Here is a 551,910-nt window from a genome sequence, read left to right as displayed (position 1 = left end):
TGAAAAACGTCGTACGATACGCGTGCAAAAAGGAAATTCGTAACTCGTGTCGATTTAAAACACTCCCTTCGGTCGTGTTTTAATTTATCGGCACTCGTTACGAACTTCCTTTTTTACGCACTTGTATCGTAATGTACTATTTCAGTACAGATTGTGTTTTTTTACGCACTAGTGCGAGAAGTGGCCATTATATGCCAGGTCGAAACTTCGGAGGGTCATCTGTACTGAAAAACGTCGTACGATACGCGTGCAAAAAGGAAATTCGTAACTCGTGTCGATTTAAAACACTCCCTTCGGTCGTGTTTTAATTTATCGGCACTCGTTACGAACTTCCTTTTTTACGCACTTGTATCGTAATGTACTATTTCAGTACAGATGGTGTTTTTTTACGCACTAGTGCGAGAAGTGGTTCATTATATGCCAGGTCGAAACTTCGGAGGGTCATCTGTACTGAAAAACGTCGTACGATACGCGTGCAAAAAGGAAATTCGTAACTTGTGTCGATTTAAAACACTCCCTTCGGTCGTGTTTTAATTTATCGCCACTCGTTTCGAACTTCCTTTTTTACGCACTTGTATCGTAATGTACTATTATACCATGCACGAAATAAAGCATCAGATAATTGTAAGAAAAACATGGACAGAAGTTATTTTTAAATGCAATTTCTATTTTAATAAGTCAGGAAGAAATATTAAAGTAACTGAGTTGACCGTGACGTCAGCGTCACTCAATTCATTTTCATATAAATTCCATATTAGCAAGTCGTTCAAATTCGTTTTGACAGTTCTTTAAAAGAAGCTGATTTGACTAGGAGACAAGTAGCCTATTGTTAATTATAGCATATTCATATTTATTTATTGCATCCATGGTATTTTAAGATGTTACAAAAATAGGTATACGTGCTCATGGACCCTATTAGAGCGTGGCAACATATTTATATACTATACTACATATAGATTAAACACTAACACTACACACATTTTACTAGGTCACATATAGTAGAAAATATTGTAGGTATATGATACAAGAACAAAACTTAAGTATTAATGTTTCATATAAAAGAGAGAGAGTTTCATAGAGATAATAAGGTAACATCTGAACGTTTATGTATGTATGTATGTATGTAAACACTTTATTGTTAAGATAGGACATAGAAATACAGTATAGTTATGGTGTACAAAGGCGAACTTATCCCTATAAGGGATCTCTTCCAGTCAACCTTTAGTTTATATATCTATGGTTGGGGGAAAATTTTCGCAAGTCCATCTAATGAATGAAAAAACATGTTATTTATTGGTTAGTCAACAGTTAAAATAATTCGTCATTAATTCGTCAATTATAAGTTTTTTAAATTATTTCAAAATTTATATTTGTAAAATAATGTGACATATAGTCACATAAATATTTTTTTACATTTCCATGTACAATAATACAATTGTACATTCGTCGAAGGTATCCCAAACGTATTCACCAAAACAGTCATATATACTCGTATCTCATAATACCTTCACCTTATGTGAGTGTGTTCAGTAAAACGTCGCACTTTGTCGGTTTCAATTAAGACGAGATTGAATAAACTGACAAAGCGGCTTTATAGCAATCAACAAAGTGTCGAGTGATGTTTTCCCGTGCACACTCACTTATTACTATAAAAAATACAATTATTTTTTATAGTATTGAGTCTGCAGACGCTGGCTCTACTTATTACCTACCCCTACCGGTACATTCCGCCCTATTACCATTATTCCTATAACTTGCAGTACCCTAAGTAAAAGGCAAAAATGATGACAAATAAACAAAAGTAAATAAATAAAATAAAATAAATAAATATTGGGGGACACCTTACACAGATCAACTTAGCCCCAAACTAAGCAAAGCTTGTACAATGGGTGCTAAGCGACGATATGCATACTTAAATAGATAAATACATACTTATATACATAGAAAACATCCATGACTCAGGAACAAATATCTGTGCTCATCACACAAATAAATGCCCTTACCGGGATTCGAACCTGGGACCGCGGCTCAGCAGGCAGGGTCACTACCGACTGAGCCGGACCCGTCGTCATAAATGTATATTTGCTGTATACGTAGAGTACAGTATTATCGCTAGTTGTCGCTAACCCAGTTACGGTTAGACTGAACAAGGAGTGTTTCATCGAACGCTGCGCGCGAGTCGACTCCTCTTGCTACTCGATTTTAACTAACAATTGAATTTTCACTTTATCTATGTAACTTTTTTTATACTACGTCGGTGTCAAACAAGCATAACGGTCCGACCTAATGGAAAGAGGCTATACCGTCACCTACACCTATGAACGCCTCAAGGAGAGTCACGTGCGCGTTGCCAAACCTATTAGAAACTGGTACACTCCTTTTTGCTGTGTTAAGTACACAGCATAAAGGAGTGTACAAGTTCTAAGAAGGGGTTTTGGGTTGCCGAAGGCTCAAAGGACAATAGACGGAACAAATTCCGTAGGACCTTCCGTCACCAGCACACCGCACCTTCGTTGTGCTCTGAACCTCCCCCTCGTTGAACTTGTTTGACTGTTTTGTGAATATATGTGAACTTGCACGGGAAAACGTCCCACTTTGTCGATTGCTATTAAGCCGCTTTGTCAGTTTATTCATATAAAGATACAAATAAATCTCGCCTTAATGGTAACCGACAAAGTGGGACGTTTTACTAAACACACTCACATATAATTATGTTTTTTACATCAATGAATGTTTTCTTTCATAATCCACGGTGCAATGTGTAGGTATAACCTACCATACAAAGTTTTCCTATTTTTAATATGAAACAAAAGAAATGCCACTTTTTGAGATTTGCAGATTGCAACAAATATGTACTGAAATTCAGTAAATAATAGAGCCTGAATAACAAAAAGAAGTAACCGATTGAAGAACAAACCGACCCATTGGCCTATGTAACAAGAAGCCGAAGATGTCAAGTCACATTTTTTGTCTAAGTACAGCATCAAAAGTAGTGGGCCAAATAACGCTTCAGAAGAGACTACCATTTTGTAACCATTAAGCTAAAAAAAATCCACAAAAAATGTCTTGAAATTTCAAACCGTGAAATATACAGACGTATATTTGGAAAAGTTATTCAGGATGTCAGGAACTTTTGGTGCATTGTTTCATCCGCTACAATTGTTGCCGACAGTACTATCAAAAACAAGTTTATTGTCGAATATAAATTTTTTAACCCCCGACGCAAAAACGAAGGGGTGTTTGTTATAAGTTTGACGTGTCTGTCTGTCTGTCTGTTTGTCTGTCTGTCTGTCTGTGTGTGTGTCTGTCGCGGTATGGATTTTGTATTTGACGGTATTATTGGTGAACAAGTTTATTGTCGTGGCATCGTAGTATCCCGAACGGATGAACCGATTAGATTTAGATTTTTTTTGTCTGAAAGCTGAGTTAGTTGTTTGAAGTCTGTCCGTCTGTCTGTTTGTCTGTGTCTTCCTTAGCCATGTTTCATGAAAAATCGAGTGTTCTTAGCCATGTTTCATGAAAATCGGTCTACTATGTCGCAGTCGGGGGTTTTATCAAAATTATAAAAAAATTTGAAAAAACCCCCGACCGCGACCTTGTGGCAAACATGGCTAAGAACACTCCCGACTAACACAGCTTTCAAATAAAAAAAACTAAATCGAAATCGCTTCATCCATTCAGGAGCTACGATGCCACAGACAGACACACACACAGACAGACAAACAGACAGACAGACAGACAGACAGACAGACAGACAGACAGACACGTCAAACTTATAACTCCGCGTCGTTTTTTGTCGGGGGTTAATAAACAAATTGAAAGGTGTCGCGGGTCTCAAGTGGAGTGTACCGCAGGAAGCGGCAGGAGCAGGATACCGCCGGGAACTGTACCAACTTCGCTGGAACTGCCCGTTGTTGCCAGTACATTCCTACATTACATTGTATTCCGTGTTAATACACTCTTTATATGTGAGCGTGCACGGGAAAACGTCCCACTCTGTTGATTGCTATAAAGCTGCTTTGTCAGTTTATTCCTAGAAAGATACAAGTAAATCTCGCCTTAATGGTAACCGACAAAAATGGGACGTTTTACTAAACACATATTATAGTTAATAAAATGTTTTCTCCTCTACCCAGGCTATGAGATTATGATCTCAGCCAGTTTGCTATGGTGCACAAATGTATCATGCAGACTCTTTGGACTCTTAGAATTTGATACAGTAATAACTTACATAATTACTCCATCAAATTAAAAATAACTAATTAATTGGAAATAGTTATGTTTTTAATCTATTCTGCTACCAGATGTACAATTGTACAGTCACCGGCATAAAGAAGTGATGATTTCTGTACCTTGTCGCTTTTAATCGTTTGACAATTTCGTATGACATTTCAAACTACACGTTAATTTGACAAGGTACAGAAATCATCACTTATTTATGACGGTGACTATACTTGTAGTAAGTAATGGCCACTAGTTGTATAAACAGTATGTTATCGCGATCCGCGGACATCTTACTTCGCTGCCGCTGTATACAACAACACACTGTACACAGTGCTACAGTAGGCTGGTGTGGCGTGTAAATGTGTGCCTTAAACGGCCTAGAAAATTCTAGTCTGGCAACACCACCCCCGACACGCTCTTCTTCTTGTCTCGCACTGCAACGAGCGCACACGCCGCTCCTATTTTTTAATTAAATAATTGAGTTAAACCTTTGTTGTAACCTGAAAACCGAATTATAGGTACATCTCAAGAAACATCCGCTGTATCATTGATGAAGACATCACCCTTCGCCCCCTATCCGGAAACTATCTTGGACTAAACATTTTACCGTCATAAAAACAGCCGCGATTAATGACTAGTACTAAGTAATCTTGAATAATATAACATTGCTTAAAAGTGCGCGCAGTGGTACACAAGTTACACAACCAATCACCGTAACATAACAATTTTTTGTGCTATCATTTATTTATGCCTGACTTTAGGACCCTTGCATATGAAATGCATATGTGTCTAAATGTATGAATTGTATTAAAATATCATTTTAAAAGTTATGTTAATTTTCTGGGCAATCTTACAAAGATGTAATAAATGTTATGAAGAAATTAATCCAAAAGTACCTGACAACAATTATACAACAACATTTAATACCCAGGGTTGGGTTCGGTTCGAACCAGCTGGGTAAATCCACGTAAAAGTAACGTGAGTCACGACTTCATGGATTGTTTTTTGAACTACAGCTGCAAATAAAAGAATCTATGCATATATCAGGAAAGTAACACTTATTTAGAGATAGATTAAATGGAAAATGCCATAAACTCGTGACTCTTGTTACTCTTGCCGCGGGTTGACCTTCTTGTGCGCCTATTGTAACTCTGTCTCCACTACACACGTCAGTTGCAATAAACTGAAATCCGATGCGGCTGCCATTTAGCCACGAGATCGCAGATAAGCGACGATCGCCTTATCATTTACAACTTGCGCTTGACTCCCAATCGGCTACCTTGTAAGCTGACATATTCAGATTTTAGAAATATGACATCGATGCGATATCAGTCTAAGTTTATTTACTTTCTCAGCTACCGATGGAGCCATGAAGTGCTTAAAACCTCAGCGAATTCAGCGGCGTCTACTGGGCCTGTAGCCAAGAATACAATTTTTCGACGCTCCTTAGAAAAACGTAGTTATCTCTCTCTATCGCTCTTCTGTATTGATGCGAGGGGGCCATTTGCGTATCGTTCACCACGGAGCGGCAACGAGTGTACAGGGTCAGGACAGTGTGCGTAGCCGAATGCACAAACGCTCACGATCTCTGTCATAGCTATCTATCTCTATCGCTCTTGCGTATTGGCGCGACAGAGCCAGACTACCTTTCTGCGACGTTTCGATTTTGTTTCGCGTCGCAGAAATGCCATTCGGCTATGGGGCCAGGACAGAAACGGCTACAGACTGGGAAGTATGGCGGTTGGAACTGTTGAAGCCAAGTTCTTCTGTGGGTCATCGCGCCACAGCAGTAAGTACATTTCAATTGCATTTAAATGGTAATAATACGAGTATTGAGATTATACCAAATTAATATCTTGTTTTTAAAATCCGAATGCGCGTCCTGGCAAGTATGGATCGATGTTATGTTCCTTTAAATGATTTAAGTAGCCGTTCTTTTAACGATTATTTTATTTAAGATTTTAAGGTCAATGCCAATTTCAGGCTGTAAATAAACTGAAAATAGCTGTAAGATGTTTTTTTTTTATGAAATAGGAGGCAAATGAGCAGACAGGTCGCATGATGGAAAGCGATCACTGCCGCTCATGGACACCCAAAACACCACAGGTGTTGGAGGCGCGTTGCTTGCCTTTAAGATGGGTAAACGCTCTTTTCTTGAAGGTTTGAAGGTCGTATCGGCCCGGAAATACCGCAGGCGATAATTCATTCCACAGTTTAGCTGATTTCTATTATACCGAAAAAATACAATTTTACTAAAGATAGGTACCTAGTCAAATCTAATAGGCAATTGGTATGGATCAAATACACAAAAGTATAAGTTGTAAATGTAATAAATTATAATCAAATGTTTGTTTATCAGACCCTTAGCATAACTTGCCTTGTCGCGCGCGAGTCCATACTTGAAGTCGCGCTTGATGGACTCGCACGCGACAAGGCAAGTTGTGCTAAAGGGGCTGGTATCTAATTCCACTTGCCACTTGGGGCATCTGGTTACTTTTGACGAGTTTCGAAAACTAGGTAATATTTAGGTAGGTGTATGTCTGTACCATGGTTAATCATAGAACATTCTGCAGCTCAATCTCGTTATAGAGAACACTGCAAATATAGTGTTTACATGTTTCTTTATATTTCAATTAAATAACTGCTAGCGAAAAATTCGTCATCAGGATCATGATGTACCTAAATAATATTTACATCGGCAACTTTGTTCACCTTATTAGGAATACAAGAATGCGACTATTTCTGCGCCATTATATCATCTTGTGGTCAGAGCAAACTTCTAAAATTAAACTACTGATGGCCTACTGTTTGCTAATACCGTAACAGTACCTAAGTCACAGACCACCTTAATTACTAGACGGAGCATTCAATCGAACCCAAAGTCACCACTCATGTGTTATCATTAGTCATTTAGAACGCAACCGCTTGATCCAGTTAGTTGTTCCAACGTTTACAACCAGCACTCATGTAGATAATTTTGAATATTAAATAAAAAAAATAGAACTAAGTTGTTGTTACGTAATGATGTAAGAAAGGTACTAATACGTAATGATGTCCAAGTCTTATCTTACTCTTTTTGTATCATTTTTGGATATTATATCCTTATACCTAAACTTCATTAGTTTTACTTGCACCTTAAACGCCTGCTCAAATCGTAGTATTTTACCAGTAAAATTGTACATACCTACGTCTCAGCAGGCGTTATTTCCTTTGCAAGTTTCATAATACGGTGTCTGTGTAGTATAATCTGTGCAGTAAGTGTACAGTTGATTCATCCACTGAAATTAGCGTGCCACCGCATTTAATATCGTATCATAGAAGTTAATTAGTCTGTACTTTAGAATATGTGTCACTGTTTAGCTAAATCCAGGAATAATGGATTAATTTACATGAATCGCTCTAATAATTAAAATGAGTCACGCAGCTTCCTTCATACAGTAACATCTTTATTAAACAAATTTGGTTTTCCTAGTGACAATTTTGATAAAGCAATTGTAGTAGTATGAGCAAATATTGGCAAATTTATTATGCAAATAAGTAAGTATCTACCAATAGAATAAGGTATCAGTCTCTGTCTAACCCACAGGTAAGAGTGAGAAGAAAAAAAATCATCAGACACCGTCGCAAGCGCACCGGCAGCTGCGCGAACGACTGTACGACACTGTTCAAAACAAGAACGGCGTATGTAACATATTTTTAAACTGTCATTAATCCTTTTTTTAAACGTACCCTTTAATATATTCATGCACCCTTCACGCCCTAAATCCAGTGATAATGGGGACCCGTGCTACATCCATCATCCGCCAATGCAAAACAAATCGATTTCTAAGCGCGCCTGATTATTGTGCGGAATTTTGAATAAAGGATTGGAGAGAATATAGCGTTTTTTGGGGTGGGTGTAAATTATTGTATTTTAATAGAACTATACACTTTAATATTTATATATTTAGTTATTTTTTTATAGATTTGATGACTTTGATTAATTATAGGAAGTATAAATAATAGGCAGCAAAATAAAATTTGATTGATAAAATATAACGCAAACTCTTAATGTGAACTATCGAGTTTCAATAGTTGTGCACTTTAAATTTTCTCAGTGCATTGCATTTTGGTTGAGTTTCCAACACATATTTTTAGCGAAGACACTATTTTTTATGATAATACATTAAATTCGTACAAAAGCAAAAATAGTGTAAGCAAAACGCATCTACTCAGATTCCTAACCTTTACTAATCCTCTAGCAAATTGCCGACGCTCTTTTGACGCTAGCCCCCGCGAAACGTCAGCAAAACCACCCTACAAATGTCTAAAAAGCCGCGGTCGGAGGGTGCAGGAAGCGATACTGGTTTTATTTCCTCCCCGTAACCTTCAAACAAAAACGTCACATAAATGTACAGAAACAATAGTCAGATACGTCGTTATTCTTCTGAGCAGTCGTATCATAGTGTATCGATTCGCCATTGTCACCACATACGATCCCCTTTCAAACATATTTTGATTGATGTCTCACCGTTGTGTGCTTTTGAAGTTATCAATTTGTATGAAAACAGTTTTATTGGTAGCGTTTATTTTTCGGTTGGGATGGTGTTTGATGCTATTATTGGTGAGATGACGCTTTATTATTATTGATTATTTACTATCAGCTATAAGAAAAATTAATTTGACATTTGCTTGTTTTTCTAAGTTTTATGAAAACATTTGAAATCCCCCGCCGCGTCTGTCCATATGTCTGTAGTTTTGTCCGCAATATACTCAAAAACTACGGACCTGCATTGCATGTCGTGCTATCAACAGAGCGATTCTTGGCGAAGGTTTTAAAAGTGTACGTATAATTTGGTAAGGTTTTGAGTAACCTGTGCGAAGCCGGGGAGGGTAGGTCATTAGGTTATTGAAATACAGAAACTCACCCTGAAATATTAAGATCATTAAGAGGTGAGCATATTCTGTACTGATTCCATATTAACGCACGGTACAGAGCCATCACAGATCCGGAAGACGCTATAGCTATAGATAGATATAGACAGATACGCTATAGATAGATAGACGCTAGAGCCACTGAACCTAACGTCCGGTTTCCGGGTCGTTATCACGTTTCCAGTGTGCCGCGGCTGATTTCAGAAGTTGAGTTTCAGAACTTAACACGTTCGTGGATATTAGACGTCCATAGACGTCGTTTGGCGTCTGTGAACGGCTAAAAGTTAAACATGTATCGTAAAATCTCTCTATCAACTAAGCTATATATCATAAAACTTCAATGCCTATTATGCACCACATTATTTTACAAGTAGGTACGAAGGACACCCATGAATTTAAAAGACCTGACGAAACCTATCAACTACCTGCTTACGGAAAATAAATGCTGATGAACCTTCTGTACCTCTGAAACTGTATCTAAAGGAAAGTTTTCATACAAGTACCTATTTATTAGTTTTACATAGACATGTAAGAAGCGCTGGTGGCCTAGCGGTAAGAGCGTGCGACTTTCGATCCGGAGGTCGCGGGTTCGAATCCCGGCTCGTACCAATGAGTTTTCGGAACTTATGTGCGAAATGTCATTTGATATTTGCCAGTCGCTTTTCGCCTAGTTACGCCGTGTCTTGCGTGGGCGACGGTCGCGCGACCGTCGCCGTCGCGTCTCATACTTCCATATCGATAAGGTTTGATTTCGTATGCGTCGCATCGCCGTCGCGCGACCATCGCGCGACCGTCGCCCACGCAAGCCACGTTAACCCTTCGGATTGAGAGGTCAGATGGCAGTCGCTTTCGTAAAGCTAGTGCCTACGCCAATTCTTGGGATTAGTTGTCAAAGCGAACCCCAGGCTCCCATGAGCCGTGGCAAATGCCGGGATAATGCAAGGAAGTTGATGATGACATAGACATGTACAATTATTTTCGCAGCTTACATATCATTCAAATTATTATTCAAAAATAAAAATAAATAAGCAAATCACAGGAGCATACATGCTTCATCATGATTGCAATCTGTAATCAAGCAAAAAGCGCTGCCAATTCTTTTGCATGACATACTGACTAAATTATTCAAATTAGATTTATTTGTTATTCAATTTTGTCACCTAATAATGCCTTGGCATATAATCAAATGGCAGTTCTTCATTCTTACACAGGGTTCCGTTAAGCATCAGGATTGAATAAAATAATCACGACAAGTTTTTGATATGTTTACCTGCGAATGATTATTCACTACACTATTAGGGTCTCCCCAAATCTATCGACAACCAAAAACCGCTCGTCAGTACGAAATATAAGCATTAAATATGCGTACGGCTGTGATCAGCGACGATGACACATAAGCATCTTCATATTTACGAGCGATTTTAATTTTGGATGGCCAGAGCCGATTCTGCCTCAATAAGTTTGGCGAAAACTTTTAGTCACTTGTATACACAGACTCATATGGGTTAGCGGACGTCTTCACCTATTAAAAATTGATTTAGAGCGATAGTGTCTGAAAAACGAGACCTATTTATCTCTGAAATGTACCACGTAAGTTAGGCCGTGAGATTAACTGATCACTAGAATTTTTCGAGAAAGTTTCAATTCAATGCAAGTTATTTTTCACCCTTTTTATGTCCCTTTTTGGAATACAGGCGTGAGTTTGTATGTAAGCGTATTTTATTAATTATTAAATGTCACGCGAATCAATTCTAAATACAGACCCCTAAAAATAAGTTCCTACCATGCATTGTGCAAATAATCGGGTAGTATCCTAGGATTTAATAGAGTAGTCAAACCAAGCACATGTGCCACCGAACCGGTTCAGTTTGTATAGTGGGTTCTCTAGCTTTTGTTAATATTTAATTAGCATGTAGAGATTAACTCGCGGAAGGGTAAGGGCCAGTGAATAAAGTTGCATCCTGGCGTTGGATGTCACGGAGACTATGCTATGGATTAAAAAAAAACATGCACCTCTTAGGTTTAGCACAAAAATAGATTTAAATACATTGAATTAAGGTCAATGTGCCTGATTCCGTCATATGGGATTATTCTGTCTACGATCATTTATTTGAACTACTTAGAAGTAAGTACACATTTTATAAGTTCTTCAATTACTTGATCAGCGATATTTTAGTTTCAGCAATCAAAAGCACTCGTTATTTTTTACCTAGGGTTCAATTGAAAAATATTCGCTCATGGATGAAATATTTAGTACCTATGAATGACGGAACTAGCCATGCCGGAATGATTACGTGATAAGAATGGGACATACGGCCACAAAAAATGGTTCTTCTGCGTATCACTCTTGACATGACTGGTCGTTGTCATCGTGCTGTGTCCTGACCTGAGAGACACGTTTTACAATTTTCCGCCATTATTCTCTGACAGCTGCCCTACGAGTGCCCACATGTACAGCGCCATCTATCGCTGCCTTCACCTGACCCTTTAGCACAACTTTCCTTATCGCACGCGAGTCCATACATCAAGCCACAGTATAAGGAATATTCAGTAGTTAATCTCCGGCAGGTAGATGCGGGCGGTCTCTACTGCGCAAGGTCACGCAGGGTTGAACAAAATTACTATAAAGTTAATCAATCAACTTCGTAAAAAGTAAGTTGTTGGTATCTAATAGGTACTATTAGGTAACTGTAAGTATTAGTATAACAATACCACACCAGTCAATATTGAATACACAAAAAAATATTATTCATATATTAGTCTCATAAGCTCAATACTAGATTGTGTAACGATCCCGAGCAAAATGAGATATTCACGGGGACGGCTTTTCACATCACGTATGTGGTAATTTATAATTATGTTATACTTAGATATTATTTAAAACAAAAACGCACTTTCTACTGACGAAATAGTATTTACATTAAATGTCTGAATAGATGGTTCCACAATATTTAAGTAGGTACCAAACTTTCGAGATAAGATAGATCGCATCATCTACCTAAATAAAAAACAAGTATTTGGTTGCAAAGTAATTAATGTCGTTACAGGTAAATCCTTATTGATTTTAATGCATCACTATATCTCACTTTTACCTAACGCTGAAAAAATATAAGTATAAAAACCACTTACTTTTCTGGAAGTCTAGGAATTGTGAAGAATGTTATATCCGGATTTTAGAACTGTTCTCCATACATCCATAAACACTACAGTAACGAAATGACCTCGGCACTGACGTCATTTTCACACACACATCAAAACAGCGCGCAAACGCGGCCCCGACTGTCCAGCCCAATAATTACCAGTTTCGCATGTTTTCGCTGCATGCGAGGGGAGGGAGGGGGACACACCGCGCGGCGTGAAGTTTGTAAGAAGAGTTATTACTGGTTTATACTGTGATCAAGCGATTCAAGCGTGACTTCAAGCACAGTATAAGGAATATTCTTCAAGTATGGCCTCGCGCGCGACAAGGCAAGTTGTGGTAGAGGGGCTGGTATGTCTAATTGTCCATCTCATAGGGGATCTACCACGAGCTCGAGTCCCCGCAACTTTTCCCCGAAATACAAGTCGCTCAATAAAGAGTGCCAGTGCTAGCACAGCAGTATCGGTAACACCGCTTAGTTTCTATTTACCCGCTTAGGCTTAGGCGTTAGGTTCTACCGGTAAGAGCATTTATTTGTGTGATGAGCACAGATATTTGTTCCTGAGACATGGATGTCTTCTATGTATATACGTAGGTATGTATTTATCTATTTAAGTATGTATATCGTCGCTTAGCACCCATAGTACAAGCTTTGCTTAGTTTGGGGCTAAGTCGATCTGTGTAAGGTGTCCCCAATACCTATTTATTTATTTATTTATTGCCTTATAAAAGTTTACATCCTGTAGTTACCTATATGTAACTCATACTGTGCCATACTCGGAGCATAACGTTTTAAATGGAGACGAAATCGCGTTAGCATAACAAGGTAAAAGCCGTCCTGTAATAACTAGTTTCTCATCCTAGACTGAGACGTCGACCATTATGCGCACACTTTACGGCCCATCATTGGGTACTAGGCACCAGAAATAGACATAACGGTGGATTTCGATATTTAGTATTGATAAGATTCATTTGAACAATGTTTTATTTTTTAAATTAAAAATGTGACAGACCATTCAGGTCATAAAAGACCACCACCGCCCGCCACTTACAGTCAACAGGCTGTTCACATCCTGGTAGATGTTTCTTTTTATGACAATTTTAGAAAAAAAGAGTTTCAGTAGGTACCTGCTAATGTATTATTCAAATATTTTATTTTGTCTTTAACTTTACTTCACCTTCCCTCTGCGAAGTAATATGTCTTCATTTGTAGATAGAAGTAAAAGCATTTGGTTAATGTAATATATAAAACAAAAGTAGGTACCGTGGATATATATTTTATATCCACGGTACCTACATAAAACAAAAAGCATAAGTCTGTTTTGTATACAACGTAAAAACCCGTTGTAAGTAAGAACGCTTTTTCATCATCACATCCGTCATTGCGATGGTTGTTGGCTGGTCGACTTTGCAATAGATCGACTAATAAACACGCGTCTTCAGGTTGTCTAACCATTCTTATTAAAAACTTGCAAATCATGCAATGTCTCACTGCTGGACGACAGCCTCTCTCCGTTTTTTCCATTCCTCCCGGTTTTGATCTGGTCATTCAGGTCATTCTTCGGTCAATAAGGAGACTAGCTCGTTTTGGCATCTCATACGTAGTCTGCTGCGTCCCCGTTTTGGCCTGAGCTGCCACTCTGTCGCAATGTTGAGATGTACATAAATAGTCTTAATGACAATTTAAGTATTTTAAATTCCATGTCTCATTATCGCACTGTTAATCTGCAGATACCATCTTTAGATCGCTACAGATATGGGGGAGTTACCAATATTTATCTACTTTACGTACTTAAATCTTGAAAAGATAACAATCTACTAATCTACTTGGTCCAGCAGGATATAGACTCAATAGTTAAATGGTCACACGATAATGGCATTATTTTAAATTCAGATAAAACCAAGCTTCTCATTATTCAATCCCCCTACATACGCACCATAGAAGACCCATTACCTATGTATACCCACAGTTTTACTTGTTACCATAATAAATTAAAAGATTGTCAGTGCAAACCAATACAAAAAGCTAATTGTGTGACATATCTAGGAGTCAAAATAGACACCGCATTTTCTTGGCAATGTCATATAGATCATATTTGTAGCAAATTAAGAATACTTTTGGGTAAATTTTATCATTTAAGTTATAAAGTGCCAATTACTATATTGAAATGTTTGTACTTTGCAATAGTTGACTCCGTATTGGGCTATGCACTTGATTGCTATGGTCTTACTTTCAAAACATACATAGACAAATTAGAAGCACTGCAAATTAGATTCCTAAAATTACTCGTTAATAAGAAAACTAGAAACAGTTGTAAAAACAATTAAGTATTATAAATTATTCAAAATTTGCAAAATACTACCCGTTAGCTTAAAGCATAAATTCCTTCTAGCAGTTAACAACCATGGCAATGTAGAGCATAACTCAATACTGATAGAACATAAGCATGGAACAAGGGCAGTAACAGCGCGAAAATTTGATGTTCCCCGTGTTAGTAATTATTTTGGAGATAGAACTCTAAGGAAAAGAATTCCGTATTTAATGAATAGTCTACCCGAGACCATTCGACAAGAAAAAATAAAAATAAATTTAAAAGCGCCTTGAAACTGTACTTGTTGCAAACACTTGAGTGACAACTGCATACATGCAAGTGCCACTTAAGTGAACAGTTAGATTAAGTAAAATAAAATATAAGTATAAACATGAGATACAAAGAGACTCATACCTGCAGTCAAACTGTATATACAGTTTTGCAGGAACTTGCTTAGATTTAAGACCTGTACTGTGCATTAATAATAAATAATAAATAAAAAAAAAAAAATAATAAGTCTATACTTAACAAGAAATTTATATGTGATATTCAAAGCAATTGAATATGGCTTCAAATTACAGTTATCAGTTATCACACACCTCGATACAAAGAGTTCATAAAGAAAGAGCCCTTTTTTTCTGGACGGACTGGACTTCTTATTCGCCTTTATTGGCTTTATTGTAAATCAAATGGCTTTTGAACTAGAGTACTTACCTACTTCGTTGATGATTTGTATGAAGAGAAAAAAAGGACATGATTTCATTCATACTAAACTATATTTCGCAATGTTAAATTAATATATAATTATATCTTAGTTGTTTCTATCTATCTATCTATATCAGCCTTTAAAGTACCCGTCTTCGGACATAGGCCTCCTCTCCATTCTTCCACGCTTGTCGATCCATTGCCATCCGCATCCAGTTATCGCCAGCTAGTTGGCAAATGTCATCTCTCCATCTAAGAGGCGGCTTGCCACGACCGCGGGTGTTAGCGGGCTTCCACTCCATAGTTCGTCTCGCCCAGCGACTATGGTCCATCCTGGCAATGTGTCCAGCCCATCTCCACTCTCTGTGTTCAATTTTCTCCACCACGTCTTTAAGTTTTGTGACCTGCCTGATCCACTCGTTCTTTTTTCGGTGCATGAGCGTGATTCCAAGCATTGATCACTCCACAGCTCTTTGTGCAACACGCAGTTTCTCAGCCGATTTATTTGTCAATGTGGTGGTTTCTATTCCATAATGAAAGATGGGCAGGACACTCTGGTATCCATATAAAATCACCCAACATCTAAAAACCAACGTCTTCAGACTTTGGTTTTTAGATGTTGAGTGATTTTCTTCGACTGGAGAATTGCTTTGTTCGCTCCGAAGACTCGTTGTTTATTCTTCTATAACTATTCCTTAGCCTTTCAGAAAATAACAAACTGTCAATGTTCGTTTCATGTGATTTGCAATTACCCAAATGCAAAACATCTTTTTTATTTAGATGTTGACTTACTGACCTAACTACTCCTGACCTGTGCGAACAAAATGACACACATGAAATTTTTGTTGTTCCTAATTTTAATATGAAATTTATATCACTGACGTAGCTCGTAGGTAGAAGGCACCGTATTCATACAGCACTAATTTGAATTACTATCAGACGGATTTATGGATATATTTGTGACAAAAGCTATAAAGTCAATGAAATGGCGTATTAGTGAGTGTGTAATAAATTTAACATTTATAGCGATATTAAAGATCAGTAAAAACTCAATAAAGTTTAAGAGTATTGGGATACATATTGGTATAATATAAAATTTGTATATTGTATGTTTTAGAATATACATACTATGTAGGTACTACTGTATTACAATTTTAAGATAACTGTTCGGGTTGTTAGGGTTCATTTTGGAGTGAAGGTGTTAGAAGAAATTAAAACAGGTCCATACGCTTATGACTATTTATTGCAACTAAAAATGCAGCGGCGGGTCGGCTCATCATCGGTACATACATCGATACAGGTATGTATAGGTGCGTATAGATAATTAAATTTTAACTAAACAATAACTGTGAGTACCAACTATTGATAACATACATACATATTTACATGCATTTATAATCACGCCTGGATTTCATAAAGGGGTAGGCAGAGCACATGAACTGCAAAGTTTCAGTGCCACTCTTGGCAAAAAGGGGTTGAAAAAAATCCAAATTGTGACATTGCAGTGACAGGTTGCCAGCCTCTCGCCTACGCCACAATTTAACCCATATCCCACAGTCGACTTCTACGACACCCACGGGAAGAAAGGGGGTGGTGAAACTGACACAATACATTAAAAATAGTATTTTTTAAGCAAACTGAATACAAATATCATCAAGCGCCTTTACAAGTACTTAATTGTAAAAAAATATTACAATTATCAATAACACTATTTCATTTTCTGTTACAAAACTTTTAAGTGCAGGCATGGTTTAATTCAAACAATTAACAGAAATCCAAAAATCGGTTACTTAGGTACAGTCACCGGCATAAATAAGTGATGATTCTGTACCTTGTCACATTAACATCTTGTTTGAAATGTCATAATGTCATAACCCGAGGTCAACCCACCATTTTATATGGAGTTTGACAGTTGACAGCCCACTAACCTTGAGTTAAGCGGGTGGTACAAGTGGCCCTTAGAATTCCATTAACCACTTTTCAGGCACAGTACCTTTAGCGCACCAATTGAATTTCAACGTTATTGCTCCGATTTATGATTGCACTTGGAATAAGTTTGGAATTTTTTAAACCTTGAAGTCCGAACTGGAAAAGAGTTAAATTAACGGTTTATAATAAGACCAAATAGATCACCTTAAAAAGTACAATGATATCAATAACATGAAATATTACAAGCAATAATTCATAGCAATGACTTACTTTATAAGATTATTTACCAAATGTTACACCATGTTTCCATTGTTTTATTCATCGGTTCCCGATAATTCGTTAACGCATAACTCTCTTTATCGTCCGGTTGTAAGATCTATCAAGCAACATTAAGCCAAGGATACACTAGGGCCGTGGTAGGAAAACTGGCTCGCGAACACCGAAAGGCTTTTTGGAAGTGCATCTCTTCATGTGTCCAAAAATATATTAGAATATCGCAAAAAATAAAGTGTGAGATATCTAAACGATTTGAGATTTGAAACAGCACACTGCGGTTGAATTTTTTCTACACGTCCCAAATGTTCACGAAAAGTCAAGCAATGTCGAGCGATTTCGCTTAATATCCGACATAGGTAGCAAAACATATGACACACACTATATAAGTATACATATCGTATCGCGCACTGATGCGACTGATGCCAGACAAGTCAAGCGAAGTCTGTTAGAGATTGCTCAAATTTGACGACCGGTCTGGCTCAGTCGGTAGTGACCCTGCCTGCTAAGCCGCGGTCCTGGGTTCGAATCCCGGTAAGGTCATTTATTTGTGTGATGATGAAATATTTGTTCCTGAGTCATGGATGTCTTCTATGTATGTATTTATCTATTTAAGTATGTATGTCGTCGCTTAGCACCCACAGTACAAGCTTTGCTTACTTTGTGGCTAATTTGATCTGTGTAAGCCTGTAAGGTGTCCCCAATATTTATTTATTTATTTATTAACGCTCGTCACTTCACCTGTCAAATTATACCTAAACCCCACATACCTATTTGTCCCCTAGTGTATACCTAACTTACAGTTTCATCATGCACCGAACGCCTTTATTGTGATAATACCGAAACTTACTAACTTTCATACCCATAAAACAATATAAACTCGTATGGACAGCAATTTATTCACTTTAAAGCTGCGTGAGACATGAATCTAAGATAATAAATTTTACGAAGACCGGAGGGTCTAGAGGAGTCTACTGTTTTGAAATACATTAAGAAATACTAGTTTTAGTAAAGAAAGGTATTATTGAAATTGAATTCGATTGGTATTATTTTTATATATCAAATGTTACCTCTGTCTCTCAATTTAACAAAGCATCTCGACTGAAGTTCCTGATTTTTGACTGTCAAAATTTTACAAAAATCACATATGTACTTAAAATTTTCGCTACTCTCCCGACTAATACCCGATGCCTAGCTAATTTTATGTCAAAAATGCCAAGAAATAATTTACATGTTAGTTAAAGTCCTTAAAAATCATGCATACTTTTTATAATTATATTACTGTAGCCTCGAAGCTTTCATACGTTGCACCGTTAGAGCAATTTAAAAAATAAACAATAATTTACTTTATTCGCAAGAAATCTAGTTCAACCTTTTTTATCGGTACATGGGCGTCTAGCCAAGAGACCAATCTATGGCGAACGACACTCAACGGGCTCTGTCACACCAGTACGATAACCACAAAATTAAAATTTTGAAAAACCCCCGACCGCGACATAGTGGATCGATTTTCATGAAACATGGCTAAGAACATTCCCGACTAACTCAACTTTCAAACAAAAAGAAAAACAAATCTTAATCGGTTCATCCGTTCGGGAGCTACAATGCCACAGACAGACACACACAGAGACAGACAAACAGACAGACACGTCAAAGTTATAACACCCCGTCGTTTTTGCGTCGGGGGTTAAAAAATCCACGGAACGTCAACGATTATATTCTTGGTTAAGGCCCATCAAACAAAATTATCATATCCGAAAACCATAACTCCTCCGTAAATACGTAATTTGCTTCAAGCTATTCATATATTTGTTTATACAATGTTTATAGCGTGAAATAGACGCGCCGCAGTATGCGAGGAATGTATATGATGTTTATCTATTAAGTGTAATTAGATGTAGATTTTATGATTATTAAATTTAATCGTCCGCTTGTATGAGGAAAATTGTGTAAAAACCAAGTGAAATCAACTACCGATAGGTACGATAATTATAGTTATAATTCAGAGTGTCAATTTATTTATCTTCTAAGATAAACAAGCAATTTTAATAGGGCATACAATAGACATACGTATAAATATTGTATGAAGTCAATGTATTGTAAAGAACTTAAGAAATAATTAATTATTGGTAGTTTTATAATTTTAAAATTTATTCTAATAACAATGACATCGTACAAAGTGGGGGATAAGAACCCTCCTCCATCCCTCCTATATTTTGTTCCTATATTGCACGCTTTTTTTTCTCATCTATATAACCTCGATATTTTTTGACACATTTGTTTTGAAGTATGTTGCGATGTGGCTAAGACGTATCGTTTGCCAAATCTAACGATTAATTTCGAATTGGTTGAATCGATTAGGCCCTATGTACAAGGAGGCGCTTAAACAAATATACGATTTCTATCAACTTACTGAGATGTCATTTGAATCGAAATGACAGACTGCCACAGCACTAGTTTAAAAATAAAAATGAATGATAAATGTCATAATAAGTAAATCCTGCGTGATAAATTAAATTAGTAAAATACTCATTAACGAAGATCCGCAAAAATGTAACATGTGCTAGATTATGTTTAAAGTAAGCGAAATATTGTTTTTAAGTACTTGATTTTTTTAAATATTATTACAGGATTTTATTTAAAATTTCATTAGGTTGCGCGAGTTTACGTATTGTGGACGCTGTCATGTGTCAAAAAGAGGTTCTTACAAATCTGGGACAATAATTAATTTTTACTTAACCTAATGCGAGGGTCATCAAGTTTCAATTTCAGCTTTGAACTTATAAAGGCAACTTACATTTTTACATGCGTTTCCCTCGCGTATGAGATATGATTGAAACAGGCTCCGCGAAGTACGCCGGAATGCCGGCGCTTGCGCACCGCGAGTCATCGCTCCGTGGAGTGTTGACTCTCGATTGTTTGACTACGACAGTCACATCATAGTTGCAGAGGTATACAAGTAATATATCGTAGGACTGGTTTTTAGGGTAGCGTATGACTTGATTCGGTATCCATAAACACAGGTTTTAAATTGACATCGAATCATTGAATCGAAGTAATGTAAGGAGGAAGGTAAGGATTGGGACGAGGACTTTACCAAAATGGGATTCACTCACTCAAAAAACTGGACCATTCCTAACTAGGTCGGAAAATTTTCAGATGAATCATGCTTAATAGTTATGAGCCTATGCTCATACATTGGTGACACGATTGTCACCAAACAACACTATTATCAATTTATCATTTATTTTCAGTTTTTTAACCAAGCCCCATTTTTGCACTTTTAATTTGAAACTTTCTTTTGTGTCTATTAATTAGGACCCATAACATAATAAATTGACTGTGACCAAACCGCAGCTCTTATGGGAAGCACACCGACGTTGCAGTTGGCATGCAAAAAAAGTCTAAACCGGCGTATTATACTTTTTTTTTTTTACTTCGTCGATGGCAAACAAGGATACGGTCCGCCTGATGGAAAGCGGTCACCGTAACCTATGGACGCCTGTAACTCGAGAAGTGACACATGCGCGTTGCTAACCCATAAGAAACTTGTACACTCCGTTTTGCTGTGTTAAGTACACAGCAAAAAGGAGTGTACAAATTCCAAGGAGGGTTCAGGTCGTCTACGACTCAAAGGACAATAGACGGAACAAATTAGTTCCGTAGGTCCTTCCGTTACCAGCTCACCGCACCCTCGTTGAGCTCTGGCAGCCTTACTCACCGGCAGGAACCACAACACTATGAGTAGGGTCTAGTGCCACTTGGCTGCGGCCTTCTGTAAGTTCAGAGCCCAACTTCCCCAGTTGGGCTCTGCTCTACATTCAAGCGAGATGATATCCGCTGTGCTATGCCCTACCACACAAAGCGGAATATCATTCGCTATGCCCTACCTCCTACTAACTTAGCAAAATAAGCTTTAACGTCCCACTGCAATATCCCCCTTTCAGTTAATGCAATAACACTACCTACACGTATGTTTTCGTGATTCACCAAGAAAATTGTACAAGTACTTAGGCTTGTGCCGTTTCGTTCGTTGATCGGAGCGCTCCGATGTCGTTCAATCGCTCCCACGAACTAGTTCACTCTTTTAGGTCTTTTGCTCATTTAGTTCAGCCAGACCAGCGACCACTGCGGTCGGAAAGATCAGAACGAATGGGACCGAATAGTGTCAAAATGATACGAATAGTCCACAGATAGTAACATTCCGGGCCCAAAGGTTGTAAGTAACCGAAGTTTAATATGAAAACTTGACGTTTTTTTGTTGCTCTGCTAATTAGCTCTCGCTCTCGGTCGGCGCAGTCACACACTCGTTCTCGATCCAAACCGCTCGCGCTCACCGATCCTATACTGAACTAAATGAGCAACGACCGATTCTCAGAGCACGGAAAGATTCAGTTCATTTCGGTCATTGATGGGATTTTATTCCTAACCGTTCATAGTTCGTGAACGACACAAGCCTACAAGTACTTAAATTGAAAAACCTAAGTACCATGTACGGAACCATCTACGATCCCAAGTTTACGACAGCTAAATTCAACTTATTCACGTAATGCACCTTGGCACAGCGTAATGTTATGCTATAAAATAATACAATGTGGTATAAGGAACATTTTCGGTCAAAAGATTTTCCCTGACGCCGTTCGGCCGTCATTGTAAACTATAATAGAACGAAAGAAAATTACTCTTTTGTGTAAAATGTAAGGATAGCTACTAATGAACAAATGAAAATATACTACATTCTTCGGGAAGCGAACGGAGTGGCGTAAGTGCATTGGAGATGGTCGCAAGTTCGTCGATGAGATCTGACCTGACCCTTTAGCACAACTTGCCTTGTCGCGCGCGAGTCCATATATCAAGCGCGACTCAAGTATGGACTCGCGCGCGACAAGGCAAGTTCTGTTGTGCTAGAGGGCCTGGTTTGCGGCACTTGCAGACAAAAAGGAAAGAAGGCACAGTAGTGTCACAATCGATCTCAAAAGCTTTCCTTGTCACCTGCAAAGTTCTCGCATAGATCTGGTTAGCCACCAAAAGCGATTCTTGTATATTGCACCATAAATCGAAGCGATGGCCGTTGGGGCGGAAAGGTTCTCGAGTGGCGACCGCGTACCGGAAGGCGAAGCGTGGGTAGGCCCCAACAAGGTGGACTGATGACCTGGTGAAGGTCGCAGGAGTCCGCTGGATGCGGGTGGCGCAGGACAGGTCATTGTGGCAATCTTTGGGGGAGGCCTATGTCCAGCAGTGGACGTCTTTCGGCTGATATGATGATGATGATGATGATGATGATGATGATGATGAGACGCTAAGATCAGTACTATAAGGTACATCACTTAAAGCTATCGTTCTACACATGTGAAAGATATTATATATCATACTATATCTGAAGTTCATGTAGGTACATTAGGTACAAGTACAAGGTCATTTTAATCCAAGCAAATACGAAGGACATCAAAATATACGACCTCGAAAGGATCGGTCGCTTAAAAACTTCCTTTACAGCTAGATTTATATTGAAAGTTCCACTTTGTAAGACGCTTCTGAAGGTTAGATGCGATTTATGTGTAATATGTATGAGTATTCTCAAAACTTTCATTGGTTAAGTAACTGTTTCTATACGATTTTACATGGTGGTTTTAATTTTTCACCCCAGTGAAAATAACTCCATACTAATATTATAAATGGGAAAGTGTGTGTGTCTGTTTGTTTGTCCGTCTTTCACGACAAAACGGAGCGACAAATTGACGTGATATTTTAAGTGTAGATATTGGAAGTGATGGAGAGTGACATAGGCTACTTTTTGTCTCTTTCTAACGCGAGCGAAGCCGCGGGCAAGAGCTAGTATAACATAAACAGGTAACACACACAGCTTCACATGTTGCGATCGCTGTCAGATTACTGATTTTTGTAGTGATCACTGATGATGATGATATTACGGGAAGAAATACATATATTATTTACATAATATCTATTATATTCGCGATTAGTGGTAGGTAATACTATTCGTTTACTTCAGTTTAGTTAAACATGTGATAACTCTAATTTTCCTTATATATTAGTGTTCAAACACGAGACACAGTACTACTTGATTTACCACTCACTGAAAAAAGGAAGTACTTATTCCATATCACTTTGATAATAACCTGATAAATAATTAACACAGAAAATAATCTTAGTGAGTCTCAAGCATTTCCGATTACGACATGCGGCACGGGTAAAGTGATAGGAATCAACGCATTTTTGTGTCCGCCGATACCTTATCTGTGATTGAACTTCCTTATTTTGCAACGAATTATGATATTAATAGGTAGCAAAGTACCTACTCCTTCATTCTAGATAATAAGATAATGTGTAGGTAGGCAGTATAGATACAAAGATAGACCAAAGTAAGAAATATAAGCATCTAAAACTTTTCTAACAAGCAGAAACGTTTGTAAGCGATAATATAGTTATTTGTTATACAAGGGGGCAAAGTTGTATTTTAACGCCGAGTGTGGAATTGAAAAACGAGCAAGTGAAAGGATTCTATAGTTGAACCACGAGCGAAGCGAGTGGTTCGAGAATAGAATCCTGAACTTGCGAGTTTTTTAACACACGAGAAGTAAAATACATTTGCACCCGAGTGTAACACAAAACTTTTCCCCTCACTATAGCGAGGAAACTATACAACGCAAAAAATGCGCTTATCACTGCTTCCAGTAGTTCCACAGGTGGTAAATCATTTTTATTACTAGATTCACCTACTTTTATTAATTTTAAAGCAGTTAATTTGACTTTATTCAAGGTCTAATTACTTTACCCACTAGTGGATAAAATGCGTTTTTACCCGCTGGTATTAAAGGACAAAACACGTGTTTCCGAGCTAGTGAGGGGAAAAAAATATTGCAGAGTCGCGGGTACTAGCGGAGAGTGTGATTTTTTATTTTTTGCTTTACTGTTATCTATTTTTTTTATAAATTGGTAATTGGTGTAAAAAAATCTAAAGATAGCGATACGATACCTTACAAAAAGTATCCATACTTTATAGCAGCAACAACATAAATTTGTTTGGATTGCAATAACAAAGTTACTTAGTGCACAATTTTCCTGTCTGATTTAACATTGGCGTCGGTAAATCGTGTTTACCAAGTCCTTACATTTCCTTACAAATTGTTATCGGAAATGAGCATCCCAGTGAAGTTGTTTCAGTAGGTACTCTTATCTGGAAGAATGTCGAGTCGTCCGTGTTATGTGAAAGCTGCGAAGTGTATCGACTTCTCTGATTTTATTGACCTATATGTATTAACTTTTGTAAGGTAATGACACAGTTAATGTTAAACCATTAGACCAAAAATATTTCGAGATTTTCGTGCAATGTCTGTAAGTTAACGGTTTCATCTCATTGACCTAATATCAATTAAGCTCTTTAGATTTAAAGAAAGACGCCTTCGCTAGGTAAACTATTTAGTTTAATTTCAAATGATTACAATTTAAGCATCTATCTTATACAACTGAAAAATATTGTTGACTTATATTCTAATATCACATTAAGCTCTGTTTAGTTGTTTCTTTCTCAATAAAATAAAATAAAATAAAAAAATAAAAAAATAGTGATCAGACCTTTTGAGCTCCAGAAGGTCGAGAAAATATTAAAACAATTGCTCCGTAGTGACCGACACTGAAAATATGTCTCTACCACTTTTCCATATTAGTGCAACGAGAAACTTTTAGTTAGCTAATGTGCAATCGATTGGCGCTTAGCTAGGCATTCTTGTTAAAAACCAGAGTGGCCCGATTTTGAACAGATCGCATTGTTATTCTTTGAATGAATTGTCTTTTATTGGTTCTCTGTCCTTTCTAAATAACTTTAATCACAGTTTTATGATTTTCAAAATATTATTTTTGTGAAAGTCCACAGTTTTCGCAAACCAGCGTAGTAATTGTATTTAGAAACAAATTGCGCGCATGCACTTACGATGCGATGCGCCAGTCACGATGTCGAGGACGAGAGTCAAGTGGCCAGCGAGCTACCGCCAACACGCCAGGGCGCGTAGACAAGTTACCAAACTATAAATAAAAATTAAAACTATTTAAGTGCATATTAACAAAGTAAGAATACCCATAGATCGCAAAACGGAAAAAAAGAAAAACATAACAGAATACAATGATCGTCATAAACAAAACACAACAAACCATCAAACAATCTAAACTTCATATCGTATTATTTCAATTAATTATAGATAAGTTCTAGGAATTGCCTGAACACTTGACATTCCTTTATGGAATTAAGCGCAGTATTTTACTATTTACAAGTGTTTATACTCAACTGACCTAAATATGAGGTAATCCCCCTTTATTATTATACTGCTGATTATAATACATAACGAGATTAATAAACAATTGAGATTATATCTGATTTTACTACGCAAATTATTGATCACGAATTAAATAGGTACATATTTATCGGTGTATTTTCCTTGTAATGTGGGAGACACATTCAAGCTAGAATTATTTACTAATTTTTTCGTCACTAAAACCTATAAATAAAATAGAATTTAGACAAAAAATATCAAGGTAATAGAAGTATTTTATTGCTAAGCCTGTGCCTTTATCTAAATAAGAGGATTTAAAATAAAACCTCCTTCAGGTAGGCTTTATTTTTGGAGTCAACAATCACTCTGTTCATTATGTAAACCATAGGTATGTATTAATATACCCATTTTATTGGCGAGTTCTTATACATATTCATTTCTTGCTATATTTCATAGATAAATATGTATACTAACAGACATCTAAAGTAAGAACCGTGCTCATAAGTTAATAGATATTGCCCATAACCATTTAATATTATGTAAACGAGTTTGCATTACACAATATATACTTAAGATAAAAGTCATGAAAATATATTTATTTACATCATATTGTCTTGTATAAATCAATAATACTACGTAGTACGATAACTCAAATACAATGAATGAGATCATAGTGTGGTAATTTTACACAATACACGTGGATATGGCCGCTATAAACCTCTAATACAATTAATAACAATTTAAACCTCATTGCCAAATCGATTTACCTCCCCGGTGGTCCGTATCTATCACTCCCTTCTGCCAAAATGACCATCCATTACTCCCTAAATAAATAGGAAACGAATAAATTTCTAAGCAAATTGCTCCATTTCCGTCCATAATCGACAACTCAATTCGTCGCGGATGGACAATTGTGCCCGAATTATATAAATCAATTCCGACATCCCCAAGCGATATAGCACTTTCAATCAAGACAGTAAGAATGAAACTTGGTTAGTCGCAGTGCAGTTAAGGGTGTGAATAGATCATCGGAATAATCTGACAGTTGTTAACCATTATAGCCGAACTAAATACCAAAATAAAGGGCATTTTTTCTTAACGCGACAGCTCTATAATACAATTTAAGATCATAATAGCAAATAATTCGGTTATCGCCATCTGCCGGCCCTTAATGGCGGCGACCGACGGCCACGAGCCACAATGGCTGCACCGTATTAGTCTCGAATATGCACAATGCGTGTCAGAATGACAATAAATCCGCGGTTGCGGTCAAGCGGCGACGGAAAACGAGCAAATTTTACAATTCGTTGGACTTTTGGACATTTTATTAGTTTCGATTTGTGGTCCGATAATTCCTAGATTAAGTTGTTACTTTACAATGATTAACTATGTTGTATATACCTAGGTATATTTAATAATAATAATAATAATTTACAACTTTCTGAGACGATGTCGTTCAGATCTATCTCTGAATCAGAAACCTATAAGTACCTTGGTATGTCACAGTCGTTGGGTATTGAGGATGTTGGCATTAGACGGTCGGTGAAGGAGCGCTTTTTCAGTCGGCTGACAAAAGTCCTTAACAGTCTTTTGTCAGGAGGCAACAAAGTGCGCGCCTTTAACGCCTGGGTAATGCCTCTACTCATATACTCCTTTGGCATACTACGGTGGACCCAGACTGAGCTGGACGCCCTGGATCGGAGGGTCCGCTCACTGCTTACCACACACCGTATGTTACACCCGCGCTCGTCTGTTATGAGATTGTACATCCCACGGAAGTGCGGAGGTCGAGGCTTCCTAAACGCCAAAGATCTCCACAACCGTGAGGTGTACAATCTCAGGAATTACTTCCTTAACAACGAGTGCGGGATGCATCGTGATGTGGTGGCAGTGGACGGAAACCTCACGCCGCTCTCCTTGGCGAAACAGAACTGGCGCAAACCTGTGGTACTAAGTACTGCGGACCGCAAGGCGGTATGGGAGAGCAAGCAGCTACACGGGCGGTTCTACAAGGCCCTCACGGGACCCGATGTAGATCTGCTCGCATCGGTGAACTGGTTACGATTCGGGGACCTCTTCGGAGAAACCGAAGGTTTTGCCTGTGCAATTGCGGACGAAGTTATGATGACGAACAACTACCGGAAATATATCCTGAAGGACGGTACGGTCGACATTTGTCGGGCATGCCGCCGTCCCGGAGAGTCACTCAGGCATATTATTTCCGGTTGTTCTCATCTTGCTAACGGCGAGTACTTGCACAGACATAATCTCGTAGCCAGGATTATTCACCAGCAACTTGCTCTTCAATACGGCCTTGTGGACCGCGAAGTACCGTACTACAAGTACTTACCTGCGCCAGTTCTCGAAAATGGTCGTGCCACGCTCTATTGGGATCGATCTATTATCACTGACAGGACTATTGTAGCCAATAAACCTGACATTGTGATAATAGATCGACTGCAACGCCGGGCAGTGCTCGTTGACATCACCATCCCCCATGATGAGAATCTCGTGAAAGCCGAGAAGGACAAGTCCAGTAAGTACCTAGACTTGGCTCACGAGATAACCGCTATGTGGGATGTTGAATCAACGATCATTGTTCCGATAGTCGTTTCAGCGAACGGTCTCATAGCGAAGAGTCTCGACCAACATCTTAAGAGACTCTCGCTAGGTGGCTGGATCAAGGGCCAGATGCAGAAGGCGGTGATCTTGGACACAGCACGGATAGTTCGACGGTTCCTCTCTCTGCAGCCCTAACCACCGGCAGCTTGGGCCCTGCCCCGCTGCTGGCGGCACCCTAGGTTAGGTTTTTTATAATGTGTTTATATGTGTTTTATATTGTTTTGTATGTGTTTTTGTATTTTACTTTTATATTCATATTATAAACAGCCTAGCCTAAGAAAGAAAATGAATAAAGAGTATAATAATAATAATAAATCATTTTATTGATCAAAAGGTACATGGTACATGGTACAATGGCGCCCTGGAGACTGCGTTAGTTTACACTGTGTTGCAGTCCCAGTGGATGCCCGAATTACATGCTCGATTAGATAGGTATTGAAAAGAACAATTAGACTTCATTTGTAACACAGAAACGGAAATTAACATATATTACTAGGTTGGTACAACAGCATGCATAATTGTGTGAGTGTGTGTGTGTGTGTGTGTGTGTGTGTGTGTGTGTGTGTGTGTGTGTGTGTGTGTGTGTGTGTGTGTGTGTGTGTGTGTGTGTGTGTGTGTGTGTGTGTGTGTGTGTGTGTGTGTGTGTGTGTGTTTGTGTGTGTATGTATGTATGTGTGTTGTGAGTACGTTTTTGCTTAATATCTAGTAGTTGTGTGCCTATAATCGTACTAATCCTAACACCCGAATAAACCTTCACTCAATAGTTTTTCAGTCTCATCGTAGTTCATACTACATATCCATGTCCAGATCGTCTTTTTAAAATCGTAGCCAGTTAATGTTTTTATACTCTTGTGTTTTAATTTTAGTTTATTATAAATTAACGGTGCGTTATAATTAATGTTCCGTCTTGCAAATTTAGTTTTGCATTTCGGCATGGGAACGCGTTCAATGCGCTTGTTTGATGTTGGTAACAACGGGACTATTTTATGGTGGTATCTTTTTAGGCATTGCATGATATATAATTTACGGACGGAGGGAACCATAGCTATGTTATATAATTCAGTAGTGGGATATCGAAAGGGTAGGTATAGCATGACTTTTAAAAGTGCACGCTGCGCTCTTTCTACCTCTATCATGTGGGTCTTAGCAGCACCACCCCAAGAACAAATACAGTAATTCACAATGCATTGAACTAGTGCTTTGTATGTATTGATCAGCATTTCCTTACTTGCCACAGTTCGTAGATTTCTAAAAGCGTATATGAGTTTCCGAACCCTGGATGCGACAACATGTATGTGATTATTCCATTTTAGGTGTTCATCGATCTGTACACCTAAATATTTAAGATGATCTGTACGTTTTAGAAGTGTACATGTACAATCCGTGACGTTATTCCTATTACATGGGAAGGTGTGTATTCTAAGATCAAGATCTATTCCCGGTTTGGAGGCTCCTGTCTTGCTAAAGCAAATGTAATTCGTTTTGGAGATATTGAGTGAGAGCAAGGAATCTTCCAGCCAGGAAGTGACAAGTCTAAGGCCATTTTCTGCAAGCGCACGTACTCTGTCCCAACTCTTATCATGGAATAGCAGCACAGTGTCGTCTGCAAACATGAGTGTTTCGCAGCCTACTATATTATTTTTGCATAGTCCGTTTACATATATAAGAAAAAGAGTAGGAGCCAAGGTACTGCCCTGTGGGACACCATATTCAATAGGAATCCATTCACTAGAGACCCCATTGATGCATGTACATTGCATTCTCCCTGTCAGATAGTCTCTGAAGAATTCAAGTGCAAGACCCCTTATACCAACATTCTCCAATCGGGCTAGCAGAATTGGGACTGAAACGGTATCAAAGGCCTTCTGTAAGTCGAGAAAGACCCCCAGGCATTTCTTGCCGTTATCTAAATGTTCCATGATAGTGGTTGTAAGATGAAGTACAGCATCTTCAGTAGAGGTTTTTGCTCTAAATCCATACTGGTTGCTGCCTAGAAGGGAATTTCTCTCCAGAAAGCTCTTGAGGCGCTTATTCACCAGTTTCTCAATTATTTTAGAAATTGTTGATATCAACGCAATGGGCCTATAGTTATTGGGAAGGTTTTTGTCCCCATTTTTAAATACTGGTGTAACCTTGGCTAGCTTAAATAAATCTGGGAACACGCCTGTAGAAAAGCAGAGGTTACATAGATAGGTTAGTGGCTCTAGTATAGACAGTCTACATAGTTTCAGGGTTTCGGAGGTAATGCCGTCCTCGCCTGGAGCACTACCAGACTTAAGTGATAATATAGTTGCAGAAATTTCTTGACAATCTGTGGGACAGAGGAAGAAGGAACAAGAATTTGTGGAGCTCGAGTCAGAACTTTTAGATGCCAGTTGCGTGTCGGTAGCGTTGAGATTATTTAGCGTGGCGTCAGCGAGTGTTTTACCGATTGAGGTGAAGTATCTATTAACAATATTTAAAGATTCCGTTTCATTTCGTTCAATTCCTAATAATTGTTCGGCGTGGTTTTTATTAGTGTTTAAATTACATATATCTTTGATGACTTTCCATGTATTTTTTATATCTCCATCATATTTTATTAGTTGTGACTCGTAGTATTCTTTTTTTAATGATTTTATTAATTTGTTACATATATTTCTGTACTTGTAATATTCGGTTCTTAACGAACCATCGTCAGGTGCTCGAGTAGACTTACGTTGCAATTTATTTCTTTTACGTATAGACCTAACAACACTTTCAGTAATCCACGGTTTCAATGGTTTCCTTCTTTTTGGTGTCATTTGTGTAGTAGAGTTTCCGTCTACAGCTGTTTTTATTTTATTTACTAGCAATTCAGCGGCAAGGTTAGCATTAGACATATTGTAGTACTGTGTCCAGTCTTCAAGAGAAAGTGATTCACTAATGGCTTTATAATTATATTTAATTTTGCGGTATGAATTCGAAGCATTCGTAGATGCTCCTTCAGAAATAGTTAGCAAAACAGGGCAGTGATCGGTTAGATGATCAAATATGTGTGTAGACCATGTTTTATTGCACTTCACCATGAAATGGTCAATACAAGAATTAGGACCTGCTGTTGGCCTATCAACCCCCTGTAAGAGACCGTAAAATTTAACGTTTTGAACTCAATACATGCAAAATATATACAGTTATTGTTTAGGAAAAATAACATACGGATTCAGACTTTTACGGTTTTACGAGTAATACATAATTATTATTATTTACAGTTTACCGAAATATATGTAAATAAGTCCAAACCTATAAGTTTCATATAATATGTCACCGAGGCAAATATGTTTTCATATGTATATACGTTGTGCTCTATGTGCAATTGTGCATAAAAGCTATTTGTTTAAAACACAACTTCTCCACAAATAATACAATCACAACCAACCGCAATACCTACGGGCCGATTTTTAACTCTCACGTCTCACGCGTTCGAATTCAGAAAATTGTCACTGAAAATAATAAGCAAGTCACCGTTTTCAATCGGTATTTTAGTGACAAAATCCCGTATGCGAGATTCAAAAATCGCCCCCACTAAGCAATTCAAAAACCAAATGATGTACACCAATAGTATAATTCTTTCGTTATTGATTCAAGCAATTGACGGTGCCCACGCTAAACAATTACTGATTGCTTAATTAGCAACCACAGGTCGTTGATATTTTTTGACCTTCATATTGAGATAATTTTTGTACTAACTTTGGTCATTACTTCATTGATTTGGTCATAGCTTCATGTTTTTTAACTCTGTCAATTGTGTTTCAATCATATACTACTTTTCAGTATGACATACTAGAGAAACTTTCAAAGCAATAATTAATGTGTAGAGTAGAGGTTACATTAATTTAGATATGTCAGGTACATGAGTCTTATGTCTCTTGTATACTGAGTCCGTGTATGGCAAAGGAAAAGATTGGTGCAGTAGTATCTACGTAGGTAACATACGTATTAACCTCCTATGTCAAAACTATGAACTTTATTTATCATTTGGCTTTAAAAGAGTATTGTAGGCGTAATCTTCCTTGAATTCTCTCAGAATTGTACAAAGACCGTCAGACTGTATTATCGTAACAGGTTACAACAAAAAATGATAATAACATAGACGAACTAATCACTACGCCAACCTTGACAAACGTGACAGCATTTTAACACCTGTCTGCATTATAATTACTCAAATTATCAAACAATGTGAAATAAAAAGTGTCACGTGTAAATAAATTAGCGTAATTATGGCAATGATAAGTTTCAGTGACTAAGAGGAACGATTTAGATCGCTTTGTTGCGTTGCAAAGATGGCGTTACGTGGCGGTAAAAAACTGATCTGCAGACAGCGTGCCGCGCGGTATTAGCAGAACTTACTAGGAGCTACGAAGCAACTCACGGAGATATTAATGTTTTTTTCCAAAGTTAGGGAACATTAAAAAAAGTTTATGACGAATGAAAATAATGACTACGATATTTCGGGTCTCATTGAACTTTTGATGTGACTTAGATAATTTTATAATAATTATGTCCTTTGTAATATTTGTGATGACAAAATGTTACGTTGGGGAACAAAGGGGAAATGTTCTCTCTTGTTACTTAATTGAAACGATTAAATAGTACGGCAAGCTTTAGTCAAAGTACAAATTTTCCACACGACAAACAACTCACATAAATCTGAAAATCAATAAACAATTCCTGACATTTTTACAAGCATATTCAAGTGAATTCCACAGAGATAAACACGGCTTAGGCTTAATACCTTCACAAACGTGTCTTCCGAATGATAAAGTCAGACGACGTATTGTTTTCTACACGAAAGTGGTAACAAATATTTATGGCATTTGTACTACCCCTTGTCTTTAGTAACTTATTGACCAAACACGTTCGGCTTAGCACATATAATCACATAGAACAATAATGTAATTCAATTTTCAAAGCCTAAGTAATCCGTCACGATTAGAATCCTTGAATCATAAATGTTAAAAAAAAACCTCGCTCAGACACATTTCCTCGCTGATTTAAATTTAAAATTATTCCATTCCAATTAAGAGTAACTTCATGTCACCATAGCACATCTGGGCAACCAAGGTCTGGGAATTGAGGAAATCAAAGCTCAGACACACAAAAAAACTAATAAACGATTAGTTTCAATATAATTAAAGATCGTCGTGAAATACAAACAAATGTAAAGTTTGTTGATATCGCAAAAACTGCTCGCAAAAACTAATGAGCGAACTAAACTAGATCTGCGGCCTCGTAGTAGGTAAGTACAGTTATGTATCGATGAGCTTTGAACAGAACGGATAATTATATGGTCAGGGTCCTGAACGTTTTTTTTTTGTTGGTGAATTAAGTGATTTATAAAACGAACAGATTAAACTAATCTAGATATAAAATATTCGAGATGCATTAAATTCCTCCTAAAACGGTATAAGTCAAATACTTGTATTTTGGAAACACGCATACCTATTCTGTCTGGTTATTCTGTTTTAGAAAAAAAACGTTAATACATCTTCTTTGATACATTCGTTTCTGCTTTTTTTTAAATTAAATATTGATTGGAGACTGGGTCTCTTCATTCGATTCGATTTAAACAAATGTGCAGAAGTTTAAACTTATACGGTATATCATACGGTAGTGAGGAAACGAGTATTACTGCTATTAGTTTAGCTGTGTTAGTAATATTTATATTTTAACTTGATGTAAAAAAATAAAAAATAAAGTGCTCATGAAAAATATTGAAAATCTAAAAACGTGCGCAATCTCGCCAGAAAAGCAATTGCCGTTTGGTAAATATTATAACTACTTACATATATATTTAGCACAAATGTTATGTACCTGCTTATGATGACTGAAAAAAAGCTTGCAAAAATTATAATTTTGTACAAACCCCCGACGGTAGTGATCCGATGTCCATCAAACATGGCTAAGAACACTCCTGACTAATTCAATTTTCAAACAAAAAAAACTAAATATAAATCGATTCACCCGTTGGGGAGCTACGATGCCAGAGATAGACACACACACAGACGGAAAGACAGACAGACACGTCAAACTTTTACACTCCGTCGTTTTTGCTTTGGGGGTTTAAAAGAAACAGCAAAAAGGTTACGGAACCTTAAAGTTGTATTGAATCACGATACTCGACCGTAATTAGGCGCAATCGGAACAAGGTCGCGGAATGATTTGATTGGAGTTGTAAATGCGAACTCGCCATTTCCGATAACACATTATTCGCAACACGGTACACTACGGTTATTCGGATTATTTGACCGGGTGAAAACACGTATGTACGTGGTTTAGAATTTTAGATTTATTAATTGAATTTATTTATTTATTATTAATTAACAGATACGGACAACATCAACACACCCCCCTACCTGCCTTTTTGGGTCATTATTTCAAGGGGTTCTAAAAATGTTCAAAAACAAAAATGTTCTTTTTGATTAGTTTTTTGTTTATTATAGATGTAGTCAAATATACAAATCAAAGTTTTAATGGTGTTAGAGATCAAAAATAGTTATTTATGTAAAAAAAACTCTACTATTTTTAGATCGGTATGGTATTACACTTTCATATCACACATCCAGACTTTCATAGATGATATTTGAATAAGGTTTTTCCGAGTAAACGTTTTCCTGTGATCGCGTTGTTCCAGAACTTGACGGTGTCGTTAAGTAATCGCATTTGTTTAATAAGATTATTTTTTGCTATCGTCTCTTTTTTACCAGTAGATATCTGCTCGATGTCTTCTAAATAAAACTTAACTATGTCTGTTCTAATCTAAGTCTAATAATCGACTTCTTTTTTTCTTGGGAATCTTGTTTTGATCTTCATATTTCCTTTTTCAAGCTTTTCTTTGCTCTTTTAAATTGTTTTTTGCGTTTTTTTCTCTTATCTGTCATTTAAATTTGCTAATCTACCTAGTGTCTAAAATTCACCTTTCTTCTTAAATAATCGACATAATCGTGTTTTAATTTTCTGTGATTTCTGAGAATAGCTTTTTTACCCGCAGACGCGCGCGAAGGGGACGGGTTATGTTCTGATATTTCACTTGAAGGTGGCGTTTCTTCTCTAGCAATTCTTTTAGTATATTTTGCTTGGTTTGTTTTATTCTATCCCTGTATCGTTTAGCTCGATCCTTCCAGTTTTTTCGCGTAGCTTTTGTTCACGAGAAGTTAAGTCGGTATATTTTTTAGAAATAATAATCCTTTTTCTTTTCTTATTTAATATCTTTCTCTAGCTTACTACCTTATTCCTGCTATGAATGACATTGGCATCCGTTTAAATTTTTTCAGACATTTTATAATGCGTTTTTGGCATAATTGAACTGTAAAATTTATTTTTTAAATTAAATCACCAAAATACTAATATTTACCACTTCGTACTATTTCTACATATAGGTGTAACACATGTCAAAGTATTATAAGCATAGATCTTACAAAGAACTTTAATTTAATACTTAAATTTAACAATTTCTTTTCCCGATGCATCATTTTCGTGGTCAAAAGTCACTTTCGTGGTCGGACCACGTAAGTGATGTATGACCACGAAAGTGACGGATCACAAAAGTGACGACCACGAAAGTGACGATAGTCTGCTTTAACGGATTTATACGGAATAGTTTTTAAGTTATAACGGAATTACATGGTTGACGTGTAAATTAACCCCAGAAAACATGAATTAAGCATATTAATATAATTTAATAATTAAACACTTGCCTAAACTGAAGTCTACAAAAGTGACGCACGATCTTTGACACAGACTTGTCAAGGTACAATATTATTTTATTACTCTTAAATTATGTCCGTCATCGGTGTCCAATTTTATACCAAACTTTTGACGCAGAGTATCGGTGTTGCTAATATTAAAACAACGTACAAATACTTCAATGTGACTAGTTTTTTGCCAAAAATATTACTAAATATGAGTGACCACGAAAGTGATGATGGTTTTTGGAACAAATTAAATCATGTGAATATTGATATTCATCATTGCTGTATTTTTTGTGCTTTTGTTTTATATATAGCCAACATACTTACACATAAGTACATACAGTTAACATTGCGTTTTTGCTAAATATGTATTTTTAACAGTAGTGAGCAGTAGACCATGTCTCATTCGAACTGACCACGTAGCGTGATGTTTATTACGGAAATCGGAAATTTCAGAAAAATATCTTACAATATTCTAAAAAACATTATTGGACGATAATAATACTAACAAAATAAACACGTAAAGTTAATAAAATATCATTTACTACTTATAATTTTCTGTACATAAAGTCTGAACACAATTTCATGCATTGAAATAATGACCCTTTTATTATAACTCCTAGCCACAATTTTACATTATTTTATTAGGTCATACTCATACTCATAACAGCAGAAAAGTTGTGCTATTGCATTTTACCGAGAATGAGTTTGAATTAGGTACCTAAGTAATTGTATTTTCAAAATACTGGCTATGACTTAAGTTTAAATGTTATATTAACTCTTGATAATACTCTTGGTTGTATGTAATGTGTCCTAAAAGTACCATTGTCGTTGTTATTTTTGCACCGCCCACAACTTTTCTGCTTTGCCTAATGGTTGACTGGTAGAGAATGCCTTATGGCATTAAGTTCGCCTATTGTACGTTATATTTCTTTGTGCAATAAAAATTGAATAAAATAAATAAATAAATACACAGTGCCTGCTGCCTGCAATCCGAGATCATTGCAAGAAATTTAACGCTATAAATATTTCTAATTCTAATTTAAATTTAAATTGTAAATGTATGAAACATAGTTCTACTTTTATATGTGTAGCGTTACATATAGTAATAAATTTAGAGGCGGTAAGTCATATAAATGTATTTTGAATAACAATATTCAACATATATTAATCTTAATAAGTACACTTTTGCAACAACATAGCAACATCCTCCTAGACAACATATTAAGAGAGAGTTGTCATTAAACAAATAGACCTAGCCGCCCAGTCTATACGCACAGACAGCACGGCACCAGCAATAAACACACCTTCCAACAGTCCTTTCTAAACGTTATGTTCTGTTACTTTCATTGTTATGCTCTTTGTTTACTTTAACTATCTGCGCTGCCACAGATCTCACACTCGGTACTAATCAAAAGTGACAGGCAATAAGCTACCAATAATATTATCTACTGGCTGATTCGAATATACGCTAACATGAGGATTATATTTGAATCAACAGCATATATCACGAGTTTTTTTTCTTTTAAAATACATTATATACGTAAGTACACCAAAAATAACATTCATTGTATGGACAATGTGACCCTCTTTCATAAGTTTATAACGTTTTAGAATATGTTAGTACTCGTAAAGCCCAGTATTTATGGTAAACATTTGTGCAGTTGAACCAGTTGATCAATTTTGTTGATGATCAACTAGCACAAAATTACTGGAAACTTTGTTTACGGTATTTCAACACGTCAGACCACGTGAAAATGTTGCCTGAAGAAATCTTACTGTTGTGCTCTCTTGTAAGTATATCTATCGTATAACCTAAAGCCCCAAAAAACAAAAACAAATTGGAAAAAGGACACTAAAAAGTTGAATAAAGAAAGTAAACAGATCCCCTAAAAATAAATATGACTTACTAGATCAAAAAACTACCTACATTTTCCATTGCCATTACACTATCTGGTAACGTATTCTACTTAAAATGTCAAAATGTCAGTTCATGAATGGTACAAGCAAAGTTATTAGTGCATTGCATTTGCTCACACTTGTCCGCATGCGGCCGAGACGTAAGATAATTAAATAATATGATTGCAATATCAATCTGATATCAGTATATTCTCGAATTAGCCTGCAAACGCTTTCATAAAAATGACACGTTTCAGTAGCATACTATTACTCTATTGTTTACAAAAACAATTTGATGTTAACAAGGTAGCAAGAACATATTTGACTTAAATACACTACACATAAATTAAAGCACGTAAAATCCCTGAATAAACATCTGTGTCAACTATTGTTTTTTATGTATACTTGTATAGTGTAATCAATTGCTTTGTTTAGGGGCAGAAGGATTTTAAAACCAGTAGTCAATAAGTTCTGAATTATTGCCCATAATATTACTGATTATGTTATACTATAGTTCAGTCGCCATCATATATTAGTACATTTCGATACAAGTGCGAAAAAGAGGAAGTTCGAAACGAGTGGCGATAGATTAAAACACGACCGAAGAGAGTGTTTTAAATCGACACGAGTTACGAATTTCCTTTTCGCACGTGTATCGAACGACGTTTTTCAGTACAGATGAGCCTCCGAAGTTTCGACCTGGCATATAATGAACCACTTCTCGAACTAGTGCGTAAAAAAACGACCATCTGTACTGAAAAATATATATCGAAGCAGCCCGGGATCTCACAAATATCCGAACATGCCATTGTCAATACGTTATAAAACATGTTCCGATATTTTTGAACATCTTGGCAGTTATATTGATACCTGGCGACTGTACACATAAGTCACATAATACGGTCATTTAACTTTAATTGAAAGCAATTAGGTATCATAATTAGATTGCTTTCAATAAAAACTAAATTCATCATCTCATCAAATACGTCTCTTTATTGACTATGAAATAAATCATTGGCAACTTTCTTGGTCGGCGTTTAAACACTGTTAATTAGTACGCGTACATACAATGTTATAAAGGAAAATAATATCAAAAAAATTCAATTGCCATTGTATAAAATAATTAAAGGATTTAAGAAACTTCTTTCGAAATTTATTTGATGTGTCAAAAGAACCCAAAATATTATTATGAAGCACAAATATCACTTTTTAAAACTGTCAAATCCATATTATACTGCCAATTTTTAATCACCTAAAAAGCAACTTCAAGGAAATTAACGTATAATCATATATTGATAAATTAAATAGGTACAAATATTAGGACGATTATATAAGTTACCTATAATACCTATACGACTAAATAAGTTTTGTATAAAATAATAGTATTTTATACAATCGTGATATAATACAAAGTTTTTCAGTCGAGTACCATGTTTAGGCCACGAAGCTTGCTGAGTGGCCTAATAGTACGGTACGAGAGTAAAAAGCTTAATTATATCACTATTGTATACAATACTTTTTCTACGAGTCATCATCTTCGTCATCAATGGACGGAAATATCATCATTCATGCAAGTTAAAATTAATGTTAATAGAGTCGTTCATTAAAAAAAAATGTGTTTCAGATGCAGGAAAATTTGCCAGGTATCGCAAATTAGTATAGAAATTGTATGAAGTTCTATTTTTGAAATTATTACAGTTAACTAAAGTCAACTATAATGAGCTTATTATAATTGAGTCGGAACTGCCATAGAGTATCCAACACTGAAATGTTAGCACTTATAGTTTAGTCTGCGGTGTCCTAATTGACAGATTACAGTCGACAAGTAGAAAAAATGACTAAGAAGGCGGTAACCGTTTACCGTACTATGAACTATCACCAATCAAACATTTGACCGCTTCCAAATTCTGAATTAAACTGATTGATTCGTAACATAAAAATTAAAACGCAGGGTTGTGTCAATAAATAAATCAAAGGTAATAAAATACTCCATTTTGCGTTTAAAAACGTAGACTCTGCTAGAAGACAACGTTATGTCCTAGTGTTAAGAGTTAATTTCGTCACAAACTTTTTAAGGACGGTAAAAATACTGTTAGGTTATTTGTTATATCTGGTTTAACTAGTATTTGGAACTGAATAATTAAGATGATGAGTAACCGACGGTTTCTTTAAACAATTTAAAAGTTTTACTCAGATCAAGAAGCCGTGGTTTCAACCCTCATGCGAGACAGTATTTATTACCACTTTTAGATTTATTTTCTAGTCAAAGCTTAATTTTTCTAAGCTCAGCATTTATTTGTACCCACTATGCTTAAAATAAAACGAATCTTAAAAATAAAATAAAACGAATCTTAAAAATAAAATAAAACGAATCTTAAAAATAAAATAAAACGAATATGAAACAACCAATTTTATATGAAACATGTCGCCGTGGAAAACTGTGTTTTTTTTTCAAAATTTTAAATATATCTCACGAACACACACACGAACATGTGTCTACAACTTTAATTTTGTCGCAAATTTTAATATTTTCATACCTAATATATTAGTATTTATAATACAGTTAGGTATACCCATAAATCACGTATCAAACCTAACGGTGACAAATCACGAACATCGATTTCGTAGACACAATAGCGATAACGAAAATAAATATTTGAATAATAAATAAATAATTATCCGGAACATACCGATTATGGTCATACTATCTAAATTCCCGTCATAAATTTCTTATACTGCGTATTAGAAACATCGATATACACGATTTTACTTTCATAATAAAATAATCATTAATCTAATAATAATATGGAGATAATGATTCAAATAACAATGAATACTTAATAAGCTTCGATAAAATGTAGAATCGATAAATTGTTAATCCGTTAACCATATTCGGCTGCATCTTATCTTAGAATCGATGTTGTGCTTGGGATGTTTTCAGTTCTCATTTCTCACTGTTTATCTATAAAAAAAGTATTGAAAGTAATTCGAAACAAAGTTCGCTTCTAGGGAGGTTTACTTTCTATTTAAAAAGTACCTACCAAGTTACATGTCCCAAAAGAAATCAATCTGTGAGTTTGTGTTGCTGTAATGAAAACTTGTAAGAGAAATTTAGTAGTAGTAGTAGTAGTAATCACTTTATTGTGTACAACAGTTTATATAGGATGTTGGCTGGGGTGCCGACGTTTACTCCGACTGCAGGGCTTTTTCGTGAATTAAAAATTTTGACGGTACCATGTCTATACATATTTGAAGTGGCAAAATATATGTATCGACACAAGAATGAATATGTCCTACGTCGACCTGACTAGAGAAAGACTGATCGTGATATTAAATCTGTATTAGTCAGGCTCGCGAAATCATCAAACTCATTGGAAGTGGTGGGTATCAAAATATATAATAGTTTGAGCCGTGACATTAAAGAAGCGGCTTCTTATGAGTTGTTTGTTAAAAAGCTGAAGGACTTCTTAATTTTGTCTTCGGTTCTTAATTGACAAGGCATTTTTTACGGTCCGTGAATTCTATTCTATGGTAAGTTTAATTTAAAATGATGAATGTGTGTTTTTTCCTTTGACATTTTGTTTTAATATCTTGTGTTTTTTTTATATATATAATTATGGTTAGTATTTGAATTTATCATTATTTTTTGACTAAGTTGTTTAAGATTATTTTAATGCCTTATTTATTGTATTACCTATTATTTTTGTATTTTTGACATGTGTTGTTTATGACATTAAAGTTTTTGAATTGAATTGTATTGAATACAATTTGTAGGAATAGAGATACAAAGGCGAGCTTATCCCTATAAAGGATTTCTTCCGGCTAACCTTGGAGTAGATGAGAGGATCGTTCCAGTAGGTAAGATAGACAAACTTACAGGAGTACAATAAAGGTCAAAAGTAATCCAAAAAAATGCTAACAATTAACTAAACTACATACATACAAAATGACACTATAAAATAAATTACATACTAGAGTACATAAATAAAATACAAAATATGTACCTAACCAATATATAAATATATCAATACATAGTACATACATAATATACATATATAAATATCGCAAGAAGTATATTATATATAAAATTCCCAACCATTATCATACTTGTTCAGAAAGCCAAAGTTTCTTCAGATTCACCTTGAGTGATGTCACAGACTGAGATCGTTAAAATTTAACACAATTGTACCTATAGTGTGTAGTGTTCAGAGGAAATATAAAAAATAATGACTACTGACATATTTAGTATATCTTATCGTACATCAGGAACGTCTGTATGCAATAACGTATTATAGATCTCACTTCATTAAATAATTACTTATATTAAACGTATCTAGTCAAGTGAAGAAGCTGAAGTCATATTATGTAAGTTCATTAGTATTTATGGTTCCATAGTAACCGTTGCAAATAACACTATTTTCAATTGTCGTTCATTCCAAAATACCTTACGGATAGTCAGCTCTTTAGTCCGTTTTCACATTATCCGATCCAATATCAGATGTCGGAAGGATTTCAATGCAAAAAATCGAAGATGGCGCCTGTAATGTATGGAATATCGGTCCGACATCCGATATCGGATTGGATAATGTGAAAACGCACATAATCAACGGATCTCTGTTGACTCGTGGAAGTCGCGGAGCGGAAAATGGGTTTCAGGCGATTTATAGCACAACTTGCGTTCTGCGCGCGAGTCCATCCATAGATATGCGAGTACGCGACTTCAAGTATGGACTCGCGAGCGAGAGCGCAAGTTGTGCTAAACCGTCTGGTTTGACGATATGCCTAGGAATTTCACGATCTGCCGCCGTTTCGCCCCAACTAGCAAGTGCCCTTATTAGACAACCTATTTTTTCATGGCCCCAATAATAATAATTCACAAGCAATCTTTCCATGCGCCACGCGCCATGGCGCAGTTGTGTAATTCATTTAAGCAAATGAAGTCCGCTGATAAATGAAATATGGCATTGTTGCTGTTTCGGCATTGTTCGCGGTGACGTTGCTTTTCCAGCTCGTTCATTACTGCTGCTCTATTTTTAGAGCTGACATTTTCTTTTGCTAATGATGCTGGTTTATTGAGTAAGATGTCGAACAAATAAGAGAGAAAGATGGTTTTTGATAGATACCTACATCATGTAATTCGAACTGTTTAAATTGAAAATTCCTTTTATTTCTACATATCGTAATACTACTTTTAAAAAAACCTGTATCTTCGTCTGTCAATGAAAAGAAAATTGTAGTAAGTATGTATGGAATACATATAGACACTGCGTTTTAACTTTGAGGAGCAGCGTGAGATACGAGATTTTTCAAAGTAGTGACGATATAATTCACCGATAGAAAAGTACGTCATGATAAAAATATAAATATCCTATGTGAGCCTTAGTTTAAAGGCGATGGCTGAAACGTTCAGGCAGCTACGTAGTAGGGGGAAATTAGCTAAAATTACGGCATAATTAATGGAAGGTTTTTTTAATTGAAATATGTACCTTATACACCGAGGTTATTTTTCATCAACCGTCCCCACTCCTCCCCCCTCTGCGTCACCCCTCTACCCTCCCTTAAAGTGCCGAAAATGCGTTTTTCTCAATTTCTGTCAAAAATGTTGAAGATACAGAAAAAACGCGTAGGAACAAAGTAATCCTTAATAAATTTACTACAAATCATTCATTAACACTTTGGTTCTAGCACTTATAGTTTTCGCGTGATCCGTCCCGAAAGTTGGTCCTTTGCTGCAATTTTCTTTAATGAATGTTAAGTTTTCGCCCATAATGCTTACGAAATCGTCGAAATTTTTTTGATATGACTAAAATATTGTAACTCATGACTAAAATAAAATTAAGGGGGAAAAATCACTACCATGGGTGGAATTTCTAATATGTCTTGGAATTCCAGTAACTATTTAAGACGTAATATTTTCACGGTAGTAGTCGCTAGGAGTACCATTGATCCATATAGTATATCGATGACTGGGGATGAGCTTTTGGTAGCTGTTGGTAGAGCCCTGGAGTATCAATCCAGAAACCGTGAGTTCAAGTTCCATCCATGGTAGTGATTTTTCCCCCTGAAATTCATTTTCAGTTTATAATATTTTAGTAATATCAAACAGATTTCGTAAGCAATTTGGGAGAAAACTTAACATTCACTAAAGAAAATTGCAGCAAAGTACCAATTTTCGTGATGGATCACGCAAAAACTATAAGTGCTAGAACCAAAGTGTCAATGAATGATTTGTAGTAAATTTATTAAGGATTACTTTATTCATACACGCTTTTTCTGTATCTTCAACGGTTTTGTCAGAAATCGCGAAAAACCGCATTTTCGGCTATTTAAGGGGGGGAAGAGGGGTGACGCAGAGGGGGGAGGGATGGGGAGGGTTGATGAAAAATAACTTCGGCCTATAATGTACATATCCCAATCAAAAAAAATTTTCCATTAATTATGCCAAAATTTTCATACATAACTTTCCAGAAGCAACGTACTAACGGGTCTTAATAAGTTTCTGATGTGGCTACATTCTGAAACACACATTTTCATAGTTTTAAAACATTATCAATATCAAACCGCGACACTTAGTCCCCACATTTACCGTAGAAATATAATAATTATGTCAATTATTGACACCGGTTTTCATTCCCTACGTAGTAAATCGTAAGAATGAATAGAGATGTCATAGATCCTGTCGCGTAAGATGCGGTAAAAAAATTAAATAATTGTACAAATTCAGCATTTTAGGTGTTAGTGCAAATTTGTAATAACACAATAGTAAATTTAGTTAATAAACATGTTTACTTAGTTAACTGCTTGACACGAAACTTAATTATGAAAGGCCGGCGCCGTGCCAAGTCTACGGGCGTGGGCGAAAAAATCATTTCCCTCCAAAATGGTAAAGGTCAGACCGATATTAAATCTTTGAATGCTTGCCATGAGAGAATGTTGCATTTTCTGCTCTATTTATTTAGTGCCAATCGTAAAATACTGTGAAGTATTTTCATTCTACGCGAAAATAACATAGTTGCAAGAATTATATAAATATTAGACTATATTTTTGATTATTCATATGGGAGATAATTTGACCTAAGCAACTGCGACCGGGGTGGCCGAGAGACTTACAGGCATCTGCCGCGATTGCAGAGTACGCTGGATCAATTCCAGCCTAAGGCACTGGGAGCCTTGATCACTTTTTCTTTCATATGTGTAATTTATTTCAGTTTCAATATTTTCACTACCGTACACCCCTACACTGCATTTTTTAGCTACTCTCACAAAATAACTACAAACGGCCAGAACACAAAATTAAAACAAATGTTTCTTATTAATATGGTTTCTAAAAAACCGGCCAAGAGCGTGTCGGGCCACGCTCAGTGTAGGGTTCCGTAGTTTTCCGTATTTTTCTCCAAAACTACTGAACCTATCAAGTTCAAATTAATTTTCCTAGAAAGTCTTTATAAAGTTCTACTTCTATGATTTTTTTCATATTTTTTAAACATATGGTTCAAAAGTTAGAGGGGGGGGACGCACTTTTTTTTCCTTTAGGAGCGATTATTTCCGAAAATATTAATATTATCAAAAAACGATCTTAGTAATCCCTTATTCATTTTTAAATACCTATACAACAATATATCACACGTTGGGGTTGGAATGAAAAAAAATATCAGCCCCCACTTTACATGTAGGGGGGGTACCCTAATAAAACATTTTTTTCCATTTTTTATTTTTGCACTTTGTTGGCGTGATTGATATACATATTGGTACCAAATTTCAGCTTTCTAGTGCTAACGGTTACTGAGATTATCCGCGGACGGACGGACGGACGGACGGACAGACAGACATGGCGAAACTATAAGGGTTCCTAGTTGACTACGGAACCCTAAAAATGTTTACATTCACATCCGCTAGAATAAAATCGCATTTTTATGTATTCAGATAAAGAGACCAAACAAACTAACGGGCTAGTGACTGATTTCGGTGTAATTTTTTAAACATGACAGTACTCATACAAATTAATAAATCAGGGACACAGTGGCACAAATATAGTATGTTTTAGATATGTTTTAACCATTTAGTGTAGAGGAGATGAAGTACCGTTTTATAAAGGGGACTTTTTAAAGGTTTCTCAGTCGTTCGCTGGGTTTGGTCCCATGTTTTTTAAGATTCGGTGGTTCAATTTACTCCCACAGTTTTAGGGCATTTGTCGTTATGTAAGGTACTAATAAATCCTTGAAAGAATGTTATTTCGTCATTATGACATCTCCTCTCTATCATGCATGCTATTGGAGTTATCTCCAAAAAAGTGATAAAATTTGATATCAGTGGTGTTGATTTCCGTGGCTTCGGTGGATTTTTTGACCACCGATATCAAAAAAAGTGACCACCGACTTCTATTGCCACGTTGTAAAGTGGTTTATTGTGAATTTTTGTCTAACATTTGATACTTAAATAGTAGGATATACTTTGTAAAAACATAAAACTATATTTGTAAGCAAACTAATCCATACTATGGGTACAAAATTCACTACTCGATAATGACTAGTATATTAACATGTTAAATTTAGTCAAATTGCGCGATTATGAGCCTTTTTACATGACCTGTCATCGAATTAAAATTAAAAACATCAATATATTAATTATTAAGTTATATATAAAGTTGAAATATGGAATAATGTGTAAAAAAATGATTTCGGTGGGGACAATTGATTACAGTGCCCATACATAATTTCGGTGATTTTAAAATTTCAAATTTCATACAAACTATAAGGTTCTAATGGAGGCCTCCACCACCAATATTTTTTATATTTAGGCTAGATTTTAGTAAATAGACTGACGTATCACAAAAGTAGTAAATAAAAATCACCACCGAAATCAGGCACCGAACGTCATCTCTGAGAATCGCCCAGATATGTACTTCCCCAGGTATCTTATGGAGAGTTCCTGTAGGAAAATTGGATCCTGAAGACGTATACGTTTTCCCAGGCTTATCAGTTACGTAAGCAACTCCCTTACTACCCACGGCTCCATGTATCACCTTGACGAAGGACATACTATAAGTATGTTTGACTTTTACGCTTACGCGTAAACAAATTGACGGAGGAACCCAATAAACTTACTACAGCAAAAACCATGAATGAAGATGCTGGCGGTCCGCCAACGCGTGGGCTTGTCTGGGAGCTAAGGTTAAGGGTGAGCGGTGACGTCAGGACATGCCGGGACAAGGTGCCAACAAACATGTACTGGAAGCTTTTCTAGACATTTATTTCTACTCGCGATCCTAGGTTCGAATCCCGGTAAGGGCATTTACGATACTTTTGTGACGAACACAGATATTTGTTGCTGAGTCATGGATGTTTTCTGGCCACATACTAGCCAAAGGCAAAGACGTGGCCTACGATGGAGTGAGCTCGCCCAAAAGACAGGCATGTTCACTCTTGATTTGAAGGTATATAAAGTATTTTCCCCTCACTAGCTCGGAAACAAGTGTTTTGTCCTTTAATACTAGCGCGTAAAAACGCATTTTATCCACTAGTGGGTAAAGTAATTTGACCTTGAATTAAGTCAAATTAACTGCTTTAAAATTGATAAAAGTAGGTGAATCTAGAAATATAGATGATTTACCACCTGTGGAACTACTGGAAGCAGTGATAAACGCATTTTTTGCGTTGTAGTTTCCTCGCTGTAGTTGGGGGGAAAAGTTTTGTGTTACACTCGGTATTTTACTGCACAAATGTATTTTACTTCTCGTGTGTTAAAAAACTCGCAAGTTCAGGATTCAATTCTCGAACCACTCGCTTCCCTCGTGGTTCAACTATAGAATCCTTTCATTTGCTCGTTTTTCAATTCCACACTCGGCGTTAAAATACAACTTTGCCCCCTTGTATAACAAATAACTATTATATCGTCGCCTAGTACAAGCTTGGCTTATTTTGGGGATAGGTTGATCTGTGTACTTAACTTATTTACTACTCCTCCAATATTTATTTATTTCCTTTATTTATCTCTTTTCTTATTATTATTATTCTCTTTATTTATCTTTCTTCTTAAGTTAGGCTACTTATAATATGATTATAAAAGTAAAATACAAAACCACATACAAAACAATACAAAATATATAAACACATTATAAAAAACCTAACCTAGGGTGCCGCCAGCAGCGGGGCAGGGCCCAAGCTGCCGGTGGTTAGGGCTGCAGAGAGAGGAACCGTCGGACTATCCGCGCTGTGTCCAAGATCACTGCCTTCTGCATCTGGCCCTTGATCCATCCACCTAGCGAGAGTCTCTCGAGATGTTGGTCGAGACTCTTCGCTATGAGACCGTTCGCTGAAACGACTATCGGGACAATGATCGTCGAATACTGGTACTATTTATGGTCAACGCAAAATATATCTCCACATTTCACCCCCTTGTTACAATCGATTGAAGTTCAAAGGCGACGACATGTCTTTGGGGTCAATTGTACCTACAGTTTTAATGAATACGTGGAAATCCTGTGGGCGAATTGTGGGTCAGGGTGCAGGAAGACATCGAATTTAAGAAAGTTTAGGAAATGAGTTGCTACGAATTTATTAGAAATGGTTTCCTAAGTGTATAACTCCAAACGGTATTGCTTGTGTGACCTTTTAGTTGGATTCTTTACGTATGCGTTTTATTTTCACCTGGCAAGAAATAATACTATTTTACTAAGATTTCGTAATAACGCCGATTTCTAGTAAAGACAATTTTATCTTAGGATCTCGTTACGTTAGGTACTAAGTACCTAATTACTACTAGAATAAATATAATATAAATATGGTAAAGAGTTTATGCGCCTTTCTGACCGAAAAAGTAAATATTTATAGACATAATAATATTAATAGTGTAATCAATATGCGTTCTCGTAAAATCCACTAATCCGCACTGAATAATTCACAACACTAAAACGTTTATTGTACTATAAAATATCAATGAGAAGAAATCTGTTCAAAAGCACGGCTGCCGACAGTCTTGGCGCCGTTCGTGCAGCTATTTCACACATGTTAATTTTGTGGTCATTTTATTGATAAGTGTGTTTTCCTTGAAAATTAAATTAATGCGCAGACAAAATAGGGCGACAAAAAAGTTAGGAAATTCTACAAAACTAATCATTTCTTTAAGAATACCGACAAGCCACGCTCACGTTTATACTAGTTTCGATAATCTTAAGCAAATCAAACGCAAGGATCACTATCTATTGTCCTCATCAACATAACTCGGTAAGAATTCCGTAAAACATGACATCAGAAATATCTATAATTTTATGGAAAATAGCTCACCCTGTCCGAATTCTGCTCATGAAGGTTTTATTTTAGGTACTTACATACCACATAGCTACTACGGCTTCCTATCTTAACGCATGTGTATACCAGCCTTTACACTGGACATCCCCAAGTTTTCCGATTGGTCAATGGCTGAAAAGCTGCCCAAGGCCACCGTCCACGCGCTGAACGACTGAACAACACTCGTACCAACATAATCATTCACACAACATATATCTTATCCCGCGGGTAAAAAAGGTTACATTAGAAAGATTCGCTACACGCATAATTTGGCGGATTTAATGTTATGAATGTGGGAATAATAGGGACGCCCACGCCGCGTAGGAGTACGCATTATGGTTTTTCTTTACAGGCTGTCTTAAATATCTCCTTACAAAGGTTTAGTTACTAAACATCGGTCTTCACAAACTCAATAGTTCCTTACACAAGCAACGTTACATAACAACATACGTATTGTATGAGGTAAGTTCGAATTTCAAATACCACGAACAAAAACTTAATAATTTTAAAAGTTGTAACTTACAAGGGAATCATAAGTAACATTATTTTTTTAGCAGCATCGTTGATTATTGAGAAAAAGAGTTCTGGTCTTTAGTAAGTGCGTTATGCTGATCAATGAGGATTTACTTGTAGCGGAAGTATTAACACTTGTATATGAGTATGATTAAATGATTATACTTACTACTATAATTTATCTAAATATGTAGGTATAACGAAGCTGTTGCTTTGGATGACACCTATAGCATATACATAAGACTTTTCCTAATACATGTAAGGTACTAACTGTACACACATGCATTAGGTCAAACATTTATGTTTGCAGTTTCAACTGGATAAGAAAAGTATATAAGGAAGAAAATAAACTAGTTCCAACGAATTAAACGGTGACATTCAGACATTTATCTTCCGTTGTTTTGCCCACGCACAGCGAAACTTACACAACTGCACCCGATTTGCCCACTTGCTGAAAATAAATGTTACGTAAGCGTCCTGGAGCTACTATAAGTTTTTCATACTTTACTTGATAAGAAAAACGGAAAGTACTCTAGCGCATAAAACGTAGGTACTCCTACGCGGCGTAGGCGTCCCTATTACCTATTCCCACATTCATAACATTAAATATGCCAAATTATGGATGTTGTGAACCAGTCTAGTACTACAGTTCTTCTTCTTCCTCGTTCCCTCAATGCTGAGGATCGCGACCACAAGTAGCGTGTCTCCATTGAACGCGGTCATAAGCCATGTGGACTGCACGGTATAGGCTGCCGCCAGTCGACTTCTTCACACAGTCAGACCATCTCTTACGAGCCCCACCCCAAGCGCGTTTACCATTCATTCGCCCCAAGATGATACACTTCTCCATATTATGCATTGGTGATCTCATGATGTGACCGAAAAATCTAAGGGTTCGCTCCTGGCATATTTTGGAGAGGCGTGTGGTGATATTAAGTTCTTCCAAAACAGAGATGTTAGTTCTTCTAGCTGTCCAAGGTATACGTAGCAGTCTTCGCCAGCACCACATCTCAAAAGCGTCAATCTTAGCCACGTCACAGCTTTTTAGGGTCCAAGTCTCGGCACCATACATAAATATCGAGAAGACAAGTGCTCGAACCAATCGCACTTTAGTTTGACGTCGGATTCCTCTGCTCTTCCAAATTTTATCGAGGTTAGCCATAGCACTCTTCGCCATACCGGCTCTACGGCGTATTTCGTCAGTGCTGCCACCGTTGCAGGTTATCAACGACCCAAGATACATAAACTCGCTAACTTTTTCGTACTGGCGAAGTGCGTCGGTAACTGGAAGTATATTTGCCCTGTCAACTACCATTATTTTAGTTTTGGAATGGTTTATCTTAAGTCCGAGCTTAGCGCTTTCATCTTCAATTCTGTTCAGAAGATCCGCCATCTCTACTTCACTCGACGCAACTACTGTCGTATCGTCTGCGTACCTCAGGTTACTGATCAATCGACCTCCAACTGAAACACCTCCTTCCCAGCCGTCAAGTGCCTTCCTCATGATCTGTTCGCCGTACAGGTTAAAAAGCTTGGGTGACAGAATGCAGCCTTGACGGACGCCCCGTTCTGTATGGAAATCATTTGATTTCTGATTCTCCAGCTTCACGAAGCATGAACCCTCAAGGTACAGATTCTGTATTAGGTAAGCAAGGTGTTCAGGTACACCCATCTCCACCAGCACATCAAACATGACCTTCCACTGAACACAGTCAAACGCTTTAGCGTAGTCAATGAAGCATAGGACCATCGGCTTCTTGTACTCACGACACTTTTCGATAAGAATACGGACGTTCAGAATTTGTTCGCGAGTACCCTTACCAGCCACAAAGCCCGCCTGTTCACTCGGTATCTGGCGATCCACGTAGGACGAGAGTCTAACGTTTATAATGCGTAGGAGAACTTTGCTAGCATGCGACATTAGTGACAATGTTCGGTAGTTTTCGCATTTCCTTGTGGATCCCTTTTTGTGCAGTGGTACTATTGCTGACTGTGTCCAGTCCTTTGGCCATTGACCACTTCTCCATATCTTGTTGCAGATTTGATACATGATCTTTGTACCTTCGCTGCCCATATGCTGTAACATAGCCGCTGACACGCCATCAGGACCCACAGCCTTATGCTTTAATCGTTTTATGGCATCTTGCACTTCTGAAAGCAGAAGGTCTGGTTCCCTTATGTGGTAATCCCATCTTCTTTCATAGCTAAGTCCCTCTTCATCCCTATAGAGTTCATAACAGTAGGTTCTCCATCTCTCCAGAACCTTATCTAGCTCTGTTAATGTGTTACCTCTACTGTCATCGATTGTCCAACTCTTTGGTTTGAAGGTACCAGTAAGTGTTTTTACCTTTAGAAAGAGATCCCTGGTCTGCGACCTGTCAGCATGTTTCTCAATGTCACCACATATGTTGTTGATGTGCCTGTCTTTGTCTCTACGAGTGGATTTTTGAATTTCAGCATGTAGTTGGTTGTAGCGGTTCATTCTACTCTCAGAGTCAATACCTTCACTTTTCAGCATCTTCCTTTCCTTAATCAGTTCCCATGATTCTTCGCTAATCCACTCTTCCTTCCTTTTCACGGCTTTGAAACGCTCCTGACTCTCCTTTGCGGTATCCAAAATGACCTTTTTGAGGCCATTCCACTCGGCGTCACTGGAGTCAAATGGGTCCCAGTCTAGGGATTTGATCTTTATATCCAGCGCCTCGTGAAAGTGGTCTAGAGCCGGTTTAGTAAGACAAATGTTTTTCTGGGGTTTCTGTCGAGTACTTTTTAATCGAAGTCTGAAATCAGCCACAACAAGTTGGTGGTCACTTCCACAATCTGCACCTGGGAGAGTTTTAGCGTTAGTCACCGATGATCGCCACCTAGACTTAATCGCTATGAAATCGATCTGATTTCTATAGCCTGCTGGAGAAGTCCAAGTGTATAATCTCCTTGGATGGTTCTTGAACCAGGTATTCATAACAGCCAGCTGATTTTCTACGCAAAAATTAAGAAATTTTTCGCCTCTATTGTTCCGTTTGCCCAAGCCAAAACCGCCAATAACTGTACCAATCAATGGATCTCCCACCGTGCAACCAACTTTCGCGTTCCAGTCACCCTGTACAATAGCAATTTCTCTAGATGGTATCGTGCGCAACAGGGAATCAAGTTCGGCATAAAATTGGTCCGAGAGTACTTCATCTGCCTGAGAGGTGGGTGCATATACCTGTATAATATGGATTGGTACTGGGCTGGCATCGAGTTTTACTGCAATTATTCTGTCACTTTGGGTCACATATCCTTTTATACATCCCTGTAGTTTCCTCGAGATGATGAAGCCTACTCCATTATTACTATGATCTTCAGCTCCGATATAATACATGGTGTTCCCGTTACTAGTAGTAAAATGACCTCTACCGCGTTTATGCACCTCACTCAGCCCTAAGATGTCGATGTTACACCTTTCCATTTCTTTCTCGATAACTTCCAGCTTTCCTGGTTTCAAGAGGCCTCTGACATTCCAGGTCCCAATGCGAAGATGTTTACGTAATTGGGCCTTTTTTCTTCCTGTACCATTACCAGTAGCATAATTTCCACTTCCCGTCTGGTGGTCCGCAGTGAAGTGGCCGGTAGCAGACTTCCCACCATGCGACCCGGAATCACAATGGCGCCGAGGGTCAGTCGGATCACATGACATCGCACATCTATTATGGGAACTTTGCATTGTGGTTTTCATGGGAGGAATAGTGCAGTAGTTTCCCCTTGCTTTCTGCACCAGGTATTTTGAGGGCTACTTAAGTCCTCAGGCCGCTGAAGCCCCTTCCAACTGGTTGCCCAGCCAGGTGTATGGTTATACCGCCATTTGCTCGGTCGCCAGAGCCTCGTTAGTTATCTAGCAGGGGGCACCACGATGGTTGATGAACCATCGCCGTTGGCTATTCGTACGAACCACCAACGCGAGCAGGAGAGGTTGACAATTGGGTTCGGTCGAGATGTTGATACCGTTCACCCCTTACCCCCCAACACTAGTACTACAGTACTACGGTATCATCGTAGCTAGCTCTATAAGTCTTCCGCATTGGTGTGAAGGAGAGTATACGATTGTCCCTTTGACTAGGTCCACTGTACTCCCCAGAAGCCAGAGAGCACATGAAACTTGCTTAAATTTTAGTACCATTCTTAGCATTATGTTAATATACCTCAGTCGACTTCTACGACACCAACGGAAGGAAAGGTGGTGAAGTCATGGGTAACGGAAAATTATAAGCAATGTTAGTATGGAGAAAGAGAAGAGAAAGACAGCAGCAACCCCATTTACCTGTTACTTAATAGAACTAACATTTTTCCGTGGTGTTCTCGCAATCGAGTAACGTATAAACAACCATAGTAGCCACACTAGTATTTCTAGATCAACCTGTGCAGCCGTCGCGCCGACGCCGCGACGCCGGCACACTTTCCATTGACGGGACGGTCCCATCCCACGGGCGCCACCCGACCACCCTAGCTTATTTTTGGAACTGAGCTATGTTAATCACGGGAGATATTCGGATACTTGCGATATAAGAATAAATCGGGAAATTAAGCCAGTCAGCAGTGTTTCCACAGTATCTACCAGATATATCGAAGTCGCTGACGTCCTGAAAATATCTAATATCTTATACTATTCTGACTATCTAACGTCTTAACGCCGCAAATTGGCGTTAATTGTCCACCCCATAATGTGCCATTGAACAAAAAGCATTTACTCAAACCCATTCATTCTTTCCCGTGACTTCGGGAATGGTCCCTTCGTAAAAGTTGCTAAGTATGACGGGTTTGAGTAAATGCATTTCGATCAGTAATAGCCCATACAACCATTTCAGTCGCAAAATCTTCAAATCAGTAACTAACTGTCAAATGTGACATAACGCGTGGTAACGTCGTGCAAACAATGCGACCGTATTGTTACAATAACAAAGTGTAGTCGTCGTGTGCACTCGTTACGGTAACAAAATGTGTACGAATTTGTGGCTGTCAATGTCACTGTCAGAATGACTTTTAACGACACTTTATTAGTCGACGTATGAATACAAGAATCCATCTTGAAAATCTTATAAATATTCACTGCTTTCGGTCACGCGTGTACGCTGCGACCATTTTGCGACCGTTTTGGTGACCGTTTGGCGACTGTTTTTTACATAGAATATTACCCAGTCTTAATCCATATTTTAACAACTTTGTTGGTTTTCTAGGCATTATTTTTATTATTTCAGTATAGTATATACACCACAGCACTAAAACTTCACCAATCAAATAGTTATAAACACAAACACCGAGTAGTCAATAATATTATTGCTGGTTAAACTGAGGTAAATTGATGGCGCGTTGATAAATTTAGACTTATTTTATGAAATAACTCGAGCAATTTAATTGGCCATGGTAATTAGCCCACATTATACATAATACAAATGCAAACAATATTTACCTTTAACAAATTCTTACGCCATTACATTTTAATGTCAAATGATTTTATTTCTTTTTCACTTTGACGTCTCTGACAGTCGCCATTTAAAAAGAATGAAATGAACGAATGATTTCGGGAAAATGGTCGCCAAACGGTAACAATGTGTGCACGCGTAGTGCACACTTTCTGTCACTTCTGTGACCATTTGTGCCTGTTACCAATCGTCCCCATTTGGGTCGCCGCGACTAAACGTCGACCGTACTGCGACTAAACATTGAGACCCGAAGACCTGTGTGTACACAAAATAGGAGGATTTGCGTAGGAACGGCGACCGATTATGGTTATATGGGAGGTAAGTACTTACATCTGATCTGATGGCGTCTGTAGGTACACTTGTTTTAGCTGAACGCTGCTGCAGATTAATATTTAATCATTTATGTTCAATTGGTATTTTATTTTCCTTTTCTGAATAGCTCCTTATGTAAATCGGCTGTATCCAGATTATATGATGATGTTGGTTGAAGAAGGTTATGAAACTTTGTTGCGTTCGTCAATAAAAGGATATACTTCTCAAAGTTGCATCGTATAAACTAGTAGTTTTTAGTATACACAAATACAAAGCAAATGAAGTAATTTTATTATACCGAATGAAGACTGAATATTACCGAGCATTTTTACAATGTCACATTTTAAAATAACTATTAAATAATTATTGATGTTGGGTTTAAGACCGCCAAGCTGAAATGGGACTGGGCAGACCATGTCCGCCGTATGCATCCACAGAGGTGGGCTAAAGCTAAAGTAGCCACAGTATGGATGCCGCAAGACGGGCGAGGATCTGACAGGCCCAGGCGGAGATGGCGGGATGACCTGGACGTATATCTCAACAACTGGCCGGAGATCGCCCAGAACCGGGACGAGTGGAAATCAAAGGGGAGGCCTTTGCCCAGCAGTGGGACACAATGTAGGCTTGTAATAATAATAATATTAAATAATAACCCCAAATCCCACAGATGATACGCTTGGTAGATCTACATCAGCTTCAAGTCGATAATTAGCAGGAAAAGACAGGATCGGGAGAAGTGGCATTCTCTTATTTAGGATGCCAAAATCCTCTGTGGTTCGCGATGTCATATTAGTTAGCGACGTCAAACGTAGCGAACGATTATTTTCCATATTAGTGCGACAATTAGCGACTTTCGCTATGGGGATCATATTTATCATCATCAAATTTTTCATTCATCCGTTTATTATAAAAATAATTTAGTCGTCAATTGTATGAATTCATTTTATAGCTAATTCGAATTAGGTTCTAAATACTAAGCCCCGCTATCGCGTGTGGTCCTCAATTTGCCGAGGGTGGTATCAAACGGACCGCTTATTCAAATCGCGACTAAACGATAAAGTGGCTCATTAGTCACGCACGGACTGAGCTGATATCACAATTTGGATTTAGCACTGAACACAAGTGTTACCTCTAAATAGCTGTCTCTCAACCCTACTTCATGTAATGTATTCATCAAAACTTAACGATTTTACGTAAGCAGCAGGGATAGCACATACGATTACGTCGTCTTGACATAGACTACCCATCCTTATGTCATTAATACATTAGAAAAAGACGTGTAGATCTATGTCGCGGCGAGATGCCCATTACGTGCCAGCCCTGCAGAAAGGGACAAACTTACACAGGCTCCATAGCCGAATGGCATTTCTGCGACGCGAAACGAAATTGAAACGCCGCAGAAAGGTAGTCTGACTGTCGCGCCAATGCGCAAGAGCGATAGAGATAGATAGAGCTACGAAAGAGATATTATTGTGAGCGTTTCGTGAGCGTTTGTGCATTCGGCTACGCACACATGTGTTTTAATAAGTATTACTTACTGAAGTAAAATGGGAGTATGGGAGCAAATTACTTTTTATTGGTTTTAAATAGATGATGTGAATGTACAGAAGTAGGTACTTACTTACATAATATTTTTTTTTTTTTTTTAATTTATTGCTAAGTAAAAACAAAACACTTAAATCTTACAATAATTTCGCCAAACTGCGGAACAGTTTGTTGGCGAATGAAAAAACACCCGAACTTATATGTACTTACTACTAGCTTATCTAACTTAATTGCTATACACAGGCACCATGATAACGGGTCACCTTGCACGAATATTCCTTACAATGTGACCCATCAACACTGCCCCCGAGTGCATACGAAGTAGGTATATAACTAATGATATGCTTTCAACATTTGATTTTTAATTTTTTTCTTCTTAAGTATATGTTTTCACAACAAGCTTTATTTTATTTAAAAATATTTTAAGCGGGTTACTCACGTATTAAGTCGATATAGCGTTCGACATGCTACTCTTGAGAAATGTTCTCGAAATTGAACCGAAACATGTCGAACGCTATATCGACTTAATACGTGAGTAACCCGCTTAAAATATTTTTAAATATGTATGAGTCTCACGGGAGTTTTATAGTTAAGCTTTATTTTGCCTCTCTTGTAACATTGCACTATGTTAAAACTATACTACACAGAATATTGTCTTCGGTTACCGCGATAGTTACTCATGAAACGCTGTTCGAAACGTCGGGATGAATTGTAAATTCATTATACGCGATTTAATCCGTTTCCATAGTTTTATTACACTACACAGATTAAAATTTAATACGCATTTTTAAAGCAATTCTCCATTCATTTCTTTACCGTTACGAAACCAATTCACACATCAGAAATCCCTTTGCTCCTTTAGCGCTTTTCATTGTAACAAATCCATAGCCTGCCAAATAAACATGAGTAGAAAACATACGCCACTTTATTTCCATAAGGGCCATAATCAAATGAAGTCACAAGTGAAATACATATTATTTCGGATACTTTAACAAACAGGTCCTCTTTTGCGGGATTAGTGACGTCACTGAGCCCAATGAATAGAACCGGAAGGCGAAAAAACATACAATTGGTCGGTCGCGAATTTCAAAGGTCACTTGCAACGGCATTTTGACTTTTGAATGATTTCCTTTATGTGTAATAAAAGAAAGATGGTTGTGACTCAATTTAGTTGTGTTCCTCTTTGCTACGAAATAATGTGATAACTTTTTAACTGCACCGATATTTTTTTTCATGGCTTTTACTCCTCGCTAATTTAAGCAAGGTGAATACTGCCAATGTCGAGGTGAAGACTTGTGACTTCTTTTTTTTTATGCGAGAGTGTTCGGTGATATTTTGATATAATTTTTGGAAGGATAGGTTGGGAACCTAAAACGAAAAAAAAAACAATGTTATGGACGACACAGACAAAAACAAAACATATGTACCGATAATTAATGGACAACCTTTTAACCACTAAGAGGCACAGACCAACCCCTAAGAGGGCACCTTATACTGGTCCAGAAAATCGACATTAAGGTTTAGTAAAAGTCGCCCGGTTTTCGAGATTTTCACACTTTTTTAAATTTTAGGTATTAAAATGGGCACCCTGTAGAAAAGGAAAAAGAAAAGTGTGAGTGTGTTGTACCTTAGGTAGGTATCATCAAGTTCGAGTCCAACGAATAAAATTGCAAACGCGAGCAGCGAGCGCGAAATCTTTTCCATTATTATAACACAATCTAAAGACATATACATAATACGTATCATAGAGTTTTCTATTCCAACTTTTCCTTCTGGGAGGGGTTAAACCCCCTGAACTCCCCCTTATAGTCCCTGACCATCCTCAATGCCAATAATTAAAATCGATATACTCAAAAAGAACATAAGCCTTGATATAAATTTAATGACGATTAAAAATACCAAAGCCACTAAAGTAATGCCTTATGCCTTCAAGTTTCAAGTAGCCGAGCAAAAACAAACGGCGCTTGTTTGATCTAACAATTCCTCGTTCTGAGAAGGCGCAGCACACAGGTGCAGGTAGAGCTTTTTTACCTCGTTTTGGAACCCATTAGCATTTTCATTCAATACTGACTTTAAAATCTGAGTTTAACGCGAAAATCCTATATTAGCGACCTATAACTACGTAATTTTTTTATAGTTTTAATTTTTGTTACATCCAGTATACATACGGCAACGAAATAAAATCTGTGCCAGGGCTAGGTCGATGAAAATGCAATTTAATTAAAAACTTTCGCGTTTTCAACACTTAGATTTTCTAAGCTCTTATAATCCGCTTTTAACAAATAAAATTTTATACTTATCACAACAAGTTTTTTTTTACACAAATTACAAAAACAAAAGAATACCTTCGCGGCGATACAGCTAAAGAAATGTTTAACTAAAGTTTCATTTCCGGGTTAAAACAATCCAATAAGTTTTGACCAATAGGATGACTTGTTCCAGTTAGGCCCACTTGCACCAACCACTTAACTCAGGCTTAGTGGGCTGTCATCTGTCAAATTCAATATAAAATGGTGGGTTAACCCTCCATTTTCGTTGGTGCAGGTGGCCCTTAGAAAATTTTCGTAGGCCCGATCTAGAGATAGGATTTTTAACAAATTTTGTTATTGAATGTAACCTATCCCTCTGAAATGAGTGCGTTTCGATTCGCAGCGTTACGTCACTCGTTGCTCAATGAAGATCTCGGTTAGAAACTACATATCAAATAACATCACCGCAGAAAGTGAAAACGCATAAAACCTACGTTTTACGATGATATCACATGACGTAAATAAAGTTTTGCTATCAGAATAAATTCAATATTTGTATTATTTTTTAAATGATCAGTTTAAATTCATAACAAATATGTAAATTATTATAACAAGTTTATGAATTTCATCTAAATCCACTTGCGAGTGTGTAATTTTACAGCATCTAAGTCTTAATAAACTATATCAACCAAGTCAATTAAGTCTCTCCTTTCGTAAGTATATAATTTTGTTGGAATTTGTGCAATATACTTTAAATAAATGGCGCCATGACCAAATCAAATGTGACGTTTGAACCATTTACTGACTACGCAATTGCAAGTATTTAAGATATTACTGCCCCTCTAGCACAACTTACTTTATCGCGCGTAAGTCCATACTTGAAGTCGCGCTTAATTTATGGACTCGCGTGCTGATGTGCAGACGGAAAGTTTCCAAAATTCTGAAATTTTTACATAGGAAAACTTCGGAAACTTTCCATACTTTGTATGGACAATTGTATGGATGGAAACTTTCTATTTCATAAATTTAAATTCCCTTTGTTTTTCGTGAAGGTTCCGTGAAATTTTCAAGAAGATTTTTTTGGAAAGTTTCCGCAACTTGCACATGACTAAACTCGCGCGCGACAAGGCAAGTTATGCTAAAGGGTCTGGTTGATTATTTAAAAAAAATCCCAATAATATTATTATTTATTTCGAATTTGTTCAAAATTTACGATATCTCTAAAAGGCGAAAATAATTTATTTGACCCTGTGCTTTGTGACCCTTCAAAGGTCACTCAAGAGTATCTAAGCCATCACAATTGAAACAAACAGTCATATATAAATAGAAATAGACTTAGTTTTAGCTTTATTTTTGCATGCCGATGGTGTTGGCGAGATATGCTGTACCTTTTTATGTAATGACTGCAACATCTGATTGTAACCATGTCTCTAGCGAAATAAAAATATTTCATTTCATATGTGTTCATAAAAATAAATGCCCATATCCTTCCATACGAAAAATACCAGCCAATTCAAACGTACAACTGATATTATTAACGATATCTTAATGATTTAATTTAGTTATTGTGTATCTCGTTCGTGCCAATACAGCTGCGGACAAGCACGAGTGAAATGCACGATATTTGAATGATATTTTTCACATGTCATTATGTATGTCTGTTTGGGTTTGAAATGGCCTGCCAGACAAACGTTCCCTGTTTCAACGTTATTTAGGATAAGCACGCATTTCCATCACCGTTGAATTGCCATACAAGTACGTTTGATACGCAAACAGAATTATACTTACCGACTAATGGACGAGGTTTTATTTAGTTTACTAAATTATTTACATACCTTATATTGGTGGTGTAGATTACGATACCATACTTCCACTTAAGACGCAACAGGAGCGAAAATGCTAAAATGGAAAGCCCCTTTCAATTTGGGAATTTTAGTTAAATATACTAGTCTTATTAACTAGATTTATCGAAAAAAAATTGTCCATTACGGACCACTCAGTTAGAAGATATTACGAAAAAATCTTTAAAATTGAGGTTCCGCTCTCGACTATTTCCTCCTTCAAAACTTAATCAATCGTACAAGGGAGAAAAAGGCGAGTGCAGAATTGACCCCTCCTGTTGCGTCTTAAATAACACTAGCGAGTTGCGACCCGCCCCGGCTTCGCACGGTTATCAAACATAATTATTGTATATGTATATACCTTTCCCTTGAACCACTATGCAAAAAAAAGTATCAAAATTCGTTGTGTAATTTTATAGATATCATTGGCCTCTCTTCTAGTACCCCTCGATAGTTATATTAAAACCCTAAATATACCCAGAAACGAAGTGTCACTCGTATAATTTCGTATAATTCGTATAACCCGCCATTCGTATAATTTTATGGTGAGCTGCAAACATGGTAGAAATCATTTTGTTCTTCCCCGCGCTAGTCTAGCGGCACTTTTCCACTTGCGCATACATTCAAATTCTTCATTACCGATTCTTTTCTAGGACAGTTTCAACAGTTTCAGTCGGCGACGTTTAAATTGTTGAAATATCGGAAACAATGTGAGTTTTGCTTGCGTTCCGTGGAGTAAAACATCGAGGGACATTGCTAATCGTATGCCGTATGCACGCTCACGCTGTGAGCGGTAAAATGCCGCATATTACAGAATAGTCGATAAATTAGTAAGTACATATACTACGGGGTCTTACCTTGCTACAGATGCAAATTCTTCTCAGTAAACAAAAAGACCATCAATATTCTCGGGACAGTTTGGTAGGTAACTAGGTAATCATTTTCAGAGCTATCCTAATGGAGGAATTACAACATGAATAGCAAACACAGCCTAGCGGTATTTACTTATGATTTAAACCTCCGACGCAAAAAGAAGTAAGTATCCAAAAAAGCTTGACGTCAATATCCGTCTATACCTAGGTATGTCCGTGAAAAAGAGTTTCTTGGGGGTGGTTATTAGCAATGTTTGATAAAAAAAGATTCAAGAGTTGAAGAGTATCTGCTCCTCTCCAAAATGATGTACCTAATGTAGGTACTTAATGCATTTTTGGCATAAATGCTGTTGATTGAAAACTTTTTTACAAGTACCTGTTTGACAAAAATTGTAACGATTGCGGTAAATAATACAGAATGTTAAACTACCAAGCTTTTTCATGCATAAAGCGTCATTTTAATCAGTAATGACCATTTAGCCATAACCTACAAGTTCCCGGAAGGCCACACACCGACCAAAGAATCCGTAAGGAGTCCCAGTCATTTACATACATACCTCAGTACCTACCATTTCATTTATACCCCACTTCGGTAATACCCTGTAATAACACTTTACCTACTACAGAATACATGTTAGGTATCTCAGATATATGTACCTATAACATTAGTTTAACTTTAGTTAGTGAAAGCAACGTCACTCGCACGCGGTCGCGCGTTAAGTACCTACCCGCTAGCAGTTGCCTCGAGGTAACAAGTGGCCGAGAGGCGCCACGCGCCCGCCTGTGTAGTCGCGTGGCACGTACCTACTATTCTTCTGAGTTTTACGTAGTAACTTATTAGTATAAGTTAAATAAAGCGTAGGTATTTGTTGTTTTGCGGACAAGTGAAGGATATATCTGTTACGTTAGTAACTTATTAATAAAATCTGTGATGACGGGTTAATCAAACATTGCTGATTTTAAAATTTCTCGTGGTTCACTTTTCAAATGAAGTGGAACAAAAGTACTAGGGCACTGACAGTGACAATCCGTTTGCCAGTAACGGCCGGTCAAAACAAAATATCGACAGCGCGGAATAACTTACCTCAGGCCGTTACCGTCCGGTGAACTGCTTACCCTTTTACAGTCTGAAACGAGCGAATGACAGAATGAACAGCGAGGAATTAGAATTATTTGTCGTCTGACATATCGGCAAAAACTATATCGGACGTTAGGGCTAGAGGACGCCCGTATGAAAAGTAAATATTTCTCTTACGGATTTTGCAGATGAAACGCACTCACGCAATCCATTTTGATGTTTACACAAATGTTTCAAAATGAACAAATCGAAAAGGTAGACTTCGTTGCATGCAACTGGTATGAGGCATGATGGTCTAGCGGTATGATTCTCGCTTTGGGTGTGAGAGGTCCCGGGTTCAAATCCCGGTCGTGCCCATTTTTTGCATAGGTAGTCCTAAGTCTATCCTTCTTCTTCCTCTTTTTCAGGCTACGTTTATAACAGTCACCGTTTATGATCTGTTATGGTCACCACCTACCATTAAAGGTCTATACCTGCAGCTTTGTAGGTGGACTATCTTTCTCCGCTTACCTAAGACAGTACCCTATAGAAACCCACATCGAACTTGATCTATTGAAGTGGCTTTACAACTATGACATCCTTCTTATCAAGAAAAATTTGAACTTCTCTCATTATGTTACATAATGTTCACCGCGGGCCTATCTAAGCTTGCCTAGGCCATTATACGTTTGTTGCATGTTTTTGCAATTGTATGATTTACCTTGAAACGGAAAGATTTGTTTAGGATAGGATAATTTTGATTCTCAATTTAAATGGATTCACAATTGGAATTTCTGGTTATGCTGTTCTTATTCCGTCAGAAGTGTTAGTTGTGTCCGCAAAATATTGAATCTTCTTGTTTAAACAGGTGGATCGCCTGCAATTTAACTTTTATTATTATGGGTTTTTATTTTGAAGTCTTCTTGCAGGAGGCATGATGGTCTAGCGGTATGATTCTCGCTTTGGGTGTGAGAGGTCCCGGGTTCAAATCCCGGTCGTGCCCATTTTTTGCATATTCCTAGTCCATCCTCTTTTAGACTTCTCATCAGGCATCTAAGCATCTGAATAACTGTCACTGTTTATGATTAATTCATGATCACCACTATACCTGCAGCCTTGTAGGTAAATCCCATCCACTTCTTGATCTTAAAAACAGGCTTACAGCTACAGGATCGTTTTTAAATATGTATGCTATTTAAACTTCTAACGGATGTAATAAATGAGGCAATAAGTACCTACACAGGTACACAGTGTCCTCCGCAAGCTTATTAATCGAGAAACAGTAAGATATGTTTGAGTTAGTAATTCATAATTTTGATTTTTAATTCGAATTTTTGGTGCCGCTGTTCCAATCCCATAATTATGTAGTACAAATTAAATACAAGTACGGTGAAGAACTAAAGGCGAGCTTATCCCTTACCTACATACCTACCAGCAGCGGTTGGTCCATACAAGCCGATTCCCACCGGCTTGCCTAAAATTGATTACTAGTAAAGTACCTAATGTTAACCCCTCGCATGCTTAGACACGGATCCGTGCGTGGGAATTTTAATCTATTGCTTTAAATGTCAAGGTCACTATTTCAATGACCAAAATTGACAGGCCGCATACGAGGGGTTAAGCTAGGTTTCTTTTTTCTGAGTGTTGCCTAGCAAAAATTTTCACCAGCCGCCACTGATACCTACATACCTAAGTAGGACTTGTGTCCGCAAAATATTGAATCTTCTTGTTTAAACAGGTGAATCGCCTGAAATCCAATTCTAATTTTGGATTTTTCTTTGAAGTCTTCTTGCATGCGGCATGATGGTCTAGCGGTATGATTCTCGCTTTGGGTGTGAGAGGTCCCGGGTTCAAATCCCGGTCGTGCCCTATTTTGACTCCGTAATTTACGTAATTAGCAATTTGGGGGCAATTCACATCAATTAAGATAAGAAAGGCGGGCACTAAAATTTGAGATGCCTTTTAAATAGGATTTATTTCTGTACTAATAGAGACGTACGATTAGGTATATAAATCTACTTGTATCAAAGTTGTATAATTTTTCTGACGCTAAAAACACGAATTTAAAAACTAGATTTTCTAGGCAAGTACTTAGGTATAGTTAGGTGTGCGTAGGTATATTTATCTGACCTTTAGGAGAGCTATTATCTATAATATTTTTGAGCTAATTTATCTCATGTTATAAGTGCTTTCATCTTTTAATTTTTGTTGTTAATAATGAGTCATGGCAGCCAACCGCATTATCAGACAAAATGGCATCCACGACTTGATATGGGCAATAAAACCCGCGAATGTAGACGACGACAATTACACGGAAGCACAAAGGAAATAAATACATTGTCGCGGTAATTTGGAAATATCGTTCTTTTTTCAAATGTCCAGAAACTGTTAAGCATGACCGTTTGTCTTTGTCCCACTAGTAGGTACGCGACTTGTGATTCTTCTGAATATCCTTAATCACATTCTCTAGGTAATAGGTACGTCGAGTTAATGATGTAAGATACAGCGGGGCAAATCTCTACCGGGGGGTAATTGTAACTAATCTATTTTTTCCATTATTACACTATGATGTTGAGATCTACATGTATCCACTGAACACGCCTAGCATATACATATAACCGGCGTACACTCTATTAATGCAACCATTGTAAAACATGGCAAAAATAGACCAGTTATATTTACCCCCCAGTCGAGATTTGCCCCGCTGTACCTTATCTATACAATTGCTTTATTTACCCTATATCATTTCAGATTTAAAAAAATACACGATCAAGCCTCATTGCCTCTTTACGGTAGGTAGGTACTAAATATGTATGTATGTATGTATGTAAACACTTTATTGTACATAAGACAAGTTAGGACATAGAAATACAGTATAGTTATGGTGTACAAAGGCGAACTTATCCCTATAAGGGATCTCTTCCAGTATCCATAGTAGGCTAAAACAGCATGTTTATTTCTGAAATTTCATATTTAAGAGAGCCCTGAAAAGTACCATTATAGGTAATTATAAATGTTGTACATGTCAATCAAGACATTTAATTTCGAAAAATCAATTATTACCTATTTGGGTGTGACAGGTTTTTGATAGTTTTGTTGGGCATTTTCCGCAAGTCGACAACTATTGTGCCTATTTTGCGTGAATTTGACGAGGTAGCACTACTCTAGCCACCCCAGCTCCTCTACAAATCCTAGCAGTGTTTTCAGGTTGCTAAATACCTCTTTTAGTGTGTTCGGCGTACCTAGGTACTTGTTCCTATATACTTCTACCTGTTTACACTCTAGAAGAAAGTGTTTGGTGGTTTCTTCTGCTTCCATGCACGCTCTGCACATGGGGCTATCGGTTATACCTATGTTATTGAGGTGTTTGTTCAGTGTGTTGTGTCCTGTCATTAATCCTACTATTTTGCGCAGTTGGTGTCTGGGTGTTCTGAGTAGGATTTTTGTGAGCTTCGTATTAGGTACAGCAAGAATTTCTTTGGTTTGTCTACATGTGTCTAATTCAACCCAGTATTTGTTGTGTTATTCTATGTGGTGTTGCATAAGTTGGTTTTTCCTATATGATACTGGTAGGGGTATGATGGGTTCAGGTCCATATGCCGGTGTGTCTGATCCTTCTCGGGCCAGTTCATCCGCTGCATCATTCCCTCTTGATCCACTGTGCCCCTTTATCCATTGTATTGTTACTTTGTTGTCTTCTTCGCACACGTCAGTGAGGCTTTGATGACATTCTAGTATTAGTTTCGAGGTAAGTTTTTCGCTGTCTAGTGCCTGAAGCACTGATTTGCTGTCTGATAATATTAGTATGTTTTCATGTTTTACCTGTCGTCTTTTTATGGCATTGCAAGCTTCTATTATACCCACACATTCAGCTTGGAATACCGTGCTGTGTTCACCTAGGGGTTTGGATATGTGTATGTTTAAGTCTTCTGAGAAGACTCCACACCCTGTTCCCTCTTTTGTTTTTGATCCGTCTGTGAATATTCTTAGGTTTGTTTGGTGCAGTCCTTCTTTTGGATCTTCTGTTAGCGATATCGTATAATTTTTGCAGAAGACCGTGGTTTTAGGTAGTTTGTCCACTGGCGCTTCTAGCATCGGCAGTTTTGAGATCATGTCTCCATAGATTTTTTTGTGTGATGAGTTTAGTTTTGTCCATAAGGTTAGATCTTTCAGTCGGAGGGCTGTGGCTGCCGCTTCCTTTTGTATATATATGTGTAGTGGTAGGAGTCCTAGCATTATTTCTAACGCTGCGGTTGGAGTAGTCCTCATACAACCCGTCGTTGCTACACATGCTAGTCTTTGTGTTTTGTTCAGCTTATCTATTGCTGTAGTCAGCTGGGTGCGGGGCCACCATACAATAGCTCCATAGCTGATCATTGGCATTATTACCATTTTGTATAGCCACAGTATGATGTGGGGGGCAAGGCCCCATTTCTTGCCCACCATCCTTCGGCATTGCCAGAAAGCCACTGTTGCTTTGTTCAGTTTTTGTTCTAGGTGTTTGCTCCAGTTGAGTTTGTCGTCGAGGATTATGCCTAGATATTTCACCTCTTTTGAAAGTGTCAGTCGTGTGCCAAATAGTGTCGGCATTTCGTATATACCCAATTTCCGTTTATATGTGAAGAGAATTGTGTCGGTCTTTTTAGGGTTTACCGATAGGTCATTCTCCGTGCACCATTTCTCTACTATTTTCAGTGCTGTCTGTGTGAGATTGCACAGTGTACTGATTACCAGGCCGCTGATTAGTATGACTAAGTCATCTGCATATCCTATGGTTATAAAGTGCTTTTCGTTCAGTTTTGTTATCAAGTCATTTACCACCAAGTTCCAGAGTAGTGGCGACAGTACCCCTCCTTGGGGGCATCCCCTCATGACTAGTGCCTGGTGGTCCTGACTTTCAGATAGTTTTATTCTTCTCTGTCTTAACATATTCATTATCCATTCAATCATGAGTGGATTTGTTCCATGCCTTTGTAGTGCTTGTTTAATGCTGCTGAAATTGGTCTTATCAAAGGCTCCCTCTATGTCAATGAAGGTTCCCAGACATGAGTTTTTCATAGCTAGCGCATTTTCTATGTTACTCACTACAGCATGTAGCGCTGAGTCTGTTGATTTACCTTGACTGTAGGCATGTTGGTTTGGGTGGATTTGTATTTTCTTTAGTGCTGTTTCTTTGAGCTCTTTGTCACATAGTCTTTCCAGTGTTTTTAGCATGAAAGATGTAAGGCTGATTGGTCTGAATGACTTAGGGTCTGTATAGTCCGTTTTGCCTGGTTTGGGTAGAAAAATTACTTTTACTTCCCTCCATTTCTGCGGTATGTATCTGAATGCTATGCAACTACATAGTAAGTTTGATAGGTGTTTTATTAATTTGTGTCCTCCCCATTTTAGTAGGGCTGGGTATATTCCATCTGTTCCTGGTGATTTGAAGTTTTCGAAGCTGTTTACCGCCCAGTGAGTTCTTTTTGGTTCTGTAATTTGTTCAGCTGTTTTCCATTCACTTTCCGTTGGATTGTAATTGCTTGTTTGTTCTGAGTCTAGTTCATTGACTACTTTGCATCCTGGGAAGTGTGTCTCCACCAGCAGCCTTTCTGTTTCGGCTGGGCTACCGGTGTTGGTGTTGTCCTGTCTCCTCAGGGTGCCCAGTAGTTGTCTAGGTTGGTCTGCGAGTATTTTTCTCGTTCTGTTTGCATTACTTACGTTAGCTATATTGTCACAAAAATTTCGCCATGAGGCTGCTTTTTTGTATCTTAGTCTCTTCTTATAGTTTGATTTAGCTGTTTGGTATCTGTCCCAGTCCTCTTCAGTTTTTGTGTTCATTGCTCTATTGAAAAGTCTTCTCATTTTTGTTCTCATTTGTTCCAACTCCGGTCCCCACCAGCTGTTGGCGTTTTTGCTTTTCCCCGCCGCTGATGGTGTCGATAGTGGACATGTGTTTTCGTAGGTGTCAGTTATGTGTTTTGTTAGTAGGTTTACCTGGTCTTCCAGTTCCTTTGTGTTGTTTGGTTTTTCTATTAGTGTACTTTCATCTAATTTACCTTCTAGGAGTTTCTTGTACGCCGTTATGTCCGTGCGCCTCGGGTTTCTTTTGGGTGTGATTGTGTGTTTGTCGGCTGTCAGGTCATACCGAATCCATCTGTGATCGGAGCAGGATGCCTCGTCCGACACGTGCCAGTTGGATACATGTTGAGCAGCCAGACCTGTGCCTAGAGTAATGTCAATTATAGTATTACATCTACGAGTGACAAAGGTTGGTTTGGAGCCTATGTTTAATATGTCTAGGTTAGTTGACATAAGGTATTCAACAAGATCGTTACCTCTTTTGTTGTTAGTTTCCATTCCCCATAGGTTGTGATGGCCGTTGCAGTCTGCAGAAATGACTAGCTCCAGCCCTTCATGTTCGCAGTAGCGTATGAGGTTGTTCATCTCCACAGGAGGTGGTTCGTCCTCCGCCGCCATGTAGGTGGACGCCAGGACTATCTCTGGTAGGGTTGAGTTTTGTGTTCTGAGGAGTTTTATGGCGCACACGTCTCTGGAACAGAATTGAGTTAGTGGTTGTGCCATTATGTTTCGAGATATGTATATGCAAGTTCTTGGTTTATAATATGTATTGTATATTAATTTACCTCCGGCGTTGCCAAGGCCGTTTATTCGTGTGTTTCTGATCCACGGCTCTTGGATCAGTGCTATTGATGTAGGGTTAACCTCCAGCCATCTTCGAAGTTGAGCCGTTGCAGATTCGCTGTGCTGGAGGTTAACCTGGAGGACCTTACATGGGGAAGGCAGCACTTGAGGATGACTCTTCCGCTGCCCTTCCTTTTAGGTCCAGGAGACTGATCCCCTTCGGTAGGCCGTCTTCGTCTTCCGATTCCAGCAGGACGCTTTCCTCGATGTCGACGGTTTGGTGTTCCGCACTGTCGGTCTCCATGGCAGAGGGGGTGTTGGCTGTTGCTGTACTGTCCAGTTGGTTGTCCTCCCCTCTGGCCTTTTCCTCCTCGTGTGCGGTGGTTTTCTCCGGTGGAGAATCTCTGAAACGTCCTCCGCTGTGCTGGAAACGGATGTAGACTGTCCCACACAGGTAGTTCAGTCTCCTTCCCTTTTCCAGCACCACTGGAACCACGTCTTCAGGTATTCCCACCAGGAGCAGTGTGCAGGCCCTCTTCTTTAGTGGGATCGCCTGATGGAGAGTCCACTTCCTCACAAGCGCCCATGGGTTCTGGAAGTTCAGGACTCTGCCGATCTTCGTGAGGTTCTCCTCCAGTGCCGGGATCAGGATGCCGCACCTTGTGTTTCTGACCATCTCGTCCTCCCTCTTTCCAACGAGACGGTCTCCGTTTTGGAGGGTAGCCGACTCCAGCCACTTCGTCAGCCACGCCTTGGTGTTTGCGTCTTGGCACCACAGCTTCAGGTACCCATCCACAAAACTTGGTTTACCTGAGAACGCTGGGGCCTCCGCTACGGTATCCAGATCGGTCTCGATGGCAGCCTGGAAGATTGCATCTCCGATCTTCTTCTCCACCTCTACTGCGTCTTGCTGCGACAGTCTGCCCGTGCGATCGTTTGTGATCGCCACCGTCAGGTCCGCCGCTGCTGCCGCTGCATAGGAGGAGGGTTGGTTAGCTGTTCCCGAAGAGGCATCCATGCGCTGTTTTTTGTGGTCGCCTCTGGGAGATATGGTTTCATCCAGGCGTGCCCTCTTGGCTTTCCCCTCTGGTTTCTTCGCCTGGGTTTGTTTAGCAACAGTCGAGTCTTCATCCTGCTGCTTGGTTTCAGAGGTGCGGCTGGCTGCTTCTCTTCGCTTTCGGAGCCGCTGCCTCTGCCTCTGCGAAAGTTTATTTCGCGGTGGTTCATGTTCGGTCTGGGCAGGCTTCCCTCTTGGTTTGCACCTGATCTCCCAGCCGGGATCTATGACCTGCTTCGAGGGTTCAGCGAGTGTCCCGCTCTCCGCCGTCGGTGGTTTGCTAGAAGAGGGTCCAGCTTTCGGAGGTTCCTTCGTCTCCGGGTCAGCCACCTGGGCCGGGATTCCCGAAGGTACCCCAGCTTTCAGTGGCCGCTCCGGCTTCGATGGCTCCTCTTTGGCCGTTCCGCTCTTAATTGGTTTCGCCCTCCTTAGTGCTTCAGCTTGTGCCGTCTCATCTAAGGAGGTCGTTGTGTTTTTGTTTGTTTTTATTAAATTATTTTTTGAAGTTTTATCCATTTTTGTTCCCACGAGTAGCTGAGGAAGTAAAAGGTCCATTCTACGCAGAGCCCCGCATGCGCAGACAAGGCTATATACAATGGGTTTCGCCCGGTTCCCAAGGGTATCGTTCGCGACTGAGCTCCCTCTCAGCCATGCATCCATCGGCACGATGTAGACCTTGGATTAGGTTTGGGGGGGCAAGTTGCAATGATGGGGTTACCCCCAAGACGACAACCCGACCAGGTGCACTCCTCTTTTATCCGGGCTTGTGACCGGCTCCTTTTTGGACCACGGATGATCCGCAAGGGAGGCAGAGGTTTTTGATAAGGCATTGTCCTAATTATCAAACATCGAAGTACACTTTACCCAGCCATTTCCCAAATTCCCTATTCCCCACTTACCAGCGACACATATGACATTTCCTCGCAATGTGCAAACATCGTATGAGTTATTATAAAGCGTCTCGGTGAGCAATTTGGGGTTCGGTGCAATAAGGAACCCTGCCAACATCGCTCGCTGACGAACGGCCGGTGGCGCGGGTTAATCTCGGTTTAAGCTGGAGATTGGGTGGTGGTGAAAGGGTTAAGTATGTTATAATAGTTCAGGTCGTTCACTGGTGGTAATACAGGTTTTAAGGATCATGTGCGCGTTGAAAAAGCGTTTGTAGGTGAGAATATTTAGATTAGAGATCGCCTGATTAATAAGAGATTTATTAGAGTACCTAGATAAAAAATATCATTAATATCATTATCCTTTACAAATTAAAAAAAACAGTGAAAATAAAAATAAAAGTATGTGTTTCTATATAACATAGTTAACACACTTGTAAGAATGTTCTCCTTTTATTTACGTTTATAAAATATTATCTTAGTGATAGTGTTCCGTGCTTAGAAGTTCATTATAATTAGTGGTTTATGTAGTTAGCTAACTGCTTTTGCTAACTGTAAGTGCGTTTTCATACTATCCGATCCAATATCGGATGTAGGACAGACATCCTATACATTAAGGGCGCCATCTTTGATATCCGATCGGATAATATGAAAACGCTATAATTATTTATAAGAACTATATATGTAGTGATTTATTGCTGTATAACATCTACTGCGGAATGGACTATGTATCAGGATAACTACTTAGTATTGGTTTCATGATTGTAATTTTGTTTTAATTATCTAAATAAAAAATATAAAATTTAATTATCTTTTGTGCAACCAGCCCTATATAAATAGACTTCGACAAAGTTCACAGACCGCATAGGGTCAATGGAAAACATTTGAAAAACGCTTCACACACAATACAACTTCAACATAAAAACCTATCTTTTAACATCGCTATAGAGCTTATTTTAGTTTGAAGGAGGAGTAGGTGCAATTTGGCATAAGCAAGTACCGTGTCAGTAACAGTATGGCTTACATCCAAACAGACTGTAGTCTTCAAAACCTCCTTTTTTGACATCTCTTGAATTCCAAAATCGACCGTATACCCTTGGAATTCAATTCAATTTAAAATCTTACAGATTAGGCCCATACGTATAAAGGATACACCAACTATATGACGTAACATGAGAGGGTAATTTGGCAACTTGTTTAATGTGTTAAACAATACAAATGGTCAATTTGAAACAAACTGCGTGCGATATTCTATTCCATATTGAAAGCCTCCAATGTTTCAGCTGAAACGATATGGCATCAACCCAACCCTATAAGTTTTTCGAAATAACTTGCACAGTGTTTAATGAAAGCTGTTCCCAATCGAATACAATATTGTTTATGGTTGGTCCTAGAAAAAAAAATATAAGTATGATTTTCGATGGCACGAAGAACGTGCGTGCGCGAGAAGGACATCTTCTACAATAAACAGTGCTAAGAAATATAAATTTTGTCTGAATAATGATGTTGTCTCTTACGAGTCTATGTTTGGACCACGTAAAGTCAACCAATTTTATTGGAACCGTAGCCCTAGCCCTAGGCACTCTAAAACCATGTCAAAATGACAAGCAGTAAGAGATTTCTTACAATGTGATTTATGACGTCACTAAGCCATAGTTCTACAGTGGCCTAGGGTCCCAATTGGTTGACTGTACTTACAACGTGCTACTAAACTATATCACTACTTAATACTAATAAAATTACTACAAGTACATACATATCATATTTTATCGACTAGTTAAGCAAAATACACTTTAAAAAATGGGCACGACCGGGATTTGAACCCGGGACCTCTCACACCCAAAGCGAGAATCATACCGCTAGACCATCATGCCTCTTGACAACCCATCGAAAGATAGCCTTTAAAATTGTATGCAGTTATAATCACCTGTTTACATAAAACCTCGAAGTTTATTTTACTTCACTAATAAATATATGTTACATAACCGGCATTGCTAATATTTAACGGCCTTTGTTACCATTCTGTCATAAAAGGACTGTTCTGGTTGTTGGTCATTGAAATCTATAACTAACTTAAGTAATAATAATTATTTATACTAAATGATCGGTCCCAAACACGTGTACCTGGAACCCCAAGGGTATATCTATAACAGTCAGGTATTTCATGGAATAACCTAACCACAAAATTGAAATTTTGAAAAACCCCCGATCGCGACATAGTGGACCGATTTTCATGGAAATGGCTAAGAACACTCCCGAGTAATTCAGCTTTCAAACAAAAAAACTATCTAAATCGGTTCATCCGTTCGGGAGCTACGAGCCACAGATAGACACACACACAGACAGACAGATAGACACGTCAAACTTATAACACCTCGTCGTTTTTGCGTCGAGGGTTAAAAAAATGTGGCGATCTTCTCCATATTGACATTATACAAGGTGCTCGCGAGGAACCCATATAACTTTAACGGCATATTCTTGGTCACATTTTAAGACTAAAATGTCATATAAACTTTTCTAGATTTCGTCTAGTTTCAGAGTTATTGCCAATTAAAAAAAAAACATTTCCGTATTGTTACTCAGTAGAAAAGGTTTCTTAACGGCGCTGATGCGCAATTGTGGAGCATAGTCTCACAGTAGTCATTGATAGATGTCAAAATGTGACAAGAAAAACTTCAAAATAATTTGGTTTTTAGAAAAATAAATGAAGGAACTCATTTTAATTGTTAACTTTATGGATAAAAAAAATTTTTATATGAAAATACGTCCAAAAAACTAAAAAAAAAAACTAAAAAATTTTTTTTTTGGCGAAAAATTTTAAAGTTCATATAACATTTTTTCTTTCGTTTTGCCTCAGAAACGCGTGGTTCAAGTTATGCGGGTTCCTCGCGAGCACCTTGTATAAGCTTGATTGTATTATTCGTTTGATTCAACCATTTTCAACTGAACAATAACAAACTAAGTGAAGCAACAACGTACCGATACAGCGACACAGCGTCTTACCTTTATCATTCCGTACTAAACTCGCATCAAAAAGCCAGCGCAATTGCAAACCTTTTACATTTCGGGTGATCTATTTGTGTCGTTCCGCCATCCAATTCGCACAGGCCATAAACCTGTGGTGGGCATGTAACCGATCAACTTTGATTTGAAAACACCGCAACTCGTTATACACACCACCACTTTACCACCACGGTAACTGAACAAGCGAACAAACAGTTTCAAACCTTAGTCACTTTAAATAGGGGATGTGGTTGTGGAAAACTGTAGCTGGTAAACGGTACGTTTGAGAAATGTATCGTGGGAGTTCGATCTACGATGGGATTTCTATCGTATTGTCATTTCACGAGCTGTGACTTAATTAGGTGGCAAATGTCGAGTGTGTGCGTAATTTCTGAAGGTAAATTAGACTTGTGTTAGAGATAAGTGCCATTCATGGCATTTCCATTCATATTCATATTCATTTATTTCGTAAATGCACAGATACATTACACGTCAACAGTTACAGTTCATATATTAAAATTTAGAATAATAATTAAACTTTAAATTTTTGAATTAAATTAAGAGATCATACATAATACAATATTAAAAATAATTAGAATATTAATAGCCAGGATTATTCACCAGCAACTTGCTCTTCAATACGGCCTTGTGGACCGCGAAGTACCGTACTACAAGTACTTACCTGCGCCAGTTCTTGAAAATGGTCGTGCCACGCTCTATTGGGATCGATCTATTATCACTGACAGGACTATTGTAGCCGCCTGACATTGTGATAATAGATCGACTGCAACGCCGGGCAGTGCTCGTTGACATCACCATCCCCCATGATGAGAATCTCGTGAAAGCCGAGAAGGACAAGTCCAGTAAGTACCTAGACTTGGCTCACGAGATAACCGCCATGTGGGATGTTGATTCAACGATCATTGTTCCGATAGTCGTTTCAGCGAACGGTCTCATAGCGAAGAGTCTCGACCAACATCTTAAGAGACTCTCGCTAGGTGGCTGGATCAAGGGCCAATTAGAATAATAATTGAATACATTACATAAATGTTTAAATGTTATAAAATTCTTTTACATTTTAGAATGCATTTTGATTAAACATTTCTAGAAAATTCTGGGAATTAGAATAAAAACAATTATCATTTTCTAAATTTTGAATGTCATTTGGAATGCAATTATAAATTTTTGGACCTATTACATAAGTAGTTTTGGTAGACTTGGTGAGTCTGCATTTGGTCGTGGCCGTGGCTAGTTTTCCTCTTTGTCTGTCCCTCAACAATACCTACCTGTATAAATAATTGGCGCATCATCATCAAATCATTGGCTATTGGTTGGCTTTCTTCCCGTGGGTGTCGTAGAAGTCGACTGTGGGACTTGTGGCGTAGGCGACAGGCTGGCAACCTGTCACTGCAATGTCACAATTTCGTTTTCTTTCAACCCCTTTTGCCAAGAGTGGCACTGAAACATGAGTAGTTCATGTGCTCTGCCTATCCCTTTATGGGATACAGGCGTGATTGTATGTATGTATGTATAACCAACCGGGATTTGAACCCGGACCTCTCACACCCAAAGCGAGAATCATACCGCTACACCATCATGCCGCTTGTAAGCATTACTGAAATATACTCTTCAGAACTGATGCTTACCTAAAGAACATCTGTTCACTATTTTAAGTATAAAATAAAAGTTAAGATATAGTGTGCCTTGCTGTAAATGATCTACAAGCCACTGAGGTAATATTTATTAATTTATTCGTATGGCTATTATATGAGTCGTTACAGTTACTTAAGTACTACTTTTATTCCGGACCACCCTGTGTATTTGAGGATAGACCGTACGCTAATTTCCAGCTCACTCGTCCAAATGAAGTGCCGCCCTAAAAAGCCCATCAGCCCAACAAAAGGTCATAACAAGCAACAATCTGTTAATTGTCTGAACACTTACGCACGTATTAAGAGGCTCTCCATCAGCTTCACGTCTGCGAACATTGGCGGTTGCGCAATGCCCGCTTTACGCGACCACCGGCGCCGATACACAGATTACATAACAGATACGTCACTACACTCATATTGATCGAGATATAGCCTAGTAAGGCCCATCATAGTTAGTTTTCCCATTTTCAATTTGAACCTTGTTCTATAAGTAAATTTGTACGAATTCCGTTTGTTTCAAAAACAATGTATTAATGGATATTCAACTTTATTTCGTTCGTGAAAGATTCAAATTAGATTGGAAGAACTATGTACAATTGTACATTGGGCCTTACGAGGATAGACATGATTACCTTATTTTGGGCTCGATATCTGTCTACTGAATCTAACAGTGAATTTACCCAGATACAAGTACCTACGTCACTTCCATACACCGGATGGACGGGGGCATTATAAACTTTAAAATGGCGCAAACGCAAATGAGAAGCATGTATGTATGTAAATATTATTTATTTCATTTGCAAAGGCAAGGCTAATATTTCAGTACAGTCAAACTCTAAATTGCCCCCGTCTACCCGGTGTATGGCTCACTTCAAGTAAATGGGTGTGGTAAATTATAGTCAGTGCGGAAAGAAAAAAGTTGTAAAATAAGGGCTGGCTATCTTTTCAAATTATGTATCATGCAATAGAATTATAAGTAAAACTTTACGAATACATAATGATCATCATAGTCGAATAAATATTATAAAACAGACTCGGCCACCCAAATCAGAATAAGGCGCAGGGGGACAAAAAATTAGACAGTGACATATCTGAAATTAGTTTTATCTGAGACCACTACTCCCTTAGAGCCCACAGGGCTACGTTAGGTGTTATAGAAACTTCTAGTAACACAAAATTTAATTTTTGACATAATAATGACGCATTTATCAGTATTTATAATATGAATGTGCACAGGCATGGACAATTTGACACTTTGGACAGTTGGACACCGTCGCCACATTCCAATTACTTTTTTTCTAATTTTGTGATACCTCAGTCAAAATTGACTACATGTGCCGTAGCCGAATGGCATTTCTGCGACGCGAATATAGAATCTACGATACGATCTACGAGCGTTTTCGTGAGCGTTTGTGTAATTCAGCTACGCGGCCAGGTTTCGTCAAACGTTTCTACCTCTCGTTATGTCAGAATGTAATTATGGAACTACATATTTGGATTAAAACCGCACTTATTCCTTGGCCTTATTTAATCAGATGTTCATTACGTAGGTATTTGGTTCATGTAGTTTTCTTCTATTCCTTGATTTTCAGCACATGTTCAAATGGCATGATGGTCTAGCGGTATGATTCTCGCTTTGGGTGTGAGAGGTCCCGGGTTCAAATCCCGGTCGTGCCCTGTTTTAACACAGTAGTTTATGTAATTAGCTAGAATAATCAATAACAGATTTAAATATGCGCAATATTAGCTTATGCATAGTAATTAGTCTTAAAAATATCATACATTAAGTCGGTACCATAAAAATACGCTGTCGTATTTCCACTGAATACTTAAATTTCAACTAAAGAAGTGAAGATTGCATTTCAGGAAAATTATAAGAGGCATGATGGTCTAGCGGTATGATTCTCGCTTTGGGTGTGAGAGGTCCCGGGTTCAAATCCCGGTCCTGCCCTATTTTACGTTCCATTAAAAACACAGAAAGTCAGTTTATAAATAATAAATTAATTATAGATAGATAGATAGATAGATAGAATACTCTTTATTGGCACACCTCAGCAAGAGATACAGAAAAAAGATACAGCGGAGACAAAACAAATGATTATAAATAGAGGCAGACAACAGGCGGTCTTATCGCTAAAGAGCGAGCTCTACCAGACAACCAGATGTGAATTATTTTGACAAACGAAAACGAACTATTTAAAATGAAATATTCCAACATATGGCGTGTCTTTTTTAAATGACTTACTTTGTTTGGCTTTCATGGAGAAATCAATCCTTTTGATTTAGATGAATTAATTAATCAAGATGGAACTCTCTCTTCAAGCTTTAAGCTATGCTAGATAAGATTATGCAGAAATTCGTACATACTTAATATAATTATACATTTTCATTGCATAAAATAACATCAATGATAAACAGTAGAATATCAAGTAATTTTGTTTGAAATGTGTACAGTCAACCAATTGGAACCCTAGGCCACTGTACACCGTGTTTTTTTTGTTTTCCGTTAAATTCGACACGTCGTTAGGTTCATTGTCAGGAACCACCCTGTATATCACTTATAGTTAAATTCGCAAAAATTTTTTTTTAATATTTTCATACATAATAACTGAATTTATTAGTGGGAGAGACCCTTAAGAATAACATTCAAGTTAGTGTCAAGTGATTGACGGCAAATGTCAAAACAAATAACATTAGGAATTGGTAAAGGCTGTGACACACGTGTTCATCAATTATCTTTATTTTTTTAATAACTCGATAACGGCAAGAGTTAAGACGCTAGTTTCTTAGAGACATTAATTGTATTTGATGTAATGAATCTTCCCTTAAAGTTAACGAAATTGAAAAAAATTTAAATTTTGAAAAAACCCCCGACCGCGACATAGTGGACCGATTTTCGTGAAACATGGCTAAGAACACTCCCGACTAACTCAGCTTTCAGACAAAAAAAACTAAATCAAAATCGGTTCATCCGTTCGGGAGCTACGATGCCACAGACAGACACACACAGAGACAGACAAACAGACAGACAGACAGACAGACAGACAGACAGACACGTCAAACTTATAACACCCCTTCGTTTTTGCGTCGGGGGTTAAAAAACAGGGTGTAGAACTACTATGTCATAGTGACGATATAAATCGGATTGTAAGAAATCTCTTACTGCTTAAGAGTTTTTTCACGGTTATTTTCATTAAAATGATATTGACCGGGATATGCATCATGATCACGGAAAACTCTTTCTCTTTTCCGTGATCATGATGCATGCAACTGCGTCGAAATATCCGGGAGCTCGACAAAAATCAGAAAGGTAATCACGGTCTATATCCCGGTCAATATAACTCTTACTGCTTGTCATTTTGACGAGGTTGTAGAGTTGCCTAGGGTTCTAATTGGTTAACTGTACCTACGACCCTTCCTCAACCTATTATTTCGATACTTCCATTTCAGTCTTAACTCTACTGAATAAAAAATGAGCTAATTAATAGCGAATCGAATATTAAAACAGGGCACGACCGGGATTTGAACCCGGGACCTCTCACACCCAAAGCGAGAATCATACCGCTAGACCATCATGCCGCTTGATCGAGTGCTGAATATCAAGGAATTGAAGTAACCCACAGAAAATAAATACTTACGTAAAATATTCGTTACACAAAAACACCTGTGTTACTAAAAGATATAGAAATTAGAAATAGTGTAAACAATCTTTGGTGTTACAGTTTCAAGTGGATAAGTTAAATTGTAACAATTATTTTCTCAGGTACAAGTTAGCTACCTGCTATAAAGATACGCAAATATCTGTGTCGCACATCTAAATCTCCTAGTTCAAGAGTTTCCTGAATATGTTGTGAAACCAAACATCAGATGCTGAGATAATTTTCTAAAGGGAAATTATCTACTTAGTGCATTGACAGACCCAGACCATTTAGTCAGCCTATCATAAGATGTCCCATCAATTACGTACCAACTCACGAGCTGATTGTACGACTGTACCTACAAGTATACATGTACAAAGAGAGGCAATAGCGAAGATTTTGAAGCGTGTAATGTTAAAACTCGTCGGTCAGACCTAAACACATAATCCCTTTACTTGTTTACAGTAGACATGTAAATATAATCTCTTTAATCTCATTAAATAGACTTGTAAATCGTATACATTTCGACAAGGCAAATAAACCATTTTCTGTCCGCCTGCCGCCTGTGGCTGTGATAAGTAAAATGTATAGGTAATTAGGTAGTAATATATCGAGCTTGGATGTTTCTCCCTCATTAATGCCTCATTATTCTTACTTTGTTCGGATTGTCGTTTTATTTATCCCATATTTATTACAACCGTGTAATGTTGTGAGATATTAAAGCCGATTAATGAATTTCTATTTTTGTTAAGGCTCGAAAATTGATGTTTTTACTTAAGACTTTTGTAAGGACTTTAAGTGTGATTTACACATTTTATATAACCGGATCGGGTTCTTAGAGAGCTTTTCGGTTATATTGATCTTCAATTAGAGTAGAAAAATAAGCTGAGATGAGATGACGTTACTTAATCTAGACCATGATATCGTGGCGAATGTGCCGAAGTGCCGATACGCAAAAACGAATGACATATGTATATAATTATTCATTCATGTTTGAGTATCGGCACATTCGCCAGGTATAATACAATATAATAATGCTTTTCTCTGAACATGCAAGGAAGTTCATCAAATAATCGTCAAAACCATTTTCCTGAATAGGTAAAAAATATTATCAATTTAGTATCCGCTAAATCAGTAGGTAAATACAGTATTGAATTCAAAATAAATATTAAAATTTAAGTTTGACTATAATGAAGATTTCTTTATTAATTTAGAAAATCCATGAAAAATAACACTGAAATTGTTTCTGACTAAAAAGTAGACAATACAGCGAACATTATTGAGAGATATTGGAGAAAACATATGCTTTATACGCAAATAACGCAATTCACAATCTTACACGTGTACGGGTAAATTTAATAATGTGCCATGAGGCATGATGGTCTAGCGGTATGATTCTCGCTTTGGGTGTGAGAGGTCCCGGGTTCAAATCCCGGTCGTGCCCTGTTTTTGTAGAAATGGAAAACTTGATTTTCACCACACCAGCTCGTAATGTTGTTTTTTATTTCTCTGTATTCACAGGCATGGTAATGTATGCATGGCATGTTAGCCGATAAAACCTCTAAACGTTAGTGTTTAATAACAAATAATAAAGTTATGTAATGTTTGAAAATTTGTATTTTTCTATTCCCCTCGCAACTTTCAAGATTTTTGAAACGATATCACACTTACTCGGGTATCAATATGACTTTAGCCCCTTGTAAAACAAATATTCCTTGGTTTGTAATAATGCATTTTGATATATGGGTATTTCTTACGCTATACCCAGTATTATACAATAAGAAACATAATAATGGTAGGTAATAGAAAAGCCAGAAGCATTCAATAACGCCACCTGAACACCGCGAGACAGCAATGTTCGTGTCACCTGCCATAACTTACACTCTCACTACATTCCAAAAAGTTTCGTAAAAAGTAAAATTCAAATATACTCATACATAGAAAACGCAGTGGAACAGTATGATAATGGAGATGGTTTCCATCGAATATGTTAATTTTATCTTAAGAGTAAACAACGCGTGGGCTATCGAAGATGAGGAACTGGGATGACTAACATGTTCATGTCATGTACATTCATAAATTTTACTTATTTTTGGAAAGAACCGCAATAGGCCTACTTGTTATTATTTAAAACATTGTTTCCGAAACTAATACCTAATGTTGGTCAATGATTTTATAAAATTTGTTACTTTTTTTCTTAGGTTTTATTTTTATTTTAGTAGAGTTTTATTCGGAAAATGTAATTGAGTCTATCTCCACCCGTTCTTCATAGACGCCACCACCAAATTTTAGGTATATACAGTGTGTTACCAAGAAGTGGGCTTTTTTTAAGGGAACGTAATCTTACATAGTTATTTGACATAACCATGCCCTTAATTTAATTAATAATTAAACATTCTGACTTCATAAACTACCAATGTACAGCACACACACTTGTCAAGTGAGGGCAATGAAATGACAGCTCATAAGTATGAGCGATGTGAGTAATGACATCGCTCATCGTTCGTCTGTGTCTGTCAAAAAATTGTCATAAAACAATTAACTTTCATATATTATTTTAAAGTCCAACGCCTTATGTTAGGATCCTTATCAAACACAGACGAAGGGTTAAGAAGTGCAGGCATTACATTGAATGTTGGGATTTCGGAAAATTAATTTTTCAGTCATTTAAATGCCTATGATTTGATGATATGCGCAAACGATTGCTAATTGACTGTATTATTATTGGTTTTATTTAATAAATGCCCGGGTGGTGGTAACACAATGTATAACGCACAATTTGTGCTGCCTACATAAATACTAAGTTATCTAGAACATACATTATTAGATACAGAGATTCTAGGAAAAAGGAATGATCTATGAGCTCTATAAAGACTTCCTTACTGTCCCCCACTGGCTACTGCGACATGCACCATACCGCGGCACACGCTAACAAAGCCTTTTTTATCCCGTCCGTATGATGAAGCGATCAAATTTTAATAAATCGCTTCCTGCCCCACTGGCCACTATCGATTCCTGATAACGCCCTTGGGAATATGTAACAATCGGATGACCATCGACGATATCGATGAAAATGAAATTGATAGTTTGATATCATAGTGTTAGTAAGTTGTTGAAGTTGGCTGAACTTCTTGGTAAGGTGCATTGGGGTAATTTCGAATCACAGAAATGCTCGGCTAATTTCGAAAGGGCTTGATATTATAGAAATAATGGTGACTTTTATGTGTTTTTCGAAATTGCCCCAATGCGGGTGCATAGTTGAATTTAGCTGCTCGGTCACTAGCACTACAAGGGGTTACTAACCTACCGTGCAGGCGTACAGGTATGTACTTTAATTCGTAGCTACATACATAATTATTGTATTGGATAAATGACGATGCAGCATGTGTTTTACAGAACACGCTATTATTTGCGCAATTAAAATACAAATTGTAAATGAAATATAACAGGAAACCGTTTTGCACAATGAAAAGTAGTTTGCACCATGAAAATAGAAAATAAAAGTAACATGTCAAAAAGACGAAGGACAAAACGCTTTGCTGCTTTACTCAAAACTAAGCAAAGCAGTAAAAAAAACTTTATAGAGTATGAAGAATTTAAAAAGTACCTACATTAAGCCCTGTATCTGAGCCTACAATTACGATTAATATATCAATTCTTGTTTAATAATCGATTGAATCGAGCCAGTAATTAACTGGTGACCCAGTGCCTCAAATTGGGGGCTTTGTCCTATATCCGGAGGCAGAACTATATCTATGAACATGTATTATTTATGCCGCGACGCCACATCCCATTCTATTTATTCCTTTTCATGAAGTTACTTGATTATTAGGTACTTAAATACCGTACCGGTACCGATTTCCGAATTTTGGGTAGGTACTTGTATACAGAAATAATAGGCTTTAAAATCTTCTGATGGAAAATTTAAACGACATTTTCTGGAAAAGCTAAGCCTATGATAGAGAACTACAGTCTGGCAAAAATAAAGAAGAAATTAAAAAGTGGCAACATGTGTTTGACCCTTTCAATTCAATGCCTATCTATGTGCAATAAAACGGGACGACACGTATTTTAGTACCTAACGTACTTTTTCATTTCTACTCTTTTTTTACCAGGCTAAAGCCTATCTTGCGTAGGAACATCATTCAGAAATCAAAACAAATTATCTGTTACACAAAAACACTCAGCAACTCAATTTTCAAAATAACAATAGCACCATTGTCGCATAAATAACTGAGATGGCTTACCGTGCTAGCGTCACCCGCGGGCGTATCGGCACGATTGAATTATAGATCAGATAATAGGATCCAGAGTATCTAATCATCCCGTACATTGTTCTTGTCTACCTTTATTAACAGGAAATTAGAAGAGCAATATATGTAAATTAAATATGGTTTAATGGAAATTAGAAGCAGTTGCGTATGTCAAATAAAATAAATTGACACTAAGTGTTTTCTCCAACTGTTTTTAAGCGGTAATTTTTAATATTAGATACTGACGCCCCGTGGGCATTTGTTTTACGAGCAGATAAGTAAATAAGCCTTAACGGAAAGTATAAGTGCCTATCACGGGGTACCAACATCGTCAAAGTATGATTACCAATCCCAAAACAGTCAAAAACATTGTTGCTTTCTGGATAAAGTAGGTAGGAACGTATATACCTCGTCGTAAATATCGTACATTTAGGAATTTTAATATCTAAGCAATAAAAATACGTTTAATGAGTGAAATCTTCCTTGAGATAACACAATCGTACTCTTCGATTTCTACTTAAGCGCGTCATAAAAAGCGAAGCAACCTACCGATTTCTTTGAACGCGTCGATGCGCTGATAATAATCAAGATGGCGCCCGAATGTCACCAAGCTGTCACCTAGTTAAACGAGCACATTAAAACGAAACGCCTCGGGTAATGGACATAAATTAAATAGTCGTCCACGTCATTCAAGTCGCAGGACCTCAAGAAATACGTCCTGACGGAAGCCAGGTAGTTAAGATTCCGAACAAAAATATGAGATAACACCAGTTAAGATGTTAAGTTTTATTAGAAGCTGACAAAGTGCAGCTAATTTACGCCCTTTCTGGGTCGTGAGATAACGCGCCGGTATTTGCTTTAACAAATCGACTGGGAAAACTCGGACAGCTAACAATAAAGGCGCATTAATTTTGATAAAATACTGGATCCAATGATATGTCCGAGATCCGAGACGTTTGCTGCCCATTTCTCAGTCTGAATTGAGTCGCACAAAACTTATTAAACGTTGTACAAATATTACCAATTTTATGTCTTACAATTTTAAAGCTGAAAGTTCCAGTAGATACAAATAAATTAACTTAGGTACTAAAAGCATATTGCGTTTATCATTTAGTACAGTCAGATAATCAACACCAACAGCATTAACATACTATCGAAGACCTTTATTTTGTTCAAGTTGAATGTGCTTGTATATTTCCGATAATGTTTTCGTTTCAACTGTAATGCTCCTGACTATACAGCTAGAAGGCAAACAATAGAGCAATAATACAAACTACTTGAGAAAGTTGCCACGTATCGACAGCTAATAAATCAGGGACAACCTCGAGCGATATGGTGCTGCGGTGCACCTGACTACCACGAGTCGCTGCAGAACACAGTTATCTAGTAGTTTGAGGATTGGTAAACAGTACAAACACACATACCTACCTACATAAGTATATTCATTTCAACATACCTACTTTTATTAAAGAAATCGCGAAACCCAGACCCGGAGAGGAAAATAAGGTTTGTATGATAAGTAAACACTTACCCTTACATTCATTTCACTGACTGCGAAGGTGACGGGCTAGTATTTTACTGGGTCTGGGACCCATCTGCTTGATTTTCTTACCACTAAGTCCCAGTTAGTACTGTACTCGCACTGTAGTTAATTGGTAGGAATGATATAACTAACGTTTATGTGGTTTTAATCCATAAATAAATTAATCGTTGACACTGATATTTTCATTAACACGACACTATGGAGATTAGAAATTAGTCTCCCTGCACGACACACTGCTATGACAGTTATGTTTCTTTTATGTCAACAGACAGCGCTTACCCCGCGCTTCAAAAAGGTTTAGTATGCCTTTCAAGAAGATTTAACGTTTAAAAATAAATTCAAGATCCAGTTTTTACGTGATGAAAGTACCAACACGCAGATTTTCAATCGTGAAACAGTTATCTTATTTTCTCAAAACGAAACAAAGAGCACAGTTGTATTTATGTCACCTGCCCGTCGCACAAAACTGTACCAAGTAGCCGGATGCTTGCACGAGATGTTTCGAAAACGCAATCAGGAGGGCATCTCCGCAGGTGGAGGGCAACCTTTATTGCACAGCACATTATTAAAGAGCGCTTTTATCATACGCACTGCATCATTAAATGTTTATAACATTGTTACAAAAATATGACTCAGGAATAAACAATGACTCATAGATTATCGGGAACATGATAATCTTACCTACCTACAACTTCGAAGAAACCGCCGAATTATAATAATGCACTTTACCTTAGAATTGAGAATTCTTAAAAGCTCTGAATCATCGTTCGAGTATCAATAACGTTGCCTAATGCAACAGCGAGTTTCACCTGTTCTCTTCATTCGTGCAACCAAACACCTGTTTACTTAGGTATGCCGGCGCGGCAGATCGTAAAATTTCTATGTTTTGACGGTAGTCCCTTACCAAGAGGTAGAATACCTAGGTTTGTTAGGTTGCTTTAGATACCTACCCAAAGGCAAATTGCCCAGAAATATCGACTCATCAAACGAGAAAATCATTTTCACGTTTCACGACATGCTCAGGAATTTCACTATCTAAAGGTATACGGTATACTTTTAGTGCGTTTTCACATTATCCGATCCGATATCGGATGTATGACCGATATCCCATACATTCAAGCCGCCATCTTTGATTTTTGCCTTTGAAATCCTTCCGACATCCGATATCGGATCGGATAATATGAAAACACACTTACGGTCGGCCGCCGCGCCGACGACAGGTATACAAGAAGAACTACCCTTTGGTAGAGCAAAAATTACAGGATTTGTCTCCAAACTTTGAAAACGACCGCGAAAGGCAGGCAGTTTGAAATTCTTCTTCTTCTTCTTCCTCCTACCCTTATCCCACGTTATGTGGGGTCGGTACAACACGTCTTCCTCTTCCATTCTCCTCTATCTTTCGTCATCTCAACACTCACATCTTTCTTCCTCATATCCTCTTTCACACAATCCATCCAGCGTTGTTTGGGTTTACCCCTCCCTCTCCATCCATCAACCTTCATCTCCAACATTCTTTTGCCTATATGACATTCATCCCTCCTCATTACATGACCGAACCACGCCAACCTGCCACTCCTCATCTTTTCCGTTATAGGCGCAACTTTCAAACTTCCCCTAATATACTCATTCCTGATCCGATCCATTCTGGTCACTCCACACATCCATCTCAACATTCTCATTTCCGCTACGTGCACTCTCCTTTCATCCTCCACCTTTGTCGCCCAGCATTCAGATCCATACAATACAACAGGTGTGGGCGACAGCCGACCCACCGGCCGAACGTACCTAACGATCGAACATTAGATGACCCTAAGTTATCCTATTTAATTCCTTACTTAAGTTGTAATAGCTAAAAATAAAGATCTTGATCAACGTAGGTAGCCTAAGATCTAGGTAGACTATGTATTAGGTTTAAGATGTAACTTACTTTAATACTCGATCGAAGCATTCATTGAAAATAAGCCTTACGAACCTTCCCATATCCCTGCCATAATAGAAATGAGCGCGATCTTGCCTACCGCTCGTCTATATTTACGTGCTAGAGCGAGAGAAAGTGTGTGAGCCAGACAGGTAAACGCATGGTAAATTTCTCCAAAATAAATTGGGGAAAAACTTTGACCCTCGTACCTACTTCGAGCCTAGATCTGCGGCTGAAAGTACATACGAGTGTCATTGTGGAAAAAGGTAATGGTTATGACTTAGGTAAGATCTAAGCTCTCACACTTCTCCTCGAACCGCAGGATGAGATAATTTGCCTAGCACATTATCATTTTGGATAGATCTAGCTCATTAATCTAGACTTTGTAGCTAAACCGTAATCATGCACTTGCTTGAACTATTGCAAGCGTATAGAGCGTGTCTAGATACACCTAAAAACATATGGTTATATAGCCGCACGACTTAGCCTGAAGTAGGAAACCTAGATTAAAATCTAATCAAAGTACAAACGTAATCGAAGCTTGTGCATTTTTACGAAATAATATTAGCCAATCACAGCGCTCGAGTCCACCGCGATAGTTACTGTGACAAGGGTTTAACAGCTCGACTCACAAGGTCTTACCATAACGAGAGCCGCGATTATACGCTACTTTGACCTGTGATTGGCTAAAACTGTGCGTGGCGATCATATAAAAGCCCATACATTTAGAAAATTTGCATCAGTTTACCAGCAATCAGTTTACCAGCAATCAGTTTACCAGCAATCAGTTTACCAGTTTATCAGTTAAGTGAACCAGATCAGAACCAAGATCCAGTTAAAATTGTGAACGGACCTAGAGCCAGAACGCGAATAAAAGTGTAATTTTGATCCAAATTGTGAACCTGAACTTAAATAGAGATATATATTTTCCGAACGATCTGTTTTCTTTACATAGCTTACAAACTTAATTGAGTTATCGAAGACGCTCCTGTGGATGTGACCGCATCGTCCACACATACTTCTCTGGCACTCCCTTCTCTCTCATACACCACCACAGAACCTCACGAGGAACTCTATCGTATGCCTTTTCCAGATCCACGAACACCATGTGCAAGTTCTTTTTTGCTTTTCTGTATTTTTCGCATAGTTGGCGAAGTGCAAATATGGCGTCCGTGGTTCCCCGGCCCGGCATAAACCCAAATTGGTTCTGTGTTATTTCACTCTCTTCTCTTATTCGTCTCGCTACCACTCTTTCCCATATCTTCATACTATGTGACATGAGCTTTATTCCCCGGTAGTTGTTGCAATCCTGTACATCACCCTTATTCTTAAAAATGGGCACCAAAACACTGTTACACCATTCATCAGGGATCGCCTCTTCTTGCAACAACTTATTGAAGAATAAAGTCAGCCACTTCCAACCATCCGCTTTCAGAATCATCCATACTTCCACAGTTTCAACAGGCATCTATCATCCATCGCAGTGGCACCAATCTGGCGACCGATACCATCGAGCACGTGCGACGCTCTGTTACGTGGCCACCAATTTCACCCTAATAGGACATGTTCTCATGGATTCATGCACTCGGCACTGATAATGAAATACAGAACACCTTCGAATGTCTTGTGAAAACAGTTGTTCTAAATTAAGTTTTGAATGTTTTGACGACGTCTCGTTTTAGTTGAAATGAGAGGTACAGTGAGCATCAAAAGTGGCAGCCTATGCGCCAAAATTACCCATCGTCTTGACAAAAATAATGCCTCGGCATAATAAAGGACAATTAGAACAATTAGGGCAGAAAGGGTGTCTGAATGTGAAGGTAGATATTTATCCCGAAGATATTAAGAAATGATTTCTATGTGGCAGATAAGTTTTAGGCGCTATCCAAAAGTATACCTAAACTAACTAAACATTTTCTACTTCAACTTTATGTTTGTCTTGGAAGGGTAAAAAAATAAACAACAGTACTTAACATTGTGATGGTATTTTATTCAGCAAAGTTTTTATTTTGGAAATAAAACATACTTTCAAGATTAAATTTATCCAAAGGTTCATTAAGTTGACAAATTGAACAGTAAATCTGAATGGTGATAACTAATAAAATCATAACAATAGAATTTATCCTTGCATTATGGAACATATCAAGTACTTAGATTCACTTCATATTATTGCATTTGTATATGTATAACGACTATAAGTACTATAACACAACCACTTCCTTTTAAGACGCTGACAGCACCCAATGGCCTTGACGCTAGCGTACACTGTCTAATCGTATGGGAGTAAGTGAGAACGCGATGTCACTAAAAGAGGGCGGATAGGTACGAAAAGTGCGTAAAATATTAAAATAAAATAGAAAGATGCATTATTTGTGCAAAATGCTTCGTTAGTGTTTTAGATATATGTATACACCGTGGGAATGAGTATACCGACAGATTTTAACTAACGCTTCTAGGGCCCATTTCGACTCAAAAAGTTCATATAAACATTGCTAGTTAAAGCCTTAGTTTTCAAGATATTAAAATATTTCAGTAATTCGCATGCTGAAAAATGTCCATGGTAACACGCCTTTATAATGTGACGTCACCATCCGCACAAGGATGCATCCTACACGAAGTTTCAATGCGGTAATAGCAAACTTGCCGGCCAGTCCTTATAATTTTGTGAAACTTTTTGTTGATAGTTGAGTTTAAACAGCAAAGAGTTTTAAACCTATTGAGGAAAATGTGTTAAGTATTTATGGCTACCATAACATAGCACACGAACGTAACGATTGCTCTGTATAAACGTAGCTGTACTCAAAATATCCTTAAAACTTAGCATAATATTATCACTATTAGTTTGGCCTTTCATTTTACTATCTGTTCTCAACGATAGCAGACTTTTCTGGTCGTGTACGTTTACAGGCCTTTAATCAGTTAGAAAACGTTCTTGACATATTATGACATTTTATGACTTCAAAATCATAACCGATTGTCACCAAAATCAAAATAATAAGTTAGTCATTATGCCGCAACATTATTGTAATAACTTAATGGAAAAGATATGGCCTTCGTCCATATCACTACAGAAAAGTTCAAGGACTAACACCTGGTGATGGGCTAGCTGTGGTGGCTTACTGTCGAATTTTGCAAACCAGACGCAGTATGCGGTTTCAGCATGACGGCGCCCCACCTCACTTTGGCCGTGAAGTGTGAATTGGTTGGATCAAGCATATGCTCGCCGCTGGATAGGACGTGGACGTGGAAGTGAATCAGTAACCCGGCCGGCCAGGCCAGATCACCCGACCTCACCCCTTTGGACTTTTCTTTTTGGGGGACATTGAAGGACAAGTTGTACGCAAGGCCGGTAAATACAAGAGAAGAAGAGCTTCGGATGAAATAAGAAATAGTAATTGCTTATTACATCATCAAATCAGATTACGATTAGCTCTTTGTGTTGCAAATGAAGGCTCGCATTTCTAAAATGTATTATTATAATAAAAAAGTATGTGGTATTAAACCGTATTTTTTTCCTAACTCATACGTAGTCCAGTTATCTTGCGTTACGACTAATGTGTCGAATTTCAACTCAATTTTGATAGTACCAAGCTATAAGCTGGCCGCGGCAGTGATTTTGACAGACCTGCCTGTGCAGATGATATTTCAAATAGGGTATCAAATTTCTTATTTTGGTAAAATAGCCAAAATTAAGTCATAGGTAAAAAAGATCAATAAAACATTATAAGTCTATCTATTATAACTGGATGCTGGATGAGGTCCTCTTATTGAACTTACATAGTCTCATTTTTTCTTATGTATCATTCCGACCAAATTACGTAGGTTCTTGACTGTTGTCAGGAACATTCTAAGTACTCCAAACGTATTTTTAATTTCGTCGTATTGTCTCTAAGTCTATGGATCACACTAATATGGCGGCGAAAGTTGACGTTTATTGTCTTAAAAGCTTGAACTCGTAAAAATCAAGTGTCATGCTGAAGTTCACTCGTCTCTTATCTCGTATCTTGTCGGAGCCGTTCGTGAAGTGTATACTTTTCTTTATCACTCCTTAGACTTAGGATTTGTTCACAAGGAAGACCATCGTTAATTGATTTTTTTTTGTTCCTAAAATTAACTAAGTTAATAATGTCGGTACTGGACCAATGTTGATATAACAAAATTTACTTGTAATGTCACCAGGAAGCTGTTGTTAAAGTCTGTCGGTATACTCATTCCCACCGTGTATATGTGTTATTATAATATTAACTAAAGACAAGTAAGTGAATAATTGAACGACACACAAGTCACACAACCGTTTTATGACGAACTCGAGACCAATTTTTGCAATTTTTTTCTATCGAGCCGATTTCATTAAATCGTGTATCGAGTACGGCTATGTTCTTTGAAATATAATGAATAATAACATATAATTTACTTGCCTTACTAAGACTAATAGATTGTCTTAAAAAACTGCGCAAGTAACATCCATTTTACGCAATTGGGTGTTGTCAGCCCCTTAATTCACTGAAAAACGCATACTCTTATTCTTGTCATATTGTGTAAGTATTAGGGCTTCCAATACCGGGATCCCGGTATCTCGGGATCCCGGGATCCCGCCTTTTTTTGGGCACATTTCAATACCGGTATTTAATTTAGTAATACCGGGATCCCGGTATTTTTAATAACTAACAAATTATGCCAAATGAACGTGAATTACTCATCAAAAATGTTAAATTCCTGCATCATGATGGTCGGTACACGCGTAAATCTTGCTTTTTGCTCTCGTTTTTCGATTTGACACACTCTGTTTGGTGTCTTTACAATATTTGTATGAAAATGATAGTTTTTTCGATGATTACCTAGATAAAGATACGTGTCAAAAGCATTCATTGAGGAAGGCCTGCCGCGAACCTTTTTTGACACATTTGTCTCACTTGTGAATTCGCACGTAAGTGTGACAAGGAAGCAACACGTCAAACGTACTTGCAACAGGCCACAGACCCTCTGTAAAGAAATCGCCTTGATGCATCTAAATCATAACTTTTCAAAAAGTTGGTTAATGCATAACTAGAACTAACGTATAACGTAGCTACACTAGCTAATCTATGGTTTACTGTGCGTGTGCGTTAATGTGTTGAACCCTAGCGCAAAACTTTGCCGTAACATTCCCTATAGTAGCGAAATTGGGAAATCTGAAGTATCAAAATTAAGAAAATGACTTTTCTAATCCGTAAATTAAGTGTTCCTATTCCGCGTATCCCTAGTAATCTTCTTGATTTTGATTATCATGGATTTCCGCAAAGTAATGTGTGATTTAAAAATAATCTATGTCGGACAATGATTTGGCGGGTTTATTTTATTAGTGCTTTAGCGCCCCTAGCACCACGAAAACTAATAAATTGTACCACAGTTATTGATTACAATGTGTTTCAAAAAAAAACATCTCATGTTCCAGTTTCAAAAGTCAATGATGAAACTGTAGAGTGTGTATAATCGAGAAATGCTTTTAATGCTTGTTATTTAATAAAGTGATATTATAGTTAAATTTGCAGTACAATTACACCATTAACACTGACTATAAAATGTAAAAGATTACCTACTGAACTACAAGGTTCTATTCCGCACGAGCCTAAAGAGAACGATTTGGCAGAAAACATGGTTTGCTATGGCCGCGTCTTCTCGCGAAATGTCCGATCTGGCGGCGATATCTAACTTACAGAATCAACTGAGTAGAGATCTGGCGCTCTTTCCCGCTTGCTTTTATACTGCGTCCTCAGTCCCACTCATAACAAAAATTAAGGTTGAATATATAAAAAATATAATATTGATCTGAAAGGTGATCAACATTATAACATAATGAATTTACTCAGGTTTGAAGTTAAGCGACACACTTAAAAACAATAGAAGTTGAACCGACTTGGCCACATAAGTTTGCGAACCGTTTTGGATTGAAATCGAAACTTATAAAGTTCGAAATGTATTCGATTTGACCCGTCACTAAGTCGGATTGGCAAGATTTCGCTGTAGTATAACACGCATGAAAAGTAACAAACGAGATTTTGAATAAAATTTGTTATTTTAAGCAAATTACTTGGTTTTTGTATTTTCTCGACTTCAATACCGGGATCCCGGGATCCCGGTATTGAAATCGCAAATACCGGAATGAATACCGGTATTGGATAAGGTCCGGTATTTGGAAGCCCTAGTAAGTATACTGATTTGATAAATTATGCCCACTTGTATGTTCTATTCGTCTTATAAATTTTGAATGTAAAAAATGTCCCGCCAGCAGCTGAATAGTGAATACATCAATTTCATTATGCAAAAAATTACATTTACTAGGTGGTATTTTGTTTAGATCATATTACCTACTATAATTAAATTGGCAATTACAAACTTATGCATAATGTTGCCATTTTAGTTCACAAAATATGGATACCGAAGAACAGTGTGACCATTGTCAAAATGACACTAATAATGTGCCGTAAATTTTATAGCTGGTCATACAATATTTACGCTGGGTGCCATCATTTTCAGAAATGTATGTACATTGTCAGTGTTAAGTGAAACCTGTCATCATGGTGAAATCCGTGAAATTGGAGTCTAGGCAAACTTTTACACTTATAAGCTAACGAGGTACATGCGACACCCCCGACATATCCCATTTACTACTACTACCTGTGCTATCATCATTACTTCTGGGTCCTCTTCGATTGCGACTGAAAGGGTCATATTTATAACGATTTCTGTACCCATTATATTGTTCTCCGCCTTGGTGTTCCGTATCTTCACTTTGAGCTAGAGGTGACCTATATTGTACAGATTGTTTATCATATACATTATTAGTTTCCGATTGATTAGTGTCACCTAAGTCATCATGACCCGACCTATTGTCATACCTCGGTTGATTGCCATTACCCCAACGGTTGCCAGATCTTGCTTGGTCGTTACTATCCCATCGATTACCATTTCTGGACGGTTGTCATTACCCCATCGATTACCATTTCTCGGCCGGTTGTCATTAGCCCATCGATTGCCATTCCCCGACTGGTTGTCATTATCCCAGCGACTCCTATACCCCGAATCATTATCATTACCCGAACGATTGTCACGACTACGCCAATTATCATGCCTTGTAGACCGACTTTTAAACTCCCATCGATTATTATGTCTTGGTTTGGAGTCATCATCCTCTTGCGCGTTGTTGTCAAGTGATTTTATCTTAGTATCTTGCTTGCCGACATCAGGAGGAGGCGCCTTCTTACCTAAAATATCTGCTACATAGTTTTCACGTTCTATCTTGTAACCTCTGGCCTTTTCAAACCCTGTAACAAATATTTTTACATAAGCCGGGAGACCTGTGGTGACTTAACAAATTAAAAAATTGTAAATGCATACTTCTGCTTACATCGGGGTGTTACTTGAGAGATAAATGATTAAAACTAATGTTCCGCATACAGGGTGTACTTTGATAGCGGGTCAGTAAGGGCAGCTATGAGATCCCGTGGTCCTACGTACGAAAATAGTCTAAGGAGACCTTCCCTCAATTTCAAATTGATGAAAAATGCCATTTACAGATTTTGGAAAAAACATACAGAGTGCGAGAAAAAGGGCATTTTTGACAAACTTTTTTTTTTGACGCCAATCGATCCGATCGTTCCTATCCAGGATCATAAGCTTGTATGGTCTGACGAATTATTTGGCTACCATGGCTACTATGTACAATCTATTCGAAAAGTTTTTCGCGATTTGTGACTTTTTTAGCCGGAAATTTTCCTTGGGTCCATACAAGTTTTTGATCCTGGATAGGATGCTGGATAGATTGATTGGCGTCAAAAAAAAGTTTGTCAGAAATGATCTTTTTCTCGCACCCTGTATATTTTTTACAAAATCTGTAAAAATTGCCATTTTTCATCAATTTGAAATCGAGGGAAGGTCTCCTTAGACCATTTTCGCGTAGGACCACGGGATCTCATAGCTGCCCTTACTGACCCGCTATCAAAATACACTCTGTATAGTGTAAGTATAGTAAGCATCGAATAGATTGTACATAGTAGCCATGGTAGCCAAATAATTCGTCAGACCACCGAGACAAACTTTTTGGTCACATTGTCTGCTACACGGATACTGACTGTACTTACAGTTAAATTCATAGTAGTAAGAAGTGACGCAGCATCCAGCACTTGCGCAACCATGAAACTTTATGTAAACTCCCAAAATATATCGACTAAGAAAAGCATTATGTGAGTGAAATAAAATCGATAAATACTTTCTTCGGCTCGGCTGAAGTCTGAAGCCTACACCAGCAAGCCCACTTTTTTATGTTTGAATTCTACTGTAGCCACGTAAGAAACCTAAGCTGAAAGTTGGTAAGAGCATACTTACTGCTGATGGCGTCGTCGGCCTGTATCCCGAGACGGTCGCGCATATACCGACACACCATGTAGCCGGTCCTGTTGAGACCATGCGTGCAGTGTACGCCGATCAGGGTGTCTGTGGACAACAAGCTTGGGTTAATCCTATACTTACAGTAAAAAGCGCAACACATGACACAAAGTTTTTGAAAATGCCAAATGTGCCAAAAGTGTTGACACAAAAGGTGGACTTATGGTATTATTACACCTATGGTCTTCTCCTGCTTGTAATTCCAGACACATAAATTCCAGACACATAAATTCCAGACTAGAAAAGAAAAACATCCATCGACACACACGTTATATTCGCGCGTAAATACCCAGACAGCATTGAATCATTCTTTAAACTTCCCATGCATAAATCAGGTAATAAATAGAATCAAATATCGAAAACGCTTTAAAAACACCGAGACAAAGCGAAGCGCGATCGATCCCTGGCTTTCAGCGGAAAAATAAACGAAAACCTCATGTTTGCGTCTTCAAAATCGCAGCGCAAATATCGGCGGGGGTCGTTGACTCGCGCTCGCGCCCCTACGCGCCCCCGTGGGGTGGAAGGAAGCGCGCTCGCGGTTTGACACTTCCTCAGGAAGACTGCGGGAAGGTAACTTTGGCGACTTGCGGGTAATTGCTGGATGGTTGGCGGTTTGGAATTGTCATTATTTGTGTACGCCGGAGTGCTCGCATAAAGAAATCATAGTACGAGTATAGCGAGTAACAGCATCCGACATAACTGTCATATATCAAATTTGTACTGTCTACGATCTTGTAATAGCAAAACGTAATAATTAAAATCCTAAATTGAAAATGATTGGTTTTTCTAGTATCCGAAAACTTGCTCGTCTTATGTATATGTAGTTGTGCAGAAATTAGGAAAACGCATAGCTTCCCAATCCCCTACCACTACTAAGATTATATTCAGATTTATTTCGACTCTGGTAAAAAAAAGATTCAATTGCATAATACATATATATCAAGCTATTTAACAAAGTACCTACTCGTAAATCCTGTTATAAGCTTTATAAAACGCATACGGATCTTAAACCAGACAAAATATAGTAAAACTACACAAATTAACGTGCATGCATTGATTTCACACAAAATTAAGAATTCGTCACACATTGGATTATGATTTTGTGTGATTCTGGAATAGTTAGTAGTATTTATCCAAAGCGGACTCTACGTCGTTTTCTTATCGACTAAAATCGTGTGGTTAATAATCGTGTAAAAAGTAAAGATTACAAAAAGTAAAGAGTTGGCGCCACATCGCGTGCCACGAGGCGTTTACGCTTCACGTGGCCACTATCAGCTCATGCCACGGGTTTGTTAACTAATTTATAGCTTAACAAAGCAGTACCGTCAACATCTAAGACAGAACTTTACAAATGAATTTGAAGAACAGTAAGTACGATCGCATTCAAATCTTAGTTCTTGATATGACTCATGTTGATGATCAGTGTCATGCAAATAACGATTACCACTTTAAGCTTCGGCTTTCAAGCTGTACCTGCGTGACAAAGTCACGGCTGCGCTGCGGCCCTTGAAAGCATCTAAAGAAACAAGTCGTGAGACAAATTACATCTGTGACAAGAGGAATTAATGGCAATAAGAAAGACGAGCCGTAAATCCCTGCGCTAGGCAATGCGCATATCTCACAACACGCACGTCACCCGTCTTAGCACGAGACAAAAAGCGAACAAAACCTTCAATGTCTACGCAGATTCCCACGCCGCGGCCAAGAGGTACGTTTGATGCATTACACATGCAAATGCATGCTAAAAGAGAAAAAGATTTACATTTACAACAATCCATCAAGGCTTTCGCCAGCAACTTAATTAACGAGCGGGTCCGTTTTCAATTAAAGAAACAAATAACGCGGTGATTACTGATGCGACCGCCAGAACAGATGTGCACTTGTGCAGTGCTTTATTCGTTGTCATTTTAATAATGTTCAAGAAAGAACCTCATTGCAACTTGTCGCATGTATTCGGCGAAGAGTCTTACGAGTTTCTTATTTTTTAGTCCATGTCTCATTGTTGGAGCAGCTCATTTTCTCCACTCGATCCTATTCTTAGCAAACTCTAACCACACAATGAAAGTTCATAACGGCGCATTTTCGGGTGAAGTGCGCGTTTTATCGAAACTGTCTAAGTATATAGTATATAGGAAGGGTATATAGGGTATATAGGGTATATAGGAAGTTAGGTACTTCGTTATCGATATTTAGTTATCGGCCCGCACAAGTAATCAAATCTGTTAAATATTAGTTACTGATTCACATGTAAATCGTACCGAAGTAACCGAAGATATACAATAAGCCGATACAATGCAACTACTTGTAAGGCACTTAGCATAGAAAGCGATGTAACATTTAAAATGTAATAAATTCGATAGTGAATAAACACAACACCAGTACGCACTGGCAGACAAACAGACAAAAGGTATCAAAAGAGGGCGTTACGTAATTATAATAACGATATTTGTGATGCATCTCATTGCGTAATAGAAGGACCAGCTATAGACTTGTCAACGGACAGACAGGCGCCTATGAACTATGATAATAACGTTTCACAATATGTGACAAAGAAGCGCAAACGAATACTAAAACGTTTTTGTATACAAAAGCAGTTTGATAGTCGGATCTGGCTTAAAAGGTTTTAGTGACGTCGATGGTCCTACGTATCAATAACAAAAGCGAAATTCGCCGTTCGTGGCATGTTAAGTTCAAGGAACCAATTTGCGACGTTGTCGTAGAGAATTGGAATAATGCAGTACAAGATTACGACGAACAACCAGGTCATAACATTCGGAACTAAAGGATAATACTGTTGTCAAAGTTAAATTAAGCTATCGTGTAGTCAATGTATACACCCACTGCCGAAGTGCTCATTTCTAAAAAGGGCAAATACTAAGTATAGATTACCTACTCTACTAGATAATAAATAATAATTGGGTTATACATAATAAATAATAATAGTAAATAAATAATATAAAAAGAAAATGTTAGTGATGCGCTTCGACCGAAGATGTATTTTTAAAACCTATAGAATCAGTTTATGAGCCAGGAAAACAAATAAGAAAATGATTTTATTGGTTTAGATACACATCCCTTGAAACACATATTCAGTCAAAACGTGGCCTTATGAATCTTATGATCTTCCTATTTTGGTAGCTTTTTTTATAATATTACTATGATTATATTGTTGCATATTTCCATTCGATGCAGTTCTACGCCGTTGCATTGCCATGCCTAGACTCCACTCGACGCATCGCGTCGCAGATCGATTGTCGACAATCGATGCATTGTGGCCGACATCGATACGAGTGTTCGCCTACGCGCGACCCTCTTACATCGTAATCGGCTTATTAGGATTTTACCGCACGCATTCGTGCGACCGCGATGGCCCAACGACGATCTTACACTGTTATTGTTAGAATTCGCTTGTAACTTTCAGACTGTGTGCGCAAAAGTGTTATAACTAAAAGATCGAAATGAAAATAATCACAAGTTTTATTCAGAAGTCAAAGCCTCGCACTTTTGGGAAAAATTTAACTTACGTCGCACTTAAAGGTAATGCGAAAAGGACGGCCTGACGTCATATCGTTTATCGCGCGACCATGCTATCGGTGTTGTTCGTAGAATTCGATATGCAGTTTACAGTGATTACTTTTTATATCTCCCTGGTCTCCCCGGACCGAGATTTCTTCAGAATGCAACGCCTCTGTGTAAGAAAGCTCTGGTAAATGTGATAATTGTGATAAATGGGTATCTTGTCAACACGCCGCGATCACAACACTTCAAGAATCGATGAAATCGCCCTACAATTTGCTAGTAGACCGATCATGTAAATCAAGTACTCGAAGATTGTATTGCAAGCCGCCGGCGCCGGCGTGGGCGCGCCAGATGATCACATGACTGATTACATATTTAACAAAATATATTGTCGTTAATCGCTCCGAGGCCGCTGGTGGCTGAAGCCTTGGACATTCTTGAGATTACTGAATGAGCATTACTTAAGTTTCAATTAAATATCATTAAAATACCTGACATATATTTTATAATTTATTGTACTTTGTATGTTATTAAATTTGTGTCTTTCAAGCCTACGGGATCCTCAAGCTCAAGTGTAATAAGGTATTTCTATACGGAGCATAACGACCTTTAATGTAATGCACACACATTTTCCTGGCATTGTTGTTAACACATTTTGAGAAAACTTTGTTAATAATGCAAATATTGCGTATGTTGAAACGCAACTCCCATGGTTTATGAGTAACTCTTATATTCCTAACAAAGCAACTGTGTCGCCACGCGTTAGGATCCAGCAGAATGACAGCTTTGAGGATAAACTAGTCGTTGAATAACAAAAGTGTATGCAATGGACAGTCCCCACTAATAATAACCTAACCGTTATAGCGCTTAAAGTGCGAAACACGGTAACGCCTCCAGTTGTTGTATCGCAGGTACTCGTTAGCAGTCGAGCTACCTGAACACATATTATCAGTGATGACTGTACTTACTTGACACCGCAACCGCAAGCGATTAGGTTTGAGAAATCGATATGAGAGTTATGATTATTGTTTGGAAGAAATCTTAAAGATGGTCGTTACGTCAGTGTATAATCAACATATACGTAATTCATACGACATAAATGTTTCAAATCTAAAAGTCGCAGAAGATTGTAAGTCCCAAGAATGTAAGTACCATAAATATAATGAACAGATAAAATCTCTAGACAAAAACGAAATCGAATTTACAAATTATGTTCGCAAATACCCATGGCAATGTAATGTGTGACTCAAGGACGAAAACACATAAGAAAATATTTCCACACTAGATAAAATATTTGGTAAAACTGAAAAGAAACCCAATAATTTGTTCAATAGCAATAACATATATTACAAACAACGCTTAAACTCCACTATCACTTCAGAAATAGACGCAAACAAATCCCCGAAACATTTGTCTTCGGACGGCTTCTAGTACAAAAGTGCAACTTTGTCTCCCGCTCGGTGCAGCAGAACTGTTCGCGCCGCGATATATTATCTAGTCTCCGTGTCAACAAACTGCCCAACTCTGGTTCGACCGACTCAATTTCGCATGACGTCATCACAACAATTTTATAGAAAGGAACGTCATTTCAGTTTTACGTATCTGTTTTCATTGCGACTATAAAATTTTGTCGCTGTTCTAAAACTAGTGAAATAAAAGCCTTTCACATAAATTATTATTATTCAAAAATAATGTTATCTTTTTGTATTATGTTTCCGGCGGTTAAAGCAGGCGAGGAAGCATTAACTGCGATCACGAATCTAATAGATACTGCTTAAGAAGCTGTATCGACTATCGGTGAGGCATCAATAAGTGGCAAGTCATCTGTCCGTAACGGGAGAGTGGTTCATCTATCACCGCGAGTCGTCAGTGTTGTGACACACGCCAGATGCCTCGCAGAATACATTAGTCATAACTTAAGAATTGCATTTTGCTGCAAAAGTCAACAAAGGGATTTTCAAAACAAAGCTGTTAAGATTTTAATAGGCAATGGTCCGCTTTAGAAAAGTGTAGTAATAAAATAGCATTATTGAAGAAGCGAAATAGCGCACATATAGACCACCCCGATGATGTAAACGGTAGCGTTTGCAGCGGCGTTCCCGGCCATGCGATATCGTGTAAATCAGGAGTCGCGCGATTCCCTCGCAGATAACGCGTGAAATATGAATATCGTCGCTTTGCCACGCGGCGGTGTTACAAATGTTTTACAAGGAGCTAAGTCATAAGGATCCGATAATTTAATGTTTTGCATGTAGGTATAACAGAAATGTGATATTGTTTATACATTTTTCGTGAATAGTTCAATGTACCTACACTACCTACTAAAGAACTGAAAGGTCTTTCACTGGAAAGAAATATTCTCATGGCAATACTGAAATTCGTTAATAGCAATAATATCCATAGAGTATTTGATATGGACAGATAACATATGAGATAAACTAGGAAATTTCCACGGTTATCATTGAATAAATTCAAGGGGAAACTAACTTATAACCCATTAAACTATAAACTGCAAATTATTTAATTACTCTCAAAGCCATCAGTCTGATGAAAAACAGTTTAAACCACTCGAAGCGACCTATTTCCCTAAAGCATCCAGAGTCAACCGTAGCAAACCAGTCGCATATTATACGTCTCACTCAATCTACTTAGCGACGCCGATAACCGGCCATTACTAACGAAAATGCCGACAGATTATCGTATGCTCACAATTAATTGAAACTGCCCACGTAATCTAATAAAAGTTACGTTTGGTGATCAAGACAAACAAGGGCGCCCATTCGTAATTAGAACTTAATGAACGTTCCGAATATTGAGCCGAGCACCGTGAGAAGTTCAGCGATAAGTACGATTTGTGTCACTGTAATTAAAAGCGTAGCTGCCGATAACTCCGGACGCGAAGGCCAGCGCGCCGGCCGCCAGTGCCCGAGCTTCTACTCTCGCCAGTCTAACAAGAGCCCCCTCTGATTTACAGCCCATCGCTGACGCGGCGAATGAGATGCAACTCTAAAATTTAATAAGTCTTGAATGGCTGGATGCGTTATAAATTCCTCATTAAAAACGAAGCTGAGTTTAATTGAAATCGTGTGTTTTGTCCAGCGTCTGTGATAAGATTCTATTGCTGTACAATGCGTTGAAATGTTTTGATGTGACAGACCGATTGCGGCAAATTGAACCACTGTGGGGAATGGGTTATTCCATGCATCAGATATTTGAATGCGTCATACAAGAATGTAATATGTAGTAAAATAAAGAAATAGTAAAATATTCTTGCCGAAAACACAAAAGGTCAACAAGATTATGCTTTTAGCAGTCATAACTTAAATTGATTAAGTTTCGAGCATGATTCTTCGAAATTAACCTTGTGGAGGTTAAATTACAAAAGTATAAATAATAAAAGCAACAAGGTCCACGGAATCTCGTAACTCAGTGTAAGTTTAAACGACAATCGTATTGCACAACAGTTTAATGTTCAATCCAACAAAATTATATGGCCGTATTCACGCCGGCGCGACACCGGGGTACAGTTGGAGAAGAAGCACAATGGAATAACGATTAGTGTCTATAAAGAGTTGTCTGAACGATGCTCTTTATGGTGGTCTCGTAAAGCAATACAATTAGGCAATGGGCGTGCATTAACACCTCATCGCGAGGGACTCCCACGCGGAACGGGAAACACTCCTAACAGTTCTGACACGTGCAGAGGTCTGAGGGTGCATTTCAATAACGATCAATCACTTTAACATCTTACTCTAGGAGGATACTTTTAGCGCAAAGGAACCGCTTAGCATTGAAATGGCTCTTGAGGAAAATTACGGTTCACGTAGCATATAAATATGGGCTTTTAGATCATACCACCAAAAGAACATGCTTTCATATCAACTTGGCATTTGTTCTATTTTTACATAAACTACATCCTATTTTTTTTTCCTATGAGTTGTGCCTATGTACAATATACATTCAACCAATTGGAACCCTAGGCCACTCTATAACCATGTCAAAAATTTTTGGCCATGGTTCCAATTGGTTGACTGTACTTTTACTTTCTAATATACTATATACATATTAAAAAAACCGGTCAAGTGCGAGTCGGACTCGCTCACCGAGGGTTCCGTACAAACTTTCAATAGTTGAATCATAAAAATGTTATTCATAGAACTCTACAGATTAGACTAAATCCCTCAAGACTCAATTTCTCACATAACAAGTAATATTTTAATATACAATTTTATTGTTAGACTACGTCCAAATAAAATCAAGACTATTCGACTTCAATAGTTTACGACTTACGACATGTCGCAAGGACGCTCCTGAACCGACCTCATTATATCAGGAAAAACGCGATGTAGGAAATGAGCGTTCAACGTACAGCGACATATCGGCAAATTGAGTAAACTAATGCGCGCGAGCTAGTATGGAAGATGATTTGTATGGAATAAATGTTTATTGCGTGAACCGATTTTAACCATTTTGCCTCTATTTGAAAGCAGGTAATTTCATTGTTATTTTGTTAAAAAATACAGGTACTTAAATAATAAGGGTAAATAAGGGTGTTGAAATTCAAAATGTAAATCTGAAAGGTTTTTTATAAATAAATAAAAAAGTTTTCAAGATACGTGTACGATTTTATTTTTCCTGTAATATTCATTATAATAGCCATGTTTGGTAAAAATTTCATAAATTTATGTTGGTAAACTTCGGAGATAAGGGGGGGGACGGTATTTTTTTTACATTTTCCTTCAAAAAACTTTTTTTTCCACAACCAAAAAATTATAAAAAATAGTTTTGATATGTACAACTTGAGCTCTTTCTAACGATACCCCACTTGACCTAGTTACTTGAAATTTTCAGTTTGCCCCCTTTCATTTTAGCCATTTTCTATCATTTATATTAATTAATTAAAAAAAAAATACTTTCAACTTGTAGAGGTTCACAATGTTTATAACTATTCCAAATTTCATATCGATAGCATAAGTAGTTCTCGAGATATTTAACAATGTGACAGACGGACAGACAGACGGACAGAGTCGCACCATAAGGGTTCCTGTTGTACCTTTTTGGTACGGAACCCTAATTATTAATTAATATTGTTAAATAAACCTAAACCTACATCTCTAAAATAATAACAATCTTAATATTGGTGTGCCGTTTTAGTAAAAAGTTCATACCTGCGATCGACAAACCACGTTTGGCTCTATTGACTTGTACGGCCACTAGAAGACAAAAACCGCAAAGCAATAAGTTCACATTAAGTGCTACAAGAGGTCAAAAGTGTTAATACATTCAGTAAACACAAATTTGGACTCACCGCAGTCTTTTCCCAAGAACTCGTCGATGGTATCCATAAATCTGGAAACAAATAAAGCAAAACCAATGACGCTATATTGCCATAAGACATGTTAAGAGAGACTTACAAGATTTAAAAGTCAGTTTACAAAAAACTATGTAAGATGAATATGCAAAAGTCGTATGGGAAATCGATAATGTCACAAAATTTGGTAGCTAAATATAAAACATCCTAACAGTTATTTCGCCATTAAAGTTTTAATTGAATTTTCTAAAAAAAAAACATAAAATCTATGGCAACCGTCATGTTCGGGATGAAATATTATCATTATATTGATCGCAGCGTGTCGCCACGCGTTTATCGATTTTTTTACACCTCAAACCGCATGATCAGATCAGTGGGCGTCTCGGAATTACAAGGCGTTTCTGCCGATCGGCTGCATTCCTGCCAATTTTGTGAAATATGTTTGTTTTCATCGAAACAAATATTTCATATTTGCGGCGAGGGTCGGAGAGGCTACAAACCCCTGCGCTGACATTTTTAAGATGTTTCCTCAAATAACTTAGTAGGGTGGTCTAATGATTCGGATTGTTGTAGTGTTTTGTGACAAGATTTCCTCTTTATAAAGAAAGAAATTTAGTCATAATATTTCAAATAACGTAACTTGTTTATGGGTGATTGCAGCTATGTCTTGTCATGTAAAGTTGTAACGCCTGCGATAGGTACTTCATTAAGCTATCATTTTCCGATCCAAAGTCCCCTCTAGCGACAGCGAAGAAGGCAGGTTGCATCGAAACAGAATTTACAATTCAGTCCATCATCGACATTACCATCTAAAACGGTGCAAATGAGCTCTTTAAGGCCACATCATAAATTATTCATTGTATCTGAGATCGCCACCTCCTTGTTTAATATTAAATTTGATTGCTGGTAAAACACCGCAATATTATGAATATTATAAACAAATAACCATAAATAATGTCACGCTTAACATTTGAGATCCGTACTTAATTCATTAACCCCTCAAGCGCCTTGTTCCAGATCTGTCCCAGACAATTTAAACTGTAATTAACAGATTGAAAGTTATTAATTAAGTAGCAAATTTTTGACAACGGCGTTCCAGGGGTTAAAAGTGTAAGAAAAACTTAACTGTAACTTAAAATCAGGACCAGGACTCTACGATTGTGGCAAAATTGTAACCACCGAGGCAACGGAGTCGTCTAACTTCGTATGACATATTAAATAATTATTGTTTGGAATATCTGACCGAACCAGCCACGACGTGTGGCGCCAGCGAGCAAACACTTTAATTATGCATAAAGTCACGATTCAACAAAAATTCAAAGAAAATCTCATCAAGGCCTCTACTTGCGTATGGAATTATGACGTTCACGCGGACCGGACTTTCCAAGCGTTTCGAAAATATTTAATTCTAAGTAAACCTTTAAAATGCGTGTATTAGGAAACTATTTAATGGTAACATCTCTGTGAAACGTAACAATTCTGATGCATATAGAAAAACCAGTATGACTGAAGATGCATGCATTAACAAAATCATATAATAATAAAGTAACCATAATAAGCCGATATGAATTATTTCTGTTGGAGAACTAACTCCACATAGTTTAATGATATAATGATAATTGAACATTTTATTAAGTGGCGCGCCCCTTCGAGCCTGGCGTGACAGCGGCCACTTTCCAAAATAACGCTGCTCATAAACGAATCGATACTTAATCGATAATCAAAGTTTGAAACAAATGCCGAACCGGCTCCTTACGAAGTTTCGACCCGTAAAGTATTTTTATAACTCTGGGGTTAATTTAACGGCACCTCTGAATCTACCTAACAGTCAATGTACACTATAAATATACTTGATAATAAGATTTATAGATTTAATTGCTTATGACAGATCAATTTCCATGTTTTATTAGGTTTATTTAAGGATACTACCGCTTTCTAATTATATTTTTGTAAAAATGCGTAATCGTGTTTTGTCACGAAATGATAATTACTTAAGAGCATCAGTAGTGTTAACATTGTTATACACAATGAAATTATATTTACATGCTCACATGCTTGCGCTTGCTACAGGTTATGTTTGATGTGGAGTCTTCGAATCAAACTTTCCAAGTGATTCCTGGTGCACGGATGTCATTATTTAAAATCTGTCAAAATTGTGTATTTTATTACACAGCAGGCAGATTGGAGCTGCGTGAATTACATGCTTTCTTATTTAATATCAGCCGCATCCACCGTTTGTAGGATAATTTATATCTAGCGGCGTTATCTAGTCGGGAGATCGCTCCCAAGTTATAATCCGAGTATTTTTCAAGTGGCACCGACCGCGACTGCGCCGACCCCACTACACTGGAAAATTTATGTAACTACCAGGAGGCTTCACTGCAATTATTATAGCCCTTACACTATGTGACGTAACATACGACCCACCTACAGGAAATAACTAAATCCCCAAATTAATTGATAAACGCAGAGGTTAATGAACATTTGAGTGCGCTTTAAACCTTGGGAGTCCATAAAATGACAGATTTACAGGATCATTACGTGAGCTTCATGGCATGCGATCGTAAACTAATACGCTTACGATGATACGTTAACATTGCTGCAAATTGATAAAGTAAAATATCACGAATTGTTTTATACTTTTCGTGTCCCACTTCGATTCAATTGACAGCGACCCGATGAAATATTATAGATTTACCGATATCATTTGCATATTTGGACGCTTTTCTTACACGGAGCTGGGTATCCAAGAGCAACTTTCTCGGCACCTAACGCACCGGACCTCACATATGCGGCACAAACGCATCCATCATGGTAGGAGCGTACATGTCGCTCCGTCGGTACTGGGGTACAAGCGCCGAAAATGCCCGGAACAGAGATAATAGGCGACATTCTGATACAACGCGAGATAAGGACACAGGAGGTTCCCATGAGATCCAGGCCGCCCTAAAACACAGAGGTTCGTACAAGATCAAGGGTCAAACGTGGACAAAATACAAATTAAGGACCAAATACCGTTCCAAACAATAATAAAGGATTTGAGAGGAGTCAAATGTGGTGGTAATTAACGAACCAACAAAGTTAAAATAAAGACTAAAATCTGTAGGTATAAATATCAAAAGCTAACATGTTGTTATGGCTTATTACCTAGGTGATGAAGTTTTAGTACCCAGAGCTTAGCTAGTGGCAGACCGGCTTGAGGTAGAGGTCATGTTTATTATGACGTGCGAACTGCGCGGCGGACGGTGGCAGAATGCTTTCGGGATGCAAGTAGCTTTTGATTCATTACCGTCACTTCTCCAATGAATATGCGCAACTTTATCTAATAAGTACCCGAGAAAACATGATGAATAAAAATAAAGGGTAATTTCAATGTGAAGATCTAAAAAGCCAACTCATGCCCTCATATATCGTATGCTATTTTCCTTAAATTGCGACATTTCATGGCTGTAGCACAGTATAATAAAGAGTACTATCGGCTGTAGGCTAGACTTTAAAGGGTGATAACCGATTGTCGGCACAGCGAAAATGTTTACGACCACATCTTAACTTATTCACAACAGTGTCCTTATGTTACTCTTAATCAAGTTATAAAACTCTTCGTAGCCACGGGCTAGATCGACTATTACGCCGTAAGGCGTATTCAGATTTCAAAAACATCATCTTAATTCGATATATCTAGTAGGCAATCATACTGCTGCGACAGATTCGCACAAACATTCAGTTTCAATCAATAGAATGTGTAGAAAATCCGAATGCGTCTCCTAGAGTCGTGACGCTCGATGATGTAAAGTTATTACAAGAGCGGTGGCGATGGCGCCTTCAGCGAATCGCCATGTGAGTTACAAGATTGGAGAGACGTTTGCAGGACTGTTATTGCCTCTTAGTAGTGCTTTATGGACTCTGATGGAGGCTAATTTCACTATTAGGTTACCAGGGGTTTGACGAATGCAACTATGTTATCAAGGTGATTCATTTAATTGCGTCTGTTTACTCGTATTTAAAAAGGTAACCCTAAAAACAAGCAGCTCAAAGTATTAGGTGACTCAGTTTAAATTGCGAATCTAGAAAACGTTTTAACAGTAAATAGAGTAAGTTGTTTACTCTGAACCCTCAGAGGATAATACACTTTAAACGTCCGATTCATATCGAAAATCCCATTAAAAGAAAACAGATATTTACAAAATTCAAGCGAATACATGTTGTAAACTAGACTATTCAGAATAAAATTAATAACTTATGTTTAGTTGTTTTACATACGAAATAATGTTCATAAATATGAAAATAATTGGTATGCACTTGTTGACACATAACATGGCGTATTTCATTACCATCGAGTTGGTTTATTTTACGTTCAAGAGCTTTTCAATACCGATTTTAATGATCATAAAGACTATGCAAACAGCGTTGGAATAAAACCAACATTCGAGCGCCGCTTATGAACAAGGCCATACCAATTTACTGATGAAAAATGTAAAACAACCTTTTAATATTTAGGTGTGCATAGTAAATTACTTGTACGGTGTAAATCTAAACATCGACCAACCGTTTTTTACACATATATTTTTTTTTAAATCTTATATTGGAATTTATATAATACTTATGTATATAATTGTGTTTACCATGAATAAATTATTGAATCTGAATTTTTGAACACAGTAACGTTTACAGGATGCGAAGACAAAAATAGCAAGAATCTCAGTCATAAATAACAATGTACGCCTTAACTGGCGTAGTTCGTCAATATCGTGACGAGATGTCAATGAAAGCAGAACCATTACGTGGATAAGGCAGAAACGATTCACCATACAAACGTATTATTGATTTTCCTCCTTGGATATTGATATTTTGAAAAATATTTCGTAAAAAATTTATGTATTTTAGTATATATTTCCCTATTTTTGTTTTAAATTTTAAATTATTATGAGTTAGAAAAAGAAATCAGTGTTTAGTTTTTTTTTAACCAAACAGGACAGCGTGGCGTAACTATCATAGAGTCTGATCGGAAACAGAAGAATCGTTAAATGTATGGGGGAACAGACTTTATCATTAATAACCACAAAACGCAACTATGGGAACAAATAAAATTATTTTAACAAATATTCTGATTTGTGTTTTTTTTTTATGTAGTCACACTACTATATATAAATTAAAAATCGAAAATAAGCGAGCGTGGCGAGGTGGCCTAGGGGTGATGGCGTTTGGCCTGGATTGCTAAAAGACGCCGGTTCGAATCCGGCCTTCACCACTGGTGGTGCTCGTCATTTTTTTTTTTTTCTTTAATATATGACATCTTATTTTCGATTTTTAATAACCACAAAATTAAAATTTTGAAAAAACGCCCGACTGCGACACAGTGGTCTGATTTTCCATAAAACGTGGCTAAGAACACTCCCGACTAACTCAGCTTTCAAACAAAAAAACTAAATCTAAACCGGTTCATCCGTTCGGGAGCTACGATGCCACAGACAGACACACACACAGACAGACAGACAGACAAACAGACAGACAGACAGACACACAGACAGACACATCAAACTTCACCCCGTCGATTTTGCGTCGGGGGTTAAAAATTGTGAAACAATGTCAACATGGCCGGTAGGAAAAGCGACTACATTTGTATGAAACTCTGTCGTCCCCTTTCGTCCTACCGTCATTTCAGTAAGTAGATATTGGGAGTGTTCGGGAATGGGCCCGATCGGCGATGGGTTCAGCGGAGTGTTTTCGTCGGGAAACTTTATGCATTGAAACCGCGTCAACGGCCGGATTGGAAGGAATCCCGAGTCAATCTTAGGGCACGTATATGAGGAATCTAGTATGTATTAACATACATACATACATACAATCACGCCTGTATTCCCAAAAGAGGTAGGCAGGACACATGAAACTGCTCAAGATTCAGCGCCACTCTTTAAAGGGGTTGAAAGAAACCGTATAATTTCCAATATTTCAGTGATAGGTTGTTAGCCCATCGCCATCCATACTAATGTCTCATCTCGGTCACTGGCGATCAAATATATGAAAGAGGCGCGTTCCTAGCACACATTCTAAGCTCGTGTAGGTGAACGCGTACCATGCTTGTGTGAGTGAGATATGACAGGTCGACTGTTCGCGTTTTTGACAGGCGGTAACTGTGAGGTAACCGAGAGGGGGTGGGCGGCACTTTCAGCGGGAGCGGTAGTGGCCATACTGTACGATAGTACTCTTTATTATACTGTGCTAATGTTATAAATGGGAAAGTGGTGTGTGTCTGTTTGTTTGTCCGTCTTTCACGGCAAAACGGAGCGACGAATTAATGTGATTTTTAAGTGGAGATACATAGATAGTTAAGGGATGGAAAGTGACATAGGCTACTTTTTATCTCTTTCTAACGCGACGCGGGCGAAGCCGCGCAAAAACTAGTAATAAATATTTGAGAATTTACACACTAACTGTATCTTATTCTGTTTAGTAGGTATGTAACTATTATTAGTTATCCTAGTCTAAAGTTCAAACAACACAGTATGCGGATTTATTATTAAGGTGCCAATTTATTCGTAATCAATTTTAGCTAGCAAAGTTTTTCACACTTAGTTATATACTTAGCGACTTGTTGTGTAGCAAATCCGTTAATTGATGGTTTGTATAGGTTACGTGCTTAAATTTTCATAGTTATAGCCACCGTCGATATTGTAAAATAAATACAATAATATTGACAGAGTAGTTAAAGCCTTGAGCGAACTCCAAAGGAACGTCATACTACGAAACGTGAAGCATTGGCAACTTGTCTATGCGCCGTGCTATAACGATCAATTTTTAGGAATTTGAAAACCACATCAATTTCTATCACTTTACGAAAGAACGAAAAGGGTCGTCCCCTTTGTATGAAAACAGCTTTAGCTTCTAACTATAAAAGTGTGTGGGCGAAAGAAAATGTCGGAAATGTAAAGAAAATGAATAAAGAAAAAAATAATCCTATTACTAAGGGCATTGTCTGAGAAGTTTTTCAAGTTAAGAATGTATCTATGACATTTATACTATTAAAAATAAAGATGGGACAAAAAAGAAGTAAGTACTTACAGATTGACTGCCAGCTGATAAAGCTACTGTATCGTAATCAATGGCTTTTGAAGCTTTTAAATTATTCTATATTTAGGGCCCTATTTTAATGTTTTATTTATCAATACAAAAATGAATACGTATCTAGGTTTTTATAAACAGAAATAACACAATTTTGTAACGAGGGATGGAATAAATTGACGGCAAGCAAATTACATTAACATTCGTATAATAAAATGCTAAGAATAACAAAATTTTACCGTAAGAATAAGAAGCGTTTTGAACCGAGCTGGTAACTGGAAGGATCGGATCGGAAGTCAATGTTAGAAAATGTAAAGTCGCCCTTTAACGCAAATGAATTTAGTATGTTTTAGCGTCCGGGGGATAGTCCGGAAACGGGCTGCACATACCGAAACGTATGCTATCCAGATTTGCCATGCCAGCCGTGAGGCCATAAGCCATGAGCGGGTGAATCACGCGGGCACATCAAACGTACTGCGGCGCCGGTACCGACCGCAACTACAGTGTACTAAGACGGTGCAGTACTCATCATCTGAAGGATCACCAACGTCTGTCAAAAGATATATATAGAAACTTATGCTATTGCTAACCAGATTTGATATGCCAGCCGTGAAGCCATGAGCGGGTGAATCACGCGGGGCACATCAAACGTACTGCGGCGCCGGTACCGACCGCAACTACAGTGTACGGAGACGGTGGTGCAGTAATCATTTGGAGGATCAGATCTGCCAAACGACTCTGGTAAAAGCAATACTGAAATGTCAACTAACCAGCCACAGGCTATTGCACTTGCAGCATATTACTCGTACCGTAACATGTATCACTACAGCCCCTAAATGAAACGAAACGTATTGTCTTGAGTCTATTGAGGGCATACGAAATGCTAAAAATATTTCTAGGTCGCTCGTTGGGTGGGTGATATTGAAAAATTTAAAGGCACTTCTGGATGGGAGTTCTCGAAGAGACAGTGCTGTGACCAAAAGGGGCATTAAACAACTAGCATATGGTTGGCGGAGGCACTACGTGCTAGAATGAGTCAACTTTAAGAAACAGTTCACAAAAACATACTGTTCATTAACTGTTTTCTATATCAACTACCCACTAAAAACTGTCTCAATTACGTTCTGAATCACCGGCATTAATGTTTTGAACACAACTGTTACGTCTCGATTATGCAGTGTTCCCGGAACGTGTCCTTTGTGGTTAAGCCTATTATATACACTAAAATAGTACACGAGTAACCTTTGTATTGTTTGCGGCGCCTGACAAATAGAGGAGGCTGTGGTTGCTACGATTGTAATATCTAATAAAGTTTTATTGTAATTTGAAATGGAATAGTCTTTTATGTAAAACAATTTGATTGTTCAAGCACTTAAAGTTCTTTGGGTTCATTAATGACAAGGACTTCATGTTGCTGGATATTTGAAGCGTCTACAAAATATTTTAAAAGGACAAATGGGACGCTATAAAACCACAGAATATATAATAGTACAAGTACAGAAGGCCCACTGCTTTGATCTTCACGAAATGCCGCCTTTTTAAATGCCTACAAATTTTTTACAAAGAAACGAGCCGCACGTGCGCAGCGTCGGATGATAGGGTTGCCTATGGATTAAAACGAATTAATTACTCAGATAAAATGTTATACTATTATAATTATAATAAGTCATGTAGTAAGTAATATGTAGTACTTTTATATATTAAGTCTTGGGTACTTTCTAGGTATATTATATACTGTATTTTGGTTTAAGTTCCAACATCACAAGCCTTATTGAACTTTTCCGTGGGACTTAATCAATAGTAGATCTCTGTAAGAATGTGCTATGGTACATATTTTATTCATGATGTCTATTTAACAGCATTGTTAGCCATTCCACACGCGGACATCGCATATGAACCTCAAAAAAAAAACTCGTGACGTAAAATAACAATATAAAGTGCGAACGTGCGTTCCGTGAGAACGCGCGCCACCCCTGATTAGGCCGCGAACTCGCAGCCGCCGGCATGTACTTGTAGCACGGCGATAGAATCGCGGAGTGAGCCGCCCCTGATAAAACTCTTTTACTTTTAGGTCAAGAAACAAGTGTTTATATTTGTATGTATTAATTAAGTACTACATAATTAAAAGTAAACAAATGAACTTAACTTATTCCGCACTTTTGCACCGGGAACGACAGGGAATAGTTTATTTGGATAGTTTTATGTTATTTTTTTCTTATTAGTTATTAGTTCTGTTATTAGGTTATTGTTCTATATCGATAAATAAATGTGGCGACAAATAATAACTTAACAACACAAAGCTAACATTTAATTAAACATTTCTGACGTTAAATCTCTGACGTTAATTAACAAAGTAAACATAATTTACACCTGGTCAAGAATAAGATTTTTTTGTCAGCCAAATTACAATACATCCAGTTAAATTAAATCTCTTTCTAGATTCCACAAGTACAACGTACAACGTCCTACACAATATCAAGTAAAGACATAGGACTAATTATTTCGGATCGAATATACAATTCGGTAGGCATGATAAACCACAACAATGCCTATTCATCAGCTAATAAACATGTAGGATGTGCAAATGAATCAGGCAATCTAATAGAGGCGTCGGCAGACGTCGCATAACAAAACGACCTATGAATATTTAACAAAGATACCGCATACAATATTTCTATGGCCCTAGAGAATATAAATACATACATCTCACACAGTTCAAGAGTAAAATGTAAGTTGGACATAACACTTATGCCATTTTACAACTGAGTTGCGCGAGACTTGGACCACTTGGTCTAGATGGCATATCCATCCAGATAGATAGCTCTGAAGTTTGGCACCAATTATTGAACTTTACTCAATGAATATGATGACTAATTTTATCATTCAAAACATGATATTAGTCATCTCGAATTAAAATGGAACAATTAAGAACACAATATTTTTCAATTTGTTTCCCGGATTAATTAAAAACACCATCGAATGACACAGCGGTGTTGTATTTCGAATATTCCGCTTAAAGTATTTAAACAGTATGAGTAATTTAAAGTGTGATTTGCTAAGCAATTAATCCAATTTGTTAGTCTAGACATGGATATAGTCATACCGAATCGACAACTAAATAACATTATGCGACCACATAAAATAATTCTCTTTTACGGAACATTAAATATGGCCCATTACAGTAAGTTTAGTATGGTCAACAAATAAGAAATCTGGGCGGCTACGTATATTGCGTCATTGCTATCAGTCCTGACGGATTAAATGCTATTGTTGAGCCTGAGACCAGGGGCGGCTCACTCTGCGATTGTATCGCCGCGCTACAAGTACATGCTGGCGGCCGCGAGTTCGCGGCCTAATAAAGGGTGGCGCGTGTTCTCACGGAACGCACGTTCGCTCTTTCTATTGTTACTTTACGTCGCGAGTTTTTTTAAGGTTCATATGCGATGTCCACGTGTGGAATGGCTAATAATGCATAGTTAAATAGACATCATGAATAAAATAGGACAATCTTACACAGATCTTATTGATTAAGTCCCACGGAAAAGTTCAATAAGGCTTATGATGCTGAAGGCTTAAAGAAAAATATATAAATACTGTATATATACCTAGAAAGTACCCAAGATATATAGTATAACATTTTATCTGAGAATTAATTCGTTTTAATCCATAGGCAACCCTATCATCCCACGCTGCGCACGTGCGGCTCGTTTCTTTGTTAGAATTTTGTAGGCATTTAAAAAGGCGGCATTTCGTGAACATCAAAGCAGTGGGCCTTCTGTACTTGTACTATTATATATTCTGTGCTCAGACTTTAAATTGGTTGTCGTTACTTGTCGTGTACCTATACGACACTTACAAAGTCAAATAATAAATTCAAAAATTGGGTGTGACAATTTTACGTTCCGCTTCTGTGACACTACACTGTGTACACCTAACAAAGAAGTAGCGGCCATTCGATCTTGCACGAGTACGTTCACGTCGCTGTCGTCGCTATTTAGATAAATAGTATATAACGCCTGAAAATATTGACAATTACTTAGTGTCCATCAGAATCGCGACTACTCGATAATTTTATCGACCAACTCGCGCGGTGGTATTTTCACACGCTCGATATTCTGGTGCCCGTGCGACATCCGCTCTCGAATCGTAATTGAAACATTTTCACACACATGCCATTCTAAACCGTTTTTCAATCGGTAATCGATGATGTAGCATCACCTTATCTATATAAATTTGTCATAAAAATGAAATGAAATGAAATGGTTTATTTCAAGTAACTAATGACTCATACAATTACCTACCTAGTCTACCTAGTACCTACCTACTTTATGGAAACGTTTCTTTTGAATAGGTGCTGATTTATATATACATAAGTTCAACGAGCGTGTCAATCAAAAGTCACAAAGTATGTGCATGCGATAATTATAAGCAGTATCAACATAATTGAATATTATTAAGTACAGTTTGTAACTGAACCAAAAACAAGTTATCGGTCGACGCAAGAAAATAATCACGTCTAAAACAAGCGCGCTCTAATCAAATTACTACAGTCACGATCAAAAACATGTACACACATTTGAACTTTATTACATTGGCTTAAGCTAAAGGAGAGTATACATGCTTATGATTGTAAGTGTATTAAAAGCGTTTCGTAACCGTTTAATTAAGTTATGTACGGAGCAGGTAGAAATTTCGAAAGCTCCAGTATCCCTGATAAGTGCATGAGTATTAATACGTACTTGTCGAATGTCTCAATACGCTCAATCATGCGTCTGTGTGGTCTAAACAACTGATTACATACATTACATACCTCTAACATAATAAAAGAATAGGTCGGCCCGATGATTACTCCGAATAAAACGGTGTAACCACTGGTAATAGCCACTTTAGCAGTATTATTAGGGACATTATAGTAAAATATCGATAATTATTTCCTTCTCGACTGTATTACAAGCGATTACGACGTATCTACACTTTGGAAGTCCAGTTGTACAGTTCACACCAAAATAGAAAAAGTATCCCACGAATATTTTCAGTAACGTGATAAAATAAATTATCATAAGTAGTGGAACAGAAAAATAACTTTCCTAAAGAAAGAAATGAGTAACAATGTAGCATATTTTGGAGAATAAGTTAAACACGAAAAATCTTTTCACAGAATCTTGAAATATACATCGCATAAACAGATTCTATTATTCTAATATTCTCTGTACAGACGAGTAGAAAAATAACCGACAATATTGGTGGAAGGCTTAGTGGCAGTAAATTTGGACAATGGCTGGCGGTCGCCGTATTTATGTGTTTGTTATCACGCTCGGAAGTCTCCTATCTTACATTGATTTACACTGGACTTTTACTCGACAAACAATCACAACGAGAGTTTAGTTTCAACACCTTTGCCCGATAAAGTATTTTAAAGGACTTGTGCTCGTAAATCCCGGCTTAGAAATCCTGTAGATCTATGGATCCCGTATCTGTGCCGAGACTTCGACAAATATTTTGAACATTAGTGATATTTGGAAAGTTTGGATGGAAAAATTTGAAACTTTTTATTGCCGCGAGATTTTAAAAAGGCTTCTAACAATGCTTCGAGAACATGTTTAAGGTCGCTACCTACTGACGGCATAATGGCCACTTAGCACTTACAATTCTGACACCATAGGTTAAATAAACTTTAATGACCGCGTAAACACCGATTTATATTGTGATTAAATTTGGAAATTCCAAACCATGGCTTGACGTCACACTACTGTTTTAGCAAACAATTAGTCCGTCTTCACAAAGTCACAACAAGGTTTTTTTTTAGTAGCAAGTCGTCAATACACTGAGAGAACCACCTAAAAATAAGAAATGACTTAACACTATGTCAAATTGTCTCGTGATAACTCTCAATCATGCGCTAATCGAAACTTCAACAAAAAATATTAGCGAAAAAAAGCGGATTTAGCATGACTAGATTACATATGTACATTAATATGGTATCCGATGTATAAATATTAGGTCACGTTACAAATATGCAATACACTACACCCATGCGTATATGCAAGTCTTGATGTTCCAATACTATTGTTACTTTTTTCAATTATTTAATAAAATTGCAATAGAACTATTAATTAGATAATATATTGTATACGTAATAAAATAAGTTAAGTATAGCTTTAAGAATATTGTGTGCCCTTACAAGGCGTCATGTACCTACCTATATATACTTGCAACACCTACTGTATCATGCACATGACTACAATGAAATAAAGAATAAAAGAATACTAGTATTATCCATTCTACTGGCCATAATATTATAAAAATAACTTCAATATATATTATAAATCCTGACACTCGCATCGCCAGCCGAGTACAAGCATAATCCTAGATCAAAGGACGAACGATGTAACACGTACTTACCAGCAAGCGTAAATAAATCCGTGTTAGGAATAAATTATTAAGAGTCGAACCATAAAAACGTATTAATCGGACAAACCGTACCACCGGCGTCGGTAACAATTTATTGACGGGGTGATGGGTACACGGGCTTGTAATGACGACATGATTGTGGACAGACGACATGGAAACAAGTAAAAATATGGCGGTGATAAATGGACTGGCGAAGGCACGCGAGCATCATTACGAGCTGATGATCTCCGCCGATCCGAGAGGTCAGGGTGAAGGCCTGAGCATGATATTGTTGCTTCCATGCGTAACTGCTTACTGGTATTATTAGCTTGTTTCAACAATCATTATATTTTAATGGATTTATATGTTTATATATTATTATTCTATTTACAATGATGTTATGTCCCCTTAGCATAATAAATTTCGTTTTTCAAAACGGACCAAACAGAAATATAAAAAGGAACAAAAGGTTATATCCGCTGTCATTAGCTAACTAATCAAATTTCGTAAATTACGAGCAGGCGGAATGCAGTTCGTATCTTTATCATCCATCACCATCAAATTCTTTTACCTCGCTTACAAATACTAAGCAATTCCCGTGTCATCAAATTAGTCCTCTAAACATAGTGTCGTCATTAGAGGCATCCCGGGCGAGTAGCCTCACCGTACGGGTGGCGCATTTGTCTATCGTTAACAAACAGATCCGAGGTCCTCTCGCCCGATAACAGTCGAACTATCTTAGAAATGCCAATGGTTATTTATGGCGAAGTCGCCCGACCAAAGGACCCATAGATGGACAAAAGACTAGACAAATGACGGTGATAATCTTTTCGTTAACTTACAATTTTACTCTGTTTTATTCGAAATGAAATCTGCTATGGCTATCAATTAAGCCCCATTAGAGAAACACTTATCTTTGTGTTAATCATCAATTAACTACAATATTTCTAACTAGAGTTATCAGTTATCACCATAAACATCGGTAGATATTAATGCTCATTTAATTAACGTTTCTAAACCAAATGACCCAAAGAACATTACCATACCCGATTATTCAATATTTAATAGAGTATCGGGAAATTAATAACTTAATAAAATATTTGTTTACAGGGCAGCCGTTGTACGTGACGGTGCGGGCAGCGACAAATGCCTTTCAAATTCCGAGAGCTCGCGTGGGCGGCAGACGACGTCGAACAGCGGCGCTAGATGTGACCGGCTCCAATTGAATCCGAGTACCACCGTAGAGTACCACCGTAGTACCAGTTTAGTGGTCTATTCTATACACGCGGAGCGGCCTCAGGCGGGGCGCCGGCCCACGCCAAGATTTATAACATTAACCATATTCGGTCTACGAATGGCGCCAATTCGACGGTTCAAATTAAAATCCGCGAAGAACACAAAACGAGAACATGAGCTTGGTGCTTTGATCGATGGCTCGCGAGAACTGATTTACGCGCACCGTATCGGGCGTAAGCGCATCCTCAGTGACTATTGCCGCGGGCACGACGTCAGGATCACGACAATCGAACGTAAATATACATGAGAAATACTACCTACATTAAATGGATTTAATTGAAGTCAGTATTGCAAATGAACAATATGTACAAAATGAACAAAATGTGAAAGTTTCTAATTTTGAAATGTCCCTATTTAATAATTATTCGCATATTAATCAAAGCTCATTCAGAACCTGAAACATCTGAGAGCCTTTCTACTCGGTCGGGTTTAAACCTCAAACGAAGATACTCGCATGAAAGGGCAATTAATCGAATGTGAACTTGTAAACCACCGATTTATCTTTGATATCTATGTTGTTTTACTGCTGCGGGAAAAGGGTATATTTTTGGTTGACTAGGGTGCCAGAAAAGTTGGTGTTGGATACGTCAAACGTGGGTACTTACTGTGTCACTTTGTTCTCTGGTGGTATAACTCTGCCAGGCATTAAAATTTTCTTGTGCAGAACGCCGGCTTCTCGCAACTCCTAAAACAAATGAAAAGGAACGTGAACACAGGAATTATTATTAAAATAACCAGTTTAGAGATTATTACGGAAGAACTAAAGTTTTTGTAATTGAAAGACAAAAATATACACAACTACGATCTAAGGTTATCTTTGCAATCAAAAAACATTGTTGCGTCAGAAAAAAAGCGCCTACTTACTTAATTTAGCCATATAATTATATAAATAGATTTCCAATGACATACAATAATTGTATAGATTCACAGAAAGCGCGGTTAGTTAGCACCGTAGTAATTTGCTTAAAAGAGACGTAATTGCCCATAGATGAATAACAAACAATGTATCTCTCTCTATATTATGTGGGTTAGCAAGCAAGCTGTTAAAGAATTAAGCAAGTACTTGAGAAATTCCGCGGAATACGAGGCGCCCTTTCATGCGAGAAAGCAAAGAGATGGGTTATTCCCAGTACTAAGTTACAACCCCAGATATATTTCTAAAAATCATTTGTGACACAAATGACACAATTTGCGTCACTAAAATTAAACATACACACAAACAACAAGCAACTGACATCTTCCTTAACTAAATGTCATTGAGTCGCATTAAAATTGTAATGGTTTTTTGTTGTTTTTTTTTCTGCCCTGCTTCATGTATTTTTCTGTAAAAATGCTGCTGGCATTGTTAACCAGTCTGCTCCGTGACCACTGAGACAACGCCGCCGCCGTCCTTGAAATATCGGAGTAAAGTTCAAAACTTCATTATGTGGGTTTAGGTAAGTAGCATGTTGTTATTAATAATAATGTAATTAGATTAAGTACCCACGTATGCAAAAGTGGATACTTATGTTAGGGTATACTGTACGAGAAAATTACGAGGATTAGAATGACCCGGGAGATGCGCCTGCTAACAGATGCTCATCTATCATAGCGGTGCGAATAGAGACAATGGCGCGTGTAATGATCACAATACTGTTTACAACCGACTAAGTAATGAATCCGATGTAATAGAGATATCTCATCCATTGCTTTTATTGTGATGACAGGCTGATTAGCTCTTGGTAGAGTAAAATATCCGCACTTTTCAACTCAGGACACAATTGCGTTAGGCACTTGACAATGCTATTATCCAAAATTCGGTAAGGTTATTTTAAGGTCTTACAAAACAGATCTAAACTCCATAATTTAAGGGGTATGGAGTTAGAAACCCAGTACCTGAACCTGAAAGTAAAACCTGTAAAGTCACATTCTCTGTAATTACAAATCTACCGAAATATCAGCCATGACAAGTATATTACAAAGATACATATTTATGTTTTATCGTAGGTACATAAATGTGAAAAACGTAAAAATCTAACGAGTATTAAGTATAAAACCGTACCTACTTGATTCAACTTCAGTGAAAGAGTTAAACGATCACTATATGTCATTCTTACATTTCTTACTCATGGAGCTAAATATAACTTAAATAAAGAGACAGCCGCATATGACAGCCACAAAAACAAGTTTGAACCGATCGAGTTTTAATAATTGTAACTGAGTCAATTAAAATTGTAACGCATAGAGATTACACGTAACAAGTGAAGCATAAATGTGTCCGACGACGTAATAATCGAATGGTAAACGCGAGTAATCGCTGTCAGTCGATGACAACTCGTCAGATTATGTGACGCAACGGAATCGAATCATTCGAATTAAATAAAGCAGGTGCGGGTGTCAATTTAGAATTTTGCTTAATTGATACCTTTAAATTTATCTTAGATTATCTCTTTTTAGAGAGGATTGATATAATAACATTAACACGACAGTTATATAAAACACTTAGCTTAATGATGTCGCTCTAAGCATAGGTACCTAATGCAATAACCCGTTTTGATATAATATTCAATTGTTCCTCTACCACGTTAGTAGTATAATTAAGAGACACAAATTAGTTTTTGAGCTTATAATTAAAAATACAAAACTAAGAATCATACAAGTCTACCACCCGTTTAACTCAAGGTTAGTGGGCTGTCAACTGCCAAATTTCTATAAAATGGTGGGTTAACCTCAAGTTAACCCTCCATTTTCGGTGGTCCAAGTGACCCTAAGAAGCTTTGCAAATCCGCTCCATTTCGCCATTTTCTTTTGGCCACTTGTCGTTTTTGTTGATCTATAATCTGAGGCAATGTATGAAATGTTTGGCAGTCTTAACACTAAACTATCTACAACGTCTATCCAAGTCTAACCAGACACCGCTCAGATTGACGTAGTGAAATAATTAACATAATAATTGTTTATGGTAACTTAATCACTCTGTTCCGTTTCACAGCACAAATCTAACTTTCTACTAAAGACCCTACGTGTCAGTAATCCGAGGTGACAGGTGATGACGCGGCGACGCAAGAGCTCACTCGACAGCCTTGACACCGACCTGTCTTCTAAGATCATACCGGAGTGCAATGGACGAGTAGAGATCATACTTCCTTCAATGTTTTTACACAGAACTTGGTTAAATTAATATCTTTGTTTTGTTTTACAGCGCAAATGTAATTGTTGCTGAAGAGTCTACGTGTTTATGAAGAGCAGAGTCAGTAATCCGAGGTGACAGGCGATGACGCGGCGGCTCACGAGCTCACTTGGACAGTGTTATGGAATAAGCGATCAAGCGACAGTTAGTTGAAATCGAGAAAATGAGCTAGAAAGATTTGAAATTTGAATCAGTTGTTGTAAGTTCATTTATAAAGCAAAAAAGTTAATTTTGACATTGAACCTATAAAAGTGTTCATAATTTAAATTGATAAAAAAAATAACACCATACCTATTCAAGTTTCGAAGTTATTAACGTTTTTCCGCTTGATTCTTTCTTGAACTAATACTGCGATGACGTTAATTTATTTCGCCGTAGCGTACTATGAGACATATTTTGTCGCTTGATTCTTTAATGCAAATTGTTGAGGTAAAGTGAATACTGGAATAAAATAAAATTCCATAATATTCCATATATTTGAGTAAATAGTGCTATTGTAAATAAATTAACAACAATGTTTTCCTCCACAATGATTAGGACTAATCCGTCTAACAATTTAGTTTTGTTCAGCAATCAACTTTTTTAAATAAATGTCAAAAAAATCAGCATATATGGCAAAATTGGCATTGTAACTAATAATAATTCATTAGTACTAGCCAGGATTACACACATAAGATATTATGATATAACAAAACCTCTTGATACTTAGTTCTCATTAAGCGAAATATCCTGCAATTTCAAATATGTAACAACGAATTAAACGACACCAATAGGGCGGTTAAATCGATATTGCGTTTATAAATCATCAAAACTTTAAACCAAAACGAATTAATAACATCTTTATGGCGTTTAACTCGATTTTGCGATTTAGAATATACTCTTATTATAATTTGTAAAAGTAAATTTGGCGTTCAATTCGTTTTTACGTAACGACTTAGTACACAGGGCCATACAAATTTTAACGTGTCGCTTGATTCTACCCCTTAAAATAAGGCTGTAAGCATGATTTTTCAACAAAGAAATAATCAATACTATAGATTATCACATTTATATCCGAACTGCATTCATAACTTTTTTTTCGGATTTTGGCGCTTAGTTCGCTATTCCATAACACCGTCCACTTGACAGTCTTGACACCGACCTGTCTTCGATGATCGTATCGGAGTGCAGTGGACTAGTAGAGAGCATATTTCCTTCAGTTTTAAAACTTTTTTACACAGAACGTGGTATTTTTTTTTCCTGCGTTGTATAGCGCAAATCTAATTTTCTCAAACATGCAATGAAATATTGTCTTTACGTTCCTTAAAATGGGCTGGGAAGTATCGCTTTTTGGGCGCAACAACTCGAGAGGACTGTAAAGGGATTTCATATTATTTTTCAGGCCTGCAAAGTAACTTTTTTTTATAAAATATTGTCCTTTAGAGCATTTTTTATTTTATTTCATTGTATGTTTGAGAAAAGCACTATACATGCCTCGGCGTGAAAACGGATTCCCGGCCTCGTATCCCTATCCGGTATATACCCACTTGGACGGAAATCCTCATTTTCCCGGCCTCTGATGTAATGTACTATTTAAACTGAAGAGGCTTCGTTTGTGTGAGGAAAAGTGCTAGTAATCCGAGGTGACAGGCGATGACGTCGGAGAAAAAGCTCACTTGACAGTCTTGACTTGACAGCGGCCTGTCTTCTACTATCATACCGGGTCCACCATGAGTAGATAACATACATGCATTCAATGTTTTATGTATTTTTTTTTCCTTTTAAGATCCAGATCTGACTTTCTACTGAAGACCAATGTTTTATGATTTTTTTTTTTCTTTTAAGATCCAGATCTGACTTTCTACTGAAGACCAAATGTGTGAGGAACACGGTAATCTGAGATGACAGACGATGACACAGGCCTATCTTCGACTATAATATAGGAGTGCAAACAGCGATTAGAGAGCATGCGATAAGTAATGAGAAGTAAAATAATTCTATTTTTACTGCATTATTTGTACGGCCTTTTGCCATAAACTAAAAAGTTTACCCATTGTCATACTTTACAGTTACGTGCAACTTCCAAATTGATTTACGCTCCACCATGTAAGCATTTGCTTAGAACGTAACTTAGAACAGCACTCAACCATCACCAGCAGAGGTAGTTGATTACACAAAGACAAAGGGCCTGATAATGAATGCTCCAAGTCTGGTCAGTTACCACTCGCCATGAAAACGCCACTTTACGATAGGATTATACTGAAGGATGTATGCAAAGCAATCAGGCATACCTAAGTGCGAACAAAGCGTAGTTCGTCGTGGAAACTGTGACTTTGAATCGTAAAACTGAGCATTATTTAACGGCTTCCCGGTATGCTGGCACGCACGGGGCGCCCTGCAGGTAGATTAGCGACCATAGCAGATACGTCATTGTCATCAAATATTTACACTACTAGTACTAAGGCATTTTGCGTAGGCAGGTTATATCAGATTCGATAGCCACTTTCTAAAAATAGCATTATTAATGTCTACTTGGTATTAAAGTCTTATTTGGTACGAAATAACACTATGGAAACAGTTCATATTATGTATGTATGATGAATTTCAAATACATCCCGACGTTTCAAACCATTTACATCGTTCTGTAGTCAGCATTATGAGTAACTTTCGTTAACCGAAGTAAATTTTATTGATCACTTCCTCGCACAATAAAATCTAGTCATAAGAGTTATGTGATCATGAAAGCTGCGCTATAGCCAATTTTTAACCCCCGACGCAAAAACGACGGGGTGTTATAAGTTTGACGTGTCTGTCTGTCTGTCTGTCTGTCTGTCTGTCTGTCTGTCTGTCTGTCTGTTTGTCTGTGTGTGTGTCTGTCTGTGGCACCGTAGCTCCCGAACGGGTGAACCGATTTCGATTTAGTTTTTTTTGTTTGAAAGCTGAGTTAGTCGGGAGTGTTCTTAGCCATGTTTCATGAAAATCGGTCCACTATGTCGCGGTCGGGGGTTTTTTCAAAATTTTAATTTTGTGGTTAGGTTATAACAGCGTATTATTGGAATTGACTGGGATATGGGTTAAATTGTGGCGTAGGCGAGAGGTGGCAACCTGTCACTTCAATATCACAATTTGGATTTCTTTCAACCCCTTTTTGCCAAGAGTGGCACTGAAACTTAGGTTCATGTGCTCTGCCTACCCCTTTATGGGATACAGGCGTGATTATATGTATGTATGTACCTACGTACTATTGTAGTCTGGCGTGTCTGCTACAGTATTACACAGTCTGTACTACAGGCTAACCTGTAACTACGAGTCGTAATTCTGGCGTAAGCATGTCGTCTCATTTGGTATATGGCTGTTACTTTTCATTATGAGTAACGCGCTGAAGGTATGTTTATGAAGACATCATGTCTATATAGTTCTTCTATTTTGCAATGCATCCCTGATACATTGCTGCAATAATGGTGCAAAATGGTACCGTGAAATATTAGAAGTGTGTACGATAGTCGGTCTAAGTAGTAAACGGTAACATTAATAAGAAGTCAGATGAGATAAGTTCATAACCATTAATAATTAAGCGAGTAAGCCCATTTATAATTTAAAAAAAAAACGAAAAAAACGAAGCGAGTAAGCCCATTTATAATTTAAAGGAAAAATACTTTGAGAAAACAAATAACTTTTGTACCAGTAACCTCCGACCGCGTGGAACGAATGAAGCAAAGTTTGGTTCAGGCGCTACCCTCCCTGTCTTCCGATATGAGTCCTAATAGTATGTATAATTCATTCTTTCACACTTTTCTGCAACATTATAATGCAATATTTACTTCAAAATCGGTCGTAGTTAGTGGTGCATCAGTTTTTAGTGAGTGGGCTACTGCAGAGTTACATCAACGAAGACGTGCATTGTATGCCTTGTATGAAGAACGGCGGTTTAATACGAGTGATGAATTTAAAGAACATGTTAAGCAATATTCGAAGAAGTTCAAGATAGATTGTCATATCGCTAAGCGAAATTATCTTAGTAATAAAATAAAAAATAGCTCTGACATTATTAAAGCAACGTGGAAAGTAATTAATGTGGAAACTGGTCGCTCGAAACACGCAGTAAAAGATATTAAACTGAATATTGATAACAAAATTATAGATTCCAATTTTGAAGTAGCAACAGAGTTCGAAAAATTTTTCACCGAGATACCAGCATTCACAACTAAGGATTTAAATTCATCACCCTTATCTGCCGTCACATTATTAGAGGAAAACGTTCCTGAGTGTTGTAGAGACCTTTATTTTGAACATGTTTGTACCTCAGATATAGTAAAGGCATTTAAATCAATTAATGTCAAAAAAACTAGTGACCTCTGGGGGTCTCCGTCCATGCCGTAAAATCCTTAGTTGAGATTGTAGCGCCTGACTTAGCAGTTATATTCAACAACAGTGTTGACTGCGGCGAGTTTCCTGATCTAATGAAACATAGCAAAATAACTCCTTTATTTAAATCCGGCAGCCACTCTGACCCCACTAACTTTAGACCAATATCTGTGCTGCCAACTTTCAGTAAAATATTTGAAAAATTAGTTCTTTCTCAATTAGTACGACATTTTAACGTTAATAATTTAATGCATAATAAGCAATTTGGCTTCACACGGGGTCGCTCGACAACCGATGCTGGTGTTGAGCTAATTAAGCATATTTTCGATGCCTGGGAGGAGTCACAAGATGCTTTAGGTATCTTTTGTGATTTATCTAAGGCCTTCGACTGTGTTTGTCATGAAACATTGATCAGGAAACTACATTATTATGGAGTCAGAGGATCAGCACTAGATTTACTCAAGTCCTACTTAAATGGTAGAATACAAAGGGTAGATGTCAATGGACAGAGATCAACTGGGTCATTGGTCTCTATGGGTGTACCACAGGGATCAATATTGGGGCCTTTCCTGTTCCTTATCTACATAAATGACTTGCCATTCCTTGTAAAGACCCACCATGATATAGTATTGTTTGCAGACGACACCTCACTTATTTTCAAACTCAAACGACAGCAACAAGCTCACAGTGATGTAAACAATGCTATCTCTAAAGTAGTGAACTGGTTCAATGCTAATAATTTATTATTAAATGAAAAAAAGACTAAATGTATTAAGTTTGTCACTAATAGTAACGTAAGGAATGAGCAAACAAGTGTCGTTGTGAAGGATGAGGAATTAGAACTGGTAGATAGTACAGTTTTTCTTGGTATAACTTTAGATTCTAAACTTCAGTGGGGTCCCCATATTGTTAACCTCTCGAATAGACTTAGTTCTGCAGCTTTTGCAGTGAGCAAGATCCGTCAGTTAACAGACGTGAAAACAGCTCGATTAGTTTATTTTAGTTACTTTCACAGCATTATGTCATATGGTATTTTACTTTGGGGCAGTGCTTCAGAGATAAATACCATATTTATTCTGCAGAAGAGGGCTATTCGAGCAATATATAAAATGAACCATAGAGACTCACTTAGAGATAAATTTAAGGACATTAATATAATGACAGTGCATTGTCAATATATTTATGAGAATATTATGTATGTACATAAAAACATTTGTAATTTTAAGAAAAACTGTGATGTACATAATATAAATACTAGAAATAAACATAAACTCGCGGTGCCCTTCACACGGCTCTGTAAAATTAAAAAATCATTCATGGGTAATTGTGTTCGATTTTATAATAAACTTCCGAATCATATTACTGACTTGTCAATTAATAAATTTAAGAATCATGTAAAGCGTGTACTCATTTCCAAAGCTTATTATACAACACAAGACTACATGAATGATAAAACAACGTGGGATTAATTGTTATTCGAAATGGTTTCTTATTTTTACGTTTATTATTATTATTATTGTTGATGAAATTAATATTGTATTTTTTTGGACATTGGATTTTTCCTAGAAATATTCTAGACATGTATTTTTATATATACATATACCTAATTATATATTTTTTGTTTAACGATTATTTTTATATGAAATTGTATATTATAGACTCAATATTATTATGAACAATAATTTACAACAATAAATTGCTCTGATAATTAGGTTAGATTAAGATCATAATATATATGTAATGAACTATTCATAAGAGCTTGTAACTAGGCCTACATGAATAAAGATATTTTGAATTGAATTGAATTGAATTGATTTTCTTTCTTAAAATCTTAAATTTTTTAGAGAAACGTTTTCGTAGGATAACTTTGACAGCAGGCTAATCAGCCAAATTTCTTATTTTTAGCAGTTTAAATGGCTCCACAAAAATCTAATCTCAGGAGTTTTGTTACGGAAAGTCTAATTACTATTATAAGTCCACCTGTTACACAAGTAGAGAGAAATAAAGGTGAACATCGTTACCGCTGGGTTGTAATAGCGCGCCGTGTTGGTAAGGTCCACTACACCTCCCAAATTCGGCAAAGTGGTCAGTAGAGTTTGGATGTCCCATCTGAAACAAAAAATATCAAAAAATTCAAGCAGTTTGACATTAAAGTGTAAAGAAAACAGAATAACGACCAGTATTATTGTGTTCAATTATTTTACCTAAATCAAAGAAAACGATTTCTTCTAGTAAGCAGTTCGACGATCTTTGCAGGTTTTTATAAGTCATATATTGTATGTTGCATCTTTAAGTCCATTATTACCTGTCAAAACTACACAAAATAATTCAGTTACTTTAAGGATGAGACCGGTATATCTCCTTAGCGAGATGACGTGTAAATCACACCCAAATTACAGATGTATTCAATTTACTTCCCACTTAACACGACTCGAGGGTCAAGTGTCATGACCCGCTTCCCTGACGCGCTGATGGCTCTAATTTCAATAATTGCAACGTCGTTTAAAACATATACCGAATTTTATGGTAGTACTTAGCAACTCTTAAAGATGTAAGGGCTCAAAAGCATCACAGCTGACTAATTTATCATAACCGTGCGTTTTATTACAATAAAATTGGTTCTATAAACACACTGTATAGTTACACAGCGTAATACCCCAAATTTTAAAATAACGGAATACCTATCCCCAAATACTCGTACAACTATTAGATGTATACTTACATTTCTTCTATAGCCTTGTTGTGTACCTGGACACCCTGAAACAAGGAAGAGAAATTAACATAGCAAACACAATCAAGGTAAGAGTCCCCGAGTCATTAGCGCAAGGCGTACTCGGTGGACAATGCGTCTTTGAGAGAGCCGCATGTAGGCGACGGACGCTGATAAGGGCGCAGATCAATCACTGCCCAGCCCTACCTGGCTGGTGTCAACGAACTTCGCCCGCTGACGGCCCTATGAGACCAAACTTCCAGTTTAGACATCCCTGTTTGAGTCAGATAAGACATTTCAAACTAGGTTCGAAAATATACACAGGAACTTGTGAGAATAATTCTAATAATCTTTAACAGAATTTTACATAATTCAACAAACTAATTTGTAAAAAAGTGAATTTGGAATAAGTGGTCCCCAAAATCGACGATCATAAATTTCAAAAACCCATTTCTGTTGCACCGCGGGCCAGGAATTTTGTGTAAAATTTTCAATTTTGCCTAAAATTATCTTAAATAAAATGTCAGGCCCCATAATAATAGGTTGTTTAGAGCGGCCATAACTTATCGACGGGTGTTGACATGATGTAAAAAGATTAAGGGTAAAATGGGAACGCCAGGAGGTGTGTCTAAATGGGGTTAATTTTCAATTTGGTTTCGCCGGTGGCCTTTATAAATTATCAGCGGGTAATTTCAATAAATTGTTGATACTGGGAACTGCGAATAAATATTGATCATTGCTACTTGATCAAGGCTTTATTTTATGAGAGTGATTAAAACAAAATTAAACGATGACACGAGAAAGTTGCGAAACGCCAACATCTTGTTCTGTCGATTCTGAGAAAGACATCTTAATTGCTGAACAAACTGTCGAGCTTACAATTGTAACGTGGTACTGTAAATTATCTGAGAAATGGAATAAGTCAAAAATATATGCCGACCGCGGAAGAGTCAATTGTAAGCAATGTCTTCTAGTAAAATGTGAAATTATCGCCATGATTACTTGGCCAATCAATTGGTTCTACTTTTGTTGAAGTGACTGATGAAAAATCTTCATCAGGAATGTAACATGCCGAGGCTTAGTTGGGGTGTAATATTGACAACGATAACGTCCAAAAAGATGACGTGAAACACTCGCAACCTCCGGCATCTTAGTGCCGTTTCCAATTATCGAAAAGCCGGAACAAATAAAAGGCAAAGCGAACAAAGGAATTTTCCCCTCACTAGCTCGGAAACACGGATTTTGTCCTTTAATACCAGCGGGTAAAAACGCATTTTATCCACTAGTGGGTAAAGTAATTTGACCTTGAATAAAGTCAAATTAACTGCTTTAAAGTTGATAAAAGTAGGTGAATCTAGTAATAAAGATGATTTACCACCTGTGGAACTACTGGAAGCAGTGATAAATGCATTTTTAGGGTTCCGTAGTCAACTAGGAACCCTTATAGTTTCGCCATGTCTGTCTGTCCGTCCGTCCGTCCGTCCGTCCGTCCGTCCGTCCGTCCGTCCGTCCGCGGATAATCTCAGTAACCGTAAGCACTACAAAGCTGAAATTTGGTACCAATATGCATATCAATCACGCCAACAAAGTGCAAAAATAAAAAATGGAGAAAAATGTTTTATTAGGGTACCCCCCCTACATGTAAAGTGGGGGCTGATATTTTTTTTCATTCCAACCCCAACGTGTGATATATTGTTGGATAGGTATTTAAAAATAAATAAGGGTTTACTAAGATCGTTTTTTGATAATATTAATATTTTCGGAAATAATCGCTCCTAAAGGAAAAAAAGTGCGTCCCCCCTCTAACTTTTGATCCATATGTTTAAAAAATATGAAAAAAATCACAAAAGTAGAACTTTATAAAGACTTTCTAGGAAAATTGTTTTGAACTTGATAGGTTTAGTAGTTTTTGAGAAAAATAAGGAAAACTACGGAACCCTACACTGAGCGTGGCCCGACACGCTCTTGGCCGGTTTTTTTGCGTTGTAGTTTCCTCCCTATAGTGAGGGGAAAAGCTTTGTGTTACACTCGGGTGCAAATGTATTTTACTTCTCGTGTGTTAAAAAACTCGCAAGTTCAGGATTCTATTCTCGAACCACTCGCTTCGCTCGTGGTTCAACTATGGAATCCTTTCACTTGCTCGTTTTTCAATTCCACACTCGGCGTTAAAATACAACTTTGCCCCCTTGTATAACAAATAACTATTATTGAAGTCGCGGATTTTCGCGAGTGCAGCTCATCGCACGTATCACATGATCAATATGATCATGTTTGCACTTCCTTTTCAACACAAACATATCTCGGTGACACATTTTTACAAAGGGATACAGATTTAAGATCTTCCAATTTAGTTTACCTCTCACACATTGAATGATGCCTTTAAGGATAATACCAACCGAGGTTTATAAATAATTTACCTCTATAAAGCATGCAATAAATCGTTAGCGAAGAAAAAATAGCACACAATCAACGACTCGTATATTGTTTATGGGAATAAAAAATAGTCGACAGCAAACAATATCACAAATTAACGCTTTGTAATAGCAAGCCCTCAAAACGTATTGAGGATTAAATATATAGCGCTAGTAAAGCAATAAAATCAAAGAGGTGATCCTTGGTCTTAAATAGGATCCATTACGATATAAATGACAATCGTAATTCTCAATCGCAAGAGTTGAATTTGCACACACCGTTCGGTACACCTACATAATCGCACCGAGAGCAAAAACATTACTCCCGGAGGTTCATAATTTTTCTATTTAGTTATTAATTTATTACCCTTACACATAAAAATAAAAGCGCGAGTCCAGAGTGTAGACCCGAGTATACAGTTTTAATTTCAACTCTTTACTTCCACCCGTCCACGAAATAAGGGGGGAAGTGTCAAATGGACGCAGGAATGGACAATAAAGTTATCTTATTAGGGTTCTATTTTTCCATTTTGAGCTACGAATCCCTAAAAAGGTTTTGAATGCCAAGATTTGCAATGACGTATGATGCTTTATATGCAATGTATGTCTGTATCTATTCCTCTGTGGTCGGTTATATTTAGGGAAATAGTAGTAATAAATTACCCATGTAAACGAAAGTTCGCTAAGTAAGATCATTTCAGTTCCCTTTGGAACATTGCCAACTATTCCTAATCCATCACAAGTTACCACTACAATGAAAGAATGTGTAAATTCATAAAACTTATACGTAAGTAATAAAACCTAAATATAAAAAAAACTACAGGAAGAAAATACGGAAAATTTACTACATTTTGTTAGTGTAATTCTAAACATGCTTACGACCTTTACGACTAGGGTGTACCTGATACCGTAAAAGTGTGAAAAGACATATTTCTTGTGGCAAAAATCACGATGAACGTTATTAGGATTACTGTTTACTCTAATGTTATATTGTCCCGTACATTCCTCCTACATGACATCCGATACGATCTTTGAATGTATTGTTTTTTTTTTTTTTTTGAGAAATTATATTCATATTTAATTATATTCAAATAAATGGGGCACACACACAAAAGTCATAAATGTCAGAGTAAAGTTAAAAATAAATTCATGCATGTGAGCGATCGCACTGTGGCAATGATAATTAGGATATATCCTCGCCCATAAACCTTAATGCGACTGGAAAAATGTGTTTAATAAAATAATCAACGCGGCAGTAGAATAAATCGCCGATTGCCCGCTGACAAACCATACGATGCGACAACGCATTACTTACGGGACTGTGTCGCGCCAGCGATAAATGTAACTTTGTCATTTTTACGACACGCCACTTATAATACGTATTTGCAAACATGGGATGAAGGGTACCACATGTAGAGATGTCCCTTTGTCGAGTTATTATAAAACACATGAATAATATCGATTATTACTTACTTTTAAACATAGTTACAGTAGAAACCCATGGATTGCAAATCGCAGAGCGGAAAAACAAAGTGAAAAAGTCAGCAGACCTCCCATCTAATAACAAGTGGCAAGCTCTGGCTTATCGCCCCATCGCGTGTCGACAAAACGAACAACACCTCGCGGACCTCGATCATATTTAACAAATGCGGGGATCAAATAATCGCCAATGCTTTCAAGTTTCAACCTCATGTTGTAAGGGATGGTAAACCAAGCAGATTCATTAATACAGGTGAGAAATATGACAGCAGATTAGCAAATGTTTGTTAAGAATTAAATTTTAGGTGTAAGGATTTATTGAAAATAGAACATGTTTAATTCACAACACTTGACGGTGTCCTAATTTGCATTAACACCTAGGAATTAGTTTCACAATTCAATTGCAAGATTTATCCCATACGACTTCATCTGCGTATTGTAAGTACGCTTCGCGCGTTGAATTCCGTTACACCCCGCCTCCCTTCCCAGAACTCAAACTACCTCCATACAAAAGTTTTACAAAATCTACATGATAAACAGTTAAAAGTTGCCGAGTTCATAAGCGGGCTCACAGAGATGTTAAATTTCTCTAGTATTTTTAATAAGATAAAATGGATAAATCATAGGTTACAAAATGTTATTTTGCTAGTCATAGCTAAGCAATTTTTATGATTACTTAATAACAAACGGGAGGAACATTGCAAAATTGAAATATAACGGTGAGTCAACATTATGTATGTTTGAGTATCGGATTTCAAATTGAGTGGTGCCGAGAAGACAAATCTAGTCGCGATCAAACAGAATTTACGAGGTTACAAGAAAGAGCTTGTAGACGCTTATCGAGATCCAAACACCGAATAACTTTGGTGACTTTCACCACATGCTCTCCAATAGTAAAACTAGGAGAAACAACAACAAATCGACATTTGTTTTGTTGCTCATTATTTCGATATAAATAAGGACAGCTCTAAATAACATGTTTGAGTCACCTTTGTAAATATTCAAAGATTTAAAAACTCCATTAACATGCCTGCACCATTTTAATTATTATTCAGATTCATTGTACATTGTTAAGTGACAAAATTTTAAGGCGCCGCGGTCTATAAATGATTTATAGAGTAACTGTTCTGACTTCTCAAAAATGCATCATCATGATGTGTTTGATGTCTTCAAAGTCTATTTTATCTGTTGTGATGTACGATTGAGTTTCCATTGTTTCACGGGCGATATGCAGCCGGGTCGGCGTTGCTCGTGTCGTCATGTTGTTTTTCGACAATCATCTGATCCGTTACGCCATTTATTCGAATGGTAATGATGGCATAATTGACAGAGGGCAACTATTGTTCGTATTGTGTTCTATTGATATTAGTTTTGTCGCCTTGTAATGGTGGAGTTAGAGGCGTTGTTTTTGAGGTCGTTACTGAATCTGTCTCTTTTGATAGGAATGCGACTGCTGCAGTAGACTGTAAAGGGGAGGAGCTGTCTTTAGAAGTATAGGAACTTGTTTGTTTTTGTTCTAGTTTATCTTGTTCTTCTTATTTGAATTTATAATCGCAAGAATTATGAATACTTCTGATATTTTGGACCCCAATATTTTAACAATGTACCTGTACCTACCTTTGACACAGTTTGTAGCTAAACTGGTTGCCAAAACATCTCATACATAGTTGTAAATATGGATTGATCAGAGTAAATACAAAAAAAATATATCTAAATCATAACATAATAAGACATAAAATTTAAGGGCCCACAATTGCCTAGCCACTAAAAGTCACTCATTGTCACTATAATTGATATGTGGCCAGTTTTTCATGTATGCGGGCATTGTCAACAATCCAAGCTAACGTTTTACTAATTTGTGTAACAATGTTTTACTCATAGGGGCGCCAATGCCGCCAATATAGTTATTTTATCCTAAAGAGTTTTTTGTGAAAGTATCGTGAAAAGCCAGGATAGACTGCTACTACGGTTTCATAACAAAGAGTGTTACATAAACATGGAAAAAAGCCTCGTTAAAATCGGATTCCGTTTTCAATCGGGGCGATTAATCGAATGAAAAGCCGCTGTATCGAATGTCAGAAGCGTTTATCGCGCCTAATTGTCGCCGGTGCGCCGAAATTGTGTCCACAGCGAGTTGGGTGGCGCGATCACTGATAGGGACGAGGGCAGGTTTTAACAAACACTACAGCGTTTTACTTTTAATACTTACAGCAGCTATTGTAGCTACGCGCATATTAGGTCAGATGTCGGTACTATCGTTTTTGAGCGAAATGTTTGTAGATTAGCTAAGCTATGAGGTTTGTAAAAATCGGACTCGATATATCACGTCGTATTTTCTCAAGGTCATTTGATATGTTACAGAAATGGTATTCCTCTCACAATTATATTTAATTTATTAGAACAATTCCAATAATTGCTAACACCATTAAAGAAAGTTTGATCTCATAGGTATTCAAGACTGAAAACCCACTCAAGGACTTCAAATATTTTAAAGACGTAAAATATTCGGATTCTTTTACATTTTTTACTTTATTTTCCCCGTTCAAAACCCGTGTGTTAAATTAAATTACAAGCGACACTTATATGAGCTTATCTTGTAAGCCAAACACATAAAGTCACAACGGTGAATCCCGATCATTTATATGAATTTTATGAACAGAACCACCAAAAATATGCCTCAAACCCGTTACAATACTTCAAGGTAATGGACAGTTACATTACATTATCGTTTTGTCATTCGGCAAAAATTTATTTTGAAAACGAAATTTTGACTGTTTATCTTTGGCAAAATAATTTGATGACAGATAAATGCAATACATAGTTCATTTAAAACACAAGAGCAGACCGGAAGAATATTACGCCTATAACACGTCTCTATATTAACTTTTAATCCACGCCTTTATTACAGCAAGAATAAAATAAAACAGTTCAACGCTGAAGAGTATAATTTACCAGTAAGTCACACGCAACACCATAATTTGCGAGTTCAATCATTGTCCAATAGCCTTCGTGAAATTTATAAACGCAAGGATCTTTTATGGTTAATAATCGCCCAAATTGTTGCACATGACAACTGGACGTGTTGAACGGAATGTGAAAACACCACCCTTCAACACTGACATCCTTTGTGGCGCGCCATGTATGGACAGAAGAGCTAAATTCTGGAAGAGCCACCTAAAATACAACACACGAGATATTATTTTAAGATGGTTTAAGTAGACATTGGCATCATCAACAAAGAAGAAAATTGTAAAATAATTAAGAAGAATCAAATAATTAAGAAGAACTCTCAAAATAGTGCTTTAATTAAACGGGTTGATTGAATCAACCAACAATTTGTTGTTTCGAATATAGTTGTCTAAACCTGTTGTTTAATTAAAGCACTACTTTGAGGGTTTTTGACTCACCTTATATCTGCGTGGCAGGAGTCAAAACACAACGATCAAGAAAGCTGATTACACGGTGCTCCCACGATCTCGTGCCCTGCCGTCTCGTGAAGTACGAAACCTGGCGCGTACGTGTCAAAAGATGTAATTATGAAGAAATCCAATCAGCAGGCCAGCCGAGCCGCGACGTTGATTGAGCGATAAATTCCCTCGAGATAAATCGCCGAAACGCGACAAACGACAAAACACCCCTTCACAAAAACGCACAATAGACATCAAAGGTCAGGTCAGCAATCAGAATCAATCACAATCATAGCCTACCAATAAACTTAAATTAAAATACAAGTATGGATTATAAAGAAAAGTATACGACCAATGAGAGATCGAGAATGATGGCGCCACGGCGCCAATGTATTTCAGGTCACAGATTCTGAATCAGAAATTCAATCGTTTCGAGCACAACTGACCCTTATATGGTGACACGGATTTTAAATATGTTAATTTGTGCACTGTAAATAAGCCAATGGAATTTTTACTCGCTTTTTCGTATCAAAATGTACAAATAAATTTAGTTCAAAGTAAAGAGAAATTTCAAAAGTAAGAGCAGGTATTTACAGTTTTCTAAGGAAATGACTGCAAACACAATTTATATGTTCGTGTTTGTACACTGAATTGCCACATTCTATAAAAAATATAAAAATATCCTTATCGATTTTGCTATGAGTTGCAAATTGACAGACAAGTGAGGAATGACAAATTATGATACATAGACAATGCGTCACGTCATAAGATACAAGTCATTCAACATATAAGATACACCCCGACATAATAAATGTGGAAACCAGCTCTGATAAACCATACAATGACATAATGGACAAAAAATACTAAGCAAAGAGGTTTATAATGTCACTTGAGAATACGCGAATGTCCATATGAATTGTTCGGACAGATAGATCTGACCACGACTCGTGAAATATGACGTCCTTTCTGCAAGCCAGACGCTTCAACTTAAATATATCGCTTTAACTTTGGACGATATCATGGAGTCTGGAACTATTAAGAGACATCTTTTCTCCTAGTACGTACAAAATTGTTTGTTACTAACTGCTGAACCCAATAATCGTGAAATTCAAAAGGTCCTCCGATTTTTGAGTAAAATCGTACGTAATCGTAAAATGGACATCGACTTTCCTTTCAGAATTAGTTGTATTCTGACACGCTCTAAAATCCGCAGGCCCTTTAAACCACTCACGCACTGTAGCTGATTTAAATTATCCAACCCAGTAAAGGGTAAAGAAGAAAAGTGAATAAAAATCAAGTTAATTTTCATTTGAATCATTCGTACAAAGCACGCATCTCAGCAACTCACATAATTTCACACTAGGTCGTAGTTAATATTGGCCCGCGGCGGGTCTAGCACTAAACAGTCTGACTAATTAGACGCACTATGCAACAAAGGGACTACAATATACCACATGCAGTAACTTTTGTTTAGAATGAACCTTAAGAGGTTTTGGGTAAGGAAAGTATGGGGGGTATAGTAGGTGGTAGATGCGCAGTGAGACGTGCGATGGCGGCGTACGATAGGTCGCCCACGCGCAGGCGCCGCGAAATTCGTGAGAAGAGGTGCTCCGGCGCCGCGCCGCTCGACATACACTAGGAAGCCGACAGATGTGAATATGCAGACAACCTTCAACTGCTCAGAGGAAATTTAACTTTAATTTTCAAAAAAATCATGTAATCACATATCTATCTTACTGCTTTTTCAAAATAACTCAAAGCGCTGGTTTTCTAGGATAGCGGTGCCGTCCTGGCGGTGCTGTTCTTGGTCTCCTAGGAAAACAAAGCTTAAGAAAGCAAGCTAAATTGGAAGTCTGCACAAGTGCTATATTAGTTTAGTTTTTGTGACGCTACAACTAACATTCATATTTAGTTAAAACATAATATAAAATCCTGAGAATCGTAAGGAAAACATTTTGCCGTGTCTGAGATGGCCAACCTCGCGTTCTTGGAAATGCAGGATTAACAATATTTTACTTTGTCATAGCGCCCGCCCGGCGCCCGCGCAGCCTCATACATTGTCATTTACCACCGCACGCACGACAACTGCGACATTAACAATACTTAAATACCCGCAAAACCGGGCCATCAGATTCAACCATAAAAATTACTAACTGAAAACACAATACCAAGAATTCGCAATCGAGACATCTAAAGTCATAAAGAACAATAGCAGCACCATAATTCGTCTCAGACGCACCATATAAGCAAAGCAATACTATAAACTAATCGCCATATAGAGAAACGAGACTTCATAATCAAAATGTATTCAAATTTTTATTGCAAATAGAAAGGTCAATGCGTTGCCGAATAAACACTCGAGCTGAGGACTTGCATAAAAACTGAATAGAGTAATTAACTCTACAATTCACAAGTACAGTCGCGAAATACCGTGAATACTATTTCAAGGAGCTTTAATGCTACGTAATAAAATAAACAAGTAGCAAGTACCTCGTTGTAAATTTTACAGGCATCTATAAAATTTACGAACACATTCGTTTTACTAACAGGTATATCTTCGGTTGCATCTCGCGCATTAAATTAATGAACCTGTAGCTATGTTGTGTTGCAGTTTCGTCTAACGAGTTGTGAGTAAAGCCTACAAGGTGAGTGGTTAACGCGCGGGTTGGAACAGAGTCGACGCGAGCGGCTGTCGACGGCACATCAGCGGCGGGGCGGGCCGGCACACCTCTCTATTACTGCTCAGGGTTGTCATTTCAATCCCTTGCTAGACTATGTCCGTACGAGTACAAGGCATTAGTACGCTCTCTGGTTACGCATAGCTCACAGTCACGTTACACTGGTTCCTCCTAGATCTCTACATGCCTAAACTCGCCCTACCATCGGAATAGCCGGCCTGCCCCCTGTACAGGTGCCAGCGCACCGACGGGATCCAGACACTTCATTAAACTCGTTTCGCTAGCAAATTGTCTCAGGAAATTCAACCTGAGCACCCATCGAGGGAGCGTAATTAATACGATACAAGCACAAAAGGATGCCGAAGTACAAACAATTAGTAGAAGCTATGAGAAAAACTTAACTATGAATAAATTAACGGACATTCTGAACACATGTCTGGAGGCATACGAATGATAATAAAGAAATTAAGATCAATACGAGATAAACGGTGAATTATTGACGATAAATAACTAAACAACATGCTTGGTACGCGTGTAAATTGAATTAAAAGATAAGTGCCGAAGCGGAGGCTTTCGCGGGAACGATTAATAAGGCCTTTTGACCCCTGTATCCAGAGCGGTCAGTACCCGGCCAAGTCGTAAAGATTGCGTTCACGCACCGAGGTGTTAACTGTCAAAGACCTAATAAAAAACGTGGGCCTTATTGATCCAAAGCTATTTCATACATCACTAAAGTTATGCACAACGAACACAACACGCATATTAAACATTAAATTTCTAACATGTATCAGAGGGCGGAGAGCAATACTTCATTAACCTTATTTAAATTATTAAGCAATAACAACTTCCTCGCGACATAACTTACGCTGGTATCTATGACAAATGTGGTGGTCGTCGAAACGACTCTGGTCGTTTCCTAATTTACTAAATATACGCTTGAATAGAGCAATAAAATGAAAAAGCTGTAAATTATAATATGGTAGCATAATTAAGTATTTTTTAATTAATTAATTGCGTGACGATAATGTTCAATCAACGCGAAGGTTAAAAATTAGCCGAAAAAACATTATGAATATGTATTAAAAGTTAGGAATGTTATTTAGACAGAAAATAATTCTAAATACGCTACAGTATGTTTTACGATGTGGTAGGTAATAAAAAACGTAAAGTCTATAAATTATAAACACAATAAAATACAGTAAGAACAAACTGATTCGAGCAATCTCCAAAACAATACAACCTTGTTTGGGTTGTAAAATCAGATTAACACTGAGCATTCGCATCAAAATTACACGCCATAAAAATAGATTTGTGTGGACAGAAAAAAGGAAATACCCCTAGATCAAATCCGCAAACATACATGCCGTCTTTGGTTTTGGGCCGAAAAATGTAAATTTAATTTCCTAAGTCCCTTGTTGCTCATTCGTACCTACCACATAGGTAGATAAATTATTATTTAATAGTGTGATTTACACTACATAATTGCAAGACATGAAACATTAAATATGGCGCGTAGGCGTAGAATTTGGTACTTTGGTATATAAGCCAAGATAAACCTTCAACCCCTTTCATCTGCAGAAATACTAAAAATTTCAAAATAAGGAGTAATGTAATACTCCCTACAGCTTTAACCTTTATCTGCCCCTAACAACAACTACCCCAACCAAGCCAAAAACGTACCAGAGATGGTGATAAATACCAAGTACTTTCCTAAAAGCGCACTGATTAACAAATAAATCTCGCAAGTAGTCTTAACGCTATCACGCAATATATATCATAGTGCCGCTAAATCGGATCGTAAATAAAAAGAAAATTCCGACGAAACATCTTAATTTGCATCGCCCGGCGGCAGCGACTAACGATGCAACGAAAGAACCAAAGGGACCAATCAATTCGCGTGTCACCAACACCATTTAAAAAGCGTTTCAAACATTGAATTTTAAATTTCAATCAGGAAATGAACTGGATTACAAAGTCCAAGATTTTTCTTTGTCATTCGAACAGGAAGGTAATATTTGTGTTTAATTGGTCATGTATTAACTTTACCGTTTGAATTATTAATCGACGTATAGTTTATTAACATCGGAATGTAATAAAATAATTACCGCTTGTTGGCAGTTAATCATCGATGATGTCTTATTTAGGGGGAGCTAATGAGGAGCGTAGATCACGCTCAGTAATGGTGACATGCGGGAATTTATCAAACACCTCCGAACCATAACTTGTGGCCTCTGCTTATGGCATCGGTGTTGGCATAATGACCGGGCAAATAGACTTAAATATTAATATTTTCAACATACTTATAATTCAACTAGTTAAGTCATAGGGCGAAGGTTACTATTTTTTTTCCTGTTACTTAAGTATGTATGTACATACAGATATAATCCCCATATATTAAATATAGACAAGTGTAAGAGTTTTCGTGTTATTAATGAAATTGTCTACTTATAACTCAAAAACTGTGTATAGCTCTTTATTCTTCAGATTCTGATTCAGAGACAAAAAATTTGCACATGAATTTTTTCCCGCGACTTCGCGACGACTCATGAATAAAGTCGGTCCTTGAATTTAGGTCTCTTATTCCCAACGCTTCACAAGTGCATGAGTTCCTCTTAGAGTATCCAGTAGAATAGTGACATGGGAGTCAATAAAAAATGTGTGTTTTGGAAGATCAGAATTGCCTGAGACGAGTGTTCGCCTGCTGTTAGTAATATGACCCTGCAGAGCAGTAATTAATACGAAGTTATTCATGTTGGTCGCTGTGATGCGACGGAGAAAGAAAGCTGCAAACTGTTCAGGCCGTGATATCAACATGTGGAAGTGCCATCTGAAAATATTCCACTAGACGATAATTTGAAGGTAAACGATTATCAGAAAATATTCATTGACTTGCTTTTTCCAGTCATTTGGGGTCGGCGCAGCATGCCTTCCTCTTCTGCCCTTCTATCGCCCGTCATCTCATTTGCTTGCTTTCGTTTCATTTCATATCATCTCCCACACAATCCATCCGCCTTTTTCTCGATTTCCCTCTCCCGTTACTTTCTTCCATACTCGTAATACTTTTTCATCAAATTACTTTCAATCCATCCGCCTTTTTCTCGGTTTCCCTCTCCCGTTACTTTCTTCCATACTAATGCTTCTATTCTCTTTAAATTAGCCGTTGCTATTAGAATATTCTTATAGTCTGTGGAGTACCTGAATGAATTATGAGAAAATTCGGTATAGCCTGACAAGATTTTATTTGACCCTGAAAGAGTGTCGCTACAAACCGCTTTCATATGGCAATAATGTGCCGACATCATACGTATTGGGGACAGCGTGTACTGGTTACCCGTTAATATTTGTAGAAAATTAAAACATGGTTTTAGAGAATCAAAATTTAAAAAGCAAGGTTTTAAGACTCGCTACTTCTTTCCGCACATCCTAAAATTTATGAATCTTGTGCCTTAATCGAAGTCATCGATGTTTATTTTCTTTTTTCGTGGGACCTTGTTCTGTACTGGTGGCAGTTTTGGAACGGCCTCCTTATTTCTATACATATTTTTCACGGCAGAGCTACAGACACCTTAAATTAGAACAAAAAATATATTAGGCTAAACGCGAAACCAACAAATTAATACAGGAGAACCGCACTATAAACTGTCAGTCCCGGACTTGTCAATAACCAATTTCAGAACATTGGTATCGAAATGCTGTCGAATCCTTCATCCTTTTTTGTTGTAAGTAATTTATCACGTTTAGTATAATTATTTTCACTTTTAATCATATTATTTTGGACAAAATTGCGATGAAACCGTTAGAAAATTTAAAATATTTGCTTCATGTTTACATCACTGACATTCGATGACTTTCGACAACGGGTGTCAAATAGTAATCCTTGCCAGTAAAAGAAATTAGTTCAGCTGAAAATCCGCAACGCGGCGAGGGTCAAATAAAAACTTGTCAGGCTATAATGAAGAACTAAACTGTACAATTAAAGCACTGATTTAATTATCCCAAAGTATATGCCACAACTGAATAACACATGAGGAATTAAACGAATTACATATAGCCCTTATATCAGTTTTGTAATTGATTTACAATGCTCATACCATCGTATGGTAATATTCACTTTCAGTCAATAATACGATTACCTTAATATAATCCTGACTATCCTAAGATACTAAATTGTATACGGCAATTACAAAGGTGCTAAGCTAATCGTTTGCAGAATGCACATAATGACGTTATGAATATAAACGCACTCACTGAACTAATTGAACAACATATTACTCCGAATAGTAATTCAACAAACCATATCCACACTATTCTGTCTAGCGAAACGGTGCACATTGTATGTTAAATGGTGCGCCATTAAAGGCAACGTTTAATAAACACATTACGGCGTTAGGCGCGCGCGCAGCCGTGATTAAGAGGCGAGAACGTGGGAAACGAACAGCCAACAAAGCTAATTCTTAATTAACTAATGTATGGGATTGTATGGACTGTTTGCTATTCAGATTTGCGATTCACGAATTAAAGAATGCTTTAGATTTGTCAACACTTTTTATAACTATATTAGAATGCAAAGACGTTTCAGTCAAAGCAGTGAAGTATGTAGTTATAAGCAATGAAATATGTAGTAAGAATTAGCACATTTGTTTGAGCTTGTGGTGCTCCCAAAATTGGGGCTTCTGGGGTTCAAAAAATAGGTACCTAACCAAAGATTGATAAAATGTAACATAAAATAATAAATAAATCTAAAAATATATCCTATATTTCAACCTTTGCCTCTGAAAACAAAATACTATTATAGTCTTTCTTATGGCACCGTGGACTGAAATAGAAACCAGAAGCCAAACAATTAAACTACAACTACCAATTCAAATACAACAATATCAATGAAAACAAACTCCAATGACTCGCAGGCGCCGGTATAAAATATCAAATAGTACGTCGAAAACGCAGTAAAACTAGACAAGCTTTGATCGCCGTCGCCGCACAATGGATACGTGCGTTTATGGAAATATCAATAATAGTAGGAAGCATAGTTTAGTGCGCTATTAGGGCACGGCGCGCTCGCAGACAAATTCAATTGACAGGAGGCTCGTTCAGATTATTACAAATACGATACCAGAATCATACACCTACCTACATGCGTACCGCTCACAATCATGTACTTACTAATAACTAAAAAGAGACAGTGAAGAAATATTTGAATTTGAAATCTGAATGCGCCCCTAGAGGTTGTGCGCCACGCAGCCGCAGGGCGTCTATCGTTTACATCCACCGCCTAGCTATTTACGCTGCTATTCGAAATAGAATTGAGTGGTGAGATTGCATAGGAACTTTCAAAGGATGTGATCGAGACTTTATGATCCGATTTTATTGTTGTCATCGACAGTGCAATTTTACAAGCCGCGTCTTTAAACGTCTAAAGACTAAATTGTTTCACACGCGATGCTGTTCCGATCCGTTTCATAATCGAAACTATTTTGATCCCCTTAACGTCATGCATTAGAATTGCATAATGTTTCGGTTGAGTGTAACTATTGTCGCATAGCTGAGGCTCTGGTTCAATTGGGCCAATACGTTTACGAGATGCGTCCTAGTGGCGTTATCACAAAATATGATAGATGGTCGGCCGGTGCGCCACGCTCTCCCACGCGCGCCTGTGATTAATTATAATTCGAATTTTATTCAAAGTGAACAGCGGACAAACTACGATACCAATCAATAAACGGTTCCTTACCGACGACGGTACCGACATGATACCACAATTTAATGCTCGCGATAGCGCCTATGAAGACGTCAAAGCTCCAGTGAATTACTTAGCCAGATACTGCGGCCAGACAATAGTAGCGACATTTTCACCGTGATAGGAATCCCTTGTAATACAATGTAAATCAGACGGCGGACTATCTATCACAAACGCACCGTTGCACTTATGTGGAGGCTTTTAGACTTTTAGATTAGCTCTCGTACCCAAAATTTAAGTTCATAACATTTTAAAGAACGTAACGGTATGATAAGCTTGATTTGAGAACTTGTATTTAAATCCCATAAGTGTATTTAATCTATGTAATCCGTACTATTTACCGTTTATAATAAAACAGCACATCTTACATAAAATAGCTACTTACATTTTCTAATGCTGTAATAATGTGTCCAAGAGAACCATCATGAGTCTAACTCTTAACATTCCAAATTGCGCAACAGGCTTATTATTCAATAAGCACACAAATTTGTATACAGAATTCCCTAAGCCCGTGTGTTTTGATCATTAGCCCCCGATATTAGAGGCAAGTACCGGCTCATGCTGCGTGAGAAATAGATGACCATTTGACAATATCGTCGGTACAAATTTATTTCATATTACAGGCCAATATTCCACGTCCATAATACCAGGACTTGATTATCTTCCAGCAGCGTTACGACTTATGAATGAACAGGTTCCGTTCCGTACTGTAATGATCGTTGGGACATCGTAGAAGCATCTTATAATACAAGATGTCGGGTAATAAAGGAATGCTCAGTCGGGGCTCGTTTTGGTACGCATGCCTCTAAAGAGGCGTGAAGCGATACGTTTGATGCACAATGTGGTGATGCGTTAGATGAAAAGGCAACAATACCATTAACGGCGGCACACGATTCGTCGGCGTGTGACAGTAATCACGTCCTTATAACCACATAAATCATAGACGGACTCACAAGCGCCACAAAGATAGAAGGCGACATCCCTCGCGCGGTAATAAATAACGAGCCAGTTCTCGCTTTCAAAGAGAGGCCGGGGAGCAATAAGTCGCGGACGGGTCAGAGGTGAAGTGAATAAAAAACGGCCGACAATTAAATAGCGTTCTTGAAGGTTAATGAGCACAATAAATATGTTGTCGGCACCGCAGCTGCGGACAAACAAATGCAGGCGGCCGTCAGATCACACGTGAGGAGGGTCTGTCCCGTGCTGTGGGAAGAGGGCTGACAGCCCGGCTCATTGTCGAGTCGAGGCGCTTCCTCGGACGTGACACATCTACCATAGAAAAGAATCGAGGTTAAATAAATATTGAGCCGGCCATAAAATACTAGATTAACACTTTGAATAGTTTATTTGAATAACTACACAATTTGTGTATCCGACTAAATGTCACAGGGGCCTTAAATGTTTTAAGGGTTTTTGTTAAGCCGATAATTTATAGTGAACTTCGTAATATTTAAAGTAACCCAGTTATTAACGATGTGTTTATAAAAGCTAAATTCGTTACAGTTATTACGACACCAAATTCTTTGAAAGGTTTTACTGTGCCTTAAACCAGTTATGTCAAGGACCCCATCGAAATAAATTAAACATTCATTGCATCATAATTTAGGTACCTATCATTCTACCACTGAAACCTCTGCTTAAAGCCTAATGCATAAATAAGAATCGGCCTTTGACATATACTTTAATTTCCTCAGAAATCAGTGGCAGCACAGCCGACAAACAAATCACCCCCGCAACGGTTCACAGCGCCCAAACACTGCTCCAGACGGAATCATACCTGCGTTTGATTTATAATGAGGAGGGGACAAGGAAACCGCGGGTGTGAATTCAATCGGCGAGCTCTAACATCCTGGGGCCTGCAGCCAGCCAGCCAGACCTCCGCCGAACAACATGCAACACCCTGCGCTTCTCGCCCGCTACCAGCCAAGGGGAGATCGGAATTCCATGTTAAATTGGCGGGTGTAGAGAATCACAGCGGGTAGCAAAAATACTGGCGCCTCGGTCAGCGCATCTTCGTGACCGACCACTATTATCAGCAACGGCCTTTATAGGTTTTTTCTTTTTTTTTTCTTTGTCGCTATAACCTTTTTATTGGTCGAACGTGACTGTACTGTTTAAAACGCCGCCGACAGCTCAATATAAATTTGTGAATATAAAATCGATTTATAATCGGCTAGTTTCAATAATTCTATTTGTGGAAACGATGAGAATTTATGAATTGAGAAATGGTTAAAATCTCGATAGCCAGTTTTAAATTACAATGCGGAAGTCTGCAATGATAATTTGATTATCGTCTGCAGTGCGGCGACCCTCTTTAAGTACACGAAAAAATGCATTACCACAGTCATCATTACATCTCTGTTGTGTTTCACGAAGTTAAGCTAAATACAAAGTGTGAATTAGGCTCGGCTTGCGGTCGCTGGTTCGCTTCCTGGAGGCATTTTCACAAACCATTCTGACCGAATAGAGAGTAGTATTGCTTGCATCGACAGAAAACCGTGTTTGGTGGAGGTACAAAATCAACAGGGCCATATTAACACCAGCAGGAAGGTGGACAACCGTGGGTGTTCCTAACCAAGTAACCAGTCGTACTGTATACTAATTGCAGCAACTAGATTTGGTAATTGACGAGGAAAAGAGGATTCCGGTTCGTTTCAACCAAAAATCATAATGCCCTTTTACATATTTGACTAAATCTCAAATTGTCTTAGTTCCATAATGCCTTAATTCCCAAATTGACTTATTTTCATTGCAATAAAATGTCATAATACCATGTACACATTACACCTAATATCCAAATTGTATAGTTGGTAAAATAAACAATTACTACAAATACCGAACTATTATTTAGACTGAAAGTCAAAATATATTAGTTTCATAATCACCAAAATTCAATTTGGTGAACGTTCCAAATGGCACTGTCTCATAATACCTAAAATAAAGAAAATAAATTTTGTGGTAATAGACTAAGAGCCCAGACTATTCTCAAGGATGAAACTTTGGGATAATGTAGAGTTCGTATCGACGTTAAATGTCTGCATATTTTCTAGTTAGGCCCGACGGCCATTTTTTTGCTATCAAGTGCTGAAAGTGAAAAAAACCGGCCAAGAGCGTGTCGGGCCACGCTCAGTGTAGGGTTCCGTAGTTTATGCTTTTTTTTTCAAAAACTATAAAACCTATCAAGTTCAAAATAATTTTCCTTGAAAGTTTTTATAAAGTTCTAGTTTCCAGATTTTTTTCATATTTTTAAAACTTATGGTTCAAAAGTTAGAGGGGGGGGGACGCATTTTTTTTTGCTTCCGAATCGATTATTTCCGAAATTATTAACATTATCAAAAAATGATCTTTGTAAACACCTATTGATTTTTAAATACCTATCCAACGATGTATCACACGTTAGGGTTGAAAGTAAAAAATATTACCCCCCAATTTACATATAGGGGAGGTACCCTAATAAAAAAAATCCACTTTTTATTTGTGCACTTTGTCGGCGTGATTGATATACATCCGTGTACCAAATTTCAGCTTTCTAGTGCTAACGGTTACTGAGATTAACCGCGGACGGACAAACGGACAGACAGAGCGAAACTATAAGGGTTCCTTGTTTACTACGGAACCCTAAAAAGTGCTAACTAAATATTAAATTCTCAAGGCTGATTTTTATGTATGTGTTAGAGCACGTTGTTAGAAATTGGTTATCGTCCTCTTAGTCCATAAGGTATAAAATAAAATGAATTTTTGGAAGTCAAAGTTGTACTTTGTACCTAATTTACATACCTTACCACAAAACTTTACAAGCGTAAAGTGGAACAACTACTGTTTTATTTTTGAGTGCAATTAAAAAAGAAAAAATGGTTAAAAATGTTTATTGAGATAAATAAATAAACTTACACGAATTTAATCTTACATTAATAGTTTCATTCGTTTACTTCTTTAATAACATAACAACACTTCTTTCCTAAAATAGACTAGGCACCGTAGAACACTGTCGTTTGCATATTTATTAGACCGCAGTTTGACTTCTGATTCTTGTAGGAGGACCTAAGCATTCAAAATCATGTTTTCAAGCTGAAGAAGTCAAATTACGGTTTTATAATTATGCAAACGACACTGTTTATGGTTCCGGCTCTACGAAAAAACCCTATGATTACAGCCCTTGATAAATTATACCGTCAAATAAATTGCTGCTGTTGAAATTGATATTTAATGAAAACGTTGTCTTATTGCACACATATTTTTCAAGAACTCTACTGGAGTTATAAGTCCGTCGTTTAAATCTTTTAACTGGAGACTATATTGATTGTCATAAAAAATATCTTTTCGTTTTCTACTCATGGCAGAGAACAGCGAATTAATTATTCTTGTATTTTGATACCTTGCTTCTACTCTCAACCTGTATACAAACCGAATCAAAGTTGGTTTGAAAGGCATACGGACGTTAAGGCGATTATGCCAACCTTCAATCGGGTTATTCGTCCGGTGTTTGTCTTCAGCACAACTCAACATTGATGGCCCTAACCTTATCCACTGTCTTTGCATGTAGCCAATAAAATTTTCCATTTCAATGGTTCCTGGTGCGATGTCAATTATGTTGAGCCAGCAATTGTTTATCTCTGTTTGTGGCAGTAGAGACAAATTCGCACACATCTCAATAATCTCGCGGCTTTCTGCTGTTGAGTTAGCCTTCAAAGCTCTGGCCATTTTCCTTACAGCACGAGAGTAATGGAAGTAACAGCCCGTTAAACTGACATCCGGAAAAACAGTCTTGCATGCATTTATTACAGCCACTTCGAAATCACATTTAAAATTTCTGATTTCCATGTTCAAATCATCTCGTAATAGTGTAAATAGTCGACAGTAAGTTTCTTGCGTCTTATTAGGAAGCAGAGCGAAAATAATTGGCACCACATTAATTGACCTTCCATTTGTAATAAGATCAACATGTATGGAGAATAGCTGTTTAAAAGGTTTAGGTTTCCTTTTGAAGGTACCATCTCCAAAGTATAGATGGTTACCATCGGCATTGTTTATATACTGTCTGCCGGTAGGCGTTGCAAAGATTAATATTTTCTCTTCTGTCCCGTTTTCGATTACTAAGAAATCTTTTCTAAGCATTTCAGGAATTTTAACATCGCGTAAATTAAGAAATTCAGTTTTCTGCTGTCCTAAGAATCTTTTCCTCGCTCTGTATAAAGCACTCCTTTTTTCTTCGTAAGAACACATAACAAAACTCTCATCAGCCTCCATAATTTCCGTCACAGCTTCTTCAAATATTTGTTTTACAGGGGACATGCGTTCACACACAGCTTTTTTACACGAATCCATCACAACATCCCTAATGTTATCACTATAGTGCGAATCGCAAATATGTGCACTTTCGCGGAGCACTGCGTCCTTATGCGAATTCAATGTGACCGATGCATTGCATTCTGGGCGATTGATGCATCGCCACATAGTAGTCTTATTTTTATTGGTATAACCGAAATTATACTTGTGCCCATCGTACACAAGAGCTGGATGACCTTTTTGATTATTTATAAAAATCAAATCTATATTGTTATCCATTGTGAAATAGCTCGATATTGTAACAATGTTCAGACGAAAGGAATTTATTGCATTTGTCACTATTTATCTTTCTAAAGCACGTCATTTTCAAGTGGCCAGTGACAACATCAGTACTTGTACCTCCAAGCAGTCTTTATACTTACCTACTTAATGCATTCTCGAATGTACAGAATAATAATAATAACAAGACGAAAATTGGGATGTCGTTGATAATTAGTTTAATTTACTCATTGCTTTAAAACTGACAATTTTAACATAATTTTAAATACTCGTATTTTAGACATTTCGACAATGTGACGTTTTTGTATCAAGTTAATTTGAGTTTTAGACATTTTGGGAAATGGTATAATTGAAAATTCATCAAAACATGATCAAGTCAAATTTTAGACATTTTGGGAAATGGTAGGAAAGAACATTTATCAAAACGCGATAGAGTCTTAATGAATTATAGTCATATTAAAAATACGGTAATATGAGAAGTAGGCTTAAGTCATTTCGAACTTTAGACATTATGAGAATAATCTGTTTTGACATTCTGGTATTCTAGGTACACGTTATTATGATATTTGGCTGGAACGAACCGGAATCGAAAAGAGGGAGACACGTACCTAATTCAAATTTTATAAAAAGGAATAAGTACTAAAAAAGCGCTGGTAGCCTAGCGGTAAGTACGTGCGACTTTCGTTCCGGAGGTCGCGGGTTCGAACCCCGGCTCGCACCAATGAGTTTACCCTTCGGGTTGGAAGGTCAGATGGCAGTCGCTTTCGTAAAAGTTAGTGCCTTCGCCAAGTCTTGGGATTAGTTGTCAAAGCGGGCCCAGGCCGTGAGCCGTGGCAAAATGCCGGGATAACGCAAGGAGGATGATGATGATGAATAAGTACTAAAAAAAAGTTTCAAATTCTTCTACTAAACAGTGCTGATGTCTCAATTGTTTTTAATTGGATTTGTATGTTGAAGGAGCATAAAAACTTTATTTAAGTAGCATTTCCTTTTCAACACACCCATAAAATAAGTTCGAACCCTATTTGAAGTACTAAGACGGATAAGTATCCCCTCAGATATACGGCTTCATAAAGTGATAGTCACGAGTGTTTCGAGTAACGGTCCCCATGCTTGGCTTCGTTTTTTAACGTTTTCAAACGTGAATTATGGATCCTTCGTCCTTACTGGACACGCGTAGAGATTATAATTAAGTGTGTTTACTTAATTTCCCGACATTGTGTTTACTTCTAAGACATGGAGATTTTTTTTCTCATTTCATTCACTTTACTGCCTTTAGTATATGTACTTTGCACTTTACTTGGGCTAATTAAATTTTACAACTGTATCTATTTTTCTAATTGGAATAACTGTGTCAATTTCAAGCAGTCTCACTTTGTCACTTGGCATAGGAACGCTTTGACAGGTTATTTTATAAGCACGTATTGTTCCCGTTTCGAAGATAGTTTCCAAAAAAATACAGATAATGTACAGCGGGGCAAATCTCGACTAGGGGCAAATGTAACTGGTCCATTTTTTCCATGTAAGTAGTACAATGTTTGCATTATTAAATAGAGTGTCCTCCGGTTATATATGGTAGGCGTGTTCATTGGATACTTGTTGAACTCAACATCATAGTGTAATAATGGAAAAAATGGATCAGTTACAATTGCCCCCCCAGTCGAGATTTTCCCCGCTGTACCTTACCAATTTTATTCACCAGCAAGAATCCGAAACGAATTTTTGTCAAAAAATACACAGCGTGTAATTTAATGACAGAAGCGACAATAACGAAGGTAACCCTAAACCTGCACTTAAAAAGGCCCTACCGGTGCCGCCCTCTGTTCTAGAGGCCAACTCAAACAATCCCAAGATAGTGGACAAACAAATGTAAATGAACGAAATGTGAACGTCATGTTTGGCATTCCCATAAAGCAACGTTAACACGTCATTAGAGGTAATGATGGCGTGATTGGAGTGGGAGCGGGAGCGATGGTCAATGATTGCCTGCGTACGTGTGGTCTGCCTTTATAAACAAAGGGCACACTGCCTCACTCACCTGTTTAAAAAGAGGAGGTGAGGACGATCGGGTATCCTTACAAACATAGTCCTGGTTTTCCTCCCTGGATATGGACATTATGGAAAATATTTTTCGGTTATTATAAGAGTAGTCGGGGCCCACGGTGCGTGTATTGGCGTGTGGGTTTCAATACATTGTAGTGCGTACCTCATAAGTTCACAATGTAACCAAAATAGCATGCAAATTTGCGCGCCGTCTAAATAAATCGCCTTTCAGAAATCAGAAATATTTATTGTTTAAACTGTGTAGGTACAGGAAGTAACACTAGGTACATTTTTCAGTGAGAGTATCAAGTTTTACCCTTTTCAGGCATACAATGTACTTGCCTTAAACTAAATTTTTAACTTACCTATATCCTATACAAAATTTTAATTTAGATTTACATAATTATAAAATTCTTTTAAATTACAGAAAACTTTTTCTAATCTAGGTTCTTAAGGATCATTTAAAAATTAGTATGATATCAAATTCTTGTACCTAATTTTTACAATAATCAAATGGAAGGAATTCATGGAATTAATCTAACGTAGGAATGATTAAAATACACCAAATTGTGAGAAATACAGTAATGTCCAGAGAGGAAAACGAGAACCAAGTTTGTGTGAGCAACCTGTTTGTTTCGTCTTAAAGTTATGGTTCACGATACGACTAAGTTTCCTTGAGGTGATTGAGAACTAATCAATGCTGCCTTTGATTGAAAGGATTTTGTGTATGGCACTTGAAGTGAACTGTAGAAAAATAATGCAGTACTTATTATAAACATTGTTATCAAAAATCTTTTTATTTATACACGGTCAGTAGTTGTGAATATAATATTTATTAACTATTATGTTAATTGCATGATCTCGCTCGGACCACACTTCCGAAAGAATCTATCCCAGTCATCATTGTCATCAATGAATACAATAAATGAAAGGTAATAAATTTATTATAAGTTTTATTCCCAAACCCCAAACCTATTCGGCATTGTTAAATAATTGAATCCAACTTATTCCTCTAAAAATCTAAATCATGTACTACCGAAAAACACTCTACCATGTACTACCGAAAATTCAGAATCTCGCTACCCCTCTGTCACTCTATATTCGAGTGATAGAGAGACATATATCGAAATTTCGAGGCGGCGAAGTGAACGGGTGGAGAATGAGAGATTTTTATCTCTGTATAGGATTTATTGTCGGCGTATCAGTCGATCTGCGTAATTGATACGGGCTTAATCTCGTACAGCATCGGGCTATCTCGATGTTTAGTTCTGTGATTTAGTTTACACGGATCAAATTAGCCGAGGGACTTATGAATGGACAGATACAGATTGAGCAAGCTAATGTATGTACAATCGCGTTCAGTTACATCTACACACTTACGCGAACAAAAATATCTGAACACGCTTTTATGCTTGTAAATATCGATCGCTGGGTCGACCTAAGTTACTTTCGGAGGAATAAAAGTTTTCTCTGTCACCCGATATTACAAGAGAAGGAAGGAAGAGAAGGTTAAAGAAAATATTGTATTTTTCATTAATAACTGGTCCCATTTTTTTTAAACATTCGTAACACGACTGACACGCACGACACGACTGAACGAATACTAAATGTGGAACGAAGGGCAGGTTGAAATGGCGTCACACTGGTCTGGTCACACATGGTATTGCTAGATTTGCTAGTGACGTACTTTGCGTGAATAAGATCTTATCCTTCGAGTGTACTCCACCTTAGGTATTCAAGATCAAACAAAATTGTTATATAATACTATATAAGGCCTGATTCGTAACGGATTTGTCAAATTCAGAGTGCTTTTTCTTGTATAATTTCTAGCTTACTTTATATATACATTACACCATTCAAATTGCTAGATTCACAAAATTATTATGTTAGAATCATGTTTAAAAGCAATTCTCAACTAACTAGATAGATAAAATTAAAGTGATCGCTGAAAATAATTCGGCGACAAATTGCTGTCAAAAACTTGATTCCTGTTGACGAAACTTGCATTTCAATCATTTTCAACACTACCAGGCAACCAACATTATACCTTATCTGAAAGGCAATTTCTTTACGATTCCTATGAAACAATGATAATGTAGATGAGTCTCCAAATATCCACTTTACTAGGAATTCAGTCGATGCAGTGTCCGTTACTAAGCATTTAAAGCAAAGTAACCACTTTTCGATAAAAAATCTACAACAAAAACTGCTGAACGAAGCTGTTCGCAGATTTTATTTAAAAATATGATCTTTCAACTTTATTCTGACAATAGCTGGATATCATCCACCACAGCTATGAAGCCAGCAGCCTGCTAAAGCCAACGCTCTTCAAATCGGGTAAAAAACTTAATTTAACGAAGTCTCATAGTATTCACCTATTAACCGGAATAGGATGGAGTGTCTAAGAAATTCATTCATTTAAATGACACCAACCATAAGCCACCAAAATATTTAAAAAAGATAGTCCTTGATAGGACTAAAACTAAGAATGTGTCGAAAAACACTGTCGGATGTACGATGGAGGGCATACAACAAAACTTACAACATGAGCGAGGAGAAATGGAGAATGATGAATTTACTAATAAATAATAAATTTTAAATACATTTTAAACACATTATAGAAAAACATACTTTGATTCGGCCGGCTCTGGTACCGTTAAAACAGTTTTGAATTTGACAAATCCGTTACGAGTCAGGCCTTAGTTGTTCTCTTTATGAGAAAACAAATGCACCGCTACTACTATCATGTTTATGAATCCAGATAAAATAAAAATCACAGATTTTATTTGCTAGGTTCCTGGTACGTTTTTCACTCCGTTTACTTCAAATATTATTGTTCAATTTTAAAAAATGTGTGCATTATATTGGTAAAACGTTTAAGATTTTAACATTCGCAAAATTTTACATCTTTTACTACCAATCTCTTTGCATAAAAATCATAGCTTAGATTGGATTGGATGTTCAATATTGATTTTATTTTTCCAACAGTTAAAGCTAAGTTAAAATAAAAGTGTTCAATTTCCATCCAATAAGCATTCTATTTTACGTAGCGCTCTAGCGTTGGAAATATTCCAGATTATTTTTTATATTATTACGTCTATGTCTATTCCATACAGCCCGGCAAAAAAAAAGTGGAAAAGGTAGATTTTTTAATACTACGTCGGTGGCAAACAAGCATACCGCCTGATGGAAAGCGGTCACCGTAACCTATGGACGGCTGCAACTCAAGGAGTGTCACAGGCGCGTTGCCAACCCATTAGAAACTTGTACACTCATATTTGCTGTGTTAAGTACACAGCAAAACGGAGTGTACAAGTTCTAAGGAGGGTTCGGCTTGCTAATGACTCAAAGGACAATAGACGGAACAAATTAGTTCCATTGGTAAATTATCGTAGTGTCGTCCCGTTTTTTTATGTTGTATTTCTACTCTTAACAGTGCATTTCTACTCTTTTATTGCCAAGCTGTACATCAATGTACAGCTGGTAATATCAAGAAAGGGTAACATAAAATGCGTGAAATAGTACAGGGTGGTCCGACACGCGCAGGCGCAGCATCGACAAATGCTACCAATAATAATTCGCGGTGCGGCGCGTGCGACTAACAGCCGCTGATTGAGCTGCACCACCCACGGTCGTATTGTCTTGGAAGCTATCTTTGCCTTGCTGTTAAATACTTTTTATAAAAAAAATGCTTAAGATATTTTTATCTGTCATAGATAGCGTGAATCATTGCGCGATGTGTTGCAATGGAAAAGGAGCGAATTATTGAATTGTTAATCTAGTATTAAAGCCCAATACTTAGTCAAGCAAACATTGTAAACAGGAATACACTTGTTTATTATAATTTAAAAGCATTTATGCTTAAAAGTGCATAGATACGTATTGAACTACGCTTAGTTGCCTGCATTATCATTATTCACAAAAGAATGTACATTATAAGTGGAAATAAATCAATTAATTAATCTTTGTCAATAACGAGGGACGTGTCGTGCATGGTTCTGAATCCACTTGTTACATTCAATAAATTTTAATTAACCATAATTGGTAGACGACAGCGCGTTTGAACAATTACGATTATTTTAATTTATGGTCTGATGATGTTGAAAAAGTTCTGCTTCGTTCAGTCTTCGTAAATGCAAAAGTAGAAGCTTAGCAAGTATACATTATTTCAGATAAGCTTCGTAAAAGCTATTGGCGTGTATTATGGTCAATTAAAGACCGTTAATAGCGATATATCACCGCGCAAAACAGCAATTAATCGACAGTGATTAGCTCGAGCCAGCGGCGCAGCCGGCGCCGGCCGTAGGTGGCCTCCTGCAGGCGTCTACCACTTATCCAAATCAATTATTTGTCAAGCCTAATCATCATATATTCATTAACCTTAAACCGCTTAACGTCAACCCCCACCAATAACAATCATCCGAAATTAAAATATGATACACAAATGAGTTCATAATTTATCACAGTAATGTAGCAGACAGGGCGTAACGATCACGATTATCGTGGCCAGATATCGTCACTGACATCACTGTGGTGACTCCATTACAGAAAAAATACGATAACACAAATGAAATGATGACCACATTTCATCAACAATACTTTGGGGGCTTGACGCAATCGCGTAAGGACGTCACTCCTACGAACGGAACGCTGTTTAGCTTTCCCATTATCGCACCAAAAATGCATAGTTCAAAACACAGTCCCAAATGTCTATTATAAGATCAAACAGTACGCTAAATGGCAGGCCATTAACACTGCCCGATCGGCGCCGCAATCGATACGACGCTAATCGACTACCTACGCCGCGAACCCGATTTTAGCACATCGGTACTAATTACCAATTACCATCCGCATCGATAAAGACATTTACTGAGACACGAATCGCCTGCGTACATTACACATTAATATACGCTAGTAGGTACTTCTGAGTATTATACATTTGTATCAATGTACTAAATATTAGAAAAAGTCTATAAAAAAAAAGTAAACCGCAGACTTCCCAATATACAGATGGCTTATCGAACCAACCCCAAACTCACCGTTTGACGCCACGCGGAAGCCAGACAGAGAATAAATTATTGCTCTCCCTCTGCCCAAATACAAAGACGAAGTCTGGGTTTTTTTCAACTCTCTGCGTATAATTGAGGTGTAATGTCGCGCACAATGCCAAACAATTGTGCGATCGTAACGTACCGGTGCAATGCGACCTCCTAACGCTAATATACAAAAGGCATAAAGCTGAATTAGAAAGTCCTTTTGTCCAGCGCGCCTTGAGATAATCGTGATTTACGTCAATCTACACACCGGGTCCTCATGCACATAAATTAAACCATAATTGAATCCAGAGTTGAGGTACAGCGCCAACCTCTTTGACGGTTCTAGGTAATTGAACAAAGTCGGTTTGGGGAGTGATGCGGAACTTTGTGATGTTTCTAAAGAACCCGTTAGCAGGCGCGGGCGCGGCGATCGTCTAACATCTTCGGCGTTACTGACGCTTGATCGGTTTCTTTATTAATTACGGGATCCCTTACACCCTAATGAATATTCAACACGCTGCGAGAACTAATTCGACCCATCCTTAATGCAGCCCATGTTGGACTAGTTTTAGGCGGGATTTTTATGAGCATGTAATACTATATCATTACACTTTGATAAGCGATAAGTGCGATGGTGGGTCTTGCGCCGTTGTCGGTACTATAAAACGGCCCATATCGCCCGACGTTGCCCACCCCGTGTTCCCAAGCGCGTCATCGTTTTATGACTTTTTTATTTGGCCTGATGGCCGGAGAAATGCAATACCACTCCCGATTCAGATTTCCGTGTGATACTAAAGCGTGCTCTACTTATATGTGTACGTAAAATATTTTAACCAATTGCAGGCCGAGTGGGTCAACCAGCAACATCATATGAAAGCCCCGATATACGAGTAACATTACGTCCGAAAAATAAACAAAATTGTACCTACTTTACAATAGATCGGAATGCTCTGGTAACCCGCTTACACATATCTATTTTATAATGTTGTAGATTAAAAACAAAATCACAGAAAATAATCGGATATGTAACCGATACCTCGTAATAATCATGTCTTTGTTATGGCTTCATGTCATAATAGTATAAACAATAAAGTTGCTTTTCGGGCACAGTTCATGGAATTCATCGGACACCTCGGACCAGTGCGCTCAGACTCGAAGTAAAGAATATTGAATTTATTCTTTCACACGATTAAAGGTATCGAGGACCACACGATGCGCGCGCGCCGAGAACCGGAGAAGACTCGATACCAATAACGATTGCATTTTGGGATGTCGACTACATACCGAAACCACATTACATCGATTAACGGCAAGAGATAACCAACAATCGCATTAAATTATGTTTTCTATTGCCGATTCACACCTGTTCTAGAGAAGGAACCACAAATATCAACATCAAATAATTACTCAAGACGATTCCGGTTGTGAGAACGAAGTCTCATAGAGTCATACAAGCTAAGAAATGGCAGATCCATTTGTCACTAGCTTAACAGTGATACAAATGGAAATAAAAATAAGAAATGACACAATAAGAAATGCCTGTCGTTTATAACTTCATAAGACATCTTCGTGTGCGCGCATAATAAACACATAAGCATTTGTGAAGTCGTTGCACCAATTGTGTGTGTGTGCGGGCTAGACGGTGTACCGCCGTACCTATACATACGGTACGGAAAGTAAGGCAAATTCATGTTGCCAGAATACAAGTTATAAAAAGCAGAGACATCGTATGTGGATATTGTGGTTTTCCTAAATTAAGTCGGTTAGAAGATTTTATAACACACTGAACAGAGACAATGAGTGAGTGTCCTTCTTAACCTGATCATGGGGTCTCATCCGGAACAGTGCAAAATTATTTCCAAATAGAAATCATAGATGGCGCTAAGTGTCACGATTGACGATTATTAAAATATATACTTATATATAATAATATATATATAGTGCGGTCAGTTTTTTTGGACAAAGCGTAGGTATCCATTGTTCTCTTTTTTCATGACCAGGCCAAAGAAAACAGCAAAAAGTGAGCGTGCTAAAAATACAATTTTACTCAATAACTGTTAACAATCAATAAACAAATTAACTTTTTTTTTAATATTATAGTAACATAATTCATAAAGTAGTAAGTAGTTACCTAATAATTTTCCAAATTGAAATAAATATATTTCGCAAATCTATTAGAGGTGAAACACATTAGTAGGAACAATGAAAATGGCACATCTGCGCGGTTAACTTTTTAGTCTATGATTGCGTCACCAAAATCGCGCAGCCTCGCTCCCGCTCGCGTGTTCGTAGAATATTCAGCTGTCAGCCGATAATATTTGTTTGTGTACGTTAATAATGTAGGTATACGTTTGTAGTAGTGTGCGTGACAAAAATGTCGTCTATTTCTATTAAACAGCTGCCAATGATCGAAATTCAAATTAGTTGAACAATTTCCATTGAAAAAAAAAGTTTGTAATGCATCGGTCCGAATTGTGGATACTAGTTTTATCATCTTTTAGTAGATACAATTGAATGTAAAATTATTTATTTTGCCTGACACTCTTGAGTATTTTTTATGCCGTTATTTTAATTTTACAATATAATATTTGGAATATAGTGCTTATAATTATTAAATATAAAACATTTTTTAAATACTTTTTGATACAAAATCATACTTCATTGATTTGGAACAATGCTTTTTATCGGACCTACAGTCAACCAATTGGAACCCTAGGCCACTGTAGAACTATGTCATAGTAACGTTATAAATCAGATTGTAAGAAACCTCTTACTGCTTGTCATTTTGACATGGTTGTAGAGTGGCCTAGGGTTCCAATTGGTTGACTGTACATCCGACACTATCGGAAGCGTTTATCGGATGTAGGATGTCGATCTGACACCCGATATCGGATCGGATAATGTGAAAACGGCCTAAGCATTAATCGTTAGTGCGTTTTCACATTATCCGATCCGATATCGGATGTAGGACCGATATCCCATACATTGAAGCCGCCATCTTTGATTTTTGCCTTTGAAATCCTTCCGACATTTGCTGAGGGAAAATGTTGTTGTGTATCGTGGTTCAACTATAGAATACTTTCGCTTGCTCGTTTTTCAATTCCACACTCGCCGTTAAAATACAACTTTGCACTCTTGTATAACAAATAACTATGTATTTTATATTTTTGAATATATTTTTTCAGACTGGCACTTAAAAAGAGTTTAAACGTTTTTTTTTTCTAAAAACCAAAATTTTTCAACAAAGGTTTTACTTTTCACTTTTCGACATCTATCAATGAGAAAGGACCTTTTGTAGTAAGAAACAATACGATTTTTTTTATGTAAAAACGATAATGTAAAAACGGCCTAAGGGTTACCAAGGCTCGATCGGCGCGCCTAGTGGACGCCAGGCTTAAATTGTCTGGTCTTGGTGTTTTAATAATTTTATGTGTTTATAGTCGTAATTTATTTGCGAAGTATTAATTTTATATCTGTATTTTTAAATTACACTATGTTGTGGTACCGGGAAGCATATTTTAACTTAAAAGGACGTAATGACAACATTTCATACCATGTTTCAGAAAATAAATAGTTTCAGAGTTTAAATTAAGTTTGCAGTGTTTGCACAATTTTATGAATAAAAATATTACTCTCGAAAATGTTTTATCAAATACGTACTTTACATTTTGTTCATTATGTTTACTACATGTACATTCTTAGCTATTATACTTATGTATTTCTTACATAATAATATTCATTTCCATATTTCTAATTAACTACGCGCCTGCTTTAGAGTGCTTTAAATTTTAACAAATCAATGCATCCTTTGGTCGGGGGCTGGGGCCTCTCAACTCAAGGTCGCCGGCGCCGTGGTCGCGGGGCGCGGGGCGTGGGGCGCGGGGTGGGGCGCCGCGGATCTCGTTCATACGTCCATGTGACGTTATAGGTTTAGTGCGTGAAAGCTAAAACAGATGTCGCAAGATGTTGCAGTTTGATGACTATTTCGACGTAGGATACTGATAAGAGTTTTGTTGGCCACGCGTGGCTACTGGCGCCATCTAGCTCTTTGAGTGTGGATTAAAACCTGATGGAGAATGGTCAAAAATGGGATATTCTTACAGTATCTATTTGAATCTGATAGTGGTCAAAAAGATATTTTTTTATCTATTTTTCTTAATTTATTGTGCTTTGGGATCCTAAACAGGTTTTAATAAAAATCATTCAGACATACCTAAATCAGATCCTGTAGAGTGTAGGCACATGCACAAAAATGGTTCTGAAACCTCTGAATATTGCTGATTGTAGCTTTCTTGCAAGTCTCGTTTCACTGATTCATAGGACGGCCCCATCTGCACGATCGCTTTCGCGCATATCGAAAGTCAAAACATATCGTAAAAAAATATTGATCATCAGCATCACACTTTAGTTAAACAAACACGCAACCTACCATGCGACAATCGCACTCCACATCTGGTACTTATTGTTATTCCAAGATGCTCAATCTTTCACGGCACTACAAAAACGGTGCAATTAGTTGGCAAGTGAAAGGACAAAATATTGAATTGCCATCTGCTACCTGGATGAAAGGCAAACGCCCCCTGTCGCCATTAATCATAATTACAACAAAAGTCACAAAAAGTGGAACTAAACTTCAATGAATCTAATAAGTTCCTAACAGATGCCGAAACTATAAAAGGAGTCCGGATCGACTGAGCAATAATGCATTCAGAAAATAAAAATACAAATTGAAAATTCCAAAATCATAACCGGTGAGAAACTTAATATAAAGTAACAGACATATAGTCACGAGTCATATCAAATTACACCTACCGATTGCCATTAAGTTAATATCCCTTTATAATTCAAAGTTGAACAAAACTATTAGAATTTATGACTAGATCCCAATGAATAAAGAACCGGGAATCAAAGCGCCATCGTCACGGAAACCGATTAAAAACCAGAGAAAAAACTCAAAAGACGTTGAAAAAAGAATCAACTATTCATAGGGTAGTCGACACTGTAAGGCACCCGCTGTTTTATCAAATATGGGATTAGTCATTTCCAAGCCGGGTTCCTTTTGGTGGGGACAAATATTTTGACACGCGGGCGATCAAATAGAGATGGATGTATAACGGATTAAGGTTACCTCAATACGCACAATTGCGTTTTATTACCGCCCCGCTTCAACAAGGAATTAAATAAAGGATTTAGTTTTATGCTTCGAGATCTTACTCGTTTGCGGTGTCGAAATAGTCCTATCAAAATTTACGTGACTTTGAGGTGTAAAGGAGGCAATGTATGATAATGTATGCAAGTTTCCTTAGTTTGATTACGTTTCATGTAGTGATCCATCGTGAATTTATGTTACATGGTCGTAATGTTTACAGAAACAACAAAGAGAAGAAACAACACATTTTCAAACATTAAGTAAACAACCACATAAATTCACATTATAAAGATTCTAAGTCATTATGGAAAAATCTTAAAAAAACTGTTTTATCAGACTCGAATAACCGAGACTGTCTCCTGACCGTTTTAATGATCCAAACCTGATCAACGATAACTTTTTGGATGTGCCTGGGTGTAGCAGGGTTCCACTGTCTACCTTTTTAGATTTTGAGGGTAACTTATTTGGTAACTCTCTTTTTAACCTCAAGCCGGTCAATGAACAGCAGGTAGGTAAATATATTGTGGCTATTACTTCAAATTCAACCGGTGTAGACAACATTAATAGGGATATGATTGTACTTACACTCCCGCGTACGCTCTCTGTGATTACGGCTATCATTAATAAGTCAATATTGACTGGAGAGGTGCCTGCTATATGGAAGTCTGCCCTGGTCACCCCACTGCCTAAGGTGGATAACCCTTCTGAACCTAAAGACCTAAGGCCAATCAGCATACTTCCTTTTTTGTCTAAAGTCTTGGAAAAGGCTGTTTATGAGCAGTTCTACAAATATATAGAAGACAATAATATTCTACCTGACGTGCAATCAGGGTTCCGCAAGGGAATGGGAACGGTTACAGCTCTAATGGATGTAGTAGATAACATCATTTCAGAGCAAGACAATGGCAAGGGTACCTGTCTAGTGTTATTAGATTTTTCTCGCGCCTTTGATTGTATAGATACTGCCTTGCTAATCGCTAAATTGCGTTTCTATGGAGTAGGTTCGAGATCACTGGCGTGGTTTAGTGATTATCTGAATGGACGCACGCAATCCGTTAAATTAACTAAGTACGATGGTACAGTAATGATATCTGACTCTAGAAACCTAACCCGAGGAGTGCCTCAAGGCTCTATACTCGGCCCTTTACTGTATATTATATACGCTGCTGATATCACCAAAAGCATCAAAAACTGCAATTATCACCTATACGCAGATGACGTTCAACTATATTATGCAGCCCGTCCAAGTCAGTTCGATGAGGCACTACAAAAAATAAGTACAGACCTGGAAAATATCTCCACTTGGGCAGATAATAACGGATTACTGTTGAACCCACTTAAATCAAAGTTTATGATACTCGGATCCAAAGTACAACTCTCTAGGATTTTATGTAATGAACCTAAAATTTTTATAAGGGGTTCACTGATCGAACGCGTAGACGAGGCTAGAAACTTGGGATTAGTCATTGACAACCAGCTGAGGTTTGAGAAGCATATAGGAGAATTAGTGAAGTCGTGTTTTTTTCGTCTTAAGGTCTTATACCAAGTACGATACCTCTTAAATGAGGAAATTCGTAAGTTGTTGTGCGAATCGCTGGTACTCTCTAAGTTAAATTATGCAGACATTGTGTACGGGCCACGACTATTGGAAAAAACTCGTCGTCTTATCCAAAGAGTCCAAAATGCCTGTTTCCGTTTTTGTAGCTCAATACCACCGAGAACACACATTACACCATACCTTAACAAAGCATCCATATTAAACATGTCCTCACGGAGGCACTTACATCTAGCTAGTCTCTTATTTGGCGTTTTGAATGACAAAAAGCCCCATTACTTATTCTCTAAAATACGCATATCCTCTTTCCATGAACGACATGGTACACGGTCTACCAGGCGATGTCTCCTAGAAGCTCACCCTCACAAAACTGTTGCTTTTACAGGCTGTTTCCGGTATCTCGCAACCAGGTGCTGGAACAATATCCCGCCCCCGATTCGTCAAATTAAAACTAAATTTACTTTTAAACGTCATTTTAAAAAATATCTTTTAGAAAAACAAAGTTTGGGTATCCCTTATGGCTACCTGGTTGCAGATTACCGGATTTAGCTTCAGGTTTAGCTCTAGCTGTAGCAATTATTTTACTATCTATCGATCTAACAGATCAAACACACATTTCTTTTCATCATAGCATTCATCTCACTCGTTTCATAGGCAATTATTTATAGATATTTTAGGTATATAATTTCATCTCTTTACAATATTTCTTATTCAATCAATTATGTGTTATCGTGATCTGATCCGGTTCCGGCAGAATATCAGTGCTGCTGCCTCAGGGCGTAGCGTAATACTGAGCCGTGACCCTTTTGTCTTGTTGCGACGCGCACAGTATCATAGTACGCTATTGTAAAAATCTGTGTAATTTCCTGTTTTCCAATTTGCTTATTATGTATTCTAATTCTTTTTTGTAACTTATTTCTTTTGTGTATTCTGTGTGTATTGTGACAAACAAATAAACGTATATCTATCTATCTATCTATCTAAGTATGCAACAAATAGCGCAACTCTGATGTCGACGAAGCTTTAATATCTAGGGTTAGTAGGGGTACCTACTAATATCAACCTTTAAACACCATCTTTATTATATGAGGAACCAGGATGAACAATTTTATTAATTAACGGCATTGCAAGGAAATTAACGTGCAAGCAAAGCAGCTCTGCCTACTATGTGTCTGTCTGCTATGTCGACTTTTCAAAATCAATTACAATATCTTCATTCTAAAACGCTGAAAATATTATACTATGTGTTAAATGTATGGGGTCCAATACATTCTACGACTCTTCTCTTTCCGAACAGACTCTACCTAATTGGTTACCTATACCTAGGTAATCAAATCAACAGTACCTAACTTTCTACAGATTCAAATAAAGATAATACAAATACTAGAGTGTTTATTATCAAGAGCCCAAAAGGCGACCTACAAATTTACGCTACAGGGCGCAACGCAAATAAAATCAAAACTCAAGTCATCTCTTGAACTCGATTATCACATCTTCATGATTCCGAGTAGCAAACCAAACACACTTCTGATATCTCGGCGATGCAAGTGCTATGCAGAACAAATTAACACAGATCTACGGGCACTGTTTGCCATATAACTGTGGTGTGGCATGGTGATTAAAAAAGGTCGCAAGTGTAATAGAGATGATGAGGAATCATGTCTTTTTAGATGAGGTAGCGAAGTTGAGTGAATGGGCAGACGGTGACAGTTATGCAAACAAGTGCTGGACCAATAATGCATTCATTGTCGGCTTACCCTTTGGCAGCACCTGCTATTGCGGATAGCGTGGTGTTGAGTTAGGTTTGGCTTGTGGGTGGTGTAGTGTGTTTACAAGTTCTATAATAGCTTGCATATAACCGAGTATAGTAAGTAACTACCTACTTATCGCTTAAACGCTGAGTTTTCCAACAATGCCCGACATTTTCTCCGATTATCAATAGGTAACCGGCAATCGGTTAAAAAGGTTGTCCTGTCGTACAAATTGCAAACAAGCCTAATAATGTGGACAGATTTCTTAAGAACTTAAGTTAATTTTGAGAATAATGGGATTATACAGGTTTTGCAATACTTGCATTGTTTCAATAAAAGTAGACTAGGACTAAATAAGACTATATACGAATTAAGAGTTTTGAATGATTCACGGTTATTTTCATTAGACTTATATAGACCGTGACCGTAATTACCTTTTTGATTTTTAGCGAGCTCCCGATATTTCGACACAGTAAAATCAAAAAGGTAATCACGGTCTATATCCCGGTCAATATAAGTTTATATACGAATTCTCGAAGTAGCGTACGAGTACGCTAAGCTAGTGTGCGTGTGGATTGAGTGAGCACCTTCCGAAAATAAAACTTAAATTGTTTACATGTTATTTCCCACAAAGTAAGCATCAATTAGAATCACAGTCTTTATTTTTTGATTTTATTTCACAGCTATACAATGATTGTCCAGACGATTTATTTTTAATATTGGGTGACTTTAATTTAGGTGAAGCCATATGGGCCCCGTGTGAATGTGACGCTAAAACGTATAAAATCTCCAACCCCAATCACAACAACCTTATAACTCAACTATCTCACTTTATGCACTTAACGAATTGGTCACAATTTAACCACCTACCAAACAAAAACGGACGGCAGCTCGACTTAGCTCTGTCTAACTGCCATTGCGATCTATACCCTACTAACCCGCTCGTTCCTATAGACACTCACCACCCCGTATTTTGTGTTACCGTTGATGTCAACTGGAGGGAACGGCCGTTAAAGGAAGCGCCGCGTACGGTTTACCGTTATTTCGCTGCGGATTATGACCTGATTAATTCTAAACTAATCCAAATTAACTGGGACCCACTTTTAAACACGCCTTGTGTTAATGAGGCAGTTGATTATTTTTATTCAAAAATTAATGCTATAATTAAAGAATTCGTTCCTTCCAAATTATTTAAAAATAATAATAAATATCCAGTGTGGTACTCGCGTCATTTAATAAAATTAATTAAAAAAAAACATAAGGTTCATAAAAAATGGAAAATATATGGCAGACTGTCCGATTATAATAGCTTTTCTGAGCTTCGTTCTACAGTCAAATCGTTAGAGGCAGCATGTTACACTTTATTTATTGAAAGGAGTGAGAACAATATAAAAAAAAACTCTAAAGCCTTTTGGTCATTTATCAAATCTAAAAAATGTAACAACAATATTCCCGATTCTGTCTTCCTCAATGACAATGTAGCTAATGATGGTTGTGCTATAGCCAATCTTTTCAACTCATTTTTTCAATCGGTGTTTGAACACAATTCGTTACCAAATGTTTCCCCGTCTTCCCTTGAATATGATTCTAATACTAGTTTAAATGTGATCAGTAATATAACATTTCAGACAGATTTAGTAGAACGATACCTTAAAACATTAGCTGAATCAAAAGGCGGTGGACCTGACGGTATCCACCCTGTATTCCTTAAAAGGTGTAGTAAAACATTAGCTTTTCCCATTTCGGTGATTTTTTCGCTGTCTATGAAATCGGGAATTATGCCAACAATTTGGAAGCGCTCTCTTGTAGTACCTATCCATAAAAGCGGTAATAAGCATAATATTCAAAATTATCGCGGTATATCGAAACTGTCCTCAATTCCAAAATTATTTGAGAAAATAATTTATGACCAATTGTTCAATGCGGTGAGACCCATACTTACTCCTAATCAACACGGCTTTATAAATAAACGTTCGGTGGAAACCAATCTTGTAGAATTTTTAGATTTCTCATTAAAGGCAATAGACAAAGGGTTTCAGGTTGACGCTATTTACACGGATTACTCTAAGGCCTTCGATAAAATCTCACACAATATCCTAATTCACAAGTTGAAGACGTTTGGTATACATGGTGATTTGTTGAGGTGGTTAACGTCGTACCTCCGAGATCGGTCTCAGGCAGTGTCTGTCAAAGGGCATACATCCTCTTTCATCCCCGTTCTGTCAGGTGTCCCCCAGGGCTCGCATTTAGGGCCTTTGCTTTTCAACATCTTTATAAATGACGTTGTGGATTGCTTTCACCACTCCAAGGTATTACTTTTCGCCGACGACATAAAAATTTTTACTTTAGTGAAGTCTCTAGACGATTGTGTGTATCTCCAAGATGACTTAAATAGGTTGGATCATTACTGCACTACAAATTGTCTTGACCTTAATATCGAGAAGTGCTGCACGATCTCATTCTCTCGTAAACGTTCCCCTCTCACTTATGATTACCAGCTCAAAAACACAAATCTGAATAAAGTAAGTGAAGTTAGAGATCTAGGTGTTCAGATTGATAATGAGATCCAGCTCACGTCTCACATTGATAAAATCACGTCGAAAGCATACAAAATGTTGGGTTTTATTTTTCGTCAGAGCAAAGACTTCAGGGATCCAGATACACTTATTTTATTGTATAACGCTTTCGTTAGATCACATTTGGAGTTCGCTTCCGTTATTTGGAATCCTCAATATTCGGTACATATTGATCATATTGAGAGAATTCAAAATAAATTCATTAAATGGATGCACTACAAGTTCGAATCATTTGTTAGTGATAGTATAGTAAGTCTCAAGCTGCGTAGAGAACACAAAGATGTGATATTTTTATTTAAATTATTAAATAATTTGACTGAGTCGCAATATCTTATCAATAACATTTCGTACAGGTGCACCAGCACCCGAACTAGAACCAATGCTCTATTCGCAATACCATTCTGTCGTACTAGGTATGTAAAGAACTCCTATCTTGTTAGAGCATGTTCAACTTATAACAACAAATACTCAACTTTTGATTTATTTAGTACAAAACTTGGTAAATTTGTTTCTATGGTAAAATCCAATACTAGTATCTAATTTCTTTAAATTATCAATTTTTAAGTGTTTGATCTGTAGATATAATACGAGTACATCAAATCTATGTTGTTGCTTTGCTTTACTTCGATGCTCATGTTTTTGTTTCTTCATTCTTTTCCCCACACTAATTGTTAATATACTTAGTAATAGTAATGATTAAAATTAAGTACCCTTTGAGCAATTCTGCTTTATTCCATTAGTGGAAACTGTTTTGGCTCATGTGTTAGTCATGTAACCTATATTATGTAAAATTGTAAGCTGTTTGTTTCCCAATAAAGATAAAATAAAAATAAAATAAAATAAAATAAAAAAAAATATGCTGATCATTTAGTAAAAGTTCTAAAACAATTGTAAAACGAATCTCTGAATTTGTAAAAAGATAAATCAAAAGATACAGTCATTAACATGTGCTCACTCAGTTCTCACAAACTACCAACGAAAACAGTGAATGTATTCATTTAACATATAATAATACTAACATTTAGTAAAAAATATGCCAACTTACCTCTATAAATTTTAGATCACCTAGTGACGTATTTAATTTTTTACAAATAGTTTCTTATGCTCACTCAATCCTCACACTTTTGAAAAGCCGAATTTTGATGAAAAACATAAGATTTAGACCGCTATTATATGTGTATAGTTTAGTAAAAGTGAAATGGGAATTTGTAAAATACAAAACGAACCACTAACGTGTCAGGTTTTTTTATAATAAATTTTTGTAAGTGCTCACTCAGTCCACACGTTTTGAGAAAGTTAAAAATATAAATATCTTAAGATTTGTAGCACCACAGACACTCGAAAGTACTTCAACATTTAGTAAAAATTTTTACTAAATATCCACCATCTAATATTTTATATTCGTTGTCTGGTTTTAAAGATATTCAAACATAACTTTTCTCATACAAATGTATCATGTAGGGTGACCACACTATGTCGCTGTCGATTTTCCCCGCCTTCCCATTGTCATATTGAGATTGGGGAGTTTCATTCAATTTTGATAATAGTTTATATTAAACTAATACCATATTAATTCTCCATCTGCAAACTGTTTTTAGGTTATGTTCTTGGCCTAGTGATGATGTGTATTGTGTAATTTTTATCGACGTCAGGATAATAACCATATCGACATTCATGCATTAAAAAGGACATGAATGATAATTGGTAAGAAACAAAGAATATAACACTTCACTAGTAAGAAACCAGAAATCAGGAGCCGACATAGTGTGGTCACCCTACATGATACATTTGTATGAGAAAAGTTATGTCTGAATATCTTTAAAACCAGACAACGAATATAAAATATTAGATGGTGGATATTTAGTAAAAATTTTTACTAAATGTTGAAGTACTTTCGAGTGTCTGTGGTGCTACAAATCTTAAGATATTTACATTTTTAACTTTCTCAAAACGTGTGGACTGAGTGAGCACTTACAAAAATGTATTATAAATAAACCTGACACGTTAGTGGTTCGTTTTGTATTTTACAAATTCCCATTTCACTTTTACTAAACTATACACATATAATAGCGGTCTAAATCTTATGTTTTTCATCAAAATTCGGCTTTTCAAAAGTGTGAGGATTGAGTGAGCATAAGAAACTATTTGTAAAAAATTAAATACGTCACTAGGTGATCTAAAATTTATAGAGGTAAGTTGGCATATTTTTTACTAAATGTTAGTATATAAATATTATATGTTAAATGAATACATTCACTGTTTTCGTTGGTATTTTGTGAGAACTGAGTGAGCACATGTTAATGACTGTATCTTTTGATTTATCTTTTTACAAATTCAGAGATTCGTTTTACAATTGTTTTAGAACTTTTACTAAATGATCAGCATATTTTTTTTTATTTTCGGAAGGTGCTCACTCAATCCACGAAGAAGTCGAAAACGAAGAAGACCGCTTAAAATTTCAAAGTGATTTAAACCGTCTCAGTGATTACTGTCATATAAATAAACTTTCTTTTAGCTTACCTAAATGCAAACTAATTACTTTTACCAAGAAACTTAACCCATTTCCCACTTCCTATACCCTTAGCGGATCGACTCTCGAAAATGTTTCGGTAATAAAAGATCTTGGTATTGGTATCCACCTGGACTCAAAGCTTCATCTAGATTCTCATATCAACTATATCATTGGTAAAGCATTCAAAATGTACGGTTTTATCATGCGTCTTGGAATGGATTTTAAGCAACCATCAACCTACCTACATTTAAAAGTAAAAAAAGTAAAAAGTAAAGTAAAAAAGTATTTATTGTACACACAAAAAAGCTTAAACAGAAATTGAGTTATCTGGTCTTACTTACAACTAAGTGACAGTTATGTAGGTACATTTAGGCATTATCATTAGGATTTGCTGGTTCCTACACTAGGCAAAGCCTGTCTCGTAGGTAACCGTTTCAGACATGATATTTCATTGACGTGATTTGTGCGAAGGCCAATAAGACACTAATGAATGAGGTGAAAATAAAAATAAAAGATAACCAAAAAGAAGATTACAAAGGAGTTACATAATACAATAGTTAACCTTAAATCTATTTCAACTATACTTAAACTAAAAGTGAATTGTGGGTTACGTTACTTGCGTGCGGTGAAGTTAGATTTTTTTTTTTGTGCATTAGTGTGTGTGTGTGTGTGTGTGTGTGTGTGTGTGTGTGTGTGTGAGCTGTGTTGGGTGGCTGGGTTGGCTGTTTATGGTTATTTGGTTATTCTCATGAGATTCTCTATATCCTCATACGAAAGAGAGCTGAGCCAGACTGATGTTTTTTTGTTGGCTTCTCTAACAGATAACGTTTTTATGCAGATTTTGGAATTGACTTTGTTATAAACAAAGGGGTGGAGAAAATTAGGGAAATGGTGAGCGAAAACGGACACTGTCGCAGGCACTGGTATTTTGAAAATACGCTTTTGCAACATGGAGTTGTAGTTGTTGCACTTTATGACCATTCCGTGCACTTTAGATACCACGCGCAGGACGAATAAACCACGGACGGTGAGAACGTCCATGTCACTGTAAACGAGCTGGGTTGGGTATCTAATAGGTCTTCGAAGAATAACCTTGAGTACGGCTCGTTGTGCCCTTTCCAGCAGTACCATATGGGTTTTACATGCCCCGCCCCATGCAGTTATACAATAAGTTAAGACTGATTGGCAAATACTAATATAAACCAGTCTAAGTAGTGATCTGGAAGCAGAGTTTCGGAGATTTTTAAAGACGTATATTAGTTTGCGCACGCGATTTGCAGTAGTCTTAAGGTGTTCTCTGAAATCCAGTCTTTCATCCACCACCACACCAAGATATTTGATATTGCGCGACCTATCGATAAAATTGCAAGAACAGGAAGGTGATGGGGATCCATTTCGGCTGCAGGTATGGATTTTTATCTTAGATAACGCAATTGGAGCAGAAGCCTTTGTCTTATGAAAGCATATAAATTTAGTTTTTGAGACATTAAGAGTGAGCAAATTTTTGGTTAACCAGTCTGATATCTGAGTTACACCTGCTACAGCGCAACTAGTGGCGTTAGCCCAGTTTGGTCCATGAAAAAGGATGACCGTGTCGTCAGCATAGCAAATTACTTCAGCGTTGGGTAATTTGGTGGAGGCAAGGTCATTGATATAGACATTGAATAAAACTGGACCTAGGACGCTGCCTTGAGGGACTCCGAAAATGACTTCCATGGGGTTACTAACATCCTGGTCAATCTTTACGCGTTGTGTTCGGCCTGACAGATAGCTACTAAACCAATCCAAAGCCACCCCTCTAATACCTATGAGTTCTAGCTTTCTTAGCAGTATGGGTATCGAGACGGTGTCGAATGCTTTGGTCAGGTCCAGAAACACGCCAATGCAGGCCTCGCTGCCATCCAAGTAGCCTGAAACCAGTTTTGTCAGCAACACCACAGCGTCCTCGGTTGATCTCTTTTCACGAAAACCAAACTGACGGTCGGAGACTATGGAGTATTTTTCCAGGAAGCTGACTAGCCGTTTGCAAACCAGTTTTTCCAGTATTTTCGAAAGAGCCCCGAGCAGAGAGATAGGTCTGTAGTTACTGGGATTTAGTTTGTCACCAGCCTTATGTATTGGGACGACTGCTGCCTCTTTCCACTCGTCTGGAAAAACTCCTTCAGACAGACTAAGGTTGAATATGTGGGTCAGAGGAGAGATAATGAGGCTTTTGACTGCCTTTAGTACGCGATTTGTAACTCCGTCAAGACCTGGAGAGCTATCAAGTTTTAATCCATTTATCAAACATTCAACTTCGGACTCACAGATGGCGTTAAGGAAAAGCGATGGTGAGGGAGGTGAAATTGAGGTCATTCCGCGCGCTATATCTTCTTGCGACTTATTAACTGTTGTTAGAATATCATTTGCTAATTTCTCACCTACACTAGTAAAGAAATGGTTGCAGTAGTCCAGAGAATCTATTTATATGTCTTTGGTTAGGTCTCAACTAGAATATGCTGTGTCGATATGGAACCCTTTCTATGATAAGTACAAAAACTCAATAGAGATTTTTCAGAAGAAATTCTTGCGTGCCATGCATTACCGTTGTTACCGTTCTGGTCTAAGCTACCAGCAGCTTCTCGATACGTACAAATTACTCAACCTACAAAACCGTCGCCTCCTTCTAGACGCAATGGTCCTATAGATATAACCTTTGTCATAGTAAATTCGACTGTCCCAGCCTGAGTGGGGCTCTCAGCTACCGCGTGCCGACGCGGGCACGACAGCGCGCTGCTCGCATGCACCAACTGTTCGCACCAACCGGGGAGCGTGATCCCCTTAACAGGATGGTCAAATCATATAACTTACATTTCAATGAAATTGACATTTTCATGATGTCAGACAATGTATATAAAAACAACTTAATTAAATTACTCAATAATAAACAAAATTGAAAGTCACTCCAGTAGACCATACTCTATTATGTACTTACTACCATTCTTACTTGTCCTCAAAATTGTTGATAATGCAGTCGTTTGTTTTGTAATTTGTTATCTACCTTTTACGTGTTACCTATATCTGTTAATAAAATTGTGTTAGTGCGTTACTGTATTCACAAACCTTTGTACTATTTCCATTGTTAAGTACCTTTAATTCAATATCATTGTTACCTCGCGCTGTATACTGTAGATTTAAGTTAAATCTAGTAATCGGTGGACGATGTTGTTGGTCTCACACCTTACTATTGTTAACACTGTAATTCTCTATTATAACCTTGTGTGTTACTGTTTGTTGTCCCAAATAAATCGAAAAAAAAAAAAAAAAAAACCACGCACACGCTAAGCTAACCACCCCGGCATTCGCCAGAGATCGTAATGGGGATAGCAAGTAATAGCAACAAGCACTTATCACCATTTTTTTGGAAACCATATTTTTAACCCCCGACGCAAAAACGAAGGGGTATTATAAGTTTGACGTGTCTGTCTGTCTGTGGCATCGTAGCTCCCGAACGAATTAACCGATTTAGATGTAGTTTTTTTATTGATAGCTGTTTAGCTGTCAAAAAAAATGTGCTAATAGATGTTTCATGAAAATCGGTCCACATGTCGGGGGTTTTTTCAAAATGTTAATTTTGGGGTTAGGTTAGTTTTAATATTATTATAAATAGGCTTACTCGTGGCCACAGGCTATATAAAAACTCTTACCGTAAGACACTAGCAGCCTCTCTCCCAGCCCAGGGTAATCTGATATTAGTGACATTTCGGTAAATGCTTGAAAAAGAAAACACTTTAAACTAGATGTCCTGCCTATTGTGGAATCGCAAAAAATATGAATATCTATTTTAACCTTCCATGAAAAATGGTGAAAAAATTTAACTTTTCATGACGTTTAGTCTATCGAATCTAAGGCTGGCCTTACGCAGTCTTAACAACACTCTGAAAGATTATTTTTTTTGGCAGGAAAACCTTAATCATAATATGCTTTGGCATAAATCGTTCCGCAGATTTTATAATATCGAATCTTATGCTGGCATAATGTTAAAGAGCAAAATAATCTTCTAGATTAAGAGTACTTCCGTAGATTTTTGATTGCATAATATTTAGGCGGTAAAAAGTTGTCCATTTTCTTCCTATTTCTGTTTTGATAGAGAGTCATGTGTGTTGGGGATGCAAGATACCTAACACTCCTCCTCGCTTCGCTCGTCGTCGTACCTAACGGTGCCTCTGCTCGCGCTTACCAACTGCGCAATATGTAATATCGCTCGCAGACGTTTCTGCATGATAAAAAAACAGAATTTATATGTGTTTAAAAAAAACCTACTTCCCAATAATTTTTTTTAGTTGCCTCTGCCATTTAAATACTACTTTAAACGATGAGCTAAGTATAATTATTTAGGTGCTAACATCTATATGCCTACAAATATTAAAAATCTTACGCTTTACAATACTAGGTGCCAATTATTATTTTAGTCGCCAAAGTATTGTTTAATGTTCCTCGGCAATATTTTTGTCGCTTGAAATTTGCTGCCGTTTTTTCAATAATAATGGTGCTTAGTATTTGAGGCTCATATATTTTTTTTGTCGCCACAATATTAAAACACAGCCAAATTATATTATTGTATGCCCGACATAACTTCCCGTTGAATATTTTAGTTGCCCGGTTAATTATATGCCATCAGAAATTTTGATACCAGTGTCGCCATCTATTACGTTCGTTTTAAACTACAGCAGAGTAAGTTACATTGCTCGACGTGATGGTGTAAGAGGCATATCACAGATGGCGTTTAAGCTCAAAACAATGGTCTGATGCTGTAATCTTCATACTCTTGGTGGTTTAGCACAACTTGCGTTCTTGCGCGCGAGTCTATACATCAAGCGTTGTCTTGTTAATGTAAAGAGAAATATATATTTGTAATTAAGGAATATGTTTTTAATTAAACTAAAATTCGTATTGTTTGCCACCACTTTTATAGCCTTCCACAAAAAAAGAGTCATCAAGTGTTTTAAAGAAATTAAATAATAGGCACTGGTATCAATGTGAAAACAAAATGTAATTAAGTCAATCAATATAAATAGACAAAGGGAATATAAAAAATCATAGACAAACAACTATAAAAAGGTAAAATAATATAAAAAGTTTGTGCAGACTTGCACAAAGTGCATTAGAGATATCCAATCACACCATTTTATAAAGTTGCTTACTTTACTAGGAACTTCGGCCTAAATTAAATATGCATATATATACACTGGTCAAAAAGAGAAATAAAAAAACAAAGTGTGATGTAAAGCTGCATTTTTGGTATGTTATTTGGGGTCCTTGGGGGAATGTAGGACTATATTTTGCAAGCAAAAAAATGGTGTGCTAACTTCGTAATTTAAAAAAAAAAGTAAAAAAATCAGACTTTTTTTGGTTTTTGCCGTTTTATTAAAAAACTATGCATTTTTGGTCAAAAGTTGCTTTGTAATGTTGAAAGCGCATTAAATTCCAAACAGTTTGACATCTTTTTTATCGATGTCCGTCAAATATTTTTTGAGATATGAAGCGTCAAAAAAAAGCATTTTTCCCCTTTCTATGAAAATATTCGTTTTGCTAATATTTTGAGACAGATATCAGTAAAACAACTCAGGCTATTACATAAAAATGTAGAAAATTTCACTAGCTTTCATTTAAGACCAAAAGAGTGCCAGTATAAAATAGGATTATATCATAAGTCTAGTATAACTGGATCAGAAATAATCGGTGGATGGTAATGGCCAAATGGGATAGTTTACATATATTTACAGGAGGCGTAGCGGAGAACGAATTATTATTATTTGGGGGCTGTTCAAGTATTACTCAGACACATATTTGCGTATATCAAATCAACATTTATTTAGTAAGTTAAGTTTACGGTCAGAAAGACCTCAGGCTCGCCGCTTGGCGGAAAAAAATATTTACGAGTAGAAAACCCTCATTAATTGAATCAGATTGTTCCGAAATTGTTCCTGTACGGACTGGTTTTTAAAGCATAACTGAGGGTCAATAACATCGATGCAATCTCAACGAGCGTTGTCGTGGACGTGCCCGAATCATAGTATTCTCCGTTTAACGAAATATCAGTACATAGTATGTGTTGTATTGCACGCGCAGGTCTCTCACCGCCGCGCAGGTGTAGTCGGACCATAACTCGACAGTGTACACGCTTGTACAAAAACTGAGGAACAGCTGTCTTTTTACGCTGTCACTACATTTGGCGAATCTTCTAGCCAACATGTTTGCCCTTACAGCGGTGGCTCGCCTCTGCCTTTCTATGTCCTCCTGGTCTTTTAAACTGGAAAACAAGATGTGAATTGCACTCCGCAATTGAACTCCATCAAGCAAAAGAGGTGGTACATGTGTGGGCATATGTGCTGCCTCCATGAGCATAAATTCAGACTTGTCCGGATTGTATCTCATGTTATGCTGGCTGGCGTATCTCTCGCATTCTGCAAGTAACTTACGCATAGCTCCCACAGATGGTGCTAGTAGGACCATATCGTCTGCATATGCGATGTGATTTATCATTTGCCCATTGATGGAGCAGCCAACCTCGGTACTGGTCAAAACCTGCGACAGCCCATCAATGTACACGCTGAAGAGAGTCGGAGACATACTGCCTCCTTGTCTCACGCCACAGTTTAGCCCGCTGGCTGTGGACAGAGTTGACTTCCATCTTACTACGTTCTTCTGCTGGGAATACCACTTCTCCAATATCTTAGTAATTGGCGTGGGCGCTTTCCGTTCCCGTAGTTTATTCCACAGCAATTGGTGGTCAAATACAACTCAAGTGGACTTTCTATCACTACAGGAGTTGTGCCATCAAGATGGAGAACCAGGAAAATGTAACTAATTCTGTTTTATTTTTCTAATTTCCTAAACTTCAAAATTTTACTGTATTTTATTTCTTCATTAGTAATAGTCAAATCGATGCAAAGTTAGCTTAGACGATTTTTTCAGATAAACGGATATCAAAGAAAGTAAGATCGAATAGATAGCACTTTCAACCTAAAACTTTTAGCGTCAACTATTTTACCTTAACTAATCTACCAGACTCTTGGCTTCTCTATTTATAGATTTTTTTTGTTTACCAAAGTAACTATTCGTCAGTAGACCTTTATTTGCACTAAAACTAAAGCAAAATAAATTTTATTCAATGTTATATTGCAATATATATCATATCATGAAGTATTTTGCAGATATTTGTCTAAAAATATTGGCAAAACGCTACATTTTATAAATGCGTCAAAAATTAACCTTTTTTGACGTTTCATATCTCGAAAACTATTTAACCGAAATTGATAAAAAAATATGTCAAACTGTTTGAAATTTAATGCGCTTTCAACATTACAAAGCAATTTTTGACCAAAAACGCATAGTTTTTTAATAAAAAAATAAAAACCAAAAAAAGTCCGATTTTTTTACTTTTTTTTTTAAATTACGAAGTTAGCACACTTTTTTTTTGCTTGCAAAATATAGTCTTACATTCCCCCAAGGACTCCAAATAACATACCAAAAATCCAGCTTTACATCACACTTTGTTTTTTTAGCCGATTTTCATGTAAGATTTGACCGGTGTAATATGTCTAATGGGGAAACATAGCAGAGGGTGATGCAGACTGCATACATAGGAGGAGATTTGGCCCTTGAATTTCCACGCACTGACATTTAGAAGAATAGGTATCAAATTGTCACTTACCATAAGGACAAATTACGTCCTTATGCTTAGGAGATTGTAACGGCACATATCATGTTCAGAGAAGTTCATGTTTGTCTGGATTGTAATTGTAAAATATTCTCTTTTCATAGAAGTTAGTAACAGGTATGTATGTTCTTATGTTTTATTTTACTGTCTTGTATTTTTATTTATGTTTTTCACTGTATTTTCTTTTATGTATATTTTATTTGAGCCTGTAAACTGCAGTGATATTTCTAACTTAAATAATGGTCTCGTCAGAAGATCAATGGAAACAGGAAGTGCTTGTAGTTTCTCGGAGTTACAGAAATGCAAAAACCTATTGGTTATAAGCGTTATAACAACCGTAATTCATCCGTCTTCATAAACATTGACATCTTAAATTTGTTGTTTCCAATAAAGCAGATTTTGGCAACTGCATTCAATATTGTGATGGCCAATTATATAAGTTGGACGCATGTCAATTATTTAAGCAAACTGTACAGTAAAGACAACCATCATCATCATCCTCCTTGCGTTATCCCGGCATTTGCCACGGCTCATGGGAGCCTGGGGTCCGCTTTGACAACTAATCCCAAGATTTGGCGTAGGCACTAGTTTTACGAAAGCGATTGCCATCTGACCTTTCAACCCGAAGGGTAACTAGACCTTATTGGAATTCAACCATTCACATAAAAATATGTACTCACCTTCCTGAGAGGAACCTTGAAACACACAATCCTTGTTCCTTCAATAACTTTGCCACATGCCTTGTACGGTATCCACCTGAAAACGACATGAGTTAAAGAAATCGAAAGAGTTGACCACAAAAACAACAATATGCATGTTTACCCACCGATCTGGAATGCTTTTGCTCATCTTCACCGAGGTGCTTATAACACTGCGTGATACTGTAACGTTATGGAAAAATGGTTTCAAAAAAGATGTTACACATCGTATACGTATAATTTTGAATTGATAGAAAAGACCTGAATAGGCTGAATAAACGTAAATAAATATGGGAAGACTAACCTAAACCCAAAATGAATTTCGAAAGTGACGACACCGACAGTGACTTTGACAGCACACTACAGAGTAGAGTACAGAGTAAAACACGGAATTACACAGTGCCAAAATAAATAACATTCAATATGACCAACATCAGCACACAGCACAGCTTTTAATCAGGCAAATGAATTACCAAACAGCACCATTGCTATCGAACATAATTTTTCACATGTATATGTAAAGCAAAAAGTACATTCGTTGTTTTATTATTTAACTTTTATTAACTTTCAAATTTAAATCTAAGAGATATCTATTATGAGTTGGTTGTAGTGGCTAACCTATTTTAATTGTGTAAAAAGCTATAAATTGGTTTTTACCTTACCTTTTTCAAACTTTGTTTAGTCTGTACATATTGTTTGAGACATATACATATAAAACAGCTGCATGATGACATCCGACTCCGACTAGCTAGTAGGCTTGTGCCGTTTCGTTCGTTGATCGGAGCGCTTCGATCTCGTTCAATCGCTCCCATGACTACGATACGAACGGTGTGACATTTAAAACACAATTGATATATAATATAACCTAACAAATTGTTTACCATAACTTAAATTGTGTTAATGGTATTAAATACTACAAAATTTCTAGCTTTTAGAACCGGAAAGCAATGCTTACTGTTATTGCGTCCTTAATAAATATCTAAGTTTAATGGAACAATAAAAATCAGCAAAGAGTTTTTAATGGTTGCTATAGGAACAAAACAATGAAAAGAAAATCTTGTTTGATCGAAGTATCCGAAGATTCTGGTTGCAACAGTTTTGAAAAGAGAATAAGAGGTATTTTTAATAACACTGATCAATCCAAAATGCACAGAAACACTATTTGGTACAAGTCTCTTCTTGGAGCTGAGAAAAGTTGTTTAAAACAGGACAAGATAAAAAAGATTCACTATAAGTTCGAGGATGACAAGGAAATGGTAGAAGAGTATAATGTGGACACTCAAGTTTTGCTTAGAAGAGCTTGGAAGGTAAAAGGCAAGCTTGGCGGTGAGGGCAAGTGGGATGTGGAAATAGGAGACCCAATTCCTGACGCCACACCTCGTATTGACACTGCTGAAATTGTAGAAAGTAATGATCAGGTGCGTTGTCATAAGATCCTTTAATTTTTTTGTTTGATATCTGATAATCTTGTCAAATCTTCTTCCGACATAACTTGAATGCTTATAGTGCCCCTATTTTCAATATATGGCAGATACATAGGTAAACTACTTATCCCATGGATTGGTGGGTTTAAGTCAGTTAGATTTGATTAATTGTAAGGCAATGAAAAAATTCGAACTTCTCACAAATTATGTTGGCCACTTAAGAATTATGAATTTTTAGTTTGACCACAATCACACCTGAGGGTAAGTGATGATGCAGTCTCTGGTGGAGCATGCTTACCTTTGAGATACCTATTTACTCTTGCTTTAATAGAGATAGTTATAGATAAGATAACATGTGTGGCCCTCTATTCCACTGCATTTTTATTAATTCTTATACATAGTTATACTGTGGCAAATGAAATATTCATTAATCTAGGAAACTATCAATTTAATTTTTGGGCCTCTAGATCAACAATCACCATACTCCATAATAATACAGATACAGAGACACTAGCCAAAAATGAAATGTAGTCAGCCCAAAATTTCATTTGACTTTAAAATCTCTTTTCAGCCTATTGTTACAAGACGCAACACTAGAGTCAACCTAGAATGGAGGATTAGAAACCTGCCATACCCCATTGAGACTTACTCCATTAGTTGCAACAATGAGGAGAAATGTATCATAGTTCGCACAACCAATAAGAAGTATTTCAAGAAACTACAAGTACCTGAATTGATGAGGTTGAATATGCCTTTAGAACAGGCTAACATACAATTTAGTCATCAATTTAACACACTCATCATTGTGGTAAGTTGGTTATCATAGCTGGGCACCGTTAATCAAATAGTTAACTTTATTAATCGCTAATCCGTTACTAAAAAGTTAACTTCGTTAATCGTTAAAGCGATACATTTCGACAAATTTAACGTAAGTTAAAGTTAATCGTTAATCCGTTAACACGTGAAAAAAAATGAACTTTTCTTTAAATATTTAGTTGCATCAGTATCCACTATAACGTATTATATTTCTGTAAAAGGCCGAAGTACAGCTAGTCTATTGAACTCTAGGCTGCACGTGGAAGGCAGTGATCGCCTGAGCTACTGCAAAGAGCTGTGTCAGGAGAGATGCTGGCGGTGACGGGACTGTTGTGGCACTTTGGGCGGTAGAGGCTAGGGAAGCGAATGTGGTCGTAAATAGGGCTCCAATTTGCTGCCCTATCACTACAACAGTCGCCATGGTAAAGCTTAGGATTCACCGAATCAAAGTTAGTAAAAGCAAATCCACGTGAATAATACTTTTTAGGTACTATTTCGGACTTTTAGCAATCGACATCGGTAAAACCTAGGATTTACCGGCAAATCATAGGATTTGCCATACTTCGGGCTTTTACAGTAGCGTTCAGAACTTGTTTTTCGCAGCGCAGATGGCGCCTGTGCCCTACTAGATTAACGATTAACGGACTCAGAGAAATTTAACGGAAGTTAACGAGTCCGGTAACATTTTTTCAAGTTAACTTAAAAGTTAATCCGTTAATCGAAATGTTAACTTCGTTAATTAACGATTAACGGATTAACGAGTTAATGCCCAGCTATGTTGGTTATGTAGAATAATGATAAATTTGAACATTTTTGGTAGCTTTTCCTGATTCCGCATCACTACATGTCAAGACAGAAACTCTTTTTAACCCCTGACGCAAAAACGATGGGGTGTTATAAGTTTGACGTGTCTGTCTGTGTGTGTGTCTGCCTGTCGCATCGTAGCTCCCGAACGGATGAACCGATTTCGATCTAGTTGTTTTTGTTTGAAAGCTGAGTTAGTCGGGAGTGTTCTTAGTCATGTTTTATGAAAATCGGTCCACTATGTTGCAGTCAGGGGTTTTTTCAAAATTTTAATTTTGTGGTTAGGTTATTTAGCATGCTTTTTTTAACTTTGTGTTTTATTAAATTAAATCCCAACTTTATTATTTCAGTATAAAAAGCCGCAGCAACTCTTAGATCTAGATAAAGCCTGGTTTGAGGAACTAAACAAGGTAAAGGCTGTAAAAGACATACCAAATGAGTGCCAGACACAATAGTTTTAAACTACTTGATATGTTAAAATAAGAAGATTTATGTTCTTTCTATGTAATAACTTTATTTACGTAACTTACATTTAAATCTAGTCTTAATATTTAAAATTACGTTTTAAACATTTCATTTAATTAAATGAATAATGATGCAGTACTTGGTTTCAATTATTAACATTAAGATTCACAAAATGTAAAACAAACTTGCAATGACACTATTTTTATAATTTCAAGAATTTACAAATTCATTATGATCACTAATGGCTCGGCCACGACATTGGTCTTAGCGCGACAGCGGTGAGCGGCAGCCATATATTGGAGTGAGACACAGCGATGGGAGTTTTCATTCGCACGTATGGCTGCCGCTCACCGCTGTCGCGCTTAGACCAATGTCGTGGCTGGGCCGTAAGACTTTGTTCAATGCAAGTTTTTGGTGCTGGGTAGCACTGCAGGTGCATAATAAGTTTTTAGACTGTAACTTCCTATCAAACCGTGTCGTACGCGAGTGGAATAAACTACCAGAAACAGTGATAAGTGCTCCCTCAGTGAACAGTTTCAAAAACAGACATGATAAACATTTAAAACTAAAATATAAACATTAACTATAGAACAACAAGTGCAGTGATATACACGCATCAGCTATCAGCTGCTAGTGTATCAAATAATATAATAATAATAGTCAGTAGTTTAACACAGTTAGTGTGTCATATTGTACCCCTGTACAAGTTGATTGCCACACTGAAGATGTTAATATAATCAAATGTAATATATTCACTAATCATCCATAACCAATGCCTTTGCCTGTTCTTGCAATTCCTTCTCATCAACCTCTTTGTCCAACAACCCTCTACTTTTCAAATACTCTCCATATTGTTTTGGAATCCCCATAAATGTTTTTATTTTAGCCCGAATCTGCTTCCAGGTTTCTTGGTAAAAGTTTTTCTTGTCTCTGGCCATGGCTTTATAATCATGGCCATATTTGTCTAATAAATATGTTAGGTATTCCACTTGGCCTTTAGGTAACCTGTAAGAAAAATGTTTATAATAAATATAAACAAATATTGCGTACAAATATTTGCCTCTGCAGTAGCCAGTAATATGAATGTGATGGTGAGCACTCACATGAATCTTCGTTCCCTTGGTGCTCGGGCCTCTTTTTCTAACCTTTCCACAACTTCTTTTTTAGGAATTATTTTAACTTCAACGTCTTCTTCAGACTCCGATGATTCTTCTTGGTTGACAATCTTTTTAGCCCGTTTCAACTGTTCTTGCTTGTAATTTGGAATTTTGATAGCTTTATTAGGATCATTTGCAAGTCCCATCTCTTTAAGATTACGAAGTGTCGACTTTTTCATGTCCCATGCTTCCTTAAGAGTTTGACTGAAAATAACAGAAAGGACGACTTTAGTTAACATTCGTGAAATAAATCGTCGAGATAAAGATACAAACAGAAAAATCATACCAATTTACTTGACCAGTACTACGTTGTTTAAGATGCATTCTTTTGCGATTTAGTTTGTGAAGGTACTTCTTTTTACGATGCTGCTTTTTAATCTTCATATTGATTGTGTTTTACTTAACACGGGTAAATGATAATACAACAAAAATTGTGCTAATTTGCTAAACAACGTAAAACCACGTGTAATTGACGTTTGATTTGATTTGCGTCATTTGCGAGAAATTTGATGGCCGCTGTACACACATGGCCAACAGTTCCACCAACCCCCTTGGCCATGTGTGTAGAGGGCTACTTGGCCGTAAGTTGGCAGTTGGCGCTTGCGCTTGCCGGCCAACCGATTCGTGTCGGTTTTTTGTCCACACATCAAAGGATCTTGGCGCCAATGGCCAACTGCGTTTACACGTTGGCGCTTCATTCAGTTGGTCGTCAGCCGTCAGAGAGGACAGTAGTGAAATATTTACGAAAATAATAAGTTTATCTATGCCAATAATAGTGTAGATTTTAGGAAATAAAATAACCTTGCAAATGTTTAATGTATTTCCTAAAAAAGATAAATGTTCTTATCAGAATATTCAAAAAATTGTTAATATTGCAAATAATTTAATTTTACTACGGGGTTATTATTTTTTAATATTTTTTTTCTGACAACGTCTATGACCAAGAATTTCCTAGATTTTTTCATTCCACGTCCATCTTTCATGAAGAGCCAATGCCAAGTGATTGGTTCGCCAATGTGTAAACAGCGGCTCTTATCTTGGCCAAGGGGTTTCACAAAGGGCTGGTGGAACCGTTGGCCATGTGTGTACAGGGGCCATGACAGTTTGACACGACACATCCATGGCCGGAGGTCCATAGATTATATGTCTATTATTGCCCGACCAAACTCGATTGGACGCAACAGTTGAAAGCTATGTGAGAATTGTGAGATGTTGGTCAGATGTACAGTACAGTACAAGCATTGTGCGCTCGTACGAATGAGACCACAGACTTACGCTGATATCACAGAACAAGCACTAAAATAAGTAATAACAATGTCACAGAATAAATATTAGCACAAGTAATCATTAATATTTGATCGTGCAGTGCACTATTTGGATGTGTATTTACTAGGCTAGACTACTGTCAAAGTGACAGTGAGCCTTGCGTCTTGCGTATGTTGCATTGATTGAGGTTATATTTTAACACTGTTCCTATCCTGAATACACTATTTGATAAAATCAGTATTTAAAATGCCACAAACAGGCGCAACAAGGTATCAAAAGTTTCTTAAATCTGAGAAATCGAAAACTAAGTTAAAAAATAAACAAGCTAAGAAGAAAGACTTACCAAGGGGCACGAACGTTACTAAGACGAATTTTAAAGTAAAACAAATCGTAATAAAGGAGCAACTGAAACATCATGGTCACAATGAAGCCTTGTCTGCTCGGAAGCTGAACACAAAAGAGCTCTTGTCGAGATTAAATCACTTTAACACACAATCTTGCAAAGATGCCTTAGAAGGTATAAAGGAATTGATAAGCGGCCATGTGAATGTGTTGGAAGATAATCTGGGCCAGCTTATTAATGGGGTGGCTCCATTAGTACTTAATATTGAAGCTGTTGTGAGTATTCATTCCATTATAATACATTAAATAAATGACATATTTGATTTGGTTACTCCTATGCACTTTTGCTGTATATTGGTTTTCCCGTATTGTCACTGAATAAGTTCCTATCCATAAAAATAAATTCTTCTTGTTTTTAACAAAACCCAGTAAGGTTAGCACATGATTGTCGCTAGAGTATGTCGCCGCGATGTAGACAACCTATCCTTATAACATAAATACAATTAGAAGATGTGTCGTCTATCTCGCGGAAATCATTTGCCAACCCTGCAGGTGCCATGCTGCTCTTTTAAAATGAATTTTACTCCACTTTATGGTTATGTTGGTTATTTAACTATAAGTAGGTATATAGCTAATAAAAAACCTTAACAATTTTTCCAGGTTCGTCGTGAGGCTTTGAAGGTTTTACATTTGATGCTTTCTAATGTAACTGCTGAAAAAACAGAACCCTTCTTTGATATTCTATCAACTTACTTAAGAAGTGCTATGACACATATAGACAACCGGATTCAAGAGGATTCCCTACTGTTTCTTGATATACTCCTCATTTGCTGTTCTGAAAATGTAGCAAAGGATTTCCACAGGATAATTCCAAACTTCTTAGATATGATTTCAAAATTAAGGGTTGATTCTAAGCCAGGAAGAACACTAACAGTCAATTTGAACAGCCAAATGACTAGTGTAAAATGGAGGGTTAAAGTCTTACACAGACTGCAAGATTTCCTAAAAAAGTATGTGGAGCACAACAAAATCAATGTGGTTGATAAGGAACTTACAGCGAATACAAAATTCTTTGACAACTCAAAGACGAACCACTACCCCTTATACAATCATAGTTACACAGCGGTGTGCCATGTGTCCTCATTTTCAGCCAAAAATACACAAGATTCATCAATGGATGAGGCTGAGAAATTCATAAAATATATTGAAACTTTAATGCCATTGCTTTTTGAAGCCTGGGTGGAAGTATGTGCAAATGCTAACTCGGACAAAAATATTGAAACATTAGTGAGTGAAGACTCTGCAGGCTTACTGAAACGTATTCTAGAAGTAGTGACACTACTATGGGACCTGGTCCAACACCTTAACAAGAAGAATCCTCACTCAAACATTGAAAACCTGTTCAGGCAGAACTACCGCAAGTCCTTCAGTCAACACTTTGTGCAACCTTTCCCATTTGCAACCAACATAAGGTCAAGACAACAAAGAGGGAACCAACCCAACCCAAACTTTGAAGATGTGATCACAGATCCTAAGTTAATTATTGAAAACTTACTTATTTGCCAAATGTTCATTGCTCTCAATCCAAATGTGCACATAAAAAATCAGAGCAAAGAAATAAGCTCAGTACTCAATTACATGGAAAAGATATTTAATGCAAATACTGATGTAGCTGTCAGTGATTTACTAATTAAGATTTTAGATAATGTATTCTCTAATGATGTGAATAATTGGACTAGAACACTCACGGTCTTGGATGCCCTATTGAGAAAAGTAATATGGGCATACTTTAACAAAAATCTGCCAAATCAGTTTAGACAGAAGATCTTTTCTCTCCTCTGTAAAATAGCACTGAGTGATAAATTGGCACATTTTCATGCAAGTGACGCTTACGACATGTGGCTCAAAAACTTGCCTGATATTTTGCTGGAGGATTCAGTGACTGTGCAAGTTGTTGATATCTTAAACAAATTTGCTGTTGCCAATAACACAATTTTCAATTCTGTAGTTAAACCAAAACTGCTTAAAATTATTGAAAACCTGCCAAAAATATCTGTATCTGACAGTGTGAACCCTACAAGTTATTATAAGATATTCTCCTTACTATATTGGATTAAGTGCTGGGATGATGCTTCTTTAAATTTATTGGAAAATCAGTTAATCAATAATGCTTATGATTTAGATCATGGGAAATATATTTTTGATACTTTAAGACATAGAAGTGCTTCTAATGTATAAGATCAGCTTAGATAAGATAGAAATTTGAACAAGATATTCAAACACTGTTACGACACAAAATACATTTAGTTGCGATTTACTTGAAAATTGGAAAGACTGATATATGGTACTGGTACCAAGTCTATAGAGCATTGTAATATTACTTTTCTGATGCCTTGAATACTTGTTTGACTGTGATAAGTTCTAATATGCATGTGAGGAGGGTGCAATGGGGTAATTTTTAAAGTAAGTAATAAGAAAGTTGGGGCAGTATAAGTGCTGCAAATGCATGATGAGCTTGTGGTTTTGTATGTAGACATTTAATTTTTACATTATTTCACTTTTAATGTTACCTCAATGCACTTAAAAATTTTCAAGAGATTGGAATAAAAATACATAATTTATAGTAGTCATTTATTTCATAAACTCAAACAGGACTCATGTAAAATTGTGACTCAGTCAACTAATAAAGCATATGTAATAGTAACAGGTAACAAAATTACAAGGTAACTTGAAATTGAGTACAAATGCAGTTAAGCAAATAATAGCACGGCAAAGTATAATTATCAGAGTAGGAGGTTTAGCTTTCAACACCCAGATATCTCTAGTACATAGTTTCGAAATATTGACACTAATAGTTTGTTTAATTAAACCTTTTATATTACAGTATGGGTGTCAATAACAAATGGCTTATACACAGAAGACAAATTATAATTAACACATACTTTTCCTAGGAACTTGACCATTTAGGAGCCCCCACATCTAGCGTCTCGCGAGCGTAGCGTCAAGCCAACTGTACGGCAAAGCCGGACACCGCGTCGACGCGGCGTCTTTTTCCATACAGTTGGCCCGACGCTACGCTCGCGAGACTAGATGTGGGCCCCCTTAAATAAATACTGAATTTCGAGTAACTACATACACAAACTTTATTCAGGTTTGGCTCAGTAATGCACAACAATAAGTTTCCATTCAACAGCTAAATTCTATAAAATTACCCCTAAACCAGTGTATTTATTATGCATAGTTTTTTTGCGAAATATTTACAGTGTTCAATTTTATTAAGATATGAGTTTCTGAGTTACATAGAATCTTGTAACTAATAAGATAGAATCTTGTACAAAACTCTTAACATTAATATGAGAGTTCCCGATTATCTTTATGAGTCAGAGTCTTCATTAGTTTAAGCAAATAAATTTTCCACTTATAGAATATTTTCCAATAAATTTTAGTACAAAACTCTTAACATTCCAGATATGAGCGCACAGTTCCCGATTAAAAAATCTTTATCGAGTCAGCAGTCTCAGCATCATTAGTAGCGGATAAAATAACGTGCAAATAAATTTTCCACTTATAGAATATTTTCCAATATTTAATATAGATCTACAGTTCGCAATCAAAGGTAGAGGATTTCCTTTGTTTTCTTTTCCTATATTTTTAACTAAATATGTATATAAATACTAGAATGTACTGAGTAGTAGAGTATATGTACAATAATATTCTTTTAACAAGTATTCTCCTGTCCCCTACTTTTGATGCTGAGTATTCATAGACCAAACAGATATCTCTAAAGGATTTAAAAAGAGTTCTGTACAAAGCTTCTATAAAACTGGCGTTACCAAACCATCGTTTATTGCATGTTATCCTCGTAACATCGAGGCTCTCAGAATCATAGGTCATCACAAACATCAATGGCTATTATATCACATAACGAGTACACAGTCCATCCATCAAATTTTACAGTCGAAACTTTACATCAAACTTACTCTTCCCAGACCCTGCATCAGTCGAGTAACATGCTAGGGTTGGTAAAGCCTCATGGGGCCCTTTATGAGATTTGTCTCGCGAAGTCAAATAAGCAAATGTTGCATTTAGTAGGACTTTCACCAAATGGCGCCACAAGTGTAGCAGTTAACCTACACCTCAGTGGCGACATCTGCTGCTGCTAGTTGTAATCTGGTATCCAGATTTCAGCGCCATCTAACGATTGCAACGCCACATTTTTAGACTTAACACATCTATTGGCTCAGTTACTGTATTATTTATTCATTACGCATTTACGCGTAGACTAGTTATTTCTTTGCAATATGCATTATATACTAATAGATAAAACTACAAGAAGCATTATTCTTTTAGTAAATGTAGAGTCGTTTCATGTTTCACATTTGGCAAATTTTGGCTAAAATTATAATCGCCAGGCTCCGGTACAATCCTTGATAATGGCGTTAATTTAATTTAGAAATAATTCATCTGATGAAGTAATTAGAAATACTAGTAAACAATATTATTGAGAATTAAGTTCTCATAAATAAAATTTGTAAACAGTGCATTTCATGCTTGAATACTTAGGTATTTGCATCGTGTTGAGCATATTTTCACTAGAATTTTTGGTGCCGTTTCAAACTTATTACTTAGTGTACGTACGCAAATAATATTGAATGCCACACAGCAAACACACAATCAATAAGTTGTTAAAAGTCCAAAATGTGGGTCGATTTCGATCCCGTTAAATGTACTTTTAACAGCTAATTAATGATATTTTTAATTTACAATTGCACTTAATGTTCAAACATTAAACTAATAATTTAGAGTCGAAAAACTTAGGTACGCCTCTTTTTAATTCGCGTAAAACATGTAAGCATCAAAAAATAATAAAATTTACCTACTAATTTTGGAAGAACAAATCACTGGCTGGCATACTTTCGAGTATGCAATCATTGTGTTTCTACGAATAAAATTTGCTAAGCGATAAATTTTGCTAAGACATGAAATTTAATACAGACGGTTTCCTGTATGTAAAGAGAGCTCGTAATAACCAGTTTATGGCCAGTCAACAATAAGGAGTTTAGTTGGTGTCGCGTCTATTGCGTTTTCCTTTTATTGGACTTTTTTGTGCGAGGTATGGTGGAAGAAGCCGTCAGCATTGCCTGAAAATAGAGAAATCAATTGAAAAATAACGAAGCAGAAGCCTCTAAGGAGACCGGTAACGTTTTTATGGAGATGGAGGTAAGTGTTGCAAATGATTTTTTGTTAGCTTATCTAGGGTTTTTTAGTCAACTGGTAACACTTAGTTTTTATATAGCTGGAGTGATTCTGCTAGGGCTAATTCGGAATAACTCTAACATAGGTACAGTCAGTCTCAAATGGCCTAAGCGGCATTAATTCCATGCTGAGTGTAGATGTAGGTACCTTCTTTGTGATAGCTGACGCTGTCATACAACATAGGTAGGCGATTTGAAACCGATTTTGAGCCCAGAAATAAACGGACGGTATTTCCTAATAAATTTTCCATTTAAACAATTCTGTTTTTACTGTGTAGGAATAGGAATGCATAATAAATAATGAATAATATACAAACAATTAGGTATTTACAAATAGTCACACTTTGTTTCAAACTAACTAAAGAACACAATTAAAATGATTTAAATTATATCGTAATCGTTTTTGTGCACGTAAGCTTAGTTAATTCGAAACCTGTGGGAACTGATACTGTTAATAATTCACACGAGTGTTAGTAGCAAATAAATACACATCAAATACAACACTGCACGCTAAATAGATACTTAGATAAAATAACACTCAATACAGTTAAATTTATGAATTTATAATATTACCAGCCAGTCATTTGGTAGCTTTCTCGACATGCAACAAATAAAAACAAAACGATAATGAAACATACGTTCCGTTCGCGCTGCTGCAACGAGAAAATAGGATAGAGGAAGGCTTCAGACATCTGTACTTTTCGATGTAGTAGGAATATCATCGTGCAACGAAACGAACTTGTATTCTGGGTGGCTCTCAATTTTTGCTTCGATCAACTTTTGCAGAGCATCACTCTTTTCCATAATGTCATGTGATATGACTTCGCTTTCAAAATCGTCGGCGTCAACAAAACTAACTTGGTCATCAGCGATAGACTGCGCATCCTCTTTTGGTGTATCGAATGGCGTGTTTACGTCAATATAACTTTGATAATCAGTTTGTTGGTCATTTCCAGATGACCTTCTGCTATGTGATCGGGATCTGGATGACAATGATGCATTGTCGGTCTTAGATTTATCGTCACTCTTATGCCAGAATGCTAATTTGCTAGGCAGTTGTAAAAGTTTGCCAATCCCTGAGCTGTTTCCCTTAGGGATTTTGTTGGGCGATTTAGACTTGTGGCGTCTCTTTTTTTCAACTATTGGGTTAACGACTTGCAAAGTTTGATGTGAAGTAGTTTCTCTAAGAGGTTTATTTGGTAAGTTGCTCAAGATATCATTCAGGCTTTCTAGAGAAGCTGCGCCAGTTGAGGCACCCGATCCACTGCCACTCTTTAAAGTTTCAGATGCTTCTTCTGGCACTGCTTTAGGCGGTGGTGGTGCCTTACCTTTGCCATATTTACCTTTAGGTGATTTAGATTTACGTTTGCTCCTGGGAGAATCCTCTGGTGTCCCAAAAGAGGCTTCGTCGTCGCTTTCTGCGGAATCATTTTCATATGCGGATGTATCTAGGCTAGTAGAATCAGTTTTCTCATCTTTAGATGTGCATAATTGATCTTTAGACTTGTTATATTTATCTTTAGACGCATTCGTTTCCTCTTTAGATACATTAAATTCACCCTTAGCTGTATTTGTTTCATTTTTAGGTGAATTCGTTTCACCTTTAGGTAAAATGGTTTCCTGTTTAGATGTATTAGCTTCATTTTGAGGTATATTCATTTCATCTTTCGAAGAGTTAGTATTTTGTTTCTTTTTGTCGAATATTTGTTCAGTTGCAGCTTCAAGATCTGTCTTTTTAGAGCTCATGTCGTTTTGATTATTCATTGTAGTTAGAACGTTTCCTGTCTTTGATTCAGTTTCATTGTTATTCTCATCATTTGGAGTTGCAGAGGACTCCTCTGTTTTAATTGTTTGTATTTCTTGTGTGCTGTCGACGTCCTCTTCTGCGTTTTCAAATATTTCCTGAGGTTCTCTGTCTGACGAAAGTGTCTTTTCGGAATTTTCGGAATTCATATTTTCACTTTGGTCCCTCTTATTATTATTTGATTCATTAAAATTTGTACCTAGAGGATAATTTCCTAAGACTTTTATTATTCTGACTTCATCTCCTACGTATTGATATATAAAGGGAGGGTCGGTATGGGAGAGGAAAAGGTGGGATGGGAGATTGACTAAGGGGGGCATATTCGCATATTCAAAACTATCCTCGTCTTGAAGCTCCTCGATGAATACTTCGTTGTCCTTTAATTTAAATAAAAACTTAAGTCTACATCAAGTATAACAAAGAAATAATCTAGTAAATGCATAAAACAGACTTATAAAATCAAGAGAAATATTTAAGAATAAATTAAATTTGAGTAAGAATAGAAAAGAAAACATGCACACGACAAATTAAAAACATATTATAGATTCTATACTATGTAAATATCGGCAAATAATAGTAAATTACCTAAAATAATTTAAGATTATAAGATTAATTAGTCAAAGTAGGTACGATGTCTTTATATTTTGTATCGTCACACAACATTGTACCTGTAGCTAAATTAATACACAGACAGCAAGTTAACTAATGTTTAATTAAATCCCCAGCACTTATGTTATTTATATACATTTCTCCTAATTTTTATTTTTTTTCTACTTTTTAACGCAAACTTAAGTGGACACGTCACATTTCGGATAAATAGCATAAATTCAATAATATAAAAATGATGGTAGAGAGAAAAAATCTGCTCATTACCTATAAGTAGTACAGTCATCGGCAATAACATCTGACACATTTGCAATGTTATTGCCGGTGAATGTATAACGTATCATCATAATTATACATAATAATATGTAGGGATGCCAACTAGTATTAAGCACCCATTTTTTATCAATGCGATAATATTTCATAATTTTTAGAACGGCCAGAATGGAATTTAAAAACTACATTCTATATAATAGTTTAGCTAATTATCATAAATATGTATAAGGCATATAAATAATTTCTTATAAATAAGACATTATATCCAGCACCAATTCTACCCTGCGCCATTACATTACATTGAGTCGTCTTGTAACTCTTGTACAGTCAGCAACCAAGCTGTGAATACAAATACAAAGTGCCAAAATATGTATACACCTTACAGGCAATAAAGTTCTGTATTCATAGCTCCGCACTTTGGCTGTATTCATAGCTTTGTTGCTAACTGTCCTGTATATCGTCACTACTTTGAAACAATTTCAAAGTAGCGACTCACACTGCTACTCAAAAGTTGAAACGCAGTAACTCTTTATGCAGCCCATCATACATTTTGCCACAGTTACTACTTCTATATTTTTATTGACAGAAGATAGTAGTATTACAATATTTATTAATGAACTCGTGTAATATTTGAAATATATTTTAGTTGTTAGTTGGTTACAAAGACGACTCAATACACCCATTACCAACCCATCTTAATAATATTTCCAAGTAACAAATGTATATGTTAACATATATTATGGTTTATACGTTTCAAAGACATGCTCCGGTTACAATTAAGCATTAGCTTTAAATAATTTATGATTATACTAAGTTTTGAAAGTTATTTACGTTTCGGATTAATTTGACGGGAATAAAATTTAATAAAATGTATTTCAATATTTCCAAGGAGAAGAAATGGAGCGTATATTCAGCGCCATATTCAATTCATATGGTAGAACCGTAGGTATTTAGCCAGGGCCCGGAAACAGTTTTCCTTTTTAAACTTGTTGTTTTTTTTTTAATTTACCCGGGAAGGAAAAGAAATATTATTATTATTATTATTATTTAATAAGCAGGCAGGCAGTTAAAGAACTGATATAGCCTGTATCCAGTGATCATTGTGACAGTAATCATAGCCGAGTTGTAGATGTGATGTGCTTGTCTAGTCTATTTTTAAACTGATTCACATTTTGTGCTGAGACCACGTCCTCTGGGAGCTTGTTCCAAGATCTCACTACTCGATTGCTCAAAAAGTGTTTATAAGGGTTACTGTGAGATCTATCACTCTTTAGCTTTAAGAGGTGACCTCTCAAACGAATGTTGTTATTACGCTTGAACATCTCTTGAAATTCCTTGAGGTCGTAATGTCCAGTTAGTATTTTGAATGTCTCTATTAAATCCCCACGTTCTCTGCGGTCTTTTAGAGTAGTGAGCTTTAGTTCTTTTAGCCTTTCCTCATATGGCTTGTTTTTAAGTTGTCTTGGCAGTTTAGTGAAGCTACGTTGGACTTTCTCTAGCATATCAATATCTTTGGCAAAGTAGGGACTCCAGGCTTGAAAAGCGTACTCCAGTATAGGTCTGACATAAGTTTTGTATATTTTTAGCATCATATCTGGTGTCAAAGTCTTGAAAGCTTTTCTGATCAGATAAATTATACTTCTGGCTTTTTTGACGATTGTAGATATGTGCTCTTCCCATTTCAAGTTTTCGGAGATCTTAACGCCCAGGTCAGTTTGCGTTTGTACAACCGTTAGTGGATTGCCTTCCAAGTGATAAGTCAGGCGGGGATTCCTATTTCCTATATGGAGTACTGTACATTTAGCAGAGTTTAGATTGATTAACCATTCTTTAGACCAGCTTGCTATGGCATCTAGATCACTTTGTAGTTGGTTATAGTCAACAAATGGGTTAGAAAATATCTTAGTATCATCCGCAAAAGTACTAATACTGCACTTGATGCGCTGTGGAAGGTCAACTGTGTACAGTATGTAAAGCACCGGGCCTAGGACTGAACCTTGTGGTACTCCACTATTAATCCGTCTTTGCTGAGACTTGGTCAAACCAACTCTAACTTCAAAGGTTCTTTGTTGCAGGAAAGCCCTTATCCATAGTAACAGTTTCCCACGGATTCCCAAGTGTTCCAGTTTAAGAAGTAGCCTTTCTGTGGGAACTTTGTCAAATGCCTTTTCATAATCAAGATAAATTACATCCGTAGGGTCTCTGTTGTCAAAGCTTTTTGTCCAGGAAGAGAGGCAAGATAACAAGTTGGATACTGTAGATCGATGAGGGCAGAAACCATGCTGTTGGTCACCTATTACACTGTGCAGGGCAAGAAATCCTCTTATATGTTTAACTATAACTTTTTCCATAGCTTTGGATGCTACACTAGTAAGACTTATCGGCCTGTAGTTCGATGGTTCAAGCTTGTTGCCCTTTTTGTATATTGGAGTGACAGTAGCTGTTTTCCATTGCTCGGGTAAAATGCCTGTGTCATATGATGTCTGCATTATCAATGCTAATGGGCCGAGTAAGGCGTCACACTTTTGCAGTAATATAACAGGGATGTCATCTGGTCCTGGTGCAGAATCTGTTTTCATATTTTTAATGACTTGTTTAAGTTTATCTACTGAAAAGGTAACATCTGTAATGCTCTCCTGAACTCTGAGTGATGGATCTAGTTGTGGTAGCTGTCCCTGGGGTTCTATCTGAAAGACATCCTCAAATTGGTCCGCAAAGGCCTCAGCAATGTCAGGGGCACATGTTACAGTAAGTCCTTGTTTGTTGCAGACAACGCTGGGTGTGCTCACTTTCGATGCTATTTGCTGGCGAATGTAGGAGTAAAAACGCTTTGGGCCAGTTTTCAATAAGTTAGTTTCATATTTAATTCGGCACGCTTTTATACGGTTAGTTAACTTGTTATTAAGCCTTCGGTAATCTTTGTGATATTCTTCCAAACCAGTTAGCACATATTTATCCCAAAGTTCTGTTTTCTGTTTTATCATATCTCGAGTCTCTTTACAGATCCACGGCTTATCACGTACAGCAGTATTTGTTTTAGTCTGCGGCACATGTAGGGCCATGGCATTCTTCACTTCAGCAAGGAAAATATCGTATTGTGATGTGACATTCTCCACTGAGTCTATTCTGTGTGGTAACCTAGGTAATAGTGTGTCATTTATTTTGTTAAAATCTGCTTTATTGTAGTTGTATCGAAAATGTCTTGTAGCGTTAGGTATCTTTGTTTGGAACTGTATGGTAGCTTGCAGGCAGGTATGATCACTTTTACCAATAGGAGCTTGGTGGTCTACATTTGATATGAGTATATCATCATTAGTTAGTATAAGATCTAAGCAGGATGGCTGGTTGCCCTGGCGATATCTGGTGTCTTTATTTACTAGTTGATGGAAGTTGGAGTTGTTGTACCACTGCACGAAGTTGTCCTCTCTAGGTGTCAGGTATCCTGAACTTTCCACTGGCCATTTGACGCCACCGTAGTTAAAATCCCCCATTACGATTAGCAGATTAGACTCCGAAGCTTCGTTCAGCATATTAAGTAGGATATTGTCCTGATCAATTGTTGAGTCCTGTCCCCTATATATACCACACAATATGAACTTGTAGCTACCAATTTCTACGTCCAAGAATAGGCATTCCAAAGATGTATGTTTAGTGTTATACTTGCTGTTAAGTTTCGTTCTCATTGTAATATCCAGTTCATTTGCAGCATATATTGCTACTCCACCACTACGTTTTTCAGTCCGGTCATCCCTGTATAAGTCATAGCCTGGTATTTTTATCATAGAGTCGGGAATAATTGGTTTTAGCCATGTTTCTGTAATAACAATTAGGGTAGGTTTCAGATTATTTATTCTAGTCAGAAAAAGGTCGAATTTAGAAGTGACCGATTGTATGTTCGTATAGAAAATGGTAACCGTAATAATAGGAGGTAAGTTTACGCTAACTGCGGTGGCCCCGTTGTTGTTGTTGGACTTGTTGGCGGTTGGGATTGGGACATTAGGGCTATTACTGATGTGAATTATTGGTTTTTTGCCGGTCCGGTGGCTGGTTTGTCGGTCTCTACGATTGTTGGATGGCCCCTGATGTACTTGATGGTAATTCCTGTTTCACCTTCGCTTATACGCCTGTTCAATTCTTCCCTTAGATACTGTAGGTATTCTCTTTGCATGGGAGTGAGGTCTGCTTTCACAGAAGCTGGCTTTGCTAGTCTTTTTTTGTTGCTGAGCACTTCAATCGCATCCCTCTTGCTGCGTAAGATGACTTTGAGGGGGCGTGGCGAAGTGCGGCTGCTGGACTTAGCACCCAGGCGAAACGCTTTTATTCCTACACAGCTCACGTTCTTCGAAACACTGGTTATCAAAGTCGTAGTTTCTCGCATATCGTGCTCTTTTCTCTCTTCTGCGGTCTCACTCGTAGACTCAGGAATGTCATAGATGATGATGTTGTTAGCCCTATTTGATCTTTCAGTTATTTCACGAACAGCTGATTCCGTCTCCAGCATGCTTTGGCGTACCCGCAGCTTTTGCACTTCACTGGTTAGTTCATCTAGCTTTTTTAGAATCAATGGCAATTGCGTTATTGCCGATCGGCAGTCAGGACAGTAAAAAGTCATAACTCTTGTGACTGTCTTTAGTTCAAGCACTCTAACTTCCGTCGGTGACAGCCCATGGCAGTCGCTACAAAACAGATTTTTGCACATATCACAATTAACAGAAAACTTCTTTTCATTTGGTGCCTTCTGACATTTCGAACATTTCCCCTGTGCTGATACGCTAGGGCTTCCGATTTTCTTTCCAGACATTTTTTGGTAGTTTTTAGAATGTTTGCACTGGTATCACTGAATGACAATTTGAGAAAAAATAATGAGGGTAGGTTTATATATTTCGGTAGACACAAATGTCAGACACGGCTATTTAGCACTGTTTTTGTTCAGAATTCGTAGTTTTACGTGCAGATAACACTATTACAGTTTCCAACAATATTCACAAGCACAATTAAACAGTTTTCATAGGATAAAACACAGTTTTACTACACTTTTAGGTATTAAATCGCGAACGAGGTTTTACCCTGGCAAGTGAGTTTGACAGAATTCAGAAATAATTTCGATTTATTTCAAACTAGCTTTTGCCCGCGGCTTCGCTCGCGTTAGAAAGAGACAGAAAGTAGCCTATGTCACTTTCCATCCCTTCAACTATATCCACTTAAAAAATCACGTCAATTCGTCGCTCCGTTTTGCCGTGAAAGACGGACAAACAAACAGACACACACACTTTCTCATTTATAATATTAGTATGGATTAATAAATTATTGAAGGTAAGGATTCGCGTGTTTTCTATTGATATACAAACTTCGCTTAGTCGCTAATTCGTTATCGTTTCGACATTTGCATTTGTAACGTGAACGACGAATGAAGTATTGAAAAGTTACCGCACCTCGGCAACCTGCATGCGGCCTCTTGATGGCGGTGACGGCAGTTCTCGTTGTTTTGGAGCGCGCACGGGCCGCGGCGCCCACTGACCCAGTACGCGTTAGAGATGCCTAATTGTCCGCCCTGAGCTTGCCTTACAGAATTGATTGGGGTTTCTATTGGTTCTACGCCCGGAATTTGAAATTAGAACATCATAATAGCAAATGAAGTGTCATTAAAAAGTTACCGCACCTTGGCAGCCTGTGGCCTCTTGATGGCGGTGACGGCAGTTCTCGTTGTTCTGGCGCGCGCGCGCGTTAAAGATGCCTAATTGTCCGGCCTGAGCTTGCCTTACAGAATTGATAGGGATTTCTATTGGTCCTACCGCCGGAATTCGAAATTAGAACATCATATATAGCAAATGAAGTGTCATTAAAAAGTTATCGCACCTCGGCAGCCTGCGGCCTCTTGATGGCGGTGACGGCAGTTCTTGTTGTTCTGGCCGCGGCGCCCACTGACCCGGTGCGCGTTAGCGATGCGGAGTTGTCCGCGCTGGAGTATCCGGAACTTATGTCTTCGGTGGATTTGATGTGGCTGCAATAAATAACGGAATTGAAATTTCAATCAAGCCAGCTTAGCACAAACAGTTTCTACTTAGCGTGTCAAATGAACTCAGTGAAATCCACTGAGTTGTCCGTCTTTACTCGCAGCTTGCAGCTTTCGGGCGTCAATTTTTGTAAGTTGAAGTCAACCAAAACATAAAAAATGCCTCGTTACGTGATATTCAATTGCAACAACACAAAAATTATGAACAATCAAGAGCCTGAGACATATTTAAAATTACAGGCAAGAATCAACTTCAGTACAAAATTTGACACGCTCGGCCCCTATACAAATATATGAATTTTCATCACATTTGCTGTTTAAAGGTCTCATTGCGTCTACGTGTACTGAAGCATAATGTACTATTTTATTCCCAAGGGAATAATGGATTTAGTTTTAAAAATTAATACAATCCGTACAATACTTCAGACAAAGGATGTTTCAATCAGCCAAGGATTTTTGTTGCACAACCAAAATTTGACTATTAAGCTACGAAAGATATTAAACGGTATGAAAAATGCAATTTATTTATGTTTTAGAATTATTTCAGTGTGTTTTGCATTTATTTCGTAAATTTAACTCAGATAAATTTTTATAATTTACAATCTGACAATATGTTCTCGACTCGTGCTTGACCGCGTGCCAGCGCGAGGCGCCCACCGTTGCCTAGCAACGCAGAGTACAACAGATCAAAATTAATGAATGAATGAAAACAAAAGTAAACTTTTAGTTCAATTATATGATTTATATGCTTTTTTGAACCTTGCATTTGATTTATATGCAGGATTTTTGTGTTTGTTTTCGTTCAAAAAGTGTTTGTTCTCAAAAACAATGGAATTTAATGTGAATAATCTGATATAGATGAAGATACACTACTGGTCTTTGCGCCGTCATTGCGTTGAAGGCTTTGCCTTATGACTTTTTTTTGTATTTTTCTCTCAAATGTGATGAAAAACATTGTGTGTAACTCAGGAGGTAAGGATATTAAATACTCGTGTCTATATTCAATATATCAAGACACTCGTATTTAATGACCCCCTTACCTCCCTTGTTGCACAATGTACTATTGTTTCTTCTATCTAAATTAAGTTCTGTGGACATAATAAACATTATGTCTCATTCTTAAAAGTCGAAAAGTTTTCGAATATAATGACCTGATACACAGATAATCTATAGATTAACATGACTGTGTTGTTTTCGCCTGATTACGTAAAAGTATACTTTAGAAATATTTTTTGCTGTTTTTAGGTCATAATAAAATATGGTAATATTTTATTTCGGTTAATTGGACAGTACTTAATTATATGTATAAGACAAACTTTAAAAAAGGTTCAAGTAGTCTATTAAAATAAAACTGCCTTTTCGAAGACGCCATTGCATTATCGTGATATCAAATTCTAAGTGCCCGACTAAGATTCATCAGGATATATATTTTAACACAAATGGCAGCGAATATGCAAAGTCGCTTACCTAAAATCTGGTTCGTCGGCCCGTGTCCGTCCCCTGACATCGACGTCTACTTCTGAGAAATACATTTGTGTTCGGCTGTTGGACTCGGACGCGCTGCGGCGCGTGTTGTAACCGCTGCTGTAATGATAACATTGACTTTTAGTCGGTTGAAATGTTTCTGAGGAACATGGAATAAGGTTTTGACCCATTGAGAACCGCTAGTGTGGGCAAGTTGCGTTGCATTGAATGCCCACACGATTTGCAACAAGGGCGGTAAGAGCGATATTAAGAACGAGTGTTATAATTCACGACAGCCGCAAGCTGGAGTGAATTATGGACACGAGTTTCAATATCCTTACCTTTTGAGTTACACACAATGTTTTTCATCACATTTGAGAGAATAAAATCATAAGGCAAAACCTTCAACGTCGGCGCACGGCGTTGCAATCAATAGTGTAACTAAATCCATTATTTTTGATTAGGTACAAATAAACCTCGCGCACCTCACATTCGCTCAAGTCAGACAAACTAGCGCTTGCTACCTTATTGTAACACCTTGTAGCTTGCTATAGACTTGTTCTATTTATTATCTGTACCTCTTAACGACTCGTCGTATCACCCGTGGCTCGGACAGAACATCGTCGGCCTCGTCGGTCCCTCGCTCGTCGCGCACCTCGCACTCGCTCACGTCGGACAGACTGTAGCTCTTGCTACCTTATTGTAACACCTCCTTGTAGCTTGCTATAGACTTGTTCTATTTATTATCTGTACCTCTTAACGACTCGTCGTATCACCCGTGGCTCGGACAGAACATCGTCGGCCTCGTCGGTCCCTCGCTCGTCGCGCACCTCGCACTCGCTCACGTCGGACAGACTGTAGCTCTTGCTACCTTATTGTAACACCTCCTTGTAGCTTGCTATAGACTTGTTCTATTTATTATCTGTACCTCTTCACGACTCGTCGTATCACCCGCGGCTCCGACAAAACATCGTCGGCCTCGTCGGTCCCTCGCTCGTCGCGCACCTCGCACTCGCTCACGTCGGACAGACTGTAGCTCTTGCTACCTTATTGTAACACCTCCTTGTAGCTTGCTATAGACTTGTTCTATTTATTATCTGTACCTCTTAACGACTCGTCGTATCACCCGCGGCTCGGACAGAACATCGTCGGCCTCGTCGGTCCCTCGCTCGTCGCGCACCTCGCACTCGCTCACGTCGGACAGACTGTAGCTCTTGCTACCTTATTGTAACACCTCCTTGTGGCTTGCTATAGACTTGTTCTATTTATTATCTGTACCTCTTAACGACTCGTCGTATCACCCGTGGCTCGGACAGAACATCGTCGGCCACGTCGGTCCCTCGCTCGTCGCGCACCTCGCACTCGCTCAAGTCGGACAGACTGTAGCTTGCTACCTTATTGTAACACCTCCTTGTAGGTTGCTATAGACTTGTTCTATTTATTATCTGTACCTCTTAACGACTCGTCGTATCACCCGCGGCTCGGACAGAACATCGTCGGCCTCGTCGGTCCCTCGCTCGTCGCGCACCTCGCACTCGCTCACGTCGGACAGACTGTAGCTCTTGCTACCTTATTGTAACACCTCCTTGTAGCTTGCTATAGACATGTTCTATTTATTATCTGTACCTCTTAACGACTCGTCGTATCACCCGTGGCTCGGACAGAACATCGTCGGCCACGTCGGTCCCTCGCTCGTCGCGCACCTCGCACTCGCTCACGTCGGACAGACTGTAGCTCTTGCTACCTTATTGTAACACCTCCTTGTAGCTTGCTATAGACTTGTTCTATTTATTATCTGTACCTCTTAACGACTCGTCGTATCACCCGTGGCTCGGACAGAACATCGTCGGCCTCGTCGGTCCCTCGCTCGTCGCGCACCTCGCACTCGCTCACGTCGGACAGACTGTAGCTCTTGCTACCTTATTGTAACACCTCCTTGTAGCTTGCTATAGACTTGTTCTATTTATTATCTGTACCTCTTCACGACTCGTCGTATCACCCGCGGCTCCGACAAAACATCGTCGGCCTCGTCGGTCCCTCGCTCGTCGCGCACCTCGCACTCGCTCACGTCGGACAGACTGTAGCTCTTGCTACCTTATTGTAACACCTCCTTGTAGCTTGCTATAGACTTGTTCTATTTATTATCTGTACCTCTTAACGACTCGTCGTATCACCCGCGGCTCGGACAGAACATCGTCGGCCTCGTCGGTCCCTCGCTCGTCGCGCACCTCGCACTCGCTCACGTCGGACAGACTGTAGCTCTTGCTACCTTATTGTAACACCTCCTTGTGGCTTGCTATAGACTTGTTCTATTTATTATCTGTACCTCTTAACGACTCGTCGTATCACCCGTGGCTCGGACAGAACATCGTCGGCCACGTCGGTCCCTCGCTCGTCGCGCACCTCGCACTCGCTCAAGTCGGACAGACTGTAGCTTGCTACCTTATTGTAACACCTCCTTGTAGGTTGCTATAGACTTGTTCTATTTATTATCTGTACCTCTTAACGACTCGTCGTATCACCCGCGGCTCGGACAGAACATCGTCGGCCTCGTCGGTCCCTCGCTCGTCGCGCACCTCGCACTCGCTCACGTCGGACAGACTGTAGCTCTTGCTACCTTATTGTAACACCTCCTTGTAGCTTGCTATAGACATGTTCTATTTATTATCTGTACCTCTTAACGACTCGTCGTATCACCCGTGGCTCGGACAGAACATCGTCGGCCACGTCGGTCCCTCGCTCGTCGCGCACCTCGCACTCGCTCAAGTCGGACAGACTGTAGCTTGCTACCTTATTGTAACACCTCCTTGTAGGTTGCTATAGACTTGTTCTATTTATTATCTGTACCTCTTAACGACTCGTCGTATCACCCGTGGCTCGGACAGAACATCGTCGGCCACGTCGGTCCCTCGCTCGTCGCGCACCTCGCACTCGCTCAAGTCGGACAGACTGTAGCTCTTGCTACCTTATTGTAACACCTCCTTGTAGGTTGCTATAGACTTGTTCTATTTATTATCTGTACCTCTTAACGACTCGTCGTATCACCCGTGGCTCGGACAGAACATCGTCGGCCTCGTCGGTCCCTCGCTCGTCGCGCACCTCGCACTCGCTCAAGTCGGACAGACTGTAGCTTGCTACCTTATTGTAACACCTCCTTGTAGCTTGCTATAGACTTGTTCTATTTATTATCTGTACCTCTTAACGACTCGTCGTATCACCCGTGGCTCGGACAGAACATCGTCGGCCTCGTCGGTCCCTCGCTCGTCGCGCACCTCGCACTCGGTCAAGTCGGACAGACTGTAGCTCTTGCGGATTTGTTGCACTAAACCTCCACCACCCTGCGAAGATACTCATGTTAAAAATAATACAATGAAAATTGTTTTATCTTTTCGGAGAAAGTTCGTTTTGCGATAAATAAAATGGTTTAAATAGAAAGTGTCTGGTCCAGATAACAGAATCTAGTTACATTGACATCATATGATTTTTTTTTATTTTATTAAATAAATAAATAAATATTATAGGACATTCTTACACAGATTGACTGAGGCCCACGGTAAGCTCAAGAAGGCTTGTGTTGTGGGTACTCAGACAACGATATATATAATATATAAATACTTATATACGTAGAAAACATCCATGACTCAGAAACAAATATCTGTGCTCATCACACAAATAAATGCCCTTACCGGGATTCGAACCCGGGACCGCGGCATAGCAGGCAGGGTCACTACCGACTGCGCCAGACCGGTCGTCAAATTGCAAATAGATTAGGCTGTTTGCTTTAAGCGTCAAATTAATTTCAACCACCAAGAGCAAATGTTTTGTTAGCAATATAAACTAAAGCCGATATGTACGTACAGAAGTAAAGAAAACTTATTAGGCGTAATTCAAAATTATGTAGTTTCTCGAATATAATATGTACATATTTAACATCAAATGAACAGTTGCACAGTACCTAATAAGTTAGTAGGTAAGTACATACTTATTGACTTTAGTTTATAAAAAACGTATAAAAACCATACTTACATTTTTGTGATCAGTATTGTACAAGGTTTTGGCAAAGCGCATGCAACCACCGTACTAAACTATTACAACAAATAAAATATGCCAAAAATAATTAATTAAGTTTAATTTAACTAATTCAGTCACTCAAATCAAGTCTAGTAGTGTACATACATTTGCGTTGATATTACGCATTAAACTAATGAATCTAGCTAAAATAAAGTCAATGTAGTATAAAAGTTAAAGTAATTATAAAAGTAAAAATCGTCTTAACAATGACATGATGCGAGGTTCTAGATCCAAACAATAAAAATTTATTAAGTTAATTGAGCATGCGCGATTTTTTTAACTAAAAGTAACAAAATGTAAAGACAGGCAACCTCAAAATTGGCAAATAATCAAATCATAATGTTTTCTATTTGTTTATCTGTGACTCTTTCGATTTTGGAGCGAAAGACAGAAGAAATTCGATGTTTGATGTGAGTCGTGACATGATGCCCGCTATCAGATATATCAGAGCAGTTGGACTGCTCAAAAACAAAACAAAACAATGAGGCGTGTTCAGAAATTTATGATCATGTTGGCCAGATGGCCCCTTCAATATATCTGATGGTGACTTTACATAACAATGGCGGAGCGTTCATAAATGCCATAAACTGCGTATTTAATTTTAATCTAATAAATAGGTAGTACTACAGACGTTTATATTACGATTCGAAAAAAATAACTGTAAAAAGCTTAAATACAATGGACACTCGATACCTACTCTCGATAATGTGTTATCAAAAATATTGTAATTTTTAATTTCACAACTCTCAGTACTAGATTCACAACACAGACATCTCTCAGCCAAATGTGATACGTAAATAACGGCATTGAAAACTTTGGCATTCATATGGTTACAAGTAGGCATTAGAAATTAACTTCCTAAACGAGTAAACTTGATATGTTACGTCAAAATTTACAATCCACTGGAAAGTTAACGTAACCCTAAACATAGCCTAAATCGTTCTACATCACAGTTGAGTTGAGCCGCGTTCAGTCAACAAGTATTTCTTTGTTTTCCTTCTCGACGGCGGTCTGACTTCTGGTCCTTCGGCCCCTGGACTTGCTTCTGGGCCTAGTTTCCTTTACGGTTTTGCGTTTTCTGGCCACGTTGCCACGGCTGCGGGCAGAGGATTGGGGCTCAAAGTCGGGGTCGTTCGGATCGGCGTCGTCGCCGGGAAAGTCGTCGTTGTCGAGTTCGACTATCTCTACGATGCCGGGCAGGCTGCGGTCGCCGGCCGGTCGGTAGTCGAGGTCGTCGTACGGCTCTCGATAGCCGTCGGGGGCGTCGCGACCCGGCAGGGCCCTGCGCTCTTGCTCGGGACTCGGCAAATTCAAGTTCTGCGTGAAGCAGCAACGGAAAGGATATCGGAATAGAACGGTGGGAGGGGGAGAATTAAAAAAAGCGTGTTAATAAAATTAAAAACAAAAAGTGAAATTAAATTAAGCGACAAGTGGTAAAACGACATCGACGTGAGTGTGAAACTGGGCATGCTTGATTACAAGTGATTGCTTGTATAAGCGCTCGCTTGCACTGGTGCTAGTGAAATGGCTTGTGAGTTCTTTACACTAAATTGCACACGACAGCCAAATATGCATGAAAAAAATCATAAGATTTTGTCGCTCGCATCGTCGTCTGGTCAATATCGTTATGCGTGTGCGTAGGTAATAACATGTTATTGCGAGTGGCAGGTTGATGTACGAAATTCCTAAGCCGCAGTGGACAATTAGCTAAGAATGGCAGGTATTTCAACGAATACTTTTTTATAAAGAACGAGGAATACGAATATTTATATTTGAATAAACGAAAGCGGTTATGTATAATATGTATATTAAACCGCATAGTTCGTTTACTTAGCCCGTGTATCAAAATTAACTGGAAATTGTATAGTAAACAACTTACCGTTTTACGAAAAAACTCAATAGCCTGTCCATGAAAGCATAGATTAGCACCGTACTTAGCAAAAGCGAGATTTATAGAGTGCCTCTAATACAAACCAGTTTGCGTGTTGTGATCAAACATGCCGTTTCCTTGTCTAAGTTTATTGACATCTACATGACAACAAACTACTAGTAAAAAACGCTAGTAAAATGGCGAACGCAGTTAAAGGGTTAAAGTCCACCGTAACCCTTGTTTAGAAGTCGGCCTAAATGAGAACTGTTGAGTGTTATCTGGAACGAGTTGTCATTTGTTTGAGTGGTAACATTTCTGACTCACACGTCTTTTTACATGATAAGAAATACGATGTAAAGGTAACTCTAAAAATCTTGAAGCCAGCTTAGTGCCTTTGAATGGTTAAATAATTGCTTTACATCCTATTATTATTGTTTAAGTTCAAGAACAGTATCTTATTGTGTGTAGTAGATTAGATGTCTTGAACGGCTACAGTTAGAAAGGTTACATACCTAACACCTATCCTAACTGTATTGGGCAATGAAGTTGATGCAGAACCAGTAATTTATATGTAGATCTTAGATCTCCAGATAATTTCACAGTATTCAGGCAGAATTATTAAAGACTTCAAAGAGAGTAATGGAAACCCCACATCTAAAATTGATGGCTAGTTGGCTACAAACAAATACACACAAGTGGCAATGTGAAAATATGTACCTATTTGTTCCTGGGTCGTGGTTGTTTTTAATACGTATTTAAGTATTTATATATGGTGGCTCTTTTAACTTATCTTGGTAGCATTTCTCTAATTACTCACAACAGTTTTCATTTAGGCAGTCATGAGTCGAAGCATGCCATTAAAGTATTACAAGCTAAGTAATGATCGCACAGGGCTGTCAACTCACCTTAATGGCAGTCTGCATAATAACTGTGGTGGCGTAGTTCACGCCCTTTGTGCCCAGGTTGAGCACTGTGTGGTAGCCCTGGTCTTTGGCCTTTGCTATGTACTCATCTATCTCCTGAAAATAAAAGATTACATGGAAATGAAATGAAATGAAATTTTTTATTCGTAACATACAGTTATAAGTCAGTAAATATGTTAATTATTTATATTTGTTACAATTTGTATTGAATTAGCTAATTTATATATTTTAATATCATATTAGCGGTAAATTGAAAAAATCTTAATAATTATAAAAGTTATTTAAGTTATTTAGCCTATATTTAAAATTTTGGGCGGATGCCGCATTTCTCACAGTGCCTGGCAATCGATTGTACACGGAAGGCCCTATGTAATATACGGATCTTTCCGTCTTCGCAAGTTTGTGCGAGATTGAACTTAGCCTGTCCTCATACTTATTACTACGTAAGCTGTATTTCTGATTCGTCCCCCTGCGCTTGAATTCGTGAATGTGTCCGTACGTGAACACGACTACTTTTACTCCTCATTCAGCTTTGATTAGTTCCCCGCATAATGTTAAGTGTAAGTTGTAAACAGTTTACGATTCGGAGTATTAAATAAGGGTTTTTTAGGTAGGTAGGTGTATGCAATCTGAATCACACAATGAAAACAAAATTAAGCTATCCTATCCTATTGCATGCAATTAAAGCTCAATCAAACAACTATCCTCAAGAGACATGAATTATCCTATTATTACTATTGAGGACTGTTTGTTGTTTATTCCATACATAACATCTGGGTCATTTATTTGTATACTTTTTCCTTAATATTATTGCAGTAGGTACGAGTAACGTACACAAAGAAGTCAGTGGCTGTTCTAAAAATAGAAAAATGTATACTATTTAGCGTCAAATGACACGATTGTGTACATTATGTCTATAATATCTCTCTAATTATTATTTCCGGTGGTGTATTACAGGTGGAGCATACAATGAATCACATTATTGCATGATAATGCTCAGCGTTTATTGTATTAATTGAACAATAAAATGAACAATAACAATATGTACATACGTTTTCAGCCAAACAGGTGTTAGCTGAGGTTTTAGTTACCATAATCACAAAGATATGATTTTGAAATGCAAACGCCATGGTATGTTAAACGTCTGACACAAAAATTGCCAAACAAATAATAAAACATTTAACACCAATTGACAAACAAATAATAAAACTAAAAAATTTTGGGGCCTAACTATTTCCCTAGTCCCTTACTTTACGTACATAGGTACTTATGTATGTAGTTTTAGGGCTCATTCAATATTTACTCGCGACCCACTGAAGGGCCTCGACTCATAGTTTCAGAACTACCCAAATTACCCAATGACATTGTGAATTGAATCTGATTTATTCTATTTTGTTCTGCAACTATAAACTCTCCTCCAGTTCGAAATATTTTTAACAGTGATAATGATAACTTGCCGAATAATCCATACTAATATTATAAATGGGAAAGTGTGTGTGTCTGTTTGTTTGTCCGTCTTTCACGGCAAAACGGAGCGACGAATTGACGTGATATTTTAAGTGGAGATAGTTGAAGGGATGGAGAGTGAAATAGGCTACTTTTTGTCTCTTTCTAACGCGAGCGAAGCCGCGGGCTAAAGCTAGTTTGAAATAATTCGGTATAATTTACCTGTTCTCGCCTGCACAACGCCGGGTGTACAAACTTCCTGTACAGAATGGAGGAGCCTTTGGTAGCAGGCGAGAGGAGCCACAGCACGAGTACTATCTTCACCTCGTAGTAGAACGGGAACCACGAGAGGAACACGTCCGTGAACGTTTCCGTGCACGTGAACAATGCGAAAACTATCCAGTACATCATCCATTTTACCTGGAAAATATACAGATATACCCCCTTATTCATAAACGTTCACTAAAGTTATCAAGCCCATAAAGTTCGTTTATCCCTTTCTATCACACCAATACGTCGGAGAGGTACAAACGAACTTTATCGGCTTGATAACTTTAGAGAAGGTTTATGAATAAGGGGGTTATTATTTCTTATGAAGAACGTTCACCTTCCTTCAAGGCGCAATCCGTTCAATCTTGCTCCACAAACATAAGATGATCTTCACAAATTATCAAGGTATATCTTTACACATTCTTTAATACATGAATCTCGAAGACCCGCGTTTCCCGTGATCTTGCAGCGGCCACGACCAGTGCCAGGTCGCCATCGTTTTTACAAAAATTGGTTCATGGTCCTTGTAATATTTTGGGCTGTGTCATGTCATACACTGGCAAAGCGTGCTTGCCTTTTTCGTATTAACAATACGAGCACACAGAAATATGTAAATATTGTATGTTTCAAAAGATGCCTGCGGAATCAGAGCTTGACAGTATAACAGGTGTAGAGACATTGTTTGTCAAACCGGTACTAAAACCATGTGCCTTCGGGAGGCAGCGAGACGCATTGAAGGAACTAGAACGTGACATGTGTTTTTAATTATTGTCACCTGCTTTTGCAGTTGACGCTTGCACCAAGTGCAAATTATTTAAGTTCACGTATTCGTTTCATATAAGCTATAATAAGCAAATATCGACTGTGTTGATGTTCCGTGTGGTTTAAGGCCATTTAAGAAGCGGATACCACCCACGCCAAATGGCTCGGAAAGAATGGTGGTAAAAACGTTTTTGTGAACACTGTTCTTAAATGTGGGTTATCACCTACTGGTAATTTTAAAGTTTTGATGAATGATGCCTTAACCACGAAATGCTTAGTCATTACAGCACAACCTTGAAGCTAAGCGCTCACTGTTTCATGTTCTTTAATATTTAGCACTAATCTACATTATTACCTGACATAGGCCGTGACAAGAACAATTTATTTTGCATTCAAATCTTAAAGTCAAAGAAGTCACTGTTTAGAATGTTGTTAACATACATAATTGATGCTACGCCGGTTAGCATTAGTATAACGGATAACAATACGCTTTAGTCTTCACATTAGCAAACAAACATCAAAGTAGCTAATGAATGAAGCTTTTACTGCTAGTTGCTCTGTTTCTGTAAATAAAAAGGGTATAGCACCGATACGGTGCGCTAATTTCCGTATGAGGGCGGTAAAGGACACGCCGGGAATCGAAGCGTTACTAACAGCTTGAGCGTACACCCGTGACAAGGCTATTAGTTGTAGAATAGGTACGCGACTGCTTTCATTGCGCATTTATTTGAATTCTACGTAATATCAATCACTGCTCCACAAATTAGGTCAAACTTATTGAATAAACAGGATTTACTTACGTATTCTTTCAAGTTCTTCGTCCGCACAGCTTTATATGAAGCGTAAGCCGGGTAGAGGGTCCCGAATACCAATCTGCAAAACGGATACAGCACCAGATAAGATATCATCCTTGGGGCGAGGAATCCGATGATAAGGGATACAATAGTAAAGTTTCCAAACGTCACACTAGGTACGCATTTGCTTAGAGCAAAGCCCAAGTTCACGAAGAATCGACGCAGGACTCGATCTCTCGGGCCGAGAGAGGAGTCATCGTCGCTTTCGACGACGTTCGGGTCGTACACGACAAGTTCACGGCCGTTTTCTAATGTGTCAGCAGCGAGACGAGCGGTGCCTTGCTCGAACTTGTTGACAATGAGTCTAACGCTGGACAGTCCGAGGCTGAGCGTCGGCGAGCGCTGGTCGTCACGGTTACCGCGCGCGCTTGCCTCCATGGAGACGGTCGAACCGCGACATTGGAACTATACACGACAACTGCACTAATTGATTACGTCTGTCCGAGTGCGTTCCCGTATGGTTTTATACTGATGCGCACTAGCATGTTGTTTTATTGATACCGAGTGCTGAAGATCTCTTGTGCCATGATTGGCGTGATGCGGAATAACTGAACCAATAGCATTTGCAATTTGGAATGCTAGTTGTTCTACATGGCCGAGAGCACGCAATGGCTACTTGGAAAAGCTTCCACTTAGTGGCTTTAGCCGTCAAATACGTTATGTCTGAATGCGCATTTATAATGATCAGTGATTTCAGTTTTTTTTCAGTCTGTCTTGTTTCTAATTAGATTTGAGTGATTTGAGCAGTATTATTATAATGATGAATATGCAAGTTTCATTAAAATAAAACCTAGAAATGAAAACTTTAATAAACATGTTTATACCTCTGACTCGACTTGAATGGGATTGTTTATTAGCGCTTAAGATATATAACGAAAAAAATTATAAAGTTTATAAAAATAACCTCTTTTTACAAAACGATAGCAATCATTTCCAAACAATTTACAAACTTTTACCTATAACTTTTTTGAACACTAAAACGTGTTAAAAATAGTTTTATATCAGAGCAACATCGTAAAACTCATAAATCTAAAACATTACTGTATCCAACCGACCAATTCCACACATTAACAACTGCAAAAGTGCACGGGCCCGTGACAATTTAACGAGAAGCTAATAATGCTGGTGCTGGACATAAACACTAAAACTCAGTCTCACAATAGTCTAGACTTACCTACAAAGGAATTTTGGCAACATTTCAATACCTACACGTGCAAGAAAATTTGATATGAAATACATCAAGATGTTTGTTAATGTGAAGCAATTAATCTAATAGACACGTTAAAAGAAACGGAAGCAAGCAATGCAGTGGCAGCTATTTCGCACATGATTGGTCGATTTGGTCGCCGGCATTTACAGTTAAGCCAATTGAAGATGGCCTCCCTGCTTCATCTGGCCCCGTACTGACATCCCCCAACCATGGAACAATACAAGCATCTTATAAGACTGGTGTAGCTAAAAATAAACAAGACAATTGCATAGCAGATGCGCGCACATTGGGCGTATAGGTGTAACAATCTAACAATCACGTATTGTCCTTTTGTAAACACTAGATTTGTTTGTATAAGTTTGCAGACTGTTTGATGCAAAGGAGAATGCAGTCTAGTCTAAGTTGGCTTTGTAACGAAATGCTATTCAAATACCCAGACAAAATTGTAAGATAAGTATCAGAGTTGCAAGACAACAACATGAAGTGACAATAATGAATTTAGGTATAACGGAAACGAGTATTTTTAAATAAGAAAGTGAGCTCGTAAATATGCGAATCCCAATCCCACGCGAATGATATCATATTTTCTTTATTTGTCCCCGAGTTCTTCAGCGAAGAGAATTTCAAGAGAACTCGAATATGTAATTGTACCCAATATAAGCTTCATTATGAGTTAAAATAAAATTCAAAACAAAACAAGAAAGAATATCGCATGGCTACGCCTTGGATCAGAAAAATTAGAACAAAAGATATTTGTTTTTTCACAATAGGTATTACCGTTCGATACGAAAATAAACGCGGAACCGGCGCCCTTCATTTCAGTTCTTCTCATTTCGATCTTATTAATATTGTTTCTTTGTGTGTTTTTTATCTTTTTATTCCTATTTATAATACATACATACGCATAAGTCTCTTCAAAGCAAGAAACAAAATCGTGAGTTTCGTATTTGCTTCCGTTTCACCGTCAGAATCAGATCAGTTGAGACTTCAATCACACTATGGTCAATAGTGGTCAATTAAAACCGGCCAAGTGCGAGTTGTACTCGCTTTGCAAGGGTTCCGTACACTACAAGAAGGGCTTAAGCGCCTCCTTTTTAGTAGGAACTTAAGTCATTTTTGCGAATAATCGATATTTTGAACAAAAACGAAACAGAAATGAGTTTATGTGTAATATTCAAGCGCTTACACAATTTCAAGAGATTTGGTAACTCCTTGCAGCGGCAGTGAGTGAAATTCGTAATTTGAGTTTTTTTCTTTTAAGTCCGACTTACGCTTTACTGTAGATTTCTAATAGGTTTTCCTGTAATCTATAGATTGAAAACTATCTCGTGTATTTTTTTGAAAATTTTACGCTTAGTAGTTTCGGAGATAAGGGGGGGGGGGGGGTCATTTTTTGCCTATTTTCTTAAATTACTTTACTAAAAATTATTAAAAAAAAAATTTTTTTTTTGAAATATACTTATGAAAAGCTCTTTCATTTGATATGTAACACAATATAGTTCTAGAAACTTTGATTTTTAATTTTCACTTTTACCCCCCAAAAGTGGCCCCTATAATTGAATTTTCTTAATTTAAATTACATGTCCGTCTTTGGGTCATTTCATATGTGTGCCAAATTTCAAGTTAATCGGTTCGGTAGTTTCGGAGAAAATTGGCTGTGACAACGGACAGACAGACACACGAGTGATCCTATAAGGGTTCCGTTTTTTCTTTTGAGGTACGGAATCCTAAAAAAAAGGAAACGTAAAGACAAGTTGCTAAATTAACGGTTTAGAGGCGATAAATAAGGTGATGATGCAAACTGCTCGCCAAATGAGGCGTAAAACGCGCCCAAGTATAAACAGTTTGATGTATTGATTTCATTTACGACTGATGTAGTAAACATGCGAGAAATTTAGAATCCGCGTTGCGATATTTTATAACTTGTCCTAATCTAATTACTATTTTGGGAGCTGACACGAGTTGCTAAATGCTAAAATACCATTTCCTGCACGGAATATCTTGAGCGCTGCATCACCTAAAATCTTGAAAAAACTGGAGAAATCTAGTTTTGAAAGTTTTTTAACTGAATCGGGTATTATAAGTTATCATGAAAACAAAATCATATTGATAGCAATGAACTTGCATATTTGAGAAGCTTAACTTCAAACTTGGAAAAATTTATTCCATCCTTCTAGGAAATATGTACCCTATTCTTATTACCCATTTCAAAATCGCAATATCTATCACATGGATTTATCAGAGTTTGAACTTTTTTAGCTGTATCACCTCTTCGCGTTGACTCATTCTCAGTATTCGCTTACTAATAATCTAGTTACGAAAATATAACTCCCCCACGATGTAGGCCGCATAGCATATGGGTCAAGAACCTCCGGTAAAGTGCATCTTAAGCGCATCTCACGCGATCCGGTTTAGCCTTTGTGCGTCGACTTGTTTACATTGTAGGGTTATCGCATTAAGATTGGAAAACCTGATTGTGGGCACTGCACGGCTAGCACATGATTGCCTCGACAGTCGACAAGCGACAAAACACCGCGACATAGAGCTCTCACGCGAACCGATAGCACATGATTTGGGCGATAAACCTCTCTCTCGCGGACAAATGTCAAAGCGAAAAATCGTTGTCGCTTGAGAGTTCCACGCGGGATACTCTCGCAATAGGCAGCATGAGTGCACTTTGGGCGACAAAATATCCCGCGTGTCAATGTCAAAACGAGAGAAACTGTCTTCGAGCCGCAAAGCTAGCGAGACGCTCTCGAGAAGCACTTTTCTGGCGATTACGAGCTATTTAATCCCAAAAATGTAAGTATTCCTTGTTTTCTTATTAATCATTGTTGTACACAATACTACAATGTTGTAGTATTGTGTACAACAATCATAAATATTATGAATATAAGTAATGAATTTTCATAATTTCAGAATGGCATATTTCCTTCTTCTAAATGAAGAGCTGAGACAGCGTAAAATTCAGCGCAAGCGTTTACGCGACGCTCATAACCCCTTCGAGCTGCCGGATCCAGAATTCCAACATTTATATAGAATTAACAAAGATATGGGCCGGTACTTGATTGGGCAGCTTGAAGGGACTTTAGGAGAGACCGCCGCTCACGGCATTCCAGTACATGTCCAGGTACGATTTCTTCAGGGTACCTAAATAATTTTTAATTATCTATCTTTGCCAAATAATGGAAGTACATATAGTATACAAATGATATAGAAATATAGAATTGCAAGTTTTCTTTGTGATTGTACTTCCACACTGGCTGTTATTAAATGTGCCACATAATGTGTACAGACAGTGTGTGAAGCACCATGTAAATTTTAAATAAAAAATATATACCAAAAATTTGATATTGTTACTATTATTAGCTATCTACAACTTGACAAGACACAAAGTAAATGTGTACAGGTACTATCATCCGTGATGTTCATGGCTGCCGGGAGTTATCAAAGAGGAGTGGGCCAAGACCACAACTTGTGCATGGGGCAGACAACTGTGTCTAAATATTTAGGCAGAGTTGTCGATGCCATTAACCAACGGTGAGTAATAACTTAAGCATGCTTAACTTGAACAAAGAATATTTACTAATACTTAAGTTACTAGTATCCCAAATTTATTTTCACTACACCAACGTAAAGGCTCTCTTTGCTATCAAAATTGCATTTTATCCACAACTCCACAAGAGTGCAAAGTAATTTCATACAAATTTTAACTTGATGTTTTAAGCTGGATGGTAGGTTTTATCTTTAAATTATGATTTTGAATCATACATTTTGAATAAATTGATGTACTTCATACAGTTTGAAGTTTTATAGTCAGTATTTTGTTCGTGGTGGTGTGGTGAAAAACATCGTGTTTAACTTTGTGGCAAAGTTTGTTTAACCTTCGTGTCTTGAAACCCTCAAGATGCCACTTTTTGAACCACTCGCTATGCTCGCGGTTCAATATTGAAATCTTTCGCTTGCTCGGGTATCAATATTGGCACGTGTGGCTAAACAACAACTTTTCCCTCATACATATTAACTATTGTAGATTGAAAAACCGGTGGATTGTTTTCCCGGGAACGGAGGCAGGAAGGCAAAATGTCTCCTCCGGATTCCGGGAAAAGTTCGGAGTCCCCGATGCACTGGGAGCAGTTGATTGCACGCATGTGGCCATTTTTCCACCACCGCGGCCACATGGCGTGCAATATATAAATCGAAAGGGAATACACACCCTCAATGTGCAGTTGGTGAGTCATATCAAAGCATAATTTATTCAATGAAAGTAAGTAGGCTTGCAAAAGAATTGAGTAAAACATCATTTTTACTTTCCTTCAGGTAGCAGACGCGAACTGCAAAATTTTAAATGTAAACGCCCAATTTCCGGGGAGAGTACATGATACCTATATCTTTCGTCAGTCGGTGGTGAGAGGGGAAATGCGTCGCCTCCACGATCAGCGCATGGGGCGTTACTTTCTTTTGGGTATGATTTTAAAAATTCTATCAATAATATTAATAAACGTTAATCTTAGAGTTGCATAATTGAATTTTAATATAAATTTGATACATACATACATACAATCAAGCCTGTCTCCCATAAAGGGGTAGGCAGAGCACATGAAACTACTAAAGCTACTGTGCCAATGCAGTGACAGGTTGCCAGCCTCTCGCCTACGCAACAATTTACCCCATATCCCACAGTCGCCTAAAAATAAATAAATTTGATATTATCTATGTATAATTACAGGAGATTCCGGCTACCCACTAGAGCCCTGGCTCATGACGCCGGTGTTGCACGCCGACCCGCACTCGCCGCAGGACCGCTACACGCGTTGGCACTGCCAGGCCCGGAACGTAGTGGAGCGCACAAATGGATACCTGAAAGGTTCTCTCCGGTGTTTGGGATTGGATAGGTGCCTCCACTACGCTCCAGAGAAAGCGTGCAGCCTCATATATGCTTGCTGCACCTTATACAATATCATGAAGTACTATGGGTAAATATTATATGAGGTACAGCGGGGCAAATACCGACTGCGGGACAATTGTAACTGGTCCATTTTTATTATTATTACACTATTAAGTTGAGTTCCACATGTATCCACTGAACACGCGTGCCATATATAACCTGGACACTCTAATGAAATGAATAATACATAATACAAACATTGTAATACATGGAAAAAATGGATCAGTTGAATTTATCCCCAGTCGAAATTGTCCCGCTGTACCTTAGCTGGTTATATGATGAATATATGAATTGATCGTACAACACAATAAAACTATTATTTATAGCTTACCAAAGATTATGACACAACTATGGTGGTCTTAGCGCTAGGAGCGATACATTTTGATTTATATGTAATGCTAATTATACGTTTTATTTTTCAGAGTGGAGTTGCAGCAAGCAGAGATAGAGCCGGTTGAAGGCCAGGACCACGACGGACCGATCGACGACGCTGCGGCCCTTATGCGGGTAGCCAATGAACGCCGAGAGAATTTAATATTAAATTATTTTTCTTAAATAAAACTTATTTCAGTTACCTACATTACCTTTTAAAACTATTGAAACGAATTACACCACGTATATATGCTTCCATGGTCTATATTAGCTATACGCGCTTAAATAAAAAAAACCTTTTATATGTTTGTTTATAATCGTCTTTATTCAAAAAACTAAATTATACAAGACAGTTTAAATGTCCCCCTAAACTTTAACAATTACTATATATTTCAACAAAACTTAACAAAATATTATTTTTATATGCTTTGCTCAACGTTCTATGATTACGGTTCGTTACAATCAAATGTTACGCAGATGTAGTGCGAAAAGGGTTATTAACTCCTTAAAACCACAGAATATATCTAGACACGCGGTAGCGTGTCAAGCCAAGTTCAAGTAACAGAACTGGCGAGCAGCACCGTGACCCCCTCATAACTCAAAAAGTATTTTACATAAACGTGTCAAATTTAACGTCCAAAAATCGTCATTTTTATCATATATATACCTATAGACATAATTTCTAATGATCTAGAATGTTCACATTTGGCATGCAGACAGGTAATTAGGTGAAAACACAGGAAAAAATCAGACATTGGTAAATTTTTACCTTTTTTGAAAAGTGATATGTTGAGTAAAAACATGTTTAGTTCAACCGGGGTTTACTAGATGGCGCTAGTAATCCTCGATTGTCCTGTCCATTAAACTAATATATAAATAACAATCAGCAATATTAATCAGCAATTCCCGTTTAGTTTGTACATTTGGACCACGTCTCCGATTTTGATAAATTTTGGTAGGCTGATAGAGTCCATGATGCTGAGCAAGATCCACTAGGTTTCCCAAAATGTCCTAGGTTGATTGTATGAAACTTTACGTTTTTAGGGTCCGTGTCCGTCCGTCCGTCCGTCCGTCCGTCCGCGGATAATCTCATTAACCGTAAGCACTAGAAAGCTGAAATTTGGTCCCAATATGTATATCAATCACGCCAACAAAGTGCAAAAATAAAAAATGGAAAAAATGTTTTATTAGGGTACCCCCCCTACATGTAAAGTGGGGGCTGATATTTTTTTTCATTCCAGCCCCAACGTGTGATATATCGTTGGATAGGTATTTAAAAATGAATAAGGGTTTACTAAGATCGTTTTTTGATAATATTAATATTTTCGGAAATAATCGCTCCTAAAGGAAAAAAAAGTGTGTCCCCCCCCCTCTAACTTTTGAACCATATGTTTAAAAAATATGAAAAAAATCAGAAAAGTAGAACTTTATAAAGACTTTCTAGGAAAATTATTTTGAACTTGATAGGTTCAGTAGTTTTTGAGAAAAATACGGAAAACTACGGAACCCTACACTGAGCGTGGCCCGACACGCTCTTGGCCGGTTTTTGTTACCGAAAATGTATAGAAATTTGGTAACAAAAAGGAAGGTTTCATACAAACTACATAGGACATTTTGGGAAACCTAGTGGATCTTGCTCAGCATCATGGACTCTATCAGCCTACCAATTTTATGAAAATCGGAGACGTGATCCAAATGTACAAACTAAACGGGAATGAGAGCCAAGTTCAATAATGCCTTGGTTGTTCACTTCAACGAAAAAAGAAGTGATATCTAAATGGGTGCCAAGTTCAATGGTCAGTCATGAAATTTATTTATAACAACATAAAATATTTTGGCATTGGTGCCGTAATAAAAGTATTTTATGTTGTTATAAATAAATGCCTGTGTGGTGACGGGTTAAGAATTTCACCACCCCCTTTCTTCCCATGGGTGTCGTAGAAGGCGACTATGGGATATGGGTTAAATTGTGGCGTAGGCGAGAGGCTGGCAACCTGTCACTGCAATGTCACAGTTTCGTTTTCTTTCAACCCCTTATTTGCCAAGAGTGGCACTGAAGCTTTAATAGTTTCATGTGTTCTGCCTACCCCTTTATGGGATACAGGCGTGATTGTATGTATGTATGTATAAATAAATTTCATGACTGACCATTGAACTTGGCAACCATTTAGATATCACTTCTTTTTTCGTTGAAGTGAACAACCAAGGCATTATTGAACTTGCCTCTCATTTCACATTTATGTTTTTGATGGGTATAATAGTACTTAAAACATTAAATTGCTGATTGGCGTCGGCTTATTTCTTTTAGCTTTCCTTCGAATGAGAATATTTCTAATCTTCTGTTCTTCAATCAATTCCTGAAACAAATTTATATAATTAAGCAATGAAATGACATTCATTTATAATAGATTTTTATAAAAAAACCAATGCTCTAAATTTATTACATTTCATTTATTTTAATTAAAAACGTAATATAATTAATAATATTTGCACTAATGTGAGAAAGTAGCACCATAGATAGAGAAATGTAATAGTACATTACATCAGAGGCCGGGAAAATGAGGATTTCCGGCCAAGTGGGTATATACGGCCGAGCGAGCGTGCGAGCGAGGCCGGATAGGGATACGAGGCCGGGAATCCGTTTTCACGCCGAGGCATGTATAGTGCTTTTCTCAAACATACAATGAAATAAAAAAAAAATGCTCTAAAGGACAATATTTTATAAAAAAAAGTTACTTTGCAGGCCTAGGCCTGAAAAATAATATGAAATCCCTTTACAGTCCTCTCGAGTTGTTGCGCCCAAAAAGCGATACTTCCCAGCCCATTTTAAGGAACGTAAAGACAATATTTCATTGCATGTTTGAGAAAATAAATTTGTTGTTCACAAAACATACCTCCAGAAGCAGCGTCTGCTGCTTTTGGCCCTGAATGTATTGAGTTGTGGGCTTCGTCGCAGCGTCCAAAGCCCTTGCCGGCCGGCGACGACGGTTGCGAACGCGCGGTGTCGTCTGCAAGGCGCCCGCAGAGGCTCCCTCCGTCTGCCTCTCAGTCGCAAACCCGGTGGCTCTCGGCGATGTTTGAGGGAGCTGTGGGACTGTCATGGGCTCCTCATTCTATGAATTAAATAATAAAGGTTTAAGCATTAAATGCTTGTAGGTAAACTTTTGTATCACCCGTAATATTACAAAAATTTTAACTGCAATCCGGAGGAAAAAATAAAATTTAATAAAATGTTCTGTCATTTATTATAAAATAGCGCCTTTTTACAATTCTTGTAATGATCTCTGCTTAAACATATGCATTATCGCAAAGTGTCTATGTTCAATGTTCTTGCTATAGCAATACAAACAAAAAAACTTTTATATTTGACTTTTTCATAAGTTTTTGAGATTTCAACTTGACTGTATTAATATACAGTATCGTACCGTTACTTAAATAAAAAATTAATATTGGGAGACCTTACAACTTAGCCTGAACTAAGCAAAGCTTGTACTATGGGTGCTAAGCGACAACATACATACTTAAATAGATAAACAAACAAACAAAAACATTGACGACCGGTCTGGCTCAGTCGGTAGTGACCCTGCCTGCTGAGCCGCGGTCCTGGGTTCGAATCCCGGTAAGGGCATTTATTTGTGTGGTGAGCACAGATATTTGTTCCTGAGTCATGGATGTTTTCTATGTATATAAGTATGTATTTATCTATTTAAGTATGTATATCGTCGCTTAGCACCCATAGTACAAGCTTTGCTTAGTTTGGGGCTAAGTTGATCTGTGTAAGGTGTCCCCAATATTTATTTATTTATTATTTATTTATTCATTACTCACTCAGGAACAAATATCTGTGCTCATCACACAAATAAATGCCTTTACCGGGATTAGAACCCCGGACCCCGGCTTAGCCGGCAGGGTCACTACCGACTGAGACGGACCAGTCGTCAAAAACCGACAACAAAATTTAAAGCTAAACAACTGTGTAAAATAGTGCTTACATCTTGCTCCCCCACACCAGTTTCGCCTTCAGCCGCCAGCCCCACCGCACACTCCCGGCCAATCAATCCGAGGATTTGGCACGAGAGTGCAGAAGGTTCTACGACCACAGCTGCGTTACCGGTTGTGGCTTTCGCCACCGGGCTCGACCGGCTTCGCCCCGGGCCTTCTTCTTGAGGTCGCGCCATGTCTATAAAAAATAAATACAAAAATATTGTGACTGAAGTCTGTTTGTTATTATTTTCAATGTTAACACAATACCAAAGAGTCAAAAAACTGCCGTTGTATTTTGTACTTACGTGCTTCCACTGGTCGACCGTTTTTACAGGCCCGACCTCGGACAACAGCCCGGCTAGCTTCTGCCATTCCCTATTGTGTTTTTCTGCACCTAACGGGCCGGTAAACTCGCCTAACGCGAACATCTGATTCGCTTCCATGTAGTCCACCATCATTTTTAGCTGAACGTTAGTACTTCGAACTCTAAAACACAATCAGTTTTTCAGGTAAAATTAACGTCAAACTTTATGCAAACAAATGATTTATTACGTTTGATATTTAACTTACAGTACTTTACGTTTTGATGCCATTTTTCTTTCAATCTTATTTGCCGGGTTACTTCAATTCAAATATTACGACAATGACGGCTTTTTTTTAGACAGTGACGTTTCCGACATAACTTGTTCTCTATCACTTTCATTTCAATACAGCTAGAAGGAGACAAAGTTATCGTGACTAGGGACGTCCCGTTTCTAAGGCTGACCATTCACTATTTATCTGTTTATTTTTTTACCGGTTCAGTGTTGCCACGAAAGAAAACTTTGTTCCATGTTTAAACGGCCACACTGGCTACGTCGCGGGCGGGATAAGCTGTCGCATGGAACTAATTTCTCAAGATGCACGTTCGTGCTGCCGGATATAGAAAAAAATGACAGGTGGAGAAATAAAAGTGGGAAGCGCGACGGCGGTCTGTCGCGGCGCGAGCTATCCCGCGGGTAATCATGTGCTAGCCGTGCTGGTGAGAGTAAGGAAACGTTAACTTTAAAGAATATTTAAATTATTTCCTTTCTTAATGGTTATTTTAAAATAGAACGATTATTATATTAGTTGTGAAACTTGTGTACGATAGGTATCTGTATGTACGGAACGATAGGCAGTCCAGTGTTTTATACTCAAAGGACATAGAGCCGAGTCGGTACGTTCATAATCATCATCATCATCATTTCAGCCATTAATCGCCCACTGCTGAGCATAGGCCTTCCTTCGTGTACGCCACTTATCCACGTTCATAATAACATTGTAATACTTTTCAGATTCAAAAAGACTTATGCGATTGCCATAAATAATTTATGACTGAATTTCCGCAACAGCAGTCTTTTTCTAATATCTGCTTGATACCTAATGGTACACTTAATAGCCTTTAGGGCAAATACCAGCTGACATGAACTGAGTGCATGGAATAATTAATGTCCCAGACAAGGGCTTTGTTCAAAGTGACTCATCGTAGAGCTTTGAAGACAATAGGAACTAATGTAGATTCGATTATTGTTTGAAGGCTATTAGTAATATTTTTCCAGGTATAGTTGTGTGTATAATATGTAATTTGCGTGTTAATGGTATCTGGAACATAATAGTTGGATAAAAATAACAAGCGTTGCGCTTTTTAGCAATAAGACCGCCGATGATTTACTATTAAAATTGCTGTAAAAGTATTTGAATTGTATTGTAACGATAAAAGCGACCCTGATAGGATTCAAGAACTGGAGAAACAGATACCTGTTGAGTATTGACAGGACAACTGGTACCTATAACTGTCACTAATTATTGGCCTTGTTACATTTAAGATGCCCATTAAAATTACATTTTATTACCTTTTACATTTCACATGGTCTTAATCAGACCCGCAGTAATCTGTTTCATATATTTAAAAACTATATAACTAAGGCCAAAACGCCGTCTAAAATTTCCAAATCCATATTAGGCAGCAACTTCCTACTGCAATAGAGTACAGCTATTGACGCACCAAATACGGCGCGTGCGCATCGCATCAGGGTCGATGTAACGTCCAGTAGAGCGTGAATTAACTAATAATCGCGCTTTGTGCCATTACGTACAATTACTGTTCATATGGATAAAGAAAATAAGGCTAAATGTCGTATTATGTGAAGGCTGGAATCGACTCCTCCGTCCTCCTAGTGTAAGTTTTTTTTTTGACGTAATGTTTATTTGTTATATCATTAAAATAGTAGAGATTTGGTAATAGTGGACTTCATAGATTTGACAGGCAACTTATAGTGTTTAACTGTTTACTCATAAAATACCTGCAGCAGACAAATTGTGATGTTTCTGTTTCAAAACATTTTAGACAAATATTCGCTACGGAAAAGACCAAGAGCCGTTGGCTTAAGGGAAATTTGTGTATTTAATGGATATTTAAAAATACTTGTGTTATTAAACATTATGGCATAACTCAACATAAAATAAGCACACCGTATGGCGTATATTCCTGTTTTGAGTTAGTTCGCTTGCACTTCACATCTTTGAAGTGTGCCACATCGGGTTGTGGGAGGCCCTTTGCTCTAATTACAAATATAGAACACTAAAATGTTATACATACAATGTAAACAAGTAGCTATGCAACATGAAATCAGCAATAGCTGCCCCAGCAAAGATTTTATCTTCAAAGCAAGACCTAAACACCAAGCACCGAGCAGCTCGAGGTTGTTTTAAATGTGATTTCACTTATCCGAAAATGGTCGCAACCTTGAGACCTCGGCGATTATTGTGTTGCGAAGCTCAAGGCGAAACCCAACATTTCAAAAACATACTTTACTAACGAATCACCTTTCAAACGGATAGCTAACGCGCAATCGAAGTTCGGCATTTTCCTACAAGTGCACAAAGGAGTTTTAGCTTAGATAATTAATTTCCTGATTCTAAACTTTTGTTTTGGGAAATCAAGAATGTAACAACTACAGGACATGTACATATGTTCACGGTATTGTAATTGAAAAACGGTCATGACCGGACGTCGTATGCCGGCACGATAATTGACTGTGCCATAGTTATTTTCGGGACGGTAACCTACATTAAACTAGGCACATTGGTAAATTATGACTCGTGAACCATTAAAATTACATAGTGAGCCACCGAAGCGTTATGAAACAACAAACAAAGACTGCTTTGTTACCAATTTTATTTCATTCAAATTTTGTATTGTCCTAATTTACAAAGCTATTAACTGCAAGGTTTTCGAATAAGACTTGTTCGCCAGTAATGACTTTTTGATTGTCATGTTCATGTCACTAAGAAGAGTTTGATGAAAATAAAGGTCATTCAAACGACACACATTTTAATACATTGTATTACACAAAAGTAAACAACACCTCTACGTACAATTAAATATAGATAACAACAACATGATCCTCGTAATAAATAGTTATTCTTATTTCCAGTTTCGTTCGACAAGACATTTTTTAATTAGGTCAGTATACGTCACCGCAAAACTGGACTCCGTCGAGGCTAACCCTAAAAAGGCAAGACAAGCGGCTATAAGGTCATAATTATGTCGGAGTCAAGGTGTACGACGTACGAACGAATTGAGCGCACTCGGAACAGACACTAATAACACCTACTGATAGTGAATCACAGTACGGTTAGGTTAGGTGTCAACGCACTTCACTAAGCTGCATAGAATATCGGTCGCGGCGCGGGCGCTTGCGGTGTGCGCTTGAGACTAAAGCTTCTGGTCTTCACACAACCAGGAGGCGAACGGCCGGGCTACCGAAAATAGCACCCGGCAGTGCAACGGGGTATCCCGGTGACGAATTCCGAAGCTTGCTGCACGATTTCAAGTCACTGGAGCTAGTTGACTTGACGCTCTGATTCTATTTCCAATAATAGCGTCAATGTTCGAGTACAAACTTATGTTTTCTTCATTTTACACGTACAGTTTGATTTGCTTTTCTGTTAGTCAATTTGAGCTTTTCGACAACAATAAATGGACGAGTGGTCTTGCAGAGAGCTGGTAAACGTCTAAAGGTTAAAAATGGGACTAAGAAATGAAATGTTGCCAATTTTTGGTGCTAGTGGCAGGTCTCGAAATTGAGAATGATTGGAGATATGCCAACACAGCTGAACTGCTTTAGTGTATGCATAATGTAGTAGCAATTTAGTGACACTGTGTTATGTTATGTTATGGCGCAGTATTCAAAGAAATTCATTCATTTTTTCTTAATGGATCTGAATGCAAAGTGTGTAAGATAACTAAGATACTTATTTATGCTGGGCATTAAATTAAATAGAAATAAGTCAGTCTGTTATTTATTTTTGTCTCTTTTGAAGATGGTTTATACAATACAGATAGCCTAGAAAAAGCTGTTGCTTTGTCTGCAGATACCACACTCAAGAAATTATATATCAGATGCAGGTTTCTTTAAAACCTTCACTTCATGTTCTTATTTAATTCATTTTTGAAGTTTACATGAAAGTTATTATGATATTGAAAATTTACTTTTGGTAATTTTTTTTTAAATTATAATACGAGCTAGTACCAGAATTCCCAAAAAAGGTTGACAAGGCATTCATTGCAATTTTTTGTTAATCTCTTTCAACCTATCATTTGCTAATAATGGCACTTAAATTGAGCAATTTCATGTGCTCTGCTGCATCTACCCCTTTAAGTTATAATTGTAATGATTGAATATCAAAATTCTGTAAAAAATTATTTCACCTATTATTGTTCTAAATTACCTACTATGTTCATTCAATAGTGCATTGTAGGAACAGTATGTAAGTATCAACATGCGGTGTCAAGTGTAAGTAATAATTCTATTTAAAAATAATGTCAGACAAATAATGCAACTTATATTCAGACAGACGAAAAACTGCAGGGCACTTCTGGATGAGATTAGCCCAGGACCGGGATAAGTGGCGTACATGAAGAGAGGCCTATGCTCAGCAGTGGGCGATTAATGGCTGAAATGATGATGATGATGATGATATTCAGATAGACATTGTGAAACTGTCTATGGTATATAACTATAATATGATATACAATGTGAATTGAGAATTCCTTTTTTCATTAACAACTTTAGTTGGTAAAAGCCAGTAACCAGCAGGTACAGTGAGCCGCAATATTGCATGGAGAAATCATGACGGAATTCATCAATAAATTCACCATGCACCTGTGCAGATCACTGTACCAGACTCTTAAGCACAACTTGCCTTGATGCATGCAAGTCCATATATCAGGCGCGACTTTAAGTATGGACTCGCAAGCGACACGGCAAGTTGTGCTAGAGGGGCTGGTGTGCAAATGACTAAATGAATTTCAATATTCTTGTTACTTTAGCCTTCTCATTAAAAAACTCTCCAGTTGAAGTTACATAAGAAGGTAAACAACTGCCCTAAAACATTCATGGTAAAGGTTTATAAAAACCAGGGCTCAATTTATAGCTTGTTAACAGTACACATAACAAACAATTATAGATAAATATTATGGTATTTATATGGCACAGAAATTAATTAGCTTCATCCAATAAAGGAATTGTACACAATCATGCAATCAAATAGCAGACATAAAATTGATTAGTTGACCGAATAATTAGGAACAATAAGTTTTCTGAATAAAGAAGGCCCTGACCGAACACAAAATGTATAATCATTTTATGTACTTGGTCATTATCAGGCATTTAATGCAGTACTGCTGCAGTCATTAATTCCTTGGATTAAATCCAAATATTTTTGCTAGGACAACAACTGTACAAGTATGACAACAACTCGACAAGAGGCAAATTTACTCGAAAAGCTCTATTTACTTTTCAAGTTCAATAGGTACCAATGTAAGAAATACATTTGTCTTAGTTTTACTATTACGCATTTATTGTATTGGCCACTTGCAAGAGATAATTTTATAATGACATTGTTTCAAATCTAAACGTCATTCATTATTTATTTTAGAGCCGAAGAACCGTTGTTAAATTCGATTGTAGGTTTTGATCATTAATTCATTATATTTGTTATAGATCGGGGATAGAAAATTTCTTCAGACAATAATCATTTTATACAGATCGTTGCCGAGTGAATAATCAAACAAAGGGTAGACAGATGTGTAAAATTAAAAATAAACTTGCAATACGTCACAAGGAATCAACATAATAAAATGTGCAGGTAAATTTAATTATAAAAATGTTGTACTTACATCACTAATCGGGATATTATAGACGATATCATATTAACGGCCACATATGAAAACACTCTCAAAAATCTTAAAATTTAACATGACAAACACAACCGCTCAGCAGTACGTCCGAGTCGCCATATTGAATCGAGTTGAAGTTTGAAATATGTTTTGGTCACGTGATCAATCGATATATTTGCAGCAAGTTCGAGTAGACCATAACAAAATATAAAAGAATTGATTGTTTTGTATGTTGTAATAAGCTATTCGGTTTTAAAAGTGTATATTATTTTCAATTAACTTAACTACTAATTTTTCTGCAGTTCAAATACAGTTTATACTGGATGATATATCAGAAAGGCCTGCCAACGCCATCTCAATACGAGGTGAGTAACTATAGTGATTTATTTCAGTGCCATCTATCAGTATACCGTAGAACTACAACGTAAAGAGAAACTACGTGTTGGGTGAAATTGAATTTTAGCGGGATATGTGTAAAAGCCTCATAACTTCAATGTAAAGTGTATTGATAACAGGTACCGTTCTATTTGGTCGTATTATACTTCAGTTTAGCCTGATACGACCAAATCAGGAGGCTGTCATAACCTGGCGCGGCGAGTTCGATGAGGCGGTACTTGAAATAAGTCGGCTAATAATATACGTTCCGGGCAGGCGCTTTTTTTGTTTTCCACGTAGTTTCCCTTCGCTCAACGGAGAGTGTGTCGGTTGAGCGTTCGAACGCTGTGTTTTTTGACGTTTGTGTAGTTTTAAAGTGAATAATGTGATTGTGTGGTTCGTTATGGCCTATAAATACCGTGAAGATTTAGTTGGCAAACGATTTCTGTCTGTGAGTGGAGTGACAAAAATAAATGTGAATAAAGTTTCCGAGTGGGGATGGAAAGCTGGTGTTATCAGGGCAGCATCACTCAAAGATAACAAGAATAAGGAGCTTCAGGTAGAGCCCTATGCCTTTAAATTATTATAATTAAATTTAAGAATATGTTTAATTGTTATGTTAAGTCATGATTATATATTAATCTCGGTGGTTCATGTATAATTTAATTGCTAGTCGCATATCGCATACCAGGTGAACGCAACGTCTGACAAAGATGCCCAAGTTCCTTATTCTTTCAAGGAAGGTACTTATTTCCTCTGTAGGTAGCTATTTGATAACATATGACTGTAGTCGTACGATGCTATTTGTATCTTTGATTGATAAGTTGGCATTGTACTGTAATCATAAATTGGATGAATGAGTCGTCTTCAAATAAACTTGACCTACCCATGATGGTACAGAATGGTTCTGCTATATTATTTAGGTAGGTGTCTCCTACCTATTTAGTATCAACTTACATTTGTTATGAATTATTTATCTCGTTCAAACCGGTTCGATCCTATAAACTAGTAAATTGTAATTAACGAAGAAAAACTACACGATGTTGTAATTTTACGAACCACCTACACGCTACGGATCTATACCTACGGCGAAAAGTTATTTTCCAAATTCACGTAGAATGCTAGGCATGGATGGGCATGTTGGCACATTTTGCCCTTCGATGGGGGGGACGGGCCAAGGGCGGAAGGGTGGGAGTGAGAAATAAGCTCGGGACAGTTGGAAAGGGCTCGATCGGAGCCTGGCGGCCTGGGACCTATTTACAAACCCGGGGATGATAAAGATACCTATAGATAGCAGTGAATTGAAACATAAGTCCACTATATGTACCTGTAGGAATCAAAATACCTACTTAGATGCCTTCCTTCTCATCTATTTGGTAAAATGTGTATGTAGTTATGTAGGCACTACTGATCTCCTGTAGGCCTAGCACATGATGGCCGCGGGAGTATGTCGCCGCGAGATAGATGCTACGTCTTCTTCTAACTGTATTAATGACATAAGGACGGGTAGTCTATCTCGCGGCGACATACTCCCGCGGCCATCATGTGCTAGGCCTACTGATTATTTACAAGTCTCAGAGAGCTATGACATGGCAAATAGGTTAACCATGGTATATTACTTAGGTGTTAAATGTTAGCTATCTGTCTTTTTATTTCCTATTGTATGTGCCACGATTGTCATTCGGAAAGTAAGTTTATTTGTCCAGGCAGGCAAGCAGCTTGCCTGCCTGGTGGGTTACAGCAAGTGTAAAAATATGGGTGTACACATCATACTCTAAAATATCGTCACTACTTTGAAAAAATCTCGTATCTCACGCTGCTCCTCAAAGTTAAAACGCAGTAAGTCTATATGCATTCCATACATACTTACTACAATTTTCTTTTCTTTGACAGACGAAGATACAAGTTTTTTTAAAAGTAGTAGTGAATGCTTATTGCTCGGTGTCAAACCATAGACAAAACAAACCTAGCCTAGGCCTCAAAGTAAGTTGTAAATCCGATGCTAAGTTTAGTACAACTAACTTACAAATATATCAAAACTAGCTTTTGCCCGCGGCTTCGCTCGCGTTAGGAAGAGACAAAAAGTAGCCTATGGCACTCTCCATCCCTTCAAATATCTCCAATTCTCAATCACGTCAATTCGTCGCTCCGTTTTGCCGTGAAAGACGGACAAATAAACAGACACACACACTTTCCCATTTATGATATTATGTAGTATGGACACAGTTTCCCATTTATAATATTAGTATGGATTAAAAGCTATAATAGAGATTACCTAATAAAGTTGCTAAAGTTGTTTGCATATTTCATTAATTGCGTTATTAACTCCCGGGCCTTCTCATCAATTTTCTAAAATTAAACCTCAAAAAATTAAACCTCTAAAATTAAACCTCTGTGTCCAGTTCGGATTCTCTCCTTTAAAAAAGTAACCCGTTTATCTATGACAATTTAGTCCACCGAATGCACATGGCTGGAGGTTCGACGACCCCGCTCTCACCGCGTTCGATGCACCGGCCCGACACCGGCGACGCACGGTTTCTGAACCGAATCAACGTTCGACAATCGAATTCTTAAATTAAACTTGATGAAAGGAAAGTTTCGCGATATCAACGGGTACTTAAATTGGTAGTTTTAATATGATTGCACTTGGAAATAACTCTTTTGGACACTACAAGTCTTGTATGAGCTTAAGAATCGATAAAAGAATACTGGTTCACATTAGGGAAACGTCTACCTGCCATGCTGTGGCCGCTGTGGGCTGTGGGCCTGTCTGCAATTTGAAGACAAAGAAATACTTGAGATAGCGACTTGGTGTAATAGATGCTTCACTTTGCACTGTATTTTTGTAATAAATATGTAATATACTTATATGGATACGTAAAAATATACAATAAATCGGGGCACGGTAGTCGCCAAGTCGAGCGCGAAGCGCGAAGCAAACTCTGCCGTACCATCCTTTACAGGCCCCGTAGCCGAATGGCATTTCTCCGACGCGAAACGAAAACGAAACGCGTCGAAAGGTAGTCTCGCTCTGTCGCGCCAATACGCACGAGCGATAGAGATAGATATCTACTAGCGTTTCGTTTCGTGAGCGTTTGTGCCATTCGGCTACGCACCCTGGAACCATTTCGCCGCATTTTCAGGTCCCTATTTGAGAACCTCTGGATATAAGACCAGAACGCAGACATTTTCGTCAACCAGTAAGCATAAAGAAATCGCAGTACACAAGGGTACAAAACCAGGTGCTCCATGACACCATTGCACCAATCTGTCGCTAGAACCGCTAACCTTCAACGGCCAAGTCACACAACATTAACTATAATAAATATAATAATAAAGAAATCGCAGTAAGAAACCTAAAGACTTGGCAGGACTTTGTCTAGATTTCATTACTTTTTAGAGATAAACAAGCAGCTCTATCGAGACTTGGCTAGTTTTTGGTGGGATGTTGTTTACAACTTTACACCATTTCTGTCTAGATACAATATTACTTCAAAATACGCATACATTTATATCTCAACCTTGTTAAGGTCAATATACTTCTATAATAAACACGTTTTAGTTTATAAATCTTCTCCTTTCTAACCTACTGGAACAACGCAAAAAGGTTTTAGTTTTACACACCATTGAAGACGATACTGAACAAAGAGGGCATTACGCAACCAACAACTATGCAACATCAGTTTCATGATTGTCGATATAAACCTATACTAGGTATAAAATACTAAAGGAGTAGACAGTACATACATGTACATATATGTTGCAATCGTGCGAACTAGACTTTAGGCGCAGCCTTTGCTGGACTGTAGAACTTACTTTTTAGGCATTTGGGCTATTAATTTCACCTTTGACTAAATATTTAGAGGAGGGTTCCAGGTAGATTTTTGATTGAAACTTGTATTCAACTTGCCATTGCAAAGTACATTATTTCAAACGCAGTGTAGATTTAGGGCGAATAACTCTGCTCGCTCCAAACAGTTAGATGCCTTTTGACGTTTTATTTTTCCTGAGTTTTTATGATTACTTTCTCGATCGCTCCACCTTTCACTAATGATAACGTTTTATTAGAAAAGCGTGGGAAAGTGATAGGTTCTTAGCCGATAAACATTTTTTTTAATGCATGTACTAGATATGTATCTGCCAGTTCTACCACCAATAGGAGAACCGACTAAACAAATAAAATTTCAACCATCAGACGAATTGGCATCGGTGACCAATCGTCTCCATAATACCGTTGCCAAAAGTTGTATATGTACATAGGTAGAGGTAACTATTTAATATCAATTCTTTTCTTTTCATGTTCAATACGTTCATAAACTCCCGTTTTTAACCCCCGACGGAAAAACGAAGGGGTGTTATAAGTTTGACGTGTCTGTCTGTCTGTCTGTCTGTCTGTCTGTCCGTCCGTCTCTCCGTCTGTCTCTCTGTCTGTCTGTCTGTCTGTCTGTCTGTTTCTCTGTCTGTCTGTGTGTGTGACTGTCTGTGGCATCGTAGCTCCTGAACGGATGAACCGATTTAAATTTAGTTTTTTTATCTGAAAGCTGAGTTAGTCGGGAGTGTTCTTAGCCATGTTTCATAAAAATCGGTCAACTATGTCGCAGTCGGGGGTTTTCAAAATTTTAATTTTGTTTCTCATTACATAATATATCGTACAATCACGCCTGTATCCCATAAAGGGGTAGGCAGAGCAGATGTTTTTTTTTTCCCTACGTTATTCAATTGATTGCCATATTTAAATTACAATCTGATATGTTACGACATAGTGAATCTGAATACAGTGTAATTTAAAATTATGTTCATATACCCTAACGTAACCTAATCAGGTTTTAAAAACACTTGTCAGATTAGGAGCCTTTCAGAACTACTGGCAGTTTTGTTATCTTATTAGTCTTTATGCAAATAGAACCAGCAGAAATATGATAGGTCATAAATAAATATATTTGATGTAATATTACTGTGCTAAATGTTCATCCTGTCGTCCATTTAAATACATATGATACAAGATTTAAAACATTACACTGTACATTATTTACATAAAGAAACTACATATAAATAGCAATGACAAAGATAAGACGACTTCGTTATCTAACACATGATTACAGTGGGAAAATTTTGCTGCTTACCGGATGGTTTACGTTCCGTGACAATGTTGGGCCCTGAGAATGATGTCAGAGTGCCTACCGCGAGATACGTCATTCGAAATATCGGTGTTTTTCACACTTGCAAAATATTCGAGCTTTCGTAGAGATGAAATTTTGATTCTGCGTGCGTAGCCGAATGCACAAACGCTCACGAAACGAAACGCTCGTAGCTGTCTATCTCTATCGCTCTTGCGTATTGGCGCGACAAAGCCAGACTACCTCTCGCGGCGTTTCGTTTTCATTTCGCGTCCTAGAAATGCCATTCGGCTACGGGGCCTGGTAATTCTTTCGTACGTGTACGTGGAGTCCTCAAGTATGATTGAGACAATTCAAACAATGGGCAGCCTGCCGGATATTACAAGTATCAATTTAAAATATATTACAAATATTATTAGGAATACCTTATTAAAGACAACACCCGTTTAAAGACAATTAAAATTGGAAACGAAGTGAATGAATGTTTAAACTTTCACAAATCTGAATCTGGTCTGGTCTAGACTGGTGAAATCTTAAAGGTCACTGTTATTAGGCAATTCTTAAGACAAGCTAAATAGTAGGTATTAAGTTTTTTTTAGTAATTACGTCTTGTCTCCATGTAGACATAAAAGAGTAAACGGAAATTATTGTATACTTATCACATTTAGCTATCATCTCTGAACTACTCACATTTGACTCTGTGTCTTATCTCTTGTCTAAATTAGTGGTCATTTTGGGTTTAAGTAACAATTTTAGGTATAATGTTGAGCCATGAACAGTGAAAATTTGGTGTTTTTGTGCTTTTTTTTTATGCCAATTATATATTTCTGCGGTTTTCTTGTAAACTTGGTGATTTTTGTCATTTTTGTGAAGAATCTTCGGCTTAAAGTGTTTTAAGTAGAATCAAAATGAAAATTATTTAAAGAAGAACAATTTTACCTATGGATATGAAGAAAAGAAACACCTAAAAGCGAGCACAAAACATTAAACACGAACACAACGACAAACCCGATGCGATGCGCGCCTGCACCGCTCCTCTCATTCCTCGGTTATAAATAGAAGCCATATCTTTGTACCGCGCTCTCCCGCCGTGAGTGAGAAACGCCAGATAAACTTATAAGCACTACTAATAACGTGAGCTGTGCCTGGTAACTATGAGGGGAAAATAGAAAATTCTACACCCGGGATACCAGGATGTCTGTGGAGTTCAGAGCTTTTTGCGAAATGCACAATCGATTGGTTGATATCAAGAAATTTTCCTTTTCCTTTGATGATACTAACAGATACGTATTTTTCCTAGCGACGTTCACGAAATTTGGAATTTCTTTGATACACAATTGACACGAAAATGAAGTCTTCGCACATTATTTGCTTAAAGGATGACATTATATCATTATATGTGACAGTGAAAATTTCACAATTCTGTTCTGTTTGGTATTAAAATTCGGCACATATTCGATGAAAGTATTTTCACTTTGCTTGTTGTTTCGTTCGTTTAGCGATTTCTGCAATCGTTCTTTACGAATCGCGATATCGCTGCCTCGCTGCTTGTATACCTAATCATAAATTAAATATAACAAGATCATACCATCCCATACATTAAAATGCGACCGCCTTCGAACGCGCTTACACTCCACCACACATAGATGGCGCCACAAAAAATGCCTTGTTGCCACCGATTATTTGTAGATTGGCATTAAGTGTCAATTCCGAGCCGTAAATCTATGTCAAAAGTGACACTTAACGCCATCTACAAGTATAATCGAAAGCTACAAAACATTTTTTTGTGGCGCCATCTATGTGTGGTGGAGTGTAAGCGCGGTCTTAGGCGGTCGCATTTTAATGTATGGGATGGTATGATCTTGTTATAATTAATTTATGACCTAATGCATAATTATTTATGTACCAACGCATTGACTATTGTAAGCTAATATTTGTGTATGTACTATCTGAAATCCATTATATTATTACATACTATATTATTGTATACAGACAGAAGCAAGTACATATTATTGAGCACATCAATTTTAGCAATTGGCTCCCTTGCGTCACGTTCGTCAAACGTGCCGGACTGGAGATTATTTACTTTCGCCCAATCTACCAATGGAAATACTGTGCCAACGGTTGGAAATATACGTTTGTGTTCCCAAGACACTACGCTAAGCTTCACTTGCAAATACAATATTCACAATTTTCAAGTTCATGAATGCGGAAATTGCGGAAGAAAGCGGTGAAATTGCTACCTCGGAATTAAAATGGCCGCCGCTAGAAAAAGTTGTAGAGCAATTTCATGGCACTAATGGACAAAGGGAAACGAGAAAAGTTAAAAGAAACGAAAATTAAATTAATTGCTTAAATATTATATGCCTATATCACTCTTCACACACAGATATGACCTAATCTAGAGCAAATTAACTATGTATTTCTCGTTTTCGTTCTTTGCTTCATCGAACACAACAAATATGAAACTGTTTGACTACAGGCACCTGCCGGGTGGACAAATAAATATCTGTGTAATATTTTCTCGATTCCCATGAGGTTATTTTCGTTATTAATGTATTCTGTCCTACTATTATCAACATGAAATACAACGATAATACTGTCCACATTATACATAACGCGACCACTTTACAACAGGGACAAAACATACGTTGTTTGTCATTGATATTTTATTAAAGTTCAGTCACCGACAAATTGCCTGCAAGAAAGTCAAAACCGCTAGTCTAGGCTCTAGCTAGGCGTTAGACGACAATGCCCTGGGCATTGCCCTAACTATAACAAAATCGATGGACTGACTATGTATTTAACACTGTAAAGCAGTATAGTAATTTGGCTACTAAGAAATTATCAATACAAAGTATACATGTAATAAAATAATTGAAGGATAGAGGGTCTAAAGTGATCACTGGTGCCAATGCATTACATTTCTTACGAACATTTCAATTAAAAACAAATTGTAGGTATGTTGGCTTATGTTCATTTGTACTTGGTTTTCAAACGCAGTATTTCATAATCAAAACCATAATTGGCGGTTTGCGTTGTCCTACTTATTCCTTGACTTTACTTGTAGCCAACATTTACGTAGTACCTACTTATGTTGGATTGCTTTTAGTGATTAAGGCATACGTTTGATATACGTAATTGTCTTTGATCTTCGCAAAAAGACTGTGTTTATTGTAGCAAATATAAGATGTCAATATTAACCTATGCTTTTGATCCTTTCATAGTGTCGTAATTGGAATGGTAGATCAACTCAGCTTGACAAAGCCAAAAGTAATTGATTAATCAATAAACCATTGAAGCTTAATTGAGCTAAAGGACTCGTGATCACGTAATAACAGATACCTGCTCGATTGATTGTTGTTGACTTAGTAACATGAATCATTAGTACTGATTCTTGGTCACGAATGTTATGATAAAACATAGATTGTCGTCTACACTTTCCCATGCTTATTTTTAAAATTCTTGCACATAAATTCCTGCTACTGTCTTCTACGTATGTAGGCAATAGGCGCCATGTGTACTTGAGCTAGCATCACGATTTAAAAACGTTAATTGTTATGAAAATGATGTTATTTCTAATACAATCACTGTTATTGTTAAACTGATGGATAAGGAAATTATCTGTCTGTTCATCTATTTCCACTATCTTCCAACTAGCCTCTTCCTTAGTTTCTATCTTAGTTTTGTTGGTTCCTTGCCAATTTCAATGGTAACTTTGTCATCGGTCTTTTTAGAGATAATATTATCGTTTTGCTCCGGCAAGTGGAGCGGCCTTGGAGAAAGAAGTACCTGAGAAATCTTGGCACTATTGCAATGAAGGTTAGGACTGACTGTGGTCTCTGTATCTGTACACACTTCCACGGTACTAGTACATGTAGTATAATACATATATGCATATGGGTACATCCCAAAAGTAAATAAACTACAGAAGTTCTCACAATAGGCCAGATAACGAAATATCGATGTACGATGTTTCTGATAGAGAATTGATGAGATTTTGATGAGAAAAATTGACGATCCGGTTTTTTGTGTGAATAATATTAGTCTTATGATAGTTTCTAGCATGCTCAAAAAAGGACAAACGAATACTGCCTGCCAATAGTGCCAAGAGATTAATTCAAGGGCGAATACAGAAGAGACTACAAAACATGACATCTATGACAAGCCTTGGTTCATTTAGCTTTATCTGTCATAAAAGTAACACATTAAACCCTTTAAAGTTTTGGAAACATTAAATCTCAACTGATAACCATAAATCAATAATGGCAGTATTTTATCAACATCAGTAAGAACAGTGTGTGTTTTACTCCTATCATTTAAATACACAGTACCTCTGATGAACGTCATATCACCGGAATAGACTTGCCCTTGGCAAGGCCATTTGGTACACAACATAAGTAGTCATCGTAGGCAACGTTGACGGCAACAAAAAGTTTTGTTTTCGTCTTGTTTAGATCACGACATGAAACTTATCAACCAAGATCATGACCGAAGTCACAAATTTATATAGTTTTTGGATGATTGAATAAATTATTACATTTCTATATGGACGAACATATACCAACAAAAATCGCTATGCAGTCGAAACGGTTTTAATGTTCTTTTCTAGTAGTATCTTACCTGGCTATTTTTCTACCAAATGATTGAACCCACCTTGAACCAACATTATTATAAGAAATATTCTAATAATACTGGGTTTACGCATTGTTCCGGACTCTAATCTGTTCTTGACTGGTCAAACATAATTCTCAACTATCAAATACCCTAAAACTCCAGTCAATTGTTTAAAACAAAAGCATAACCACAAACTTTCTACAAACACGAATCGAGTCGACCAACGCTATCGAGTTATCATCGAATCCAGCTGATATCACGCAAGAGTTGTGCAAGCCGAGCGTGCACAAAGATCGAGAGGGGGGACAAGTAGGTCGCCGGGGCGCGGGGGGAGCCCTTAGGCCGCTGGGCTGCTCCTCTTGTAGCCCAGTTTTCCGATTGAAAATAGAAAGTTTTCCGTGATCTTGATTTCCTTGAATCTTGTATACCTATACCTATCTCAAATTTATAATAGACAGACTCTTATGTAAAATGTTTTTTATATTTTTACACATCAACATTTCCATAAGTATTATTTGAGTAGTAGTAGTTCATTATTATTTTTTCTAACAATGTTTTGATCAAAAGCATTTTCAACAGTCAATCCAATAAATCATGGACATCATGGTAGGAATTTAGTGTAAAATCGATTAATACTCGCTAGATTTTCTCTCCGAGATTAAACGATAGTTACAAAGCAACATTGCAATGACGCTTTTTTATAATCTGACAAACTTAATTTGTCAGTTGTGAGAAAATAATGAAGAAAATTATACATTCCTTGACTATGGGAGCTAGTACTATTACAAGATAAAATTAAAAACAATATGAGTATGTTTATGTTTGAAATGAGACAGTTTCCAAGCTATAAATATATTTTTAACGAAGGGCTAAGAGCAGGTCACAAGAGGAGCAAACAGCCACTTATCAACCGCTCGGGGTCGCGCTCGCGCTACGCCACCACGCGGGGAAAGCGCTCTCTCTCCAAAAAAAAAAAACATTCTGACTGTCACTGGCCAGCTACATCTTATCTATGGGAAAGCGATTTAAAAACTCTATGCCAGACATCGAGTGAAAAGTGAATAAAAAAACTTCGATTGTGTTTACTAGCTCGGCTATCAGGCATTACGATGTTGCGCTGTAAAGTATTACCACTGCATTAAAGCAGAGAAATTGACGTTAGATTTTATTAACAATGCACTTTTATTGTTCATATGGAAATTGCTGATGTAATCACTCTGATTTAATTTAAATTACCTATGAAATAAATACTTTATTGTAAGTCGACGCTTTCCTGATTTAATTGTAAAACATTTTACACTGTAGATATAAAGTAAGCAATTAATATAATATGGAACAATAATAATAACGGCGGTCAAAATTCTTATATATCTCCGTCAAGGACACATTTCACCACTAAAATATAACTAATTAACATTAATTGTATCATCATTATCGTAAATGACAACAATTTCTTTAATTACCTTGCTTTCGAAAAGAAATCCAACAAAATAACATAACGGCCAGGTAGTTAGTGAAGTGAAAACGTTTTGCGTAGGCTTTCCACCTCCCATCTGCCCTGCGACCTGTTCTAGCCAGCCGACAAACGAGTTAAACCACTAATTTGTACCAAACACACCTCTGGCACTGGCCGTGTTGTTTCGTTCAGTAATTGCAGAAAATTATTGTATCGAAACATACTTAATTTAATTTAATTTAAGTCTCCATTTTACAATTGTAATCCAGTGACGTTGAGTGTATATATGCCATACGATAAATAAATACATAAATACTTTGCAGAATCAAAATGTGCCTTGAATTGACCACAAGACCGCACTTTATGGCAATCCATGGGGGAATATGTAGTACTGGTATTCAATAGAATATAATAGAAAGAGAATAGGATGACAGAGAACTTACTAAAAAGTAAAAAATTAAAAATACTTAGACGGTATGCCATTCGAAACCTATTTTATACTTTGCATAATGAAAAATGTCTCTTGAAGGAGTGTAGACCGCGGGACGCGGGACCCAACTTTATGACGCTTGTCCCAGTGTTCAATAGAATAAGATGGGAGAAAGCTTACTGAGGATACTTATAAGAAGACAAGGAAACATCCCGGAAACAAAACATTTTTTTTTATTACTCCCAACTATAAAGACGCGTATGCCATTTGAAGGAATAACAAGCTCTATATATAACTTAGAAGCTATCTTCTTTATGTTTTCTGTTATTCCTTAGTCAGTCTCACAGTCTATTTATTTTGCGTAGGGCTACATTCAGTGACCTATTTAAGAATATAGCTGGGTCACTTGCATCCGGTTTTATCCCGGCTACCCTTTTGACATCCTTCCTCCCTACCTTTGTATTAACATAACAATCGGACGAAGCATGCTATCCAGCGAAAAAACTTTTGCGTTATTGTTTGAAATTATTTCTGAAAATCATGGTTTTTAACCTTTCCAACTATTTCGTGGCAATCCCTTCTGGTCATGTTGCACCCTGGATTACATAACTGTTCATGTAATGTCTCGACCTTTTGCTGTGCTAATTAAAATGGCAATTTTCTCCTCCGGCGCTTTCCATCAATCTGCATAAAACTTTGAATCGATTTTAAAGTCAATACTACGTAAGACGTAGGTATCCACCAAGGCCACTCGGTACTTTGCAAGTTTGCTCATTATATTGGAAAAACACTATATCAATTATGGCAAATAGAATTTGAGGCATTTACTGGAATCACTAGATTTATTATCGAGTTGAAAGACAGTAAATCACAACTTTCCCTAATATCCCTTTCCTTTTTACATGGATGCTATTGTTTAACTTATTTAATTTGATTATATAACTTATACACATGCCTGCTGGTGCTGAGAACATAATAACTTGAAGCAAATTTACAAAAAATGTTTACTTAAAATGGAATTTAAAAGGCATTATTTAGATTTTATTGGCAGTATTTAATTTATAACATCAAAGGTTCGTCGGTGGCCTCGGCCGCCCTACAACCTTCGCGGCCCCCGTGCCATCAGACTTGTTCTACTATTATATCATTGCCTTACTACTTAACTGCAATGCCGTTTTGTCTAAGTAAATGGGTCGTCTTGCACGTTTGTATACGTTGTCTTTGTGTTGACAGTCATTTAAACTTATTAATGTGTAAGGCTTTATTTACCTCTTTGATCTAAAATGTATGCTTGAGTGCCCTAGTTTCGAGGTGAAGGTGAACCTATACGGACGGTATTTTGTATAAAAAATACATGAAATAAATTTAAGTCGTCGATTCAGAGAAACCATTTACAAATTTTCGACAAAGAATCCCCCTTACGCGCTTTTTCTGTATTTATGTATCCCTATAATCAACAACAACAACATACAATCACGCCTGTATCCCATAAAGGGGTAGGCAGAACACATGAAACTACTAAAGCTTCAGTGCCACTCTTGGCAAATAAGGGGTTGAAAGAAAACGAAACTGTGACATTGCAGTGACAGGTTGCCAGCCTCTCGCCTACGCCACAATTTAACCCATATCCCATAGTCGCCTTCTACGACTACGACACCCACGGGAAGAAAGGGGGTGGTGAAATTCTTTACCCGTCACCACACAGGCTAATCCCTATAATCAATATAATTTAATCATTTCCTACATCACATGCTCCAACTTCCAAACTTTTCTTTTCATATGTACCTACTGATATCGTTTTGGTTTACAATATGGACATATTGTTAAGTTTAACGATTGAAAGCATTCTGTCAGCCAGTACTGATTACCCACAAGGGTCACACAATAAGTGGGTCATCATTACACTCGCGACCCAATCGATTTTCTGGGTCTTGTGAATACCATCGAGAAATAAAACGTTATTGTTTTCACAACTTCTTGCATTATTGCACTGCAGTGGATACTGTATCACGATACGACGAACAATTCTTTATCCCAACTGCAGTAACAGTAAAATTGGTTGTAAAAGTTAACAATACCTATAAGAAAGACTTTTAAGTCTGAGTTGAACACAATGGTGAAATAAACAATTTCAATTACTTTTGGCCGGATGTCAAAAGAGAGTGTAAAGACAAAACACGTACGTATTATGATATTTATGATACAACACTTGCGAAGTGGAATGCTGCCATACTTGCTTCGACAGACAAAGACGTCGAACCACAGCCGTGTCGTGTCATTCGTTGTTTCTTTGTTATTGTTACTTAGCAATAAAACGGAATGGTTATTGTCCAGCATAGATGGTTAGGTATAAAAATATCTTATACTATTGTCCACTTCCTAATGGTCGAGACGTCTGATTGCTTCGGTTGAAGTTTAATTGCATTTTTAATAGGTTCCGGTCAGTTCCATCCTTTCATCCTCATCCTTCTTCTCCTCCTCATGTCATCCTTTTTATAACCGTTAAATACAACCAGGATCAATTATTACTAATTGAATGAGAATATCCTACTGCACTAATGCAGAATCTCTTTTAATTGCTTCCAACGAGAAACGGGAGTTTCCACACTTTTTATAACATGCTCTTTACGAATGCCATTTTCTGATTCGTTGCTCGTCTTATCCCTCAGGGAGTGAGTTAAAAGCACTAAGTTTTTACGGCTCCACGTAGTGTAGGTGTAAATATACCGATTGGAAATAGCTCCTCCCGACTGCAGGCGACCTACATTCCCGCAATTCAATGCGTGTACGCTTATTCAATTTCCTAAAATATCATTGAACGGTTACCTGCCTTGACGATTTTGATTAATGGACTTACCATATTCTACCTATTACGTAATTCCACCGACTGGTTGTACGATTACAGTGAAAACGAATCTGATAGTGGATGTTCTAAATACTTGTCTACCTGATCATATCGATTAAATTCAAGACAGGAAATGACCAACCTAAATAAAAGTGTTATTTTTGTATCTCTGTTTACAAACTCCATGCCCTTATGATCGGAATGCTGAGTTCTCTGAATTTGTTCGTGACTCAACTGCACAGCATGACACGGCATTCTTACCTTTGATATCGTCCTAATTACCTTATTAAGTTTATTTTTTGCTTTTTTAATAAACACATTAGTTTGCAAAAAACAAAAACTGGTATTGCTAGTTATTTTACGCATTACTTATTGTATGTAAATTATTTGTAATTGAAAGTTTATTTACACGCTCTGTATCGACTGTCTCAGCTCTAATTATATAAACAGTCAAATAGAAGATTATTTTAAACACTTTGTCCGCTTTGTACATATCAATATCACTAAAACCGCCAGCAGCTTAAGACTGCCAGAATAATCCACACCGTCAATTTCTGATACTACGAGATCGTGCGACACGTGTAAGTTTAAAAACAGAGCGCGCAAAATAACTTGTAGAACTGGTCCGCTTTCTGAAGATTATAAGCTCTCAATGAGAATCTGTGTAATCCTTGTATCAAAACATAAGCCGTGTCAGTAGATGACTAGGCACAAATAGGTACCCGAGGACACAGCGTGGTTACGCATCAGCGTTCCTTCCGACCCAACAGCAGTGATGCGTATACGCGGTAAAAACTATACGAAAAAATGCGAGGCGGTAAACAATCTGACGGAAAACGATAATTTCTGTAATAATGGGGTTAGAACTTTTACGCGTAAATTTCTATACGACCCCCGGAGTGTCGTAAAGAGGTTAATGTGAATACTGGTAATTTTAACGTCGGGTCGTTGCCCTTTGCTCTGAGCAAAATGTTCAACTTAATCTATTGAAAAAATATCTAACCACCATAAAAGAGAAGTATTAGTTAGGTTCATGTTGTTGTTATATAGCTTCCAAATGTAAATGCAGTGAAGTAACTCGTACATAACTTTATAGTTCAAGATAGAATGTGACTGCAGACAGCAGCAACATGACGTGTCGTTGCCTCACTACTATACAATAAAATAACATTCGTAGTTGCAACACAAATTTACCTATTTACTACAGAAATACTTATAAACCAAACTAGTATACTGTCGCAACTCGCAAGTCGCAGCGAAACAATTAACGATTCCAGCCAAAATTACCAATGAACAATCTGTTTAACGTCCGCAGTGTTTGTTTACATGTTCCTTTCCCGCTCACTCTTTTATCATTCAGACAAAACAAAATTCCTGCACCTTTGTTTACAAATCAACTCGAAAGTGTACGATTCATGTCACAATCGTAGTAGAAGAAACGCAGCGTTGAGCAGGAAGCGGGCTGCGCACGCGACGGCCGCTAACGGACCGTGGGAGGAATTAACTGTTATTTATACTGCAGAATGAACCTGTTGCAACACTGACGAAAGTATTTCGACGACGTTTTCAATTATGTTGACAATGGCGTACCGTTCTTTTCTCTCGACTGTTAGAATAAGTTGCACTTATGTTTAAGTTTAAGCAGTACTGTTATTGACAAGATTTAATCAACATTTTCAAAGGGTAGACCTACAGCAATCCGAGTAAGACGTGTCATTCACATTGACGAATGGCTTGTTTCATATTAGATACTCCATAGATTTGTAAAATTTGCGCATCATCGTGAATTACGTGGATCTGTAGAGGTAAACATCAGGCGACGAAACGACTAAAACTACGTAGAAAATTTCTTCACTCTACTAACTACTATGTTATTCTCGTTATTAAATTTTTCCGTCATGTGTAAAAACAATGTAAAATAGATAAATTATCAAACGACTTCTTAAGACGAGTGCCTCTCAAGTTTTAGATCATAATGCCATATCATCGTAATAGTAGTCTCATGAGTTCGTAAAGTAAATTTAAACAGATGTTAAATCATTGTGTTATTTTCCGTTTCACTACAATTAACTATCGCATTGCGATTATAAATTATTCCACTCTTAATTTGTCGTGGTCACTCGTATCATAATACGTTAATTGCATTTCGCTTTCACTATTAAATACCTCATTAGTAATAATACTGTTCGCATTCGAAATATCTGTAATTCACCTGTTATAATCTCAAAGGCGTAGAAAACATTGGTTCATTGCGTCACATACAAATGGTAATATCAGCCTATTGGGCATACAATAGAAATGCAAATCACCTCGCCTATTAGGGTTTTCGGTGGCGACTTTTTGTACATCCGCCATTGCGACGATTACGTTTCTCACAATTCCAGAGTATTACTCATTGGTATTGAGTAAGTAGATGATGTTTATTGTACCATAGCCAGCCATGACCGTCGGCCTTGTGTGGTGAGCGGTTCTGGCGCTCATTTCAAAGGCTTCGTTGCGGATTTCGCAACGATGTCAGCACTTGTGTACTGGGATTTCGATTTGCTTCTAGAAAGATTCTAAATCTTCCTTTGGGAGTATTTTAAAAATTGCATCCCTATAGTTCAATGTGACTTAAGTCCTCTTAAAATGGTATATTTTCCCATTTAAAATTTAGGGCCGAAGATTGTGTTGGTGGCCATTTGGCCAAACAGATTCTGTGATCCACACAGGTTTCGTTTTTACCGAGGTGGCATTTTGCATTACTATACAGAGAACGCGTTGGGCTATAAAATTTATTTACATTACTTGATTTTATGATACGTTTACGCTATCTCTTGTTGATTATTATTCTACATATTATAATATCGATGTCATTGCCAATGCCAACGTCGATAACAATAAGCATTTATCAACTTTGTTTTTCTATTTCTTCTTTACAGTCTTTATATTTCATAATACTCTCATAACTTCAGCTTCTTCCTTCGATTCTTTTGATTTTTGATCTTGTCAGTTATTCTTAGTTTGGTCACAGTATAATAAAGAGTACTATCGTACAGTATGGCCACTCCCGCTCCCCGCTAAAAGTGCCGTCCACCCCCTCTCGGTTACCTCACAGTTACCGCCTGTCAAAAACGCGAACAGTCGACCTGTCATATCTCACTCATACAAGCATGGTACGCGTTCACCTGCACGAGCTTAGACTGTGTGCTAGGAACGCGCCTCTTTCATATATTTGATCGCCAGTGTCCGAGGTGTGGTTTGGTATCGCTATCTCAAACGTGGCAGTATTTATGACGATTAGCGATGATTCTTGTCAAGAAAAGACAAGGGATTAAAAACTAGTCTTAAGTATAAATAATAATAAATAAATAATAAATATTATAGGACATTCTTACACATATTGACTGAATCCCACGGTAAGCTCAAGAAGGCTTGCGTTGCAGGTACTCAGACAACAATATATATAATATATAAATACTTATATACATAGAAAATATCCATGACTCAGGAACAAATATCTGTGCTCATCACACAAATAAATGCCCTTACCGGGATTCGAACCCGGGACCAAGGAAGAAGGGGAAGTTGCAAGTTCACCTTAATCTGCTTCTTATAACAAGCATACTTAAGCAAAGCAACTTTCCTGCATTTTAAATTTTATTATCATGTTTTATTCTGTCTATTGTCGACATGAAACAAACAAAAGTTTTCTTTATTATAATACTTCCTGAAATGCTTTTACGTTTCAACAGTTTTATATCAGTTGTAGCTTACAAATGAACATTACGGGCCCGGTACAGCTACTGACCTTGCCCGAGCACGAACTGCATTCTGCATCCAGTCTAGCGATGTTATCGTCACTTCACTTAGTCTGTATATCAGGCATGCTTTTATTTATGGAAGCTCCTTGAAAATGTCAGAATTCACTAAAAACTTCTACAGCATGCATTTTCGTAAATATAGGTATATGCATCCGGTAAAAGGTTTTGCCCGAGACATGGCTTAGTCTTAGAAAAAAATCTGTTACACGTACCTACTTAACTTACGCACCAACTTTTTTTGGAGCGTATGGCTAAAATGAAACAGCACATTTAGCCAAATAGTATTATCATAAAAACAAGATACTTAAGCTTTTGCTCTTCAGCAAATATGTGCCTCTTGAAAGATCTGTCAATCCTGTCAGAGGCTTTAAGATGGCAGCGACCTTAATACTCTGCTGATAGCAAATATTGGTTATATCAGGTGTTAGGTTAGGTTGGTTATATCAGGTCATAACTAAATGAAAGAGCACATTTAGCCAAATAGCTTAATCATAAAAGCAAGATTACGTTGCGGAGTCGCAATACTGCCGGTGTCCTGGTCGCACGTGGAGTTGACGACCGCAATTTAGCGATGGCTACTGCAACCCGCGATAATTAAACTCGGTACTAATTAAATTGGCTCAATTACGCCGTCTCTTCACTAACGCTAAAACGTGCAATTTCGATGTTACACATAAAATTGTGGACACTAAGAACGTTTCTGTACGAGTATGAGCCATAAACTAAACGTAATCTCTATGTTCATTCTTTAGTGGGCTATAGTGTTATACTTAATTGTCTCCTAATTAAGTTCATAGGATAAACATAGTATGCTGCCATGAGTACTTATCAGGTAACTGCTAAAATATTTAGCATACCATATACCTGATTGCGTTATAATTTTCATTAAAGCTTACATTTTTGATATTGCTCTTTCTGATTATCAATTTCTCAACTCAACCTAAACATAATAAATAAACTAGTAATTAGAAGTACAATACAAGTACTTTAAAAGCAGAACTAATTAGTGAATACACTTAATCCTTATGTGTATTGCCAAACAATATCTCTAGATAAGATAAGCACTACATTCAGATCATCACGTTGAATAATATTCGTAATTCGCAGGTAACTATTTATAGAGGTATTATGCCAATCAATCCAGTTTTTTCGTCATGATCAAAGTCCAAATCAGACCAATTGCTAACGCAGATATGACGTCATGATGGAACATCTGCCATGTCAAATGTATATGTGAATACAAATAGATTAGGTAATATAATCACAAAATATTTCTTATTCTAATTGTAATCAACTAATCAGTTACCTTATCCCGAACTTGTAAACAATGTAATAATGAGCATTAGTTTGAATGAATATTTATTATGATTTAAAATTTATTTTAAAATTAGGAAAATAGCACTAAAACTGATTTATATTAGTGTCAATTTTACCTTAGATTTAAATTAATAAATAAATAATAAATTATGGTCTACACATGGTATATATATGTGTAACAGCCGAGTGTTGTCTATATTGTATTCTGTAAATTAGATTTATCCAAAAATTATCAATTCATAATTTGGGTGAATATGAGACATACATATTTTTAGTCACTGCCAATAAGGCTTACTAGAAACAAAAGAATTCATTGTTGTTTTTATTTTTCATATTGCTGATAAGTTTGTCATTGTCACTTGGTAGTTTTAATCAATGTGTTTGTTTACCTGAACTCTTTCATGCGACTGAATGTAAATTACTTTGATCTTTGTTCGACATTACCAGATAAGAGTGGTTTAAATGCCTTCGCTTTGATTTGAAAATTAAAGCTGTTTGTTATGTTTAATTTCAATTTTAAACAATTGGTGACCTTGACTTTTGATCTTGAATTTTTTAGTACATTCGTAATATTAATCAGTTATGAGCGCATTTTACGATTGTTAATAATAAGTAAAGGTACCTACTGATTTTTAATAACTGCACACATGCTGAGAAAATACACATAAACGCCTTTTCGGTCATTTAATCATCTGTTCTTATATATCTCATAATTCTGATTCGTGATTCGTCATTCTAATAGATCCTTATTAAAATATCCTACTGTATTATCTATGTATATTAATATACTTTTGAATACTGCATAACATGTGACAAGAATTTCCATTATTAGGTACCTACTATTAAATTGGCTCTGTATATAATTGCCTGCAACTTTCCTTTGTTCCCTTCTTCGCGTCCGTCACTTGTCAGATTCTTCTAGAAGCTTATTGCAGCGTCTGCACTGCGTTCGTTGTTTGTAAAGTCTATGCATTTAAACCGTCTAAAACTTTGAAATTAATCTTGTTTTATGAAACGTCTAAAACTACTTAAATTCATAACTACATAGTAGCTTAATCTGTACATGAGGTTAGCATTCTATGTGAAGTTAACTTATTCAGTAAAACGATTTTCATTTACATATAAAAAGCCTTTACATCTTTATTGACAAACGACACAGTATTTTGCCTAAGAATGACAACTAAGATATCAATAACATCTCCAGAGCTGAGTTGATTGAGAGTTTACCTATGACAGATCTCAATTCAATGCATACAAATGTTTTGTGTGAAGCACTCAACAGTATTGTTTGCCTGCGATAACAGCTGCATGTTATCGCGCCTTTGACTATAAATAATACGATCTTGCGACCGTGCCACAACAACATATCTAATGTGACGTTGTACCTAATTAACTTCAAAGACAAACACTGTAAAAGAAATACGAAGTGTAAGAAAAATACGTACTTTGGAACCATAAAGAAAAATGTATTTTTTAATAGGAGGTAGGGCATAGCGAATGATATTCCGCTTTGTGTGGTAGGGCACAGCACAGCGGATATTGTCTCGCTCGAATCTAGAGCAGAGCCCAACTGGGGTAGTACCTCCGCCTTACAGAAGACCGCAGCCAAATAGCACTAGACCCTACTCATAGTGTTGTGTTCCTGTCGGTGAGTAAGGCTGCCAGAGCTCAACGAGGGTGCGGTGTGCTGATGACGGGAGGACTTACGGAACTAACTTGTTCCGTTTATTGTCCTTTGAGTCGTCGGCAACCCGAACCCTAGAACTTGTACACTCCTTTTTACTGTGTACTTAACACAGCAAAAGGGAATGTACAAGTTTCTAATGGGGTGGCAACGCGCATGTGACACTGTTTGAGTTGCAGGCGTCCATAGGTTACGGTGACCGCTTTACATCAGGCGGGCCGTATACTTGTTTGCCACCGACGTAGTATTTAAAAAAAAAAAAAATGTATCTATCCTATAGGTACTCGTTTAGGTTGCGAGTTGCGAGTGTTGCGACTTGCGCCACACTCACTGATGCTCGGTTAGATGATGCTAATAATAATGTTATCAGCTTTAGCACATATCAAGTAAGGTAAATGATATGTATTAAATTGTCAAAACTGTGGTTCTAAATGTTTTAACCCTGTGTCGAGAGATAGTCGACAATGCAACTTGACTACAAATTTGACTGCCACAAAAATCCTTTTTGTCCTTTATATTTGTTGATTTCTAAATCTTTTAATCATCAACGAACTATATTATACTTTGGTAATACGTTTTTTTAATGACATCTGCAACGGTTACAAACTGCATTAGTTGTAGAGATAGCATTGCGTCATTCATCGTATGCATTTAGTGCAAATAGGTTACTGGTCCGAGTCGGAACCATTATTTGAAATTGAGAACACAGCAATGTCCTTGAGAAGCGTAGTGACTTGTATAAATAATTAGACCTGTAGCAAAGGTAGATCGGTAATACAAAATATGGAATAATATTCATTCTCTGCGTGTGCGTGGTGTCTAAATATTTATTTATTCAATGCTAACAAAAATTACACTTATTTACTTTACTACCACTAGCCTAAAACGCGGTTGAAGTTACGTAATGTGTAATTTAGGAATCGGCAGTCGTAATGTCGAGCATATAATAAAATAAAATTACAACTTATCCCTAAAACCTAAGGTACTGGTGCCTAAGATGGTCCACCATTCAAATTTCATACGTTTGTAAATGCGAATGAGCTTAAATTATGTGTCCATGTTCGCTCCTAGCCATCTTGATGTCAAGTTATCTTAAAACGGGTTAAATTTATAATCTCATCTCACTACTTTCTTACTTACTTGAATGTTTCATTAACTTGTTCAGACACGCATAAACAAAATGAAATAACTCAAACAAAAATGAAAAGCTACCTTTCATACTATATTAAATGCAGCTTCGCATTTGAAAATGAATGAAAGTATTCATCCATCATCCAACGAACATGCTTAACCCACGGGCTCCTTTATAAGTTAACACGTATTTTTTCTTTTATGCCTGATATTTTCCATTAGCTAAGCCAGCGTTTTCCTCATTCATTCTCCCTTGACCTTCTTTGACTGATTCAAGGCGAACGGTACTGTAAGGTTTTCTCGGAATATTTATCTCGATTGTGTCCGTTAAAATCTGTTTATTACAGCAAATTGTATATTAATTACAACGGCATACTGCTTTGTGATATGTACTACATTTTTACTATTTTTAATTTTGTTATCTTTATCAAATAACCAGGTACTAGGGTTACATTATCTCATTCTACCACATTAATAAAACATAATCTGTGTCATTGTCGTCTTATCAGGCATTCCTACGTAATATGCTGTGATTTTAATAACATGGCAAAATTCAAACCGAAATCGATCATTTTTAACATTGTGTTATATTCATCCTTCTAGTAAATCTTTGGTCCAAGTTAACAGCATCCAAAGAATAAACGGATCAGATTACACCTCGGAACTATCTATTTCCCCTAAGAACTTAACAGAAAGGTGTTTTTACATGTAAAGTAGGTAAATAAACTCTGAAACAGATACTTGTGGACGCGAAATGTAGACTTGTAGAGATTTATTTTTATTTGGAAATGTATTCTAGTATCTAGGGCGATAGATATTTTAGGTTCATCGTCTCATTTCATTCGCTATTACTTCGGCTGTTATTTAATAATGTTGCCTCTAGATGCGTAGGTACACAAGTTGGTAAATAGTAATAGTGAGTAGTAGTCCTTGGTATACAAACTGATACAACATAAAATTTACGTTGGGTCTGTATAGTAAATAGGAAATTAAATTTTACTTGAAATAGATGATTACTCAACACCGTACCTTGAGTTGCATAACGGCTTGTTTTGTTACGAAACTGTGTCAAAGTTAAAACAACTTCTAACTTTCTTTATGTTCACCAACTTTGTTAGTAGAGGTATCTTTCATAATTTAATTATCACCTTTTTTATCGATCATTACCTTTCATTTACGACAATTATCAGCAAGTTTGGCAGCTACAAGTTTAAAATGCATCTTAAAAGTCTTACTAAAAATACATTTAGTATACTTACATTTCATTAGCGCGAACCTGTTAAGCCCGTCCTTGCTAACCGTTGCGTCGCAAGTATAAATACATTGTGTATACTGTGTATAGTTTACGCGTAAACGCGGGCAACGACCCCTCGCGTGAGAGGACCTTGTATGCGTCTGTCACTTTCCTATGATTTAAATAAGACGCAAATACCTATCGCGCAGTCATCGCGCTGTGGCGCAAGTTCAGTCAGTAGTTCGAAGCACGCGATTTTTTTATTTTATTTTCAGGAATTACCTATATAAAAGCTACTTTTAAAATGCACGTGATATAGTTTCTATAATAAAAAAAAAATAACGAACAATTAATCAGGAAAATAAACGACATTAGAACGTGATCTATTTATTAGTTTGTTAAAAGAAAAATACATTTTTGAATAAAGATCTGTGAAAGCTGAGTTTCTCTTATTTGTAATTGCTTTATTTGTTTATTATAGTTTATTTTCAAGACGCAATATACGCCTACGCCTTCGGAATGCATTCCTGTTCCAATATCACATCAGGCGATGACGCTATCTATACCCGCTGTCAAAACTGCCAATAGCATAGCCACGTAGAAACCGTAGAGTAATAAACATAAAATTCTAACCAGACCTGTCCAACACCAAGTTTAACCGCTGCATTTGACTGGCAAACTTGGAACATTTGCAACAGACTAGACAGTTTCGCTTGTTTATAATGAATATTCCGAGATACACATTTATAGGTATACTTATCTGCAAGGTTGAAGTAACGTAACAGCTATTTTTACTTTCGACTTCGCGACTGCAGCCAAACCTGTCCCGTGTTGAATACTGTAGATTTAGCTATATGTTACGTCTGATTGTCTTACAAACACAAATTCACAACATCTTTAGAGTATAGAGTGTATGGATGAGTAATATTGATATAGGTCAGGCTTAAGACATCATGGTATCTTACTTAAATTTATGATTTATTTTTACTTAAAAGTAGATAATTATTAATCTTATAAGAATGACGATTAGAGTTTGCATTATCCGACGGATTTTTAATATTCGAATAATTCGGATAATACAATTTTTATTATTCGAATATTCGAATAATTCGGATAATTTCGGATAATTTATTAAATGGAACAAAATTAATGTTACAGGTGCGTATAAGCGTGGAATTTATAACGGCTGAGATAGATGAGCGCCATAATGCAAAATTTACCTACATTTTTATTTATTTTTTGCGTAAATCAGCAAACTGTAGAAATTAAAACACACCTAGCTCTCTATCTTTAGTTCTATGACTAGAATCTTGCAATCAGATAGTGAGCTGTCGATATAAGACAGTTAGTAGTAGTGATTAGTTAGGTGTTAGGTATAACGAAAAGTTTTTCTGACAACACCTTTACCTTGGAAATGGATGGTAGAGAGGATGGCTTGTGTAGAGTGGAACGTGAGACAACATCATTGGATATGATGATGGTTATAGGCGATACAGCGTTGTCATATTATCCGTTCCGATATCGGATATAGGAAGGATGTCAAAGGCAAAAATCAAAGATGGCGCCTTGAATGATTTCGAGAATGTATAGGAGTCGGTCCTTCGCTCGATCGGATCGGATACTCATCTTATCTTAAATCTGCGGGGCCCTTCCGGATACACTTCGACCCATCGGGATCTTTTGTGCAATTACCCCCTTAGATCTTAAGATCCTTCAGCTATTCAGGAGCTTCTCGACCATCTCCACGTATCGGATGATGAGGCTCATGGGTAGCTCTCTGATGTCCTTTGGTACTAGGTAGCCTGCTCCAAAGTTCTTCATTCTTTGTCTGGCGAGGGCGGGACATTCACACATTAGATGTCTGACGGTCTCTTCCTCTTCGCCGCACATGCGACAATCTGTGTAGTCAGCGTGTCCCATCTTGGCCAACATTCCTTTGATCCCGTAATGGCCTGTGAACACCCCCGTTATAATTTGGAGTTGTCTTTTGCCTAGCTTTCCTAGCTTTTTGCTCCATCCAGATTCTACCCTCCGCATAAAGAGCTTTGAATGCTTCAGACCTACCAGGGCATCCCACTCTTTTTGGTCATTAGCCTTTGTATGGTCCTTCATAGCCGTTTTAATGGTTCCTTGTGACGTTGTCTTCAGACCTGGCCTTGGCAAGTTCATCAGCATTTTCATTGCCAATGAAGCTTTCGTGCCCCGGTATCCATACCAGTTGCATCTTGTTTTGCCTTCCAAGCTTGTTAAGAGCTTGGATGCCGTTTAATACCAGTCAAGAGTCACCTCTGGGCGATGTGAAGGCTTTGAGTGCCGCCTGACTGTCGCTGAGTATATAGATATTCTTTCCTTGGGTTTGTCTAACTATATTCTTATGTACACAGGTAATTATTGCGTATGTCTCGGCTTAAAAGACAGTGGCATAATTGCCCATGCTGATGCTACCACTGTAGTCACTAGTCATTTGCATAAATGCCTACGCCCATACCAGATGCCATCTTGGACCGGATCGGATACTTAATATAAAAAGTTGAAAACTCTTTTCGTAGGCTCTAAACAAAAGCGTCCTGGTTAGGGTCTTAGAACAGGAATAAGCAACTGAGCATAGGTACTCCTTTAAAACAGAATAACCAAAAAAAAGAGAAGACCAATTAGTCGAAGATACTTCCTATCCAGGTGTGGATCATTTTAGACCTTAGTTGCACAGTGGCTGGTACCAAAGTACCAATGGAAGGGGAGAGGCGATAAATAAGTATTGTACCACCAACATAAAATATACAAGACATAAAATTTAAAAAAATGAAGAAGGAGGAGGTACAAAGGCGAACTTATTTAAATATTCAAATCCAAAACGCCTCAAATTGCTCGGCAGCAATTTGATGGGTTTTAGTTTGATATAGCTGATCAGTAGATCGACTAAGATTTCAAAGTATAAGTAGTAATTAGACCGATTTTTGTGTATGAATGTAACTAAGGACTTAAAAGGAAAATGCCTTATATTTCTTAGTGAAGTGGAGGGAATTCTGGCGTACTAAATTGCCATAGAACTGATAACAGCTAAATTCGGAGTGAGGCGCTAAATTTCAATTTCAAAAAAACAAGGGACCAGGAAATCTAGGTATAAATCTCCCTTATTAAGTACGGTTTTACAGATAACTTCACGTTAGCTATTAGCAGTAATGAAAGTAGGTTGGGGTAACGTTTTCATATTAAAAAATAATACTTGAACGTTTTTCTGTTTTTTTAAATCATCCAATTAATCGAATATTTGATAAGAACTGAGTGCGTGGGGTGAGGCATTCTGCTTACTCCTTGTCCACGAATGCTTTCTTTGTTTTGTAAATATTAGTTTGATTTTGAAGATAAATAGGTGTTGACTTGTTAGCAATAACATTGTCCGTATTAAGAATTGATCGAAATTGGTTTCAGTGACGTCTATCTATTAAATATATTACTTATAAATAAAAAATAATGTTTATAGAAATTATCCGTTTATCCGGATAATTTCACTTGGATTATTCGAATATTTTCGGATAAAAATATTGGCGGATATTCGAATAATTCGGATATTCGAATATCCGGATTGCAAACCCTAATGACGATGTTCAACTTTAATTGCAAAGTTCCGCAAAATTCGAATAATGTTTTAATTTTGGTGACGAAATTGTGCTGGTTCGATAATTCATATTCGTTAAAAAATTTAAAAATACTCATTAACTCAAATTCTTCTCGAGGGTCAATTAGAATATTCAGGTCATCGCATTCCCCGTGGCACGAAAGAGATAAAATACTTACAGAATCCCTCGGTTCGCCAAGAAAGCATTACCATGCAACCCCATTTTAAACCTACGGTTGCAAACGAGGGCTTTCAGAACTAGGTCAAAACGTACAGAGGGCGAGACGAGACGTGCTTGGGGCGACATAGGGCCGAATTTGGAACCGAATTTAATGCTCAAAGGTCTGCCAAATGGGTATCGATCTGCTAGTAGCTTTTGGTGCTATATAAAGCAGGCTTGATGTAACCAAAACATTCGTGTGTGTTGGTAATTAATGCATTTGACATTTCATTAAAAAAATATTGCAGACATAAAATGGGAGGTGTATTTATTTTCGATGCGGTCATGCGGTGATTACGCTATAAAATAGGAGATGTTTTACGATAGCGTTATTTTGGGTATAATAAGTTTTCATGAATGTTTATGATTGCGATTAGGTATCAGATAAGTACCGGAAAAGTAGCATTTTCATTGTAAAAGTTATCATCATATTTTTATCTTAGGAATTGAACATATATTACAATATGTAAAATAAATAAATAAATATTATAGGACATTCTTACACAGATTGACTGAGGCCCACGGTAAGCTCAAGAAGGCTTGTGTTGTGGGTACTCAGACAACGATATATATAATATATAAATGCTTATATACATAGAAAACATCCATGACTCAGGAACAAATATCTGTGCTCGTCACACAAATAAACGCCCTTACCGGGATTCAAACCCGTATGTTATTTTGTGCAGGACAGTTGCGTAACATAGTATATTGCCTTAAATTTAAATTTAAATCTTATTTCTGTATTATCTATATAATGTTTATGAAATAAAACTATGGAAACGGATTAAATCGCGTATAATGAATTTAAAATACATCCCGACGTTTCGAACTCTTTACAGCGTTCGTGGTCAACGGGTGACTGAGGAAAAATTAAAATGTGCAAAAGCTACCCACTTACAAGAAATATTAACGAACCATGACCACAAATAATCTAGATTTCTAAGGCAGGTTCACACACTATTAATAAAGCTAGTTATACAATATTCAAAAAATTTTTACCATTACTCTGTTAAAAAATAATTAACCAATTAATCTACACAAAATTGACAAAGAAACAAACTGCAAATGTCCAACACCATACAACACAAATGCCTCACAGCCTTCGTCGTGCTTGTTCCATTATCAGATGTACTACTGGATCCCAAGCCGGTGGTAAAGTAAAGCCATCCTCTCTATTAAAGTTTGGATATTTCTTGATCTCAATGGCCTCTCGCAACATTCTGGGTATATATCGCTTCTCCTTAGCGAGAACCAGAGGCTTGTCAAACTTTATAGCATGATTGACTTTATCCATGACATGTTCAGAGACTGCAGACCTTTGCCGACGGTGCTTGACATCCGCTATGTGTTCCTTCACCCGTGTGGAAATGCTTCGTTTCGTCTGTCCCACATATGACAGGCCGCACTCACAGTCTAGCCTGTACACTCCCGCGCTTTGTAGAGGAGTTTGACATTTCACAGGCCTCAGGAGTTGGGACATCTTCTTCATAGGCTTGAAATAAGTTTTAATAGAATATTATATATTATATTATAAATTCTATATTCTGATATTTTAAATTCATTATACGCGATTTAATCCGTTTCCATAGTTTTATTTCATGAGTAACTATCGCGGTAACCGAAGACAATATTATATAATGTTTGTTCGTTTTATTTTGGTGGCACAGTAAAGTGTTACTTACCTACTAATATCGAAGTGACTTAAAATTCAGATACTACAAGTGTGTGGATAATTGGATAGTTACATTTACATTTGTTTGAGCCCTTTGAGCTAGACGCAAGATAAAACTTTGTTTTGATCTGAGCAGACACGTAGTAGGTATAGTCGACAAATTGTATGCAAGACGTGTGTTCTGTACAGGTGTTTGTCTGATTGCTTATTATTTAAATCCATACTGTCATCACACTAATACCATAGTCTCACCAAGTCACCACAGAATAATGTCTCACATAGAATTTAACCTACATTCTTTACCTAAGCACTATTTAGCTCGTAATAATACCACAATTTTCAAAACCATGTTAACCATGCTATTATGAATAAATATATGAATATGAATATGAATATGAACACGTGACTAAAAAGGGGACCATAACGAAGTTACCGTGACCCGTCTTAAAGAACTGTCCTTTTCTACTGCTGTATTACTTACCTTTTTTTGTATCACCTAGTCTTCTCTTCAACGCGTCTCGTTGAACTATGTTGTTGAAGTATGTATTTATTTAGTGCGTGATGCCACAGAGCCCTTCTAACTTATAACTGTATTTTTCTGATGTCGTAATAGGCCCTCTCATAAAGTTTCTATTCATCGAAAATGTGTTGAATGCATTTTAAACAGCAGTTTCCTACCTTTATTGAATTATGTATGGCTGCATAACGGTTAGAATGTTTTTATCATAATTTATTTGCATGTTTAGTTCTAATTTACAACCACTGCGGGGATCAATAGAATTTCGCCAGTATGACGTGACACTATATGACGAAATTGACGAAAGTAAGAGTTTTACAAGTGCGGCGTTCACATAATTATCACAATGTACTTGAAGTTGAATGCACAATTTATTTCACTGCTGTTTACTTTCCCCCTATTTATACTCTCGAGTATAGTAATGTGGATGCAGATGGCAAGAAACGTTCGCGCGTGCGTTGACCGAGCTGCGCACGAGTCTACATCTACACATCAAATCTGTTCCCCATTCCTGGTAATTCATCGAATTGCTGGCATCGCGCAGGGTAATCGAGTTCTAGGGCTAACCAGTATACTGATTTTGTATCTCCATGTAAAGTGATGGTCAGGGAGCGTACTTTTCATGCCATTGACATTAATCTGACGTCACGCTCCGTATAGGATGATCCCAAATAGTTTTATTGTAAATTATTAATCATTAGTCGTCAATTATTTTAATCATATACAAATTACTTCAAATACAGTAGTCCATTTACATGTGGCATAAATAATACCTACTTGAAATGTGAAACGTGAATAAAATTATTTGATTTGTTTTTATAAATAAATTTAATTAAATAGTATTGTTAACAACACATTACAATAAATACGTAGAAAAGAGAATTTCTCTCTAACGTAAAGCACACCATCCTTCTTGCATTCATTACCATGCAAAGAAATTCATAACTTAAAATGATTGATGACTAATGATTAATAATTAACAATAAAACAATTTGTGATCACCCTATATGGAGCGTGACGTCAAATTGATGTCATCGGCACGAAAAGTACGCTCCCTGGTGATGGTTCTTAATCTTATGCTGGTTTTACTAAGGTCTACTTACTCTCTAGTGTTTGGCAGTTGAGGTAATCGACACTTCCAATACGGTAGTACGGTATCAGAACTATTCAGTTTTGATTGATCAGAATTCAATACAAGTGCATAATAAGCGGACGTCAGTGCTGATGCCGTACTGTGATTATTTGGCTTGGCTTGTTAATAGCGTGTTTAGTCGCAGATTTGTTAGAATTCTAATACGAAAATGAGGCAGGTGATTTATTATATGTATAATGTATAAAGTGATGTATTTGCAAGGTAATGTATATTGAGTCAAAATTAACTGAAACTATAGGGTCGAAGGTGTGGATGCGATTTTCGCATATCTAGTTACTTGAAATTGTGATTATTGTGAAAAACTGTCTGCGAAAAGTGAGATAAAATCACTATTAAGATGCTCTTATTGCTAAGGTAAAGAGCTATGTATTATTTTACGCATCTTTTGTTTCGTTCAATATTGTATTTAACCGTGTCCAAAGTTGTATATAAAACACTTTACCTAGTACATGTTTGGAACTTTGGATCTCTGTGACGTCTAGTGAAATTAGACCAAATCTGTACACCTTTGCCCTTCAATTAGTTCTTTATATATTCTTTGTAACCTACGTACAAGATAAAAGCACCAGTCTGGGATTTTCTGACAGCCAGACACAATCTATCAAACTTTACGAAACTGAGCTGAAGCTCAACAATCCATACAAGTACCAACAATGTATAGCATTTCACTCCATCATTCATTCAGTTAGTAGTAACTAGTTACTCAAAGTAATTCACGAATTTCACCTCATATTGCCAATAAAGAACATAGTTAAATATTGCTTTTGGTAGCTCACCAGTGAGAAGTCATCATAATACTCCTGTCCTTTTAAATAAACGATTAAGTCCCGTTTGCAATTTTAAATCTGTGTCAAAATCGTGAAAGTTTAAATCAGTGTTAGGTAAAGTTAAAGTACGTCACTTTGTTCATTCAGGGATAAGTATATAATTATCAGCTACTCTGCGCGTCTCCGCTTTCAAGTTTCAGCGTATGCTAACAACGGCTTGTAACAGTTGTAACTCGAAAACAGCCAAAACTAAACTCATGCCCGCCTTGAAACTTGAAACAACTTAATTCTGCAAATTTTAATAACGCCGAACTCGAAAGTACGTGCCCCGCCCACTCCGTCCCCTTATCCCTCAGGACTGAGGCTTTATCAGCGCTGTTATTCCTACCACTCACTTACCACCCGTCTCTAGCAACCAAGTAAGAATGATGATCTCCTAAGAAACACATATATTACGAATATCAGGATGTCACTTATACTGGTCAATCTGCACAAGGGCTCGGTAAGCAATGGGAATATTTAGTCCAGGGCCGCTTTATGAGGTCTCAGAGCTGCGCGCTTCTAGAGTCGCCTTGCGCAGAAACCGGAGCTAGTAATGGAATTTAAATGCTAAGAAAAGTTGGGTAAATGTTGTTACTAGAACTTCCTAGTATAGGTACGGGACAGCTGGTTTGCATAATAGTCTTCCCATTCCTACAGTCTATTTTATTATCTGCACTGCAACCGTGAAGCTAGATTAGATATAAAATAATACAAACTTTAGTCAATATCTTTCATCTTTCCCCGTTGTCTTTGAAATGCGTTCTGTGAAATCTTGGCATCTCCAATTTACTTGGTGACTTTGTAATTTGATATCCCAAAAAATAATCAAATGTTCGTTGTTATTACTTACAAAGAAAACTTCAACCTTTGCGAACCAATGAAATTTAACAATAGCTTCTCTCCTTGAACATCGTAAAAGTTAACTTTAAATGATGCTGTGATTGGAAATATTTTAAAGATTTACAAAAAATAACAATCTAAAGGTATTGTTACATTTACCGATTTCATAAAATCCCACTGCTGTTTTGGACTTGTGACTAGTATTTCTGGCAGGCAAGTATGGTCGCGCGATAAATGATAAAAAACCAGGCCGCCCTTATCGCACTATTTGTAAGTTCGATAGGGACGGCCTGATGTTTTATCATATATCGCGCGACCAAGATTACCTGTGCCTGAAATAAATATAATATATATTTGCGAACTTATTTATATATCGTAGCAATCGGTAAACCAACTGCATGATATTATTTCTGAACAAATGAAATACCTTTTTATTCAAGGCGGTTTGTCACTGTATTGTACATAGCCTTACTTATATACAATTAAAACGGGTGCCTTCACTTTAAATATAGCAGCACCTGTTGTCTTATAATAAACTACCATAATTTCCATAAAATACCTAGAATAGAAACAAACTTAATAGACCTATTTAAGTATGCTTATTAAAAATAATGTAATAACTAGAGCATACTTGTTGTTTTCACCTGAGCTTGACATCGTCGAAGTCTGAAGGCCAGACAGCTCAATATGCTATGTCACATATGTGCACCTACAATTAGTACCCATGTGGTAAAATGCCTGCGGTCTACATTATCTTCAGCTTAATTGAGTCATGAATATATTGCCTGTGGGTTCAGGTATTCGAAACTAGTAAGTTACTAGCTGATGAGCTTTTACAAGATGTTTTGGATGGTTTGTTGATGTCATTCAGGATGAAATTCAAAAATATAAAATAACAGAAAAACCTTCAGTGTTTTAATTCATTTTGTTCCGGGATTCTCCAGAGAAATAATAAACTGACGAACTCCCTTTATATGGGAGCATTGCATTCGCATCTGCTTTAATATTGTGTATAGTCTATGTAGACGACAGAACCTAGGAGAAAGACTTAAAACTAATACTTACCTATACTTATATCTATACATACCTTTTTACTTACCTATTCTGTATTTTTGTTGTACTCCTTATATAAATAAATATGTATTACTTATGGTATAGTGAGCGCGAGCGATATGTCCTACTATATATACATAGATGCATACGTACCTGTACCGAACTCGAATCAGTTGCTAACTGACCACTGTCACACATGCACGCTGTCCCTCGCGACCGCTACCTATTGTTACTTTCATTTCGTAAACTAGTGTTTTTCTTCTGCTACTGTTCTACCCTGTACCCCTACTCACCGTCTACAGTCTACAAAGTGGTCTTCGAGCCGGATCAAGGATTTACCTGATCGCCGCGCAAGATGACGAGTACCCGCAGAAAGCTAAAAAGGGAACGTGAAAAGCAGGAACGCGAACTGGAACAGGCGGAAATAGAGGAAAGTGATGTGAAGCAACTCACTAAGGAGTCCACTGATGAAGACTCGAAGAAAAAAGTCAAGGAATGCGACAAGACTTACGTAGCACCTGATCCAGGAGAGGGTACTTCAAAAATGTTTTTGGACCCGGCTGATAAAGAGCCTCACCACCCGTCCGGTTCGCGCAGTAGCAATCGCTCGAAGTCTGCATCATTTAAGAGTACATTAGTGGATGAACGCAAACAATTAAAAATAAGAGCTGCAGAGGAATTAGCTTGCATACAGTCTGAATTGGTTCAGAAAAAGCTAGCGGCAGATCTAGCAGCCTTGGAAGAAAAATACAGTCACATATCGTCGTCGAAGTCAAGTGAAAAGAAGAATAATGGAAGTGAGATTGAGAAGTGGATCGACCAAGGTCAACAAGTGCTTCAACGTGCTCGCGAGGAGGGTGACGTCACCGGCCGCCCGCCGGCGCTAGCCGCCAATGATGCAGAAGCCACCGTGTCTATGCTGGCACACGCCCTTAAGGATCTCACAGCTTCCACCTGCAAACAAAACAATAATTTAATTAGTCGTTTGAGTACACCACGAGAGTTACCTACCTTTTCTGGTGACGCCCTGGAGTGGCTAAACTTCAAACAATCCTTTGATGAGTCCACAGAACTCTGTAACTACAGCGCGAAGGAGAACATGTGGCGCTTGAGGAAGTGCCTCGTCGGAGCGGCACGAGAGGCAGTAGCGGCGCTACTCACGAGTGGTTCGTCGCCCGACACCATCATGGCAACCCTTCAGCTACAATTTGGAAACCCAGAACTGATTATAAATAAAATCATGAATGATATCAAGAAAATACCTACATTGCCTCAAGACTATATTGGGGACATAGTGAAATTTTCAATAAAAATTAAAAATTTCATGGCAGCAGTAAAAACGCTCAACCGAAACGAGTACCTAAAAGGCGTCAGTGTTTGTACGGTCGTCTTATCTAAGTTACCTACTGCTCTGCTAACTAAGTGGTCTGACTATTATTATAAACATAAGGATATAAATGTTGACGTCAAGCTGACCAAGTTGGAATTATTATCGCAGTTCCTCTCAGAAGAAGCTACAAAAATTACCGAGTCTGGCATTGGTCTACTAAACATGAAGCAAATAAATAATAGTGCTGATAAAAGTTCATTCAAACAACATGCAATATGTGCTACAAGTCAACAAACGGAAAGGTGCAAGTTTTGCAAGTTATCCCCTCACAGCCTAATAAAGTGTAGACTATTTAAAAAGTCATTACGCAAAGAGCGTTGGAACTTTGTGAGAAACAACGGAATTTGTTTTAAATGCTTATCAGCTGATCATGACAAGGAAACGTGCCAAGCGCCGATGTGCGACAAGGACGGCTGCGTGCAGCCACACCATGCACTGCTCCATTATCCTATCAACAAACAAGCCCCCAAGCAAGTTCACGCCGTGGATGTTATCTCTGAAGACAAGGACGAGGATGATGATGATGATGACTCTCACTCCTCACAGCCAGAAAGTGAGCCCGCGTCTGAGAGAAGTATCGTTGCAAGTGTTAGTGATATCAACAGCAAAGTACTTTTAAAAGTTGTCCGTGTCAATGTTCACGGTCCTAAAGGCATGATCACAACGCACGCCTTTTTAGACGACGGTGCAGCAATATCATTAATTTCGGACAAAGTGGTAAATCAAGTGGGGTTAGTTGGAAAGACTCGAAATATATGTTTACGTGGTGCCTGGAAGTCTGGAGAAATTTGGTGCAAATCTGAAATAGTGGACTTAAAAATATCAAACATGGACAATAAAAGTTTTAAATTACGTGCGCGAAAAATGTCAGAACTGAATATACCTGTGCAAAAACTATCAAAACTAAATATTCAAAACTATGAACACTTGAGTGAATTAAATAATCAACATTTTGTGAACGCGGATGTGAAACCGGAACTATTGATCGGACAAGATTATTATCACCTAATTATGCCTCGAAAAATAATTTCGCGTAAGTGGAACGATCCTTGTGCTACATTGACTGTATTAGGATGGTGTGTGCACGGCCCTACAAATCAAACCTCTCCTAGTACTGGGGACGCTATTGCACAACACCCTGCATTTTATGATTAAGCACTGAGACTTGGCACAGGTTGTTCCTTGGGTGGCCCTGAGTAGATAAAGATCGGGAGGCATCGAGAGCCCCCCTTAATTTAGGAGGGAAGAGGGGGGGAAGGCTGGCGCCGCCGCGCTTCCTTTGAAACCATATTTCTCTAAAACTATACAAAATAGGGCATGCGATATATCATTTTCGGATAAATGAAGGACGAGGAATTCATTTTTGGAACAAAAAAATGTATTTTAGAACAAAAATACAAAATAAAATGGGAAAATCTGAAAACGGGATTTTTTTTAATACATATTATTGCATATTTTATGAAAACTGTAATGGTTTTTTCTAAATAAAAAATATTATTTAATAGCTACATTTATCTAGTTTTAGAAAATGTACAATTTGTTATAGAAATATATTATAGGACGAGTGATAAAAAATAATTTACATCGCCCGATAGGGTGATTTGAATGCTCATTTCAATAAGTTTTGTCAATGATTTCAGGTATAATCACTATTTTTAACACACGAAAGCCGTAATCATTGTAGTTTATAGCTATTTTAGTGATTAATGTACTTAAAATAAAAAAAAAATACAAAAAATTTTAAAAATATTAAAAATGTGATATTTTTTTTTAACATTATCCTATTTTGTTCTTTCTACACAATATATATCTAAAAGCAATAAATATCAATAAAAAGCCACATTTATACAGTTTATAAAAATATATAGTTTGTTATATAAATATATTACGAAACGCGAGATAATAAATAATGAAAATGAAAATTTTAATGTACGGGTCAGCTGGCATTATTCGATGAGGTGAGGTAAAGGTACTACCCGCTATGCAGTGGAGTTCGTGTAGTAATACAGAAATATACTTATTCTAATAACATTTACACATGTAGGTATATCACAACCCAGTACAGAAAATTTTAAAAGTCCTATAATATAGTTTATTTTGATTGTAATATAAAATTGCATGTGACTTATATTGCAAAAAAAATGTCTTAATCACGTTCTCCTCTCCTAAAACAGTTCTGCATGCATAGGCTTGAAGATTTTTTAGTTTACTAGCAGAATTTAGTTACTTCCTTTGGGCCCCCTTAAATCGGTTTTACCCATCCATAAAAGATAAAATAAAAATCGTCATATTCTTCCTTTCAGTATCAATGATAGTTAGTTATTGCGCAATAGTGCCATAAAAAATAAACTAGATTCGTATTAGCATTAAACATTAATGATTTTTGAACTAAGACATTGCTTTTGTACAAAGGAGAACCTCAAAAAATGGTCTGACTAGACGAAAACATATGTATCGGGGCTAGTACTCAAGGCTCTCAAAAAGTGTAGCTATTTTGAGTTATTCAAATAAAACAACATGAATAGTCTGAATTTAATTATGTATATATCACAACATCCACTGCATAAGCACATCAGCTCCGAACATTTAATTTAAAAAGTCTTTTTTTACGGTTGCACCTCACGCGGCACTGTTTTTTATTACACCTGCATCCGACAATTTCGAGACATGTTTCTGCAGCAACAGGCAACGTTGCGGGCAAGTAGGCTCCCAAATCCCAACTGTTACAGACTTTCGTCCAGCCACAAGTAGCAAATAATGGCAAATTTTGAATTGGGTTTAGTTGACCCCATAAATGGACACCTTGATATACCTAAAACCCTTACAAAAATGGCGCAAGGCAGCTTTTGTCGGTGAAATGCTGTTAATTTGGCGGTCTTTTTTGGTTAATAACTATTTTCGGCACTCGTTAACCAAAGTACAGGACGCAGATCTGGTATAATAAATATGTCAAGTAAGAATTATCCATAAATTATGCAAATCATATAGATAACTACTATTTCACAAGATGTATTAGGATCAGATGTATACATATATCTGACCTATCATATCAATCGATCATTTCATGTAATATAAATAGTTAAATTCAGACTATATAGGAGTACTTATGTTTTTTAATTTAATTACTCTAAATAACTACACTTTTTGAGAGCTTTGAGTACCTTTACCTCACCTCATCGAATCATACAAGCTGACCCGTACCGTACATCAAGATCGCCCTGCCACGTCACTTTCATTATTTTTTATCTCGCGTTTCGTAATATATTTATATAACAAACTATATATTTTTATAAACTACATAAATGTGGCTTTTTATTTATATTTATTGCTTTTAGATATATATTGTATAGAAAGAACAAAATAGGATAATGTTATAAAAAAGTTATCACATTTTTTTTTTTTAATTTTTGTATTTTTTTATTTTAAGTACATTAATCACTAAAATAGCCATAAAATACAATGATTACGGCTTTCGTGTGTTAAAAATAGTGATTATACCTGAAATCATTGACAAAACTTATTGAAATGAGCATTCAAATCACCCTATCGGGCGATGTAAATTATTTTTTATCACTCGTCCTATAATATATTTCTATAACAAATTATACATTTTCTAAAACTAGATAAATGTAGCTATTAAATAATATTTTTTATTTGGAAAAAACCATTACAGTTTTCATAAAATGTGCAATAATATGTATAAAAAAAAATCTCGTTTTCAGATTTTCCCATTTTATCTTGTATTTTTGTTCTAAAATACATTTTTTTTGTTCCAAAAATGAATTCCTCGTCCTTCATTTATCCGAAAATGATATATCGCATGCCCTATTTTGTATAGTTTTAGAGAAATATGGTTTCAAAGGAAGCGCGGAGGCGCCAGCCTTCCCCCCCTCCTCCCTCCTAAATTAAGGGGGGCTCTCGATGCCTCCCGATCTTTATCTACTCAGGGCCACCCAATGAACAACTGTGCCAAGTCTCAGTGCTTAATCATAAAATGCAGGGTTTCCATACAAGACATAGCAATAGCGTCCCCAGTATAGGCAGCGCCAGCGCACTGCAAGCGACGTCCTGTTCGTGTCACACTCACCTGCGCGTGCGCATCGTTCTCGCTCGCTCCCTCCCGCCGGCCGCCTTAGCTGTGATAACAGCGGTGCGCGCGCCCGGCCCGCCGCCCCTGCAAGCACATGCGCGTCAGCTGTGTTGCCACCGGCCGAGCAAACCTGTTTTGATGAATCTGCAGTCTTATTTATTGATGCGAACGAGCCTACTGATAATTACAACGCAGATGTGTTATTGCACGAAACGGTGAGAAATTATTTTAACTTGGAAAGTGTCGGCGTAACTGCAAAAAAGCGGGAAAATAAAGAAGAACAACAGGCGATTTCTATTTTAAATGATACGGCAAAGTTAAAAAATGGCAGATGGGAGGTGGGGCTTCCTGGAAAAATGAAGAAAAATTAGTGGAATCTTACTCGACTGCGGAAAAAAGATTAAAATCTGTTGAGAAGCGATTGCGAAATGACGGAGAATATGCTTCACGATACCGCGAGCGAATAAGACATTTATTTGAAAATGACTACGCGAGAGAAGTAAGACCCGACGAAAATGGGAACAGAATTTGGGTAATTCCCCATTTTGGGGTAGACAATCCCAGAAAGAAGAAATTGAGATTAGTCTTTGACTGTGCTAGTATTTCTCACGGAAAAAGTCTAAATGATTATTTACTTCAAGGCCCTGACTTATTAAATTCACTTTATGGGATTATGTTACGTTTCAGAGAAAACCCCATAGGAATAACGGGGGACATACGTGACATGTTTCTAAGAATTAAAATACGAAAAGAAGACCAAAACGCCCTCCGTTTTTTATGGCGAGATAATCAAGGTCAACCGATAAAACAATATGTTATGACGTCACTTTTATTTGGAGGAAATTGTAGCCCGTTCATTGCACAATTTATAAGAGATAAGAACGCTCAACAGTTCATCGAAACGAAGCCTAACGCCGTCCGTGCTATCATGCATAGTCATTACGTAGACGATTTCATAGACTCGCTGTCCACAGAAAGCGAAGCGATAAATATCATTGACGATGTTTCAACGGTGCATAAATTCGGTGGATTTGATATACGTGGCTGGACAAGTAACAATAAAAATGTTTTGTTACACTTACCTAAAGACCAATTAAGTACTAACGGAGAAAGTTTGCTGGTAGATGGCGAAAATAAAACTCAGCGAACCTTGGGCTTGTTATGGGACCCATCGCACGATACCTTGGCAGTTGATGTGTCTTTTAAAAACATATCTGAAGATATTCTGGAATTCAAGAAAACGCCGACTAAGCGAGAAATTTTACGCATTACTATGTCAATTTATGATATATTTGGTATATTAGCACCTGTAACAATAAAAGGAAAAATATTATTGAAGTCCATCTGGAAGACCGCCCTATCCTGGGACGAAAAAATATCTGAGGAGCTATTTATTGAATTTAAACAATGGATTACCGACCTTAAGAGTGTTGTGCATCTCAACATACCTAGATGGTATTTTTCTGCGTCTGTGAATTTCGTAAAGAGTGCGAAAGAGATAACTAGCGTTTTGGAACTTCACTTGTTTTGTGACGCAGCGCCAACCGCCTTCGCAGCCGTCGCATACTGGAGACTTGTGAAAGATAACGGAGATGTGTGCGTGTCCCTTATCGCCTGCAAAAATAAAATATCATCAATGAAACGATTATCTATACCGCGCTCGGAATTAGAAAGCGCATTGATGGCGGCGCGTTTAGCTAAAACTATAAAGGAGCAACATCGTATAAAAAGCGACCGGACGTACTTCTGGACTGATTCTTCTTGTGTTTTGCACTGGATTAGAAACCATAGTCGCAATTATAAGGAATATATCGCTAACAGACTTGGAGAAATCGACGAACTTACCAGTTCCCTGGAATGGCGCTACGTACCTACACACCTGAATATTGCTGACATAGCTACAAAGAAAACACAGTATATGTTACGCGCTGATTGCGAGTGGTTTAAAGGACCTACATTTTTATATAACAAAGAAGATCAATGGCCGAAAGATATTTTGACTCCAGGTATAAATCAAGATGACCTTGAGATCGCATTGATGGTGCAGCCGGAGCCTATAAACCTCGACATTCCTGATCCTGAGAGGTTTTTCTCGTGGATACGGCTCGTGCGCGCTACCGCTGCAGTTCTGAAATTTATAAATAAGATGAAAGGTTTAGATACCTGCGAAAGTACCGTACTAGCACGCGCAGAATGCCTAATATTGAGATACTCACAGATACAGTCGTTCGGTGTGGAGATAGCCTTACTAGCTAAAGAGAAGACTTTAAATAAAAATAGCTTACCTGTACTACTTACCTTGGCTCCTTACCTGGACGAAGATGGACTGATGAGAGTTGGTGGCCGAATCGATGCCGCGCCTGAAATATCATCTGAAATGAAAAGACCCGTAATTTTAGATGGAAGAAACTATGTGACCAGATTAATAGTAAAGTTTTATCATGAAAATGCTGCTCATGGCTACCAAGAAATGGTCGTCAACGAACTTAAACAAAAGTACTGGATTATTCGTATTAGACCGACCGTGAAATACGTAGCTGCCAGATGCATGACCTGTAGAATACGAAAGGCGCAACCGGAAGTTCCTCGCATGGGCGACCTACCCGAGGCCAGAATGGCCCATCATCAACGGCCGTTCTCTAACACTGGTTTGGATTTATTTGGTCCTATGGATATTACTGTTGGCCGACGCCGAGAGAAACGCTACGCAGTACTATTTACGTGTTTGACGATAAGAGCAGTTCATATAGAACTAGTACACTCACTCAGCACGGATTCGTTAATTTTGGCCTTACGAAGGATGGCAGCAAGACGAGGCTGGCCAAAACAACTTTTTCGGATAATGGGACCAACTTGAGAGGCGCCAATACAGAAATTAAGTTAGCCGCTACGGAATTGGATAAGTCACAACTTACGACGTACGCAGCGAACCGTGGCGTTACCTGGAACTTCGTTCCTCCTGCAAGTCCTCATATGGCAGGAGCTTGGGAACGAATTATACGCTCAATTAAAACGACCTTGAAGGTGACCTTAAAAGAGAGGGCCCCACGCGAAGAGGTACTGCTTACTCTTTTAGCAGAGGCGGAGAACATGGCAAACAGCAGGCCTCTCACTCATGTCTCCGTGGAACCAAACTGCCCTGAAGGATTGACCCCTCACCATTTCCTACTTGGAACCTCATCAAACTTACCTCTGATGGGATCATTTGATGATTCAGATTTTTCTTGAAACGACAATGGCGAATATCCCAAAGACTGGCAGATATGTACTGGCGCCGATGGGTAAAAGAAGTGTTGCCTACGATGCTACCTCGTCAAAAATGGCATGACGATTGCCGCCCATTACAAGTGGGTGATCTAGTACTGATTGCTGACCCCAACGCCCCCCGAAACCACTGGGCGCGCGGACTGGTACAAGAAGTGTGCCCCGGCAAGGACGGGCGAGTGAGAACGGTCCACGTGAAAACAAAATCACGAGTGTTAGTGAGACCCGCATATTACTTATGGTATAGTGAGCGCGAGCGATATGTCCTACTATATATACATAGATGCATACGTACCTGTACCGAACTCGAATCAGTTGCTAACTGACCACTGTCACACATGCACGCTGTCCCTCGCGACCGCTACCTATTGTTACTTTCATTTCGTAAACTAGTGTTTTTCTTCTGCTACTGTTCTACCCTGTACCCCTACTCACCGTCTACAGTCTACAGTCTATCTACCCTGAAATGAGGAAAATGTAGGTACTGTCTGCTTTTTAGTCGCGTCCTCTCGTCTCGAGTTAATCCGTCTGAGTTCACATCAAATGGTTGTCTACTCGTAGTACAGACGCAGACGAGTGGATAGGTAGATAATTAGATATGTACTATCAGCTGCAAAAGTGCATGGCGAATTTATCAATGAATTCATTCATAATTTCTCCATGCAATTTTGCAGCTCACTGTACCTACGACACGACAATCTATTAAAGGTCTTATTGTTAGAACTTCATATTTTTATCACAGCCTGTGCATCACAGCGACGATTTTATCATACGTACACACATACTCGATATACGTTCGTATACCGTTGTAAAAAATGAAAAAATGGGTCAACGTTCTCTATTCGAAAAATAAACTACTATAAGTAGTAGAGTTGCGGCTGAACTTTTGCTTTACGGGAATATACTATGTACTAAACAGTCCGATGAAATACTTTTTTTAAATTGTATATGACAGGAACCACATCCTATGTCAGCTGATCCTTACGCGCAGCAGAAACAAGGAAGAGTTTACTACAACATAAATAATACGAAATCGTAAAAGAGCGTGTTTGTTTTGATAAATCATCGTGATATTGCTTTACAAAGTCTTGGTGGCTCAGTCTCATTGAATATGGATCGCCGAAGGTCGGTCAGTGCCAGCAAGGTCATTCTATTTGCTTTCGTGCTGTAACGTATACGGTTTATGACTGCTGCCAGACTGCTTCGGATTTTATTTACGTATTTAGGTTGGTAAATACCTATGAATGTTGTTACTTTGTTATGAAAACCCTCATTTCTCTATTAAGAACTTGTTGCAACGATATGAAAAACTTGGAAGTTTTTTAAATATCTATTAAGCGCTGGAAGTCACCAGCAACACGCTGTGATAAGGCTATTTCATTCCTGTGTGTGTTGTAATGTGTAATTAGTCTTGTATGATATTCTATTCTCCTATTTTATACATATATGTCAGCAGCAAAAGTTGATAAGCTGGCATGTTCTGTGTTATTTAGGAATGTAGAGCGTGGGAATGGGAACGTTGTGTTGAACACCTCCTTACCTGTTTCTGCTGCTACTGCTATATGGTCCGTGCGGAATTCCGGATGCACTTGACCGGAATTTTGTTAAATCTTGCGTATCCGTTTTATTCCAGTACCATTGTACAAATAGCATGCATGCATGCATGAATGCATTCAGTAAGCAAAATATCCGGTCATTCATACTGTGCTCTTCTACATCTTCAACCTTCTTATACATTTTCGCGTAATCATTGTCGTCAGATTACTTTATAATTTTAATCTTCTTTAGATATGATATTATTGAGGGTTGATAAATTCATTATTAGTTGTTTGCTTTCTATGTAGGTATGTAGCAAACCTAGCATAAATAAACGCAAGTTTATTGATTTGTTCTGCAAGTACCTATTACCAACTACAACGTCCACAACTGATAAAAGGTCAACCGAAAGACCACCCACTTCATCTTCACGATTTTGTATCTTTTTAATTAGGTAGGTGAGCAGGTATCTTAATTACTCAAGGTCGTTTGAGAACAGATTTAAGCTTGTAAATATTGTTTTGAAAATTTTCCCACGTTTGTTTTGATCTTGCTCCAACGAGATCTTGCTTGTACTCGTTTGCGTCCGTCCGTATTCGCATGTATGACACATACACGCCTACTACTGAATACTGATTTGATTTAGCGAAAAGTCTAAGTAATCCGTATAGATGCATATTCATGTTAGTACTAGTAAGTATATGTATTAATAATCATCAGCTACTTAGAGCCGTTCTTGGTTACATTGTACCAAAAGTTCTATAGGCATCTGCTGCGTGCGTTGCTGTGTATGTTAACTATGGTTGATGCAACTGGCCCTTAGAATGAAGATGATATGCAGAAGATACATATAATATGCCCAGTAAATTTTCTAATGATTAAAACCTGACATTCAACCAATTGGAACACGTTACATTTCACAATAGAGACCATACATCTTGCATAATCAATGACAACGAATGAATGAAGTTAAAGACAGAATATCATAGAAGTAAAGTAGTTAAATAATATCGCCGGTCAATTACTTGCAAGTGGCAACAAACTGACTGTTATTGAAACAAAATGTTACTACACTTCACTAGTAGAGAAAAAATGCTAGAAAACTAGCATTTTTTCTCCAGCAAGCATTCCTCAATATCTCATCTTAAGAAACGATTTCAGTCCTAATCGCTGCGATAAAAGAGTGCTGGGGCCCATTTCTCAAAACTGGAAGTTACAAGTTACAAGCGGAAGTCTCTTTCCAACTTGTCATATTAGACATTGACAACCACTTGTAAAAATTGTAACTTGTATCGTTGCGATAAAATGAGTGCTGGGGCCCATTTTCAAAAGGTACAAGCCTGTAGTTACAAGTTACAAGCGAGTCTCTTTCCAACTTGTCAAATATTGTCATGAAACACACTTGTAAAAACCTTTGAGCTTCAAGAAACGGGCCCCAGGTATTATGTATTTTCATTTGTTTTTGTGCCTGTTGTGCTGTGCTCTTCATTTTATAGATCTAAATGTATAATAATCATAATATCCTACTCAGTCCTCGTGTACAAACTTTTCTATATATTCCCAAATGTATTTTAACTTATTGAGTACCAAAAGGTTCCAAATTCAAAACAAAACAAACACTTTCAGGACTCAGGAGGATAGAGTCAATGTTAGAGTCCCGATGTCTGTGAGCACCTTCTTCACTCCTACAACCCGGGCTAAAATACTCTCTGTTCTAGCGCGAATAACAGTATTCCCTCGCATAAACACGTGTTCCATATACAAATGTCCCGCGTGAATACACGCCGGCCGCGTTACGGCATGTAACGGGCATGTAAATCATTAACGATGCCATTTTCCGCACCCGCACCCTGCCGCAGGCCAGAGGGGGACTCTATGGGAGTCGACACAATGTTTGACATGTCTGAATTAGTTTAGACTAATTTTGACTTAAATGTGTACTGAATTTCATCTCGATCTAAAGTAAGATCGTGAGTGGTGTGCTAATGTGACAAAGGCGCTCGGAAATTTAGGGCATGCGAGCCCCCAAAGCCGCATCAGCCGGCGTATCATGCTTCCAATTTTATCACTTATCCACGTGGATAAAGCATCAGTCACGCTTTGGCAAGTATGTCAGTGTGAGAGTGACAGTTGTCTTATCCGCGTGGATAAGTGATAAAATTAGAAGCATGATAGACCGGCTGAAAGTGTTTAGCTATAGTCTGTTAATACGATACTTCTCCTACTATTCCTATGTTGATGTCTTAGTCTTCCCCAGAGCACACAGTCGTTGTGGCCGAAATCGGTCATGGTAGGCATGGTATAATACTTCATATTGAAGAAGAAATTATGCACCCAAAACAATGTGTATTTTACTCTCAAAACAGATGAGCGAATTGATCACATCCTCTAGTTGACATCAGAGGTCAAAACAAAACCAAAGATTCAAAAGAACAGATATGAGTATGTACTATGTAGGTACCATAAAATTGCCTGCCGAGCCGATATTTCCAAAGTAAATCATAATTGATTCGTTGGTGAATTATAAAAGCTATTAAATTTAAACGATGGTCTTAAAATTCCGGTTATTGTTGGTTTTGCGGCGGAGCTATCATTATGCCATTTTTTTTATGTCGCTCCAGAATTCGAGTGAAAGCATTATGGTATGCGCACTTGCGCTGGTAAAAAAATGTTTAGCTGTCAGCCTGGAATTCGCTGTTATGTAAGTTATGTTCGTAGTTTTTATTTATTTATGTTTAAATATTCAATTAAAGTAGGCTGAAATCTACACGCGTCGAGGCATTCTTTACGGTTACTGATTCCATGTTATATGTTTTTGATCATGTGTGCTATCTGCACGTTCTTGAAAGACGTAATATTATTAATTTACGAACATCAGTTATTTAAACTACGTACTAGGTAGGTATACCCTGGAATTATCATTTATCAGTCATTTACCTATTGACCTTAGCTGAGATTATTAGTTGAAGAAGTTGAATTGTATTGTATACTCAGTTCAGGCTTACTTGTCCAATCATGTAAACAAACACTGCTGGAAAACATTATCTCAATTTTCTCAGGAATTACACATTAACCATCACCTAAAATGTATACATACACTTAATAAACTCACAAAGTATTGAAATCAATCAAAAAACCACTGAATAATATCATTTCTAGTACGATTTTCATCAATAATTGTAATTACGAACGGATGACATAAAAAACTCCTGACATTACGAAGTCTAGATTGTCTATAAGTCGCAAATGTCGCAATGTTGGGATGACAACTTATCGTTATGAACGATCGATATTAACGTTAGAGTTTGTATAGCTTGGAAAAAATGCGTTGATATTAACTACAATAATTTATCAGATTTTTAACCGACTTCTTTACGTAGAAGGAGGAGGTTCTGTATTCAGTTTCGTATTTATGTTTTATGTACTTACTAGCATTTGCCCGCGGCTTCCCTCGCGTTAGAAAGAGAGAGACAAAAAGTAGCCTATGTAACTAATAACTATCCAGCTCTTCAACTATCTCCACTTAAAAATCACATCAATTCGTCGCTCCGTTTTGCCGTGAAAGACGGACAAACAAACAGACACACACAATTTCCCATTTATAATATTAGTATGGATCTATGGATGTTCACCGATCACTCCGAGAGCCATGAGAGCCGATTTTAATCATGTTTCTGAAGAAAGCGAAAGTGAGACAAGCCTTTTTCACAGGATTATTGCAAATGTGACGAAAAATAAATAAATTTTGGTTTTAACATAGATATTGTGTGACGTAAAATTGAAAATCATCTGATGACATCAGCAGCGAAATTATCGTTAATACATCATTTTATCGACACTTCCAATCCCTAGTAATTGTCTTTGACCATATTTGACGTTTCGTTTGTTTACTATACATACTATATTGGACAAGTAAGGCTGAACTGACTTTATATGTAAAAGTTTTACAGACCTGCCTTAAGTTCTAATCTTACGTGCATGATAAACACATACTTTGAAGTTTTGTCTGTTATTTTTGACATTGGCAAAATTTCATGTTTTAAAAAAGTGAAAAAGTTATAACAAAGATCGATGCCCAGACATAGCCCTTCTTCAGTACATTGTCCAGTAGGCAACACAAGTTGGGCGGCCGCCGGCGGTCGGGTTCCCGAATCCGGTTCAGGCACGGGCGATGCTCGGCGGGAGGTTCAATGGGTCAACGAACGGGCGCAGACCTGTCGCGCGATCGGTTGCAAAACACCGCGCGATGCACAGCGCGAGAACAGTACGTCGATAGGGCTGATTTTGTTAATATTTTATGCAAGTTTCTTGTTAGCAGACTAATCAACCCGATAACCTGTGCAAAGTCGTCGTTCGGTAATCAGTCAGACAGGGAGACTAAAGTAAAGTTACTAGGTACTCATTGTAACCCCTATTGATTTTCTGGACCCAAAGCAGATTTGGATACTAATCTACGAAGTTTACCATCGTATTTATTATGAATATGTTAATTAACATGTAAATTCTATACTGAATATACTGATAAACATGCATTTAGGTATAATACTGATACTGCTAATGGATAAAATTAAAAACACCTGTAAACATGTGTGATGTAATTTGGGTAAGTTTAATAGAATGCTTCGAAAAATAATACGGTATTAATATTTGCGTTCGATCTAGTCAAGCGAGCGCAGTGACGCGGGTAGTGTAGGTATTATGATACCGACCGCGCGGCCGTGGCGCGGCAGTGGGGAAGGGCAATGACCTCTCTCGACATTCGACAAACCGCATGTTGTGTACAAAACGCCAAAATTTATTTCAACTGTGCGCATCACGCTATTTAATGCTAAGCCTGAAAGGGTTGTATTTGATAAGACTACTAGAGTAACAATTTTAACTTAATATACCTATTTTCCACATGCGTCAGTAAATAATTTAATTTATAAATAATAAATTTAGTATACATCGTGGAATCTACTACTACTACTGCCAAATAAAATAATGCGATTTATCATCTAAGTACTTTAGACTTATATTTAAGCGTGTCACTCAATATGCAGGTAGCTGAGCGCTTATCTTTCAATATGAATCCACATACATAAAATATATATAATTCAATGAGCTAACACACGCGCCGCCGATTATTCATATTTTATTTTGAAGTACATGTGGGGATCGACGTTGGTACGAGATCATATTATATCGTAAAATGGTGAGGAATTTATATGTAGAAAATACAGGATTATAAAGCAAAATACAGGATGTACTTTTTATAACCGGCAATATTTAACGTGGTGAAGTCATATAACTGATATCGAATACAAAACACTAAACGCCCAATGGACTTGCCTCGCGTGATGTCACGTAGTGTTTTTAGGGTTCCGTAGTCAACTAGGAACCCTTATAGTTTCGCCATGTCTGTCTGTCTGTCCGTCCGTCCGTCCGTCCGTCCGTCCGCGGATAATCTCAGTAACCGTAAGCACTAGAAAGCTGAAATTTGGTACCAATATGTATATCAATCACGCCAACAAAGTGCAAAAATAAAAAATGGAAAAAAATGTTTTGTTAGGGTACCCCCCCCCCCCCTACATGTAAAGTGGGGGCTGATATTTTTTTCATTCCAACCCCAACGTGTGATATATTGTTGGATAGGTATTTAAAAATGAATAAGGGTTTACTAAGATCGTTTTTTGATAATATTAATATTTTCGGAAATAATCGCTCCTAAAGGAAAAAAAGTGCGTCCCCCCTCTAACTTTTGAACCATATGTTTAAAAAATATGAAAAAAATTTTTTATAAAGCCTTTCTAGGAAAATTGTTTTGAACTTGATAGGTTCAGTAGTTTTTGAGAAAAATACGAAAAACTACGGAACCCTACACTGAGCGTGGCCCGACACGCTCTTGGCCGGTTTTTTAGATAAAAATTAAACGAAATCTTTCCTCAAATTACTATTAAGCCAATCTTATCCTATCCTACCTGTCGTTTAAACAAAGATGAAATAAAATAACTTAATTCTTTGCATGTTAATTTGGTTAAATATAACTTATATATTTTCTTTAAGAATATCATATACTTTTAAATGAGCAATTCTTGTATATTCATTTATTTATCAATTCTATATTCTATTCTATTTTTCTATTTCTATATAATATAAAGCTGCAACCCGACTGACATTTTTCCAAAAATAGCCAGGAGATTTTGCAGGTGGCAGTATTTGGTGTGGCTGTGGTAGTATAGAGGTTGATCTTGCGACCCCGGAAAAATCCGACCGTCGGTCTACCGGTTCCGGGTAAAAAAATCTTGAACGGTCTGGCCAAACGGCAGGAGATAGCCTGGGGGTGCTCGACCAAAATGTCATAGAGGACCCTGGGCAGTTTTTGACGCCGCCATTTTTTTTTTTCAAAATGGCCGACTTTTTTTTGAAGATTTTTCAAGTTTGTCGTAGAGTGCTCAAATTTTTGTTGTAGAATCTCCAAGAGGCCTTGATTGGAATGAAATAAAAAAAATTGAAAAATACTACAAATGTGAGAAAACTGGCCACTTTTGTTTGGCAACTTTTAAACGGTAAGAGATAGCCGGGGCTGCTCGACCAAATGTCATACAGGGTTTTAAGTAGAAAAAAGTTTCATTAAAAAAATCAATATGGCTGACTTTTTTTTTTGAAAAATTTCAAAATGGTCCTAGCGCGCTGAGATTTGTCACACGGGTGGACGGCCACCCGAAGATTAGCTTCGCTGAAATTTGTTATGTAGGGGTTCTCGGGGTTGGAAAATCGATCTAGCGTAGCCTTAGGTCCCGGAAAACGGCGAATTATGGAGTTTTAATGAGTTTTTCTTTCGCGTTAGTAAACGTTAAATATGGTCGTTAATTTCGCCCCGCGCACATCGGCTGCGCTTAGCTCAGTCGTACGAGGTCGGTCTAATGTTCGCAGACAGATTGCAGGTGTCAGGGTTTCGAATCCCGGCCAGAAATTAAGTTTTAATTTTTTGTTTCGTTTTTTTTTGTTCTTGTATTTATAAGTTTTTTTTTCTAAAGACGTGATATAATAAAATAGAACCGAGCGAAGCTCGGTCGTCCAGATGTTTTAGGATATTATTTATTGATTGGCTGCAAGAAATGCCTAGGAGTATTGGCCGAACGGTAATTAACAAAAATTACACAGTCAAAAGGTTAATTGTCATTAACCATTAAAAATTAATGAACGCCAATTGTCATTAAAGTTAATGTATTTCGAAAAATAACAAACAAATTATCATCGTAATTAAAGAAATCGTCACGGTGAGTTCGTGGGTGAGCAGTATCCAAGATAGAGCTGACACTGAGCTGACACTGGCTCGGCTGTACCTAGTAGAACTCAGGTTTGGTACAATATAGAGATTATATAAAGACACGCTGTTTTGGTACGACTCATCATGATAAGCGCTTGGGAAAGTAGTACCTAAGCTTTAGCTCATGCTGAACCCTGAGTCCTGTTAGCGTAGCCAGCGTTTTTGGGTATCTCTTTATGATATCACTGCATGATTTGTTTTGTTGATTTTTACGCTGGGTGACGTTTGCGTTTTGTACGCGGTTGTACAAAATGGCCGAGGCGATGCCAGTCACGGACGTCTGAAAACTGTCACGACTTCGAAACTAGTCTCCAAAGTACTATATAAAAAGTTTTCACAAAACAACAGTTAAAGCTTTTGAAATGGTTGATACTGTAGGTATCTCGAAAATAATAGATACATCATTTCCTTATTGAGGAATTATACTATGAAATAATAAAATCATCCCCTATCAAAAATAAACACGCCAGTGTTAAAGCCTGTTAAAGGTATGGCAAAAACCATCGTTTTGAACTATGATTTTAATATATATCCATAATTTTAAACAGGCCTATCACAGCTCTCGTTAAATATTACTTACTTACTTAGATACGAGAGACTAATACGATTGGTCGGCCGAAGGCAAGACAACTCATTGTGATTCGCTGAGACGCTGCTGCAAAAGAATACAAATAGATAAACCTTTTCATTAAACTTAACTATCTTATAATTTAATCTGGGGGCACGGCAGTACCCCCGCCAAGTCGAGCACGAAGCCAACACTGCCGTACCATCCTTTACTGGAACCATTTCGCCGCATTTTCAGGCCCCTATTTGAGAACCTTTGGATAAGACCGGAACGCAGAAATTTTCGTCGTCTAGTAAGCTATAATAACATACTTAAAACTCAAAATTGCAAGTCTGTACGTCGCAACACGGGTGGATAGCCGCCCCAAGATTAGTATACAAAGAGAAAATTTCTAAAAATTCAAAATGGCTGCCTTTGAACGCCAATTGAAATTTGTATGGAGGTTTTTTTTAATCGCCATAGCTCCGTAACGGTAGGAAAAAGGTTAAAGTGCTTGACCTAATGTTGTACAGTTATCTTAGGTCCATCGAATGGCATTTACAAAATTTCAAAATGGCCGACTTTGAATTATTTTTTTTTATCTTCGGTCCGAGCGCGGTAAAATTTGGCACGTGGTAAAAACGGGGGCCAAAAATAGGAATGAGAATTTTTTTTTTGGAAAAGTCAAAAACGGCGGCGGGACAAAGTCAAATTTCCCAAAATCAAAGTCGGTCATTTTGAAATTGTGTAGTTCAAGCTTTTTTGACCTTTTTCCTACCGTTACGGAGATATTATGGTTATTAAAAAAATCTTCCATACAAATTTCAATTTGCCCACAAAGGCCGCCATTTGAAATTTTTCAATAATATTCTTTTTGAATACTAATCCGTCGGCCGTCCACTCGTGTGCCAAATCTCAGCGCGCTAGGACCACTTTTGAAATTTAAAAAAAAGTCGGCCATTTTGAATTTTTTTTAATACAACTTTTTTCTACTCCGAGATCTGTATGACATTTGGTCGAGCACCCCCGGCTATCTCTTACGATTTAAAAGTTGCCATACAAAACAAAAGTAGCCAGTTTTCTCACATTTGTCGCATTTTTCAATTTTTTTTAATTTAATTCTAATCAAGGCTACTTGGAGATTCTACGACCAAAATTAGAGTGCTCTACGACAAACTTGAAAAATCGTCTAAAAAAGACGGTCATTTTGAAAAAAAAATGGCAGCGTAAAAAACAACCCAGGGTCCTCTATGACATTTGGTCGAACACCCATTGGCTATCTCCCGCCGTTTGGTCAGGCCGTCCAACATTTTTTTACCTGGAACAGGTAGACCGACGGTCGGATTTTTACAGGGTTGCAGGACAAACCTCTATACGGCCACACCAAACACTGCCACCGGCGGAACCTCCTTCTGGCTGTTTTTTGAAAAATGTCAGTCGTGTTGCAGCTTTATATTACACTAGCTTTTGCACGCGGCGTCGCTCGCGTTAGAAAGAGACAAAAAGTAGCCTATGTCACTCTCCATCCTTTCAACTATCTCCACTTTAAAAAATCACGTCAATTCGTCGCTCCGTTTTTCCGTGAAAGACGGAGAAACAAACAGACATACTTTCGCATTTATAATATTAGTATGGATAGATAAATGTAAGTAAAAAAAATACATACGTATTTTGATTACCATTTTTCTAAGGTAGGGTTAAATTCGAAACCAATTGAGGTAATGTCGAAAATCTGTAAAAAGGATACTAATGCCATATAATGAGAATAATTACAATAATGGCTACCGCAGTCTCACCACCTGTGTTTGCACACACGCGCGCGCACACAGACACACGCGGCGGGGGACTTTGTTTTATAAGGTGTACAGATATATTATGCCGCCGTGCGCTTCGTGTCCATTATAAATGAAAATTAAGGAAAATATAGGAAATAATATTCAAGTTACAATTTATTGTTTTTGGGTTTTGTATCCATTTGCATCCATAAATATTTCCCGTCATAAAAATTACACCCTGTATTGTGGAACTAAAAACTGAAATCAATAGTCACAATAATATAATCACGGTGTATGAATAGGAGCGCCGGATCGAATTAGGTACTTCAATATCGGGACAAAAGGTTCTGGAGTTTCGAGGATTTCGTAGGGAAATGTAAAATAATAGTGCATTAGGGTAATTCCGAAAGTCGTCTAATTACGAAAGTCACATAAAAATCACCATTATTTCCATCATATCAAGATTCCCTCTTCGGAATTACCAGAGCATTTTTGTCATTCGGAATTACCCTAATGCACCATAATAAAAATTTACGATAGTTTAGCTAGTTTACTTCGTTTATTTTAGATAGTAGACCTTTACGTGTTTTCGACATTTATAATTGGTCTGTTTTCGTTACTAATGTAATAAAGTTCTTAAGGTTACCTACTATGTATAAGTTTTAATTGGGAAGACTTACAAAAAAATCGGGAGAATCCCGCCAAAGCCCGACCCTCTGGCAATCTTAAATTATGTATGACTGCGCACGAGAAAGGTACCTACGCCTCGTGTCACAGCGCGGCGTCGCGCCAGCGACATGCGCCAACCTGATTGGCTATCGGTTGCGCGCCACACAGCGCAAACATTTAAAATACTACTCTATTGCGTTGCGTTTTATTCTGCCAAATATTGAAAACCCATGGATGAAAGTGACCCAAATTAAAAATGATGACTTGATATCATTTTATAATAATATAGACGTCAACTTATTAACATGAAATTTTTTTTCAGGCTTTGACAGGGTTTTTATTAAAAAAAAATTTTTTTTATATATAAGCAATGGATAAAATGTGACACACTTTAAGAAAATATATATATAATAATGTCCTGAATAGTATAAGACTTCACTTACCAACTCTAATATTTTGTTAGGTGTTTTAGGGCCAATATTAGACATTTTTGAAATATCATTAAACCCATGGATGAAAATGACCCAAAATGCATATGTACATCGGCAACCACGTTGTTTTTATATAGATACAAATAATTTCTTCTCGAATATTTCTTTGACTGAACACTGCTTAAAAATAGAAATACCTAAATTTCGAGCTAAGCAGGTACCTAGGACGACCCAAAATATTATTTTGATATTTGATCAATAGTCTAAAAACTATATGCAAAAAAGAAGCAACGTGAATATTATCGAAACCTCAAAAGCTATCGCTACCCGACTATTACAACAATGGCATAGACTAGACTTTGATATCTTCTGCTAACCACACAACACAACCCACATGGAAATGCGATTTGAAGTGTATGTAGCCTTTTTGCAAACAGACGGTATCGCAACCATATAGCAATGGCCGATAGCGGTGTCTGATAAAAGCGTTCTTTTAAAACATATATGACACGGTATACGTCCAAGGATATACGCGATGCATAAATTATCTTTGTCATGCGTGCGTTTATCAGTATCGCGCAGGACCGACGGCAGCGATTAGGCTAATCTTTGTTTATATATCCCAGATATGTATTTAAATTCGATTTTTCTACTCGTCGACTTTAATCTGTCAATTAGGTCACCACAGACTAAACTATACGTGCTGACTTTTCAGTGTTGGATAGTCTTTGACACTTAGGGCCACTTGCACCAACGAAAATGGAGCCTTAACCCGAGGGTTAACCCACCATTTTATATGGAATTTGACAGATGACAGCCCACTAACTCCGAGTTAAGTGGTTGGTGCAAGTGGGCCTTAGTCAACTATAAAATTTCATTACACTTCACTTTAGTTAACTGGAAAAAATTCAAAAATAGAACTTCATACAAGTTCTATACTGCTCGTAATTTGCGATACCTGGCAAATTTGCTGGATCTGAAACACATTTTTTTTTATCTATTGCGTTATCGACCACTCAGAGACGGTTATTACAAACAATTGGTTGCTAGGTAATTCGATGTTGATACAACGGTGAACGACGCTATTAACATTAATTTTAACTTGAATGATGACATTTTTCGTGCATTGATGATGAAGATGATGACTCATAGAAAAAGTATTAGTACGGTGGTGTGGGCACGTTTCTCGGATGTCAGTAAGCAGAGTGGCGAAGCGCATCTTCTTTTCAGAACTCTAGTGCGGTAAGCGTAAGAGCGGTGGCCAGTACTTAAGATATAAGGATGTTCTGAAAAGACACATGAAGAGGTGCAAACTTGAGCCCTCTGACTGGGAGCGGAAGGCAGCGCAGCGGCCCGAATGGCGACGTCTCGTTCATGATAGAGTAAAGGACTTTGAAACTGAACGCCTCATTGAACTCGACCGGAAACGAGATGAGCTTAAAGCCCGCCCGCCATCCTCAATGACCTACAATTATATAGGTGGTGTGCTGACGTGCCCAAAATGTGCTCGAAAATTTAGCCATAAGATAGGGTACGCGAGCCACGTAAAGGCACACCAGAGAGTGGAACAGCAACACTCTCTTTCTTAAAATTGTCTGTTCCAGAACACGCAGTCGCTGTGGCCGAAATCGGCCATGACAGCATCATCATCATCATCATTAGTATAAATTTAAAAGTGGAAAATGTCTGCCTTGGGTGAGACTTGAACTCACGGCCTCTGGAGTTCAAGTCTCACCCAAGGCAGACATTTTCCACTTTTAAATTTATTCTAAGCCTAGTGGCATCGATTGCAGACGTTTCTGATAATCAGAAGTTAAAAATCATCATTAGTATACAATAGTGATATAATTAAGATTTTCACTCTCGCTTTTCACTCAGCAAGCTTCGTGGTGGCCTAAACATGGTGCTCGACTGAAAAGCTTTGTATTATGTTTCAGAATCGCGAACTCTTTCAATACTAATAGGAGAAAAAAAGTGTCCCAAGGTTTTTTCCCCATTCCGTTACCATTTTTTCATACATTTTGTATGGCGGTAACGGAAAACGTTCCGAAAGACCTCGCGATTCTAAGTATGAATCGCGTCAGAAATACCCATGTTACAAAAAAAGTGGGGTGGACAACTTTGCAAAAAATGGCCCAAATACAAAAGTACCTAGTACAATCAAAATGGTATAGGGAAAAAGCAATCGGACTGTCCTTAAAAACAATGCTTATAGTGTCGTTTCTCTGTATTAGTTGTATCAAGTAACTACACTGTACCAACTGAAACTATAAATCAATAATTGAATATGCATCCGAGATATTTATTTCCGATATTATATTATAGGTATATAAAGGTAAAAACACTGGAAACACAGATTTGACGACAAATTACCGGCCATTATATTTATACCTAGTGTACTTTTGCCCTGACCTTGACATTCTTAATTGAACCGACGCAAAGATAAATCAATGGTAGTAGACTAGGTAGCGTAATAGGTGGGCGCTTAGGTACCACACACAATCTGTCTACCGTGTACCTAACTACCTAGACGTTTCGATTCGACTCGACCTTCCAGCTAGCAGGGGGAACCAGATTGACAGCTTAAAACTGAAACGTTAATATTGTTTTTTAAGATTGATGATTTCACGAAAACTAATAACGGCTTGTTTTAAATGTTTGTGAAAAACGTGTACGTGGGCATTTTCAGAATTTGGGTAAGTTGAATTAGCGTAAGTTGTTAACAAAAATTAAGTCACCGTCAGTTTTGTGACGATAATTAAGAATAAAATCTGTCTAAAAATTTACCTTTTTCACATTCTGAATGTAGATTATCGCTTAAATTTTATGTAACTAACAGAAAAACAATATTTTTTAAGAAATTTCATGTTTAATTATGTGTTAATTATCGTCACAAAACTGACAATGAGTTAATTTTTGTTAACAACTAACGCTTTTGGGGGGTCCCAAAATGCCCACGTACGTAGAGGGAAAAACGTAGCCAAAAGCCAGTCTATTAAATACCGTTGACGGTGTAGAAGTGTCACTTCATTAAAATCTTTTAACGTTTATGATAACATTTGATAACACTTCTGCGCTATGTGCTATTAAAATCGTTACAGAGTTTTAGGAGTGACCGATAATATATCCGATAAAATCGTACAGCTTTATTATTCAAGCTATATAACATATTTTATATGTATGTACCTACATATGTGTAAAATTATTATCTAAAATCTCTGCAATTAATCTTATTCTCTCCATAAAATATGAGTGTGTGTAAATGTAGTAGGTATTAACGACGTTGCTTTACGTTATCGTTTTCGCCATTAGTACTTACTGTTGTGTTACTGTATTTGCATACTTATTAACGCTGTGTGACGCTGTGTACATACGCAGATATTGTACCTTTGCGTACTACAAACTAGTGCGCGTATAGAACTAAGCATGAGTAGCAACTTGGCAAGGCTGTGGACGTATAGCTATAGGTGCTGATATGTTACGTAAGGCTTGAAATCGAACATTCTATAGCAATTACCTGCTATTCTAAGTATAGACTACTGGACCGGTATCACAGGTACCAAGTATCCATATATCGATTCCTACCGGTTTACCACCACTTACCTTTAAGGCAACAATAGCACATAAGTACAATGGCACATACATCGGTAGATATGCGATGTAATGAAACATTGTTTAAACCGAGTTAGGTTTGTGGTTCAGCTACGAGAAAATTCTAACGTTAAGAGGATACGGTAGCGAACATGCTAAAATGGAAAGGAGCCCCCCTTTCAACTTGGGAATTTTTGTTAAATATACAAGTGTTATTAACTAGATTTATAGAAAAAAAATGTCCATTAAGAACAACTGAGTCAAAAGATATTTCAAAATAATCTTTAAAATCGAGGTTCCGCTCTCGACTCTTTCCTCCTTCAAAACTTAATCAATCTAAACGAAATTTGAGAATCTGAATAACAATGAAAAAATTGTTACCAATCTTGAGTATCACACCTTTTTTTGCGCCACAATGAAAAAGGCCGTTTTTGGAAATTTTTGATTGGCTCTAGAATCTTTAAAAAGCAGAATATCAAAAAAATCAAAACGGTCCGACACAGATAAAAATAATAACAATCTGTGTTGAAAAAATCATTGCTCTATCTTCAAAAACCAGGGAGGAAATAGTCGAGAGCGTTTGTATGGAGAATAGCTAGGTTACCTATCCAGTTTGGTTCGCTACATTGTATACTTGTTTAGTTTATGTCGTCTTTCAGTGATAACTGATCAGTCAATAAAAGTAAGAATTTAGCAGGGTTGTAATACTTGTAATGTCTTCCACGATCTCCATTAATGAAGCTGAATTTTGAAAATATGTAATAGTTATCATTATCACTTATGTCACACTGTTCCTTTAGTCGTAAGTCATACCATATTTCCTATAGCAATGTTGTTTTATGGGATAGGATAGGAGTCATAGGAGGCAATCGAGCAGACAGGTCGCCTGATGGTAAGCGATTACTGTCGCTATATTTTCTGACTTTTACTTCAAGACTACAACCTGATTCAAGAATTTGAGTTTCATATTAGTTACGCTAAACTGTTACATAGCCCAAAGACACAGCTAAAGGGACCCGTGGGCCGTGAACCCACGCTGGCAACGCATCAACTATTCAGATTCCACGATGGATGCTGAATTATTCCCTCGCAGGTGCATCGCCTAGTTGCATACGGATCACAAGTACAACTGACTTCTCCATTTACAGAAAGAGCGTAAAAGCCATTAGAGCACAAGTCTAATATACGACTTTTAGATTAGAATAGCAAAAATCATCTATACCAACTTATTCGTAATCCGGGAACGCGGTTATCCCATCGGCACAGAGTTTGTTTAGGCTTGATCGCTGTCATGGATGGTTTTGTGGGCCTGTAACGAGCGTGGGATTCGCACGCGCCCTGCATTTGTTTACCAACTGACGACGACGGCTGTCATTCTATTTTTGAAACTGACGTTACTGACGAATCATGGCATTCATGGATGTGGATAGCGTCGACTGTAAAATGCCTATTTTATGGACCAAGCCTTTTTTGGTGGTTATTATTTGATGGAAAGCAATATATTCCATGAATTCATCAAAATAAACTTGACCTTGTTATCTGTTTCACTGTGTAGTTGGAGGACGTATAACACTTCGGAATTTGTTTGTATTGGTTTAGGTCGAAACGAAACTCCAAACTGAAAACATTGAACCTCTTTTCACATTTTAACTGAAAGTTATTTGAGAGAAACACGTTTTAACTGAAAGTTATTTGAGAGAAACACGTTTTGACTGAAAGTTATTTGAGAGAAACTACTTCAGAAATATGAGAGAGACAATAATTTAACCTACGAGTACTAATTTAAGGAGTAGGAACCATAGATTTATATATTATTAAGCTAGATTGAGTTGTTAGGCCAAAAAGTGTGTCCACATGAGAGGGTAAAGTTGGGGCTGGTGTCCCTCTCGCACTTATTGCCGCTGTCAAAATCATTTGAATGACGTCATCACTGTCATTATTTGGGGATACCAGTCAATATTCAAAGTTACTACCAAATCTACTAATACCGAATTAAAGTTTTTTTAATTGCGCAAAATCTTTGGTTTTATGGCTTCATAATAAAGACTTACTAATTCGTTACAAGGTAATAATATCTTTGCCTCGATATAATACTAAAATAATTTAAGAAGTTTATAAACTTAGTTATCATACAGGTAAAAATACTACTATTATAGTAATCTCTTTAACACTGGTCACACGTGCGAGAGGGACACCAGCCCCAACTTTGACCCTCTCATGTGGACACACTTTTACTAGTCTGATAAGAACGCCTTTCTGCACCGGTGATAAAGTTCAATTTAGTATGGAAAAAAAGTGTGAGCTCAGTCCCTATTGAAAGTCCATGGTAGGAACAAGTTGATTTGGTAGCGCATATAGATTGTGCAAGTATTATTTTATTTTAAACATGAATCCCAAGATTTGGTGTGAATTTAAGATTGTTGTCAATGCGGCCTCCAGGCTCCAATGAGATGTGGCAAATCCCGGGATAACGCAAGTAGGATGTTGATGTTGGCTGCCACCTCAGTTTATGAGCGCTAGATGTACAATAAACTGAGAAACAGCTAACAAAGATATTCAACCTAGGAAATAAAATTATAAGTAGGTACTTACCTATTAGCGTGAGAAGAATCTATGCTCCATCGATCGATGATTATATGTCGCGTCTTTCATGTCGATCTATAGATCTCTCTATACTGTATTAGGTAGTGTTAACTATACGTTAGATTAGATACATTCTTAATTATTTTTAAATTTACACGTAGTTATACATATATAAATTACTTAATTATATTATGACGTACCCAGCTTAGAAATATGTAAGTCATTAGAACTTAGACAATTGAACTACACAAATACCGAGTATCACTGTTTCATCATCACGTAATAATAACAGTTAGCAAATTACCAAGCTGCATACCAGATTTATTGTTTATTTTCATAATCTCATTTTTTCTAACTAGATGTTGTTTGTTATTATTGTCATCTCTTTTATAATGTCTCCTGTTTCACTCGCACAACTGGTGTACTTACAGTCAGATATTGGGCGGGGTTTTGCGGCAACATTGGTATAAAGACTAGTGCCGCCATCTAGCGGCTCATGGAAACAAAATTTTCCGCGCGAGGAATCTTACTATGCGAGCGCACGACAACTGCATGTAGTTCTGCTACTCAACACTAGGTGGCGCTATATGTTCTATAAGGAGCTTGGAATAGAAGTGTATTTTATTTTTAGGATTCTTTATCAAAGAAAATAATTAGGCTAATATGTATTTTTCGTTGTTTCAGGTGTTAGTGGAATATGACGGAGTAGACTGGCAGAGACGTGAATGGGTTGCCGTTTATTCGCGAAGGACGTTTCGTGTTTTTTTAGTGGAGAGAACTTTAGTGTGGGCTCCTAAAAATGTTAAGGATGAAACAATCAAATGGCCCGCTTTGGTAAGTAAAACACAATTTATTCATTATAAAAAAAAACGACTTCTAGTGCAAAACATAGTCCACTAGCTGTTTCTCCGTTTGTTCCCCTCATGTTAGTTCTATAGTCCTACACTAGGTGGCGCTAGGGGTATCAACATATAAACTTCACAACAATCATTTTAGTACTTATATTCTCCAAATCTGTGGTGGGTTACAATTTTACAAAAATCGAAATGAATGACATGTTAATCAGAAGGCCTATCAAGCACTTAATTAAGATTACTCTTCTGTGTGATATCTGTAAGACTTGGTAAGACGTAAGCCTCGGCCTTTTTATACTTTTTTCTACTCCCGTACTGTTATTCGTGAGTTACAAGGGCGTGCATAGAACTTTAAAACCCTACATAAAAGATGTCAGGACAAGTCTATCTAGTCTATACCCTGAAAACATTTAGTAGCAGTCGCACGATATAGCTGTTTTACAGTTCAGTAAATACATTGCTACCAACTTAACAAACCAATTCGCAGAGTCGAGACTCCTTCGTTTTCTGCTGCGTTCATTGGCGACGCGTCGAATCGCATTCAAATGTATAGAACTCGATTCAACTCGGCTCGATTCGTCTTAGTGGCCAGGCTTCAAAGAACCATACCATAGACAGTTTTATTTTCATGTTTGCACTCAAACTGCATATTCAAAATGGTAGGCGGTCCACCTAGATAACTAAGATGACTGAAAGTAGGTATTTGTTGAATTTATAATTTTCTTTCAAAATAAGTGCTTGGTCGTAGAAAAAGTATTGTATGCAACGGTGTTTAACTGAGTCAAAAAATGCTCGTGGCGTCTTTATTAACAATTTTCGGCTTCGCCTCAAATTGTTACCCACGCAACTCACCTTTTTTGACCTCTTTTAACCACCAGTTGCATAAAATACTATTAAATATAGGTACTTATATTTTTTTACCTGTCGCTGACGTGTTTTCATCCTATACTGATTACTGACACTACCGATTTTCAGCGGCATGCCTAAACCGAATGGTTAAGCCCTAGCATGGCAGCAGCTGCACTCGTCTTTTCCTCTTTTTAAAGTCAAAATAATCAAGTTGGCTGTAACGTTACCTCTCAAAACTAAGACGTAGGTTGTAGAACACGCCTAGAGTACTTCATTTCGAGCATTACCTGCACGTCTTGTATTTGCACAAAGCTCACGTTCCCCGCGTCACTAAATGTCTGCTTCAACTCTGAGATCTCTTTGAATGCGCTTAATTTCCGATCCCCAGGAACGAGAAGTCCTTTGCTTGGGAAATAGGTTTTGTGTTACAATTGTAGTACGTGTTTTCATGACCTTCGACTGGTTTGGCCTAAGTGGATAATGACATTAGTCAGTCTGTCTGCTAAGCTGATGGTCCTGGGTTCGCACCCCGGCAAGGGCATTTATTTCTGTGATAAGCACAGATATTGGTCCCTGATGTTTTCTATGTATTTAAGTTTTTGTACCTATATTATAAGTGTCGTTGACTGAGTATTCACAACACAAGCCTTCTTGGCCTTACCATGGGGAAGAGTTCGAAAATCTACCTATCTAATAAGAAACAACAAACTATTCACTTAACGAATATTTAAATGATGATAATATAAATGAGAAAGATTAAATTATGTAAAATAGATATTAATATAATTATATACATTTTAATAAAATATAATATAATGTAATGTACTTTAGTATGTAAGAAATTTTGCTGTGCCCATTACTACACCTGTATAAAATGAAAATGAACATGATCGCAATAAAGATTTGAATTGAATTGAAAACATTTGGCCAATCATTTTGACAATTTTAGTAAAAATTTTAATTTCTCCTGAAAAGGTTTCACCCTATTTAGCTAAAATACAATACTTTTTACATAAAAATAATCCAGAAAGGCTACAATATATAAACGTATTAACTAAATCTACAGACATTCATTACAGATGTCATCCACAGCACAGACCCTGAAATCACTATGGAAATAGAATCCCCTTACGCCCAGATACATATTCCATTCGCTAGCTCCCAATACATATGTTACTGCCATGTGACTCGCTCACGTTTTTCAAAAGATAGATGGTGACAGGCTAGGCTACATACATAGGCAGGTGTAGCCATGACCTGGTGATATAAGCATGCGTAGTTATACCTGTTTTGTTGTGAGGCATGCGTGCCCTTGCGTTGCGTCTTAGATCGTTATCACAAAGCTGCACACTGCCTTTGCATTGTTGATCGGCATTTCATAATTAACTACATAGATTTTGAGGTACCTGTTATTTACTAGATAAACAGGACTTAATGCTGCTGGAGTCAGCTACCACTGTTCAGAATATTTAACGAAAAGAAAAAGTATCGTTTAAGTCAGGTACCTTGTGCCTACTATTGTAAACATCAGAGAATCTTCTCTTGCTCATTGCTTATATTGCTTTATCAACATGACTGTGTTGTCTACGTTAGTAACTTATTAGTGATCTGTGGTGTTTTTTTTTTTTTAATTTATTTAGAGCATTGGCAGCGCGACCATCAGCTCAAACAGAGACATACAAGAAAATACACAAACAACAACAAAATTAAGAATTTTAAGAGGGCTTTCGTGTGAAAAACAGTGAAATCGCAACCGAGCGCTTGATCATACCGTGTGTGGTATCAAATTAAAGGGCTTTGCGAGTTGTTTACAAATATATATCACATTATAGGACTTTTTCTACTTGGTCTAACAAAATATGAGAAAATGTCCAAAAGTGGCAATAATTGTACCGGTGAAGGCCAGTTTTCAAAAAATTGCCAAAAATTAATAATAGCAATTTATAATCACTAAGGCATAACAGCAATTTAAGTAAACGTTGCAGATTAATTAAGTACAAAAATTATTTCGATGTGATGTAGATTTTCAAAGAAATTGTCACTTAATTTTAGGTAATTTCTGAAAAAAATTGAGATCGTCTTAGCCTTGTTTACTCTTTTTTAAAACCTTATAATAAAAATGTAGTCTGAGAAGTTTGTAGTACAGGGTATACGAATTATAAATTTACCTGTTTTAGTAATCAAAATTGTCCAAATTTTACAAATAAGGTCGACAAAGGCCCCGCGCACACGGAGACAACAGTTGCTCGGCGACTTTCGTATTTGTATGAAAAGTTGCGTCGCCTCGTGTGCGCACCTTCATACTAGCCCATAGACCAAGCGACGGAGACAAAACAGTTTTGTCTCCCGTCTGTGGGGGCCCTAACACAGCTCTATACGTGTGTTTTTCTAAACGTGCATTAGAAAAAAAATCATAATTAATTTAGTGACTTGGTTTTCAAAAATCCAGTCTTATAAAAATCAAGATAATAAGATGCTCTAACTGAAATTTGAATTAAATAAATCTATTGGATAACGGAAAGTGTAGTATTTCACCGACTAAAACTATCAATTTTACATTATTTTGTCGTTTTTTTTGAAAGCAGCCTTAATGATCTGTGGTGTTGTGTCAGACAAGTTATCGAGTAAATAAATAAAGTGCGGGTAGTTTGAAAATTTTGCACACTTAATTTATATTGATACCCGCTGCTGTCAGTTATTATTGAAATCATGGGCGTTAAGTCGAGTCCAAACAGTCGGAAGGTAAATAATTTGATAGATAGTGATTCATTATTATTCGACAGTTGAGAGGTTAAGCTGAGATAGACACAATCTAGATAATTGCAATAAGTAAATCAATTGTTCTGTTTGAACCGCTTCGTATTAACTACGTGTTGAAGGTTGAAATGTTTTGTGTGTGGAATTTAGTAAGTAAAAATCTATCTCTGACACAAACGAAAGCGTATTAATCTATAGTTCTTTATAGATAATTAACCTAACTACGTCCTTATGCCCTTTAATAACCTTCCAGTAATGGATTTCGCTCAGTAAAGTACCTATACATATACCATTTTTGTTAGCCTTTGAAGGAGAAATACCAATTACTAGCTTATGAATGAAAAGATTTATGTTCCCTAGTGATGAATTCAATTAGAAATGTAGAACACAGATTGATCTACCTAATTTATATTAAAGTTTAGAAATTCAACTTGTTCTTAATAAAGTCAGTACCTAATAGTGGCGACGCGTTTTTGTTGGTAAAGCCGGAGGGGTTTTTGGGGTATGTTTTGTATGGACTTCCACAGATACTGCAGAATTTTAGGGAACCCGTTGGGAATCGACTTGTATCGACGCTACGCCACTGGTACCTAATTGTAAACTTAAATATAAAAGTTTTCTGCTGTCTATTATGTATAATTCATATTTAGTAAGTACCTACATTGCTTGTTCATGACAGGTAAGAAATAAGACTTTTATCAACAAAAGGGCTTTATTTAAAACAATCTTTTGTCTTCCAAATTATCAGAAATATGTTACAACAATATAGACTATTTTATAGGCATGAGAAAATAAGAAATTAGTCTAATATTATTTTAGTTTCTTAGTGTGTTGTCATGGCTTACATACGATTTGATAGTTCCAATAATGGTGTATAAACTAATACATGATATCAGGCAGAGCACATCACGCACATGAAACTTCTCAAGTTTCAGTGCCGCTCATAGCAAAGGGTTGAATAGATGGTGATATTGCAGTTACAGGTTGCGAGCCTCTTGCCTACACTTAACCCATTCCCCACAGTCGACTTCTACGACACCCACGGGAGGAAAGGGGGTGGTTAATTTCTTAACCCGTGACCTCACGGGCAATAGACTAATACATATATTAGATACAATATTAAATAATATGTTGTGTTGCAGACGTTTACCCCCCTGGCGGCGGACCTGACGCTGCAGCCGCACGCGCAGCCCGTCGAGTTTCTGCACGATCGACAGCTCAGGTTCCTCGACTATGGTAACCTGCAGCCGTTCCAGGTAAGCTCGTGAGACAGCCTTAGCTTACCTTAGCTTGATTATGGATATACATATTTAGATTTTTGAAACACTAACCTTCTTCATAAACGCTTACAAGTTAATAAGTCGCTCATAATCGTTTGCTTTCTGACGTATTGATATGAGAAAAAGGAACAAACGATTTTTTCCCCTCACTAGCTCGGAAACACGTGTTTTGTCCTTTAATACCAGCGGGTAAAAACGCATTTTATCCACTAGTGGGTAAAGTAATTTGACCTTGAATAAAGTCAAATTAACTGCTTTTAAGTTGATAAAAGTAGATGAATCTAGTAATAAAGATGATTTACCACCTGTGGAACTACTGGAAGCAGTGATAAACGCATTATTTGCGTTGTAGTTTCCTCGCTATAGTGAGGGGAAAAGTTTTGTGTTACACTCGGGTGCAAAAGTATTTTACTTCTCGTGTGTTAAAAAACTCGCAAGTTCAGGATTCTATAGTTGAACCACTCGCTTCGCTCGTGGTTCAACTATAGAATCCTTTCACTTGCTCGTTTTTTAATTCCACACTCGGCGTTAAAATACAACTTTGCCCCCTTGTATAACAAATAATAACTATTATCGGCTTGTCAATTTTAGTGAACGTTTATGAATAATGTAATGGGGCATATCGGTGAAAACAATCATACTTTTGTTAGGACCAGCAAACGCGTCGAATGCTGATCCCTATTACAGTTCGTCTAAGTCGCCTTTGAATAATTTGGACAGGGTTAAAAAATATACAATAATTAATACTTTAAATACATTCGTTAATAAAATATGAATAGTGAATTCTATGAACGTCGAAAAATAAATTAATTTGGCGTTGGCAGTACGCGATTCCAAGTAAACAATATGAATGCTTGCTTAAATTTGAATTGGAGAATAATACTTAAATTGGAATCTTGGAATTATAATTTAAGTGAATGGATCTTCCACCAAGGATTTATCCACGTTTCGGTGAAATGCTACTAATTTATGCTCACAGCTTTTTATTAATATATTTTTCTTGGTAACTCTTGTTAACTTCCATTATTACTTTATCCGTATAAATGAAAATATCCTTTGCAATATCTTTTACCTACAATAAAATTCAAAAGGTATATTACTTCCATCATAAGGCGTGTTTAAGTTGAACCAAGTTTAAGATTCTTGTAATTCCTCAGTTTCGCTAGCGGCATAGTTGAACGTAACACTTGCGGAGATTAAACCAAAGTTGTTAGCATGGCAGGCAATATTAGCAATTCATTACTAAGCACCCTGATATTAAATTTGGCGCGGCAAACAAAGCTTTGTTCCTCTTAGAATGAATACATAAATCCATATAATATTTGTCGGAAAAATATTATTCAGAATTCACTAGATTGTGTTGTGTTGTGTCGTATTGCTCCATTGTAACTGACTTTATTGATCTTGGAACGTGCCTCTGACACATAAAATATGTATAAACTGATTTACGTTTAGATGTGTTTATTTTATGATCCACTCGGCAGGCTAAGCTCAAACGTGGGTCGCATGAATCAAGTTATGTTTACATTTATTCTTTACTGACTCATGTCTAAGTCGAAGTGTTTTATTACGTAATCAAATATTTACGAATGCGAATTAATTATGAGAAAAAAACAGTTGCCAACTGCCATTTAGGCACGGTAATCGTTTTAACTGTCATGTCGCAGTTCTGAGAACCTTGTACGTGAAATTGGAATTCTTCGAATACGCTATTTCTAACAAATTCATTTATTATTCTGTTGGAACACTTTGAACTCACAGAAACATTCCGCGCTTATAAAGCTTGCGATTTTGAGCGCCGGGGGAAAATGGCTGGAAGTTGTTTGATTAATGTTATGGTATTTCTGCAATTTTTGTCCAATAAAGCAATGTCTTGAATTATAGCTACGATACGTAGGTATGACGTTGAAAATATTATAACAAGTATAAAACATGCTCTACGAAAAAAAGAATTGTGAATAAATATGGCGATAGAGAACGGGCTTCCGTGTTAGATTGAGTTTGTTTGTACAAGTGAGTTTGTACAAGACAAAAAGCAAAACGCATAAGCGACCCAATTTCGAGTAGACGTTACGAGTGTTTATCCAAACTTGCGCGCCCAGGCGGGGGGAGATCAAGGACGGTGTCTGCCAAACAAGGGGGGTATTTTCCCGGGAGACGGGAGCCGGGCGGGCCGCCCCCGCTGGAGAGGGAGCGGTATGTTTTGATGCTCGCCGCCCGCTCTATTGATTTTCCGCCCTCGCCACCCAGCTGCCCCTTTATAATATCTGAGCCAGGTGGCTGGTGTGTTCACGTCATGCTATTTTCGGCGAGCCCGGCCGCCTCCTGGCCGCGGCGATGTTGCCGTGCGATGATTGATGCCGACTAATCTTAATCAACTGCTCGTTTGCGATGTCCACCGAGTTTTATGAACATGGCGGATGTCGATGTCAGACTTTAACAGTAGTGCTAACTTTGTTCACGAGTTAGAAACTTTTAAAATTCGTTTTGCTGTGTTATTCTTTCGAAGTAATATTTTTATTGTTGTGTACATGTAGGAAATTGCTACGTATAATTAGGCTAAGGCATTTGATTTATAATTCTTCATTGAACTAGTTACAATTTTACATACCTTACTACATTTAGTAAATCGGTGCCAGTTTATACTTGAAAATCTTGAAATCATGTGTAAGTTAAAGTTAAGAGGGGGTAGAGCAGGGAGAATTTTCAGAATCTGTCAAATTACCCCATTACACACACAAACACCCTTCACTCACACTACCTCAATTTACTGTGAAAGGTCAGTGACCCTTAATTTTTTTCAAGAGTGTTATTTTGAGTTTGTAGTCAACTACTTACCTCCTTTGAGAAATTAAACTGTAAAACCGGCCAAGAGCGTGTCGGGCCACGCTCAGTGTAGGGTTCCGTAGTTTTCCGTATTTTTCTCAAAAACTACTGAACCTATCAAGTTCAAAACAATTTTCCTAGAAAGTCTTTATAATGTTCTACTTTTGTGATTTTTTTCATATTTTTTAAACTTATGGTTCAAAAGTTAGACGGGGGGGGCACTTTTTTTTCCTTTAGGAGCGATTATTTCCGAAAATATTAATATTATCAAAAAACGATCTTAGTAAACCCTTATTAATTTTTAAATACCTATCCAACAATATATCACACGTTGGGGTTGGAATGAAAAAAATATCAGCCCCCACTTTACATGTAGGGGGATACCCTAATAAAACATTTTTTCCATTTTTTATTTTTGCACTTTGTTGGCGTGATTGATATACATATTGGTACCAAATTTCAGTATTCTAGTGCTAACGGTTACTGAGATTATCCGCGGACGGACGGACGGACGGACGGACGGACGGACGGACGGACAGACAGACATGGCGAAACTATAAGGGTTCCTAGTTGACTACGGAACCCTAAAAAAGGTAGCATACAAGAAGACAGAGAAAAAATTCGCATCATCTAGCTTTCCTTCTCTGTTCATGTCTCATGTGACTTAAATTTATCTAAATATGTAGATAACGTTCCTTACTCAGTTGATTGTTTATCTAGGTGTATTTCAAATTACTTTGCACTTCATTTTGCGTTACTTTTCTATACTTACTTAGATTAAAAATCGTCAGCCTGCCTATCCCCGCAAACATTATTCAAAGTCGTATGTGAAGGCAGATACCTCCAGGCAGACAATTATGGTCACGTGATAAATGATAAAACATTCAGCCCTATCGCACTATTTGTAAGTGCAATAGGGACGGTCCGATGTTTTATCATTTATCGCGCGAATATGATTGCCCTGCAGGTCTTCAGAGGCCTGTGCTGTGCATTACGTATATGCGGGTTGTATTAAAGACTATCAGATATTTTCTTTATTCTTTTTGGTCGTTAGGTTTTTTTATCATTTAGTTTGATACAAAATAAAGTATGTGTATAAAATAAAAACCTAATGAATAGAACAAAAAAAATTGTAAAAACAAGTTAATAATTATAGTTGAACTTAATTCGTGTAGTTATGTTATATATTTTTAAACTAAGTAATTTAAATTTAGTTCTTGTGTAATTCTAGGTTAGATAATAGTATTAGTTGGAGCTCGCTGCATTATATGAGAGAATGTTATGTACTCCGTAATTGTCATATATATCAGTACTTAATGCCTGTTTGAATGCTTGTTAATGTAATCTACAATATATATGATGTGGACGTACTTTTATAATAAAAAAAAAAAAAAAAAAAAAAATAGAGTACAGCTAGCAGCAGTCAAGTCAGAGACACAAAGAAAGACAGGGAATATCGACGCATATCTTATCTTATCCCAATACCGCCATCGCCATCTGCATCAGACACTTTATCTTACCCAATTTCCGAGTCTCTTCTCTAAATTTCAGTTTCTTGAGTTGAAAATGTTGAAACTGATACTTAGTAATAAATAAAACACAAAAAAACATATAAAAATCACAATATAATTTTAAATTATAGCTTAGGCCCTGTACCAGTTGCAGTCGCCACGTCTGTAAAGTCCCTTGTAGTTTCTTTTAAATGGCTAAATACCTAGATGTTATGTCATAAACATCTGTGACGTGACTGAAAATTAAAAAACATCGCTCAGAGATAAGGTTCAAATTAGCATGGCAAAAAATACAACAGTGCAGTCAAAATACGAAAAAGCAAATGTCAATGTCAATATCACTGCCGTATTTCAGGCAATAAGGGCTGTTTTCTCAAATATGAAAAAATCTCAAAAGCAGGACTTTATAAAGACTTTCTAGGAAAATTATTTAGAACTTGATAGGTAGACCAATTTATAAAAGTTGTACGAAAAAAAATTCTGAACTAAGTTTGTAACTATATATGAAAAGCATTTTTATCTTAGATTGCATATTTTAGTATCGTAACGATTTTTCTTTCAAATAAAAAAAAGAATTATTAGAATAGATTCACGGTGTCTACCGTAAACTGGGGTTAATTGACCAATTTGGGAATTTAAACTTCTCTAGCTTCTACATGTAATGGGTAGCTATAGCTAGCTTCTACATTTAATGGGTATTTTTATCCATTAAATGTAAAGAAAGAAAAAAAATGGGGCCATCAACTTTTTTAGTCTTTTCCTGCTAAAAATCTAGAAAAGTAACAAAATAATGTACGCAGAAAAAAAAACTATGAGATCAAACTTAAACTGACATTGGGGTTACTTTGATACCCTATGTTTTTTTTAAATGGTAATCGAATGTAACCCCTTGCAAAAGTATTTTATCTCAAGAAAAGATAAAAAAACGGTTCGCACAGTCAAATATTAGAACTCTTTAACGCTATTTTGGGGTTACTTTGATCAAAAATAAAAATTACCTACCATCTTCGAAAAACCAACTTTATTTGTAATTGTTTCAATATTTATCACACGAAGAGATCAAATTATCTGCCTCAACTCAACAAGTACCGTGACATAATCAGACAATAATCAACTATGTGTCATTATGGTCAATGTTACCCCATGCAAGTGATCAAAGGCACCCCACAGAGTAAATCATTAGTAATAAATGCCTAGTTTGACTTTATGATACAAAACTCAATACTTACAATGGTAGGTATAGCTAAGCAGAAACACATTTCTGGCAAGCTACTTAATATTCATTGTGAACCTTTTACTTGAATACCACTACGTTAGTTTAGAAGTTATTTAAACATGAAAAATAGCATCAAACTATGCTTATATTTTAACACGTTATCCGCACTGCCCACGACCATACTTACTTGTTCACTGCGTCAGAGCACCATTTATAAAGGTTGGTTTAAGGTTATCATATGTGTAGATTTCGATAAATTTATTTTATTAATACATAACCGACTACTCATAGCATATTAGTTAGTCAGGGTTTGTTCGTAGTCCAAAAGGGTCAACCCTAGCACTTTTCCCTATTCACCCCAACGTTAGGGTGAGCGAAAATTACTAAATAAAACGACATATTTTCAAAGACAAACCGAAGTTCACACCGCTGGAAGATTTTTTGTGTAAAATATTAGCATGGAACATATAAAAAAAGTGCTATCGACGTTCAAAAGTCGGTTTTGGTCCTATTCAGCACAAATTACGGTAGTTCATACCCGTTCCGACCCCATGTACCCAAAATCTTTAGAAAACGATGTACTAAGTAGCCCAAATTGCAGCGCCGTCTCTAGATGAATTGGGTTACTAATTTATGCAAACTACTTAAGTCGCAATAGATGTCATTTCATTTAGTATTTTAGAGGTAACTAGTAAAGATAATTTAGTTTTACAATTGTGCGAAAAAAGATTCTAATTTGGCCAGATTTTTTAACCGACTTCCAAAATTCAAAAGGTTATAAATGTATAGTTTTTTCTTAATATCACTTCTGGGTGCGTAGCCGAATGGCACAAACGCTCACGAAACGAAGCGCTAGTAGATATCTATCCCTATCGCTCTTGCCTATTGGCGCGACAGGGCCGGACTACGTTTCGTTTTCGTTTGGCGTCGGAGAAATGCCATTCGGCTACGGGGCCAGGTCCAATTTCAAACCCCACAAATATTAACGGCAAACTGATAATGACATTAAGTTTTTTTGAAATAAATTTGTGACATATGTGGGTAGTTTAGTAATTATAGGCACTGACTGATTGTGGGTAGGTTTATATTTTCGCTCTCTGCTAATAAATCTTGTATGGAACGGACGTGTTTTCTTTGGTGCCTCTTCATCAGTGCTGATCTTCGGCTGGGAGCAAACCTTACAAAATTAAATGCCAAAAAAAAAGTTTATCAGTAAAAAATACTTATTTGAAAATAAAGTCATAACCGTTTTCATGCTTATATATTGAAATAGATATCACGCACGAAAGTAAGAACGACAAGGCCCCCTGGTGGCTGAGCCGGGAATCGAACCCGCCATGTCTCTCGCTATACCGTAATCCTCTAAGTGCCACTTGCACCAACGAAGATGGAGGATTAACCTGAGGGTTAACCCACTATTTTACATGGAATTTGACAGTTGACAGCCCACTAACCCTGAGTTAAGTGGTTGGTGCAAATGGACCTTATAAGATTCATATACGAGGTGGTCAAAATGTGCCTATCAGAGATAATATACACTAGAGAAATTTCGTTGGGTACCACACGGCGGGCGGGTGGCCTAGTGGTAATGACGTTAGCTGCGTAAGCTGAAGACCCGGGTTCGATTCCCGGCTCGGCCATCAGTAGGCCTTGTCGTTGTTTCTTTCGTGTATGATATCTATTTCAATTGTTGTATGTATGTATGTGAACACTTTATTGTACATAAGACAAGTTAGGACATATAAATACAGTATAGTTATGGTGTATTAAGGCGAACTTATCCCTATAAGGTGTCTCTTTCAACCTTTGAGCGAATTGAGAATTTATTATTTATATAAACTTGAAAAATCAAAAATTATTCAATAAAATAATTTTATTTCTTCCATAGTTGTATAGTTTCATACTTATGATTTTTATTTTAAAGTAATCCATTTATATTATAGCAATCATGGGTGAAACGTGGAGGTTGACAGAAGTGTAATTAACATTTCTAAATGTTGATTTCTTGTATCTAGTCTAACTACGAAGCAATACATTGACTTATAAATTGCATCCATATACAGAGAGGTCATTCATAAAAACATCACTTTAGGTAAGTTATATATCTTTTATACAATTTGACAACCATTGACCACACATCCCAATTCACCCCTCTTCCGACCCTAATCACCCCCTTCGTACACCTATTCACCCCCTTTGCGACCCGATTCCCCCCATTCCTGATCCTATTCACCCCTCAGGCCGCGGATATTTATCCATCAAATTGAAATTAAAATCGTCTGTCAATGAAAAGAAAATTGTAGTAAGTATGTATGGAACATAAACTTTAGAAGTGTAGGTATACACTACATTCAAAAGGAAAACGAACAAATTCTGAGCAAAATTTTACACAAAAATAAAGTTAAAATGAGTAAATAATACAATAAATTTAAATGCCAACTTTGACAGACATTTTCATGCCCCTAACTAAATATATTATTTTCCCTGGAACTACGGAACCCTACACTGACCGTGACCCGACGCGCTCTTGACTGGTTTTTCTTCTCAATGAAATGCAGAGATAATAAAAAATTACACCTCCCAATTTATAATATTTTTTTTTTGCAAAAAATTCGTTTTTGGCACAAGCTAAGACGTTTCATAACAGAGTTCCTCTGACCACCTTTCTGCTCCATCATCAGATCACCTCCATGATACCATAATATTGCATTGTCACGTGATTTACATATGTGTGCAAAATTTCAGCTCAATCGGAAACCGGAAAGTGACGTACGTTTTGACCCAAACTAACAAGGCAAGTTGAATAAAAGCTTGTAAAAAGGCTTCTGATATCAGATTTGTAATAAGTTTAGTTGTCATAGTTTAAGAACAGATGAGACAGACATATGCAATGACAATAATTATAATACTGTCGTGTTTCGTGAGATGTCAAATCACCTCATACAATTTACCGCTCTAAGGCAACTAAGGTAGGGTTTGTTATTGCACTTTAATTACATATTAATGATTTCTAGCCCGTAAGATATATATTTGCTTTTTTAACAATGGATAGATAATTATGCGAGTGAGAGTGTAATTTAGATTTTTATAAGGAAACAAATATTTTTAAGCGAGCCGATCAGATATTTATACGAATAAGGACCCTCCCACATCTACCGTCTCGCGATCGTAGCGTCGGGCCAACTGTATGGCTAAGCCGCGCCGACGCGATGCGGCGTCTTTTTTCCATACAGTTGGCCCGACGCTACGCTCGCGAGACGCTAGAAAGAGAGACTATTTTTTGCCGGTCACGAAGCATCACAATTTTTTGCCGGGAATATGTCGTCATATACTTATGGCCCCTATAGAGAATCGGATATATTGTCACGGCCGTTCATAGTCATATATACGTATGCTGGTGACTGTTCCATGAACATCTGGTCTAGTTTAATGGAGAAGTGCCATTCAAGACGAGCGTTACTTTCTAAACAACGATGAACTTACGGTTACTTACGTGTTCGTGGTATGCACAGGGTAATCTTTAATGAAATTAAAATTAAAAAAAAAATTTATATAAAAATTTGAACCAGAAGCACACCATACGGAATATTGTATTTAATAAATAGGTACTTATATACCCGCCCGCATTTCCCTTTCTTCTATTCTAAGTAAGAATCGATTAATAAGTATCTAAATATGTAAAAATAAATTAAATTATAATTGTTTACATACAACCTGGTTGACAGAATTTGACGTAGGTGCTGTCATATATATTTTTAAAATGACGTACTGTTAATACCAGCGTAATGAAAATTTATTCCAATGAGTAAAAGAAAACATGAAACTCTTTTCAATTTAACCGAACTAGAATGAAATCATTTATACTCATTCGGTTGTGTTCGTTATTTTCTTTAATAATGTGATATATTTTTATTTATTTTTGATGCACAAGCCATGCACCTTTACACTTTAAATGAGATTGGATCTCCACCTGACATTATCGACTTACCCTATTTATTTTGAGCACAGTTTTACACTGGTATGGTTTTTCGTGTACGTACACGATTTTCTGTCAAAATATTTGTCAAATTTAATTGTCAACGCGGAGCGACCGGCGACACGTCTGCCTCCGATGAGCCGCTCACGGCATCTAATCGAAAGGAGAATTCTGACAGCAATGGCGAATGTATGGAAATTTTACGATAGTTTAAATTTAAGGTAAAATTTCTTTGTTGCCTTTGAGAGGAAAAATATAAAAAACCTCAAAACTTGTAGTCCATTTATCTGGCTTTCAGAATCACATAATGTTATAACTAGAGTATTGAATTTTTTTAACAAAGTTTACTAAACGGCGACATACGTTTTTCTCATTTTAGGTCATCTTTGTGTGGGTTTAGTTATTACACCGTTAATAATTGGAGATTGTGAATAGTCAAAAGTTGTAGACACACTCTTTAAGATAATAACTACATTTATTTTATTTCATTTAATTTAGAAATGTGAGCAGCATTTGTTAAACGCCGAATGCACTTTTCGAGGATTTCGTACGACCCCCTCTTAAGGATAATATTAGGTACCTATGTCATGCATGTTTATGGAACTGTGGATATTGTTTTTCCTTAGAGTTTCTTTATTTATATTTTCCTTTCTTGTAAATACTGCTATGAAAAACATTATTACAAGGAATATTATTTATTTACCTGATGAGGAAGTATTTAATTAGATACGCGCCGGTATAAAGGAAAAGCTGTAATTCAAGGTAAATGAGGCATATTTATATTTGCTTGTTATCATTACATTGGTATTCGTTGCTATCGAGCCCTCGAAATTTTAATTTTCCGAGAAACACGTCCAATAAACAATTCTGACGTACTGAGCTTTGATATTATCTGGGCACGTGTATCATCTGTGAGATATTAATGAAATAAGGAATGAGCTCTTTCGTTTAATTTACTTTCATTAATTTACATAAATGATATTATTTTGTAGCTTAGCTAGTATTAATGAAAACAGGTAAAAACTGCAAAAAAGTGATATTATGGATGAGATGACACACGAGATATGTTTTATCTGATGATATGAGTATCATAGTAAATCGAAATTTATATTGACCCTATCGACCCTATCGTCTATTCCAGACTTTTTATGGTGTATATAAACTATGGTGTGTATAGTAGGTAACATTGGAGAAACATAGTTAGAGATTATATATACATGAAATGATGTATATTGAAACGTTGGTACACAAATAACATCAACACCAATCTCTGCGTTATTATTCTAACCTTTAAAGGTTAACCATTTAACATTTACACTAATAATGTAATTACTTTAACTTTAAAATCACTTTCCATTACCAGCCCCCGCGTCGCGGAAGTTGTCGACTTTCGTCTCTATGCACGCAACCCAGCGCCCACAAATTTTAAACGAGTAAAGTTTGTTTTAGCTTTACCCCACTGTCCGGCGCAGGGTGGCGAGGCGAGGGTGTGCATGTGTGTGTAATGGTGTTACAGATCTTGCCTGTTTTATTAACAGCCAAATCCGTTGACATCCTTTATGGAGATTAAGATATAAAACGGGCGGGGACGTGAATCTGGGCCGCCATTATATTTTCCGATCTTGATTTAGAAAATCATTGATTTTACTAATGAATAAATTGGCAAGGATAATAGCAATGTCAGTGATTTCAACACTTTCCTACAGCAGGTAAAGGGTCAACACTAAAAATATTGAATCTTGAAAGTTTTCGATTGAAATCTGAAATTTACACATTGAAACTAAGACTAAACGTAGGTATAACTTAATATAGAGCCTTAATATAAATAAAATGTGAGTATGCACGGGAAAACGTCCCACTTTGTCGATTGCTATAAAGCCGCTTTGTCAGTTTATTCATATAAAGATACAAGTAAATCTCGCCTTAATGGTAACCGACAAAGTGGGACGTTTTACTAAACACACTCACAAATAAGCCCTTGAAGCAGTTGAAGCATTGTGTAACAAGGAAGCTGGTGGCATTTTCTCATGATCTAAGAGATTCAACGCCAAATAGGTAGTACGAAATGGCCATATACTCAAATCCAGGCCCTTGTACAGCAGTGGCGGCTGGTGAAAATTTCTGTTAGGCAACACTGAGCAAAAAGAAACCTACTTTTACATTAGGTACTTTACTAGTAATAAATTTTAGGCAAGCCGGTGGGAATCGGCTTGTATGGATCAGCCGCTGCTGTTGTACAGTCACCGGCATAAATAAGTGATGATTTCTGTACCTTGTCCCATTAACATCTTGTTTGAAATGTCATACGAAGTTGTCAAATGATTAAAAGCGACAAGGTACAAAAATGATCACTTATTTATGCAGGTGACTGTATCAAAATTATATAATTTAAAGTAATAATGTTACATCAAGCAGACTTCCAGATCTGACTTTAACTCTTCCAAGATTAAGCATCGTCGTCCGCAGCCACAATAGATAGGAAACCACAAAGACCCTATATAATCCTGCCCGCTCCTCTCCGAGGCTTTCCTTCCGCCTGATGGATTGAGTAATGCATTGTTTTCCTTTCCACTTTTGTTATCTGCAATATAAAGAACCTTTTATTGCGGACCCAAGGAAATTGTACAAGGATGTTTTGTAGGAGATTACAAGTAACAGAGTTGGCGTAGGTCGGTTCTTAACTTGAAATGTCTTTTCTACAATTATCTACTTTAATCTTAAAATAGAAAGGAGTAATAGGAGTCCTAATAGTAAGTAGTCTAATAAATATTAGTGTAATTGAGTGACCCTTTATTTATTTAATTGTATGGTAGTACACAAAAACAGGCAGTTATATAAATGTCATTGAAATACAAGTACATAACCCATTGTTATATTATTTAAATCTTATCTTTCGACTTTTTCTCTGGCACTTACACTTAAATACAATTTAATTGGACACATAAATAAGATCAGTATATGAGATAGCTATGAAGTTAAATGTACCCTTGTATGCGAACGTATCCCTACAAGACCACCCACACGAGAGAACTGACAGATTGTATAGGTGTAACCCGTGTAACGTATACTTTATTAAACCCGAGCTGAATAAATACCCTCTGATTCATTAGAGGTCCTTCGGGGCAAGTGGCCCAGGATTATTCTCATGTCAGAGTGATCTATTGCAACATTTTTGCTGATATCAAAAGCCATGTTCAAGTACCTACGAGTAAAGCAACAAATTAATCTGCAAACATAATTCTACATCTTCTTGAAATTGTAAATAGTAATAATTTAATTGGCATTAATTCCTAATCCGTGGCGTTTCAATCAATCAGTAACTAGACGCAGTAGACGTGCTATATAAAGTAAGTAAGTACCTAAAGAATTTCAAATAGACAGTAACGCTAAAGCCAGTCTGACCTGTATAAAAAGATGTCTGCTCCGAGCTCCGCTCGCAAAGAAAGTTGTTTGTATTTATAATAAGTCAAAGTCAAAATATTCTTCTTAAAAAGATATTTTTGTATTGTAAAGTATAGTTTTATATTCAGGCGTCACGCCGTATTTGCACCAGTCTGTTTTGTTGACATAATCGGGCACCAGACCGTGACAAATGTTGTTTAATCCGTCCGACGTAACAACAAAAGCCTCATAGTAAATGTTCTACTTTAAAAGACATTTGTACAAACACGTTCTTACTCATTCTGTGACCCTGGTAATTCAGAGGTCTGTATTTACATAAATTTTTGCACGTTTTTAACTGTTCTTGGACAGAACGTTTATTGCCCATTAATTTGTATTTTGCATTCCGGTTTTTATAACTCCGGTTTGAGTAAGAGCCAGACTAATAATAGCTTACATTTTTATCAGTGTTGGTATTTTTAACTTCGTAAAAATTATAGACTACCTGCATTGTGCGTCCCTTTAATTTCGCTTGTGGTATGTGAAAATTGTAGGTACATGATTGAAAAAAAAAGATTGCAATACTAAATAGATCTACAGTAAATATTAGTTACGTCTAGTGACGTACAATAGTGTAGTAGTTACTAACGTTCGTCATGTTTGAATCCCTATAAACTGTCTGCGTGCCATTTAATTTAGTGTTGGTTTAATGTAACCATTAGGTACTGTAAAAAAATATAGACCACAAATAGAATTAATTTGTTTTTTATGACTAAACGGACTCTAATACAAACTTATATTCGTGCATTACAGTGTTTATGGCACGTACCAAAAGTCTATTATTGCATGGTCCAGTTTGCATATACATATGTCCAGTAGAACTACTCACTGAACAAGGGGAGGGTGGGGCGAGTTCATCGCACCGGATACGTCTGTCGCCGAGTGCGGAACGCACAGGTGTGTGCGTCTTGTACGCGTGTGAGTGTAACATTGACATAAATACGGTGCATTACTAATGCGGGTGTTTCATATTTATTGTTATCTAAAAAACCTAGTACTTTATAGCCCACATGCCCTAAACAATTTGTGACTTATGGTTATAGATGTTAGATGGTCTATCGGAACATTTTTTCACAGACTTATTGTTTAACCTTGAAAATTTAAAAAACATTCAGCTTCTCATCCACGGATATATTAGAGAGGCTTCGGCATTGCATTTAATTAGAATTTTTGAGCTTATGTCATGAGCCTAGGTCTACTTTTAGTACTTAGGTTCATAACGTACTTACTCTAAACGCAGTTTCCAAAAAAATTGAAGTTATATAAACCCTCTTTTGTCTTGATGTTTTAATTGATTTTTACACAACATACTGTTGCAATTATAATCTGTATTATGCCACCTACGTGGCTAAATTGAACATACACACACTTAATAGGACATGTTAACTGGTAACGTTACATCAGACCATGCCCATAGTTAAGAGATGAATAATGCACCCGGTTGCATACGTATAGACAAACCAATTTATACTCTACCGCACTGGTTTACTGTACGATATATATTGACACTGTTTTGAATTGCACTTAATGCGATAAACGTGAAGAGTGCTAATGGGTACGTTCTTCTGTGTGCGTGTGTGTATTTACGTATTAGGAGTAATGTAGGCCATGTTTACATGATATGAGGTCGTAAAGTCGTGTACAGTTTCAAATTATGACTCGATTAGTTAGGTGATATCGATGGGTAAGAACTCGATATACTCTGTATAGTCAATTAAAAACGTGCTAACTGCTAGTACATTTTACACAACAGAGAGATCGGATACCTATTCGAATATTATTGCATCATCAATTTACTTTAGACTGTATCCTGGTCACGGCACCAAATGTAAACATAAATAAACAAAGCATTCAGGGATGACAACAAAATACCTGTTGGTATGCCTTCAGTGAATTAGGATTAAGTAAGATTAAAATTTTGTTTTGTTGACAGGAATGGGACGCAAAGTTGGCTGGTGCTGACGCGGGCACTGAGCCTGAAGTGCTGACCGCGCTCTCGGCTGAGGCAGCGGAATGGCGGAGCGTGCAGGACGGGCAGCGAATCCTCACCACCACGCCTTCTGTGCTCGGCGGCTGCAGGGCCCAGGTGTACCGCGCGGCCGGCACCACACAGTGGTACACCGCCGTCATCGTCGGGGTCAACGAACATACTGGAGTTAGTACTCACTGCGTTTAATTTTCAAGGATGTCATTGTGAACATCTTCCTAGGGCATATTTCATATAGTATTAGGTAGTGTAGCACTGTAGACACGTACAGTGGAATTGTTCAATCACGATAATAACTATTTAAGTCATTAATGAAGTTTTAGTTTTCGAGGCCTGAGAAACTATGGTTAGTCGGCGTTCATTATAGAGAACTGACACTAAACTGTCAGCTCTGCTTTCCTCACTTACAGATCATATTATTATATTTATAAAATATGAAACCCAATAGCGTTCCGGGTAATAAGGACCGCTGTCTTTAAAAACTCCGGGGCGTTTACAAATAACTGTAAAAACATTCTACAAGATAATTCCGTAGCGGGAAGTTCTAGGTGAAACCAGTTCGGTTTATTGAACGCCAAGGCATCCCGCCGATACGGTAACGACGCTGGATTTATATGGGCTTGTTTAACTATCTGCCTCCACGGAAACGCAAAAGGAAACCCGCTTGAATGCTGCATAAATCCATAAACTCCCAAAAAGGCCTGAACTTTCCACCTGCCTTCGATTTTATTAATTGCATCCTAAAAGGGGTAATGGCCTAGCGCATTAACAAAGCGATATGGAAACCATCAAGAACAAGTTTTTGTGTTGAATACATTTTGATCGAATTTTAATTGAACGGTTGTTTTGTTGACAGTTTGTTACTATTTTTGTGAATGACGTAATCTAGTTTGACGCATTAATTTCTTTATAAAAGTTCTGTTTTAATTACTACATATCTGAATTTCATAATTAAGCATAGAGTAGAAATTACTCAAGGTGCCCTTCTAATTTATTCATAAGATAATTCCGAGCCGAGCTTCAAACCCCACATTAAATTAATATTAAATACAACAATGTATCAATAATCGCAGTCTCCCGGGGGGCCACCCCCACCCTTCATCCTTTCGCTAACTTAGCACAACAAAGTTTCTTGTTTCATGTTTATTGAAACAATTTGTTTTTCTTTCATCACCCCTTTTGCCTGCCAGAAGGGAAGATTCTTGTGTGAAGTGAAGAATTTGAAACTTTTATGCTGTGCTTGCAAACAGGAATAAACTTTTTATATCTTTGTTATTATACGGAGAAATTCAGACATGTTATTATATTTTGCGTCTAAAGTAAACCAGTCTTGTTCATATCGGCAGATATTCTAATCTAAAACAAGCGTGAACTCCGAAACTATGTTGTTTCCATTATACTCGTCAAACTCCTTAGCGTTGCTGTCAGAGTAGCGAAGTACTTCAATCTATCTTGAACTTTCCTAAGTAATTACAGTTAAAAAGTTGAGACGTTAAACAAATTTATACTGCGAATTAGCGAGTGGAAACTTGGCGGGGTTGGTATTACTGGCGCCCGCGACGCAAAGTTTTGAGTAACCCCCCATTTGCCCCCTTCCCTGGTTTCTTAAGTAACTTTCTCGAAGTTTCCTCTTTGTTTCTCAAAAGTTTTAACTTCAACTTTTGGCTTGGCGATATTTTTAACGACATCATTATACCCTCTTGTACAGAAAACTATTAGGTTCACTCCTCCTGTAATGTAATTTTGTTTGAAATGGAGAGTTAAGGAATAATGTGTACTAAAACTGAACAGATTACCCGGCACCTGTTCCGATAAAGTTGGCAGATACTGTAGTTGAAGCTGACGTAAATTAACATTGTTGTTTCCTACGATAGCAATATAAAACAGATGCGCTTGTGCGTTATTTATAGCTCGTAGTAAACGGCGTCCGGCGTGGGAAAGTTGGAATGAGAATTTGGGGTATTTCGTGTTTAGGTAGTTATCAAACCAATTTAGACTATTTAGGTCCAATCATCGACAGATCTTTATAGATTTCCCCTAGAAGTAATTTGTTTATATTGTTGATGTCAACGGTATGATGTCTGTTTCAGGAATTGACAGTTACTGATGATACAGTGCTGGAGGAGCACAGCGAAGATCCAGCTCTTGTGCAGATGAGGCTGCTTGGTGATGGAGGTGAGACATTAACATTTATATTATTCCTATAAACCATGTTCAGGAACTTAATACGTATATTCGTATTAAGATGAAATCTCACATTTAATCATAAAAGTGGCCTGAACAGCAACATGTCTAAGTAAAGAATTAACAGTAAACTTTTTGCGCAGACCCATATTTATAATGCAGATGTGAATAAACTCGCTATATAAATAGAAATCTATTTTGCGTTCCCACTAGGAAAGCAAATACGGCTGCAGAGCGATAAAACTCGAATTTAGTGGGGCCCCGGTGTTATTGATTGCTGTAAACATTGCTGGAGTAGGTAGCGGCCACTAAAAACTGCTCATTTTACTCTATATACCTATTTGAGTTTATGTCTGAACTGAACTTCAAAGAAGAAAGAACATTAACTTAGTTTAATTTGACGCATGGTTGCTTTTACCAAGAGACTCGGGCTCGGGACTCGCACAGTTTACCGTCTTAGGTATATGTTTCTTAGGTTAGTTTAAGGACTGATTCGTAACAAATTTGACAAATTCGGAGTGCTTTTTCTTGGATAATTTCTAGTTTGCTTTGTATTGTACATTCCACCATAAAAATTGTCAGAATTACAAAATTATTATATTTAAAATCATTGTTAAAAGCAAATCTCAACTAACTAGATGAATAAAATTAAAGTGAACGCTGAAACGAAAATTGTTACAATTAGTATTACTGGCAATGTAACCCATTTCTCACAAACAATAAAGATTATGATTATGATTATGATTATGATTATTATGATTATGAAAATAATTCGGCGACAAACTGCTGTCAAAATATTGATTTCTGTTGACGAAATTTGCATTGAAATAATTTTCAACACTACCTGGCAACCAACCTAGACGTGTCTCCAAATATTAAGTTCATGCGGTATTAGTTACCTGGCATTGGTTACTTTTCGATAGAGAAATCTACAGCAAAAATTGCTGAAAGAATCTGTTAGCAGATTTTATTCAATAATACCTATACCTACCCACCTATAGGCGAAGCGTGGGTAGGCCCCCCACAAGGTGGACTGATGACCTGGTGAAGGTCGCAGGAGTCCGCTATATGCGGGTGACGCAGGACAGGTCATTGTGGCAATCTTTGGGGGAGGCCTATGTCCAGCAGTGGACGTCTTTCGGCTGATATGATGATGATGATGATGATGATGATTCAATAATACGATCTTTCAACTTTATTCTGACAATAGCTGGATATCCACGATAGTTATGAAGCCAGCAGCTTGCTAAAGCCAGTGCTCCCAAAAACGGGACGAAAGACTGGATTTAACGAAGTCTCACAGTATTGACCCATTAACCGGTATAGGATGTAGTGTCCAAGAAATTCGTTCATTGAAATGACACCCACGATGAGCAACCAAAATACTTTAAAAAAACCGGCCAAGAGCGTGTCGGGCCACGCTCAGTGTAGGGTTCCGTAGTTTTCCGTATTTTTCTCAAAAACTACTGAACCTATCAAGTTCAAAACAATTTTCCTAGAAAGTTCTACTTTTGTGATTTTTTTCATATTTTTTAAACATATGGTTCAAAAGTTAGAGGGGGGGGACGCACTTTTTTTCCTTTAAGAGCGATTATTTCCGAAAATATTAATATTATCAAAAAACGATCTTAGTAAACCCTTATTCATTTTTAAATACCTATCCAACAATATATCACACGTTGGGGTTGGAATGAAAAAAAAATCAGCCCCCAAATAATAATTTTTTCTACTCCAGCACTTAAATCTGTCAATTAGATTATTGTCAGCGGTATCCAAATTAAGTTCATTTGAGTAACGATAGAAAAGTCTATTTGTCTATAGGTTCATATGATAACTGCTGAGCAGTATTCATATGAATATAGGAGTTCTGTAAGTTTATTTTTAAAAGTACAACTTCCATTTATCAGGTATGTTTTCATTTGCAATAATAAATAACTCTTAATAAATAATATAATATTTAGGTTCATAATTTAAATCAAGATGAAAAAATAAACTGAAATGCGTTTTACATATTAGATATTGCAAAACAAAGGTAAAAATCATAAGTTTATCAAATAATTTTACATTTGACATTTAAATATTCTTGAACGCAACCACATTTTTCGTAATTGAAAACCGGCTTATTTTCTATTTCTCTTGTCTATGGCATGAAGAGTTCGGTTAATGTACGACCCAGAAATGTACAGCCCAAAATCGGCGTCCACTTTTTTGGACGCGAATTACGGGGTCGTACAATACTGCCGCCCTGTAAAAAAAGTGGCTTCGAATTATCGCCCGGACCAAACGTGTACAGCCCGAGAATGCCCAACCCATCAATTCACGGCCCAAGAACTCTCGTACATCATGGACGCCAATTCCTGGGTCGTAAATTCTTGGGTTGAGCATTCTCTGGCTGTGCATTATTGGTTCCCGCATTTGTAAACTTTTTAAAAAATATTTGAACTATTTTAGTGTTTTATACTTTATTTTAAGTCGACGTTGTGCAAAAACTTAAGTAATTATGAGTGATTCTGGTGAACAATATACTCCCCAAGAAATCAAGGCTATGGCGCTCAAAGTGACTGACAATTTGTTACCTGAAAAGTCGGATACAGCGTAGCAAAAATGTTATGATTGTTTTATGACATGGAAATTGCAAAAAAATGTTTCAACTTTCTCTGAAATCGCATTGTTGGCATATTTTGAAGAATTGTGCAACAATATCTCACCATCAACATTTTGTGGACAGAATACTCAATGCTACGACGATCCACACAAATATTCCCATTCATTATATGAAGTAAGTAACTAACCCATTTTATTATTCTTGAATAGGTATTTATGTGGCTGTCGTAGAAAAAGTATAGTATACAATCGTAACATTATGAAGGCTATAAAAGTCTCGTACCTTACTTAGGCCACTCGGCAAGCCTTCGTGGCCTAACCGCGGTACTCAACTTTTATAGCCTTCATAACGTTACCGTTATATAATATACTATTGTATACAGGCAACTTTATAATGAAGTAATTAAAAATATTAAAACCTATAAGATCCTTTATCCAATATTTATAAATAAGTCGAAACGATACATTGTAACGTACAAGCGTTTGTAAACATTAATAATTTACTAGTATTTAATACTCATGTAAGTATGTATATGAATAGTATGTACATTGTACAATATACACACATCATTTTTTCACAGAAAATGTATGAAGTAAAATTAAATTACATAATTAAACTAAGTATGTACCTACATATAACAAACTATGAAATTAGAACTTTAGTATTTGTATATTGTTTATCTGTAAATCAATTCATAGTGCATTTAATATGCCGTAGGTATCAGTGCCAGCTATCGTAATTCGAACTGCAAGCGCTCATTATGACCGCCGGCCATTCGAGAACAATAGCTTAACGGACGTGCTATCTGCTCATCTAATTTGATACTTAAATTTACAAGCACTGCAAATGCATTACACGCTTACTATATTACATAGTTGTAGGTATAATGATATTCATGATTAATAAGCAAGACAAAAAGTCGTACATTACTATTAATGGCAAATTGGCAATAGACGGATACGCCAATAACGGTTTGACTGATAGAGGTACCTAAACCACAGAATACATATTAGTACATCGCCTAAACAGAAAATTAGAAGCAGGTCAAGCACGTAGTGCGAAAGTATATGACTGGCTGAAAAGTGTCCGAAAATGACATCGAAGATAAGACAGAAGTGGAAACGAAAGATACGGAAACCTAACCCCATCACCATGTGGGAGTGGGATAGGATTCATAGGATACATAACTTAGAAGAAAGAGAGGTTAGTTAGGCTGAGGAAAATGCATGTGAAACTTGAAAGATTATACCTGTTCGAATCGATTTCTGGCTTCACATTTACGTTCTATCTAAAGTAAAGAAAGTCAGATAAAAGAGGCCAAGCATGGACAATGTTTTGAAAGGTAATTTAGTGAAAATGGTGCTAAGATCTCAATATCATTCTTCGTCTTATGTTTGTACAGTGGATGCATGTAGCTTATTATACTATGATAGTATCATATTATGATCTCTGATAATATCATATTATAATATACTATGTATATACCTACGTTAATAGAAGCAACATAACGCGGTAACAGTATTCTGAACGCTTAATTGGATGCAAGAAGCCGTATAAGTAGTGAAGTAACTCGGAATCTACGACGCGCGCATGTGATACGTATATTATGACGGAGATTATACATTCATTACAAGTATTATCTAATTTAAATGTAGAAAGAAAAACATATAGCTTAATGAGATGATTCAAATAAGATATATATGACTTTGAGAATACTGAGTTTTTCGCATGTGATTTTTTTACTAGCGATGTAAATCTATAATGACTATAATGAGATAAAGACACAGATAAATTGAGACTAAGTATATAGTCTTTTAGTCATATAAATAAACATTATCATGAATGTACTCGTATATTATGTCGAAAGACTAGTATCTCGTAGTTCACTATCTGTGAAGAGGTTAACAGTGATGAAGCATTGATTTAACAAAAAAATCAATTAAGTTTTTATTACCAGATTTATAAGATACTAATAAACACTTTTATACATATTCAGCCAGGCGCCAACAAAACGAGCAAAAAATAACTAAGATATTTTCATTAAATTCTCTGACCTTCTATGGCTTAATGTATCTTTTTTCTATGCCATTGCTCATCCTGACATTTATCTTCTGTTACAGTTATCGAATCCATAATGAGGGGCGAGGTGGTGGGTGTCATGCCTCGGCGCTCGCGCTCCAATCTGCAAGTAAGTGTTCATTTATTACAAACTAGATTTTGATGAGTTGTCGTCGTCGCACTAGACTTTGGCAATTATGCTGAAACTGATCTTGAGCGTCGATAATTTGTCGACTGCCGGGTAATTCTGAAGCTTTTGTTACTGCTTTGTGTACTGAAAGAATAAAACGCACTAGGTCTTGATTAATACATTTATTAAGTTAAATAAATACACAACGCTCGACTGTCCTGACTCCCATAAAACGCGCGCGGGATAACTTCTTTTTAATTGACAGCTCGACCACAGAGAACAGCGCTGTCAGTTAGGGTTACGTTCAGAATCTAGCTTAAATACATCATCATCATCATCGTGCCGCTTACATGATATGAGGAATTATCAATATAACGAGACAAAAGGTATATGATTAATCCATGTTTTGTATTAAACTAGGCGGCATTTCTAACAATCGGCCATCCTGCTGTTTGCCTGACTCTAGGCAAATAAGAAACAAAAACATATTTCTTAAGAAACTAACAGATTATCATAATCATCAATTGCATTTTGCTAGTTAAGGTCATTCGTTTACAATTTATATCAAAAAAAAAGATAACGCAAAGAGGATGATGATGATAAGAGAGTCCTAATACATTTATAGGTTACAGCTATTATAAGAATTGCCAAGTATTAGTTATTAATATTTGTGCACCTTTAGCAAAACACTGACAAAAAAAAGGTTGACTTAGCAATCTGTAGGTATAACATACACAATTTTGGCATTATGCAGTGGAAATTTTGGACACAAGAAAATATAATTTTCCAGTGGGTAATTTTGTGTTAACGATGACTTCGTCTTATGAAGGTATATAGATAGTATTAGCCTTTATTGGCACACCTCCGCAAAAGATACTTACAGAAAAAAAATAGTGGCGACAAAACAAATTATTTTAAACAGAGGCAGACAACAGGTGGTATTATCGCTCAAGAGCGACCTCTACCAGACAACCTTCGGGTAGCGAAAATAAAACATAATCAAATCAAAAACTAGGTGTCACGAAATCAAAAGTCAAGGTTCGAGTACCTAAGTAAAGTTCCACTGCATAAAAAAAATATTTTTACATTTTGACAAAGATTCTAATAAAACAAAGACAGAACAATTTTACTTATACATAATGTCTCCGGCCATCCGTAATAGACTGGATGTCCTCATCCAACTACCGATGTATAAGTACATAATCATATAGCTAACACTTGTTAACAAATTTAGAAAATAAAATATTTTTTTATTTTTATTTTAACAAAAGTACAGTAACAAGTTAAGCAACATGCAACCCTAGAAAGACGTATCCAAAAAGGTGTATAACAGCATCAGTCTGTCACGGTCTACATCCCAAGGTCAACCCATATTGTTCGAATAGGCTAGTTTCCTACTAGTCAAATCAGCTTCTTTTTTAAAAACTGTCAAAACGATTTGCTAATGTGGAATTACTATGAAATACTGAGGAGTGACGTCACGGTCAATTCATTTACTTTTTATATCTTTTCTTTGACTTATTAAATAGAAATAATGTTTAAACATAATTACTGTCCATATATTTCTTCTAATTATTTGGTGCACTGCATAAAATATTTTATAGCCTAGCCTATTGCACGTTATTAAATTTTCAAATCACATTTTATTAATAATATCTGTTTCAGTTAAAGCAGTAACACCCTTACACAATAATATGTAAACGTTTAACAGTTTAGATGAAATTTATTAAATTTGTAATATCGAAAATAAGTAAAGAAGCAGAAAACTACGTTGAGTTAGTTATTCATATTTTATTTAAATGTTTTGTGTTATGTGGAAGCATTCGCTGGTTTATTTTGGAAATCAATTACACCTCTAACAACGTATTAGTTTTCCGAAGGCTGTGCCAACTTCCTTGTAGATCTAATGTTATACCAAAGAATGATATGAATGCCATAAATAATATGAATGAATATGAATGAAGAAGATCGAATATTATAGAGTTCTGTCAACATAATATATTATGTAAGCACAGTGCATAGACTGCCATCTCTCTACACAAGCTTGAAACTTCTAAACCTCAGTTTAGACAATTTAGCCCATATTCTTAGCTTGATATGTGTTAAAATGTCAAATATTAGTATTAGCGCCATCTAGGCTACCGTACCTATTTCTAAATGGTTCTGAGGTACGTTTTTAGGGTTCCGTATTTTCTTAGACTGTAGCTGTCTATACGGAGTTACATATGTCTTTGGTTATACTTACTTATTCTAGGTAAATTACAATCACTGTTGAACGAATTTTGTTGTAGTACATATAAACATTACGGCCTTACAATAGGTACACACAAAAATTGTTGCAATTTGAGGAAAATGAATATCATAATTCACATTGTTTTCTAGTATCACTACTGAAAGTACTGAATGAATATTGTTTATATCTACGTAACACATATTTATATATTGATTTTAAAAATAAGTTTTGTAATTGCTAAATCTACATCTTTGGACAGCGAGTGCATAGTCAGGTAAACATACACTTCAATATAGGTACCTACTACCTATAACAAGAGTAAGACTGTTGCATCACAAGCTAATGTGAAGCTTAAGGTTATAATTATAACCAATAACACCTACTACACTTAGGGCCACTTGCACCAACGAAAATGAAGGGTTAACCCGAGGGTTAACGCACCATTTTATATGGAATTTGACAGATGACAGCCCACTAACCCCGAGTTAAGTGGTTGGTGCAAGAGGGCCTTAGTCGCTGCTCGCAATGCCGCCGCTGAACCGTGGGTATGCCACACTACAATATATATGCTCTCGTGGTCACCCAAAACTACCGTCAGTAAATGTAATGAGTTGGACTTGGAAACAGAAAGTAAGTGTCTGGTAACTTGTGTCATCACATAACGTGTCCCACGTCCACACCCACACACGCACGGGGTGTATGTATAGTATGGTACCGTAGCGTGGATGATTTCCTGCAACTCAACGACTAGCGTGAATTTAAGGCAGAAAGTTTACAACAGTGTTGGATAATTAAATACACACAAACGGTGCAAAATAATATACAACGTGTTTCTGGTACCACTCAAAACCTCAGACACCCCAACAGATTTTTTTTATTTTTTAAACTCATCTAGAGTATTCATTTTTTAATCTGATGGTTATTTTTTCTTAAATTGAATTTTTAATTTTCTACTCTACTTGACTTTTAGCTCTACACTCAATAGAATAATTGCTAACTACCATCATAAACCATTAAACTATTTATTTGTGTACGTTACTGCAACGACATAAGGTTTACCAATAGACAGCTACGATGTCACTGTAAAAGACTTTAAAGCTTTGTCACAGCTTCAAATTGGACAGGTAATCTCAGTAAGCAAATTTAAACCCAATGTTCAAAATGACAAGGTTGTAATTAGGTACGAGTTTATTTTGTTATAACTTATGATAAACATACCTCCAAATACTGAAAAAGGTAAACAACCTCTAGCAATGCGATATAGGTACACAATGTTGTATTATGAATACAATAGAATAGGCACATAAAAAATAACTAATAATACTAATTTAAATAAAAATATTACCCCCATCAAGATATAGCTCAATCGATTCTACTCTCGATTCTGAACAAACGGTTTTCAGGTTTTTAGTGTTAAGTGAAACACGGTGTATATGCACAGTTATCATTATATCACGACGCACACAATACAAGGCGTCAAAACATTTGGACCGCTAAACTTATATTATATCCTGAGACATGCATAGGGAGTAACAATATAAATATCTACTGTTATTTTTATAATATCAATACACACACTAGATGTGAAATTCACTTTAGTAAATTGAGATGTACAGACACAGGCTGTATGGTGAGCTTGTTACGGCGTACCCGCACAGAGAGTATCCGTCTCATGCAAGCATTAGTTGTCCTATATTATATCCTGATACACGCACAGGGTGTAAAAATATATGTACTATTATATTTATAATGCCACCACGTACCTATTTTCGCTCAGTGATCCCAAATGAGTCAGCCTACGAAATGAGAGATCACCACCTGTCCCGATCCTGCGCAGCCTCCTGACAGTCACCGTTTTAAAGCTGTCGCAGCTCCGCCGCCACGCTGTCCACTGGCGCTGTCGATGAAGTACACAGACACAGGCTGTGTGGTGAGCTTGTTACGGCGTACTCGCACAGGGAGCATCCGTCTCACGCAAGCGTAGGGGTGCCTCTTGTTACCGCGTTCTCACACAGGGAGCTATCGGCCTCAAGCAGACTATTTGGTGATCTCTGTTACCGCGTTCTCACACAGGGAGCTATCGGCCTCAGAGACCCTTACTTGTACCCGCGTACCCGCGCAGGGGGTATCGGCCTCAAGCGAAAATAAGATTCAACACCGCGTGCGCACACTGGACGCAGCGGCCTCCAGCGAATCATCTTCAACACCGCGTGCGCACACTGGACGCAGCGGCCTCACTCCAACCGCCGTGGAGTGGTGGCAAGTTGTCTTCCATCTACCGCGTACGTACACACAGGACGCAGCGGCCTCCAACCATGTCACCGCAACTCTCCAACCATGCCACCAAAGCTCTCCAACCATGTCACCGCAGCTCTCGGACATAATATACATTCAGCATCCAACATGTAAACCAATAAATATTTTACACGTTATTTATCAAACATAATTATGATTGTGAACACATATAAGTACAAAAATATACATTTATCTATCTTTTAAAATTGGTGGGAAATGCATCACCATTTGCTGGAATTAAAATTAAGCATTTGCGTTGCGTCACGAACAGTATGTGACATGTACTGTAGTTTAGAAAGTGAAAATTATTTTATAATTAGTCTTCCGGACACAAGTACTAAATTCCAAAGTCAGGATCATTAGTACTCCAATATATTTACTTTCCACTAAACTTTGTATATTGACCCAAAAATATCTATAAGTAACAGTTAAAAGCTATAGAAATATAAAATAATTAAAGAGCATTTCACAATTGAATACATTAGCGTCTGGCAGACAGTTACTACATGGCCAGGGTTAGCAGGTTATGACCAGTTTAATTTTACCCTAAGAACAGACATTGACATCGTGAACTTTATTTTCTAATGAAAGAGAGGTAATCTCATGCACATTGTTTTGTTGTCTCAAACGGCTTCAGTAGTGCTTCCAATTAAAACTCCCAATTTACATAAAAGCTTGACAAGTCATACATCGAAACATCTCAAAAATCAATCTATCAGAGGTAAACACCGCATTTTAAACATTCGTGTAACAGTTTCTGAGTTTATCGGGAACGTACAAATACACAGACACAAATACAGATGCTGCAAGGGACCTTGGTTTGTCAGGTGCAGTGATAGTAATATTCATTGCTGTCGTTTTAGACAAAAACTTCTTACATAGGTACTTCAAGTTCCAATGTTAAAAAGTCAACATGCTGTAATATTATCACTAAATTGAGTGTATTTTCCAAATTTTTGGTATTTGGTAATATTATACAATAAAAGTAAATTTTAATGTAGAACTTGACTCTTCAACCACAAAATAAATAATAGTATTTACATACAGAAATTCCCATAGAACCGAAGTTCCGCGTCGCATTGTATTTTCCTTTTGTAGTGCATGGTACTATCTGTACCATATACCTAAGACTATTAGACCATTCACATTTTATTCACCTAATTGTCTTATGTGTGGCATTGCAAGCACACGAGGGAACTTCAAGTTGTGTCAACCCTAACAATTGCTATGCAGCAATGCCAGCCGAACTCGCCCTACCAGAACAGTGTCCGTGTAGACGCCAGCACTATATAGCGTCCATTTTTGGCAAATTTTCGTAAAAGAAATGGTGTAAATTACTTAAAATTTTAATTTCGAACAAACATTGAAAATTATCAAAGACAGATTACCAACCAGCTCAAGTAGGTATAACTGTATGCATTTGTAATGGTTTTTCTTATTACGATACTATCTAGTAGGTATATAAATTCATATAATAGTAGTGTTACATTATATATTGATGATTTGATCCTGTTACCCCTCATTAAATAAAGTACAAGAGACTAAATATTCAATTAGTACCTATGTCATGAGACACTAACCTTGGGATCGTTTCCAAATTTTAGTTGACAAAGTAAAAACATTATAAAAATGAAATTAGAACATACCACTGGGTCCGCACAGTGAGATTGCAATTGAGAAGTCCTTTATAGAATGTGAATACTCTATAGAATTTAAATCGATGCAGTTCCGCAACTACAAGACACCATATAACTTACATTTGACCCACTTTATAGGCACTATATTTCATAACTAGGTACTTTTTTTTTTGCGAGAAACACTTGCAGCAAAACGAGGCATAAAATGTTTTATCATATCAATAAGAACGACCAGTAATGCCTCCCGTTTCCTGATGTCTTACCAACGTTAAGAACAGTTTTACTGAATAAATGAAATAGTACCTATCTCTAATCGTAATCAGTAATCACATCTAGCACTGGCAGTAGTAAATTCTTTCATTGTTCTTCTTATGCAATCAAAGTGAGCAGTTCCTTAGCGCTGTACTTGTTGCACAGGTTAATATTCCATCATAATGAATGTCTATAATACCTACACATAAGATAGGCAAACACATACAAAACAATAATAATACTTGGATAACATAAATCTCCTACGTTATGGAAGTATTTAATTTCCATTATGTATTAATAAATTTATTTGCGATGAGTTTTTCAACAGCTGAACATAATTGTAAATTTTGCCATGTTTCCTCTTGTGGAACTAACCAATAGTCATTAGATTTCAAATCAATCTAAACTATCATCTCAAAATATTCAAAATCACACACCTACTGTACTTCCAGCGAGATACAATCTTCCCTTCACATCACACTAGTAAATACAAGTACTGAGTGATGGATCAATTAAACTCAAATGGGAACCTGACAAAATGATCATAACTTCAATTTAGTTCTATTTAAAAAAATAAATAACTTCAATGTAGTCTAACATCACTATTAGGTATATAAGTCATATCACTGCGGCACAACACAACAGTGCAGTCACGAATTTCTTATTATTAATAGAATTGACCAGATATCTTTTGAAATCAACTCAATCAACGTATCAGCAATACAACGAGGAAAGGTCGCCAGCATCCTTTGTACAATGCCTCACGGACCTATTTTTTTGATACAAGCTAGCATAGTTATTATGTAAATTTGCTCATATAAATAAATATTTTTCATATTTAACCGTTATACAATTACTTCCCCGTTGATAGGCAAGTGGCAGTTTAAACTTATTATAACCCGGTTCACTTCAGCAACATACAACTACACTAATATTCCTTACCTCAATACTTTCTAAAAATTCTGTAAATACATCTTAATTATGATTTATTATGGAATTCAGCATCTCCTCAAGGTGCCAAGCACATTTATTTCACACTTAAATTAAGAATAAGTCTCGGAGACTTTACCACAACTATGAACACTTCTATCATTCCAGCTCTACGGCACAACTAAATGCACCCTCTTCAAATTATTCAGTACACATTTATAATTTAAAATATATAAATAATTATTATTTCTCAATTAAAAACATAATAATTATCTCACAGTATTACCTGTTTTGGCATCAATATATTATATACATACCGCTATGTTACTTTGCAGACCCATATCACATTAGAAAGGGATGGCTATAATGTCCATATTTATGTTGTTTGTTTCATCCAAAATTTTGTTCCACAATACATGAACATTTCTCTGATACATGATCTCCATTCCTAGGAGTCAAAGCAATCATTTCTGATCTGGAAAATAAACACAAGAAACCACGGCCAAACCATAAGTCCAGTGTGGTATTATAATACTGATAATGCATGTTGTGCATGCACTTGATGTAATAAAAGTGCAAGTTTGACAGAAATCACACCCCATGGCAATCAACACACCACAAACTGATATAAACCAGCTTCAAAATGAGCATTTTTATTAGGCATTTCTTTACTGGACTTAATGTACAATACATAGATAAATGATCAGATTGTATTATCATCTTATTTGTGAACTTGTCAGTGCGTAAAACATTTCATTATTAGTTTCACATTTCAACACACCTGCACTCAGGCATGTAACTTACCTCAGACACAGTATTGTACTTACTGGTTGGACAATAGATATCACACCTTCATTGAATATTGATCAATCTATTTAAGTACTTCGTGACTTTAGTGCATTTAACCAAAACTTAGTGCATTTTACAGTGCGTAAATGCGTTTATTTGGAACGTCGCGTCGTCATGACGCTAATGATAACTTCGTATGATAATCAACTTATTTGACCGAAATACTGCGTGAGCATGAAAGTTTGAAACCGCACTTCTGAATTGAAAGAATAAAACGCACTAGGTCTTGATTAATACATTTATTAAGTTAAATAAATACACAACGCTCGACTGTCCTGACTCCCATAAAACGCGCGCGGGATAACTTCTTTTTAATTGACAGCTCGACCACAGAGAACAGCGCTGTCAGTTAGGGTTACGTTCAGAATCTAGCTTAAATACATCATCATCATCATCGTGCCGCTTACATGATATGAGGAATTATCAATATAACGAGACAAAAGGTATATGATTAATCCATGTTTTGTATTAAACTAGGCGGCATTTCTAACAGTACGAAGGTATTAAACTAGGTAGCATTGCGTAGTGCACAGTCACTATTTGACGATTCTGTATTTTTTACCGGCTTCTTGACTATTGTTCGTAGCGTAGCTGCTCTTAAACATTAGGAAATGATATGCTACGGTAAATCTCCTCTCTAAGTTTATTAAGGAACTGCGAAACTAATCCTTGATTCTCGGGTTATCCCAATAAACTTGATTAGCGAGCAGTCAAGTAATGAGCACTCTACTCACGTCTCCGTTGGTTATTTCTGTATAACAAGTCGCGACAGGTCGACGGCGCCTGACGCATGCGCCAGCTTGATCCTGAGGGTTCCAACCTCAACCTAAAAGATCTAAATCCCCTCAAAATTCGCACCAACTTACACTCTTCTTCACGCAAACCGAGCAGTCTAATTTAAATTGTGTGACTAATTTATTACTAGCTTTATCCAACCTTTATCCAAGACGATCTGCAGTCTATTTTAGTCCTAAACGTCTTATAACCATGTCGATTCTATTTGCACAATTTCAGTGAGCTATAAGAGGATATTTCTGCTATCAGATTAGATTGAGCGCACCGATTGTCGATGCGTCGGCGAGCAATAAGCTACGTTTTGCGTTCAACGGTCGTTTTGCAACGTCCTAATGATATCAGCCGATGTAGGTTTTGAATACAAATATGTTAGGTACTATTATAGGAAACAGGAAGATCTAGCAATAAAAGATACTAAACAAATACTGAATGTCATTTACGTGTGCCCTTAGCCAGACTTGTCGACTTCCAGTATAGGTATTGTAGGTTTCATTTACAACGACGATATATTTAACCCCAAGCAATGATAACAAAAATACAGCATATCGTAAAAATGACATCTTATAATCTAGCCTGAATGTTAAGGCTAAACATAATGGCAAATAGATACCTAATTCTAAGTAAAAGTTGGTGAAAAGTTTCCAGCAGTGTGGCCGAGTTGGTCCTGGGCGGTGAACGAAGAGTTTCTGCGCCACTGAGCTCATTTGAATATTGGACTAGCACGAACTTAGTTTAATCCTGCCGGCATTGTTGGAAACTAATGTTAATCGTGGGGTGTTTTGAGTTTGGAACAGACGTAACTATGTCCTGAACACGGCCACACACAACCATGTGCGTCGGCTTTCAAACTTAAAAATGTAAACCGAATAAACGTCATCTTGTTATCATAACTTCTTTAAGTGTTTTTAGAGCTTGGGTTATTTTTGTAGTCTCAAAAATAAGTTAATAACACAATTGCACAGATATTAATACTGCACAGAGAAATTGCTCACTATGTATGTACTTATGTATGTATGTATAAGCTTTATTGTACATAAAGGAAACAAAAGAGACACAGTTTCAGAGTCAGTAATATACAATGTAGGCGGACTTATCCCTTAATGGGACACTATGTGTACCATAACTAGAGTTTAGGTAAATACGTCGGAAATTCGTAAGTTCGCGTTCACTAAAACGTCACCAGGTGCACCCATAAGGGTGAAACATTTAAAAGCAATAAGTAAGTGCATAATACCAGAAAAAAAAAAAACAGCGAACAAAGCAATCCGAACGTGATCGAGGCACGTGTGTTCGGCAACCGGATATAATGGTTGCATTGCAGCAATTTCTTAATGAAACACGTTGTGAATGAAGAACGGCCAACTTGCCTTGTTTACGCGCTTCGCGGTCTTTTTACTCTTAAGAAATGCTCTACTTTTATCGCCTATCCCCTGTTTTATCTATTGCATCTGTTCAATCTATGATAACGAAATAAAAAAACTTTTTAACAAAAAATAAAACCGCCTTCAAAAATAAGCGCGTTACAAAACACGGAGAAACTAAAAAGCCAAAAATAATAAACCTTTCAATTCAGATTTCTTATCGTATTGCAATAAGCTAAACATCCAAATTATAAACAAATCAATTATTTTTGTAGTCGGTCCACGATTCTCGGAGATATCGAGTAACATACATACAAAAAAAAAAAAAAAAAAAAAACATTCAGTCGAATTGAGAACCTCCTCCTTTTTTTTTGAAGTCGGTTAAAAAAAACACAATTTTCTCCAGACTGGTTAGTATAGTATAACCAAAAGGTTGGTAGAGTCCGCCTATGCTGAGTTTACTTTACAATGATTTTGAAATTACAAAATGTGAGTATTTAATATACCTCTACTTTAAATTCTCAAGAAATAGTCTTTAAGTTGGAAATGCCACACTAAATTACAAAACGCTGTTGAAACTTTACTTGGTTTGATACCACATAGTTTAATTCGAGTATCACAACCCTGATATATATAATTAGGTATTTCACTTGTGTTCAGGTAAAAGTTTCAAAACAATATTAAACATTACTTTGACTGCAATAACAATAAAGCGGTATAGATATACCGCCTTATTGCATCCGCAATACCGCATTCAAACAAATGAAAACGATGCTGATCATCTAAGAAAGTCGTCGAGACTGCAACACAAATAAATTGTCTGTCCGTCCTTCGACTGCTACTTTCTTTGTCTACCCCATTCTTTCCGTCTTTAGTATTACTGGTCTCGTAGCCGAATGGCACAAACGCTCACGAAACGAAACGCTTGTAAGTATCTATCTCTATCGCTCTTGCGTATTGGCGCGACAGAGCCAGACTACCTTTCGCGGCGTTTCGTTTTCGTTTCGCGTCGCAGAAATGCCATTCGGCTACGGCACCTGAAGTCTCATGAATATAGATAACAAAGTAAAACGTGGTATAGTTACAATAAATATTTACTGGAAACGAGAGGAAAAGCGGTTTTCATACACTTAATTTACTCTCAAGGTCCCAAGGATCGGTCGCGCCAAGGTCCCGGCGCCCTCCCTGAAGGATACAGTAACTGACGTATGTAGATATCCTTGAAGATTTGCTTCGCTTACTCTTGGTATTTTCTGCTAAATTACACAGTCTGTCTGTTTGTGCTTTATTCCTTGAAGCGTTAATATTATTAGTATTCTGAGTCATTTTTAATGTTTCTTAGTATATTATCCAGGGCAGCTCAGATTTATAATTGGTAATTAAACTATAATAAATAATACTTCTATTGCGGGTAAACATTACCGCTTTCCTTCTTTTTGGAACGCGAATCGTTCCGCTTCCACAACGACCGTTGTTTAACGTCGAGTAGAAATAGCCACGCCAACGTTTTATTTCACCAGAAACATTACTGCAGCCGGATAGAATGTGGAGAATCCCCACATATTTATAGACCCACACTGGCTACATACTACGCCTGTCCGAATCATGCAATAAATTCGGAAAAAGAACAGACGTCCAGTTTTATACACATAGCAGAACCGCTATTAACTAATCAACGTATGGATATTTATAAAACGACGGAAATAAACCGACTTATTAGTGAGAAATAAACTTATGAAATATGGGTGGAATATAAATAAAATTAGAGCTAACCTTCGTTAAGTAAATAGAAGTGATTAATGCCTAGTCTATTATCACGAGGTCGGCCTCGAAACCCACGCGCACTTTCCCATTCCTTTATGCCCCTTTACAGGCTTTGAAGCGATATTTACACTAGGCGTGAGGCAGTGAAGCCTGCCTCCACGTGGTGGTTTGTAATTGGCTCAACATGATGTAGCTGTGTAATTAAATACAAACAAAAGATATGCCCAACGTATTTAGCCCAAAATGTGCTTGATTTTGAACTTTTCTTTGTAAAGTCGTTAGAATCCGTCTATTTAACTGTGCTTCGAATTGACGAATTGAAATTTGACGTTCTGGCACAACTCATAATTATCATAAATAAATAATAAAATAACTAAATCTTGATTATATGTAGACGGAGATAGGAATACGAAAGGCCAGTATTATCTACTGTGCCTGCCTAATAGTATCAACTCGGGCATTTTAATAGGTATTACTACATTAAGTATGTACATACATTACAGCATGAGTTTTTAATCTTTCAGAGGATTAATATATGTTTGGGCGTAGGCATTTAGCAGACCCTGACTATGACAGATAGCGGCATTTAGGAGATAGGCATGTGGGCGATAAGAGCGGTATTACTTAAGACCCCTTACTCCTTAGAGCGCTCATCAATTTCACGAAACGGCCATCGATAGATGGCGTTGGCGCTCGGTACGCGAGCACCGGCAACTCAACGCGCGTTTCAACGAAGACACGAATAATCTTGATAGTTTTGAATTAAATTGCTAATAACATAATTTTCAATTTTATATGGGGACTCTTTATTTAATTTCATATTCATGGTATGGTAGTAGTAAATAAGGTATATGAATGTAGTAAAAGTATAGTATTAGTCTACATGTACATATATAAATTCAGGTTTCCTAATTGATTGATTCAACAACCAACACCGCTGAGCCGAAACTACGAAAGCTAGAAAGTCGAAATTTGTATAGATTGCATTAACAAAATTTCGAAGAGATAAGAATCGATTATGAAAATTTACACCCCTAGTAGAGGGAAAAAGGGGGTGAAAGTTTGTAGCGGGATCAATTTGTTTTTTTTTTATTAGGAAAATTTTAGTTAGGAACTTGAAATTAGAGAATAGTTTAATAGTGATTTCTGTTTTTTGGGGTTCCGTAGTCAACTAGGAACTCTTATAGTTTCGTCATGTCTGTCTGTCCATCCGTCCGTCCGTCCGTCCGTCCGTCCGCGGATAATCTCAGTAACCGTAAGCACTAGAAAGCTGAAATTTAGTAACAATATGTATATCAATCACGTCAACAAAGTGCAAAAATGAAAAATGGAAAAAAAAATTTTATTAGTGTAAAGTGGGGGCTGATTTTTTTTTTCATTCCAACCCCAACGTGTGATATATTTTTGGATAGGTATTTAAAAATGAATAAGGGTTTACTAAGATCGTTTTTTGATAATATTAATATTTTCGGAAATTATCACAGTTATAGAGTGACTTTCATATTTTTATAAGAACAGCATGCACTTACGTCCAGAACAGTGACATTTGGTGCATTGGAACTGCTCATGATGTGTCACTTTTTAACCGTCGCCTCAAATCTGAGAGATTTGAGGCGAGGTTCTCAATTCGTCTGTATGTTTATTTATTTTTTTCATTTTTTTATGTTTGTTCCTCGATATCTCCGTTGTTACTGGACCGATTAAAAAAAAATATTGAATGTATATGAATACAGATTGGTCCCATTTTTCTCAGAACCCAGTTCTGATGATGGGATCCTGGAGTAATCGAGGGAACTCCTCGAATCTGAAAGGCATACGTATGGTGATTTTTGTGTTTTTAAAGGAACAGCATGCATTTAGGTACGGAACAGTGACATTTGGTGCAGTGGAACTGCTGATGATGGCCAGAACGGAACTTCTCAAATCTGAACGGCACGCTTATAGTGACTTTGGTATTTTTATAAGAACAGCATGCACTTTCGTCCAGAACAGTGACATTTGGTGCAGTGGAACTGCTGATGATGGTCAGATCAGAACCGATCTTCTCAAATCTGAACGGAACACTTATAGTGACTTTGGTATTCTTATAAGAACATCATGCACTTACGTCCAGTCCAGAACAGTGATATTTGGTGCAGTGGAACTGCTGATGATGGTCAGAACACTCAGAACCAAACTCTTCAAATCTGAACGGCACGCTTATAGTGACTTTGGTATTTTTATAAGAACAGCATGCACTTACGTCCGGAACAGTGACATTTAGTGCAGTGGAACTGCTGATGATGGTCAAAACCGAACTCCTCAAATCTGAACGGCACACTCATAGTGACTTTGGTATTTTTGTAAGAAAAGCATGCATTTAAGTTCAGAACAGTGACATTTATTTAGTTATGTTTGTTAAGCATAATTATTGAGTTTTCAAGTCAAAGTTTGTCAAGCTTCGATTTCTTATAATCGGATTCATGAGGAATTGAGAAACTCCTCAAACCTTAGCGTTATACGTATATTGATTTGTGTTGCCATCAAATAATTAAAGCATTAAAAGCAGTTTTAAAAAATACCTACACATTTCTACATAATCCAACATTCGCAAGTAGCTTTCACCACAACCCGAAAGGCGGCGGTTTTTTTTTCTAAAAAAATATTAAACGTTTTTATGGGATAGGAGGCAAACGAGCAGATAGGCTGCCTGATGGTAAGCGATCACTGCCGCCCATGGACACCAGAAGCACCAGAAGTGTTGGAGGTGCGTTGCCGGCCTTTAAGATGGATGTACGCTCTTTTCTTGAAGGTTTGATGGTCGCATTGGTCCGGAAATACCGCTGGCGACAATTCATTCCACAGTTTAACTGTGCATAACGTGACCAAATTTGCAAAACATTGCGTCTTAGAAACATTTTAAAGGGTGAAAATCAAAATATGTACACCGTGTCCAATAAGTTTGAATACAGCACAAATAGCCAATAAAACAAAATGAACAAATAGTTACTACATTATTATTATATTTTATGAATGGCACTCTTATTTACTACATTCACAACAAATGTTTTGGAATAACTCCAGCATTAACTTGTTTACCAGCCTCAAACGCTTCTCAAACGGATCACACGCGGCACGCACCGTTTTCTTCACATTTCATCCTAAATACTCTCAATAATCTTTTTGAAATGATCTAGGTTTATGATTTTATAAAAATTTTGTCTTCAAAGCATGTATGACCATACAAAATAGTCTAATACGCCTAAACCTGGAGGCCTGGGTGGCCGCTCATGTTTCGGATAAAAAACTGCCAAATTAGTCTGAAACTACGCTAGAATACCATTTGCCGAATGTGCTGGAGGTGCGTCTTGTTGGGACACATGATACTCATTCCCAAGCATCCTTTTTAACTTTAAGGCATTTTATTCTCCAAAACCTTGGTTTTAAAGAAAAAAACGTTGATTTTAACGCTTTTATCTGTAAGTACTGAAGGTAGTTTACCTCGCTTACATACTGCATCCCACACCTGGGCCGATGGTGGAGCTCTGGAACCTAGGCACATTTTTCTAGTTGCCCGGAACGTTATCTATCCTCGGTACCCATAATAGTTTATTTTGGACACGTGGCGTCTGTTTTATCACATACAGATTCTGCTTATAAAAAATAACTCGTCACCTGCGTGCCGAGCAAGTATTTTGTTGGCACTTTACCTCTTTGTTTTTCTTAGACACTTCGGAAATTTCATGAACTTTGTTCTTGTATTTTATTAAAAGGAATATACTCTTTAGTTTAAATAAGAATTTGATGGCCTGTGATCCCTATATCTTTAGAACTGAGGTAAAATGTGAGTATTCGGACTTATTGGACACGGTGTACATGTTCGTTCTAAAAGTAGCTGATCAAGCATCGTCGGTTTGGAAAGCCTGCGGTAAAATTTTTGCTCATTACTATACATATTCGATTTAAAGGGATTTGAGATATAGGAAATAAAACAACGCTTCATTAGATTTAATTTAATAGCATTATGTAATTATAATCTCAATGTAAGTGCAAGCAGTCTTATTTACAATAAACTTAAAAGCGGAAACAAATATATGCAGAAAGAAAAAAAGAAGCTGTCAATACTGAATCCCCTAGGGTGGCTATGTATGAATAGCACAGAAAAGTATTAAAATAAAATAAAAACCGGCCAAAAGCGTGTCGGGCCACGCTCAGTGTGGGGTTCCGTAGTTTTCCGTATTTTTCTCAAAAACTAACCTATAAAGTTCAAAACAAATTTTCAAAGAAAGTCTTTGTAAAGTTCTACTTTTGTGATATTTTTCATATTTTTAAACATACGGTTCAAAAGTTATAGCGATTATTTCCGAAAATATGAAAATTATCAAAAATCGATCTTAGTAAAACCTAATTCATTTTTAAATACCTATCTAACAATATATCACACGTTGGGGTTGAAATGAAGAAAAATATCTGCCCCCTCTTTACATGTAGGGGTACCCTAATAAAACATTTATTATTATTAACGACCTTCCACATATTTATAATGAGCCCAAACATGATGGGGTTATGATGAGGAGAATAGCAGTTCTGTTGACCACCTCCTGACTCCATCATGAGAACTTGGACCTCGTCTAGTTCGATGGTGCTCGTCAGCCCAAATCTAATGAGCCCGAACATGATGGGATTATGATGAGGAGAATAGCAGTTCTGTTGGCCACCTCCTGACTCCATCATGAGACCCTGGACCTCATCTAGTTCGATGGTGCTCGTCAGCCCAAATCTAATGAGCCCAAACATAATGGGGTTATGATGAGGAGAATAGCAATTCTGTTGACCACCTCCTGACTCCATCATGAGACCTTGGACCTCATCTAGTTCGGTGGTGCTCGTCAGCCCAAATCTAATGAGCCCAAACATGATGGGGTTATGATGAGGAGAATAGCAGTTCTGTTGACCACCTCCTGACTCCATCATGAGACCCTGGACCTCATCTAGTTCGATGGTGCTCGTCAGCCCAAATCTAATGAGCCCAAACATGATGGGGTTATGATGAGGAGAATAGCAGTTCTGTTGACCACCTCCTGACTCCATCATGAGACCTTGGACCTCATCTAGTTCGATGGTGCTCGTCAGCCCAAATCTAATGAGCCCGAACATGATGGGGTTATGATGAGGAGAATAGCAGTTCTGTTGGCCACCTCCTGACCCCGTCATGAGACCTTGGACCTCATCTAGTTCGATGGTGCTCGTCAGCCCAAATCTAATGAGCCCAAACATGATGGGGTTATGATGAGGAGAATAGCAGTTCTGTTGACCACCTCCTGACTCCATCATGAGACCTTGGACCTCATCTAGATCGATGGTGCTCATCAGCCCAAATCTAATGAGCCCAAACATGGTGGAGTTATGATAAGTAGAATAGCAGTTCTGTTGAACATCTCCTGCCTGACTCCATCATCATGAGAACCAGAACCTCATCCTGGTCCCAAAATATAATAATAATTCAAACTCTCAACAAACTTCACGTATAACTTAAAATCCAAAATCATATGAAAAGCATGTCGAATGCTAAAATTGCATAAGGTGTAAAAAGGATCAAGATTTGTTTAGTCGCAGTTTACGGCACTTCTCGGAACTATCGAGCTGCTTACGAAAGCTAGGTGCGCCGGACGATCAAACGCAGGTCCGTTGTCTTCGAGCGCTCGGCGCAGACTGAGCGGGCTCGCGTTAGCACAGTGTCTTTTATTCGAATTTTAGGTGTTTTAAAAACATATCTATCGACAGAAAGGTATGTCTTATATGTATGATTTTTTCTTATAGGTCAATAAGAAGTTCTAGTTTAGGATAATATTATTTTAGAGTTACAAAAAATGCAGGAATCGCAGGAAAAATACATAATGTAAACCTCTTTTTATCCAAAAAATGGGGAGGATACGGAAGGTTATTTATCCACCATTTCAAGTAAATCTTAAAATGTCAAAGTATTAGCTAACTCGTACAGGATATAACAAATAGGATTGTGATCATTTATTACCCCAAATAACATTTTTAACAGCACAATCACGATTCTAAACGAGCTATCCCACTATGAAAATTGAAAACGTCTTCCGAAAAAACTGATTTTTCGGAAGTATAAAAAGACATATTTTAAAGTAGTACCAATTGACTTTCTAGCTTAAGATATGTACTTTTAGGAACATTATCATTTTTTTAATAATCATTTATAGTTTCTTTATAATTTTGAATGAAAAAGGTTCTATTATGCAAAAAACGCTCGTCTTTAGGAATAAGGCCTCTTAACTGTGTCACTTCACTTTAGATTATTTTGCTGTATGTTCACGTTCGGTCTATCTATATATGTACTGCAATATATTTATATTTTATGGCAACTATAGTAAGATTATACACCTAATAAGTAAATCGATGCAATTTTGATTGATAATCGGAAGCCATGCCTAATAATTTGGTTATGTTCGTATAGAATGTATAAATCAATAAGTAGCCATAATATTTTACTGCATTATACATATCCATGTTTGTACGTACGTACCTACGCACGCAAGTATGTAAATGGGTATGCGAACAGCGCTGGGCAAACACGCGACGATGCCATTCGGAACACAATTCGTGACGCGCGTGGTGAATTCGTGCCGCACGCAGTCCCACACACAATGAATAGGTACCTACGTAAATGTGTGCGTGTCGACCGTGCGCCGCGCCGCCGCTGCCATTCGCCGTTCGTAACCAGTGCAAAGCGTTCGTGCGTTGCGGTCTGTTTGCGCCGCACGGCATACCTACTTCACCTCTCCAGCCATGGATTTAAGCAAAGACGAAGTGTTCACTCTGATCAACACATACCGAAACCAAAGAGTACTATGGGACACGAATCAAAGAGGATATTTCAACAAGAACATCAAAGCAAAAGCATGGCAGATAGTAGCTGACGCAGTTGGTGTTGACTTAGAAAATGCGAAAAGGAAGATGGCCAGTTTACTTGGGTCTTTTAGGAGAGAGAAGTCTAGAGGAAAGAGGATAAATAACGATGGTAAGATTTGTTTAAACGTTCTTACATTAGAAGTAAGTAAATAAACATAACTGTGTAGGGCGACGATGACCAATTATGATTGTTGAAATTTCCAGATCCAACAAGTCCTGTGCAGTACAAATCCGACTGGTTTGCCTTCAAAGCGTTCAGTTTCTTACTTGACCCAGCATTGAATCCAGTCAAATTTGATTCCCGACCACCTGATCACGAAATATCAAATAACTTCGACAATGTAAGTTTTCATCAATCAACCAAGTTTAAACGGTGGATAACTTGGATACCTTAAGTAAAGTGTGGACACGAAAAATTCTGGTCGGTCATGGAATGGTAAATCTTTTAACCCTTAGAGTCACTTTGTATATCATGCTATACAAAACAAAATTTAATAAAATAATTTAAATAAACATAATTTAATAAAATTTCTTAGAATTCAACCAAAGAAAGCAGTGCCCTTTATGGGAATGATAATAACCTATCTTTCAATGCAATATTTTTGTGTCGGATATATTGTAGTTACGTTTTATTGTCATATTTCCAACACGGTTTAGTATACTATACGTTGCCAACACTCCTGTGAATGAAGTCTGATTTGTTCCGTATGGCATACTATACGTTGCGACTACCACTCTAAATAACTTTAAAACTGTTTATAGTGTTATTAGACTTATTAATACCTATGTTTAATTGCAAACCCAGGCAAAACTGCATTTTAATGGCCTCAATACAAAGAGCCCATCATTTTATGGGAATTTGCCTATTCGCGTAGGCTACAAAATGGAAATCAAGATTCCCGGTTTGTAGCCGGTTACGAACTGGGCCAGCGTGCCACCGTTTGGTTACTAAGTTTTCTAACTGGCTACAGAACGGGAATATAGAATTCCCTATTTGTAGCTGGTTACGTATTGGGCCCGAGTTAGGTACTGATCGGAATTTCTACAAAATAAAAGCTAAGACGGTGTAGATACGGACAGACGAACAGAGCGAACTATAAGGGTTCCTTATAGTCAACCTAGTTGACTACGAAACCCTAAAAATTACTCAATGTCAGCATTATTTGAATAAATCATGTAGGTATTCATGACGGTAATAAATTCTCATTTTGTAACCATTTTTTTCCCGTTTGGAAGCTGGTTACCAACCATGGCTATAAGAATCGGTAATAATTTAGTCTCATTTTGTAACCAGTTTCAACACGGGATGCTTTTTCCCGTTTCGAAGCTGGTTACCAAACGTGGTTACAAATCGGTAACGGGAAAGTCCTAATTTGAAGCCAGTTACGAAGTGGGATTTTTTTCCCGTTTCCCGGTTACCAAGTTTTAGTCACGAAACGGTACTAAAGGGCAAACTGTTCGTCATTCATTACAATCGCCACGGGAGGGGTGGATCTCACAGCTAAGCTGATAGCATTGTATAGTACCGAAATTAATTTCCATGCGTTATCAATAATTTGAGAAAAAATATTTAAGTACAACCTTAAATATTTTTTCTCAAATTATTGATATAGTTACGTGTATCAATAACGCATGGCTTCTGAGACGACGTCACTTATAAACTGGCTAATATAAAGAAACAAAATGACCGCCTGAAAAAAATCCGTTATGAACGGTCAGGCAAGTAGAAAATGCACGAAATGTGATGTGCATTTGTGCTACGTGAAGACAAGAAACTGCTTTGTTACTTACCATCGCATTGCATAGGAAGTATAGTATTGCTTAGAATAGTATACATATACCCAGAATCGTTTTTTGTTGAGTTGTTGACAAAGTATATTATTCTATACGTAGATTATTTAGGTATTTACAAGTTATAGATTTTTTTTTGTATTTTTTACACTTACTTTGTCACTATAATAAATCTAAAAAAACATTTAAAAACTGCTTTACATTAAAAAAAAATGTTGCGACTCTAAGGGTTAATCAAATCGGAAATTTTTTTTGGAAATATACATTTTAGCGTGTGTAAAATAGCTTGTAAAAATATAACTACAGTTGTGAAATTGGGATAGGAAACGAGTGAAGATTGTCAAAAAACGCTGTTCAAGAAATAAAATGTATGATGGAATATATTTGGCGAAATCTCGCACATTTCCATGCATTATAATGAGTAGGTTTTATTTAAATATAGTTGAATTCATATAGATTGTAAAAAAATAGAAAATTGCTTTAAAATGTGCACTTGAGAAAAAAACGTACCATTTCATGTCCGACCAAATTTTTTCGTGTCAACACTTTATTTACATTTAATAGGTACATATTTTGAAAGGACAGGATATTTACCCTTACATCAAAATTAAGATACTTACGTTTTTTTGCTCTAGGAGGATGATGAAAACGGAACAATATCAACAATAGCATCTCATTATGAACACAATTACCTCGTACCAGACACCGTCGTTCCCGATGTTTCGCAAGATACTACCATCGCCTCGTTCCCGAAACCTATACCTATATTACCTATTATCACGCCGAGAATGAAACGATCCATGTCTGGGAACCACGATAACTCAGAGAGCCCAGCGAAACGTGACTGTCCAGAACCGCACACGATAAATGAAAGCGTACGAAAAGATGCGACAGCAAAATTTGCAAAGTACCTCGAAGCCAAGCTGAATCTCTTCAATCCGACTGCCAGTGCGATACTGATCCACAAAATCAATCAGTTGATCTTCGAAGCTGAGATGAGTTCTATATCACAGCCTCATTCTTTCTCAATGGCTAGTGGATCCCCCAAGTCAAATTGGACGCCCAGTCCTCCCCATGTTAACCCCCTGGTTCAGATAGAAGTTTCTAGATATGATGAAGACGATGAAGATAAGAAAGATGGAATAATAAACATTCCGTAAATGTTAGATATCTTTTACTTAATCTCAACCAAACTGCACACATCATAGTCGAATCCAAATATAAGGACGAAATTGTATACCTCAATTAGTTTGTTTGTTGTACTAGCACAAACCAGTAGTTTTAATGTCATGACTCATGATTCAACTGTGATTTTATTAATAAATTCTGTTTAAGTCGCTTACTTATATTGTTTTCCTTTTAGAGCCCCGCATTACATTTACATGTTTTACATTATTACCATTGGCAATACATAATTATTAGCATTTTTCCGCAAATGACTAGTGGCTATTTATTTTATTAACTTAGCTTTTAGTGGGAAGTTATTTTGTATATACATACTTACATACCACCTTCCTCACCTTCAGTTTAATAGTATATTATATAATGGTAACTTTATGAAGGCTATAAAAGTTGAGTACCGTGTTTAGTCCACGAGGCCTGCCGAGTGGCCTAATTAAGGTACGGGACTTTTAAGCCTTCATAATGTTACAATTGTATACTATATTTTTCTACGACATCCAAATACATACCTATCAGATAACAATAAAATGGGTTAATTTCCATGTACGTTTTCTTCGACTTTTCAGGTAACAAATTGTCAGTCACTTTGAGCGCTATATAGCCTTGATTTCGGGAGGAGATCGTCGGGAGTACATTGTTCATCAGAATTACTCATAATAATTTAAGATTTTGCACAATAACGTCGACCGATAATAAACAAAGTTAACAAATTTCTAACAAAACACGCGCCGAACAAGCCATAGACAAGATAAATAGAAAATAAGCCGGTTCTCAATTACGAAAAATGTGGTTGCGTTCGAGAATATTTAAATGTCGAATGAAAAATTATATGATAGAATTATGGTTTTTACCTTTGTTTTGCAATATCTAATATATAAAACTCATTTCAGTATGTTTTTTCAGCTTGATTTCAATTATGAACCAAAATATTAATTATTTTGAAAAAGCTACTTATTACTGCAATTGAAAACAAACCTGTTAAATGGAAGTTGTACTTTAAAAAAAACTAACAGAACTCCTATATTCATATGATTACCTACAGCTCAGCAGTTATCATATGAACCTATAGAAAAATAGACTTTCTTATCGTTACTCAAATGAAGTTAATTTGGATACCGCTGATAATAATCTAATTGACAGATGTAAGTGCTGGAGTAGAAAAATTCTTTAAAGTACCTACGGACGGGGCGGCGGCGTATAGCATAACATAAAATAAACTACTATATTGCTTGTCTTTATTGCTCATGATATTAAATATACCTAATCGTACAACTAGGGAAATATTTTGATTTGTTCTTTTTTTTCAAGTAGTCACACTACTATATATAAATTATAAATTGAAATGGATATCATACACGAAAGAAAAAACGGCAAGGCCCACTGGTGGCCGAGCCGGGAATCGAACCCGGGTCTTCAGCTTACGCGGCTAACGTCTTTACCACTAGACCACACGCCCGCCTGCTGCTTGTGCTGCTGCTGCGCGTGCTTTTTTCTTTCGTGTATGATATCCACTTCAATTTATACCTAATCGTCTTCAGATATATTTGATCGCGTTATATCTTAGATTCTCGCGTAACTTTATAATGTAACCTAACCTAATATTATAAAATTATTAAAATCCGTACCCCTTCTCTCCATGTTCTGATCCATAAACGTCATCCTCGAGAAGCATTATAAATGCCCCTCAGTTGTCGATTGGCGAAGTACACTGAACAAATCATCTCCACTCCCCCTGCTCGCCGACTCATAAATCTCCCGTGAACAGAATGCTAATGCTAAACTGTAATCTTATCTGATCACAAGTTCTCTCTTAACTCGAACTAGGTATACTTACTACTCAGCCCTTAATCTATATATATAGTTACATACGTCGTATGTTTTACAAGTCTGATTATGAAAATAGACGCGAATAAGGCTGTGTTGCACGATTGCGTCTGTGCCCGCGAATGGTCTCGCCGGAAGATCAGCGCTGACCGTATGGTTAGCATTATGCTGGGTCCATTAGGTGGTAAACGACAATTTTATGTTGTGTTGTAAGAATTAAATATTTTTGTATCATTATTATTGCAATGTTTATCATGAACAAATGAATGGTATTGTATTGGATTGCTTTCCAAATGTTCATTAATATTGCGAGTGCTATTTTAGAGCTCCTTTTTTATTATTTTGGCTCTGCTTTTCGAGATAGTTTTCTTATATTTTTAAAGTGATTTGATTTGCATTTGTAGAAACTAAAAATGTGTATATTTTGCAATAAGCTTAAATTGTGTGTACGTTAATTTCAATATTAAAGCACCATTATGCTTTTTAGTCGTGTCAATAGTGTTACAAATACAAATCCACATCATCAGAATAAAATTTCAAGATTTATGTACATTCGATCATCATTTATTTTCAAATTGTCGCCGAACATTGTTCTTTTTAAATACGTACAACAACTTATTCAAATATTATCAAGCTTGATATCAAATTCATAGCATAATATTCGAATTTCATTAATGAAGATAGGCAGAACATACAGGGTGGCCCATTCAAATCGGTCAGTATGGGAAAGTCTGAAACTATAAGACATACGAAGATTTGTTCTTAGGAACCATGTCACCGATTTTGATAAAAAGAAAAACTGCATTCATACAATTAAAAAAAAAAGTGTACCCAGCTGGGGAATCGAACCCGGTTGTTTTGAAAAAATAAACTTACACTATTTCTATTCAGATATCGTTTGTGTAGGTCTTAAGCAGTAAATATCTCTAAGAAACATAATGTCTAAAATGAATAAAATGCATTTTTAACCGCCTTCCAAATCTCAAAGGAAGGGGTTATCAAGTCGTCTGTATGTTTTTTTTTTTTTTTTTTTTTTTTAATGTTTGTTCCTCGATATCTCCGTCGTTACTGGACCGATTTTGAAATTTTTTTTTTGATTGAATGTATATGCATACAGATTGGTCCCATTTTTCTCAGAACCCAGTTCTGATGATGGGATCCTGGAGAAATCGAGGGAACTCCTCAAATCTGAAAGGCATACATATGGTGATTTTTGTGTTTTTAAAGGAACAGCATGCATTTACGTACGGAACAGTGACATTTGGTGCAGTGGAACTCCTGATGATGGTCAGCATGGAACTCCTCAAATCTGAACGGCACACTTATAGTGACTTTGGTATTTTTATAAGAACAGCATGCACTTACGTCCAGAACAGTGATATTTGGTGCAGTGGAATTGCTGATGATGGTCAGAACGGAACTCCTCAAATCTGAACGGCACACTTATAGTGACTTTGGTATTTTTATAAGAACAGCATGCACTTACGTCCAGAACAGTGACATTTGGTGCAGTGGAACTGCTGATGAAGAGTGAGCCGCCCCTGGTTAGAGTTCCGTTCTGATAATCATTCTCATCTGTAAGTACTTCAGAATCATCCAGATTTCAAAATTGGTTCAGAAATGACGGAGATATCGAATAACAAACATTAAAAAATATACAGACGAATTGATAACATAATCCAACATTTGAAAGTATTTATCACCAGAACCCCAAAGGAAGGCGGTTTTTTTTTCTTAAAAATTATTTTCACATACTTTAATTTATCATAGTAGGTGTTCAAAGTGACCACCGTCTTTTTCAATACAATATTCAACACGTCTAGGTACTATACTATTGCATTTTGTATCTTCATGTGGTGAATCTGCGTTAAAGTTGACTCTATGGCTACTTTTAGGTCTTCAACGGTGTTATAGCTATTTTTGTACACTGTTGTAAAGATGAAGTGAACTTGCTGAATATTGTAACGGTGGTCACTTTTAACACCTACTATGATAAATTAAAGTATGTGAAAAAAATGCATTTTATTCATTTTAGACATTATGTTTCTTAGAGATATTTACTGCTTAAGACCTACACAAACGATATCTGAATAGAAATAGTGTAAGTTTATTTTTTCAAAACAACCGGGTTCGATTCCCCAGCTGGGTATACTTTTTTTTTTTAATTGTATGAATGCAGTTTTTCTTTTTATCAAAATCGGTGACATGGTTCCTAAGAACAAATCTTCGTATGTCTTACAGTTTCAGACTTTCCCATACTGACCGATTTGAATGGGCCACCCTGTATATTCGTCTTTCGTTTTATTCTGGGTATATGTGGAACAAGGTCTCTAAATGTCATGTTCCTAGATTTAAAACGAGATTGTCGCGCAGACGCCTATCTCTTTGATGTCTCGTGACGGATTAATTATCTTGTACAGCTTTATGTACTAATTATATATCTCTTTACTATTTACGCTCTTATTTTCTGTATTAGGTACGCTATTATATACGCTAGTGGGCTGTGTTTTTCGTATGTATTTATTTTACTTTACTTTTATTTTACTAATTTACAACTAAGTACACGTTGGTTTTTTTGAAACGAACACTTTATTTGTCTACTTAATTATTTTCTTAAATAATAACTTTTTTTGGTATAAGTAGTAACATTTGATATAACAACATTTGGTATATATTTAAAGGATATAATCACTCATAGACATAATTAACATTTGATATAACAACAACGTAACTACTTTTATTTTGTATAATCATTATTTCTTATAACACGTATTTATAATAACCGTTATATGGTATAACTATCTATTGATATACGACTAGTATAATATAACTAGCAAACAGTAAAAAACTTTTCATGATAATTTTGTTCTTTTTTGAAGGGATCACAGTTCTAACCTAACCTACTTTTCTAATAGCAGTACATATGTTTAAGGGTTACAGTTCTAACCTAACCTAACCTATTTTTCTGGTAGCAGCGCGTTGTGTGTAGGGGTCACAGTTCTAACCTAATCTACTTTTCTGGTAAATGATGCATCTAATTTATTGTAAAATTTTTTTATAACTGTGCTTTAGAAAGAATTTGTGTTATACAATTTATTTATTATCGGAGATAAGCGTTTTACTTTAATAGTTATTTGTTATACAAGGGGGCAAAGTTGTATTTTAACGCCGAGTGTGGAATTGGTTCGAGAATAGAATCCTGAACTTGCGAGTTTTTTAACACACGAGAAGTAAAATACATTTGCACCCGAGTGTAACACAAAATTTTTCCCTTACTATAGCGAGGAAACTACAACTCAAAAAATGCGTTTATCACTGCTTCCAGTAGTTCCACAGGTGGTAAATCATCTTTATTACTAGATTCACCTACTTTTATCAATTTTAAAGCAGTTAATTTGACTTTATTCAAGGTCAAATTACTTTACCCACTAGTGGATAAAATGCGTTTTTACCCGCTGATATTAAAGGACAAAACACGTGTTTCCGAGCTAGTGAGGGGAAAAGTATGTTATAATAAATGTTGTTCGAAAAAATGATCATTATATTAAATAAGAAATATACAATTTGTTAGTATATTATTTGTTGTTATATGATTCAATAACTATATCAATTGATCGTTATTACGACTAAAAATATATCAAAAAAGTTATATCGATCGTTACGCACCCGACATTATCAGTACTATCTCAAAATTTATGTATTTTGTAAATAAGTCCTCTTTTATTTACAAAATAGTGTAACGTTTAATTTTGCGATCCAGGGTCCTTTAATTACTGTATCTGACGTTGCTTGACCTGAAATAGGACATTTTGTTCAGTGTTATATTTTGTTCGACACTTTGTTTTACTTTGTTTTGAACTTTGGGTTAGGTATTTGAACTTATGGATTTACAATATTTACCATGAAACAAATATTAGTCATCCATGCGAGTGCATAGATTTATGCGCAAGCAATAAATTATTCATCTCGTAGCTACCAGGATCGCAGACGTAAGGAAGCGATCTCATACTGGCAATAACATTTCACGGAAACCGACTCTGGCCGCGCGCCAGCTCGCCCACCACACAGCTCCACTGTCGTTCATACTCACTGTTTATAAACAACTGCAACAGCATTAAGCTGGTAATCCTATACTTGATGATCTCACGATATATAGAAACAGGAATATGTTGACGGTTTTATACCCCAGACTACATGCTGAGCCCGTCTCGAATGTGACTCAGACTCGTAGACCTCTGTCGACGAATTGTGTACAAATTCTGTTTATTATTGTGCCAGTTAATACTAGTTGAAATATTTAGGTTAAGACCTGCCTGCCAGACGGCTAATAGAAACAGTATTTTAGAGGGGACTAGAACTAACGTATTTCAATCACGTATACTTTGCCAATTGGTGTTGTAGTTTTGAACGGCTTACTAAATAACAGGTTGGAATTAGGCAGAAATACGACAACGTGACATTAGTATCGCAAATTGATGGACGTTAAATTTGCGATATATTGTACCTGTAAAATCCAACGGTGGATAATTTGTCATTTTAATATCCATGGAAGCTAGCATTTTTAGTAATTGTGATGGCATTTTGTTTTGTCATTAATTAGCTGTTAATCACGATTTGGCTTATATTTAAAAGAATTGTATAAATTTCTTGTTATTTAACAGAAAGTTGGAAGCATAATTATTCGCTTTCGGGCGCTCATAGTTAGTCTCCCTGAGGACATAGAAAACTGAGTTTGTCGCCCCACCAAAAGTACCAAATAATGTTGACATTCAATTATTGTGTGATATTTCTGAAATTAATCTACACCGTTGACATAGTTGCAGTCGTTCCAACAGCGCCTATAATCTCGCAATAATTATAAACTGACTAGAGTTCCGTCTGGTCTGAGCCGATGGGGACTTTACTTTTCCCATTTGCCGGGAAATTGGTCGAACCACTCGTTTTATGTGCCGCAACGCCTGAATCAATTGAGCGCGCAAATAAAGCGTCCACGAGAAATATGCACTTCGAACGTGCTGCTGTATTCGATAAGTAGTTTCAAACGTACCGTACACAATTACACATCCTATAAACAGTAACAATCAAGATTATAATTCTACTAACGTTCATAATAAACAATTTCTTCATGACGTTGTCCACAATGCAAATTGCGTGGGAAACATTTTCTGCACAACATCAGAATGGAATCAATCGGCGACAGCGTAATGATGATTTATGCCGACAGCGGGTTACGTCATTATCATCGTTGTTTGTCTCGAGCATCGCATTGTACGGCCGCTTTCATGTACATGTACAAATTATATACTCCGACATTCTGTAGTGTCTAATTGACAATCTTGACAAGTGTGTCGAGTACCTTCCATTGTTACATAACAAATGATAATTGTGATCAAGTAGGTGAAACCGCTAGTCCTTAGAGTACAATGAGAACGCTTCAAAGTAGATATTATATTCAGGAAATTCCTGGTAATACTCGTATGGATGTATATGTTATGGACCAAGTGATAAATCGGGCACTATACATAATGCCCGGGCATTATGAATAATGCCCATTGTGAGTGGGCAGTTTGATAATAACTATTCAAATAATTAAATTGCCCGGGCATTATACATAATGCCCATCCTCTGTTGGGCAAAGTAATAATAACACATAGAATAGCTGAATTTTGCCCGGGCATTATACATAATGCTCATCCTCTGTTGGGCAAAGTGATAATAACATATCGAATAGCTGAATTTTGCCCGGGCATTATACATAATGCCCATCCTCTGTTGGGCAAAGTAATAATACCACACCGAATAGCTGAATTTTGCCCGGGCATTATACATAGTGCCCATGCTCTGTTGGGCAAAGTAATAATAACACACCAAATAACTGAATTTTGCCCAAGAATAGAGATTTTTTATTTTATTTACACAAAGAAAATTATACAGTATGAGAATCCATACTAATATTATAAATGGGAAAGTGGGGTGCCCTCTATTTCGCCTATCATTAATTCGCATAATATGAATTCGCATAACAGATTTGGCATAACATTATTGTTCATAACATTGAATAAGCATAATATTAAAAATGCATAATTCTTATTTCGCATAACAATGAATCTGCATAATTGAAATTTGCATACTATTATTTCGTATAACTTTAATTATCCTAAAATGAATTGCCATACTTACTAAATGTATGGAGCAAGCGATTGGATCAATCAGGGGCTGATTTTCCAATTTCGAGCGCTCGATTTTGAGTGTTTAATTTTATACTGTCTCACTTATTAGGCATGAAAAAAATAGGGATAAGTAAGGTACATCGGGGCAAATCTCGAGTGGGGGGCAAATGTAACTGGTCAATTTCTTCCATGTTTTACAATGTTTGCATTATTAAAAAAAAAACTGTTTATTTTTAAGAAACATACCTACATGCATTTATGAACTCAACTGCTAATCTTAAATTAAAAAGATTATTTGAGTTAAGGAGTCTTTATTTTATTTATACATTACTTATTAAGTTTTTTCGTTTTTCATAAGTGTTTTTCAGAAAATAGAGTGTCTACCAGTTATGTAGTAGGCGTGTTCAGTGGATACATGTAATAATGGAATAATGGAAATAGTGTAATAATGGAAAAAATGGATTAGTTACAATTGCCTTTTAGTCTAGATTTGCCCCGCTGTACCTTACTAAAGAAATTGAAAATCTATCATTTACCAGAAAAGTAGATTAGGTTAGAACTGTGACCCCTACACACAATGCGCTGCTACCAGAAAAATTGGTTAGGGTAGGTTAGAACTGTGACCCTTAAACATATGTACTGCTATCAGAAAAGTAGGTTAGGTTAGGTTAGAACTGTGATCCCTTCAAAAAAGAATAAAATTAATTCATGAAATGTTTTATACTGTTTGCTTGTTATATCATACTAATCGTATATCAATAGATAGTTATACCATATAACGGTTATTATAAATAAGTGTTATACGAAATAATGGTTATACAAAATAAAAGTAGATATTTTGTAGTTATACTAAATGTTAATTATGTCATATGAGTGATTATATCCTTTAAATATATACCAAATGTTGTTATATCAAATGTTACTATACCAAAAAAATTTATACCACAAACATTACACACCCCGTAGCGAGTGGTTCAAAAAGTGGAATCTTGAGCGTTGCGAGGGTTTCAAGGCACATTACTTCGTACGGCACGTTAAACATTGCCACCGAGTTTGAAACACAAAATTTTTCACCACCCCAACACGAACAAAATACTGACTATAAAACATCAAACTAAATCAAATCCATCGATTTCTTCAATATTTATGATTCAAAATCATCATTTATAGGTAATAAGAATTTTACCTAGTAAGCCGTTACGCGTTAGTGTGGGAAAGTGTCATAACGTCGGCGGCCTGCTGAACGGATCACCGGAATCTGGCTACCGCAGTCTCACCTCTCGACAACCTTTCAGCCACTCTTTAAGTGTTGCACTGTTGTCGCACCGTGTGTGCGGCCGTTTTGCAGGGCCCACTCAATGAGTTGGTAAGTCACCGCCTGTCTTTTACAATTGTGAGACTTATTGTCAGGTGCCCGATAGTTTCCTCCCATAGCCCTCTATCCAGTTCATCTAACTTATAAAACAATAACCCATGACTTTAGCTCCCATTGTAGCACAAAAGTGCTGCACTGCAATAGTCTTTGCACCTGGCGGGGACCATCTACGGTTGTATCATATCATATTGTGCGCTCGGGGTGGTATCCGCCACGTGTATCCCTTGCCTTTAGATTAAAATGTCTTAAAAGGCCTCTGTGCTGTTGGCCTTGGCCCCCACGCATGCCTCCCAAAGGTCCACGCATGTCCACGATCCAGAGATATGGAAAAGACACACCGAGTAGCTGAATTTTGCCCGGGCATTATACATAATGCCGATCCTCTGTTGGGCAAAGTGATAATAACATACCGAATAGCTCAATTTCGCCCGGGAATTATACATAATGCCCGTCCTCTGTTGGGCAGAGTAATAATAAAACATGTAGTAAAGCTAATAGATGGATTGGCGCAGCTTCAGCAGACTTTCGTGCCGATCTGTTCAAGAGACTGTATGCAGTTTCATATCAAACTACAAAGGACACCGTCGCGAGCCGCCTGCAATGCCGTAGGACCTCTCGATGTCAAGGATGACTAAGATAGGACTTATAATCAATGATTTAGAGTTAAACGACAAGTCCGACATAGGCCGCAGATCAGAGCTCGCTTCGAGCCTTAGTGAGACATAGATGATGTCGGGGGAGGGCGAGAGCCATAAGGCAGAGCTACTGGTAAGCGCTATCATAAAAGTGTCCTTTCACGCATGGCAAAGATAGTGAAACGCCTAGTTTGTTTAGTAGGTATGACCAAGTGTCCCTTTTTCGCTAGGAGAGGGATAAATAGCACTTTAGGTGTCAAAAAGCAATTGTTAATAAACTTAGATGATGAACTAGCTCTGCAGAATGCGTACGTAAATGCATGCTGTTCCTTTGAAAACATAAAAATCACTATATGTATGCCTTTCAGATTTGAGGAGTTCCCTCGATTTCTCCAGGATCCATCATCAGAACTGGGTTCTAATAAAAATGAGACCAATCTGTATGCATATACATTCAATCAAAAAAAAAATGTCTAAATCGGTCCAGTAACGGCGGAGATATCGTGGAACAAATATAAAAAAAACCGGCCAAGAGCGTGTCGGGCCACGCTCAGTGTAGGGTTCCGTAGTTTTCCGTATTTTTCTAAAAAACTACTAAACCTATCAAGTTCAAAACAATTTTCCTAGAAAGTATTTATAAAGTTCTACTTTTGTGATTTTTTTCATATTTTTTAAACATATGGTTCAAAAGTTAGAGGGGGGGGGGGGAAAGTATGCGATTATTTCGAAAAATTAAATTATCAAAAAACGCATTTTTACATTTCATCCAACAATTATATCACACGTTGGGGTTGGATTGAAAAAAATATCAGCCCCCACTTTACATGTAGGGGGGGTACCCTAATAAAAGATTTTTTTCCATTTTTTATTTTTGCACTTTGTTGGCGTGATTGATATACATATTGGTACCAAATTTGAGCTTTCTAGTGCTAACGGTTACTGAGATTATCCGCGGACGGACGGACGGACGGACGGACGGACGGACGGACAGACAGACATGGCGAAACTATAAGGGTTCCTAGTTGACTACGGAACCCTAAAAACAAACAAGTTTAGAACCACCTTCCTTGAGATTTAAGGGCGGCGGTTAAAAAGTATGCTTATTCAAGAAAGCGCAATTTACATTTCATTATTTGTTAGGAAACACCCAGTATACTTATTAAACTTATTATCAAATTGCCCAACAACACGTAGCAGTACCATAATGTCCGGGCAATGTGATAAAAATGGCGTTCATGCAAACTAGTTAAACTTATTATCAAATTGCCCAACAATCACGTAGCAGTATCATAATGCCCGGGCAATGTGATAAAAAATGGCGTTCAGAAAAACCTGTTAAACTTATTATCAATTTGCCCAACGATCACGTAGCATTATCATAATGACCGGGCAATGTGATAAAAAATGGCGTCTAGACAATGATTAATCACTTTGCCCAATACAGCTAGGCATTATTCATAATGCCCGGGCATTATACATAATGCGCTTATTAATCACTTGGTCCATAACATATATACATTTGAAACGCTCGTGTTACTGAAGTTACATAAGCTATCTACGGAAATAATTGGAACAAGATCAATTTCCTTTCTTCCCATAATCGTTTTTTGCTTCTTTTATCCCCGTCTCGAGAAAAATAGGAGCTGTATTTTTTCTCGACAGCAGGCTTCGAATGTTAATGAGAATAAGGCATTAACTGTATGTACAATTGTACATTACAAAAGTAATCTGTAAGACCAAAGGTAGTGTAAGGGCGTAATAGAATTACAAGGTTCGTTAGCGGCATAGGGCGTGTTTTCGCTACATTTGTTGATTCATTTACGGAGGGCGAGCGGCAAGCGGGAAGTTTGATCGGTAAAGTTTGCAACAACATCGGTCGACTTTCCACCTCTATCGGGTAGTTAATGCGAGTTCCCTCACAGCGGATACGGTATCGATCGCGACAAGTGCGGGATCCGTCTGGCACGCCGCGCCCGGGTATCCGCCTCACCCCCTTTATTACCGCCCACCCCACTACTTTGTTCTTGTTTCGTTTGAAGGTTAATATTCGTTTTGACCCGGATGACAGTTGGACTTTGCGATGATTCGAACAAGTTTTTATAGTTATTTCCGGGTTTTGATTCGCTGCGTTGGATCGTTTTGATGAGGGCTGGCTTTTTATGCAGTGTTTTGACGGCTCGTGATAAATGAGAATGAAACGATCTTACTTGTCGTGAAATTATAGCTCATAGTATCCTGTCATATTATGCCATTATATGATTACATATGTCTATTTATTCCAACGAATCATTATGGTTTGAGCAAATTTAAGAGTAACCTTCTTATTCCTTTTCGGTAAAAACGTTTCGCGATTAATTTATTATTCATGGAACGTTCCTAATTATTTAAAGGCAAATTGGCGAAACCTCTTGATAAATATATATTTTCCCCGTAATTTTCCCTGTTCATTTACTTGAGTTCATTTTCTACATTCGAAGAATTGAAATTCAGAGGTCCCATTTCAAATAAAGATAAAGATAAAAAATGTTTATTGCACAAAAAGACACAAATGAGATGCATTCTTACTAGAGATGGGCCGAATATTCGGTAAATATTCGGTATTCGGCATATTCGGCAAGCTTTTCAATGTTCGTATTCGGCCGAATAGTTCGGTTACATTGCCGAATATTTACCGAATAAACAAAGTAAATAAATAGCGTAAGTTGTTTCGTAATTCATCACATAATGACATCCTATTTCTGCATTCTAAGGAACTACCAAAGGGAATATAAAATACAATAATTTTGTTTGAAAGTAAAAATAACGTACCGACGTACCTTAAGAAACAAAAACCAAAATTTTCTTATGCACTAAATTATAGGATAATTAAGATAAATGTGTACCCATTACCAATCATTGTAAAGTTTTTAACTCTAAGTTAGGATTTAAAATATGGCTCAACCGAATATTCGGCCGAATGTTCGGTTCGGTAACAGCTGAACCGAATGTTCGGCCGAATATTCGTATTCGGCAAAGTCCGTATTCGGCCCATCTCTAATTCTTACATAGCTTACAATTACCTACGTGCATAGCTTAGTTGGTTTACCGATACCTCAGGAGTCCCCGCACTAGGCTAGGCCTGTATCGCGGGAGACCAGATGCTTAATTAAGTTGAATGTCATGCAATGACGTTGAAGGAAAGAAAAGATATATTACGGATAGATACAGTAAATTACAGAAATATAAATAACCATCATTGTCTGATTGAACAGGCTGATGTTGAGTGAGTTTGAAAACATCTTATCCTTGATAAAGTTCCACTCAGTTGGTTACCTACTTGTATATTTGTAAAGCAGTAGCACGGCAACGCGCAACTGTGGCAAATGATCTAACGCATTCATGCACCATTGCGCACGCCAAGAATGCATTGGCACTTTAAAAAGTGACCTTGCCTGCGTGGAAGGTGTGTGAAATTCCTGTAATTATGCGAGCTGTCTGGCGGGGCGGGTCGGGCTCCGCACCCCGCTCCCCCGGCCGACAGTTCGCACCGCTCGCCCTGGCGTCCGCCCGTTCGCTTCCACCTTCGTGTACACCGTGCCGGTCCCGAATACGTGACGCGGAGTGATTCACATTTTGGTGTTGTGACCATTGCACGAGGACGGAACGCCGGTCGAACCGGTACTTGATTATGTATTACTTAGTTACCCTTTATGCTACTTAGCGCATGATCTTTCCTTCTTTATGGTAACTGTTGTACCCATTTATACCCATCCTATTGTGCTTAAATTGTATTTTTATGTAGAAAAGAATCTTTTAATATTTATTTTGCGTTAGCGTTTTTATTTATCTACTTACCTGTTAATTACCCTATTACTAGTAGAAACAAGAACCTCATCTTTAAATATCAGAGAGCAATCTCCACTTTCTTTGCCCTATGAAATAATTTAAAGCGTAATCCTTTATGCTGAGCAAGTATAGTAAAACTAATTAGCATATAATAGCACAAGCAAGACTTCCTAATGCTGGCATAAACACACACACCTACGCATATATGTATATATGTTTCGCTTGCGTGCAACTATCTACATGCATAGCATATAAAGTAGCTTGAGATAGCCACACCCCGTTTGTAACTCTCTCTCTCTCGCGCCAAACGGAATAGTATATAACTGTCCCTGTTTATCCCAGATGCAGTTTAGCGCACCGTTAATTCTAAAACGTTGTTTATTATCTACTTAAGTATGACTTGAGTTCAGAAGATTACTTCATAGAAATGTTTAGTGCTGTTTTCAAGACTACGTTTTAGTACTATCTAGATGGGGTGTCTATTCAAGTTATAATAACAGCCCGCCGTGTGTCCTCGTTTTGCTAAGCTTGTAATAATAACTGGAAAGTACCGTAATATTACATATGAAGTTAAACCCTCTCCCTTTTAATGGTCTTCGTTATAAGGGGGATTGCGAGTTATTCACTGAACAAATAAAATTTGATTATTCACAAACGTGACTGCTTGAGTAAGACATATTAATTGCTCCGTTGAATTTAATTGGGATTTATTAAAATTTACTTTGTCAGACCTTTCGAGTGACAAACCTTTATTTACTTGTACATATAATATAGGTACGTATTAATTAGATACAATTTCAATGATATCATATTACTGTTCTTTATTATCGTCTTCAATTGGTATATCTTTTACAAATAATAATAGTGAAGGACTCTATTGCTTCCGTTCAACTTTTGAGGTATGTGATCCAAATATCCATCCTTATACTTTTTGCCGTTGGTTGTTCTTTCGCTTTACTTTTTGTCTTTGATTTCTTTGTACCAATTGACTTGACCATACCACAAACGAGTACTGAGATGAGTAATCTTTGTCATATCAAAGGTCAGAAATTGTAAACCCAATTATGCACCTAATTATTTGCCCGGCCATTGTTACAATTCAAAAGTCCACGTTTGCTTACGGAAAACGAGAACTGCAACCAACAATATACCTCTTTGTTGCACCGAAGGCCACTACGCATTCTAAATGCAAGCAATTATGCTTGAACAGTTGCAGGTGCCCGTATTAATCATGCAACTTTCACAAACTCATATTTCGCTCAATTATAACTTACAATAACAACCTCAGGCGCTCTGACTAAAGTTAAAATTAATTTTAATCAGATTAACAAGGATATAGTGACATTGAAGCTTTAATCAGGCATGTGATTCTGATTAGACAGAGTTTATAATCAAAACTTGATCTTGCAAGGGCGGCAGGACAGGATAATGATGATTAAAGTGCCATGCTAAGATTGCTAAGGCATAGGTATCAGTGGCGGCTGGTGAAAATAAACCTACCTTAACATTAGGTACTTTACTAGTAATCAAATTTTAGGCAATCCGGTGGGAATCGGCTTGTATGGACCAGCCGCTGCTGATAGGTATAGTGACACTACATCTACACATTACATCTAATCAGTTGCACCTCTCATAGTAGCGTAGTAAAAAAAAATTAGGTATATGTATTTGTATATTCACATGGGAAGGATCGTTCATGAGAATCATGAATTAGGTACATTAGAACGTCCTTTCCTATTTAGATATAAAGGGCTGGAAATTCCGTGGTTATAATAAAAATCTAGTAGATCAATAATATCAATATAAAATCCAACCTGTTGTTAATTTTCCTAGAAGTGAAACCATAGACGAATGTTTTGCAGATAGACCGACAGGATGGAATCATGGAATTCAACAAAAAGGATCAGACAAACGTTGTTAGGCGGTCGTACACGCACCGTCTGCCCACGGTCCTCCCACGCGACCAGACGTGAATAAATCGCACCTGACAACATCTCACTACACTTTACTCCACTCCACATATTCTACTCAAGCGAATTTCTAGTTTAACTCGTCCTGGAATGTAACCAAATGGAAACAAGACTCAGGCTCACCCCCATGTAACGAAATACTTGGCAGGCGTTGTTAAGAAAAGAACAATCTTTATACGGGCGCTTTAGATTTACTCTCAAGGGCTTTATTTTGTTTTCTCGTTTCGTAAAGCTTTAAAGGTCAAAACAAATACGAAAATAAAGATGTGGCACGTTCCGTTTGAAAAGCGAAATTCGTTTTTAATCTGCCTACAATAAACTGCGTGACTCACCGTACATTAGGGCATGCTCCGTATTTGTAAAAAAATAGTAAAGTTTAATCTGCCAACTGCCAAGATAAACATGATATTTATTGCAAGTAGTGCAATTTGCAATATTGCTTGCAAACCATGATACTATTGTACTTCCTTATACAACCAGCCAGTATTAATACCCTTAAATACTGAAAAAGGTATACAACCTCAAACAATATGATATGCACAATGTTGTATTACGAATTTGTAGAATGGGCACGTAAACAATAACTAATAATACAAAGTAAAACAAAAAATATTACCCCCATCAAGATATAGCTCAATCGATTCTACTCTCGATTCTGAACAAACAGTTTTCAGGTTTTTAGTGTTAAGTGAAACACGGTGTATGTATAACGTAAACAAACCACAGTAAGGCATTGTATAGGGCAAGTATTTGTTAATTATTTCCAATCCAATGGGCTGATTCTCTCAGAACACACAGACGGACAGAGTCGCGCCATAAGGGTTCTTTTTAGGGTTCCGTACCAAAAAGGTACAACAGGAACCCTTATGGTGCGACTCTGTCCGTCTGTCTGTCCGTCTGTCACATTGTTAAATATCTCGAGAACTACTTATGCTATCGATATGAAATTTGGAATAGTTATAAACATTGTGAACCTCTACAAGTTGAAAGTATTTTTTTTTTTAATTAATTAATATAAATGATAGAAAATGGACAAAATGAAAGGGGGGCAAACTGAAAATTTCAAGTAACTAGGTCAAGTGGGGTATCGTTAGAAAGAGCTCAAATTGTACATATCAAAACTATTTTTTATAATTTTTTGGTTGTGGAAAAAAAATGTTTTTTAAAGGAAAATGTAAAAAAAATACCGTTCCCCCCCCCTTATCTCCGAAGTTTACCAACATAAATGTATGAAATTTTCACCAAACATGGGTATTATAATGAATATTACAGGAAAAATAAAATCGTATACGTATCTTGAAAACTTTTTTATTTATTTATAAAAAACCTTTCAGATTTACATTTTCAATTTCAACACCCTTGCGGGTGTTTATTGTACCTGTATTTTTTAACAAAATAACAATGAAATTACCTGCTTTCAAATAGAGGCAAAATGGTTAAAATCGGTTCACGCAATAAACAATTATTCCATAAAAATCATCTTCCATACTAGCTGGCGCGCATTAGTTTACTCAATTTGCCGATAGATATCGCTGTACGTTGAACGCTCATTTCCTACATCGCGTTTTTCCTGATATAATGAGGTCAGTTCAGGAGCGTCGATGCGACATGTCGTAAGTCGTAAACTATTGAAGCCGAATAGTCTTGATTTTATTTGGACGTTGTCTACCAATAAAATTGTATATTAAAATATTACTTGTTATGTGGGAAATTGAGTCTTGAGGGATTTAGTAAAATCTGTAGAGTTCTATGAATAACATTTTGATGATTCAACTATTGAAAGTTTGTACGGAACCCTCGGTGAGCGAGTCCGACTCGCACTTGACCGGTTTTTATTTTCCAGGGAAAGAACCGGGACTCCTGGTTCCAATCTCACTTAGAACCGGGAATGAAATTCTTGGAACCGCCTCCGGTTCTGCATGCCCTACCCAACATTGTTTATAATGCATACTTATTTTACTCATAAAATAACTGTCGGCTCTGCAGGGCTGGCGCATGCTTGGATTGCTTGGCGCGACAATCTCTCCACGATATTATAAGAAACGCTTCTTTTTCTTACATAATGACGGGTTGTCTGTTGTCTATCTTGCGGTCAGATAATCTCGCGTCAATCATGTGCTAGCCCTGCTTGACTAATAATGTAGTTTATTCCGATAAAAACAAAACAGTGGCGATAAAGTATCCCCTTATTCCCCTTAGGTCTATCCGCAATAACAACACGAGTTCGCGTTCCTCCGTCTATCATGATTGCGTTCTGATTTACGGTAATGCAGCGTATGCGCGACTCGCGACCGCGATGCGCTATTATGCAAATGTCTTGTTTATGTTTAATACGGAACGTTCGAGGTAATTTGCTGTATGATGCCGTCTATGTTTGCCATGGAGCAATTATTTGCTGATTGGGCGTACCTAAAATATGGTGAAGTGGATGAATAATCTTGATCTTACTATAGATACAAGACTTGAAACACATGTCTAATACAATGTCGACTGAGGTAATATCAAACATTATCTGACGAGACCTCTAGTAACTTGTAAACTTCTTGCTAGGCCTAATTGAAAAGAAAATTATCTATGTTTTTACTAACTTAACCTAAAGTCTCTAAAATCCTTCAACAAAATTTAATCTTCTTCGATAGAGCGAAGCCAATATAACCTTATTAACCTCCGACGTTATTCTAGCAAACATTATTTACAGTCTGAAATTGCTGTTATGAAACGCAAGCGGTTAAAGCACTAAGCAAACTTTACTCGGCTTGATCATCCTCATACCTTTAACGTAAGAGGCTTTGGAAGTTCAGCAATAATGAACCGAGCAGCCTCTTTGCATGAGCCAGCCAGTCTAATGGATTTATACAGTTGGAAACTAATAAGAAAAATACCTCTTCAGCGGAAGGAAAAGCTAAATTGCAACTATTTGTAAGACCCTCGCTGAAACAATGTCCATTGACAAAGTATACTTGTTCTTCTTGAAAGCACACACAATTAATCTCTTTATCGTATTGCACGACCCAGTTTTGTCGTTCCGTTGGCGCAGATTAATTACCAATTCCCTTTAGTTATAGCTACTGCATAGGACGTTAATAAAAGAAAGCTTGGCGCGCCGCCAACTCGCCGTTTTACTACATACACTTTATGGCTGGGACTGTGAAGTAAATTGTTTATAGTCTATCGCTGTGGCTTCTACACCCTTTACTCATCATCATCATCATCATATCAGCCGAAAGACGTCCACTGCTGGACATAGGCCTCGCCCAAAGATTGCCACAATGACCTGTCCTGCGCCACCCGCATCCAGCGGACTCCTGCGACCTTCACCAGGTCATCAGTCCACCTTGTTGGGGGCCTACCCACACTTCGCCTTCCGGTACGCGGTCGCCACTCGAGAACCTTTCCGCCCCAACGGCCATCGGTTCTACGTGCACCCTTTACTATCAGTATTTTTTCCCCTTACTAGCTCGGAAACACGTGTTTTGTCCTTTAATACCAGCGGGTAAAAACGCATTTTATCCACTAGTGGGTAAAGTAATTTGACCTTGAATAAAATCAAATTAATTGCTTTAAAATTGATACAAGTAGGTGAATCTAGTAATAAAGATGATTTACCACCTGTGAAACTACTGGAAGCAGTGATAAACGCATTTTTTGCGTTGTAGTTTCCTCGCTATAGTGAGGGGAAAAATTTTGTGTTACACTCGGGTGCAAATGTATTTTACTTCTCGTGTGTTAAAAAACTCGCAAGTTCAGGATTCTATTCTCGAACCACTCGCTTCGCTCGTGGTTCAACTATAGAATCCTTTTACTTGCTCGTTTCTCAATTCCACACTCGGCGTTAAAATACAACTTTGCCCCCTTGTATAACAAATAACTATTATCTCTCTGCAAAAGTATACATCGGGCACAAACCGTATCTACTGTCTTGCATAGAAACAGGTAGGTTAAACTATATATACAATTCTAAATGAGACAGTAATCACAGTGAGTACTGTAATTGAATTGAATAGCCAATTAGAATGTTTAATGTTATCGTTGCTGATAGAAACCTATATTACTAATGATGAACAATTTTGTGACAATAGCGGTGAGGTCAAGGCTTGAATAAATGCCGGTCAACATGATTATGTGGTCGCTTGTAAAACCGCTTTCCGCGTCTTAATTGACTATTTTTCCATACTTATCAACGTATTTTATAGCGAATACTCAAACTTTATGTAACTGCCCAATAAATGTTTAATTGTACTTATTTAATTTAATAGATTAGTTAATCAAGTAATAAATATGTAAGACATGTAAGTAGTAGGTATATTACAGAGGAAAATTCCTCGTTCACCTTTAACTATTGCGTAAATGATGGCCGGCCGGTCGGTTCGTGAAGCATTTTATTCGTCGAGTGGTCATATAGTTTCACTAAATCTAGTTGAAGCAGTAAAATCTAGGAGTCTAGAAATACCGGTCTCAAGTATGTATCGACCCGTGCTAACCCGGGAACGAAAAATGTCTTAACCAATAGTAATGTCCTTATGGATAAGCCCTTTTGATTTTAACGAATGGGAGGGAGGCACGAGGGCTTTATATACCGGTTCTCGTTGCACTGTTGGCCTCAGGCACTCCTCCGGTTTTACTAGATTGAAAGATAAATGTACAGGAACATATACGACCGCAGTGTAAACTCCGCAATATCTGCCTCCTTTTAGTTGGGCTTGCGAAATTATCGTTGCATGTAGAGATGGATAGGTTTGACTCCATATTGGATCAGGTTGGTATGTAGGTCGATGCTGTGACAATCCAATTATGTGAGATAACGACGTTTCATACATATATGAGTAGCTATAACACGGGTAGCGCACGTGTTGAAGGAAACTGGGTTAACGGATTAACGGACAACTTTCTACTCCTTTTTCGAAATTGGAATACGAAACGTAGATAAAGGACCTTACAATTTAAAAGATTTTTGTTTATCTACAATTTATATACAACTGCTTTTAGCTTATTCTATTTCCAAGTAGATAGATAAAGCAACAGGGTAGTGGTATTCACCGTTTCAATTTAAGATATTTATTTTTAGTTTTTATATGACCCAAATAGCATTTTAATTCAAAAGACGTATCAGTAATGAATAAACGTGCGTGTCACGGACAAACTAAAGACAGGTTTACCTCCTTTTTATCTTTCAACGGCAGCTGTGTAAGCTACCTTATTGAATGGCTGCGAAAGACTGCTTACGTAACGGACCAATGATAACAATTGTATCATTCAGTGTCCGATGCTTTGCGCGTGGGCACGAACAAAGGGTGATTATTATTTAATCTACAACAAAGGTCAGCGTGGTTGCGTAACGGTTGCGGATAATGCATGATTCAATTTTTTGTAGGGCTCGTAATAACGGTAAATGTAAACGAGGCGACGTCAACGTAAGTGATGAATAAAACATTGTAACTCTACACAAGAACCAGAGGATATGGGTTTTGCTCAGGCTTGTTTTTGATTTGAATAATGTGTACAGAGTTTTCTTTTGATAGTTTAGATGTGTATATTACTTATACCTAAGTTTCTTAATTATTGTCTGCTTTGGATTAAATATTACGAAACTATACAAGTAATGTGTAAATTGTTCAAATAAGGTAGCAAGTGTTTGTATTTTCACTTCGATTTTCTTTTGGTGAAGTAATGTTTTTCTAACGAACTCTAGTGCCTTTAACCAACAGACCGTTAGCCTCGTGTGTTACTTACCGCCCAATTAATCAAGATCCGGGCCTCCTCGTTGAAACGCCCTTTTTTCCTTCGTTGAATAGAATACAGAGGGACCTTTTTATTATGGGTCTATTGGCAAAGTAAATCCTGTAGGCCTAGCCCATGATGGCCGCGGGAGTATGTCGCCGCGAGATAGACTACCCGTCCTTATGTCATTAATACAGTTAGAAGAAGACGTGTGATCTATCTCGCGGCGACATACTCCCGCGGCCATCATGTGCTAGGCCTACTGGAGGGCGCGGCGGCCAGTAACCCTCACAAGACTACAAATAAATCACCGTTTAGGATGTCCTTGTTCACTCACCTGATAATCCTGATATACATAACTGTATCAATTAATACTTGGTTGTTTTCAAAGTCGTTTTCTTTCCACAGCTGTCTACGCGTGACAATGAATTAAAAATGTTTTGAGTGAAATGTCCGTAAAACCAAGGTGTTTGCGTCATAAGCTTCAGTTATTGCCGGCGCTTTGTTTAAATGTTGCCAGGAACGAAAATAACCTGACTGTCAGATGTCAGACTGAAGTGACTTTCGAAATTTACTACTGTAATCAATTTATAATTTTCTCGAATGTAGATATTAAATTCTTGATACTTAGGAGAGCATTAAAATGTTAGGTAAGACGATTGTAATTATTCTTAGCTTTGATAAAAGTCGTTTTTCTTGTGATTTTATATTGGGAATGTATACCGGTAAAAGTAAAGCACCGTTGCCAGGCGCGCAGCTCAAAGGCTTCCCGGGTTCGAGCTATACACGTACAACTTTGTATGTGCCTCGGCTTTCCTCTTCCAGGAAAATTACTCTGATATAGCCGTTTGAAAGAACCTCGCCACGTAATTCTAGCGCTGTTTTAAAGAGGACTTTTTTTCAATTATATTTTTGTGTTTGTTTTTTGCCAGTAAGAAAATGGTTAGCATCAGGCTTTGCTAGAGATGGAAATGGCGTGTGATACTATACAGCACGACCACGGATGATTTTATTAATTCTGATGCGGTACAAATTCACGAAAAAAAATGTACTTTTTTGTACTGACGTTTAAAAAAAATGTACCCTTATGATTTTGGAGTTTCGACATAGGGCCCGTGGTCGTGCTAGGTAGGTACTCCCTGGCACGACCACACTATATTTAATGAGATTTTAAATTTCTGTTGCAGTACAAATTCACGAAAAAAATGTACTTTTTTGTACTTACCTTTTAAAAAAAAATACCCTCATGGTTTCAGAGTTTTGACATGGGGTGTGGTCGTGCTAGATAGGTGGTACTTCCTGGCACGACCACACTATATTTAATGATTTTTTTAATTTCTGTAGTGGTACAAATTCACGAAAAAAAATGTACTTTTCTGTACTTACCTTTTTATAAAAAGTACCCTCATGGTTTCGGAGTTTCGACATGGGTTGTGGTCGTGCTAGATAGGTACTCCCTGGCACGACAGCACTAAGTTTTTAAAGTAATTTACATAGTACAATTTCAAAACACTTGTTTAGTATTCATTTGACCATCAAATTAAACATAAATATAGTGTGGTCGTGCCAGGAAGTACCACCTATCTAGCACGACCACACCCCATGTCAAAACTCCGAAACCATGAGGGTATTTTTTTTTAAAAGGTAAGTACAAAAAGTACATTTTTTTTCGTGAATTTGTACTGCAACAGAAATTTAAAATCTCATTAAATATAGTGTGGTCGTGCCAGGGAGTACCTACCTAGCACGACCCCGGGCCCTATGTCAAAACTCCAAAATCATAAGGGTACATTTTTTTTAAACGTCAGTACAAAAAAGTACATTTTTTTTCGTGAATTTGTACCGCATCAGAATTAATAAAATCATCCGTGGTCGTGCTGTATAGTATCACACGGAAATGGCTTACTATTTTTGTAATATCTGCTGAATTATTGTACATATTTCATATCAATATTTATTTTTATTACTTACCTTAGTAAAATGAACCTATTAACCATGTTAATCCTATTTTATAAAAGGTACAAACCAGTTTATTGGAGTTACCGGTTTCCGATTCTCGACTTTTCCTTCTCTTAATTGACATTAATGCCGTTTCTGCTCATAGTGTATTACTTTTAAAATAAGAGTTTTAATAAGTAGAACTTCATATTCTGATAAATAGGTTCTATATTATCATTGTATATCATAATTTAACAGCTAGACAGCAAGTTCTACGCCGCCCATAACAGTTCTGGCTACAATACAGGTTGTTTATTGTATATCAAACGCTCGAGTACAAAGGACATGTCAACGTAAAGTGCAGCCGGCGTGTGTACTAACGTACTATGCATACGAGCGGCCATTGTGTGTGGAGCCGGCGTTATGTGGCCGCAGGCTGAGTGACGGCCTTTACCTATAAGCTCCGGGCTACACATATGTAAGTAATTCGCGTAACTTATGTTTGTAAGATATTACTAGCTAATCAATCAAAGAAAAGAGGACAAGTAAACATCAGACGCACGTATATCTACAAAAAAACTGAATTACTGTGTATGAATTTCTAATAATCCGTCTTCTCTTCTATCTTCTTCTTCATACGGTGCCATATCCTAACGGATGTCGGCGATCACCATGCGAAAGTCTTCTCTGTGTTTAGCCACTGTACTCAAGAGTGGTAGCGTCTGCAATACCGGTTTAACTCCTTATATTGCCACACCATGGCAAAATGTTCGACAATTAATGGACTGTATGGGGGCGAAAAGGGGAAAACGATAGAGTGGAATTTAGGGCCGAGTCAGCAAGGAAGTTGGTATGGAGTGAAGATGATAAATGTGATGTTAGAAGACTAAGTGTGAAATAAGTGTAAGCGAAGTTTACCTTACAGTCCGGGAATGTGAGGACTGAGTCGTTGGTCGCGCTGTAGGCCCGCTGGCGGTGATTTCAGCTCCTTGTCGCAAGCTAGAGGAAGCGTAAAACCGTTACCTTCGAGCTTTCAACTTAGACCTTCGACGTTCTCTCCACGGATGATCCTGGCGCTCTTCGATCATGACCGATCTTCGATCTTGGTCATGACCAAGAGTCTTCCTGTACTTCTCTTTCTCTTCTCTTTTATAACCAAATATAATGAATTTGCTCTAACAATTAGTCCTATCTGTGTGCGTCAGGGCTTCTTGAAGTAGGTCTTAGTCTTAGTGATCCGTAGCATGTTTCTTTGAGGTCCGCAGTACACGTACGTAGTTAGTGAACTAGACGAGATTTTAAATGTAATATTTTGCTAAAATAGTTTTTGAATGGGTCCATGGAATGTCTTAAATTATGAAAGTGGTCCGTGACTTCAAAAAGTTTAAGAAACACAGGTGTACATCATAGTCATGTACATGCTTATAATGATTATATCGTTGATCAAGAATAATTTACGTAAAGAAGAAATTATAGAAGCGATTTAGAATGTCCAACTATGATTATCCTAACCTACCGTTCCATAAATTATGTAACCCAAATCCCAACCCTATTCGATCCTTAGATCAGAACAAGCAATTTAATAGTAAATTGGCTTGTACGGAACCCATTAATTGGTCACGGGGTTACAAACTTACCATCGGCCGTGCAGGCTCAATTTGTATAATAATTCAGCAAGCTTGTAAGTACATGTAACATCTATAAATAAATATCTATACATAGGTGCCTGGTACTTAATTATTACTGGGGAAGAAGGTTTAACATTGAATACATGCAGGTCTATACATATTGAATATTGACGTAGCTGAAATTTAGTAGAAATAGAGCTTTATTTATACTTACTTACCTACATAATTAAGAAATTAGTTTCAATTTCAAGCAAATGAGAATTCGTTTCAGAACTTCACTGGGGATTGGTTTTACTTCTAGGTCATCTATATTCGGTATTCAAACTAATTGTCCTAACTTCCAGTATGGATCGAAGTTGGTGGTATAAATGGATGTGTAATTATATCCATAACTTGGTAAAAGCTGTTGTATATTTAAAAAGTTTTTAATGACTGCTAACCATTTTAGAAAGAATAACTATTTTAGAATCACAACTTTTACATATGTTTAGTTAATATTCCTTACACAATCTTTTTTCTTTTGGTATTAGACACTTATATAACGACGATAAATAATACACATATAAGCCGACACAGAGTAGTACCATTGATTAATAGTCTATTTATAATTAGTAATCGATATGGCAAACGTGTGATTGTTGGAAATATAAAGTGGTCGGGTTAAATGACCTCACCCCTGCAAGCGACACAAGGGGAGCGCGGCACAAAATGGATCAGTCGCTTTTGTGCCAAACACTACGATCAATTGTGTTTCGCATTGAGTACATAGGACTCGTAAGTCGTAGTTTCTTAGCAATTCTGGTTGACGACAAACGAATGAAAAACATACTGGAACCAGCAAAATATTTAGACAGGTATTAAATTTAATTGTTTACTTGTAACATCATGTCCCTACTTTACATTAAATAAAACTGTACAACGTGATGTTGTTCACACAGTTATATGGTTGTTATAAACTTGTTTAATTTACTTATTAATACTTACCCGATGTATGACGTCTACATTTTATTGCATGTATTGAAATGTAGTCAATGCCTAAATCAATTGTATTGTTTGTTATCAGACAAACGTGTGTTTAATTGTGGTCCCTATACTGTGACTGTGGTAAGATTTCCAGTAGGTAATGTTCGTTCTAAGATGAGACATTCGTTTGCTACCAGCAGAACAAATTAATTACTTGCACCATGTTCAAGGTATAATGTTGTCTTATCTACAGTTCCTCGGATGTAACCTGATGTGTAAGTAAACTAAGAGGTATATGATAACATGGATATATGTCGCGGGCACATTGCAGCGCGTTGCGTAGGTCACGCGTGCATACCTCGCTCGTTTACTTTCACTGCCACTGCCTATTCCGTTATATACCAAAATATTCATCATATGTAACCATTTATCGAGAATAGGGACAATTTTACTGAGTGTAGAAAAAGTACTTGTACATATGGCAGCTAATATAAAAGTAGTCAATAAGACTACCACATCTTTCATAGTGCGACATAACAATACCATATTAAAATAACAATCTAAACCTAGAGCTACACATCCCATTAATATAATCCATCTATTGTTCTTCTTCTGTGATTGACATAGATTTATCTGCCACTAATTAATCAAACAAAAAAACAATAGGTACCAACGTTAAAATGACTATCAATAAATGTAATGTAATGAGTCATAGCTTTCGCCGTTCCGTGCGATACGAACAAAGTTTTAATTAACGTTTCAAACTTTCTATTCATACTGAAGTTCCAGTTGTTTGTTTCAGTTTCGTTTCGCAACTTAATTGACGTAATTTAGAGTTTCCGAACCGCTCTCATACCCATGCTTGAATAAGAAACGACATAAAAGTCAATAGCACATTTTTGGCATAATTAACCCAACCCGACCGCTTTCTCTTATATCAGCTTTAATTGACCTTTTATGTTGTTTAAGCTTCAATATTAATTTTGTTTAGGCACTTGATAAACAATTACAAATCGTGCAAATTTAAAAACCAACAACCTGAACAAACTCGTCCGATATAAGCGTTGTTTGTCAATTTCCCGATGACGCAGCGGGCTGTCAAAGCACGGTGTTCGTTGTGCACATAAACAATTCAGTCGCAACCGGCGCCCGCCGGCGGCTTCCTATCTCCCCACTTTCCCCATTCGATGGGGGCCCCTCCCCCCGACTGCCCCATTTTTCACGAGTTCCCGCGTGTCGCGTGTCGGCTGCCTCCTGCCGATACCCGCAATCCACAACTGAGTTAGTGTCACGCCTTTTCCGAGTACCTATATTGTTATGACAACACACGACCAGCTGATCTTCACCGGCTAGATTCATTAGCTTAATTCATTATTTCAACCACGTTTGATTTATAGCTGCAGTAACAAAGAAGCTTGTGGAAGCGTGGACGTTAAATTTTATATTCAACTTCGAGCGTGTTATTATTCCTTTGTTTAAAAGTTGTATCTCTTTGAATATTCTTTTAAGTGCCTGGCATCGAATATGACGCCTTTTGTTTGAGAATCTAAATTTTATATTTCAACACTTTGCTTATTAAAACAGTCTTTTAAAACGTCTTTTTTCTTATCTGCCCATCCATTCGTTTTTATTAGTCGCACCGCCGCCATCTGATTCTACAATTTATTGAGTTCCTAAATTAGGTACTCTTGCCCAATTTACATTTCTTAATGCGTCTCGGGGACAGAGTTTGATATATTGTTTGAAAGAGACTTTAGGTGGGTAATGATAATAAATCTATTGGAGTATATTAAATGAACGGCCTCAGTGTGTCGTTATCGAATATCAATCAGCGTTAGTGCATGGCGAGCGTTGTTCCGCCGTCTCGCATCTCAGCGAGGTACGGCGCTGACTCGGCGGCGGCGGGCGTTTCGTCGAGTCGGCCATGACTCAGCAAGAGCCATGACTCCGTGACTCAACAGTTCTGCGGGATCGCCGTCGGCCGAAATAAGTGGATTGCTTCTTCACGGCTCAATGAATCCATTTTAAAAGTGCTGTGATGTCATTACTACAAACGATGCTGTAAAGGCTTCGTGTTCCTTTTAATTTCTCCGACCTCTTTCAAAGTAGGTCTGTTTGTAGAATTTCAAGGTTTTGTATAAATATATATTTCAGACATCTTTATATTGTTAAGGCATTTTTAGTTCAATCGATCTCTGTATGGTATGATGAGATATGATTATCTTATCTATCTATCCCTACTTCAAATGTTTTGGAATAAAGCTATTCCACTCAAACGGATCACACGCGGCATAAATAGATAAGAGCAATAAACAAGTCATCGGTGTAAATAGATAAGATAATAAACAAGCTATTGCACTTGTTGTTAACCTGTCATTACCCTTAATTGACGTCGTATATGAGCAATTAGTTAGTCATTCTACCTTATTATTAAATTAGAAACGTAGTAGTGAAGTAGAAACGTACTTCAGTAGGGCACTTCGTACGTTAAACCACGAGAAACAGACCAAACTTGAGGAACTACAATACGACGCGCCCAATAGCGGACTATATGCCCTTCTGTCTATCCACTAGAGATGCGACCATGACCATTTCCAATACCGATCGTGGGGCTGGCTGAATTCATGGGTTATCAATACTGACACTAGATTTTTCTGTTTCAGAGGGTCGAGCGCGAGAGTGCGAAAAGCCCGGCGACGACGGGAGGCAGGAAGAAGGCAGCAGTGCGCAGCAACGGGCAGATCGCGTCGGCCGAGCCTCCACCACAACCATCAGGTAAACTGCTTTTCTTAGTTTCTGATTGTTGATATTAGTGTCAGTGAAGGCGTAAGTGCTGTAAAGCTCCTTGTGAGAGATACCTCCTTTCTTTGGTACTATTTATTTAATCTTAACTTTAATTTGTCTATTTATTCGGGTACTACCAATCTTTCTATTCTATTCGATAATACAATTTCTACATATAGTCGATCGGTGGTGATGAAAAATGTTATGAATGAGGCAATATAACGCACCTCATGCTCTATGGTTGGTTAGAGAACGGATAACTGCGGTAGGGATAATTGTATAATCATAACGTCATAATTTCATAAAAACAACCCATTTTTACTCCGACCTTAAGGCCGTTACCTGATTCACCAATTTACCACCTACAAACGTGCAAATAAAACATATTTTTACAATGGTAGTTCATGCATACATATGTAAATATTAGCCTTTATCTTTGTTTTCTGTAAAACGGTATTGTTCGATCATTATATTCTTGTAACCTATTCATATTTGAAAACAAAAGCAGTAAAATTATAACACCTAATTCCATTACGATCGTTATATTTGGCATTTGGCACACTTTAATGATAGTCCATGCGAACATTTGGCTAATTTTCTCACTCGAAACTGTACGAGTAGTTCTAATAAATAGTTCCGTTAGTTTCCTTTGTACGTGAAGCTCGTATCGTACGTTTTATGGCAACGGGTAGTTCGTCCCCCTGGGCTCGATCCGACTCGGCTCTAATAGGATGGGATTCAGGGCATTCAGCCGTCTGGTTTCATCCTACCTGCAACGGCTAGATTGAATACAGCATTCATAAGGTTTTCGGTGAAATTACTTGTTACGATTCTTTTGTATTTTCATACTCTTTCTTTTTAGACGTGAATGCTAATGAAAGTAAGTAGTTTCTTTGCTTTATTCGTTTCGTCGACCACAGTTAGTTTATCATAAACGAAAGCGTTGCTGTACTCGTAAGGACTTACTTATTTGTGGGCTGACTTCAAAGGTACTAAGCTGCTCAATCGCCTTACAAACTAATTTCCCGCAGCATGCACTGAACGCCGTCTTCCAGCGAGACAATTAACGTAGTTCGCGAGGTCTTGGCAGAATTACAGCCATCCTTACAAGTTCCTCCAGCGAGATGCAGGGGAATTAAACCTAGTAAAAAACTCTCAAAGCATTCTAGGTTCTCCAGCGAAATATTTTATAATGGCGTCGTACTTTTCTAGGATGAAATATTGTAGCTCTATTCGTTATACGCGGCTATGTACAGTGGCATGCCAGGAATTGGCGCGGTGCCATCTCGGCGCTACTGAACGGGTTACTTAAACATGTGACCCTTATTTTACAAGAACTGGTTTATCTTTATGGCCGTAGTGTGATATTGGCTTCTTTACGTTATGGAGACGGATGTGTGGCCTCGTAAGAGCAGGGTATAATATAATTTATTTTAGCTGGATCATACGAAGTTTTATGCTAATCTGCAATGCAAATTAGTTTGCATAAAATACTGCTGCTAGTCTAATTTATGGAACAAGTTAAGATCCGTAAGTACATTGGGATAAATAGGTCAAAAGTGGACGTTGTCGACTTTTCTATTCTCGTTGACGGCTGTAGGATTATACCGCTCCGTTGGGAGCGAAAAACTGCTTGACTTGACTTTAGTTATTTAAGAACAAGTTCCATTTGAACAGTGACAGTCGATTCAAAAACCAGAAACGTGCGCAATAACATAGGAAATAGCGTTCTCTTTGTGTCAAACCACGTAGATAACTAGAAAGTTGTCCTTTGGCTGGCATAATGTTGGTGATACAAGCTGCCAGAAGGTTTTCGGAGCTGTATTTGACAGCCGAGAACTCCGGGCTGAGGGCCAAAAAGATATTTACATTTATTTTCCTTACGAGATTCATATAGAGCTGAGAATGTTTCTTTTTGCGACAATCTCTTTAACATGGTCTGCCAGTTGAGTTGCATTCATACTGATAGGCTACGAAAAGTCGTAAATTATGTAACTAACAAGATTTCTGCTAATATTACTTGAGGAGTGTTTTTCAAAAGGGCTTATTTCCACTTTGAACTTTTTTTGGGAAATCGAGAAAAACATAACTCCACGGTATTGATTTTGAAATTAATATTTAATTTGCAAAATTGTAATATTGTAAGTTGACGTTAATGCTATGATTACCTACATCAAACGTAACATGTGTACCTAAATAAATATTTAATTACCATATGTTTTTGAGAATTAAGCACTGTTGATGCGAACTTTTGGGAATTAAGCCCTTTTGTTGTGGCCTTGTAGCGTAAATGTTATTATTTTAAAATAGTTTTATTTTATTTTTGGATTTTGTATTAACGTTAGTTGATATGAATGTTGTTGTAATACATTGGTTTATCCACATAAATAATCATTACACATTTTTCAAAATGTGTTCTAAACTTTGATGTTAATCTTTTTTTTAAAGATCAAGGCGAGACTTTTTGAACTTTTATCTCAAAACAACGCGTAATTTTCTATACTAAGAAAAACTGCATTCATAGTTTAAAAAAAAGAAAAAATGGAAATAAACCCTTTTGAGAAGACACTCCTCACTTTATGAGCTTGACTCGTCATCGTTATTCGTCATTGAGTAATTATTACTTCGTATAGAGGAGCTATAGCAAACAACGAACGTGTCACAGCCTGTAAGCTGAAGGCGGGGCGAGGGGGCGGGGTGTGAACCAATGGCCTGCTTCCGTAACGTCGCAAGCGCTACGATTTTACTCGGCGCTTACGACCTTTCGGTCGCGATGATGAGCCCTGCATAGAGTGCATAGATTAGAAGTCGTAGTATAGAAGCGACATGGGTTTACATGGGCACTTTTTTAAATTTATGACTCTCAATTAGCGTGAGTTGTTAACAAAAAACATAAATAGCTGTTAGTTTTGTAACGACAATCAAGCTTGAAATCTGTATTTAAAACTAAACTTTTTTCACGTTCTGAATTTAGATTATAGCTTAGTATAATTTACATAATTAAAACAAAAACGATGTTTTTATTGAAATTCCATGCTTAAAATTATCGTTGCAAAACTGACAGCGATTTAACTTTTTCTTAACAACTCTGTGAGTCCCAATTTTTTTAAATGCCCACATAGAAAGCTGCATACGGACTGAGCGTACATGTGTACACGTAGCCGCAACTGGATATTAGTTATTTATGTGACATTTGCATAATGGCAGGCATTAAAACATGAGTGTTGTTTTTGTTGTGTTAATAAGATAACATGAGTGTTTTAATGCCTAATTATGTATAGTCGCATACATAACTTTATCTGCATCCATGTATGTATTGGGCGCGGGTTTATCGTCCCATAGAAAATTTGGATTTCACGCGTTTTATACTCTCATAATTTGCTTGACCGTCTACCTACCCAAATTCATTCAGGCAGGTTAGGTACTGCACTTACATTTACAGACTCACATGAAATTCGACACGCGTATTGAGAGTCTTATAACATATTCTCAATACGCGTGTCGAATTTATATAATTGACCGAAATGTCGGAAAACTGTGCAATTTTCACAATAATAATTAAATAACCTTTTTTGCGTCGATAAATATATATAATTTAATGTATGATAGGAAACTTGAACTTGAACTTGCGATATTGTCACGTCTGCTTTTGTTGCATTTTTTACTCTTTGGTTTCAACGAAACATGGCCGCCGCGACATGGCGCTTTGGCATGAGTTTATATTGATACATTTTTAAAAAAGTAAGCGTGTTTAAACAAAAATGCAGTAAACCTACGTATGAAAAGTCACTCCTTGGCTTTTGTTAGATTTTCCTGAGCAGTTTGTACAGTACCTCACTACACATGACGGCATTATTTAGACGAAATATTTATCATTGCGATACGTCAATCTACCACAGCCGTTCGGCACAGACTAAGCGCGTTTGTGCTGATCAGCTCTAAGTGTTGTTACACAAAATCAAGTTGAGGTGCCCTCTCTAGTTAACATAATTACTCAAAGTTATTCGTGTAGAGCTGATGTCAGTGTATTGTGCGCTGTAATTCCCAGTTCGGGATCGCGTAAATTTCTCTATTGTACTTGTACTTAACACTTGCTGAATTTTGTTGCCGTTGATTAGTTGCTGAATAATTCAAATATTAATAAAGTCTGTCGCCGTGGGACCACTGTATTTACATAATAAAGAGCCGGCATTTCCCATCCTCGTACAGTAAGCAGCGAACTGTTGGCATAATTTTCTGAAATGACTCTGTGCGGTTTCATTCTCTGGAATACTACGGATACAATTGTTATTTCCAGTTAGAACGTTATTATTTTTATTGAGTAAGTCTATTTCTGGATAATATGAAATATGAATATTGTGAAGGGAGCCGTGAAGCTCAAACGATTGTTAATATGTATATTCAGAAGCTAACAAACTTTGTATTGGCTGCAAAGTTGCGAACAAAGCGCGGAATCGCAACAAATATAGCTTGGATCGTTCCAACTTTGTTCACATTGTTGTGCATCGTTGAAAGTTTGCTCACTTTTCTGAACATTTCGCGACCTACCCTGGCGTGGGACGGGACCAACTTTTGAATGTGAAACTAGCGAAGTTGCCAAGGTTGGCTTGGCACTCATTGGCAGCAACTTCACGCGACCGACCACTTGGTAAACAATACCGTTTTACGTAATTGGAAATGTTCTGGGAGTTATATTTAAGGTTGTATGTGAAAAGGACCAGTATGTATATCTCATATTAAACTAATTTCTGACATTTTACAATATAATGAGCTTGTACACGGATGTAAATAACGAATGATATTTTTAATTAGCAATTCATCACGATTATATCATAAACAACTCGGAACAATCTCGGACCCATTTCAAGTAGATCAGATGTTAGATTTGTAACAGCTAGGGAGCTATTGAAATGCCGCCGTTATATAAGCGTGTATAAAATATCGTAACTCAAACACAATACCTAAAAACGAAAATATTATATAAACATGCAAATTATAAAACCAAAGTTAAAGTTTATCTCAATGTTATAAAACTGGATTAAACGCATTAACGTTCAACTTTTTTGCTTTATACAAACCGTTATTATAATTACTGTGTGTAATAGTTATGACCTCCAATCCAACAATAAATTTCGCCACGTGACCAAACTCGTTTAACGGGCTTCCTGAGAGTTTGCCGAAATGTTGTTGTTCAATCCAGTGACCTTGTTAGTAAAAATAAAATGTCACTTTTCAGCCAGAGATTAAGCAATAAGGTAGAACAAATCAATAAGTAATTATGATAAACCAAGCTGTTTAAACAACTCCAGCCCTTGTGTTTGAAATTGTGCACATGTAGCACGCGAAGGAAAAACACATATTTTATCAATTTATCAGTCGTCAAACCCAAATGGCATATTCTTTGATATAAAAGAAGGAATTTGACGACTAAGTACCTATAGCGCTATTTTTATTCCAGGTCATGAACAAAATTCAACTAATAGTATATCTCCGAAAGGGCTTTTTATGGATTTGAACCTTATTGCTATCATGATAGTTGCTTTTTAACTACACTGAGACTTTGGCACGTGCTGTGGAAACGGGAGCTAACCGCGGCGAATAATAGAAACAAAGGCCTTTGTTTAACAGATTATTGAGATTGAGATTAGATTGGGTAGCCGCCAGCAGAGTCAATGATCCAAATGCCTCCGAATTAAAGAAGCGTTATAACGCTGCATCCAGGTTCTGCAAGAAGCGTATTGCTGCAGCAAAGTTCCAACACACCTACAGAATTGGCGAGAGACTGGTTAGTCAGCCTGCTGGGACTCGTAATTTCTGGTCTCTCGCCAAAGCTGTTCAGGGGAACTTCTGTAAGGTCTCCCTTCCTTCTCTTCATAAACCTGACGACTCATTGGCTCACTCCACAAAAGAGAAAGCGAATCTCATGTGTTCTCTTTTTGCGTCAAACTCGACGCTTGAAGACGGGGGTAGCACACCACCCAGCATCCCGCGCTGTGAGGCATCCATGCCCGAGGTGCGCTTCACTCAAAGTGCAGTTAGGCGTGCACTTTTTGCCCTCGACGTCAATAAGTCCAGTGGGCCTGACGGTATACCAGCTATTGTGCTGAGAACGTGCGCTCCGGAGCTAACCCCGGTTTTGACGCGCCTTTTCTCGCTTTCATACTGCTCAGGTAAATGCCCGTCATCCTGGAAGACTGCTTGGGTCCATCCAATCCCAAAGAAGGGTGATCGCACAGACCCGGCCAACTATCGGCCCATAGCGATAACCTCCCTTCTCTCCAAGGTAATGGAGCGCGTGGTCAATAACCAGCTTTTAGCGTACCTTGAAGACCACCAGCTTATAAGTGACCGGCAATACGGCTTCCGCCATGGTCGTGGCGCTGGTGATCTTCTGGTATACTTGACTCATCGTTGGGCCACCGCCATTGAGAGCAAGGGAGAAGCACTGGCAGTCAGCCTAGATATTGCTAAGGCTTTTGACCGGGTTTGGCATAAGGCGCTTCTTTCCAAGCTCCCTTCGTACGGGCTCCCAGAGGGGCTTTGCAAGTGGGTGGCCAGCTTTCTATCTGGCCGAAGCATTTCAGTTGTCATCGACGGACAATGCTCAGATCTCCGGCCGATTAACGCTGGTGTACCCCAAGGATCTGTCCTATCACCGACCTTGTTCATCCTTCATATCAATGATATGCTATTAACTAGCAATATCCATTGTTATGCGGATGACAGCACAGGTGATAGCCAGTACATGGGTCGTGCAAATGCCTCTCGAGAGCAGGTATTGGAATGCCGAATGCAACTTGTGTCTGAAATCGAGGCCTCTCTTGAGCAGGTATCCGAGTGGGGTAAACGTAATCTCGTCGAGTTCAACCCCAGTAAGACACAAGTTTGCGCGTTTTCCGCTAAAAAATCCCATTTGACATAGCGCCTGAATTCCAGAACACTCCCCTTACCATCTCCAAGAGTATCGGGATACTCGGTGTCGACATTACGAATGAGGTCCAGTTCCGGGGTCATTTGGAACTCAAGGCCAAACTGGCCTCTAAGAAGCTCGGGGTACTCAATAGAGCGAAACAGTACTTCACATCGGGTCACCGGCTTTTACTATACAAAGCACAGGTTCGACCACATATGGAGTACTGTTCTCATCTCTGGTCTGGGGCACCGAAATATCAACTTCTTCCACTTGACTCTATCCAACGCCGGGCAGTTCGTATTGTTGGCAATCCCGAACTCACAGTCGGTTTAGATCCTCTTAGCCTCCGGAGAGATGTTGGCTCTCTGTGCTTATTCTACCGTCTGTACAACGGGGAGTGTTCTGAAGAACTTTTTGACCTGGTGCCACCGTCGCGCTTTTATCACCGCACCTCCCGCCAAAGAAACAAAGTTCATCCTCACTTTCTAGATACGTGGCAAACCAAGAACAAACGGGCCTCTCGCTCATTTTTGCCCAGAACATGCAAGTTGTGGAATGAGCTACCTTCTGAGGTGTTCCCCTTGCGCTATGACATGGGGTTCTTCAAGAAGCAGGTATTTAGGGTTCTTAAAGGTCGGCAACGCATAGGTGACTCCCCTGATGTTGCTTATGTCCATGGGCGGCGATGACTGCTTTCCATCAGGCGGCTCGTCTGCTCGTTTGCTGCCTATTTCATAAAAAAAAAAAAAAAACAGATTAGGGCAAAACCGAAAAGTTCATCTCAGAAAATTCATACTATACCTAACTTTATTCTAAGCAAATAGGTCACGTTTAAATAGGTCACATTTCGCACATGTGTACACTTATTCTGCCTCCAGCCGGTAAACAAATGACGCAGTTCGAGCAGACTCAGCAGACACGTGGCGCAGCTCCTTTGTGTTGCTATTCGGATATTCAATGCTTCCCGACTTGCTGTGCGATTTAATTCCCATTTTAATTGCTTTCGGCTTGTCGCATCGCGGCGACAGGGGATTGGGCTATTTGTGCTGTGAGCTAGACTGAACGGATTGTCGGTTGATGAATTTTGTTAATTGGAATACCTACACGAAACTTAAAACGTTGCTTTGTAGTGTTTGAATAATGTTTGTTTTCACTCGTGTCCGGTTTGTGGACTTGGAACAAACAACGTGGTGTGTGGCGGCTTTGGATTCCGATAAGCTTTTTATGGGTTTAAATAATGGAACGAGCGTGTTGTGAATCATTTTATGGGAATGTGTTATGGTTATGCTTATGAATATGACGATGAAAGGTAGCGTACTTTAATGACGATGACGTTAGGTATCTAATCTTCAACCGTTCAACTTTAACAAAAATAAATATGTAAAATACGAATAGAAATTCATAAAATGTAAATTGGTAAATCTAATAAATGTGCAGGTATTAACTATGTTTAAGCCAAATTCAAATTGGTTGATTAACAATTTAACATACATGTTTTAGATAATGTAATAAGGAAATTGCATCATATATCAAATTTTATAAACAGGTAGGCGCTTAAACTCCACGGAATGTATAATGAATATAATGATGCAGCATTCTTTACTTAATAACCATAACCAACAAGTCATAAGCCCTCACAAGAATTTACACGATTTTAACCGACGAATTTACAGATACAATCAACTTTACGACAGTACTTCATGCTCTCAAATGTAGGAAGGTACTTTATTTCAGTTTGCGCTCATAAATACATACGCTCCCAAATATCTCCGTTATGTATGCAAGATTTATGTACTCGCTATCTTGATGTACAGTAACGAAGTAATCTGCATGCTGGCAGTGCTCGCGTCACAAATTTTGCGTGCATGCCGCCGCGCGCAGTTTGCATAACTTTGCATGTTCGTTTAACGCACCGATGCAATACGTGCAAGCGGAATGCGTCTACCCGCCGCTCCAGCGATCAGGTGCGATAACCGTGCTTCCTGGCATAATCAATAAGAGATTTCATGCTTCGTTAGCTCCGCCTGTACATTAGCCGTATTACTTTAGCTTCATTAAGGATATACAGCGAGAAGATCATTAACTTGGGCGTGCTAAAAATTACCTACTCTACGCCCTCCGATTCTAACTCTGCATATAATTGCTCTGCTGAAGTCTGACTTTTCATAAAACATTAAGAAACCATTATTATGAATGCGCGACGTGTTAAGGAAACGGGGTGCCCATTAAGACACATTATGCCCCTTTATCATACTTTGCCTCCCCCACTGCCCTTGTAAAGTTGGAATAAAAATAACAGTATTAAATTTGCATGTTGGTGGTGGCACGCGACGGGGCGGAGGGGTGGCACGCCGAGCACGTTCCGGGGTGGTCCTTTATACGTGAAATGCATTACCGTGTCTCCGGAAAGCGCTTTGATCGATCCTCAAACTCAACTGACAAATTTAATAATCTCTAATCCCAGATTGTTTAGACACGATAATCTCAGGAATTGAAGAAATTTGCCTTCTTTCCAGTTCGATGATGCAAATGCGAAGGTACATGCGTAAATATGCGCGTGGAACTAAACCAAATTGAAACAAAATTTCAATCCTAATATGCTACTCCAGTTGAACAAAAAGGAAATATAATATAACAATCGCCATTATATATTACATCATGATAAAGTCACATTAAACAAAGTAAGGTCGGTATTTATTCTTCATTCCTCATCAAACATTTTCCAACGCGATAAATTAAATAACTTCGTAAGAATGAGTCAGCCATCTTTGTTTACGTTTGTACAAAAGGCTGTGAAACGGAACGGTGATGGAGTGCTCGCATCCGCCATCACGTGAAGGTCACTGACACGTGAATCACAAGTAACTTAATTAGAAAATGTTATTGCCATTTGTTTTGTATCGTTTGATTGATGTCGCTTCGTTATGGTCTGTTTTGTACTCGTATTGATTCGGTATGCGGCGTGATTCGGATTGTTTTTAATTACAATTTGCATTACTTAATTAGACTATGGTCTATTCAGTAAGTCTAATTTGTCTTGGATTTACTTTTAAAAGGACAACGGCCATTACAGAATCACTCTTATTTTGTTTTTTGTTTCATGAGTTAAAAATAAAACTTCTTTAGATAATAGTAACCACTGTAACCAGTACTAAAAGTAATAGGTAGGTACTTGAAGAACTTCCCAAGTTTTGTTACAGGACTTACAGCTAAACGATGTGATCGTTGTATGAAATACTGAATTTGAACTTTATCTTTCAATGCCCAACAAAAGTAAACTCTGTAAAAGTAATTATGAAATATCAACCTACTCGTAAAATTGTTTCCGTAAAAAGATATTTGCTCCTTTTGAGTTGAGCCCTCCAAAACTAGTTATTCCCGTTCTATTTGCCTACAGGCTCAATATCTGTTTTTCGCTCACGATTCGTTTCCGTTTTTTTTTTTTCACCTTCAATTCAGTTTTCAATTCGTTTGAATGCTTAGCCTAAAAGGGAGCACGACAGTGTAAAAATGCGGGAGACGTCGATAGGGCCAATGCCCTTCACGGCGAATCGACCGTTATGGAAGATTTATAGGGGATGTCGTAAATTTTATGGCCTTTTTGTTTCGTCATGTCCGTCTGTCCGTCTGTCCGTCTGTCCGTCTGTCCGTCTGTCACAGCCGATTTACTCGGAAACTATAAGTACTACAGTGATGAAATTTGATGGGAATATGTGTTGTATGAACCGCTACAAAATTATGACACTAAATAGTAAAAAAAAGAATTGGGGGTGGGGCCCCCCATACATGTAACTGAGGGATGAAAATTTTTTTTCGATGTACATACCCGTGTGGGGTATCAATGGAAAGGTCTTTTAAAATGATATAAAGTTTTCTAAAAAACATTTTTCTTAAAGTGAACGGTTTTTGAGATATCAGCTCTCAAAGTCGTAAAAAGTATGTCCCCCCCCCTCTATTTTTATAACTACGGGGTATAAAATTCTAAAAAAAATAGAGGTGATGCATGCTAATTAACTCTTTCAACGATTTTTGGTTTGATCAAAGTATCTCTTATTGTTTTTGAGATAGGTTGATTTAACTGTAATTTTGGTTAAGTTATTGGTTTATTATATTTGCTGCTACGGAACCCTTTGTGCGCGAGCCCGACTCGCACTTGGCCGGTTTTAATTTGTAATATATCGTCTTCTCTACTTGTAAAATCGATAGGCATCTCGCAAATCTTTAACCCCTCGTATGCTTAGACACGGATACGTGCATTGGAATTTTAATCTATTGTTTTAAATGTCAAGGTCTTTTTTCAATGATCAAATTTGCCAACCGCATACGAGGGGTTAAACCATACGACGCTTTATACACAAACTATTTGGGTATACCTGATGTAAGAAATGGTTTAAATAGGTATGTATGCATAATACAATGTCCGTTTAATATGAAATTGCACCAGCAATGAAGTCTGGCAAATATACCTAACCGATTCTAGTACATAGTTCATAAAATATTCAGAGTCCTGTGACATTGACTTTACACGTGGCAGAATCCATGTGTAAATAGATTCCGTGAACTTATTAAAGTACATAAACTTGTCGCACTGAGGTGCCTCCCTACCATGTTAGATGTCATTAGGCCGTCGGGTCGCCGGCCTATCCCCCTCTGCCCTCGCCGTTATTACTTATTAATTCCTCCTTATTTGAAGAAATTACCTTCTAAATGCCTTTCGTTTGTATAGAATTGTTAACAATGTTTTATTACTGTAAATGAGGTTACCTTAGTAGCAGATATTAGAGCATCCTGGCCACTACTACCACTGACTTTCTATTTACATCAGTTATCTGCAGACTTTATGGGAGGAACTGTATACTACCAAATATTCGAAGAGTCTTTAATGAGACTTTACCTTAAGCTTGCTTTAATAAATAAACCAAGAGGAATAGTAATATGTGATATTCATCGTTTAGTAATGAAAATGTGTGTCCTAATTAACAAATAATGATCGATAAAATGAAGTTTTTTCATGAATTATAAATTAAAAACAACTTCAATAACAAAAGTAATGATACTAATTGAACAACTGACTTCTACTGAAGTCAATATCATGTATTATTTACGGGCAATCCATTCACGATTCCAACTGGAACAATAAGCGTCGAAACAGCGTAATTATATTCTGATTAGCACGCTATCCGTTTGTTTACGGCGTCGGCAGTGCAGCACATTAGCCGTAAGATTACGGACAATGGTCGGGGGAAATCGACGCCGCGCGAAACGTGAGCGCGGCACCTTCATGAAGTCATAGACTAATAGATATTACAGACTGTTGGTAAAAATGTCAAAAGTAGAGATACAGTAGTACCGACCGAACATTCTAGTTTGGTTTGGTATGCCACAGTGGAACGCGAGAACGCGATTGGTTGGTCAGTTTGCATACTTTGCATCACGTCACGTGCGCTACATATTTGCATGGTTCACGAATTCTAAAAGAAAAGATACGGTATCTTTACTGGCACCATATATAAGGCCCTCTTAACCAAGTAATATCGGCCGTTTTTGACTAAGAGTACTATATTGTCGATTGACAATCGGCAGTTTTACTTAAGTACCCATAAAGTTTTATTTTTAAAGCAACCGACAATGTGGTACTTTCGAGCTGAAAACGTCACATATACAAGTCAACGTTTTTTGAGCTAAATATGCTGCTTGATAAAGATGTCGTTAGTTGACTTTTATTAATTATTGTACGTAGTATTACTAGTACGTAGTAGTGTAGTATTACTACAATACAAGAAGATAGTCTTTATTACAAAGTAGTCGTTGTTGATAATGTAATAAATCGCGTGCGCGCCGCGTCACGTCGTTGCGTAAAGAACAATGGCCGGCTGGGAACGCGGCCGCGGACGCTCGCGGAATACGCCACGAATCTATTCTATTTACTTATTCATAGCGCCGCGAACCGTCTCCATTTTATACAATATCGCTGTGGAATTGCAAATGGCCGGCAGTACCGTTTCCGTCCTCGGTTCGCTGCATAAACAACGATTTGCATATTTTCGACTGCTCTCGTTTAGCGTGAGAAAGAGTTACATGATTTCGCGTCGATTAAATTGATGCGATCGTATTTTTAATGAGATTTCAGTTAATTATTATAATTTGTCGCTGTATAATGTTCCTTCATTGCTCTATTAGCATACTTGTATTACATTACTAATTAGGAGTAGGTAGACTAAATATGTTATGTTTTTATTTCCTTTTCGTTTTGAACATTGACGAGTTGAAGCTCACTTCTCTCAACACTGTGTTGTGCAAGTACTTTCACCCCGCCGTACCGTTATGAAGCATCTTGCATCCCTGTCTCTCAGATAGCTCGATTTCTCGATAACCTGCCGCGCCTGAGGCTATCTAGCCTTTATAGGCTTTCAGCTTTTATGTTCGTGCAATTAACCAGCCCTGACGGCTTGATTTACGGGTTTATTGTTCAAGAATTACGAATCAAATTAATAATTCTTAGTTAATATATTTAATACTGAATTAATGAACAAAAGCAACACGCCACTGATTGAAAATAATAATATTATCATGTATGTAAGAGGTAGATTTAAGTATTTATTTTACTTTAAGTAAGGTGTCTTATGTCGCTACCGTCAGAATGGACGTAATAAGCTTTTCAATTTAGGTATAATTTTATGTGCGTATATGAAAAAAAAAAGTTTTAGTTGGATTTATACATATTGGCTTACCTACATTTGCTAGGAATCAAATACATGCTTCTGACATTTCTGACACCGATTACATTTCGCTTGACATTTCGAATTAGCAAGTCACCATTCTCAAATCACGCCGCGTTCGTGACCAGCGCGCATTTTCTCCCGCCCCACACAATTATCGACCCAATATGTCAATGACGATGTCAATGATCGCGCGCTGTCTATACAACTTTAACATCCACCCGCCTTCGTCAGTTTTCCGTGATCATGATGCATGCAACTGCGTCGAAATATCGGGAGCTCGACAAAAAGGTAATCACGGTCTATATCCCGGTCAATATAAGTCTAATGAAAATAACCGTGAATCATTCAAAACTCAATATGTCAATGGTCTACCGTATTACTACTCCGTTATGACTTTTATTTGCCTTTATGCATTCCCATTTCCCGGACCGGTTTGTGGCCATAAATACGGGCCGGCGTCCCTATCCGGCGATCGCACGAGTCTGTAATCGCCGTGTGTGGACAGATTCATGGGCCCCTTAAAGGAAATTTCTCTGTCGAAACCTAATCGGTTTCTGGAGGAATTTATCACAATCCTTTCAAGGCGCCTGTTCAATCTATGTGGAGATCGAGAAACGTGTTCATGTCGGAGAGTTAAAGTCATTTTATGTCTAGTTGCCGATGCCGAACGATGTATGATAATTGAATGACTAACAGACCTTAAATTTGTCACTTATGTCACTCTTATACCGCAAATGCCGGGATGGTGCTAGGAAAAAGAAGAAGTTGTACGTGGTTGTACTATTAAACTCCTATTTTGATTTTCCAGAATGAGAACATTTCCACTCATTCCTCTCATCGATCCGCGATTCTTCTTTGCGATGTATAATCAATACCAATTAGGCTTAAGTTGTAGTCAGTGAGATGGCGGCTGCGGCGCGGTGGTTACGTCATGATGCGCAAGCTCTGATTGACACTCACGGCCTTTTGCACCGCCTTAACGGACGACGGGTCAAATTGAGCAGACGGGTGTCCTTAATTTGTATTGCTGGTTCTAAAAAATCTAGAGTTTAGAGTTCTGCTTGAATCTCTTATGCTTTGTTAATTAATGGAAAAATTCCAAGAATTTCTCATGGTTATTTCATCAGAACGTGATCTATTTATAATAACTTATTGTTTTCTGGCCTGGATTCCTTCTTACGGTAGGTTGAAGCTTATTGTTTACCTTGGCTCGAACTGATAACGGACCTTAAAATAATGAATGATGATGATAATGTATACATATTTTAGTTGTAGCTGTTGGAGTCTTCTCAAGAAAGTTAGTTAGATTACAAAACGAGCATTTATTTAAAGACTTATTGAATTTCGTGGAATTTCAGAGTTGGAATTACTGACAACCCAATAATAATAATTTATACTTAGATCATACACGGTTTAACCATTTAGTCACTATTGACGAAGCATTCGTCACGGGTTCAGTAACAATGAAACCACCTGACAAGTGTCGGACATATATTATAAAATTTACACAAACGTCGCCAACAAGATCTGTTTATTAACTTTTACGTAGTTTTTGATGATGTGAAGGGTAAACGTGAAGTCATCGTGGATTTGTACGAAACGTGTTATTTGTGTTTTATAGCGTAAATGGAGCTATCGAAGAACTTAAGGCTGATTTTAAACACAGTACAGGAGGTAGTCTTAATTTACAAGTAGGTACCTTATTCTTAATTTGTATGCTCTACTGCGGACACTACTGTCTCCGCAGAAAACGTCTATTGCATTTCTGAGTGGAAAGTTTCATTTTGTTTGTTTGTTTAAATATTTGGTGCTATTCACAATGAAATGGACAGTGTTATGGAATAAGCGATCAAGCGACAGTTAGTTGAAATCGAGAAAATGAGCTAGAAAGATTTGAAATTAATTTTGACATTGAACCTATAAAAGTGTTCATAATTTAAATAGAAAAAAAAATAACACCATACCTATTCTAGTTTCGAAGTTATTAACGTTTTTCCGCTTGATTCTTTATTGAACTAATACTGTGATGAGGTTAATTTATTTCGCCGTAGCGTACTATGAGACATATTTTGTCGCTTGATTCTTTAATGCAAATTGTTAGAGGTAAAGTGAATACTGGAATAAAATAAAATTCCATATATTTGAGTAAATAGTGCTATTATAAATAAATCAACAACAATGTTTTCCTCCACAATGATTAGGACTAATCCGTCTAAGAATTTAGTTTTGTTGTGCAATCAACTTTTTTTAATAAATGTCAAAAAAATCAGCATATATGGCAAAATTGCCATTGTAACTAATAATAATTCATTAGCACTAGCCAGGATTACACACATAAGCTATTATGATATAACAAAACCGCTTGATACTTAGTTCTCATTAAGCGAAATATCCTGCAATTTCAAATATGTAACAACGAATTAAACGACACCATTAGGGCGGTTAAATCGATATTGCGTTTATAAATCATCAAAACTTTAAACCAAAACGAATTAATAACATCTTTATGGCGTTTAACTCGATTTTGCGATTTAGAATATACGCTTATTATAATTTGTAAAAGTAAATTTGGCGTTCAATTCGTTTTTACGTAACGACTTAGTACACAGGGCCATACAAATTTTAACGTGTCGCTTGATTCTACCCCTTAAAATAAGGCTGTAAGCATGATTTTTCAACAAAGAAAGAGTCAATACTATAGATTATCACATTTATATCCGAACTGCATTCATAACTTTTTTTTCGGATTTTGGCGCTTAGTTCGCTATTCCATAACACCGTCCAAATAATAGACATTGTTTATTCGGCTAATATTAATATTATTTACACACAATTGTGTTGGCGTATCTTTTTAACAAAAAGGTATTTGTCTTTATTAACACAGGTATTTACATGAATTTAGGTATAAAAAACATGTTAGAATATTATTTTTATCTACTTATTCCATTTTAATCATACTGATGATATCGATAATCCGTTAGGAAAGAAGACAAACAAGCTAAGCAATCATTGCTTAAATATAGACACGATTCTGAATTAGGCTTGTGTCGTTCACGAACTATGAACTGTTAGGAATAAAATCCCATCAATGACCGAAATGAACTGAATCTTTCCGTGGTCTGAGAATCGGTCTTTGCTCATTTAGTTCAGTATAGGACAAGTATAGGATCGGCGAGCGCGAGCGGTTTGGATCGAGAACGAATGTGTGACTGCGCCGACCGAGAGCGAGAGCTACTTAGCAGAGCAACAAAAAAAGTCAAGTTTTCATATTAAACTTCGGTTACTTACAACCTTTCGGCCCGGAATGTTACTATCTGTGGACTATTCGTATAATTTTGACACTATTCGGTCCCATTCGTTCTGATCTTTCCGACCGCAGTTGTCTCTGGTCTGGCTGAACTAAATGAGCAAAAGACCTAAAAGAGCGAACTAGTTCATGGGAGCGATTGAACGAGATCGGAGCGCTCCGATCAACGAACGAAACGGCACAAGCCTATTCTGAATGGAAATAATCTTGCAAGGCGATAAACAATAACCGATTATATCACGCGATACTTTATCGATAGACGATATTATAGACTCAGAACAGCGATGATAAACCTTTTGCTAGAAAACTACTTATTATTATTCAGTCCATCTTATAATATACTTGAATTAATTTCGAATGTGTCGGAGAGCTATTCGACCAATTGTAAACAATCTGTAACTTAGTTGCCATGCAATTATACATAGTCCATAAAATACCTAACCTATAAATATTTGCTAGTAACATATATGTATAGTTAAGTAATTGTACCATGATTTTAAAATTAAAATTAATCTTTTATATACCGAAATAAATAAAAAATCTATTGAAAGAGCATTATTGACCGCAACATTACTTTTACATTTTTACTCCAACATTATCATTACCCTTTCGCACGATCGGCATAACATTAGCCATGGTAAGAAACATTAAGCCCACATTTTTCACAAGCCCCGTTTGCAATTTTAAATATGTGTAAAAACCGTGAAAGTTTAAATCAGTGTTTCTCAATGTTATTCAAGAATTCTAATATCTTTAATCTTTATTACGATTGGTACTGTGCTACTGTGAAATACGAGTACATATGAATTCTTGTGGGAAAAACTAATCAAGTCACTTTGATTTATTATTTAGAATCTCTTACAAAAGTAGAACAATTCAGCTAACTTTAAGCAATAAAATAAATTCATAGTTTTATGCTTCAATCTTTCAAAGAGAATCTATCTGATATGAATTGGGGTAAACAATAAAAGCCACTTGGAAAGGCAAAAAGGAAAATTCACTGACTACTCAGGCTTTATTGTCCTTGGGAAAATTAGGAAGGAAAAGGGTAAAGTGGGTCACCGCAGAACCGATGAAACCTTTTTGATGCGCGTCTGTCTACAAAATGGCGTCCGTGCATGCGAGGCAGCAATGGCAGCCGGCCTTGGGTCCGCAATCAATTTATTATTCAATCTCATGTCGCGAATTGGTCCGAGGTCCAACGGCCATTGACCCTTCCGTTCCACTTCAGTCGTTAACGCGCAGCCTGTTCGCTGATAGAACTGATAGATTACATTACACAATGGCATCACGTCATATCATTAATTTTCTGCTTAATTTTTGTGGGTAACGTAACATTTGTTTTCATTTCATTTGTATATTTTGTAAACGTCCCGCAAATTGGTCCCTTTGTTGTGGAAATTGATTAAAACTTCCGCAAAATAACGCACAAAAGATTGTGGTAATTGGAAATGGAACACTTGCGCGGGCATGGTGATGGCAGCAGTCTGATTCCGTCGGTCACGGGCGCGGCCCGTCTACATAAATTCAACACAGTCCGTTATGTCCTCTCAGAAGAACAATGGATGGTTCGCGCTACTCGCCTAATGAGAAACTGTTTGTTTTTCAACTTCACACAATGGTAACTGCTGCTTTCATTATTACCTTCTAGCATTACCCGATTTAAACCGCGATAATAATTTTCGACGTCTTCAACTTTTCATTGTTTCGCTAACGGACCTTTAATACAGACTTCCTGATTTGTCATGCGAATTGCAAGAGTTAACTGGTTTACCTGCTAGTTACATTACAGCGGCCAGTTGCTATGCGCACTGCAAGCAATCAACTTACGCAAGCGCTGGCAGAGAGGTCTCAGGGGCATTTCAATTCAACCTCTCCGTCAGCTTTGTTTATTCGTTGACGGAATGAATTATTAATAAGGCAGTTATGCAAATACCTTACGTGATCATTACCATACTTGTGAGAAAAACATGATTCAAAAATAACATATTTAAAGACCATCGACCCATCATAAGCATTACAATTTAATATTACGACATCAAAAAGTTTAATAAAGAGTCGTATAAAAACAGGTTTAAATAATTGAGCCGGCGACGGACGGCGGACGGACGGTCCGACCTTGATTGAAGGCTCATTAGGCGGCCGCGAGACTCGGGGATAGTGGACCGGTCGCGGTTGTGACTCTGCATGATATATGCTCTTACAAAGCGTTTTTCTGCCGCGACCGGTTCCCGGTCGCTCCGCTCGACCACTTTTTGTTGCGCTACCTGGATGCCGCGTAAAAAGTACATATAGTGTCAGCTTTTTTCGTTGTAAGAATAATATTGAGCATTCCTTTTGTGGCACATGCGGACGTGGGTTGTGCCTAGGAACGTGACGAGCTAGCTCTGTGGCTTCATTATATTAATGGACTCAACCGGATGAATACAAAGACGGGGCCTTTAAACTCCGGCGTGTAGAACGTGTTCGTTGGCATACGTGGCGTGAAATTGGATTCGTGGATATGCCGTTCAGGTACCTACATAATGCTCGTATGTTTTTGGGAAATTCTGTACTTAATAAGTTTTCCATGACGATGCATCTATGAGATACCTATGTCAAAAATGTTATCTTCAACTTTTCTTATGATGTTAAATTAATATGTCATGTCGCCTGTAATGCTAGTAAAAAACGCGGGATGTGAGAGATCGAATAATTTGATGAGAAAGACCTTTGAAGAAGGTAATTAATATCAACCATTCACGAAATATCACAACCGAAACAATAAACAATCAATAAGGTTAATCATATGTTAATGGTTTATTAATGGCACGTTTCATCTTCAACATTGTTGACTCCGCTGCGTATGCGTCGAGGATGTTCGTGCGACCTTTATTTGACATTGAGCAGCAGAGGCCGGGCGAGTCTCGCCCCGACCAGTTTTTGTTGCACTTTTTTTACTACAATTTATTTACCAGACTTAATGCTCTAGCATTTTGTATACACCACCTGCCGCGGTCGTTCCCCGCTTAGAAAAACTCCCCTCGCAACAAGAAATCGACCAAGTTATTCTTATTATTATAATTACGGGCCACAAAGCATTTCGGGCAAAAGCAGTTTTTTTGTTGTCATAGAAAAAATTGCCTGTTCTTTGGAATGGGCATTCTTCGGCTTAAACACGGCCCCTATACGTGTAGATACCGTACCTGTATTTTTTCTAGAGCTCAGAAAAAATGTAAACAATACATTCTCCAGGCAGGATCAGAGGGTCGTCTATGAGATTGATGTTTTGTGTTTATTCGGGGTCTCACTACCATGGGGTATGGGGTATAAGCAATGGACGATAATGGCAGTATTATTAATTGTAACTGTTATGTTTCCATCTCATTGCTTTTGTTTTCTGAAAGAAAGGGATTGACCTTTTAGCTAATTCATTAGATTGGGTTTGTATTAGTTCCTTCATACTAATTGCTTTTTGTTTGTTCTAGTCCTAGCCAATTTGTGTGATTAGTGATGACTAGTGTAATTAGTGATGATCGTAGATATTTATCCAAATGGTTCTGGTATTTTATGGACAGTTTTTCAGGTTTTTTATTTTGGCATCCTCAATTCCTCAACGTTTACTATGAGACTGCTCGTGATTAACTTGTTTTAGTGGTAACACTTACAAACGATTTACTGTCTACTAAAGACAGCGTGTCCATAAGTTTTGCTTAGGTATAATCTGTTATTACATAAACAGGATATTAACATGTAAATTTATCAAAGTTCTGAATCTCTTCAAATTTTGCATGTTGTATTGCGTAAGAGCTACGACAAAGGTATCGATCTGACTTGTGTCGTTGTTGATCGTACGACAAAATATTTGCGTTTCCGAGAACGCAGTCATTAGAGAAACGACGCGAACTCATTCACTCTGGTTGTTAGCAAATGCTATAAATAGTGCTTTGTTTTTCTGGGGTTTTACACCTTTTGTTTTGATATGATAATTCAGTATGTACCTATATTATGAGATCATCTTATCCATGTAGTTATTGTTAAATAAACATCCTTTTTATAACGATCTTTTCCGTACATTGACAGCGATATTATCCTATGCTATTACGTTTTAACTATCGTTTGAAGTTCAAACCACACTACATTAACCGTTGAACCCAATAGTCGACAAAAAAGTAGGTACCTTCACAACATGTTGTAGATGTTAATTTGTTACAAGACGCTGTTAAATATACTTATTCTAGTTTTTGTAAACTTAACAAAAACTGCAGAATAAACACTTTTTGTTAAGTAAATGAATGTTTGTTCACATGAGGTGTCGAAGTAGTAGAGTGTGTGTAGGTAGTTCTCCGAACGTCCTGGAGGTATTCCCATCCTCAAGTCCAATACAAATGTATCTCTGATTACACAAAGTTTTCCGTGCTCTTCAAATCCAAGTTGATTGGTTCTCCTGTGATCAGTAAGCAGTAGGAATGGTCAGGACGGGACGTGTCGAGTGTCGCGGTCAGCGGTGTCATCTAATGGGCCGGAAGTCTTGCACTTATACGTGACAAGTTGACGTCCTTTAGAATTTATAAAGGCCAAGAAATTACTTTGCTCTTATAGCTAATTTTATAGCTAATTCGGTTGAATGCAGGGGCCAAAATATTATTATTACGAATGCAATGAAATCTACCCTAAAAGTGACAGTGCGTATTGCGTGCAACGTGCAACCCAGACCTCTGTCTGGTTATTCTGAAATTGAAAGAAGCATTGATGATACCGAACTTTTCGTTTTATTATAAAGTTGTTAAACCAATCAGAAGAAAATATTTTCTTCACCATCAAAGCCGTTCAAAGAAAAGTTTCTCAATCACGTGATATATAACAGGCGGTTGTCAAAGAAGCTGTAAGCGAAGATAAATCTCAGTTTAGTTAGATATTGCTCGCAGCCCCAGAAGTGCGCAAACTTCGTGAAGGAATGCCCAAGTTTTAATGCCCTTTTCTCCGCCGACTCTTATATCGGCCGGGACGAAACTTCCCCTGCTAACTGTGTTGGGTGAAAACTTTCACATACTTTGGTGCAGTCAGATTATTCTTTGTAAACTGAAATAACTTTATTAGTCCTTTGCAGAGGTGTAGCGTAGCGTATATATAAAGTTTAATACTTACTTCTTGTTACAAACTGAATTCTCTCTGCTCGTAGAAAATAATATTACATAATGTAAGTACCTAAGTAAGGTTCTATTGGCGATTTATTGAAGCTGAGAAGAGCTTAAAATATTCTGATATGGGTCTCGCAGCGTGTATTAGTGTCAACATATATTTGCAATTTAGCCATTGATGCTATCAATGTCAAAAATGCAGATTGATATTTGATTCCATTTTTATTTATGAATTCATTATTCAAATCAAGAGTGAAGTTCCACGTTCCACGTAAAATAGACTTGTTTAGCTCGACTATGACCTCTGCTTTATCAAATCTGATACCTGACACTTCCTCAGTTGGAAAAGTTTTTTCTTTATATAAGCATTTATAAACATTTAAATTGCCTTCTTTGTTTTCCTGTAAGGCAAGGACGTGTAGGATATTACGGTGATTTCGGTCAACTGTAGCACCTAAATTGGAATCTGTTTTAGAATCCATTTGGATCGATTACGTCAATTTGATATACATATACTCCTGTTGTTTGGCATATGTGTTATATTGTGAACGTCTAAAGATAGAGATAACTTGTTATGTCAAGAGCCCTATTACCCAGCAAGTTTTATTAGGCGATGTCATTGTTTGCACAAACAAGGCCTTTACCTATTGCCTGTGCAAGCTATGAACATACCTACAGTTTACAATTATAGATGGCATGACAGCATATCGAGTCAATATTAACTTTGCGTATTATCCATCAATAAAGTGCCTATTTAGCCGCTTGCACAACAGTCGCATTCCTAATGGCAGTGACGTCGTTATCAACCGAGGACAATCGATTTCTAATAACCTCAATAATAGTAATGCGATGTTTTAATAACATATTATTACATCGCCAGCAATTATTTAAACTCTATACCGCTTACGCTGCCATGACTCAGTGTTATGTATCCGATACTCGTATTGACAATGATAACAAAAACATTGCACAATACCTACTAATAACAACATTTTGACGATTCAATTTAAATTCTAATAATAACATAAATGCACATTTGAAATGAGGTGCTGCATAGTGAATTTTAAGAAGTGGCTAGCCATAAATTCCGCCCCGGGTCATCTGACACAACAATCTATAATAGTGCATTAAACTTTCGCTAATTTGAATATAAACGGTCTGGTCGTAAATCGTCTGTCAACGTTTAATGAGACCGCTCCCAGGTCACTCCACCCAGCCGGGCAGTACACTAATTAATTGCTTGTTAAACTTTAGTTCCTTATTATTATACGTTGAACTATACTAATCGTTCAACTTGCTCAAACGGCTTTAAGCCGGATTTGTATACCTTTCGTAACCCTGTCAAGCCGCTAGTAGGTAAACATTCCGAGCAAAGTGCGAATCACATTGCAATAGCAAATTAAATGTATGTACGAGTAATAACTCGTACATACATTTAATCTATCTTGTAACAATTCTTAAGCCTCTCAATATTCAATACGTCGGTAAGTGTAAGTAGCTTGTTAACAAACTATACCAATTGCGAAAGTTGTACTTACTAACATCCAATAAAGAATTCACAACACACAAGAACATAATAGGTCGAGATTTGCCGTGAACTTGCTAGTTGGAACTTTATTTACTGTCTGGCGCCGTAGAAAGCGACTCGCATGCTTTCTATGTTATTATGCCATCAATCTGGGCGGAATCGTAGCAACAATGGGCCATCTATCATATTCAATTGTGGCCGTTGGGGCCCGCTGACAGCGGTACGCGTCTCCTTGCTGCTAATAAGGATGGATTTATTTAGGTACCAGTTATTACGATGATCCCTTAATGGAACGGACATGGTCTAGCGGGATGATTGCTGTTGCATAACCAATAGAAGAACGAGACTCTGACTAATCAAGTTGCTGAGATGGAATAATGCGACATCGTTATGGGTACTACAACTACCAAGTATCTTTAAAAGGTACAAAAAAGTTCGAAAACTATAAAAAAACCACAATCATAGAACATACTGATTGAAGTATGATTAGGGTTGTAAAAAAACGGGTTTTTTTTCTGGCTTGAAAAAAAACATGAAAAAAACCGTGAAAAAAAAAACAGTTTTTTTTTCTGGAGTATGTTTTTTTTTCTAAAGTACGAAATCTCAAAATTTGCAAAGTAGTTAATACTTTTATACGGTTTTTTAGACTTAATGTTAACTATTAAACGAATTTAATCAAATAACTTTAATTTCTGGTCTTATAAAAGTAACATTTACGAAATCTGTAGTTTGTAGTTATCACTATTTACTGTTGGCAACACCACCGCCTCTCCACGCTACACGCAGCATCGGGGATTCCCCAATAAACGTTTGTATACTGAATTAAAATGTACGTTATTGTTATTGAAACACGTTACAACTCACGAAAAACCGTTATTGTCGTATTATTTGTTCATCTGAAAAAAAACCATATTTAGAAAAAAAACCAAGGTGCTCGGTTTTTTTTCATTTTTTTTTCATAATTCTGAAAAAAAAAACATTTGGTTTTTTTCTATTTACAACCCTAAGTATGATGTCATATTTAAACTTAATGTAAATCTAGAACACTCTTCAGATTTGAAGAGCACATATCAGGCAAAGACACTCGATATTACCCTTATCACGCCCGATAATGATAGGGCTAATCAGACACTCCGAAACCAGATAGCACACGGCATCAAGTACGTTGCGAAACATTCCGCAGACGTTTCCGCTGTACATGTGTGGCTGGTATGATATTAACATGGAGACGGCACGTATTTGAACAAATGTTCGGTTTATGCAAGAGGCAAACAGACGTATAGATATAAATATGCGAATTTTACTTGTGTTTGCTTGTCAAAGATGACGTAGGTACATTGTACAATTTACATCATGATTTTTCACGAGCAACAAGAATGTCCGGACAAAAAGCGCTATAAGATTTTAAATAACACTTATTATAGCTATCAGTGTAGACTACGAGTATGTACCTATAATATACTTGATAATACAATCTTACCTACAACGACGATTATTATTTATGCATAAATAAGGTTACACAAATAGCGAGACTCGTGTTACCTACCGCCTATTATCGTTTATGTACACGTACAGTATACATAAATCGAGTCAATAAATTTGATATTGTTACGCCATTCAGCGCACACGATGTTTACTGTGACCTACACTGGTCGATATCCTTTGACCTTTGATAGCCTTTTGATACACCTCTTCTTACAAAGTTATTAATAGAGTTCTCTGAAACTATACAAAAATCATATAACGTTATAAGAGACCCAATACTAAACATCTCTTCGTGTTTTTGTAAGACTAATTTTCTTCTATATACTTATTTAATTTTCTTGAATATTCCATTGAATTGATTCTTCGTATTTAATAAGTAAGTAATAAAAGAGGCTCAGCATTTAATTCTCTTTCATTTGGTACAAAGTAATACTGCCGTTATACCAACGCATGTATATTTATTTCACAAAATATCACATTAGTTTAACCTTCACACTACATTTGAATTTCATTCTTAACATTTTCATGTTTATTGTTCACAGGTATGAGGAGATTATTTACGAGACTGAATGTTATCGCAAACCAAACATAGGTAACCTTTAGCGGTATTTTCGAGCATTTCAAGGTAGAATAATTCTGTAACAAGGGTTACAACCGCTTCTAGTAATGTGATTTTCCACAAATTAACGTGAAATAAACTATACCGCCATCATCCAGTAGACGTAGAATCTTGAATTGTAAGATAGTAAACGGTAATTACTTTACTAATTAGGTACATTACGGCCATTACACGAAAGTGTATTCATACTAAGTACATATTAATAATGTAAAAAATTAAGAAAACAAGACTTAAACAAGGTTTATTGTAACCCAATAAACTGTTACAGACTAATAGTAGGTAAGAAATGGAATGGCCTTAAAATAATATGTATTAAGAGAAAAGTCGAATAAATTTCATGTTTTTTTTTTGACATTATTTGTCTTGTAAAATTTAATTTGCCATAGAGATATATCCGATACATTATTTTTTATATCCTTCATCGTAGGTCCTATTCAAAATGATTCACACTTGATATTGGAATAGGTTGCTGATATAAATATCCATGAAAGTTCTGGAATAGGTACATAATATTCACGAAATTCAAGATGGTTCGATGGATTCTGTTCAGGGTGCGTAGCCGAAACGCTCACGAAACGAAACGCTAGTAGATATCTATCTCTATCGCTCTTGCGTATTGGCGCGACAGCCAGCTACCTTTCAGCGGCGATTCATTTTCGTTTCGCGTCGGAGAGAATGCCATTCGGCTACGGGGCCAGAGCTTCTAGAATAATTAAACGAATTAATAGAGCGAATTAATTTAATATACTTATTATCTACAATATGTGTATTATATTCGCTTTCATGTAACGGTGGCGGAGTATATCGAGTATGTATTCATTATCGTAAGCCAATAAACTCTTGATATACTTAAATTAATTATTCTCGTATTAGTTACGTGAAACAATAGTACACTTGATATAATGAAATTAGGTTTGTAATATTAATTGCCGAAGCAAAAAACACGTTGATTTAATATTCAACGTGTTTTTTGTGTTTTGATGACACAACATTATAGGTAATGATTTGTATTATAACTAAAACGCCGAGAGCTTATGCTTATATATACTTATGTTTTATGATGAGAAATTGGACGTCACATCATCACATGATTGTAGGTAGGCTGTTTGCAGAACTTTACTTAGTTTAATGACTTACTTCATTAGAACATGCGTAAATGGTTTTCTTCCATTTAACTTACTTGTAGCTTGTAGGATTTGTAGGCGTATCATGATCGTAAAGCTAAAGTCAATATTAGAAGTACCTAATCTTAGTGCTACTCGTTCATATACATAAGTATTCAAGGTATGACAAAATATCTGTAAAAATTCGTTATCTATTACTTTCAACATCACCACCAGCAAAAATTATTAGATAACTAGGTAGGTAGTGTTAAAATAGAGATCAAATATTAAGCCACACATGGCTAAATATTTGATCAAAGGAAGTCAAGTTACTCTAGTTTATTGCTTGGGTAGTAGAAACCTACATTTTATATTGCGGATAGGTACATTGATCATGTTTTTTAGATCCTGAGATGTTGTATGGCATATGGCATGCAACGATACGGCAGCCAGTGAAGTGGCTCGCGGGCGAGATGCCAAAATGTCTGCCGGTCCATCTGAGACGTTTTACTCCTGCCAGATTATTTTAAATTCCTTTCATGAATTTCAGAAAATATTATCAAAGTAATTTCTCATCTCTCAATCGTAATAACATCGTTTTTTTCTTCTTTGCTGTGGAATATTTACGGTCTCGAATAACGCGAGTTATGATATTTAATACTTCTCTGATAAGAACCAAATCCTCGTTCATAAATGTATCACTTGAAGCGATAACATGCAAACTGATACGTTGTGAATTAGGTCATTGAAAGATAAATTGTACTCCTTCCTGCCATTTGTACTCATACTGTAATCACGCAGTAATGCAACTACAAACTATGTATACTGATAACAATAGTTACTAGTAGGTATTTTAGTGTTGTTTACCTAATTTAATACTAAACTTCTCGCTGACGTATTTTTTGTATACATTGTTAATTTCAAACTGTTTAGAAGAACACTTTTGTTGATAATACTATTAAGAATCATACAGTATTCGATCCAGATTTCAAGTACATATTCGAAGGTTGCAATGCAAACGGTCCATTAAAATAAATGAATAAAACAGATACATGTAAGTCGATAATTAATATGCACATACAAGCAGACGGACATCTCCGATCACGGATCTTGGTCAAGGCGAGGACGACGACCGTGGCGGCACGCCAAACGTACCGCCATAATGGATGCCATTTGTCATTGTTTTTTTTTATATTGAAAACAATGATCATGCTTATAATAGCGCCTGTCAAAGCGTATGAAGCGTATCTCTACTTTTTTGTTCACGCTGACATTCTGATTATAACTATACAGATAATCTCCGAAATTCCTAAACTGCTTCATGTCTTCAATGACCTTAAGGAACAATAGAGTTGTGAAATCATTATCTCCAGTCTCTTGAAATATAATCTTATTGTGTTTCCGCTTAAATATGGTATAGTGGCTACCATTTCACAAGAAATATTACGTGATATTACCTTAAACTGCTAAACTTCATGTTAACTAAAAGTAATATCACGTCCGGAATCAGTTGGCTTTGCTCCAAAAGATTATGGCGAGATACGAGCTCAAGGGCAACCTTTACGACATTCGAGTTTATTCTAGTTGATTGGGGTATTCCATGCAGTATTTACTTTAAGTCCATGTGACGTCAGCCTTCTATACGCTTGCCACGAATAACGTATATTATCAATTTATCATCCATTTGTTTAAATAAATGTCCGAGTAAAGGTCAGAACACTAAAAATAGGAAGTAATAAATTTGGCCGTGAATCGCCTTATGCGGTCTTAACTGATGGAACCAGGCGAAGGTGAAAGATCTCAATATTTCAGACTTGATATCTGAATCGGAATACTGGAAAAACCTTTTATTTGAATCAAGTAAGTTTATTTAAATTGGTGAAAATGAATTATACACAAAATAGGCAAATGCTGACGACAAACTTGGACAAATGCCAAGATAGAGCTTGATAATTGGAGTGACCTGAACATTGATTAATGGCTTCCCAAGTTCCCATCCAAGAAATTGACCAAACTGACGTTTTACCATTAGAGTTGTCTAATAAACATGTAGAGGCTTGCACTTGCTGAGCATTCATAGCGCAGCCGTAGAGGTCATTGCACGCACGTTTTTAAACAATGTCTACTTTTCTATTTCTTTGTCTAGACTTTGATCTTTATTGCACAATCAATGTGCGATAAGCAGGTATTAATTTATTATCATCAAATTTATCATTATTTTTATCATACAGCTACCTCCAACATGATGATTATTAGTATATCGCAAATTCTTTATCCATTTTTTCTGATATCATAACCCATTACAGGAACGCGATCACGATATGTTGCACATTCTCCATTGTCATGGCGTACATTAAAAGTAAATTTACTTTAATTTCTTTTCATTACATCCTTAGGTACATTGTCTAACCAAAGATTGAACCACCACAGCTTTGCGACGAAAGTGACTACTAAGTAGTTTCGACGTTCAACGGATGTCTTGTAGCCAATTTTTTGACCGTCTTCGAACTCGAGGATACTTTTGGACATATGCTTAATGATCATATAAGGAGCATGTTATTGGATTTTTGTATAGGTAGGTACAGAGGTCAGTTGGAGACTGTGGCTCAAATCTGGTGTCGGGATCCTTGGTTACTGTTTTATTAAAAACTGTATGTGATGTGATATCACCATATTTTACTCCTGTCCTGTTATTTATCCAGAAAAATCTGAAACCTAAATAATAGTTTGTTCACAAACCTATGCATATTAAATACCTAAGTATACCTACTGTTTAGTAGGTACATAAGTTGCAGATTTCTCCAATCAGCTTAATCTATTCGGTTTGATTGCACGTCTTATTTGCTATGACGCTAATCCCATACGTAGCTTAAATTATGTACCAATTTAAAATGTTGTAACTAATTCATGTCATAGCGCAAGATCTCTTGCATGCGCTCAGAATTCATGATATATTAACGTTGGAACTTCCGTTGGGGCAATTAAACTTTGATCGTGTTAAACACTCTCTACCCCAATAAACGAGTGCTCCTCCCACATTCCCTATTCAGGCTTTTAATGAGTTTCCAGCTTAATTTACAGTTATTGTTTTACCCTCGTGGCTGCGCAGTCCGCCTGTGAACGATGTTGCCGGTTAGGTGAGCCTGTCCTAAATTCTGACTAGCGTTTGACAGATAAATGAACTCGGGGGAAGGGGGGGGATGGTTGTACGTAGTCATTTACAATGTATGTCAGTCTAATATGTAATCTAGAGGGGAAAAGTTATACGTTTGCTAACTAATTGGTTCTGATTAGAAAACAATAAAGAATCATTGTGTCCTCCTCACACTACATCAGCAAATCCATCAATCTACCGATTACAATAGTTTCTTCTTGTCTTAAATTAAATACAACCGTAACTTTTTGAATTTCTTTACAAGTATTTAAAAGTTAACTATTTGTTCTAAGTATCTTGTTATTTACAGTGAGAACGGTGTTAACTTTGGTATTGGCCTTCTGTCTTCTGTCGAGTTTAGGACTTTGCCAAACTCAATTCCCATTAGTCGGAAACTAACAAACTAAGTTGCCACAATGTTCAATCCTTACTAACTTAAGTATTACTTACAATGGTTCAAGCAGATTGTAATTAAAGTGGCTGATGTTAATAACTTATATGTGAAATACTACCTTGATTATAGGTAAAATAATATTGATACTTATATTCATTTTAGATGTTTAAATTGCCGAAGGTGTAGTGAAACCTTTATAATTTAACTATAAATTCAGAATGAAACGCCGTGTTAATATTTCACTTTGTATACCATTATCAATATAATTATATTACCAGAGGCAAGTCAAAATTAATTTGCCTGTATAATATGATGGTTTTAATGTTGTATAAGCATAATAGAATTATGAAGCGCATTACTAAAGTTAGCTTACAGTGACAAACTCGTAGATTATCTCCTTCTATCCATTATTATGGTACTTTGCAAAGTTTCATCCGGTTGAAGTTAGGAGCAACTTTGTGCAAGTAGCCCGCCCCGGCAAACTCCGCCATCGTGCTCGACTTCCTGAACCTTTCTGCTTTCAAACAATGTCTTTATTTGCTTTGGATACTCATTCTGCTTTGTTTCGTTCACTGCCGAGAGTTCCACTTCGCCGTTTTTACAACCCACTTAAAGGTAAACAATATCAATCATCAAATGCTTACGTCAATATTTGCAGTTATCTGGCATCGTATCAATGATTGTGGAAAATCCCATCACCTGGAAATAATGTGCACGTTTACATAATCTAATAGTAATTAAGTTTTCAATTCACCTGGTTACAATGTAGCATTTCAAATTTTCAATTAATTTTCACCAATGCTCTGATCGGAACGGCATTTATTTAGTTAGCTGCCAACTTTTTTCTGTTTAGGTAAAAAAAATATTGAAGAAAGTTAACCCCTAAAGGATTCTGAAATAATCGGATCGCACCGTGGTGGAACTTTGTCAATTTCACCCCTGCTGTGAGTTTGAACCGGTTTCGACGGGAGGGGGAGGGACTCCACTTTGGTGTTGGTGAATACCGCTTAAAGTTTCCAACATAATTGCTGTCTGGCTGCGAATAAACTTTGTATTACATTACCAGAGTTAATTTATAGTATCTTCTTATTCATTGCTCTTTGTTTTGTTTCAAACGACCGTTCCTACTGCAACTGGTGCAAATTTGTGTGTAAGTATAATAATATCGCTTCCCAAAGTTTTTGAATTAGCATCCAAATTTTACGTTAGGTACTTGTATTAGTGCTTCAGACTCTAACTTCTTATTTTATGTCGATGACTTCGCACTGTATTCAGTGAAAACAAAATTTATTAACAACATTGTTAAAAAACGCAAATCACCTATAGTAGTAATATGAGATAATGCTTCTTACAAAGTTAATTGCTGCACAGAATAAACCGCTCATTAAGGAATAAATAAATTAGGTGCTTACCGTGTTAAACGCAATCATGTTTAACATAATCAGCAAAGAATACCCGCAGTCACGATTGATTAATCGTGCTCTTAGCATAATCGTGCTTTAGACGACCTTCAATCGCCTCGGAAACGGTCGAATTCCGTGGAACGAGTACAACTCTAACCCAGCGGTTCCTGGCCATCTCATAATGCCGTTATTTTTAATGTAAAATTCACAGTTTCTGCGTTAGTCTGTAATTTGAATGATACAGTCCGGCGTAATAGACTTAAAATGCCTTTATTAAAGTTGGCAGCTTTGAAAGCGTCCAATTGTGTCCCATTTGCGCACAGCTGTTAAAACTATTGGCTTGCTAATTGACTCTGAACCTAAGCATTAAAGAGGTTAAGTGGGTCGTAGTTTATCAGACGCGTAAGCAGTCACAACAACGTCGTCTATTATACTATACTAATACTGATTAATCCTTCATGTAAGTTGTAAAAGCCAGGATAGAAAAGAGGTGACGTCAGACCTCAGTGTGCTCGTAACGTATGCAAATAAATTTGATGAACTACGGGCGAAGGTTATCTTTGTTATTACACCCGCTTGTCAAGCCGGCGCGCATTCCTCGCCGAGTGAAATCCATTATTAGAGCCGTGTGATAACGATAAACCAACGAGGTCAGACGAGCGCGCAAAAAATAGAAACCCTGCTTTACTGCGCGTGACTAAATATTCGATGCAGGCAAGATGGCGTGCACAGCCGTCCCTCTCTAACGGCCGTGCTTCGTTAAGGGCCTTATCACACTTGCGATTTACAAGCGAGGCGAAAGCGAAGCGAGCGCGCAGCGAGTTCGTCGCGAGCCCGTTACCAATTCGCAGCGAGTGCGTCGCGACTTCGCCGCGAGCGCGCAACGATTTCGTAGCGAGTTCGCCGCGTCTAGATATGCTGTACCTTCGTCAGCAAAATTCATTTCTACCCACTTTAGTTTAATCCTATCATTTGTAGTAGTTTATTATCTACGAGTGTGAGCGGACAGTAACAATAATGGCGGAACAATCAAACACTGTTGGAATCGATATCGAGGCATTTATAAAATTTAAAAAAATTTTGATTCCTTCACAAAACAGCACATAATAGTCGCTCTCTTGCAGTCGATTACTTAAAAATGGATCCTCCCAAACACGCCGTTTCTGCTTTAGTTTTCGTTTCTTACTTCTTCGAAGCAATAAAGCTAACAGAAGTGTTTCGTCGTCGGAATCCATTATGTAAGTGACTGTCTAAGACGCAGATCACTTTCAGCGAATACGCAGCGTATTCGTTACGCGCTCGCGGCGAATTCGCGACGCACTCGCTGCGAATTAGTTACGGGCTCGCGACGAACTCGCTGCGCGCTCGCTTCGCTCTCGCCTCGCTTGTAAATCGCAAGTGTGATAAGGCCCTAACTCTGTACTGTTCTAAATTTTGTTGCCGTTCATTTTTTTGCTAACGTTTTCTTTTCAAGTTTTTTTAATGTAGTTTCATGAATTACATGACAGCAGCAGGCGCGTTTTGGTACTTTTGGGAGCTAATTATTTCTTATTCTCTTTTAAGATTATGTAATTTAATTGCCTTGATTTAAGTTAAACATACATAAATGGGCTTGGTAAGTTAGATGTAAATATCCGAACGCCCGTTTGAATTTAGAGCAGTCGAGATTTACGTTTAACGGTCGCCCTTTTGTGCTGTCCTGAACTCATTAACCACATTTGCATGCAAGGCTAAACACGGCCGGGAGCGGACGCGGTCGAGATAAAAACTCTTTGCATAATGTATGACCAAGGAGCTGTTTACGTTGCCTGAAGGGCCCATAACGGAACTCGCCTTTTTACTTCAAGATTGGCAACATTGTGTTGGTTACGATTTAAAATGAAACCGTCTTATCTTATTCTAATACAAAGTACGCACAGTCTTATCATATTTATTTTTATCGTTGTTGCTACATACCTATCGACGTTGTCATGAGTGATATGAAATGATAATAGCCAAAGCATGTTTATCTAATTCATTATTTCTAGAGCCCGTTAAATTGCTTACCTAAATCAAGTAACAAAAACAAAACCAAAACATAGACGGAGGAAAAACATGTTGTTCATAGAACAATCAAACGGTTCTAATCTAAACCCGACATCAAGGTCAGAAATATAATCTCTAAGTCTCTAACGTTCGTACAAATAATAATAAATAAGGAAATTCAGAAGAATAAAGTTGAACATAAGGAAGGATCTATATCGGTAACAATGTGAACGATTGTTATCGTGAACAGATGAGAGCAGGTAGACTCCTAACAAAAGGACACAAAAAGTAAGGTGGCGTAGAAAAAGTGTGCCGAGCTGGCAACGTTGCGCCACGTAATAACAACGAAACAGCTGTAACACTACACTAATGTGACTCACGCGATGGGTCGCCGAGGAAACGGCTGCAGTCGTAAATACAGCCATACCATACACAAATCAACATCATAACCAGTCATCTATTGCTGAATCATCGACGCGAAACTGCGCTAATTATTACTACTTTATAGTTAATATATTGTTAGCTTTAATTAGCTTAGCTTGTTTTTATTTTATTATGTACTTACGAATGGTGTACCTTATTATATAGCTCTCGTTAATATAGATAATTTAGCTCTCTATGGAAAATTACCATATTAAAGTACGTATTCAATGGCCCCTACTGTAGGCCTAGCACATGATGGCCGCGGGAGTATGTCGCCGCGAGATAGACTACCCGTCCTTATGTCATTAATACAGTTAGAAGAAGACGTGGCATCTATCTCGCGGCGACATACTCCCGCGGCCATCATGTGCTAGGCCTACTGGACTTTATAGCTGTCTACAGTGTTTAACAGGAAAATTTATATGATTATTACATTTATTACTCTAATCCTCCTCCCTTGTACGAGAGGAGGCCTGTGCCCAGCAGTGGGACGTATATATAGGCTTAATTATGTGTTTATTTATTTAGGTATATCTCGAAATACATACATTTATGATTTTTACTTACATCACTGTTGTGTAAATTTCACCCCAGGCCCGCAGAAGTGCCCTAAATGTTCCAGTATTTTATAGCCTTACGGAATGCAATTTACTGCAGTGAAATGTAATATAGGATGCGTTCGTGTCTTCCCGACATTTTCTTTGCCTCTATTGCCCATTTTATTAATGTAGCAGAGAACGACAGTCATCTCATAATTTATGGAGGAAGTCTACAATAGAAACTTGGAATTCTAGATCTCATGTAGGAGGTCGCACTATACGGTGATAACTTACTTCGTAGACATTACTTGAAATGTTCTTATGTGGGCGATAGATATACCTATACCTAAATGGCGTTTTTATTGCTCCGAATGTTTCATGTCCTTTTGCAGACCTCATAAACTCGTTTAGATCTTCCTTATTGTATGTTCTTCTGACACGTTCGTTCGTTTTGCTTTCTATATTCCATTTTATCAAATTATGTAATATTGTTTTTGTTGCAATGATGAAGTACCTATATTTTATTAGTTTCTAATTGTATTCAGTTGTTTCATTGGATACTCGTTCAATTTTTTGTTATGTCGCCAATTGAAACATTTTGCAATCCAAGGCCAAAGGGTTGGCAGTCCAATCAATACCGGTTGAGGGAGTGGAATGCTGCAACAAAAAAGCACGTGGTGTACGCGAATTGTTCCGCTCCGGTTAGCGCCGCGTGTTGCCAGGCGGACGCGTGGCGTGCAGCGAACACATCAGCCCACTCCGTTTTCAAGATGGCTGCCAATCCCGCCATTCGCTTTCCCACGTCTACCGTACGCACACAGCTCCGCGTGCCTTCATTCTCGTTTCCACTAAACCCATCAATCTTACGTGTAGAAGAGAACATTTTTATGGTCTATAAAATTATTGGGCTCTTCTATTGCGCTCGGTGATTCGCCATGCGATTACATTATCGGTTTTTGTGTCGATTGCGACAATTTGATGACGAAAACGTGCCCGGCCGCTTCGGATTCTAGTCTCGGATACCATTACGAAATTCTTAGTATAATGTCGGGTTTGTGTGTAGGTACATATTTATTTTGTAAGTGCGTAGCTGTTAGTGTTAACACACGCGGAGCAGGCGGCCATTACCCGCCACGCCACGTGTGAGTGCGCCCCCGGCAGATGTAGCGCTCATGACCGACCAATCCTAATCAATGACCGGATAACACATGTTTTAATGAATCGTTAACTATCTCGGATAATTTGATGCCGACTAGAAATCCATAAACTGTTTCGCACCACTAAATGCATGTTTTCTAATCACTGATGTTTAAGTATGTTATTTAATTCTATAATTAATTAATTATTAAATACAATGAATGTATTGTGATCGCAAATTTGACGAGTGAATAATAAAATTTATGGCATTACGGCAAGTTGCTTACTTATATCGTTATCTATGCCGTATTTAATTAACATTTTTATTGTCTAAGCTATTGTTCCGAGAGTCGTTAATGTTGCTCCGCACATTGTTTCTCGCCTCGCCGTATGATGTCATGCGCATCATTCTCCGAACATCATTTTCTTTTACATTAGATAGGCGTAAAATTAGCAACCGTTCTTCCATTCGGCAAATTCCTCACCCAGTAATAGATGTAGCTTCATTAGTTACGATAACATGTCGGGTTTTATGAGACGTTAAACTGCTTTTTGAAATGAGGCCATTGCCTCCGCTACGGCAATCAATGCTAGAGGACAATAGTGAGCGGAAATTACAAAAAAAGGTCTACAATTGACATAACGACGCGATATAATGGTTAGGAACAAACACGTCTTTACCGCAGCACAGCCTATTGTGTTACACGACGTGGAGGTTACACGAGCGATCAAAAACTAATAATGTTTCTAATAATTCATCCAGGAAAGATGATTACATTGTATTCAGTCTATTTTATGCGTGCTGAGAATAACATTAACATAATCATCATCACAAAGCCGATAATTTTATTAAGCTAGCTATTTAAACACCAGTCATCGTCGATGCTAATATGGAACTTAAAGTAATAAGCATTTCATCCGAAATAGCGAAACATCACGCGAGAATTTAATTGAGAAGAATTAGTTAATCTGTTGTGAGGATGTGTGTCACGGCTAAAGTGTTGCGTGTCTGGTGTTCAAGTGCTCGCTCATACATATTCAGGAGGCAGTGGTCTGCGCCGATCACACACCAATGGCCGCAGACCCCGCTGAATACTAAACGGGTAGGCACCTTTGCAAGATCTGCATTGAAATTATGTACAGATTTGGTCATCTGTATCGAATCGCAAATCGCTCAACAGGAAACAACGGAGACAATATATTCGTTCATGTTATTTCCATTAGCGACGCAGGATTATATCAAAACAACGTTCTCTTATCTACTCCCAATGGAATGATTGTTAATATCTGTTTATTTAGTTTGACCTAGTTGCCGTAGATAAGCATTATCAATTTGTTATAAGTATGATGTATTAGTTGTGCAATTTCGTTATCAACTTGTGGTGCCCATACCTTGTAATGTTGATTTTTCAAGTTCATCAACGTCTTTTGTTCTCGCAGTACGCAGCACAAACACTCATTGTTACGATTTTGTTTAGCATTAAACGTTTGCATTGATAGTGACGCAAATTATCTTTTGTATCATGTACAACACTAGGACTTATCTTGTTTGCCTTATAGGATGTTTATTTATACATTTGGAGGCAAACTGCTTGTATTGATTGTGCAACCACACGTTATATAACATAGTTTCCTTTTAAATTTGCATTGAATATCACGAAGACATGTGCAAATGTGTATACGGTTACGTGAACTCGCAATTATTATAGTAATTTAATTGTTATATGAATACTTAACATTAATTATTTATTAACTGGTTTTGCATATTTTTCAATTCTTGTTTTCAATTTATTTATTCGTTTTGTTATACATAGGTATATGTAAGTATAATACTCTTCATTTTTATATTTTAAGTCGTAAAAATGTTGCTTGACTTGAATCATGAAAATCTATACCAACTTACCAAGTCAAGCCTTATTTGGTAAATTATTCCTTTGCTGGTCAAGGTGCCCTTTCCTACTGCCCTGTCACATCGTGACATAGTCAGCGCCCTATTCAATGTAAATTTCTTGTTGGACCTTGCTCAACTCTAAATCTGAATATACATAGTTTATTTACGCATTTATATCACTGTTCCTACATGTAAGTAAATAAATACCTAATCCGAAATATACATAGGTATATTGTAGACACATGTCCATGTCTGGCCAATGTTGAGTTCCTAACGAAACAATAAAGTCGTTAAGTTCAGATCCAACCTTAATAATGTTAGAATGGCAACGCACTAACTTTGGTTCTTTAAACAATAAAAGAAAGAAGAACACGTGGAGCGCGCTGTCGGCCATTTTGCAAATATAAATAGCAAGATGGCGTCGGGCCGTTGGTTGGCGAAAGTACTCGGTAATTAGAAGCGGCGGGAAGGCAGCGCAGCGCGGCGCGCATGAACGTGAGGATCTATGGCCGGCCGCTGCACGCAATGCTTAGCTTGATTTATATCGTTGCCTTGTTTCCACTCGAACGATTGTTCTCGGTTTTAAGTGCTACTCTGTTATTGTTTCCGACGGCCATGGGAACTTGGAGAACATTGAATTCAATTCTATTGACCTTTGTTGAGATTGTGACCGCCTTCAATTTAAGTTTTTGGCCAGGAACTAATTTATTTGTATGTTTACGGTATGTAGAGTCACGAAGACTTTGCCAAAATGTATTCGTACCGTTACATTGAAGGTCTGGATAGATTAATTTGCGTAAGAGACATTAAAAGATCAAAGATGTGTCAAAGCTAAAGAAGGATTTTACCTACAATCTAAGTAAAACATTTTTCCTGTAACTATAGTCACAGCATTGAAGCCATCGTATATACCTATTATGCAGCTCAATGACGTCAATATAGAAGATTTATCCAGTCACCACATATTCAATTATGTGAATAAGATGCCCTCTACCTTGATCCGATTCCATTTAGATTCTGATTAATAATTTATTTTGCAACGTATCATTTTGTACCCAATGAGCAGTGTATATTTTTAACTAAATACCTACTTTACAGGTGTTTAGTGTCAAACTGATTGACATAAATTTAAACAAGCTAACACCGTAAAAAAATATCAAAAACAATGTCGACTGCTCAAATACCTAACTATATCTCGTACCGAAACGAATGCCTGACAAAAATATCTTAGACATAAACAAAATACATTATGTATGTGCCTGTCTGGCAGTATCGAGCATATGTACGGTACACGTGATCTGTTTTTTGAACATATGTAAGCAATAGGTACGAGTAATCCACAATATCCTTTGGTGGTGTAGATATTCTGTTTTTTGCCAACCTAGTCGATTGCCTGTGGCATTGAAACTTGAATGTCTGTGTCGTAATAAAATTTTTCCTCCTTGTTTTATCGCTATTCAAAACTTCATTGAAGTGACAGACAACGACTTCTAGAAGTTTTAGACTTTAAAAGATTAGGTAAGTTATAAGTATTTTGAATAACATATTTTTCAACCTTTGTTTCGGTTTAAAATTGTATTAAGTAGCCGGGTTCTGCAGCACAACCGCAAATGTTAAACGATAAACGGAATGGAAAGTTACATTTAATAGTTGACGCTTTAACTGGGGTTAATAAATAGCAAGTGAAGCGTTAGTAAGTGGAGCGGACCCGGGTTTCGTCTAGCGGTGAGTCAGTGTGGCCACAAATAAACTAATGACGATTTACTTCCAAGAAACGCGATCGTCCCGTCCGCGCCGGCTAATCAATATTTAATGCCCTATTTCCGCTTTTAGACAGACTCTTCAAGTCTTCATAGTTTATTTATTTATTTATTTAAACTTTATTGCACAATTGGAAAAAAAAAGTACAAATGGCGGACTTAATGCCTTGAGGCATTCTCTACCAGTCAACCATAGGGCCAAACAGAAATTCGCGAATGTGGGTGCAGTGAGAAAAATAAATTTAGAAAGCATGACAACTATTGACAAGTATAGCAATATTATTTACATACAATCAATATAATACATAAATAATACATTCATATCATTACACGTATACTTATACACAAATATAAATATACATACAAATAATATGTTATAAACATTATGCATATGGGCGAAGGAGAACTAATTAACTTGTGCCGCACTCAGCAGATGCTGGTGCAGCATGCGTTTGAAAATTAACTTACTTGGGGCCTGTCTTATAGTCAGGGGAAGTGCATTCCAGAGTCGAATAGCTTGTACAGTGAAAGAATTTGAGAGGAAACCACTGTGGTGAGGAAGTACTGCAAGAACAAGGGATCGGGAGGAACGTAGTTCACAGCCCGGACGGGGGGTCATGAAGTTAAATTTGGACTTAAGATAATTGGGAGCGGAAGGATCAAATAAAATAGAAAAAAGACTGCACAGAACTCTAAGAGATCTGCGCTGACGTACAGGAAGCCATTTAAGTCTGTGGCGATAAAGCGAGACATGGTCAAATTTGCGCAAATTGAAAATGAAACGAATGCCATTATTGAGTGTACGCTCGAGCCTATTTAGAGAATCCTGGGTAACATTGGTAGTGCACACATCAGCATAATCGATCAATGGCAAAATCAAGGCTTGCACCAATAATTTCTTGGTACTCACCGGCAAGAAGTGCTTAAATCTATATAAAAAACGTAGTGTTGCAGTGACTTTACGCGTGACTTCTGTGAGGTGGCCATCCCATGAAAGATTTTTGTCAATTATAAGACCGAGGTCCTTTACCTGATTAGAGACTGGGATCACCGAGCCGTCAAACATGATCGATGCGATCGAAAAGTTGACGCGAGCTCCCCACAATGATGGCCTGGCACTTTGAAGGGTTAACAGATATACCAAAATTACGCGACCAGTCAGCGATATGAGCCAGGTCATCATTGAGGACAGAAATAGTTGCATTTAACTGAGATACTTCAGCTTGGGCGTACAGTTGCAGATCGTCGGCGTACAAATGGTGAGGGCTTTTAAACTTGGATGTAATGAGGTTAATAAACACGGAGAATAAAAGAGGGGACAGAATACCTCCCTGTGGCACCCCTGTGCTTAAGTCATTCCAGTCAGACTGGGCTGGGCCCACACGAACAGTCTGGGACCGACAGGAAAGGTACGAGGCAAACCAAGTGATTGCTTTCGGTGAGACTTTCAAATGAGAGAGGGCAGCAAGGAGGAGATCGTGATCCACTACATTAAATGCATTCGAAAAGTCAATGAGGACCAAGACAGTGACTTTGGAGGATTCCATGCCCAGCCGTATGTCCTCAGTGACCTTGAGTAACGCTGTTGCGGTACTATGCCCAGGTCTGAACCCAGATTGGTATGGAGACAAGAGCGAATTGTAATAAATAAATTTAGAGATTTGATCATAAACGGCGGCTTCAAGAATCTTTGACAAGTACGGTAAGATAGAGATGGGTGGAAAGTGACTAAGAGAGGTAGGGTTAGAATTTTTTGGAAGCGGAATTACGTAAGCCTTGCGCCAAGTGGAAGGAAAAACACCAGTAAGGATAGAAGAGTTTACAATGTGGGTAATTATAGGCACAACACTGTCGACAATAGGAATGATCATTGCCCGTCCAATACCATCATGACCAACAGCGTTCGAATTAATGGAGGTTATAATCTTTTTGATGTCACTCATAGTAACCGCATTGAGCTCTAATGGTGAAATGTCGATAGAAGGAAGAGAAGCAATTAGGGAGAGAGTATTTTGTTTCACCACAGAGTCCAGCACCGAAGCATGAGAAAAATGAGAATTTAAATTGTTCAACGAGAACGAAGAGCAATCTACCGACGAGTTTGACTTTCCGATTCCGAGAGACCTTAGACATTTCCACGTGTCCGCCATGGAAGAAGACAAAACATTTTCGTAGATGTGCCGACGCTTAGCAGCCCTCACCATTTGATTGCATCGGTTCCTAGCAACTTTGAACAGACGCCAGTTCTCATCGCACCGATCGCGCTTGAGAGTCCGGAAGGCTTTATCACGTTTCCGCATTGCCATACGGACACCGCTGGTAATCCAAGGAGCCGGAGGTCGTCGTAACCGTACCTCTCGCACCGGGGCGTGCACATCGAACAGTTGCTGAACTGTAGTGCTGAAAGTAGAGATTTTTTCATCAACTGTCGGTGCAGCGAACGTCGGTGTCCAATCAATAGAGGCGGCATCACGCTTCAGCTTTTCAATGTCCATGCGAGCATAGTTACGGACTCGTACTACCGTGGGCTTATTCTTGGGAGCCTTTATTTTGTAGGTGACATATATCAAGTCATGCCGCGAAAACCCCGGTGCTAACATCTGCCCTACACCGACTACGTGTTCGGTAGATGACGTGAGAACAACATCCAACCATGTGTCAGGTGAATCCAAGTTTCGGTGAGTTGCCTTTAGGGGTAAAATGGAGAAATCATTCGCTTCCACGGCAGACCTAAGACTACGCGATCTGACATTGTCCTTCAGCAGGTCAGTGTTGAAGTCACCCATGATAATGTGATGTGCACACTCGAAGCCAACAGAAGAGAGCAGGTTTTCTAAGGAGGAAAAATAGTCAACCATGGGGGGACAGTAGACCACACCTATGATCACATTGACCCCGCGTACCTTAGCCTCTATGACTAGGTGTTCCATTGAAGCTGAATACAAGGATGGAGAAGAGTCAATGATCTTATATGGTATGTCGGACCGGAGGTAGATGGCGACTCCTCCACCGCCCTTACCGGTGCGATCGTTCCGTAACAAAATAAAACCAGGTAAGCTAACAGAAGTACTTGACAGATTAGGCTTCAGCCAGCTTTCGCTGATTAAAATTGCATGTGCATTGCAATTGGAAAACGTATCAAGGAAGTCCGTATAATGACTGAGAATACTTTGCGCATTGATGTGGCACACATTAAAAAAAATTTTATGACTCTGCAACGCACTCCCTAACAAACCCGGTGTATCAAGTCCATCACACGACCCTGACGAGCCTGCGGGAGATAGAGACACACAAGACAAGTCACATGCAGAATGAAAAGAATTATCAGACTCATCGTCACTCATATGCAAATGAATAATAAATAAAAAAATATAATAATAGATAAATATAAATGTAAACTATATATATAATAATAATATTATATACTACGGGATTAAAATATAACACCTGTTTCGCCCACCGGTCAACTGTTGACAATAGGTACAGTAAAAAATAAAAAAAAATAACAATAAGTAATAACAACCGCAAAATTACAAAGTTATATACAGTAAACATCTAATTTACAAAAACAAAAGTTTAAGTAGACTATCGATTTAAGCGGTTTCTGAACGCAACTTAGTGACAGCTGTCATGTTGTCAAACCGGAGTGAAGTGACTAAGTGACAGTACAGTGCGGTAGTAATTAAACTTGGAATGATAGACAACAGAAAATAATATTAATAAATATGCGGTAGACATAAACATTCTCGATCAAAGTAACAAAATTGTGAAGTACCGACACTAATAACACTAAAACAAAATGGAGTCTGAACAGTTCGCACTCTTTTGAAACAACTAATTACCGACTGAACTAAACTAACGCGGTTTTGACGAAGTGGCATCTGCGCCGTCTCTTCTGTTCCACCTATTTGCCCGGGACGATTCGGCCCCTCTAGTGGCTGTCGGTGCCGCCAATTTGGAGGCGGCGGGCGCGCCGGTCTTAGCCACGGCGGCGGGCTGCTCCACACTTTTGCTAACCTCCTCGCAAATCACAGGCCCCGCTTCCGCTGATCTCTGATTCTCAGTGCTAGGTCTATCTATCATGGGGTGCTTGTCCATCAGATTCTGCAGTTGATCACTTGTCTCCACCCTATGAGTGTCTCCGGAGGATAATTTGATGTAGATGGTGCCGTCAAGTGACCACACTCTCCGCATGCCAAAATGTTTGCGTGCTTTCATGAAAATGTCCTGACGCTGGCGGGTCAAGAATTCTGACACCACTACAGAGGAGCCCTTCAGAGCGGTTTTCTTACGCCAGATCTTGCTCTTCAATGCCAACTCACTACAACGCACCAAAACAGGCCTAGTGCGTCCCGCTGAGGCAGCTCCAAGTCTATGACAGACTAAAAATGAAGAAGGGCCAATATCTGAGAGCTGCATTTGATCATTACAAACAGAAGCCACCTTCTCCGCAATGACTTCTCCGTCCGACTCCGCTATGCCGCCAAATAGAAGGAACTTTCTTCGATGCCTCATTTCCATGACATCAATGGAGTTTGCCAAAGCACTGATCTGGTCCCTAATCAGACGCAACAAGGCCTCTCTGGTTGTCTTGAAGTCATGGAGGTCCGCGCTCAGACTTGCAACTGTGGGATCCTTGGTTGAAGTAGACTGTAAAGTAGCCTCAAGTTCAGCAAACTTTCGGGATACTGAGGCTTCTAGACTGGCTTGCGCTTTTGATATGGAGGCTAAGTTGGCCATTGTTTGTGTGGTGCAGTGTTATAAAGTGAAAAGATAATGACCTTGTAGTTGCCGGTGGGTGGAGCCAGGTGAATTTTCTAAGGCTGCATGGACGAGAGCTGCCCACACAGTATGTATCAAATTGAGTATTAATTACTCCAGTAGCACTATTAAAACTTATTTATATTTACAAAAAAAAATATTAAATTTAAATTAAACTCAGCTGACTTGTGCTTGTTTAGCTCCTACCCACAAAAAAAAAAGCATAGTTTCCATATTCTACTATCATATCAGGCAAACGATATTTAATTTATTCAAATTATTTATTCCTCATCCTGCAAATACGTTAATTTAAATATTTTTGATAATATGATGAGGAAACTAATAAAAATTCTCCATTATTAACAGTCTTGCTTAGGGTTGCAAAAAAACGGTTTTTTTTCTGACTTGAAAAAAAACATGAAAAAAAACCGTGAAAAAAACAGTTTTTTTTCTGGAGTATGTTTTTTTTCTAAAGTACGAAATCTCAAAATTTGCAAAGTAGTTAATACTTCTATACGGGTTTTTAGACTTAATGTTAACTATTAAACGAATTTAATCAAATAACTTTAATTTCTGGTCTTATAAAAGTAACATTTACGAAATCTGTAGTTGGTAGTTATCACTATTTAGTGTTGGCAACACTACCGCTACACACAGCATCGGGGATTCCCCAATAAACTTGTGTATACTGAATGTTAATTGAATTAAAATGTACGTTATTGTTATTTGAAACACGTTACAAGTCACGAAAAACCGTTATTGTCGTATTATTTGTTCATCTGAAAAAAAACCATATTTAGAAAAAAAACCATGGTGCTCGGTTTTTTTTCATGTTTTTTTTTCACAATTCTGAAAAAAAACATTTGGTTTTTTTTCTATTTACAACCCTAGTCTTGCTTTATTGTTGTCACGAATATTACATTTGTAATCTAGCTGTTCAGTCTAGCTTACAACAGTTTGACCTGAGTACACTGACGGCTTCATGATCTAAATGGGTTCATCACTATTCACAAAGCAAAATGACCTCGTTAACGTACTTTTTATTCCGTTCGCGTTATCGTTGTGCACGTTTTTACACACAATCGATTAAAGTATCAACTTGTTTTTAAGTATGTAATTGCAAAAAGTGTTTAATAAAACTAATTAGGTCGGATTTCCTTCTAGCCGTTAACCGTGAAACTCAAGGTTTAGGCAACGCGGAAGATGGAGTACCGATTTTAGGACAAATTTGCTGCAGATTTTAGTCTATAATATTTTCAAGCTATAGTAAATTTTTTTAGTGTTAGGACTGTTAGGTTTGCGAATCGGCCGGATTCTTTGCTCTCTGGAAGCAATTACGAGTACAAGGGCGCTGAGAATCCTAAGGTTGTCATTTGTCATTGTTTGCTAGTCGTGAACTCGTGATTAGTGATATAAAAATACGAGTAAATAAACATGATTGATTTCTAGTTGCGATACGATTTAATTACCGCGTGGCGTTGATTACAGCAAATTGTTGCGGTTAGAGGCCATTTTGATGACAATTCATATTTTAAGGCCGTATTTAATTGATAAAAGAGGAAGGAAGTTTAACATCCGTCATTTATCCTGTCCTCTATTTCTGGCACAACATGTCTTACTCATACTTCTACTGTGAAATGTTTAATATGCACGTTAAGTTTATTCTAGTTTATAATTCACTGTCTCATAATATTGTTAGTAAAGAAATGTAGGTAGGTACATCATAAACGAGATGAAAAGCGGAAGTCTTTAAATACCGGAGTGCATTTTTGAAAATGTGCCAAGTGTAATCCTTCTCTTTCCGCCTACGAACGGAAAGTAAAATAGGCTAAAATTAATTACATGTTTTACAAACAAATAATGTGACCGCATAATAAGGAAATACATCTGTTTACTGGTCCAGATATTACATATATTAACCAATTATTATTACAAGGAAATATGTTTATTTCTTACAATCCACACGGAGTTTTACACATATTATTATGTGGCTAAAATTATAAAAAAGCAACGTTCTAAATATCTTTGTAAATCTCTTAATCGTTTCCGCGAAACATCCGAAAACACATACGCCGCTAAAAATGCAGTTGGCACCGAACATGAGCCTCAAAATAGAGTTCCAATAATAGCAGACCCATTAAATGTTAACGCAACTCGAAAAATCTCTAATCCTGTCGTAAAACATGCATGCGACGCGTCTAAATATAATGTTGCTTTGAAGTGTTTGTATAATTAACACGGTGCTGCATTGTTGATTAGTGTCTGTAAACTCGGTAGTCGGTGGCCGCACATTTCGACACTGCGCGCATCGCAACCAACCGGTCTGACCTCATTCCCGGGACTAGCGTAAACTCTCATATCGGGTTTATGAAAACAAAACTATTTTTAGCCGGTATCAAGCGCAGACTGCTTTTGCTTATTATTTATTTGTTTTACAACACGTTTGCCAAGTGCGGCCGCTCACATTACCGGCCTTAATTTATCATAACACCAGAGTGCTGAGAGAGTTTGCACGGTTGTCGGTGATGCGATTCATAAGCAATCTTTCTTTAAGAAATGGCTTCGTTTTCTTGAGCAACTGTAACTACTTCATATCCTGTTGATGCAACGATTATATTTATAACAAGTTACCTACACAAATCGTGATTAAACATTTATGCACAGCTGAGTCACTACACTAAGGATCAAATTGGATCGTGTAACAAGAGCTGTTCTATTTAAAGCGCTATTTCAAGAACAATACTCGGACGCTACAGCAAGTACAGCAACACACCAGATTAAATTAACGCTCGTAATCCGAGTAACGACTGCAGTGCAGACCAATTCGAAGCGAGTATCGTATTTAATTGTAGGTACACGTAATTTCAATAGGCTCGTCCGGTCAAGCGTCGAGCGAGATACCGTGGACCGGTCCCGGCTAATGGTCTCGAACCAAACCCGTTCCTGCACGATTTATCTCACAATTAGAAAGCCGAGAAAGACTCTGATAACGTTGGCTGCGTGATCGATGGAGATAAATTACTCGATGCGTGCAATGTTTCGCTTTTGACACCCTTTTCCGAGCGGTCGCTTATCATATTCGATATACATAGGTCGACATTTGCCTACATGATGGATTGTTATCTATTTTAGGAATCGAAGTTATCGGCGATATCATATTCAATTACGAGATTAGTATCTCGTTACATGATAAATGCAATAACCACTCCTTTTTAACGTTTTATCAGTTGTGCAATACATTCATAACAACATTTTGGCCCAAGCCATAAATAGAATGGAAGCATTTATTATGTGGTGAAATTGTTGGCTTTCTTATCATGTCATTCTGAATTGAGTTGGACGGAGCCTGAACTGAAGTTGTTACTCGGTAGTCGGCAAGTCGGCATGTATCAGACGTTGACGTCTACTGTTGACTGAAACATCGCCCTGTCTCTCTCCGGCTCAAGTTGTAAAAGGATCGAAAGAATGAGATGAATGTTAATTTCGTATGCTGATGGTCAAAGTGCGGCCTGGGCTCCCATTTCTCACGTTGGACCCGTTCAGACTGGTCCGGCCGCATGCCGATCAAGAAAGGCTCACGCGGTCCCTTAAAAGGAGAAACTGCTATTTTTTGCTCTCTCAACGGACGCAGGCATACTGGTTATCGGCCATTAGACTGCTTTAGCTAAATGATTTTAAAACGAGAAAAAATCCACTTTTGGTCTTTTAAAACGTGCTCCAGTTCAACACGTTTGGTTTTAAATAAAAACTGCAAATTACTGAGCTGGATATTGCAGCGGCTCATGATTGTCGCACATTATGAGGGATACATAACTTTATGTACTTACATAGGACACTGTATTATTGCACGGCCGTGTTTGATCGGCATAACGCTAATCCCCAGCGTCCTTTCATTTACGTTAGTGTGAATTTGTGGAATCTATCGAGGTTATGTTTAGATATATGTGAGAAAATTTTAAATAGAATATCATTGATCTGTAGCGCTGCAAACTCGTTTCGGTCTCAATATCACTACAACTTTATAATTGCTTACGTGTGAAGTTTCATTCTGTAGCAACGTTCTGGGTAAATGTGTTACACCTATTACACGATGAGATGTTTTATTATTATGTTTATAAATATTAAAATTTTGTTAATTAGCCTCAATCTATTTATGAAGAAGAAAGTCTTCACGGTTTACGAATAACCGAAATCATTATCTGGTTACTCATTATTCACATATGTATTTCTAATTTTCAATCACATTTTGCTCATCCTCTACTATAAATATGAAATGAATGTAAGTACGTGTGTACGGTGTGTATTTGGCTACAGCAACAGCATATAGTTACCGGATATACCAAAAGGCTCAAATACATTTTTCGAAAGCAGTACAGTCAAAATATTTACTTTAATTTCCCTTTGATACTTTATAGTGCCTATAGCAATATATTTTATGAATTTAAATAACCAGTCGTTGATTACATTTCAGTTTTGTTTATTGGCCCTGTTGGTATCATATCAACCAGGCCACTCCCTGCGTGCTAATCACACAATCACAATTTGTCTCGGCTATGATAACAAATGATAGCTGGTAGTTATGATGAATTAATTTAATCCGTCTCCTGCCACCTGTCTCGGGTCTGTAGCCAAGAGTACAATCACTGACGCTCCGTGGCTAACGATACGCAACCAACTCTGTCGCACCAATACGGAAGCACGATAACTAAGATACCCTACAGAGTGTCAGCGATTGTACTTTTGGCTACAGGTCCGGGCTGGATTAACTGGATAACTATCGGACCAGGTGCAACTCTCGTCTGTCTAACTGGTTTAGATAGACAGCTTCAGTTTATTACTTTTTACTCGATCTTGTAGTCTAAACTAGGTGGTCATTAGACTCTTTTCTTTTTTGCAAGTTTTTCTATAAATTCTGTTTTGTACTAACAGCAACATTATCTAAACATCGGTAGACTTCTCGCCTTTGTAATAAGGATTACAAATGTACAGCTGACCAGTGTTGCCGATGGTACATAATGGCAGTATGTTCATCCTTTTCTTAGATAGCTCATTTGCTTGCTCTTATCCTTGGGGTCGGATCAGCGTGTCTTTTTCTTCCATATCTCTCTAATCGGATATCATCTGAGTCATCGCATCTCTCACACAGTCCATCCACCACTTCTTCGGTTTTGAGAATAGTTAGTAACTATACCTACTATTTTTGTTAATTTCATAATGAGCTTATAATATGTATACTTATAATGCTAATAAGTATGTACTTAATATTTTTATGTGTACCTAATGGCATATATTAATTTTAAACATAAACTAAAAGCGTGACATAAAACTTCACGCGAATCATGCGCGTAGGCAGATCTGTTAACAAACCAGCCTATAAATATTGTTTCACTACAATTGACAGTCAATTACGCTAAATGCCCGCTCGCCGGCCGCATACCACTTACTGCATACATATATGTTTCCAGTTGAATTGCATAACTTATAAACAGGTTGGCATAAATGCCACAGTCATGCGCGCAATCTACACAGCTGTTCACATATAGACATATTTGTATGTACGGGTTAATACGGCTCAGTTACGCATTTTTAACTGCACAATTTCACGTAGCTTGAATGTTTGAATAATCGACTATATTTGATATTTAATAGGGATTTCATCCTCAATCTCTATACAATTTTGTAGATTTATTGGCTGGATTATGAAGGATGAACGAAATTGATTACTAAAACAAGATGCTTGAGCCTGGTATAGCCAGACGAAACATGACATTTTCTGACTGACTTTCTGATATAGGTAAAATGGTGCATGGTGTATGAAATGTATGCTACAATAATTTTTAGCTCGTAGTAAAATCTTATCCTTTTCCTTAATGTATTTTCACCGACGACGACCAGTGAAAAGCGAATAACATTATAAGATTATACATTACGTGCGAAGAGGAAATTCGTAAATCGTGTCGATTTGAACTTTGAAGACCCCATGAAATTTCGACACACGCACATAGTTAATTAACCACTAACACACTCGCAGTATAATCTCGTACATAAAGTAGTACCATGTGTACCTACTGAAAATTAACATTATCATGTTCTATATTCAACCAGTTTTCAAGTAGATAAATTGTTTTATCAAAACAAGTATCCAATTAATGAGCTTAGTCATCGCCATAAATTCTCAAGGCTCACAAACGATAACATCAAAGTCTACCAAGAACGATCGATCGTTATTTAATGTAAAAGTATAGCAGGGTATTCCAATAACCGTTATAAAAACATGTTTCTTTATTAATCGCCATTCATTTTACTTTGTAATTACGAGTATCAGAAAATTTGCGAGAAGATAGTTTCCAAGTAGGCAACGGGAGCGGCAGAGATTATGCCCCCTTGCTCAGTACTGTAAGCATATTTTAATATGTATTATCAGCTACGAGATAGTGCCTCCTACTCCTGCCAATTTAAGTATATTTCTCTCTGCAGCTGACGATAAAGTTACGTTTACTAAGCTTCCATTGTAGGGTGAGTGACCCGCCAGCTGCACTAAGAGGCGGTCCATGCGGGCTCCTACTACTGTCCTGCAGCTGCAGCCACCTGCCCAGGCGCAGCCACATCCGCCCATTCGCTACCTGTTACTTAAACCTGTCCTCATTGATTTTGAAAAGCGTTAAAGTAAAATAATTAAACAATTTTGTCATGTCGGTCTAACGAAATCCTGTCAACCTGTGATTGCTGGTAAGATCAGTGGCATTTAAAGAGTGAAATGTTAATTTTGTTGGTAAAGAAACTAAAGAAAGTCGCGAAGCTAATGTTTCGTTCCATTATTTAACTAAAACCAGCATGCAAATAGCAACACAATTTTACCTAATGTTTTACCTTCCGAATAAATAACAATTTTAGTCATCAATCAAAATGTCGTGCAGGTGTTTACGTCCGAATATCTATCATTTATACTAGTAGTGGTTACTCGTGATCGTGGCTAAGTAACAACATAATTTTATAAATCATGTCAGCCAACTAGAGTAGAGCCTGTTTGTCTTGCACCTTTGCGTCGTCGAAACTGGTTCCACCGGTCGCAGCCTATTATTGGCAACTAAAATATTCAGTTAATTATATATAACCTTTAAATTGATGAGGCTTCCTTTTTCGACTGAGTTTCACTACGGGTTTTTCAAGTTTTATCGACGCCTGCGCTAAAAGCTTTTTATTTCTTGTTACAGGTTCCTCGCCTGAACGTGAGACCGTCGAAATTAATAAGAAAGGTATGCATTCTATATTTACATTCACCAGTTAAGAAGTTTTCAGTACAGATGGTGTTTTTTTTACGCACTAGTGCGAGAAGTGGTTCATTATATGCGAGGTCGAAACTTCGGAGGCTCATCTGTACTGAAAAACGTCGTATCCTTCAAATACAAAGTTGTAACATTACGTAAATTATATTCTTCGTCCTAAAAATTAAAGGCACTAAAGAAAAACAAACTGGATGTGCAGATGGTGTTTAATGGACATGCTGCGTTCCAACGATGATTTTAAAACCAAATAACCAGCGCAACGTCGTCGTCACTGTAATGTTTTACCTAGTGTTTTATAATGGACTCGTATAAAGCTGCTGGCAGACTTGAGGGGTGAATATTAAAGTTATCAATAATTCACAAACCTGACGGTAAAAAAGTTTTCATTTTTAAGTCGAATCTGATAACATTAATTGGGTAACATTAAACGAAAATTAATGAAAACCGTTAAAGATCTGGAATTTTAATAATGTTCGGTGTTCGATTCTACAGTTACGAACACAGAAGATCAGGAAATGTCTTGAGATAAGGTCGCTTGGGCTCATCGTAAATGTCATAACCGTTTTCCTTAACTAACTCGTTTGTGCGAGGCTTTATGGCTTAGCGTTAAAAATTGTTTGTGTTGAATGCCGAGATCGCCATCCATAATTTTACATATGAAAACACATCTTTGTTTGTTCAACCCTAATCTGCATATGCATTGACCACTTATACTTCACTCGGGCAAGTTAAAAAAATCCAGAGGTCAGAGCGAACGACAAATACATTTGTTATTATCATTCACAAATCTAAAATTCAATTCGGCATCCGAGTAACGGGGTCACGTCGATTTCGATAGATAGTTCTACATAAATCTGTATGCGTGCGTCTGTGCGAGTTATGCTAAAACATTAATGTAAACTTGGTGTGCAACGGTGCGGGTCTAATTGTTATTTATTTTATTCGTATCTGCCTGAAATTGTGTTTGTGCGCATATTGAGTTTCAACTGGATGTTTGGATTGTGGAATGGTGTTTGGGAGTACTTGGAAGGCGCTTGAAACAACACTGTTCCCCGTTGTACCTCGCCACACACGAGGTGCCTGTAGTGCCACCCTTGCCGCCCGTCTTGTTTTCTTTACCCCACGTACCCTGCCGCACCTTTTCAGGCCACATTACTCAATTAAGAAGTCAAGTAACTAGTTTATCCACAAGGTTAAATTAAACTTGGGTTTAAATGTGTTAAAAGTTAAAACTTTACTAAATCGTCCCTAAATCACTGTCACAAACAAACCTTTGGTGGAAGCCTTTCTGTTTTTCAATAGGTACTTTATTGTAATAATATTGTAATGTGTTGTTTTGAGTTGAATTTAAAAATAGAAATTCTGCATATTGTTATTCACATTTAGATACTTAGCTGCTTTATTGCTTGACAAACATCATTCGACCGTCGTTTGTATCAAGAATTCTGATCATTTAAATTTTATTGGTCAACGTTATAAATAAAACAGAAAATGAACACGTTTAGATACATAATGATTATGCTACGGTTGCTCATGTGTCATGCCCGAATCTCATATAAATGTAAGTGTAATTAAATGCATATTCATGAGACGGAACGCCCCGGAGGAGCCATTAGAAGGCGACCGAGAAGAAACCGGTCTCGCGTTTTTTTGTCGGTGTGTTTAACTCGATCGTGCCTTGAACCGATTACTGACGGTTAGACGCCATGTTCGAAACTCCTACACACATAAACAAGCCTTTGTACTCACGTGTGAGTGTATTCAAGTATAACCTGTAAAGCATAGCCTAGTCGATGTTCTGCGTGCGATAGATATGGTTACCTGATAATCATAATTATAGTCTTGCAAACTAGACCACGCAAATTGTAGTAATTAGATGTTATTGAGATTGTTAATGACTCTGTATAAGCAGAATAGTCCGTTGCTTCTGGAAAGTTATGTATGAAAATGTTGGCATAATTAATGGAAGATTTTTTTTGATTGGGATATGTACATTACAGGCCGAAGTTATTTTTCATCAACCCTCCCCATCCCTCCCCCCTCTGCGTCACCCCTCTCCCCCCCCTTAAATAGCCGAAAATGCGGTTTTTCGCGATTTCTGACAAAACCGTTGTAGATACAGAAAAAGCGTGTAGGAAAAAAGTAATCCTTGATAAATTTACTACAAATCGTTCATTGACACTTTGGTTCTAGCACTTATAGGTTTCGCGTGATCCATCACGAAAGTTGGTCCTTTACTGCAATTTTCTTTAGTGAATGTTAAGTTTTCTCCCAAATTGCTTACGAAATCTGTTTGATATTACTAAAATATTATAAACTGAAAATGAATTTCAGGGGGAAAAATCACTACCATGGGTGGGACTTGAACTCACGGCTACTGGTTTGATACTCCAGGGCTCTACCAACAGCTACCAAAAGCTCATCCCCAGTCATAGATACACTATATAGATCAATGGTACTCCTAGCGACTACTACCGTGAAAATATTACGTCTTAAATAGTTACTGGAATTCCAAGACATATTGGAAATTCCACCCATGGTAGTGATTTTTCCCCCTTAATTTTATTTTAGTCATGAGTTACAATATTTTAGTTATATCAAACAAATTTCGACGATTTCGTATGCATTTTGGGCGAAAACTTAACATTCACTAAAGAAGATTGCAGCAAAGGACCAACTTTCGTGACGGATCACGCGTAAACTATAAGTGCTAGAACCAAAGTGTTAATGAATGATTTGTAGTAAATTTATTAAGGATTACTTCGTTCCTACGCGCTTTTTCTGTATCTTCAACAGTTTTGTCAGAAATCGAGAAAAACCACATTTTCGGCACTTTAAGGGAGGGTAGAGGGGTGACGCAGATGAGGGAGGAGTGGGGAGGGTTGATGAAAAATAACTTCGGTCTATAACGTACATATTTCAATTTAAAAAAACCTTCCATTAATTATGCCGTAATTTTAGCTAATTTCCCCCTGCTAGAAGGCAATGAACGAGAGTTAAATGGGGTTATTACAGATTTCCTTTCCGCGCAGTTACAAAGAATCACTTTTGTACATACTGTCAATAGTTACAAAAGAAAATATCCCAACGTCGTTAGAAGTATATCGACCTTTTTTTCTAAGTGCATTGGCATTAACAGTGCCAGTGAGCTCAGAACAGCGTAAACAGATTGACAGGTAACACAAAAGCGTTCGTGAACAATACCATCTCGTCACGACGAGAGGTCAAAAGAACAAGTCGGACCAGTATTTCGTGTCTCGACTCATGTGCGAGCAAGAAAGTCGCCGGTGAAAGTACCGTGTCTAACTCTCCGATAAATTTTGGATCAGTTTCATAACATAACATGTTAACATGTAACGAAACCAGTTTGCTGCTGATTTAAAAAATAATTTGAATGTTCATATTTTATGATAAACTGGTTTTATGTCAAAGCTTTGATCTAATGTATGTGAGATTGTATTGTATAGCGTCAACGGCTCTGGGTCCGGAGCTCCAGAGACGTGTATTGTTGTGCAAAATAATTGCTTCATCTGAATATTTTCTCATTGCTACCTGCTATGCCGGCTCTGCTACTGGCTAATGAGATACGGGTTTAATAAAATGTTTTTCATGTAAATTGATATGTGGCGTGAGTCATATGTGGAGAAGTTCTACTAAGCGACCATTTTGTAACTAACTCGTTTTATCTGCAAACTATTGTTCTGTCTTTGCATCTGTGATTTCGCCACTTTTCATAATGTAGCAAGATTATCAGAACTGCACGAATTCTCATTATAAAAATCCGATCCTGGCGCACGTAATATAGTGTAGATGTCGACCGTTATAATTGGCCTGCCCCCGCACAGCCGCTGGCTGCACTGGGCACTGCAGCGGGTGCATTAATGAGCCCGCATGTCGAGGTTCATCGCCCTGCTGCCGGATCTAATGGCCATTTGCCAGTACTGGCATGCTAGTCAACTAGACTGCTAGTTCGCTTGCAAAGGGCATTCGAAGAAGGATATGGTATGTATGTATGTATGTATAAACTCTTTATTGTACAAAACATGTTGTATGGTTGTTGTTTAATCAACATGGTTTGGTTACTACTCTTAAAGTCTTTGACGATACAATTTCATTAAAAAATTTGGACGAATAGTGTTGATATTTGACACTTCAATAACACATCACAATGATAACATTGATAACATATGTTGAGTTTTCTAAGACAGGAATTAGGCCTACTGGAGACACATACATTATTGTGTTAACCAAGATGGATGTGACTAATATGGAGTATCTAGAAAAGAAAAATTTAAACAAGTTAACTCTAGTACATAATTGCAGAAATGATCAACGAAACACCACTGTTGTTCTCGTCTCGTTTTCAGGCTAATTTTAGAGCATTAGGTATAACATCCTGTTCATTGGGTGTCCTGCCGTTTCGCCAAAAAACGTTTCGTCAAATTTCATTTCCCAATAATCATATCGCAATAGTTTCATTTCCCAAAGTATTGTTTGGTAAAGGTATGTTTCGCAATGAATTTGTTTGGTCAAATTATCATTTGGCACAATTTTACTTAGTCAAATTTTATTTAGACAAAACTTTATTTCGCAAACGTTTTTAATGGCAAAACTATCCCAAAAACATGTTTGGTCAAAATTTCACATCGCAAATTTCGAAAATATTTAGGCATTTGCATTTTCATTTCTACGGGATTAATTTAATTTACCGAAGATTTTTTTGCCAAATTTAACTTAAAATTCTCAAATGATAATTTCAGTTTTATTCCCAAGGCTTCAGTTGGACAAGAAAAGTTTACTCAGCTTTATTTTTGTCAAATTAATCACTGGACAAAACTATTTTGTCAACTACTTTTTTTTGTCAAAAAATGTTTCTACAAATTACACCATGCAAAACCACGTTTGTCAATAAATATTACAAGGCATGTGCACGCAATGTAATAATTGTATTAGTATTGTAACAGAAAACTCGTGTGTGATAGGGTCAGTTTAGGTGCGACGACGAGCGAAGCGAGGAGGAGCGTGTTAGGTTGACAGTGAGCAAACCGAAAATGGCTTTTTAAAGTAATTAAAAATTAATAGAACATAATGGTCTTGAAAACATAAGGTTTCTTTTTAATAAAATGTATCCGGAATTCCGGACATGTAAGTGAAAATGTCATCCTTGACATTTGCAGCAGGAGGAAAAAAAGTACGACATACACATTATTTCACACAAATCTTGGATACAAAGTATAAAATCAACAAACAAATTTCTAGTGCGCCATTTAATTACAATATATTGGGAAATGGAAATTTTGCCTAACAATACCTTTGACTAAATAATATTTGGTAAAATGAAATTTGACCAAGTAAATGTTTTGGGAAACAAATACTTGCCAAAAAAAGTTTTGCTAAATGTCAATTTGCGATAAGTTGTTTTGCCAAACGTTTATTTGGGAAATGATAATTTGGGAATAATACTTTGGGATGTGAAACTTTGGGAAACGTTTTTTGGCGAATCGTCAGTAAACCTGTTCATTGACATATTGTGAAAGTTCTTAATTAAAAGAATAAATGATCGCGTATTGTTGCACATGTTGCACATATCGAAGCCGGTGTTTACAGCGGCTAATGCCCAGGTTTCGCGACCGGTTCCGTCCGCACCGTGTAATCTTGCACGACTTTCTATCAGACCATGTGCTCCTGCTGCTTGAACAAGTTCTCAAGAAGATCAGATTAACATGACCTCCAGATCCGTAACAACTATGTACTATCAGGAAATGTACTTATACTGGTTCGCGAAAGACAATCCCATGCTTGGTAAGCAAGTAGAAAGACACTCCAGAAGCTTAATATGCTCGACCACCTCCGCATTCGATAATTATACACGCGGGTTTTTGTATGGAATTGCACTGCCTTATGGTTCCAATGCACCTTGAAATTTCAACGTAATTAATGTTTATAAAATGCGGTTGAGCGTGGTGGTTTAATTGTTTAGTAAAGTTCATACTCTGGTTTTATCAGTGTCTGCAAAGAGTCTTAATGGCTATCAGCTGTTTCGTCTCCTTCTTATTTTGAGTTTTAATGTAGTTAAACGTTACAAAGATGGCCATACAATACAGTATTGAGGATTAATGTATATTTTGTATAACTTACCCATCTACACTTTCTTACTTTGTGTAGCTAATTAATACATATAGGCGTTTTGCACTTCTCACCCCTATTGCCTGCAATTAATATCAGAACCACGGATCAACCACTGACCAAACGGTCTTCTGTGGTCAGAACAAACATCCAATAATTTCGGAACAAATTGTATGTAGTACGATCGCTCACGCTCACCTGTTCATCAATCATTCCATATTTTCTAGGTTATCAGACGAAATCGGCTAACAAGCGCTTCACACGAAGTGCATTCAGGGTCGCATGCAGCACCTGCCGCGACCGGTTGGGCAAGTCGGCAACTGCCTAGTGGCCTGTGGAGTTATGAAACGGCAATTATCGCCATGAATTTATTTACCACTTCCGCAGTCATTGCCGAGATGGTCGCTTACTCGCTTTGACAGGGTTCCACCTATTTTAATAAGACATTTAATGCATTATAAATTCCAATGTAGATTTATAAAACATTATACGGGTAATTACTTTGGATTGATACACAGCAACAATTTTCATAGAATATGACTCCCCTATGACAAGATACAGAGTACAGGCACAGAAAATTACAAATAAATACATATTTTACACTTGCAACTTATTCACAAAATTTTTGTGCTCGTGAAGTAAAAGTCTATAACGTATTACCAACGGTTTTTATTCCCATTTTAGTTACATAACCTAGATTTTAGTAGTGCCCAACGGTCAGTATGATTGATTGATTTCTTATGCTGCATGTTTTTGCAAAGTCACGACTGAGTGATTTTTCAAGATTTAGCAAAATTCCTTTCTGCAAAAAAGAGAGAGTTGTACGCTTCTAGCGAACCGAAATCGCGTTGTCATTGGATCGTTTTTGTGACTCACAAAACAATGTCACGTCCCGCCCTGTTGCGCACTGACAGATTGCATCGGCAAAAAGTTATTGAACTTGAAAGTTTGGTCGTGCGTGATGCAAAACCGAGGCATCTGATTATCGTGTCAGTTATAAAGTGGCCATATTAGGCGTCGATAAAATCGAGTAGTGCCAGGGGCGGCTCACTCCGCGATTCTATCGCCGCGCTACAAGTACATCCTGGCGGCCGCGAGTTCGCGGCCTACTCAGGGGTGGCGCGCGTTCTCACTGAATGCACGTTCGCACTTTCTATTGTTACTTTACGTCGCGAAGATTTTTTAAGCGATGGCCGCGTGTGGAATGGATAATAATACTTAGTTAAATGGACATATTGAATAAAATAAATACCATACGACATTCTTACACAGATCTACTATCGATTAAGCCCCACGGAAAAGTTTAATAAGGCTTTTCTGTGGTAGTGCTTCCAAGTTGGCCGTGATCAGCGCAGCGCTCGCGCCGTCACGATCCTTTGGCCCGGAGTGTAGGCGGCTACTTTCTCCTAACGGGACTTTCCGCGCCGCCCGCGCCGCTCACCATTCGTCTCGTCTGCACTCGTCTATTACGACATCTATTTTGTATTTAACTATCTGCGAGATCACGATGATGGTAATAAGATTATAACACGTTTCGAAATAGTTTCTAGGTTGATTGGTACTTCGCTTTGTATGTTTATTTTTTGTTGCCCGTCATTATTTTGATGTTGAGGCGTACCGAATTTGAGCGTTGTTTTTATCGTCGTTTTGAACTTATTAAGCCAACCAGTTCGAAGCAGTCAGGTATTGTAGACACTTAGACATAATAATAAAGTCTTCTCGCAAAATTCTCACACGAAGCAAAAAAGCGTGAGAGAACGCATTGTCCGTAAGTGCTATCCCGTATTATGCTAACATTACTGACAACATTGAACGTATGGGAATGCAAAAGCAAAGTCATGCCTCGTAACATTCGGAACGAGCTCGTCTCGCCCCAGGGGACTCACGAGTTAAAGGCCACGACTCACGATCTCTGCTCGGCTCTACCGGCATCTATTTACTGCACCTTTATCTCGATTACTTTGATGATATGATATTGCTTGAGGACTCGCCTAATCTTACTTATGCTATTCATTTAAAGTCACTTTACTCTCATGTGACAGTAAATTTACTTGTAATCTATTTATTTTGCCATCCGTAAAGTATAACCTACTTGTAAACTAATCTATATTCGTACACGGCGTTTCGCTTGGATATCAAATACTGGATTAAAGCGGGCACACTTGTTAATGTAATATTAACACCTCAGGTGTTTGAAACCTTAATAATGTCTTTTAAAATTATTTTTCTATTCGCAACGTTACTAAGTGGTTAGCATAAATTAAGCGTTTTCTAACTCGTAGCAGAGCCTATAACCTGTAATGTAAGTGCCATTTTTCACTGTTCCGGCGACACTCGAGCCAACGAAAGTGTCTGGCAAGCGTCCAAGCCGCGGTGATCTTCCGCGGACTGCATCGATTTGCAATCCTCTTCCAACTCTCCGAGCCAACTTCTTAATTACAAGTCTAGTCAGCCATACTTTTTGTCCGTTTGACGTCCGTGGCCGTGAATGATGGTTGCTATTTCTCTCATCGACTGTATAACTGCATGTCGACTCTGCTGTAACTAATCCGATTTATATTGAAGAAGCAGGTCCATTAAGCCACGATCATAAATCAGTCTCTGTTCCCGTACGCTTAAATTGTTCTCTGCGAACGTCACAACTGTATTGATTTCCTTTCTAATAAAGAGGCATTGTCCGTTTGAAAGCTCGCTCACAAAGCGTGAAGACAACAAAAAACTACTGCACAAAAAGCTCAGCCGTATCGGTGCGGTTGCGCGGCCGACTTGCATTATTCCAGTGCGGGGTACGCACATCACATGTGCGGCAGATGTTTGGAGCGGTTTTTCAAATGTATTATTATACACCCTCCGCCCTCGCCAGCCACCCTTTCACCCCGCTCCAGTCACTGACCTCTTTTCGACGATTCACAGCGCAACTTGTTTGTTACCTGTTACGTTACGTTAGCCTTTTCTGCTGCCATTTTAATAAGCTGTTGTAGGAGTTTTAGGTCAGTCAGCAATGGCCAAAATAAATGAAATGAGTCATCTCATTGAGAGTTGACAACATTTAAATTAAAATTATTACTGTATGTCGGTGCAATCTATCGTATTACTAATCCTAAGTAGGTTTCTAAGTCTTTTTATAGTCTAGGTACATAAAGTTTCTTCATAATTTGGTTTTGAACATTAGAGAATTTGATACGGGTTTATTAGCTGTGATTTATTGTGTAATCAAATACCGAAGCTATAAATATGGCTCTGTGGGAGCGAACACGTGTTCCGTTCTGTGGATCTTAGGGGAGGTAGGGTGCGACCGGGCCTCAAGACAGGTTCCAAGGTTAAATATATGAAACAGCTGTTCATTATTATTTTTACGCGTCACTTCTCGTCTGCGGTTCACAATATTTATTATAATTGGATTAGGCTATCAAATGCGGACGCACTTACATAAACGTATAATAATAGCTTGCTACTAAAATTGCCAAGTTCAATGCTCTAAAGCCGTCGAGAAGAACAATCAAGAGCCGACTCAATAAACGCAAAATAACAACTCGCTCGCGGCAAAAATGTCGAAATATTTACGAGATCCGAGACTTTTTGTTTCTTGACTATATTTAGCTGAGCAATGTGCAAAGTTTTGCAAACCAATTGGAACTTTATGAGCCGTTTTTAGACTCCATTCTAAGTTGGTATTGGGGGTGGTTGTTCTCTTGCTCCTTTTGGCCGCGACGTGCCTACATCGTGGAACGTGTTTGCCGAAGCCACGCAGCCACTAGTAAAACTTGTATTATTATGGTGTCGGTTTCCTTTACTTTTTTTGCTAGTTTAACATTTACAGTACCTACCTCATCTTCTATACTTTCTTTAGTTATACAATGTACATTTGTATCAGCGATATACATGTATATGTACCTATCATGATTTTTTTTTTGTCTTTCCCATCACGGAACAATGGTATTCCGGACCTTTGGGAGGCGTGCGCGGGGCCGAAGCCAACGCGTAGAGGCCCTTTCGAGATTTTAATGAAATGTAAGGGGTACACCGAGCGAATGTTGCCCTTGCCCGTATCATGGGACACACGCAGAGGCAACACCCGCCAGGGTGTAAGGACTATTTGAGAGTTAATGGAATCTAAAATGAACTGGTCTATTTTGATGAAAGTGATGGACTAAATACTGGGCTATGGATAAAAAACCGGACGCCTGCCTAATAAAACGGTATCCAATTTTATTTCCGGCAGACGGTGACTCGTCCCCACAAGATGGGCCCCCACAAAAAGCGACATCCAAGATGGCTCAAGGGCAACACCGGTGTGAGAACTCAAGGGTGTCGAGAGGTGTACACCGCTTTCTGCCCAGTGGCTGTTAAGCCACTGTACCAACTCGCGTCTTATGCAAATTTTCACTTCCACCCCTGGGGCATGTATAGCCCTAACGACTCCACTCTGGACGGCCAGCCAAGGCAAGCCAGAGGTAGAGAGTACTGTCCCACCCACCGCCTTACGGGTAACAGAACTCCCCAGGAGCACTCGGGTACGTGGGGTCGCTGTTCCCCAACAGCTCGCCACAAGCTGCCCTGCGTTGACTGATTGCACTGGTAAAACCAATGGGCGATGGGGTCGTCACATCCCTATCCCTATCATGATTATTATTAATTAAATATTATACGATCATGATCTTTTCACTATTCTGTCTGGAATAAGAGTTCCTATCAAAATACCTATGAGATTCGGTTTTAATTGGCAATTTTGCTGGAATCAATATCATCAAAGAAATCTTTATTACACTTATTAGCTAAATCCCAAGAAGTCGTTCGCCGGATTCCTCTGCGAGGCATTTTTATTAACAATCTGAAGGACATTCCAGGAACCTGCTCGAACGAGCGCCTCGTCCGACTCAAAGGGCCGGCGCAGGTAGATGGTAGATCATGTTTTTGCCCTTTCATCCCATTCGATACTGTATAATGTATTCCTTTCTTCATTCCACGTAAATGCCTCTCAGTTATCTGGCGAGCGTTTTATTTGGTCCTCGCTCCCACGAGTATAGCGATGGACCTAAACCAGTCGGCGCACAGATCCCGGCTGCCGTCTCGGTCGGTTTCTTCTTCCGCGCCGTCCATCCGGCCGCTCAGATTCATCAATTATTTATACTAGCTTGACTTTTAGAACATATCCTCGTTTACTGCCAACTGCGGCGTTACATCACAACTTACATTTTAAACAAGGAGCTGGACTCTGTCCAGACTTACCTTCGCATTTGGAAAAAAATCATTACAATATTTTATCAGTCTGCTCAATGTTTTATTCAGATATTGAAATGTAATTTATTGATATTTAACCATCATCGTTTATACCACAAACCAGCGAAATAGGTACCTACAGATATTTGGTTTAAGATAGTTTTGTTTTATATTATATATATTTTACCTAGAACTTCTAGAAGGCAGCCAAAATACCTGTTCGAGTTGTGTGTTATTACTACCGTCGCTGTTTCTGTAGATATAGCATTTAGTAAATAGAAACAGTCTTAAAATTTCATTAACAGTTGTGTAAACCGAAGCAAAATCAATTTATTGAGCGGATTAGCGGGTAGCAACGGCGCAGGGAAAAATAAAGCCGATGTTATTCTATATACAATGCCAATCGGCAGGCGAAACTCTTTTGGCACTGTGTTTATAAAATGTGGAATTGAATCGAGTGCTAGTATTTAGTAAACATGGCAGCTCCGCGGGAGCGTGCGTGGCTCCGAAAATACTTCAAACAGGAATTGAACATACGCCAACTGTGTGCGTAGACTGCGGCTCGCGGGCCCTCGTAAACTTTTCACTATACGACATCTCATTTTATCCTCGCTCATCCGTCTTTTATGTCCGTTTAATTTATAACGCGCCGCCGCACGGGAATTGTGCCACTAACAAATTCACCCGTTTATGTTGTCCATTTGCTTATGGTGTTTTATTTTAAAATCTAATGAACAGTTGAACACGTATTAAGGAAATGTTATAACTCACGTATACCGTTATGCATACAAAATTACACAAGAATCGAGGCAGATCTAATACAAACATATTTAATTTATAAGCGGCCGTTAAAGGAACATTTAATCAATTAAATTATGTGCATACTGATCGTATGTGTGTCTTAACGACCTACTATCGAGCAAGCAAATCGAGGGCCGGGCATATTTTACCTTACGGGCATAGGTAATAATAAACGGCAAACCAGTTCTCAAGGTGCACACCGCACAGACCAGCGTCCCACTCGCTATTTACGAACAACACGCAGTTTTTATCGGCATAGCATTGTGCGAGTAATGTACATTAACTACATTAATGCATTGTCAGTATATAACCTTGTTGATACGACCTGCTGGTAATTGTCGGCAATTAAAAACGACGATTTATTGCATAACGTTCAAGTCTGCTCGCACGCCGTGCGTCGCATGTTCGTCATCGTCAACAAAATTTGATCGTTTAACATTGTTCAGTTGGCAAATACATATTTAAATAGCTTTGTTTTTCTTCTTCGCCAACACGTATCCAGCTTATGGGAATGTATGTACACTATGTGCTCAGTGTAATCCAGTAACACTTGCGTAAACGACTCATACATACTTAGTTTTCTTGATATAGGTATTTTATATTATAACTTACGTATAAATGCTTTGATTATCGGAGAAACGTGTTTGTAGTTATATTACCACATTTTTCTTGTACGTACGTACCTACTCACAGTAAATGACGCTGTTACCATGCGGTTTATGTGTTATATGATTAATGCGGCAAGAATAAAGTTATTACATTGTAATTGTATTGATAATAAAAATGGAAATAAAATGTGTCACCAATGTTTTACCTTTTAGCTTAGCTCGTTCACCTTCAAATGCCCTTCAAGTTTAATTACTGAAATATCAAGTTATTGTCTTGTATGTGTAGGTATATATATAATGTGATTATTTCGTAAGTATTTGTGGTATTTAATACGTACACGCAGTAATATAAAACTAAGATTATTCATTATGTCGCTATCGCTACGCTACCTTTGAAATGTTATCGTTGTTCCAGCTAAACGTTTGTTTACTTTTGTCTTTGTACGATTACATTATCATTACATTATTAAATTTATTAATGTACAAAAAAACAAGTTTGCTATGTTTGCTCATAACTCATAACAGATACCTATTAGCAAAGATACACATGGGTAGATATTTGCCTTACTAAGTATTTACCTACCGAAACATGACTTATTTAGTTAATTTAATGAAAGCTTTTTGTTTTAATAACTATAATAAAACACTCTTACATTCTTGATTAGTACCATTATCATTTATCATAAACTTTACTTCTGTGAATTTTACCACGCATGACTCGCATGAGCCAGCTAGATTAATGTATGTATTTCTGTTATTGAAATCCGTATTGTACTCGTACACCAATAACATTTGTGTAAACACATCGGCTTTGTTTGTCTTCGTTCAGCATACCGGCGCGGTTCTTAGACTTGCAAGGTTTTATAAACATAAATACGTTTAAAATTAACGAAAGGCAAAATGCATTGTTTCTGCTCGGTGTCGTGTAACCGGTTCTCGTCACGCTCCGGGTTCGAGGAAACCAACAGTTGTTTCCATCGGCATTCTTCGCCGGGTGCGCGAGTGACGCCGCTCGCCACACTAACGATTCATCTCTACCATTTTCTACGATTAGCGCTCGACGACAGACTCGAGTGAGAACGCCCGCTAATTGGCACCTAGGTACTGCCTATCATTACCGACAACCTCGACCATCACTTTCCTTTATTGCTCAACCATCAAAACATGCCCAGCTAAAAGCTGGCCGGATACCACATCCAAGGTGCGTAACGGCGCATCTGTGCCGTATCACGCCGTTAATTTATTTATTTTAACCCGAAGACGAAAGAAGGTTACTCGCGTTTACGTAATCGAGAACCATATATACAAATAAAGAGTAAATGGAATGCTGGCGACGTTAATCAACGTTGTCGGTAACCGTAACCGTCTCCGGAGGATTAGCCGGCGAGATATTCTATTCTCCGGCCGTAATTAATAGCTTTTGGCAAGTGAGCGATAGCGGGCGGATACAAATGGCTTTCATGACGTGACGCAGCGCTTGCGTAATTGGATAATTAATATACTCAAAACAATGTCGGAAACGATGTACCTATACGTAACCGTATGGGCAATATGCAAGCGCATAGACGACCCACGCTCGAGAAGCAGGCCAACGGCCTTTAGACGCGTCTGGCCGTGCATTCGGTGATCCGAGATACGATCCGGTACGTTGCCGCTAGAGATGGGCGGCGGGAAAATACCCGGGGTAGATATCGGGTATTTACCGGGTATTTACCCAATCTACCCGATATTTACCTTTTCTACCCTAATGGGTGGGTATAAATAAATATTGTAATAAAATGGGTCATAAATTGAATTTAATCGTGAAAAAATGTTTTCTTGGTATTGTATAATATATTTATATTTTATTAATATAGTTCTATAAACATATATCGAAGTATTTGTATTGAATAAGGAATTTGTTAAATATCATTGACATGCTTGTGTGTTTGTTACCTCCTCCTCCTAAACGGCTGAACCGATGGGGATGAAATTTTGTGTGCTTATTATAGTTCCTCTCAAGTAACAATTTCTGGTCCTATAGTGGTCGAGGACACCAAATTAAATCACACTAAATGGTCCTATAAATAGTCTATATTGGTACTGTAGAGCCGATTTGGCGCAATTATGCAGCCATTTAGTGATATAATAGGCCTATAGCAGTATCATCCGTGACGTTTAAGGTCTATAATGGTGATGTAATGATGACTATTGTGCTAATTTGTTGACATAGAGGACACAGTAACGCTATTATAGTATCAATGTATGCTATAGTAGCATTTGAGATTCCGTTATACAGGTTATTTTGTTCTATAATAGCAGTTGCCGTCCCTTTTAATGCGAAATTTCTAAAATAATTTAATGTGTGTAATATTTAACAAAAACTGTTCTAAACGAGGAACTTAACGAAAAGTGGCGTGTGAACTTGTGAAGTTTAGTGTCAATTAACATAATTTGGATTTCATATACTTCCATCATTACTGCAAAAAGGTATGCGATGGAAATTTTACCGTTAAAAGAATATTAGTTTAATGGAGTATTTTAAATGCGCCCTCGATTTATACATGTTTTGAATAAAATAAATAAATATAATTTAATACAATAAAATTATTGGCACCATAGTTTCTACTATGGATCCAAGAAGTAAAACATACGCTTTTATAGTTCGACTATATCACTTATCATACGCATTCACTGCCATAAGCCTGCCATTGTGGATTCAATTAGGGTTGCATGAGAATTTAACTATGATCCAGTTTAACTTATAAGTTCTTTATATAGAAAACAATACTTGTTTTCAATGTTTTACTATAGAAAGATCTTTTAAACAGTATTAATAAATGTTGTTTTCTTTTTAGTATGACAAATCTAAACTACAATTGGTCGCTATGTGTACCTATTTTTAAAGTTAATTTCTAGAAAAACACTGTACGGAACCAGATACCGCATCTTTGGCCTGATTTCATAATTACGATGTATAAACACCATAAAGCAGCCTTTTAAGGTCAAAATTGTCATTTAAAAGTAATCGTTTTCTACTCTTATATATCTGATTTGGTTTATAAAACATATAGTAAACTCAGCTATAACGCTATTGTGTTTTAAAAGAGATACCGAAATCATTATTCAACAGGTCTGTGATATTTAAAGAGTCATTGTGGCGTATACGGCGATGAGATATAAAAGGCATTAGAAAACGACTATAACCTTTTCAAAGCTATATAAACGTATCCTGAAAACTTCATTATAAAAATGGTATTCATATACTCTATAATGGTATTCATATCACTACTATACAGTGTTAAATACTATAGCAGTGTTTTCCAAAGCCACTATATCCCAAAATAGTGGTATAGTTAGGTTTTAAATCTGTTAAAACACAACTACTAAAAATACTATAAGCGGCTTGTTGGTAACCTTAATAGCGCAAATTGATTGCATAACAGTGATTTCTAACACCATTATACAGTAATATTGTTCTATAATAGTCATATTTGATCCTGTTATAGACCAGGCCTATAGCGGCTCTATAAAATGGTGATATAAACGTTTACATCACTTCCTAATAACACCTTTTAGCTGTATAACGCAACAACTATAGCGGCTTGTCGGGAACCTTAGTAGCGCAAATTGATTGCATAGCAGTGATTCCTAACACTATTATACAATAATATAGACCTATAGTAGTCATATTTGATCCTGTTATAGACCAGGCCTATAGCGGCTCTATAAAATGGTGATATAAACGTTTACATCACTTCCTAATAACACCTTTTAGCGGTACAAGCTTATATAGCTAAAAGGTGTTACTGGAGGCTTTTATACGACAGGCGGTCACGCGAAAATCTTTATACGACATCTATAGTAGCTTTTAGCGTCGAAAACCAGAATTATAGCACTAAAATGTTACTTGCTGTTTGTTTGGTAAAGCCTACTATCTAGCCGAAGTCACATAGAAGGCATTATTACAGTCCGAATTCAAAGCAAGTGTTAATTAAAATCACACATGGACGTGGCGCTTGTTTAACTAAGTACAAACTAAAGTATAAGTATCCCATAAATAAAAATAAAAAAAGTAACTGACCGGTCAAGTGACTTATTGCACCCTTTAAATACGGATGCAACTACCTGGCGTTTTGCAAAGCTGTGACCTCATTGGCTAATGAATTTGAATTTGTCTGTCCACCGTGTTTAAGTTAAGTAAGTTATTTGAATACTTAGTGGGCCTAAAACATCTGGGGAATACAACTTTTTAATTGAATGTGGTAAATAACACATGATATATGGAATATTTGGAATCTCTGTTAACATTTTAATATTAGTTAGTCAAATATATATATTTATTTTAGTAGAAAAATATATTTCAGTCATGTAAATTAAGAATAATCTTTAATTTCATAGATTATTTTTTATACCCGCTCATTTGGGTAGATACGGGTAAATACCGGGTAGATTGGGTAGATATGGGTATTTTCCCGGTATTTACCCGTCAGCGCCCATCTCTAGTTGCCGCACAACAATAGTTACGTATAATAGGCGCTTGGGCTGCGGGCGTGGGCTTGTCGACGTGATTTCAAAGCCATAGCAGAACATCGATACCATTACAAATAGCATTTTGTATTCGACTCCATAGGTACATAATAACGAGTCAGTATGCCTATTGGATGTAGCTAAAGGCAGTCATGACTCATGAAACTCGCCGTTTAAATTACACATAAGTTATGAACGCCTATATACAGATACCGAGGCAATGACTTCTGGCTTTTGATTCATTAGCATTTACCTACTCATACATTCGAGATGTTTTGTTCTTCGTAATGGAACTTGGACGCTGTGAACCGTCGACATGTTATTAATGTCAGGTACACCATTGAATGAATAAAATTAATGATCTCGGCGTCGTTACAATTAGGGGAAAATCCAGACGTGCATACCTGGCTTGTTAACTATAAACACGCTAAACGTTTTCCAGAACCTTGTCTATCGTAAACAACGATTGGTATTTATTATGACGTTAATAGAATGAACAAAAATAAACAAAATACCAAATATCTATAACTGAACCGTATAATAAGCAGTTGAATCGGGGGCGACTCGTTCCAAATTACGATTAATCGAAGCAATACCGGTTAGACGAGTAACTTTTATCATAAATTAAACTATAGTCGTAGTAATCGAATCGGACATCGGATCCCGAATGGTTTGACCGTCAGTAAGCACGCACATTTTCTCACGCTACCAAAATAGGCAAGCAGCTTGCTCTGACTCGATTTGATTTGTCTCTCGTACTTATTACATTCGTTTAACTACTATACGGTATTCATATTTATCGTGCCATTGTTAACAAACTTCCGTAATAATTCATTTTCCTCGTGTTTACAAGAAGAAGTTAAATATGTAAAGCACGTTCGTAATCACCTAGTGAACTTATAATTTATTACTTTGTTGCTCGCTGCGGTTTTGCTCGAGCATTGACGTCAACAAGGCGCAAATTTCATCGATTCTGAGTAATTTGTATGATTACATGCTTGAGCAACGTTTTCAATACTGAATGATGTTACTTATTCAACGAGTGAAATATATTGTTAAATTAATGTACATACCTACCTATTAATTATGCACACAAAATAATATTATTAAGTATGATCAAATATATTTAAACAAATAGGTACGATTAACTAGCGTTATGATCGTTTTGGATATGCGTCATTAAATATTATCAATTTGGCAAGCATGGAATGTTCTATCATTAAATATGCAAAATAATTATGACACTGATGTTTCCTTTATCATTTCAAATCATATTACAATGACGCCATTGATCCCAAAATAGATAATTAGGTGATTTATACTACATATAACCAGACTTGTTATTGATATACAGTGAAGCATCAATGGTTCTAAATTGTATAATATCTAACACGCTAATGGCAATAATGTTTCTCTTGATTCTTCGGAAAAAAAAACAATGATTTAGTAGCTACATAAGATATTTAATTATAAAGCGTCCCACGAACAATGCTCGGAGCTGACTAACGGTATTGCTATCAGTGCGTTGTAAGCTGTCAGCTCGGGAAAGTGATCACATATCTGCACAATGGTCCTGTTGTTAGCTGTTTTTTTTTTCACTGTCAGCATTCATTTTTAATGTTACACGTTGTCTACATTACAATTATACCTACATATCTTAGGGATGACAGAGCAGTTCAGCACAGGATTAACGCAGGATGGATGAAATGGCGACAGGTTACAGGCACAACGTGCGATCCCCGAATGCCTCTCAGGCTGAAGGGGAATATTTATAAATCAGTTATCCGACCTGTCGTCCTGTAAGTGAGTGCTGGGCCACCAAGACGAATGATGAGAGAAGACTGCATGTTTTTTTTTATTTTTATAAATGGGCTTACTCTTGACCACAGACTAGCCAAAGGCAAAGACGTGGCCTACGATGGAGTGAGCTCGCCCAGAAGATGCCTGTTCACCCTTGATTTGAAAAGGTGAATGAAGGTGAATGGTTGATGTGAATGAAATGAGAATGTTGCGATGGATGTGTGGTGTGACAAGACTGGATAGGATTCGGAATGAGTATATAAGAGGAAACCTGAGAGTAGCGCCACCCAACTAACAAAAATTAGTCTTATAGTGGCTTATAATGCCAAAAATAGTACTCTTATAATAACCTTGTAAACCCTTTACAAGAGGGCATTTGGGCACACCTTATAAGGCCAAAAACCTTATATCCCCCTTGTAGTTGCTATATTATTAGCTTTCTTATCTTGTACGTGCTTTATTATGGCATGCAATAAGAAAGTTAACCTTATAATGGCAATAAAAGTGCTTTTAAAAGGCTAATGTACTAATAAGAATCATATTTAAAGCTTTAATAAAGGCAATTATACTTGTAAGAATCATATTCAAAGCTTTAATAAGGGCAATAGCTCTTGTACACGTTTTGTGATCATCAGATATAAGGGAGTAAAACTCATAACGGCGAAACAGGATGCTGTTTTAAAAGTTTATTGTGCTTTTCGTAGTGATTTATGTGTACATCATCATCAAGTCATCCATTTTGCAAGTTAGTAAACGGTAAGTTAACTTTTACACATTACAATTATTTGCTTATTTATTATGAAAACTGTGTGGGAATCCAATTTCATGGTGAAATGTGATATAAAATGTGTTGTATTATTAATGCGCCCTTGTATTTCAACGGTTTTGTACTAAAAATGCGGTTAATTAATTTTGACATGTCTTGAGCAAGGCTGTTATAAGAGTAAAAGCAGTAAGCACATCATTTACAAATACTCTATAAGAGTAAAAACTTTATAATAGCCACCGGTGTTACTTAAGATTCGCCATTTTATATATCTTTAGGGTTCCTTCTCACAATTAGTGAAATCCCGAACCTTACCATCTAGTTAAATATTTGTAACGGATACCAGTTAAAAATTCATAACGTTATCGTTAGAGAGCAGATTTCAGGTAGCGATTTAAATATTAATATGAATATGACTGGCATACAATATTTATTATTTTTTCTACACACGAAAAAATGTATGGGAACATAAAAGTAAAACCCTTTTTGGATGCTTTTGTGAATATTGGGCAAAAATTATAATGATAATAAATAAAAATAAAAAAAATATTTATTTATACTTATGTCTTTAATATTTATTCTGCGCATTGCACAGTAAAAACTTCTATTATGGCTCAAAGAATATAAAAATGAAAATAATTCGCTTAAAAATAAGTCCATTATTTAGAATAAAATACTTTTTTTTAAATGTAGTTTGTTGAAAAAATAACATTAATTTAATCTAATTATTCAGTGAAGTTTGTGGTGTGCGACGTAGGTAATAATAATAGATTATAAACCACATGACATGCATTTAAAAAATTGCACTAGTCATATCCATATTAATATTTAAATCGCTACCTGAAATCCGCTGTCTAGTTATCATGTACTTGGCGCAAACCTTTGAAATTGCATTTTTGTTCGAAAGACCGTTCTTTTTAAACCGGTATTTTGGGGAACGCTTTGATAAAGGTTTGGTTCGATTAACCGGCATAGAACAAAATAAAACCGTGTAGTCCGCAGCATGTCAGGTAATACTGATATTTTCAATATTTCATTAGGAAGTTATACCTAGAATTTTCAATTTAAAACAAACTTGTGCTTCGGAATATTTAATCTTCTGGTGCCTTATTTTATTACTTCCTATTGATTTATTGTAAATGCTGAGTCAAATACTCTATTTGATATTTATTATTATGGTTATTGTTACAGAATCTGTGGATGAGATACATAGTCAGCCGTTTTTAGTGACGTGAAGATGACAACTCTTCTCCTCCTCTTAGTAAGTAAGTGCTATTGAAAACCACAGACGATTTCAGTACCGCCATCACAATGGACTTTGTGTCGATAACTATAAAAAGCCTAGCCTAAGACTTCGAATAAATATTTTTTTTTTTATTACAGATGAACTACAAAACGGCACATATTCTGATGGAGAAAATCAGTCACAATCATTACTTATACCCAAAAATAAGCCAGGAGTGGTGGATCAAAAAACATGCAAAATGGAAGAGGACGCAGGAAATAGTTTAGGTTGTAAGAAAATCACACCAAGCAAAGATGGCGCTGATAATTCAAAACAAGAAAACGAAAATCAATATATCTTTTGTGAATTTGATGAAGACCTCGATAAAAGAAACTACTTATTATTTTGGAAATTTACTGATAGGTTAATTACAATTTCTACCACCGTGTAGGCGCTCTGAAGAATATATTAATATTTTGAAGTATGTAGACTCATTGAAACAGCAACATCGTGAGCAATAGAACTGAAAATATTAATCTTATAAAGTTACTTGTATCGGTTTGGTTTCGTTGCACATAAATAAATATCTTAAAACAGTGAGTTTGTCTTTATTTGTCCTCAATTTTAATCTGTCTTAGTCCCAAAAGGACTACATATAAAATCGGTTTCTTCTTAAAATAGCCGAACATTGTATTCACTTATTCAGATCGTCCAACATTCACAATGATAATCCGCAATAAAAGATTTTTTTTTATTTCAGACCAAAGTCCATAAAGTAAGGAATACACTTTTGGAACTTATTCTAATAAAGTTAATCTTAAAAATTAATATTAGTAGGTACTGATGGATAAAAAAACTAAGTGCCTTGGTAATAGTCTCTTATACGCTCAGTTATGTATAATTGGCTACCTCCGAGTGCATGCTAGTCTGGTATAACCGGTGGACACTCTATTTAATAATGTAAACATTGTAAAACATGGAAACAATGGACCAGTTACATTTGCCCTCCAGTCGAGATTCTGATCCGCGCGGCCCCGCTGTATATACCTTAACATTTTTCACCGCAGAGCTACAGACACCTTAAATAAGAACAAAAAATATAATTATAGAGCTAAATCCAAACTCAATTCATCATTTAACGATATACCTGTATTACTGTCACTGCTGCTTGCCTGCATATTCTTATAATAATTATTCCATAATGGCATCCTCTACGGAACCACTAATCGATAAGTTGGGATCAGATTGTTACCATTCGCTGGATTTTCAAAATGACGAATCAAGTTTTATAAAAACTTTTAATACGACACTTTCAAGAATAATGCCTTTATAATTATTGTATAAGAGAAAATGTATTGCTTTAATTCTTTTAAACACTTTATAAAATGCTATAATTTGTTTGCTGGATAGACGTTTTATAATATGCTCCTATGAGGCATAAAACATCATAGTTATCTTATGCATTACTTTTATAAGAATAATTAGCCATAACAAAAGCTTTTATAGTGCTTTGAATATTATACAGAGAAAAGGCATTTTAAATGGCTTCTATAAGAATACATATTTTTAAACCCTTATTGCAGTCATATAAATTGGACTTATTAACGTGTACATGGCCAAGTTATAAGAGTAAATGTACTATTGGCCAAATCCTCTTATAATGAGCTACTATAAGAGTAAATATTTTTAAACCCTTATTGCAGTCATATAAATTGGACTTATTAACGTGTACATGGCCAAGTTATAAGAGTAAATGTACTATTGGCCAAATCCTCTTGATGAGCTACTATAAGAGTAAATATTTTTAAACCCTTAAAGCAGTCATATAAATTTGACTTATTAACGTGTACATGGCCAAATTATAAGAGTAAATGTACTATTAGGCCAAATTCTCTTATAATGAGCCGCTATAAGGAACTCTGGCATAATGAATGCTATTTTAAAACTACTATGAGTGTTAAGCCCTTATAGATTGATTTTATAAGGATATTTTGTTTGTTGGGCAGTGACAGAAAAGTTGAGAGGAAGTAGATTAGCATGGTATGGGCATGTAATGCGGAGGGATGAAAGCAATGTTATAAAACGAGTGGTAAATATGAAGGCGGATGGATACAATGGTAGTAGAAGGCCTAAGAAAAGATGGATGGAATGTGTGAACAATGATATGAGAGTGAAAAGTATTAGTATGGAAATGACGGCTGATAGAGAGGAATGGAGGAGCTGCGCCGACCCCAAATAATGGGAAAAGGGAAAGGGAATGATGATGATCTTAGGGATGACATTATCGGAAATTATCTAAATGTTAATAACGTTATCTATCCTTCCGACTTGCGACAAGCAATCCTGCATATACAATATGTATTAGCGTCCTGTTCCTTAGCTAATGGTCGTAGCATTTTTACATACATGTGTACAATAGATAGTAAGTTAGTAAAGTAAGTAAACTACAATTTTCTTAGTCAACGTGAAAACGTGTAAGGTCTTTAAGCGTTCTCTTGCACATAATTAAATTTTAGCATTCAGCAGACTAGGCTATTGTAAGTGGATCCCAGTCTGCAGCTAAGTTTGAAACAGAAACTTACTTAGGTAGACCGATATCTCCAGCGATCTCAAGATAAGGGGCTATAAAAGTGGGATCTGGATCGCTTTGTGTATCCTTGGCAACAATGTGATATTGTAGCTTTGCTATTGTCGCTTTACTGCCTTATGTTATTATATAACATCGTAACTCAGACTGATCTACAACAACTGTCATGTGCTGTTACAATGTGTTGCAGAGAGATCGATTTACGGAGCCGGTAAAGCTGTCAATGAATGATGCACTGATAACATAGTTTCTCGAGTTATATATATCCGATCTCGTGCAAGCTACTAGCATTCTATGATTACTATACAAGGACGTAAAATAGCAATAACTAGAAGTTAATAATGGTTAAGGCAAATAAGGAGTCTTCAACTTTTACCCTCCTAATGTTTTTATTATCGAAAATATTTCTGGAAATAACAAAAAGATTCAAACACACAACCATGTCAATATATTATTAGCCGCCACTGTTTAAACACAAAAGCAGCTTCGCACAAAAACAGTTAGACAGTCCACTATTTTCTTTTTACCTTTTTACCCTAACATGTGACATTCCTGGGCAGGTCCGAGAAAAAACTACGGGAGTCACCATTTCTTCGAACGCGACCCGATCCCGGCTGTTAAGGCGCTTGTTAAATCTTTGAAATATGGAACTATAAAATTTTCGAAGAGGAAAAGAATTATTAACGCTGCGGGAGCATAATAATATATCGACCTTTATCGTGCCTGGAAATCTGTGTCAAGGCAATTTCCTTATAAATTTAAAGATATAATTGTACTGAATTTAAACCGTCTGTTTAAGTTAATTACGTGAAGGATGTGAGTATCGTACAATAATATGGTAGTGTTTTAATTACCTACTAATTATACCGGTTAAATTATACGACTGGGCGAACTCGCCTTGTATATGATAATGTAGATAGCCGTTTAAAAGGTAAATGTAAACTTGAATACTTAATAGAACGAGATTGTGACACGACACAAGTAATGGCAGTTGAGAAAGTAAAAGAACGTCGAAGTGTCTATTGAATAACAAGGTGTTTAGAGCCACCGTTGCGTAACCGAGTGTCTCGTGGATTCTAGTATGGACAGCAGTACTATCGTCGAATGGTAAAAGGCTATATGTGCAATGACATTTTCTTAATATCTTTTCACTTTGGTTACGGAGCGCTGTCACAGTCACGCGCTACTTGCTACTCGACGCGAATAAAAACTCCACTCCAACGAGCTGAGGAACTACCACTCTTCCCACTCACCACTACCAAAACAAACCACCTACTCACTAAACCCACTTACCATGAGGGATCTCTCACAAATGGTCACGACCAAATAGACAATGACAATGGACAAATAAATACAACGGGCCCATTCGAACGTGAAAACGAAACTATCTTGGCAATAAATCGCGCTACCGTAAATGCGAAGGAATGCTATCTTACCGGTGGCCCACATCGCGTTGAATAAACGTGTCGATTTCCACTCGATAACGCTGGCCTTGCAGTTTAACCGGACGGACATTTAAATTGCATGCTCCGCGATCGAATTTAAGCCGAGTAATTTACGATGTAACCGGTTCTGTCTGGGTAATGGATTTAATATTCAACGCTCGTTATGCCAGAGATCTATGTCGTTATGTGAACGGCTAATGAGTCATGTTATGATACTCGTACACATATTTTGCCACTTTTTTATTTATTTGCGGCTCATGCACAATTTGGAATCATCGTTGTCACGGTTTGAAATTGCCAATTTACTTATCACGAAACTCGAATCATCGTTGACAACCTTTATAAAGATGGCGTGGGTTGAGAAAATAGAAATCAAATATGGATGTAGGTGGATACGCGTCGTGAGTAGATAATGAGTAGATAAAGATAGTGGAACGTCCAAACACGATTTCGACACGAAAACGTGACGCCGATTCGTATTCGCGCTCGGCCGCGATGATTTTGTTCAGTTTATTTATAGTTTAATTAATCAAATGATAAACGAACTCCTTCATTAGCGACGAGTGTGTCAGTTATGTCTACGATTGTTTTCAGTAACCGAGCCGTTGTCTAATTGCGGAACAGGTTGCTCAAACAAAAGGGGCCGACAAAATGCTCTTTTATAAGAATAATAATTTGGCTCGCCCTCAGAAATGTCTACCTTATATCTAACATTAGTGTTTTCTTTTCTACGTGAATAAAAGCCAGGAGGGTGGAAGGCCGTCGAGGGTTCTTTGTGGTCCCTCGGGCAGAGGGAAAAGGGTTGACGTGCCTCCACATAGACTAGCGTTATTTGGTTCACGTAGGCACAATTAATTGTATATGTATTTATATTTATTAATATTATGTTATGTGACAATTCACATGACGTACGATATGTAAAATCAGAACAGACTACGTAGCGCCTAGTCAGACTATTTGTTTCGCTTTTACTCCGTATCATTTACAACGAACGCGTCAGCTTTAATTTAATCCTATTTATCAGGATAATAATGTCAGTATTCTAAGAAGCACATTGTGACAAGTTAACAATGCACCCGATTTTATGATTTTTCAACTAGAACAATAAACGTAAATTTCATAAAGTCTACCGACGACCCTGCATTTTATGGCCCAACCATCAAAGGAAAGCAAATAATTCTCTCTATGAATGAATCAGCTGCTCTAGGGGTGCTTCTGTGTGGGAATAATAAAGTGAGGGATGTTTGGCTCGGTGGGCTATAATTGTCGCCATGGCAACGTCCCGGGACCGGAAGCCTCTCCAACATAATGGCTGCCAAAACACGTAAACAACGAATAAACGCTCATCGTATTTATGTGTCAAGTATGTATTTTGAGCGATATCTACCACGGGAAAGTAACTTGAAAGTTATAAACAAATATTACCCGTGGGACTCACTTTTTCCAATAAACGGCCTCTTGATAATAAGGAAAGGATAACTAATCAAAGTTCTGCCCGTGAATTCACCTCGATTCATGGTTGACAACGTAAACAGGCTGCGAGCGGTTAGTGGGCGACATTCCTCCCGGCCCCGGCCTCCCCTCGTGTCGGCGCCTAAATTGTGACATTTTCCCCTCGGCGCCCTACTCAGTTCAATAATCTTTCAACGACGCAAAATTCGCAAATTAAACGCTCTTTGTTTAAAACTTCTTTGATTTCTTATTTTTATGCGAAAGTTTAGTTACAGTGGAAAACGTATTCTGCACTTCTTTGACTAATTTACGCTAGATTTAAAGTAACGTAAGTCGGATTTATCAGATCTTTTATTAGAATCCGGAGTTGTCAGGTCGTCTGGAGGTTACATCACATCGCCGCCGTGTCTCAAGAACACGAATCACAAAGAACCTAATCAAGTACCTAATACCTAACAAGATAAAAGATGTCCGCCCCGTCCGTCTTTGCCAACTGTAATTATATACCATCTGGATAGAGTGGATAGTGATCTAGATTCATTATTTTTGTGCTTTGCTGGCACGGAAGTAGGCGAACTAGAGCGTATTTTAAACCGGCTTGGGGCTACTTGCTCCGTTTCGTAGAGAGTCGATAACGTGTCGAAACATTATTTGGCACGTATCCAAATCGCCGCATAGTTCACTTGAATGCAGTTTCTCAACGGAAAACCCTTGATAACCTGCAGCAGTTAGCCTTTAATGGCGGAGGGCTTAATGCCTATTTTGAATAAGCCGGGGTGGCGGGCGGGCGCCCCCGCTCCTATATATTATGGTGGAGGATTTGGGCAGTCCGCTACAGTGATATACGGCCTTGTCTCGTCGACACCCAGCCATTACGTTTCGTTTGATATTGATATATTATTGGGTCGTGATGAAAGGATATAAAAGGTTAGATTGAATTGAACATATGATATAGGAGCTTTCGATGTAATTATGTCTGCCTTGCACTTACCTAGAAGGAGTTGTAAGAATTGCGGATTTCGCTTGCGAACTCATTTGACCCGCGTCGCGTTCTTCAGGAAGTCTTTGTGGGATTGAAAAGAATATAGCAACAATGGAAGCATTGTGCTATTTGATTAGTGAATTAAGCCGCATGAGGGCGTCGTGGCGACCGATCACGACTCGGTCTCACGCCAGCCGGCGTTCCCAGCGCTCCGAACAAATCGTTAGGACATCATAATAACCAAACTCAGAAACAACTCCGCTCAGCAGTTTATACACGCGCGATATCTCAGTAGGTATATTTCCAATTGCCATGAATCTGCAGTTGACAACTCGCAAATTGTTGCTAGTAAAAGCAAACCAGAAATACATGTTTGACTGGAATGACTGGACTTAAACGGAAATTGTATGGCTCGAGCGCGGGTATTTGAATTTGTAAGTCTAATGAGACATCAACTTTTTTTTATAGATTTGCTGTTGAAATAATTTATACAACTTTATCGGATGGTTTAGGTATTAAATATAAAAGTCTTCGTCATAAAACGGAAACAAAAGAACAATAAAGTAGCGGTATATTGTTGATTCATTCAAATCAGGAGAAAACAGCCGTTGCACATACAAAAGCTGTCAATTCCCACGCGCTAATATATGTCTGTCACACCGCTCCGGTGACGCTAACATAAAGACGTATGCATGAACGCAAGTGTCGTGCCATTCTTAGTAATATTGGCATAAAAACCGTGTATTACTGTAACAATGGCTCGTTCGATGGCAGGAAGCACGGCTGCGCCATTTGCAGCTGTTAAACATGTTGAATACACATACGACTTTCAAACGAAGTTTTACAAACATCAGGCAATAGCGGCTGGTGCTCATAGGAGTTTAAATTCATTCCGTTATCAAAAACGATTGTTTTATGGCTGTGTACATAAACAGTCCAGAATTCATCTGAATTATAGATGACGGCGCTGCAGAGCGCAGACTGAGTTGGCGGCATAATACGTAGTTCATGGTTACGCATTCACTTGATGTTATGTGCACGTCGGGCGTGTGTTGGCGCAGCGCTGCGGTTGAAGAGCAGACGAGCTCGGTATTTCATTTCACGTTATTACAAGTCGGCGCTTGGGCGGTACTTTCATCCGTCAGCCGAGTGCCTCGCCGTAGGGTAGGCCTCTACCGCAAAGTATCAGCGAAATGAACGCACAACGAGCCGAGGAAGCAACCTCTGTAATGGAAGCTCCGCATCGCAAATTGAATAGACATGACACGAATCCAATTTAAGTTTTCGCTGAGATACCTTAGATCACATGCCTTTGTCTCGATCGCTGGACTATCAAAGCGACGGTTAATGTAAGAAATAAAACAAAAGATTGTTCTCTCGTTGTTGTGAAATGTCTTTATTGACGTTAAGATGTTCGAGAGAAAAGGCTTTTGATTACAATTACACGGCACAATAGGCGTGCGTGAGACTGCTCCGAGTGTATTGTGCTATTAAATTTATTGTTACACCGCTTCGTGCTCTATTTACTCGGACGGCAACAATAGAAACTAATAACGATCGTTTTGTATTAATTGCATCTTGCGTGCTGATACTGACTGCAATAAATAGTTGACGTTCATATTACCTACCTATGTATCATGTTTAAATCATTACATGCGGATCAAATACAGCGGAAGTGAAAGAAATAAGAAAAAAATGCTTGTTCGTCTTTAATTACAGTTATTATCTGAGCTCGGAGTAGTCGGGTATATTACGTATCATAAGGCCAAATTAATATTCACGATGTAGCGCGCACGGCGCAGGCAGCCGGGGGCGATTCTAGCTCCACAAAATGGCTGCCACGGGCGTACGTTTCGGAGGAGCTGCGAGTCGTGACCGCGAGAGGAATCCATGCGCTCGTTCCGAACCCTCATCAATTATGCATGAATGCGGCCGAACGCCGATGTTTACTCTCCACGAGACAATTTATTGCGACTTGCGGTTTTTGACATTCGATCGCGAACACTCCCTGCCATGGTGACGAAATCGTGATTTGCGTCTTAAATAACCATTCGTAATAATAATCCGAAGAACGTCTTCACCTTCATGCTTGTTTATAATTTATTCTGTGAATGCGTTTCCGTTTGTAAACGTGCGTGTGATTCATAGTCAATTATTGCATCAGCTCAGGGCATCGAATTAATTTAATGGCAGCATTATCGGCGGCTTCACAGCTGTGTAAGCTATCGATAACGATGATAAGTAAGTCATTGTTCGCGGTCTACATATGCGTTTATGAACATAGTTTTGAATCGAGTAAGGTATTTGATTGTTACGTCGCGCCGTAAATTCTCCCACGCGCCTGAGTCACGCCCGGAAACCGCGAGAGCGTTCTTTGCAGGGTAAATATCTCCGACTGAGCCGTAATCTAAGTCGGTAATCATCGGAGACAATGCGTCGTTGACGCCAGATAACGCACGCTCACGGTAACCTTATCTCCACGTACCGCACACTGCTAATTGTAAATATCGTAATTGCTGGAAGGTTTCCTGTCCAATTAACGAGTTTTATGATATGATCCTATTTGTTTAATAACTATTTAATTGTTTAATAATAGCTAGCGGGTAGTGTAAATAGACGCTGCTCCGATTATTATCGGACTGGATAGAAAAACAAAGTTACCTATCGCGCTAGTTACTTGTTTCTTCTTTGATAAGGCAGTAAATTAGATTTTCTTTGACCGTGTTAATCTATCTGCGCCGAGAAAACATAGCCCAGTTCTTAAAGGGAATAAAACCCCGTGTGGTTTTGGATTAGGCACGATTTTATGCACTGAGCGCTTTTGCCAGTTCTCACAGTCATTGTTGCCAAGAGTTTGAGCCTTGAGGTAAGTTTACGAATTTCGCTCGCATTTAGTAACATAACTTAGATAGGTTGTAGAAGCTCGTACTTTTATCTAATATTTGCGTAGCTCCGTACAAATAGTTGAAACCGACGTTATCACGGCAGGCTTGGTTATCGACCGCTATGTTTGTGTTGCTTATCTATTAAATTCCGCTCTATCTCCCTTATCTAAACAATCTGACGAGGCGCACTGTGTGATAATGATAAGCGAGTATTTTTGGTTTAATATTCAGTCGTATCTTAAAGGTATCGTTTGAAGTTTCATCATGTCAGTGAGTTGTACGTGTACATGTACAGAAGTGGTCAAGATTAGATTTGCTTATTCGGATTTATAGCTATGATTACGTTAAGATTATCTACGGTTAGTTCAATCAGGAAAACCGAGTCAAGCGTTTTGTTATTTTGACCATACCGACATTTTATTATTATTATTATTATGTTTGTTCTTTACATATCTCGGGACCATGGGGTCCCGGACCTTTGTAACGCATACGTGGGGCCGAAGCCAACAGCGCAGAGGCCCTTTAGAACAGTTTAATCTAAATGTAATGTGACACAAACCAGCGATTATCCCTGTCCGCACTATAGTAATGCACCCAAGGACAAGCCCCGGTTAGTGTAGAACTATTGTAAGATAAAGGTACAAAAAGAAACCGGGCTATTATGTTGAGTTGCTAGTGGATTCGTAACTGGTGCTATTGGAAAAACTATGGCACCTGCCTTACTCATATGTTACAAAACATGACAAAATAGGCAGGTGGTGACTCGCCAACTCACTATATGGGTCCCCGAAAACGGCCGCTCGCACGGAGCGACAAGGGCACAACATAGCGTGAGCGGCTCAGGGTGTAGAGAGGTGTGCGCCGCTTTCTACCCAGTCTGTACGAAACAGCCACTGTGCCAACTCGCGTCTTATGCATATTTCACTTCCACCCTGCAAGCATATAGCTCTGGCACCCCACTGTGGACGGCCGGTTAAGGCAAGCCAGAGGTGAGAGTCCTGCGACCCCTGCTCAGTGTTCACTCCGGCCGGCCAATGAAGACAAGCCGGAGGGAGGGATCTGATCGACTCTCGGGGGCATGGGACCCAAGGGACGCCACTTCCCATTCAGCTCGCCACAAGCTGCCCTGGGGGCTTATTATTATTATTATTAGGAGCCTGTTGTGTCCCACTGCTGGGCAAAGGCCTCCCCCCTCTTTTTCCAATCTTACCGACATTAACATTTATAAATGTTTACAGCTCACCTCCTAACAAATGTTATCTCTCTCATATAATCTCTATTTAAAGCGCAATAACTCAGGTTTTTTCACCTTGTTTGTGCAAATTATTCGTAGTATCACAATTTGCGTGTATTCGCTAACCTTATTAGCACGAAGGCCGCCGATAAGCGCGCTGCGACCTCATTGCGGTTCTGAAAAAAGGTGTTAAGTAACTGCGAGCTTCATGTCCACCCGCATGACTTAGCTGCTGGTAGTGAAAACATGGAAAGATGAAGGTTAATAATTATTAAAGTACCTGCATCAATGTCAATAACGAGTGAGTTATATACACTTTTCACATTTACATCATAATATTACATTTACATTTTTACATACATTAATGTCTATTCATATAAGATGTTCGAAAACACAACGGTCACAACGGAAAAGCCATCAATATTGTGTTATTTATAATCCGAAATGCAGAACGAATAGTTGTCACAGCACAGCACACAATAGGCCGTTGGCAGTTCGCCAAATCGTCGGCTCGATGTAAAATGCCAGTAGGTATGTTGGTCAACGATCGCATTTGTTTACTTTTCGTATTATTTTTTTGCTGTTAATATTAACCTAGAAGTTTTGCATGCCGCTGTTCTAGATAATTTATGTCTATGCTAATTTTAAACGTTCTGTTGAGTCAAAAATGTAAACAACAAATAAGTTTCATGAAAAGTGCTTTTTTATAGCATTGAAAATGCTTATTAATTATGTGATCAGTTCAGTTATTGCAATTCTATTTAAGTAACATAATTATATAATTAAGTGCAATGCCACATTATGGGCATAAATAGGTACCATAGATTCATAATCGCTGCTCTATTATTCTTTCTGGTAGGTAATTGTTGTTTTAAAATTTTACGTATGGTCCAGATTTGTATAATTAAAGTATAATAATATAGTAATAAGATGTTCTACTAACTTTTGATAAGTAAGGTGAAATACATAATCGTGTGCAAGTCGGGGGTAATTTACTAGTTGTTCATGTAAGGTAACGTAACCGTAACGCAATAAAAAAGACATTCATTTGAATATTTCCTGTATTCATACTGAACCCACAAGAGCCAGGTGTTTAACGATGCATTCCGTTGCATTTTTTAGGTATTGGTTTATCAGTACACGGCACAAAACAAGCAAGTCATTATGTTAAACGCACTTAGCGATTACATCGACATGTGCGTGCCCTTCCTGCTATCGCGGCTTCGGCGCTGACTGCATTGCATCCTCCGTCAGGTGCGCTCCTCGCGCGGGGGGCTGCCCGCTTGCCGCCCTCACACCCGCGGAGCCCTTCACTTGTTGCTACGTTGCTGTCGGCGCGAGACTGGCGCACTATTCCCCGCGCACCCCTTCCCTCCAACCGCCACTTCCCCGCCCGCGTTTCAGTTCTTTGTGCTACACCGAGGTTCTCGCACGTCTCAGCTAACACGACGCTCACGTTCATTATCGTGATTCATAGTAATACAACATAGCCGACTGGAGTGCTGTGAGTGTGTGCAGTGGACTCAACGACTGACCGCTTTCAAGGACGCTCCGGAAGGATTACCGCTACAGGATCTTCGTGTGATTTGCTTGGAGTGTTTGTGACTCGAGATTTGTACAAAGTGTCGATATCGGAAGTGATTATTTGAATTGCTAAGAGTTCGACTGAAGAAATTATCTTAAATTTTTTAACGGAAGTTTTACCACAAAGCTTTACAAACGTGAGTATTTATGTAATAATAAGTGTTATTTATAAATTATTACAAAATATATCGAATTATACAAAATATTATAAACTGCACTAGACCTATCTTATACTATTAAACGAGCAATTCTTGTATATTTATTTATTTATTTATTTATTTATTTATATATTTATTTATATATACCGACGATCTCGGAAACCGCTCTAACGATTTCGCTGAAATTTGTTTTGTGGGGGTTTTCGGGGGTGAAAAATCGATCTAGCGTAGCCTTAGATCCCGGAAAACGCGAATTTTCGAGTTTTCATGAGTTTTTCTTTCGCATTTGTAAACGTAAAATATGGTCCTTAATTTCGCCGCGCGCGCATCGATTCCGCTTAGCTCAGTCGCACGAGGTCGGTCTAATGTACGCAGATAGATCGTAGGTGTCAGGGTTTCGAATCCCGGTCAGAAATTAAGTTTTTGTTTTTTGTCTTTTTTTTTGTTTTTGTATTTATAAGAGTTTTTTTTTTATCTAAAGACGTGATATATTAAAATAGAACCGAGCGAAGCTCGGTCGCCCAGATATTTTTATTTAAAGTTACAAATACGAAGTGTAGAACAGTTTTTGATATTCTGGAAGTTACGTAAGATATTCAAGTGAATGTTTTTGTCTAATGGATTATATCCGTGTAAGCTAATTAACCATTCGTACCGTACTGCACAGCCACATTTCATTTAAATTCAGTCATAATTACTTGCTTGGTCATAAATTTATTAATTTTATATCAATAACTGTCAATAACATTAATTTTACAACAATAATGAGTACTGTGTGGAATGAAAGCCATTCCAAATTTTCTTTGTCAACTACGGTTCTTATCAGTGACGTTCTATCATTATCAATCTCTCTGACCCGCGATGTGCTCCGACTAGAGGTTATTAATTACTTATCAGTCTAGGAACCCAGTTATCTTATACCAGTTATACCTAATCGTAATTAGCTATTTATGACTTATGAGCGATAGTCTAGCTACTATCTACATATAGGTTCCAATCACAAACAATAAATAATATACAACGAAAATGCTAATTTTCGCAGTCAAGGAATTTACAAGATGCCGTTTTGGGTTTTCATTGGTCCATTGCAATGTGGGGGGATTTACAACGATCTAATGATCGTTGCTAATTTTCAAAGGAATCGTGGCGAGCGTGGCCTGTGGTGTTCACACAATCATTGTTTAGTTTGTTGACCGGGATAGTGCACTTTTTTGTCTAGAAAGAATTTTTGATCACCCAAAATATACCGTTAAAGAAACTTTTAAAGATGATTTATATCAATCGCCTGTAATACTTGTAAACAGTTTATTAAATGCAGCCGTAATTACTTTTGTCCATTGGTCCATGAGACATGCGCCACTGTGTGAACACCAAGTGATCGGGCCTACAATTGTGCATTAGCGTGGCCCATCACAGGCCAGTGTAACGTGTTTTCTTTTCAGACTTTAGCACAACTTGCCTTGTCGCGCGCGAGACAACATCACGATTGAGTATGGACTCGCGCGCGACAAGGCAATTTGTGCTAGAGGGGCAGCTAGCTTGTTTTATAAGTCCTTCAATTGTTATTAATAGTCTCATCTTTTTTCCTAAAAATAGGTCTAATATAGTAGTATTTTATATAATATGGTAGTGAAAGTTGGGTGTGGGAGAAAAGACTTCAAAGTCAAGTGAATGCCGTAGAAATGAGAGCGTTAAGAAGCATGGCTGGTGTAAAGTTGAGTGATAGGATCAGAAATAGCGTGATAAGAGAGAAGTGTGGAGTGGATGTAGATGTGGTGACAAAGATTGAGATGGGTATGTTAAGGTGGTTTGGGCATGTAGAGAGGATGGATGAGAGGAGATTAACGAAGAAAGTATATGAAAAAGGAGTGGAAGGGTCAGTTGGTAGTGGAAGACCTAGGCGAACTTTTCTTGATCAAATCGGGGAAATATTGCAAAGAGGCCAGGTCAGAAGTACTCGAAACCGACGAGCGTGTATGAGAAATGTTATGAAAGTGTGTGAAGCGAAAGTGGTTTGTCAGGATCGTAGTAAATGGAAATCCGTGATCTCTGCCTACCCCTCTGGGAAACAGGCGTGATTGTATGTATGTATGTATAGTAGTATTTTTAGAAGCATTTCCTCCATCAAAGCGGATATTGATAAAGGACAATTATTAATAAAGAAATGTCGATAAAAAGGAACCAATTTCCTTATATTTTTCCCTATTAGATTTATTAACAATGGTAAGCGAGCCTTGAGCGCTGGCTGTTTATTGATTAACCACATTAACATTCAGAGTTACAACAGGAAAACCGGATACTAATCAGTTTGAGGTAGGTGCGTTATTGGTTAGAAAAACGAAGTATGTAATGGGTTTTTCATATTACTATACGTATACCTACTAAGAAAAATTCCACTTATTGTTACCTACTTTGTTTCGAAGTGTAATTCGACAGTTCGGATGTGAAATGCACATAGAGAGGTGGGTGCGATTTGGATTGGACGGCGAGAACGCGGGGTGGGTCGTCTTGCCGAAGGGGATCGGGATTCCAGTCACGAGCCATCGGGACGCGTCGTGAGATCCGAGGGAGATTGCCTCCGCCGCCGGGCTCTTGCGCTTTCAATAGCACATTGCGCAACTTACTGCACGCGCCCGCTTCCCTCGTCGTGCCTACAAACGCTACACCATATCTTCAAGGTGGCATTTGCAGTCACGACAGCCGATGCGCCGTATAAGGCCGCGACTGGTTCACGTAATTGCCCGGTCACTACTCCGCCTAACGAGCGAAAAACTGGGCTGACATTTCAAAAGCGAACGTCGCGATTCATTAGTTAGAAAGTTACCATAAAACTGCGGTTTTTTGGCATACTCTAACGTCTGCAAAACTACAAGGTCCACGTTACATAAACTCACGTACTACCTAGTTAATTGCTTTGTCAGAGAAAGCTTTGTCGCTTGAATGTCCTTTTAACGGTTATTGGCCGGGTGGAAGTGTTTCATTACACGGCAGGCAGTCGACGCTACACGCTCTAGTGGCTGGAATAAAATGTTCCAACAGACAAACGGGCTGGGTGTCGTGTCAGCCGACATTTCTAGCTACATGAGATTGCTCTCTTTGTCCTTTTACAGCCGCAGGGCATAAACGTCTCCGTAAATAAAGTACCTTGAGCACCGCACGCAAACCGCATGAGACATGAATAACGTCTTTATTAGTTTAGCTCGTGAAATATTCAAATGATCTGAATCATTTGAATTGATCGTTTCAAGTCACGCGCTCGAGCCCACTTCCTCTGTAGATCGTTGTGCGACTACAAAATAGCTTTGATGATTTCGACCTCATGACCCCGTCATCTTCGTAATGGAGGAACTGAGCGCGTTCTTGTTCGAGCCGGCGCGGCGGTTACGTCGCGGTTAACTATTCTCGGAAGACCCAGTTAGCTAATGGCTGCGAACGGTATTGCACTAAGTAATTGACAGCATGTTTGTGGTTGTAAATGGCAGTTATTAATGTCTTTGTTTTTTAACAAATATCCATTAACTTATCCTGTTGCGTGTTTCTGTGAATGTAATGCAGTTATGTGTATGGCGGCCCTTTATGAATAATTCAGTCGGCGCGCTGCAGGCTCGTTATTCCCGACGCCCACAGGGCCCGCAGGCGTCTACTCTGGCGAAACAGTGGCCTGGTCTCCGATTGCACACAATTCTTACGAAGCTGAGCTCGCATCAGCTACACAGGCTACACTAGTCCTGTCGGTTCGCGACGGGGAACAAGCCAGGATTTATGCCAGGCAGGCCGGCGGGGCGCTCTCGGAGTCGGCGACTTTTTGCCGTGTAATGAAATGCTCTCACCGGTTCCGCCTCGGCGTTTGTCTTGTCAATCAGCCGCCGCACTTCCACGTAGAGTTATTTGTTGCCCCATTGTGCCCGTTGATCAATGTCGCATTGTCTCACCACTTTTGTTTACGGCTCATCAATACTCACTTGCTAACATTTACAATGATACTGTTTTCTCCTCGTGTAAACACTTTTTACGACGCACTTAAGCCAGTGTTATCAACCTAATTAGCTATCTCTCTTGATTACTTTACTTACATTGTCCGTTCTAGTGAAAGCAAGAACGTTGGTTATTTATTGTTTTTCATATCTTACTTACCGTTACGTCATCGACACATTTTCAGCTAGTTTCGCAAACCAGGTCTCATTTCCAACGCACACTCCGTCCGCTTCTCCGCAAGCTTCTCCCAGTTTTGGTAGTCGATTTTAAAGGCTGCCATGTCCCTCTTAGCGCAGTCTTTGAAGCGAAGCAATGGTCTCCCAACATCTCTTTTGGCATTCGCTACTTCGCCTACAAGAACACGGCGTGGTAAACGGGAGGGTTCCATCCTGTGCACATGCCCCAGCCAACGCAGTCGCCTCTGTTTGAGAAGCGCGGTCAGACTCCACATAATAATAAATTTACTAAGGGTATACATATTTAGCGATAAGTTTATCGTTGGTTATTATTTTTTCAACGGTACTTATGGCAGGTATGTCACGTGGTAATACGTAGGCGTGTTCTTATCTTGAATTATGATCGCTTTATTTATTGTAGAGGTGTGAGTAGCACTTGACTGAAAGCATTTAAGTATTGACTGTTAGGTTGATAAGTGGCTAAGCACGCGGGAAAACACTTAAACATAATGTCATGTTTATTATTATTAAATAGCGGATGACACGCATCGAGTTGACGGGCAGATTTCATGCGACCGGTTTTTCATTGTGAGTAATTGCAGCGGATGCATAAAAAGTGTTCGTAACCGTATCGCATCGCATTAATCGCGCGATTATTCTCTCGCGATGCCAAGATACCGAGATCTACACCGCGACAAACGGTCGTTTCTTACGTTCGTGTTTAGTATGAATAATTATTTACGCGATTATGTAAATGTGGATCCTCGTTAACAGCCCCTCATTAAAATTCCATTGTTGCGCGTTCGGCGCGCCCGCGCTCTTTTGTATTGTGTCGAATTCGGTATTATGTTCGTCGCTTTGTAATTTATTCAATTACGGTCTGCTTTAAATAATTTGATTTCATTAAGGACACTCATGAATCAGGTGCGTGTTTAAGTACCTATTGACTTTAAGAAATTAAAATTGTCTTGTAATCGGTTTGAACATAAGCATCTTTGTCTTCTGGTCTCATCTGTTCAATTATTTCCTGCAATAATAATATTCCAGTCTTTTTCTTTGGCACAGGGTTCAATTCAGTATATCTACTTACTCAAAAATCTCAAAATAATGGATCTTGAGCTCAGTTCAGTTCACAATTGGAATACACGGTCCGGAACGTGTCAACTCGTCGTTCACGCTTTTACGGCATAACTCGCATACCGCGTTGTTCGCCAAACGACTGCTGACCATCGGCAACGCCTGGCCCGCCGCCAGACACTCACGTGTACATGCTACCAAGGAAATATACTAACATAACTCCGGTTGTTTATGAATTCACATATCAAACCGCTGACACATTTTGCCGTCCCTACAATCGAAGTGCCACCCTTTAGCACGTACTGTCACTTCTTTTTAAAATTGACTACTATTCAAATTTACTCTAATGGCGTGTCATGTCCCGCCCACTCGGCCTATCTTCCCCGTTCCGGTCCGTAATAAACTTGGCGTAACGAAACGTGACTCCGGCCGAGCAATAACTAATTCCCGGCACGTTACTACCAAGGCCGGTGCACGCTTTTCACCGCCGCGTGAAAGTGTGTGATGCAATTGATAATAAGCAACGTCTATCAAGGTAACGGCTCTGGTCGGCCCTTGTTTGTTAGAATCTAGGTTAAACAGTGATTGATGCGGATAGCAACTAATCAGGATGATTGAGAAGTCGAGATTTTTACATGTAGGCCTGCCTTTTTATTAGTTTTAGTGGTAGTTGAGAACAAAAATAATCGAACACGCTGCTGCAAATATGTGAAAATTCCCATTTGCTAAGTAAGTGCGACGTAGCAAAGCTTGGAAATTGTAAGCTCTAGTTGAAAGCAATGAATGCGATAAAATAAAACAGATTTGTTTTTACTACGGGAAGGCCTATTTGAAAGTTTGCCAAAGGTTGACTTATTACATTTGTTACCTACATTGTTCTTGTTATAACTTCAAATTTTAATTAACTTTAACGAAATAATATTTTTCAGAATAATTATATCGTTCGTGCGTTTGAGCGTGATCATCGCATGAATTGTTTCGAATGATTTATTGAGTGTTCGCACGAGAATCACGAGATGCGATACATATTTCTCTCGGGTGGGTGGGCGTAATGTGAATGAGCCACGTTGGCGGCAGCCCAAACGTGTCGCCGACGTCAGCGGACGACACTAACAGATGATACGGGATATCAACATCGAGACAGCCACAAGCGATATACGACCTACATACTTGACGATGCTCCAATGACATATGCGGGCATTTGTATCTTTAAAATGATGATACGAAAGTAATTTAACCATATTATGTAGTTTTTTCTGTCATTAGGTAGGACTGAAAAGACAATGTTGTTTATTGATAATTATGAGTGTGACATGATCTAACCATATGTTTGTTTTGTTGCAGGTGCCACCGAAAGTGTAAGTGCGAGTGGTGATGTGGTTCACGTGAGTGAAGAGAAAGAGAAGTGCGCGAAACCCGAGCCCGTAGCTCAGGAGGCTGCCGTGTGCGCGAGTGAAGTGAGTGCAGTGAGTGGAGCCGCGGATGGTGTGGCTAGCGCCGTGGCCTCCGAGGAGGACGATTGTGTGATAGTCAGTGCGCGCGATGGCGACGACAGGTCCGACTCCGGCGTGAGCGGGGTCCGCTCAGGCGGCTCCGCCAGCTCTGTGGAGGACCGGGATTGGCGCGCTATGGCGCACGGGTACGGCGGGCACCCCCCGCCGCCGCTGCTGCACCTACCGCCCCCGCCGCCGTCCATGTACGCGAGCGAGATCCTGTGGAAGCAGCGGTACCAGCCGCCGCTGCATCCCCCCTCTGCACCATGCCATCGCAGAGGACTACCTCGCAGCGGCCACCTACGATAGAGAGAGACATGAAAGACTGTTACGGTGAGTTGATTTTGATTTCTTTTTCCTTTGGTATAGTACAGCAGGTATTCTATTATCAGCGCATCTTGCTGAAATGTGTAATGACAATAGGAAACTACTTAAGTGGCCATGTTTTCAAAGATAAGGTTAAATCTTGGGCAAATTAATCTCTTTCTCTGGAATTTTAGTCGAAGTATGTCTTACTCATTTGATTGATCTTAAATAACTGAAATTGTTTTATTCCAGAGCAACTGACCTCGGTCATACTTACCGGATCCCAAATCTGGATATGCTCTAGATTAAACGGGTTTCAATAATCCAGCGGTTAATCATGCACTGTGAATACTGTGATCCAGTAACACTATCTGCTATTAATCAATACAGAAAGGAACGTCCGATAATAAATCACACAGTAATCGTTTCGTCCTTGTTCAGCACAACCTGACGCGGCAATTAGCCAGTAAACTCGCGTAATTGGATGATCTGCCGTTGCACAGGAATGCCACGATGATTGATCACATGCGTATTGCAGTCAGACCTGTTACGTTGCGGCAAGCCATTTAACCGGTTCGTAACAGTTAATTTCATCTTTACGATGTTGTCTATTAAGTTAACCATTTGCGGCATAGTGTGAAATTGCGAATGTATGAATTTTAAGCGAAAATTCCATTAACGATTATACGAAGTAATTTCGGAAACCGTGAGTAATTGAACATATGATATTAGGAATTGATTACGAAAAAGCTTCATCAACAATTCATGCCGAAGTAGTGTAGTCGATTTTGAAGTGCAAATTTAAATACATAGTTAAATAGTTTTTAACATTCATTTAGCGACGTACTTATATTATGTACATAGACATCAGCAAAATTATGTATGGAACAGTGTATTTTGACGTTGAATGATTGTTGAAATTATTGTTGTAGTTTTCGTAAAGGCCAACTTTGACTCTCTGACATTTAAAATACCATTCACATTGACAGAAACGTTAGTTCTATTTTCTTAAAAGTTAACATACAGAAACAGCCGGACTCATGTAACGGTTAAGGCGATATATTTCCGTAGACGCTGCACGCACTCGTTTTTTGAAGCCGTTAAAAACATAGGAAAACGCAATGGAAAAATCTGAAAACGATATATGTTAAATTTCAGGATCTGGTGAGTATGTTATGGAGTTGAACAACATGAATGTTACAACTTCGCTCGATAGAAAATGACTCCAAAGTTACCTCTTCTTTTAACAATAAATCGTTCCCATAGCTAGGATAAAAACTTTTTTGACTTGTTTTTTACTTCAATATATAGCTAATAAGATTATCTAGACGAATCTGATGAGTTTGTACCGGCAGCGTCATTAAAATAATATAATATTTACCAAATACTACCAAATCCGCAACGGAAAGATGGAACAACTATGAACCCAATTTTAAGACCTGTTACTAATCCTGTTTTTGCAAAAAAAAAAAATTTTGAAAAAATTTTGAAATCGAAAACATTTTCGATGGCACTTATGGCCTCTTCAGTCGCGCGGCGGCGCTTTCAGAGGATGGACCTGTGTCAGTTTTTTCCGCGTGGTCACGTGTCATTGAAACAATGGGGAACAAAGCTTTGAGGAGGCAGAAAAAATAATTGCGTGCTAGAAAACAAATAAATAAAGAAAATTCTAATCAAAGACTGTGAAAAGGGAGGAAAATGATAATTTATATATACTCGTAAGTATTTCATTTTCATATGATGTTATCAATTGACATTTACGATATCTAAACATCATAGATTTTAGAAACCCCTAGACGACGCGTCTGTGACGTCATTACAGCACAACTTTTCCACTTGGAAAATATATGACTGATGTCCAGTTAGTGAAGAAACTTACGTATAATTTTCATAAAAATATTGAGTTGTTAGAAAGAAAAGGCGGCGGTAGGTACAGTACTGATTGAAGATCAGGTAGGTCTGTCTTTCAAAATTTGGTATAAGGTTAATTAGATCGTGCTACCCTCTGTCTATATTTTTTCTGTGTCTATGCCAAACATGTGGCCAGCCTGACAGAAATTTTGTTTGACAACTATCGCCATTTTTCCACAATAGTTAAAAGATTTCAGTATTTTAACTTCTCAATAAATTTTGATGAAAGTCCATAATCATACATTGATAAAGCTGGACATTTTTTATTTTATTTGGTGGGTATGATTACGGTACTTTATATTTACAGATATTTGACTAATTTGCAAGATTAATATGAATCCGTCAACAAGCTGTCTGACTCCTTTGACAACAGATGATACTTGATATGAATATACTTGAGAATTCAAGGTAGGCATAGAATGGTATTGATACTTTATCTTGTGCTAGGTTGTATTTTATTTGGAGGTACGGTAGTGGCGGTAGTGCCCTGCCAACACGAGTCAAGCGAAGAGAAAAGCTGTTTTCTTGAAGCATTTTGTCGTTCTTCTGAATCCTCGAATTTTGGGTCTGGTTTAAACCAGATTAATATAATTGTCAGGATATGATATCAATAGTGTCGCATATAGGTTAAGTTATGTCTTTATTTTTATTCTTTGTCGTGTTTTATTTTGCTTTTGTGTTGTATTTTTGTGCCTGTTGTATTGTCTTTTGTGTGTCTTAGCATGTACTAATAAAACTACCCTTGCATGCTACTAATTTTAATAATATAGAATAAGTTAATCATAAAAACTAACACTGTATCATGATTGGTTATTTGGATTAATAAATACATTCGCGATGTGTAGCGCGCGAAGTGAAAGGGGCGGAGCTACACGGCATGGAGGGGCGCGCTGTTACATAAGCACCCACGCCGCCTCCGCTCCCTCATTCCGCTCACTACGCTCACGAGCATAACATCTTAACATGTCTTTACCTTACTAACCCTGGTAGCCCTGGTAACCCTGGTAGCCTTGGTATTGGTAGCATGGTAATTGGTACGAGGTTCCTGTCAGCGCGTCTACAAGCTTCTACGCCGGTCAACGAGCGCAGTCCTGCACTCCACATCGTGGTCCTTCGAGCCGGATCAGAAAAAGAAACAAGTACGCGCTGACGCCTTGAGGTTGTCCCACCTCGGCTCAGTATCCTCACCTTACCTTTACCAGCTTGCTGGTCGGATCGTGCTGCGTTGTAGGCTCGTCCTCCGCTCACGTATCCTGGCAACTTTAGTTGCATGCGTCACATGGTGACGTCATCACGCCGCTTTCGAACGTAATAGGCATTGCACCTCGCCATTACGGGAGATTCGGCGCATCGTGGGATCTACGCTTAGGGGTGTCGACGCTGCGTTCTGTAGCGTCCGCACATAGGCGATAGGTAGGTCAGTGATAGTTAGGGACCCCCGCGTGTGCTAAAAAAAAGACAGCAAGAGTACGAGAAGAAAAAGATGTCCGAAGCAGGAAGAAACCTTCGTCCCCGCAATAAACCGGGCACGGCTGCCCCCGCGTCGTCAAATCCGACTCCGTCGTCGGGTCTCACCACCTCGGCGGAGACAAATACGTGGAGCAAAGGCACCGGCGGCAACCCAGACGAAGAGCGTATAGTCAGTGATAGCGAATCCGTAGAATTCGACCACACGGTTAGGAGTCGTGAAGGCACATTGGTCGGGCAACCAATCGCGAGTAAAAGCCGCGCCGCGCCCGCGAAAGGTAGTCGCGCCGCGTCCGCGAAAGGTAGTCGCGCCGCGTCCGCGAAAGGTAGTTGCGCCGCGTCGCAAAGGGATAGTAAGTTAGCAGTTCTGATGGCCGAGCTCGAAGTTCGTAAAGCCGCCTTGGTTGTTGCTCAGAGGCAGAACGAAACCGCACAGATTAAGTTGCAGATTGCGCAATGTGAAGCGCAATCTGACTGTGCGAGCGTTTCGTCGGCTGCTCACGAGCGCACCAAGAGTTGGGTAGAACGACAGGCTAGGCATACGGAGCTCGCGAAAACCGAAAATGTCATTCCCGCGCCGACTAGCAAAATTGAAGTTAAGCCCGAGCGTCCTAAACCGTACGGTAGTCATTTCGCGCCGATAGTCCACAAACCTCCTGAGTTGCCTAGCTTCGACGGCAACGTAACAGAATGGATAGCTTTCCGCGCGGAATTCAACGACACTTCGCCTATGTTCAGTGACGTAAACAACGTGAGTAGGATTAGGCGTGCTCTCAAAGGAGACGCACGAACGGCAGTGAAATCGATTATGTATACTGTTCAAGACCCGCGAGTGATAATGGACGCGTTAGAGCGTCAGTTCGGCGATCCGGACGAAATAGTGTTAACCGAATTGCATAGTGTTAAACGTATGCCACGTTTGGCAGAAGACAATAGTAACATTGCGTCGTTCGCAGCGCACGTAGCAAACGCCGTGGCTACAATAAAATCACTCGGACAGGACAAGTATCTACACGCGCCGGAATTGGTCAATAAAATAGTTGACAAATTAAGTTTAATAGTGCGATATGAGTGGTCGAAATACAGACGTGCTAATCCCAGTTCCCCAGACCTCGTCGCGGTCTCTGAGTTTTTAAACGAGATTAGCATAGCCGCGAAGCGCATTATCCGTAAACCGACGCATAAACTGAGAACCGCCGTGCATACGGTTTTATATGAGCACGAGCCTAGGGCATCTGGGCGTCGAGCCCCCGAATACACGCGCGATATCAGTACCGGTTCGGAAGAATCTCGCGACGCACGTCCGCGTACGTACGATAGAAAAAGTCATGCTAAAGTAAACCCGCCTATAGTAGCTCAAGTGAAGCACCGCGAACATAAAAAAAAACCCGTGGTCGCTTCATCGAAGCCTAAGACGTACAACTCCACCCCCGTCGCGCAAAGTCACGCTTGCGCCATATGCGCTAGTAGTGAGCACAAAAACGTGTCGTGCCCTAAGCTTATCGCGGCCTCGGTGGCAGAACGTTGGGAATTAGTTAGGAGCTCGAAGCTCTGCTTTAGGTGTTTAGACTTGACTCACCGTCGACCTGTTAAATGCAAATACGTCGCGTGTGGTGTAAACCAATGCGAAGCGGGTCATCATAAGTTACTACACGGACTGAGCGCGGTCGCCCCCGCGAACGGTAGTAATAGGACGGGAGCAATTAATACTATCTCGTGCGCGCACACGTATTTAAAAGTCATTCCTGTAGAGGTATCTGGGCCGTTAGGCACAGTGCAAACCCTCGCGCTACTAGACGAAGGCGCGGAAATGACGTTAATTTTACACGAAACCGCTGATAAAATCGCACCACGGGTCAGAGGTCAACCTCTCGACATCACGGGCGTAGGCGGTGTAGTGAGCGATCAAGATTCGTATACTATGCAGGTCGCTATTCGAGGCTTTTGTAGTCGTCATATGGAAATCATGGAGGCCGTTACGATTAGTACGTTCGGAGTAGGCGTGCAATGCGTTCCGCGTAGTACGGTCGACAAGTGCGATCACTTGAAGGAAATCGCAGACGAGCTGTGGTATCCGCCCGCGAAGCCTACTATTTTGATAGGACAGGATAATTGGCATCTAATTATCACGCGGCAGATTATTAGCGGACCGCCACATCTTCCCGTAGCTAGTCTCACGCGATTAACACACGAGTCGTGTTCAATGCGCGCAGCGACGTAGACGCGTTGATGAGTAATTAAAATAAATTGCGAATTAGCGCGGCTACAGCCGCGCTGACGATTTGACGCGATGGATCACTCCAAATCGAGTCAACCCATCGTGAATGAATTCCTCGCCTTTCTACAACTGAAGAACAAGCTGTTGCTGGAAGGAAAGATGGATGCGGCTGCTGCTATGCAGATGAGTTCTAGTGCGTCGAGTTTTACCATCGAGGACATCTGCCAAGCGAAGCAAGTGCTGTGCCAGTCCCTGGGGATCGTCGGCACATATGTACCTCACCGGAGAGGTGATGAAACCGGGGAGAAGACCCTTCAAGACATTAAGAAGATCCTGAAGGAGTATGAAGACCGGATTCCGGAGTTTGTAGCGACGGATACCATCCTGCCGTCATGTGATCCGGATCTTGTTGATATTCGCTGCTTGGTTAAGGAAATCGTGGCCCTTAAATCAAGTCTAGCCGAAGTTAAAGTTAAGTTTGAAGCCAGCCTAATCACAATAGCTGAATTACGTAATGAAGTCTCTACTTTGCGTAATGCTCCAATTCGGTCGGCGGTTTCAAATATTATTAATAATGATATTCGGACTGACACTAGTGTTAAGTCGGTCAGTATGCGCGATGCTGACACGCTGAAAAGTCCAGCACGTGCCGCCGCTCCGCGCGCGCCCCCCCTGCGCGCGCGACTGCCCCCGTGACCTCGAAACCACGTCAGCGTGATTATGCTGGCGTCGCAGCCGGTCAGCTTGTCGCAGCCAGCCGGGTCAATGCACCTAATAAGGGGTGTGAAGAACCAGTGGAAGAGAATTCCTCCCGCGCTAAAGTCGATAAGGAGGGATTCACACTGGTGGAACGGAAGAAGAAGGCGCGCAGGGCACCTCGTAAGACTCTGTGTGGCACCGCAGAGCCGGTTAATTCTGGTCTACGGGTTGCAACACCGAGTAAGGCGCTCTACGTGTCCCGTCTTCATTACTCCGCCGTGGCTGACGATGTGGTGGAGTACGTTCGCCGGAAGACTGGCTACACGCTGAGGGTACACCAGCTACAGTCGCGTCATTACGTGCACTTCAGTTCGTTCGTGGTGCGCGTGCCGCGGCCGCTGCAGGACACCATCGCGAGCGCAGACTTCTGGCCGAAAGGTGTGCTTTTTCGGCGGTTCCGGGGCAACTTGCCGAATCCTACACCGGGGCAAACGACGCAACGGAGCCACGCTGTTTCGTCATCGCCCAAATCAATTGTTTAGTTATAATACTTTTATTCTTTGTAATGTTTTTTTTTATTATTTAATTTCATGACGCATTGGATTTATCTGTAATGTCATTGAAATATGTTTTCAAATAAATAAATAAATAAATTAGGCTGGGTTTTGCACGGACCAGATAAGACGACCCGCGCCGCGGTACATTTCGTAGGGCACGCTAGGCCTAAGACCGCGGACGACGAAGCCGTCGAATTAATGAAGCAGCATTTCGATATCGAGGCGTTAGGTGTGTCAAAACAGCTGCCTAGGGCCGACCCGGATCAACGCGCGTTAGATATTTTAAGGGCAACGTGCGAAAAGATACCGGGGGAGAATAGGTATCGAGCGGGACTATTATGGCGGAGCGATGACGAAACTCTCCCAGACAATCGCGCGCAGGCGTTAAAACGGTTATATAGTTTAGAACGAAAATTAGACCGCGACGCGAATCTTAAAGCCGAGTATTCGAAGCACATGAACAATTTGCTAGAGAAAGGCTACGCGGAGAAAATGGACTCGCCCCCGCCCCCCGACTCGCCCCGGGCATGGTATCTCGCGCATTTCCCGGTTTTTCATCCGCAACGTGGAAAAATGCGTCTAGTTTGGGACGCAGCGGCTATGGCCTACGGCAGGTCATTAAATAGCGCGTTACTGGCCGGGCCAGACTTGTTAGAGTCGCTATTCGGAGTATTGGTTCGCTTCCGCGAGGGAAAAATCGCGGTAATAGCGGACGTTAAAGAAATGTTTCTCCAGATCGAGATTGTGGAACAGGATCGGGACGCTTTACGTTTCGTTTTTAGGGGGAGGACCGCGACGGACCGCCGCAGGAATATAGAATGAAAAGGCTAATATTCGGCTCAGCGTCGTCACCTACCACCGCGCTGTATGTAAAAAACGAAAACGCGAAAGAACATAGTGCAGAGTTTCCGATCGCTGCGGAGAAAACGATCAAAAATACGTATATGGATGACATGTTGATAGCACTCGACATGAGCGAACAGGAAGCTAGGCGCGTTGTGAACGATGTTTACGAACTGAACATGCGCGCGTCGTTTGAACTTCGAGGTTTCGCGTCGAATCATCCGGAGGTGATCGCGGACGTAGTCAACAGTAAGGAGGAGACTACGGTCATAGGCGCTAGCGATAGCGAACGCACGCTAGGCTTAAAGTGGAATCATAAACGCGATACGTTAGGGTTTAACGTGAATTTTAGGAACACACCCGAAAACGTACTCGACGGCCGCGAATTACCCACAAAAAGGCAGGTCACGAGTAGTGCGATGTCCATATTCGACCCCATAGGTTACATTAGCCCCATATCAGTGCTAGGTAAAGCGTTAATGCAAGAGATATGGCGCACTGGGATCGGTTGGGACACGCCCATTCCCGTTACGCTCGCGCCCGCCTGGCGTTCGTTTATAGAAAACGTACAGCAGTTAAAACAGCTCGAAATTCCTAGACACGTACCCGCGTACAACCGCGAAGCGCACATGCATGTATTTTGCGACGCTAGTGAAAAAATATACGCCGCGGCCGTGTATCTGGTTAGCATAACGCCCGAGGGAGAGCGTACGTCCGCGTTAGTAGCCGCAAAGGCCCGCGTCGCGCCTCTTCGCGTAGTTAGCATTCCACGAATGGAATTACAGAGCTGTGTGCTAGCCACGCGTCTAGCAGATACGATAATAAAAGAGTCGGACTACGTAATTAAGGAAAAATATTTTTGGTCAGACTCGAAGACGGCACTCGCTTGGATTCGCTCAGACCCGCGTAAATATAAGACGTACGTCGCTCATAGGTTAGCTGAGATAGAAAACACTACCACCCCCGCTAACTGGCGATGGGTGCCTAGTGCCGCTAACGTAGCGGACGACGCCACTCGGGGCGTCCCGGCGCATTTTGGGGCCGACCACCGGTGGTTCGTTGGGCCAGAATTCATACGGAAAAGCGAGTCTTATTGGCCGGTAGAAAAAACGCTCGCGCCTGTCGCAGACACGGGCGAAGAGCGCGCAGCGAAAGTAGTTTGCTCGCTAGGCGTTACTAGGAAAACGTTCGACTACCTACCAGATATAAATAGGTTTCCGCGTTTTAAACGTTTAGTTAGAGTCACTGCTCTCGTTCTGGTTGCCGCTGAGGCTTTCAAAGCCTTATTGCTCAAAAAGAAAACGGAAACAGAAATGAACAATGAACATATCAGACTGGCGGAGATATTGCTCATTCGTCGGAGTCAGCACGCGTCATTCCCGGAGGAAATTAAGTTGCTGGAAACTGGGCGCGCGCTACCTAAGAAATCACCGCTGCACAAGGTCGCTGTGAAGCTGGATAAAAACGGGATCATCACTCTGAACGCGAGGATCGATAAAGACGTCCACATCCCAGTGCTGCACGCGAAGGAAGATTTCACGAATTTGCTGATATATCATTTTCACGCTCTGTACAATCACGGCAACCACTCAACCGTCATTAACGAGCTGAAACAGAGATATTATATTATCGGGCTGCGCGGCACAATACGATATATTACAAACAAGTGCCAATGGTGTCGGACCTATAAAGGGACTACCCTCAAAGTCCCCGTAGGCGACTTACCAGCAGAGAGGCTCCAGGCGAATCAACCGCCATTCACTGCCGCCGCCGTCGATTTGTTCGGCCCGATGAATATTACAATAGGCCGCCGCCGCGAAAAGAGATGGGGAGTGTTGTTCACTTGCCTCACAACTCGAGCTGTACATCTAGAGCTTGCCGCCTCCTTATCGGCATCCTCCATGATACTATCACTAAGAAGAATGATAGCTCGACGCGGCGCGCCTACAGTTCTGTACTCGGACAACGCCACTAACTTTTACGGCGCCGAGAGAGAACTAGCGGAAGCTAAGAGAACACTGCCTGACAGCCTGAAGCCCTTCCTGTCCGAACGCGAGATGACCTGGAAGAAGATTCCACCTGGAAACCCCTCAGCAGGCGGCGCGTGGGAGCGCCTGGTGGGCAGTGTTAAGACCGCTTTAAAAGTGACACTGAAAGAAAGAGCTCCTCATGAAGAAGTTCTGCACACGCTGTTGCTAGAAGCCGAGCATATAGTCAACTCGAGACCGCTGACGCCAGTGAACCCAGACCTCGACGACGAAGCTCTGACGCCGAACCACTTTCTCATCGGCCGTTCGAGCGCCCTGTCGCCGCTAGGCGTGTTCACCGACTCCGTGTTGACCCTATCGTCATGGAAAACAGCTCAGAACTTGGCCGATCACTTTTGGAGGCGCTGGATAAAGGAATACCGGCCCAGCTTACTCCCTCGGTCGAGCGCTCATCAGCAGGTGCACAAGCTACACGAAGGAGACATAGTGATAGTGGCCGACGGCTCTATGCCCCGCGGAACTTGGCCTAGAGGTGTAATCACACAACTCTTTCCCGGCCCTGATGGCCACGTAAGAGTAGCCATAGTTCGTACCCGCGCAGGAGAAGTACGTCGCCCAGTTTCCAGGCTTATTCCCATATGCTCTGTCCACTCAGACGGTGTTAGCACACGCGGGGAGATTGTCGCATATAGGTTAAGTTATGTCTTTATTTTTATTCTTTGTCGTGTTTTATTTTGCTTTTGTGTTGTATTTTTGTGCCTGTTGTATTGTCTTTTGTGTGTCTTAGCATGTACTAATAAAACTACCCTTGCATGCTACTAATTTTAATAATATAGAATAAGTTAATCATAAAAACTAACACTGTATCATGATTGGTTATTTGGATTAATAAATACATTCGCGATGTGTAGCGCGCGAAGTGAAAGGGGCGGAGCTACACGGCATGGAGGGGCGCGCTGTTACATAAGCACCCACGCCGCCTCCGCTCCCTCATTCCGCTCACTACGCTCACGAGCATAACATCTTAACATGTCTTTACCTTACTAACCCTGGTAGCCCTGGTAACCCTGGTAGCCTTGGTATTGGTAGCATGGTAATTGGTACGAGGTTCCTGTCAGCGCGTCTACAAGCTTCTACGCCGGTCAACGAGCGCAGTCCTGCACTCCACAAATAGCAACTTTATTAAATAGACAAAGTTTTAATTGCATAGTTTTCATACTTTTGATTTTATTCATATATTAAAATATAAATAGCATATATTTCATCAGTGACTGGATGTGATTTCATCATGTTTGAATGACGATCATCAAAATTTACAAGTAAGTAACCTGCTATTAGTAGGTTCATAAACAACAAGAATAAAATTCGAATCTTTGCCATGTATACAGCTTAAAAGCTTTCAATATGAAAATGAAAAAGCGTTATTTATTCACGACTGACAAAAATGTGTATTTTTAAACAACAGTGACATGACATAATAAACTTTTTACATAAAGTCTATTGTCAAAGAAGCTGAATGACGGTTACTGTGTTCTGTTAACTATGCTGTTAACAATATGTTTATAAGAAAAAACTTCTACATGAAGTAGAAAACTCGCCGAGATGTTAATCTTTCCCCTCCTCCCTTCAGTTTTTCATATATTAATTTTCAGTTTTTTTTATATATTCAGGAAAACCGTAAAAGCTACAGTTATGATGTTTAGGAGATCTTTGCAGGTAAATAGTTGTAACTCGTAATTTTCAAATTGTGCTCCTATTTATTACGGGACTAATGCTGAAAACGCAAAAAAAATATCTTTTTTATACATTTCGACTGTCATTATACAGCTCATTTCTATGGAACATCCAATTTTTTTTTCGTGGTTTCAGCATTGCACCCTTAATAAAAGTTGTTCATAATGACCTCAAAAGTCACTATGAAAAGTTTGAATGGTCCTTTTTATTTCACCCTGTCGATCTGTAGCTAAGTGCGATTACTAAGAAGTTTCGACGATGGCAGTTGGAGAACCCGAAAAAATCGATAAAATTAATTGTAGTTTAGGAACGTCCTTAAAAGCTCCGACAACGCTGACCAAACACACTGTAACTATAAATCATTAGTATTACTTACACAAATGATGAAACCTAATAAAGAAAATAAAGGCGGTGATCGTTTACCATCAGGCGATACAGCTGCTCATTTGCCTCCTATTTCATGAAAAAACTAAGAAAGCCCAGTTAAAATACGGCGATCATTGTACTGCGATCCGTCTGTGTCATGCTGCCGCGCGAATTTGAGTTCCCGTGTGCGACAAGCGAACAGAGCCGCGCGGGCGGGGCTGCCCGGACGCCGCGCACCTCACCCCCTTGGATTGGTTAGTTTGACAGATCATCTCGCCTTAAAGAGATTGGGGCAGGTCAGGGTTGCTTCGGTCACTGACGAATCCTTTCATGTTGTAATGATTTTAAACCTACCTTGAACGGGTTGGTGACATTGTGACCTTCATTGTAAAAATAAATTCACGATTTGTGAAACGTCCAATTTAGTCAGAACTCAGAACAAACAAAAATAAAATGTTGATTACCTTCCATTTGTTATTTGCGTTGGCTGAGACTGAATACAATTATAACTTCTAATTAGTCACAATGTACGAAAACAAACTTTAAATAATTTATGTACTTTACTTATTTTTTGAATTCTTAAAATAGATTCAATGCGCCTCGCAATCAACTAGAAACAAGAACAAAAAACAAAACATTGCAAAATATTCGTAAATAGACAAGGAATTGTAAATAGGCCAAGGAATTGTAAATAACTACCGAGTGCGGATTTGTCCATGTCCACTAGAAATTAATTAAATTACAAATGTACCTATTCTGATACACTAAAGCCTCCGCCACACATAAAGCGTTTTGATAGCATAGCGTTAGCGGAGCGTCAGCGTAGCGGAATGCGCGCGCAATTCGCTCGCAATCCGTGCTCGTTTGACGCACCACTATCATTGCGCTCCACTAACGCTCCGCCTACGCTCTCAAAACGCGCATGTGTGGCCGAGCTTTAATATAATTACATATTCTATAGCCTGATTACATCGCAATGCTTTTGTTGCCTCCACGGACGTTGCATACGCCACAAGATACTTACTTCATGTTACCGTTGCCTTTCTTCCGCGGCCCAGTTTCCACTGATGCCGTGACTCGGATCACTTTCTCCATTGTTCATCTCGGCTGCTGTTGCTGTGCAAGTAATAGTTAACCTTGTGAATGATTACTTACGTAGTCTTAGGACAAAATAAATGATCATTGCGGATTAGTCTTTACGAGTAGCGTTGTTTCTTGACGTCTTAACTTAAACGATGATGCAATGCTAAAAGAAATATTTGAATCAAGGTTATGTTGACAAGAAATGTCGTATGTCGCTGAAAGTTATTTTAATACGTATATGTCGCTATCAAAATAGGATGTGCGTTGCGTAGTAAATATATTGCGTATGAAACATTGCTATGGCTATGACATCTTAGTAAATCGTGATCTAAATAATACACGAGAAACAAAACCCCAGGCGTCGTCGGTTGTCAGTTATGGATTTTAATATGGGATTCCATTTCTTTTGGTGTACTTAGTACACGTACTCTATTATCTATACTGGGTTTTTATTTTATTGTAGCTTTCGAAACAAGAATGGCTATTTTAACTATAAAACTCCCGTGAGACTCATACATATTTAAAAATATTTTAAGCGGGTTACTCACGTATTAAGTCGATATCTAGAAGACTCTTGAGAAAGGTCCTCGAAATTGGACCGAAACATGTCGAACGCTATATCGACTTAATACGTGAGTAACCCGCTTAAAATATTTTTTAAATAAGGATGGCTATCTTTGTAATTAAATATCATATAACTAATTAAGTAATTAATTATAAACAGATAAACTTTGTTTGATATCAATGTGTTATTGAAATACCTATCGGTCAAATACATGACATTGGAATTTAGTCTATGTAATTTACAAAATCTAGATTGTTATACAATCCTTGGGTTATTTATTTTTCAAGCCACAAGATAATGTAATCGCAATATGTACTTAATTGTATAAAATTAACAAAAGTTTTCCATTGTTATGTCTTGCTTGACCTTGACACTGCGGATATGTTTTTAAAGATAAATAGGTAGGTAAAATTCACTTTGTGTACGTATCCACACAATCAAAAATAGCCTCAATCAAGGTCAGGCATTTTTGACCTCGACTTTGTTTCTTATTATTATAAATGAAGTCATTTTGCGATGTTCACTAATAAATTATGTATTTACGTGGGTGCATACTTAACCGAATAACTTTCCATATTATTATTTACCGTGTATCTTACGATTCTAATTATAATGCAACTCAAAACATTTTGCAGTCTGTGTTTATTTATACACTCAGTACCTACTAGGGCTCTGGATACACGTGATTCACGCCGAACCGTAGCTACGTGACCTTAACACCGGCGGTACTAAGATCACGAATTTCACGAACACGGCAAGGTACGTACCTCGTACGTACGTACTTGCCTTAGCGCCCGGATTCACGTGACACGTGACACGCCGCGGGCCGTGACACGCCGCCGCCCGAACCTACGTTCGTGTGCAGAGCTTCGGGTGGCGGTTCCGTTGGATACTTATCGTACGTTTTGTAGATTCAACACGCCCGGGAGAAAACCAAATCATGACTACTATTGAATTATCACTTAGTACCTATACTTAATACGGGACGAAAGTTTTTTTACGTATAAATTAAACTTATATTTATGTTTTGCTTCGATTTTTATACAATACATATAACTAGCGGCCCTCCCCGGCTACGCACGGGGATTATCATAAAAATTGTTATAATAAGTAATCCGTAAAAGATAGATATATGCCATCGCGGACTTTTTTGTAGACCTATTAGAGAGACACAATTTTCCAATACATTATTTTGATATAGCTCAAACGGTTTTGGCAGCGTTTTCGATTAAAGCTCTCAGCCAGCGGGATTTTGTCCAACTCGATTAGAAAATATCGTCATATTTTAACCAATTCAAACAAAACTTTAACAAATTATAAACCTAAACTTTCCTCAAGGATTACTCTATTCATAAATGAAAACCCGTTCAGTAGTTCTTGACTTTATCACAAACACACAGACAGACGCAGCAGGGGACTTTGTTTTATAAGAGAACATTAAGTGATTTATGGCGTTATTCGCTGTGTTACGTTACGGCCTAATATTGTTTATTTTTTTGACATGTGCCGTCAGAATCCTCAAATACTCGACACTAACTTAAAACTGTATGTGGTGACAGTTTAGTATAGTATGGAGTAAATATTGACCCAGAGCTGTAAGAAGTGTAAGAACCTCTTTTTCACACATGACAGCGTCCACAAAACGTAAAATCGTGTAATAATGGTTAAAAAAATCAAGTACTTTAAAAACAATATTTCGCTTACTTTAAACATAATCTAAAACATGTTACATTTTTGCGGATCTTCGTTAGTAAGTATTTTACGATATTAATTTATAACGCAAGATTTACTTATTATGTCATTTATCATTCATTTTTAACCCCCGACGCAAAAACGACGGGGTGTTATAAGTTTGACGTGTCTGTCTGTCTGTCTGTCTGTTTGTCTGTCTGTGTGTGTGTCTGTCTGTGGCATCGTAGCTCCCGAACGGATGAACCGATTTCGATTTAGTTTTTTTCATTTGAAAGCTGTGTTAGTCGGGAGTGTTCTTAGCCATGTTTCATGAAAATCGGTCCACTAGGTCGCGGTCGGGGGTTTTTTCAAAATTTTAATTTTGTGGTTAGGTTATTATTTTTAAACTAGTGCTGTGGCAGAGTGTAATTACGATTTAAATGACATTTCAGTAAGTTGATAGAAATCGTTTATTTGTTTAAGCGCCTCCTTGTCCATAGGGCCTAATCGATTCAACCAATTCGAAATTAATCATTACATTTGGCAAACGATACGTCTTAGCCACATCGTAACATACATCAAAACAAATGTGTCAAAAATGTGAACTTATGGATCCGGGACAATAGTTCTAATGAAATTCAGGAACACGACGCTTAGCCATATATTTCTGGTGAAGCATTATTATGTTATTCTTAAGGTTTTCACATTTATTCTTTCATTTATTATGTATGAAAATGAAAAAGATTTTTATAAAAAGTGATTTACCTACCAAGTGGCTTTAATTAATTAATATTTAAGCTAGCTACTGTGTAAGAATATAACGTAATCTTAAATGTAAACAAGGCAAACAGCAGTGTAGATGAACAAAAGATCAAGTTCTGTGAATCTTTGAGACGTACTATGATGACTATTATACTCCAGGTAAAAAAAATATGCACACATGTGCGCGGGGCCACGGTTAAGACAAAAAAAAATAACAGCTGCAGTTCTTATCAGTTACGGTACATTAAATAATACTTTTAGATAGTATATTCCTTTAAAGCACTCTATTGTTTGACGAACGAGCTCAGCTATCTTACTGTGGTGGTATTTTGTAAATAATAAGTGCAGTTCCACCACGTGGTAATAAAGACAGTAAGATTTATGAGCAGCCTTTTGTACGTGAAGCTGAGTGAAGTGAGCGATGTGTTATTTTTACATTTTGGGATTTTTTTTATTTAATCTGGATGGGGCAGATTAGAATTTTAGTTTATTTCAATTAGTCACTTGTAAGATCCCAGTTGATCAACACTTGAAGGCCTTGACACTTTACTTTAGCGGTGAATTTAAAAGTTATTGTCGTTGTTGTTTTGTTCAGTTTTTGTATTGTTACTGTTAATGTTTGAAACTCTTAACAACGAAGAGAAGTTTGGTGTGGAGATATGCCACCAGAGTCGGAGATTCAGCTTTATGTACTCTCTGCAAGGATCGGACAAACAATGAGTTTCCGTGTCGTCATGGTACTACAGGATCTATCGCGAGGCATTTGACGTCAGTTCATTTGAAATCTACTGTTACTGTTACGACATCAAACGAGTAAGTTAATTTTTTAAATAGGTAAAATCCATAATAAGTAAATGAAAGCAGCAGAGGTCTAAGTTTAAATACCATGAAAAAATAATTTTAAAGTTATTGCATGTAAATAGTATAACGAAGCTCACTTTATTAAGCAATGCTTTATTAAGCAATCAGTAATAAATGGCTTAGTTTTTATATTAATTATTATTTTTGAAACAATTTGAAACAGTTTGAAACAATAAAATGATAATCCTGCGCCTTGAACACTCTTAAAGTAGACTTTTTTTACGACCATCAATCTTATTACTATATAACGTAATTACCTAATTAAATGGTGGCTATAACAGTTAAGTTGGCGTAAAATGTATAACATAATTATTAACTAGGTATGTGTTAAAATTACGTTTCCGTGGATGTCATCCTATCGTCACATTCTTAATTTTTATACTAAATTGACAAATTTCATATTCCGTTCATCAATAATTGAATGGTACCGTGTATACTTATATTCCGTTCATCAATAATAGGTAGCTATTAAATCTTATTAATCAGAGGGTAACTAGAGAGTTTTTGTCAACGAACACTGCAGACACATAATAAGCAGATTCAAAGGTATCACGGTGCATGGTTAAGCCCATATTACCATGTTAACGCATGGTATTTTTCAACTACAACCACTCAACAGATAAGCTTAACAAAGGATAAGGTATAATTAGTCATGGTATAGTGCCTTAACATAAAAGTAATATTTTAGTGAAAGTATAAGCATTTTCTGAATTTGAACTCGAAGCGTCGGTTGTAGCGTAGAGACAATGCTAACAGTGGTTATTCAATAATAAGTTGAATTTAGAATTACAACTGTTGAATACTTTTGGATAGAGTAAAAAACTCAAATGACTGGAAGGAAACTTTATCTGAAACGGTTACCAAATCTAGCAGTTACCCTTACAAAAGGTTACCTACCCATATCGTTGGTATTTTAATAACCACTTCTAAATTAAGCCTATCGGAAACCCCGGATCGTTTATTCGGTTATATTTATTTATTACTTACATATTAATATTTGAAAAACCGCAGTATTGAATATAAATTTTAATTCAAAAGTAATTAAGATATAACCTCACGATACCTACATTTTTATTCATAACTTATAGAGACTGCATCCGATCTTATCTTCTCTCATGAAACGCCGCTGGCGGACCGGGCGTGTCACGTGAATTCGTACGTACGTACGTACGCATCTACGTGCGTACGTACGCTAATTTCACGTGATTTATTTTCACGTGACGAACGAACCAGAAATCCGTTGCCGTGTATCACGGCAACGTGCGTACGGCTACGTGTTCACGATACACGGTCACGACCGGGAGCCCTAGTCGTCGCATGCGCTACTATTTTACTCGGCGCTTACGACCTTTCGGTCGCGATGATGAGCCTTGCATAGAGTGCATAGATTAGAAGTCGTAGTATAGAAGTGACATGGGTTTACATGGGCATTTTTTTTAATTTATGACTCTCAATTAGCGTGAGTTGTTAACAAAAAACATAAAACGCTGTTAGTTTTGTAACGACTATCAAGCTTGAAATCTGTATTTAAAACTAAACTTTTTTCACGTTCTGAATTTAGATTATAGCTTAGTATAATTTACATAATTAAAACAAAAACGATGTTTTTATTGAAATTCCATGCTTAATTATCGTTTCAAAACTGACAGCGATTTAACTTTTTTTTTTAACAACTCTGTGAGTCCCAATTTTTTTAAATGCCCACATAAAGCTGCATACGGACTGAGCGTACATGTGTACACGTAGCCGCAACTGGATATTAGTTATTTATGTGACATTTGCATAATGGTAGGCATTAAAACATGAGTGTTGTTTTTGTTGTGTTAATAAGATAACATGAGTGTTTTAATGCCTAATTATGTATAGTCGCATACATAACTTTATCTACATCCATGTATGTATGAGCGCGGGTTTATCGTCCTATAGAAAATTTGAATTTCGCGCGTTTTTATACTCTCATAATTTGCTTGACCGTCTACCTACCCAAATTCATTCAGGCAGGTTAGGTACTGCACTTACATTTACATACTCACATGAAATTCGACACGCGTATTGAGAATCTGTTATAGACCGACATGCTGGAAAACTGAGCAATTCTGACAATAATAATTAAATAACCTTTTTTGCGTCGATAAATATATATAATTTAATATATGATAGGAAACTTGAACTAACTTGCGATATTGTCACGTCTGCTTTTGTTGTATTTTTTAGTCTTTGGTTTCAACGAAACATGGCCGCCGCAACATGGCGCTTCGGCATGAGTTTATATTGATACATTTTTTAAAAAGTAAGCGTGTTTAAACAAAAATACAGTAAACCTACGTATGAAAAGTCACTCCTTGGCTTTTGTTAGATTTTCCTGAGCAGTTTGTACAGTACCTCACTACACATGACGGCATTATTTAGACGAAATATTTTTGATTGTGATACGTCAATCTACCACAGCCGTTCGGCACAGACTAAGCGCGTTTGTGCTGATCGGCTCTAAGTGTTGTTACACAAAATCAAGTTGAGGTGCCCTCTCTAGTTAACATAATTACTCAAAGATTATTTATAGCGAAAAACTACACAATGTATGAACTATTCAATATTACTTGCGTTAGTTAGTTGTAAATCACGTTAATCGTATGACTGGTAAATTACTAGGAAAACTCCTCATTTCTTGTTTATACCAATAAAATAAATCGTAGCACCTTTTTCAGTCCATTCATAATGCATCAGTATTGCAAGTACGGGTAAATCCAAACACACTGACGCTACCATTAATGTAGAATGATTCAATACACGACAGTACCTATAAAATACCATTGAAGTACCTAGTATACTATATTTTTTATGTAATTTGAACCAATATCTATCGTTCTGGGGCTCCACAAGGTTTTCATCGATTTTTGACAAGTTGTGAGTTAAAATTCCTAAATTTGCACTACAGATAAAATTAGACAAACGGCCATGGGTTCTTCAATCTTTTAACTCTATTCATAAAAGCGATGTTTAGAAAAATGAATGCTTATTTTTTATGTTTTTTTTATACATGGTCTAATAAAACGCTTTTTCTAAATTAGTATTTAGTGGAAGGACTTTCATACATGAAATTGACTTTTCATACATGATACCTTTCACTTTCCTAAAAATTCAAGAGAGATTTTAATTTTAGGCTAATTAAAACCAAAGTTATGACACTTATGACCGAAAAACCAGTTTTTTGGCCTAAAATTGGTCAACTTTGATGCCAAATGTTACAGAAATAAAGAGCTGTGAAGTAATTATGAGATACTATTTTGCTTAAAGACGATGCTGTTAATAGAAACTACCATAATATAATTGGATGCAAATCGAAGGTCATTCGCGCAGGCACGCTCGCCCCTTAGCTTTTTCAAATATGTTCTGAAATTCCAATCATTCAAGGATTAATGGATAACAGGAACTTAAATGATGTTCTCTGTCTGTGTCCTAACCGAATTCTCTATTAAAATTGTTTCACAGGTATTGTGCATGAGATTGTTTAGATAACGAAAGGTTCTTTTTTTGAAGGAATAATATTTTTGCTATCATTTGTATATGGGTAGCTTTTTGATTTGTGTATTGCTTAATTTCGGTTGCTCCATTTCTGCTGGATCCCGTTCCCTTGAATTTAGGCCTTATTAAATCAAATAAAAAAAAGATATAGCACTTATCTTAGAATTATCGTTACTTTTTCGGGTCATTAATAAGCAGTTTGATTTGCCTTTTGTTAGTCTAATTAACACTCAACGAGCGGTTTAATTTCTCGGGAAAGTTCTGTAAATGCATTAATTAAAATCCCTTTTGACTGCATGCCCAGTGAACACTGAACGGATTTGTGGATATGCGTCCATTTTAAATGTCCGGCTCATATTTGTCTGAATGGAATCGGTCCTATTAAAAGTTCCTACGTTTTACAGCGCTCCGCTCAGCACACGCCCCCGGGCCGGTTTCCAAATACCTACTGCTCGTTTTATTGACGAGGGATTTCATATTCCAATTTTTTCTTTTATTTTATTTACATATGTAGGTACTTTATTCGCGCTACGATTTTTAAAAGGAGGGAAATGGACGTGGTTTAAATACATCATGACATGATAAATGAATTCCCGAATTTCGGCGCCATTGCAAATGCCATGCACGTTCAATTGCGTAATATCCAAGGTTTTTTCAACGAATAAACTTTAACGTAATATAATCCACATATATATAAATACTTAGTTATTTTGTAATATTAAGAACGAAATTTGAGAATCTGAATAACAATGAAATAATCTATGTCGGACCGTTTTGTTTTTTTGGTTAATTGTTACCAATTTTGAGTATCAGACCTTTTTTTGCGCCACAATGAAAAAGGCGTTTTTGGAAATTTTTGATTGGCTCTAGTCTTTAAAAAGCAGAATATCAAAAAAAGTCCGACACAGATAAAAATAATAACAATCTGTGTTGAAAAAATCATTGCTCTATCTTCAAAAACCAGGGAGGAAATAGTCGAGAGCGTTTGTATGGAGAATTGACCCCTACCGTATCGTCTTAATATATTATAATAATAAATTATTGTATGATTATTTTTATATTTTATAATGATTCGCGTCGGAGAAATGCCATTCGGCTACGGGGCCTGGGGGCCGATTTTTGAGTCTCACTGTCACTAAAATACCGGTTGAAAACGGTGAATTGCCTACTATTTTCTGTGACAATTTTCTGAATTCGAACGCCGTGAGATTCTAAAATCGGCCCCCTGGAGGGCGATTTTTGAATCTCGCATACGGGATTTTGTCACTAAAATACCGGTTGAAAACGGTGACTTGCTTATTATTTTCAGTGACAATTTTCTGAATTTGAACGCGTGAGACTAACGCCGTGTCTTGCGTGGGCGACGTCGCGCGACCGTCGCGCGACCGTCGCCGTCGCGTCTCATACTTCTATATCGATAAGGTTTGATTTCGTATGCGTCGCATCGCCGTCGCGCGACCATCGCGCGACCGTCGCCCACGCAAGCCACGGCGTCAAAAATCGGCCCGCAGATGTGTGTTGGTGTAAAATTACGTTTCTTTTCTATCATAATGGCTAGACGTTCTTGTGACTTCTTCCTTCCCATATAAATTCAATTATGATTCCCATATTAATGGCGCAATCTTACCAGTCTCGATAGTCTCGATACTATTGTCTTCACGAGCTTGTGGGAAATCATACCGGGAAGTAGCCCGCAAATCAATTGATGACAGACTCATTTAAACATATTTTAAGCGGGTTACTCACGTATTAAGTCGATATAACGCTGTCGATGTAACATTTCGAGCGTTATATCGACTTAATACGTGAGTAACCCGCTTAATTTTTTTTTTAATATGCATGAGTCTCATGGGAGTTTTATAGATGACAGACTCGTTTTAAACAGAAACATTATTAAAAGTTAGTAATATTACTGTGTGATTTTCGAGTTCGTTTGATATCTGTAGGTTATGTGCACTTTTATTGGTCTGTAATTCAGTAATTATTAACGTTGTCGCTTGAATTTCATAATATACTTGGCTCTGCGATATCAATCGCAGCAAATGGATATGTTCACGTTTTCTTCTAGTTCTTAATATGCGGCATTTTTGATAAAATAACATTTGGATACAACAGGTTATAAAAATATACATAAATTAACTTTTTAACAAAAAATAAAACCGCCTTCAAAAATAAGCGCGTTACAAAACACGGAGAAACTAAAAAGCAAAAAATAATAAACCTTTGAATTCAGATTTCTTATCGTATTGCAATAATCTAAACATCCAAATTATAAACAAATCAATTATTTTTGTGGTCGGTACCAGACCTGTTCGTCGCCTTGCTATTGCCTGTTTGCCCCACCCGACCATACACAGGCTGGTACCGACTCCAAAAATAATTGATTTGTTTATAATTTGGATGTTTAGATTATTGCAATACGATAAGAAATCTGAATTCAAAGGTTTATTATTTTTTGCTTTTTAGTTTCTCCGTGTTTTGTAACGCGCTTATTTTTGAAGGCGGTTTTATTTTTTGTTAAAAAGTTAATTTATTTGTTGATTTTTAGTGGTTCCTAGTGATATTATATGTATCAGTCCGAATATATGTACAGTAGTGAAAGAATTATCCTTTAACTCCTAACCATTGAGGAGTTGACCTTCCATCATCAGCTCAGCCACATAAAATTACTACCGTCAGGCGTAAATACTGGTGTACCTTTGAAAAATACACTAAAAACATTACATGTGCCTATAACATTTGAAGAGTTCCCTCGATTTCTCCAAGATCCCATCATCAGACCCTGACTTGGTGCCAATGGGACCATCTCGGGGTTATACCCGTTCAATCAAAAAAAAAATTTTGAAAATCGGTCCACGTTTCTCGGAGATATCGAGTAACATACATACAAAAAAAAAATAAAAAAAAAAAACATTCAGTCGAATTGAGAACCTCCTCCTTTTTTGAAGTCGGTTAAAAATATAGTTGTGATATGGTATTTAGGTGAGTTACACACAGAAACCCAAATGTTGCAATATCGTTATATGTATATGAATTATAAAATTCAATGATTATAAATTAAAAAACAAAGAATTGCTTAAATACATATTTGCACTCGGTAATATGCCATATTATGAAGCGCCTGGTTTCATAATGTCCAGTCTTTACTCTCTACTTTAATTTGTACGTTATTTTATAATAGTATTTCCGTTACAATCACTCTTGACAAACTGATAACTCATTACAAAAAAATGAGGTTGACCTTGGTTGACCTTGAAATGCGAATCTGATATCGTTTGATATTCGCAACTATTGTAAGATAAAATATTATAGTATCTTATCCCTTTACTATCTGTATTGAGTACATAATTACATTAATTACACTTGCTATTTCGTCGGGGATAGTGCAATACCGCGTAACTAACAAAGTCAATAACTTCAATAAGTTCCAATTTCCTTGTAAATTGTTCTCGTGTTGAACTCTATGTGTTTTGTTAGATACGCGGTATTGCACTATCCCCGACGATATGTAATGGGTAGATATGATCATTGCATGTTGATTAATATCGACCTCGAAAGGATTTCGTACTTCCGGCGCTAATCTTCCGGCGAGACCAGTTTGTGGGCCACGAACGCAGCTGTACGGCCTACCCTTCCGAAACATCTGAACGCAGCCACAATTGCGAGGCGGTATTCATTCAGCGGCATCAGGACTGCGAACGCTCCACTCGGTTGGTGTTGGATATATCTGTGGTATCTGTATTGATATCCAATCACCTTCAGCTACTGGGCATGAGTATCTCTTTCCCTTTTTAAGGGAAATATGTAAATAAAAAAAAAGTGAATTGTAGGGTCTGTATTTTTCTCAAAAACACTGAACCTATCAAGTTCAAAACAATTTCTAGAAAGTCTTTATAAAACGTTTTTGTCATATTTTTTAAACTTATGGTTCAAAAGTTAGAGGGGGGAGCACTTTTTTTTCCTTTAGGAGCGATTATTTCCGAACATATAAATATTATCAAAAAACGATCTTAGTAAACCCTTATTCATTTTTAAATAATCCAACAATATATCACACGTTGGGGTTGGCCAATAAAAAAGGATCAACCCCACTTTACATGTAGGGGGTACCCTAATAAAACAATTTTTTCGTGAATATTGGACTTTTGACCTAGTGAATGTTCTAGATAAATACGTATCATGCACATAAATGAACGCCCACGATTCAATAATAAATATCTAAAAATCTTCATTACATAAATCAATGCCCTTACCGGGATACGGACCCAGGATCATAATTAAGTATGTATATACTTTTTATAGGCAGATCCACTACCGACTGACTACCTACCTACTTGTCAGACCTCTTGTGAGTTTTATCTTACACTGCTCCAATATATTCTGACAAAGAGAAATAATTAGTAGAGTGCTCACACCATACAGTTTTCGGACCCAATCCATTATTATTTCAGTGTAAAATGTCGACATGTGGCGTCGTGTAGCGATGTCATACTTCTACTGACAAATGAACAAACGACCTTGACCTATATTATCTTATCTTAAATTTCTCGGGAGCTTACGAATACACTTCAACCCATCGGGATCTTTTGTGCAATTACCCCCTACCCCTACGATCCTAAGATCCTTCAGCTATTCAGGAGCTTCTCGACCATCTCTATGTGTCTGATGATGAGGCTGAGATAGGTAGAGACTCTGAAGTCCTTTGGTACCAAGACTTTCAAGTAACCTGCTCCAAAGTTCTTCATTCTTTATCTGGCGAGGCCGTGACATTCACGTATGTCTGACGGTCTTTTCCTCTTCACGACACATACGACAATCAGTGTTGTCAGAGTGTCTCATCTTGGCCAAAATTCCTCACCCCCGTTATAATTTGGAGCTGCCTTTTGCTTAGTTTCCCTAGCTTCCTCTGCTCCATCCGGAGTCTACCCTCCACATAAAGAGCTACCAGGGCATCCCACTCTTTGGTGTTTGTTTAGCCTTTGTTTGGTCTTTCATAGACAATGATTCCTTTTGTAAGACCCACAAATGGATCCGGACCTATGAAATTGTCTTCAGCTGGCTCCAATAATTCGCTCCGGCCTTGGCAAATTCATCAGCATTTTCCTCAGGATCCATACCAGTTGCACCTTGTTTGGCCTTCCAAGCTTGTTAAGAGCTTGGATGTCGTTTAGTACCAGTCTAGAGTCAACTTTGGGCGCTGTAAAGGCTTTGAGTGCCGCTTGACTGTCGCTAATTATATGGATATTCTTCCCTTAGAAGCAATGACCTTGACCTAAATAGGTTTATTTCACATTCCTAATAACTTATCTCACAGTTTATAGACATATTATTATTATTACACAATGCTATTGTTATAATGGACATTAAATTCATGGAATTTCACAGTGAATCACTAAACTTGAAATAATTAGTAATCCTATTATTTTAACAGGCTACAGTAGTGGTCATTTCTCCATACAAACGAGCTCGACGGTTTCTCCAGTGGTTTGCAAAGCAGGAACTTTTTTTTTAACTCATTAATATTATCAATAATACCTGTGTGGGACTGTTTTGTTTTATTGATATTTTTTTCTTTTCTGCACATAAATATTTTGTATCTGTTTTGATACCGGAAAGAGATGCGTGATATTCCAAATATATTTCCAATTAGCCAAAAAATCAAAACAATGTTACACAGATAATTTTATTATATTTTAGATTGTTCATTTTCTCATCGCACTAATTTTACTAACCATTCTCTTTATATTTGACTTAAATTTCCAAATCGAAAGGGGCACTGTTTTGTTGAACTTTGTGAAGTAGCTTCAGTCAAATTATGTAATATCTTTGTTACACCTTTTTTAATAAATATAAGCTTCTATATAACTTTCTTACAAAGATGGACGTTAATTTGGTGTAAAACCACTTGCAAATATTAGTACAATTGCAGCAGGAAGCAAAAAAAGCTGCTTGAAAATTTTCATTTATTTGAAAACTTATATGCATGGCATAACCTACATTGTTTCATGTTCATTCAAACCTCATACAATAATAAAATAGCCACTATTCAAGAAATTTCGGATTATTTCTTCTTTCTTTAACGCGTAGAGTGAGTTATGTATTTGATAAAAATGACGTAGCGTTTCACATTATTTGTAAATGTTATTGCTTAATATCTGCACCTTACTAGCAATAAATAGGTGTATTTGATAAACTGTAATCATTCATGGCATTTCGTGTAGGTATGGCGAAAGTAAAGCGCCTCCAAGCGGTTACTTACTGGAACCAAAAAAAACATACAATTGACCTTGACATTTACGCGGTTTAAATTATTGAGTAAAGTTCTAAAACATTAAAATTTCATGGTGGCTCCGCACTGTCACTTAACAAGGTACTAGATATAAATGGATAGGAAATTAAATTATTTGACCGAACACAAATTTCATCTTGAGATTGCATTTTTCTACTTTTACTGACTTCCTTTATTGTTTTGTTTCTTTGTCTCGAATGATTTGAAGTCTGAATAGGCTACTTTCCTCTTAGTCAAATCAGCTTCTTTTTAAGAACTGTCAAAACGATTTTGAACGACTTGCTAAATATGGAACAAAGAGGATCGAGTATTATAGAGAGTTACTGTCAAAGTAAAATGTGTAATCATAGTGCATAGACTGCCATCTCTCGACACAAGCTTAAAACTTTTGAATCTCAGTCTTGACAATTTGGCCCATATTGTTAGCTTGATATGTGTTAAAATGTCAAATATTAATATTAGCGCCATCTAGCCAAGCGTTCGATTGGAGTCCCCACGCGGTTTTCATCGATTTTTGACAAGTTTTGAGTTGAAATTCCTAAATTTGCACTACAGATAGAGTTATTATAAGACAAACGGCCATGGGTTCTTCAATCTTTGATCTCCATTCGTAAGAGATATATTTAGAAAAAAATAGATGCTTATTTTTTTATAATTTTTTAAACATGGTCTAAAAAAACACTTTTCGAAATTTGATTTTAGTGAAGGGGCTTACATACATGAAATTGACATGTTTGGATTTACCTTTCATTTTCCTAAAAATTCAAGAGAGATTTTAATTTTAAACTGATTGAAACCAAAGTTATGACCAAAAAAACAGTTTTTTGGCCTAAAATTGGTCAACTTTGATGCCAAATATCACGGAAACAACGAGCTGTGAAGTGATTATGGGATACTATTTGATTTAAAGACGATGATGGCTTTAGAAACTACCATAATATCATTGGATTCAGGGTCCCCCCACATCTAGCGTCTCGCGAGCGTCGCGTCGGGCCAACTGTATGGAAAAAGACGCCGCGTCGACGCGGCGTCAGGTTTGACCATACAGTTGGCCCGACGCGACGCTCGCAAGACGCTAGATGTGGGGGGACCCTAAATATCGGCACTTAATACTAATTATACAAGTCAAAACACTGAAAACAAAAAATACCTGCAAAAAAATCGGGAGCAGCTCCTATATGCATATTTTCTGTTCTGGTATTGTTATTTGTATTCCATATCTGATTTGCTGGATAATATGAAAATAACTTTTCAAACAAACGTAATGTCTTCTCATAAACCGGTAATAGGTAACCTATTTTAGAAGTCAGTACTCGTAGTGTTGTATTGTATCATTGCCTGAAGATACTTATTCAAATGTATATCAACTATATCATATTATAATGTGTAAATTCAATTTAACATGAGACATTTCTCAAAACCTAGACAATACACATTGCATTATTATTTAAACTTTCCTGTAAATACTCTTATCGAGATCAAGACTTTCAAAGCCAAACCGGTCAAACGTCTCTTTGTGGCGTTTTATTGTCATGGGTCTAATTCACTGGCCTTAATGCCCAGATTCAGATCATTTATTCATAAAAGTAAAATATTTATACGTCAATTTATAATACATAGTATAGTCATATACATGCAGATCATTGTTACTTAATTTGGTACATTATTCATAATAATCATAATAAAATTGTAACTTCAAATGATTTATTAGCAAACAGTAAAATTAAGTTAAGTTATTATTTTTACTACATTAGTGTTAATACATTTTACATTTTGTTGATACATCTTTCAATTAATTAGGTACTAAATTACATATTTGATGTGTTAGGGCCAATGGGTTTGTCCAACCCACCCAATAATGTGACCCAGTTGCCGGCTTATGGCATTGTTACAAAAAAAAATCTTTTTGTGAACGAGTTTTCAAGTGACGCTTTTACGACTGACTGAACCGGTTTACAATGCATAGTTGTAAAACTTTTATAATAACGATGGTGATTACTGAAAGATGAGAGTTTATGATGTGCCACATGGTAATATTTGGCAATCTGATTTCGTGGTCCATTTTTGCTGCCCGTGAACTGTTTACCGGATTAAGAATAATTAGTATTAGTATCCGACAAATGTTGAAACCTGTGACTCGGGCAGGGCTGGAGTCTTCAATGAATTAGGTATCGTGACGATCCGGGGTTCCGCTTTCCGCACAACGGACCGTGAATTTAATTTGTGTAGAGTGCGGTAGATCCGGACATTCTTGGTATTTTCTTGTTGTCGTGAAGTTTAACGATAGTTGGGATTGCTCGTTCAATTGAATGCTCCCCTATGATGGTTTCTATTAGGATACCGTACTAAAAAGGTATTTTGATACAGAGCAGATCTATGTGACTTAAAATGTTTATGATTTTTTAAAATAATTTAACCTAACCAAAACAAGGTTAGGTAGTGGCCAATAGTGTCAAAATAAACGCCTACGCGCGAAGCGAATTGACGTCATTCATGCGAGTTTATCTTATTTATCACCATGATCATTTCTCACGGCACGGAGAGTTTGAAAGTCGCTTTAATCGTTGAGTAAACAAGTCGTGTGTAAACGTTTTAAGCTATTTATGGCGCCCGGTAGGTGGTTCAAAAAGGTAATAGATGCCGTCCGGATTTGTCTATGGTGTAGCTAATCTATATTGAATCTATACGTCAGACGATTGTCAAAAAGTAATGGGTGCTTATCGTTATCTACTATGCTAAAAGATTATTGTAAAAACGTTTCAATTAACCATTATTATCTACGAATGAGAAAGTATTTAATTTATATCACGTTTGCACGAATGTATTTACGTGATTTTAACAAAAATAACAATTTTGCCATTACGATATCCATTAACAAAAGTGAAAAGTGAGTGCATCGTTAGATAAGCTTACGTGATTGTGGCTACGTCGCTAATTGGTAAATGAATAACGGAAATGCTATTTTTACCGAGTATCGTGCAATCATTACCGGCCATAATCGTTATGGTAATGGCGCAAGGTTCGCGCGGTTTAATGACTTGAATGCAATTTGTGTAGTAGGTAAGTAGTAATACAAACAGACGGATATGGACAATAATATCGACTTTACTACTTTGAATTTTATATGTGGAAATTCTGACGAAGTGAGGACTATACTGTGGCGTTTTAATTATTATGTTTGCTGATAAAGAGGAAAGATATGTATCTGTTGTTATAGGATAATATAGGATAATTACTAGGTATAAAGTCGTTACGATCATGATTATACTGATTCCTATTAGCGATTCTTATAAAGTAGGCCTAATACCATGTAGCATCTGGTTGGAAGAACTATTTCTTCCTTTGTAAAGCATGCACATAAACGTCATCTTTGTCCTGTATACAGTAAATACGAGTAAAAGTATTATTGGTCGCCTTAAAAACGGCTTCGTCATTTAAACCGATTTGACCTTGACCTAGTTACGCGGACCAGACGCTCGCGCCAAGTGGCTCGAGTCATTATCACCGCATAAGCTCATTGGAAACAATCATCACCAATCTATACATCATTCCTTTATATAATAACTAGTATCTAACGCATGTTCCGTATTGTTTCTTAAAAGGTCGATTGGAGGGTAAACTGGTTTGGCTTATTTTCGTCGAAATATGTTCGAAGTCGTTGGAAGGTCAGGAATGCTGTTTAGCATTTCATATTTATTCATAATAATCAGCGCCTCGTGCAAGTTTAACAACCACATCGTGTAAACTATGACTTCATCGCAACCATATTGCCGTGTTTGACATGCCATTTATGTACTTAGCACGTTGGAAAACCTTACTCGTGTGTTTTATAGTACATACCTATTTAGTAATCTTTACCGTATAATACTTCTGTAGCGTGACTAAATGTCTTTTCTTTGGTTACAGAGAACGAAGGGATCAGGAACGAGAGCTGTTGGAAAAACAGCAGAAAGAAAAGGAGAGAGAACGGATAGAACGCGAGAGAGAAAGGGAAAAGCAAGAGAGAGAAGAGAAGGAAAGGAGAGATCAAGAGAATGCCGCCTCGAAACTAGTGTCGAGGCACTTCGAGGAATCTCTGAGGCTAGCCAATCAAAAGGTTTCTATCATTTTCATTAAGTAGTAGTTATCGCCGTCCTGTCGGCTTGAACATGGAGGTTCAAAGTTTCAAACGTCATTTCATACATTTCGGCTTTTACAATTTCATGCAAACGAAATTAGACATGGTATCGTAAAGATTTATCGTTGTTAACAGCGGGAGCGGAACATGTCGTGGTCGCTGCTGAACAGCCTGGGGCCGGCGCGCGGCGCGGGCGCCGAGCACGAGCGGCTGCGCGCGCCGCTGCCCGACCGCGCCTACTACTCGCCCCCCGGCCACCCGCCCGCGCCGCGCCAGCCCGCGCCCACGGACTACCATCCGCACGCGCGCCTCGCGCTCCCCTCCAAGCCGGAGAAACCCCCGCACCCCGCCCTGCCCAAGGGCGAGCCCAACTTCACCCCCTACAACTACCCCTCCTACCGCGCCTACGATAAACTCAAAGACCAGCACCTGCCGGCGCCGCCGCCGCTAGTGCCGGAAAAAAATTCTGTGATAGTGAAACACGACGCCAAACAAATCCACCTCGAACAGAAGCACCCGTACCCTAGCAAGCCCCGGAGCGAGCCGTCCCCGCACTACCTACCGTCGCGGCCGTACCGGACTGGCCTATCGCCGCATGCGCCCTCTCATCCGCATCCCGCGCTACAAACCTCCCCGCACGCGGCGTTACCCGCTCAGGACAAGAACAATCGCCGGCCGCTATATCAGCCGCCGCCGCAGCGATCACCCGCCGCTTACTACCAACAGGCACCCGCCAAGCCGAAAGTGTCCAGCCCCGCGCCGCCGCACATATACGGGAAACCGAGCAGCAACGCGCCTAGTCCGGCTCACTTCGCGGTCGCCGTGGAACCGGCGCTGCAACTAAGTAAAGCGGATCCTCCGCCGATTCCTTACCCCCCTCCGTCGGCGTACTCGCCGGCGCTGCGGACGCGGCCACCGCCGGCCGCGCACGCCCGGCCGCCGCGGCCGCCCAGCGACGCGTCGTCCTCGTCCCCGTGCCAAACGCAACCCCTCGATCTCGGCGTCTCGCGGACGGATGATTCCGACCGACTATCGCCAAGAAGACGGTGCCCCTTCGAACCCGCGGATTCGGAAGCGAAGCGGCGGCGGCTAGAGGAGCTACCGGCCCCGGAACCCCTAATAGCGAGCGCCGCGGCCAGCGCCGGGCGAACGCCGCACGGCTCCGAACCCGCACCTCAAGCGCCGGGCCCCCCGTGCGACGTCCGAGTACCTTCAGCCGACGGAAGCGTCGAGACGCCCGAAAAGGCCGCTGGCGCCTCGCCCGCACCCTCAGTCACCCCCTCGGCGAGCCCCGCGCCCGCCACGCCCGTCCCCCCGCAGGCCACGTCGCCCCCCGCGGCGCCCGCGCCCGCGCCCACGCCGCCCGCGCCGCCGGCCACGCCGCCGGTCACGCCGGTGGCGGACGTGGACACGCCGGCCAAGACCGCCTCGCCCAACCCCCGGGACGGCTCCGCGCCGGTGCGCCATCTGGGAAAGAAGGCCTGGCTCCAGAGGCACGAGACCGCGCCGATCGGCGAGGGCGACTGCTCCGGGGGAGGCGGCACCTGCATCACGCTGCCCATGGCCATCAACAGAGTGTCCGAGCAGGACGATTCTAGCTCAAATATCATCGTTCCCGTCGCCGCCAAGTCGATACAGAGGCAGACGGGGGCGCGGAAGAACTCTAAACCTAGGAAACCTAAAGAGATGAACGGCCGAGTCGAAGACGCCGAGCGCGACAGCTCGAGTTCGGAACGCGAGTCCACGTCCCCACCAAAGAGAAAACCGCCGAAAGCGAAAAGAAAAAAGGGCGCGGTGCCGCGAAAAGCCGGCGACGAGCCCAAAAAGAAGAAGGCTTCGGAGAGCGGCAGCGAAAGTGACAAGGAGAGCGACGATAAAGATTCTGATTCGGGAGCGAGCGGAAGCGGGAGCGGCAGCACCTCCAGCAAAAGAGGAGGCGGCGGGCGCGCGCGAGGCCGGAGGACGCGCGGCGGCGGCGGCGGCCGCGGCGGGCGGCGCAAGGACGAGCCGCCGCGTCGCACGCCGTCCACCGCGCGCGGCAAGCCCGGGCCCGAGACCTTCCTGCAGAACGGCTCGTGCTGCGAGGTGGCGCCGCGCCTCGCCAAGTGCCGCGAGTGCCGCTGGTCGCCCGCGCAGCGCGACAAGGATATGCCAAACATATTCTGTCGCTTTTACCATTTTAGAAGACTGAAGTATGCCAAGAACAGGCAACTAGCCATTGCCGGATTCTCAGATCCGTACAAAGATGCTGAAGAGGTAAATATCTGCTTTAAACATTGAAATCATTTTGATACTATAAGCTTTGCGTATCATATCTAAACATATTCTTTTTTGTTTTAGGAGGACAAGAAACTTTGGCTCTCATCTTCAGCGGGAGCGGCAGAATTAGACATAGAGATGAGTTGTTTCCTCCTGCGGGAAATTGGTGACCAGTTCTGTGAACTGCTACAACAGGAGAAGGAGGCGGAATTACACCACCAGAATGATGGTAAGAATCATGTAGATTGCTACACTTATTTATACCGTTATCATTTAATTTTATTCTTGGAAACTCGTTTGGAGATAGTTTGGAGATATTCGTACATAACAGATTTCTTCTAAATATATTCGATGATGGTGGATACAAATAGATTGCTAGAATTTACGTAATTTCGCTCGAATTTGAAAACGGTTTACGCGTAACGTCAATTTGAATAACAAACGCTGATGACCAATTTTGATACTGTCATGTACATGACCCCGCTATATCCTTGTTTAGTAAACGAATTCTATTGTCGTCTAAAATAGTCCGGTATAGTGCAGGCGTTCGGTAGATGTAGGTCAAGTACTCGTAGCAGGTCCGCTTCGAGTACCGGATAGAGGCGATTAATTTATTAAGAGTTCGTGGTTAGTAGTCTGTTTACTTGATAAGATTACAGGGAACTAATGGAATTAACTTTATTATTAGTCCGAGTAACTGTTATCAAATATATTTGCTTAGCCGAAGAGAGCTTGAATAGTTACAGGGAAAAAGAGTGAGTTTTGTAAACAGACTTTATTTTAAATAAAAAATAAAAAAAGTGACAAAAATACATATGCAAATGCTTTCAGAAATTATCATTCTCGTAGAAACAACAACGGTTTTCCGGCGGCGTTTTAAATAACACCAATCCAGGCCGTTTCTGTAGTCCTTTGTTCAAAGAGTTTTTTTAAAACCATGCTTTTAAACAAAGCTGCCTACCTGCTAGGATTATCATTTTACTGGCAATTCTGTAGCGTAGTTTGACTTCGTAGTTCAATCGTCTGATTTTAAGTGTGTTCTTTTATTAGTCATGCTGAGAGTGCTGAAGACATTTAAGTTGCTCATAAAAAGGTTTATCGCCCTTTGTCCTACGCCACCGCCCTAACTATAAACAACGATGAATACGGTATTGGAGCACAGATAACTACGAGTAATTGCCGAACTATTTAGAAGCTAATGTATTTACTAAAATGTTCCTTTGCTAAGTACGAAAAAACATTAATGGATTATTAATAAGGAAGTTGATCGTAACAATGAATCCATTTGTAACTAATGTAGATACATAAGGAAATATTTACGTTTACCTGTTTTTATTTAGCACCCTTCAATGTTTTGTGAGCAAGACTTTAGGTATTAGTCACTATTATCAGCTACTAGCAAGGCAATAAATTCAATGAAAATATGTATAGAAATAACATTTCTGATTTGCAGTAATTGTTCTGTTGTTGATTGGGATAAGAAAATTCAACCCGAATGAAGCATTATTTGTACATAATAATGAGTAATGACTATAGAAGCGCTGGTGGCCTAGCGGTAAGAGCGTGCGACTTTCGATCCGGAAGTCGCGGGTTCTGTACCAATGAGTTTTTCGGAACTTATGCGAAATGTCATTTGATATTTGCCAGTCGCTTTTCGGTGAAGGAAAACATCGTGAGAAACCAAACTAATTCCAATCAGTTACCCTTCGGGTTGGAAGGTCAGGTGGCAATCGCTTTCGTTAGTGCCTACGCCAAATCTTGGGATTAGTTGTCAAAGCGGACCCCAGGCTCCCATGAGCCGTGGCAAACGCCGGGATAACGCAAGGAGGATGATGATGATGAATGAGTAATGACTATACAAGTAATTGATTTAGTTCTAGAGTATGAAGATGTCGTAGCCAGAAATAAATTATTTTCACATGAATTGACCATTACGTTTCGTTTCAGAATAAATATGTGTAGTTAAGTTATAATAAAGAAACAATTGTATGCGTGTGAAGTTTGAGCTATGATAAGAAATAATTGTAGGGTGTTGACCTTCGTACTATGTTTACTAAGTAGGTCATTGTGTTGTTACAGACAAGACGATAGCGTGGAAGCGCGTGGTGCAGGGCGTGCGAGAGATCTGCGACGTGTGCGAGACGACGCTCTTCAACTTCCACTGGACGTGCGGAAAGTGCGGCTTCGTCGTCTGCCTAGACTGCTATAAGGTACATAAACTTCTTGCCCGCACAGATTTTTTCAATCGGACTTTTGATATAATGAGAATACTCTCTTACAATGTCTTAAAACTCTTATTACACAAAACAAGCACATAACACACAGATAATGCAATAACTCATCCCTTTAAGGGATCTCGTTAAATGTAATTATTAATAACTAGGACAACTAGGTCATTATTTCACAATAGAATCTTCATGATTGTAAATGTTATACATTCATTCTAACGTTAAATCTTTTTGACAGTCCCGGACGTCTGGCGAGTCAGCTAACACCACCAGTGAAACGAATAACTCTTCTAATGCCAACTCGAACGTCGAGAGAGATTCATTTGGGTAAGTTCCACTTTCCTTCATTGCCGATTTCATATTGTAACATGATCAACCTAGAAGTAGATATCATACACGAAAGAAAAACGATCTGATATTAAAATTCGTAAAAACATGCTTAAAATCTCCTCAAAATATAACAATAGTGTTTGCAGTTCATGGATTTTACCTGCACCATTTTTTATTGTTTCTGAACGGTCTTTCTGTACTCATTGAAAAGAAATAAAAACTATGGAAACTATAGTAACCGAAGACAATATCATTCAAAAGAGTTTTTAGTTTATTCGTCTTTTTAATTTACATAATCAAACTGAACAAAAACTAAGTACGATGATCGCAAGTTTTTGTTCAGTAGCAGACACAGATTGTGTCAGGCAGTTTATCAATAAATTGTACCTATCTTAGTTACCTTTCACATAATACCAAATACCAATGAATGACGCTAATACGTCACGGCTAGCCGTTAACATAGTTTATCACTGTGATTTAACAAAATCAAGTCTTTAGGAATTATTTAAGAACTTATTACTTACAAAATCATAAGGTTTCGAATGCCAAAACAAAACTTAATTTCAATGGTCCTTAATTTTTGTCCCTTGCATTATTTTGGGTTATGCTTACGTTACGTTACTTGTCCATTTACAGATGGTTACTCTGCACATCCGGCGGCGCGCACCCAGTGCGACGGTTACTACTAACGCAGATCGCAGCGGGCGGCGCGCTGGGCCTGGCGTCGTCGCGCGCGCACGCGGCGCGCGCGGCGTGGGCGCTGCCGCCGTGCGCGTGCGGCGCCGCCGCCGACCCGCCGCCCGACCTGCGCGCCAAGGCGCGCCAGCTGCTCATCAACTTCATGCAGAAAGTGAGAATATCAGAAATATAATCTTGATTATAGATCGCGTTGTTCACGATGACCAGAGTTCGGACATGGTGACCAAATAATTTGACACATCTTGTGGAATTCTGTCTGGCGATGACGCTTGTCTTGGTACATAATAATTATTTTCATGCTATAAAAGGTTAGATTTGACAAATTCAAAATTTTATGAGGACTGGCGACAATGGTTAGTGATTTATCGTAATTAACTTAGCAGTCAATTATGGAGCCCATTCGGAGATCTACACTGAAGTTTCAGTCAAAAAGAGAAATATTACTCTTACTTGGTATGTTAAAACAGGTACATTGGTTTCTGTCTACTTGCTAAATGAGATCAGAAATAACCTTGTTCTTCAATTGTATTGTTATTCTACCTTTTGTATAATTTTTTTTTAACATGACATGATGATTGCCTTTTAATTCATGTCATTTTATTTCTCGTTAAATGAATGATACAAAGTACCTAAACGGTATATCATTGCGTACATGAACAACATATTTCCCGATGAGTTTAAAAGGATAAATGGGCTCTTTCCTCACGTAGGAGGTAGGGCATAGCGAGTGATATTCCGCTTTGTGTGGTAGGGCACAGCACAGCGGATATCGTCTCGCTCGAATCTAGAGCAGAGCCCAACTGGGGTAGTACCTCCGCCTTACAGAAGACCGCAGCCAAATAGCACTAGACCCTACTCATAGTGTTGTGTTCCTGCCGGTGAGTAAGGCTGCCAGAGCTCAGCGAGGGTGCGGTGTGCTGATGACGGGAGGACTTACGGAACTAACTTGTTCCGTCTATTGTCCTTTGAGTCGTCGGCAACCCGAACCCTCCTAGGAGCTTGTACACTCCTTTTTACTGTGTACTTAGCAAAAGGGAGTGTACAAGTTTCTAATGGGGTGGCAACGCGCATGTGACACTGTTTGAGTTGCAGGCGTCCATAGGTTACGGTGACCGCTTTACATCAGGCGGGCCGTATGCTTGTTTGCCACCGACGTAGTATAAAAAAAAAAAAAAAAACGTGAATCAATGCCAAACGTAAATGATAACGATGAGATAATGTTAATGACGACCGGTCTGGCTCAGTCGGTAGTGACCCTGCCTGCTAAGCCGCGGTCCTGGGTTCGAATGCTGGTAAGGGCATTTATTTGTGTGATGAGCACAGATATTTGTTCCTAAGTCATGGATGTCTCTATGTATATAAGTATGTATTTATGTATTTAAGTATGTATATCGTCGCTTAGCACCCATAGTACAAGCTTTGCTTAGTTTGGGGCTAAGTTGATTTGTGTAAGGTGTCCCCAATATTTATTTTATTTTAATGTTTATTTTTTACATTACAGAATGTGAAAAAGGAGGACGTGAAAGAGGAAAACGGTCCTACCAACGGCAGTTCGCCAATCAAGTCAGAGAACGGAAAAACGGGCAGTCCTGTCGTGAGCTGGCTCTCCGACATTCCGCTCAAGACCGAGAAAGAGGAGAAATCCGACTCCAGCTCGAGCGACTCCGGCGAGGAGGGCGGAAACTTCTCTACTTTACGAGAACTATTAATAAGACCCGCGCCCGACGCGGCAGAACCCCCTAAGAAGAAACAAAAGAAAACCAAAGGGGATACATTGGCGACTTCAGATGTCATATCGAGCGTGGTCGATGAGAAGAAAGGCGAAGACGAAGAAACGAAGCCTTTCGCCGTATCTACAGTCGTGAAGCGTTACGAGCGCAGCGGACGCAACCGCGACGAGCTGCCCGTGCGCATCATGACGCTGACCGAGTCCAAGGTGCTGTACCCCGACGTGCCGCACGCCTGGCTGTGCGACGGCCGCCTGCTGCACCTCACCGATCCCAAGCATCCCGGCAACTACAAACCTTTCCAGGTAAATATCTATGTTGCTAATGTTCGAAGTCGTGCAGATTAGTATTTTTTATTGACAAGTAATCGCATCGAGTAGACATTGGGATGGTAAAAGTTGAGTCAGTTTTTGATGTGTCCAAAATGTTGAAACTCATTGGTCTAATTATGGGCTGTCGCGTCATTTAAAATTGCTTTCCACATTTTACGTGATTTTTTACTCGTAAATTGTACACATATTTGTCAATTTGTATGTGTACTAATGTTATTTTCATTTTGTTTTAGGACCAGTGGAAACGCGGTCAGCCCGTGCTAGTGTCGGACCTGTCCAATTTGCTGGACAAGGACCTGTGGAGCCCCGAGAGCTTCTCGCGCGACTTCGGCGACACGCGGGTCGACCTCGTCAACTGCGCGTCCGGCCTCGTCGTGCCCAACCAGCCCGCGCGCAAGTTCTGGGACGGCTTCGAGCTCGCCGGCAAGCGCCTGCGCGACGAGCGCGGCGCGCCCATGGTGCTCAAGCTCAAGGACTGGCCGCCCGGCGAGGACTTCGCAGAGCTGCTGCCCACGCGCTTCGAGGACCTCATGCGCGTGCTGCCGCTCGGCGAGTACACGTCCCGCGCCGGCAAGCTCAACCTGGCGGCACGTCTGCCCGAGTGCTTCGTGCGCCCCGACCTCGGGCCCAAGATGTACACCGCGTACGGCGGCGCCGGCGGCACCACCAACCTGCACCTGGACGTGAGCGACGCCGTGAACGTGATGGTGCACGCGAGCGCGCCCGCCGACGCGCCGGAGCGCGCGCGCGAGGCGGCGCGCGCCGCCGAGGAGGCCGGCGCGGACGTGCTGTCGCGGCGGCGCGCGCGCCTCAAGCCGCCCGCGGCGCTGTGGCACATCTACGCCGCGCGCGACGCCGACAAGATCCGCGACCTGCTGGTGCGCGCCGAGCTGGAGCGCGGCGCCCGTCCGCGCGCGCAGCACGACCCCGTGCACGACCAGACGTGGTACCTGGACGCGGCGCTGCGCGAGCGGCTGTACCGCGAGTACGGCGTGGAGGGGTACGCGGTGCTGCAGTGCCCGGGCGACGCCGTGTTCGTGCCGGCGGGCGCGCCGCACCAGGTGCGCAACCTGCTCGACTGCGTCAAGGTGGCGGAGGACTTCGTGTCGCCGGAGAACGTGTCGCGCTGCTTCGAGCTGGCGCAGCAGTTCCGGCGGCTGTCGCGGCAGCACTCCAACAAGGAGGACAAGCTGCAGATCAAGAACATCGTGTACCACGCCGTCAAGGACTCGCTGTGCTGCCTGGAGGAGGCGCTGGCGGCGGAGTAGGCCGCGAGCGCTCGCTACCGCCGAGCCCGCATTTGATCTCAACCTCGAACGTAACGTTAGCTAAGTTCCGCATTTAAACGTAAGATTGGGAGCGAGTGACCCGCGTTTCGTATGTAAGATGCCATTGTTAAGCGTCGCGTGGAATGTGTACCAGTTGTGTGTGTAAATGTACTCGAAATGTGATTTAGTCCGACTGTCGCGATCGGAGAATGTGCAATGTAAATTAGTCTGAATACGGTGATATTGTCGAGATGTGGATATGTTTTATGTTCCTTAATCGAAATACAAAATAAACTCTTCAGGTTATTTACGGCTTATTTGTAGTTCTAGTGATATGTATGTATTGTGTAAATTTTTAATTCGAATTCCATCGAGTACATATTAAGAAATGTATACTTTTAAGTTATTGTATTGAAGTAAACGTATTCGCTCGAAGCATTGTACATTAAACACTGCGTGTAGATAAGTTTCTCCTATATTAGATTTCTCAATTTGGTTAGTATGTTACAAATAATAGTTAAACAAGATATGTGACAATTTCTTTTGTCCTTATTGCTGTATTAGGCGAAAGCAAGTTTTTTTTGTACTGTGTATATTATGTACGGTTATAAGTTGGAATAAAAAAAGATGTTTATATTAGTTGTTCTTTTACTTTTAATTTACCCCTGTTTATCATTCTGAAACAACTAAATCACATTGTAAATGCATGCTGTACATGTTTCATACTTATAAAATAAATGTCATGTAAAAGTCGAACGTAAAAGTAGCATGGCGCTACAATATGGTTTAGTTGCATGAATGAAGCTTAAAATTTCAAACACAGTTCATGTCATACACGATGACGCGCATATGTGCCAAATGAAACCTTTAATAATAGTACATTACGATACAAGTGCGTAAAAAAGGAAGTTCGAAACGAGTGGCGATAAATTAAAACACGATGAAGGGAGTGTTTTAAATCGACACGAGTTACGAATTTCCTTTTCGCACGTGTATTGTACGACGTTTTTCAGTACAGATGAGCCTCGAAGTTTCGACCTGGCATATAATGAACCACTTCTCGAACTAGTGCGTAAAAAAACGACCATCTGTACTGAAAAATTACATTACGAGGCACTCGTCTTCGTGAACGACATGATCCATTCACAAGAATATGAGGACAGATGTGTTATACAATTAGAAGTCAGTACTGCAGGTGGTTTCAGAACAGGTAAGGATGAATAACAATCAGCATGTTATATATCTGGGAAACGCCCCTACTAGTCATTTGGGTCACCATTTACCAATCATTACGCCCATTTAGACGGTACGAGAACTCGCATACGAGTTTTATTACATTGCGGTATTTGGTGGCTGTGCAAAATTGTATGTAACCTCAACAGCCCGCAATGTAACTAAAATCTCTCATGCGAGTTCGCACGCCGTCTAAATCAGGCCTTATTATAACAGTGGGAATAATTTGCTATAAACTGCAAGCAAGACCCATAGTTGATAATAGTTCGTTTAATTCAGTTTGTGGCTCTAGCCCGACATTCTGCACATGATTGATAAAAGAAAACAGTTTTAATTATGTTGAACTCAATAACAGTACCTACCTTTCGTTTAACTCGAAGTCTCGTTTAATTTTCTGAAGAGTAGTTCTCCTCAAAATATCTGTTTCGACATCGTTCCTACAAGCGCCGTCTAGTAATGACAGTACTGAACTACAAATGTGGAGCGGAACGTTTTCGCTACTCGACAATAGGTGGCGCTGCAGTCGATATGATTTTTACATGTTGCTACAACATGTAAAAACATGAAGGTAACATTTAATTAGATATATTTAAAATGCATGTGTCATTGTTGACTAGACGGATGGTTTATTTAGCAAAATAGCAATCATGGGACATTTAAAGAGATGGAGAACATCTTTCTCCACATCCTCTTTGCGTTATCCCGGCATTTGCCACGGCTCATGGAAGCCTGGGGTCCGCTTTGCCAACTAATTAAAAGATTTGGCGGCGTAGGCACAAGTTTTTACGAAAGCGACTGCCATCTGACCTTCCAACCCGAAGGGTAAACTTAACCTTATTGGAATTAGTCCGGTTTCCTCACGATATTTGTTCACGAGAACATCTTCCTCCATCATCCTTAAAACTCTCTGGAATTAACTGTCTCCATCGTCTTCTGCAGCATTTCCGGACCAATATGACAGTCAAAAATAATGTTTTCCATATTAAGTACTGGCAACGCATTTACAACCTACCGTGTGTTCATGTGGGCGACAGTAATCCCTTACCTACCGTAATCCCTTGCCTATTTTAAGCAATACCTACACGGAATACACCTATCTCCATTCTCATAAGCGTGCATGAGTATAAAATGTATAATTTTTAAGAAAAAAAAAACCGTCGCCTTTCGGGTTCTGGTGAAAGCGGATTATGCGACGTTCTTGCCAATGTCACTTCTTCCTGTTCGCAATTCTGGACAATCTGAATTCTACGCAATTAGTATTTCACCTCATTCGCTATTGTGCACAGTTATTACTTGTAGACAGTGGCGATTCTTCCTGTTCGCAATTCTGCACATTCTAAATTGCACACAGTAGTTTTTGACCTCATGCGCTATTATGTGCAGTCATTATTTGTGTACAATAGCGATTCTTCCTGTTTGCAATTCTGCACAATCTAAGTTCCACACAATAGGTATTTCGCCTCATTCGCTACTGTGCACAGCCATTATTTGTGTACAGAATAGTTTCTTCCTATTCTCAATTTTACGCAATCCGAATTCGACGCAATAGGTATTTCATCTCATTCGTTATTGTGTACAGTCATTATTTGTATATGTATACAGTATAGTTTCTTCCTATTCGCAATTCTACACAATTCGAATTCCACACAATAGGTATTTCGCCTCATGCGATATTGTGCACAGTCATTATTTGTGTACAGTATACTTTCTTCCTATTCGCAATTCTACGCAATCTGAATTCAACCCAATAGTATTTCAACTCATTCGATTTTATGCACAGTCTAACTTGTGTACAATCTTGTTTTGCACAATCTCAGCTTCCTCAATCCCCGCTAATAAGCACACATAGAAACGCAGAAAGTGATTTTCCGCGGCGCACTAGAGTAGGCAAAGTTCCATATAGCATTATTAATATTAACTATACCGTTATACATATTCAGCAAAAATAACATTTAGGTGTCAGATGGCGCTGTTACAGGCACTGTATTCAATTTTGACACCCAATTTCAATATAATTTAAATCTAACCAGTCACCATATCAATATCTTGTAAACAAAATGTTAAAATCGAACCTTTGCTGACTATAGGTATAGGCCAATATTTGCTAAATAATTACTACTACTATTTACTAAGTATTTTTCGGGAAACGTTCGTATTTGTCATGCTATAATAGTTCACATTGTGATATTTCATGAAGTACAACTGCTGATAATAGATTATAATGAAACTCCTCCGCGACGTATAGCTCATGTTAGGAGATTTCTGCGTTTCTATGTGTACGTGTTTGCGGGGATTGACGAAGCTGAGATTGTGCAGAACAAGATTGTACACAAGTAATGACTGTGCATAAAATCGAATGAGGTGAAATACTATTGAGTCGAATTCAGATTGTGTAGAATTGCGAATAGGAAGAAAGTATACTGTACACAAATAATGACTGTGCACAATAGCGCATGAGGCGAAATACCTATTGTGTGGAATTCGAATTGTGTAGAATTGCGAATAGGAAGAAACTATACTGTATACAAATAATGACTGTGCACAATAACGAATGAGGTGAAATACCTATTGCGTCGAATTCGGATTGCGTAGAATTGAGAATAGGAAGAAACTATTCTGTACACAAATAATGGCTGTGCACAGTAGCGAATGAGGCGAAATACCTATTGTGTGGAACTTAGATTGTGCAGAATTGCGAACAGGAAGAATCGCTATTGTACACAAATAATGACTGCACATAATAGCGCATGAGGTCAAAAACTACTGTGTGCAATTCAGAATGTGCAGAATTGCTAACAGGAAGAATCGCCACTGTCCACAAGTAATAACTGTGCACAATAGCGAATGAGGTGAAATACTAATTGCGTAGAATTCAGATTGTCCAGAATTGCGAACAGGAAGAAGTGACATTGGCAAGAACTTCGCATAATCCGTGAAAGCTACTTGCGAATGTTGGATTATGTAGAAATGTGTAAGTATTTTTTTAAACTGCTTTTAATGATGATTATTAGATGGCAACACAAATGAATATACGTATAACGTTAAGGTTTGAGGAGTTTCCTCAATTCTTCATGAATCCGATTATACACTATGTAACATAATTGCCGAAGATAAATCCTACGGCTTAAACATTACCTTCTATAGTACCTTTAATTTTCATGGTGTTAATTTTAAAAAAGGAAGTGGTATTCGTAAACGCTATTCGATACCGGTTATGCTCTTAAATGGATCACCAGCATTAATGTTACATCCTGTATTATAAGAAATCGAACCTTGACAAACTTTGACTTGAAAACTCAATATAAAACATAACTAAATAAATGTCACTGTTCTGAACTTAAATGCATGCTTTTCTTACAAAAATACCAAAGTCACTATGAGTGTGCCGTTCAGATTTGAGGAGTTCGGTTCTGACCATCATCAGCAGTTCCACTGCACCAAATGTCACTGTTCTGGACGAAAGTGCATGCTGTTCTTATAAAAATACCAAAGTCACTATAAGCGTGCCGTTCAGATTTGAGGAGTTCGGTTCTGACCATCATCAGCAGTTCCACTGCACCAAATGTCACTGTTCTGGACGAAAGTGCATGCTGTTCTTATAAAAATACCAAAGTCACTATAAGTGTGCCGTTCAGATTTGAGGAGTTCCATTCTGACCATCATCAGGAGTTCCACTGCACCAAATATCACTGTTCCGTACGTAAATGCATGCTGTTCCTTTAAAAACACAAAAATCACCATATGTATGCCTTTCAGATTTGTATGGATATACATTCAATTAAAAAAAAATGTCAAAATCGGTCCAGTAACGACGGAGATATCGAGGAACAAACATTAAAAAAAAAAAAAAAAAAACAGACGACTTGATAACCGTCCTTCTTGAGAGATATGAGGCGACGGTTAAAAATTACCTACTGGGGATCATCCACATATTACGTCACACCAAATTTCAGGTTTTTGGACCTCTCCCCCCCTATGTCACGCTTTTTTGTATCCCTTTAACAGGGGATTGTCACATTTAGTATGACCCCCCCCCCCCCCCCCCCCTTACACTGTGACGTAATATATGGATGACGCCTAGTGATAGTTTAATTTTCTCATACTGTGGTGTATAATAAATATAATAATCTACCTACTTAATGTATGAAAAAAAAAACATACTAGGTAACTAATACAGCCCCTTGGCACAATAGCATAATAATAATACTTTGTAATGATTAGATTGGCTTAGAGGCCGGAGGCCGCTAAATAATAAAACAATAAAGAATTGCTACCGTGTACATGAGCAACATTGAGCCGATACGATCTAGCATTTAGAGCACAATGTAAACACTTAACTACCCATTTCTCGGAAAAATGTGATAAACACATAACAATTAGCATGTTTATCAATTTGTGCGATCCAATAATGAAGTTGGTACTGTAGGTAGGCTACCTTAACATGAAATAATTATTTGATATACAAGGGTGCAAAGTTGTATTTTAACGTCGAGTGTGGAATTGAAAAACGAGCAAGTGAAAGGAATCTATAGTAGAATCACGAGCGAAGCGAGTGGTTCGAGAATAGAATCCTGAACTTGCGAATAAGTAAAATGCATTTGCACCCGAGTGTAACACAAAACTTTTCCCCTCACTATAGCGAGGAAAGTACAACGCAAAAAACGCGTTTATCACTGCTTCCAGTAGTTTTACAGGTGGGAAACCATCCTCATCACTAGATTCAATTACTTTTTCCCCTCACTAGCTCGGAAACACGTGTTTTGTCCTCTAATACCAGCGGGTAAAAACGCATTTTATCCACTAGTGGGTAAAGTAATTTGACCTTGAATAAAGTCAAATTAACTGCTTTAAAATTGATAAAATTAGGTGAATCTCGTAATAAAGATGATTTACCACCTGTGGAACTACTGGAAGCAGTGATAAACGCATTTTTAGCGTTGTAGTTTCCTCGCTACAGTGAGGGTAAAAGTTTTGTGTTACACTCGGGTGCAAATATATTTTACTTCTCGTGTGTTAAAAAGCGCAAGTTCAGGATTCTATTCTCAAACCACTCGCTTCGCTCGTGGTTCAACTATAGAATGCTCGTTTTTCAATTTCACACTCGGCGTTAAAATACAACTTTGCCCCCTTGTATAACAAATAACTATTATCAATTTTAAAACAGAAAATTTGACTATATTCAAGGTCAAATTACTTTATCCACTAGTGGATAAAATGCGTTTTTAACCGCTGATATTAAAGGACAAAACAGGACAAAACACGTGTTTGAAAAACGAGCAAGTGAAAGATTCTAGTTGAGCGAAGCGAGTGGTTCGAGAATAGAATCCTGAAAAGTTTTTTTCTTTAAAATACCGAGTGTAACACAAAACTTTTCCCCTCAGGCAAAAAAATGTCGTTTATCACTGCTTCCAGTAGTTCCACAGGGTAAATTCATCTTTATTACTGAATAGCAGTTAATTTGACTTTATTCAAGCTTTCCCACTAGTGGATAAAATGCGTTTTTAGTATAAAGGACAAAAACGTGTTTCCGAGCTAGTGAGGGGAAAAATTCTTTCGCCGTTCAAGTCGCCGTCTGTGAATATCAGACAAGCTCCAAGTATAAGTTTTCGTTTAAGCGTCTGTTACGCAAGCGTTTGCTAAAACAAGAATTAGAATATAGTAGAGGAGTTGTACGAGCATTTGTATGGGAGGGGTCATAATAATTCCCACAGAACCGAAGTTTGGTTTTTTTAGTTCTTTGCATGTGTCTTTTTGACATACTAAAAATATAGAAAAATATATTTGTGCAAAATGCGTTTTTTCGACCGCCAAAAGTTGTATGAAAAATTACTATGAAAAAAAAATCCTAAAATTTAAAAATCGTCTCTGGTATCAACTTATGGGGAATTAGGCGGCAAATTTTTTTAAAGCGTTGATGTTTAGCAAAAATATAACAGTTTTCCACTATTTTGATAAAATAAAAACTAACAAAAATTCTATAATTCTATGACTCCTGCCACTCTAAAAGAGATCCTCCACAAGCAGTCACGCTAGTTGCTGCCACCTTTCCACATGCGCGTTGCTGGCCCTTTAGGGTACATTTCCACTAGAGATGCGCTACGTGGATGTGTTTGATATCCACCAATCATGTTCATTGTTCCACAAAGTATAGCTCTAGTGGAAACGGGTTCGACTAAGCTGATTGTGGATATCAGACGCATCCATAACACATCTCTGGTGGAAAAGCACCCTTAAAAGTTCTCAGCTAGCTCGCAGGATAAGGAGTGTCCGCGGGAGAAAAATCCTCCTTTTGCGGTAACCGACGTAACCGTATTTACCATAAACTTGTATTTTGGTGAGGTTCAATGTAAATTGTTGCAACCCAAAGGAAAACTCTCGATAAAGCGTTATATCGTACACGAGAGAAAACCAAAACCTTATAATAATCGGTTTTTTCTAGACAGTCAGACTCAGTCTTCTCCACTTTGCCTGGTCTTCGGCATTCTTAGGCGTGATATTGTTCTCTTGCATGTCCGCTTCCACGACGTCCAGACAGCGCCTCTTTGGCCTACCGGGGCCGCGTGACTTAGGGCCTTGGACAATGAGATTAAGGCATCTATTTCCGATGTAGGTTTAAGAGGATTTTTCTCCCGCGGACGCTGTTAAGGGTGCCTTTCCACCAGAGAGGTGTTATGGATGCGTCTGATATCCACAATCAGCTTAGTCGAACCCGTTCCCACTAGAGCTATACTTTGTGGAATAAGGTAACTGTACACTATTCCGGGATAGTAAAATGTGGTACATTATTCCGGGATACTTTGGTTTTTGTCGCAAAATAAGGAAACTATCAGTAAAATCTTAATTTAAGGCAGTATTTTATTAACTATACATCAAATAGAACCGAAAAAGTTGATTTTCGAATATCTATCATATCTCTTGAAGCCTTGAGGTACCTCCAAACGCGTCAGTCGCAACCACGCAGTGGTTTCTATGGGCGTGTTTGACGGTGAGCTTAACGCGGCAGCGGAACTTCTTAAGGGTTTACTGTGATGCGGGTAAGTTTATTTATATTAAATTTGTATCATAATTGTCTTATAGTTATTAAAAGACATTTATATCATCTTTTCAAATTAATTTAAAGCATATTTTAATTAAAATACCCGCTCCCGGAATAATGTACACCATTTTGACGCGGTGTACATAATTGCGGGAGTATCCCGGAATAACAGAAACACAGTCCGCAATGTTTTTATGTTTTATTACTATTTGCGGTGAAGTATATTTATATATTTAATGTAAATTTATTGAGTAAAGATTACAGATTATGGTGACATAATTACGGTACATATATTTTTTAGATTTTAGTCTCATAATTGAGTACGAAATGTATACTCGTTGAGTAATACGTGCGAAATATTGGAGTGTGGCATCGACATTAAATTTGTTTTATTTCACAAAATTAAAGCACAAAGGTTACTTATTTCGATGTTTTGAGTATAATTGTTATATATTCTTCCAATGTACTAAGAAAAAAATCTTGTTTGTCTTTTAATATAGCCTTCGTTTTGACTGCCGTAATTAAGTACACGACTTTATATGAGTGTATCTTATTCCGGTATGCCTATATAAAGTATATTAAAATATAAAAACACAAAATAAGGTATAGAAACCCGACTATTATGTTTTTAAACTTCCTTAGTTAGCTAAAAATCTTTATACCGCATATTGGTTTGTCCGTCAGTCAGTCTGTCCGTCTACGATTTAGCTCAATATATAATAATACATAATAGGATAGACATATATAAATATAAAATAGTACAAATTAGTCAGACAGTCAATCTGTGTAAGAACGGCCTGTAATATTTATTTATTGAGTACTATTTATTTATATATACATACTTGAATAACGTATCACCACCATATATGTATACGGTGTAGCTCAGTGATCACCAGTACTAAAAAACTGAAATTTTCACGAGTACCGTGCAATTTTTCTAACCGGCAATAGCTTCTGGATTGAAATTAAATTTTGAAAAAAAAAACCCCCCGACATTGTAAAGCGTTTTTCATCAACCATGGCTAAGAACATTCTCGACTAATTCAGCTTTCAAACGAAAAAAACTAATCTAAATTGGTTCATCCATTCGAAAGCGATGCCTTAGACAGACAGTAAAACTTATAACACCCTGTCATTATATCATACAATAGTTATACCGTAAAACATCATATTTCCCATCCCACCCCAACCCATCAAAACATTGCCAATTATAAAAAATACACTCTGTATAAGCATCTATCAAAACGATATGTGCATTTATATATTTATGTAAACAATATTTTTAATTCGTTTTTTTACATTATGCTTCAACAACGTGGACTTTAAAGGTATCCCGTAATTACGTACAACGACTCCCGGAATTGAAGCCATACCAAAATTGTATCCCGGAATAATGGGCAAACTAAGGGTTAAGTAAAACAACGGTAATTTCTATAAATTAGAAGGTACGATGCAAAATAGTGTCTTAAATCCATCGTAGAAGACTTATCCTTAAAATAAAATAATTAACACGACTAGAAACTTCACATATTTTTTACAATCCTCACTCAAAGTAGGAAACGTCTTAAGTTCCCGTAATATGGGACAGTTACCTTAGTGAACATGATTGGTGGATATCAAACCCATCCACGTAGCACATCTCTGGTGGAAAGGTACCCTAAAGGGCCAGCAACGCGCATGTGGAGGCTCTAGAGTGGCAGGCGTCATAGGCTACCGTGACTGCTTATCACCAGGCGGATTGTACCCGTATTTACCATGGTGTGGTACCTATGAAAGAAATTACATTGCTGAAAATGTATGTTTCAATCACTTCCCTTCATCAAATTTATGATTTTTATCAGTTTTTATTTTATGAAAATAGTGAAAAATTGTTATTGTTTCGCTAAACATTAACGCTATAATTTTTTTTTGCCGCCCCTTTCCCCATAATTTGATACCAGAAACGATTTTTAAAATTTAGGATTTTTTTTCCATACTAATTTTTCATACAAATTTTGGCGGTCGAAAAAACGCATTTTGCAGAAATATATTTTACTATATTTTTAGTATGTCATAAAGACACACACAAAGAACTAAAAAAACCAAACTTCGGTTCTGTGGGAATTATTATGACCCCAAACGCTATATCTCCTCCACTAATAATATCCATCAATATTATATTTATTTCATTGTATGTATTATATACTCTGTCAAACAAGTCTGTTAGTAAATAAGAACTAAGAAAACTACTTATAGGTATCCTTTTCTCTAACACCCTAAAGAAAAGGATGCATAATTATAGTTTTCTTTGTTCTTATTTACTGACAGATTTATTTGACAGAGTTTATGTAATATTTAAAATATTTATTATAAATATCTATTCAAATCAAATCAAAAATGTTTATTCTGTAAATAGGATAAATATTCTGTAATATTTATGTAATAGTATATGTATGTAGTCTATACATATAGTTTGCTTTTCTTCTTAGTACATCACCTTTTTGTTTTTTCTCTGCACCATTTGTATTAAATCTCTGTTTGGCCCTATGGTTGGCTGGTAGAGAATGCTTTTTGGCATTAAGTCCGCCATTTGTACATTTTTGTGTAATTTTGTGCAATAAGTTTAAATAAATAAATATGGATGGATGTAGGAAGGATTTCAAAGGCAAAAATCGAAGATGGCGCCTTTGATGTATAGGATAATAGTCCTGCATCCGATATCGAATCGGATGTGAACAGACACTTAAACTCTCTGTAAAAATAATGTTGAAAAAGTCAACATTTACGCAAAATTATTCATAACACTAATACAAGCTATTTTATCGCTTTTTTATTTCCTAGTAATACCCAACGGAAGTAAAATAGTAATAAATGTGTAAATATATAAAAATCTGGAAACTTTATGATGGGATAATTACCACTAGCATTTTACAGTACGTACCTAATATTTTTGTAAGTAGTTATGTAAGTTGTAGTAGTAGTAACTCTTTATTGTACAAAAACACATAAAAAAAAAGCATACATTGAGATGTGAAGTACAAAGGCGAACTTATCCCTTTGAGGGATCTCTTCCAGTTAACCTTTGAGTAAATGAGAGAGAAAACTTGAAGAGGGTAACAAATTCCGCAATTTGTACACATGGTACCATAAAGACAATGGGCAAATAATATATAAAAAATTAATAAATAAATAAATACACATACAGTAATAGGATAAATCTAACTATATCACACAAAAAGGAATGTGAAAGATACACTAAAGAGTTGACAAGGAACACAAAATATATACAAAGCAACAAGGCAAATTAGTCAGATAACCATAGCTTCTTTAACCTCTCCTTGAGCGACGCGACCGATTGTGCCTGCCTAAACGAGACGGGCAGTTCATTCCATAGTTTCACTGCATGGACAGCAAAAAACTTGTGGTATCCACGAGATTTGTGAGGGGGAATGGCAAGAGATAAATTCGCGCTAGAACGCAGACGGTGGCCACTGCCATCAGCCAGAAAAGTAAATTTTTCAGAGAGGTATAAAGGAGAAGAAGGTGTAAAAAGAGCATTAAAGAGAAGAGAAACAGCGTGGAGATCCCTACGGCGGCGGATAGGAAGCCAGTTAAGTTTTTGACGGTAGTAAGACACATGGTCGTACTTCCGCAGACCGAAAATGTACCGTATGCAAACATTTTGCAAGTGCTCTAACTTATTTAAAAGATCTTCCGACATGTCGAGGTTCACAGCATCGCCATAGTCGAGTAACGGCAGTAACAGTGAGCGAGCTAACATATTTTTGGTATCGAGAGGCAGGAAATTCTGTAGGCGCCTCAGTGAGTGGAGGGAACCAAAGAGCTTTTTGCTGATCTCAGATACATGAGGGGCCCAGGAAAGTGTTTGGTCCATGGTGACCCCTAGATTTTTGACGGTTGGTGAGAAAGGAATTGGAACACCATCAAAGAAAATACTAGGTGGCACCAGCTCAGACAGTCTTGAGACGAAGTAGGGACTACCGAACACGATCGCCTGCGATTTCATGGCATTAACTTTAAGTCCGAAAGATGAAAGTTATGTTTGGCCCAGGAATTGAACATGTTTAGTGATTAGTTACGAAATTATTAACCCTTTATATGTATACATTTACTTTCCTACGCGTACAAATATGTTGCTAATGGCAGTACCCTCAGAATCCCGTGATGAGTTCGCCGTCATGCGTCATGTAATATTGATATAAAAAAATAGGATTTCTTTTATATCCATTAATAAATGGTTAACGAAGAAGTTAACTACGAGAGTTGTAAGTAGTATTGGGTTGGTAAGAAAGTAATGAGCGAATCATAACCAATATTGTAATTTTTATTTAATTTATTATTTTAATCATTTATCAAAAATATAACGGCCTTCGTTATCTACTACTTGTCTCCATCGTTCTGGTAAAGAATGAATAGCATCGGCGAAGAAGTTCTTAGGTTTAGATTCAAAAAACTCAGCTATGTACTGTCGTAGATGGGCTTGATCATCGAACTTTTTTTCATTCAAGGTATTGCTTAGCGATCTGAACAATGCGTAATCCGTAGGTGCCAAGTCTGGAGAGTACGGTGGATGAGGTATCACTTTCCAACCTAGCTCCAATAGCTTTAGCCGAGTCACTTTTGCAATGTGTGGGCGAGCATTGTCGTGTAAGAAAAAAACTTTAGCATGCTGTGGACGATTCTGACAGATTTTTTGGTAAATTTTAAAATTTTCAAGCTGATTACAGTATACTGATGCGGTAACAGTCATTCCACTTGGTAGGAGTTCCCAGTGATTAATACCATGAATATCCCACCAAACGGACAGCATAACTTTTTTCGGGTGAGGCTCTGTTTTTGGTGCCTCTATTCCTTTTTCGTTTGGAGCTAGCCACTGACGTTTGCGTGTGTGATTTATATATAAGACCCATTTTCCATCTCCAGTGATAAGATGGTCCAACCAGTTGAATGTGCGGCGAAAAGACAGAAGTTGTATGCAGATATCGGCACGGCGGTTTAGTTGATCTCTATCAAGTTCGTGCGGTATCCAAACACTTTATTTGTAGTTTTTTCCCAACTCGTGTAAATGTGTTTCTATGGTGACATGAGAGCAGCCTAACTCGGTAGCAAGAGTACGACTCGTTAGCCTCGGATCTCCTTCAATTAAGGTTTTTAATTTGGCTACATCAATCTTCACCGGTCGACCAGACTTAGGTTGATCTGATAATGAAAAGTCGCCACTACGAAACCGCTAGAACCATCGTTTCGCCGTGGCCTCAGACACAACTTCAGGAGCAACACGCTAACATATATTACGCACTGCTTCGGCGGCTGAATGGCCAGACTGAAATTCATATAGTAAGCAATGCCTTACATGCACTTTTAATTCGTCCATTTTCTTCCTTATATTAGCTCGGCGACAGCTAGTGAATGACTGACGAGAAACTGTGCGACTCGCCCTTTATATACTTTCGACCATAGAAGATTCTAGAACTCTCTCAAAAATTTTATGTGGAATTCAATCGATCGCTCATTACTTTCTTACCAACCCAATATTTACCCTTTTTATATTTTGATTCTTATCATAATGTATGATTCTCTTGCAGGATATACTCATCAAGCAAATTAGCACAGCTTTAGCATACGCTGATTCGTCTTAGGTCATACTCAGTAAGATAGATTGGTACCCCTCCCCGCTGTGATGTTATAAATATAAGGCTGAGAGTTGCCAGCCACAGTTCGGGTATAGTGCTCAAACAGTGCAGACATGAAGGCAGTCACTTTTGCTATTTTCGGTAAGCTCTTTTCCAGTATTAACCGGTTTCGAGGGAGATAGACTTTGAATAAACAGATTTACAATAACAACCAGTTTATTCCGTTACTATCACCGTTAAATGGGGTCGTTGATTGTGTAAACGAAAACTTTTTCCTTACTAACTAAAAGTTAACTTTTGTTTATATTTTTTAGTGTTTTTTCGATATGATGAATAGAACAGTTTCTATCCATACTAATATTATGAATGGGAAAGTGTGTGTCTACATTTGTTTGTCCGTCTTTCACGGCACATTACATTTTTCGTCACCTGAAAGTACCTAATGGAGTACCAGGGGGCCGATTTTTGAATCTCACGGCGTTCGAATTCAGAAAATTGTCACCGAAATTGCCTACTATTTTCAGTGACAATTTTCTGAATTCGAACGCCGTGAGATTCAAAAATCGGCCCCCTGTAGCCAATTTGCAGTTTATTATAGTTATAGATAGGTACTTACAAAGTCTAGATTATAATGATGTACATATTTCTTGAAACACCCACAAGTCTGCTTTTTATAATGCTCGTTTAAATCACACTTTATCCTCATTCGTGTTCACTCAATGGATCAAGAGCATTGCCACAATATAAATATGTATAATCTATACAGGATGATTCATGAGTCGTGAGCAGGAGTGAACAGGGTACTGGGGAGGGTCACGCTGAGCAACTTTCATAATGGGGCAACACTGAATTGTGATTATTTTTCTTAACTATGACTTAATTGATAAGTACTTAATTGATAGCTAATTATCAATTACGTTCTAATTATGACTTAATTGATGATTAACTATCAATTAAGTCATAGTTAAGAAAAAAAAATCACAATTTAGTGTTGCCCCATTATGAAAGTTGCTGAGTGTGACCCTCCCCAGGTACCCTGTTCACTCCTGCTCACGACTCATGAATCATTCTGTATAATTGCGTTTTTATAAAGTTATTTAGGTATATCAACGTACTTATTTTCCAACCATAAATGTCGGTCAGTTAAGTCAAACATGAAATAAAACCTCAATTTGTTTCGAAGATGATAACAAACCCTTTAAGAGTCTGTTCGGAAAGTCAAGAGTCGTGGAATGTACCTATTAAATTGGACCCCATACATTTCACAACTCTTGACTTTCCGAACAGACTACAGGCCTACAAATTGGATAAAATGACACCTTTGTGAGAGGACTCGAACTTTCGACCTTAGGGATGCAGGTCTAATCGGTCGGTCTAATTCAGCCAAACTTAGCCATGGAGGCCTACCAGATGAGTGCAAAATTTTCCATGTATTACCTTAATATTGTCCTTTACGGTCCTACTTTGACCTCCTACACCGGTGAAGGCTAGATCCAGGCGGTTAGACAACGCGCCTTCCTGCGTTTACCACATTACCTCATTACCTTGCCGCGATCCCGTCTCGTGCTAGGTCCTTTATGACTTGATTGTTTCCTGTTACGCAGGAAAACAAAGACACGGCCGTCGTAAACATTGCTATTATTGTCATAAGTACCTACAGATAAACAGACAGATACTACGAAGTAGTTTTTCCTTTTTTGGAAAATTACCTTAATTGACTTATCCACTTTGTCTCGTTGTTTAGAGTATAAGGAAAATAAGGTGCATAAACCTATTTATAAAGTTAGTGCACGAAAAAAGGTGCTGACAATAACAAAAAATCGTTATGCCCGATTTCCAATATTTGTCCATTGTTCGTAATCGGTTAGTTACGCCTGGAAGACCGCAAAATAAAAATGTCTAATCATGCCATGATCCAACACGTTCAAGGGGTCATGAATGTCATTATACCGATACCTACTATGCAATAGGCACTACAAATTATAACAAGTCACAGTATTTTTTTGATTGGATGCAAAAACAACAAATTAAAAAATATGTACACCTAATGGAAGTCCGAGCGTCGCTGATTTTTCTCTTTTGCTTCAATTGATCGAGTGTCTGATGATAAAGACGCCCGAAATTTGCTAACATGCATAGGTGGCTCTCTGTTGCGCTTTTGTTACTCAAAACAACATTTTCAATACGCTACTCATATCATATACGTATAATTCCAGCGGTCCTGTTTGTGGCGGTGTCTTGCCGGCCGGACAAGCCAGACCTGACCAAGTTGAAGGCCGAGGCTGCTCGCAAGAAGGCCTGCACACACGACTGCACCTCCGTGGCCCTCGACCCCGTCTGCGCAGGCAAGCAGGGCGACAAGCCCAAGTCTTTCGCCAACGAGTGCGTCATGAACAACTACAATTGCGAACACAAGGACAGTAAGTACTGGTGACGGCAAGTGGGGTTTAATCCAACAACAACAGCTCAAGTCCTTCGTAATTGATGAGTTTAGCTTGTTCAAATAATAGTCTTCTACGAATGCGTTATTGAGTAACTACAACTATGATTATACAGAAAGTGAGCACTCCTGTAGCTAGTGCATTAACTGGCACAGTCACTATTGTAGCCATTGTAGAGATCCTCGAACCTGCCTACGTCAAAGCGACGCGGCAGCGGCATCTTGTGTCCGGTCTAGGTCGCTATACACATTTCAAGCTGTTCCATCGTTAGCCACCAAGGCAGCCAACGTCACACCACTACATTCTCTACGCTGCATAAAAGCAGTACCAAAACAAGTAGGTATTTTTATACCTAATGCACCTGATATAGTGACTGGTGACCCTCGACTCCCTAAAGCGACTCTTCGTTGATTAGCCCAAGTTCTCCGCCAATGAGTGCGAACACAAGGATAGTTATTATAGCTAATGCCCCAATTTAAATTACCCTTTGTCGCCAAACTCGGTGTATCATATAAGAACCACGGGCACCGACTGTAAATCTGTAATGTCCTCTAAGACCCTCTACCCCGTTTGCGCCTGCTAGTTAAGTTAATTGTGCATAAGGGTTGGTAATTACATCGGAGAAGGTTTTTATACCTAATTCCGAACAAGGGGGTGCGCGGTGTAAATGAATATATAGGTCTCGATTAAAGTTCTTAAATTTGGTTAAATGGGAAATTAACAACGCCTTATGCAATCATATTGCATTTCCCATTCCATATTGGTGCACAGACCAAGCTTCAGCGTCAATTCCACTCATTTTGTTTACAATTTACATTATCTGTTGATATGGCTGGTAGACTGCCATTTATTTTAACCATAAAGTATGCCAAATTCGAAAGGAAAACCTACATGTCACGCCATCGACAGTGAAAGCCACACCATGATTGAAACTTGGACGCGGCAGAGTGTGACATGACATGACGCAAGCCGTGTCAGCAGGCCTTGCTATTATGCGCCCGGCATGGCGGCAGCCGACCGGATCATGATCATGACTCATGTTTGTTTTTTGTAAACATGGACTTTCCGTGGAAGTAAACTGGATTGAGTGAGCTACGTGTGGCGCGGTTGTAATCTTAGCTTTTTGCAGGTATAGTTAGCAAAAAGTGGAGCTGTTTTGTATTAAAGAAACATGGAAAAAGTCAGCGTTGCTGACAAAACTCGGAGTTGCGACCTCTTTGAACAGTGGTCCACTCGCATTTTTAATCAACGAGCTATGGACATATTGGACATATTCTTTGCTATGGATACAGAAGCGTGCGAATCTTTTTTTAAATTTTTTTTTCTTTAATATAAAATTTACATTTTCGAATCTTTAAACTTTTTAAACCTTTCGCTCACAGACGAATTACCTTCATAAATAATGGCGATGATAATTTTTCATGGCGATATTATATAAATATTAAATATTATTATAGGACATTCTTTTCTTACACAGATTGACTGAGGCCCACGGTAAGCTCAAGAAGGCTATATATAGACAATGCGTCAAGATGTACGAGGCCTTATGATGATGAGTTGCAAAGATAACCGTAGCAAAAAATCCCGTAATAAATCCCATCGTTAAACTGAAAAATATTTGTCCTATTTCACACAAATAATTTCGAACAAGGCACTGAATTTTATACGTATCTTATTGTTTAATTTTTAAAGAACGGAAATACAGCTTGACCATTACACTTGCTAATAAACAATTATCAGTTGCAGACCTACTTATTTAATAAGTTACAATAAGTATGCCAAACCGTGTAATATCAGAAATAAATTAATACAAACACATATTTTACTCTAAATAATAAATACTCATACCTACTAGTCTATATAATTACTCATAACCATCCTTATTACTTATCTCCATCATTACTGTCTTTGTCTATTGAGACAACAATCACTAATGGTCCTCTCTCTTCCAGCGCTGCACAAGATCAGCAAAGGTGAATGCCCCGGCTCGCAAGGAATCCGCCTGTCCTAAACGACGTGAATAAATCTTCGCACATTTCCAGTCAAGTATGCCAGCACGTTTTTTTGCGTTTCAATCGTCTATTATATTATTGAGTTTAATTAAAACCATTTTCACTCATAGTTTTAAATTGAGATGGGACTTCATCGCGTAATACTAAACGTTAGTTTGCGCGCGTAGTGTTACGCGGTTGAGTCCCATTGCATTAATATGATTTCTTTTGAAGATTTTCATCAGACTGCGATTTAAAGATGCTGTGTTTATTGAGTATCTATGCATTTTTTGTATTAAGCTAGCCTTGAAAGTAATAAAGATAATTATATTTGTTTAATAGAAAAGACTTTAATTTAAAAAAAGGACCTGTGGGCCGATTTTTGAGTGAATTCGAAGATTTGAATTCGTTCAAATTCAGAAAATTGTCACTGAAAATAATAAGCAAGTCACCGTTTTCAACAGGTATTTTAGTGACAAAATCCCGTATGCGAGATTCAAAAATCGCCCTCCTGACACAAAAACATTAATCAGTGAAACATTAATCAGTCATTAAACAGTGAAATTGATTTAAATGTATATCCTTGATTTAATTTAATTTAATTTGATATAAGTACCTAAGTTTTCGTTGTGAAAATGTGTACCTATGGACTAAAGTTGCCTGAAATAAATGATTTAATTAATTAATTAATGCGACGATGGGACGCGAGGGGCATTATGTAGTAACTGTAGTAAGTAATATAAAATTGTTAGAGCTTTCTCTTTACTCTGGAATACTAGAGAGTATCATGAAAGCTTTTTGTAGTCATTGTATTAAATACGTGAAGGCATTTTGTAAACATTTCTGATGGCATATGGGAAGGAAAGGCATTTCTCGCTCAAGCTGAGGCGAAAAATAAATGCATTTTAAGTCCTTGAAATATGCGATATTTTTATGCTTAGATTATTTCAAATATTTTTCAGGTTTGTCGGTAACGGAAAGGTTTGTCTGTATTTAACGGAAAATGAAAGAAATGGTTATAAAATATATGCTTTATTAATATTAAAAATATTTACTTGATACATGTATAAATACATAATTTCATCTAGGACTGGAATATTTCAGTCGCTCTACTAGCCTACTGGTTAACTCGTACTTTGTACAATAAATAATAGTATGTTGTAGGTACTGCTTAATACTACGGAAACTAGAAAAACTTAACGTATACCAGTTTAAATTCTCCAAACATTTTAAAGATTATTCTAAATCTTCTTAGTACAATTTGAAATTTAGGAACTTAATAGTTAAGTATTAGTATTACATTCTTTGGTATTTTTCACGTGATACACATTCAGTTTATGCATTTTATAATAAAATGTATCAGGGGACAATGAGTAATATTACTCAGTTTATGAACGAATTCTCTCCCTTATTTTTACTCATTACTCAAAATATATAACAAAATTTGAATGCCCGCTATATGATTTAAGATCATTTCACAATTTATTGATAGGTAGCCGACATAAGTATCTAAGATTATTTTAATATTTTGTAAGAGTTTTTGGTGAAGTAACCTAAACTACATTTGTAGCCTTCTCTTCAGTCAACACTCGCCCAAGCTTGTGATAGCATAATCTGTAAAAAAGAAAAACAGATAATGAGTATATTAGATTAGAAATTAGTGAATTGGTATGCGAATGTCTTTACCGTCTACAGAATACAAACGATATTTCTTTTGTAAACAATGCATTAAAACTTTTTGCACCATGTATCAGGATCTGTAGGGTTGGGACCGCCTATTTAGAAAAATGTAGGTAATGTAAAATGGGGTAAGATTGAAGGATTTTTCTTGCTGGATAAGACAAAAACTATAAAAAGCCGCCGTAGTGTTTATTTATACGGAACATTTTCATCTTACCCCTCAAAAAAACCCTTCAATTATTACTCTTTTACCTTAGTGCGTTTTCTAATTATCTGATCCGATATCGGATGTCGGACCCAGACCCATCACATACATTACAGGCATCATCTTGGATTCTTTTCCATTGAAATACTTCCGACATCCGATATCCGATCGGATAATGTGAAAACGGACTTACCTACATGTAACAGTAAATGTGAAGTATCTACAGTGAGTTGTAGAGAAAAGTGACCCTCCCCTTGCGTACAAGTTTAAGCAAAGGCGTTAAGCGATAATATTGCGGAATGTAAAAGGAATTATTGGCAATTTACTAATAATTTGGTGGGTCCAGGAATCGATTTAAGAGTTGGGAGGGGCTTAAATCCAATGATGATAGGGTTCAGGTTGAAATTTTTTTTTTATAATACATATTAAATAAATAAATATTGGTGGAAACCTTATGTACAGCCCGACCAGAAATATATGACTATTGTCAGGAGGGCGCTGTTATTCTGATGTATGCGGTGACCAGTACAGTATGAAGAAAATAGTTCTAATGAAATTCCGCAACATGGCGTGTAGTCATATATTTCTGGTCAGGTTTTAGATAAATACATACTTGTATACTTACATAGAATACACCCTTGATTCAGGAATAAATATCTGTTCTTACAAATAAATGCCCATATCGGGATTCGAACCCAAGACGCAGACAGGGTCACTACCAACTACGCCAAACCGGTCGTCAAATAGATAGATAGATGTCCCATAGAGGGCTTATGATTCTTTTCGGGGTAAGGGCAACTTACAAGTGCTCTCACGGCACGAGACTGCCTCTAGCTCACAAAGCGTCGCGAACGTGCGCGCCGTGCCAGCGGCGTCGAAGGCGCAGACCGGGCCGCGCGGCGGCGAGGCGCAGCGGCCCGCGCAGAGCGGCGGCGGCACGCCCTCGCGCACGCGCGCGCGCGGCTCCACGGGCATCTCCACGTCCCCGGGCAGGCGCGGGTCCGCCACGTCCTCGAGCCGCTCGGCGTCCAGCCGCGGCAGCCGCAAGTACGGGAGGCTGGCGGTGTGAGCCTCGTGCCACGCTGAAACAGAAAACAAATTATATCATCTTAAAATGCTTGCATGGAGATCCAAACTCAACGACACATCCCTACAAATAAAACTTTTTTTTTTAAATTTAGTGCTTGGTGAGGGTCAATCGGTCCTCGCTAGGAGTACGGGCGGCCGATTGCCACGTTTTGTTTTGGTTTGCTTTTGTTGTATGTTAAGCGGAACGCCTGCCTCCTGGGGGAAAGGAAAAGTGGGCAGTCTGGAAAGCTCTCAATAGATTTAGGACGGTAGTTGGTGGATCAAAGCATGATCTCCAGAAATGGGGGATTGGGCGACATGGGGATATACTTTGTGATTGTAGCGTCCTCCAAACAACAATACATATGAGACAGTGGCCCCGGTGCTCAACGACGTCTACTGAGGAAGATCTCTTAAGAGCTACCTCTCGAGGGCTTGAAGGGGCTAAACATTGGCAAAAAAAATGAAATTCTCCCATAAAAGGTCAAACCAAAATTGCACATAGACAACCCGTACAACATTAATTCCAGCGCGTGGGACATGAATTAACAGTATATTTCATGTTCTATGCGTACATCTGTCATTACCAGAGATCGGATTTTTGTGCGTCATCTCATACTAAAAGTCATTAAAATGACGTAAGTCACTAAGAATGTCGCAAATCCGTCCGATCTCTGGTCATTACAGTACTCTATATCAACTACATAGCGGCGAAAAGATTAAGATCGTGTCCTATTATCTGTGCGACCACAAATGGCGTAACATTTAAATATATTGAGTATAAGACAATAATTCGATTTTAATAACCTAGTCAGTAAGCAGGTATTTTTTAAATTAACTTGGTAGCTCTGTCTTCTGTAGGTATACCTCTAGAATAAAATTAGAAAACGAATCGTTTCAATTAGTCTCATTTTGTACGGGATGTTGAATGGTGAGCCAAAAAGGTCGTTTTGACATTTGTTTTGTCGTACAAAACAAATTAATTCAAAAACAAAACTTGACGCTCTCGAATGAAATTCACACTCAAATCCACTTTGAGCTTTTTCTCGTGAAGATAAAAAGATAGTATCAAGCGAAGGTTGGAAGCTGCGCGCTGCGCCGCCTGTCACCGATACACTATCTAGATAATAAATGGAGACATAAATGTCGCTTAATTGTTTCTTGTTTTATTCCGTTATTGTTTTGACGCGCCTCCAGATTACGGCGACTCTTGCGTGACCCTTAATCTAATCTCTTTTGTTTGTTTTTTCTAATTTTTCCTGTGATCTCATGCTTTTATCTGTATCGACTATTTTTGGTTTACGTAAACAGCTTAATGCGTAATAATAACTCAGCATATAGGTACTCGTATACGTCTCTCTATTCTGTGAGACCCATGAATTTCAGGTTTTTTCCTTCACCGAAAAGTTCCAAGAAACTCAGTGGTGCGAGCTAGTATATGAATTTGAACCCGAGACCTCCGGATCGAAAGTCGGCGGGCGGGCGTCACATCTACTCAGCCATCATGAATGAAAATTTTATTTCTTGTGAGAGTTGTGAGTATGAACTGCTATGTAGCAAGCGCGAGAGATATACGTGTAGTGACTAGTGATGCATTTATCTAATGAGCCTTTATTTGTGGCATGCCGATACATTACGTTGTGTCTGTGTATTGTTTGCTGACCGTCTGGTTACAGGAGTTACTGATGTGCTTTAGATACTTGCACATGCACAATATCACGTAAATAAGCGTCTATAGTAAAAAGCTTTCGCTAATTATGAAATGTTATTAAACAGCACTTGTAGCAAAACTTTACAAATCTGTCACTTTTTTACAAAATTGTTAAATTGTAATGTTTATTAAATGGGGCCCTGAATGTTGTATAATAAAAAAACCGGCCAAGTGCGAGTCGGACTCGCCCACCGAGGGTTCCGTACAAACTTTCAATAGTTGAATCATCAAATGTATTCGTATTAGAATAGTCATATATTTCTACAAACTTGATTAAATCCCTCAAGACTCAATTTCCCACATAACGAGTAATATTTTAATATACAATTTTATTGTTAGACAACGTCCAAAGAAAATTAAGACTATTCGACTTCAATAGTTTACGACTTACGACATGTAGCAAGGACGCTCCTGAACCGACCTCATTATATCAGGAAAAACGCGATGTATATACCTAGATATTTTTCTGGCAAAAACGTCAAGTTGTAAGTGTTTGACAAAATAAAAACATCGACAATCCTTTTATCGATAAAATAGCCTTACATAAGGTTAATAACTACCACTAATAATAACCTCTAAAATCTTGAATAATAATGTAAGAACTTATGTAAACTACTAAAATATGGTTCGTTTTATTATTATTGTCCATTTATTTTCAAAGTGAGTACAATAAAGTGAATAAACACCCGCAAGGGTGTTGAAATTGAAAATGTAAATCTGAAAGGATTAAAAAAAAAAACCTCAAGATACTTGTACGATTTTATTTTTCCTGTAATATTCATTATAACAGCCATTGTTTGGTAAAAAAAATCATAAATTTATGTTGGTAAGCTTCGGAGACAAGGGGGCCCGGGGGCGGTATTTTATTACATTTTTCTTCAAAAAACATTTTTTTTACAACAAATAAAAATAGTTTTGATATGTACAGTTCGAGCTCTTTCTAACGATACCCCACTTGACCTAGTAACTTGAAAATTACAGTTTGCCCCCCTTTCATTTTGGCCATTTTCTGTAATTTAATATTAATAAATTAAAAAAAATACACGTTAAACTTTCGTGAGACATATTCAAATAATTAATGAATCTACGGTTGTACTCACGTTATTATATCGCTATTGCTGCGACATGCGCGTAACATCGAAGCTAAACGGCTTAATCGGCGCGCTATCTGCGAAATACCAGGCTAAGAGGTTGCGTCAGTTGAATCCCACTACCCCTAAGATTTATGGGCTGCCCAAGATCCATAAAAATGACTGGCCCCTGAGACCCATTGTTAGCCAGATAGACTCACCCACCTACAAGGCGTCCGCTTCTTGTCGAGTCTCCTGCAACCTCTAACTGGTAATACGTTCAGCTTCGTACGAGACTCTACGCATTTTGTGCATTTACTGGAGGGAGTTATGTTGCAGGAAGATGAGGTAATGGTGAGCTTTGATGTAACCTCCTTATTTACTAATGTACCGGTAGCGGAAACTATAGAGTTGATAAGACGAATGGCCGACCGCGACGACTCTCTCACCGAGTACATGAAGTTGATAGAGTTTTGCCTCACTAGTGGATATTTTGTGTGGCGGGGTGAATACTACTTGCAAATAGAAGGAGTTGCAATGGGTTCAATTGGGTTCTCCGATAGCTCCAGTGGTGGCTAACCTTTTTATGGAACATTTTGAGCAGAGAGCGTTGGAGAGCTGCCCACATAAACCTAGGCTATGGTGGCGATATGTCGACGACGTGTTTGCTGTAGTGACGAGCAGAGATCTAGACCCGTTACTTGCCCACCTGAATGCACAGGATCCCAAGATTAGGTTCACTATAGAGAAAGAGTGTAAGGGAGCTCTACCTTTTCTGGATGTCTTGGTGCAGCGGGACGAACGTGGCCTTTTGACTCATAAGGTGTATAGAAAGGCTACACACACCGATAGGTACCTGCAAGCTGACTCGCACCATCACCCTGCGTATTTGTCTTCGGTGCCACGCGCTCTCATCAACAGGGCTTTACGACTCTGTGACCCACAGTACGTGCAAGGCGAGCTGCAGCATGTAAGGCAGGTGCTAAAGAAGAATGGGTACAGTTGGAGAGAGAGTCAGTGGGCGGCAAGTGCGAGCACGTTACGGCGAACACATACGGTCGAGAGAGCGCCTGCTTTCTTGCCTTTCATTAAAGGGGTAACGGATACTATTGGACGCCTATTACGCCGAAGGTTTAGCATTAGGACAATTTTCCGCCCCCACACAAAGGTTAGGCAGGTGCTGCGCTCTCCAAAAGATAAGGACCCACTGGGTAGCCCGGGGGTATACGAGATACCTTGTGACTGTGGTAGAGCGTATGTCGGCGAGACTGGAAGTAGTCATAGGGCTTACGGAAAAAAACTGCATTTTATGCAGAAAGCAAGCCACTTTGCACAGTGATACTAGAGACCAATACAAATGATTTCATCCGAGGAAACACGATTTTCGTCCACTAGAATTCAAGATGGCGGAGATTTTCCAAAATGGCGGCCGTATATTTTTAAAAATTTATAGAATCATAACGGCTGCACCGATTTTGATGGTTGGGATGTCTATCAGTTTGTATTGATGCGTTTATTAATATAAAATTTTAAAGTCAAAAAAAAATTAAGATAGCGCCCGAATAATAAGAAAAATATGAAATTTTCAAACTTATTCTTTCATTCTCGTGAAATTTACCAATACATTTTCTATGATATGGCCACATTTTCATACACACACCATTACATTTGCACGTGATGTAAAAATTTTTGGAATCATAACGGCTGCACCGATTTTAATGGTTGGGGTGGCTATCAGTTTGTATTAAAACATTTATTCATATAAAAATTAAAATCATTAATACAAGGAAATAATGAATAAATAACAATTTGTAATATAATTTTTGCAAAATACCTTTTATTTTGGCAGCTGCCTTTGCAAATGTTACATTGCATTATTTGCATTGCGCAGGGTAGACTCACAACGCGTACAGCGTATTGTTTCGCAGCCTTTTTCACAACCGCAATCGTCCAAGTATTCCCATTCATACCATATCTCCCTGTTTTCAGACCACTGCAGTACCCAACGTCATTGTACGTCTTCCAACCCCAGGATGATGGCATAAGCACAGGAGTACAGGGTGGCCCAAAAATACGTTGACAAACGTTTGTATAATTATTTTTCTGTCCTTATACGAATGATTGTCCAACAAATTAAAATGTGAAACCTTAATAATTTTTGACCAAATAAATCGAATCGCCTTCAAAATGCCCTCCTTTGGCTTTGAAGTACAAATGCAAATGTAAGAAGAAAAAAAATAACGATATGCCGCTGCACCTCTAGTATGACTTTCGTCTAACTTATTGTACGTTTAGCTTTTTAAATATCCTAATTTTTGTAATCAATAAACGGGCTAGGGTTTTAAGATTGATTACAAACTATAATTTATAGTTTTAAGTGAGGTGAATTTACGTAGGTAGGCTGAAACGTATCGAACGTATGAATTTGAAAAAATCGCCGTTTTACAATTGGTCTACATAGCAAATCTTGCGAAATGGACATGAATGCTGTTGAAATATTCATGGTGAATGTAGAAATATACAATAAATATAGGCTCAAAAAATATTTTTGGTAACTTCGATATTTAGGTTTATTTCAACATTTTACTATTCTTTGTCAACGTAATTTTGGGCCACCCTGTAATATCCAGAATATGGGGCGTTGTTATACGACACGGAGCGCAAGTGCAACATCGGCACTTGCGCTCCGTCCCTTTTTATCAACTGCGCAGTTTTCGATGCCTCGTCATCGCCATATCAATGACGACGGGGTTCAGAACCTGGCCTGGTTCCACAAATCTCGATTGGCTTCCGATGAGTCAGCAAGCCAAGAGTGCAATCGTTGACGCTCCGTATCGTTTCGTACTTTTCTCTCTCTATCGGTCTTGCGTATTGGCGCGTCAGACCAATAGCGTATCGTTCGTCACGAAGCGTCAACGATTGTACTCTAGGCTACAGGTTCCAACTAGGTTCCTTTTAATCAACTGCGCAGTTTTCGATGCCTCGTCATCGCCATATCGGTGACGACGGGAGCCGGCCTGGTTCCACAAATCTGGGCGCACTTCCGATGAGTCAGCTCAGGATATCGCGCTATCGCGCCGTTCCCACGCCGCGTGTAGGCTGTATTGCGATTTAATCATGTACCTAATGCTACGGTATTTGGTCTGAAGGTTCTCATTCGCGAAATGATGCTAAATCATGTTCTACTTATAATTTAGTATTGCTTGGTTCTTTATTATTCTTCTTCCTTTATTCATCTATTTTTTCGTCTCTAGTGGCAGGTACTTGGCTTCCGCTAATTGGTAGGTACTCCCAGAGTAGTTACGCCCTCGAGACTGTGCTCCTTCATCCGGACAACATGCCCGAACCTGATTTTTTTCAGCTGTAGACTGAAAAAAATATCGAGTTTGATGTTCCACTGAAGGTCGACTTGAAGATCCACTTCGGGTCGCTGCACCAAAACAGTAGGTAAATAGGTAGACCCGTCTTATGTCTTCAGCTGGACTATTTGAAATACTTTTTTTTTCACCAACTTCATCAAGATGTGAAAGGCACCCATTTCGGTTGAGGCAACCTGGTAACATTAATCAACTCTTCCAATTCATGTCCCAAATTATTATGTATAAAAATTAGTGAAAAGTATTGATTGTATAATATGGATCAGCTGGTGGTAATATATATAGTAGCCTATAAGCGGCAGCAACTTCGAAACTGTTCCAGTATATAAATTGCCGACCCTCAAGTCGAACTTTAAAGGTTCGTTCTCAAAAAAGTGGCACCGTCAGGGTAAAGTGAATGAAAAAAAATGAAAATGGTTTTTTGTACCTTTTTGGATTTAAATATGTTTTTGAATGCATCAATGATACGGAATTTGCAGGAGGGAACGAAATAGTCGTAAAAACGTAGAACTTATAGCGAGTTGAAATTTTAGACATACAGGAGAAAGTGAATAGACAGGGTAGCAGGGAAAACGTGGCAGGATAAAGAGAGTTTGAATAAAAAAACGAGTTTACCACTAATAATTCAACGTATATCGACTATTATGATTTCGTTAGGATTCAATTTTTTTTCTTTAAGTAGAAACAAAAGCAAAAAAAGTATTTTTTTAAACAATATCCATTATTTTTTATTCAAAACAGTTGAAGTACAGTAAGTGATATCTGATTAATATTTTCAGTCACGATGCCTGCAGTGTTTGACTGGTAGAGAATGCCTTAAGGCATTATGTACACCATTTTGTTCTTTTTTATGTGCAATAAAGAATAAATAAATAAGTACCTACAATCACAGTCTTGTAAAACAACAAAGCACATATCATGATTCACAATGTGAGTTGTACTTGTGCATGTAATGCCTGCAATGGCTGCCCCAGTGGAAGAGTTGGTTCGTCTCCTTGATGTCTCCTTGGTAACAGATGTCGAGATAATGAGGTCAGTATTTAAAATGAGGGCCACTCTAGGGCCGGACGGTGTGCCTTGGCTCTTTAAACATCTTGGAAGTAGATTACGTGGCCACATTGACGACTGCCTCCGAGAGGGTATAAATTCTCGTTGGAAGGTGGGCAGACTGTGCCTTTCGAAAAAAGGGTAGTCCAGCTGACTGTCCCTTAGGATACCGTCCCATTGCCCTCCTAGATGAAACTGGCGCGATGTTGAGCGCATCATCGTAAGTCTCATCTACTGCTGTGCACGCATTTTGAAAGACACGTGCCCAAACATCAGAGATCGGGTTTTGGGAGGAGCGATAGACGCAATTGATGCGCTGCATAAATACAGCGGTCTGGTAGCAGAGAAAAGGCAGGGAGCTATCGCAGTATCTCTTGACATTGCCAATTACTTCGGCTTTCTTCCTTATGTGGTAATAAAATAGGCGCATTGCTTCCACGATGCGCCTTTCTATTTGAAGATCATCATTCACCATAGGGCATTACCTTGCAGATAGAGTACTGCTCAATGAATCAGGAGGAAGATGCCTAGAAAGACGAATGGAGTGTGGTGTTCCTACCGGCTGCGCCATATAAACGTATAGGGACAGGTCAATGAGACTACGTGCTCAAATCAAGACTGACTTCTTTATTCTTCTTCTTACCCACATGCATATTCATAATAATCATAACCTACCCACAGTTTTCCACAGGGGTCGGTACTGGGCGCCTGCTCTGGAGCATTGGCTTTGACTTGGCTATCAGAGTAGTCCAACTTCTCCGCATGATCACCATTTGTTATGCCGATGACACAATAGTAGCCGTGAGGGGAAGAAAGTACCAGGATAATAAGGAGAGCCACAGTGGCAACTGAGCTCACAGTTAGGCGCATTAATTTGTTTGGGCTTGCGGTGTTACTTGCCACGACCGATGACGTGGTTTTCGAAGGAAAGGTTGGCTTCTGCCCGAAGAAAGTGATTGCTGCCGACCTAGCCAAAATGATAATCGTTGACGCTATACGCCGATCGAAATGCAATCTGGTTCTGTAATGCCTATATGCAAGAGCGATAGGGATGTTGCCTTGCCTATTGGCGGTGAGGCGGTCCCTCTTACGCCCCAAATTAAGTACTTGGGCTTAAATTCAAACCAAAATTGGTACTCCGAGGAACATTTTATCAAATTGGTTCCTAGCCTCGTCGGGACTGCTTCGGCGCTGAGCAGACTATTGCCCAATATCGAAGGACCCAATGCCCCATATCGGCGCTTATATGCGAACGTCATCCGCAGCGTGTATACAAAATTTCAGCTCAGTCGGTTGAATATTTCTGCTTCAAATTGGGTTGCAAGATTTGACCTCAACATACATACAAACATACATACATACATACATACATTGCAAGTTAGTAAAAACCATGTCAAAATAGCTTTTTTTTTACTTGTGTTTCTTTATCCTGTCAACAGTCACTTTACCCTGCAGAGTGATGGCAGGATAAAGTTACACAGGGTGTAGTGAAAATCCGATTAACTAGATATTATCTCCGAAACTGTTGATAATACAACTGTCATAATTTTAATATACATAGTTATACTTCAATACAACATTAAAATGTTATTGGTAAAAAAACTGCCGTATTAATATTTTAAAATAATCATGCCAGAATAAAGTGGACATACCTGTTACAAACTCCGAACGTCACACTTTGAAAACTTCTAACCACAAGACCGCAGCACCTCACACACAAACCTTTACACCGGCGGCTAGAACCATACTGGCTACGTGTTTTACGTATATTAGGGCCTCAATAAGACTTTCTGTGTGTGAGTGAGGTGCAATACCGCGGACGCACAGGATATGGAGAAAATATCGCTGGACAAACTTTGAAGGTGAAAATTAGTGTTCAAAAGTAATCGAAACATCCCGTGCAACATATATTTAAGAATATAGTAGTCTATTCTCTACAAAAAACGATATTTTATTATCATAAAACTGTAATTTAATAATCTATAGAGCGAAAACTTGAGCAGTGTCGCGTTGTGACAAGGCAGGGTACAGTAGAAAACGGTCTTCTTTATTTTTTTTTTACAAAAGTATTATATTTATAGAAAAAATATGTGTTGGCCTCGATGTGTCACGTTAATGCCTACTTATGAAAATTTTAATTATATGTGAAAATTATATATTTCGCATACTTTCTATTCAAAAACTTGATGGCAGGGTACGATGCCACTATTTTGAGAATTACCCTAAACTAAGTAGCTGAACTAGCCTTGAAAAGTTACGGTCGCAGAAAACGATAAACTAATTCATTCGGAAAATTGGCACATTGAAATCGTTTTTCTTGAAAGCAACTGATTACCTACATCATGACAGAAAGACGTATAAATTTAGTAATCGGTATCATCAATCAATACTGTATCAAACAGTACAAAGTTGCATCGCTCAAGTCGTCTTGAAGTCTGTCAGTAGAAGTTAGTCACGTCTAATAATACGGCGGTGGGCGGGTCCCGCGATAACCCGGGATCAAGTCGCCACTCGGTCTACGCAGCTGCCCTGCGCTGCGCCTACCCTCCGTTTATCTAGATTTGCGAAAGCACAGGCCATCTTTGTTTACGTGATGATATCATGCCTAAACAAAGAGCCGAGGATGTCCACTAGGATATTTCCATTGATCGGTCGATTGATTGGTGGAAATTGGTTCGTTTAAAGACGACGCAATTGTTCATTTGCTCACGAATAAGTACCGATTCCTATTGGATGTTTCCATTGACTCGAACTTTTTTCATTATGTAGGTAATAATAATAATAATCTTAGGTTTTCATAAGTATTTATAGCCAAACACTAAGTACATTTTTAATCATAATTGTCGTACATATATAAGAGGAATAAATAGACTTTAAGTAGGTAAATTTAACACATTGCTTTAAGTCAAACTAACTTCATATCTTTACTGGTGATAGTGATGATACTCATAAATGTATTGTTTATTGTAATTTACAAGTTAAGAAAACTTACCAGCAAGTAATATCGCGCAAAACAGAAGCCTCCCGCTTAACATCTCCACCTGATTGTGTACGAGCACGAAACCGCCGCCACAAGAGCACACTCGCGAAGGCTCCGCGTGCGATCCGGATGGAGATCCGACTTTATTTAATATTGTTTTGTTTTGTGGTCGGTCGGTGTTATTGGTTGTGTATTTTTCGCTTTACTGGTGCATCGGTATCGAGCGGAGCGGGTGGGGGAAGCGATAACCTCTGCCTGCGGAGGACGGGGCTTGATAACAGACGACACCGACTTTCAAACGGGACCGAGTATTATTTTGTGGACGATAAAACGATTTTTATTCGAGATTTGAGATGATATATGGGACCTGATTATTAATCACTTAAAAAAATTCGTTACTTAAATAAGTAAAAAATCATGAAAATTTGTAAAAATCCGATTACAGTAGGCGATTTAAATATGAAAATGAATAAAGAGTCCTCAGACTACGACCACTGATAATCAGCAGATAGGCCAAAAAAATAACAGCCGATAAAAGTAATAAAACATGAAAAATGTCTAGTGTCAGGCTGAAGTTTCAGTTATGATTTTGGCAAATCATGTTTCAGCCAAGGGTTTGGTTTGGGAAAAATCTTCCATCTATAGGTATATTTATCGGAACAGTATTTTCGGCAATGTCCGACCGAAATTTGTCAGATTTCGGCATAAAAATGGTGTTTCGGCCGATGATGGTTCAGTTTCGCCCAAAACTAAGGTAGTTTTCTTTGTGGGACAGGAGGCAAACGAGCAGACAGGTTGCCTGACGAAAGATCTGTTTCTGGTGGGATACTAGTCGTTGTAATTAGGTACACCTGTTACTTAAAATTACTCAGATCTTCGAGTTTTCTATTTTTAGTAGTGGTTTATTCAATTTGTAATTTTTTTTTTGCGGTGTGAGGGTGGGAACATTAATTGCTGTAAAAAATAGGCAAGTAAGTATAATATTAACAGATTAGCACGTTCTATGTTCTCGGATTAGCAAATTAATTTTCTAGATTTTGAAATGTAACGTTTTCGAATGAAATATACAGTAGCGGCTCTGTATTATCGGGACAAGACGAAAAGTCTTATATATTTTATTGTTCGTGGCTATTATAGGCGCTACCAAGTCTACCACATTATTTTCCTACCTAGTTCAAATATTTAACCAACTGAGTACCGCTTTGAGCATTTATCTATATTTACTCAAACTACTTTACAATAGGATATATCATTCTAGTTAAATTACTGTAGGTAGGTACACTATAGCCGGGAGGGCAACGATCAGTACTGTGAAACCTGGTTAAGTGGGACCTGGATAAGTGAGAAACCTCTTTAGTTGGGACCCAAGCTGCGGTAAGGATTTACCTCTATTAGTGAGATAAAACAGACCTCTATAACTGAGATCAGCCTCTTCGATTTCATAGTCACATTTCCCTCTATTAGTGAGACAGAGTGTGTATTTTACCATTTTTACCTCACTGAGACTATATTTCAAATGTATATTAACTTAATTGTTTCTTAAGAATTTTATAGGAATTTACCTCTGTACCTGAGATACAGTCAATCTATGACCTCTGTAACTTGGACTTTATTGAAAATCTATTTCCATATTTTTAATAATGCTTAGCCTATCTTTAAATTACGTGATTGATCCTCGTATTCTAGTGAGTTTGAGGGTTTTCTTGGTTATTTTAAGTAATTAAAGCTAAAATCTTGATAAGTAACATAAAAATAAAAAATAAAAATATTTTCATAATATACCTACCTATAAAATTTCTAAGACACCATGACGTCTTATACGAATAAGTCTTAAATTTGATCGCAATATTTAAGTACCTTTTCTTTTAAGTAATGCAACAAATAATTATACATATATGCAAAACACCTTATTTATCACCTCTATAACTGGCATATCCCCTATTCTGGCCTCTATTAGTGATGCCCTCTGTAAATGAGCCAAAAATTTTATTATGCCTGTCTAACTGAGACCCTGAATAAGTGGAATACCTCTTTAAGTGAGATAAATTTTGTTGTCCCTTGAAGTCTCACTTATCCAGGTTTCACTGTATTAGATTTAAGGCCCAGAAGTTCAATCTGTCACTGAGCATATACAATTATGTTTTTATTAATAAATTATTTGTATTTGTATATATAAACGTATGAATAAGGGGGGGAACAATCACTGTACAATTATGTTTTTATTAATAAATTATTTGTATTTGTATATATAAACGTGAGGGGGATGCAATGCACGTGCCCGGGAGCCTGAATATCATATCATGTTTTCTCCTAACATCCGTCAGGATATTCAGGTTCAAACGAGTCTCTTCGTATTGCCAATATTCGGAAACTACATATTTTCATATTTTTACTACTACTTTTAAAAATGCATATCATATATGTGTTATAGTGTTTCTTTTTTCCAACGGACGAAAATCAAAAACTCAGGACTCAGGATTCGGGTCCATACAGTGACTATAGATAGGAGTATAAAAGCCTCAACTTGCAAAGGCTCTCTGATCCTATAGCACCTTAAGATCCAGTACTCCAGTAGCAGTGGACTATTTGCATCTTATCTGGCAACAGTTGCTTGGTGACCCGTCACCCTAAGATTACCTATTATTATACCTACTGGCAGTCAATTCTTGATAGCTTTAACGAATGTGTAAATAATTGTGCACGTTCTTACCCAATCTAGTGAACAGCCAATATAGGTAACACAACAGAATAATATTAATCACAGCAACTGGTGAAGGCTCTCTTGATTGTTCAAAAACTAATAAGAAAGGAGCGATGGCAAGGAGAAAAACGGAGGTACTTGCCAGGAACTCTTAAATACAGTTTACCTGCGGACTGCAGTGCACGTCTACCTACCATGGATTTTTACATTTAGTAATAGGTTACTCGGTAAAGTAGACGACACGGAACATGTGACATTAATTTAATACATAAAGAGAACAGCGCTCCCAAACGGTTGTTACTAAGAACCATTAATTTTACAATGAACTAAAATCTGTTTGAATTTCAGTATTCGTTTAAGAATAAGGTATTAACGTTTTTTATACTATGTTGGTGGCAAACTAGCATACGACCTGCCTGAAGGTAAGTAGTTACTGTAGCCTATGTACTTGTACGCCTGGAATCCCAGAGGTGATACATGCGTTGAGCAGTGTTGAAATACCTAAAGGACTGAGTGCCCTGACTGGTATTAGTCGATCAAGTTTGTTTTGAGGATAAAATGTAAATCCTAACAACTTTTATTTGAAGCTGGATTTCAGCATTTTGTACGGTTTTTCTTATTTGGAATTGCCATAAGGAAAAATAAAGTTAGTTAATGGAAAAAATAAAACCTTAATTTTTACCTGTTTTGATACTAAAATACATATTTCAGAAATGTTGAGTAAGCATATCAACAAAAACACATACCTATAATATAATGATGTAAGTACAATTATCTTCTTCACATTCAACTGAGGTGCTACTAATGGAACAGTTATGTATGTACCTAAAAGTGGCACTTTAACTATTTATGATAAAGTATGTGGTTAATGAGTAGGTATTACCTACACATGAACCTATGAGTATACACACAGAGATAATAAATTGACATAGTTATAATTATAACATAATTATTTCATGATTATATATTAACTTTATTATAACTTTCGGGAACAAAAGAAAATGTGAATGGCAGATTTTGCAGCGTAGATCGCCAACGCTAATTCAAACTTAAAAATATATTACTTAGTGTTTTTTTTAAAGAACAAGTAAGTTCCAATTCTAACAGTTCCAATGACTCTTACAGATTTCTATTACCAAGAAATATAGTAAGGTTAATTAAGTGCATGTAAGAATGCAGCAGTTGATACACATGAGTTTCAAGATCAATAGGCTCATTTGTACGAGGCGTGGGTATCAGCATCAGGGTACGTAGCCAAATGCACAAACGCTCACGATAATATCTGTTTCGTAACTATCTATCTCTATCGCTCTTGCGTATTGGCGCGACAGAGCTAGACTACACTTCTGTCGGTGTCATTGCCATTCGGCTACGCCGCGGCAGCCCTTTGAAAATGAAAAATGAAAGTGAAATATTTATTTTTCAAGTAGGCATATTACAATGCGCATATGAACGTCAAATAAAGCTACGCCGGCTCTAACCCTACGCCTCAGCCTCGAGAAGATTTCAGTCCCCCCTCAGTTGGGAGGGGGTATATATGGGACCGGCAAGAAACTCGGCGGGCAACTTCTTTTCAAAACATTACATCTTATAATTAACATGCATTAAATAACAACACTTTATTAAGGAAAACGCTAAGTACCCGCCGGCCGGTATTCGCAGGTCAAGTGCATTTGCAGGTCTGAGGTCCAGGGTTGTCTCCACAAAGATGTGGTATCTATACATACTTTGATTGTTATGGAGAGTGTTTATGAAATTGTCTTGTGTATTCAAATGTGACAAAATGCTATTGTGATCAATAAACACAATTGTTAACAAATTTTGATAACGAAGCCAAGAGTTCAAGAAGGCAACAAAAAATACGCAAACAACTCATAAATCGATAACATAACTAGAGTTAGGAGAAAATGGTAAAAATGACTATATTTTTAAGAAAGATGGACTAATTATTATGTACAGTTTCCATAAACACCGGTGAAATCCCTCTAAACGTTTAAGAAATGACACACAACCCTACAAAACGAGTTATTAGAAGGCGCAAGTCAAGCATTAATACGACTGCGCGGGGCGAAGCCAAGTCCAGTTCTTGGAGTCACTAATGTGTGATATTAATGTCCGTATTAAGTATGCATAATTGGAGGGCATACTTATTCTGGTTAGTCGGGTCTTCAATAAGTCAGTCAGTGGTCACTTGTGAGTGACTTGCGCCCGCGTCTCTTTTATAGCCATACCCGCGGCCCGGGACCGCCAGAAGCGGACGACATTCGCGCCGAGCGGACGAAACCTTATATGTTTAGTCATAATTATTATAACAATCATGAAGACGCTGTGCATCTTTTTTGTTATTGGTGAGTAAATTATTTGTCTTCCATATTTCGAATCTATATAATATACCTTTGTGTGCTGTTGTTAACTGAGTATCCAACTTTAACCTTCAAAAGTAGCCTTTGTTTATCGAAACTTTACCTGTTTTCCAAAATACGTTGTTTTTTTGTGAGGAATGTTTATAGATCATATAATTATTTATTTTAATTTTATTTACTTAAGTACCTATGTTATTTTTTATATATCATGCTAGGGTAGAAATCAGTGATGTAAATAAAATATATATGAGCTATGCACATAAATTAGACTTTAGTGCATTTTGAAAACGGTGTACCAACATTTTGCAAAACGCCTTATACTTACACAACATTTTACACTCATTCAACGTGATTAGGGGCTGAGAAGTCATATCTTTTAGTTTTGTGTGTACTTACGTAATACCTATAATCTATTAGCACATATCTTAAAAAACGAAATAAAACGTTAAGTTTTTGTTAGGTAGCTCGTCGGCACTTAAGCACTGTGCAAGTTTTTGTATGATATATTTTAAAACATTAACGTTGCAGCACTTAAGTTGTGTACGATCATAATTACATATAACTTAGCCACAAAACATTTACCACAAATAAAATACCACTTTGTGATACGCAGTTATAATGACATCGATAATTAATGATAATCAAGCTATAAGGAAAAATAGACGATATTTAATTTGTTGAATGTTAATTTGGTTCGATGCCATCTTAGATGTGTAAACATAAATAAAATAAACATGATAAGTAAATAAGCATACATCTAGTTATCTATGACGTGGTCGAAGATCATACCATTTAGATGACCTTTAAAATAATGGTGAGCAGACACAGTAAAAAATATAAATATTTTGTTTACTTAAATCGGCAAGTTAGACAATCAAGACTTGGTCAATCAAAAGTTGTGGCACTTGTGGCATTAAGTAGGTAGATCCGATTGACTGAATTTGTGCTCTTGTGTTGAATATTGAGAGCAAGCATGGGCCTATCCTCAGCCAATCCTCAAATTCTGGATGTATATCAAATGGCTTCATTATGACCCCCCCCCCCCCCTTCCCTTCCTGCCTCGCCTTAGACTTTCCATATCTTCGAGCTAGGTACGTGCTTGAGTGGAATATGGATAAAACCCCGTCAAAATGGGGCTTTAGACCGAGACGGTAAACACTGAACGACTGAGTATTGACCAGTAAAAAAACCGGTCAAGTGCGAGTCGGACTCGCCCACCGAGGGTTCCGTACAAACTTTCAAACTCCCCAGTTAAAATAATCTCATGTTTTCACATAACTCTAACGACTTGACTAGAAGACAAAACTATAGGTACTAATGAGCATTATTGTGTATAGCGCCATCTCTCGGTGAATTCGCTAACTAATTTCCGCGACCATAGTATGTTGGTTTTTCAGGGATTATTCTTTATAATGTTAACTGATTTAAACAATTTTTACTTTATCGGAAAGAAGATGATTTACGTAACATCGCGTATTAATTTGAAGTACTATATACATCCGAAAAGGTGGGTAAATTAAAAGTAAAAATCTGAAAAGTTTTTTGTGAATTAAAAAAAAAGTTTTCAAGATACAAACACGATTATATTTTTCCTGTAATATTTAGCATAAAAACAATGTTTCCTAAAATTTTCATAATTTTTCGTTGGTAAACTTCGGAGATAAGGGGGGGGAACGGTATTTTTTTTACATTTTCCTTCAAAATTCTTTTTTTTTCCACAACAAAAAAATTATAAAAAATAGTTTATTTACGTTCAATTTGAGCTTTTTCTAACGATACCCCACTTGACCTAGTAACTTGAAATTTACAGTTTGCCCCCCTTTCATTTTGGCCATTTTCTACAAACAAAATTATTAAATTTAAAAAAATTATACCTTCTATTTGTAGAGGTTCACAATGTTCACAACTATTCCAAATTTCAAGTTGATAGCATTAGTAGTTCTCGAGATATTTAGGAATGTGACAGACGGACAGACAGACGGACAGAGTCGCACCATAAGGGTTCCTGTTGTACCTTTTTGGTACGGAACCCTAAAAATAGGCAGGTAAATTTTTGTAATTAAGTATTTGTCCCATACAACCATTTCAGTCGCAAAATCTTCAAATCAGTAACTAACTGTCAAATGTGACATAACGCGTGGTAACGTCGTGCAAACAATGCGACCGTATTGATACAATAACAAAATGTAGTCGTCGTGTGCACTCGTTACGGTAACAAAATGTGTACGAATTTGTGGCTGTCAATGTCACTGTCAGAATGACTTTTAACGACACTTTATTAGTCGACGTTTGCACACATAACGGTAACAACATGTGGACGAATTTGTGGCTGTCATTGTCACTGTCAGAACGGTTTCTGACAGTGACATTGACAGAATTTGTACACACATGTGTAGGTCTGATTACCGAACTGCTCCTAAACCACTGTATCCGCAAATGACAATCTGAAATACGAAGGTTTCTCAAACTGTCTTGTGAAGTTGTGGACTGGTTGCTTTGAATCATTTAAATATGAGCGAATTAAATAATAATAAACGACGACGACCATTTAAGCACTCTTCGACATTTTATAGAAATGTGGGAAAGTTAAGAAAAGTGCAGAATGATAATACAAATAGATAAGCACTTTATAGTTACTTAATGTATTAAATATATAATTTTTAATTCTTATTGATAAAAATGAAGTGTAGTGTTGCTTTACACAATAAAAGTAGGAATCAAATGAAATAGAGTATTTACTGTGATATTAATAGAATTTCTGTTGCGCAATGATAGTTTTTTTCAGTACAGATGCTGCTTTTTTTAACGCAGTAGTGCGAGCAAATCAAGCAATGATTCATTTCTTGTCTAGTCGAAACTCTTAGCTTAGATTTAGGTACTGAAAATCGTCGTACGATACACGTGCGAAAAGGACATTCACAACTCGTGTCGATTTAAAACACTCCCTTCGTTCGTGTATTAATTTATCGCTACTCGTATCGATTTTCCTCTATTCCGCACTCGTATCTACAAGTATTTTGTTTGGGTTACAAAAAAAACACATTATTTACTCTACTACGTTTTATTTATGTCTCTTTAACATTACAAATTTGTAGACACTTATCTATACAAAAATCTTGACAAAAGAAGTACAGATCGCTGAAATGAATGTTGATAGTAATATTAATGAAGACTATAATACTTCAACAGGTGTCAATTGTAAAATGCCGCAAAATACTAGTTGCTCTATAGAAGACCATAATAATATGATCCCCGTTCCTTTACAACCCAGCAGCTCGGTACGCACGTTACAATTTTTTTTTAATCTTCTTTAGTGAGGGCAACTGAGTACGACGGCATATTTAATTGTTTATAAAGTTTGAGGATACCTGGAAAAAATTAATACAAGAAGTCAAAATATAATAAATATTCACTGCTTTCGGTCACGCGTGTACGCTGCGACCATTTTGCGACCGTTTGTCGACCGTTTGGCGACTGTTTTTTACATGGAATATTACCGTCTTAATCCATATTTTAACAACTTTATTGGTTTTCTAGGCATTATTTTTATTATTTCAGTAAAGTATATGCACCGGAGCACTAAAACTTCACCAATCAATATACATAACACGCAAACACCGAGTAGTCAATAATATTATTACTGGTTAAACTGAGGTAAATTGATGGCGCGTTGATAAATTTAGACTTATTTTATGAAATCACTCGAGCAATTTAATTAGCCATGGTAATTAGCCCACATTATATTACAAATGCAAACAATATTTATCTTTAACAAATTCTTACGCCATTACATTTTAATGTCAAATGATTTTATTTCTTTTTTACTTTGACGTCTCTGACAGTCGCCATTTGAAAAGAATGAAATGAACGAATGATTTTGGGAAAGTAGTCGCCAAACGGTAACAATGTGTGCACGCGTAGTGCACACTTCTGTCACTTCTGTGACCATTTGTGCCTGTTACCAATCGTCCCCATTTGGGTCGCCGCGACTAAACGTCGACCGTACTGCGACTAAGCATTGAGACCCGAAGACCTGTGTGTACACAAAATAGGAGGATTTGCGTAGGAACGGCGACCGATTATGGTTATATGGGGTGTTTATTCGAGTATTGTATACCTATATGTGACCTGTTAATAAGTAAATATGATTCATCAATTTACTAGTCGGGGTTTCCACTACTAAAGGTGGAAAGATTATAAACGTTTATTGAAAACACGTTTATCTGGGTAATCTCTAAGTTGCTGGCTAAGTAACAACTCTCGTGTATATAACTTTCTAGACCAGAATCTGAACTGACCAGTTCCCGTGGCATCAATGTCTTGAGATGTACTATCAGCTGCAAAAGTGCACGGAGAAATTGTGAATGAATTCATTGATAAATTCGCCATGCACTTTTGCAGCCGATAGTACTTAATGAATATATTAAGAGTAATTTTTGAATTGCCTAATGTTCCAGCTATCACCAGCACCATGGCGATGCAGATCAGGCCTAAGCGGCAGTCCAGCCAATCCGGCGAGGACTCAAATGACTTAGAAGACCGCTACGGCAGGCAGAACCAGGGCAGACCACAGTGGAACCAGTTCCAGAGACCGAACCGATTCCCTGGACAAAACCAGTTCCCGGGGCAAAACCAGTTCCCTGGCCAAAACCAATTCCCGGGGCAAAACCAATTCCCTGGACAAAATCAATTCCCTGGACAAAATCAATTCCCAAGCCAGAATCAGTTTCCAGGACAGGGACAATTCCCTGGTCAGGTAATGGCAAGAATTAATGATTCATTTGAGCCCTTAATTTCATTAATAGTGATAATATTGGTAATTACACCTACATAAGTACTAGCAAGCAAAATGGATTTAGATTTCAGATTTATAATTATACAGATTACCGACAGTATAAATTGCATGTCAATCTACAAGAATTCGTATTATGTTACAATTTAACGATTTACACACCTACTAATTGCAAGTACTTGTTTTGTGTGTGACATAAGTGAACTTTCGGATGTTCGATGGCGTGACGCTAATCTGAATTAAATTCTCTATATTATTTTTACAGGGCCAGTTCCCAGGACAAGGGCAGTTCCCAGGACAAGGACAGCTCCCTAACCAAAACCAAACCAGAACCAACAGTCGACTGCATCCCCTACCCCTAACAATGGGTATGTTCATTTCATCAAATATTTATAACAATAACAGATTTACTGAATCAATGAAGCTATTTTAACTAAAGACGGTCAACCAAATCTTGGCACTAAAAAGACGGTAAATTTGAAAAATGTAGGGCTCACCGGCCAATTTTCTTCATAAAACGCGTGCCTTCCTGGCCCCGTAGCCGAATGGCTCACAAACGAAAGCGAATTGTCTTCAATAAAACGCGTGCGCTTCCGTGAGCGTTTTCATTCGGCTGGAGTTGGAGTTGGAAACCATAACACTTAACAATTGACTGAAAATGTAAGGGCGAATGTTTAATTTCCATAAAATAATTGAATTTCACTCCATTTTTTAGTGCCAAAATTTGGGTGACCGACGGTTAATCTTCGATTTTAATTGAAATAAAATCTCAAGGAAAAACTAATTCGACACACTTCACTAAAAATAAGTATGGTTTATAAAGCGATACTCAAAACTATTAAACCCATGAAAATATCTGGACTATAATACTATAATCACTACCTGAAAAACTAGAAAATGATATAAGACTACTCCATATAAACGTGACTATGTTTGTGGAAAAACCATGAATGAACCTTTACTTTAATCAACCATTGTTTAAATTTCAGAAATAGCAACACTGCGAGTCAGGACCGCTGCATCAGCCAGTGCCCCGTGACGGCTGAGTACAACCCCGTGTGTGGCACCAACTTGGTACAATACCCCAACCCTGGTCGCCTGGCGTGTGCCCAGTCGTGTGGCGTCAGTGAGTATCCACATTTATGATCACCTGTGTAGCGTCTAGTTATCATAAGTTCAGAAGTAGCAACACCGCATGCCAGGACTTCTGCATCACCTAGTGCCCCGTGACGGCTGAGTACAACCCCGTGTGTGGCAACCACACCTCGGACACTGGCGATCAAATATGGTAAGAGGCGCGTGTAGCCACAGTCTAAGCTGGCGTCAGGTGAACGCGTATCTACATTTACGATGGGATATGACAGGTCGTCTGGTTATCGTTTTTGACAGGCGGTAATTGTAGCAAACCGAGAGGGGTGCATCACCTAGTTCCCCGTGACGGCTGAGTACAACCCATACTGTGTGGCATAACTTGGTATTATACTGTGGCTCAACCCTGGTCGCCTGGCGTGTGCCCAGTCCTGTGGCGTCAGTGAGTATCCACATTCATGATCACCTGTGTTGCTACTAGCTAGCATACATTCAGAAGTAGCCACACCGCATGACAGGACCGCTGTATGCTGCCTGTTGTCTGCCTCTATTTATAATCATTTGTTTTGTCTCCACTGTATCTTTTGCTGAGGTGTGCCAATAAAGAGTATTCTATCTATCTATCTATCTATGAGCCAGTACCCCGTGACGGCCGAGTACAACCCCGTGTGTGGGACCAACTTGGTGCAATACCCCAACCCAGGAAGACTGGTGTGTGCCCAGTCGTGGCGTCAGTGAGCAATATAACAATCGTTGGTAGAAAATGACAGTCGAAAATTAACTAACCTAACTACAAAATTAAAATTTTGAAAAAACCCCTGACCGCGACATAGTAGACCGATTTTCATGAAACATGGCTAACAACACTGCCGACTAACTCAGCTTTCAAACAAATAAAACTAAATCTAAATCGGTTCATCCGTTCGGGAGCTACGATGCCACAGACAGACACACACACAGACAGACAGACAAACAGACAGACACGTCAAACATATAACACCCCGTCGTTTTTGCGTCGGGGGTTAAAAATGAAAATTGTCAAGTGATATTTCACAGCATCTGTCATCCCGATATATTTATTTACCAAGGGAAACGAGGATAAACTGCTCCTTTGAAAATGACCAAAGTTTGACGCCCTCTTTGTACCCAGCTTGAGCACTATGACCGTAGCTCTGGTCTTTGGCTTTTGCTATTTACTCATCTATCTCCCGGAAAAAATAGTAAAAATATAAGAAGCTATATGCTATAGTCTGTAAACTAAACATAGTCGTGATGAATGTCATATTTTTAACCGACTTCTAAATCTCAAAAGGACGGGGGCATCCAATTTAATTCTTAAGAATTCGATTGTAGTTTTTTAATGTTTGTTACTCCAATTCATATAACCATCATATCTGGATCGTCTTTGACGATTACTTATTTGTCTTTATGCCATTCTTACGCATAGTGTATTGTTTTTCAGATGTTTCCCTGCTGAGGTCATCGCCATGCCCGACGACAACTACCGCTGCACCTACAAGCTAGACATAATCTGGACTACTTTAAATTATAGACTGAATAAATTACAGCTTAGATTTCTCTATATCCTATTTTTTTTAATCCTAATATAAGCTTCCAAGAAATGTACATACGTATGAAATATAGACCGTCAACCAAATCTTGTCACTAGAAAAAGGCGGCAAATTTGAAAAATCGCGGGCTAGCAACACTAATAGTTTTGAAAATCGGTGGAAATTCGCGTGTCATTTGTATCTTATCTGTGGATATCTCCAACCTACCAAAAAGAGAAATGACTAGCACATATCCGTCCCTTTTTAATACATTATCTAATTCGTAAGGAAGAAGGGAGCCCCTTGAAAAAAAAATCTGTGGCTGTTCGACGTACATTGCTGGTTTTGGTTTGTTTCATAGGGATACCATATTTTAGTTTGATGTACATTGCTACATTTGCTACTGCCAAAATATGGTTGACAGGCTATAGTATTTTATGCAACCGGTGTTAAAGAAAAGTGAAAAAAGGCGAGTGGCGTGGCTAACAATTTGAGGCAAAGCCGAAAATTGATAATCCATACTTCCATACTAATATTATAAATGGGAAAGTGTGTGTGTCTGTTTGTTTGTCCGTTTTTCACGACAAAACGGAGCGACGAATCGACGTGATTTTTTAGGTAAAGATAGTTGAAGGGACGGAGAGTGATATATGCTACTTTTTGTCTCTTTCTAACGCGAGCGAAGCCGCGGGCAAAAGCTAGTAATTAACGCTACGAGTTTCCTTTAACTCAGTCAAACTTTGCATAAAATCCTTTTTCTACGACCGTTTACTTACACCGTGTCCAATAAGTTTGAATACAGCACAAATAGCCAATAAAACAAAATGAACAAATAGTTAACTACATTATTATTATATTTTATGAATGGCATTCTTATTTACTACATTCACAACAAATGTTTTGGAATAACTCCAGCATTAACTTGTTTACCAGCCTCAAACGCTTCTCAAACGGATCACACGCGGCACGCACCGTTTTCTTCACATTTCATCCCAAATACTCTCGATAACCTTTTTGAAATGATCTAGGTTTATGATTTTATAAAAATTTAGTCTTCAAAGCATGTATGACCATACAAAATAGTCTAATACGCCTAAACCTGGAGGCCTGGGTGGCCACTCATGTTTTGGATAAAAAACTGCCAAATTAGTCTGAAACTACGCTAGAATACCATTTGCCGAATGTGCTGGAGGTGCGTCTTGTTGGGACACATGATACTCATTCCCAAGCATCCTTTTTAACTTAAAGGCATTTTTTTCTCCAAAACCTTGGTTTTAAAGAAAAAAACGTTGATTTTAACGCTTTTATCTGTAAGTACTGAAGGTAGTTTACCTCGCTTACATACTGCATCCCACACCTGGGCCGATGGTGAGCTCTGGAACCTAGGCACATTTTTCTAGTTGCCCGGAACGTTATCTATCCTCGGTACCCATAATAGTTTATTTTGGACACGTGGCGTCTGTTTTATCACATACAGATTCTCCTTATAAAAAATAACTCGTCACCTGCGTGCCGAGCAAGTATTTTGTTGGCACTTTACCTCTTTGTTTTTCTTAGACACTTCGGAAATTTCATGTACTTTGTGCTTGTATTTTATTAAGAGGAATATACTCTTTAGTTTAAATAAGAATTTGATGGCCTGTGATCCCTATATCATTAGAACTGAGGTAAAATGTGAGTATTCGGACTTATTGGACACGGTGTACTTTATCTACCTCTAGAATGAATTTCTTGAAATACCTACCAAAAATTGACAGGCTGGAAAAACATGTCTAATGATTTATGTTTTTTAGGGTTGTTAAGTTAATAGCAAGGATGTGGAATTTACACGCAGAACGTTTTTAGGTGACAAGAACATACTACGTGTACACAGATGCGTTTATGGGGTATAGAATAGAATAGACTTGTCTTGGCATCTATAAGGTAAGGTTTTAAAGATCTGTGCACGACCCTGTAAATGACAAATAAAGTACAGGGTAGAATACAAAAAAAAAATGATCTTAGTTTTAGCAGAAAACTAAAACGTAAACAAATAATCCAGCATAAACATTTTCAGGCCATATATATCCCTCTGCAAAGTATATAATTGACGTTTTAAGTAGGGTAGTTTTAATTTTAGACATGCGTTATTGTCAGACAGGTGACCAGTGGCCCGTTTCTCGAAAGGTACAAGCCTTGTATTACAAGTGTTTCCATGACAACCCATACGATTTGACAGTTCGTAATACAAGGCTTGTACCTTTCGAGAAACGGGCCCCTGCGCGTCTAGCCGAAGTGGCAATCGTTTTCTGCTCCGTGGCGATCGAAACGCAACTGGCTCTGTCGTAGCAATACAGATGAGCGATAGTCGATATAGAGATGTAACTACTACACGCTATGGAGCGTAAACGATTATTAATTCTGCTAGGTTGGCTGATATATTACGGAAGAGGGTAGTTGAATCTTGATCATTACCGTGACGCTGGTATTATATTCTTTGCGCTGGTCTAAGGCAAACCTGAAGCAGGAAATCCTGATCCACTCACCGACTTTTCGGGTGACTCTTGTCTTGTTGTTGTATAATGGAGCTCCCACACTGGCTGTTATGTTATATAATATAACATGGTATTTAATTTGTTTATTTGTGTAAAAAGTACACAAGCATTACAGTTCATGACTAAATCAAGTCGCTTATATACTAAAATTACTATTAAAAAATACGTATGCAGAAAATAAATATTACAGTCGTCATAAAAAATAAGAAAACAAATGTCAGAAATTACAGAACTAGGTAGGTATACAATTCATTCCATTAAAAAAAAACTATACACAAATATTATTCAATTAAATTAAAAGTTTTTGACCAAAACCACCAACACTGTCTGCAAACACGTCTATATGTGTGGCGTCCATGGACATGACATTGAGCATGGACAGGGCCCTCGCGGTGGGTGCGTTCGCAGCTCAATGACAGAGACATCAGCGCGATGGTGCGATGGCGCACTGTCCCAGTCACACTGTGTGTATAACTATTACATTTACAACAGCCCAGAGTACCATAATATGAGCACTCGGGTAAGTGGGAAACTTAAGGTTTGTATTTGTAGGTTAAATTGATATTTAAGTATGGGACAATGATAACAATAAACAATTGACAATAAGATCGTTGCGGAAAATGTTTGTGCGTGCTTGGCGTCTACAACGAAATAAGTTATACTTAATACATAATATATATATAGGAATGTCATTTATCTTTTTATCTTTAGGTACGAAGATATAGGTATGTTACACTTTCTACGGAACAAAAGTAATAATTTCGATGTGGTCCCAGCCCTGGACACAACTGCAAGTGGACATTTAGGTACAGGCCTTCTGTTGGATCTTCTTATTAGTTCGTTCGACTTTTTATTTTTTATTAGCGAGTTTTGTAGTTAATTAGAAACGGTACGAAACCTAAACCGAAACCAAAAATCTTACCATTTTTAAAAAGAAACCCTGAGAAAGGTTAGCAAGCGGGATTTCCCTGCTAAACCCGAGTCTGAAATTGGAACAAAACGAACATTTATGCATAATCTCGAACAACTGGTTTGCACGGAATTTATGTGGAGGATAGTTAACGACGAGGTTCACAAACCTGATCACCCATAAGAAGAGAGGGGAATACCGCTGAGTAATGGCAAAAAGTACGTTAACCCCCTATAGCTGGTCAAATCGCCATTAAAATTGTGGGATAAAAAACCGGCCAAGAGCGTGTCGGGCCACGCTCAGTGTAGGGTTCCGTAGTTTTCCGTATTTTTCTCAAAAACTACTGAACCTATCAAGTTCAAAACAATTTTCCTAGAAAGTCTTTATAAAGTTCTACTTTTGTGATTTTTTTTATATTTTTTAAACATATGGTTCAAAAGTTAGAGGGGGGGGGGGACGCACATTTTTTTTCCTTTAGGAGCGATTATTTCCGAAAATATAAATATTATCAAAAAACAATATTAGTAAACCCTTATTTATTTTTAAATACCTATCCAACAATATATCACACGTTGGGGTTGGAATGAAAAAAAAATGTCAGCCCCCACTTTACATGTAGGGGGGGTACCCTAATAAAACATTTTTTTCCATTTTTTATTTTTGCACTTTGTTGGCGTGATTGATATACATATTGGTACCAAATTTCAGCTTTCTAGTGCTAACGGTTACTGAGATTATCCGCGGACGGACGGACGGACGGACGGACGGACGGACGGACGGACGGACGGACGGACGGACGGACGGACGGACGGACGGACGGACGGACGGACGGACGGACAGACAGACATGGCGAAACTATAAGGGTTCCTAGTTGACTACGGAACCCTAAAAAAGATAACTTTGATGAAATATGAATCAAGCGACTGTGGTTTCCTGGTAATTGAAACGCAGGTAAATAGGTACAAATTTTGGGGTATTTCTTAATTAAATCATTTTTAAATACCTATCCAACAATATATCACACGTTGGGGTTGGAATGAAAAAAAATATCAGCCCCCACTTTACATGTAGGGGGGGGTACCCTAATAAAACATTTTTTTTTTAATTTTTTATTTTTGCACTTTGTTGGCGTGATTGATATACATATTGGTACCAAATTTCAGCTTTCTAGTGCTAACGGTTACTGAGATTATCCGCGGACGGACGGACATACAGACATGGCTAGTTGACTACGGAACCCTAAAAAACGACAAGGCCCACTGGTGGCCGAGCCGGGAATCGAACCCGGGTCTTCAGCTTACGCGGCTAACGTCATTACCCTAGACTTGTACTTATTTCGAATCGTATGATATAAACATAAAAAAATAATTATTTACTGTCTGGACGCTATTTATAGATAACCTATTTGCAATGTCTGTATGTGAGTATTACTTATTTTTTAACTATTTCCTACCCCTAGTAAAGTAACAGATGAGGGTAATTAGTAGAAATTCCTATTAATAGTCCTAGATAATCTAGATTTCATCTTCCGTCCTTAAGTAGCAAAACACAAATTTACATGGGATGTGAAGTTAATTTAAATACCTTCCTTTTTATAAATACCTAATACTCTGTTCTCTGAGATTAATACTAGGGATGTTGTATCATAACCTTGGAGTAATTTCTTCGTAGGACCCGCGTTGATCCGGAATTAGGGATCATCCATAAATTACGTCACACTAAAAATCATGATTTTTGACCCCTCCCCCCCTCCTTGTCACAGCTGGTCACATTTGTTAGACTCCCCCCTCCCTAGTGTGACGTCACATATTTACACGAAGCAATTATTGAATAAAAACAGCGGTTAGAAATCAATCTTATTTCCATTTATGTGCTTGAATTATTCTTTACCACACCAACAGGTAAAGGCTCTCTTGATACTTCCAAAAACGAATGACAAAGTTTCATTTTATCTACAAGAGTGCAAAGTAATTTTATAGTCATTTTCACTTGATGTCCACGGGTATAGCTAGTAGAATAAACGTTTAAACGATGATTTTGACTCTTTTAAATATGTTAAAAAAATTAATCAAGCTAAATTGTTTGATGTTTTGCAGTTAATATTTTCCACCTGTTGGTGTGTGTGTGTGTGTGTGACAAATTTATATAACCTACAACTACATGCTTTGAAACTCCTGCAAAACATTTGGTATATTTTATAACAGGATGCGAAAATAGTCTAGTCCATTTAGATAATTGTTTTTAGCTATATGGTAGCTTAGACAAATTTTAGTTTATTTATCGACCCAAGTAATCACTCCAATAATTTTTTTATGTTATTCAATTTTTAAATCACTGTAGTTTGTTTTTCTTTAGATACATATATTTTAAATTTATTTTATGGTATACGATAGACATTTTACAATACGAAATAAAACCAAAACAACTTAATACAGTAACAAGAGTACGCCTATCGATGTAGTCTGAAATTTTGGAGTTTTCACCGAAAAGTTTAAAAAAAAATCAAATTTTGTCCAAGACATTTATAGTTAAAGAATGTTTTTCTACTTGTACTTGTCGACTGTAATCTGTCAATTAAGGCACCACAGAATAAACTATAAGTGCTAACTTTTCAGTGTTAGATACTCTATGGCAGTTCCGACTCAATTATAATAAGCTCATTATAGTTGACTTTAGTTAACTGTAATAATTTCAAAAATAGAACTTCATACAATTTCTATACTAATTTGCGATACCTGGCATTTTGCATCTGAAACAATTTTTTTTTATCTGTCGCGTTATCGGCCAATCAGAGACGGTTATTACAAACAATTGGTTGCTAGGTAATTCGATATTGATACAACGGTGAACGACTCTATTAACATTAATTTTAACTTGCATGAATGATGATATTTCCGTCCATTGATGATGAAGATGATGACTCGTAGAAAAATCTATACAATAGTGATATAATTAAGCTTTTCACTCTCGTACCGTAAAACATGGTACTCGACTGAAAAGCTTTGTATTATATTGACACGATTGTATAAAATACTATTTAAATGGCCTAGACTATCGCCTACTTTCGGCTTTTCATCCAGTTAACGAACTTCCTGTATTTGTAATTTTGTATACATATATGCTTATGAGGTTTTCATAAAGTTCGTGTTTTAACCCTTAGATTATGATAGATTTTGAAATGTGACGTCACGAACTTTAGGACCCCTCCCACCCCCATGTCACACATTGTCACACTTCGCCGACCCCCTCCCTCCCCCTTAACGTGTGACGTAATTAATGGATGATCCCTTACTCACAATTCGTCCGGAGCTCCGGCGTAACGGATTTATTTACGTATCTACGTAAGCTATGACAGTGCTTAGTGCATGACTGACTCGTTCAAGTGTTTGGAGCAAAAACAACTTAAACAACTTAGTAAATCATGCTCGGCCTCGCAAGGTTCATTTACAACGCGCGAGCTCTCATACGATTTTAGTTAGGTACCTACTTGGGATTCTTGCGAGTTGCGGGCCATTGTGGTAAAATATTACATCCAATTAACTGACTGATCAAAGAACGTAGACAATGTAGTGACACTCGCATGCGACTTTCTCGCACCATCTGAATGGGCCCTAGGATTCAGTAGTTTTATATACAAACTAAACTGTGGGACAGCAATAGTCAGAGTCGTTACATATCAGAGGCCTACCACGTTCGACCTGTTGCCATCCATTTTCACATAACAACGGTGACGATGACGGTGAGGTAATACGTCGCACCGCACGTATTACGCGGTACTCGGGGTAGGCCCTCTGATCGTGACCGTGGCTACCGTCTGCCCACAATTCGCATAACAATAACGTAGTAATTATTTTTAGTTGAATAATCTAAGTAACTGATTGGGATTTTTACTACTATCCGATGAAACTGAGAACTAAATAGCGATATGGTAGCAAATTAGGATAGTTTAACAAATTGAAATGAATATTTTGCTTTTGTACATGCTATGATATTTTGGTTACTATAGTTTGCTATAGTCTATAATAGATAATATGGAATAGTATTGACCGGAGACTCTAAAAATGACCTAAGATACGGGGCCCATCTGTGTAAGGCTCACTAAGGGTGGATCCAAGCCGGGGCTGAGCTGCTCCCAGAATTGGATCATAAGAGTTGCCAAAGCTCAACGAGTATATGCGGAGTCTTATCTGAAGCTGCAGGCGTCTATAGGTTATGAAAACTGCTTACCATAAGCCTAAGGCGTATAAAAATAATTCGTTTGGTTATATAAATAAATTAGGTACTTAATTCAAGTGACATGCACCTGCAGCATTAAGTACCTATTATTACCATGTTAGGTGGTATTGTGGTAGTCAGTTCCTGATTATGAAATCGTTACAATTACGCGTGCAGAAACCTGCTTTTTGGTGTAAACTTGAACCGACCATATTCGAGGAAAAGTTATCGACCTTAAGATATTACTCACTTTACACAACGTTTGTTAATAGGTACTTTAATAACTGGTATACTCAGAGGTTCAGGATTTTTTACTGTAGGTAAGTGTATGCAAGGGGGTCTACTTTTCTCTGCAGCTGACTGTACGTGATACTACC

The 551,910-nt window shown here is 37.8% G+C and overlaps 13 protein-coding genes and 8 non-coding genes across 26 annotated transcripts; 13 read left to right on the top strand and 8 right to left on the bottom strand.

The window, feature by feature from the left end:
• Positions 1–63,449: 63,449 nt before the first annotated feature.
• Positions 63,450–63,521, top strand: Trnap-ugg. Its single transcript has one exon. It is a non-coding gene; the product is annotated as a tRNA-Pro (tRNA).
• A 554-nt stretch (positions 63,522–64,075) lies between these two features.
• Trnap-ugg lies at positions 64,076–64,147 on the top strand. Its single transcript has one exon. It is a non-coding gene; the product is annotated as a tRNA-Pro (tRNA).
• Positions 64,148–64,941: 794 nt separating this feature from the next.
• On the top strand, positions 64,942–65,013 carry Trnap-ugg. Its single transcript has one exon. It is a non-coding gene; the product is annotated as a tRNA-Pro (tRNA).
• Positions 65,014–69,246: 4,233 nt separating this feature from the next.
• LOC125229847 lies at positions 69,247–71,341 on the bottom strand. The gene is made up of 3 exons (XM_048134787.1): positions 69,771–71,341; positions 69,462–69,676; positions 69,247–69,350 (listed from the first exon to the last, which is right to left on the bottom strand). Exon 1 carries the CDS (start codon positions 71,339–71,341, stop codon positions 69,914–69,916), a length of 1,428 nt encoding a protein of 475 aa, XP_047990744.1. The 3' UTR covers positions 69,247–69,350; positions 69,462–69,676; positions 69,771–69,913.
• A 2,173-nt stretch (positions 71,342–73,514) lies between these two features.
• Trnap-ugg lies at positions 73,515–73,586 on the bottom strand. The gene has a single exon. It is a non-coding gene; the product is annotated as a tRNA-Pro (tRNA).
• A 4,386-nt stretch (positions 73,587–77,972) lies between these two features.
• On the top strand, positions 77,973–78,044 carry Trnap-ugg. The gene has a single exon. It is a non-coding gene; the product is annotated as a tRNA-Pro (tRNA).
• A 202-nt stretch (positions 78,045–78,246) lies between these two features.
• Positions 78,247–78,318, top strand: Trnap-ugg. The gene has a single exon. It is a non-coding gene; the product is annotated as a tRNA-Pro (tRNA).
• Positions 78,319–79,874: 1,556 nt separating this feature from the next.
• On the bottom strand, positions 79,875–79,946 carry Trnap-ugg. The gene has a single exon. It is a non-coding gene; the product is annotated as a tRNA-Pro (tRNA).
• Positions 79,947–81,377: 1,431 nt separating this feature from the next.
• Positions 81,378–81,449, top strand: Trnap-ugg. Its single transcript has one exon. It is a non-coding gene; the product is annotated as a tRNA-Pro (tRNA).
• A 12,595-nt stretch (positions 81,450–94,044) lies between these two features.
• On the bottom strand, positions 94,045–180,576 carry LOC125229410 (RNA/RNP complex-1-interacting phosphatase homolog). The gene is made up of 9 exons (XM_048134239.1): positions 180,545–180,576; positions 180,369–180,423; positions 180,223–180,298; positions 129,954–129,988; positions 129,253–129,340; positions 120,324–120,403; positions 104,971–105,011; positions 96,084–96,191; positions 94,045–95,023 (listed from the first exon to the last, which is right to left on the bottom strand). The coding sequence occupies exons 2-9, from the start codon at positions 180,389–180,391 to the stop codon at positions 94,566–94,568; spliced, it is 909 nt and encodes a 302-aa protein (XP_047990196.1). The 5' UTR covers positions 180,392–180,423; positions 180,545–180,576; the 3' UTR covers positions 94,045–94,565.
• Positions 180,577–181,082: 506 nt separating this feature from the next.
• LOC125229430 (protein DPCD) lies at positions 181,083–183,884 on the top strand. The gene is made up of 3 exons (XM_048134260.1): positions 181,083–181,658; positions 182,236–182,472; positions 183,635–183,884. The coding sequence occupies exons 1-3, from the start codon at positions 181,284–181,286 to the stop codon at positions 183,737–183,739; spliced, it is 717 nt and encodes a 238-aa protein (XP_047990217.1). The 5' UTR covers positions 181,083–181,283; the 3' UTR covers positions 183,740–183,884.
• LOC125229431 (nucleolar protein 16) lies at positions 183,779–185,395 on the bottom strand. The gene is made up of 3 exons (XM_048134261.1): positions 185,193–185,395; positions 184,853–185,110; positions 183,779–184,754 (listed from the first exon to the last, which is right to left on the bottom strand). Exons 1-3 carry the CDS (start codon positions 185,288–185,290, stop codon positions 184,505–184,507), a joined length of 606 nt encoding a protein of 201 aa, XP_047990218.1. The 5' UTR covers positions 185,291–185,395; the 3' UTR covers positions 183,779–184,504.
• Positions 185,396–186,336: 941 nt separating this feature from the next.
• LOC125229793 (testis-expressed protein 10 homolog) lies at positions 186,337–189,137 on the top strand. The gene is made up of 2 exons (XM_048134735.1): positions 186,337–186,790; positions 187,175–189,137. The coding sequence occupies exons 1-2, from the start codon at positions 186,419–186,421 to the stop codon at positions 188,750–188,752; spliced, it is 1,950 nt and encodes a 649-aa protein (XP_047990692.1). The 5' UTR covers positions 186,337–186,418; the 3' UTR covers positions 188,753–189,137.
• Positions 189,138–190,878: 1,741 nt separating this feature from the next.
• Positions 190,879–228,975, bottom strand: LOC125229950 (receptor expression-enhancing protein 1). Of its 3 annotated transcripts, none has more exons than XM_048134899.1 (8): positions 228,845–228,975; positions 212,072–212,144; positions 210,462–210,659; positions 208,776–208,889; positions 205,125–205,267; positions 201,933–202,049; positions 200,309–200,453; positions 190,879–191,655 (listed from the first exon to the last, which is right to left on the bottom strand). In XM_048134899.1, exons 1-8 carry the CDS (start codon positions 228,874–228,876, stop codon positions 191,590–191,592), a joined length of 888 nt encoding a protein of 295 aa, XP_047990856.1. In that variant the 5' UTR covers positions 228,877–228,975; the 3' UTR covers positions 190,879–191,589. The 3 variants fall into 3 exon arrangements, with proteins under 3 accessions (XP_047990856.1, XP_047990858.1, XP_047990859.1); XM_048134901.1 differs by lacking the exon at positions 190,879–191,655 and adding an exon at positions 200,009–200,174 and having other exon boundaries at positions 200,360–200,453; XM_048134902.1 differs by lacking the exons at positions 190,879–191,655; positions 200,309–200,453; positions 201,933–202,049; positions 205,125–205,267 and adding an exon at positions 206,042–207,317.
• On the top strand, positions 215,825–219,540 carry LOC125229949 (putative nuclease HARBI1). Its single transcript, XM_048134898.1, has 7 exons — positions 215,825–216,137; positions 216,255–216,465; positions 216,745–216,875; positions 217,369–217,567; positions 217,656–217,800; positions 218,065–218,311; positions 218,706–219,540. Exons 1-7 carry the CDS (start codon positions 216,040–216,042, stop codon positions 218,836–218,838), a joined length of 1,164 nt encoding a protein of 387 aa, XP_047990855.1. The 5' UTR covers positions 215,825–216,039; the 3' UTR covers positions 218,839–219,540.
• Positions 220,717–223,022, bottom strand: LOC125229951. Its single transcript, XM_048134903.1, has 4 exons — positions 222,945–223,022; positions 222,648–222,835; positions 221,550–221,768; positions 220,717–221,012 (listed from the first exon to the last, which is right to left on the bottom strand). Exons 1-4 carry the CDS (start codon positions 223,009–223,011, stop codon positions 220,920–220,922), a joined length of 567 nt encoding a protein of 188 aa, XP_047990860.1. The 5' UTR covers positions 223,012–223,022; the 3' UTR covers positions 220,717–220,919.
• A 482-nt stretch (positions 228,976–229,457) lies between the features above and the next one.
• On the top strand, positions 229,458–394,249 carry LOC125229433 (probable JmjC domain-containing histone demethylation protein 2C). 3 transcript variants are annotated; one of them, XR_007177403.1, is made up of 8 exons: positions 229,458–229,778; positions 290,609–290,758; positions 295,527–295,640; positions 310,568–310,789; positions 312,712–312,796; positions 317,531–317,598; positions 336,834–336,970; positions 339,056–339,193. XR_007177403.1 is itself a non-coding variant. In XM_048134266.1 (7 exons), exons 1-7 carry the CDS (start codon positions 229,623–229,625, stop codon positions 394,053–394,055), a joined length of 801 nt encoding a protein of 266 aa, XP_047990223.1. In that variant the 5' UTR covers positions 229,458–229,622; the 3' UTR covers positions 394,056–394,249. The 3 variants fall into 3 exon arrangements, 2 of the variants coding, with proteins under 2 accessions (XP_047990223.1, XP_047990222.1); XM_048134266.1 differs by lacking the exons at positions 336,834–336,970; positions 339,056–339,193 and adding an exon at positions 394,050–394,249; XM_048134265.1 differs by lacking the exons at positions 229,458–229,778; positions 290,609–290,758; positions 295,527–295,640; ... (1 more) ...; positions 312,712–312,796; positions 317,531–317,598 and adding an exon at positions 336,324–336,738 and having other exon boundaries at positions 339,056–339,756.
• Positions 394,250–460,190: 65,941 nt separating this feature from the next.
• LOC125229845 (lysine-specific demethylase 3B-like) lies at positions 460,191–500,546 on the top strand (the record flags this gene model as incomplete). Its single annotated transcript, XM_048134786.1, has 9 exons — positions 460,191–460,438; positions 490,854–491,043; positions 491,200–493,320; positions 493,405–493,552; positions 495,403–495,533; positions 495,790–495,878; positions 496,518–496,731; positions 498,082–498,612; positions 498,873–500,546. Coding segments are annotated over 9 exons (4,707 nt in total), but the record flags the coding sequence as incomplete, so codon positions are not given.
• A 13,256-nt stretch (positions 500,547–513,802) lies between these two features.
• LOC125229395 (Kazal peptide Pr13a-like) lies at positions 513,803–518,582 on the top strand. The gene is made up of 3 exons (XM_048134221.1): positions 513,803–513,950; positions 516,026–516,229; positions 518,203–518,582. The coding sequence occupies exons 1-3, from the start codon at positions 513,923–513,925 to the stop codon at positions 518,259–518,261; spliced, it is 291 nt and encodes a 96-aa protein (XP_047990178.1). The 5' UTR covers positions 513,803–513,922; the 3' UTR covers positions 518,262–518,582.
• Positions 518,583–519,257: 675 nt separating this feature from the next.
• On the bottom strand, positions 519,258–531,589 carry LOC125229394. Its single transcript, XM_048134220.1, has 3 exons — positions 531,392–531,589; positions 520,930–521,208; positions 519,258–519,855 (listed from the first exon to the last, which is right to left on the bottom strand). Exons 1-3 carry the CDS (start codon positions 531,432–531,434, stop codon positions 519,824–519,826), a joined length of 354 nt encoding a protein of 117 aa, XP_047990177.1. The 5' UTR covers positions 531,435–531,589; the 3' UTR covers positions 519,258–519,823.
• Positions 531,590–536,281: 4,692 nt separating this feature from the next.
• Positions 536,282–543,906, top strand: LOC125229888 (glutenin, high molecular weight subunit PW212-like). Of its 2 annotated transcripts, none has more exons than XM_048134825.1 (4): positions 536,282–536,428; positions 540,901–541,199; positions 541,501–541,603; positions 542,225–542,361. In XM_048134825.1, the coding sequence occupies exons 1-4, from the start codon at positions 536,398–536,400 to the stop codon at positions 542,272–542,274; spliced, it is 483 nt and encodes a 160-aa protein (XP_047990782.1). In that variant the 5' UTR covers positions 536,282–536,397; the 3' UTR covers positions 542,275–542,361. The 2 variants fall into 2 exon arrangements, 1 of the variants encoding a protein (XP_047990782.1); XR_007177454.1 differs by lacking the exon at positions 536,282–536,428 and adding an exon at positions 543,787–543,906 and having other exon boundaries at positions 540,880–541,199.
• Positions 543,907–551,910: the final 8,004 nt, after the last annotated feature.

The sequence above is a fragment of the Leguminivora glycinivorella genome, chromosome 9 (genome assembly GCF_023078275.1).
Source record: "Leguminivora glycinivorella isolate SPB_JAAS2020 chromosome 9, LegGlyc_1.1, whole genome shotgun sequence".
NCBI classification, from domain to species: Eukaryota; Metazoa; Arthropoda; class Insecta; order Lepidoptera; family Tortricidae; genus Leguminivora; species Leguminivora glycinivorella.
This window is presented reverse-complemented; position numbering and strand designations above follow the sequence as displayed.

Coding starts and splice junctions, on each gene's coding strand:
- LOC125229430 (XM_048134260.1), top strand. CDS start 181,284: ATGAAAAGAAAATCTTGTTTGATCGAAGTATCCGAAGATTCTGGTTGC. Junction 181,659..182,235: donor TTGTAGAAAGTAATGATCAG/GTGCGTTGTCAT, acceptor ATCTCTTTTCAG/CCTATTGTTACAAGACGCAA. Junction 182,473..183,634: donor TTAACACACTCATCATTGTG/GTAAGTTGGTTA, acceptor TTATTATTTCAG/TATAAAAAGCCGCAGCAACT.
- LOC125229793 (XM_048134735.1), top strand. CDS start 186,419: ATGCCACAAACAGGCGCAACAAGGTATCAAAAGTTTCTTAAATCTGAG. Junction 186,791..187,174: donor TACTTAATATTGAAGCTGTT/GTGAGTATTCAT, acceptor CAATTTTTCCAG/GTTCGTCGTGAGGCTTTGAA.
- LOC125229395 (XM_048134221.1), top strand. CDS start 513,923: ATGAAGGCAGTCACTTTTGCTATTTTCG. Junction 513,951..516,025: donor AGTCACTTTTGCTATTTTCG/GTAAGCTCTTTT, acceptor GTATAATTCCAG/CGGTCCTGTTTGTGGCGGTG. Junction 516,230..518,202: donor CAATTGCGAACACAAGGACA/GTAAGTACTGGT, acceptor TCTCTCTTCCAG/CGCTGCACAAGATCAGCAAA.
- LOC125229949 (XM_048134898.1), top strand. CDS start 216,040: ATGTCAAAACGAGAGAAACTGTCTTCGAGCCGCAAAGCTAGCGAGACG. Junction 216,466..216,744: donor GCATTCCAGTACATGTCCAG/GTACGATTTCTT, acceptor AAATGTGTACAG/GTACTATCATCCGTGATGTT. Junction 218,312..218,705: donor AATATCATGAAGTACTATGG/GTAAATATTATA, acceptor TTTATTTTTCAG/AGTGGAGTTGCAGCAAGCAG.
- LOC125229431 (XM_048134261.1), bottom strand. CDS start 185,290: ATGAAGATTAAAAAGCAGCATCGTAAAAAGAAGTACCTTCACAAACTA. Junction 185,111..185,192: donor AGTACTGGTCAAGTAAATTG/GTATGATTTTTC, acceptor TGTTATTTTCAG/TCAAACTCTTAAGGAAGCAT. Junction 184,755..184,852: donor CCAAGGGAACGAAGATTCAT/GTGAGTGCTCAC, acceptor TTTTTCTTACAG/GTTACCTAAAGGCCAAGTGG.
- LOC125229950 (XM_048134899.1), bottom strand. CDS start 228,876: ATGATATCGTCTATAATATCCCGATTAGTGAT. Junction 202,050..205,124: donor ATACGACGAGTCGTTAAGAG/GTACAGATAATA, acceptor TTATCATTACAG/CAGCGGTTACAACACGCGCC. Junction 191,656..200,308: donor AGAGGCCGCAGGCTGCCGAG/GTGCGATAACTT, acceptor CTCTATTTTCAG/GCAATGCTGACGGCTTCTTC.
- LOC125229888 (XM_048134825.1), top strand. CDS start 536,398: ATGAAGACGCTGTGCATCTTTTTTGTTATTG. Junction 536,429..540,900: donor GTGCATCTTTTTTGTTATTG/GTGAGTAAATTA, acceptor CTAATGTTCCAG/CTATCACCAGCACCATGGCG. Junction 541,200..541,500: donor AGGGACAATTCCCTGGTCAG/GTAATGGCAAGA, acceptor TTATTTTTACAG/GGCCAGTTCCCAGGACAAGG.
- LOC125229410 (XM_048134239.1), bottom strand. CDS start 180,391: ATGAGCAAAAGCATTCCAGATCG. Junction 129,341..129,953: donor AACAAGGCTATAGAAGAAAT/GTAAGTATACAT, acceptor TTTTTGTTTCAG/ATGGGACATCCAAACTCTAC. Junction 120,404..129,252: donor CGCGCTATTACAACCCAGCG/GTAACGATGTTC, acceptor CATTTGTTTTAG/GAGTTGCGAGAAGCCGGCGT.
- LOC125229433 (XM_048134265.1), top strand. CDS start 336,507: ATGGATTTAAGCAAAGACGAAGTGTTCACTCTGATCAACACATACCGA. Junction 336,739..336,833: donor AAAGAGGATAAATAACGATG/GTAAGATTTGTT, acceptor TGAAATTTCCAG/ATCCAACAAGTCCTGTGCAG. Junction 336,971..339,055: donor TATCAAATAACTTCGACAAT/GTAAGTTTTCAT, acceptor TTTTTGCTCTAG/GAGGATGATGAAAACGGAAC.
- LOC125229394 (XM_048134220.1), bottom strand. CDS start 531,434: ATGTTAAGCGGGAGGCTTCTGTTTTGCGCGATATTACTTGCTG. Junction 521,209..531,391: donor TTGCGCGATATTACTTGCTG/GTAAGTTTTCTT, acceptor TTTCTGTTTCAG/CGTGGCACGAGGCTCACACC. Junction 519,856..520,929: donor CTCGTGCCGTGAGAGCACTT/GTAAGTTGCCCT, acceptor TCTTTTTTACAG/ATTATGCTATCACAAGCTTG.
- LOC125229847 (XM_048134787.1), bottom strand. CDS start 71,341: ATGGATAAAACTTCAAAAAATAATTTAATAAAAACAAACAAAAACACA.
- LOC125229951 (XM_048134903.1), bottom strand. CDS start 223,011: ATGGCAGAAGCTAGCCGGGCTGTTGTCCGAGGTCGGGCCTGTAAAAAC. Junction 222,836..222,944: donor CGGTCGACCAGTGGAAGCAC/GTAAGTACAAAA, acceptor TATTTTTTATAG/ACATGGCGCGACCTCAAGAA. Junction 221,013..221,549: donor AGCAGACGCTGCTTCTGGAG/GTATGTTTTGTG, acceptor AATTTGTTTCAG/GAATTGATTGAAGAACAGAA.